Here is a 576716-nt window from a genome sequence, read left to right on the forward strand (position 1 = left end):
AGAAAATACGGGCAGGGGGAGGCGGCAGCTGGAGTGTTTCACGGGTCCAACGGGTTTTACTCTGAGGCTCAAACATCATTAAAGAGAGCTGGGTCATTTCTATGATCCAAACAGTTGGGCTTTCATGGGCAGATCAACAAATGGAGGCTGAAACCAATGGCAACAGCGATCAATAGTTCCCCATCAAGACACACAGGAGCACTCTGGGTATCCATCAATCTTCATCCTCAGACAGGAAGTTAACCACAAACGGGAAATAATAACTGCATTGGTTAGTTGACACTTTGCCGCCACAACAATTCTTCCCCCAATGACACTGTACATGTTGTATCGCTCTCAAATGTTTATTATTGTACTTACTGTAACAGCTTGGTTTACACATACAGCAAACAAAAAGTTAAAGGGTCATTTCAACTCAATTACAAAGAAAACTATTTAAACAATTAGTCTTAGTGCTTTCTAGTATGTAACCACGAGTAAGTGGGTCATTTTCTTCTTGTCATGCTTTAAGTACCACAAACTAAATTTCATTCACCCCTTTAAATTGGGGTAGTGGCACAAGTAAAATAATCCACATGGGTAGATACCACATGGGGTAAGTGGGAAAAGATTTATTTATTTATTTATTTTTAGATTTGAGTGCCCTCTAAGGTCAACAACAGCTTCACAACAACACTGCCACCAGAAAAATAGAAACCCCAGAACATTACAGTAAAATATATAATAATAATAATATACAGTAGTTTTGTAATAAATAACACCTTTGTGAAAACTGTGTGACAATAATTTAGTTATATGTGAATTTTGTAGCTATTTGTGTTGTCATTCCTCTACATTAATGCCCCCCATGTGGGATTTTCTTGTAAGCAACGTTTCTGTTTACGTTCAGATGTTACTCACCAACAAATTGTTTGTACCATCGAGGTCCGACAAACATGTTGAATGCATTTCCTTCCTCTTAAAATATTTGCAAAGCTGATTTTTTTCTATTCTAAACCTGGGAACAACACTATAGAAATGAAACGTTGATATAAGTGTACAGCTTGTATAGCTTATAGATTTACTGTTAAATTGTATCAAAGTTTCATTTTTATAGTTTTGTCCCATGAAAAGATATAATAAAATATTTGCAAAAATGTAGGTACTGTAGGATACCTTTAATACTGAAGGTGTCAGATACACAGATCAGTGGTGGGGAAGGCAAATGTTACATTGACACAAACATCTATATTCTTTATTCATTATAGTTATACATGTGATCAAAATAGGAAGTAGTGTATATTAAAGTAATGGGGAAACTTTGGCTACAGTTTCCCCCTATAATGACATAAATGAGTGTAGCTAATAGTTAATTTTCCTTTTCAAAGCTATATTGTTGCAATGATTAACATGTTCCCTTATTTATTTAGGTATATGATTAGGTACTCATTCATTCCTGTTTCATCTAATTTTTTTTGTCAGAGGTATTATTTTAACCTTTAATAATTATTAATTTCTCTTTATGTGATCCTATTAAATGTCAAGTGTTAGATTGTTTTTATAACTATCTGCTTGGCTTTCTTATAGCTTTGTGGTGAATGTCTACTGAGAAATCCAGGCATAGAGGGTTAGACCAGACACTTACTAGTCAGAGCCAATGCTATCTGGCCCAAACCCCAAACCAGTCCAGCCCACTTCCCCAGTCTGCCTCCTTGAGTCTGCCAACTGCTGAGGCGTAGCTAAAAGGAATACCAAAGAAACACTTCATGAAAATGCCTATCATCTATCACCTAAATCACACACACACACACAAACATTCCTTCTTTTGGATTGGTTTCCATTGCTAATGCTGTGAACTGAATGTGTTTTTTCCCATACAGCTGAAGCGTTGTGAATGCTGTAATCAGTGGCTCCAAGTGCAGCCTAATGTGGCCAAAGAGGATATGAAGCTGAGCCAAAACATGCACAAGGCAGACCGAATCTAATTAATGTTCATTAAAAGTTAAAGCAGGGGAAACGGCCAGGTTAATTTCTGCTACTGTGATCTTAAAGCCTGATGACTCACACAAAGCCATGCTGGCCTCTATTTTGAGTCAGTTGCGGTGTTCTGCTGTGTGCTGTGGTGCTCTGCTCATGTTTAAAGAGAGCGCACAAGGACAGATCAAACTGGGCCACATGTGCTTAGACTCTGCCCACCAGACAGCAAAATCTCTGGTCATCCATCACCGCCTTGTTAGAGAGGGGAGAGACTGAGGGTAGGCAACATATTGCAGCAACATATTGTAGGGAATGCCATCAGAAACACAGAATGGCCAAATGTATATTTTGTACAGATCTGTTTCATACTCATATAACATCCAGTCTCCCCTATTGTGGGATTGTGAAATGTCTGCACCCTGTTCCTCTGTCCACTCTGACCTGGTCAGCCATCTCTGACCATCTGTGGTCCTTTTCACCTTTGACCTTTAGCAGGGGTCAACACAGGTCAAGCGTCTCAGGTTTGGCTATTGTTTCAGACAAGCAGCGTCTGTCTCAATCTGGAAAACACAGACACATGCAAAAACATGCACAGCTCTCTCCTTGACTCCACAACACATCCGGGATTCTTACACTGAATACATTCTTACAATATGTTTGTTCTGTAATTAGACCACTGCTGACATCCTGACCAAAATAAATATATAGTGAGCAAGAGAGGACTGCATAGTGCAAACAGAACGGTGTTGGGTAGTAACTCAGGACTTTTTAACGATTTACAGTCATATCATTATTTTTTTGATTAACAAGCAGTGTAAGGGATTCCAATTTAACATTCAGTAATTATATTACAGTTAGAAATCCCAGTAACGCTCAATTACTTTTACTCTTGGGGGTTGGCGTGCTCACTGTCTAACTGGGATTAATGGAGTGATGATATCATGAATGTATAATAAGAGCTGGATACTGGACCAAAAATGGCACCTGTTCAGTCCAAGAAAGAATTGCTCGCCTTTGCATGGATGTCACACTTTTCTTGGCTTGAGGAATGTTCTACAAATGTAAAACATCCATGGATCAAAAATTCATAATAAGAAGAGTGATAATTGACCTTGTTTGAAGTTCCAGATTTTCTGTCCACAAGGACAGGGAAAAATGCTTTTTGGGGTTGTAGGGGGGTTTTTCACTGCAATACTGCAAGTGGCCACTGGGAAAAATTGGAAAAATTTGCTGAGCAGTGGCGCGATATCCAACTACTATAATATATTCATGGTTGATATCAGTGTGGTCTCTGCAATCAGTAGACAGACGTCTCCAGCAGAGGAGTAATGCGACTCGCAGTAATTCCAAAGTTGTGTTTGAGCTTAGCTGGCTTGCTAACATTAGCCACTGTTATGCCGACATTGAGGGGTAATCTGACACTAGTTTAGTTTAGAATTGAAGGGTGTGTGAATTGTGCAGCTGAGGTTTGGAATCATTGAGGCTACGCTAACACTAGCTGTTGGATGGTCAGTAAATTCTTCCAAACTTTATCCTACCTGTTAAACCACGTCTCATTTCTATTTCTATATGTGCTAAATACAAAAGAAGCAGTGCATGAGTGTGGAGTTTTTCGCACTGTTTAACGGCAACAAAGCTGACAGCTGAGTAACTAAAATAAAATAATGAGTAATATAAAGAATTACTTTTGCTGATAATTAATAAGTAAAGTAATGTAAGGGCTTTTAAAAAACAAATCACAATTTTCAAGTAATGTGGCCAACTGGAAAGGGAACCATCCAGAGACAGCATACAATATGTTAATCAGTTAATAAGAGGAAGGGAGATGGGCCACGAAATCTGTGGATGATATTCAACCAAACGAAAGCCCAAACAACTCGGCAAAACACCACACAAAAGTTGTCTATGAAAATTAGACAAACAAGCAGCATTAAAACAGCGAGGGAAAACGCTCAAGGTTTTCCTCTTCACTCAGCGGTCATGCACGTTTTGTTTCTCCATCACCTCCTTGCTGCCTTTCTTTTTTAGCCTTAATTGCAGTTTACAGGGAAAGGGTAATCACTTGTGAAACAGGGCGTGTTATTTTCTTGCCCAGAGTGTGAATCCTAAGCAGGCCAATCGCCAGGTCTATCGCTCCATCTCTCCGCTGGCTGAATTCTAATGTCTGGATGGAGAGAAGGTGCACAGGGAGAGGGGAGAGAGAGAGGCTGACAGCGGGGCTTGACATGGGCATTAAATCATGCCCCGAGGAATCCTCCATCCACAGGCTCCTGACAGCCGCGCTGTCATCACGGCCAGGCCACTTCCTATGCCTCTTGACAACACTGGAGCAGAATTAGTCAGAGCATCAGATGTAAATTGGCGCTGTTCAAGGATGATAATGAGCACCAAGATACATGTCGGTGTCACTGACGGGACGCCATCATGATTGGCTGTCCCTCACACCGTGCTCCATTAGGTCTAATGGTATTCAGGCCAGGCACGGGAGGAAGGCGGGTGCAAGGGGGGGATCAGGGGTGGACAGGAAGAAAGTTTTCTGTTGTGATCAGTTTGTTCCTTTTGGTATTTGTGTATGTTAGTTTCTGCAGGACCCAGAGAGGCCAGAGAGGAGGACAATAACACAGGGTCCAGACAGCCACTACATTCAGCTGTCCACTTACTGACATGCTGTCTTCTCTGTTCCGTCGCTCTCACAAACACACAGCACTCAAACATTTAAGTTTGAATAATATAAAGCATCAGTTAATCTTAAATGTACCTCATCTTGTCTCATATAATAATGTATGATGGTGACATATGCAATAAACCACCCGTCCAAGAATGACACCAATCTTATCCCAGTCTGAGCTCATGTAATAAATGCACACATACACCAAGTCACTTCCAAAAATTCAAAAAAAAAAAAAAAGTCTTGGCCCACTAGTTTTCTCTCTCTCAGTGCAGTATGTATGCATGCAGCGTGTACAGCTTGCTAACATAATGCAGTAATAGTTGCCAGTGCCATTTCCCCTGCCCATGCTGAAGATGAGCCAGCCAGAGCCTGCCCCAGATGCATACATTTCCCATAATGAGGCAGGTGGCCTCGACAGACGCTCGGTCGTGTGGGTGACACGGTGTACACCGCAGCTCTGGGCATCTGACTGACAGACAGTGCCAGTCCCTCCTCTGCTCTCTCTCTCTTTTCTCTCTCTCTCTCTCTTGCTACGTGTCTTTCTTGCTCTTCCCTTTTCTTTCTCTCTCACTTTTGCATTTTTCAGTTTCTTTTTCTGAGTTTGTACAAGTGTGTGTGTTCGTGTGTGTGTGTGTGTGTGTGTGTGTGTGTGTGTGTGTGTGTGTGTGTGTGTGTGCATGTGTGTTTCTGCCGCTTTGTTTCACAGTGGGGTTTGGGTAAATTCCTCCACTCCGTGGCAATTTCAAATGAAGATAGCTGAAGGTCATTAATTGAACTGCCGCCGCTGTAACTGGGTAAAACTCACTGTAATTAAAAATGAATAAATAATTGATTATGTATATTTTCTTGTAATTGGCTTCTCGTTACCCTTCTACATGCTGAATGCTAATTGGTGCTGGGAGTTGATTATCATTTCACTATGAAGTTAGCAGTATATCCAGAGCGATGTTGAAGATGAAGCACGAAGGTCCCATCATGGCCATGTCTACAAGAACCAAGGTCAAGCCCCCACCATCCCCTTTTCCAAAAATTACCAGAAAAAAAAGTAGGAGTGGTCAGATCATGGAGTGCTACAAAATGCCCCGCCAGCCACCTAATTGAAAGTATTTAGCAAACTAGCATAGGATGTGGTAAATGGTAAGGATTAAGCCAGAGGCCCTAAGCAAGAGGATCTATTAACAAGGATTCCCCAAGGCCTAACTAAAGACTACAGATTAAGACGGCAATCTAGCAACAGAAGCCGCAAGCTGACTAAAAAAATAAAAAATTACACATCATTATATTAGATTACTTGTAGTAAGAGACATTTAGTCATCCAGATCAAAAGTCAGAGATGCAAAGCCATGCAATTGGCAGCAGTTAATTCAATCAGAAAAAGTTACAAATAAATACTGGTGTCTTAAATACTGGTGATTATGTTCCAGTGTGTGTATGTGTGTGTGTGTGTTTCAGTGTGAGTGTATGTGTGTGTGTGTGTGTGTGTGAGTGAGTGAGTGAGTGAGTGAGTGAGTGAGAGAGAGAGAGAGAGAGAGAGAGAGAGAGAGAGAGAGAGAGAGAGAGAGACAGACAGTGAAGTCCCAGTGAAGTTGCTTGTTCAGTCAGAACAGAGAAAGCCACAGCCTTTTGTGTCAGGCTCTCTAATGGAGTCTTAACGTGTCCAGCAGTGAACAAAGACCCGAAACTCTACTTCTCCTCAAACTGCCTGCCATACAGGACGCCTTCTGCCTGTCTGTCTGTCTCACTGACTGGAGTGTCCTCTGACTTGCCTGAATTAATTTTCTACAACAGGCCAGGCCTAGGGCAGCTGTGTCAGCATTTCATGAGCAGGGCGAGGACTGCGGATTTTAACACGTCTGGTCTATAGGCCTGCATGTACTCTGACAGTCCTGTCAGGGAACTAGAAGGCAGAGGATGCTCCTCTGCTCCTCTTACAAAAGACTGTGTGATCAGTCGCCTCTCTGGAATAGCTTTCAGAGTATAGAAAAGCTAAGGCTCACTTTTGCTATGTCAAACATTACTGGGATATTACAGAGATACAGAAATAGATTCTTGCAGCTGGAAAATAAAAGAAATGACCTGGGAATTCAAAGACCAGTTAAATATTATTCTAAATGAGTTTGTTCGTGCTTTCAGCCCATTTTTTCCTTATTGTTTGTGTGTTCCTGGAAAGACTAACAATGTTGGTACTAGTTTACAGCACCAGACAGCTGTGTTGTATTGTACTGTTGCAAGCGACATATTTTTCTTTTTTGTTTTTGGATGCGTTGTTTTCGTCTTTGAACGCTCTTTCCCTAGTGTCCTCCCGCTGCTTTCTGCATGTTTAATGTATCAGTCATTCAGGTGGGGAGTGACTGGTATGGCATTGTCTTTTAGAAGGGAAGAACTCGCTGTTTTCCAACTGCTGCGCCAGGTGTAACTGAAATTGACACATCTTTCAATACATGCAGGAAATATGTTATTGGAAGAGACATCTTTTATTCTCCAGAACTTTACATCACACACGATCTTGGCCGAGCGCTCTGATCTGAATCCCTCTGTGGATAAAGGGGTGGGATGCGGGTTGCACATGTATGTGTGCAAGTGAGTGTATTAAATAAATAAGTCCAAAGGCAAATCGATTATCACATAAGTAAAGAAGTATTTCGGGGGAAACGAGGAAAGAAAAAAGAAAAAGTTCTATAGAACAACCACAATAGAGACACTATATTACTGTAAATGTGGGACAATGGTTATATAAACTGCTGCTGTATGAGTTTAAAGTTCAGACAATAGTAGGCAGCTTTTGCTCTTGTATAATTCAATATTAGCTTACAAGCTTGACCAGGACCAAAGCAAAGAAATAAAACATGAACAGAATCAAAAGAATGATGGAAAATATGTTATTCTGCCACACATATATACATGATGTAATGCCAAATTCAATAACCAGATTCTGAATGAATGCTATCAAAGCAGAATACCTGTTCTTGTTTCAGTAAATCACACACACTGATGTCGAGCAGCCCTGCGGCAACACTCTGGCCTCGCTCTCTGGACAGTGGTTGAGTTAGCGCCCTGGGCTTTGGATCCAGACTGGCTGACACCTGGACCAGGGCCTGAGCTTCTGAGGGGGAAGCAGGTGAACCAGGCAAGAAATAAGAGGATGCTGATCCTGGAAGCGTGACATTACTTGAATACACACACAGGATTTCAACCCAGGATGTTTGAACATAATGTAATTCAGTAAATTCACGCTGGCGTCTATAACAGAGACATATCTGTTGGAATGTGTCAAAGCTCCTCCGGATGTTTTCTGGCCCCAATCATCTTGCTTAGATGTGTTCTCTCTGGCCCGGTGAGTGTGAATTTATCTTGGACTGGCTTAATACATTTAAACTCAGGCCAGGGTGTTTGAACTTGAGTGCAGTTTGGCTCAATACAAGGCCTCAGCTCACTGTCACATTCTCGCACAAACACACACACACACACACACACACACACACACACAGGTTTTCACTCCCTCTCCTGGTCTCTAACTCCCTTGCGGCCCTTCATCCCTTTGTTGGAGTATGCATAACCGTTGAGGGAGTGCCAAACTGGGCTGAGCCTGAGATGCTGATACAGTAGAAACCTGCTCTATCCCTTTAATGAGTACACACACACATGCACACACACTTTCCACTGCTTGGCTATTAGGCACCAAGAACAGGAGGAAAACTATTTGAAAGTGAATTTTAGATATCCGGTCGTGGAGCTTTGCCTGGGAGTGGCAGCCGAGCAGAGGTGCAAGCAGCGCACACACACACACACACACACACACACACATGCAGACGCACACACACACACACACACTCCTCATACACCTCACTGTTTCGGCTCCAGTTGCTCTCGCACAGCATGGATGATCAAAAGAGGCCAACGGCTGCCGACCATTATGCCAATGACACTTTGAGTAAGAGTCCAGAGAGCACAGCGACATGACAGCCATTAGGGATTGAAAGTGGGACTTTAAAGGAGGGCTGAAGGATAACTGTCAGTGCAGAATCAAAGGCAGAAAGTGAAATCTTCATAATGTATTGCACTGGAAAATTCCTGCTCTAGCTTTCTCTCTCAACCGTTCGCTCAAAAGTATCCCATACACAGCTACACCATTCAATTCCTATAAAAAACATGAAACAGCCAGGAACAAAGGGTTGATGAGGGGAGTTCAGAGACTGGCACTCTGTAAATGAAAGCGAACAGCGGTGTGGGCCATTGTGCGGGTGGTAGACAGATAGATCATTAAGGACTGGACTGGGTTACAGTCAGAGCAGGAGACTACTAGCTAGCAACTCCAGCACTGCACCTGTGTTTCCCCCCAGCTTAGATCCAGCTGACAAATGTGACTGAACTAGTATGGCAGCACAATTAGAGCTAATGGATCATACTCTGTAACAGTTACAAAGAGGATCCAAACTTTTTTCAAAAGTGCCAGTAAAAGCTTTATTGCTATACGCATCCAAAATACAGCTTCATGTGTTAAATTAGCTGCAATACTTGCATAAACAAAAAATCCAAAAGCTGGGCCCAGACAAACTCCCTGTTGTCTTCCAATTTTTATTTGTCCACTCATCGTTAAAATTGACAAAACAGAGGGCGTCTTTGTGTGCTTTACTTTAGCGCTTTTCATTGCCCAAATCAAGGCCTGCTGCTGGCACTGACCAAACACTCTGCTGCTCTCTCAGCTTGGCAGAAAACTGCCTCTAATGTGTCTCTCTGTCGCATAATCAAGGATTTCACACTCTAAATCTTTGATCTGGGAGAACCCTCTCTGATGGGAGAATCCTCCAACCGCTACCACACACACGCTGTACACACACCCCTCTCGGATCTCTGATCTCCCTCCAATTAATGATGTCAAATGAGTGTGTTTACAGGCTCATTAGATTACTGCTGCAGAAGTAGAGCACCGCCCTGCTTCACCCAGCACACAGACATACACACACATACACACACACACACACACACATATGCATGCATGCACACCCGGACCAAGACTCTCTGTCTTGACACAGCCCTTGGAGGTAAGCCTGATGGCAAAGCACCAAAGTACTATTGCCACCACAGTCATAGCTGTGGCTCTGTGGCTCTGTTTGGTAACTGAGCCATGATGGCACAGGTCCACACACACACACACACACACACACACACACACACACACTACATGTCCAACCCAGCTGGACCAGTTTGGAGGCTGTTCAGGGCCGGTTAGGCCGCAGCCAAGCAAATCCCCTGAAGAGCTCCAAGAGCCCAGAGACACAGACTGAGGCCAAGGCCTGGGGACAGACTGACAGGTGTGTGAGTCGCAAAATTAAGAAAAGGAGACACATTTATGGATGGATGCAAGATAGAAGAAATAGAAAATGAGTGCAGCAGAGCTCATCAATTCAGCCCAGCAATTCTTCATGTTTCATTTATCAACCAATCAAACTTTCCATTCACAACAGCTTGTTACCATGCAAAGCAGCATGTAGCCTTTAAAAAGACCTTGTGCAGATCTGTGCACACCATGGAAGTTGGGTTGAGTACATCTACACTGCCCCCTGTAGGGTTGGAGGTCAGACTCAACCCCCAACTGAGAGCGCCACGGGCACGCACTCTCACCTTAACGCTCGCCAAGGGGCTCGCTCAGACTCTCGCTTTTCAACCAGCGGTAATTATGACACTAATGAGTAGAGTGTGAATCAGAGGGTTACACACGGACAGGAAGACGGCTTTGACACGCTGCTTCAATTACAGAACAGTCTGTCTTTGTAGAGCCCAAAGACGAAAGGGTTTGAGAGGAGTTAAGAGGATGAGAGAGCGAGGGGATGGGATGCGGGGGGGCAGATACGGCCTCTGTAATTCATATTTAATATCTGCATCTGTGTTTCACAGTACCTAGCAGGCCACCAGTGACGTAATCGCCTCCTTAATTGGGTAGTAATTGTTAATGCATGAATCATGTGCAGCAACATTTCCCGTTAGGAGAATGCTCAAGCAAATTCACCAAATTCACAAACTACACAAGAAAAGGGTGTTGATTTTTTTTTTAAAGAATCAAAATTCTGTAGTAAAACTGACTCTAAGGGTTACTTATGGTTGGATATATTCCACGAAACACTCTCTCCTCCAGGAATTCGGCTAAAGAAAGCATTTTGTGACATGGTGACCTCAGCTGGTGTGACATAACCTGTGGCGGGGAGCGCTGGCTCAGCAAACACAGCTCTAAACAGTCACTCAAAACATCACAACACTCACACGCCCTGAGGAAAACACTCAAACACACACACACACACACACACTCACAAAGCAGGAAGTGACCCTGACAGTGACAAATACCTTTTTCAGATATCACTCTCAGTCGGTTTACACACACACACACACACACACTCTCACACACACCAAGAGAGGTGCACTAACACACAACAGCTGGGGTTGGCACATTATTATTCTATTTAGGTTTAGTAGCAGTACCTTCTCCTCCCACTGGGAATTCGATAAGCAGGAAAACCACTGCATTTTTCACACACACACACACACACACACACACACACACACACACCACACACACACACACACACCACACACACACACACACACACACACACACACACACACACACACACACACACACACACACACACACACACACACACACACACACAATTTTCCTCTTCTGCTGCCTTCCATCTTCCAAGTCCTCTCCCCAAATATTCCCCATCCTGTTAGAGAAAAAAAAAAACGTACTGTGGTGGCAATAGTCCTCTCGGGCTTGATCATATTAAAGCCATTACAGCTGAGGCTTTTTTTTTTCTGTATGTTTTAGGCCGGGCATCTTTTCTCTATCCTCTGGTCCTCTCTTATCTCGTTACACACTCTTCAGGCTTTGTGGTTAAATTATGTATTAAGGTCAATGTCAAAACACGGAAGATGTGTAATCTGCAGGGAGTTTCCTTTTATTCATTATTACAGTGAAGGCTGAGCACAACTGTCAGCCAGCCACGGTTGTGCTCAGCATGGAAGCTTATGTGCTCAGCGGGGCCCCACCAAGCTTTTCTCCCTCACTCTACTCTCCCCCTCTCCACCTCTCCCTTGGCTTCCCCACCACCACCTCCCTCTTCATCCTTCCTCTCCTCCCAGACGGACCCCTGATAGATTTACCCAGCTAACCCTCCTCACTTTGGGATCTCCCTCTTCTACAGCGGCAATCTGAGAGCTGTCAAGTGCACCTATATGCCGATGTCATAAATCTGAAGGAGAAGAATGTGCATGCCGGAGAACAAGGAGAGGAGGGGAGTAGGGAGAAGGGGTGAGGATGGGTGGGTGGGGGGGGGTTATGTTGAGGCAGAAGAGGGTGTCATGCCATCCGCTTGTAGTTTAGGGAATTTGTCTAATTTGGAATCATGTCAGGATACAGCAAGGCTACGCAAGGCACTCCCACTCCCCCTCCCATGTGTATCCACACTTGTACATGAGTGAATGAAGAAAGAAGGAAAACAGGAAGATAGAAAGCTATAGAGAGGGAAGCATAGAGAGAGAGAGGTTGTCAGTGTCTTACACTCTTTGTTTTAATTCAAGGTAAACTGGTGTTATGTGTTGACAGGACAAGCTATCATCTCCTTGGATTCTGCTGTCCTCCACAGGGATTTGGATCTGGGGGGTACGCACCTTCCTCTCTCCTGTCTCACAACAGCTCAACACTTGACCTCTTGTTTTCTCAATTGCTGTCAGTCAATGTCAAAGCCCCTTTTCTGTGTCAGATATGTACTGACAGCTGTGGTACAGCCAGCTTTGTGGTGCGCCAGACGCCTTTAACCTTACTAGGATTGCAGATCTCTTCCTTTAATGGCTCACGGGGGCAAGAAACAGTTTGATGAATCTGGTCCAGCTTTGCTCCAGCCAGTGTAATTATCTTCCGATTAGATTAATTCAGTTAGGCCTCAGCCGCATTTATAACACTAGCAGCATTCCTGGGAGGCGACCACTCTGTCATGTTAACCATTACACAATTATGTCTGTAAGTGATAATAACTGCTGTTATTATCAACCATGTGACACGCAAAGACCCATAAATAAACATGCAACAATGAAATAAACAGGCATATATATATATGCATGTTATTCAAAAGTGGGAAAGGAGGAGAGGAGAGCAGAGGAGAGGAGAGTAGAGTAGAGAGAGGAGAGGAGAAATAAGTAAATTTTAACAAAAAAAGAGAAGTTTATTACAATTTTTTATCACTGATGGAGTGATGGAGAGGGGTTAAAGTACTCAACAGTGCGCAGACAATGAAGCAAGGAGGCCAAGGTTGCCTTTCTTTTGAAAAAACACACACCCTCTCTCAACCTTCCTCCTCTCTTTTTTCTCTGGCTCTGCAGCCCCTCTCCTGGTGGGTGCATCTTCTCTCTCTCAACTTCACGTGTTGTGCTTAGGAAAATGCCTCCTGACTGGTGGGCCTAATTACTGGCTCTTCGCTGACCCATGCCGGGCCAAGGCCTCGTCAGAACACTGATTCAACATGAGCCCCGCACCGGCCAGCACCTCACACTAATGAATACTAATGAATAATTATCACTGGCTGGCTGGCACGCCGGCCCACTGCAGGGACACATGTTAACACACCCGAGCTGTAGAAGCATAGCATAGAGGCCCTTACCCAGAAAACAGGCAACTCAGCCCGCACACAAGGCTGTGCAGGAATATGCAAGTCTCCCTGAAGGGATGCAGAGGAAGCATAGAAGCCCTCAAGGTTAAACAAAAGCAACACAAAGCGCTCTGACCCCTGCGAGGACTGTTTTGATTGTCATGACCTGTGTAAGGATTCATGTATATTGGGGCATGCTGTGTCAGTTGATATAGGTTAACCAGACACTGAGAGACTCTGAGCAGCAGCTTGTTTGGTGATATGATGAAACATGTCAGCTCAAGTGAAGTGTCAACGATCGGACCAATGTAAACCTCTGCTCTGCTTCCTCCTGCTGTACTGTAGTAGGAAAGCTATATATACCTCAATAGGACTGTGAAGGGCTGGTTATTGGATTTCAACCAAGGGACAAAGTGGCGAATAAAAAGGTTGGCAACCTGTGACCTGAAGTCAACGACCATCATAAAGCATCTCGTGTGGAAAAAAATCTGTCAGAAAATCATTGATGGATGTTTTTTACAGGGCCAGGATGATATAAACATTTGAGCGATTGATAGATGTGGACAAAAATGTCAAATAAATACAGATATAGATATAAATATTAGATATAACATAGATCAGTGTGTACATGATGTAGTATTCCTGATGTGATATCACTGCAGTGTGACCCTGCTGAGCAATGATGGAATATAAATAAGTACATTTACTCAAGTCCTGTTACTTTACATTTCATGCTACTCCATATTTCTACTGCACTACCTTTCAGAGGGAAATGTCTTAATTCATTACATTTATGCAGATTCTGATTTCTCAATTAAAAAACATGATGCATTGTTATTTAAACACTTAACAGTATATAAAGTACTGTAGTTCAAATTAACCCCTTTAATGCATTAATAATTATAATCCAATGATATAATATACATAAAAGAACTTTTAAAGGGGGCATTCTACATTGTTACTACTATTATTTTTGATTCTGATGATACTTTTGCAAGCAGGCTTTTACTTGGAGTACTTTAAAACTGTGGTATTGCTACATTTATTTAAGTAAAGAATCTGACTACTTCTTCCTCTACTAGTGCTGAGTTATGTCTTGGCTGACAAAAAGACCTGTCAAATCAATTATTAAAGTTATGACTCATCATTACTGCAGCAGATCATTCAGCTAAGTACAGTTTTAAACCAGTTACTGTGTTTTTCTCAGTAATCCAAGTGCAGAATGTCTGTTTATGCATAAAAATACTTCACATGTTGATTTCATTGTGTTATTGATACATTTTTAAACCGTTTTACGCTCAGTCCTCATGTGACCTCGGTACCAGATTGTAATGATGATTGTAATGATTGTGATGACAATTACAATCAGAAAAAGATTTATATCAGCCTTAAATATGAGCCAAACTCTGTTCAGCAAATAAAAAGCAGTAAAGTGTGTTCCAGGTGTCAGTTCATTGCCACAGCAGCAATATTTGAGCAATATTTCAGATTTTTGGATGAAATTACACCAAACTATCTGATACTGAATGCGAATGTGCACGCACGGTTGCCTGTGTGTGCGTGTGCAAGTGGGCGCGAGAGTGTGTTTTCCCCTTGTGAGGAAATGTAAAACTTCTTGGTGTGTTATTTTTCTCCCCACCGTTTGTTCTTTTGATCTGTGTGTACATTATCTCCAGCTCTTTGAATTTCAATTTCACTGTCATGTAAGCTCTTTTCATCACAGCCGACGGTTGCTGCTCTAATAATATTCAACTTTTAGGTCACAGTGGAATGCTAATTAGATTGCTATTTTAATTAATATGTCCCTGCAGGTTTCCATATCAAATCAGTTTTAACACTGTATCGTGCACTTTGAGCCAATAAATTACAATGAAACCCCAAAATAAAACCACTTCAAAAAAGGGGGATTTTAAGGTGTACAGGAGCAGCACTCGTTTGAACTGTGTTTACATAAATTGCTTATTGTTGCTTAATAAACTGCATAATATTAAACCACGTTGGGAAGCGTTTGAAACTGTTTCAATAAGCCATAATAGATGTTTCTATTTTCTTCTAATAAATCCATACATGAACCTGCTCACAAGATAAAAGCCCCAACTTAGCTGGTTATTTTCAAGGGCAGCACAGTGTTAAATGTGCTTTAAACAGGAGGAGATAAGTGCAAGTGTAATATTACAGACTGTGTGTGTGTGTGTGTGTGTGTGTGTGTGCTGCTGGTGGCATTTAAGGACTTAAAAGTGTTTCACTTTCCATCAGACTGTCATTTGTCTGTCAGCGTTTCTATATGTGTGCATGTATCTGCTTGTGTGTGTGTGTGTGTGTGTGTGTGTGTGTGTGTGTTTGTGTCTAACCCTGGATCCTCAAATGGTTGTTCTGTCCAGCTCAGGGTTGTCCCATTCATCATGTCGAGAGAGAACGAAGAGGCCTGGGATATGAGCACTGCTGTATTCCTCTCATAATCAAAGGTCATGCTGGGGGCCCGGTGTTCAAATTGCTTTACTTCACTGCAAAAAAGACATGCGTGCCCACACACAGACACACACAGACACACACGCACACATACGCGCACACACACAGAGACACACACAAATTAGTTGCCATGCCAAAATTATGCTATGCTAAATATGATGCTCTGGGGCAGATATCGCTCTAGTTGTGGTATTTTGTCTTTAAACAGGTTGCACATTTCCCACAATTGGCTCTAAGACCTGCACAGCTAACTGGCAAACACAGCATCTTTGAGTATATTCGTCATCTTTAATTCTTCATCTTTATGTGTTTTATATATATATTTCTGAATGTTTTTTAACAAATATGATTAAAGTTAGGTTTTTGTCTAATGTTGTTCCCTTCAATTATGCCCTTACTATATCTCAATTACTGTAAAATTCTTTCTGGACTACATTCACAAGCTGCTACTTTCTGCACAACCTCCTTAAGAACAGGAGAGTGAGGCTTTTGCACACTAACAAAAATTGATATTCATGGATGGGGAGGAGGGGAGAAACTATTTGGATGTTTATTATACTTTAAAATGAAGTGATCCGCATTTCGCTGCCTGCGAGGTAATTAATGTGGGGAAATCTTGAATTAAAGATGTAAATCCTGACACTTTGGCAGGGGGGCCGGTAAGGGACAGTGGTCTCCAAGGTCTAGATTATTCTTAGCGTATACCAATTAACACCATGTATCTTCTTTTATGTTCACTTCAATTAAGAGCCTTTACAATTTTTAAGTTCTTTTCTTCTCAGTAGTTAGAGAATGTCAGAGAGACTGATCAAAGGCGTTAGCTGCCGTCCGCGCACCATAGGTAATGCTGCTTTGCATAAAGAAATCTGCATATTGCTAAGAAGGTTTTCATTTCATTTTGCATGAATTACAGAGCCAGAGATGCAGTAGTAGTAGATGGGGAGGTGTGATCGCACACATGTACACAAACACACCAGACAAAGCATTCAACACTGAATCATCAAACTCTTCCTCAAATCTTGGCAGATTTTGATTTCAGCACCATGGTAACAATATCAAGAAGAAAAGGGTAAACACCAGTTGAATTAATTAATCTGATTATTTGTTTCCTGTTTGAGCTGTTGGGATTGTGAAAGGAAGACTGGGATTACGTGAAGCTTCTGTTACAAGCTGTTGCTGACTATTAAGAGTGTTAATAATGTTAAAGAGTGTGCACAGCAATGTTAGCACCCAATAACTCCAGCTCCTGAAGTAATCATGCCCTGATTTATGTGGGTGATTTTGGTACAACTGTCTTAAAAAGCTTTGTAAGATCACCATCTTTTAATAGGCCTACAAATCAGACTGAGCCTAATAACCTTCTCCTCTATTCCAGTGCTTTTCTCATTTGTTTCTCTGCTCTTTCTTTCATCCTATCTTTGTATTACCTAGTTTTTAGCCTCAGGGCCTTCTGTCTTCAGTGGAGGGACCTTTCTCATTTCCTTTAAAGAATTCAATGAAACTTTCCTAATGTGCTGGTTTGAGTGCATGTACGTATGTATATGGATGTGTATCTGACTACCTCTACATGGCCAGCATTGAAACTCTTTATACTACAGTTAACAGATGCAGAAAAAACAAACAACCTGTCTGTTCGTGATAATCACTGCTGCTTAATTCCATTACAGTGTCAGCTACCAATAAATCAATGAGCAAATGAACTGACTGGCTATGAGGAATAGCCATCCAGTGTGTGTCTGTATTATGCTATTGATGTTCCTCCAACGGTCGTCCTGGAGATATTGAATGCTCTTTAAGCGAAGTGCTGACATCATAATAAAAGGCCACCACGAACAGGCCGGCTGTGCGGTTTGGGCGCTTCAGGCTAAAGAGACGGACGCCCTCTGAAGAAGAAGAAGAAAGGCAATCTTCAAAGTCAATAGTGCAACCAAGTGCTCTATGTGGCCGCATTTACTGCACATAATGAAACTACAAATAGCCTCTTATAGAATACACACACAGTGGACACACTAATAGAAAAGAAAGGCATGGAAATGGAGCTGTAGTCAGAATAATTATACAATAACTGGAATGATAAATCATGTGTTCAGTGGTTTCGTTTGACACTAATAGCACCCCTGACTTGTTTTGAAATCTGTCAGTTTAATTGAAGTCTTTCTCGATCTGGAAAAAAATACATCTAGATTTGTGGTATATATATTGAAATTGACATTGCATAGAGTTTGAAATAAGTATTTTTAAATCTACTCAAATGCACTTTCACCCCACTGAGTGTGCATCTGTACCTGACTTTTCTGATGACAGTATATTTAATCCATTGTTCATGACTTCATAAAAAAATGAAGGGTTGGCAAATTCAAACATCAAAACATTAAGTTGGGTGCTATGTCTGTGCAGCTGTGTGTTTTCATAACCCAAGTGTCTCAAAGCATTATTAACAAAAATCTTTTGCTCAGCCTTGCATTTCCAGGGCCAATAACACAGCCTGAAGAGGCTGCACTGGCTGGTGCATAGCATACACAGGACAGACAGCCATCTAGTGTTGGAAATGAGCAAATGCATGAATCCAGCGAGGAGAAAGGCACTTGATTGCAGACTATGCACCATGTGTGGACCTTCATTTGGTTTTAAGGGCCACACATGAGGGATATTTTAGTTGGAGCGGAACAGAAGAATATCACAATAAACTAACAAAGCCTGGATTAAGCACTGTTATTTATTGTGTGTCTTCATTACAACCACAAATTGGAAGAAAAACTCTTGTGTGCTTTTGTACTCTGGAGCCAGGCACAGGAGGTACGCTAATGGTCAGAACTCGTCTTTTCAGCCCACACAGAACACAGCACACCCTGGTTTAGCTTAATAGCTAGCCTGCTGCGAGAGCTTAACCTCTAGGGATACTACTGAAATAACAAGGCATCGGCCACCTCTTTTACGAGGATCCTTTCTTTGCTATTATGTTGTAACCCTGTTTTATTACAGCCGCAAAAGAAAAACAGCATTCTCGTTAATGTATGCAACCCAAATAAACAAAGATTATAAACAAAATGTGCTCTATTGTGTGCATATTGGGAGCATGAATATGTATTTGCTGAGCGTTCAAACAAAGACACAAAGGGAGGCCCAACCTGTTGTTGGCTCAGCCCCTTTTTTCCCTGCTGTGAAAACCCTGTTCCCTTAATAATCACACATCATTATGACAATAGATGTTAGGCAAAACACATAAGCCACGTGCAAATCACACAAGGAGACAGAAGCACAAGCAGACAAACACACATAAATACTGTACACCATGCATATCATCACAGCTGCACAGACTCCTCCTCATGTGTGAAGAGGAAGATCTAATCCTCTCCGGTTTAAGATCTAAAAAAGAAAAAAGAAAAACCTGACACATTTTTACAGTTTATACCATCGCTCTCCTTGTATTACTGGCCCTGTCCTCTCGCCGCTGCAAAGGTCTTGGCCCTTGAAGTTGTGCGTACGCAGGCCTGCTCCCAAAGCCCTATCATCTAATTGCTTTTCATTGATCCTGTCCGATCAGGTGCCTAACGCTCATCCTTTTCCGACGATGTATCACAAGCCCTTCTGCCAGTCTTGATCTGTGAACTGTATGTCCTTTTCAGTGCTTATAAAACACACAGACACAGAAACAACGAGCCAGCCGAGTTTTTGTTTTCATACTGTGAAAAGGTTCCACCGAAAAAACCCTACGAGGGGAACATTTGCTCGTGTGTTTATGGGCTCACACGTGTTCTTGCATGAAACAGGATACCTCCTGGCCTGTTTTCAGTTCCCATACAAACCAGATGAGGACGTTTGTGTTCATTTTGTAGCTTTAAATAAATGCAATGCATCGCGGACGGCCTGCCACACAGGGAGGCTTCATTACCTTAAGACAAGAGGAGAGTCTGTGTGCCTTAGCCAAGGGAGAGTACAGTAATGAGTCTTTGTTTATTTTGGAGGACAGACAGCAAGGCTCATCCTGTAAGGTGAACCAGATCAAGGATTTGGGACAGAAACCCCAAGCTCCTCCTAAAGATTATGATGTCAGCATTAGAAGTGAAGGCCAAGTGTGTTGGCAGGCACTGAGTTAGAACCTGTGAGGGATATTACAGTGTGTACGACTATCAGTGGACAGCACATAACTCTGAATACATTTTCTTGGGCTTGTTTTGTAATACCCTGAACCTGGACTACAGCCATGAACCTACTGTAGAGTGTGCAAAATAACACACACAATTCATCCGTATCCGAGGAGCTATAGCACAGCTTTTGTTTAATATGCAGGCCAGTTCTTGGTGGTATCAGATCAATGGAGAGTTTCAAATCAGACACAGCCGCTGAGACAGACAGAAGAGACCATCTTTGGCGCACATTAACAGAACACTTTCCTTCCCCTCAAGATCACAGTTGTTCCTTTTTTGATGGAGCCATTGAGTAAGATTCAACTGTCTTGTGAAGCTCATTAAAAATATCAACTTTAAGAGGCTTTCTTGCTCCAATCGTGGAATTGGACTACATTGAAAGTAATTGCCTAATTACAGTAACTTAATGTGTTATTATAGTAACCCATCTCTGGAAAGATCTGAATTGGTAACTGACTGCTTTGTTTCCGATCCCTGAGCGAGTCTTGTGCAAAAACCAGAACTCTGTTAATGTTTTCCAAGAATCTGACGTTGTGGTACAAAATAGTTTTATCATTTTGTCTTCAGCCGCTTAAGTCACATTTTTGTTCATACTATTTTACTGATCTACAAACTGTTTGTGGTGTGTGGTGGATGTAATGAGACAAAATATGACTACAGAAATTCAAGCTTTTATGACTGTATTCAATCTTTTCAGTGTGTTATACCATATAAAACAAAACCTCAATGAAAGGAACTGTTACCCTGCAGCATGGCATGAAAACTGCTCACCTACATTTGAGTTTATCATGTGTCTACCAATGCAAAAAAATCTGAGCTTCATAATCTATTTATCTCATTTTATGTAACTGTTATATATATAAGTAGATGATCAACTATGTTGCTGCAGATTCCCTTCAAGCCTTCTCCTGCCTTTTCCCGTGCATTATTCAGTCTTTTCCTGAAGTAACAGCGGCCCCCGACATGCAGACACACCGACCACTAACACACCACACTAATGTGATGTAAAAATGAATGATGAAATTCAAGGAGGCCAAATGAAAGAGAAACCGATGTGTGTCGTGTGTGCGTGTATGTGTGTGTGCATGTGTGTGTGTGTGTGTGTGTGTGGATGTACGAGCGAATGCTGGCCCTGGTGTAAGCTTAAGTGTGTTCAAAGGTGAGGCCTTGGGTGATGGAGAATAGGATTCCCTTACCTCCTATAAGTACACAGGAGGATAAAAGCTTGCTGTAATGACCTTGGTATAATGAAGGCCTTGCTGATTTCCATGATTTTCTTACTTTCATGCCACGACTCTGCTATTCCATAGGAGGGGCAAGATGGGAAAAGAGGGAGCTTTGTCTGGCCAAACATTAGCAGCCAACAGCATTAGGCCAGAATCGAACACGAACCCTTGTTCCCATGTTCAAGTCATTATGTAAACGATTATTATCTCGAGGCAAACTAATAGATGAAACACATTTTTCTTAATGGGCTGGTCGTTGTTTTAGGTGACCAATTTACGTGCAATTTCCTTAATTCATGAAGTTGTTTAGAAAGTGATGTAATGCTTGTTTCTTTTTATCTTGAAAGCACAGGCAGCATGTTGTCTAGGGCTGCTCAGTGCAGCTAATATGGCACAACGAAATGAAAGGCTTCAAAAGAGCCTTTCCACTTGGAGCTGATGTAGTGCTGTGGCCGACCTCCAAATATGATTAGACTGCAGTAAACACAACAATAGCAAACAATAAACAACTGGTAATTGGTGTGATCCTCTGTTCCAACAAAAATCTTTCTTGATTTGCTATGAATTATGAGCATTAATGTTTCTGCCTGCCATGCCCCTCTGAGGATATCAAAAAGCTACCGCTCCCTCTTGATGGGCCTGTCTCATTAAAGGAGAAATGGAGGCCAACGTGTGGAAAACTGATGTACAGTACATTCATCAGGATAACTGGCATGAACTCACCTCTAATTCATGCCGTCTGCGTGCCTGATGTAAGGTGATTGTGCTTGAGTGAATATTGTTAATGTGTGTGTGTATGTGTGTGTGTGTGTGTGTGTGTGTGTATGTGCATGGAGAGAGAGATTGGGAAAGGTGTAGTCCTGAGGCACGCCGAGTGAAGTCTGCCCTCTACAGGCAGATGTATATAGTCTACATATTTATACATGAATTGAATGTACTATACAGTATAACAACTCAGTTTGAAGAAAATGTGAAGATTTTGTGTTGAAGATAGGATTTCTTGAGAAACAGCGTATACATGTCATATCTACAAAGTGTATGGGTATGTTCATAAAAGCAGCTTAGAACCAGGTTTTCCTGCTTAAGCTCTCCAACTCCTTATATGCCACCTCTTTCATTAATATGTGATGAGAGAGAAAATCTCCAAAGACCTCAATAGGCAGAGGCATTGTTTCTCTTTTAAAGTCATCTCAGATGGAAGGAGCAAACTTCAGAGCGTTAGTGAAGTGTCTAATGAAAGAAGTCTCCTCTGCGGCACCATTTCGCACAGCGTATTAGGAATTTAAATGTTGACTGAAGACAGTTTGATTCTCTGTCTGTGATTTTCTTAAGGAATAAAAACAGTGTAGCGTGTTTACAGTGTAGCCATGAAAGAGCTATGAGAAGGCTCATCACTACCCGATGCCATTTTGGGAGGCGGAAAGAGAAGTTCATACCACGGTTCATTTCAAAGCCATATCAAACAGAGAATGTTTAAGACCAAGATCAAAGTGATTCCTGGTCAAAAATATCGCAAGACCAGCAACATTCTTGTAAAATTGTTACTCTATGCTAGCAGTTATTTCAACAATGTCTGGCTATTATTGGAAACCAGACAGAAAGGAGAAATATCGACAAATCTATCCTGCATCTTTACTTTGAAGTAGTGCTGTGGACTGCGCTCAATGGGCAGCGGCAGAGTAAAGAACAAAAGTGACATTTCAGGACCATCATGTTGGCTCAGGTGTATAACAGCTGATATCTGAGAGTTAAAATTGGCCTCTTCTTTTCCTGGATAATCACTCTGAGCTGTGCAACAAAGCAGAAACATCATTTCAATTGTTTAAGGACTTGGGAGAGTTTACATTTTTCAAATTGTGATGTTTTTAAACGAGGTTTACACAGTGGAATGAATGAATAAATATGACTATATGAAATATTTGCTTTTGGGACATCTTCTTGAGATGATTGTGTACTAGAAATAATACTGAAGTATCAAGTGTGATCCTGAGAAGTGTCTTGTCGAACAAGTTTCTATTTCTATATTTTAGAAACTAAGGACAACGTATGTACATTTACAAAAACATATAAATATTTTTAATCATGTCAATCCCCTTATTTATAAAAAACAAAAAAAGCTTTTGTGATTAACTTCCATTATTTAAAAAAATCTATTTTACCCACGAGTTGCATTGTTTTTATTGATACGGTTCAATGAGGATGAAGTCATTATAATTTCCAGTTCAAACAGTATCGGGACATTTAAAGTAAACAAGTATTTTAATGATAAGTGAAACAGGGCATTTAAAAATTCAACAGTACCAGATTTTTCTAATATTGGATTCCTGTGCAGTTGTGCCTCACAATGTTGATGTTTTCTCATCCAAAACAGACTTTTTATTCTGCACAGTGTGTGGATAATAAAAGGAGATGACTGGGGAAGATGAAAACATGTGTGTGGCCCTAAGTGCTCACTGGTGACCGCAAGTTGCTAAAAAAAAAAAAGATAAGTCTGTCTTTATTAATATTACTTGTACATATATTCACAGTTAGAAGTGTTAGTAAGTATTTACAGTGTGCAATAGGCTATATATAGTCTTAAAAACAATATTACATTTAATTGTAGTTTGATGATGTAGACATCATAGTTTTCTTCAAATACTATTAATATAACATTAGGAAGTAAAAATTTCACTTGTTTGGTTGGTGAGCAAAACATCAGTGCGGGACGTTGTTTGAGTAGTAGTACAATGTGGTATTGTGTGTGATACAAATACAGCTCAGACTAATTAGACTGACTGAATACCCCTTTTAGTATCTGGCTCCTATCTCTATTTTGCAGTTTTAAGAGTGATAATCCCTCTTTGGTACAAATACAAAGAGCCATTCTACAAAAAAAAAAAAAGCTAAACTGATGTAACCTTTCGATCATTGTATTTGTTCAAACCCTTCTATCTGTTTTCAGTCTTTAGTCTGCAAGTATTTTGAAATGGACAAAATTTCACATTTTGCAGAATTTGAGGAAAACTATAAAAATGATTAAACAATTTTTGGAATATTTGGACCGCATATGGAATACATTTTATTTGTGTTGTTTGTGGTTCGTCTTAACTTCGGCTCACACAAAAATGTGACAACATCAGCTTGTTGAAACTAACTGCTGAACACAGTGAACGACCAGTTCAGAAGTGAGCTCAACCGTGTGTCGCTGCGTGATCTGTCAAGTTTTAAATAGAAAAGTATGAAAACCAAAATTACACACAGGGTTTTAACTTCAGGTTTAGCAACACCAAAATCCCCAAGGTCACTTAAAGATATACAGTAATGGCTTAGATAGGAATCACAGGCTCTGCAACCTTTGCAATGGCAACCATCTGGGAGACGAGTATCATTTAGTGTTTGAATGTAAGAACGTAAGCATAATGAGTAATAGGGAAAAACTTTAAATAAATATGTTTTTACAGTCAGATAAGCTAAAATTTATAAGTAAATTACCTTCTTCTTCTTCTTGACGAGTTTTCTATATTTGTATGGTATGTTAATGTTTTAGCCTTCTGTAATTTATGTTGAACTTGGGTGCTCAGAAAAATCTAAAAAACTGAATTCAAGTCTGGAAATAAACAGAGAGAACAAAGTTGTATATAAACTTATGCAACCTGGATCAGACTTAAACTATGAAATATTGCCTATTCCAGTATGTGCCTAGACTTTGGTACAGTCCAAATAACTCTGTACAGCGCATCGCTACAACACAACACTTTCAACTTTATTCACTCCTTATTAGAGCAGATTGCTTATCGCCTACTTCACAGAGTGCCCATATAGCATAGCTGACAGCAGTAAGGGAGAGCTACACACATTAACTCCTCACTAACACTTTCCTACGCTAACCAGCTGTCCCCCTGTGGTTTCAGCCTCGGCCAAACCTTTGAAATGTCCTTCAAGGCGTGAAAAAACAACATGCACACTGCTTTGGGTAAAATCCTATTTGTACACTATAATTACACTTTGAAAAGTTGCAAAGTTTAAAGTTTCAAGACCTTCACTTTTTCTCTTCTCATTTCTGATATTGATTAGGTTCTAAAACACATGTAAGGCTCGCTATTCTAAAGAACAAAGAGCTTTTCTCATTACATGCTGCGCCTCAGACAACTTTGAATGTTTTAGATTGGATTTACTGGTGTTATCAAGGGAAGCAATCAGGAGGATTCAGTCAATAATTTTCACAACCGTGCAACCACTGTTAGTTTGCTCTTTACAAGATGGCTACAGGCACTTGGAATGTGGTAATTAATGAGTTAGATGTTTGGGGTGATAGGTGTCCCTAATGTCCTTTATGCTAAAAATGCAGACAAACATAATATATCTATAATGTCAAAGTCAGGTAATTATTGGCAAGGCAACATAAAACTGTCTGATGGTCTTCATGAAAAATCAACATTTTCTTCTTTTCTTTATTGCTTCAAAATGATCTAAAAGCCTGTATTACCATCCTTCATTTCATAACTCAGTAACAATGCTATATAAAATTAAATAGAAAATAATAACATAATAAATTGTCGAAAAAATACTTTAATGAAACATATGCAAAAAGTCTTGTTTAGGATCATATTTTTTCAGTACCAGAAAGTAATAAATGTATTATGTTGCCTGCATTATTATGTATTTGTAAAATGTTCCCTGCAAGTACAATTAAAAAAGAAACACTGTATTTACAGACATACAGTGAGTGAATTGTTGTTTTTTGTATAATTGCTTGTGTAACTAAAGAATAATTCCTAGATAAATTGTTATTGTACCATTAAATAAATAAATATATCTCTGTGATTATGAGAGCAGTTTTACTAATTTACATGTTATATGTCAGCCACTCAAGTGCAAGCAATGTGTGCTTTGTGTCATCTTTTAAACGTGCATTAAATTATGTCCGGGGTTGAAGCCAGCTTTGTAGGACTGCTATGAGACACAGAGTTGGAAAGTCCCTTCCTGCTGAAAACAGTCTGCTCCATTTTCTTGCTCTAAGTCTCAAATATGGTGCCCATTATTTAAACTGACCTTTCCTTATGTTCCTTGCTTTCTATGCTAAGGATGCAGTGAGGGAGCCACGATGTCTGGGACCACTCCTCCCTACAGTAATCAATAAGGATGTCCAGCTCGATACACACCAGGTGCGCAGGCCAGTTGCTTTGAGAAGAAATGATAAGAAGCAAAAAAAAAAAGAGAGAGAGGAATCAGGCACAGATGTGTCATTGTTATTCATGCAAAGAGAGTCAGGATCCAGTTCACAAGAGACTAAATTGAACACACAGGACTGTCTGACTGGAAATGAGTGCTGAAGTGATGACTCAAATTTGGATTTAACATTGCCTAAAACAAACCAATCATAAATTAAGAAAGGATAGCCATGTGGATGGTATTTACAAAAGTGAAAAACACAACATATGAATATACCTGCATTCAACCATGTAAGTAGGCTTGTGTGTCTAAGCCTGCAAAAATCAACAGTTTATTTTAGTTTATATCAGCGGCTTCTGGGCAGCGTTGATGCAATGTGGACTTACAAACAGAGGTGGAATGTGACTACTGTAAGCACATTAATTCAAGTATTGTTAAATACAATTTTCAGATACTTGGGTTTTTCCTTTTACCACATTTCAAATGGTAATATTTTACATTTTACTCTACAACATTTTTTTTTTTTGGAAGCTAGTCACTAGTTCAAAAATATCCATACAAAACATATGATGAGTTTAAACTGTCCAACAGAAGAAGCTGCAACATTAAAATATTTCATGTGTGTTAAAGCATCAGTTAGATTATACAAATTTAACATTTACAGGATCAATTCTGCATTATCAGTATTATCTATATTGTATTCTTCAGTAAAATCCATCATTGTATTCTATTTTTTCTCAATTACAAGTACATGAGTATTATCAGCTAAATGTAGCCTATTTAAAGTATAAAAACTAAAAGTTCTCATATTGCTAATATTAGAGCATGTCATATTGTTGCATTGCTGTGTATATTATTTTACTGGTGCTTCAACATGTGAATAGTGTGAGAGCTGATTTACCTACCTTATATTGTTGGGTAGTTTAATATATTTTAATATAGGTAATGTATAGGGTAGCATAGCTGTTAAATAAATGTAGTTAACTTTTTTTAAACGGCTATGTAACAATAATATACATTATATTATACATTGTTCTTAGGTATTTTGTGAAGTTACTTGAATATGTAGCAATAAGTAAACAAAAACAAAACAAAAATACTCACAAGTTTGCTGTTTTTACATCAAAGTATAGCTATTTGTACTTAAGTAAAAAGTACTTTTTTCCAAAGCGGGGCGTATAATGAGAACAATAATGACTGAATGGATGAATAAGGAAATAATGAAGTAATCGTGTAGCACAGACCTGTGAAGTGGCTGGAGACCAGACTTTCTCCTGGGGGAAGAGAGGCTCACAGGAACCGGGGTGTATGAACTCTCACACTACGGAAGATCTCGCGTTAACACCTGTGGTTACCAGGGGAACGCGATCTTGGAAAGTTGCGCTTGTCTGCCTTTGCTCACCGAAAACGACCACCGGAGATAGAGCATATCGTTATTTTCATTATTCACATGTAAATAGACATGCGTTCAACTGCCTCGTAAAGAAAGAAGTCATGTAGAGCCGTAATAAAGCGTCTGGCATCAACGTCCACTCACTCCAAGGTTGGTACCTTAGCTGGACAGCTAACGTTAGCTTGCTGCTGTTGCTTTGCTCTTCCTAGTTTTTAGCTATTATCATCAACTTTAACTGTTTCCACCCGGACTACTCTTTTTCTAGGTGGTCGAGCATCTCTAGGTGGCTTTAGTAGATAGTGGAGTTAAGCGAATGCATCTCCTACAGTGGAGTTAAAAATAGCTAACGTTACCGGGGGTCAGTGTGTGTTTGTGCCTGGGGGCTTCAGGCTTTGACGGTTCGCGCTAAAATTCAATAACGTTAGTAACTCTGTTTGTGTGTACTCCAACCAAGGTCGGCTGACACCAGCCTTCTGTAGCTGTCAATTGTGTATCAAACAGAAGCCCCAGTTTGTGCCTCCCATGTATCAGCACACATCGAGGACACAGAGGTAAGGACAGGTTCCTGTTCAAAATAATCAATCAGTGATGTTTAAAAAAACACGTTTGTTAGAGAAGTTTTTTGAGCCTTCAGAAAAAGCAGTAAGTATTATTAAACGACCTTCTGATATTTTCAAACATTACCTCAACACAACATCATTATTTTGAAGAGAACCCCATGACCTGAATGTATGCTGATACATGAGAGGTACAAACTGTGGCTTATTAAACAGTCTCTGCATTTATAGCAGCTTGGTCCTGTAGTTGTTACTCATTAATGTTGTGCTGCAAATACAAAACCACAGTGGTGTGTTGGGACATTAACGTTGTTCTTATTTCAACACAGGTGCTTTTGCCACAGAAGCAGGAAGGAAAAAAACACATAAAAATGCCATCGCCACAAGTCCTCCAGCCAGTTCTTAAAATGAAGGTGGACGAGCTCTTTCTAAACTGGTTAAGTGACCCTGCAACCCAGTCACTACTGAAAGATTATCTTGACCTAATCAAAAGTGGACAACACATTGATTTGAGCAGTGGGGACGCCAAGGAGAAAAGGTCTTTGACCTTCAATGAGAATAACAACGTGGCATCCCAAAGGAACATGGCAGAGAAGAAACCTGCTCCCTTCAGTACTCCCTCCAGCCCCCCTTCCACCAGTACCCTTCCCTCTGGTAGTAACAGTGGTACCAGAGTGACAGGACCCAATGGCAGAATACTACGGAGATCTGTCAGCACTAAAAAGGTAAATAATTTATTGAAAGAGTAAGTTTGACGCATTGAACTACATTTAAATGGTTTTTCATGCAGCCCATCATTCTTGAACCTCCTTCCCAAACTGTTATGAAAGTGGTTTAAACAAGATTTACAGGTTCTTAAGATGTAATGCCACAGGGCTTTAATCTAACATCAAAACAAGATGTGTCCTGAAGTTTCAGGAGTTTTCCTGGAAGCAGGTAGGAGAAAGTAGCTGTGACTGAAGGGTGTGTCGTTAAATCATACTGTTCAGTAAGCCTTGTCTGTTTGACAGCAGGTATTAAAAGTAAAATCGAAGTTTCAGATGAAGGAGAGGGCTGTATCATTTTGCTGTGTGCATTGAATATAATTCAGATTTGTACCCACCACATGGATTTAAATTATTGTATTTTATCTGACTACCAGTTTGTGTAGTATACCTGTCCGGTCTGATGTGATGCAGTACAGTAGCCTGCAATAAATTTAATATTTGGAAAGCTTAACAACAAGCATGTTAATTTGCTTGTTAATTTCAATTACACTGAGAAGATGAGGTTGAATTGTTCAAAACATTTCACTGTTAACCACACAATCTAAAACCTTACTTACAAACACACAATGTTACACTAAATGTTGTATGTTTTGTTGACAATGGAAGACATTTTCAGACATTACAGCAGAAAAATCATGAATAAGATTAATGGTGGTTGACTTCCATTTAGCTGCTTCAGTTTCAGGGTCCTGGTATTGTGCATGGTGTCACTGTCGTAGCTCACAGAAGCACGTGAATGTAACGGAGCAATTCTTATTGTAATTAATACACTTTGGCTTTTCCTGCAATTACAAGTCAACATTTTATGTGGTGAAAAGGGCCTCAAATGAAACACTGCTTCAGATTATGCCGATGCTAAGTATTCTTACTTACTAGTTACTGATTTTATGGTTGGTGTATGGTTTTTGGTTTTTTTTACTTCAACCCTCAGCTTTGTTGAATTTCCATCATAGCATCTTTCATGTTGGTAGCAACATCTGTAACATCATTGCTGCCCCATTATTGCCATCTGTTGCAGCGTCCCCAAAGTTGGAAAAGGTTCAAATCGTACACATACAGGTTTTAATCAATTAATTTAATATATCCTGGATGATTTCTAGTTTCTCTTGCTTGGAGCTGTTGTATCCGTTGGGATCTATATCTTCCCAGTCTGGCCACAAGAGGCTGCTGAGCAACCTACAACATCAAAGGCCTTAAAGGTCTTTCCATCCTGCACTATCGTAGTGGAGCCTCCGTGTCTGTAGGCATATGTAGTGATTATTAGTCAAATACTTTCCAAATGTTCAGGCCTCACCCATGCATTAGTGTGGTATGAGAGGTGGGTGGGAGTGTCTGTCCCTGGCACTTTTGTAACGCCTTTCAGCGTGTGTGTTGCAGATCTTGTCATGCTTTGACTGAGGTCTCCAGAGGTAAACAAGGTCTCTGCTTCGGTTTGCTTCAATTATAGTTGAAATCAAGCTGTACAAAACAATTAAGACTTAAAATGTTTCATATGTTTGAATGTTCAAGGACTCAAGAAAGGTGCAATGTTAAAGCCTGAGCTCGTGGTTGATTGTGGACATTAGTGAGTGTGGTGACAGTGAGACAGCCAGACAGCTGTGGGCACGTGCTTTTTAGAAAGTCCACCGTCTACACATTGCTGACATGCAGGAGACGTGCATGAGGAGGCGTTCTAGCGGTCACTGTTGTGACATCTGTTCTCTGTCAGACCGAAACAGCAGTGCTTTAGAGAGAACTAGAGCTAATGTTAAACTCAGAGCAACGCATGTGTGTTTTTGTCAATGTAAACCAGATTAGGAATACATTTTAAAATGCTGTGACTGCTACCGAGAGTCCAAAAATAAAGAATACCAGTTGACATGCTGTAACTTACTTAATCACCTGCTTTAACTGTAACTTTAACTGATTAGGTTAACTAACATCACAGTTTGTGATTTACAGAATATTTCAGGTCAAGGTCAAGATATAAACACAATCAAACTAACCAAGCTTCTTTTTGTGACCTGATGAGAAACAATACATCGAAGATAAAACAGCCAGACCACAGGAAGGAGAGGATGTAGAGCAGCAGCACCACGGCAGCATGATGGTTTCCTCTAAAGGTTACAGATTCAGTTTTTCTCACAGGAGTGATCAGTCGGCTTTGAATCTTTGCGAAGAGCTTTCTCTCTTCCTGTATTTGTGCTTAACCTGAGACCTCATGATCTAATAAGAGGTTTGTCAGATATATGTGAACATTTTGGTTTTCTGAACTGTGACTCTCTCTTTCTCGTGAACATTGTTCCTGTAGTTGCCACCCGTCTCACCCCAGATTGATACAAAGCAACTGGTGGACAGTTTCCGTATTCTGTAGTCACGGCATGTGGCCCCACCGTGTCACTCAATATTAAAGGGATTGTGAGGTTATATAAAGTGATACTTCTATTTTGAGACAACAAAATAAATTCCTCTATACAGATGCATTCTTCAAAGGATTACTTAAAAATTCGATTTATGTGACGCTGATGCAGCCTGGAACAGCTGGTCTGACTTTGACATCAGACACTGATATAGATACCCTTGGTTCCCTTGTGTTGGCATTAAATACCCCGAACTCTGCCAGAGAGATGAGGTGTGGCAGCACATTCATCCTCTGTGTAATTTACTCTGAAACTACTTCTATTAGATGCTGCTCATTGTCGGAATAAGTAGTCGTGGATGTTTTATTTACACTACGCACATTACATACTGCTTCCCTATTAAGGTTTGGATCTGCTCTCACACATGAAGACAATATTTTTAGTAATATAGAGCAATAGAAATAAGTGTTAAAATAACTGCTCCCCGCTACTGCGTTATTTCTCAAGATGTCTTTTTATAACGTGCCTGGTTGGGCTCAGCAACATTGAAGCTATTTGAGGCGGGGGTTTAGGGTCACGTCATCAGTTGCCTGGCATGTCAGAGAGAACCTGGTGTTAAACTGCGTCCCGGCAGTGCATTTCTTTTAGTCTCGGCCACTTGTTAGTGTTGAGTGTACGATGCAAACAAGGGTTTCAGTTGATTTAGGATGTTTCACCAATGATTTGAAAAGATGGCACAAAAAAATACTGGACCTCTAAGGCTGGAATTAAAAATGCTCCTGCAGGTTCAAAGTATATCAGTTCTGAGCAAAATTCAAGTAGTGTTGAAACAAGATGAGAAAGTTGGTCTAATATTTCAGATTTTCATTTCATTATTGTTGTTTTTTCACCTGTTTTGTGCCGTGTCACTCCATTATAAACCTACAACTGAATTCAATAAAGGTTTAGTATCCATTGTCTTCAAACCTTTTCATGTATGGGATTACACTTCCACACAATCTGGACCCTCACTGTGTTATAAATATAAGAACTTGTTTTCCAGGATTGGAACTATTTTTGGGAAGTCGCCATAAGAGTCAAATTATGTCACTCATTCAGTATCATCTTTGCAATCTTGATTATTAAAATGTGGAAAATGCTCATAGCTTATCAGATGCTGTTGTCTTTAGCAAATAACTGCTATAAATTATAAGCTTTAGATATTTACATAGTAGTTACTGGCATATCGTCATGTAAATGTGGGCGGCCAGGCATACTGTAAGTCCTTATCTGCAGCTTCTTTCTTTAGTGGGCTGACCCTTTGCTCCACTTCTGGTGCCACGGAGGCTACAAAGACTTTTTCCCAAAGCCTTCATGATAATCGTTCTCTCTGCGGTTGTATTATAACTCGTATGCAAGACAGCTGATCTGCTCACATCATGTTCTGCTTGTCGGCCTTCCCCGAGCCCTCCATGTTGTCAGTCAATCAGGCCTATTTTTGGCCCACGTTCATGTATATCTCAAATCCCCGTCTCAGACGCAGATTGTGGTGGATTGAGCTGGAGTTTTCTGGATTTCTCAGCGGGGCCACTTCTGAACCCACGTGGCGAATCGGTCGTGGCTCTGCCCCGCTGCTGTGAGACGGTTTTTGTGTGTTTGTGGGACACCATGTGTGCTTCATATTGACAGATTGGGAAGACCTCGGGGGAGTTTTGATCAGGTTTACCCCAGTCCTTCTGTACTGTGTTTTTCCCCCACTGTGGCTCCCGTTTGCCCAACAAATTGTGTCTTGAATATTACAATTTGAAAGTGACAGTGTTCAGTGTTAAACGTCTTGTTGATTCAAGCTCAAGTAAAGTACAAACTCAACAATATGCAAATAGATATCCGACTGCAGGGAATTCAAACATCTAGATCTGCCAATAGTCGCTAACTCCAGGCGGTGTGTTTCATAATCTGTTATATAACGAAGTGAACATGACGAGACATGTTTCTGTAGAAATCAGACATAGAAATGTACAGATTATATGAAGACATATTGCAGTTTTGGCCTGGTTTGTCACAGTGACCCATTGGAGTGTAGATGTAGTACTACGGCAGCCTGTGTGACCGATAGTTACCCCTGAAGGTGATGTTATTTGGACAGCCCGTCTGCCTCGTTTGGGTAGCCATAATGGTTGCAGGGAGCCTCTCCGTCCTGTTTTTTCAATGGGAACATGAATTCTGTAGGAATCTGACCTGCGTTGTGTGTGTTTCTGTGTCCACTGATGTCCCTGCTTCCTCTTTTTATGGAGCGCACTTCAGATTGTCTTTACCCAAAAAATCCAATTGAACAGCTTCCCACGTGAGTTGACAGCTTCATGTGATCTACCAGGTTTGTTTTTACGGCTTTGGTGCTTTCCTTTCTATTTTTGGATTGAATTGAATTGATTAGTGTGAACAAAAGCCGAGCCAGTGGGAAAAGCCATCATACAAACAGCTTATCAAGCATGTGCAGTGTCCTGTGTGGAGGATAACAGGAACTGGGTTTGAGCAGAAAACAGTGGAAAACTGCGGACTTTGTGATCCTGTCATCTAAAAATAATATAGGTGTGCTTTCACCTTCTGTGTACAGTAACCCCAACAAAATATTGATTTATTTACATAGTCTAAACATGTGGACATCTCTATACTATGTCTCTTTAATTAACATTAAAAACAGATGCTGGGCTTTCCCTGCGTACAGTCAGTGCAGTGAAGGCAACCCCAAAGCTGTCAGATCAGCAAATTTATGGAGAATTGATGTAATTGCTGTCATGCCGAGACAACAGCAACCGGAAGCGGATGTTTGTTTGAGGACGAAACACACACCCTTGTTTCTCCAGATCTAGTTTCTTGGATTGCCGAAACAGTGCTTGTTGGTGCTTTTAATAGGCTCAGAGTAGTTCGGTCATCTTTCTTTGAATTTGACATGTCCCCCCTCCCCTGCTGTCGCCCATCAACTATAATAAGACATGGAATGGCTGGCAGCCCAAGCTTGCAAAGGGAAGGCAAAACAAAGACCACCATAAGATAGGAAGAGGAATAGTTGAATATATGTATGTTTTATGGTTGCGTGTGTATCATCTGATGACATGACCTGCACTCAGGAAAACTAAGTAGCTATACCTCAGTTTTTTTCTTTATTTTGCCATGCCTTGAAATTTTGTCTGCTTGCTGTCGTTAATTATACTCTCAGGTGGATTTTTCAGGCTGTCAATCGATTAAAATGTTGTCAACTGACCACAGTTAATTGCACATTTTCTATCTGTTCAAACTTTAAAAAGCGACGTTGTCAAGTATTAATACTCTTATCAATATGGGAGTGGACAAGATATGCTTGATTTATGCAAATGTGTCAATTTATGGTTAGAAATGAATTAACAACACAAAACAGTGACAAAGTTTATAAGTTATGGCAAACTCAAGCTTAACCGGCAACAGATCCAGCACATCGGCCCACTAACTGATCCATTACTTCAGTACTGAAAGATCACTGCCTGAATCCCCCATTTTCTCACATTGGAAAAATAAAGGGTCACAGAAACACGTCCTCGTACTATGAGATAAAACAGGATAATGAATACAGTGAACAGGAAACATTGGAACGGGAGTATAAGAAAGAAAATGACTTTGGCTCTTTGTTCATCATGCAGGTTGTGTATCATCTGTATGGTGGTGGCTCTCGATGGCAGTTCATAAGTGAAGTTGCTGGATACAATCCAAAGTATATTATGCAGGCCCTTGTCCTCCACAGTGTTAATTGACCTGTAAGCTGTAGACACACATGTAGCTGTTGAAAGGTTTGACCAGTGTTTCCCTCGCACACTATCAAGCACATTTACCTGCAAACAGGAACGCTTTGGTTTAACAAGGCCGCCTGCAAATTAGCTGTGTGCTTCACTTGCAAGTGGTATTCATGACTCTGAAGGTAACTCAATTCACATCAACAGAAACTCCAAATAACTTGTCGACAGACTCGTCTGACAGGGCTTTGAAACTGAACTTGTCATTCAAAATACCTTTTTCTTTACTCACTGTTCATTGACTGAACATGCGTTAAAGGCGGCATCAAAAAGGAATTTGTGTTAATTTGTTATTATAGCGTTAACTTTGACAGCTTTAGTTTACTTCCATCACTTAAGGGGGCTTTATTTTGAATTTCCCAGTAGCATTTGGGTGCTCTGTCCGTAAGAGGGCTGTCAAGTTTGCAGGGCTCCAAGCACAGCAGCATTTCTCTGAATCATTTGGCAATTTGGGGGGTTTATAGAGGGGAAGCCAGGTAACATGAGCACAGTGTCATCGTGGCTTTGAGGTGCATCCTTCAGTTGGCTTCTGTGGTCGCTGCAAGCTGCAACAACAGGTCCGTCTCTTTACATAACCTTCCATGAGCGCTGAGGAATGCAAACTGGAAAGGGCAGATCCATTGCACACACCCCTCCCATCCCACACATGCACTAACTGAGTCCCACACACATACACCCTGTCACTCCTTATCTCTCCAGCAGCTTTGAGGCAAGCGCTCCCTGACCCTGTCCAGTGTGTGTTTGTGTGTGTGTGTGTATGTGTGTGTGTTATGTAGAGACCGGGACTGAGCAGCAGGCAGAGTTGAGATTGTGCGACCAGATCTGGAATGGGAGAGAGAGTCACAGTAGCAGCTGCTCTCTTGCATTAAGAGGCTCTCACTCTGACAGAGGACAATCACATGGACACACACATACACACAGAGACAACTTCTACCGCCGCAACTACCTTCTGCTGACCGCACCGGACCGAAACCGAGCGATTCATACACTCAAAAAGGATAACACTGGATTGAATATTGTGTTTGTGCCCCCCCCCCCATCCCCCCCACGCCGTGTCTGGCGCAGCAAGGATGAGGATGAGGGAACTGTCTCTGCGTCAGGACCCTGACCTGAGGAAGGAGTTGGCTCTGCTGGCACGTGGCTGTGACTTTGTTCTGCCCTCTCGATTCAAGAAGAGGCTCAGAGCCTTCCAACAAGGACAGGCAGGTGTTTGTATGAGTGTGCCGTCTACCATTCAGGCTTTACTGGCCTGTCAGTCAGTGGGCAGGTCTATTATTGTGGACTGGTATCTGTGGGCTTCATGTCTTGGTATTCACATTGCATTGTAGTTCTGATCTGTGGTATTACAGGTCGCTGTTTCACTACAGTAATTCCTCTATGTTACCAGTTGTGAGTATTGTTGTGGTCATTTACACCTTTATCCTCAACACACAGGACAGATTAGCAGTTACGTCACTTTATCTACACATTCAGAACCAATCTGTAGTTTTTTGGGGATGAGGTCGTCAAGGAATCGTGAGCTCCAGTTATTGGATGAATTTTGGTCTTGTGCGGTATGTTGTGCTCAGCCACTTCACTGTCCTCTTTCAGACCACATCACTGGGAATGTGTAAAATGTCACGGGGCTTAGCAGTTGTGCTCAAGAGCTCTGCTAGTGGTTAGCATGAAGCGAGCGAGAGGGGACAGTGCGGGGCAGGGCAACAGAAGATGTTTATGTCCTTTTATAGCCATCGCTGACACCACTACACACAGGACAGAGAAGAGCAGAGGATTAGCAGCATTTATCATTTATCAGCTTAAACTAAACAGGACTCCACCAACAGAGAAAGACATTTTCAAACAATCCGTGATAACACACATACATGTAGAAAATCAACGTGGTTGGATTTAGCCTCCTTAATGTTCACTGCAATCAGTTTTAGATCGTATTGTTAAATGTTAAATTGCTACATGTAAGCTCAGTCAAATCTAAGGAGAGGTGCGAACAATGGGTCGATTGTGTGAGATCAAAACAAACACAGAGATGGTATTTATATCGTTTAGCAGAGGATTTGTGCCAGTGTTCTCGTGTGATTATTAAAGACCACGGAGAATGATCCAGTTGGCAAATTCTTGAGTCACGTAAATAGTCTTTGGGTATGAGATGACGATTGAGACTAAAGCTGCTCACACTGTTTATAGTAACTGGATAATTTGTGCAACATAACAACCCGTTTGGATCCTGATTTCATTTTACCAATGAGTCTGTCAGCTGTGCTCCACTGATGTGGTTCAGATTTATCACAGCATTAAGACCGGGACACCATGTTACATGATGTCATGTCATTGTTAGAATTGAAAGCAGACGCTGTTTTCCACTGTCATGATTGAGAGTTAGTAGCAAATGCAACAAAGCCCCCAGACTCAGAGCTCTCATTTTAGGTACTAGGTGGAAATAGTGTCCAAGCTGTGACATCTATGTTACTGGTTAGTGTGTCTCTTTAGGGTGACATTCATTGGAGTTACAGTCGAGATGGACAGATACATAGTGTGGAGATAAAGCCTCATATCCCATAATCCAAACCCCCGCTGTACCTCTTGTCTGCAGCTCATTCTTTAGAGACACACGTTGAGCACATGCCCGGCCTGTTTCTATCTTCAGGGCTGTCATTGACAACTAGTGTTTTTCTGTAATCAGATATGCTGTTTAAAACTAAGCCAAGGTGCCTCTGCTCATTTTGACCGCTCTGTTTCTCTGTTTCTCTGAGGCACACACACACACTCTTGCATCACAACACTGCAATCTTCCAGTCATTTATCAGGGCTGCTCTACACTGAATAAAACACCAGTAGACTAATGATAGGACTTGTTTGACTAAAAGACCTTTTGACACGACATAGCAGGAATAGCAGGAGTAATTAATAGCATTAATAATGCCCTATTCCAGTCAGAGGTGTCAGTTCCACGGCCTTCTTATTGTGTGCACTGGCTCACAGACGGCTCACTGGGACAATTAAACGGAGCAGAGCTATTGTTAATGTTATTGGTGTCATGTGCTTTTCCTGCTGTGTCAAGTCAAAATGTCTTTTGTGAAAAGGCCAATTTATTCATGTTACGCTTCCAAAGCGGTACTGTCCCTCTCCACATAAATGCAGTCATTAAGAGGGATGTGTTAAATGTTGTACCTTTTCAAATAACCAGTTAGTATTTGTTGAGCATGTAATTTCTGAATATTTTAACATGGATCATATTATAAAGAGTGATCTGTGACAAACAAAACAAACCTTTTAATAGCTTTGGAAAACATGAGTTACTTAAATTTAGTTTTGATGGTGCTTATCTCATGTTGTTTACAGATGCTATATTTGATAAAAGAGTTACGTCACTGATTATTCTGTTAAAGATCAAATTATGTTTGTCTGTGGTATTTTTGCAATACCACAGATGTGATGATCGTCTACCAGTAATGACTGATGACTTACTCATTTCCCATTTAGATACCAAAACAACAGATGACTTAATTGAAGTGGGTCATTCCTCTTATTTATTCATTTATTTATGTATGTTTATAATATAAAAACAGAGTAGTACATGTGTCAGATTATATTTAAATATATTATTTCTGAATGTCGTCAGTACTGTCCAGCTTTATCTTTTCCTTTATTTCTTAAATTCCTGACTTATGTAGACATAATTTGATGAATAAAAAATTACCCTTACAAACAGTGCTCGGCCAATTAGATTTTCTGCGACAGCCTGAAATCGTTGTCTCGTCCAGTCTACACATATTAGTCAGTTTACACATCGTAATTGAAATCTGTTAAAGTGGGACGATCAATGAAAGGGGAAAGTCTATCACAGGAGTATCTATTAGATAAATTAGTAATCAAAGCCTTTCTGAGCGGTTCAGTTACATGAGCGCTAGCAATGTCGAGTTTGCAAAGGCAAGCTCGAGCACATGCTGGAATGTTTGAGTCGAGAGGTGTTAGCGTCCGATAGCATCGTTGGCTAACAGTTTATTTCTGTGTTTGTCTCAGGCGCAGGTGAGGACCGAGGAGCCCGTCACCACAGCGCTAAGTGAAAGCATTCCAAAGTTCTACTTCCCACAGGGCCGGCCCCAAGCCAACCTCAACATCGACAGCCTCATTTCCAAAATTGAGAAAATATTTTCCCAATTCCCAAATGAAAGGGCCACCATTGAGGACATGGGGCAGGTTGCCAAGGTGAGAATGTGATTTGTAGCATGAAGGTTAAGCTGCCACCCAACACATTATTTTCATTAGCACTATTTAGATCCCGACTTTAAGAATGTTTGCTGATTTTAAACCCCACGGAAAATATCATCTCCGTCTTCCTGAGGAATGTGAGTTTAGGCTTGAGGGGAACCCAAGTTGCAAAAAGAGATGACAGTTAGGTTTCCTCAGGGAAGTCTTTAAGTGATGCAACATTGCTTTTCAACAGTATTATGTTTCATTGTGCTGGGTTTTTTTCTAAATTTAAGGTTTCATGTGTATCTAGGAAGTTAAATATCTTTCTCCTCTTCTTTACATCTGCATTAAACATTGCTTTGTTTCTCCTGCCTCTTTGTCTCCTCAGGCCTGTGAGTGCCCTCTTTACTGGAAAGTGCCATTGTTCTGCTTGGCTGGAGGCGACAGGACGGGCTTCGTGTCTGTTCACAAATTCGTGGCTATGTGGAGAAAGTGAGACAATGGCTTCTCTTAATTTCAGCTGGCCACTAGTGCACTCACTCAAACGGCCTATACAATCTCAAATCTCACAATAATTACCACTCTCTGGTGATCACAGACACTGCAAGCAGCTGTCTGCTATCATGACATTTTTCTTAAGATTTCTAAACAGAAATCGCTGATCACAAAGGCCTCACAAACAGCCGCAAGGGAAATGTGGCTATATTTGAATATACAGTATTTGAATGAAAACATCCATTCAGTGTCTTTCTGTGTTAAATTGAAAGGAATACCATTGGGCTTTTGTAAAAACGAGTGTGGCTGAATACTGTTGTATGCTATAGGCATGCTCTTGTATTAATGTATGAGCCTCCAGAGAACCGGACAGACCTGGCCTTTGACTCAAACTCATGACTGAGCCATTCTTAGATGAGAGGCCACAACAGACGCTCGCATTATTTTCTCTGTCACTACCATAACACTCCACGCTTATAATTACCCAGCAGCAATTCAGAATCCTAATTTCAGAATGCATTATACTTGCACTTTCACTTTTGAGGGGGAACAATTTCAAACACGAATCATGAAAAAGGTAGAACGCACATGAGAGCGAAAGAGGGGAGTAACCTTGCAACCATCTGTTCTCTCTTTCCTTTCCCCAGAACTCTGCAGACCTGTCACGATGACGCTTCTAAATTTGTGCACCTCTTGGCCAAGCCTGGCTGTAATTACCTGGAACAAGACGACTTTATTCCATTCCTGCAGGTACTGGTTGCAGCTCACCCAGGGAGAGGGCTGGACTTGGCACCTGGGGATGGCAAAAAATTGCATTGGCTTTGGTTGTGCGAACTGGACTTAATTTTTGGACTGCCCCCGTTGTGGCAGTGTTTTTTCATGTGGTGGAAGACTAATTCAGGGACGTTACTGTAAGTCAGTAATATAGTGGAAAGGAGATTTCACCAGTACGGGAGTTAAGCTCAGCAGAAATGAACACAAGGGAAATGTAAGACACATATTTAGCACCAAAATTATATAAGAAAACATGCATGGAGAAATTCAAATTACTGCCTAAGAATATTATAATTAACTTTTTGGTTGGTCTTATTATGTAGTCCTATTATGCTTGTTGTTTGTATTCTTAATCCCCTTGACAAGCTGTCGGTGCACCACACCTGCCCCACCCTACACCTGATTCATTTTCATGCTGGCAGGAGCGGCTGGCCCGAGCTGAACACCCGTTAGCATACCAGCAGAGATGCCTTGTGGCACCCGCTGTTTAATTTGTATGGTTCCGCTCAGCGAATGGCTTTTGACTGTTTTGATGAATGAAAGGCGGATTGCAGTGGAGTAGATTTGACTGTCCCCGCCTGTTTCCTGCGCCCCGTGATTTATGTGTTTCTCTATGATTTAATTTCTCACAGTAAGAGTCAAAGAGGCACGACGGCTGCCCTGAAATAAGGCCTTTTAATTTCATTGCCGCCTTCGCATTTATGTCAACACTTCTTTCCCCCAGCAGAAGGGAAGGGGGGTAGAATAAAGAAAAGACACGGGCGAGTTTCATGGCAGGAATATAACTACAGTTCGTTTGAAATGCAGCGCACCCCCTGTGACTTTATGGCACAAGGAGGGAGAGAAGGTTAAGAGCAGTCACCAGCACACATCTTTTCTCTGGCCTTTCCACCACTTGGCTGTCAAATCCGAGGCGCTTAAACTCATCCCAAAACGGGTTGACCTGGTGTTTCCTTACTTCTAAGAAACATTTAAATTTGATGACCTCTCCTAACAAGGCCTGGAGCTTTTTCTTCACTTAGCCAATTTATAAAGCATATGGCAAAACAGAGTGATGTAGATAGACTCTGACATTTGAATAAGCATGCCTTTATATGCCTACTCCAAATGTGTTCTGTGTAGCAAAAGAAAGACAGATGTGGTTTTCCATTTAACTTTCCTCTGAAACTAACAGCAGAAACTCTAACTGAACATATGTATTTGTTACTGTAGTAGGCACAGCATGTGATAGAGTTGTTCTTTCACATTTGTGTCAGTAAGTGTTGTGGGGTTTGGTTTGGAAATGAGGAAGATGTGCAGTAGAAACTAAGTAAAGCCGGACTCAGGCTGCAGGAGTTTTATAATCCTAACCGGTTTTGAAATCTGGTTTCATCACACACAAGGAGAAACTTCACAGATGTTTTTCTCTCTAATCACAAACATGCACACACTACAAGATTTGAAAATAATGGCGCATCATACACTACAGGATATTATTAAGAGTATCATGCCAGAGGGAGCAATGCACCACCTCGTGTGATCTCATGGGGAAGCAGATGTAAACAAAATGCTTTGCAGAATAAAAACAAAAGAAGGCTAAACCAGTCTGGATGAACAAAATGGTTGGGGATATGCGGTCAACACAGGTTGTCTGTTCTTCAGTGAGAGCTGGAGGTGAGAGTTAAACTGTCAGATTTAATATCTGTCGGCTGGAGTATGGCTAATGGAGTATGGCTCATTGGCTATCGTGGTCCTTCTCTGAAAAAAGTGACATAATCATCCTGATTTTTATCATTCCTCACATTACCAGATAATGTGGGTACACCAGTACCAACCAAGGTCACATGCCAGATTTTCAGGACGGGTGACCCTGGGATAAAATGTCCTAAATCTTCTGTAGTCTGAGCCCAACTATTGCTAACGTTGATTTATGTTTTCAGGATGTGGTGAACTCTCATGCAGGCCTGGCCTTTTTAAAGGAGGCACCGGACTTTCACTCAAGATACATCACCACGGTATAGTGCAATCACGCAAATGACAGCATATTACTACTGAACAATTGAAGGTAGTGAAATATTAAAATGGCACTGCACTGTAGCTGTAAATGCTAACATTGTCTAACTGTTTTCAGGTGATTCAGAGGATATTTTACAATGTGAACCGGTCATGGACTGGAAAGATAACATGTTCTGAACTCAGGAAAAGTAATTTTCATCAGGTATGTGACTCTAAATCTTCAGATTCTCTCAACCCCCCGCCCCCCTTTTGTTCTGAAATGCACCATAACTATTTTACTCAGGGTATCTACAGGTTCTTAAAACATCTAAAAATGTCCTTTAACTTTCTCTCTGTAGTCGCTCATAAATTAAGTTGTTACTGATTTAAGGTTTATTAAAAGAAAATCCAGTTTACATTAACTAGAATTTTATTTTCATAGCTTTAGCTATTGTTTCTATCAGTTATGAAAATATTATACACAGCAAGTAATTGCTGATGTTAAGGAACATGGCAACAGTACTACAACAAAGTCTGATGTGTACAAGTAAGTACAAGCAGGTTGTTTACAAGTTTAGTCAAATTCTCAAAACCACTGTATTACTACTGTATGTATTATTATACTATACTTAGTGCACTGGAAAACAGTGTGTTTACAGCAGTATGAGTACAGCAGTAGGTTTTAATTTTATCTATAATTAATAACAAATAATTTCACACTCAGAGTTTTGACTTTAACTTTTTCCTGCTTTGCCAGAACGTGGCGTTGCTGGAGCAGGAAGAAGACGTGAACCAGCTGACAGAGTTCTTCTCTTATGAACATTTCTATGTGATCTACTGCAAGTTCTGGGAGCTCGACACTGACCATGACCTCTACATAGACCAGAAAGACCTGGTGCGACACAATGACCAAGGTGCCCAAAAAAAAAAAAAATCACTTCTTTTGAAGAGCACTCTCCTCAAAAGAAGCGATGAAAATTGTTGATTTGTAGTTATTTCAACATGCATGGTGCCAAGTTATATGCATATCACGCAAGATGAGTTCTGATACCTTGTACAAGTATCTGTCACCTTCCTAGCACTTGTTGGCAAACTACAGTCAGCAAGCTGAAACTACCGTACATGTAACAATGAGAAGTCTCTGAAGAAGTTATTTGTTCCAGGTTTACCGCTCACACACAAACACATACTCAGGAAAAATACTTGTCTTTGACGCTTCCTCCCCACACACTCCACACCACATGTTCCTGGTTGATGGCCTGCGAGTGAAGCAGGGGAAATGAGACACAAGATCAATAAGAGAGCAGCATATATACTCTGGTGGAATGACGCCATGTCTGGAACAATTTCTACCACTATGGTCAAAATGATGACCAGAGGATTTATAGCATTGTCAAGATAAAAAAAAAGAGCTACACTAGCTAGACTGGATTTACAATCTGTGAGAATGGTTTACATGTGTTGAAAAAGTTGTACATTAACTGAGAAAACTGTTGTCTAAGACTGGATTGTATGTAATCTCTTGTTTCATATTTTCCAGCCGTCTCCCAGAAGATGATTGAGAGAATATTCTCAGGAACAGTAACAAGGTGAGTGAAGAGTGCCACTGAGGTCAAAGCATACTCATAACTAGCAAAAAATTTTTTATTTCTTCTTTTTTTAAGAAAAGACACATCTTACGTCTTTGTTGGTTTTAGCAACGGTTGTGTGTTTCATTCATCAGGGACAGGCGGGTGTATAAAGAGGGGCGGCTGAGTTACGCTGATTTTGTTTGGTTCCTCATCTCTGAGGAAGACAAGAAGACTGACACAAGGTATTTAGACACACTGATTGCATCACTTGTTTCTTCTCAGTATTTATTTCTTTTCTCACATGCACCTCTGCCCTCTGCCATTATCTGTGTGCAGTTTAGAGTACTGGTTCCGCTGTATGGACTTGGATGGGGACGGCGTGCTCAGCATGTACGAGCTGGAGTACTTCTACGAGGAGCAGTGTCAGAAGCTGGAGACCATGGCTATCGAGCCCCTTCCCTTTGAGGACTGCCTCTGCCAAATGCTCGACCTCGTCAAGCCTGAGGTCGAAGGTCAGACCCCTTTTTACGTTCACGCACACACTCAGAAGGTCACGCACCAAGTTGGACAGGTTCCACGTTTTCCACACTGATGGTAGAAGACGCACATCCACATTTTTAAGCCAGGCCAGTGATCATTAGTTGAGACCAGTTACAGATGACAAACTGACTGACTGATCTGGACTGCCTGTTGCCAGCTGTTAGTGTCATCCACACTGTCAACAAATTCTCTCCAGCACGTCGCTTTACCACTGTGCCATTTAGAAGACACTAGTGCCTGGTGAGGGAATGCATGTTTAGTATTGATAGCTACAGCAAGAATGTGCCCCGTAGTCGACCTTGTGAGGCAGTGTTTAAGTGAAGTTGTGTAATATAACATGTAATATTAGATTTAATAACATCACTTCACTGGGTATTTCAGGCCGATGTTGGACAGCACAGCTTTCATCACTTTAACAGATTTAAAAGTTGGTTAAAACTGAGCATATTCTTCACCGTGGTTAAAGACTTGCTGTAGATGGAGATTTACATGTGATGACAAGGATGCTTTATCATTAGAAAAATCACATATCTTTAGCTCTGTATGAGTGAGGAGGCAGACTCCGATCTGATAGAGACACTTCTCAAACAGTCAGGCAGTTCATTGATAAGTAGATCTATTTTGATCAGTCATTACTTGTTTTATGTCAGGAATTTATGTCAAGCATTTGCTGATAACAGCCTCTCAAATCTGATAATATGCCCTTCTGTTTCAAATCTTTAAAATATGTGGTTTTGAACTTCAGACAAAAAACTATTTGAAGACATTTCATTGTGTTCCGTCAACTTGAAATAAGCACATGATTTGACATTTTAAATGAGTTTTAAACAAAAATGGGGGGATTAATTGATAATAATGAATTACCAATAGTTGTAATCCTAGTTGTAAAGTCAGTTTTATTTGTGTAGTCCAGTATCACAAATATAAAATGTGCAATCTTCACAGCAATTCAACATTTTTTGTCCTTAGACCCTCAGTTCAGATAGTTGAACATATTGTGGCACCTAGACCACAGGCTAGACACTAGAGACCACATCTCTAACCCCTGACATACTGAGATAAGTGGGGCAGACAAGCCAATATCTACTGACTCAGCTTAATTTCAGGCCAGTTGGATAAATTAAATTGGATGAAAAAGTCAGGCTGAAAACGTTGTAACGAGACCTCTGAAATAGCTGAATAATACCCTATAATGCCATAAATCTTCTATCTTTGAATAAGTCAGAGACTTTAAAGTCCTTGTCTTATCCCTTCCAGGTAAGATCACTCTGCGTGACCTTAAGAGGTGCAAGTTGTCCCACATCTTCTTTGACACTTTCTTCAACATCGAGAAGTACCTGGACCATGAGCAGAGGGACCCGTTCTCTGTTATAAGGGTAAGGGTAAACTCTGATAAGACGTCATTATGACTTGTTTTCCTGTCACAGGCTGATTGGATCATGTAATTTGTCATGTTTTAAAGGAACTGGAGCAGGATGGACAGGAGGTGTCAGACTGGGAGAAATATGCTGCTGAGGAGTACGACATCTTAGTGGCTGAAGAGGCTGCCAACGATCACTGCAATGATGTGTAAGTCTGACTTTGTTCATTGCTATCAGATTTGGCTGCAGTTAAGATCCTGAACCCAAATTAATCAAACTGATCAAAGGTAAAAATGTGGACCTTCATTGTTACTGCCACAATTTTCTCATGACTTAAACATTATTGTTAAATCAACCTCAGTGTGTACAGTACAGAAACAGACAAGTGATTTTATACAATATGGTTTATTATAGTAATTTTGGAATTTATTTATTTAGAATGTATTATACTTATACATTACACAATATTATAATAAATAAATATAATAAACAATTAAATGAATATAATTAAGTAGCATGTTAATTGCTACAGGAGATTTTTTCACATACATACAAAATCTTATTTATTTATTTTAAGAATTAACAATATGGCAGCTGTGTTAAATCCTTGTGTCTGAGCATACATATAATTCATGTGATCACTTGCCACATTACTCCTACCTGCTCTTGAGCACATTTTTAAGTTTGTTTAAGTTTGATAAATATGGGCCCGGATCATTGTGTAAAATGTTAGTATAAATATTCATCATCATTGTCACTGCTTTAGGGACGATTTTGTAACATTATAAAAATATGCAAACACAAGATTTAATATATACTTGCATAGTAGTTGATAGTTTTGCAGTGAACATTTTGACATGATGGCAGGAACAGTGCAGGTGATAATTTAAATAAGTTTAGTGTTCAGTACAAAGCTTATGTACTCATCAATAACAAAGTGTTAAAACTATTTTTAAGCAGTTTTAATATCAGATTAAAGCAAGTTGATTTCTCTATGTAACTGGACAATGTAGATAACAGGCAGACTGAAGACTGAGGAATATTTCCAGCACCGGAGCTCCTCTGAGAGCGAGCGAGTGATAGATGAGGTTGTTGACAGGTATGTTGTGTGGCGTTATAGGAACACCACCGACTTCTAAAGACAGGCTGCTAACCAGAGCAGGTAAGACACTCAGGATACCAGCAGGGACTAAGTGTTCTCCTCCTCCTCTTCTTCCTCCTCCTCTCTGGGAGAGTCTAGTCCTAAACCCACTCCTAGCTTCCACCCACACCCCACCAATCCGAGCATACTGTTGACAGCAGATAGTTGTTTTGTTGGCCGGCACAGTATCATGTGTATATGACTGTGTTGAAGAGGCTTGGAGTCTGTTTTTGAACTCGACGTCTTCTGTTTTTATCCTTCCTCTTCTAAAATAAGAAAAGCTCTACTCCTGCACCATCTCTGTTCATGCCTCCATGTGGTGCTCCTCTGTCTTTTCCAGCCACACTGGTTTGTTAAAAATTCCCCATCTGTGTAAACACATAGTTCCACATTTTGGGAATTGGAGCAAATAAGCATGTTTCCTTAATGTTGAACTATTGCTTTAAAGCTGTTATCGCTAAGTAGGAAGCACTCTGCTTGAATGATGTGTTATCAGTCGTTTTGTTGTCAACACATGTTCAAAGCTAGCTGTTTTTGAATGACTGATCATTGTCTCCTTATGTGTGTGTTTAGGTATGATAATCCTTTGAGCCCTCTAGGGCAGCACATCTCCAGTGAGCTGGGTCTGACAAAGAGACACTTCTTTGAGATCCCCAGTCCACACTGCAACCTGGACCTGGACGAATATGAATACGAAGATGACTATGAATGATGCTCGATATCGAAGCGTTTCCTTTTTTCTTTTCTTTTTTTTTTCATCACAAGCCTGCTGAGCACCGTGCGCTTTCAGAAACAGAGCTCAGAATTGCACCAAACCGGAGATTCGCAGGTTCAGGCCCAAGTCCTAACCGGCGGAACAGGACACACAACTTCACCAAACAGAGAGCGAACACAAAACCAGAAGACAATGGAGGGATCAGATGTGCTGACACACTACCAAACATGAATAACAGGGAATGTCATTAAGACGTATTCGGAGCAGGTCATTCTTCTTCGCACTTTAATATTCTCACCTGTCACGCTTCAGAAGTCACCACAGCGGACTTCATGCGTCACAAGCAGCACATTCAGATTTTTGCTCCATCCCCACATGTTAACACAGGAAAAGGTGTGTTTTGCATGCAATTATGTTTGGAGCGAGTGTTGTTTTGTGTAAACATCAGTGTTAAGTAATAATCACATTCACTCGAGCTGAATCACAGCAGCTCCCTGAAACCATGTTTGTCCGGTTTGCAACTAATTATCATTTGAAGTCATTGGCTAATTTTACATTCCAGTGATCATAACTGAAGCTACTTTATAAGAACGTAAATCCAGTCATATGGTTCGTTTTAATGAGAAGTTACTGTAAATGCCAAGCAAACCACTGTTGAACCTGCTGTACACACAGACACACACACACACAGTTGCTGTACAGGTGCGTATTCATTATGACATGGACTTACTGTATGTGTGAGATGGGGTTATAAATTATTAGATATGAATTTATAAATAACTGTAAATATTTGTGCTTGCTGTGTTGTAAATGATTTGGGCAAGTGTTTTAGACAGATTCTTTTTTCTATGTTATAAAGTGCTTAATTTGAATGTACTTTGACAGAACAAAAGGAACCAATTTTAAAATGTTTTGCTTCTCTTGAAATGAATAATAAAGCCTTAGTTAATGAAATTGAGTGTGTGCACTTCAGTTTAATCCATCTAATGAAAATGTCTGTCTGCTGAATACCACAATACCACAATGACATTTCCAGACAGCTTTGTTGGTGATTTATAACGCTCCATCACAGTACTGTAACTGCTGGTGTACTCAGACAAATGTATAGATATTAAAAAGGTAATGAAACACTTTTTAATATTATCTGTCTTGTAAAAAAAGAAAGAAGTCTGCACACTATTAAGTGGAACAAGGTGTAAAGATATTTGCAGATATGAATATGTTAAAGGAAATAAGCTTGGGAAGACATGATTGTTTAAACTTTTTTTACTTAAATTAAATTACATTAAATATGTAAGCAATGTTTGGCAAAACTTAACTCAATCATTTCCTAAAAGGAGCAACAATAATAAAGTGGCGGGCAGGGCAATAAAGCATAATTTTTCTGTGCAATGCTTGTGCAAATTTTGGACCCGAGTGATCACAGGTCCAAGCAAAAAAAGAAAAAAGAAGTGCTACTTATAACATTTAGGTACTGTATAAAATTCCATATGGGGAGAAATCTTTACATATACTGCTACAGTTGGTTGTTCCCCAAATTAAAGTGGTATATATACAAATACAAATACAAATATATTTCATCTTAATCAAATGTAATCTGGCATTTGGATGAGGCTAGATTTATTCTCTAATTTTCATATTGTCAACAACTCCCACAAAAAGACCAAAACCAACAATACAGTAAGTCCAGAACAAAAGGTGCTTCTTGACTCATTCTGTGACCCTCATTATTTTTTTTAAAAGGGTCAAAAATGTATAAATGCATGTTATTAAAAGTTAAGTAATTTCCTAAAACATCTGGGTACTGTAGATTTGGGTTAGCCACATTTCACAGGGACTATTTTCACCTGCGAATTAATACACATTTGGTGCTCTATACAGTTTAGTCGGTGTAATTGAGACTGACTCAAAATAAAGTACACTACCCATGTTCATCATAATGAAGGAACATGTCATCCAGTGTAACTCAGTGTGTCTCATTTATCTACTTAATTATTACATTCTGAATAACAATCAATGTTTATGGCACAGAGGAATAAACTATATCAAGTTTTGGCTACACAGGCAATACTTGTTGGAGGGATAAAATTCACTGAATTGGTTTGGGATTTTTTGACAATAAGAAATATATAGAATATCACCAGATATGTTACAAATGTGTATAAAAATTGGATACTGGGTTGTATGGGCATCAGCATAAAGAAGACACTAGTTACAAGGTGAAAAAAAGGAATCCATCACTCTCCGACTTTGGGATTTCCAGATTCAGGCATGAGCACCAAATCTCCCCTATCTCCTCATACTCAGACCTCAACATCAATTGTGTCATCTTCCACCTCGTTGCCAGTGCTGAGGACAGATCCCTCAGTGGTCAGTCTTCTTGCATGAGGTTCCACGGGGACAGAAAATGGATCCATATCCTGATGGCTGAGGAGTTAGTTCAGGGTACAGGAATGAATGTGAGCAAAATAAAGAAGAGTTAGTTTGCAACAGGTTTTCAAAATGAATAATAATCTGAATGTGAGGAATAACTCCTGAGCTCACCTTGGACTAAAACCGGATCTTTGAACTTTACTAACTTTGGACTCAACCGGGCTGAACGGACAAGGAGATTTACTTCCTTAAAAAACAAAAAGGATGCACATATTGATGCAGCTGGTGGCAATAACAACACAAATCTGTGCTTGACGTTCTTGTTTAGTGAAGTACCTTCTAGTTTTTTGGAGAAGGGAGAGCGATTGGGCAGGTAGGGCTTCCTATCAGAGCTAACGTAGGACACAGCATCCTCCCCTTCAGCGACTGCCAACAGAGAAGCTCGATAGTAGATGAGCGGCTGCCAGCCCTCCTCCCTGTGGTCTACAAAGTGCTCTGCAGTGTGCTTCTGCAGGTAAGAGAACCTGCACAGACACAAATACTTTAGAAAGCCATATTTAGGTTGTTTTAAAACTTGTTTATAGCCGTGTACTGTATATCGCTTGCAGCACTCACAATGTCTTCTTGTCTGGCTTGAGTAGTTTGCTGGAGAATTCACCCAGTATGGTCAGGTAGGAGAGGTACGGCGGTGTGGGAGTTTCTGGGGTCTGGGTGAACTCTTGAAACACAAATTCTATGCCGTTCCTGCAGATAGTAACACTCAAACTTCAGGTACAAAAAAACCCTCAGGTACAGAAACACATTCATGTTGAGAGAAACAAGAGCCCATGCTGACCTGTGGATCATGACAACACATTCACGAAACTTGACCAGATCTCCGAATGTGAGGGCGAAGCGCCTGGCCAGCTCCTTGATGCTGGTGAAGGTCTGGACTCCTGGGTGAGGCCTCCCTCCGCTCTCCTGCTCCCGTTTGAGACGCACAAACAGCTGAGGAACGAGACAAGAAGTACACATCAGCATCTCTTGGCTGTATCTGAAGTGTATTTTTTTGGATGTGTATGGAGAGACTTCAATGTTCAACGTACCTGCTGCAAACAGAGCACCAGCGTACGAGCGTTCTCTATCTTATCTATCTGCCTGGTCCTGTACATCGTCTCCTTGATGATGTCTCCAAAGTCATTATGGTGCTGCAGACAAAGAAAAAGAAAGTAACATTACATGCTCCAGCCAGAGATCTGTAACACAAACACAACATTTATAACGAATAGTTCAAATTTTAGAAAATGCACTTTCCCACTGACAGATGAAATGATTGATGCCACACTCGCATTCAACAGATTACTCATGCAATTTGTTGTTGCTGTTAAACGACTTTCTGGAATTTCCGATGATTGTCAGGTAATTATTTTTCCGGGAAAATTGCATCCTTTGTGCTGTGACTCAAGCACAAGCTAGGGTCAGCTGGAGAAGCAGCTGGTTAGCTTAGCTTAGCACAAAGACAGGAAACAGGGGGAAACAGCTAGCCAGGCTCTCTACAAAGGTAACAAAACCTGCCTACTAGCACCTCCAAAGCCCACTGACTTAACACTTTATTTCTCTTTTGGGGTGGGGGGGGGGTTCTTCGTTTAATCTGTGCAAAAACATAAGTGTAAAAATGACAAATTGTGGTTTTAAATAGGATTATGTGCGGGAATATTTCTTGGATGAGGTCTTGCCAGCAGAGGAAATCCCAGGAAGTTACTGCGCCAACAAGATATCATGTGTTCAGATATCAGGATATCAGATTTTGTTACCTTTGGACAGAGCCAGGCTAGCTGTTTCCAGTCTTTAAGCTAGGCTAAGCTAATGTCCGGTTGTAACTTTATATTGGTTTCCATCTTCTCTTTTAACTCTGGGCACAAAAGTAAATACACAGTTTTCCCAAAAGGTCAGAGTATTCCTTTAAGGAGTTAACCTTTACCTTCATATAATACATGAAGATCTCAGCTGCCATGCTCATCTCCAGCACTCTGTGTACTATCAGTTTGCAGAAAGCCGCAAGCAGATTTCTTCGTTTGTGAAGGTCCTCCAGCCTCTCCACTTCAGAGTTTGCACTGACTGAGGGAGCCAGATGGAGTCGGAGCGTGTGGTTGGATGTGAAGTGGTCCAGAGCGAGAGAAAGGGACAGGGGAACAGTAAGAAGAGCGATTAATCATCAGAAATCATATAACAGAGAGAAAAGAACAAAGCAGAGGCGGAAAAGAGTGTTTTAGTTTTAGTTAGTTTCAGGACAATGGCTTTAGCAGGTGGAAATCAAAGATAACATAAGAGTAGAGTTATGGTTGTGACACCATGTGGCTTCAATCTTTCACAAGGCTAATAAAATAGGCTCCGAGGTGAGCCAGAGTTAATGGAATTTTCTCACGGAAAGAGATTGCCCTGATTTTATGATTTAACTCTCTGCCCTTGCCCTCCGAGTGATCTCGGATCCAGCAGCTAATAGAAAACACTGTCTATATAACAAAACTGTTACCAGGCAAATCCAATAAAACAATAGCTTTTTATTACATGTTCAAAAACCAATAATCCCATATTGTATTTGGTTGAACATTTAAGAGATTCCCATCAGGACAGTTATTGACTTCTCTGGACTATCCCATATTTGGATGTAATATGTCTCTGAAAGTTGAAGATATTGTAAAGATAATAAAATGTTTCAGTTATAGTCAGCCATGAATGAATTCATAAGTTTACCTGCAGGACTTTATAAAGAGAACGCCACCTATATATTTCCAACATGTCTGTCATGATTTCTTCATCTTAGAACTGACAGGAACACACTGGAGTCAATTTACAGGCTGCATCCCTTTCCATTACAAAGTACAACATCCTTTCATACAAATTAGTCGACCCAGTTTCAGTCTGAGCATATTAACATGGCTTCTTTTGTAAGTGAGGGTCAATTGGCAGGTCAGGTTGAAAATCAGAGTCCATTTACAGTCAGCAGGCAGCTCTGCAGTGAGTTATTAAGCCAAATATGTGGCTGTGCATTTAATACCTGCATGTTTTTACCTCAGTGAGCTGCTACACTGAATCAATGCTTCCCTCAGAGCACCGAGGGGCCAAGAAAAGCTGCTCTGACAGAGTGAGAGTGCCATCTACTGTACAATACTGCAATATGTTTTCTCCTGGGCCCCTCACACTCATGTCTGAGTAAATGTTTGTGAAACACAACAGTGCAGAGCAGCTGTGTAAGAACCATTTGTTATTATGACACATATCATAAACCTGTAATCATATGTCCCTGGTTCAAATCCATGGAGGGACTTTAGTTGTATGTTGCAAAAAGGTAAAAATACATTTCTTTAAAAAGTATCCTCAATTAAACAAAAATACTGTGTAGGACTTTCATTTATTCTTAAGCTTTTAACTCTATATAGATTTTGCAAGAAGGTGAAGTGAAATTAAAATAGTCATGGTAAACATGCTGAGATCTCACCACTGCTTTGGATGTCACAATCTGTGCCAACAAAGACGTGCACGCATACAAAGGTCAACAGCGCCCTCTGCAGTTTGGGAATGGGTGTGTAGAGCAGTGGACCGAAGGAGGAGGGATCCCACACTTGTAGCTGGTAGGAATGAGCCGTCAGGACGTCACAGACACCCAAAAAAGCCTGAGACAGAAAAATAAGAGGATGTCAGAAAGGCAAGAAGAAAATGATAATGGTGCAAACAACAATGCTTTGTACTTCCTGTCTGACCTGCAGCCTCACACTGTGGTCGTAGTGGGAGAGATGGTGATGACTCCTCTCACAGAACAGCCGTAGCTGGAGCCTCTGGGCCACAGCTTTATCCTAAGACACACACGTACAAAAACACAGGGCTTTAGGGCAAGGTAATCTGGTCACTTCATTCATTTTGGTTAATATATGAATATATGAATGAATATATGAGGGCAACAGGAAACAGGAACAGAAGCTGTGCAGAAACTTTGCAAAAATAATGTCATTTAACATGGGTCTCTGTGGGAGGACAGTAACACATAGACACTTGTCTGTCGCCATGTTGGGCATACCAACAAATATTACACTCCTGCTCTTTAGTCATCTCCCCCTCTTTTCTTTATGTGCATCACCCTTCTTATTGGTTATGTTCACTTTCTTTCACCCATGGGTGCTGCAGTCCTGATGTGAGCCGAGACTTTAAGTTCCTTTTACTACAGTATAATTAGATATCAATATTTTAGGTAATTTTTTCAATATCTCTAAGTTTTACACACTTTTTATAATCATATTACTGAACTGTCATAGTTCAAATCTTCCAGTAAATTCCTGAAAGGTAAATCAGCAGTAACTCACTCTGGATGTTAAAGTTTCACCACTCATGTTGAGAGACCAGAGCATGGAGTAACACAGACACGGTAATACTTCCAGTAGCACCTTCAAATAAAAGAGAAAGAGGCTGACAAGACTTCAAATTGTTGATATATGACACATGATTTTTTTTTATTTTAAATCAAATTATCAAGAGCTAAACTTGTCGCGAGGGCAGTGATGGTACCTTGGGCGGCGCTCCTCCCTGGCTGCTCTCCGCTGACAGGAGAGGGGACAGCAGCTCAAACAGATTCCACCGGGAGAGGTCGTGACAGCTGCCACAACATAGTGAGACACAAGCATGTACAGCAAATAAATACACATCCCTGGCAAAATATTATAAGCTCACATTTCACATTTCATTTTGAACAGCTGTCAAATCGTACTTGTGGAAAGCTCTGAGTTTCTTCAGTGTGGCTAAAATTTCGGCTGTTTTCTCTTCGTCAGCAGAGAAACTGTCACCCTGCGGCAGAGAGGTGAGAGCAGTAAAATAATAAGTCATCTTGTCAAGTCAAGCTCTTTATTCTTTGCACCCTTGGGTGTTTGACATGCCTCAATACCAGTGGTCCCAAACCTTTTTCCCTTGTGACACCTTAAGGTAAAGTAATATCTACTGGTGACCCCTAATCACAGGTTAAAGCATTTTCACATTCACTTTAATTGGAACAAAGGCCGCTAGTCAAAACCATGAAAAACACAATCTGTCCACATACATTTGGCCATAGAGTGTAATTCACCTTGAGTGAGTCTTCCAGCAGTGCGGTCAGTTGGTCCACCCAGCCTTGGACCAGGGAGTCTCTTGCAGTCTGAGCCGTGGAGCTCCAGGTTGTCTCCCCTTCACACAGACTGATGAAGGTGCGGGCCGCCGCCTCCAGGACAGCGGGGTCTGAGTGGAGGTCCAGCACTGCTCCCATCTCTGCCATCAGACTGGATGTCACCTGAGGAAGAGAATGAGAGACACACCTATTACTCTCAATATTTGTGGACAGTGCCTATTTTATGAATGTACAATTGACATAAAACTAATGAGAATGTGTAACTATTGATGACTACTAATTCATGTTTCTAAGTAAAAGTAACAAGCACATGTTACAGCTTCTCAAATGGACAAAATCGACAATTTCAAGCACTTTGTTTTCCACATTAGTATTTGTGTAAGTTGAAGGTTGGGATGCAGACCTCTGTGTTTGCAGCCTCAGGACACTCTGGGAGGAAGTACTGAGGGATTTTCATCAGGGAGGCAACGATGTCTGAGCTACCTGAAAACTGCATAAACACCAAAGAACGTGAGAGTTTGCACTGCACAGAGATGTGGATGTTCTCCATACAAAGTGATACTGACAAATATTATAATAACAATTGTGTGTGGACTAAATACCTTGGACAGTAACTTTGGAAGCACCGGGAGGAGATGTTCAGTGAGCTTAGAGCAGTCGTCAATCTGAGCTTTCTTTTCTCTGGCACTCATAACCTGGTGGTGAAGACACAGATTATACATACTGTAGTTACAGTTTCATTGATCTAATTCTATTAATATATTGTCTCCTCCTCTCTTGCATCATTTATGTGCAAAGTTTTCCCTTGCTGCAGCCTTATATTGCGGGATAATAAAAACTCTACTGCTTGAAACAAGACCCGCCTCACACTCTACAACACTCATTTGTAAAATGTAATTCAATATCTGCGTGGTTTGGTATTTCTATGACATCAGATTTAAGGTGACAGCAGTTTTACAGCTTCACATATGGGAACATATAGTACTGTATTTCCACTGACCTTCTTTGCTCCACTCCTCCCTGCCAGCATCGGTCCCTCTGAGGCCTGACGCACCGATGCTACCATGATCTCCACGAGCACCGTTTGATCTATCCACGCAGACAAGAATTAATGCATGTGACATAATCTCCCCCATAGATGAACAACTATCACTGTTATGCTTTTCCAACTGTTCTCTACTTATTGACATGGTCTTACATATCTATGTCTATCTCAAGTTCACTCCTGCCAACATCACCACCGACAACATACACATTTTCTAACCTGAGCTCTGTGAGGAAGAGTCCTGCATCAGTGTAGATGTGAGTGCGGACCAGTCCTTCAGCAGGGCTCCACCACAGTCCCAAAGACTGTCCACCAGGTATACCACATGCTTGTGCAGCTGCAGGCACACTTAGACAAGTTAGTAGTATATAAAGACTGTCTCCACATGCTACAATGATGTACAAAACAAAGACATTGTTATGATCTAAGCATTCATTACATCCCTCTATATCACAATTACGTTCAGATTGTTTTATTTGCCTCTTTATTTACCTCAGACTCCTGATAGAACTGCAACAGAGCCTTCAGTCTGGCCAAGGTTTGTTCTTTATGAGCCTCCTCCTCATTTAATCCATCCTGATCACCAGATGCAGGAGCCAAGGTGTTGAGAAGCCTGAAAAGGACTGACAATTACCACATAAATAATAACTTTTCCCTTTTTTTTTAAGCAATGGAAATTGACGTACCTTGAGAAGAGTAGCTCTCCTGCAGTGGCTGCAAGAGGGCGCTGTGAGGAATACACAAACTGGAGCAGCTGCTTGTAGTCCGCTGGACTGAGCACATCGTCGGACGATCTGAGGAATCAGAAGGAATTCATTGCAAAGAACAATGGTGTGAAAACAATAATGATTATTGGAAGATAATAACAGGCTGGTAACACACTTGGAGATGAGCACCAGCAGTTTCATGGTTTGCACAGCCACTTCATTGTCCTTGTCCAGAGTCATGGAGATCATCCGGTCCTGGACCACAAACAGTGAATGTCATACATGAACATGCACATTTATACAAACATTTCTGTTTAAACCTGCATTAATTAATTTTCTCCATTTTGAATGACATTAACACTGAATCAACTCAGTGAAATGTGAAAGCAGTGTATGCACAATGAAAAGCCTCTTTTAGCACATCAATTATTGTCATTGTTTTGTTCAGTCACACCGCTATCATTAACATTGATGCTAGAAGCAAAAGTCAAAGTTAAGAGACTTGAGGAAAGTTAAACATCTGGCAGCTAAAGAGCCACGTTTTCATCAGGAGTTGGTGATGGACACATAACTAAAAGTGATTATTAAATTGGTCATATGAAAGGTGGACAGAAAAAAAAACTGGTTTTGCCCCCTAGTGGTCAGAAATCCATTAATGCAGCTTTAAAGAGAATTGGTTACCTTGAAGCGGCTGGTGAACAGGTCTAGTTTAGGCAGGAGGCCAGGATCTCCATATAAACCCTGCAGACCTAATACACACTTAAGACGCACATCTGGTATCTGGAAGATGATACGCATGTCAGTACAAAAATAAGAAGTATAGAGTTTTTACCTGGTCTTCAATTTTATGAAAAAGGCCAAAGATATTATAGCTCTACTTGTGATGACCAGTTTGAAAGCAGTCAACTATATTAGTAAAAAAAAATTCTTGACAATATATTTTTGGTTAAAATATAAGTTTGTCTTGCTGTTGTTTACCTTGTCGTGCATCATCCAGCCCATGTATTTGAGGTAACTATCACTGAGAAATATAGAGCTGTAGAGCTTCATCCACACACCCATCTCCTCCATACAAATAGAGCGAATTTCTGGAAGCACATCACTGTATGGGCGTGGACACACATACACACACACACACACACACACAAACAAACACATACATACACACAAAATCAGCTCCTGACCGAATTGGACTTAAAGCTATGCTGAAACCAACACTATGAGAGAAACATGCAAAACACACCGATATCTCTTCAGAAAGATTCCCTTGAAGATGACGTCCATCATTCCCTCTATCTCCGCTCTCTTCTCCTGCAGCTTGAAGAACATGAGGAAAGGCACCCAGTGAGTAAGATGTGACTTACTTCTTTCTACACAGGTACAGTGTACAAACGGTCTTACCTCTGTGATCTTCTTGTGTATTCTCTCCTGCTGGGGTGTGCTTTTCTGCCTCAAGGTCTTCGTCTTCTGCACCGCCTGCAGTTTCTGACTGTTTTCAATGCTGACGCTCAGGCTCAGAGCCACACTTACCAGAGAGCTCATCAGCTTCACCGCTAATAGAGGACATCCAGATTAAAGCCAAGAGTTCAGATTAATTTAAAGAATATATTTATGTTTCTGAGTGTGTGTGTATGTTTTCTGTTGCTTACCTGCCAGCGTGCAGGTGTGTCTGAAGGCTCGTATATATGAGTCGGACAGCTCAGTGAGCAGTGAGATGAGGGTGCTCATCAAGTAATTGTCAAAGATGACGCTGTGCTGACACTGAGCCACCAGCACTGACACAAAGTCACAGAACTCAGAGTGAAACCAGCGGCCGTACGGTCCAGACTGTATGAGAGGATACTCCACACTGTCCTGCTGTGAAGAGGAAGGTAAAAAAGAGAGAGAAACACTTTAAGAGGCAGCAATGACCGAAATTAAATGAAATGGCATCTGGCCTGATGTGATGTAATTCCTGTTGAAACTGTATATTGGTCAAAAATGAGGGATTACTCAGTAGTTTGAACAAATGTTACTTTTTAGTGAGTTTTGCCCAGACAGTGTTTTTCATTTCAAAGTGGGGTGCGTCTTATAGACCAGTAAAATGCAGCAAGAGGTTAGATCAGGATATGATTATAGGTATGATATTATTATTGTTATTATTATTATCATTATTAGTAATATTATTATTGTATTATAGGTAGATTAACGTCTTGTAAACAGCGGTGTCAAGCATGCACTGAACGCTCCAGCTGTTTCGGCAGCTAATGAAAATAGATATTGATGAGCTGTTAATGCTCTTTATTGTACGGAAAAAGAAGAAAGAAAACAACGCAGGTTCACTGATTCAGGGTGTTGTTCAGAGGTATTTCGGGACATTAGTTGCTGTAATGTTTCAGTATTCACAGACCAAACTGATGCTGAAGCGCGATATGCAAATGCGCACAGTTGAGCAGCTTTTATTGAGCTGTGGCAGCGACACACAGTATGAGCACAGATCTGAAGAATAAAAGATTCACTAACTTTTGTGTTTTTTCCACTGGATGGAACAGAGGATGATGCTTTGTTTGACTCTGGGAGTCCATGGACAGTGAGCTTGGTGAGCCTTACAATGACTCGGGCGCAATATATGCCCACAGCAACAGCTCTGATGAAGAGTTTTTGGGACTAGAGTGAGCACACAGGTACACACGGTATTGAATATGTAAAGTTACCGTGCTCTTTTTAAAGATTTAATTGAAAATCAGCCTAATGCAAACCCAGTCTGACTTCATATACCGGTCCAGTCGAAATAAACAAATTATTACCGGACCATTAACCCGACACACTGTTTCAGGTGTAATATGTGTGTTTTGATTGTGTTTCAAATAAAGGTAGATTGAAAAGGTTTTGGGGTATAAACATATGTGTTTATAAATAAATAATTACTGGTACATTCAAATAAACTAGTCTTTAATAGAAAAGCGTTTTATCCCCCCAAAATAGACTGCGACTTATACACCGGTGCGACTCCCTCCATTAAATGTTATCTTTTTATCTAAAAGTACATATTTGGATATAATCAAGCATCATCATATCATAAATTGTGAGAAGGTGAGTTTCTTGATACAGAGGAGCCGATGGGGAGCAAAGGTTTGAGTGGGTTGCAATTCTCACTGTTTTTGTAGAAACCCTGAATAAATGAAGACTTTTAAAAAAACACTGTATAAGGTGTTAAAGACTGAAATGAATACATTAGAGCTTTTAACCATTTAGGTGGCTTGCATTGTAAAGTGTGCAGAAAGTTTCCCCAAACTTTTTGCAAAAACACTCACATTGCAATTTTATGCTTTTGCTCCTGACTAATGTGTTAATTAGTTATGTGACACTAAAACTACTTGAGTGGGCTTTTATCATATAGAGAGTACGGAATAAGTGATTTCAGACACACTCTGAGTCAATTATTCAAAACAAATTATATGTTTATCACTAACTGAAGAAATGCAAAAAGGTGCTTTAAATATAAAAGAGACTCTCCAATAACCAGAATATAATATATACATGAAAGACTATATGCATGACTGTAAGTGACAGTAAGCAGGGAGGTATGACCGACCGTATCCATGGGCCATGTGACTGTGAGGATCCATGGAAACGCCAGAAACTTCTTGTACTGCAGACCAGCGACCTGAAACACACCATTACACAACCTCTGTTAAAACTGATGTAACAGACACAAAGGAGGAAGAAATACAGATTGAAGACCTCTTACCTCATCCAGCTTCTCCCCCATCTTACTCATGACATCACTGTCCTCTTTGCTCTGACACATCTCTGCTGTGACCACACCTGGAAAAGACAGCCGGGAAACATGGATGCAATTCCTTGCAGTCTGAATGTGTGTCTGTGTTTGTGTGTATGTGTGTGCCTGCAGGCGTGTGTGTGTGTGTGCCTGCGTGCCTGCGTGCCTGGGTTTGTGTCTGTGCATGTGTTTGTGATGACTGCATACCTTTGCAACCAGAGCACTGGATGAAGAAGCTGATGAGATCAAGGAGAGACGTGTCTCTGTCTGTCACATACGCCTCAATCCAATCATCAATCACCATCTGCTCAGACATCACACCAGAGTCAATGAGTTTTTATTCATATTCTGAAAATGACATTTATAACAGCATCACCAGGTAATATCAGCCTACCCAAGCTAGTGTACTCAAGTGTATTTATATGATAGGGGCTCATTCTTTATGTAAATTGTTGTTTAGTATTTGTATCAAAACAGGTGTCAATTACAAAGTCTAGCTAGTCTTACCTGCATGGCACCTCTGCCCATGGTGATGACCTCGAACAGGGTGACAGCCTCCACATGCCTCCGTTTACTCTGGCTGCCACCTTTTCTACTGACGCTCCTGCGGCCAGCTTTGGCTTTTTTGCACTTGACATTCTCTGAACCCTTGTGTGCTCTTCTCCTTTTTCTCTGTCGGTTTCGAAAAAACATGACAAAAATGAATGTAAATCCTGCCGGTGTTTTAAATTATTTACATTTCTGTAAGAGTGATTTTTTTCACCAGTGTATTGTATCCTAAACGGGCCAAATTACAAATGTTTTCTGAATGGCGGACTCCTCTGTGTTATCACCGAAGTCCCTTGATGATCAAGGTGCAAATACAAGCCAGCCAGTTGGACACCACCTCACACCTTCCTCACACTTAAGCAGCACTTGGCGAAATAGCTTATTATTATAAATTATGTATCTTTTTCATGTATTATCAATTATTAAACAGAAGCTCAAGCTCTGTCACTGATAGAAATTAACAATAATGAAAAATGCCCATTATAATATTTCTGAGATCTTCTTTTTCTCTGACCCAACAGCATCTAATCCTCACATTTAAGAAGCTGAAATTAGAGAATATTTGGCCCTGACTGTGTTGGTTCCTCTAATAAACACTTCAGATTATTGTCAGGATTTGCATCAACAAAAGCCTTCCCCATTACGACATCATCATTAACACCTACCACGCTCTTTTGTCTGTTCTCATTCCCGGACTCATCCTCTGAATGATTGACAGCTCCAGAGGAGTTTGCCTGATCCTGAGAGTTATTACTGGAAAGTCAAAAACATGAAATTAATAAATCACATGAACAGCAAAAAAGTGACTATTTAAGCAGGTAACTTTCAGAGATCCTCACTCCAGTTCTGAGGGCCTAGATGTAGCTGCAGCTGTGGGATCTGGTATCATATCCTCCTCAGGTCTTTACACAGGACTCAGGTGTGTTTGTCTGCATCTGGAAATACATCAGAGAAGTAAAACACAGGCAATAATGTGTGCAACCATAATTATGACTATGTATCGGCTCTATCTCCAGTGAGGAGAGGTCGCAGGGTAGCTTGTGTCTACTCTGACTTGATTCTTGCATGAAATAAATCTTTTGCATGTGTACTCCACCCCTCCCCTGGGAGAAGCAGGTGGGGGTTTACAGGTGTTGTAGAAAACTGCCTCAAATTCTTTTGATACTTAAACAAAACACATGCAGGTTATTAAGAGAACAAATATATTGTTCGATATGGAGATTGCAGGAATAGTCCAGCATCTCAAAGATGCGTCACAAGGGTGTGGTTTTTATAAGAATTAGAGAAAAGAAGCTCTTATCCATCACATTATCTGATGAGTTGAAACTATAGGACTCTTTACACATATTACTATGACAACAAAACATCCTCACAGCTTAATAATAACACATCACAAGATTCTGAACCCTCCTCAAATGAACAAAAGCCACAGTATTAACACTCATAAAAGTGTTATATCCATCTATAAAGAATAACTAAACATAGCACAAAAAGAAAGGACATTTGTGTTTGGTAGATTATTTCTTTGTTGTAACAATAAATCTTATACCGTTGGAAAGCCTGTTTATTTCCCTTTTAAATGGTATATAGCAGCAGAGCTGAGTATGTGGGTTGCGCCCATGAACAATTTGGCAAATCTCTGCCAATGCCGAACAGCTTATTCTGCTATTGACCCTTGTTTGGTGTTGTTTGGTGGATGACTGAAGTCTGAAGGTAGTCTCTGATAAACCCCGCTCTGTGGGGGCGAGCGTTGTCATCTTGGAGTTTGGTCCCAAACTGTGGAGACATGGGATTGCCTCTGGTTGCAGAATCTCATCTCGATGTCTCTCTGCATTGAGATTGCCTCCAATGATGACAAGCCTTGTTTTTCCAGTGAGGGAGATGCCGCCCCACACCATTACACTGCCTTCACCAAAGAAGGCAGAGAAGATTTTTCATGGGCGCAACCCATATACTCAGCTCTGCTGATCATCCCACAAATGCATGTTCCTTACAAATGTGGCACTATTTAAAAAGAGAAATAAACAGGCTGTCCAACGGTATAAGATTTATTGGCAAGGAGTACAATGAAATACACAGCTTTCCTTAATTTTTGTGATACTTCTCTTGTCTTGTACTTATGATTGAGCTCTTTTAAAGCACTTTCAATTTTATTTTAATCTTTCATTTGCACTGTATGTCCTTTTAATGATTTTTTATGCTGCATCCTTATATTTAATACTCTATTCTAGTCTAGTTTTTATTTTATTTGTTTCTCTTTCTATTTTTCTGCACTTTGTTTTTATTTTTTTGTTATTATTAGTGGGGGGGGGTTGTTTTTAATTTTTTTAATATTTCCATGTTTTTACTATTATTCGGTTTTAATTTTATTTTTCAAATTGTATGTTTTTATGTTTTGATGTTTTGTGTTTCCAATTCTTACTGTTCAATGTTTGTTTTATTATGTAAAGCACATTGAGTTAACCCTAGGTATGAAATGCGCTATATAAATAAAGCTGCATTTCCTTGTCTTGCCTATATATGTTTACTTCTCTGAAGACATATGATGATCACAATACGCATTATGCTGCTAAGAGTTGGCCTACATTTACAGTGACCAAGCATTAATGAAAGAACAACATAGCCTAATGAACTAAATATATGGACAAATGATAGTAAATAAATGATTACCACAGAGATAAATGATTAACTATGAGCATGCAGCTTCTCTCACACAGGGTTGCTTAAGGGCACTTCAGCAGGAAGGATGTTTGAGTCTGCTCCTCTGACTCTCTAATAGCTGACACATTATTTCCCAAAAGCTGAAATATCATCAACTATTTCATGTACTGGTGTGCACAATGTAACAAAGATGAACATATGGTAAAACAAACCGGTCAGTCGCTGCTAAACTTTTCAAACTTACCCTCTTTACATTGCTCCGTGCTCCTGTAATGTTCATTGACGTATTATTTTAAATCCAAAAAGCTGTCAGACTGAAATGCTTCAAATGTTACCACGAATATGTTTCTTCTTGTCTCTTCGCCTAGGCTCTCACAGTCAAGTTGTCGGACAGCCTAACTCATCCTGATTGGCTGGGGAAACAAAATACAAGTACGTGATTGGGTTTCTACGCACGTCACTCACAAGTTGGTCCCTCCCCCGGCGACTGTCACAGACAGAGCGCGTCCTGAGGGGTTTCCTGCATACCTCAGCACTGTCAACACCTGCGGGACACACATCACACCCAGGAGACTGATGATGCGGGCAGTCAGGAGACTTACAGTGCTGTCACATGAAACTAAAAAACATTATTTTACCATATTGTATCCTTCCTGTTGTAAGTTAGTCGTATTAACCTAGCCTGTTTGTAATTAACAAATGTAGGCTAATTAACCAGTTACACAGTCCTTAACAAGGAAGTGTCTTCGCATTCATTGAACAGCAGGAGGCGCTATTTACTCACAGGCCAGCTGATGTCTTAATGCTCCTCCCCAGATATCTATGAAGACATAACAAAATATTCTTATTAACTTATATAACAAGTATGTAAGTCTGATATGGTTTTTCCACAAAAAGTAGCCTATAATTAAAATTGCCATGTTATTATCTTTAAAAGTCCATCTAGGCTAATCCTCATCCCTCATTAAAAATTCCAGTATCTATGAATAGATAAATATTTTTCATTTCAAAGTTCAACTGTTAACTGATGACTTCAAGTTTCCACATTACACATGTGTAAGTTTCATACTGGACCATAACTGCTGCTCGTAGGCCCACACCTAAAAATAATGATCAATGAGCTCAGAGAAACTTTCCACTTTCAGCAGCTGAATGTGAAAACAGCTTCCAGTGTCTAACTCTTCACATTCATCATTCTGCCCAGTGAAGTTCAAACATCCAACTGTAGGAACAAGAAGTAAAACACATTTTTCAATGGAGAGGGACTTTACAGACAGGTTTTAATATGTATATTAAATACTATAATAATATGGCTTTTCAACAGAAAAGTTCAACTATTATTATTAAAACCTGACATCACCTACCTTGCTAAAATACCTGAATCTGTGTACATGTAAAGTTAAACTATTTGATACAACAAGATATCTCCTATTTCACTGTAAAGTCTATTCTCAGTGTGCTCAGTGTGACTGTGAGCCAGCATCAACAATCAGAAGACACTGAAACTAAAGCACCTAAATGGAATTCAGTCATTATTCATTGTATTATTTACATCTTTACTTTTGTTGATATCGTTACAGCCTGTTTTGTCAGATCTTTTACCAAGTAAATATTGACAAGCATCATCTTTTATCAACACCGAGTTGCCCTTGCTGGAGCTATCATTTGATACTGTTTCATTGCAGTTGTTTTGTGACTTGTTCATTTTGTTTTCTGCAGTGGTGGAAGAAGTATTCAGATCCTTTACAAATAAGTAGAATTACCAATATTGCAATGTAAAAATACTTCATTACAAATAAAAGTCCTGCATGAAAAATCCTATTTATTAGCAACAAAATGTGGTTAAAGTATTGCAATACAAGTAGTGGTTTAGTCCCTCTGAGTGAGATATTATTATATATGACACCATTACATTATTAATATTGATACATCAGTGTGTAAACAGTATGTTACTGTTGTAGCTGCTGGAGGTGGAGCTAGACTGAGCTATTTTGTATACTTCTTTGTTATTAGTTACATGTGTGCTTAAAATGTCTAATGTAAAAGTCTTTGCTATGGTCACATCTGCCTGGTGTATCAAACATGTCTTAAAATGAGGACAAAACAATTCCCTATTTCATTCCATTTTATTATCCCACTGTAGGTAAAAAATTATAACAGCAGTTATAACAGTAGTGCAAGGAGGGATTCAACAAGCTTACATTCATTTCCAAACAGCTGACTCACCGTACAGACTAATATGGACCATATTCAGAGGAACAATTAAAAAAACCTACATGATTTGTAAATGAAGTAGGCTCTACAATCAGTTGAGTCCAATTGTGTAGCACCTTGTCACAGCCATAACCAACATCAGTTCAGAGACAAGTAGGAGACTCCTGGAGAAACCCGGTGCATCAGAACATCAGGATTCATAGATATAGAGACTCGCCATCTTTTTCCCGTTGGGGGCGAGTCAGGACAGGAACTGTGACATGAAGGTCACGGCTTGGTGGATGTCGTCTGTCAGCTCCTCCGGTAGTGACAACACCACTGATGTCAAGCTGTGAGTTATTTCTAATATCCTACATAAAGAATAGCACATGATTGTTGTTTTCAGATTGCTGCTGCATTCATTATTATCTCTGCCAAGATATAACGTTTGGATTTTCACTCACCAGTTAATGTAGTGAACAGCCAGCTGAGGCTCATGCCTGGAGCCTTCCTCTATCACTAGAGACTGTTTCATCTGTTTGAAGTTGGCCTCGATATCTTTCTTCATTTCAGAGAAGGCCTGAATTCCTCTGAAGGAGCTAATGACTTGCTGCAAAGTCAAATAAAATCATACTGTATAAGATGATGAATGATACATAAAAACAGAAAAGAGTACAGGTGAAAAGCTGATACATATGGTTCCTTACATATATAACTGAGAGCTGGTGGGCGATGTATTTATGACTTCCTAGGTGCCTGATATCCTCCTCTAGCTGTTGACTCAGAACCCAGAGCTGGTTCAGTTTGGCAATGTGGGAGAAGTATTCTGCAACAGAAACACAGGCTAACATTATTTACAGGAATGTGATTAGAAAGTCCTCCTCTTGAAATCTTAAGATCACGTTTATATGAAAAGTGTGAACAGAAACTACACTTACACCTCAATATAGCCAGGAATTCAATAGTGTATAATACTAAATTAAAAATATCAGTCATACATTCAAAATATTACTTAGCACCACCTGCAGACCCCCTATGGGTGCTATATAATGGGTGGTGTTGGTGGTTTACTGGCTTTATATTGAAAAGTGTTCCTAGTATTTTGCCCCCCCTCATGTACTGTATGTTAATGGAGTGGACAAAATATTAGGAACATCATTCTATATCATCAACTCCAGTATACCACCACCACCTACTATGACCTCAATAATAAACATAAGGTGGAATTACACCTGCACAATAAAGTACCCAATAAAGTGGCAGAATGCATATATATAGTTCAATTACTAATACTTATTAATTCATATGTAGGTATAATTTTAATATTGTTAATAGTCAAGGTGGAGATAATTTATATATTTTTGGGTAGTTTAATCCATAGAATTGAATGATATTTTATAAACTGGTATCATTATTATTATTATTATTGTTATAACTATTAACCATAGCTGATATATAGGTGATATATATTCCTTTGTGATTGAAATACTTCAATAAAGTACAAATTCCTTAAAATTGTACTTAGATTATTGAGTAAATGAGAAGATAAGTAACTTGAACTTAATTCCAGGTTGTATGAAAAGTTCCTGATGTTTCCAAATCTGTTTTATCTAATCTATGTATATACTGAATTCAAAAGCAATGACAGATTAAATGATGCTTCTTCCTCCTGTGAGGGGATTAACTCATGTCCCTCTCTTCTGCATCTCTCACCATCCATTGGTGGCCTCTCCAGCATGTCTACTGGGCTTCCTTGAATGAGGAACACTTCAACACGAGGAAACATGGCAGACAGACCCACCATGTCCAGGTAGTCCTAAGGAAACACACAGACCAGCTGATTTCTGTACAGTTTCAGCACCGACAGTCACATACTTCTTATTTCAGATATGTGGAGTGAATGATTTAGTTATTACAATAGATGTGATACCTCCAGCTGTGGCATAGGCTTTGGTAGATGTTCAAGGCACTGCAGCATCTGGTCAAGAATCTCTGATCCTTTAAGATTACAGTAAGGGGAAAAAAGTAAAGTATAGAGGCGCTACCCAAGTCAAATTAAACTCTTTAATAAGTTGTCACACTGACCTTGAGTCTGGAAAGTGTCTGATTCCTCTGGGCTGCAGCCTTGCCCCAACTGCTCCTGGAACTATAACATAAAAAAATCACAGCAAAAAAAGAGCGTCATATAATGAAGTGGGACAGACTGCATAACATATCTGAAACCAGTCCCAATGTATTGGTAGGTTGTAACATATGTTTAAGTTGGATATGATTTCCTCAAGTCTGCTGCTTTTGAAGGCTCTTGTAAATATTAGACTTATGAGACAGGAGCTTGTTTCATGGAAGTAATTTACAAGTGTTGCTCGTAAATGGTGTCAAAGGCCTATTTCACAAATGATTTTCACTTGCAAATTGCAGATACATTTTCTGAGGCCTGCTGTCCTCTCACATCTTCACACACAGGCAACGAGTATGATATTCTACGTGTAGTTAGATGTGTCAAAATCAAGAGGAAAGGAAATATTCTCTTGCTGCAAATTGCATCTTGTAATGTTGCAACTTTGGTGAAAGTAGAAACAGGAAAGTGTGAAAAAAAAATAAATGTGTGAGCGCTCTTCCTTCATACAAAGACGCACCTGCATTTGTTGGCTGTTATTGGCTTCATTTTTTGATTGCTGTGTTTCCAGTCAAGCAATGTGATGTAAATTATGGTGTAGCAAATTTTAAAAAGCTTTACTTTGCCTAAATTTAAAGAAATTTAGATGAAAATAAAATAAAGATGATGAAAAATGCATATGCAACTCCTCACAAGTTGTACATCAACTCATTGCCAAGTACATTTCTTGTCATCTTCCCTCAGCATGATGCATGGCCGACATTAGCTGAGCACATCCAGAGCTAATTGACTCTCATTCAGTTAGTGTGTATTATGCATTACTCGATGATACATCATACTTTCAAGATGTTGTTTGCTTTGGTTCAACTGATGGAGCCACAAATGTGACTTTTACTTCAATTTCATTTGACAGCTGGATGGGAGATGGATGAAACAAACTGATGGGAAAGTATCAAGCAGGTTGACCTACCTGCTGCATCTGTGCTCTGATGAGGAGGTCCAGCTGCCCACAAAGACACAGCATCTCCAGGCCCACCTGCTCCGGACTCAGCTGGACCGGCATCAGAGGTCTCTTCACCTGTAGCTCCACTGACCACAGCAAGCAACATCAGTAGGCCTGTCTGTCTCACATCATTTTCTCTTTACTTCTTTATCTAACACAAACACATGCCGGCACTGTATTTAGCCTATGTGATGTATGTGCGTATGACATCCATCCCACAGATCTAAAGGGAGGGATGGAGATTATAAGGACTGAAAGGGAAGGGGAGTGGTCAGTGTGTTGAAATGAGACGGAGCCCGTTACCTGCAGGGCGCACTCCTCCCGAGAGATCCATTAAAACATCTGGCAGGTTTCCACAAAAACGCTCCAACATTTTTTACCAAAGCAAAACGAGTCGTTGTTGTTGAGACTTACCTTTAAAAGCTTCATGGTAGACGCACGGCTGACAGAGCGGCTCTGATGCGCTTACTGCCATATCTGACTTCCACCGGCTGCGATTCACACTCTATAGTCTCCTAAATTTGCCCCGCTGACAAAATCCATAAGGAGCACATGAAAGCAAAGGCAGCGGCCCGGTGGAGGCAGGAGAACAATTAGATAAGGCTCAGTTTGTTTGTTTTATTGCATCTGATCGGAACTATCCAACACTGATGAGAGGGGAGCGTTCGAGTATCAAGCGTTCAGCAGGGTTAAAATAAACGCTGATACTGTCTCTGTTTATCCGCAGATCGTCGTTTTCTTGCAGGCGACGTTGATCAAAACCTGGCCGTAAGGTCATGAGTGCATGATTGTGTCTCCGGAGGATCCATGCAACTATTGAAAGCTTGGTGAAATAATGCGATGCCCACGCCCTTTGCAACAACAGCCGTGCATTCGCAGTCTGGCATTTGCGGTGTTGAATGCCCCCCCATCCACCCCCAAACTGACTGAGGATCAGCCTTTTACTATGATGTCATGTTTTAAGGATCACAGCATCACTGCTGGAGATGCAGAAAGTACAACAGCAGGTATTCTCTCTCTCTCTAGTCGAGTATTTACATGTTTTATCACTTTCATACTTACAGGCTCCTTCACCACATTTCAGAGGGAGATATTCTACTTTTTACTCCAATAAATTTATGATTTGTTATACTAATTACTTTTCAGAAAATTATGCATTGTTAGATTACCAAGATATATCAAGAAAATAAAATTGAAGTGTTTTGTATCAATAATAATAATGATGATGATGTAATAATATAACTAGAAAAAGGCTTTTATCTGTAGAAAATGTATGCATGTTGCTGCTAAATTTGCAGATGTGAAAGAGATATGAAAGCAGTTGGATTACAATACTTAATGGATCGGGGTCCTGTATGAAAATATAACACTGGAATGGGCCATTCAGTATAATAAGTACTTTTACTTATGATACTCTAAGTAGATCTGGTTGCTATACCTCTGTACTTTTGCTTAAATACAATTTTGAAACTTGTACTTGAGTATTTTTTTTACAGTGTGGTGTTGCTACTTCAACTTATATACAAGAAGGTAAATGATCTGATTATGTTAGGACTGCCAGTGGAGAATCCTCAAGGCACAAACCAACTCTGGGCTTGGTTTATTAAATAGCAAAGTCAGACAGAATCCTCCAATCAGGACTCAAAGTGGGTCTTAATAAAATACAACTGGCTTATAAAGTTTGTCACAGTTTTACAGTATCCAAAGTGAAAGTTGGAAATAAAATGCAAAGTTCTTGACAAAATAAAGGCATGAAGACATTTAAATAGTGTGCTAAAGTAATATATCTCCTGATACTATGATAATATCAGTATGGCGTTATAAAAAAAAAAAACAACAACAAAAGAAACAAAACTAATGATAATTTTCTAGCAAAATTCTAACTCACCTGATTCTTTTCAACACTCAAATATACAACAATGTACATATTTTCGTAAACAACCTTAATTTCAATAGATAATCCTTTTCAAGTGCACCTGGAGGAAAAAAATAACATTTATATCCTTTTGCATCAAATGACTCCCTTGTCCAAAATATACCGTATCGGCAAATCTTGTTTGTAAGCCTGTATCAAGAATAAACACTGCGGTCCACATCTGTACATATTTTACTCCTTTTCATAACGGCAACTATACATCGAAGGTCAAAACGTCCAGCGGCATCTTTGACATCTTGGGACCACAGCTGTTATTCTCAGTTTTCTTTGATGTTCAGTGATGGACCCATGCTCTGACTCACAGGGACTCCAGCTGAGTTCCAGTTCTGGCTCTGAATTTGTCAGTTTTTATTGACGAGTACCGGGGGGTAGAGTGAGGTTGGCCATCAGTTCGTGAACAGAAGCGAATATCGTACACTCACCTGAGAGAGAGAAAAAAAAATACAGAGGATTAGCAAAGGTGTTTTGTGTCAAGTGTAGATGACAAAACTGAATATTTAGTTGATATCAGTTTCTGTTTGGGGAAATTTGATATCTGCTTTTCAGTACAGTAAATTATTCAGAGTTCATCAGCTGAGAGTCTCACCCTGTCTGGCGGGGTGTAGCTCATTGAACCTCTTAAGGATATTAGAGACCAGCAGCGCTGCCGCCCCAGATGAGCTGTGCTGTCGGGGTATGTCAGCCTGCTGAGTGACGCTGGTGGCCATGTCATACACGATGGGCACAATAATGCTTACTGGCTCCTGTGGCACCGGCGTACGCTGGGTCAGTTGCAACTGTGGGGGCAAAGCAGTCCAAACGACGCAGGGTCAGGCATGTCAACGCATCTCAAACAATGATACACAGGTGTGTGACTTGTGTTTCTGGTTGTGGAGAGCTGATGGTGAGGCACTGCAGAGACTTACAAAGAAGAGCATCTTGGACTTGAGCACCACAGCGATGGTTCCAGGAGGAGCGATGGGAGGAGCGCTGGGCGGGATGGTGAGACAGAACTGGACGTTCCACTTGAGCTGAGCAGCTTGATCAGGGAACTACAGGAAGAGAAATAAGGATGTGAGAGATGACTTTTTTTTTCTCCAACATTGATAGATTCTTGAATTTTATAACACTTTAAGGGCCCCAATATACTTGCTGCAAACAATGCGAACGTGACTGCATCATTGCTGCCATGCGTAATCTGTGTTTGTCTGATGCACCGGTCACACATCTCAACGCGAGGTAACGTGACGCGTGCGTGAGATGAAATATTGACATGACCGCGAGAGGCACTCATGCAAATGAACACGGAGACCGTGAGGTACCAGACCAGACGGAATCGCTGTCGGAGCAATGACGGAAACTTTTGAAGAGACGCTGACAGACCTGGTGCAAAACTACCCGCATCTCTATGATGTTTCCATGCCATAACATAGTGACAGGCATGCCTGTCAAAATAGTTGGCGACAGATTGGCGGGGTTTTAGGGATAGATGGGGACACATACCTTTTCACGACTTCCGGTTTAATTTTTGTTGTCTGCTCCAAGTGGAGTAGTAGTATTGTGCGCTTTGGCTGCGTAGTGCTGAATTAAGTATATACACAGACACGGTGGATTGTGTACGCATATGTTCAACCATGCAGCAAGTATATTCGTACCTTATGGATGTTGAGATTCTGCTTAGCAACTGTGTATTACAAAAGACTTAAGAGATCCCAAATAAACTCATACTCATACATGATTAAATACATGAATAACAATTGTTTTTATAAACCAAAAAAACCCACCAGTTCAAGCTTCATGATGCGTACGCAGTCCCTAAGGATGTTAGTGGGCGCCCCCAGCAGCTTTGTGAAGGCATTCAAAGTGTTATATTTGAAGGGAGGGCCAGCAACCTAGAAAAGAGTACAAAAAAGATGGATTCATTGCATAATCACATAACCACAAGTGTGGGTACGTTTGAGTGAGTGGCCTTAAAGGGCATGATCCATGATACAAATATAAAAAAGTGGAGGTTTTACTATTTAAAAAAAAAAAATCAAAATCAAAATGTAAGACTGGAACCAGCTAATTATCAAATGAGTAGCTATCTTATTAGAATTCCTGTCTAACACCACATCTTTAATTATGATCAGCTGACAAAATGTTTAAGAATAATTCATGAATTGGGCTTTAGGTGCATGCTGCCTGTACTTACCCGTGTCTCAAAGAACCTCTCCAGTACCTGAAGCTCCTCTGGTGACCAGGGACCTGTATTTTCTGGAGTGACTTTGAGCTGCAGCGTCTGGTAGTTCTTTGGGTTGAGGGCTACACGACACTTGAGCACCTCCGTCTTAAACATGATCACCCCGGGCTCGTTAGAGTTCACGATGGATAACTGGAGGAGAGGCGACAGAGTAGGGGTGAGTGACAGGAAGTGTAGAACAGATCATATCATTTGAAAAACAAAACATAAAAATATTATTTCTCAAAAGAGGACGATTTGTGCAACACTCACATTGGCCTCCTGCTGAATGATCCTCTGCAGGTGGCGCCTCATGATAACTGAACCCAGGAAGCGTTCCAGTGGCGAGCAGAGGTAGCTTCCTGCCAGGCCTGGCACCAGGCAGGGAGTGGGTGAGGGGAGCAGAAGCACATGCAAGGCATTGTGGGTGAGGATAGTAGGAATGGAGGCAGCCCAGGGGCGCTGAGGTAGCTTGCGGGGCGGAGGCATACTGGTAGGCATGATTTGTGAACCTGAATAAAAGAAAGAGATGGATGTACAAAAAAGGTCAACAAAGATTCAGAGAATAGTTAACATTTGAAATAATCTGAATGAACATGGAAAGAGCAGTACTTACTTGTTCCAGCACGTGGAGAATGAGGGTCAGGGATAGGTGAATGCAGCGAAGGGTTACCAGGGGACATGCCGTGGATCCTTGCCCCAGGAGAAGGCCCTGAGACCTGGGGTGAGCCTGGCCACTGGCCCCTATTGCTGGGAGATACCATGGCATATGGAGAGCTGGGGTCCAGAGCACCTAGGGTAAAAAGACAGGCGTCAGATTCACATAAAAGCTCAACATTTAACAGATAACAGATTCAGATATGTGTGCCCACTTTTTACAGGTCATTTGTTATATGCTTGCTCGTTTGGTCAGTGAAGATTTTCAGATTTTCAGCCCCTTGCAGCCCTTGCCCAGCAGACCAGAATTACCACCAGGCCAGCATTCATGGCCACCGTGCTGCTTACCGTGGGGACTGGCAAAGCTGGTCTGGCCCATGGCTATGCCCAGAGAAGACGGAGATGGGGTGGGCCCAAAAGGAGAGGGTGCCCTCAGAGCTCCGCTAGGGGAGCCAGAGGCATGGATGTTCCCTGCACACACACACATACACACACCATATCACGTCAGCCACTGAGGTTCTCCTGGCGCACGCGCACACCCACTCACTCATGAACACGCATGCTAAAGCTGGGCAGGAGGGCTGTAAGTCTCCGGCTGGTGGGCTGAGATGGAGCAGAATGGGAGGAGCCAAACTAAATGCATGCTTTGTTCCCTCTTGGCTGTGAAGTGTGTGTGCATGGTGCGTGAGAAACACAACTGATCTCATGGTTTCACAGAATTAAACATGGGCGCACTTCATTGCTCTTCCTTGTTCTCTCTCTGACATGCGTACACTTTGCTCTTGCAACAAATAAACAGGTTAGCAGAGATGATGACGACAATGATGTGATACATTCAAAATCATTGATCTGTTGGTCACAATGCTGTATGGCAGGCTGACAAGCTCAAGATGACACAAACGGTACAGGTGGTATTCACTCACACGTACTCTGACAAACACCAAAGCACTGTGCTTCCTATTACCTGGTGACTGAGTGGGCATCATGGATGGTGACGGAGTTACGTTGGTGTGATAATTTGGTGGCGGTGAAGTGAGGGGAGGGTATACGCCTCCTGCGCCTCCCCGCATTGTCTGTGGCTGCTGTGGAGCTTGCAACTGGTTCATCAGAGTGTCCACCACATCGACGCCCACCGGAGATGGTGGGTTATCGTCTTCATTGACAGAACGTCTGCGAGCATCCTGGTTGCTGTCCACGAACATGTTCAGGAATGTCTAAAACAGGGAAAGAGAGGAACAGTATTTGATGAAATCTGGAATAAATCTTAATTTTATCATGCTATTCTTGTCCAGCTGGGTTTTTCTTTTTCTTTTTTTTACTTTGCCTCTATGCCTGGTTTACCTTGAGTCCTGGAGCCGGATAGAAGCCCTCTACAATCTTAGTATTGTCAAAGAGACTATATGCTCCGTCTCTGATGGCGACCACGCCACGGCTGCGGCAGTAAATATCGATGCAGTACATGTTTCGGAACGCTAGGCGGATGTGTGTGGGTGACTGGGGTAGGATGGAGAAGCACTGGTAGGCAGTGTTGGTACGCTGGGTCAGGCCCAGCATGGGCACTGTTGGTAGCTTGTTAATAGCATTCAGAGGGGCCTGTGTGTCGGAAAGCACCTAGATAAACAAAGAAGAAATGTTACACGGGAAAGTACACAGGAAGAGGATGAAAAACAGAGAAAATAGCACATCTTTATGATTATATGAGGAGCTGCATGAAAACCAGAACCAGAAATTTTAAGAAAAAAGAAATTGGAAATATCTTTTCTTTAGATTGCAAATACCAAGTGCAAACATGCACGTTGTGGCTGTATTTTCATAACCGTGTTCCTGCATACCTGCAGCAGCTGCATCACATTTGGGTTCTTGTTGAACATCTCCTGTAGCTGATGGAGGATGATGTTGTGGCAATTGGAGCAGCCAGAGTTTGGCCCCACGGTGCCCAGAGCGAGGTGAAACCGCTGGCTGTTGGAATTCCACTGGATGGTGACAGAGCTGCCTTTGGTGGTACCGTAGCACAGAACCATCTTACGGTAGTTATACAACCGCACCTCTGAGAACAGGCTCAGGTAAGACGGCATCTCTGGAGGGAAGCAGTCACAATGTGCAGCTGTATTAGATGGGTATGTCTTTTTTGTCTAGCATCAATTTAACAGAGTGATGCATTCATGTTCATGCAAACTGTGCAGAGATAAACATGAAGACATCTGATTGCTTGCTGAAGTGAAACTGATTGTACTGGATTTTTAAGTGTTGTATAAATACATGGTTCATTTAAGTTGAAGCAAAGCTCTCAGCACAAAGACAACCCCTTTCATTTTAATTAAAAAAAACAAACAAATCATCATCACTTTTCAAATGTATGTAATTATTTGCCTGCATCTTTCATTGTAACTCCATACATCTGCAACAAAACGGCCAGTAATACACTGACCAATTTAAGATAAACTGTCCTTCATATTCATTCATGCGTTCTCTGATTTAAGTGGAATCTTTGCTATACAGATGACTGTGCATGTACCTGGCAGTGCACGAGAGAAGTTGAGGACACACTGATACAGCTGACTGATGGCATTCCAGTCATTAAGGAACATCTCTACAACTTTCCGCCCACCCACCGGCTCCGACAGTGGGTTTTCATAGGTCAGATAGACGTGCCGCGTTGAAGCTGAGAGGAGAGACAGATTGCAGTTAATTCAGAGGCTGGACTGTGTAGCAGACATTGACAATTTCTCTTATTTATATGAAAACCGGAAAACATTCTTCGACAAACCACTCATCTATGAAAAATGACACCATTTGCTGAAATTGCTACAAGAGAGGTTATTATGTCATAGACTATATCAGAATCTGGATGTGTTGGTTATATTAATTTGTCTATAGACTCTTCTCGCTTAACAGTTTTTAAAATGTCATTTTTTTATGATTAAAAATCATTTTAATCTCTGTAGGTTAAAGAAAGAAATGTTAACTTTTAGTGATGAAATGGGAACATGTGGTGTGTACCTTGCTCCTTGCTGTGTGTGCTGTTGAGCGGGCAGTTGGCCAGCACCAGTTCAGCCACCCATGTTCGGTTGTTCCTGCCCTGTAGACGGATGGTGCAGTCAAGAAGGGAACGATCTAAGGCTCTCCTGGTCTCCTCTCCTACACCTTTACAGGGAGGAATCCTGCAGGACAAACAAAAAGATATGTACACTTTAAAGTCCCACTGTCCCAGTGTTTCAGGTTTTTGGTTGGTTGTCATTTTATGTGAGCATAAATACATGCAGATGTGCTTGTGAGTGCATTACTTTAGTAGCCGTATGGCGTGACTGTTGCGATCTCCTTCCACTTGGACGCCCTGGTTTGGAATCTCCATGTTGGACAGCTACTCATAGACAGACACAGAGACATGCAACATTAGCCGATGCTAAGCTTGATGTGCCTTAAAAAAAATAAATAAATAAAAAAAGACGTGTAGGAGCGGCACAAATTAACCAAATTGTCAAAGTGCAATGACTTGCCTCTGTTCTGAGGCCAATGAAAGGCATGTTGGTATCGCACATCGCCACTAGGTGAGCCAGCTCCTTGTTGAAGGCACACATTTCCCCAGACCGCTTAGGCTTCTTTGGCTCTGGGTCCCCCTGTTCTCCGGACACCTACAGATCAACAGGTACAAAATGTACATTCAATAAAAGCTCAATATGTATCTTTTATCTAGCTGGGCACATTTGTTTTGCATTTAAAACATGAAGTTAAAAGTGTATTTAAACTATTAGGCATGATATTACAACTATGCAAAGTTCGCCTAGTTTTAAGCTCAAGCATAGCACCACACTTAAAACAAGCAAACAAAAAAAACATGATAATTTGTGTATGATAAAATACGGTATGTACTCTAGCACTGACTGCCTTTCTCTTCGTCCCTGGTCGGGCCCCTTTGCCTGCTGTAGTGTCCTGGACAAGATGTTCTAGGTTGGGCTTGAAATGCTGCAGGAGCTGGGCGCACATGGGTCCGTCCTCTCCTTCCAGCTGAGATACAGACAGGAAGGAGTACTTGTACTGCAATGCCGTAGGATTGCTTGGTACTTCAAGCATTTCCACCACCTACAAAGAATAAATAAGATGCATTACAGTGTTTAAAAAAAAATTCAATTACAGACATGGAGAGTGAAATGGAGGACGTAAAAATGGAAGCAGTATTTTCTTTAAGTAATTTTGGTTTAGCTTTTTTTATTGGTAGGACACTCACTATGTAATACTGTGGAAGACGTGTGAGCTTGATGAAGAGTTTGTGTTTGGACAAGTTGCCAACTGGGTGAGAAGCTGAGTTGGAGAGATGAAGGACATCAGTGCACACGGTGGGAAGGTGTTTCACTGACTGTCGACAGCGCTGTTCCCCCAACCAGAACCTGGCCATAGAGAGAAAAAGAGTCAGTCTCTAAATGAAATTGAAGTTGGAAATAGTCCCGGGTTTGTATCCTCTTATTCCATGCATTCACACGGTTGAATAGTGCAAGACTCTCACAGCCTGGAAACTAATCTCAACACCTCATAATATCTTGCCTCTAGCTTAGCCAAGAGTTGGAAATGACAGCTACTGCTACTGACTGCTTCTGTCAATCCTGACAAGGCGTCAGACTGTCTCCTACTGTTGGCATTTTGCTCCTCATCACTTCTATCTACTGAACTGCCACCGCTCTCTTTCGCCTGTGCTAACACTGACTTTATAATGTTAGCTGCAATAATATATTTCATGTTTATCGAGGAGGTTGACTTACTTCAGTTGTTGAAGCCAAGATATAATGCGCTTCATATCATCGTTGATGGTCTTTTCAATGTCATCCAGCATGGACTGATCTAGAGTAAGAGATTAGTTTTAGGTTCACTGAGCATATAAAGCATTAAAAGTAAAACCACAGAGCAACAAAGTCTGGAATTAGATTATTCTTGACAAATTGTTGATTCCCTTTAATCTTACATAAGCACTGAAACCTTAACTAGGATCACAACACAGACTAATGTGAAAAAAAGTTTAACCTCTACCACCACCAGTTGACTATATCTGTATATTGCTATTTGTTTTATGTTTGCTCCTACTTACCTAATCCATACAGCATAGGCTGGAACATGCCAGAGTGCAGGTCCACAAAAATATGTAGACACTCTGAACGACCACACGGCTCAAGTATTGGAATAACAAGTGTGGGTAAAGCAGTCTCGATGAATGCTGAAATAAACAGAAACACACTCGAGTACCTCTTTGCAACAGTACAGATGACATGATACCATGATTACAGGACATTAATGCACTAAAGGAGAGTGAACTTTTAAACCTTTGCAACTGTTTCACTGTTTGGCACAAAGTTGTAGCTGCAATGGGAAACAACACTAGTTTCTGCAAGTTTGTTCAACATATACCTAAGAATGTGTGAAACGTTTAATAGAGAGAAGTAAGAATAAATACATACAGTTGTCACTGGGATTGCTGGTCTTCAGAATAGCCTTCAGTTCCTGTAGCTTCTGATGTGAGCGGGCATGAACACTGTCGATCAAAAGCTTCTCCACTGACAGATGGTCGATCTAAAGAATAAGCAAGAGAAAACATTATTTTATTTTTTTTACATTATTAATTTGTAAGATATTTGTACAGCGAGTCATACTGCCCCAAACTTCATATAGCACTGAAAACATATGTCCAACTTACCTTCATGGCCCTCTCCATTAATTTGGAGTCACATGCAGGGAGAGGAGGTTCATGAGATATTTGCAGTGGCTTCGATCCATCTGACTCATCAATCTTGATCGTGACTTTATGTACTGATGCTGTACCCGTTTTCCTACCCAACACCAGTTGGCTGAAGACAAAAAAAAAGAAACAGATTAAAAAATGGTACGAATGCATTCTGGTATTTCTTCCCCAATAAAAAAGAACACTATTTGTGTTTACAAGGTTAGTGAATGAATGCATATATACACATGACCAATGTGATTTAAAATCTTACTTCCAGACAGTGAGCGTGAGGTATTTTGCGGGCACATATCTCTCCTCCTGCACCAGATCTCCCCATCGCTCTCTGATCAGCATCAAAGTCTGAGAGTGTAGGACCTCTAACTGCAGTGACAGACAGAAGGAGTCTGGAAACAATGCAGTTAAAGAAGATACAGCGTGGGAAATACTCAGTCCAGGTGAACAGAGATAAAGTATCATACACATCTTTCCATTAGCATTCAAAACACACTCACACACATATCCTCCAACACTTTGTTGGTAAAAGGGGCATTTGTGCCCAACACAGACTGCTCTTTGACATGGTAAGCTGCACTGCTAGTGATGGTGGGGGAAAGGCAGAGCAGAGATGTACTGATTAGCATTGTGATTAGCACAGTCACGCTCAGTTCGCATGCTTGATTAGGATCTTTGATGTTAGTATGATTGCTAACAAGTTGTTGTTTTTCCTGTGCCCAAAGACTACATTTTAGCACAGCCTGATGAGTGGCATAATGAAAAAATGGCAAAATTTGCCTTTATATTACATGAAAAATATTTTTTTCATTAAGTGTCCTGCCATCTCATGTCGCATCCCTCATGGTTTAGTTTCTAAGTACAGTGCCAACAGGTGTTAAAATACACATCCCCATGAGAAAAAAATAAACCTCACATGACCCAGCTGAGTGACAGATATCAGTGAAACCACTGCTGTCCTTTCCTCATCTCATACAAAAGGTGGCTGTGTTGTTTGAGAATGAATGAAGGAAGAGGAAAGATGCATTTCTGCAGCTGTGTTTCTCATTGGAATGCTGCTCTTGTCTGCTTGACCAGTCAATACTCTATATGCTCCAACACACAGTCTTGTCCTGCTGCAGTAGTTCACAGCAGACTGGGGCATGAGCCAAGTGGATGCAGGCAGGATGGACACAAAATGCCTGTGAATGTGCATTGACAGACAAACACAGACAAAGAAAGGATACGCAAGCAGTTGTACATGTCCTGTAGGGGTTTTTCATCCGCACACAGACGTGCCTGGACTAGTTCATGGATGAAGTTCACCTGCAAACTGTGGACCAAGGCTCGGCCATCTGTCAGTATGAAGGGAGGAAAGAATGATTGGAGCATGGATATAGACAAATAAGAGTAAAAATGAAAGTAAAATAACTCATTCAAGGGAGAGCATTAGCAATATGGTATACTGTCAGTTTTCAATGGTGCATGCCTTACCTCCAGTTTCTTTGTCTTCTACCAGAATCTCCAGCTTCAGCAGCCTCCAGGGAATATCCGGATCATCTCCCATCACCGTCAACGTGGCCTCAAATTCACCTTCCACACGAAACTTAACACGTCCATTGGCTAAACAAACAACCAAACATATGCATCAGATCTCCTTATTACCAACACAGATGAAAACTGGCAACCTTTTAAAGTATACCACAGTGGGTTTACACATGCTGCTTACCAACTGTGAGGTTGGCTAACTGAGGAGGTAAGTCTGTGGTGACAAGGCGGTGCCGTAGAATCTGATTAAGCTGGTTCAAGGTAGTCTGCTTCTCAGACTTAGTGATGGGGTCTGGAGGAATGATTTTATCCTACACACATGGACAAAAATAGGACAAATGAGATGGGTTTGATCTCTCAGCATTCTTTCATGTTAGACTGTAGACCAACAGTCATAGGAAGCAGGACACTGAGTTTAAACACTAACTTACTCGTATGCAGGTGGGCAAGCGTGGGTATGACCCTGTTGTGAGTACATCGATGGCGAAGGGGATGGCAAAGCTGGGTAAACGTGCATGTACCAGGGCATCTCTGGCCAGTGATGCAAGCCTATCTGCGGTGTCCACAAACAAGATGGTCTGCTGATCCAAGAAGCTGGAAATCATCTGTTCCCATAGACACCATTTGAGAGAGGTTCAGAGCAGGGTCATACATTGTGTTATTAAAATCCACTTCCTCAGAGTGATTGTAATCTTTATAGACACATACCGCACACTTTTCGACTTTCCCAGCATTGCTTGCCCACTTCACCAGGGCTAGGAGACGTACAAATAGCTGCCTGGTACGACTGGCAAACTGGACAATCTCAATTTTCCTGTAACAGGAACACAAATCAAAAGTTGAAACAAATTTAAAAACAATAGCTTACCAGAATATGTTAGAGAATGAAGAAGTCCATATAGAGGAAACCTACCTCTCCATGTCAGTTTTCCTGGGAAGTCTGAAAGAAGAACATTAAAACCATTGGTTACTGCCATTTTCCTCATCCTTAAAGAACAGCAACAGTCCACAATTACTACCTGACTAAAAATCTATACATTTCTGGTCTGAGTCTGCTCTGACCTCAAATGACACCTCATGTGACACTACTGATGTCCTCAGTTGGCAGCTGAGAGACAGGGGATCAACGCGGGGCGGGAGGGGGGGACTAGCTCTGGGACAGCAAAAATAATTAAGTACTCCATGATCAACCCACTGTAATGTTAGCGTCCCTCCAAAACGCTTCTCTGAAATAACTAAACATTAGCTATAACGTCAGTCACAAAATTTAAGATGTGTTTACTTGTACGCCCCCTCTCTTTACTTAGTTACTTGTGCGTACTGATTTGTTACACTCTGAAATAGAGCTTTAAAACTCATATCCTAACTTTAAGATGAGTGCCAACAATCGACTTTAATGTTTATTACAGAGGCTGGAAGATGAGCATCCTCTAGAGTTTACCAACGTTAGCCGATTAGCCCCCCGGTTAGCTTTGAGGCCTACAACGCTAAAGATGTTACTTACAGTTCCGCCAGCAGGGTAATTTCATGGTAGGTCCTCTGGAGAAGAAAGTCAATGAGCAGGCTCAGTCGTACCCCTTGTGTGGCCGGGGCCCCGGGTGGCGGTGGCTGAGGACCCGAGACCACCGGACCTCCGAGCGGGACGAGCTGCCCATCTGACCCGATCTGCACCGGAGCCATTTTACAATGACGATAGGGACTAGCGTTAGTTAGCTAGCGCGGCTATGCACACCCAGCGCTACAACGGAAGACGTATCGAGTGAGTTGTAGTGGCTAACTCCTTGTAAATATATTTTTTTTCGCAGTCTCACAACATTTCTCTCGAGAGACGAATTTCTCTGCATAGACTTGGTTTTCCTGGGTGAGCAGAAAACTCAACAAAAACGCACAAATTGGTAACTCATTACGGAGAACACTCAATGCCGCTAAGCCGCCATCTTTGCTGTCGGGTATAATTGCAGTTGAACTGACGGTGGGAAAGAAAACCCTGACAGGAGCCTTGAGGAGTGAGAGTCATAAATAAATAAATGACTCCCCGTTACAGTGTTTTACGCCCGGGCCACTGGCTCCAAGACCGGTGTAACTAACTGCGGGACTAAATAATTAGCTTAATGTCCGGTTACAGTGACAAAGAAGGCCATTAACATATTCTCTCATCTGTTACCAGGGCAACGCATGAGACAATACATGAACAAAGTAACAAACAGCCAGTAACAACATTGATAACAACAAAATTCCACTCTACAAAACAAACAATACATCACACATAGTCAAACATTATTAGAGATAACTCAGGCATCATTTGAACAACTTTCTGCTTTATCCAATCTTAAATACATGCTTTACAACAGATTTAATTAACTTGTATATTATTAGCCTATAGGCTACTATAAAATCCTGCAGCAGTGGTATGCTCTTGGTCAGGTCTCCCACGAAAAAGCACTTTAATTTCAAAACTTATTTTTGTCTGAGACATCTTGTTTAAGGGGTTAAGAAGCCTGAAGATATAGTTTCTTCAGTGATTTGATTAGGGGCCAAAGTTTATGTGTATTTCTATTTACTGCTACGTTTCTGCACCCACCGGCAGCTCTTACTATGACTCCTTTGTGAAACAAAAGTATTATAAAATGTGTTATTAGCAAAGTCAGGAGGCTCCTATACCATGGCAAACCACAATCAGTCCAGGGAAAACTTAATGCAGAAAGGGGAATAAGTGATTTAGGATTACTCGATTGTTGCTATTGGCCTGGTTTTTTGTCTCATCAGGGGACTTTATCTGGAATTGTGAGCAGATGAAAAGATGGGGAAGACATCAGTTTCACATATGTGCATATATGCAGCAAGTCAGGCCATGATTTGTTCTGTATTTTCTATTATCTCATTTTCAGACTTCCTGTGCCTCATTCTGTAAATGTGACACTTTCCTAGTAGTGTGATTGGTCACAATATTTAAAAGTAATGTAAAATGTTTCAGCAGATACATTCAGTACAACCACATCCATGCCTAAAATGAACCAATTTCAGTTCCTGCTGTTCCCATAGGCACCCACTCCCTCGGGGCATCCAGGGTCTGAACATGTAGTACATATATGAACACAAAGGCACACGGGGTGTGGCAGAAAAGACTGACAAACAATATAGCAGCATATTCATTCAACTTTATAATAATGTTTCAGGGTGTAGTTTGTGATACTTTTGTCTGTTGGATACAGTTAAACCAGCTCCAGCACATCATTAGTGGCTGTTCACAGTCTCAACTAAAACCATACATGTTGAGAAAGTTGATATTTGTTGTATGGCAATTGTATTTGATTTCCTTGCACTGTACGGGGGTTTCTAGTTTTGTTCTTTTTCCTGGCAAATTAGTGCATACAGTATGATTAGTGAATGATGGATTCTATATATTTTTATCCATTTGGCTGACTGATCCTGAGTAATGTACATCTATTAAGCAGGTTTGGTGTCCTAATTAAGGATGTGTATGTCAGGTCAAGGCCCACTGGAGTACTCAGGGATCAAAGCTGTGTGTTAGTTTATAACAGGTGGTGACAGAAACCAAAGGGTATAACTATTGTAAAGAAATACCTTGACAAACCTTATACAAATTGGGAAACCACCTCAAGGCACCAGCCCTGCAATTCCTGTGTGACATTTAATTTGTTGTGGTAACAAATTATTGTAACTGCTTGAGAATATGGGAAAGCACACTACTAAAGTACTACATAAACTGACATGATAAAGGGCTGTAAGGTGGGTCCTGCTTTATTATCCAATCTTGAGGCCCTGTGTCAAAGTGCAGTCGTTAGATATCAGCCCATTAGATTGCAGCTGATATTGTGCTTTCATGGTTACATTAATTTGTGTTTAATTAAATGACCACACAGTTAATTGGGGGCTAGGTGATATTTATTGGAGTAATTTGGCCTACACTATATGTAGAGAGGGAGAGGAACAGGAAGGATAATAGAATCTGAATCATCTTTATTGTCCAAGTGTGTTTGACTCTAAAACAGGAACAAAACAGGAAATCAGAAATATACAGAAATAATGATTACAGAAAGTGAAACCATTTTTTTTCAAACAGGGGATTCATTTACAGTAGTAACTCAGCTGTTTGGGATCTTGTTGGCCATGTAGTTCTATAGTTTGTCTCTCGACTTAATCTTGTTTCAAACATACTCTCTCTGAATACTGTTGAAATGTCAGTTCATGTTGATGTGATATTTTTCATTTTTATTATGAAAACATTATAGGCTTATTCATGTATGACCACCCCCTGCGGTAGGGGGGCGATATATCTAAATTCGCCATATCGCTCAGCTTTCTTTCGCCTGGCTTTGATCAAACTACGGAATTGGATATCCTTGGCTGGAGCCGGAGTCACTTACGAGAATTGAGAGAGGTTTTTTTTATGCCCTTTTCCATTCAGCTGATGTTGTGTTCGCTGAGAGCTGCACTCGGTTGCGGTGCAAACTAGCCCGAAGACAACGCTGATCGTTTGGAGTTCACACACTGCCGCCTGGCCTGTTGTTTTTTTTTTTACTGAGCAGCATTTGTGTATCCGACTGCGCTTCCGCCATGTTGAACTGATTCAAGTTGTGACTGAGTGCTGGGACCGAGGTGACAAGCCCCAGACATCGGACTAGATAAGAGTAAGCAGGGGGCTGTTACCGCGCCGGTGACGCAGGAAAAACACCCAGAAGCAGAGGAAGAAAAAAACCGTAGAAAATAGATCTTTCTAGTAACAGGTTTGGGTCCTGCGAAACTGTCACCGATATAGGCCACGTTTATGTAATATACGACGACTCCATCGTTGAAGGCTGGACGTAGCCCGAGAATAGAGGAGGGAAGTCATATCAAATTCCTGGTGAGTTGTTAGCCGACTAGCTCTCTAGCGGGGATTGTTAGCTCTTGCTAGTATTAGCGTCAGCTGCTGGTGGATGCAAGGTAACCGTACTGCATTGGTGTTACTTGTGTTTTCCAGTTGCTGCTAATTCTTTATCGTTTTAGCTACCGCTCGTTGAACCTGTGACAATGTCAACGCGATTGAACCGCAATTCATGGCGTTAACATTACGTGTAGTCTGATTTAGCTCACTGAAGCCAAGCTAGCGCGTAGCTACCCCGCAAATGGTCTTCGGGCACTGTCTACATATTGAGAAAAGGGACAATTCCTTTTAAACGTTTCTTGTTTACTAGCTATTGAAATGTACTTATCTTCAATCCATGGTTTGTTTTAAATTGAATTACTAATGGCATTATCAAACCACATTACTGTTAACATTTTATATCAGTGAGGCTTTCATGTTGTTATTTTCATTTTGTTTCAGTGAAGTTATAACTTGGCGTTAGATGATGCAGGTTAGAACTGCTGTACTGCTGGATTTCAGGAAATAGGCGAGTCCCCTGTCACTTGCATATTTTACGTTGTCCGAGATAGCTAACGTTAGCTGAGTTAACTTATTTTGAATGCTGAAAATTGTCAAAGAGTTACATTCAGTCACAGAATATATGTTAAATAGACGGAGAAACTGTTAATTGTCGAGTCATATCAGCCAGCCGCCTGTCAGGATAGAAACGTAAGCTAAATGCACCCTCGGATGTTTACTCGCAAGTAAGCTAACGGCTAACAGTAACGGATATATTACTGGTTAGCATGTTAGCACGGCCCAGGTTCATTGTAAATGGCGACTCGGGACCATAGTTGGTCAGCAATATCGATGTGAGATTGTAAGTGATTTTACGCGTTAATCAAACTCCATGTGTACTTAAGCCTGTCAGTTATATTGCAAAGGTTTCATGGGCACGTATAAAGTCAGGCCCGACCGAATAATGAGGCCTACGCTGGGTTTTGGACGACGAGGCCTTCGCTGCTCTGCTGTCTGGGTGGATCGTTAGTTGCCGCAGCTAGCTAACAGCAGGCGTTAACTAACTAAAAACCACCAGCTGTTAACGCTAGTTTGCAATGAATTGTTACGTAATGTCACCATCTAAATCATATGCACACAGATAGTCTACATTTTTATTACATTTACAGGTAACTCAACACAAAATGGTACATGACCGATTTCTCCGTTCACAAGATCTTTTTTTAATAACACTAACGCTGCACGGCAGGTTCAGTCCAAAAAGGCCGCAGTTGCACCTCTCGTATGCCTTTTTAATAGTGCTATTCTTTTTACAGTGTACCACTTTTTGACACTTTCATTTTGACGAAGCGTAACGCTGTTTTTGTGCGTCATTACCGTAACCCACCCTCTTCCCCCATTAGTAGATAGTTAGCTAGCAAGTGGTTTCACTGGTAGCCTCAGATAAATGATGTGACATTTCGTTCTCGGCAAACCAGAAAGCATTGGCATGATTTTGCTTAGGATATCTGTCAAGTTGAAGCAGATGTCACTGGTAACCTGCAAAATAGGAAATAATGCAGTTTCACTACCCTTAACCCAATGAGGCGGTACTTTAGATCAACCAAACATAAGTTTTAACAGTTTGTGCCTATAAATAGATTTTATGGTCACCAGAAGTGAAATCATCCAAGTCAGTTACACCCCTCTTACCTTGTTGTGAGACGCATACATACTGCCTTAGCAACCAGTTCTCATCAGTCCACGGTGATGTTTGTATTCTTAAATATTAGAGTTGTCTGATTTGTTTACACTACTTCAATTTAGTGTTTCCGCTCCAGTCATTTGCTATGGTAAACTATCAATGTATGTGGGCAGAACACTCAGTGGAGACAGGCATGTAGATCAAAATGACTCATGGACTCTGTCCTCTGGAGCTTAGTTCTACAAAGGGCCAGACTTTATCTTGTGATTGCCAACTTTATGGAGGATTTCAGCTTCTTGCACCATATAAGTGATGTCTTTGTATAATTTTGTGTTTCTGTTTTGTTTTCCAATGTTGATGACCACAGTTCTGACCTTCTGACCAACAGACATCACTCTTTGTTTACAGACCTACTTCCTTGCTCAACTTTGACCTGCCCTACTTAGCATAGTTACAGAGTCACACACATTTTCCCTCTGCGGTGAAGGATTATTATGGACATTATTGGTTTTACCTCCAAATAAACTGGTTTTGACAGTTTGTCTAAACTGCCGGCGTGGTTGAAATCGTCTGATCTCTCAGGGTGCTTACTCCATTGGTTCTCACCATGTTCTCAGATCTCAGCCTTTACTTTGGTGAGCGTAATTTTATTGATCAATTTAAAAGGCCAAATGATCAAAACGACAGATGCAGGTTGCAATGAACTGTAATTTTTTTAATCAAGCAAAGGCTTCAACAGTTCAGAGTGGTCCAAGGTGTCTTGTTATAAGGGTAGTAATAATTATCACATTTATATTTGCAGATAGTTTATAACTAAGGATGTATCAAATGATCAGACATTTATCAGAATTAGGAGCACGTGCACTAATTACCACTTTTTTTTAAAGGAGGAAAACTATGTTTTTGTCTTTCAATCCATCATGGCTGCCCTTTTGCAAAAACACACCCCTGAAGCTGTATGTTGGTGGTTCATAGCTCCAGTTGGGAGCTTTTGTTAGCTTGAAACAGAATTTCAGTGTTCAAATGAAAATTGTCTCGTTGGCCTGTTGGGTATATCAGAATTTGATGTGTGTGTCTAGGGTTGCTTGTGTTTGGCTGACTGTCCATAAAGTGTTTTTTTTTTTCAGTTATTTAATGAGGTGAGAACATGCGTTAGTCTGCAGCTGCATGGAGAAAAAGCCCTGCACCTAGCATACTTTTTTTGAGCGCTCAAACTTTTTGGTGCGGCCACACTGAGCGCTTCCAGTTGAAAATCTCTGAAAGGCGCTGATGTTGTCATACTGCTTTTCAGGTAACCAGTTAGATGGGGAGTCCTCCGGTTGGTGCTCATGGGGAAAAAACCATTTCAAACAGATAGATCGTAGCCTAACCGTAACAAATGGATAATAAAAAAACAAAGGGGGAATGCTAGTCTATCATACAACTGCGGTATGAGTGGTAATATGTTGTCAAGGTGTTGTTGTCATAGAAACAACACCCATTCACAACATTTCAGCAAAAAACGCTGGGAGCTCCCCAGTGCCCTGCTAGCGTTTTACTGACGGAAAAAAACACGATATAGTAAGGTTCGATGGACTGGTTGACAACTGCAGTGGTGTCTCAGTTAGCATATTTACTTCGTCTGAAAAAAATATAAAAATCACTGTTAATAATGTAATTTGAGCTCTGAAGCTTCTCTGTGGTAATTTACAGAAGTATGCAGGTGCAGGAGACATATCTCGAGCTGTAAAGGTAAGATAATTCAGGCGGTGACTTTGCCAGGTGTAATTCAGATGTAATGATCCAGAAACAAATCTTTGATTGGTACTTGATATTCTGAAACTAATGACATCTGCATTAGTGATCCGTATCAGAAAGAAAGGCTAGAGCAAACCTGTTCATAACATACCTACTTGGTCACTGAGCACAGAACTTTTCATCAGGTAACACCAGCGTGCACAGTGAACTACCGCACTCTGTTCAGTTTATTTTAATGGTCATTTTCTGCAGTACAAGATTATACTGGTCCGTTAACCTGTTTTGCTCGTGTATTGCGGTAACTTAACCAGCCTGCTAATAATTCTGACCTTTACCCCTCTTCCCTGCTCCAGGTTATGCAATGGTCTCAGCGGCACATCCAGATCTCCAGGTGCTTGTGTCCCTCTCTCGTGTGTTCGGGCTCTATTCCCTCTGCTCTACAGCTGAGGTGGCTGTGATTTCCCTCCTGGCCAGCGCTCCCTAAGAGGCCAAGATTGCCAAGATCTGCCCTGTGGCGAGCATGACGGCCACCACGCGTGGCTCTCCGGTGGGGGGCAATGACAGTCAGGGCCAGGGCCAGGCACCTGATGCTCAGAGCCAACCCCCACTGCCACAGAACCAGGTCAGCATCATCTTTCCATCCCGAACTTGAAAATTAGACCTCCTCATACTGTCTTTAATACACCCACCATGTTTTCTGCAGCTTTCATCCAATTCACTCATCTTGTATTTGTTTTAGATGCCTGTGCATAACTCTTCCTCTCCTACAGTAGACACCTGTAATTTAATTAACCTGTAAAGGGAGAAGAACGATGTGTGTTTTGATGTCTCTCTTTTTGTTGGTCCAGACACTGCAGCATAGTTTTTTAACAGATATCGCTCGTACCTAACCACACACAGATGCCCAAGGGGATGAAAAGGGAGGGAGGAGGGAGCGGAAAAGAGGGAGAAAGAGAGTGAGGCATCAATGAACAGAGCCTCCTGAGTGATGGATAAAGGGTGTGTGTGTGTGTGTGTGTGTGTGTGTGTCTTTGTGCGTGTGCATGTGCAGGCCTGTGTTGGTTAGAGATGAGCCGTGGTGAGACGTGAGAGGCAAGCTGCCTATGTAGGTCAGCCAAGCAGAAGGAGCCTTCACCACACACCCCCACATTTCATATTTCTCAGTTGTGCATCTCTCTGTTTTATGTGTATCGCGCTCTCTCATCCACAGCTGCTCACACCACTACTGATATACATACAAACTCATCAGCTGAGGAATTGGATTAAAACGAATGGTCACTTTGGTGCATCCAAATGCGCTTTCATAAATGCCCATTGTTTCCCTTGCTCCTCTGACTTTCTTCCTTCAAAAATTGCTATTTGACAGCACTATTGCAGAGATACACCCACATAGTAACACATTTATACTTCTAACACAACCGTGTTGGCTTGCAATTTCTGCTTCCTTAAGGAAGATACGGATGAAAGGAGTTGCACTGTATGCCAAATACTCTGAGTATGATGATGACTGGAAAATCTTGTATTTCGAGACTTTTCAATGAGAGACACCTGTCCTGCAAACATATACACTGGGTGACCAGAATAACAGAAACCCACTCAACCTACATAGAAGAGTTGGGATTTAGCTTTCCCCTGGTACATGTCGTTATAGAAACAGGTACATTTAATAGCAATTTAAGTTTCACTCTTGCTTAGCTGGTCTACGCAAATCAGATTTCCATGATGATTGAAAAATGTATGACTGAGAGAAAATACTCATTTGAGAGATTGTGTTTGTCTTTAGTATAATGTGTGTGGCATTTTAGTGAAAGCAACAGTGAAATTCTGCAGCTGTTTTTCCTAAGATACTCAGTGTTGTGCACCTTTTAATGATATTGGTTTGTTCTTTTATCTGTACTCATATTGTAAGTGGACCTGCTGTGGATTAATTTATGCAGGAAAACTTAGCCATTAGTAAAATTAAAAGCATTCTTGCAGGGATGTAATGAGTTAGTCTGCAGCATTGAGAATTGGGCCCTTTCAGGCATTGTTGTTTTTTTTTCCTTTTGTTTTATTTACGGATGGATTGGTGTCAGCTACATAAATCATAAATAGAAACCTGTTTCTGGTCCTCTATTTGTTTGTTCCGGGTATGCTAGTGATGTAAGCAAAACTCAGGAGCGACTCAGCAGCCGTCATCTGTGTAGGGGCAGCTGAGATTGCCACTTAAGGAGAACAGCTGGTCCACCTTGAAGGTCAGTTAACCTTAAGTGAGTTTGAGCATGGCTCCACGTCTGACAGGGCTTTGAAATAGTTGGAACCTTTTTAATATGGTTTTATCGAAGCAATACAATTAAAATTGCATGAATAAACATTTACAAAAGAACGTGAACATTTTATTTAGAATTCAAAAAGCTCTATTTAATACAATGTCTCCTATTCAAGCAACGGTTCCCTTCAAGTCTGTGTCTGTGCTCATGTATGTGATTATATACATCACAGCATCATGTGCTTTTAAATATAGTCTCATCTTTATTACATTCTAAATCACATGCATTACATCACCTGCTTTTATGGAGCGCAGACAAAAGTATTGTGGTGAGCTGGCATGTGGAGAATGGAGATGTGAGGTGTCATGTCCATGAGAAAGAGACGGCAAACTGGTTTACAATGTTTTTATCCAAAACGACATGCATCTGAGAGTTAATACAAAACAAGCATGGATTTAGTCACGAGAACAATGACAATAAGCACCATTAAGCTAAGTCCAATAGGATGTAGGTGCCAACAGGTAGTGCACAGATGAAATGTTCAAAACTCATCTTGTACAAGATTGTTAAAATACTAGTTTGTGATTAAAATGTGTTTACTGGACTCATGATTTTCTCTCTCACCATTGATTAAGGAAATCTCCATTACACCACCCTCAGGTGCATAGGTGTTCACAAAAGAACTGGGACTTCAGTATCTTCTTAAAGATAAAGCAGAGACTCCCTCTCGGAGATTGGCAACTCATTCTACAAGTGGGGAACTACAGAGAAGAGTCCAGCAAGCGACCTAAGGCACTGTTGTGGTGGCACTAACGGGTGCCTTTCATTGGCAGAGTGTAATGAGTGCAAGGGAGCGTAGACCTGAATGAGGAAGTGGATGTTGGTGGGAGAAGTTTTAGTTGCTGTTTTGTGAGCAAGCATCAAGGTTTTGAATTTGATGCAGGCAAAGTGGAGGGATGACCGAGATAGACTGCAGAAGTCTGAATATGCATGCTGTGAGATCTGCCAGTAAGGAGTTGCAGTGGTCAATGCGAGATATTATGAAAGCCTATACCAGGAGTTATGCTGCATGGCCACACAGGTGGGGTCTAATGTTCCTGGAGTACAGGCCAAATTGACAACACCAACCTTAAAGGTCAGTTGGTCATCAATCATGACAGAGTTTGTGGGCATGAGTCAGATTGATTGAAGCTGGATAGTAATCTGTTGTTGTGTAGAGCGACTGGCTGGGATGACGAGGAGCTCAGTCTTAGAGAGGTTAAGCTGAAGATGGCATTCTTTCATCCATGTAGAGATATCAACCAGGCTTGATGAGATCTGTGCTGAGACTGAGGTTTTCCAGTGGGAATGATAGGAATAGCTGGGTATCGTCAGCATAGCGATGGTATGAATACAATGGAAGCAGATGGTTGCACCACGTGAGGTCATGTTTCTTCCCTGACTATGTCACTAAAAGGGGAGCCTTTGTGTTATTGGCTGCTGTCTTTGTTGAAAACTCCGACAGGTGATGTTGACAGAACAAAAAAGGCCAAATTCACCTCTGAGGACACAGCAGCAGTGCACACATGCTAGAGTTATTATCTCCTCTAAAATATGGCAACAGTTTCGAGCATTCTTTTGTTTCATGATGAAATGATTACCGTGGCGAGATGAACGTGAAGTATATTGTGAACTTTCTATGCTGTCATTCAGAGGCTAACGTTAGTGGAGTGGTGAACTCCAGACCGGCTGATGAACACACACTGCAGCATTAAACCACTTGGATCAACTCTGAGGTGAAGAAGTAACCCTGTGCTCAGTCTATGCTGGAGACGCGACGTTAACAATACAGCTGAGGACTTAGCCTCCCCTCAGTTTGTTATTCTCATACAGGCAAGAGGCTATAAGATGCTTTCAAATTAGTTCATTCATTCACTCATTAATGCAGTTAACTTTTTAATATAAGAAGACTGTGGACTGTTTGTGTTATCTACCAGTTCTGTTTCATAGTTGAGTGGAATAAGGACACCAGCGAGTGGTTTGGCACACAGCATACTGGAGCATGAGACTAAAAATAGTGCCCCTTTTTCTATTCATTCAAATCAGTTTTCAATCAGGAATCGATTCTGAATCAAATCGGCACCCAAGTATCATAATAGTGTTGAATTGGGAGATAAGCACATCATCTCAAGTTTAAAAGAATTAAAACTGACTTTATTTTTCATCCATCTTGATATAAAAGTCAAATCCCTGGACATTTTTTGTCTGTCAAATCATGATTTTTTTCCCGCTTAAGTGCATGACTCTAAAGGTGTGCAGCACGCATGTTCGCCAGCCCTTGCCACCTGTCAGGGAAAAACCCTACTGTGATTCCATTTCCAACAGGAGTGCAGTCTCGGTAGAGTGGCCCTGCTTAAAGCCGGAGTGATTCACATCATCCAGTTGGCTCTCAGAGAGGAAGTCAGAGACTTGGTTAAAGACAGAGGGGGGGGGGGTGTGTCTTGAGGAGGTTGGACAGGTAGTGCAACAAAAGTCTTGCAGCAGCTCGGAGGCTTCCTCCTTGATCAGAATGTAGAATGAGCAGAGTCTGGACCTGTTGGCTGGCAGCGGCAGACTGAGTTGGTCAGGCTCAGAGAACTGGTTACTAATGTCAGAAACCTTATCAGTAAAGAATGAGGCGAACATGTTTGTAATTAAGGATTTCAGATTTGCTCGTCACTTGTGCTTATTAACGAGGATCAGTGGGCGGACATGCTGCTCCACCAGAAACGTCTCTAAATGCACATCTTTAAATGCACATTTGGAACATTTGCTCACTGACAAATAGCCTTAACTACACACACATTGCACTGCTCTCTCTACACCACACAATGGCTACACACACCGTGCCACCAGGAAAAATCCTGTGCACTCCCCTGCCCTGGGCGAAATGGCTGCGAAAAACCAGTCGACGACAGAGCTGTGCCATATGACAGTATTGTGCCACAGAGTCCTCTTGTGTGCTGTGTTGTTGCCTTTTTTTAATGGCAACAACACAGCGCACAAGATAGTTGTAAGAAACAACACACTAGCATCTACACAACATCAACTGTTTGCTTTTCAGCTGTTTTGCTTGTACTGTTAGTTTGGTTTCCACCGTAACATCAATTTTAAACATGGTCAAATGAGACCGTCAATGCTTTTTCTCACCCGCTTTTATTTATTTATGGGATTGTTTTGATGTCATTTTATGTCAGTTTTTAGTGGATGTATGTTATATTGTTTGAGTCCCTAACCTAAGACGTTAGGGACTGATATCATTGTGTGATAGGCAATTAAGTTTTTGTTTTGTTAAATAACTTGCAAAATAGTAGTCTCAAAACATGAAAAAGAAGATGCAGGTGTGTCAAAATATGCACGTGGTCCAATCCCACTCACTGCTCTAGTGAGTGTGGACAGGGGAGTTCACGGTAATACAGTTGCAACATGTACTTTTGTTGTATTTTTTACCAAAAATCTTGAGTGGAGAGCAAATTTCCACCAGAACTGGATACAGAGCAAACCTTCAAGCTCAGGATGTGGTGCGGAAGCTCTGTTGTTGCAGTTGTGTGGAGCTCAGCAGTGGATGATTTTCTACCAGTTAATTGAGAAATGGCCACAATATATTTTTGTTAACTTCACAAATTGTACTGTTACAGCTGTTGGAGTGCACATGTAGCGTAACATAAAAAATGTCTTTGTGCATTGTTAACTCATCTTTTGCTCTCTCTTACTCTGCTGCCTCAGTACACAGTGCAATACAAAGCTTGTTTGGCCATTGTTTGCGTTGTTGAGTCAATTTGTGTATTGATACTCAGGTGTGTGTTGTTACTGTTCAGCACAAACAAACTTCATTCACCTATTCATTTGGTTTCTTGTTGTGTTGAATGGAGTATTTTCAGTTGTGGGTGTTTTTTTTCTGTGGCATTCCTCTTACCATAACACTGTGCCACCACGTTTCCCATTGTTTCCTGTCTCTTAACTACTATCAATAACTGTCATGAAAATCTAATGAAAAACAAACAGATTGCTGCACCAGTGGAGGGGATAGTTTTTCTTGGTAACAACACTGCTGTCTAATGTCTGATTTTTCTAATTTGTTTTTTTCCCAGACATCATCTCCAAACTCATCTAATGAGAACTCTCCAGTGAGCCCACCAGATGAACAGGGCCAGGGGGATGGGCCCCCTCAGCTGGAAGAGGAAGAGCCCGCTTTCCCCCACACTGACCTAGCCAAGCTAGATGACATGATCAACAGGTATTTACTCACATGCTGGCACAGAGGCTGCAACCTAGGTCACGCTTAATTCAGCACACGACATATAGTTCAAACAAAATGCAAACCCATTCATGGAAATATTGCTGTTCAGTGCTCTTAGTGATTGAAAAGTCCACAGGGTAAGTGAATTTCACTTTGTAAAGTGAAAGTGAAAATTCCTTTCTGTTGACATTGATTGATTTCAGACTTGTTCAGTATCGTCAAACTTTCCTCTTTCTTTCTTTCTGTATATACCAAGTGCATTGGTACATTTTTGGATAAGTGCAAATTATTAAATTGGGTGGATGCATCTTTTTTATTTCCATTAACTTTGTATTCTACCTCCAAATTTCACTTAAAGAACATACCATAAGAGCAAGGTAAACTGGGCTGTTCAGGGTTCCGGTAGCCATGATCCATTACTGTGTCTTTTACATGCATTTGTTGGTTTTTCTGTTGATTTTCATGTGGGTCTCTTCTTTCTAGGCCTCGTTGGGTCGTTCCAGTTTTGCCAAAAGGAGAGTTAGAAGTCCTCTTGGAAGCTGCTATAGATCTGAGTAAAAAAGGTAGGAATTAATCATGATGCAGCACAGATGACTCACAAATAAATCACCAATAATTATTTTTATTTTAGTCTGTCGGCTCAGTTTTCAATTATTCAATTATTACACTATAGAATATCAGAATATAGTGCAAAATAGTCCGTCACGAGTTCCCAGAGCCCAAGGTGCTTTTTTTTTGTCCATGCAACAACTTGCAATATGAAAAGATTTAATTTACAGTGACTCAAAAACACTGAAAGATCAGTTCATGCAAAAGTAGCAAAGGTCAGAGCAGAAGTTCTGATATTGTTTAGTATTGATGTAAAATTAATTCAAGAGCTTAAACTGGTGAAGTATCTATATGAATACCAGTACAGACATCCTATATTGTAAATTTAGGATGAGCGACACCAGAACCCCCGTGGTCATTGTAAGATATGAAGAACTTTTGTAATGATAACCTTTTGTGAGATAATTATAATTTTTTGTTTGAATGTAAGCATAAGGAATTATAGAAGAGGTACTTCTCAAAGTATTATTTAAACCACCCGTCTGTTAAAATTAATTTTGTTATTACAATCAGATAAGCCCAAAGTAATTTGTAAATAAGGTGCCTGTTTGAAGAACATCCTTCCTTTTGTGTAAGTAACATTTGTTGTACATTAGTCATCTGTGAGCTATCATTTTGTTATTCCTGTATGTACCGTTTGTTCTCCATACTGTGTAGTCATGGTTCTGTGTCGCATAAATTAATGAAATGAACTGCATCACTGCTCTGCCTCATGTTTAGGCTGTAATACAGAAAGCTTGGAACACGTTGACTAAATTGACTCAGTTCAGCTAATAGCTTGTCAATAGATGTTTTGTACATCAGATATGAAATGTCATACTAAGACTGAAGTAAGACTCCAGATATTCATCTTGTTAGACTGTCATGTGCTGAAAACGAAGCCCCCTGTTTTAAAGCCACACTAGAATAAACTACTTGAAACCTTAATGAATCTAAAAGTTGACTTTCATTTCCTTGATATTTGTTAAAAACCATTACTAATGCAATTGAACACGTTTAATATGAGTGATTGTTTTTCTTTGCAGGACTGGATGTGAAGTGTGAGGCATGTCAGAGGTTTTTCCGAGATGGTCTGACCATCTCCTTCACAAAGATCCTGACAGACGAGGCAGTCAGTGGCTGGAAGTTTGAGATTCATGTGAGTCTGAATTTAATACTGTGTTTTTGTTTAAAATGTAAAGTTTTATGACAGAAAACCCTGCTGGTATATGTAATGTATGTTCAAACTAAATTTTAAAGGTGAAGATTGCCCAGATATGCAGTAAATTCAGTTTTTGGAATTTGACACTATTTCCATATCCCAGAGATGAACAAAACTACTCTTACTGGTTTAAATGGAAGGATCAAAAGTGTTAATGACAGAAATATCTTTATTGACAGGTGGCGTGATTCAGTACAGTCAGCTCAGCTTTATTTGTCCTTTAACATCTTTGACCTTATCTTATAAGAAGTATGCAGTGTTCAGACCTGGGTGTTGCCTGCAAATTGAGTTTTCTGTTAGATTTTTCTAGAGCTGAGGAAAGCGGCAACGGCAGCAGTGATCAATACTCTTTTTGTTAAAAGTAGCTGAGGTTGGCTGTTGTGTTGTATTAGGGAGATTGATCTCTGGAACCTTTTCACAATAAACACATTGGACAGATGAGGATATAAGGGCACAGTGTCTTTGCTTCTTCTGTCAACTGTACTTGAACTGAAGTTGCCTCAAGTTATTTGAGTACATTACACAGTTTTGCATGTTATAGTTCAGATGAGTATGTATTCTGATCCATAGCTGTTCTGATTATTCTTATTAGTCACTCAAAATGTCTAGGAAGCAAGACTCTTACAAAGGACATGACCAAAGTATCTAAAAGCTGTCTTTAGTATGCTGTGAGGAGTCAGTCCCATATTGATTACTCATATCTAGTTCCTTCAGATATGTGAGCCCCACTCTGGTGTAGAGATGTGCTGCTATAGTGTTTCTACTGTATAGCCTGGTGAAACTTTCCAGTGGTGACAATATCACCAAACCTTTCAACCACCTTCATTACTATGATTGTCGTTGCTGCTCTCCTGTCTTTATTATCAGTTTTACTTTGATAAAGTAAACCAGTCCAACAGGAGACAGCAGCCAAAGCTAACCAGATATGGAGCTAGTAAAGGAGCTAGTAATGTTCAGGGAGAGAGCGCTGCCTCAGTATCTCACACATTACATTCTTCCTCACAACTCCTTGAACTCCAGAAGGTCCTATAGATGGATAGGCAACATAATAAACTGACAGTGAAAGAACCAAAATGAAATTCATGAATTTGACTTGATGTAAAAGTCTGAGGACCAAACAATTGTAATTACAAGTGATCAACAATATGCAGGTTTCTCTAGTTCTTTAACAATTGTTGATATCCAAAACAGATCAGGCTGTACATAATATCTAAGAGAAACACAGAGTCATTTCTAGTTAACTGTCCAACTTGAAACAACCAGCCTGCTTTAGTTTTGTGTTCTTGATGTCAGTTTATTTGCAGAGTCTGATAAGCAATACACAGTTCATTGTTCAGTTTGATTAAATCCAAGCCAACCATGAAGTAGTAATATTGTACCACAAATAGAGGTGTTTCATGGCAGTTTGATGATAATTGTGATAATACCACTTAGAGTGATATTTTTGACCACAATTGTTGTTAAGTGAAAATTTGATAGTGGCACATCTGCAGCTCAGAGCTTTGTAGGAGCAGCAGTAGACTGGCATTTTACTAATAACACTTTTTGTGTGTGTGTGTGTGTTTGGCGATCTGAAATGGTTTGTACATCTATTAAAATGGTCATATGTGTAACTGTATGTTTTTAATCTGTGTGTATATCTCTTGGATTAAACTGCCTAAGGATGCAAAATGAATTGTAAAGTGAAAAAAAAGTTTTATCGTGATTATGATATCAGTGAAGGCACAAAAACATAAGTCTTAGGAGTAATATGTGAGACTTGACAGGAGTCTATTTTAGGAGTCAAGTCTGTGGCAGCTGCTCTATCATGGTGTGCTTGACTGCAGGGTAATTGGGCAGAAGCCATGAATAATCTAGTGTTTCTTCTCATACCAGGTACAGGGTGTTATTGAAATGACATAACTAATTCAATGCTTTTAGAAAACAAGAATATCTAAAATGATATTTTACACCTTGACCCAAATTGGGAAGTCAGACTCAACTTTTTCAATTCTGATTTGGGTAAGTCCCAAATATGTACAGGTTTTAGGTCATCACAGGTATATAGTGTATTTAACAGTCTAAAATACAGAAGGCAAATGGTGGTTAATCCAGTAACGTGATCTCACTCATTCCTGAGGAAGGACATTTTCCAGTTTGCCTTGAAATTTGTCAATTTTGAATTGAAATTCTCTGCATCATTCTCTCTCACTTCTTTCTGTGTCTCTCGTAGTTAAACGTGTAATTTGTTTCTCTTTTCCACAGAGGTGTATCATCAATAACACGCATCGGTTGGTGGAGCTGTGTGTGGCCAAGCTCTCTCAGGACTGGTTCCCCCTACTGGAGCTGCTGGCCATGGCCACCAACCCCCACTGCAAGTTCCACATCTACAATGGCACACGGCCCTCTGAGACCGTCCCCGCTGGAGCACAGCTGGCTGACGATGAGCTCTCCGCCCGACCACCAGACCCACGCTCACCTAAGGTGAAAAACCACTGCATCTTTCACCTAATAAAAATTGTGCCCTTTAAATTACCTCAAGTTTTGAGGCTGATCATAGATTGTCTTTCATTCTTACTCTTTCACTGGGCACCTTTTCTTAAAACTGACCCCATTGCTTTTTCCCTACATTCTGTGATCATATGAATCCAAAATACGCCCTTAATAGTCTGGACTGTTCATGATATTCCTCAACAAATTGCTTTTAAATATAATATACAGCCTGTAAAAGCATTTAGTACATTAAAAATCATGTCTTGAGTGATGGCTGTACAGGCTATTTTCTTCCTCAGAGGACAGTTGAATTCTTTTTTTTTTCCTCCCTAGACAAAATCTCTTATCCTGAGGGCCCCTGTGAAACAAAAAATCTGCCTCTGGAGTAGGCAGATAATGAAAAATGGGGAACTCAAAGTCAATAAGACACTTAGTGCTTGTGTCAGGAAGCAGATTGTGTAAAAGAGAAGGTGGATACACCAGGGCATAGGAATTGTACAGCGAAAGAGTGATGAATACAGCGTGGGCATGGGTCAGTGTGAGCGGCACTGCAGCGCTGCTTGCCTGTCTGACTCTGTTGGCAGGAGGCCCAGGTCTACTTAGGGCTCCACTGTACAACTATGTCAGACTTTTATTTTGCTACTGTTTAGTTTTTAGGGTTGAAATGAATCATCCTTAAATATTAACAAGAATGTAAACCTTTTATTATGTTTAAGATTATTTATTGGCCAAAAAGTGGTTGTTTGAAGTCTCTTTTAACTCCCAGTTAGCAAATCAGAGATTCAATGTATTGTTCGCTTCATTTCCTAACCCTTCATTTCCTACTTACAGGGCTGGCTGGTGGACTTAATAAACAAATTTGGCACGTTAAACGGGTTTCAAATGTTGCACGATCGCTTCATGAGTGGCCAAGCACTGAACGTCCAGATCATCGCTGCACTTATCAAGTAAGCCTGTTGTTTAAGAAGTTGCACAATATTTGACACCATGTTAATGGGCTTTCACCAACATTTAATGGGCTAACAATGTGTTGACTAGTTGTTGTGAGCTGATTTTGTGTTCTCTTCATTACAGGCCTTTTGGCCAGTGTTACGAGTTCCTCACATTGCACACGGTAAAGAAGTACTTCCTTCCAATCATCGAAATGGTTCCCCAGTTTCTAGAGAATCTCACAGATGAGGAGCTTAAGAAAGAGGCCAAGAATGAAGCCAAAAACGACGCACTGTCCATGATAATCAAATCTCTGAAGAATCTGGCTTCTCGTGTACCAGGACAGGAGGAGACCGTGAAGAATTTAGAGATTTTTAGGTTAAAAATGATTCTTAGGTGAGTATGAAAAGAGCATGTCCTACTTAAAGTCCTGTCATGAAACTGGTAAAGATCCCCCCCAGACATTTTTCAAGATACAGTGGAAACTGCTTTTAGTGATCACAGTTACAGTGATGAACCGCTTATGTGGATCAGGAAGCTTAGGACCAACTCATTCCTATACAAATGCTGTTCAAAGAATTTGCTCATAGTTAAGTCTAGCTGTCTGCTTACAGTGTTAATTTTGGGTCTCTTCATACATGACAGTATAGTGGGGGGAAATGTAAAACTATGTTAATTCTGTTTTTTTACTTTGTTTTTCTTACTTTATCCCCATGATACATCTATGATATGTACTTAGTTCCTGCGGCACCATTATAGCCTTGTGGTAACCCAGCTGTTTCCAGCTGGTTACCTGAAGCAGGTGCTGCATGCTCACCTCAATGAAAAACATAATCTCCTGGAAGTTTATGATTAAAACAAACCAGTAAGATTCAGCAGCAAAACAATGTGTTTGAACACCATGAATTTTATTGAATATATTTTGAAACAATCAGTGAAATTCATTAAATAGCAAGAAAATGGTTTAATTTCTTTATATTCATGTAATAAATATATAAATGTTAATTAGATTGGTAATCTGCATGAAAATTGGGTCATAATAATCATCCGCTTGTAGTGATGAATTTGACAAGGACAGATGTGATCACTATAAGCGGTTTCCACTGTATTTAGAAATACACTGCTTGGAATAAATATTTGGGTCTGAAGTTGATTTAGCTCATTAAAATCCTTAATATTATATAAAGTCCTTCTACTTCATTCAAAAGTCCAGAGTCTTTGGATATATACATATTGGTCATTTAAAAATGTAACAGCTGGACACAAGATGTCTCCTACTGCACTCTAAAGTTCATTTTCACAAAGTTTTCACGTCACATTTGTATAAATTGCATACTGTATCATGATTGGCTCCAAACTAGTCGTGATGTCACAAATCATGCAGATGAATGTGAAAACATCTTTCCAGCATCTCACTCTGCACATACATCACAATGTTGACTAGACTTTAAATTTTAAGTGCAATTGTCATCATAAACATATAAAATGATTTAATGTAAACTAAAATAAACTTTGCATTTTTATCACCAGGTTATTGCAAATTTCTTCTTTTAACGGCAAAATGAATGCACTAAATGAAGTTAACAAGGTGATCTCCAGTGTGTCCTACTACACACATCGGCATAACCCTGAAGAGGAGGAATGGCTGACTGCAGAGCGCATGGCGGTAAGCTCAGCTGTCTACTTCTTTATTTTTCTACTTTACATCCAAGAGTTGTCTTTGTGTAACATTGACTTGTCTTCATATTGTCTCAGGAGTGGATCCAGCAGAACCACATCCTGTCCATTGTCCTGAGGGACAGTTTGCACCAGCCACAGTACGTCGAAAAACTGGAGAAGATCCTTCGCTTCGTCATCAAAGAGAAAGCTCTTACAATGCAGGATCTGGACAACATCTGGGCTGCACAGGTGCACTGCAACCACAAATATTTTAGTAGTATTGTGTTGATGCTGTCATTTTCACACATACAAGAAAAATTGGTTTGGTGTAGATTAATATTTTACCACTTTACATTTTAAATCTATACAATATCATCCAATCCAAGTACATGATAGAAATTCCAGTTCACTTTCCTGTAATGCTAACATTACATTTTGTAAACATAAAGTTTGCTGCTGATAGGATCTTGTTACGTAATTAATTACATTAAACTAATAGTTGGGTATTTTGTGCGTTAACATCTGCAGGCTGGTAAGCACGAGGCTATTGTGAAGAATGTCCATGACCTTCTGGCCAAACTGGCGTGGGATTTCTCACCTGAGCAGCTTGATCACCTTTTTGACTGTTTCAAGGTGAGTAAGAGTCTCAATAATCAGGCAGTTACAAATTATGAGGGATTTTGTATTCCATATACAGTTTCATGCAGTTCTGGTTTACTCACAGTACACTTGAAGTGTAACATCACAGCAACTTTAACGTTGTGTCCGCTATACTAACCTCTGGACTTGGGTGCTCCACTTGTGCAGGCAAGCTGGACCAATGCCAGCAAGAAGCAGCGTGAAAAACTGCTGGAACTTATCCGGCGCCTGGCTGAGGATGATAAGGATGGGGTGATGGCCCATAAGGTCCTCAACTTGCTGTGGAACCTCGCACACAGCGATGATGTGCCTGTAGACATCATGGACCAGGCTCTTAGTGCTCACATCAAAATATTGGATTACAGTTGCTCACAGGTACATTTTGTGCAATTGTTTGTATAATGTGTAGAGGCAAATGACATGAAAAATGACACATAGATGCACTTTTTAACTCTACAAATATTGATCGTGTTTGCTCCTTTTCACCCACAGGACAGAGACACACAGAAGATCCAGTGGATAGATCGCTTCATAGAGGAACTACGAACCAATGACAAATGGGTGATCCCTGCTCTGAAGCAAATCAGAGAAATCTGTAGCCTCTTTGGAGAAGCTCCTCAAAACCTTAGGTAAGGTCATGACTGAAAGGGATTTTATTTTATAGGGCTGGGTTTAAAAAAAAAAGATTTCCCATTTGAAATTGATCTTTGTTTAAATTTTCTCATATCAATTCATAAAATCTCAGATTGATTTTTAAAAAAATATGTCTTTTCCCATAGATTTTAAATACAAAATTAATCCAGATAACTGCCTTTTGGCTTAGTGGTGGCTTTGGTGGAGCAGCTCCCGCCATCCCAAGATCACATGGCTAGATCTCGTTGACGATTAAATTAAAAAATTTAAGGTTGTTTTATACACTACATTAAAGAAAAAACTTATCTGATCACTCACTAATCATTGTCAGTCTACAGAGTCACACTATATTGTCTTAATTATTAAGTACAAACTACATTAATGTGGCTGCTTTTCAGTCAATTTGTAATGTGAACATGAATATTTTTAATAATGGACCAGATAGTAGGTCTCTTGTACAATTTACAGCATTAGTTCTCTTAAAATCTCTCACAATACCAATTTTACTTGATTTATAAATGAAAACCTCCTAATTGAATTAATATCCAATTCAATCAAATTGAGACCTTGTGAATCCAAATCAAATCAATTTGGGAAATCTGAATCGATACCCAGCCCTATTTTTTTTACAGGAAACATGCTGGAAAATGTTGGCAAGTATGAATTGTTTCCTTGGTATTTTTTTAAAAAAAGTATGTTATTTTGAATGATGCCCATTGATTCCACACAACACATAAACACTCATAAGAGAAGCAACAAAACCTGAGATTTAATTTTGTCACATATTTGACATTCCAGGCATTTTGATCACATTTGCACAAGAGCTGAGGCCGTCAACTCTTATAATTAGTGCCCACCACAGTAAATGGCCCAGCGGTTTAGCTTCATACCACTGAGAGATAACACCAGAATTTCCCTCTGCAACTCATCCCTGTGCACTAATTAACCACGAGTGCTCACTGGGATACACGGCCAATGTTTTCAGATTTAAATTTTTTACTGATGTCTCACTAAACCTATTTTTACTTTTTAGACTTTTTTTTGTATGTTCTGAAAACACATCGAGTCCCCTTTTTTAAATCAAGCATTACAGTTGGTTTATGCATTTTTTTAAGTAACTATGGTTTGAGTCAAGGGTTGCAAATTTTTCTTGAGTACAATGACAATGTACACATCGCATCTGGATTTTATCTGGATACAAGATACTTAAAATAAGTGTAAATTGGGCCTTTGTTTGCTTTGTTATACTTAACGTAAACTCTGTAACTGCTGTTGAAAGATGGAGCTGGGTTATGTTGATAGATTTAGGCCCTTAAACACCTCAAACCCTTGCATAAACTGAAGTAGTCAGTCACATCCAACGTTTCAAAATACACACTTCTTTCTACAGCTAACTAGCTTGTTAGTTAACTGTACCAGATTAGATAGCTAACTAGCCAGTTAGCTTTTTAATCTGGTTGCTATTTTATGAAGTCAGTTTTCAGTGATATGTTAAAGTTACTGTTTGTGTTTGCATGTTTTTTTAATGATAAGCATTTTCCAGAGCATGCATTTTGACTTTTTTTATAGTATTATTTACAGCTGTGCTCTTCCTACTATATGTCAAAATGTATTCTGTGAAAAAATCCTATTTGTAATACATGCTTATTAGAAGAGGTGTGCAGGTTTAACATACTTTAAAACTTGTTCTGTCATTGAATCAAACTGTATAGGCTATATGGAAGCTGTCAGGGAGCTGTAGTAATTAAAACATTTTTAACCAGGATCTGCAGCCCTAACAAAGATATGCATTCATTCAATGTTAACATGGTACATTTGTGAAATTATTGTAAGATTGATTTGAACTTATATTGTTTGGCGTTAATCGTCACTTACATTGAATTAGTGCTTTTTTTCCTAGTCCCTATAGAAAATATATAGTATACATGCCTGTTGTTTTTTCAGAAAGAAAATGCCAATTAACATACAAACGAACTTAGTGGGGTAAGTTGAGTGCTAATTCCAGGGTTCTACCTATTTCTGTGTTACGTCAAGTCTAACTTTCTCTTTGACATGTTTATAACATGTACTATGAAATGTAAATCTGTCATGAATCTGCTTTAAGCAATCCTTTCTTGGGTTTCATCTCAAATGACTCATTCTTCATTCAAGCTCCTGTCCAAAGTCCTGCACATATGTAGTTCAGTGTATCAAGAGAATATAATGGGGGAAATAATAGCCTGTAGGTCTATTTTGGGGGCTCCAACATAAATTACGCTGTTGTTGCTCCTTCCTTCTGGGTTACAAAGGTTTATAACAGCAATTGTTTGCACATTCTACATTAACATCATATATATCATATCATTATATATCATATATAATATAATACAGTAGTCTCTAGGTAGTCATTATGTATGATTATTATGTAGTAAGTTACCTACACCTAGTTTATTCTTCAGTTGTCTAATTTTATGTAATTTGATTTCATTAACATTAAATATAATGTCAAAAAGCTTGAAGGACAAGTGTTGAATATATAGTATGTGCATCTAATTATGTATGTATGCAATGTTGCCATAACTACCATAATCACATTAAACTATTGTAGTTATATTTCCTATGGATCCCAGTAAGACCAGCTGTTGCTCTGGTTACAGCTAATATGGATCCACTAAACATATTGAAGTTTTAGGTTAGATAAAATAAAGGTGTGATTACTGAATCTAAGCCAAGTTCAAAACAGTGTGCAAGGCATGGTCATTATTCTGAGGAGCAGACACCTCTGGGTGCACTTCATCTAATGGGCTTCATTTCTTGGGGTGCACTTGGTGGGAGTTTCTGTGCAGAGTATACTTAGTATTGAACCAGAGCCACAGTTCACACACAGAATAGTCCTTTTAATCTGGACAGTTACACAAATGAAAGGTCCTTTGAGATGAAGCCCCATTCTTCCTGATGCCAGCTCTTTTCAGCTCAAATGATTCAATGCAAAATATCAGGGGTATTTCATGCCTTGAACCCACTTACTCAAATATATGCTTATGTCATTCTAACGTAACAGTTTGTTTTCATGCATTTAATATGCATGTTGATTTTATAATTTTTTTAAATTGGAAAAAGTACCCGACACAAATGATGTTTTATTTGTTCAGATGAGCGTAATCTAGCTACTTCTAATCAATAAAATGAGTCATAATGTATCTGCAGCAACTTAATGAACGTGAACCAACTCTGTTTTCACAACTTTCATTGGTAATTTGAAATGATTTTAATATGTTGCAGATTGCCATGTGGCTCTTTCTAATTCAGTGGCTATCAAAATTAAATTGTTGATTATTTGGTTCTGAAGTTTGACTTTCAAACCAAAAAAATGTTTTTTAAGTGTGGAAGCAAGGCAGGAAATGGCCTTTATTGATATGGCGTCTTCTGCTGGTTATTTTATGACATACATATACATACACACACTCAAATACACCAAAAGCTGCTTTCTAAATGTCCCTCATAGAAACAAATGAGAAATCAGTCATACTATTTTCTGTAATCAGAAATTGTTACTGAAGGTAAGCAACGTGCCAGCTTCACTCTCACTCTGTTTTTTTTTTTCAGTCTTGCTTGCATCCTCACGTAATATCTGTTTTTGTCCCCCTTTCATCAACTGCTCCTCCTGCTGTTCTCTCTTCAGTCAAACCCAGAGAAGTCCTCATGTGTTTTACCGCCACGACCTGATCAACCAGTTGCAACATAACCATGCTCTGGTCACCCTGGTGGCTGAGAACCTCTCTGCCTACATGGAGACAATGAGGCAGTTCTCCAAAGGTACACTGTCAGGGCCAGAAGTAGCCCTTTGTGTTAGTTGGACATTTCATTGCCATACTCTAAGTACAGCTGTTGAATCAGGAACATGCACTGTCTCCAGTCTGATTGGTCCTATGTGTACTTTTACAGAAGAACAGGCTGAGTTTGACCCTCAGACGGTCAGGCCAGGAAGCCGCTACAGCCATGTCCAGGAAGTACAGGAACGACTCAACTTCCTGAGGTACAATATTATCTTAATTCTTTCAAGCTGAAATACCATCAAGCAGTGGTCTTGTAGTTCTCTTAACTAAAATGGAGAAAATCTTTATCAAGCATATTCTGCCTTTTATACACGTCCTGTAATAAATAGCCCGTGTATTGCTACGAGATCCGTCCGATCACTGTTGTGCCCATGCAAAGGCAAACTTATATTTGTCAGTTATTTAAAAATAGCTCTCATTCATGTTAAAATATGTATAATGGTGGAATACAAGCGTTCAATTATGTAATAACCAAAACATTGGCATTTTTGTCAAAATGTGGGATAATATTTATCATAATGTCAGAAGAAAAATGGGTGCCACATTGAGAGTGATTATGATATAGTTAAAATATGTCATACACTCACATATGGCTTGTAAGCACTACTCAATACGTCGATAGTGTTGTCTGTTGGTTATGGTTTTGTATGAGATGATGTCTGACCATGTGGAAAATCAAGAATATTTAAATTTTAGGTAGCTACCAGTGACTTACACTTTTTTTTTGTTTTTTTGTTAAATTGCCCATTTTGCACTATTTCTTTCTCTCGAGTATTTAAAGTTGGTCCAAACAACTTCACTTTAAGGCAATGTGAAAAGCCAAAAGTCATAAAGGGGGTGAGACATGATATATTTAAGATATGGGGATAACTGGGCACATTTTCAGATTTTTATACACTAACAATCGCTCCTGGAAGGCATTCATAGTGTTTCACATGACAAGGAGAACTAAAGAGAAGTTCAAACCCTAGCTCCTTTTTCACTTCCACACACATGGCCTATCAGGACATGAAGTGAATGTGAATGTTGGATCACCTGTCAGACGTTACAGAAATGACTGTATACTCTTGTCTTTGTTTTTGCCAGGTTCCTCCTAAAAGATGGCCAGCTGTGGCTGTGCGCCCCTCAGGCCAAGCAGATCTGGAAGTGTCTGGCTGAGAATGCAGTGTTTCTCTGTGACCGCGAGGCCTGCTTCAAATGGTAACGTTTGATTTGATATCATCTTGTCTTTGGCTTGAATGATCTCCCTTACAACCAGAAAACATGTCTGTTCTGAATGCTGTGATACAGGTACTCCAAACTGATGGGTGATGAGCCTGACCTGGACCCAGACATCAACAAAGACTTCTTTGAGAACAATGTCCTGCAGTTGGACCCATCTCTGCTGACGGAGAATGGCATGAAGTGCTTTGAGAGGTTCTTCAAGGCTGTCAACTGCAGGGAGGGCAAATTGGTAGCAAAGCGCAGAGCCTACATGATGGATGACCTGGAACTAATAGGCCTGGATTACCTCTGGAGGGTGAGGGGATTTGTTTCAACAGGCGCACATAAACGCATGTTTCTATTCATTTGGTATGGAGGCATGTTTCAGAAAGTGCTTTTCAACTATTTTGGATTCCTTCTTTTGCTATATACTTTTATATGGTTTTAAAAAATCTAATTTCTTAAACACTGGAGAAGACATCATCATATAGTCACCACAAGCACCACTTTAATATTTATAATGAAAGCTTGTGATTGATTTAGTTTTAAATAACTGTGTTTTGTAGAAGGGAGTGCTGTACACTTGAATAAGTAGGTAATATGTGTAGGCTGTAGCTTTGACTGGATGACCAGTTACTGGTCCTATTCCCAGTCATTTGGCTCACGTCACACTCGCTCTCTCCACCACACTTATATCCTTAAGATAAGAATTGCTTTGTCAACAGCAGAAGAGTTGTTCAGTGAACATGTTTATGAGATCCTGTCTTACTTTGCAGCCATTTATGCAAACCATTTTGACTACCTTACTTGAACATTGTAAACCTGCAATACTTGTATGCAGTCCCCAGTGAACTTCTCTAGTATCTTGTGTCATTCTGTCTGCTACTTTGTTTACCACCATTATGCAAGAGGAAAATGTACAAAAAAACAGTACTCCTGTGAGCACAGTGTCTTGCCCCCTCTTGTGTCCTGAGTGGTAAATAATGAAGCTCCACCAAGTCCATCAGACCTCTCAGACATGTATGCATGAAAAACAAACTTCCAGCTCTGAGTAGGATGGAAACCCCTGCATGGAAGAAAAAAATAATTTTTCTATTTTCTCCCTTCCCCCTAGGTGGTAATTCAAGGAAGTGATGACATTGCCAGTCGAGCCATAGACCTGCTGAAAGAGATCTACACCAATCTTGGACCAAAACTGCAAGTCAATCAGGTACAGGAACCGTCCTCTCTACAAGCACCAGTTTAATCTGCTTATGTCTACTTCTTTCTCTTTTCTCATTCCTGTCTGTCCATATACACTTGTCAACAATGTACTGTTTACCAATGTATTTATCAAGTAATCTAAGACTGCAATGACAAAGTACTTTTCCTTTCCCTGTAGGTGGAAATTCATGAAGATTTCATCCAGTCATGTTTTGACCGTCTGAAGGCATCCTATGATACCCTGTGCGTGTTGGATGGAGACAAAGACAGCATCAACTGCGCCCGTCAGGAGGCTATCCGCATGGTGCGAGTTCTCACTGTGCTCAAGGAATACATCAATGAGTGTGACAGTGACTACCATGAGGAGAGGACTATACTGCCGATGTCAAGGTATAATGTCACAGTAGATAGATAGAATAGATTTTAACATTTGATGTTAATTAGTTGAGACACAATAGCAAGAAATCAAAACAAGTCTTACACTGCTCTGCTTAGATCGCGTGTCTTAACTAGTTCACTTAAATCTTTTCCTCCTCTTTCTCTTTCAGAGCTTTCCGGGGGAAACATATCACATTGATCGTACGTTTCCCCAACCAGGGACGTCAGGTGGATGACCTTGATATCTGGTCACACACCAATGACACAATTGGCTCAGTTCGGCGTGGCATCCTGAACCGAATCAAAGCGAACGCTGCACATACCAAGATAGAGCTCTTTATAGGTGGGGAGGTTGTTGACCCAGCTGACGACAGGAAGCTGATTGGACAGCTCAATCTGAAGGATAAAACGGTGAGAATGTTGGACTGGTGTTCTTTTGCATAAAAAAAAAGAACTATTTTTATGTTCATATTCACTGTGTCCACATCTGAATTTTCCTTCACAAGAGAAGTGATGATTAGTTTCACTCCATCAGTCAGATCAGCAATTAACTCACTCATCTTTTTTTTCTTTTTCTATTGTAGCTGATCACAGCCAAACTGACCCAGGTGAGTGCCAACATGCCCTCAAGCCCAGACAGCTCCTCTGACTCATCCACCGGCTCTCCTGGTAACCATGGCAACCACTACAGCGATGGGCCTAACCCTGAAGTGGAGAGCTGTCTTCCTGGTGTGGTGAGTTTACGGCACAGAAACTATAAATGAAGCTATTTCACTGTCATTGCCTAGTACTTAAGTTGTGCTCGGCTAATAGAGTCTGAATGTTTCGATTAAATCAGTAACTAACAATGTATGACTGTGACTATTCTACATACACATTTTTTAACACATTTGGAGTGTAATTTGTGTAACTGTAAGCAATTTACCTTGTCCTTTTTTCAACTTTTAGTCAGTTAGTGACCCTTAAATTAAATAACAATAAATTATGTCACGTCTGATTTCCCATGTGAAATGGTAGCGTCTTTCAGCCATAATATTGAGCACTGTGTTTTGTGGTCTAACTGCTGAATTTCAAACAGTGGTGTGTCATTGTGTGAACAGTAACATTGTAACACCCTCTGTCCTATTTCACAGATAATGTCGCTGCATCTGCGCTACATCTCCTTCCTGTGGCAGGTGGCAGACCTGGGCTGCAATCTCAACATGCCCCTGCTCAGAGATGGAGCCCGAGTTCTCATGAAACTCATGCCTCCAGGTATACACAGACCTACCCTTCCAATATTATCCAGCCATTTTACTGGATGGAAATGTACACCAACACACATGTACAATTTTAACCCATTGTCATGTTTGTGTTGTCCTTGTCTCCTCAGATAACACTACAGTGGAGAACCTGCGAGCTGTGTGTCTGGATCATGCCAAGCTCGGTGAGAACAGCCTCAGTCCTTCGCTGGATTCACGCTTCTTTGGCCCCTCGCCCTCACAAGTGCTCTACCTTATTGAGGTGGGTCACAGTGTGTCTTTGCATCACAAATTGATTCTTTCTGTGCACTGTTTACCATGTTTACCATGTTTGTTCTGGTAGTCTAACCAGCGTGTGATGTAATGGTCTGTTGTTGGGTATTAAGGGTTTCCTGTTTTTAGCAGAGGTGGTGAGCCACACTGGTACTGACACATCCGATCTCAAGATCAGTAAAGTTAAAAGATTTCAGCCTAAACTGTGAGCACACTCATTCAGGAGCCGCTAAAATTGGGAATGAGTATAAACAGTGCAACACTATTCATCAACATGGTTATAGTCATATTTTTCATGTAGTTAGAGGAGGTGGACCACCTGTCATTTGCAGACAAACACTGTTTAAAGACCCTAATGTTGATTGGTGATACAACTCTATTAGCACTTACAGTATGGCGTAAAGACATGTGGCCTGTCTCATGAAGTTCAACTACAGTGAATAAAATTTGGAAACCACGTTCCGCAGTTGAGGCGCCTCCATTTGCTTATCTTGCTGTGTGAGACAAGCCAGTGGTTTCTATCTCATGTCTGTTGATCAGTAAGATGGTTTACACTATTCTTGCCAACGTTCCAGGTTGTGTATGCATTGCTGATGCCAGCCAGTGCCACTCTGGGTGAGGATGCAAGCGACTTCCAGTACAACTTCCTGAAGAGCGGAGGCCTGCCCTTGGTGTTGAGCATGCTCACTAGGAACAACTTCCTGCCATCAGCAGACATGGAGACACGTCGTGGAGCTTACCTCAACGCGCTGAAGATTGCCAAACTCCTCCTTACTGCTGTAGGCTTTGGGCATGTTAAGGCTGTGGCTGAGGCCTGCCAGCCCAACGCTGAGGGAAATATACCTGTTTCACCGGTTAGGCCACATTCATAACTCACACAAGGGCATACTTTCAAAACTGGTTCCCCAGCTAACTGATTTATTTTTACTGACATGTCTTCATCTTTCTCCATAACCCCACCACCTGTCTCACCTTGTCTACAGATTAATCAGGCCACTCATGACCAGGCCCTGGTCCTCCAGAGTGCCCTGCAAAACATCCCCAACCCTGCCTCAGAATGCATGCTGCGCAACGTAGCCATCCGCCTGGCTCAGCAGATTTCTGATGAGGTAATTGGGAAAATTTAAGAGAATACATTTTGCAGAGATTTTAAAGATTAGGACACCTTGCACTAATAATGATAATGGATTTTAATACTTAATTTTTAAAGGCACAAATTATCTGTAAATGTCTAAGCGGACATCTGGTAACAAAAGGAAATGCCTAAATCATATGTAGATGTTTGCGTATAGAGATGAGAGAGGAGGACTTTAAACATTTGTTTAACATTTGTTAAATAAAAGTAGCATTTAAGAAAATCTCTTTTACTGTTAGTTTCTGTAATAATGGCTTTTATGGAACAATGTTTTTTACCAGAATTTCTTCCAGGCATCTAAGTACATCCCTGACATTTGTGTGATCCGAGCGGTACAGAAAATAGTGTGGGCTTCAGGCTGTGGCACAGTGCAGCTCGTCTTCAGTTCTAATGAAGAAATCAGCAAAATATATGAAAAGGTAAATATTTAGTGATTTGTTTGTGAATTGTTTTGTTTTAGTTGTTGAATGTTTACAATTGTCGAAAATATTACGATGGCAATGACTTGCGCACATTTTGGTGACCGTCATGCAGATTGTTGAGGGCAGGACAGCAAAAGCTTAGTCTCTAAAAGTCTTGAGCTTTTGACCAGAATCATCAGTTTGAAAAGTGAAAAGCCAAATATATTTCTGAGTAATATTTTTGTATCTCTCTCTCTCTATCTCTCATTAGACAAATGCAGCAAAGGAGCCAGATGGGGAAGATGAGCAGGTGTGTTGCGAGGCCCTTGAAGTGATGACATTGTGCTTCGCCCTCATGCCCACGGCTCTGGACACACTTAGTAAAGAGAAGGCTTGGCAGACCTTCATCATAGACTTGCTGCTACACTGCCACAGCAAGTAAGTCCACAATGAACTGTTTCAACTAGCTGAACTGTCTGATAATATCACGTTGCTGACGTTGAACCTGTCTTTAACAGATCTGTGCGTCAGATGGCCCAGGAACAATTTTTCCTGATGGCAACCAGGTGCTGTATGGGCCATCGACCCCTCCTCTTCTTTATCACCCTCCTCTTCACCGTGTTGGGGGTGAGTAGCTATATATGTATATAGCCTATATATAAAGTCTCTTCTTATTTTACACTCCCAGTTTTTGCTGGATTGTAAAACTGTATCACCACAGTGCTATAAACACAATCATGTGTAAAACTGCTGCTAATTTACCTAAATTTCTATTTTCATGTCCAGAGTACAGCCAAGGAGCGAGCCAAACACGCTGGGGACTATTTCACTTTGCTCAGACATCTTCTGCACTATGCCTACAACAGCAACATCAACCTGCCAAACGCTGAGGTGCTGCTCAACAACGAGATTGACTGGCTGAAACGGATAAGGGTAAAACAGCTTTGTTCACCACAGTCTTTTATTATTTCAGACAGTATGTTTATATTATGTCCCCAGTGTGAGTTTATCCATTGTTTGACCCTCAAAGTTGCGTGTGGTCAAGAGTTGATGGTACATAATCTATAATAAACAATACAATAATTTCTTTAGGATGAAGTAAAGAGGACAGGGGAGACTGGTGTGGAGGAGACCATCCTGGAGGGCCATCTCGGGGTCACTAAGGAGCTTCTCGCTTTCCAGACACCAGAGAAGAAGTATTACATTGGCTGTGAGAAGGGAGGAGCTAACCTCATTAAGGTACAACAGGCAGATGACACCCCAAACAGTTGGGAAGATGTATTACTTCTGCTAATTCTCTTCTTATCATCTTACCTGTGCTATCTTTTTCTCTCTTGTCAGGAGCTGATCGACGACTTCATCTTCCCAGCATCTAATGTTTACCTGCAGTACATGAAGAGTGGGGAGTTCCCCACAGAGCAGGCCATCCCAGTGTGCAGCACCCCTGCTTCCATCAACGCTGGCTTTGAGCTCCTGGTGGCTCTGGCTGTCGGCTGCGTCCGCAACCTCAAACAAATAGTCGACACTCTAACTGACATGTACTACTTAGGTAGGAAGACCCTTTTACAGATGCACCCTACTTATCAATTTGTACGTTTCAGCATGCATGAGAGTTCCTTCTCTTTCCCCTCAGGTTGTGAAACACTGACAGAGTGGGAGTACTTGCCTCCAGTGGGCCCACGGCCCAACAAAGGCTTTGTAGGTCTGAAGAATGCTGGGGCCACCTGTTATATGAACTCAGTCATTCAGCAGCTGTACATGATCCCTCCGATCCGCAATGGCATCCTGGCCATCGAGGGCACAGGCACTGACGTGGATGATGACATGTCAGGGGATGAGAAGCAGGAGAATGAGGTACTGCAAGAGTTTGTGATTGCAATAAAGCTTTTGCCCCATGAAGATTTTCATCCTTTCTCAGCGTTCAGTGACTGACAAAATGCCAACTCCAGGCTTGTAGGCCACATAGGCTGATCTTGGAGCTGAGGGCATCCTAATTACAGAAGAAATTGTTCCAGACAATAATTTATGCACATCATCTGATCACCGCAAAGTAATAAACATTAGTTTGACATGTGGTTTTGTTTATGTTGTTTTCAATATTTTGCCTCCACAGAGTAACGTGGATCCGCGTGATGAGGTGTTCAGCTATCACCACCAGTTTGATGATAAGCCCTCCAGTAAGTCAGAGGACAGGAAAGAGTACAACATTGGGGTACTGCGTCACCTACAGGTCATCTTTGGCCACCTGGCTGCATCCAGACTGCAGTACTATGTCCCCCGGGGATTCTGGAAACAGTTCAGGTATGTGAGAGTCTCACTCATTTTAATGTCTCTGTGCTTTGTCTGTTGAAGTGTCAATATCTAAATTGTCTTCCGTCTGCTTTGTAGGTTATGGGGTGAGCCAGTGAACTTGAGGGAGCAACATGATGCTTTGGAGTTTTTCAACTCTTTGGTGGACAGTCTGGATGAAGCTCTGAAAGCCCTGGGCCACCCCGCCATGCTCAGCAAGGTGCTGGGAGGCTCCTTTGCTGACCAGAAGATCTGTCAGGGATGCCCCCATAGGTGAGCACAGTCCATTTTCTTGTGCGTTGTTCCTGGGAATATTTTATATGTTTCAGAAAGACTGTCTTGGGTCCTCTTACCAAAACAAAGTTTGTATTTTCAGATATGAATGTGAGGAATCGTTCACAACGCTCAATGTAGACATCAGAAACCACCAGAACCTGTTGGACTCCATGGAGCAATATGTTAAAGGAGATCTGCTGGAGGGAGCCAACGCCTATCACTGTGAGAAGTGTAATAAGAAGGTGAGAATGAGCACACGCCTGGTCGTCAGTTAGTGCTACTATGTGATGCTTATAAAACAAAATAGACAGGACAGGCTAAACGGCTGTTCCATGGTTTATTAAAAAAGTATCTCCCTCTTTCTCTGATTTCTCTCCTTGTTAGGTGGACACAGTGAAGCGCCTGCTGATTAAGAAGCTACCGCCTGTCCTGGCCATCCAGCTGAAGCGCTTTGACTACGACTGGGAGAGGGAGTGTGCCATCAAGTTCAATGACTACTTTGAATTCCCTAGGGAGCTGGACATGGAGCCGTACACGGTAGCAGGAGTGGCCAAGCTAGAAGGGGACGACGTCAACCCGGAGAACCAGGTGATTCAACAGAACGAGCCCTCGGAACCCACGCCTCCAGGCAGCTCCAAGTACCGTCTGGTGGGGGTGCTGGTCCACTCCGGCCAGGCCAGCGGCGGACACTACTACTCCTACATAATCCAAAGGAACGGGGGCGATGGCGAGAAAAACCGCTGGTATAAGTTTGATGATGGCGACGTGACTGAGTGCAAGATGGACGATGAGGAGGAGATGAAGAACCAGTGCTTCGGTGGGGAATACATGGGCGAAGTGTTCGATCATATGATGAAACGCATGTCGTACCGGAGGCAGAAGCGCTGGTGGAACGCCTACATCCTGTTCTATGAGCGTATGGACTCACTAGACAAGGACAGCGAGCTTGTCAAATACATCACGGAGTTGACCATCTCCTCCACCAAGCCGCATCAAGTCAAGATGCCTGGTGTCATCGAGTGCAGCGTCCGCAAGCAGAACGTCCAATTCATGCACAACCGAATGCAATACAGCCTGGAATATTTCCAGTTCATTAAGAAACTTCTGACCTGTAACAGTGTCTATTTAAACCCTCCTCCAGGTATGCATCAGTCTGTGTGACACTACATTTTTCAGGAAAATACATTATACCTGATTATGGATGGTTGACATTAACACATACACTAAATGTGTATGTGCAAGATTGTGGGAGTGACAAAATGTGAGGCATGTGAATCGGTTATAGGTTCACGTCACCGCTCCAGTGATGACACTGCTATTCAATACCCCCAAAGGGCCCCTTTGATCTTTTGCACAGTGATGATTTCTTCCTTATATCTCTACTGTGGATTTCAAAGCTTCCCTCTTACAGATATAAGCTGCCATAATAATTTTATCACTGATCTCAGACTCAGATGTCTAAAAAAAAAAAAAAAAAAAAAATTACATTTCAAAGTAATGCTAATATACAACATCCCTGTGGAAAGAATTGTTGGACTGTAACGTTAAGTGCAAGCTGCCGAGAGCTGCGCTGCCTCTGCAATACATAATTAATGCAACTAGAGCCCCACAATGTTTCACAGGAAATAAATGTTTGAGGGCGGTCGGTCGGTCATTGATTTCAGAATGAGTCACAGCTTCAAGGATATATAGTCTAAGGTCTTATTTTCTACACAATGCCTTGTGTCAAGTTAATAGAAATTTATTGCTGTCTGAATCCTTTTCAGTAGCTGTGAAGGGGTTTAAAAAACAGACGTATTATTAGACTGTGATGATCAACCTGCTGATCCAGTATGGGGTTTGGATGTGTGATTCAATAGATCAGGGGACGTATTTAGCTTTCTCTCAGCCTCAACACTGCTGTCCATTCCCTATTGCTATATTATTTGTCTTTCTTACTCTATGACTTTCTGATGTTTAGTATCTTTAACCTCACTACTTGAAATAATATGTGATAAAAGAAAGGTCAGTCTAAAAGAAGTTGGACAGTCACATATTTGGTGTTTAGTGTTGGCTGTGTAATCCAACAGTAGATTTAGATTTAAATGACTTTCCGTGACATCCATTTACAGCTTTAGGATGTTTACTTCTGTTGAAGGATTGTTGACCTTTTTATTAAATGGTACCCAAATTTTAGGTGACAAAATTGGATGAACACCGTAAACATGTGCAATATAACCTTTTGTAGTAGTGTTTTTTTTGTTTGTGTGTGTGTGTCCCATATATACTGGAGTACATAACCCAAACAAAGGAAATGTGTCACTGTCCTTTCACATTAACCCCTGTCTGTAGTGTTAAAGGTTTTTGTCAGCTTACATTAGAGTGATAAAGAAGACCTCATGGAAATGACTTAGAAGGTATTTTTTGCTAATTGTTGCTCTCTTTTTATCAGGACAAGACCATCTTCTGCCAGAGGCAGAGGAGATTGCTATGATAAGTGCTCAGCTGGCTGCTAGGTTCCTCTTCAGCACAGGTTTTCACACCAAGAAAGTAGTACGGGGTCCTGCCAGTGACTGGTAAGCTCCATCTGCCGCAGTGTTTTTGTTTTGGCTCACTTTCTCTCTTCCTCTCTGTTTTAATCCTTCTCTATAACTATCCTCCATCTCTCTTCTAGGTATGACGCCCTCTGCATCCTGCTGAGACACAGTAAGAATGTACGCTATTGGTTTGCACACAACGTTCTGTTCGCTTATCCTAACCGGTTCTCTGAGTACCTGCTTGAGTGCCCGAGTGCTGAGGTGCGGGGCGCGTTTGCCAAGCTCATCGTCTTCATCGCTCACTTCTCCCTGCAAGACGGCCCATGCCCCTCCCCTACCGCCTCACCCGGACCCTCTACTCAGGTTTGTGTCAGTCTCAAGCCACACTCTAGGGGCAATTAGCTTTGAATTGGACCCATTTTGATAAACGTGTGATACAAATTACTGAGACAATGGATATCAGAAGTGATCCCTGAGAGGTTACTTATCCTGTGTCTGTTTTCCATGTTTGTGTATCAGGGCTGTGATAACCTCAGTCTAAGTGACCACCTGTTGAGAGCTGTACTCAACCTGCTCAGAAGAGAGGTTTCTGAACACGGCCGTCACCTGCAGCAGTACTTCAACCTCTTTGTCATGTATGCCAATCTGGGTAAGGAGCACACAGCAATCATCTACCTGTCATGTACATCTGCTCCTTCAGTGTGACTTTTTAAGATTGAACAGGCAATATTCATACAAGATATTAAAAAAAAATAAAATTGGTGTTATTCCTAAACTGTTTTATTCTTCTTTTTTTTTTTTTTTCTCGACCCACTTATTTTTCCCTGCAAAGGCCTGGCAGAAAAGACTCAGCTGTTGAAGCTGAATGTCCCTGCCACATTCATGTTGGTCGCTCTGGATGAGGGTCCCGGCCCTCCCATAAAGTACCAGTACGCTGAGCTGGGAAAGCTCTACACTGTCGTCTCCCAGCTGGTGCGCTGCTGTGACGTCTCCACACGCATGCAGTCCTCTATCAATGGTGAGTGTACAAACTTTGATATGAACCCAGCTGGTTGGAGGCAGAACTCGTGAAGCCCAATGAGGATTTTCATCCTTGCTCAGGATCTGGTGACTGACAAAAGCAGCCACTCTGAGCCTTCGTGCCATGTAGGCAGAGCTCGGAGCTGAGGGCTTTCAGAGATAAAGAATGAAAGACACTGTTCAAAGAAAATATGTATGTTTTAACCAAATAACTACATGTGTTTCAGATTACATTTACTCACATATTGGTCTTCTTCTCTACCCCCTACAGGTAACCCTCCTCTCCCTAACCCCTATGGCGACACCAACCTGACAGCTCCAGTGATGCCTGTGCAGCAGCTGGTGGCAGAGATTCTGTTTGTGAGGACCAGCTACGTGAAGAAGATCATCGAGGACTGCAGCAACTCTGAAGAGACCGTAAAGCTGCTTCGCTTCAGCTGCTGGGAGAACCCTCAGTTCTCCTCCACCGTGCTCAGCGAGCTGCTCTGGCAGGTAAATGAACATCATCACCTGGGCACCCCAAATATCTGTGGGAGGACTACTCCTATGAGTCTGTAACGTGTGAATGTGTTTGTCTGTGTGAAGGTGGCGTACTCCTACACATACGAGCTGAGGCCTTACCTGGACTTGCTGCTACAGATCCTGCTCATTGAGGACTCCTGGCAGACACACAGGTCAGACTGATGGGTCAGTGTGTAAATCGTGGTTTTTGCACTGTCGTGTGATCATCATTTAAATTTCTACTCTCCTTGTTTGGTCGTGTAGGATCCACAATGTGCTGAAGGGCATTCCTGATGACAGAGACGGGCTTTTTGACACCATTCAGCGCTCCAAGAACCACTATCAGAAACGAGCCTACCAATGTATCAAGTGCATGGTGGCCCTATTTAGCAACTGCTCTGTGGCCTACCAGATCCTACAGGTATGCATACTCACAGTTGAAGGTCTCTCGCGCTCTCTCTCTCTCCTGTTGTCTCATATCAGACATGTAGGAAGTCAGTGTCCTGTTTGTGATTTGAAAATGAGGAACCACTGTGCCAAATAAGAAGAAACACATGTGCATGCTAAATGTAGTTCACCTGTTGTCTGACCTAGTTACTTCTCCCTGTTGAAGAGAATTTCTTTTCTGCAATGAAGTTTATTTTATGTCCATAGTTTCTGTCTCTCTCCTGGTTGCAGACTGAACCAAACAATTGCTAACTTAGTTCACAAATTCATTACAAATACATGAAGTGAAGCCTTTTGTTGTTTGTGTGCACACAGAGTAATGGCGATCTGAAACGAAAGTGGACGTGGGCCGTGGAGTGGCTCGGAGACGAGCTAGAGAGGAGGCCATATACAGGGAACCCTCAGTACACCTACAACAACTGGTCTCCTCCGGTTCAGAGCAACGAAACCTCCAACGGCTATTTCCTCGAGCGTTCACACAGTGCACGTATGACACTCGCCAAGGCCTGTGAACTTTGTCCTGAGGAGGTAAATACTTTGAAAATTCTTCTCTTAACATACAAAAGCACACTTTTGCCTTGTTTTTACATAAATGTGATCTCTTGGTACTCAGGTAGCCACACCATAAACTATATATGTTATGTATACATATATAGTTTAGATATATGAACTTATAGTAACACCCATCAGAATTTCTGAACATTTATCTGAATTTTTTGATTAAGTCAAACACCAGGACGGTCGTTTCTGTTTATATAGAAATAGAATCAAGAAGGCCACATAAATTAAAATTTTACCAAGAGACACCACACCAAAACATGTAGACGGCTGTGGGTGCTAAGGCAACACATTACTAATGGTGTACAGTGGTGAAGGTAACAGAAAAATCACACAGAGGAGCTTCAACCACTGAATGCCGTAACATAGCCAGCATGACAAATAAGATCAAATGATGACTTCTCTGACATTTTGTAGAAAAATTTAATCACACATTATTTAAGCCAGAGGGAAGGATATGGACTTATTATTTGTGTTTCCAAGAAGATTTAATTGTAATGTTTGATTAATTTAATATGATCATATGCTAGCAGTGCCAGTTTTCTAATCATTTTGGAAAACCTGTTGCCAATCTCCACAGAATTACCCATACAAAGTTTTATTTACTTTCTTTAAGGTGAATTGGCTTTGTATTGATTCATGGCTGCAGTGTGCAATGTATGCATATGTAATCTTGTGTTTTCACTAAAAAAAAAAAGAAGTTACTTGTATTTGTTTATGTTGAAAAATCCAGTCAAATGACACACTTCTCCTGTAATATTTCATACACAGCTCAAGTGTACTCAGGGAAGCCCAGGGAAGGTCAGTATTCCAGGCACCACGACATAAAGGAAGGAAATAAAATAAATCAATTACAGAATCAGCAGAGAAGCAATGAACAGTCGGCCAATGGCAAGGCCTCCAACACAATCAACACTTTAGATACAGCTGCATAATGTGCAGCCTGGATAGTCATCAGTGGCCAATGCTAGAAACAGTCTTGTTTAGGCTACATGCTTGATCCCAATTAGTCTACTTTTGCTCTAATTTCTTTTTTGGACTCTTTGTATGTATTTGTGACACAAATGTTATTTAAACAGTTAAGTGCAGAAGGATAGAGTAAAGCTGTGTTTACACAAACTGACAATGATTCACTAAAATGAGCATTTTTAAAAAAACATTATTAACACTTTGACTTGTCCGCACATGTATATCATTGTTCTCCTATATTTAAAAAAAGTATGTTGACTCTCAAACTACATAGAAGCTAATGCTATGTATGTAAGTATAGTAAGTAAAATTGTCATCCTCCATCCTGCTATCTAGCGGTATAGTAAAAGGAAAGGTAGACTGACATGTGAGAGGCTCTATAGTGTAACTGGCATGAGAAATCATGTAACGCAGCTGCACACAGTGAACAGATCTTTGTTATCTTTGTTCTCGTCCTGTCCTGCTGCCCAGTCTCAGTGATTTGCCAAAGCAACAGCACTCACACAGCCAGTCTTCCATCTCAGTCTAGCGCTTCTTTAACAACCCATGCCAATTTTTTTTTTGCTTCCTTCCCAACTCAAACAGCCACCTGCATCTAATTGAATCTCTTAGTCACAGCTATACTCCAGCATTGAGCAGTAGTTACAGTATTAAGGCTTCATTAACAAAGAGCTTTGTTCTCTGTTTTGCTATTGTAGGTAAAATGCTGTTTTTAGAAGCTTATATAAAGTTGTTAGTGACACAGTTAGTAGACATTTGAAATGAAGTACATGCAATTTTTCCAAAATCGGTAATAGTTAAAAACAAACATGTTAGTTCAGATACTGTGAAGATATTATATAATAGCCAGAATTAAACTGATCTGAGCTAAAACAACATGAAGATGGCCTGTGTGATGACATTAGCGTCACATACAGATACAGATTTGTGTTAATGGCCTGACAGGTGATGCTTTTTATCTATTGATGATTTGAAATCATGTTGTAATGTGTAATATGTTATACAGAATATCCTGTGCACTTAACTTTGTCTCACTCATAGAAGATAAATACAATAATCTACTTTCAACAAATTGCATAAGAAAATATAAATTATAACTAGTGTTTGAAATAACCTCTGCAGTAGAGAAGTTCACATGCAGCTTCAGTTTCTAAAGTATTAGCAGCAGCTCTCCTGCTAAGAAGATGCTCTCAGGTGTAAAATCCACCCACACATTTAATTAAGTCTCAGTTAAACCTCATTTACTTACATACTGTAACACAGTTGGAGATATGACTTTCTCATGCAGCCTACATGCTGCGTTACACTGAATTGCCAAAGCTCAGACTCTTACCCAGTTCTGTTCAAATAAATAAGCAAATTCCACTATGTTTATATAGTCTAAATAATACTTTTTGAATTTGAATGTTGAATTTAATTAGTGACAAATAACATTTCTCTGACATGTTAGGAGCCAGATGAACAGGAAGCACCTGATGATCAAGACTCCTCCCCACCTGAGGACACCTCTCTGTACCCACATTCTCCTGGAACCACCCAGTTTCAGCAGGTATCATCAGAGCGTCCCCATCAACTACTCAGGAGGAATTTTTTTTGTACTTTTAGATTTGATTAATAGCTGTTGCTTTAAAATGATCACCTTTAAGTTTGACGATGTTGTCACTGGCTTTCTTGTCGGCACTGCCTAATGATTTTTTTTGTCCACGTCTCTTCCCAAACAGAACAACCACCCCCATGGGCAGCCGTACACCGGGCCTGCTGCTCAGCACATGAACAACCCCCAGCGTCCTGGTCCTGCCTCTGCCCCGACTCCAGGCCCTACCCAGACCCAGACCCAGACCCAGACCCCCACCCCAGCCCCTGGTCCTACTCCCGGCCCGGGCCCGCGAGCACAAGAGAACTGGGAGAGCACCGAGGAGGTCGCCCCCGCCCCCACCTCTACCCCAGCGCCTGCCCCGCCTAAGGAGTAACATCCCCTCCCCCTCTGCTGTGCCTCGAGCCTCCATCGTCCCGCTCTCCCTCCTCTCATCCTCCGGTCAACAGAGCTCCTCGTTGGGCCTCTCTCTCTCACTCTCTCTCACTCTCTCTGGCCCCAGGGCAGGGCAGAGCCAGGCCTCCCATCCCCTCTCCAGGCCACTTCTCTCTCCCGTCAGCCTGCAGGGAGGCGCTCTCCCCTGTCCTGGGGCTGCCTGACCGGGGAGGGGGGGGCCTGCTGGCGGCTGCAGAGGCGAGGGAGTGGATAAGAGTTCTAATAAAGAAAAACAAAATGTACCCAGAGCTGACGATGCTGATGCGCTTGTCTACACGACAAAAAGGTGTACATAGTATGTTAATGTTTTTGACTGTTCAGATCCCCCAGTAGCATAACTCTGTGTGGTTTGCTGTTGGGAGATGTTGCAGATATTATGGAAAACAAAATGGATATTATAAATAAGAAAAATGCCCAAAAAAAACTGTAAGAAGACAACAACTCCTCTTTCTTTTATCACCCATGCTCAGCAGTAAAGTTTGTTCTACCATCGGACGGTTACTGGTCATTCAACTGTAGAAGGACGCATTGTTATTATCATAATTATATTATTCTTAAGCTCCTTGGCAACCTTATGACCCATGCCAGATCAACTCACAAGCTGTGGTTGGTTTTAGTGTGAGATATGGAATGGTTGGGTGGACTTTTACGGTGTTTGGTTGATGTGAAAAAGCAGTGATGCAACATTGTTCTGATACTCATTGCCTTTCTTTTCTTTTTCTTTTCTTTCTTTTGTTTTTTTTTTTTTTTCTTTTTTTTTGTTTTCGTTTTATTTGTTCTGGTAATTACTTCAATCCTTTTTGAAGCTCTAGTTAATATGCTGTAACATTTAGCATGGCTTCTCACCAGAATAGTGTAGCCCAAGGGAAGACTTGTGATCATAACAACCTGAAGCTGTTCTTAATCCACATCTCCAGAGGGGTGTTACCCTAAGGTTTTTTTTGTTTTTTTTTTGGGGGGGGGGGGGTGTTTGGTTTATTTTATTTTATTGTTATTTTCTACTCATCTACCCTATCTACAATGAGGGCAATATTTTGAACCAATGTATGAATAAGTGGCTTTTCAATTGCACATATAATCCTCCAACTTCACATTTGGCAGTCAGTTTTTGGTGGGATTAGACAGCTTAGCTTTTCATCTATAGGAATTCTGAAAAATGAAACACATATGCAACAGAATAGCTGCACTGGGCTATCTGGTGTATAATAGACTGTGTGGTTTGCTTCTGTCTCTTCAATAGAGCCTAGTCTTAGACAGACTTGTTGCCCGACGGCTCCCTGTCTGCCATGGAGCCAGGTCAGGGTGTGCGGCTGCTCCTGCTCGGGATGAAGCGACAGATCCCGAGCAGCAGCGAGACCCTCACCATCCAGCTCCATGGAGACCAGGTTCCACAGCAGGGTTGTACCAGCTGGTTAGTCATGTTGCAACTTGAGCTAACTTGTAATTCTGTAGGAGTAAAAGGTAAACATCAGTAAATACTGTATTTAATTGGTAACTTGAATGCGTGTATTTTTTTTTTTTTTAATTTCTTTTCTTTTTTTTTTCTTTCTTTTTTTTTTTTTTTTTGTCTAAAACATACCAAATACTCCTGCAAATGAAAATATTCTGCCCACCGTATTATATTTAAATATTTTGCTCTTATTTTATAGAATTTATTTTGTTGTATTTCACTAAAAATAGAATTTGATTTAAGAGGAACATTTTTGTCCTTGTGTTATTTTTAAAGAAGATATTGACTGTACAGAGTTCTGCGCCCTGTTTTTTGCCGACTTTTGTTTTGGCCATGGTGTGACGTTGAATTCTGGAGCTACAGTCGCGATGTGGACTTTCACTTTGTGAGGTTTTTTGTGCACAGAAATATAACAAAAAAAAAAAGCATTGCGCCCTTAGCAAATAAAGAACATGGAATCTTGTCTGTGTCTCATTTTTACTTGTCGGATATAAACTGTGAACTATCTTGCTCAGTGTCACCAATATTCATCCAGAAGGTAGCAACACGCATAATCAGTAGTATGTTGAAAACCTGCATTGACATCTGCACCAGCTGATATGTCAGTGTAATCAGTAGTATGTTGAAAAACTGCACTGACATCTGCACCAGCTGATATGTCACAGTGCTGTATCACTGAGTGTGAAGTCATGACATGTACAGTTTGATAAGTAACTCGGTGTGTCTTGAGCTACTCTTAAAACTCTTTAATCATATTTCAGTGATTTCCACAGAGGGGTCTTCACCTCATGGGGTCCCAAGAAAATTTTAGAGTGTTATACTGTTTCACAACTTTTGTCCTCATATTTTGCTGTTTTTTTGAGAAAAGACTGGATACTTTTCACCTCTTCATTCTCTAAAAAATGATGAACTGCTCACAGCTGCTGACCACAAAGTCCAAACAAATGCACCAGTTTATTACCTGCAGATGTTCAGTGAATGGATGCATGTTACTCGGGAGTGAAATGACCAAGTGAAGTCTTTTCCTGTAACACTAGCTCCCTCTAGTGTACAAGCAATCAGTCAACCATGTATTACCCTATATTGACTATCATTACATTAATGTGCAAGAAGTCCCTTAACGTTTTCAAGTTTTTGTTTTAACTGTTTCATACGGGTGCTGATTCAACTTCATTGTTAATTTGGAGCCTGATTGTTAACTGTATTTTGCTGCAGAGGTTTTTTTTTTTTTGTCATGTCGACAAAAAAAATAGAAAAAGCACTTTTAGGTACTGTGTGTTTAATGAGGCAGAGGGAAGTCATTTCTGTATCAGTTTGAAAGTATAGAGAAATACTTGTGTAACACCATTCACCTCCACAACATACCGCCTCCACAGTGGCCAGAGTCGGTTTACCAACTAAATGTAACCTAAATAAAGGTCTAGTTTCTTGCAGGGATATTTTTTCAGTTATTTTCATTTATGGTACATTTAGCTTGGATGTAAGGGGTTACTTGCTGTATGTTAGTTTTCTATTTAACCCATTAGTCCTGTCTTTTTCTAAAGATATTTATAAAGTAAGTAAAACTGTAAAACCCAAAAGCAAATGTTTTATATATTCAAAGTGTAAAATATCAGTACGTGGTATTTAGGGTTAGTGGCAGACATAACATTTTCAAAGCATCATCATGGTAGGAAAAGCGTGCATGTTAATAATGACTCAGGTCTATTTAAGAGTCCCAGTAAACCAGCATGAATAGGACCGTGAAACTGAAGACTACATGAAACTATGATGAATATTTACACCTGTGCTTTTTCTACCATGATGTCTAAAGTGTCTACCCTAACCCTAAAGTTATTCATCATCTACTTAATTTTACCACCATATCATCTGTCCCACATCCGATCTGTGATGACCCACAAATGAAGCAGATGAACAGATTCTTTTGGAACATGGTTTTATTATCAAGAAAGTCACGTTTAGTTCTCCTTCTCCTGGACGGTCTTTGTTCCGCGCAGTCTGCCTGTACGACGGGCAGCAATAAGACCGACCTTGCGACCAGCAGGTGCATCCCTCCTGATTGTTGAGGGTTTGCCAATATGCTGATGGTTACCACCACCGAAGGGATGCTCAACAGGCTGCAGAGAGAGAAAAAAAGATTAGTTTGAGGAACTTTAAATGTTATGTAGTTGCAGTCAGACCCTACCTCCAACTCTTGTTCAATACTTTCCCTCAATTGTGTAATACCCTCCAAGACATGAGTCTTATCTCCCAACAATCCATCACCAAAAATACTTCATATACATAAAAAATAGGGTCCCAACAAAGTGCTTCAGATTAAGAAACAAGTAAAAGTTGCTTAGGAAAAGTTAAGTAGACTCAGGACCTGGTCCTCACACCAGAATCAAACCATGTAAATTTAAAAAAGCTCAGATGAGGCCACTAGACCTCCACACATCCTCAGGTTCTTTTAAGAGCTGCAGTGGGACACTCCTGTAAGGTGTGTTAGATATGTTGGAGAGAACCTAACCATGTGTGCAACCAGGCAGAAACTATAAAACATTGCTTCAGCTTCATCACCTGTGGAGAACAAAGTAACGCTCCCATCATCTTTCTCCTGAAGGGTCTCATTAATGAGGCTCATCACACTTCCCTCATCCTTCATAACACAGTTTAAGCCCTTCATAATTAATCCTCTTATGATCTGAGAGCACTTCAGGCACTACGGGTAAGGCTGCTTGATGACAAAAGCCAAATCCCAGACATACCTATTCACAACATATCAATCAATATTTAATTTGCACGCTCTCTGTCACCTATCTCATCTTTCAATACTGTCAGTTATTCTCCACCCTGTGCTGACAGCTACCTGAAGTCTGTAGGATGCTCACTGCATAAAGTCTCACGATTGTTAATTAATATCTGCGGGTTTTACTCGGCTGCCATTGAAGAGCATATTCTTTGGTGTTCACTTACGTTCATAGCCACACCACGGACACGTGGCCAGCAGTTCCTCTTGGCCTTGTACTTGTGGTAGGCACGACCAGCCTTCAGGATAGGCTTGTCAATACGACCACCTCCAGCAACCACACCTGTAACAATCAGAGCAGAGCTGGTCAAAACATGCTCTTGCGTTCAAATCACAAAAACGCCACATTAACCATGCATCACTACACGACACATCTCACAGCGGCATTGAGTTCACATTTCGTTCTGAAATGTGGTCGGGGTCCTTACCGACGACGGCTCTGTTGGCAGAGGCGATCACTTTCTTGGAGCCTGAGGGCAGCTTAACTCTGGACTTCCTGGTCTCAGGGTTGTGGGAGATGACTGTGGCGTAGTTTCCTGAAGCGCGGGCCAGCTTGCCTCTGTCACCAGGCTTCTCCTCCAGACAGCAGATGATGGTTCCCTCGGGCATTGTGCCAACAGGCAGGACATTGCCGATGTTGAGCTGAGCTGTGGGAAACCAGATGGGAAAAAAATGGTTAGCTGCTGGCGTGAGATCATTTTCAGACACCATCTGAATTAAATGAGCCCGCTAACAACTTAAATACATCTCTATCAAGATGATGAACCACCTGCTTTAATATGTCTGATGTCATCCCTTCTTGTAGTCTGGCACACTAAAAGGTTTTATCAGGTGTGCAGATAAACATTTTGAGGCAGACATGCATCCAATCTAGGTCAAGGGGTCTCAATTTCAGATCCAGGTGGGACTCTAAGATGTAAACAATGAATTAAAATCCCTACAATGGCTTGGATGAACAGGCCTGACCCAGATTTCTAAAGTTCCCAGATGGTCTTTGCAGTTCTGAACTGTTCATCATTTGTACTTTTATTTTGTACCTTATGCGCCATCAATCTTACATGTCGGCCTAACATTAGATTAAGCCTACTAAGTCACTTCTGTTGTCTCACTAGGTTGGAAACATCACATTAAATAATTAAGGCTACTGTTTAAACATTCAACTGTAAAATAAGTTTACAAGTCATTCACTGGTATTTTCCAACTAATCCCCACAGCTACCCCTCACACACCAGGTGTCAATTTGTATGGTACCATTGCATATCCATCTATCCATACATTTATCTATCTTTTTACAGTGGTGTTTTAACACTCAAGACTTCACAACCCCAGTACAACTATTTATTCTTTCTTCACGATCGCAAAGTAAACAGAAGAAAGACGGTGTTCTGCTGTGCTGTTTACAAAGTCCAGCTACTCATATACAGATCCATTATCGGACACGTGCCTCCTTACCTACAGCAACTGATCATGCCACAAACCTCCACCCGCACCCTCAGATCTTACAGCAGCTTGATCGTCTGAGCCCCCCCCCCCCTTTTTTTTAAAGGCCTAAAAACCTTATATATCTTAACTCTTTTCTTTATGTTTTTAACGCTGCAGCACTGTGAGGTTCACTGTGATTAAGTGCACTACCTCATGTTTACTTTTGCTGCTACTTCACAAAAGGTCTTTATATCTAGTGTACTTGTGTCCTTTATGTTTCTGAAACTTCTATTTAGTATATTTATAGTTATCTTATGTTTTTAGTAGTTACATTCATTTAAAATGCTTAATTCTGTTTTGTGGTCTGAGAGAAACCAAAATTCATTTCATTCTAACTCCAATCCATGCTACAAGAATCCTCAATGGACTTTAAGTGTATTTTCTGTCAGTAAAAATGCTGAAAAGTACTTTGCCATTTTCAAAAGGTTTTTATACTCGTGTCCTTTTGTATCTTCATTTAAGTCCTTTATATTTCTGAAACTTTAATATGTTTAGAGAAGTATATTTTTCATTATCTTGTGTTTTTAGCAGTTATATTTGTTTATAATGTTTATTCTTTAAGTGCAGTTTCTGGTCTGGGAAAAACATATGAATTCCATGACATTACAGAACTCTTGAGCCTCCTTTCAGCCTCTTACCCTTCTTGCCGCAGTAGATGAACTGTCCAGTGTGGATGCCCTCAGCTGCGATGAAGAGTTCTGTCCTCTTCTTGAAGCGGTAGGGGTCACGGAAGGCTACTTTGGCCAGGGGGGCGCCACGGCCGGGGTCATGGATGATATCCTGAGAGAGGGACAACATTGCTGTCATGATGTACGCTCACCCCCACAACCAGAAGGATGTTCAACTCTGCTCCCCAAAAATCACCACTTACCTTCACAATCCCCTTGATGTAACCATGACGTTCAGCGAAGTCGATGTGACGGAGTTTAGCAGCACCTTTTCTGTGCTTGACGTGGGCTTTGAACACGGAGCCCGCACCTTTTCTCTGTCCCCTGATCACACGTCCCATCGTGAACTGAAACACAGGATCATTTCTCATATTACTTACGGAGTAGACATGTGTACAGTGACCAAGTCCTACAACACATACTAAGTTAGCGACTGATATCTTAAGTTTTAATCTGTCTGTGCCTAAAACTAACTTATTTGACAGATTTAACATATCCACAAGATCACAACTAACAATTTAAACTTAACTTTACAGTCATTGAAAAGTATACAAATGCTAAGACAACTCAATGCAAGTTAGCATCTAACCTAAAGTGCAAATAAATCCATTAATACACAGTATTGAATATAAATAGAGTAAACAGTGAAGGTATAAATACTCAAATATATGTATGAAGTACGAACACTAATGAAAATATTAAGTGTAAACGCTAAGAAAGGCATTATCAACACCTAGAGGTCTGAGAATACGATATACACGTTACAGATTACATATCACAGTAGAATAAATGTATGAATGTAAACGCTGGTATAAATAACCAATGTGTGTCGGCTATCGCTAGTTAGCAGGCTAGCCGCCGGTAACTGTCTCAACTTTAATCAATGTTTCGGTACTTCAGTAAAGTCACAGATCAACTTTCTGTCAAATATGATAATTCAAGACAAATTGAAGTCTGTGTAGCTTGTGTCAGCGGCCCACATTACACACATATGCTCTGTTTGAGGCCCTTTAGCCGCTTCACACTGCTGTTACAAGCGCCGTGTCACCACCGAGCTCAACAAACTACAAAAACGCTTCAATATTAACATCAGCTGCTGAAATACTCAGTAACAAATGTTCTTAGACATTTCCTGCACGTCTAAAAGTATGAGTTTAAATCGGATGACTTAATAAAATCGTGATATAAAGCAGATTTAGTGAGGGGAATAAGATCGAAGCTGTCCTACCTAAACTCCGTAGACGGAAAGAGGAAGTGCAAAGGGAAAAGCGGAGGTTTTCTTCCGGAGAAATCGTCGCAGGGGCTGATGGGAGTTGGAGGCAAATATAGTGTATATCGATCAAAATGATGTGTTTTATCAGATAAAGTAAAGGATTATTATCAAAGCAGATTTAGAAGGTTCAAGATGTACTGATGACTAGCTGATACCGATGTTAAGAAGTAAAACTATTCTGATATCGACATATCACTCATATTACCCAATAAAACATTTTTTGCAATGATCCCTTAAAAATACTTGTGACAAATAGGCTATAGGCTATGTAATTGCGGCGTGATATTTTACCATTTGAAACAATAAACCTTATTGCATAAAATGACATCAGTGCAATGAGACAGTAAACTTCACTTAGAATTGAATAATTATACATAATTATACATAGCTAAACTAATTATAACTAACTAGCTAAACAAAAAATATACATAACAAAAAAAAGTGTACGTAGCCTATATATTAAACTTGAATGAAGAAAAAGGATCAAATATAGTACATTAAATTCAGCCTATATAACTTTAAAACAATATCGGCACATCTGACAACATTTTGCCGATATCAATATATCTGTGATAGGTCAACATCAGCTGATAATATCGGCTGACCGATATATATTGGTCAGCCCTACTGATGATTCTGCAGAGAATCAAATAAGGAATAAGCAAAAGTACTAAACAAACACTAAACAAAACACATAAAGGCACTTTGAATACAACACAGTAAAGTTCAGCTGTCATATCTGTTAAAAGGATACTTAAATCATAAAAAAACTATGATCTGACAATCCATATTTCACTTAAAACTCAAATAAAACAAAACACGCTAGTTTAACAGAAACCCCAACAAAACCTCCTATCCAGAAATGTCTTCTCCAGATCTTGTCAAAAGTGCTGTATTTTGCTTGCATGGTAAGTTTTTCCATAGTCAGACTATGAAGCAATCCCTCCATCCAGCTCTAGTTGTTTAGTCTAATAACTGTTTTTCCATGACAGGGTAATTTTATGATTGGCTTCAAGTAAGCAAAGATCACAATAAAGCATCCAACAATCCCCAGTATGGGACATAGAGGAAGATTCCCTTTTGTGACAGTGGAAAATATAGCAGTTATTTCCTTCCAATACTCTTGTGTGATTGGAGGTTCCAAAAGGCAGTGAAACAAGCTGCTCACGTGTATTCCACATTTAATACAAAGATCTGGTTTATTATGGTTGAGGCGATAGAGTAAATCTGCTGTAATGTACAACCTCATTAACTATTTCTACTGAAGCAGATTGAGCCTCGTGTTTATAGTCTGGATTTGGGATTGTAAAAAAAAAATCCTGCCATTCCTCTTCTGTGATTCTTCTTCATTGAGATCTGAACACCTGGACAGTCTTTGTCCTCTGTGGATTACTTCACCTCAGTTAATTTGGTAAAAAAAACTAATGCACAGTTATTTATTCTTCAATCTAAGAATGATATATTGTATGGAAATGAGGACAAATAACACTGTGTACAGATTTATGTCATGACAACAGACTGTGTGTAAAGATGATATCTCTATTATCATATAATATCCTTTTATACAGTCTCTGGTTATGATATAGGCCATGATGTATTTAGTGAGATCGATTCATGTTTCAGTGGTGTTGCTATTTGCAGACAGTGGAACAATTTGGAAAAGAAGAATATGTGAAAAAAATATTCTCAATAAAGGTAAACTTCAGATTATTGAGGCAAAAGCTATGACTGGGTTTCACAAGGAGGGGGAAAGTGCTTAATTAAGATTTCACATTTATGGAAAGGAATTGGAAACACTGGAATATATAAATATTTAGTAATATGGTTAAACAAAAGTAATGTCTTAATAAATCAACAGAAAGCCACAGGAAAATGAAAAAAGTTTACATGATCATGCATGTAAAGAAAAGGTGACCAGGCTCACTGGAGCTTATTCAGCTGTTCCCCTGTGTACTGTTAATGAACATTTAGTGTTTTTTGGCATATTGGGCAAAGTGTTATAATTTAATAAAAGTATACATTTCTAGAAATATTCTATGAGGAACACAACTGTCCAAATCATTGTAAACATTTTATCTGATAATTGATATTATATTAAATATTATCACTGCCCAGCAGATGGGGCCACAAGTACTGCCACACAGGCCTCAGTTACGCGGAGTATAAAATCATGATCTCTATAAATCTATTTTGTGTTGTGATTATTTTGAAGGAATAATAAAAGCCTGAAAACTTCCTAGAAATAAAAGAGGGAATGTTTTTGTACACATATCACAGCGGCATTCACTTCAGTCAGTGAGTATGACACATATTGAGCGTCATGGGATTATGTAATTGATTTCTACAACACACCCACTCTGTCAGTTTTGTATGAACAAGTTAAGCAACATATTTGAGTATGCAGGTGCGTGTCACATTATGACTAATCAAGTGACACACCAAGTCTGTCTGTTTTATTAAACCTCGGTTTCATTTCAGGAATGTACTTGGACGACACAGTATTGATTAACTTTACATGATCTCTTGGGGATGAACTTAGGGGGGGGGATTTGTTCGGCATCGCCTCTCATTTTGGAAATCTCTCACCAGTTGACCTTTCTCCTAGTAGCCAATTACCTCCGTTGTACCTTATCCCCTCAACATATGGTCTCGTCAACTCGCTCTCAGTGTAGCACAGGGGATAAATAACTGTGAACAGGCCTCACAGTCTGTGTACAACAGAAGGCACACCGCTAGAGAAAAGAGAGGGGGGTTGTGAGTGGAAGAGAAGAAGGAGGCTGGGGGAAGGCTTTGGCTGCACTAATGCTTGACTCTGCCTGACCTTACAAAGGACACTTGAAACCACGGTTAGGAGATGATCATCACCCCAGATGTCACATATCTCATTTTGAGCAGTTTTGGGTAACAGTTTATGTAAATTAAATAAAAAATTTAAAAACTAATTAAATAAAAAGTATAATTACTTAATTACTACATGTACTGTGCGTAGCATGTAGACATTGCTAATCCAGATCATCCTCCTCCTGGAGACTCACACCTTGTCTCTTCTCCCTATGTGGCCCTTATCTTGTGTTCTCCTCTTCTATTTAGCTATTATTATCATTCTGTTTATCCAAAGTGGTGTTGTTACTGTCTACTCTGTGCATATGACCTCTGTAGCATGTCTACCTATTGCATTTCCTGAGGTTTCGTCCTTTTTTTTCCACCTTTAAAGGCCTTTTTTATACATTCCCAAAAATGGATGTGTACAGCAAACACAGATAGCAATGCAGGTGATGCAGATGATGGCTTGATGAAATGATGTGATTACCCTAGGATTGCTTTGTAATGTTTGGAAATACATGAAAAGTGGTTTTCAACCCAGTATTCCTGTTTGATCCCTGATAAAGGTGTAAAGTATACATATTTCCATATAATGAAGTTTAAATAAAGGAGAAGTTGATGAAACTAACATGTCTGAGTGCAGTTCTCCTCATTCAACTAGTTAAGAGTCCCAACGCTACACACACTGGCATACATTTGATGGAGTTGAGGTGCTTCTTCATTTGTAGTATACATCAGACTCTCTTTGTTGTCAACCCATCCATTTACAATTTGGGATGAAATACCATTTCCCAGACGACTATATAGTGCAACACTGAACCAGGTAAACAGTGCAAGCCATAAATACATGACATAAAAACAAATCTCTGCATAACATAATAGTGCAAAGACAAAGACTGTGGTGCAAAAATGTTATTTAGACTAAAAGACAGGGCAGTAATGCAAAGACAATGTAAACAAGATACTAGTGATAAAAGTACAGAGAAAGTCAGAAATCTGAGATTAAATACATGTAGGTACTAAAAGAGAGTGCTATATATACATGACATCTATTTGATTAGAACAAGAAAAAGATTGTGTTTTGTATTTAAAATATTATTATTACACCAATTCCACTACATACATAAAGAGAGAACTCTAATAAGTTTATTATGTTGTCCGGAAAACTTAAATGAGTGAATCCTTATATTCAGATACAATCCTCAGATGTTCGGTCCATATGACTAATCCTCTCAACATTAAGGATGACTGTAACTTGATTAGTTATTTTCTTTATGTGTGTTCTATGTTGTTAATTTTCACTACGAGTGACGAGTATTACGCACTTCTCACTCAGTGCAAAGTGCGTTACAATTTAAATATATTGTTATGAAACTGTTTTATGCTGTTTTAGGTTTCTTTCTGGGGTTTCATAGACACATCGTTAGGCATGTGTAAATTTAGGACTTTACACCGCATTATTTTTTCCCACCCGGTTTCTCTGAAGACCCGCCCTACTCAGCCTCTGATTGGCTCCGACCCTGATACTCTAAACTCAACCAATCAGACAAACTAAATCAGCGATTACAGGCCAATCATAGGCAGAGTAGGGCGGGTCTTTTCTGAATGCGGGTGGGTCAAAGTAAGGCTGACCAATCCATAATGATCAGTGTCATATATCAACCAATAGCTGCTGAGGGGAAACATCGCGATGGTTGTGTAACTCCCCGATGTGACAGAGTGGTTATCTCGCGTTACCTGAGCCGTCGGTGCCTCATTCCGCCACGGTCAAGCCTGCCGGGAGGGGGTTTCTGTTCACAGCGCCGCATCAATCCTTTCATCTGGAAACTTGAACAGAATTTATATTTATAATAAATATCACTGTTTTATTTATTTTAAGTAAACGTAATTATCTAGCTAACTTCACAGGTAACCGTTGGCTCAAGGTCGTAATTTGTACAGAAAACAGAAAAAGCTGAGTTAACATTATAGTTAGATTAGCTCCGGGTCGTGCTAACAAAGAAAATCCTTTCTCTTCAGAAATAATCCCCCACTACTCTCTTTTAGTTATGAGTCATGTGGTCGTTGATAATCCACACGGTCTAGATCAGCAGGTGAGTACTCTCAACTTGACTATTTTAAGTATTATTTGTGTTGTTTTGTTTGTTTTAAAATGGTGGTGGTTTGGCGTTAAGCACATGTAGTTTTCGGTAGAGAAAGAGCCTCGTTAGCCGGGAGCTAAGCTAATGCTGCGGCTGCTAAAATGGAGGTGGTGATGATGTCGAGAGGATTGTGATGGCGGAGCTCGGCACTGCGTTGTGCCAGCAAAACTCAAATAACAGCCTTATTATCCACTGTTTCCTTTTAAGCTGGCCAACAGTATTCTTAAACTCACCTTCACACGACATGTTAATCATATCTCCTGCTATTTTATACTAGTTTTATACCAATTTCCTCAGTTGTGTAACATTCACTGCCCGGCCGGTATTGGCACGGTTAGTGTCGGGCCTTCTCGACCTGAAACGTGGCGCAGGAAAAAAATGTTGGCAGCGGGGTTTTCAGCGACCCAACAACATATTTTATGCTGTCAATTTAATAAGTGGCTCGGGTAGTTTTAAAAGTAGATAATGCCAATCAATCACGAGTATTAATTAACAATACTTTTATGTTTTAGTGGTGTATTTTTGTAATTTGTCAGCATTTTCCAGATATATCCTGGGTTATTGTGCCGTGCCGGTTGTTACGACACATCAAGTTAATTTAATGAACGACATCATATGAAGGGGTTTCAGGCTGATTTTTAATTGTGTTATGTAAAAAAGAAATATTTAAATTTGTTGTAGTCGAAAGGCAACGAGGGCACAAAATGACCACTAGTCAAATGCCGGTAGATTATGCAAGTGACTGCTAGTGTTTTACTTATTATTAGCCAAGAAAAGGCAATCTATCCAATGGTGGGCCAAATTTGGAAAAGTACACAAAGTTAATTTTGAGCCCTGTAGGCAACTATTTTAAGTTGGAGAGTTACTTTAAATGTTTAAATAACGCATGAGGTAGTCATTATCTTTCTAATTTCAATTGTACTTTTAAAATGAAGTGATCGTGTTGGTTGTTTAGTTACTTTGACACAGGTTGCCCAAATATAACACTGCATCTCTTTTTCTTTTGGTTTAGCTTGCTGCCCTAGACTTGAATTCTGCTGACGGACAAGGCGGAGGAACTGGCAGTAAGTTATAAAATCAAATTTTACTTTAAAATGTCACTGTATATGATAACAATACCCTCAGTCTGTGCTTCATGTACTTTTCATTATAATTTGACATTTATGTATTGATGATGACATTTGCTTTCACCAGTAATAAACCTCAAACCTCTGTAGTTATGCAAGGTGTGCATGTTCAGCTTCAGCTTGTAAACAATATCTCAGTTAATGATTGTGGTAAACAGCGTGCAGCACATGACATATTTCTTTTTTTAATCTCCACCCAGGACGTTACATTCCACCTCACTTGAGGAACAAAGATGCTTCCAAAAATGGTGAGTTTGATTTAACACCACCTGCTGAGCCACAGCCAGGTGTGACTTGTGTTTATTGGTGTCAAAAGCCCATCAGAGCATGGTAAAAGCAAGCACAATTGAGAAAAAATGGTGAGGCTCTAATAAGACAATATTTGTTTCTTGGCAAAAATTGTTTTTACCAGTCAAGGCAAAGATGATGGTTCTGCAGTAGGTTTTGCTCCACTCCAGACCTTCATTAAAGACGTTTCTCATTTTTACTACTGCACAGAATTAAAGAAAACTACACCAAATTGGTTTTCTTCTGTCTGTGCGCAATAGCTTATTTGGCACAAAAAAGTAGGGTAAGTGGTTTTATATAATATCTAAAAACCTCAAATTTCCCCCCAGACTGCTCAGAAGACAAAATAGGCCAATTTTCCAAACTGCCTGATTCATTTTTAGCAATTACACCTATTTTGTTGAGTAGTTTTTTTCCTTTAACTGGTATAATGTCTCACATGTGAACAAAGAGGAGTGCTAGCTGTTGACCGCTCTGATAAAGGGAGATGTGGAGGATGGGCTGGTGTTTGTATCAGTGTTGACATCTTTAGACACTTGACAATGTGTTTGAAGCCAGGAGGAGGCGGTTATGAATGCACATCAGTCTTAATTCTTTTTCTCTATTTCTTTAGCCTCTTAAAGGCCTTTAATCAAGACATGTGCTGTACCTGGCATACTCGGATAATTTTAATTTAAAAAATTAAATAAATACTGGAATCTTGGTACTCTGTGTCATTACATACTTGACGTTTTTCTCGTTTTGCTGTTTTCTTATTCCACCGCAGGAAATGCTTATTCCGCTGGTAGACAGTGCGGTTATTCAGTGGCACCAGTAAATCTCTGTAAGTCCCTTCTGTCTGCTTTCGCTGTGGGCAACCTGCATTTCCAGATGCATGAAATAGCCATTTACACACCAGCAAAGCCAGTGTGAAGGGGGAGAGGGTTAGGTTAGACCCATACACTTCACAGTAAAAGTTAATGATGGGCTCATGATTAATTGATGTGCTTCTCTCTGCTGGAATGCTTGCTGTCAAAATGAGAAATTCCATATAAAAGATAACGGGCAGTCTAATGAAAGTTAATTTACTATAGTGAGTTGGTTTTAACTTGATATTGTAGTCTATTGAAGTATATTATAGATACATTAAAAATGTTTTTCCCCCCACTGTATATTCAAACTCATATTACCTTCAATGTCCCCCAAGTTTCTCCTAAGCAGTGCCCACAACCATGGCAGGCAGAGTGTCCATACAGATACAGAAATAACTATACTTCAGGATGGGATGACTGTACGATCGGTAACTATTAGTGTAAAGTCAAACCCAACACTCATACTGCATGAGCCAGTAATTACGGGCAAGTCTTTTTATAGCCTGCTTCCCTACCTTTGCTCAGGTTACCCAAGACTGGCTTCTCAAGAGCTTGCCTTTTACCATGCCTACAGTGGGGGCTGGCGAAACAGATGTGGTATACCTTGACCTCTACCTGCATGCCATGCCATCTACGTTTTGGCATTTTTTGTCAGTGTATTATAGCAAAACAAAACACTGGAGCACCATCAACGTGCCTTTGCTTTGTCATTGTCACTTGGAAAAAGAGGCAGCAAATCTGGGCCTAACACATTTGTCCCAAGCTTGCAAATGAAGTTCACGATGCATGGTGATGGTGTCTTTTAAATATTCTGCACTGCGTCACTAGTGTGGCTGTTTATACTAATAATGAGACAGTATCTGCTGGGAGGGAAGTACTAGTCATTTACCTTTTTTATTGTACTGCTAACCATTTGTACAATGAACCTCCTGTCACAGTTGTTGTCATGAAATCACACAGTAGGGATTATACTATCAGAGTTCCTTTTTTTGTTCTTTAGTACGGTCTTGTGGCGTTTTATGTCTGCCTGAGGTTTACCGTTGAAAAGAATTTAGCAGGATTATTGAGCAGTATGCTGAGAAGCTGAGTGCATGCAGGCTTTTGTTCCAACCGCTGACTACCAGCTGACTTCTTTGAATAGTTTCTCCTCTCTGGTGTGACGATAGAATAACCGCCGAGATAAACTGGTGCACTCTGAGCTGGAATAGAAACCTGCATGCACCAGGGCTGTCACTTGAGATATAACTGTTTCAGACGAGACTGTAGAGTTGACATTACTCCGCTTGTGCGATGCCTCCGCTGCCTCTCCTCTGTGGTGAAATAGCTGCTGAGTCGTCAGAGGTGTTGACCTAGAGTACGTCAGCTGTTTTTTTTGTTTTTAATAAAGTTAGCCATTTTTGTTAACTGTGCCATCAACGGTGTGCAACCCAAAATACTTAAACACACCGCTTCACAGATACTTCGGCATCATTATCCGATTAGCAAGGATTTGCTTGCTATCGTTCTATCTACTTTTTATTTGTAATGTTAGTTTAATGATGGGTCAAAGAGCTTGTGATTGGTCAAGCTGGTAGTGAGTATTAAGGACGCCCTCTGCTGGATCACAAGGTAAACTACTTCAAGCGTTATGTTGCCCTATATCGACTGTGAATTTTGAATTCAAACAGGATATATTACAGTTTGGATAGTTTTTTCTCACATTAGAACAAAAGTTGTGATTTCTAATGAAAAGTGACAGCCTTGGCATGCACGCAGCCCTCCTGGGTTCATTATTTGAATAGTCCTGATATGAAACGGGTGTCTGTATATGCTAGGGTATTTCAACATAGTCGTCATCATCAGGAGTTCTTTGATATTTGAGATGTGATTTGAGGCATCTATAGCTCATCTTTACTCTGGCTTTATTGTGCCTGGAGGATAATTGTTTTAGTCTAGCAGACTGTTGGAGCTTAATCATACCAGGAGGACAGCTCCTGGTTGTAAAAAGGAGTCTTGTAGTCTTTGATGGGTTGGTTTTGAGCATCTTTAAAATATGCTGTCCAGTGTGGGACAACTGTCAGTGTCATCAAGAAAGATAGAAGCTTTCCAAGCAGTGCTGGATTCACCAAACGGTTATTAGCTCAGATTAATAGCACACACCCACATACAAGGTGTGAACTTCCTGGAGTTTACACTGTCAATACAAGCCGATCTGTTGAAACCTGACATGTTTTTAGCCGTCCGTGTTGGTTACATGTTGATCATTTTCTTTCTTTATGCTTTGCTAAAATGAATCACAACATGAAAAGTAGTTTAGACATGAAGTCTGTCTATGGCTGCAACTAACAATTTTTGGTCTTTTTCTCAAAATGTTAGTTAATATAAATGTTATCTTATCAAACCTGACAAATGACATGGATGATCAAGTAAAATATTTGCAGATTAATTTTCCTTTGACACTTTATGAATAGACCAGTAGTTTCAGTTCTCACCACACTGCTTGGAAAGTGATTTTAAATACGACCCTAGAGCAGCTTTCATGTGTCTGGTAGTTATGACGCATCTCTTTAGAGTGAGTACTTAGTGATTAGGGTGTAACTTGCTTTGTGTTTAACGTTAGCTGAGACTACATGGTGCTATTATCTTATTATGTCAGTGAACTGGTTTGATGTGGCGTCACCTGCACTGCTGTCTCAGAAAGTCGGGCTCTGACACTGCTGCATGGTGTGTTTTGCCATGTTTGCAGAGTGCACATCATTTTTGTCAGTCTGAGTTACTAAATTAATGAAATTAATTTGCCACACTGCGCTTGTTAAATGAAAGCTCATATCTATGCAGTAAACATTTACTCCGAGCAGTGAAACTGGGAAGATTTCTAAACTGATCTAAGGCAAAGTAATGTGTCCCAAAATATTTAGTGAACTGTCCAAAATCTGTATTTTGTCATGATAAACAGGCTACATCTTCACATTGGTTAAGAAAATACTCGATTTATTGTTGCCATCACTCATACTCTGAATAGAATCAGTCAGATCTGTACAGGAGTCAAAAAACGGGATTGGGACCATCCTTATTGGACCATTATGGACTGGTCTACAAAACATAGGTCAGTGTGCCCAATTGTGCAAGCATTACAGTGTGCAAGCATTACAAGGCTTTTTCCTTGTGCTTACTTGAAGGAGGCACAATGATGGACATTTACCTGTTGGTCCACAAGTTAAATAATCCTCACTACAGATCTGATCAGCTGATCCAAAACTTCAAAACAAATCCAGACTATGCCTAGATCTGTGCAGCTGGTCTGCCCCTTGATGCTACTGTGGCATAGCTTCTGCTACTTAGCAAGCCTTCCCATGGCAGCGCTAACTGTCCTTTGTCCCCCGCCGGCCTCATCTTCAGCCTGCACTGATAACAGTGTGGCCTCTGATGGGAACGATGACACAGCCAGTGTCAAGAGCTGGGCAGATCATTGTGGTAAATGTCCCCCACAGGCAAAACTGGAGCTCAGTAGATTGTTTGGTACTGACGAGTCATCTACAAACAACAATGCCAGTGTCTTGGTTATTGAGTTAACTTACCTAAAACCTCTGCACTTAAATTCTCCCTTATGCTTTAATATTGGACTGTATAAACATTTTTCTGCAAGCTTTCAGTTCAGGCTCATATTTACTATGAAGCTGCTTGTATCCCATCTGTCAGTCAATAAGACTAAAAATAGCTCAGCACTGGAAGAGACTCATGGTTAGTCAGCACTGAGTGCAGCCAAATGCATACTTGCCCATTGCCACAAATGTGTAACACGCCACACTATGCTCTTCCTCACACGCTGCTGCTTCTGTGTCTCCATAAAGACTCATCTGGATGGGATGGTGGACGCAGCAATGGATTTGTGAATGGTTACCATGACAACCGCACCAACGGGGGCTTCGGAGGGCGTGGACCCCCTCGCAATGATAGAGGTGGGCGAGGCGCCTACCGTGGTAACAGGGGTGGAGGCTCGTTTAATCAACCATTACAAAATGCAGGTGGGAAAATCCTATCATGCCTTAAAATACCTAATTCAAGCTCTAGTTGTAGAGCAGTTAAGTTTTACCATCCCCCACCCTTGTTCATCTAGTGGTTGCAATATCAGACCATTTGGAACTAATATTAGATATGAAGTTTGAGGTTATATAACTAAAACGATCCATGGCATTCTCTAACGGAAAGAAAAATTCGGCTATTGGTAAGACTGCAACGTCATCTGACGTCTGACAGCAGATTTGCAGAAAATTCTTAATTATTAACAGGTGCTCTCTCCGTCCCATCACAGGGTTTAATAATTATGACAACAAAGAGGGCGGCTGGGGAGGACCTCCAAGGGATGCTGGCTTCAACAGCTTTGGGGGACGCTCCGATAGATCCAAGTCTACCTTCTTTAATGAACGTGGGTCAGGCTCAAGGGGAAGGTGAGTTAAATAGTTACATAATAGTTGAAGTTAATACTTCATTACAATTATTAATATGAACTGCCTGGTGTGGTTTGTCTTTTTATTTAGTTTTTTTGTTCTTTAGAATAATAATAGTAGTAACCATGCTCTGTGTGTGCAGGTATGAGCGTGGCGGCTTTTCTGGAGGCGGAAACAGCCGCTGGACGGAGGAGTCCAGAGAGGAAGACTGGTCCAAGCCTACAGCTCCCAATGAGCGCCTGGAACAGTAAGTTAGACCCTGATCAGAAATGATAAAACTAACAGTTTTGTTTCTTCTGTTTGACCTAAATTTTTGCAAACGTCATCTTCTAGTGAGCTGTTCTCTGCGAGCAACACTGGCATAAACTTTGAGAAATATGATGATATTCCCGTGGAGGCCACTGGAAGCAACTGCCCGCCCCACATTGAAAGTGTAAGTGTGCCCCTTTAGCAGTGCTGGAACATTCTTAATGGTGTAGACTAAGGGTCGGCACATATCTTAATGTTTAAATTTTAAACCTTTCTGTGCTGTATAGTGACGGTGTCGGATTTATTTGTGTTTTTAGTTCCACGATGTGGACATGGGAGAGATTGTCATGGGTAACATCACCCTGAGTCGCTACACTCGTCCCACTCCAGTCCAGAAACATGCTATCCCCATCATCAAGACCAAGAGAGACCTGATGGCCTGTGCCCAGACTGGTGAGTGTTTCTATATATATTTTCTCTCTGTACTTAACAGCTTTTTCATGATTAAATTTGCTATAATTCCTGAAAAGACAAGAGGTTGAAGGACCATTCAGTGTTCATGTTTGGCTCAGATTTTATGTAAAATTTTAGTGTTGAATAGTAAGACCGTATAATTATTTCTGTTGGATTTCAGGCTCTGGGAAGACTGCCGCCTTCTTGTTGCCAGTGCTGAGTCAGATCTACAGTGACGGGCCTGGAGATGCTATGCAGGCAATGAAGAACAATGGACAGGTAATAGGAGGCAGAAAACATGCAGTAATGAAACATTTCTGTATTACTTCTTGACTCGATGTAATAAACATTATTTTATTCACTCAGGACAATGGAAGATATGGACGTCGTAAGCAGTACCCACTCTCCCTTGTCCTGGCTCCCACCAGAGAGCTGGCTCTGCAGATCTATGATGAGGCGAGGAAGGTGAGGACCCGGCACAGCGCTGCTTCTGATGCCATCATAGAGCCGATTGCACCATGGCTTGTCTAAATGTTGAATATGTAGCTTTAAGCTTGATGATTTTCCTTCCCTCCTGCTCTAGTTTGCGTACCGCTCACGTGTGCGTCCCTGCGTGGTGTATGGCGGTGCTGATATAGGTCAGCAGATCAGAGAATTGGAGCGGGGCTGTCACCTGCTGGTTGCCACACCTGGTCGCCTGGTGGACATGATGGAGAGGGGCAAGATTGGTCTGGACTACTGCAAGTAAGTACAAAACAGGGATCCACTGAGGCTGTTAACGACAAGTTAAAATGAATGACTCCAGTATTTATATAAATATAATAATGTGTATGAAATGTCTCTGTAGCTACTTGGTCCTGGACGAGGCTGACCGCATGTTGGACATGGGTTTTGAGCCACAGATCAGACGCATTGTGGAGCAAGATACAATGCCACCAAAAGGCATCCGTCAGACCATGATGTTCAGCGCCACCTTCCCCAAAGAGATCCAGGTATGTTTGGACAGTCAACAAGTACAGACTCCTCTGCCGTAGTTGAAACAAAGAACATTTTCACTAATAGTTTGTTTGTTGTGTAGATCCTTGCTCGGGACTTCCTGGAGGACTATATTTTCCTGGCTGTTGGTCGTGTAGGTTCCACCTCAGAAAACATTACCCAGAAGGTGGTTTGGGTAGAGGAGGGTGACAAGAGGTCCTTCCTCCTTGACCTGCTCAATGCCACAGGTGAGAAAGTGTTTTGTTTTTTGTCTTTTTTTTCTTTCTCTCCCATGAAGGTCTCATTAGGCTCTAACCAATCATCCTGTGTTTGTCAGTCTGCCCCATACCAAGCTAATATTGACTATGCTGCATCTCTGCTAACAAATGTTCATAGTAGTAAAAACATGCCATTATTTAAATTTTTTTTAAAAAGAAAAACGTTTAGGGGTGGTCAGGCTAAAATCATGCTGTTTTTTTAAGGGGTTTACTTCTGACTGTGGTCTTTATAAGCGCTGTGAAAGTTTTGTACTGCACAGCTTACATGTTCTGGCCGGTTTGGTTTTATCTTAGTTATTCCCAGTGAGGTTCAGGAAAATGTGACAGAGGCCCCAGAGAAGCCTGGTAAGTGTAAACGTACCATCATCTTCACTCTGACCCCCAAGCCAGAAACATCACATCCCATGGCTCATCCTGTCCTCTGCTCCCCGGCTGACATACTGCCTCAGTTTGCTTTTTATTTGTTTTGGTTTATTTTTCATTTCCAATAAGTGCTTGTAGGACTGATTTATAACATTTAGCTTGCACAATACATAGAGTGAAATTTAAGAGATGGAGTTGATAGTACAGTCTCTCTCTAGATTAGAGTTAGTGTGTTTACGACACCGGCACTAAGGTCAACACTATCATGCTGGCTGGTTGTCACAGAAAGAGCTCTTTCCATGAGTGAGACGGCTGTAGCAGATTTAAGGCAGTAGTCTGTTAGTTCAGTGGACAGACTCCAGTGTAGTCCACTAAACTATTACAGATCGTGATGAATAGCACTATATCAATACTAATAGTGTATTGAGCCATTGTTGGCTTATAAGTATTAGAGGCCCGATGTTTTGTAACTAGACTTAACCTCCAAAGAAAAGTGAAGAGCTGTTTCCATGGTAACCAGTGCAGCTGCTATAAAAAGCCAACTTAATGTGTAACTTATGTCATGGACAGCCTGGCGAAAGATGGCTCTTATCAACCAAGGTAAAGAGGCTTGGTGGGGGGTCGCCCAGGTGTCCTCAAGTGCTCAGTGTTACCACCAGAACAATTCAGACCATCTGATTGGGCTGATCTGGGCTTAAAAGTACTCACAGGCTTAAGGAGAAAGATGAGGCTGGAGGTTCCCCCCCACCCGTCTTCCATCAGAGTGCATCAGTTGCAGGGTTAGCTGTGAATGATGCGACTTGAAATGTCCTGTCCTACCCCATTTCCCCTCAGCCATTTGTATTATCTCAAGCTTTTATTCTGATGGCCATTAATGCCAAATATCTGGATTGTGACCTTTTTTAAAAAAAAAAAAATCGGACAATTCAATGGTTGTTTGGACATAAACAGTAGTTCAGCTATTATCTTCAGTACTGTGTGCAGTAAAACTGAAGTCAAGCTTGTCAATTAATGGTTGTCAGTAAATTTAAAGCTTTTTATGCAATCCCTGTCTCCATTTCTAAGTTGTCCATTTTGATTTTCTTTTACTTCATTATTTTGACAGTTAAGTTTACTTAAACCCTCCTCCCATTTCCTTTCAGTTCAGAAATCCATAAAAACACCTGTTCCCAGTTAGCAATGATTTAGTTCCCCTTTTCTCCTTTCATGTTCTTTACCCTGCTCTCCTCCTGTCTCGTCTTTGTTCCCTCCCGCACAGGCAAGGATTCGTTGACTCTGGTGTTTGTGGAAACCAAGAAAGGAGCCGACGCTCTGGAAGACTTCCTTTACCACGAGGGTTACGCCTGCACCAGCATCCATGGAGATAGATCCCAGAGAGACAGAGAGGAAGCTCTGCATCAGTTCCGCTCTGGGCGCTCCCCCATCTTGGTGGCTACAGCTGTATGTACCAATGCAAATAAGTTGACTTTTCTCCTTCCTGCTTTTACTTCCTTAAGGATCCTTTTGATAACTGTATATTTACCACACCACTGAAAATACACCTAGAATATGTTCTTTACTTAGATTGATATCAGTATAGTCTCTATTATTAGGCAAAACTATTTCTGTCCTTATGTCGTTGACTAGCTTGAACTGTAAATCTGGTTTAATGCTGTAGATTTACTATGAGGTATACCTAGTGGTCAAATACAAACCATAGCAGTAAATTATGGATCATGCTTAATGTAATGGTTGAGTGTCTTACAACAGGACTTAATGTGTTGGTGGGTTCTGTCCTTTCAATTGTAGTAATCAATGCTAACATTATTGTTAGACCAAATTACAGTGTAGACTTGATAGCGCTACATTTGGGCCTTTAACACGTCATTTCTTTAAGTTAACTTTTGAATGCAGTCAGGGTTAATTATTTAGGTCATTGAACTAAATGAAACTTAATCTTTTATTTAAACCATTATTCTCTCTCCTTACTTCAGGTGGCTGCTCGAGGTCTGGACATCAGCAATGTGAAGCACGTTATTAACTTTGATTTGCCCAGTGACATTGAAGAATACGTTCACCGTATTGGCCGTACGGGACGTGTGGGCAACCTTGGTAAAAACAAGTTTATAACCTTCCACTTGTACATGAATATGTTAATCACTCGTCATGCAGTATAATGACTCTTGCTCTGTCTTGTTCAGGTCTGGCCACGTCGTTCTTTAACGACAAAAACAGCAACATAACCAAAGATTTGCTGGACATTCTGGTGGAGGCCAAGCAGGAGGTTCCCTCCTGGCTTGAGAGCCTGGCCTACGAGCACCAGCACAAGAGCAGTAACCGTGGACGCTCTAAGAGGTAATGTTCACACATACAAGCAAAATATTTATGAGAACATTTACACACACACATGCACATCAAGGACTATTGAGATCTCCTTCTGGGTATCTGCAGGTCTTTACATGTAATGACAACTGGTCTTGAGCCAGTACCACTTTCACAAGATCTAAACCAAACACACTGTTTTGTCAAGGTTCTCTGGTGGTTTTGGAGCTAGAGATTACCGTCAGACACCTGGAGGCGCTGGAAACTTCAGCAGCAGCCGTGGAGGACGCAGCACTGGAGGCCATGGAGGAAACCGTGGCTTTGGTGGAGGTAAGGCAACAATGATGTTTCCCACAGCTTTTTAACTGTGGTTTACTTTGCTGTTTGACCAATCAACACTTAAAGGTTGAACATTGCTCATGTGAAACAGTTCCAGTGTTCAGCTAACTGACCTGATCTCGTCCCCCACAGGTGGCTTTGGTGGCAACTTCTACGGTAATGATGGCTACGGAGGAAATTACAGCCACTCTGGTAGTGTGGATTGGTGGGGCAACTAGTCGCCATAGGAGTAGGTTGCCATGCCAACCTGACTCAATGGAAACCACATGTTAACTTAAGCCAGACCATAACAACCCTCCCTGTGTAGCTTCACTGACACACAGTACATTACCAACCCTGGTTCTCTGCCATTCGCTTCTCTCAAAATGAAGTGCAGCACGACGCAAAGGAAAGTCACCAGCACGTGCAATGCACCGGAGACCGCAGAGATTTGCACACCTCAGAGTGAGCATGGATGCTGACATGCATTGTCCGACAGCAACCTCGGACTTTCATTGTTAGAAGTATTTTTGTTCTTTTTGTGGAAAAAACCCCCAATTGAATAACCTGAGGATCATTTGTATGTTAATGTACTGTGCCTTTTGAATTTAAACAGGAAATCTGTGTTTTCATTTCACCAGACGGACATGGCCAAGAGCTCTAAATTTGTTTTTACTATTATTTTGTTTGGTGAAAAATATTAGAAAGGTTAAAAAAAAAAAAAATTAAAAGAAAAAAAAAAAAAAGCTTAGACTTAATCAAACCTTGGCAAACACTGGGGCGTTGTGGCTCTCAAGAGTCATGATTCCATTTGAACTTCAAATTTATTGCAGAAACATCATGTAGCCTTTTCTACAAACAGCTAATGGAGCCATTACTATGTCGAATACAAACTGGGCCACTCTGTGAAGCAACCGTATTTTAATCCTAAGGGACAAAGTTACATTGGTTTGTTCTTTTTTGCTCACTCTATCCTGGACAGGCTCCTTTTTATGGATATGGTAGTCTTTGAAATAGCCATTCCTATTGTAATCTTAAGAAACACAGACGTCATTAAGCTCAGTGCCAACGATCGCTGAGGTTTAAACAAGAATAATCAATGCTGGAACTTGTTACTCCACATTTTTTCAATTGACTTGACAGTGTTATGGCAGCTAGTATGTTACCAAGTGCTAGCTACATAAAGTGGGCGGTGTTTTTTGTTTGTTTTTACTTGAGACATTTTTGGTGCAGGTGTGTGCAAAATTGAAAAACTCAGTCGGTTTTTTGATTTCTTTGATTTCTTTTTTTTCCGTTTTTTTTTTTTTTTTGTGGGGCGGGCGGGGGGATTGTTTCTCTACAAATGTGTATCAAAAACAAAAAATGCCTGCCATCTTGAAAGTGAAGTTCAAAGTGGCTGCATAAAGGACCACAGCATCGGGAGGGCGTGGCGTGGTGTTAGTGTTTACCGAATCGACCGACCGCTGCGAGGCCCACATGGTATTCTACGCTTGCAAGTGTTTTGTTTTTTGGTCAAGGAGAAAGGACGAAGTGAACTGAGTCGCAGGCTTAACTTAATTACAAAACGTTTTCTCTTTTCAAGCTGCGTTGGAGGCATGGTTCATCTTTAAGAGACAGGCAGGAGAATGATCACTGAGGTTTATCAATTCAACAGGAACAGAGGCGGAGGGGGGGGGGTTTGAGCAGCACTCCGAGCACCGGGGTTAGGGAATCTGGGGGTAGGCGTGGGGGGGGCGCAGTTTTCAGTGCACCGCCATTTGTCAGTGGCTTTGGTTTCCATTGCTGCATAGAGTAAATGTGGAGACGGCCAAAGACGAGGGAGTGTCCACTTCCTCCTGGAACATTAAAGTACTGTCAGGTCCTCTGGGAGTTCATCTGCTCTGTCATGTATAAAAAAAAAAAAAAAGAATCTGTGGCTTTGTAAAGTCAGAGCAGGCTTTTCCTCTCAAAGAGGAGCAGCCATCGAGAGGAGGAGAGACGGGGCGTTTCACCTCAAAAAATGCTCCGGTTTTCTCAACGGGTGTGTTGTGCCTTGAAAACCTTTTTTTTTTTTTTTTTAAGAAATTGAACTAAAAGCGGATGCACTGACAGTGTTGAGAACTTGAGATTGAATGGTGCTACTTGATTTAGGTGTGTAGACCCTTGTACGTCGTGCCCATCAAGTTTTACAAAAGTTATTTTATTGCACATCTAGAGTTTTATATAGATGTCTTGGATGATATGTGTCCTTAAGCTTCCAAATATTGTGTGTGAGGAGATTGTGAAAAACGCAGCTTGTTTACAAAGGGGAAGGGTTCTCAACGTTTAAACCAGGATTTATTTGGGACCAGGGGATTTAGCAGTCGGGGGAATTTAGCCATTTGCACAGATTTCTAGATTCTACTTTTGCTGCTAGTTTTGTGTAATTTATTAAGCATTTTTGACAAATATTTATTTTTGTAAGCCTCAAAGTGATTCTTTGAAAGTTTCAGAAACTTGACCAAAAGACAGTACAAAAAACACTGGCACTTGAATGTTGAATGTCACCTGTATGCGTGAAATTTATATATTTCGGGGTAGTGTGAGCTTTTTAATGTTTAAGATACATTGGACTCAGTAAATATCCACAGCTGTTTCAGGGCCTCCTCGGGGCCGGTCATCTCTACTAGATTAAACCAATTGGTCAACAAAATTTGAAATGGAATTGAACAAACATGCCAAGGTTTGGAATGAAGCTGTCAAAAGAGCAAATAAATTTCCTAAGCATATCAGTGCAGAAGTGTTCGGATTCTCCAATTGTGTGCATTATTGATTCTTTACTCTAATTTGACCTGATAATTATTTTTCTCCAGTGAATGTCTGGCACATGGCAATCCTTAAAGAAACAAACATGTGGTTTATTCTAATTGTTGTATTTGCATATATTATAACTCTGGAGTTCTCCTTGAATGTGGAGCACGTCTGCTGCATTGATTTCTGAGGCAGCTGCCGGCGCTGTTCAGGATGAACGGCAGGGTTCTGCATGTCGATGCGGGCAGGACCCGAGACTTGTTCCACGTCCACTAGAGAACCCTGGAGCTCTTTAGATGTAGACTTTGCTTTCTGTATTAGCTTCTAGGCTACTGCACTGCATGGGAAATACTCAGCTGTGCAATTGTATGATTTTACCAAAATAAAATGTTTTGAATGCAAAAATGATCTGGAAAAGTCCAGCATGTTTCCTGAAAATGTGTTTACTGTAGTTGTTGATAAGAGAACCTGTAGCAAGCGGCCTGTTGCCTTGTGTGGATACAAGGCCATGCGGGCGGCAAAATTCAAATTGGTATAGATTGGATGGGCTTAATTTCTTTTGAAGACGATATATAAAGATTTCATTTGTAAATTCAACTGTGTCACGTGTTGTTTTCTCAAACCTGTTAAACTTTGAACTGCATTATACAATGGTTTTGGGTCCTTGAGTCCAATTTAGGAGACCTCTCCATACTACAGTATTAACGATAGTGTGCTTCTAACTTTGTGGCAACAGAAAAAAAAAAACCCTTTCCTGTTTCAGCAATCCTGGGTAATAATTTGCACAAAAAAGACCATGGGGAAAAAACTGCAAAATACTGTCCTGTTCCCACACATGAATCCTGTTTCAGCTTTTAATGTTATTACTTTGATACAAGGGAGGGAGCTGTTGCACCTCTGTTACTGTAGGAATACATGATTGAAAGTAGACATGGGAAGAGTATATTCACAGATTCATATGCCTTTAAGGAAACAAGAATGCATCTAAAACTATCACTAAGACAGTAACAAAAAACATGGAATTTGAAAGTATTGAGATATTTTATAACACATTGGAGCACACTGGACTCATGAAATCTGAAATGTTACAGAAAATACTGCAGGCCACTAAACATTGTTTGCATTTGTTGTCATTGACATTTAACAAATTCAAATTCTAGTCTCCACCACCTGACCTCTGCCTTGTCCTGTTTCAACCACTGACTACATAAAGATGACAGATGATGCTCCTGTGCACAAAACGAGGTCCTAAAAAAACTGGAAGAAATCTACTGACCTCCACCTATTCCAACACCTCAGGGATGAATTAACACTAACTGTGAGCCAGAGCCTGATGCTCACTAAACGCCTCTTTTTCCACTGAAGGCATTGTGACATGGAACTAATAAAATGAATGAAGGCTGAATTCCATTTAGCTTCTTCAGTTTCATTATCCTGGTACTGTGCATGCTGGACCACTCCCACACTGACCTTCACACCTGATTTCAGCACTCATCATTAACTTTATATATAACACCTGAGCTTTTACTGCTATCACAAGTCAAACTGCTGTGTAATGAGCCTGTGCCCTTGTGGTTGAACAGGAGAAAATCCCTGCAGCCAGATTCCAAAAATCTTGTGAAAGCCTTTCTCAGAGTAGCAGGCAGTCAGATGGTCAGGCTGAACCTCCCAGGCGACCCAAATCCACAGGGTTAACATTGTTTCCTCCCATGGTAATCAGACATGTGGAGAACATGGTAACCCTGTGTCCTGAATTTTTCAACTGGTGCGCTTTTCATTTTCAAAAAGTGGAAAATGAGGGTAAAATTCATCAATCTGACCTGTTTCCTGTCTCTACAGATGGTTTCTACTTTGGCCATCTGTGGGAGCTTTTTAGGCAGTGAAAAGACATTATTACATGTCTCTCATCCTGCCATGTTTACCCCAATTTTAGGAGTTTTTTTTTTTCTTTTTCATGTTACTCTTCAAAGGTCACATGGTTCTCTAATGTGCTGAGTAGGTTTCATAACTGCTGAGGCAGTGACACCCATTAAAACCCTGTTGTATAATTTCTGTGTCATTTTGAAAATAAGGACATTCAAGTCTGGTGAACACGTACAGCTCTCAGGGGGAAAGATGGTGGTCCATACAGCCTCTACAGCACACTAATCTCATTTAATAAATTGTATTGATCGGCTCTCATCAGATCACACCACTGATGGCCTGCTCATCCCCTAATCCATTTCAACATCTGCATTTCTGATAAGTTTCATGTCCAACTTCATGCTGTGTGTGTGTGTGTGTGTGTGTGTGTGTGCATGTATGTGGTTGGGTGTAATCTGAGTGCTGTGTGTTTCTAAGTTACCTCTCTGCCTCAGCTGTTTGATCTGAAAGCTTCTCTTTACTTCTGTAATCCCACCAACCTCCCATCTCCATCCATTCAGTCCTCTCTCCATCACTCCATCCAGGGGATTTGACTGCCATTAAGAGATGGCTTTTTGGTGTGTGTGTGTGTGTGTGTGTGTGTGTGTGTGTGTGTGTGTGTGTGTGTGCTTATGGTGGGACACACAGTGAAGGGGGGTGGATGAAGTGTAGTAACACAACCCCATACACTTTCATTGGAGAACTGTGAGACAGAGGTGTCTGGTAAGCAGGCTCAATTGTGCAGTTGAAGGTGGGCTGTGCAGACTGATATGGGACGGGCAGGATGGACACACACACAGATATTTGGATGGTGACTTTTACGCACACAGATGGATGCTACTGTCAGGAAAGATCTACAGGTATGTTACTTTAATTTGTATGTGTCATGTTTCTGGATTTTCTTGGTTGGTCTCTTAGTCCAGGTGAAAACTGTGATGTAAATTACAGACCACAAAGGTGTCAGTTTGTAACTCATCTTATATACTCCTCTTTAAAGTTAAAATCAGCTAAAACAGTGTCTTCAGAATGATAGCATGTACAAACCTCCGCCAACTGGCTTTGTCATATATATATATAATTCATACTAGTTCATCGTAAGTACTACTGTGCTCTTTTTGTGTCATTTCAGACCTCCGTTAATCCTGGCATGTCCCAGATGAGAGACTCCAGTAATGACTGTCATCACTTTCACTGGTCAGTTTCAATCCCTTCACTCTTCAACTGCTTTTGTCCCCCACCTCAGCTGTAAAAATGGTGTCAAACCCTATAATGGCTTGTTGAAAGTTGTAAATCCTGTCACTATATCAGAGATCAGATTGGTCTCTTCCACAACATAAATATTTTGCTCAGTGAAAGAAGAAAGATGAAGACCTTCATCTGTAGAGAATGATTGATTAAGCTAAGAGGCAGGCCCAAACTCGAGCTAATGTGAACTGAATGGAGGGTGAAATCCCAGCCACAGACAATACCTATTGTTGTGGGGCTAATCTCTGATGTAAGCCGTTCTGTCTTAATCACATCATCATTTCACCAGCAGCTGGCAAAGAGATAGTTTAGCCCTCAACCTGCTAGTCAACGTGACTCAAACATCAAATCATTACTCTACCGGTGTCCTTGTGTTACTGCAAACATCACTGCAAGCATTTAATCTTGGGAGGGGATCAATTTAAAAAAAAAAATGTGTTCAATAATGTCAAATGTTTTGGTTGATTTGGTGGGTGAATTTTGGTGGGCTTGGGATGTGCAGATACTTTTTGGGGCACAAATTCAAATAAACAAGATATGATGTTAGTGTGCTTCTCAGGTGCTGATACTGTAGGTGGTTACCTTCAGACAGAGCTAGGCTAGCTGTTTCCCCTTGTTTCCAGTCTTTGTGCTAAGCTAAGCTAACTGTCTCTTGGCTGTAGCTCTGTAGACACCCAGTAAGTACATTTCCCAAAATGTCAAATTATTGCTCAAACCAAGGCTGGATTACCAATTGAGGAACTGCCCCAGGACCCTGAAAACGTCATGTTCATTTGGATCTACACAATTTTATTAATCGCAAATTTTTTTAGAAATGTGTGCCTCTGAAGTACAATACTAACTATGTGAGGACTGTAGTTTAAAGATGTTAACTGTGTTTGTTTAGTTTTGTCAAACTGCATATGAAACTGAGGGTGATTCCATCATAGCAGTGCTGTATGGCTGCATCCATCAATTATTTTCATTATGTATAGGTCTGACAATGATTGTGTCCAGTGTTTAAAATGACAGGAAATAGTGAAAATGCAAATCATTATTCCCCAAAATCAAAAACACAAAGATGATGAAATTACTATCATGGAAAACTAGTAAATATTCATATTAGAGATGTGAATACTTGCTAGATGATTTTTCTTAGAATTTCTGTTTTATGAAATGACTGAAATGATTAATCAGTTATCAAAATTGTTACCTCATTTCTGCTCTAGTGTGAGCTTGTAAAGTGGCAGCAAACTTTTCCCCTGGGGCTCCATAGAAGGTTGATCTGGCCATGAAACATACAGTTCAAGTTCCTGATAATGTTCAATAAACTTTAACTTGACTCCTATTACATCGACTTGCATTAGTAATAAGAAATCCAGCTTCCTTTTTTTAAAGATTTAAATGGAAATACATTATGTTTCCAGTCCTGAATCAGTTTCTGATCCACGAGCAGCCACCAAAGGATTTGCTAGCATGTTCCAAATATGAGAAACCCTGCTGTGTATTTGAATTTTAGTGCCAGTAAAGGGTAGTGCAAGTGGAGTAGCTCTGTTTTATTTTATTTTTTTTAATTGGTTGCTATCAAATCATCTAAAATAATCAAAAAATCAAAGATTAGATAAAAAGTCCAAAAGCTGAAAAAATGTCAAATATGTGTATAAGAACTAAGAACTGTTTTTTCATCTTTCCTCTTCCATGAATTATGTCACCACCCCTAAGAAACACTTACACATTGATTGTCCAGTAGGCCTCTCTCTAGTGGTTCTGACTGCGGTGTTGTTTTCATTTCTAGGCTTTAAAATTCGTGCCTTCCCTTTGTCATCTTTTCAGTCTCTGTGCTGTGCCTGCTGCCTGCGGCGGTGCTGGCACGTTGGGCGTGTGTTCGGGCCTGTCCGGCGTCCTGCTCCTGCACTCAGGAGAAGAGCTGCAGCGTGCTGTGCGACCGGACTGCCATGGCTGAGCTGCCCAAAGAGTTTCCCTGCGAGGCCTCTGCCATCAACCTGGACAAGAACAAACTCAAGTTCCTTCCAGAAAGGGCCTTTGGTACCCTGCCCTCCCTCAAGACTCTCTCCTTGGACCATAACAACATCTCCTTCATTACCCCTGGAGCCTTCAAGGTCTGCCTCACTCTGATGGCTTTTTAAGTTGAATTTTGATGCTGTTTAACTCTGCTGCTATTTTGTGATATTTGATATTACCCCAAAATAATGGAGGGAAATGGTACTGTGATGGCATTGTGCAAAATATATAACAATTATATCTGATAAATTCATAAGCTTTGTGTCTTCTAGAAACAACAGGTGACAGGTCACAGATCTTGCTGTGGACAGTTTTATTTGGGACCTATTTTTTTTAGTCATTTTAATCATTTTTCAAATTAAAGCAGCATCTGCTTGATTAGATAAGTACAGATGAGTAGATAAATGGATTATGTTCTTTGGGAATGAACTGTGACTGTAAAAAAGTCATAGATCCATACCTGGACTTATAAACCTTTTTTTTTTTTTTTTTTTAAAGAAAATGATGAAACAGTACTAATAAGTAGTCAAGTAGCTTTAGTTCTTCTTATGAAACTACATCTTCAGATCTGCATATTCAGCCTCAACTGAACCTCTGTTCTGCAGGGCCTCTCCAACTTGGTGGAGCTGAAAATGGCGCACAATGATTACATCAGCTACCTTCATACACGAGCCTTCACCGGGCTGAAGAAGCTGGTGCGCCTGGACTTGTCAGACTGTAGCCTCTTCAACATCCCAGACCGAATCTTCATCGAGCAAATCTCGCTGAAAGAGTTGCTCTGCTTCCAAAACAACTTCCGTAGGATCCCTGGAGCCTTCAGAGGCATGGAGAATCTGACTCACATCTACCTGGAGAAGAACAAGATAGAGGCGGTGGCCTACAACTCCCTGTTGGGCCTGGGAGGCCTCAGGTAAGTCACTGGCTGACCTAGATCATGTATCACCTCTCATAGCTACTAGCAGGAATGCATTTACTAATAGTCTGGCAATGTACAAGACTTACATTTGTAATTGGGGTTATTTTTGCAAGTTAGGATTATTAACAATATTACTGAGTGACTGGCTGTACTCATGGCAGTGTCCTTAGTGCTGCCTCTACTGGCAGGGAGGATACATTAACACAAGACTACTGTATGAAACACATTTTTTTCAACCACCAGTGGTTGCACTGAGCACAGTACTACAGAGGCGGGTGTAAGGAACAAGACCTGAAAACTGCCTCTTTAACCCTTTTAACCCTTACATACTGTTCATATTCTGACTCATAATGAGTCTCTATACCAATTCACACCCATAAATCCACCATCAGTCATTAACCCTTTATAGGACACTCATTGAAAGGAAGGAAGGAAGGAAGGGAAGGAAGGAGGGAGGAAGGAAAGGAAGGAAGGACAGAGGAAAGAAGGAAGGAAGGAAGATAGGGGCGAGGAAAGAAAGAGAGAAGGAGGGAGGGAGGAAGGGAAGAAAGAAGGAAGGAAGGAAGAAGTGGGGGGATGGAGGAAGGAGGGAGGAAGGACAGATGGAAGGAAGGAAAGGAAGGAAGGACAGAGGAAATAAGGAACGAGGGAGGGAGAAAGGAAAAGAGGAAGGGAAGAAAGAAGGCAGGGAGGAAGGAAAGGAAGGAAGGAAGGAAAGAAGGAAGGAAGGAAGGAAGGATATTTTGGGATATTTACAGAAGTTACCAAATATAATGATTTGCCCAATAAAGGGTTAATACATGGTTGGTTAATCTTATGGGGAAATGACATTCACTATCACTATGATATGGTCCAGGAGAACATTTGAACATTTTGAATACTGATTTTTGATTTATTTAATGTTTCAGGTATTTTTTAAAAATAAATAACTACAGGTCAAATTTCATACATTTGCATTATAAAATAAGGGATAAATAAAAAGGGATAAATTTGACTCTGGACATTATGTAAGGGTTAAATCACATCTGTGGTCATATTATGTACCTATTTAGCTATTTAATAAATACAAAAAATTCTTCTTCTTATATCAAAATCCAATCATATTTTCTTCCCATAAAACAAAATATGACATGTACTAGGTTTGATAATAATATCATACCAATAATATCAAGCATACACCCATCAGTCAATATTCAGCTTTTAGCGGCACAGAGCGAAGATTTATTTAATATCCCCTAAGACACAACCACTTTGGGGTTTTCCATCAGAGGTCTAGATGATTATTCCTGCATAGTGACAGCCTGTGGATCTTCAAATAAATAATATTTCTTGAATTTATTTAACTGCCAATGTTACTATTTAAAAGATAAGCCTTCAGATATTCTGCATGTTAAAACGTTATACTGTATGAATGAGGAAATGGTGTGCAGACAGTGGATAGGAATGTGGCTCATTTCCACGATTTAAGCTGTATTTCATGTTTGGGTTGAGCCATTCTGCTGTGATTGAGAGCAGTGGATGATATTGTGATAAGTATACTTGCACTAAGAAGGATTTTAAAATGCATGGGGTTGTTCAGACGGTCAGACTCATTTATCCTGCTGTATACAAAAGGATGAATGAGTCCTAGCCCTCTTTAGTTTCATTCATTGATCTGACCTTGGAGGAGCCACCAGAGTTCACAAGCAGGTCCTCTGACTACTTTTAAGAAGAGCTTAACTATAAAGTGCATCAAGGCAGATCTCTCTCCATAGCCTTCATGATAGCAGCATGTTTTAACCATCTATAGAGTCTCACCTCTGTCTACTAACAGCTAAAGGACAATGAACACATCAGGTCATGATTTTGCGTTATCATTATTATTATTATTATGCGTACATGTATTTTGGGTTTAAGGGCCACCGTACTCTGCTGGTTTTCCATCTCTTTGGTTAAAGATATACTGACAACAGAGAGCACTTTGTTTAACGTGATGTCTTCACAATAAGGCCTTCTTAGAGAAACTAAAGTCATTTTTTTCTTTTCTCAGGTACCTGAACCTTCAAGAGAACCGCATCAATGTGATCCATGACCAGGCTTTTCAGGACCTTGTGCGTCTGGAGAACTTCTACCTCAATGATAATCTGCTGACTGAGCTGCCGCGGCTTCCCTTCAAGGGTCTCAGCCGCCTTAAGATGCTTAACCTTGGGGGAAACCAATTGATTAACTCGTCCAAGACCTGGTTCAGTGACCTGGTGGAACTGGAGGTCCTGTACCTGGACAGGAACCAGCTGCTCTTCATCGAGGAAGGAACTTTTGAGAACCTGACCAGCCTGATCACGCTACACCTGAACAGCAACAACCTCACAACCCTTCCTTTTTCTGTTTTCCAGCCCATCTACTTCCTGGGCCGGCTTTACCTCTTCAGAAACCCCTGGGAGTGTGACTGCTCCCTGGAGTGGCTGAAAGAGTGGATGGAAAGCTACAAGCTGGTACGAGACATCCCCTGCGCCTCACCTTCCTCCGTGGCCGGGATAGATCTCAGTGAGGTGGTTTTTGCCAAGCTGAACGGCACATGCATGGATCCAGCAGAGTTGAACCTGACCACGGCCTCCTCAGAGATCGTCTCCACCACGGAGAATCGCTACAACAGTCTCATTTCAAAGCTGCTTCAACAGGAGCTCAGAGAGGAGATGGGGAACGGTACTGAGAGCCTTCGCAATGGGACTCTGCTGGACACCGAGGAAGGGCAGCTTTCTGGAGGGGTCAGAGGGCAACGGGCCCAGGCAAGCCAATCACTTCTCTGCCTCCTAGTAGCTTGGCTCATCTTTAGTTTGATTGGCCGGTCAGAAATGAATGTCTGTCTTTCTTGCACATGAGAACTGCAGATTTGCTTCCTGGCCCACAGGCTCAACAAGGAGAAGCTTTTCTAATTGCAGATGAGATAAAAGAGCTGAGGATCAGTCATGCTTACATGTGTAGTTTACTGGTGTGAATCTGCCAAACATGGGGATTTCCCCCCCCCCCCCCCCCGTTGAAATGCAAGCTTAATATTTGTCATTTTCACATGAGCTGTTTAAATATAATAATCTATCATATTTATAGGTTAACTATTTTTAAAAAAGAAATCAGAACTACTCATCTGATGCGTGTCTTTCATCCTGGTTCATGAACAGCTATGCCAGACTGTACAGTGGCAGGATTCATTCTCACAGTTTTAAGAGGTGGTTGTTTATTTCAAACAGTGGATTAATGTGGAGATGTGATGAATATGTATATGTAAACTTCCATCTTTTTGTTGCATAATACTCCATTTTAATTAATATTATGTAATATTCATAGCATTACATAGTTTATTACAAGTGGCGTTTTTTTGTATTTTCATTCACATGTATGTGTAAAGTTAAGGGAGATAAGAGCTCCTGTAGTTATCTCTCAAACAGATGTCCTCTCTGCTTGTTTTTATTCATTCAAATCTAAATGTAGATCCTGCAGCTTTTCCTATAAATGCATTAATCTTCTTATTGCATGCAGCTCAGTGTTGTCGCTGCTGTGTATGCTACAGTGTACTGGAAAGACTTTCTCATTGCTTCCGCCTCCTATGGATGGACTTTTTTCCCCTCCTTATGGACATGATCTCTATCTGTACAGGGGGCGTGGTGGGTGTGATGGCCATATGTCAGGTTGTGGATGGTGGAGATCATAGTGTGAAAGCATGGCAGTTCTCTTTGTGATAAGAAAAAGCTTTCAGGACCATACGCTGCACACAAATGAACTGTTATTTACTTTCAATATATCTTGTGTACTGCAAAGTTCAAATACAGTACACACTGATGAGCTGTGTGTAGCTGAAAAAGTCAAATAATGTTCCTGTTGTAACACACATCAGTGGTCTGACAGCCAGTGATCCAGTTCAGTGGTGTTATTAGACATTAAAATCTGTCACATGATTTATTTTTCTAAATAAAAAAAGCTGTTGAACTTTGATGTGCCTGCTCAGTGACTCCTTTCAGCCTCAGTCGAGGAGTGGACCCATTTCAGCGATGAACACCAGTTAATCTGCACGCTGGCCTGGTGACCTGTTAATGTGGGATTAGGGTGGGACTAAGACAACTGGGGTGGCTGGATGTTCATGGCATCTCATTCCTCTCTTTTACAGCCACTCTCATGCAGCGTTGAACACTGCAGGATAGTATGTTCAAAATTGTATCTGGGCCAAACTTTAAATGACAGTGTTGAGCCGCTGTAGTAATCTCACTATTTTATTTGCTCACTGGTGTAAATTTTACAGCCGCACAAAATAAAAAAATGTAGTAACACTTTATTCTATGTCCTGTGATGTGCTAATAATTTCCTAGAAAGTTTCCATGAAAAATAATATGATTTGATACTGATAGGGAAAATAGAGACAATGTCCTGAGACAGCAGTCAGAGTTTATAAAGTATTGACTTGTAAATTCCAAGGAAGTATTCATTTATTATTGGGAACATTCAAACAAATAGAGATCATTTGTTTAATGCTGTGCCTGTCCTGTTGACACATTCAGCATTTATGTATGTTCATTTCACCTGCTGTACACTGACTTACATAAAATGAATGTTGTTATTTTCCCTGTATTGTTTTTAGTGCCAAATTACACTGTGCTTTTGGGGTACCTTCTCAAGAATTTAGAGAGGAAAAATAATGTGTCTCATAATCAGTCATGTTAAATGGATATGCCACCTGTATGACCGGCTGATTTTGTATTATTTATGGCGCTTTTCCACTACACAGTTCCAGCACGACTCGACTGGGCTCGCCTCGACTCGGTTTTTTTGCGTTTCCACTAGGGATAGTACCTGGTACCTGCTACTTTTTTAGTACCTGCTCTGCTGAGGTTCCGAGCGAGCCGAGCCGATACTAATTGTGACGTCAACAGACTGCCGGCCGCTGATTGGTCAGAGAGTTACTGGAAGAGTCATGAGCCGTCCCACACAAGAATCAAACCCGCCATTTTTAAATACCAACAACAGCGTTACAGCCATACGGCTCAATTTTATTGCTTTGTGTGAGACAGAAAGCCACATACAGCAGCAAGTACACCACTGCCTCCATGTCCTCCATTGTTTATGTGTTTGTGTCGTGTATAAAACGAAGTCACGGCAGTTTCGCGGTGCGTTGCTATGACGACCCCGCCCACGTTGAGTACGTACTCAACTAGGTATTTTGTAATGGAAACGTTGTTCCTGGAACCGAGCCGAGGCGAGGCGAGTCGAGTCGTGCTGGAACCATAGACTGTATATAAGAAACTGTGTCGTGGAAAAGCGCCATTACGCTCTCATCTTGTGAATAAAATAAAAAGTATATAGCCCTGTTAGAAGGTCCAATACTTGATAGAAAACAAACTTATTCATGGAATTATGGATGGTTCTGTGCCTGGGTCCAATTTGAGGGGGGGAAATAGGCTACCCCAGTGACAACAAACCTGTACCAGAAGTAGGGGGTCCAATGGCCCACTGCCCCCACCCCCCACATTACCATCATCCCACATTGCATGCCCACAAATGTCTCTATTTTGCAACACTTATGTATGGATATATATGTTAGTTGACAATTCAGTGTGTGTTGTGGCAATATGCAGGAAGAGGAAAACAACTGTGTGACTCATTTAAAGCATTTTATTGATAAAAGCCAGCAGTATTAATATAGTGAAGTCATGTCAAACCAGAAGGAATGAAAAAGTAGTACTGTTCTATTACTATTATTGTTCTTTTTCATATTTTCTCAACCATGTAAAACATTGTGTGTCTTTGTTCTTTGGATAAATAAATTGTATTATACACTGCTCAAAAATATTATGGGAACACACAATCATCACAGTATAACACCCAGTCAGCTAAACTTCAGGGATATCAATCTGTCCATTTAGGGAGCAGGCCGTAGAAGGACACCAAGCCAGCAGCAGGACCAGTATCTGCTCTTTTGTATGAAGAGGAACAGGAGGAGCATTGCCGGAGCCCTACAAAATGACCTCCAGCAGGCTACTGGTGGGAATGTTACTGACCAAACAGACTCCATGAGGTTGGCATGAGGGCCCAACGTACTCTAGTGGAACCTGTACTCGCCGGAAAACACCAGAATTGGCAGATCTGACATTGGTGCCCCGTTCTCTTCACAGATGAGAGCAGGTGCACTGAGTGTATGTGACAGGATGCTGTGGTGAACGTTATTGCTGCCGGTAACATTTTTAACTTCATCAATCTTTGGTCCTTCAAACCAAAGATTGAAGGACTGCAATCAATGACTGCAACCATAGATTATTTTCAGTATTGATTAATTCAGTTATCATATTTGATTGGTCTATATGATTGTGGAAAATGTCCATCCTTTTTACTTATTGCTCATCATCCTCAAAGCAGAATAAAATGACCTCTGTACCTCCACATCAGCCCAGCACCTCCTGTTGAGGTCCATTTCATTCCAGATTTAAAATCCATATACGATAAAAAAGGCAAAAAACAAACACAGCTGTCCTGAGTCAACACTGCCTCTTTTTTCAGATGTTAATGCTGTGGGATTACGTAACAGTAAAACTCTGCGCTCAGGCTCTGGTTCTTTCTAATCACTCACTTGGATTGATTGAAATCACAAAATGCAACAGTGGATGGAGAGGTCAGCTGAGGGCACATCTACCTGAATGTTGTAAGCCTCAGGACTGTGTTCCCTGGCTGGACAGTGTGGGACTTCATTTCCTAATTCATTTAAAGGTCAGTTTAGGGCTGTGACTAGCAATTATCTTAATAATTGAATATCTTGATGGTTTTCTTCATTAATTGATGATTATGTCAGTGATAATGCCAAATGTTCAGTGAAGTCCGACTAATGACCCAAAATCCAGAAAACTGCTAATATTGACCTCAGCAGATGGGAACAAAGAATTTTAGCTCTCTGATGATGATTAATCGTCTTATTGTTTCAGCTTTTTTTTTTCTCAATTTTATGCTCCAAAACCATCTGTAGTGTTTCTATATTAATGTACATTATGATAAGTTAAACTCTTAGCTCTTCAGTTATATGATGATCTGCTGACCCTACGTGTTTGTTTGTTGTAGGCCGTTGCGTTGTAATGTTTTGTCTCTTTTTTTTTGGCGGGACGTTTGTGTGTTGTTGGCGATTCGTTTAATGACCCTGTTAGTCCTGAATAATCCATGCGCATGTTTCCACTCTGTGTGCCCAGCCTGCTTTCACAATGTCCCTCCAAGCCCTCGCTGCCTGTCTGACCCCTCTGTCTCACTCTCTGTGTGTGTGTGTGTGTGTGTGTGTGTGTGTGATTCCTTACCAACTACCTTTTGGGGTATCAAGAAAAACAGCTCATTTTAAAGTGGACTATATCACCATGGTAACCAATGCTCCATGGCTATTATAGGTAATAAAGAGCAAAGAACATTATTCTTGTGGATCAGTGGAATTAATTTGCTTTAGAGCTGAGATGATTAGTCAATTAATCAATTAGTTGATTGACAGACAATGAATGATCAAGTATTTAGATAATGCAGTATCTTTTTAAGCAAAAACTTTTCAACTTTTCAAATGTCAGTTTGCTTTTTGTCCTTTGTGATAAAAACCTAAATATCTTCAGGTGTTTGTCTTCACGTTGACTCAAGATAAAACAAGCTATTTGAATGTCAACTTGTGTTCTGACATTTTTACACACTAAACAATCACTCAAGTAAATAAATCATTGAAAATATGAAATATAATATACATAAACAGTACCAGAATAATGAATGATGACTGAAGTATTGAACTGCATTGTGCACTCTGATTTTAGACAGTGCACATATAGATTTACACTCTTATTCCCTCCCTGCAGCTCTGGATAGCATGAGGCAACTTTATGAGTATTACATCTTTTTACACTCAAGAAGATAATTGTTAAATATCCTAAGTACCTTTTATTATTGCATCTTTTATTAGGAACAAACAATATTTGTAATGTATTAACATTATTAACATTACAATGCATCATATTTTATAAACCAATCTTTTGTAATGTTTTGTATGTAAAATCTTACTTCAAAAGTAACATATGTAGCATAACATAAAAACACTAAAGTAAAGATTGTACTCAAGTACAGGACTCGAGTTAGAGCTGAAACTATTAGTCGATTCATTAATGAACTGATAGACAGAACATTTAGCAGCATGGATTATAAAGTGTTTGGGTTGCAAAAGGTTCAGCAAATGTGACTAATTAGCTGCCTTTCTGCAACTTCTATCATAGTAAAGTGAATATCTGAATGATCTGATGCATTATGTGGGATTGCCAGACCTTGCTACAAGTAGTCATTAAGCCTCACTTTGCAGCACTAGAGAGACGTTGCTGGTCGTGCACTATGCCTGCCCTGGAACAACTGATCAAATTGTACTTTTCAGTTGGCTTTAACAGTAAGGAAATACTTATGTACACCTGTATATGGCTCTAATACGCTGTCATACTGGACTAATCAAACACTTGATATAAAATGGGCTTTGGGGAATTTCAGAGGGCATTGATGACATAGCTTGACATTTTCAAGACTAAACACTGAATTTGAAAAAATAATCAACAGACTAATTGGTAATAAAAATTATTATTATAATACTGACTGCAGCCCAAATTTAGCTCCATCCCACCACGGCTGCTTTCATAACAGTTTGTTCATCATGAGACAGGAAAGCACCAAAATGCCACTGTGGAAACACGACCTGCATCATACTGTAGAGCCAGTTAATAAGCAGCTGAATTCATAACGGTTCCTGCTCAGTCTGGACTTTAGCTTGTTCATATCATGTGAAATGTGAAGTAGAAAAAAAAGAAGAAGAAAAAAGCCACTCCAAAGTTAATTTTTCCAACACATAAAAGGAAATATATTTAAAAAACTGTTCATACTGAAGAACTGTTATCATTGCAGAGTCATTTACACAAGGGCAGTTGTATGTCAGTCGGTCATATTCATATACACGGTTATTCAGATGCACACACTGCCTCCTCTCCCCTAGCAAAGTAGTCAACCTTGCAGAATGAATGGTGTGCACATCTTTTGCAGACAGTTTACACAGTTGCAGGATAAAAATCAGCGTTTTATCTCTCGTCAATTTTAAACTTGATTGGAACACCATTAGTTTTGGACATCACATTTCTGAAATGGCAAAACAAGGAAAAAATATGACATTTTTCTGTGTACAGTATGACAAATCAAAAAGAGAAAAAAATCAAGACTTTTATTTGATTCTTTTTTTTCCTTTTTTTTTTTACAAACACATCTCACTACATGGTTGATCTTTTATAAATCTGTGGTTTAGAAATGTCACCTGAAATGCAAGGGATGTGCATAGGTGTCAAGTCAACATCTGGCTCCGTCGCTGTTTTTTTTTTTGTTTGTTTTCTTTTTTCTTGGCCCCTCTTGCTTCCCTTGGCTGAGTTCTTCCAAACAGCTGGAATGTTTTTTTTCTCCTTTTTTTTTTAAAAACACGTTTTTGTTTGATTCTTTTCTTTCTCGGAGGTTTTACAGAGGGACACGAGGAACACTGACTGACTGACAGCATGGAAGCTTGCAAAATGTCCACATGCATGATTTACCTCATTCAAATCTCTATAACACTTATGGATTTATTTAGAAGAGACAGTACCTGGTAGGTAGAAAGGTGCGTGTGTGTGTGTGCGTGGCGATACTGTTACTGTACCGGGTTTGACAACAGAACAGTCGTGACATGATGTAAACCAGAGTTACGGCTTTTAAAAGAACAGGGGTGAATAAATAATGAGGACTGCTGACATGATCTATAGATGGGAGGACAGCAGTGTGTTTGTGTGCTTTTACTTCAGCCTGCTGTCAGACAGAATACCCCACTGACTGTGTCTGCTTAGAGATGGTTCAGTACAACACCCAACAGGACTACAATGCGATGGAGGGATGGTGGTGGCGGAGACGTGGGAGGCTAGCAGTGCACCAACATGGGAGGACGGGACACAGTACTGTCTCTTTAAAACAAACATCTACAAAAATGTTGCCTCCTAGCTAGTACAGACATGACAATATTCATTTTTACTCTGTTTTTATACAACACTATGACTAGGTTGTCTGTAAGGGCAAGAGTCCGATTGGCCGCTGCAGGTGTTTGTGCAGTGTTCAAGAGGATTTCAGTTGAATGCTGTGGTCGCTTTCACAGTACGCTGAGGGTGTTTTCGATCAAGTGCAGTGTAGAGAGAGGTTTCCCATTGGTTTTCTTTTTGTTAATTGTTTTTTGTTTCTTTATTATTTCGAAGAGGGAATGATGGGAGTTTGGCTGACATGTCGTTGCTGGGAAGGGAGAAGTAAGAGCAGAGAGAGAGAGAGAGAGACAGAGAGAGAGAGAGAGACAGAGAGAGAGAGAGAGGGAGAGAGAGAGAGAGACAGAGAGACAGAGAGAGAGAGAGTGTAATGGAGGCGAAGGAGAAAAGAGGGAAGTAGGAGGTGTAGTTCAGGGCTGCAGGTCAGTAGACCCAGGACACAGGGACCCACTGGCTGGTGGTGCACACCAGATCAATGGCCTCCTCCAGGTGCCTGATGGTCTCGTCGATCTCATTGTTGATGATGGTCTGGTCGAAGTAGTGGGCGTAGGTCTTCTGCAGGATCTCTGACTCCTTCTGCAGCCGCTGGAGAGACTCGTCCTGCAGGAGGAGGAGGAGGAGAAACAAAGGGTGTTAGAGATGGAGGGATGAAAGCACATACAGGACTGGAAGAGGAACTTTTAAGGCCCCTACACACTGTACACACACTGTGATAAGGTTTCCTAAATGTTCATAGAGAAATAATAATAGTAATGATAATAATAAAAGTAATCTATATTGGTATATGTGTATATATGTCCAATATGCCTAATATATTTTTTTATTTGATAAAAAAAATGATATGAGCTATTTGATCTTTTTTTAAATTCAAGTTTAATATACATCCATATGCTTTAAATTGTTTTATAATTATAGTTTGTTTTTATTTTACTCATGTTTAAACTGTAAAACATCATGCCATTGTTAAATTAAAATTAGCATTTTTATATCTATTCTAAAATTAAGTAAGTAAATAGTAAATCTTGAAAAATGGTGATGATCATTTCCAAGAGTCCAAAACTCAAAGCTATTCAGTTCAGGTTACTTTAGTCTGTGACAAAGACAATTTGAGAAGCTGGAAGTAGCAAAAATGTGGTATTTCTGCTTTTAAAAAGTCTAAAATGATTATTCAATGTTCATATTCATGTCATAAAAACAAAGGTGTGTCAGTCCTGTGGTCAAGGATTCTTATTTTGTTCTCCATTCATGCTTTTGCTATATTGTATAGTGGCAGCAGATTTTGATCAGTATGACATGCAATGCGTCTTCTCACAGTGTGTAAGGACCTTTACTCAGCAGAAGAAAGAAAAAACTAACCACTAGAACCACAGAGACTAAGGATAGAAATGCTCCCTAAAACATGACGAGGCATACGCACATAATTAAAAATAACACTTAGACAGTCGCTATCCTGTCAGGTTGTACTTACTGGCAGCGTTCGACACCACCTGGGCATCTGAGAGGAGCGCCAAAGAAACAAATGCATGCAGCGTGCAAAAATAAACGAGTGCAGAGAAGAATGAGAGGCCAAACACCAGAGGAGAGGAGACAGACAGAGCGGCTGCCAGGGCCACATGCATGCTCACTGATGGATCACATGATGACTTTGCAGAGAGTCAGATATGTAATTTATTGTGATTTGGTATGTCATTATCCTGTTAGGGATCAATACCACATTAGCAGCATGTTTTTGAAAAAATAAAACTGTTACTGTTTTCCCTTTTAAGGATAAGGCTTGTGTTGCATATTTTTCTTGTCAACACATCCATGAAGAAACCAAAACCAACAATTCAACCATGTGTTTCACAACACTTTCTAACTTCCCTACTCTGTCTGAGTCATCCAGTCTGAACATAAAAAAACTTTAAAAAGAGGTAACAAAGTTTAATATGTTAAAAAGGCAGCAGCTCTGTAGTCTTTAGCTGTGTCCTGGTTAGTATCGTATGTTAGACTGACTCAAAATAACCACAGTACTCGTATTGTGCAGTGCAACACTGTGGCTCACTGATGTGTTCTTATTAGTTGTGCTATGGCAACACAGGTGATACTTATTAGGATGATGTCACTGTTTGGTATTTTCATGGGATTTGTTGACACTAAGAAAAATATATTGTAGAACACTGATGACGTTATCCTTTAAAATGTGTGATAAAAGTGAGTGTGTTCATGCATATTTGGTTTATTCCTACCTCGTTGATGCCTGGTGTGATCGTTGGTGCGGCGATAAAGACGACGTAAGGGGCGAACTCTGCTGTTCGCAGGACTTTCAGGGCCTGATGGAGAACAGCTGTTAGTGGTCAGGAAGTACCTAAATATATGCATCCATGCACGCTCATAGCACACACACACACACAGACACACACACACACACACACACACCTGAGGTTCCACATCCAGTATAGCTATAAGTCCCTGTTGGTGGATCTTCCGAATGGTCTCCAGCCGCGTCCCGTACATGGCGTCCTCATGGCTGCCGTACTCCAGGTACTCATTGTTGCTGATGTCCTGCATCATCTGGTCATGGGAAACAAAGAAGTAGTTCTTCCCGTTCTCCTCATCCTTCTTTGGAGGTCTGGTTGTGTCTGCGGGACACAGACAGAGAGGAGAGAGATATTACATTTGCCCACAAACAGTCAGTGAGATTGTGTGGAGGACTTGAGAGTATTGATGCATCTTACGTGGGATGGGGTAGGCAAATCTGTCAGGGTGTTTGGTTATGAGTGTGTTCTTGATGTGTCTTCTGCCCACTCCATGAGCACCTAGCAAAGAAGTGCACAGTCAGCTGATGAGGTCAGTTATAGTTTGAAGGCAGACAATCACATTTGCGCCGCCGCACTCACCTAACAAAACTAGTGTTTTCCTCTTGAAAGCAGGAAGCTTCACGACCTCTTCATATGTGACAAGATCTAGTTGGTCAAACACTGGAAGTGAGAGAGAAACAGATTAAGAGGATGTGGAGAGTGGCGTGCAGGGACAAACAACAGCTCTACAGCTCTACACAGTGGGAATGGAACAGAGTGTACTACAGAGTCTGAAACACATTTGGTAGCTACAATATGCAGTGAGGAGAAGAGGAAGTTGGGTCACTTGTCAAATCAAAGCAGATAAAATCTCTCACTGGCAACAGGCCTGATGCCAAAACAGTGACTGGAAATGAGAACCAGAGAGCCAAGATGATGATTACTAAGAAACCATATTTCCTTTAAAATGACCTCTTGTGCTTTCAGATGGTGTGAAGCTGATCAAGCAGTAATTCATCCAATGAGATGAAATGAACAACTCAATACAGGCTCATGTTCCAATATAACCGGCCAGTCCTCCATGTACTTCACTGTCATTGTTCTCAAAACTGTGTCATAAATGAGTCAAATTGGGCTGAGAGACAGAAACCCGGGCTGTTGAAACCTTATACAGAACTTGAAGTTTTTAGGTTTTTTTAATGGTAAAATGCCAAAAATAAACTTTTATCAACTATTTAAGTCATTATTACTATTTTGGACTTTGGGTCAGAATAAACACGCAATTTCAATTTGGGCTATGAGAAATGATGATGAGTGCTTTTCACGTTTTCCTGACATGTTATGACTCAAAGGGTTGATTAAGAAAATAATGGGCAGCGTAATTGATGATGAAATGAATCGTTAATGTTGGTGAGATGAAAAACAGAGAGAATGAGCAGAACAAAAACAAAAACAAACTAAGAAGGAGAGAGATTACTAATTCAAACAAAGACTCTTAAACTTTACTTGACCTGTGGGCTGAGCAGTTATGCTGGATTATTTAAATCCACTTTTCCCCCAAAACTGACACATATTACCCATCACATTTTTCAGCAGCTGTTATGACTTAAATTTTGCCACCAAAAATGTGAAGTAGAACACACTTTTATTATCATTTTTCATTTCTTAGATTCTCATGATGAATGTGGGACTAAAGCTAACAATTACTTTCATTCTCAATTAATCTGCCAAATATTTTCTCACATACTGAAACGGCTTGTTTTATCCAATCAGTGTAACTAGGAAACCACATTAAGCGAGACGTGAGCAAGAACTACTGAAGTGTTCAGTCCGTTCAATCTTCATCAACTTCAAATCTGTTGGGTTGTCAGAAGCAGCCGTCTGTCAGCAGCAGCTCCCAAGCAGCTGAGAGGACAAACTGTCTTCTCTGGACTGACTGACATCTGAAATTCTAGTAGGCTCCATGAGCACCATAAAAGAAGGAAATGGTTCTTTATAAATGTACATATTTATTTATTATTTTACGCTTAAAGTGAAACCGGAAAAGCCTCAATGGAACTTTGAGATGTTATTTGATCATTACAGATACCGTTAATAAGTTCACAACATGTAAAGACAGAAGATTTGTATGATTTAAAACAGCCACCAATGAACGTTAGGCGTCACTGAGCGCTGCAGAGAGTGTAACAAAAACATGTGTCACACATGTGTCAGTGTTGTGTATCTGCTCTATGAGAAAGTCCAGTGATTAACATTAAAGAACAGAGAGTCTGGGCTGAGAGTCTGTTGATTAATTGTTCCACCTTATTCATTAACATATTTCTGACAGCTGGTGAGTTCATGTACAACAAGGAAACCTTGGAACTTATTGCCTCAAGTGACTTTCTGCAAGTGGTCACAGATGATTTATGTGCGTGTCCCAACTTTAGTAACAGTGCAGAAGATACAGCTTAACTTTAGCAGTGTCGTGTATATAAACAGACTTAAAGTCAGCGCTGAGTCTGACCTTCCAAATGTTTCTCTGTGAGACTAAACACAGATCAGAATAAATGAGGTAAACTGCAGGTTGTGTCACGTCTGTGGTGCCGAGCGGATCACATGTTCACTGTACGATGTGTTCTTAGCCTCTGTAACATGAGCCTCCATGCAGCTACCATCTCAGAGAGCTGACGAGCGAAATACAATACCCACAAGTCACTGGGTGTTGTGCAACAGGCTGCTGCAGACCAGCTGCTGCTGTTTGAAGGTAAAGCCTGCACAGAGTGAAGGGTAGAGAGGCCTGCTACTGTACTGACTGTAAGTGACACTTGAGTGTTAGGCTGCTATTTACATTACTGTCTGTCTCTGCTAATTAGCACGCTAGAACAAACTCGGGTTAGGATAAACATCACAGCACACAATGTCTGAAACACACACACACACACACACACAGCTACACGGTTTCAATTTTGTCTCAGCCTTCTGTTGTTTTGAACATTATCAACAGAAACAAAACCGAAACACTGGCAGTGACAGCTGATTTAATCTACAGGGATTGATCAAATAAAGAGCAAGGAGAGAGTGAGTGAGTGAGTGACAGAGAGAGAGAGAGAGGGAGAGAGAGAGAGAGAGAGAGACAGAGAGAGAGAGAGACAGAGACAGAGAGAAAAGAGAAGAGAGGAGCTGAGCACTGTCACTGTTGTTACTTACATGCAGAGAGGCCGTTCAGTAGGAGAAAGCGAGAGAGATGAACAGGAGGGGTCATAACATGGTTTGGTTACAACAGCAGAATTACAAAACGTTACACACACAAACAGCAAGATACAACAGCTGGGCAGCTGTGCAGCACCGCACAGTTCCAACAATGGAGATGGAAACACACTGTATACTGTTGTTGCTGTTCACAGCGGCTGGTAGTATGTCACTGTGTGGACGCTGCAGAGCTTCTGGTGATGGGAAGAACATGCGCTGTCACCAGCAGCACAGCAGAGACAGACTGACATCAGTTAGTACGAGGGTTGAATGTTTTATTGTGACTTTAAAAAGAACTATAGCAACCTGGGAAAACCAGGATCTTTTGCTTTAAGTGAAGTTTGATTATATAAACAGAACAATTAACCAGAAAATGGACCGGAAAAAAAAGGTTAACCATGCTCAACCTATTCCAGTTTTTCCATTTCATATAATTAATATTTTTGCGACACAGCTGGACTATAAGATAAGACATTTTTAGTAAGAAAAGAAATGGGAAGAAACCATTGCAGATTTGATCCAGTAATGTCACATATTTACTCTTATGATCATGCTTTAGTATTCAGCCACAACATGTGTTAGCATTTATAAGCATTAATAGATTTCAGTAAATGGACACCTGAGCACACATGCTAAAAATCCTGGATTCCCACAGGTATTTTTTCCCAGAAAAAGGAATCTTCATTAAAATCCCTGGAAAAGTACCAGGATCTCAATACACCACATTCAACCCCCGGGTACTAATACACACTGAGTGACTCAACACATTTATCGAGTCTAATGACATGTGGTGATGAGTGAAATCACAATGATGTCATGGTATTCAGCATTTCTACTGAAATACTAGATGACTGTGTATCACATGCACTCATGCTCCTACAAACAACATGACTGTTATGGTCTGTGTTGCATGCTGTTGAATTCAAACTCATAGTTTAACTGGGCACTAACAGATGTGTCAGTTGGGGTGTAAGGATACACAGCTGGATATACAACCTGGTAATCAGACGCTCACAGCTGCAAACATACTATACACATGTAAACACATGCACATGGACAGACGGGGTGTTCAGTGTTGTGTCATATGATCAGGGCACAATGTCTCACTGGCTCTCATCCTTTTCATCTCATAATACTGTGAGAACAGCTGCATGTACAGATGAGACTTTGATGTAAAAGACCCACTATAAACAATAAAGTCTTAGCATGTTCTGCCTGTCAGCTGCACACTTTATTTGGTGCTAAGCTGTTTAGAAACTACATCTCAGCACACAACTGCAATATGACCATAATCACCTCTGCTGCTCTTCACTGTGCTAATCTGGAAGGTCGTGTAATGTATAGATACAGACACAGTGTAGTGGCACACAATGGTGTTCATACTGTACTGGAGCTGTAAAGCTCTGAGTACATGATCTACAGATACCTGACACTTCAAAGGGTTGCCTGTATGTTTTATCTCCACCCTCCACCCTCTGCACTTGTCTTTGCTTTAAACTCACCCTAAAACCTTATTCCAGTGATTCACAACCCTCACCCTTCTCTTCTATGGTGTCTCATACCTATTGTTGCTGAAATCAATAATTAATACAATTTTGATTAAATAAAAATAAATGATTACGCCATCCTGTGAAAAGGCAACAAAACAGCAGAATAGAAAACAATACAACATTAAATAAAAGATAAAATGGATCAAAAAGGTGGAGGTTAAAGCCACAGCTTTTTGTTCTTTCAATAAATAAAATAAAAAAATAAAAAAACAAACAAAACTATTTGGTGTCAAAACTAACAGCAAACAAAAACCTCTCCTACCACCTCCATTGTCACACACACACACACACACAGACACACACACACAGACACACACACACACTCACTCTCTCTCTCACACACACACACACCAAACTCCTCTTCCCCACCTCCTGTGTTAACAGTCGCAGCTCTGGTGGCAGATACACGTGATGTGTTTTACCCCACAACACCCCAACCTAGTTACACAGGCTGACACATGGCTGTGATATTTGAGTGCTGCCTCTACTGTATATCCAGACACTGCTAAACATGTCTACTCCTGAGCCGCACACAAGCATATTTAAACCTACACCTCAAAATGCAGAGATTTGCTGGCTTGAACCTGGTGTCTGTATCAATGAGCTGCCCACATTTCCCTAAATTGCCCCTGTGCTCATATAAGATTTCTGCCACCCTGGCAGCTTTTCCTATCCTTCCTGGCCGTGGCTTTGCTACTTGAGATGAACGCCATGAGATCCTGTTACATACATGTTCCAGTGACACAAACAGACGGACGGACAGACACACAGATATTCACAAGCCCACATGCTCACACTCGGGTAAATGAGAAGTGCATACATGCATGTAGGGGGGCGTGATGGGATAGGGCAATGTTCAGACATCTGCAGCATGTTGTTTGTGTACACATGCGTCGAATTATGAGAGTATCATCGGTGCATGGCGTACCTGCGTTGTGCTTTGCCAAATACTTGTCTTTGTACTGCTTCTTCTTCTTGCCAAACCAGGTGCAGCTGGCCTGTTGCTCCTGCTTGGTCTTCTCCATGGCTATGCATGCCACGCGCCTGCCACACCCACACACAGACACACACACACACACAGTATTGAATTTAGTGGCTCAAGTGGCGGAGGGGGAACTGTGTCTCTGTAAATTATGAAATTAGTTTGAGTTTTCTATGTGTGATCAAACTTGTCTCCCTGCCAGTGTGTTTTTCATTTTTCCTCACCACTCCTGCAGCTCTGGCGACGGGATGAGGCCCGCTGTGCCATTTTTTGTATTCTCCAGTTTGCCTTGCCACCAGTTGTGGTCGTCTTTGGAGATGATCTGGATGATGTCGCCCACGCGGAAGCGAATCCCAGCCTCCTTGCAGGGAATGAGCTCGTCTTTGGAGGGGTCGTATTCAAACTGAGCCCTCACGTAGATCTGTGGGAGGAAAAAAAACACAGGTCCCCGGGGGGGAGGTGAGCTAGGTGAGGGATGGGTTTGGGTGGATGTGTTGGGATTTTCCAACAAAACTAAAAAAAAAAAAGGAAAAAGGCTGTGGTGTGTTACTGGAGTAAAAAAAGGAGTACAAAGAAGAGAAATGTGACAGACAAGAAGAGAAGAGAGGCTAGGTGGTGTACATATCATGGAGTGGGCTCTCGAGGAGAGTGAGGGCACGAGGGAGCTGTGGTTGCCAGGTTGGAAACTGGTTTCCAAGGAGGGCCTTTCTCCAGTGAGATGATGCTGGGCTATTAACGAGCCTCTTAACACACTGGTAATTACGGCACAGGCATTGTTTATGTGTCCATTAGTTGAAAACAACAGTAATTATTCTGCTTTGTGTTGTTTTTAACCATACAGCCGTCTGTTGCCGCTTTCCTATCTAACACTATGTGAAAGTGAGTCGTAGATCAACGTGCAGATGTAATTACTGTACTTTTATTTCTTTTTTTGGGGGGTGGGGAGGTGGGAGAGGCTGTCTCTTACCTTAACAGACATTTTGTCCTTGATTGGAGGTCTGGATACAATCTAGGATTTGAAAGCATCACACACATCATGCAGCAAAACGGCTATGCAATGACTTAACAGCAGTATGCTTACCAAGCTTGGTGGAGGGGGATAAGGGGTTGGGGATTTGGGGGGTGGGGGCATGACAGGGGTGAGACAGGACCAGGCTGAGGTATTAAAGACAGACAGGAAGTGTGCTTGCACTTTTTAAATATTTACTTCCTGGCAACGTAGTAAAACGTGACAATTCAAAAGCACTGAGATCGAGGCTACCAAGTTGGTGTAAGATAGTGTGTTGTGGACTCTGCTACCCTCTGCTGGATGGATCTGTTGTTGCTACAATCAGATACTTCGATGCTACTTGTCCTGTGCTGGCAGCTAATTTAAAAAAACATGTTTCCACATTAAGAGAGAAATAAATCCTACAGCATCGTGATAGGATGAGATGACTGTTGGGGGAAGATTGTTGGGGTTGCCCTGTTCTCACCCCCCAAATGAAACTGCAGCAGCCATGAATGCTTATCTGACTGAGGATCAGGGGTTAGGGGTGTCTGTGTGGTCTGCAGGGTTTAACAATGCCTGTGCCATTAGTACCATACATACAGTTTAAATGAGGATAGTACTGCACTGCACTGTCAGGCTGAGGACACAAGAGTGGTCACATTCAGTCTACAGAGGGTTAGTTTAACATTAGTGTGAGCCTTTCAGCTTCTAGTGACCATGACCCGACCTGGACTAAGTAAGGTGCTCTTCTATTGCTGAGGAGGATTTTCTCAGTTTTCTACAACTGTAAAATAAATGTCTTGGGAGGACAAAACAAGACATCTGAAAGTATGATTTTTGGATGTGGAACCTGTGATTTTGTGACGTTTTTCAGAACAAACGGTTGATTGATCTTCCTGTCTGTGAAAGAAATTTGCAGTTGCATCCAAATAGATGTGCTATCAGCTCTGATTATATAGTGCACCATAATTATTATAGCCTGTGTGTTTTTTTAGGCGCGTCAAAGGGTGTCAACTATGCAGAAAAAAAAACAAAACATGAATTGTAACTGTTGGATCATCACACTGCTGTTGTTATTCTCTATTTTGGTTTGGTTTGGATTATGCTCAGATTTATTTTGGACTCTGATTTGGCTCGGGTCCCTTTTGGAAAATTACTGGTGTGCACTTTGGGTTTTCCACAGATCGGTTTCGAATTGGATCCAACATTTTGGACTTGTGAAGACGTCCACAAACAAATCATTGACTGCAGACGTGTAATCTGGGTGCATTTGCTTGATTTTCATCATCCACTCTGTAGGCACAGAGTCCACAGTTGTGTCCGGCACAAAGTGACCACAGCAGTGACTTGTAATTTCTGTTTTTCAAATGCTAGATGTGTTCATGTCTGTGAGGAGCAGGAGTGGTTGTTAGGGAGAACAGAGAAGGAGAAGAAGAGTCATGAAGATGTCAGGATTTCTAGTTGCTTTTACCTTTTCCTTCCTCCAATTGGATTTACACAGACAGACAGACAGATGCATTTGCGTTACTGCGATTCTGAATGTTTTCCTCTTGAACTTTAAAAAGGGAGGCGTTATGTTTTCCAAATCAATAAAAAGTAATTTCCCAAAACAAGGATTAATTTGACTCCAGCTGAACTGTCTGCCAACAGCTGCAGTCTATTTTGGTGTAAATAACAGAAGGTAATGTATTTTGGAGTTGGGCCCAAATAAAAATATTTATTTTCTAAATGAGGTCACATCACGAGTGACAGCTTGGGGATCAGCCAGCGACCAGTTTAAACAATTTAAACAAAAGGAACTATCTTGTTAATGACTCTAAATGATACTCAGTGGCTGACCTCCACTCTGAATTAGAGGATGGGCTTTGTGAAACAAAAAATGAAGGCAGTGTTAGAAAATCGAGACACATACACTTCTCAATCAGGGGAAGGATGCAAAGCATTGTGTAAAGAGCTAGTGAGGGAGAGAGTGCTTTTATTCACCTGTCGACCTTTGGGTTGAATAGTGGATGGCAGGTCCTGTGGAAGTAAGCCGTTGATGACAGAGAGACATAGTTCAGTGAGATACAACAGCTAGGTTAATACAAACAAATCAAATTAAGAGCACGAATATATCCTGTTCAGAAAATGAGAAATGTGTACCATGCATGCACATTCAATTGCAATCTAATGGCTGCTCTTGCAAAAAAAGACAAGAAAGGATAGGAGAGCAGAGTAATTCTCATCTGTTAAAGCAGATCTGGCTGTGGAGCGACCAAGCAAGCACAGAGCAAGCAAAGCAGCTGCAGCATCAGCACGACCACAGTGTCGGTCTGGAGCCTCGGCAGAGGACTGCAGAACCTGATTAGGTTTAGTGTGTGCAGTGTGTGTCCCCTGCACCACTGAGACCACGAGAGGCCGAGTGTGTTGTGTCAGCAGCGAGGCACAGCACGCAGTAGGCTTTATGAGGCACACCAATTTGTTAACTGAGATATCGGACACGGGGCCTTTGGCTCAAACAGATGAACAGGGAGAATGACGCGGGATCGACACGGGAGATCCGCAGTACAACCCGCCTACTGCTGTTTCTACTTCTATCACAATACACGACTCAAAATTAAACAGAAAGAGTAACACAACCCATCATAAATGAACATCGAGACGGACAACCTGTTCGACTGACACGGACATGTAAATATACCATGACAAATCAGCAATGGTTGTGGGTCTGTCTATGGGGAGGGCAGAGGGGTTTTTTCTGGGGTAGGGGAGTCCTTACCAAGATAGAACTGTTAATGCTGGAGTGGCCATTGGCAGGGGACTGCCTGGAGGTGGTGGGGGACTCTTTCTGAAATAAGACACACAGGTCAGCAGTGCACACACACACACACACACAAATCTCACACAAACATCCATGAGCTCAAGTGTCCAGGTGGGTGCAAACAGACACACACACACACACACACACACACACACACACTTGAGCACACACTTAGATATCTGGGCAGTGACCGCAGGTGATGGAGAGGGTACATTTGTAGAACACAATAGAGACCCACCACAGTGTTGACGTAATGAAATGCGTCATCAAGACATGGGAGACAACATCATCATCTAGCCTGCACGTCCTGACATCACCACAGGGGGGCGGTAGACTGACATGAGACACTCGTCTGAGCATCACTAACACAGACTGTCACAGCTTAAAGCCGCTACTAAAGATGTTTGTGCTCACAGAGCAGCTTATGTGTGCTGGACAACCAAAAGAGCTGAAATTAGAAAACAATATGTGTGAAATGATGTGAGGTGATTGTGAAGATAATGACCCGATGAGACGGATTTTTATCTGTGAAAGTCAAAATCAAGTGACAACTGAAATATGACATTTATAGATTATACAGGCACTAATTAAATTATAACAATAACATTAAAAATGGATGGTTTTTAAAGTACAACACAATTCATTTGATGAAGAATTTAAGTTTGAGGATAGTAGAGTTATATATGGTTGGCATTTCTCTCTCCTGTGAGAAAAAGGCAAAAAGCTGGGTGGCGGTTTGCATGTGTTATTTAAAAAAAAACCAAACGCTCTGTTGTGTTACAACAGCAGTCAGCTGTCATTCAGAGAACTTTAGCCTAAACAAAGACAACCATAATAACCACATTGCCCTAATTTTAGCATGTATGAACTGGTTACCAGTGTTTTTTTTGAATCCATTTTAAAAATCTAATTATATACAAGCCTTTACATGGTCAGGTTTTTTTATACATCAGTACTCTTAACTTCATACTGACTCAAAAATTCTTTGGGAATGACACTGGGTCATTCTTATTTCTTTTCAGCCACGACAACTGCCAATCATGCTTTGGATTTACAGGCATCTCTGCCACTTTGTTTTGGTCTGCTGCCACTACTTGCTACTGTCTTTGTGTCCGCACTGCTGTTTGTACTGCCTGTATGCTGTGATACTTATAGTACATTATATGTCTGTTTTTGGACTCTGTTTCCATATATAACTCATATATGAGTTATAATGAAAGAGAAACTCTACACAACACTGTCAATCTACTTCATTAAACCACTAAAGTCTACAGAGCAGGCTGCCCTCAGAGGAAGAAAATAATTTACAATACATCAATGAATATCAATAGATGATCAACTGAGCAACCAATAGTAGGCATAATAAATAAAACTGTTATAACTGATCAGCCAACTGGTTGTGGATGTACTGTGTGGCCCATTACAATAGTGATCAAAGACATTACATGGTAATTTAAAAAGTCAACCTTTAATCAAATTAAGTCTTCAAAGTTCATTCTTGATCCTGGAAACCATCTTGAGGCTTTCAATCATGTGGTACAATTAAAAACTCCACAATAACCACTAAATAGTACTAAGTTTGAATATCTGTAAATGATTTGAATTGTATTATTATTATTTATTTTTCTTCTTCTTCTTATTGTTATTATCATTATTGTAGTTTTTGGCTTATTTTCGAAGCAGAGGGACACAACAGAGCTTTTTTACATCATGCTATTTAGACACATGTTCCCTTTTCCATCTTCCCCTAATTTCAAACTGAGGAAACAGGAAGGAAATTGAACAATACCATTCATTAAATTCTCTAGGCTTCTCTTCATCAGTGGGTTTTTGTTTGATCAATTATTGATCACACACACACACACCTTTGTTCTCCTATAGGCCTTTTCTCAGTTTTTCCATTTTCCTTTCAGACTGCATGCAGTATGTGAATAAGGACAGCTGGCCCTCCTATCGCTCATTAAATGTGTGTGCCAGCTCATGATCACATTCATTTCAAGTCTTTTGGTCGTCCATTTTCATCCACGTTTGGGGGCAGAAGGCATCAGAGAGCTTCTGTGATATGTTTGCATCTTTAAGCCTCTGTGTACAAGTGAGGGTGTGTCAGCAGCTGTTTATGTAAGGAGCAGACAACATAACAGAAACGCTGTATAAAACAACAGCTCTGCAGTAAATATTCATTTGATGAAGCTCACAATGTTTGGTTTTTGTCAAGAATGCATTAGGTGCTGATTTAAAGCATTAATGATTGATTTGTTTTGCCTGTAAATACAACACTGACAATTCACCTTATAAGGTGTTGAATGAAAATGGTTGCTGACGTCCACATACAGCAGATATAAAGCAACATTAGCATTCATTTGGAGTTGACTCTCTAGCTACCTGACAAATGTCCAATATTCATTCTCCTTTTTGCTCTGTTTATATCTCCACACAATCCTGAATGTCTGTCAGCTGTTTGGTGCTGAGCAGGTGGCGCACAGCAGATGTCTAAAAGCTTTCCTGCTAAAAAAAAAAGTTGACTGGTGAGAGTGAACAAACTGCTTGTTGTAAAATCAACAGTAAGCTGAAAGACAGACTGAAAAAGGTTATCCTGCTGAGCCCTCTGTGGTGGGACCCCCACTATATCAACACACTGATCCCACTAAAATGAATAGGAGAGCTGATGTCAGGCTGAATATTCCCTCAAAAGAAAGCTGTAGAGTCAGATGATTTTATCCAGCATTAATATAAATATGAAATATATAACATAAATACTGATGATTGGGATTAAAATTGTTATTTTAACCGATTCATCAACCTCAACAAAAGCCAGACATTTTGAGCTTTAGCACTGACTGCAGAGCCACTGATTTTTAAGGTGTTTCTGTTATTTTGTCCACGCCTGTAGTGTGTGAGTCTACAGGTGGGTGGGATCACACAGAGAGGTGTTGCTCATTCCTGGACCAGAAAGGGGGGACAGGAGGAGTTCCGGTATCTTGGTTGTGAAATTGGTGTGCTGATATATCTGACCCAGCCCCAGCAAAACACAGCAAAACACACACAAACACATATATGCAGACCGTACACAGTACACAGTACACACACACACACACACACACACACACACACACACACACACACATTTGGGTTACACCCATACACGCGCTGAGTGACCAGGCGAGCAGTTAGTAACCAGATCAGGAGCTCATGATTCGCAATAAAGATAAAAGGAATAGGAAGAGGAAGAGGAAGAGGAGGAGAAGGTGTTACCTCACACGAAGAGCCCTGCATCCTGTAACTTGGCACTATCTTAAAAGTGATGCTTCCTCGCATCTCCCTCTGCAGAGAAACAAGTGAACATTATCTTCAGCTCAGCCACTTAAAAGTGATGTAAAAGAGATAAAATGCAGCATGTGTCATAAACAAACACACACACATGCACACAAACACACACACACACACACGCACACACACACACACACAGACCAGCATCTTCTGCAGCTGCTCAACGGTCTGGTTGGCCACACTGATACCGTTGATCTCTCTAATCTCATCTCCTACGTGCAACGTTCCTAATAGATGAGCAGAGAAAAAGAGTGTGGTGAGAAAGGAGAAGAAAATAAAAGTGTAATCAAACTTTCCATCTCGTCATGGAGTCACAGAATATTTCATTAGCCTCTGTTGTTCTTTTCACCCTTTGAGTAAAACAGTACAGGGAATATTTGTAATCATAGCGGCTTTCCCATGACCGCATGATACACCATTATGTTACAGTCTCAATCAACTGCCAGATACCTCATATCTGGACAGGCACCTTGTTTGGTTTCCTCTTTCAGTAAAGATGGAGAAGTTTCTTTTTTTAATGCTGACTGTGCATTTAGAAGACTAGAAGAGGATCTGAAAAAACCCTGCCCTACTTCTGCTTCCTATAGATTTATATTATTATTAAAATAATATTTTAATGCGAATAAAAAAAAACACAACTGTAAAGGAAATAGTCAAACAGATTTGGCGTTTTTAATAGATATGACTAAACCTCTCTTCTGTGGTGAACTGCAGAGACATATTTCACTATCATACAGGATGTGGCTCCCTGGCCACCATGTATTACAAAGTAATACAGAGTGTGCAGGAAATGTCAGATGTCAGAGAGAAAAAGTATACCTTGTCTGTGGATCATTCCCCCGTGCATTATTCTCGCCACAATGCAGTGGTTTGAGTCATTCATCTTCAACGTAATGCCCTACATCCACCAACACACACACACACACATATCAGGAGTCAGTGGACGATACAAGCACAACAGGTCAAAGACGGGCGCTAAATGTGTGAAACTGTGTACCATGGGCTCATCTGTGTTCTTTTGGAACTGGACCAGGCGGACTCTGGTGACGTTCTCTAGGTCCATGTCTCCGTTGGTGCTCTCAGGGGAGTCCCCGTTCAGGTAGGGCGAGGTGGGTGGCGGTGTCACCCTCAGAGCGTCGTCGCTGTAAACCTCGTGGGCGACCACGTCGTGGGCCTGCAGCAAAGCCTGTAGTCACACAGTTAAACACAGAGTTAGACTGGAAACAAACACAGAATAACCTGCATAACCACAGTGATATCTGGGAAGTACGCAGGCTACAGTTCAATTATGGTTGAGTATTTTGTCCAGGACTGACAGACAGCATTTGTGTACTGAATGACAAAGATGTTTCAAAAGCATTTCCTTTGTACTCATCTTCTGACCTATTAGTTAGGCTACTATTAATACATCTGTGACACACTGTTATTGGTGCAGGTGATTTGTCGTTTGGCTCAGACTAAGATGATATTCATCAAAAACAACTGGGCAGATGAGTTAAGATGCAGTTACATCAGATTTTCCTCATAAATTGACTCCGCCTTGTTTGCTTTACGCAGAGTATATACTAACTGAACTAACATGAAAACACCAACAGTTGGAACCAAAGTCCTTGTGTGTGTTAACATACTTGGTGAATAAATCTGATTCTGATTAAGGGTAATACCAATAACACTGTATAATTTTTGTTTTCAACCTGTGGACTGCTGCTGAGAGCCTGCTAGCTCCTGCAGTTAATGCTTAAAATTCTGCCCACACTATTTACTGTCCTACCTGCTGTATATCACAGGAGAGAAACCTTTCAGAGACATTCATTTTATGCTCTGTACCCACTGATTTACAAATTAGCCTTAAAGTGGGTAAACTTAATTGTTTAGTCCTGAACCACAAAAATAATTGTTAACCAGAGGAAAACACCAACAAACACAGGCGCTGCATTTTGAGCTCATCGAGCTTTAACCGCTCCTGCTGGAATGGACTTTATCTGAACCTCTGCTGTTCTGCAGTTAAAAGGGTATTTCCCTCTTTTTTTTTTACTGGAGCTTAAAGTCTGTATCCTTTCTGTCTGTTTGAGTTGAAGTTGCATGTCCTGTATTGTTGCAAAACCCGCTGGTGTCTCACACCCACAGGGTGTTCAATTGTACTCCTCTGACAACCGCAAAACCCTTGAGTGGCACTTTAACAAACCAATCTGAACTTAAAAAGACTGCAATCGAACCTCAACAAAGGGGAAACATGCCACTGCTCACGCACACGCACACGCACACACACACACACACACACACACACACACACACACACACACACACACACAGAAGGAGAGCAGATCAGAGAGGCAGAGACATGAAGGCACTGGCATCGTCTCTAACTACTGTGTCAAACTACATCACACACCAAAAAAATTCATGTTCTAGGACACAAAGGAAGTTAAGGTTGTGTACGTGTACGTGTGTGTGTGTGTGTGCCTGCGCTGTAATGAGGACAGGGTTAAGGGGTTAACTAATCCTTCCATGCAGTGTGGGTGTGCTTGAGTAAGAGTGAGAAAGCAAAACAGCGAAGCAGCAAAAGAACAGATAAGTGAGAGGGAGCGCAAGAGATAATAAACGCAGAGGTAAGAAGGGGGAAGGATAGAGACTTTCAGATGAACTGACGCCCCTGTCGAATACTCTGAAAAGAATAAAAAAAAACTTTTCACAGCAGCATTTAACACTGCTGTGAATTTGAGAGACAACCAGCAGATGCCTGAGTCTTCTAGCCTGGTACATGAGAGATATTCAAATGAAAGAATAATATAGTTGAAGAAAAAAAAAGGTCACTGCAGATCAGCTCGATAGTTTTCAAGATGAAGGTTTTTCACAGTACAGCAGCACTTCAGACAAAAAAAGTCAGAGGTCACATAGAGGCATCACCTGCTGGTAGATATTCAGCTCCTCTTAAAGAATAACTACAGTTTATTACTATTTAGCTATTTTGACTATGACAAAAGTGTATATTGTTAAACAATACCCCACCTGTTTGGCAAAAACTTTATATACAGTATCATCTGCTGTTGCCCAAAAACTATTAAAAACCAGATAAATTAGCCATGAGACCCCACATACACTGTCATGTTGCTTTAAATACTTACTATATCACACTGTTACTCTGTTTGAATGTTTGCTCAAAAATAAACCGTGTAATATAAGAATATTATAAGAATAAAACAGTATATTTGTGACCTGTTTAGATTTACATCTTCAGTAGGAACCAGTGGGTCTGGGGCTGAGTGCCACAGACAGAGCAGGGAATTCAGTAGTGTTGGATGTCAGACGTATGCATTGTTGGTTTTGGTCTTTTTGTAGGATTTGGTGACTATATTAAAACTTATTGTTAAACTCTATATTTAATCCTAAAGTCACTCTTTAAAGAAGTCGAGACTGAAGAAAATCCTCAGCAACATATATGATCTGTATTGCTCTGAGGTAATCTGTTCTTTAAGGCACAAACACACTCATAAACAAAACACAAAGTCCTCAAAGAGTTCAAATGGTTTTGTCTAAACTAGCTCTCGCTTGAGTCCGTTGGAATGTGAAACATGTAGGTGCCTCTCTCTTCTGCCTCCCTCCGTCAGTTTACGCTCCTCTAGCGCTTTGAGGGAGTCCGGCCTCTGACCCGACATAGCACATCGCATCAGACATGCCTTACTGACCTCCATCTACACCTCCTCTCCTTCCGTACAGTCTGGACCTTCTCCTTCCATCTTTGCTTATCATTCTTTTTTGTTTTTTTATGTCTCCTCTCCCCTGCATCGCACTCCCTCCCTCCCCTTCACTTCACTGTTGGTCTGTCTATCTGATACTGAGCAGGCCATTGATCAGAGACGGAAATCAGACGCTCTAATGTGATAGGATTAGCAAGTGTGTGTGTGTGTGTGTGTGTGTGTGTGTGTGTGTGGTGGTGGGGGGGCTGACAGTCGAATGACTTTCCGTTAAATACATTAACTCCTGCTGCTCACATCCGTAGACCCAGTTTAAATGAGGTTTCGAGTGTTTTCAGATAGATTCAAATTGTACATTCAAATGTCTGGCTAAAAACAAACAAACAACAAACACTGACTGTATATGCCTGTTGCAAACATTGATATCACTTAAAATCTAGGATGATAAAACCACTTCCTCTAATTGACCCAATGATGTAGAATATAACTCTGCTTCTGCCTCTGTTTTAGCTCTATTTAACCATAAACTGGTTGAAGGCAGATGCACTTAGAGCATCTAAAAAGTTGTAGAGTTGAGGTTTGTACAACACCTCCTAGTAAAACTGCTGAGGCCTCCAGCGTCTGTTGACCAGAGATAGAGGGATTCAGCTGTGCTACATCTAGCAGCATGGTCAGCAGTCCTGAATGTTTGTCAAGGGGCCTCCTGCACCCGTTTGAGAGGTATGACGGACGTGAGTGCCCGTGTGTGTTTTGTGTCTTTTTGACTCACCATGAAATGCGGCTGGGTCAGTATCCGTCTGAGTTCTTTAGCTTCGTGGTTCTCTGGGTAGCAGGAGATCTCTTCCAGTACCTGACGCAGAGAGAGAGAGAGAGAGGGAGAGAGGGAGAGAGGGAGAGAGAGAGAGAGAGAGAGAGAGAGAGAGAGAGAGAGAGAGAGAGAGAGAGAGAGAGAGAGAGAGAGAGAGAGTTCGGATTTAAGCCGATACACTCACGCCACGGCGCCCTACTTGCTGCACCTCAGATTGCTTATGGTGAGTGACCCAACAACCTCACAGACCCTCTCAAAGCTTTCCCTGACACCGCCTCCCACATCATCATCATCATCATCATCATCATCATCATCATCACCGCCAACCTGAGACACCACTCAACAAGTCAAGGACTCTGGTCAAGCCTTCGCCCCTCCTCCTCCTCCTCCTCCTCCTCTTGCTCTCTTTTAGCATGACTTAGTTTGATGTCAGCTCCAGTTATGTTGCGCCTGACTGGTGAATGTGGCATTGTAGAGGTGAGGTCTCCGTGGAGGGAGGGGTGTCGGTGTGTGTGTGTGTGGATACAGGCCAGAAACCTGCATCAATCAGAGGTGTGTGTGTGTGGTGCCTTTTTCTCTGTGTACGTCTAACTGTTCATTATCTCTATACTGTAATAATCACATTAACTTGTAATACTCACGAGCCACTGGCATATCAGAATCGTACATCACAATACGTTTGCAGCTGACACACACAAGCACGCACGCAGGCACATGCACGCGCACACACACACACGCACACACACACTTTGTTAGGTGCACAATGTTGGTCAAACGGCGAAAGGAAGCTGCGACATCGGTGACATCTCATGGGTGTTATCTTGATTTTTACTCCCCCTCCGTCCAAGCCAACACCAATAAAACGTGTTAAAGGCCGCACCAGCTAATTCTGTCTCGTACTCCACTCATTAGTCTTGTGAACATGGCAGTAGTGTGATGAGTTCTTGGGGCTTACATATTCCAGATGTTTCAAAGCGCCACTTGCTTCGTCCTGGGAGGAACTCTTAAGTGGAGGAAGACACAGGGATACGGGTTATACAGGCTGTTGACTGTCTTCATTAAGAGAGAGTCAGTGATGACAGAGGTGAGGGGAGAGTTAAAAACTCCGCCCCTGCCTTTAATCAATGCCAGCCAATTGGAAATGGGCTGTGAATTAGGGGGAGGGGGGTGAGATTAGTATCTATAGCCAAAGCAGGAAGCTTCACTTACAAGAAAAGATTAGTTCTAACACACTAACAGAGCTCATTCAGCTGATTAGATATATAAGAGTGTAGAGGTGAAAAAAAAGTGTATTAGTGCAGTGAGAAAAAAGTTTTGTTGAAGTTTGAAGCACCTTATCACTGCTCTGTCAGCTCAGAGTCCACAGGAGGCTGCAGTCTGATTGGTTCAAAGCAGGTCAGAGTCAGCCAGAGTGAGATTCGGTAGAGACAGAGGTAAAGCAGAGGAGCAGGAGGAGGAGGAGGAGGAGGTGGAGGAGGAGGGTAATCCCAAAAGGCACAACCAAGATTGAATGATGAGTTTATTAGAGGTGAAACTTCACTGAAGCAGCCCTAGTTTAATATTTGTCAAGCATCCCAGAATCACTCGTGCTAAAAAATCAGGCCGGAGGTCCCCCGCACAGCAGGAACACAGTCAGGTTACGGTTGAAAGTGGAAGAGTGCACTTTAAGATTGTTCCTTTTTTCTTTTTAAAATTGTAGCGCTCAAAATATTTTTATACACATAAGAGTTGAAGCCTCCTGAACTCTAAGCAGCAACAGTCAACATAAATCCTGTTTGTTTTCTCACCTTCTTTTTACATTTCTTATAAAGGACTAAAGGATTCAATGTGAGCATGCTTTAGCTACTATGATTCATTTTAAGTTGCTGTTTTTCTAATATCATGGCAACTGTGCATCTGGACCATTCATACACAACATTATGGATTGCACATCTATAACTCATTATATATATAGATGCTGCATTATCGATTTAATTGGAATGTGTCCTTGTCTATAGAAGGATAAATGATTTTATGTGAGCTGTATGACACTGATACATAGAAATCAACTATTTGCATCAGCTAGACGAACTGGAGCATGGAAATGCAATAAAAGGCAAACACATTTATAAAAATCCTGACCTTCACTGTTGTGTTTCTTTTTTGCCAGTTAAGCATGCATTAGAAGAACTAATAAACCCACTTTTAGTTTTAATAGGCACTGTATATGGAGTAAAAATCAATCAAATTGATAACTTTGAAGAAACTTCTTATTACTTACATCAAATGATTTACTCTCTACATGCCCTCATCTGTCAGAGTGTGAGCATATAGTTTTCCATCTGCTGGGAACTCTTGGCAGGTGATGACAACCCTGAGCTCTCCTGCACTCTGGAAACTCTAACTACTGTCTTGAGTGAAAAAGCTGACAGACTGCTTCTACTCCTGTGTTTGGAAATGGGACCAATTATGCGCCACTCAAAGAATTTTGGGTCGGTCAAATGCAAGATGCTCGAAAATCATCTGGCTATAAGCAGAGTTTATTGTGCTTCTAATGTTTCAGTGTGTGTGAGGTTTGAGGCAGCAATACATGTAATAAAAGTCTCAGAAGACATGAAAGTCTTTCACTATAGGACCAAAAGGCAGTTTCGTTCATCACACCCACACAGACAGTATTGCATCTGTTGTGGCTCCATCTGCACTCTTGATCCATCTAGACTGATTTAAGTAGGAAAATGTGAACCACACTTTTTTTTTTTTCGCTCTATAAGCAGACTCCAGCTTCCAGGACACAGTGTACCAGAGCTGTGTTAATTAACCAGATCTTTTTGACATTGACCAAAGCCACATAAAACAAAGCTCGGCTCCCTTAAATGGCTTTCCCTGTCTTAACAGCGCTGGGATTTAAAACGCCGGCCCTCGCCCACTCCCTCACTCCCTCACTGTTCAGACATTTTTTTAATTGCTCCCTCGAACAAAGCACACAACGTAAACACAGCATTTTGTGTACCCCGCCGGCACGCAAACACTCTCACAATGCACACCACTGATCCACGTTTTCCCCTCGCGCTCTCCCTCTTCTTTCACACTTCTCGTTAAGCACCGATTCCAGCCTGCTCGGGTGTTTGAGTACGCTGTGAGGTAAACACATAAACCCGGTCCAACAGTGTGTATGTGAATTCAGCATAACCAGAGTGAGACCCTGGAGACCATAATGCAACTCTCTGTAAGAAAACAAAGCCTTACTAATAGGACACAAATACACTGTGTGTGTGTATGTGTGTGTGTGTGTGTCTGCTACATCTCGCAGCATTTCTAATGAGGAAGGTCAAGCTGAGAAGCCTGAGATCTTGATTAAAACGGCTCTCTGTAAACAGGCCACTGGGCACTGCTACAGCTGCTCTGACAAGTCGCAGAGAGCTGGATCATGAACAAATAAACCTTGAGAGGTCACCGAAGTGTCAGAGGAATCCCACAGAGGATGCAATAACTGATAATGCATAATTAAGCAATCTACTCTCTGTTTGTTTGTTGTTGTTTTTTTCTAGTCAGTTTCATGTCATTGCAGCTGTTAAACCGACCTGGCCAGCGCAGTTTCTTAGTGGTTAGTCTGTTGACTCAAAGCAGTTAGATCTGGATTGTTGTGGAGCTCGTGGTTCGTGCTGGTGTGTGCTTCTTTCCACACGCTCCAGTTTCACTCCTTTGAATGTGTTTATGGAGCATGAAAGTGTCTTTCCACAGACTGGAAAACTGTCCAGGATGTTTCACCACCTTCCAGTAAAAGCATGCTGGAATGAGCTCCACACCATCGCCATGAAGACAAACAGATATGGAAGATGGATGGCTGTAGTACTGGATTTACAATTGTGCATTAAGGGGGTAATGTGTAGGTGTAGTAATGAATACAATGCATGTTGCTGCTGTAAGAACGCTGTACGCTACGGCTATTGAGACTGGAGGAGCTGTGATTTGTCAGCTTGTATTTTCTCCTATGAGTCTCTGATGCTGGTGGAGATTGTTGGTAGTGACGTCAACATGAAACAAACTGCACAAAGACTTGTTAGTGGTCTTCTTCCATCAAAGCCTGCTCCACTGGTCACTGCGATCACCGCTCTCTACAACGAGCGCAAACACAGGAGTTGTCTCATATTCAATAATGAGACAAAGCCAACCTTGACATCGTTGCTCTATATCTCAAAGTAAATAAAAAGGAAAAAAAAGGGCTGCTTTAGAGCTGTCAGTGTGAAATCTGACACTGAACTATAAATTAAAAGCTACATCTTGGGTAGCTTCTCTGTCAACCTATCAGCCTCTTTAAAAAAATAAAAAAAGTAAAAACTCTTCAACTTTCATATCTAAAGTCAATACAGAAAGTTAAAAAACTTGACTTAACCAGTGACTCCCTTCAACTATAAAAACAGGAAACTTGCTTATTAAATTGCTCTCACAGCCCCTGGGGTTGTAAAACCTGCCTCGTAAAGTGACTTTATAAACCTTTGCTTCAGTTAAATGAGGTTTTCTTGTTTCTCCAGCTAAAGAATATCTGGATTCAACATTAATTGCGATCAGGATTTCTTGCTTATTTTCAAAAACAGGCTCTTAAATACAAATATTAGACCAAAGATTCCACTGTATGCCCCCAAATAACATTTTGACTATTGCTGCTATATTTAAACATTTTCTAATAAATATGAATTATGGAGAAAGTAATTGTCATTTTGCTGAGGCCGCCCTGCACACGCTTGGAGGACCTCTGGTAGTGTACAGCTATGAGAGAAACTTCTTTAAACGAACAGAGCAGGAGAGCAGAAAAATCCACAGCAGTGATGTGTTAGAGCTTTAGTGAGCAAGAGGCCAGAAGGATTAATATAGCAGAGACACAGACAGCAGAACTGTGAGGTTAAAGTGTTTGAGAGAAGAGGCGGCAGCTACGGAACCTGTCATCTTTACAGCATTTTACATTCATTATCGTCACACGGATCACATGACAAGACAGACATGGAATGGATGTGTGTTTATGTTAATGCGGCTGTGTGTGTTTTTATTGTATGAGTGCATAGAGAGTTTGAGTCTGAGTGTGGAGGAAAAAAGATGTGTGTATGTGTGTTTGTGTGTGTGTGTGTGTGTGTGTGTGTGTGTCATTCACCTCTTTGGCTCTCTGCACAGCATCACTGGGTGGGTTTCTGATCTGTGGGGACGACTTGGTGTTGATCTTATCGTAGAGCTGTAAACAACAGATACAAAAAAGTCATTTGCTTAAACAGCCAGTGAAGCACAAACGATATCTAAAGAGAAGAGAACAAGAATTACACCAGATGATTTTTTTTTTTAATGACAGTTTTTACACAAGCTGCTGTACAAGAAAAACAGGATGTCTGTTATGACTCTAATGTCATAAAGATGTGATGAAATGTCATGAAAGGCAAAAATTGAGGCAAGACAGAGACGCTCAATTTATTTATTTTTTAAAATGTTTTGGGGGCAAAGCTTTGTATCTGTATGAAGACAAAAAAATGATAAAATTACACTTTCTCAAATCCAATAACCAAGCAAGGCCATCAATTCATTATCACAAAGGCACATTTTGTAGATAAAAAGTTTATTATGAATAGTTTATTCTAAGCCCCCCCCCAAAAAAAACAATTAAATCTGCAGAAATTTGTGTTTCCTTTGATTATTAAAAAACTGGTGTGAATCAATAGTAAAATATAGTGTTAAAATATGATGAGAAGATACCTTCTGCAGTGCAAACACTCTTTAGACAGTTTGTGTTTTTGCTTAGAGGCACTCTGAATGATAATCAGCAGCTCATTTTATTTGTTGCTTTACTTCTTAACTAATTTGTAATTCATAAAAAAACCCCTACAAAATAAGTGAGTTTATTTAACCGTACTTGTTCTCTACTCCAGCTCTCCATTTGGTTTGCTTTGGCTCTAAACTTTAAATTCCACGTTTTCTGTTGAGTTCATTTTCTTAACATCTAGACGTGAACAAAAAGGAACCGTTTTCTCATCTCTCTGACTGAAGGACGACAGACACAAGCACTCTGTTTATAAAAATCCCAGCTGACTAATAAACTGCACTGACAAGACTGACTTGTATGGGCCTAGTCAGATGCGAAAGTGGGTGTATCTAAGAGATTGTATGTTTGTAGACAAAATGGCTGTGAAACGCAGTCTAAACAAAGGCACCAGCTGTATGCTGAATTCAAAGCAGAGGGTGGCTTTTTAAAACAAAAGACAGACCAACGCAATTATCTAAAACAATTATTATCATATATTCTTTTTAAAAACAGCCATGTGATGTTTGATGAGCAAGATGTCTGGTGTACTTTTCATTTAACCTGCTCTCCAGTACAAAAGCAGCGGACCTTGCATAACACACACAGAGCCAGACACAGAGGGTGACACACAAACAGCGCTTTTGTACCACACAGTTCAATGCAACCATGAGACCCAACACTCCAACACTCCTCTGTTGTCCCTCTCACTGCAGCAGCAGACATGTGATGATGGACATCATTAGGGACTAAACAAACAGCAACACTAACCTCTAAAAATACTTTATGATCATCATTCCTGTGGTGAATTGGAGTGTTATGTCTACAGCAAACTTCACTTTATCTACTTTTTCTCACACTCGAAGGTGGAGTGAAAAGCCTGCCATCATAGAAAGTATGAGATATAACATTACAAATACAGACAGAAAGTCTTCCTCTCCTGGAGACATTTGTGGTTTTGCACTCAAAAATTTAAATCTCTATTTTCTCATCTCCACACACCTGACTACAGCAGACGTCACTGTGACATTGTCCGATCAGGAAAGCTACAAATATTGTTGAACACTGATGGATGACGAGCACTTCTTCTGAAGCTTAAGCATGGCTTGTGGCCTTTGGAAATGTAGACCTATACATGTTTTGTAATACACAAATCAAAGCAAGTGAAATTACGACTGTATGCTGGCACTGATGTCACACATCAGTCACATGACTTTTGTTTGAACAAAAGCTTTTCCTAATGGATTGTTAATGTGCGGTTTCTATGACAGCTGTACTGCAGTGCTTAAAACATCAGTGAATGCAACGAATGAGTAACACATGCTGTGAAACATATCTTGATACATTTCTGTAAAGTCATCCCTTGGTGCACTCCTCCACTTTCTGACCCATACTTGACTCATAGCATGCAGGGGACGCGACTAAGGGGTCGGGTTTGATAGTCGGTGCATTTAATTCCACTTTGAATATCTGTTACCAACAGAACAAAAAAAAAAGAGTTCTGAGAATGATGATGCACATGTTTCAACTGTGTGTGTACATCCCTCCTTCGTGAACAAACTCAACACGCTGCTCAGGAAGTGCTTATAAGACACACAAAATAAACTAGAGAGCCTACAGCCTGAATCGTACTCAGAGTGACTGAGCACGTGTCGTCCCACATGTTGTCTGCAGCCACTGAGCAGATAGATACTTGCTGCACTCTTGTCCTTGTGCTTTCTAGGGGGAGAGTTGTCAACATCTTTCAGCACTCAACATCTTTGCTGAGTGCTGAACAAGCTTGAGCTGACCTCTGAAGGCTTTTAATTTGAAAATGACCTGAAAATTTCACATGTGCAAAGATTTTGCAACTGACAACTGAGCACACTTAAATAAAAGAAAATGTGCAGTTAGAAAAACATACTTTTTGCCGAGAAGTGGGAAAGAAAGGTACACTCAAGGTGACATCATGTCTTTTGGTTTTCTCACCTATGTCTGCAAACTGCCACAAGAAGCATATAGCGGCTCCTATTTTTAGATGAGGCAATATTATATCTTCACTTTTGTTAACAAGCAAACACAGACACCGTTTCCTTGAGGCTAACTTATTACCTGACTTCTGTTGACTATGTAGTCGTAGGAGCTTTGCAAACTAGCATATGAGAAAAAAACTAAACAAATTCACTCGAGTCAAACACCTATTTATACTTGTCAAGAAGAACACATACAAACACACAGACACAGGCACACACACACAAACACACAGGGGGGTTCTCTGACTGACTTCAGATTAGCTTGAGACATCTCTTGACAAAACACTCTTCCTGCAAACACATCAGAAGGGAAAAACAGGGAAAAAAAACACACTCACCCAGGAGAAGGTAAGTGGTTTGTCAGATAAACGCAGCCAACAGAGTGCAAATGTTACGCAAGTTATCTTAGCCAGACGGCTCCATCCTTTGAGTGTCTACTGGATTTGTGATTTCCTCCAGCCTCTCTTTCACTGGAGTGGTGGAAAGCGACTTTCACTTGCACAGATATTGATGGAGGCTGTGCTTGTCATGAATGGCACTAAGGCTTCACAATAGAAGCCATTGTTTCTTCCTGGTCTGAGGCTGGGCTATGCGCTGTCCCTTTCTGCTTCCCCCTCCTCTAAGAGCAGAGCAGAGGAGAGCAGAGAGCAGGGGTGTGAAACTGAGGCTGAAAGGGAGACATCTGCAGCCCTGGGCTCCCACTGACACTGCTGCAATACAAACACTTGGCAGATCCTCTAAACTCCTGCAACCCACTTCATCCTATCCTTTTGGCCTCCAGCAGCAGGGACAGTCTTTAAAACAACACACACACACACACACACACACACACACACACACACACACACACACACACACACACACACACACACACACACACACACACACACACACACACACACACACACACACACACACACACACACACACACAAACGTGGGAGACTGCTCACAATGCAGGTGTTTATGGACTGATTTGACAACAACAGTATTCTCTTCAAACTGTCTCTCTTTCACAGCGTTCCTTAATAATGAATCTAATAGTAGAAGTTGTAACAGAAAGCATATTATTTTCTCTCTCTGTATATGTTATACAACTTCTGCTGCAGTGGCCTTTATGTGTTCTGTGCAGCATTGAAAGTGATACAGAAATGTTACTTAGGTTCCGCTTAATAATACTGCTGACGTGACTTCTTTGTGCAGACATGAGACTGTCTGGTTAAAGTTGTTTATGTAAAGGTGACTGAAAGGGACCTGTGACAGTGCAGGACCCTGAATCTCTGTGTTATATGTGCATGTGTCTGATTTCCAATCCCAGTTGACCATAAATGGATGTAGAAATTCTTAATCATCACCACTAGTCTTTGTCCCTGTCAATGCAAAGGATCACAAAGAAGAAAAAATACTATTTCACCAATACCTGCAACATAATCATTCATAGCGCCTGTATCATTAATTCATCTCATGTACCTGTACCAGTGTTTTCACCCTCATTAAATAGCAGAAGGATCATTTATTTTATAGCGTCAACGTCAACAAAGCCTGAACTAAAAAGAACATTAACACGGGGAAATAAAGCGATGCCTCCCGACGTACATAGAGAGGTTGATAAAACTGATGGTTATATGGTTGTTTTTCCATCTCTGCATTATTACCACCCTCTCATATCACCCTGGGATCACTCTAGAAACCTCTTTGCACACCCGTCTGAAGTACACATGTGCACATTCATCTTAACAAACACCACTTTAGCTGCAGAAAGTGGTGTATGCATGGTTTTAGTGTGGTTATTCATGCCCCTGGTATGCATTTATGTTGATTATGTTGAGCTTGAGCAGAAGGATTAAGGCAATATTCTGTTTATGTTTTGCCTTTGACCATTTGTGGTGTCTAAATAATGTCTTTACTCTATGGTAGACTGACCATGCAACATCACTATTATCTGCATCACAGGTCTGTCAGTTGCTCTTCAGAGTATCTTGGAGACCAATAAAGGGGTAAATAAGATTATTGACGTGATTACTCAACATGTTTCGTAACCGAAAAGTGTTTGCACAGTAGTTAAATATGTGCAGAAACACTGATGTGTTTGCACCAGTCTGATGTTGGGTAAACACAATTTTATCAAGGGAAACCACACTGTATCAGTTTTATGATCAGTTAATACAGATAAAAATAGGTATGTGTAAAAGTTTGTGCTTGCAAAACCTCACTGAAGTATTTTAAAGGAAGTAGGGTATGCATAGTTGATCTTCATTTTTTGCTGGCTGTGCTGTTTCTACGCAGCCAGTGCTACTAATGATTCATAAAAACGTGTATACTGTCCAGTGCGTTTACTTGTGTTGGTGCTTGTGTGTGACACTTACGTCGAGCAACGTGTGTAGATGTTGGTCCTGGAAAACACTGTGGAGGAAATCTAGATCCTTTTCACTGCAGTCTGTCAAAGCGTGGATCTCTTCTAAACTGTCCAACACCTGAGACACCGCCCCTGTAACACACACACACACACACACACACACACACACACACACACACACACACAATTGTCCATCAGTCACTTCAAGGGTCGCTGGATGTGGTGAGCGTGCAGTTCAATTACAAACATCCATGGAATTACCATATTAGTCTGAATATAAGATGTGTTTTGTTCCTGGAAATATGTCTGAAAGAGTTGTTTTATATTTGAGGTTGAGACATTTAAATGTCAATATACATTTACAACAACAGATCCCATCTCGAACAAAGTTACAACGAAGTAACAGTAATGTAACAAGTGTTGTTGTTAACTCAGTTACTGCAGTGTCTGCTCTGCTGCGCTCTGTGTGTGTGCGTGTGGAGTGACAGCAGATGGATTGATGGATGGATAGATTTTATTGTCCTTTCCAGGATAATTATTTTCACAGTAGAGTCTCACACTGAACTGAACTAAAAAGTGCACATAAATTAGATAAATAACATAAATAAACAGTCTCTGCTGGGTTTTGCTTTCATTTATGGTCACACTGAGCCTAGCTCCTTTCCTCTGGTTCACCGTGGCTATAAATAGCTTGTTAAGTTGCTGTCAGTGGAATTAAACTTTTGTGACTAAAAAGAAAATAAGAGTAATTTATACCAAAAACGAATCTTGAAAAAAGGGGGAGGGGGTCGTCCTGCAATCAGGGTCGTCTTATATTCAGGTCAATACAGTATTTAACCTGTCTGTACTTCCTTTAACTAATGTGAACAATAAAGTCAAGCTACAAAAAACAGAGATAACGTTGCAATGATGATAACTGACTTGACAATTACAGACTGTTAAAAGAGAAGCATCACAACATACAGAGTACCAACAGATACCTACGTTCTGCTGCTAGTAGTCCTAGCAGGTGGAAAGCATTAACAGAAACAGACAAATAAACAGAGACAAATGCACACAGTTGTTAATATCAATGTTAAAAGCAATTATATCACAAGTGGAGAGTTCACTTAATGGTGCACATATTGCTGGACCCATGGAAATAGAAATTAGCTTGGTAGAGGCTGTTTGCACTCTCTCTGCATGCAAATCGACCACACAAAATGATAAGTACATCTTAAATCTTTGCAGTTCTGCCTTTACAGCATCTATTAACCTGAATAATGAGATCAAATATAAAACTGGAGAGGCAAACGTGGGGCTGTATTTCCTTATTTTTAAGGTTGGGCTGAGGTAACAGAGTGTGGTGCAGAGCCTTACAGAAAAAGCAGAAGTACTGGAGACCAGACCAGAATAAAGACATTTGAGGAAGGAAGTCTGTCAAAGGTGACAGGATAACAAGTACAAGTGTGTACTTTGTGTGTACCTGACGAGGTAGGGTCATCAGAGAAGTCATGGAGTTCCTCAGGGGGGTCTCCATAAAAGGAGTTAAACTTGTGACTGGACACTGCAGCCAATACAGCTCCCTGAAACACAACAGCAGCAGCAGAACATCAATCTGAATTTTTTTTCTAATCGTCGGACACACAGTCAAAGTGTATGTTGCAAGCCTTATAGATGCAAAACTGATATGATGCGTGTGTGTCAGTATTCAGAAGCAAACCTTGAGCTTCCTCCTGGCATTGAACTTTCTCAGCTGTTCAACAGTCTCTGGGAGGTGGATTTTGTAGGCGTAGCGGTCCCTCTCCTTAGAATACCAAAAAAGAAAAAAAAGGAAATTCAACTTTATTGTGATATCATACTGGAACACTAACACAGTTTTCTTATGTGTCTTTTTGAACTGTATTCTTTAAGCGGATATGTACTGAATTAAGCGGCTTCCAGTGGTTTCCTGTGAACAAGCATGAAACCTGTCAAACAAGCATGAACTGGGCCAATGACTCATGTGTTTATTTGAGATAATAGTTTCATTCAAGCTCAATACAACAAGATGCATGTGCTAAACCTGACAGTGTATCTAAAAAAATAACTTTAAAACATAGTTTTACAAAAGTTTGAAAATGTTTTTGGATCAGAACATTAATTTACGCTAAACAACATTAGTGTTAAGATAACATATACCATGTTTTACTCCAACCAGTAAAATTAGATGCATGTCACTGCTCCTGGGGTATTGCAAGTGTGGCCTGAAAGCTGCGGTGGTACATTTGCAACATGTTGCAAAAAGCATTGTGACAGATAAAAGACCATCATTTTGTGTAATTTGGGTAATAAGCAAAATAGCATTATCAAGCTGCCTTTTTAAAAAAATCAGATCTGGCAGAGACATAGCTGTGACATTAACGTGTTACTGACTGCTCTGCTGTACCTTGAGCCAAGGGTGGTTGAGTGCCTCGTAGACGGTGATCCTCTCAGCAGGGTCCAGCATCAGCATGCGCCTCACCAGATCCTTTGCACTCTCTGAAATTTGGCTCCACTGTCGCGGATTCATCTACACACACACACACACACACACACACACACACAAAAAGTTAAAAATACACAAACTTTACAGAAATGCACCAAGTTTCTGAAACTGGAGCCCAAACAGAGGTACAAAATTGTATCAGCCTTTTTGCTCCGATGTTTCATGCTAACACCTTCTGTTATTACCCATCATGAATGTTAGCTGCATTAAATAAATAGACTGTAAATAAAAAAAGAATGACCATAAATGTTTTAACTAAGCCATGACAGTGAGGAAAGGCAAAGACAGGAATATATGTTTATTACAGTTCATGTCCTACTTTTGTAGTTTTGGTCATGTTCCCTATTTGTTCTTATTAGTCATAATAAACGTGTACCATTAAGACTGAATTCATTTCTCAAGGGGAAGTAGGGTCATTTTAACATTACTCGTCCTGGTCAGTGATTTTAATTAATTCTTTTAGTGTGTAATTTTCTCACCACCAACCCATTCATAATTACAGCCAGGTAACTTAGGTGGGGGACCAATATGATAAAACTATCAGTAGTGCGAGACCCCATAAAAGGTCAACAAAGGGTCTGTTGTAATGTCAGCCATAGGTAGGTGCTGGTTTAAGCCTACATTTGTTAGTATTTTGGAAAATATGTGTTATTAAAAAGTATGTTTGACTATTGAACTTTTAGCAGTTTGGATGTATAACTAATAACTGTCACTGGATTACTGATGATTCTCAGGCAAGTTCAGAAGCGTCTTTGACAGTTTTCACATTTGAACTCTGGACAATTTCCCAGAGAAGCAGCACACAGCAGGAGCATGTCCATGTCAGATGTGTTCTCACCTACTGGAAATACTCCGTCTGGTTTATGTGAGGAGTGCAGAAAGCAGGATATGACTCTAAAAGTATGCTGCAGTTGTAATTCAGCATTTTAAGTTTTTCACTAGAAATAAAACAGCTTTTATTTCAGGACAAATCAAAGGAAGTTCTCTCACTAGCACTAGGCTTCACAGCGGACATTCATGTCCAATCAACACAATGCAATTTAGCTGGCTTGCTGAATTTATCCAGCACCAGCCGTATGTATAAAACGGGAGCGGAGTTGACTGGTGGAAGTCAAAGACATCATATTTTAGTGTTAGATCAAACACTGATATCGTTTCCTTTATTGCCGGATTTTGCCACACTTATGCTAATCCGACTGAATCCATGTGTTTAACTGGTTATTACACAGACCTCGTATGGGGCAGCTGGCAGGGTAAAATTGGTTTAATGTCTGGTCTGACTGATTGAGACATTTGCTTTTACACATGCAGCTCTTTCAGAGTTGCGTGTGAAAAGGATGTACACAACATGTAGTGTGTGAAACCGAACCGTTGACTGAAGATCTTGAAATACACTCTCCTGACCTTGTATTTTCCCTTGCAGATGGCTTCAAACAGACGCTCTTTGGTGCCGTAGAAAGGCAAACATCCTGAGAGGAGGATGAAGAGGATGACTCCACAGCCCCACACGTCCACAGGCTTACCATACGGCTCTCTCTTCACCACCTCGGGTGCCATGAAGTGGGGAGTTCCTACTCGACCTAGGGTTAAAAAAGAAAGTGTTGGGACCGCATCACTTATGAAGTTAGTTAATGTGTACAATTATCATGAAGTTGGATCACAGCAGAGAAACATGCATGTGGACATAACACATGGACATGAAAACTACATATGCACATTCTTAATGGGGATGTCTTTATTTTTTATTCATTTCTTCTTTACAATCTCTCTGGACTAGAAAAGGGAACTACTCTCAGATCTTGCTTCCCCATTCAAGACCTGCAGCAATGCTCTTGCGTCTTTCTATTCTCACTTAGTTTGAAAGTTCTATAAATAAAGTGAACTTTATTGTTGAGGTATTTGCTTCTGATTATGAATATATGGTTAAAGGAAAAAGGAAACACATTTTTTCGGTAACCTCTTTTCTACTTATTGAAAGGTGTTTCCTGTTTTTGAATTTTGAGTCAATTTGGAGTTCTTGGTTCTTATTTACAATCCTGACATTAAAGTCATACTGACACTTTGCTAAAAAATCTATATACCCTACTGTGTTTGTTTGATTCATGTTATGGTTTGATTTATAAAAAAGGAAATTCTGTAGTGGACGTGAAGTTTTGGCATTGACTGACGATGTTGCAAATGTAATTGGATATCTGCATGGGCATGCACTAAAATAGTTATATCCTAACAGCCTTTCTGTTACTCCATGTCATGATTCAAATCACAGGGCAACATATGCAGGCTTGTGGTTACAGGACAATCTGCTGCTGTGATAGTTCTGACAGTTTGGTCATTTGTCATCACCATAACCGAGGCCAACTCTAGCTGGACCCTTTCCTTTATGTAACGTGTGACAAACACAATAGTGAGTTGGCAGGGAAAAAAACATGCAGCAAAAGTAACGCCTGATGGAAAACAGTGCTAAAGTTGGCAATCTCGTTTAACTGCCACTTTCCAAGTGAAATACAAACTTAACCACACTTCAGATCCTCCCAAACTTTGAATGTGGTAAAGAAACGGCTTAAATCACTAACAGCTGATAGTTAACGACATGTGGGCTTGCTGAAAAAGAGGAACACAAATTTCAACATTTGTGGGATATACAAAATGTTCTTCTCAGCCAGTAATGCACCACAAGCTATGGTTGACTGTACTTTTTCAGCAACATCATTGTCAAGTCAAGATTTGCCTATTCTAAAAGCCCACCCTCAGCAGTGAAGCTTTGACAAGCCCCCCCCCCCCCCCCCCCCTCCCCATGTGTCCAAAAAAAAGGGAGTGTTTACTTTACCTCCTGCCACCAGTCCCGACTCGCCGAGCTGGATGGCTACTCCGAACCCGCCTAACTTCACTGGAGCAGAGTTCTCTTTGGACGCCAGCAGCACACAGTGAGGCTGAGAGAGAGGAGAGATGAGAGACTCGTGATTTGATGGTCACATTTTGCTAATTAAAGAACGACACTCTCCTATAATTAACAAACAAAATCACATGTGCAAGACACACCCAACACCATCACCCACCACAGTCACACACATCCGACCGTGTAGAGGATCACAGGGGAAGAGAGATATACACCACAGGTTCTGCTTCAGTATTTTCAACTTGCAAATGATATCATGTCTGACATGCTTGTGAGAGGAGAAGGTGTTAAACAGTAACAGTGTCACATTATCCTGAAGGATGGATCAATATTTACTTTCCAAAGATCAAGTAACTCAACTGTGACTGCTCTGCTTTGGTTCAAGTTTCAGATAAAGTAGCTTTACACCTCCTCTTCCCTGCTTTGGACATCCCTGTAGCTCATTTCATAGAAAGCGTTTGTGGTTTACATGCAGTCTCTCATGAAAATTACTGTACATAAATACATACATGGTTGTATATGCACTCGTATGTGTGCATGTACGTGTTTAAATAACATGTCAAGGCCCTCTCAGTAGCTGCTCTGGAGATTTTCAGTGTATAACATGATCTTCAACAGCGAGCTGTCAATGTTGTTAAATATCACATTTTTCAAGTTCACTTAAAATTGCTTTTGAAAATGAACTTTCAACAATATGACGCAAACATCATGAAGTCTTGAATGAATGGGTATGATGGAGTATTATTTGGGGGGTTTTTATTTAAAGGGAAATGTATTTTCTAGGCTGAATAATTACCTCCATGTCTAAATGAGATTCTGTATGGTATGCACATCATTGACTGTTAATATCTCTACTCTGATCTAAGCTGTCATGTGATGTCATAGTTAAAAGCAGGTATATGATTCCCCTGACTTGTGCCAACAAATTTGACTAGAGAGGCTGACAGCAGCTCATGTCTCTTGGGTGGCAATTCAAACCTGACCTTGCTTTACTCCGAAGGCACCGCTTTAATTATTATGAGGACATACAGTGGTATTTTGGGAGCCTTTTTTTTGTTCACAGTTGGCTACACTCAGCAGATACGTCCGTATTATAATTACAACCCAAAGTGGAAAGCATATTGTGTGTATGAATTGAGCAATCCCATGCTTGCCTTCATATGTGTAATCAAAAGGTCTGTACTGAGCCCAGCCCTATCTTTCTCTCTATCACAGCTCAAGTTCTGCATAGTGGTTACAAAGAAAGAGGGGGTTGACCACAGCTTGAAGTTTTCTCTGCACAACACCATCATATTCTTCACTTCAGCATTTCTCAGTCTACAGACAGCACAACTGGGGAGGGCTAGTGCCTCATAACAGCAGGGATAATGTACAGAGAGGGAACAAAAGACAGAAGCAGACGCTATGCAGTATTGCTTTACATTTGAACATCTAATATTTAGCCAGGGAAGAGATGGGTGGTTGAATCCAAAATAACAGAGAGAAAGGATCTTGAATTACATGTGTTTATTCAAGAAAGCTGTATGGTTTTTAATACAGACTCAGCTCGAGGGAACATGATCGAGTGACCGAGCCTGAGCGGAATAGAAAGGAGTGCAAAAACCACAAGTGAGCCACCTCTACCCAGCTGAGTGTGTGTATGTTTGTGGGGGATTATACTTTTCTTCCACAGAGGCATAAACACAGAGAAAGCAGAACGACAATAATCTTTTATGGAATAATAACGAGGTGAGTACTACGACAAGTTCCTCTTCGACATGTTAACATATTTTAGTTTGTTAAACTGAGCGATGATAAGAGTTGGAGCAAAGCAGCCTCCTGTGCCTTTTACTACTTCAGTTAATGATCTTTTGATACCGTCAGACTGAGTGTGGTTGGACTGAGCGTAGTTAGTCTGAGAATAAAATAGATCCTTCATTGTCATTGTCACCAGTACAACAACATTTTTAAAGTGCTCACCAGTCAGTGCATCATTCATAAATAAAATAAATAAAAAATAATAAAAAAAGAAAAGAAAAGAAAATCAATAAATACTATACATAAAAACAGCTCAAGTATACCCACATGAAGTTACATCCTGTCATTGCCCTAGTCACAGTCAGTTGTAAACAGTATTGATTCATATTTAATTAGCTATATTGAGTGTAGTAATCGGTGTAGGATAAAAGCTGTGTTTGAATCTGTTTGTCCCTTGTTTTAACTGATCGTCATCGTCTGCCTGATGGCAACAGTTCAAACAGAGAGTGTCCAGGGTGAGAAGAGTCCTTTATAATGTTCTGCACTTTTTTGATGCAATGGTGTAGTTCTTCCAGTGTGAGGAGAGGGCAGCCAGCGGTCTTTTGGGCCGTGTTGATGAACCTCTGGAGCGCTTTCCTCTGAGCCACTGTACAGCTGGTGTACCATACACAGATGCAGTAATTTAGGATGCTCTCGATGGAGGCTCGGTAGAAGGACACCAGCAGTCTCTGTGTGATGTTATTCTTCCTGACTATTCTCAGGAAGAAAGGTCTCTGCTGTGCCTTTTTCAGCAGCTCAAAAGGTGTTTGCGCTCCAGGTCAGGCCCTCCCCAATGTGGACTCCCAGCGTGGTCATTTAACTGTTTGGTGCTTCATAAAAAGGACAACATATCATAGGTTTTTTGCTAACTCCTCTATGACTCAAACCAAAGACACAGTTAAGATCTGTTGACCTGCAAAGAGTTATCACTTTTTCTCCTTCTGGGGCTTTCCAAGGTCTGGTGGCATGGTAGTCAGCTGGTGTTATGTGTGATTACTGAGGGAAGGATTACTGCCGATTAGGGCTCAGCCATACAGTTGGAGCCCCGCTATCGCACAGACCTGCACTGAGTCCAAAACTTTCCAAAGAGGATAAAAAAAACTCCCGAACCAATACTAGAATTAAGTCCAACATATTTAACCCATTTTGCTTCCCTTTGGCAGGGCTGAGGATCACCACCATGACAAAAAACACCTCTACCACAAATACCTTCCAGACGGTGCTGCCTTCTATCACCCCTTTTATCAACAACTCAGACACCAGCGTGATGAACCTGACGGCGACCTCTGCCTCACAAGTACCTTGTGGGGATCCTAACGCACTGCAGAGCCCGTTGGCGGTGCTCTACTCTATAATCTTTGTCCTTGGACTAGTCGGAAACCTGGTGGCTCTGTGGGTTTTCTTTTGTGTTCACTCGAAGAAGAACTCTGTTCGAGTGTTCCTCATAAACGTAGCTTTTGCAGACCTGCTGTTGGTGGTATGTCTGCCATTCAGGATACTCTATCACAGCCAAGGCAACGTCTGGAACATGGGTCCCACCTTTTGTAAAGTAGTGGGCAACCTCTTTTACATGAACATGTATATGAGTATCACCCTGCTAGGACTGATCAGCGTGGATCGCTACCTGAAGATCCATCATGGAACAAGGATGCCCAGACAGCGGTCTATAAGGTGGAGTAAAGCCATCTGTGCATTCATCTGGATTATGGCCATTGGCTTGACTTCGGTAATGCTGATGTCAAAGAATCACTCAGAACCGGACAGGTTGGTGACAGTTTTAATCAAACTTTCTTACCTATTTATAGTCTTTATGTTTCGGTCAAAAATCCCAGCATGTATGACATTAGCAGTAGGGACTGATTTTACTTATTTGGTGTTTCCAGGTGTTTCCACTACAAGTCACTCCATGAGGCAAAGTGGAAAGCGTACATCAACATCTTTTTGCTGGTTGTCTTTTGGCTTGTATTCATCTCTCTGGTGGTGTCCTATGGAATGATTGCACTCAAGCTTCAGAGAACATCCAAAGAGAAACCAGACCTGCCCAATGCTCTGCGCTACAGTCGAACTGCCCGGAAGTCCTTTTTCATCCTCTTTCTTTTCACCGTCTGTTTTGTCCCCTATCACATGGTCAGGGTGTTCTATATAAAAACACAGATCACAGACACTTTGTGTTTCTGGAGAGATATGGCTGACAAAGCCAATGAGGTGGCTTTGCTGTTTTCTGCCCTCAACAGCTGCCTGGATCCTGTAATGTACTTTCTGTTGTCCTCATCAGTGAGGAAAGAGGTGCTGCGCTTGGTAAGCAATATGTTTTGTTTGCGAGATGTTGCTGCAGTCAGTGGAAGCAGCTCTAGTGTTGAGCAGGATGGAAAGACTGGGAGGACTCGCAAAGGACAGGCAAATGTCAGCAGCACCAGCAATTTCAATGACAAGACAGAACAAGAATCCTGCCTAACTCAGCAATAGCAGGAACGAACAATTATCACCAGCATCTCCAGCATTAACATGAAAGCCACCACTGATGCCTATTTTTATTATCTTCTGACTATTCGACAATGACATCATAATAGCTGACAATCTGCCCACCACAATGCACCAGCAGTAAAACTTTTTACAACGGTATCAGTTTTAAAGTTTAATCATCCAGTCTGAGCCAGTAAACAATGTTTACGTATATTAGCTAACCTTGTATGCTAATTCTGTCATTTTGATAAAACCTGCTATACTAATTGTGTCATATTGCTAACCATTACCTCCATATAGCCACTCTATGTAGCTATATGGTGACATTAGAGCAGGTGGACAGCAGCAACCTGCAGCCTATAGTACAGGTGGAAACAGTAGTAGGACTGGATGTAGGCTGTTGCCACAATGGCATCAGTGGCCATGCAGTGGTGAAAAAAGCATGATCCAAGTCTGCTTGAGATATCAACAACTGGAAAATATACAAACAGAAATCTCTGGTAGACTCTGGATTGACTTGATACAGCATTTCTGAACTGTAGGACAACACATGGCCAGTCTCAGATGAATGGGTATTAGTGTGATGTCCTTTCAAACACACAACATAATAATACAGTGTTACGCTCACATTAACTATCCATGTACAAGCCAGCATGTGTGAATAATAAAGTGGTAAAAAATAAAATGAGTTGTTTGTATCTTCAGAAGTGCATACATTCAACAATAAAAAAAAATTAATAATTATTTTCATTATCAATTCATCTGTTTTTTTTAATGAATCAATTAATGTTTAAAATGAAATGTTTAGCAAGTATAATGTTGATACTGCTAGCATGCTGGCATTTTCTAATTAGCACTGAAGACAAAGTATAGCAACAAAGGAACAAAGGACATTGGTGGGAATGTCATTAGTTTTAAAGCTATTTGTATTGAAATAAGTGAATACTTTTTATGAACCCTAAAGGGAACATTGTCTGGATAAAAATGTTCGCCTCAGTTATCCAGAGCTAAATCTGTTAATGTATTATCAAAAGAGTTGACTATTAATTTTTTCTGTCAATTGACTAATTGATTAATCGAATAATCGTTTCAGGACAAGAAACTCCGAACAGGGATGTTGTGTGTGGTCAAGCAATAGATCTTACTGTATACATCAGGTCATACAACAGATGAAGTAGCAACCAGAATTATAAAACCTGGATCATTTAGTCTCACAATACCAGACAACTAGAGATCTCTGCCTAACAAAATCTTGGGTCATCTGTAAGTGTAATGCAGTAACACAAGCCTCTTACATTTTGTCAAGGACACGCCTTACAGGAAATGATGCTCTCCTCTGTGGTGAAATGCATGTCACCGCCCCAATATGAAGGGCCACCCTAAAGACTTTGGATTGGTTCTACATTGCAGGGTATTTTTTTTAAAACTCTAATTGTTTCCTCCCAGTTTTACTCATGAAAAGACTGTCATCAGTTTATGTTAATGAAGCATTTAGAGATTGATCTGTGACTGTTTGAATAACCAAACATCAGATTTCTGATGATGTTCTGTCTCTTTTTTAAACTTAATTTTGGCTATGTTATTTAAATCTATGATAAAGTACTGCTGAAATAAAACAAACAAACAAACAAAGGGCCCATGTTTTAAACCTACAGACAATGAGTATTCACTTAGCAAACAATGTAAGCCATTCAGTCTAAACTAAAGGAAAGAAGATGACAACTTTACAGACTATATCAAAGCCTGTTCTTTGACTACAAATTGTGATAGTGATCACAAGCTTACAGAGAATCCAGAGGACCTTTCACAGAGATGAAAGTGCAAGGCTTTACTTCTAAAATGCCACTCTATGCAAATGTCACAGTTGTTTTTGAAGTGTGAAATTCATGCTTTCCTACTGAAGTCTGCATCTCTGGACTTAACATTGTGGTGTCTTTTCCTTGTTTTCAAAGCCTATAACAGTGTGCTGAGTCAGACTTTTTTTTTGTTTTTTAATAATGAGGATTCAAATAGTGGTGTGTCAGTGAATACAGATTCCATACTATGATATTAGAGAGAAATGTAAACCTTTGATGACACGCCCAACTCTTTGCTTCTCAACTATAACTTGAACAGTAGCACCACCTCAAGGCAGAAAAAATACAGACAGTGTTATGAACATTCAGCTCATCAGCAACTTGTTCACTAGATATCATTTCTGTATAGATAAGACCACAGCGAAAGACAAGAGGACTTTAGCTATGAAACACAGAGACTGAAATGGAGAAAATGGTCTGAAACTAGACAGAGAAAGACTGAAACTCTAAATGCTAAATGTGAGGAAATAAAAGAGTAAAAAATGAGTCAAGCTGGGAAGAATCACTGAATAACATCTAAATACATTAATCAATATGAATTATATTTGCAAAACAAACAAAAACAAAAAACAAAAAATCAGATCAAACCTTGAAGGTAGCACATATGTATGATGCAGAAGCTGAACCAAAATAGCGTGGCAACAGCACACCCACAAACAAGAGGTGTGCTTCTTGTAACCTCTATATAAAACCATGTATGTAATAAGCAGGAAGTCAAGAAGTTTCACACTGACACTGCTGATCTTACCTTCACATGTGAATGTTTCACTTTAGGATTTGCTGCTGTTAATTACGTGTGTGTTATTCAACACTCCTGTAAGTGGTATGTAAATCCTTTTTTTCTTTCTTGGAAATATCAGATAAGCACCTTTTATTGTGTCTAATGTAATCTAATCTGTAAAGTTGGCTTTGATTAAAAATGGCTGTTGAAACTATAATACTTAAAATATTATTCTACATTACATAGATTTGGTAGATGTGCATCTAGAGACAGTTGTATTTTTTGTATCTCTATATACATATGAAAGGGAAGAGATTTGAGGAGATAATCATGTTGACATTGACATATGATTAGAAGGAGTCTGATTTTGCCTTTTTTGCTTTTTGTTAAATTTTAATTGATATTATGAAACTTTTTTTTTAATATCAGTAAAAATGTGTAAAAAACTCAGAGGTAAAAATACTGATTTCTAAATCTCTGAAGTCTCTAGTTTATTCTCATCACTGTGCAGCATAAAAATAAGAATTTATCTATGACACCTCGATAAAGATTTGGTCAAAACTCACACCCACCCACAGACAAAACAAATAGTCCACCAAAAATACCTCTTTTAAATCACAACAGGAAATGTTGACATAGTTTTTAATATCTAACCTTTCACTCATTCTTTTACCACCCGCTCTTGCCCTCTTACAGATCAGATCAGATGGAGTTTACAACTTGCACGTCTTCACCAGACAACGCTTCCCTCTGGTCTTCTGCCCCACTGTCTCACCCCTCCTCTGTTCACTCCCTCTGCACCACATCTGCCACACATGTCTTCCTTCCTTTCGCTTATGCACTGCTCTTCCTCACTGCTCTACCGGGCAATGCACTGTCATTGTGGGTCTTCCTTCGGTGCATCTCCACCATATCCCCCACCCACATTTATCTGACCCACCTGAGTGTCTCTAACCTGATCCTGTCTCTCACTGCGCCCTTCCTCGCAGCCTACTATGCGTGGGGCTCAGTATGGACGCTCAGTGACATCCTTTGTCAACTAGTCCTGCACGGCGTCAACCCGGTGCTCCATATTAATATCTACACAAGTCTCATAATCCTCATGTGGGTGGCCCTCAGTCGCTTTGCAGCCCTCATCCAGCACACCCACGCTTCCAGGCCAAGCACCTGCACCACCCTGCTGCCACACGGTTTCTTCACCAATCTCACGAAGGACTCCTTTGCCAGAAGGGTTTGTGCCACAGTGTGGGTGATGGCGTTAGGCTTCATTGTGCCAGTGTCAGTTTACTACTCAGTGAATGAAGCTATGACAGACAGTGCTGTGGCACAGGATGGAGAAACTGAAGCAGAAGGACGTGTGGAGGTGTGTTACAACCCTGCGGTGGAAATAGGTGGCGGTTTATCTGCAGCTTTCACTGTGGCTGTCACAACTTTCTTCTTTGTGTGTTACCTGCTGGTGCTGCTGTCCTACATGATTGTGTTGAGACATATCAGGCACTCCCGCCGCAACACAACAGTCACCACCTCCCAGAGCCTGCTGGGTAGGGTGCTCCGAAACATTGTGGTCATCCAGGTGGCTATGACTTTATTATGACATTATTTTGTCAAATCTGAAGTTAGTTTGATGCATTTACAAACAGAACTAATATCTCAAGTCTTGAGTCAATTATAAATTCAAATCATAAAACTAATATCTGTACTTCACTTTGGTTTCCATAACGATGCTTTTTACAACTCCACCCAGGTTGTTTTTTCAGTGTGTCTGCTGCCGTATCACATCTTCAGACCCATCTTCATTTCTCTGGCCCGTGGTCGGCTGACACATTCACCTGGCTCCAGCATCAGTGAACAGTGCCATCCACTCTCCAATTTCATCGAGGTGACAACATTTCACCTTCTTAAGTCAAGAATATGCCAAAGTAGACAAATAACAGTTAAAATGTTGCTACATCTTTTTCTATAGTTTTGTCCAGACTAGTTTATCATAACTGAATATAACAAAGAAGACAATTGTTTTCTTCTCATCTTCCTCTAGGTGAAGAACTGCTTGTTGCTTCTGGCCGCACTGAGAGGTTCAACTGACCCTGTGATGTACTTCCTGTTAGACAAGACATTCCGCCATCAAACTCTCAAACTTTTAAAGTGCAAGGGGAAAAAGCCTGAAAAACTGTTTTGGTCAGTTACTGTAAGCGGTAACCAGAATGTCGGACAGTTGGATGGAAATGTGGCTACTTGCGCTTGAAAGTGGTTTGTAGCCTGAACACTTTTCTCTTGAAAGAAGACTGATGCTTGGGGACTTCTATCTTTCACCATATCAAAAATAAAGTATCTTAAAAGACTTCCAATGTGAAATGATGTCATTTTTCAAGGGTACATGGAAATGTTATTAGATTACTGCCGATTAGGGCTCAGCCATACAGTTGTAGCCCGTCATTGCACAGACCTGCACTGAGAGTCCAAAACTTTCCAAAGAGGTTAAAAAAAAACTCCCGAACCAATACTAGAATTAAGTCCAACATATTTAACCCATTTCCTTCCCTTTGGCAGGGCTGAGGATCACCACCATGACAAAAAACACCTCTACCACAAATGCCTTTCAGACGGTGCTGCCTTCCATCACCCCTTTTATCAACAACTCAGACACCAGCGTGATGAACCTGACGGCGACCTCTGCCTCACAAGTACCTTGTGGGGATCCTAACGCACTGCAGAGCCCGTTGGCGGTGCTCTACTCTATAATCTTTGTCCTTGGACTAGTCGGAAACCTGGTGTCTCTGTGGGTTTTCTTTTGTGTTCACTCGAAGAAGAACTCTGTTCGAGTGTTCCTCATAAACGTAGCTTTTGCAGACCTGCTGTTGGTGGTATGTCTGCCATTCAGGATACTCTATCACAGCCAAGGCAACGTCTGGAACATGGGTCCCACCTTTTGTAAAGTAGTGGGCAACCTCTTTTACATGAACATGTACTGTATATGAGTATCACCCTGCTAGGACTGATCAGTGTGGATCGCTACCTGAAGATCCATCATGGAACAAGGATGCCCAGACAGCGGTCTATAAGGTGGAGTAAAGCCATCTGTGCATTCATCTGGATTATGGCCATTGGCTTGACTTCGGTAATGCTGATGTCAAAGAATCACTCAGAACCGGACAGGTTGGTGACAGTTTTAATCAAACTTTCTTACCTATTTATAGTCTTTATGTTTCGGTCAAAAATCCCAGCATGTATGACATTAGCAGTAGGGACTGATTTGACTTATTTGGTGTTTCCAGGTGTTTCCACTACAAGTCACTCCATGAGGCAAAGTGGAAAGCGTACGTCAACATCTTTTTGCTGGTTGTCTTTTGGCTTGTATTCATCTCTCTGGTGGTGTCCTATGGAATGATCGCACGCAAGCCATCCCAAGAGAAACCAGACCTGCCCAATGCTCTGCGCTACAGTCGAACTGCCCGGAAGTCCTTTTTATTTTTTTTGTTGAGCTGGATGGAAAGACTGGGAGGACTCACAAAGGACAGGCAAACAACTGCATGTCACCACCCCAATATGAAGGGCCACTCTAAAGACTTTGGATTGGTTCTACATTACAGGGTGTTTTTTCAAGCTCTCCAATTGTTTCCTCCCAGTTTTACTCATGAAAAGACTGTCATCAGTTTATGTTAATGAAGCATTTAGAGATTGATCTGTGACTGTTTGAATTACCAAACATCAGATTTCTGATGGTGTTCTGTCTCTTTTAAACTTAATTTTGGCTATGTTATTTAAATCTATGATAAAGTACTACTGAAATAAAACAAACAAACAAACAAAGGGCCCATGTTTTAAACCTACAGACAATGAGTATTCACTTAGCAAACAATGTAAGCCATTCAGTCTAAACTAAAGGAAAGAAGATGACAACTTTACAGACTATATCAAAGCCTGTTCTTTGACTACAAATTGTGATAGTGATCACAAGCTTACAGAGAATCCAGAGGACCTTTCACAGAGATGAAAGTGCAAGGCTTTACTGCTAAAATGGCACTCTATGCAAATGTCACAGCTTTTTTTGAAGTGTGAAATTGATGCTTTCCTACTGAAGTCTGCATCTCTGGACTTAACATTGTGATGTCTTTTCCTTGTTTTCAAAGCCTATAACAGTGTGCTGAGTCAGACTTTTTTTTGTTTTTTAATAATGAGGATTTAAATAGCGGTGTGTCAGTGAATACAGATTCCATACTATGATATTAGAGAGAAATGTAAACCTTTGATGACACGCCCAACTCTTTGCTTCTCAACTATAACTTGAACAGTAGCACCACCTCAAGGCAGAAAAAATACAGACAGTGTTATAAACATTCAGCTCATCAGCAACTTGTTCACTAGATATCATTTCTGTATAGATAAGACCACAGGGAAAGACAAGAGGACTTTAGCTATGAAACACAGAGACTGAAATGGAGAAAATGGTCTGAAACTAGACAGAGAAAGACTGAAACTCTAAATGCTAAATGTGAGGAAATAAAAGAGTAAAAAATGAGTCAAGCTGGGAAGAATCACTGAATAACATCTGAATACATTAATCAATATGAATTATATTTGCAAAACAAACCAAACAAACAAAAACAATTGGATGTAACCTAAAAGACCACACCCACAATCAACATGTCTGGTTCTTGTAACCTCTATATAAACCCATGTACCATAAACAGGAAGATACAGCAAAGTTTCACACTGACACTGCTGATCTTACCATCACATGTGAATATTTCACTTTGAGTGTTGCTGCTGTTAATTTCATGTGCAGTTTTCAGCGCTCCTGGCAGTGGTATGTAAATCTATTGTCTTTTTACTTGGAAATATCAAATAAGCACCTTTTATTGTGTCTAATGTAATCTAATCTGTAACATTGACTTTGATCAAAACTAGCTGTTAAAACTATAATGCTTTAAATATTATTCTACATGACATAGATTTTGTAGATGTGTGTCTAGAGAGTTGTATTTTTTGTATCTCTCTCTCTATACTGTATGTATATATATTAGGGCTGTCAAACGATACATTTTTTAAAATCACGATTAATCGCAAAATTTCCATAGTTAATTGCGATTAATCACATTTGGAATTGCATGTTGAAAATCCTGTTATTTTACATTTGAAGGCAGTTTTAAGCCCATAATGTAAACCATTTCTTACCAGAGTGTCTTAACTGGGAATCAATCACGGCTCTGCTGCGACTCCCACACTCCAAAATGGTACTTTGGTGGAGCTGAGGCTGGCTTGGCTGCACCTGGGTGTTTAGTGTGGAGGTGCCAACTCAAACTCGACGTATTCCGGTGGTAGTTAAACTCCGTTTGACACAGGTTGCATTTTACTTTTGACTCGTCAACTGAACCGTCTCGAAGCCGTTCAAAAGTCCAGCAGCTCTCTTACTTTCCATCACCGCATACTCCGGTGGTAGTTAAATGCCATTTGACACAGGTTGCATTTTACTTTTGACTTGTCAACTGAACCGTCTCGAAGTTTTTTAAAGTTAAACAAGCTGTTCAAAAATCTCTTCCTTTCCATCACTGCGGTAGGTTTACTGAAGGAGGCCACTTCAAAGCATAGCGCTACAGCTAGATGAGCCGTCTACGGGTGAGTAGAAGGGACAAAAAGGCTTGCAAAATTAAAATGCGATTAAAGAAAATTAACGCGTTATGGATTGCATTAATGTAATTGCGATTAACGCGTTAATGCTGACAGCCCTAATATATATACATACAGACATATAGATATACATCCATAAGCATGAATAGGGAGAGATTTGAGGAGATATTCAAGGACATGTTGACATATTATCAGGAGTCGTCTCGAGATTTTGCCTTTTTTGCTTTTTGTTAAATTTTAATTAATATTATGAAAATTAAAAAAAATTGTCTCTGAAACTTTGTAAAAACTCTAATACTAAAAAATACTAAATTCTACATTTCTGATGTTTCTAGATTAATCTCATCACTATATGCAGCGTAAAATACACATTTATTTTAGGCAATATTATATGTAAATTTTGAAACTAAAGTGTTCATCTTTATATCATCTATTACACTTAAAGAAAGATTTGTTGGAAACTCACACCTGCCCACAAACAAAACTAATAATCTGCCAAAAATACCTCTTTTAAACCACAACAGGAAATGTTGACATAGTTATTAATATCAAGCAAGAACTTTTCACATGAACACTGTAGCTCAAAATAAAATTGAAGCTCTCTCTCTAACCTTTCACTCATTCCTTTACCACCCGCTCTTGCCCTCTTACAGATCAGATCAGATGGAGTTTACAACTTGCACATCTTCACCAGACAACGCTTCCCTCTGGTCTTCTGCCCCACTGTCTCACCCCTCCTCTGTTCACTCCCTCTGCACCACATCTGCCACACATGTCTTTCTTCCTTTCGCTTATGCACTCCTCTTCCTCACCGCTCTACCGGGCAATGCACTGTCATTGTGGGTCTTCCTGCGGTGCATCTCCACCATATCCCCCACCCACATTTATCTGACCCACCTGAGTGTCTCTAACCTGATCCTGTCCCTCGCCGCGCCCTTCCTCGCAGCCTACTATGCAAGGGTCTCAGTATGGAGGCTGAGTGACATCCTGTGTCAACTAGTCCTGCACGGCGTCACCCCAGTGCTCCAAATTAATATCTACATAAGTCTCATAATCCTCATGTGGGTGGCCCTCAGTCGGTTTGCAGCCCTCATCCAGCATACCCACGCTTCCAGGCCAAGCACCTGCACCACCCTGCTGCCACATGGTTTCTTCACCAATCTCACAAAGGACTCCTTTGCCAGAAGGGTTTGTGCCACAGTGTGGGTGATGGCGTTAGGCTTCATTGTGCCAGTGTCAGTTTACTACTCAGTGAATGAAGCTATGACAGGCAGTGCTGTGGCACAAGATGGAGAAACTGAAGCAGAAGGACATGAGGAGGTGTGTTATATCCCTGCGGTTGAAATAGGTGGCAATCTATCTGCAGTTTTTGCTGTGGCTGTCACAACTTTCTTCTTTGTATGTTACCTGCTGGTGCTGCTGTCCTACATGATTGTGTTGAGACATATCAGGCGCTCCCGCCGCAACACAACAGTCACCACCTCCCAGAGCCTGCTGGGTAGGGTGCTCCGAAACATTGTGGTCATCCAGGTGGCTATGACTTTATTATGACATTATTTTGTCAAATCTGAAGCTAGCTTGATGCATTTGAAAACAGAACTAATATCTCAAGTCTTGAGTCAATTATAAATTCAAATCATAAAACTAATATCATCTGTACTTCACTTTGGTTTCCATAACGATGCTTTTTACAACTCCACCCAGGTTGTTTTTTCAGTGTGTCTGTTGCCGTATCACATCTTCAGACCCATCTTCATTTCTCTGGCCCGTGGTCAGCTGACACATTCACCTGGCTCCAGCATCAGTGAACAGTGCCATCCACTCTCCACTTTCATCGAGGTGACAACATTTCACCTTCTTAAGTCAAGAATATGCCAAAGTAGACAAATAACAGTTAAAATGTTGCTACATCTTTTTCTATAGTTTTGTCCAGACTAGTTTATCATAACTAAATATAACAAAGAAGACAATTGTTTTCTTCTCCTCTTCCTCTAGGTGAAGAACTGCTTGTTGCTTCTGGCCGCACTGAGAGGTTCAACTGACCCTGTGATGTACTTCCTGTTGGACAAGACATTCCGCCATCAAACCCTCAAACTTTTAAGGTGCAAGGGGAAAAAGCCTGAAAAACTCTTTTGGTCAGTTACTGTAAGCGGTAACCAGAAGTTGGATGGAAATGTGGCTACTGCGACTGCAAATTCGCTTATTGAAAGTGCTTTGTAGCCTGAAAGAGGACTGATGTTGGATGTTTGGGGACTTTTGTTGCACATTGTTCTACTCATACTTCACACTTCACACATACATTGAGCTCACATACAGTACTATTATGTCACATACGTTTGTTATGCACTGTGGCAATCCCAAAGACTCTTACAAATAAGTTAAAAGAGAGCTTGAGACTCTTCTCCTCTGATATGACTGTTTGTGAACTTTACACGGACAGCGGGCCAGACAGAGTTTCATCAGAGGATTCTTCAGAATATCATAACACTGTGTATTGCGCAGTATTTCCACCCGCTACCTGCTCCGTGTTATCTCTACCCACAAAAGACTTTGCGCTAATCTGCAGCTGAGAGCGACACACAGCTGGCTGTTTGTCACAGCTGGCTGCAGCATCATATAGCAGCTGAAATGATAAGTGAGTCTCCAAACTGAACAGGCTGCCCGCATTTACGCATGCAGTACAGCAGTGGTAACTTCATACCGGATCAATACGGATCTAACTGTAATCAATGCTCTGTGTTCTGCTGCACATCTACAGACTCAGGTTTATACAGTGGGATTGTTTATAATAAAGCAGAACTTACAGGTGAACCCTGAGATCCATCAGAGATGTCAAGTCATTTTTAAGTTTAAGTAGCTGAAACTGATTTGAAGATTTCACCCTTGATATCATTAAATATCAATTCAATTAACAGACTATCTCCATCCTGACTGCTTATGGCAATTTGCGCTGGTTTTTGAAACCAAGCCAACTTTGCACCAAATGTATGCCTTATGTCATTATCATTGCATATTTGGTATTGTAGTAACTGAAAGTAATCAAGTTACATTACTTTAATATTTGTGGTACTTAGATTACGTTACTGAATAAATTTTTTTAACAGGTAACTAGTAACTGTATTAGAATACCCTGCTTTTCTATCTCTCACCATGTCAAAAAGAAAGTATGTTAAAAGACTTCCAATGTGACATGTCGTCATTTTTCAAGGGTACATGGAAATCTTTGTACAGCACCCCTCATGTGCAATCTCAGGCGTTAAATATTTGATATCCATGTGTCATAAACCTTGTTCAGTAATTGCGTATTAATTATTGAGCAGGGAGTACACACACTGCTGTTTGTGCAGAAGGTGTGTGAGCCCGTATTGGGAGAGTTTTCAGGAAAGACAATGCTCTGTGAAGTGTGGCCCCTGCAGATGCACAGCTCCTGAGGGGCCTCGAGTGTTTCAGACTGAAGCAGACAGATGAGAGAATCAGACACCTTCCAGTGTGTCTCCCCCTTCATCCGCCACACACCAACACACACACACACACACACACACACACAGGCCGGAGGGAAAATACACACAGCACACCTAAAGTAACAGAGCCAGGAAAAAAGAATTCACACTGAGTGGGGGGGGGGGTGGAGGAGGAAAGAGGAGTAATAATGTGTTGAACTGTGGGCGGATGTTTGAGCCTTTTGCTGCCTGTTATATAAACTATAACAAACTATTTGGTGTTAAAAGTGAGGGAAACTTCTACGAGAGGACTTATATTTTCTGCATCTATATGAATTTAGTGTTGTTGTTGCTGTGTGTGTTGTTGTTGTGACATTTTAGAATAATAAGTTGTATATGTTAGTTTCTGTACTAATAATGGATTCTCCTTTGAAAACTTTCTTAAAAATTGATTTAGATTCATGGATACACACCTGAAAATGATAACTAATATATTTACATCCCAACCAAATATCAGTTATTATATCAAGAGCACTGTCTTTTACTGCTTTTCTTTAATGATCAATTCTAGCATATTATATCTTTTACATTGTCTATCAAAAACAACTTGAAATCAGTTTCTACAAGACACTGTAGAGGAGCTAACAGTTTTTTCAGCCTTAGTATCTCCAGAGTTTCATGTGACGCTGCATCCAGACCCAACACTCAAGTGAAAGTAGAAATGTAGAGTTGAGTGGGGAGACATGTGCCTCTGTGGAATAGCGCTCCCTTGAAAAATAAAAACTTATTATGAAACACTTTAATGCTCAGGTGACACTCTTTACTGCCTTTTACATGTTCCATGTTTGTTATACAGTTCTAAAAACGTTCAATACCCCTCTGCTGTGTCTTGACAGGAAGGGCAGACTAATGAGACAATGAACAAAGTCACACGTACCCAAATTAATGTAACCTGTTGTAGCTTAATTGAAGGCATTTTTCGCTCATTTGCTGTAACCAATTCCTTACTGAATGATAAGCTACTGTTATTCACGTGGTTTCTCCCCAGTCGTTCAGCTTCATTACAGATGATACGGCCCTTATCACAGAGCGTTACTTAAACCTCAGTGTTTTGGGGGCAAGTATGTATGAGAGAGTGTGTCAGTGTGTATTCTTGCATTCATTTTGTTTGTGTGAGATAGGAGAGAGAGTCTCCCCGGAGATGGCATTAGTTCCAGTGGCTGTCCACGGTGACTGATTATTGTTTTTGATTGTTCAGGCAAAATGTTCTCAGAGACAAAAGATCATTGTTTCCAGCTCTCTCGGGAGACACGGGGCTGTTTATCAGTCCATCAATAAAATGTTCTCCAGACACCGTTTGTCCTGCAGTGTTTTTTTCCGACGCCCACCTGTTCATTAAGAAAATCACACAACAGTTATCTTAACTTTTATCAAACTGTTAAGACTAACATGTAATAGAAACTAAGCTCTACTGACCAAACCTAACCAGATCTGCAAAGTACCACTACCTCATTTTCACAATTTCCCAAGCTGCAGCCTGTTGCATAAGCTCAATGTAAGATAAGTTAGTTACAACACTGACTAATAAAATGTATTACAATTTACACCTTTCTCTCAGCAGGTGTAAGTCATTACTTAATCACTGTTACCATGGCGGCTTAGCAACACAGAGGAGACTAATGATAGAGGTAATCTCCCGGGAGAAAAAACTATGTGTTCCCCTTTTGGATGGAAGAGACTTTTGCTGATGTTGCTCCAGTTTATGAGCGTACAGATACTACACATCCTCATTTTAGTTAACACTTACAGTGACAGACTGTTAAGTTTAATGAAGTCATGTTAAACAGACACACAGATTGTACCATATGTTAGATAGCATGCTAGTTCACACGTGACAGCATCTGTTGCTTCCTCTTATTTTACATAATAATAATAATAATAATAATGATAATCATCATCATCATCATCATCATAGGCTACTGTTGTTCTTTTCAGCTCTATTTTTTAATTAAAGCAACATTTGTGGCATCTGATTGAGTTTTATCTGACTGTTGTGTTCCTATGGTCCAGTTTTATGTGTAATTATTACATAATTATTATTAATTATGTGCATATGTGTAATTCATAATAAGATATGAGTGGTCAGTGGTGAGTCAAATATCCAAATGTCAGTTGTCACACACACAAACGGCTTTTACAGACTGTCAGTGTACAGAAAAATTTCGGAGGCAAACCTACAGTAAATAAAATGTTAATCATACACCAAACTCATTTCTCCATTATGTTCATACTAAACAAGATAAACAAAAGTCAGCATAAGTACTGATAGGTGCAAAAGTCAGATAAGTCAAACTCACACAAATCTTTTAAAAGTAACTTCTTTTTTTTTTGCAAGTTTAATGCACATGTTCTGCTTTCAGGCTGCAGATTTAACCCCTCACATGTCATCCTCTAAAATAAGCCGTGCTGGGCATCAGTATGCAGCCTGGCATGATCTAACAATACATAAATACATCAGTGTTTCCTTTGCTGTAAAAGACGAGTACCTCCACCTACTTGCAATGCAACATTAAACTGATGCTCAGGTTCATTGATGATTCGATCAAATAGTTATAAATAAAGTATTTTACTTCAAGTCATTCAGTTGGATCATTTCTCCAAGAGCAGCAAGGAGAGGATAACACTGAATTTGTCAATGACAGAAATCACATGTGTCATAACTGGAGTGTGCGTTTTCTCAGATGATGACAGAAGATAGTGAAGAGAAGAGCTGTCTCTCTCACTTTTTTTCATTTCAATGTACATCCTCTACAGTTAGACAACAACTCTGGATGGACAAGCACTGCTGTGGTACACAAAGGTGTCATTTTTGCCATCAAGTGAAAATCCTTTAAAACCAACAGCAAGTATACAGATGTACTGTATGCAGATCTTTTTATGCTTGATCAGAGATGCTTCGTATAATATGTTGTCTGATCAGCTGTTCTGACGCAGTCCACTGACCATTTAACATCTGCCACCCACCACCACACAAACAATGCTGCTGATTGTCCTGTGTGTGTATCACACGGAGGTTCGAGTGGACCGGGGCCATTTCACCCTGTAAGAACAGCTGACACTGACACACACTGACACACACACACACACACACACACACACACACACACACACACACACACACACACACACACACACACACACACACACACACACACACACACACACACTACAGTCGTGGCTTTAACAGACTGTCAGTGTCCAGAAACAAACAAAACTCCAGATGATTTTCATACTAACAAGATAAACAAAAGTCAGCTTAAGTACTGATAGGTGCAAAAGTCAGTCTACAATTCAGCAAAGTCAAACACATATCTTTCAAAATCATTTCTTTTTGCTAGTTTAATGCACATGTTCTGCTTTCAGGCCGCAGGGTTAACGTTTCACATGTCATCCTCTAAAATCAGACACATCGGACATCAGTATGCAGCCTGACATGATCTAAAACAAATAAATACATAGGCGGTTCCTTGTAAGAACTGGCATTCAAGTATTCAGCAGGGAAAGAGAGTCTCCTCTTCATTGTATCTATTCATATGTAGAATGTGCCATTTGTTATGCAGCCAGGCCAGATAAAGCCATGGAAGAGAGACACACAGAAAGACAAATCCAGTGCAGAGGCTCAAACTCAAGCTCTATTCCTTTAGATGATGATCAGGGTCTATGTGGTGTATTGTACATGCACAGTAAGATAGAGGAAGGAGTATTTGCTATTCTAATAATCTAAAAAGACTAATAAAGAAGACTAAAACAAAAAAAAACAGATGAGTGGTTCTCAGTAAGGTTACACTTCGAAAGAACCGTGAAAGAGCTGTGATGACTTTACCGTACAATAGACATATGTCTAACACAAGCTTCTAAAATTGTGACAGTGCAAATAAGAGGAGCGCATCCACATTTAAACATAGTGTAAAGAGGTGCTGCATCTCACGCCAGTTCAATCATCAAAGCATGACAGCTGAGGTTAGTGCAAAGTTTCAGTTATGTTTCCTGTAGCAGCGCTGGGTTTTATTGCAGGACACAAACTATAAAATGAACAGAGGGGAAGCTGTTTCTTGTCTTCAGAGCATCTGACAAGAGATCCCCTCACGTTAGCACACCTGTAGATAAAAGCAATAGCTTACTATCGTTCTAAGATATCGGTCTGCACCGGCATGACTTTCTATTCATTTATGTTTGCATCAAAAGTTTTGCTGGGTTTATGAATTCAGGATCTGTGCTCTGTGGATCAAACCTTCAGCATTACTTCAACTTCACAAAAAAAAAAGCACAAACACTCACAGAAAAGACAGTTCACCTTCAGACTGTGCACTGGTGCTGGCTTTCAGCTCTCACACTTGTGCATTCAGAAGTGAGCCAGATAAAGCATTTCTATCAGTTTGCAGGGTGGCTTCATGCACACACTGTCTGTAGCAGTGAGAGGGCCGAAGCCAAACACACCGATCCACAGAAATAGACACACACATAAAAACGGCGCTGGTGGAGGTCTGCTGTGACGTGTGGAGGAAGATAAATACTGAGACATTGCAGTGATTTATGGACATCGGAATTTAAATGAATTCAGTGACTTTCATGCATGGGAAGAGGCGGCACACTCAAGCTGATCCATATTCAACAAGGACAGCTTTGTTGTTAATGTGCTGCATGTGTAGGTAGTGTTTGTGTGTGTGTGTGTGTGTGTGTGTGTGTGTGTCCTGTATAAGGGCAGAAATCCAGGGCAGTACATCTGATAAGCCACAGACAGGAGCTCACAGAGTCACTGTTAAATGGTGATAATACAAGTGAACGCCACCCTGGGCCAATGTCAAAGCTGCATTTGTACTTCACTGATCCAACAGTCACCTTTCATAAATATCAATGTTCTGCTCATCATATGCAGCACCAGTTGGACACTTTCTCATTCAAGTGTGTCCAAACAGTGTGTCCAAACTCTCTACTCCTTTATTTTGGTTATGTCATCATTATCTGGGGTTACACTTTCATAGAGAATGATATGATAAGTACAGCATTGTTTAGGAGCTGCAACAAACTATTATTCTGCCAGTTATGAGTATTTTTTTAAACCATAAAAAAGGAAACCAGCTGAGAGTTTCAGTACTGCAGTTGAAGAGCTAAGGGTTCAGAGCTTCACTCTTAGTTCCAGTAAAATGCTCTGCTTCTTATTGACACATGAGAGATATCAGTGTTATAAATTCCCTTTGTCAGAGATAAAACTAAAGAAATGCACCCTTTAATTTGGGTCTGTTTGGTTCATGCAGTTACAGGGCAGCTATGTTTACGTTTCAGGGGTCCTAAAAGGTGGGGTGTAGGAAAACACGTGATGTGATGCGAGTGTGTATTTTGCTGAAAACTCACATAAAGAAGTTGAAACGAAAGAACGGTGTCCTTATTCCCTAACCGGAGTACGCTCACGGGTGAAGAGTCCCAGCACAACAACAACAACTACAGTTAGCATATAAATATCTAATATTGGTCCTTCGAGCCGGATTTCCTCACTCGCGACGGAGAAATGGACACACCGATAACAACCACGACAGACGGCGGCGCGCTCGGAGCAAGACAGCGGCAGCTTCCCGCTCGTCTGGAAAGCTACAAGGTTAGCCTTCCACAGTCCCTCATTCCTCACGGTGCCTGCGCTGAAGACCGAGGAGAGAGCGTCGGCGCCCAGCAGCTGCAGTCACTCAACCCACAGACCGAGTCTGTGTGTATTGCGGACCAGCCGCACGGAGCGCACGCTATCCCCTATCGTCTTTTATCGCCGGAAGCGGCCGACAAGGTGAGCGAGTGGAACATAGCTATGCACGCTAAAGACTTGCCAAGCCAGCTAACACAGCTAACAGGCCAAATGAGCCAACCATCGGCGGCGCCCGCGGAGCGGAGCTATCAAAGCAGCCAGGGTTCCCTTGTCCCACAACCACCAGCTAATCTCAATACGAGTATCCCACCACATCAGTCGCCCTGGTTAAGCTGTCCGGTAATTCACAGCACCCCTCTGCCACAGTCATCCAACCTTCAGCTTGGTTCAGCTAGACTGCTTCAACATGAGCCACAAGTGTCTACACTGCCACACACCACCTCTGCAGCATTAAGGCCTCAAGCAGCGATGACTCATACGCCAGGTAGTACACAGAACTACACACTGACGCAGTCTCTGCCATCAATTGTGACATCTGCATGGGCTCCGCCTCCCCTCACCACGCTGAATGTATCCATGCTGCAGCCTACACCTCAAGCATCACAAGCGATGAGTTATGCAAGTCCACAGATATCAGCGACATCAGGCTACCAGCTAAATCAGCCTCCTACATCGATGGTTAACATTGTGCCAGACAGAGTGCCGCCAGCTGCACTGCTGCAATACCTGCCCATGCAGACAACACCTGTAAACCCAGCATCAGTGCAGCAATACACCCCACTAATGTTTGCACAACCAGCCTATCAACCCCCCCAGATAGCATCAGCGCCATGTTCTACACCACAGCTACCTGCTGCAGCTGCCACGCAGCCAGTTTTCAATCCATCGCCCTACAACGCTGCCACTCCTCAGGGGACTGTTTATCCGCCTCTATCAACCATCCCTGCGCAGCCACTATACCAGTCACCATTGCCACCGCAGAACCAACAGCTGCAAATTTACCAGCCTCTGTCTCCCCCTCCAACTCAGCCGGCATATCAACTGGTGTCTCCCCCTGCTGGCTTCACCCTGCAACAGCCCTCATCATCTCCACAGGTTCAGTACAGCCCCCAGTCTCAGTATACACCACTGCAGGTACCATACACTGTCCAGCCCTCCCGACAGCCTGTTCCAGTACCTGAACTGCCTAAGTTGGTGCATGACAGTGAGAGAGAGTTTGCTGACTTAAAAATGGCACTGGATCACCTGCTCAATCCACACACTGAACTTTCTGAACATTACAAATACCGTGTGCTCATGGAACACTTGGTCCTGGACGAAGCCAAGCTGATAGCTCAGTCATGCAGACACTATGTACAGCCCTACACCGCCGCCATGCAGGCTTTGCAGAGACAGTACGGCCAGCCACATCAGCTGGCGCAAAGTGAGATTGCAGCCATCCTGAACTCACCTGACCTCAAATCAGGAGACCCCAAAGCATTCCAGAGCTTCGCCCTCAACGTTGACCTGTTGGTGGGAATGCTAACCTCACTGGAAGGGCCAAATGGGATGGAAGTGATGTCTACTGGCCATGTTGACCGACTACTTAGCAAACTCCCGAGACACATGAGAGACAACTTTGTGGAGCATCTACAGAGTCAGGGGCGCCTCAGCACCAGCATCCTAAATCCATACAACCTCAGAGACCTCGCAGAGTGGCTCAAGGTGAAGGCAGAAGCTCAGAGACTGTCCGCGAAAATGGCACAGCGCCATCAAGCTGAAGAAGCACAGCCTGCAAAGAGAGACAGACATGTTCCTACTCCCCGGCCTCGGACTCAGCCTGTCTCTGTGTATCACGGCGCAGACCAGCCCAAGTCAGCTGACACGCCTCGGCCAGCAGCGCAGCAACAGAGGTTTAAAAGGATGTGCCTCTTCTGCAAGAGTACAGAGCACTACTTGTCACAGTGTCAAGACATTATTCAACGCTCAGCACAGGAAATTGAGAAGTGGATAACAGCCGGAAAGCGCTGTCGCAACTGTGGCCGCACTAACCATGATGAAGAGAGCTGCACTTTAAAGAAACCATGTAGTGAGTGCCAGGAGATCCACCTGAGAGTGCTGCATGACATCACCAGGCCAGGCCCCCGCGTCTACCTCATCACACCGAAAGACTGCACCTCAGCGGCCAACTCTGTGCAAGGAGGGAAAGTATATCTCAAGGTGGTGCCAATCATCATCAGTCATGGGACCAGATCACTGCAGACCTATGCAATCCTCGATGATGGGGCTGAGCGCACCATAATACTTCCAGCTGCAGTTCGAGACCTGAAGCTCAGAGGCAGAGCAGAGTCCCTCACCCTGCGGACTGTTCGCCAGGATGTTGTTCATCTCACTGGATCATCAGTTGACTTTCATGTAGCTTCTCCAGCATCACCATCAGAGCAGCACCTGGTCGAGAGAGCCTACACGGCAGGACGACTCACCCTGACAGAGCAATCCTATCCAATAGCAGCGCTCCAGAGACGCTACCGCCACCTGCGAGGATTACAATTCCAGAGCTTCAATAAGGTGCAACCACTGCTGCTCATTGGTGCAGATTACACTCACCTGATCACCGCCACAGAGCCTGTGAGGTTTGGCCCAAAGGGGGGACCCGTAGCTATCCACACAGCACTCGGCTGGACGCTCCAGGGCCCAGATGGTTCACAGTCCTCCGCCACATCATGCTACTACACCGCCTTCAAGCCCACACCAGACGACATCTACGAACAGGTCGAACGCCTCTGGCAACTTGATGTGCTCCCATTCCGTAGCGAGCGGCTAGCAGTGAGGTCACGTCTGGACCAGGAAGCGGTGAGCGCTTTGGAAGCACGCACTGAGAGAGTCAAGGTTGGTGACACACTTCGCTACGCTACACCTCTCCTCCGGGTTAAAGGTGCACCACCGCTGAGAGCTGATGTTGACGTAGTGATGCCAAAGCTACGCAGTACAGAGAGACGACTACTTAAAGACCCCGTCAAAGCTAAAATATATGAAGCAGAGATCCAGAAGCTCATAGATGGTGGGTGTGTCATAAAGCTCCAGGAGGGGGACGGAAACAGCTCCAATGAGTCATGGTTCATACCTCATCACCTCGTCCATCACAACGGGAAACATCGTCTGGTTTTTGACTGCTCCTTTAATCATGGTGGTCTCTCTCTCAATGAGCAGCTTCTCCCAGGTCCAACCCTCGGCCCATCTCTCATCGGAGTCCTCCTGCGGTTCCGCCAGCATGCCGTCGCCATCAGCGGAGATATCCGGGCCATGTTCCACCAGGTTCGGCTGCTACCGGAGGACCAGCCACTGCTGAGGTTTGTTTGGAGAAACCTGCAAAGGGAAAAACAGCCTGACATCTACCAATGGCAAGTTTTGCCATTTGGAACCACAAGCAGCCCGTGTTGCGCAACATTTGCGCTGCAAAAACACGTCAAAGATTGTGCTGCAGGAAATGAAGACGTCCTGCTGTCCATCGAACAGTCTTTCTACGTGGACAATTGTCTTCAGAGCCTGTCAACGACCGCCGACGCCAAGCTTCTGGTGGACAAGATGCGACAATGTCTGGCCACCGGAGGATTTGAGATTCGACAGTGGGCAAGTAACTTTTCATCTGTTGTCTCCCACTTACCTTCCAGTGCCCGATCCGAAAGCACGGAGCTGTGGCTGGCCGAGAAGAGCAACGATCCACAGGAGCCGGCTCTGGGTCTGCGGTGGTATTGTCCATCTGATCGGCTCGGCTTCAAGCCAAAACCACCAGACAGCGAGACCCCTACTATGCGCTACATCTATAAGGTGCTCGCCCGCCAGTATGATCCGCTCGGGATCATCATCCCGTACACCACGCGGGCCAAGATCCTCGTCCAGAGACTGTGGGCGAAGAAGAGGAGCTGGGATGACCCAAACCTCCCTCCTGACATCCTCCAAGCCTGGTCCAGCTGGGAGAGAGAACTCCCCGAGCTGGCCAACATCTCCATCCCTCGAACCTACGCACCACTGAAGCTTGCTACTGACACCACAGAGTACACTCTCCACGTCTTCTGTGACTCCTCCGAGCAAGCATACGGGTCAGTGGCGTATCTCACCACCACAGCAGATGACACTGTCTACGTCTCATTCGCCATGGCAAGGTCGAGGGTGGCCCCCAAACGCCAGCAGTCGATGCCGCGGTTGGAGCTCTGCGCAGCGCTGACAGGAGCCCAGCTGTCCTCCCTCCTTCACAAAGAGCTCACTTTGTGTATTGTCCAGACCTTCTTATGGACTGACTCCACGACAGTTCTCACCTGGCTGACATCTCAGTCGTGCAGGTTCAAAGTCTTTGTGGGAACCCGAGTTTCTGAAATCCAGGAGCTGACAGCCACACACACCTGGAGGTATGTGGATACAGCCAACAATCCGGCGGATGACCTCACACGTGGCAAGACGCTAGCTGAGCTGGCTGCACCGAATCGCTGGATCCAGGGACCAGCATTCCTCCGCCGTCCACCGGATGAATGGCCATCATGTCCTAACATCACAGAGCCAGAGGACAGCAGTGAGTTAAAACACAGCGTTTTTTGTGCTCTCATACAGACCAGCTCACCACCCACGACGCCAGACCTCACACAATTCAGCAGCTGGAGAGAGCTGGTCAAGGCTACGCAGCAGTGTCTTCACGGGGCGGCAGCCGACCCTGCTCCACCTCTGTGCGACCTTCGAGACGCAGAAGTCCACCTGCTCAAAGCCAGCCAAGCAGACTGCTTCTCTGAAGAAATCAGATGCCTCAGAGCCGGTAAGCCAGTGCCCCCCAGCAGCAGGCTGAGTACGCTCGCCCCAGAACTAGATCCCACACTGGGTCTTATACGGGTTGGAGGACGCCTGCGCCGGCTAGACAGCTCTAGCCCCACTGACATTCACCCAATACTGTTGGATCCACGTCATGCAGTTACCACACTCCTCATTAAAGAGATGGACGCTCAGCTGCACCACCCTGGGCCTGATAGAGTGTTTGCCGGGATGAGGCGCTACTACTGGATTCTGCGGGGAAGGCAGGCTATCAAGAAGTATCAGAGAGCTTGTGCTGGTTGCATGAAGTGGAGAGGGAAGCCAGTGGTGCCGAGGATGGCAGATTTGCCTTCAGCCCGTCTGCGGCTCCTTAAGCCTCCATTCTTTTCAACAGGAGTCGACTGCTTCGGGCCGTACATGGTCAAGGCTGGGAGGCGAAGTGAAAAGCGCTGGGGGATCATTTTCAAATGTCTCACGACAAGATGTATACATCTGGATCTGCTCACCAGCCTCGACACAGACGCTTTCCTCCTCGCACTGAGACGGTTCATCGCACGGAAAGGCACTCCCTTTGAGGTCCTCTCTGACCAGGGGACTAACTTCCGAGGGGCGGATAAGGAGTTGCAGGAGGCCTTTGCAGCAATGGAGCCACAGTTGCAGGAGCGGCTCGCAGAAAAACAGATCAAGTTCCGTCTTAACCCACCAGCTTCTCCCCACTTTGGTGGTGTCTGGGAGCGTGAGATCCAGTCAGTCAAGAAATCCCTCCAAGTGGTCATAGGCGCACAAGTGCTCCAGGAAGAGGTCCTGCTCACACTCCTAATCGAGGTGGAAGGCATCCTCAATGCCAAGCCACTAGGATATGTATCCTCAGATGTGGCCGATCCAGACCCAGTGACGCCCAGCATGTTGTTGATGGGGCGGCAGGATGCCTCTCTCCCCCAAGTCGCCTATGCTTCTGACAACCTCACCAGGAGGCGCTGGCGTCATTGCCAGATGATGGCCGACCACTTCTGGACACAGTTCATCAGAAATTACTTACCCTCTCTTCAGACCCGCCAGAGGTGGCGCCAACACACAGATCATCTCCTCCTGGACACAGTTGTTATGATTGTTGATCCTCAGCTTCCGCGTGCTCACTGGCCAATGGGGAAGGTGGTGAAGCTGAACGCAAGTGATGATGGATGTGTACGGACAGCCGAAGTCAGAGTTGGCGAGAAGACTTACCTGAGGCCAGTGGCTCGGCTGGTCCAGCTGTCAGCTCTTCCTGAAGATAATCCTGTTTAAAGGACTGTTGTGGGAATTTATGTTTGTTTCAAAATAGCCATGCTATTTAGGGGGCGGCTGTTATAAATTCCCTTTGTCAGAGATAAAACTAAAGAAATGCACCCTTTAATTTGGGTCTGTTTGGTTCATGCAGTTACAGGGCAGCTATGTTTACGTTTCAGGGGTCCTAAAAGGTGGGGTGTAGGAAAACACGTGATGTGATGCGAGTGTGTATTTTGCTGAAAACTCACATAAAGAAGTTGAAACGAAAGAACGGTGTCCTTATTCCCTAACCGGAGTACGCTCACGGGTGAAGAGTCCCAGCACAACAACAACAACTACAGTTAGCATATAAATATCTAATAATCAGTGTACAGTGCACACACCTTCTCATGCACTGGAATGATAAAATGCATCCAAACTTGTGCTGTATGTCTAGCTGAAATTATTCACTGCACACCTCTGTTAACTGTAAGTTGCTGGGGGGTTAGGGTTAGGTGGGGTAACGTAATGTAAAATGTACTAGGAGGAAGTGTGTTTTCATTTTGAGCGTGTCTCGTGTGAAGTGTTCCTGGTTGGCCACATGGTAATATACTAATGCAGACACAACCACAACCACACACACACACACACACACAATACTAAAAGTGGAGAGGAAACAACACATCAAAAGAACAGTTGTGGGTAGCGCCATCCAGTGTCACCCCCTGCGCTATATGTCACACTATTAGCCAACACGTTGATAGCAAGTGTGCTTAGCGACCGTGCTGCTTATGAGGGGAAAGAACTGGTTGACATATCGAGCTGTGCTGCTGTGACTCTGTAGCAGAGAGGCACGCAAAGACAAAAACTCGAGTCAGCGCATGTAGATATGACACCTAACATCACATAGGTGGTGATTCATTTCAAGAGGAAATAGGAGAAAGCGAGAATAAATGGGATATCACTTCCAACAAGCAGAAAAGATGCTGAGAAATAAACACACACACACACACACACACACACACACACACACACACACACACACACACACACACACACACACACACACACACACACACACACACACACACACACACACACACACACACACACACACACACACACACACACACACAAATACTCCACATGTAAACTGCCAACTGTATCAGCTCATACTCCTTTGAACTTAGGCTGTCTATCACTCACAGTCAGACAATGAACCTAAACCTAAGCAAGTCAGTAGAGATCCATTATGGGAGATCAGCTGACTGAAGACAGACAGACAGGACTGTATAGAGGCTGCAGTGACTAATACCTCAGGACAATGCTGAAGAGACTGATAGTAATCCACAAGCTGGCACCTAACTACAGTCATATAATAGATGTTACGGGTCTCTCAGTAAAAGGCAGTAAAACACATTTAAAAGGAGGCACTGCATTTGAGCTCTATGAATATCACATAAAAATCATTAAACTGGGAGGGCTGTCGAGGGAAGCGTGTTACACGCTGCTAGTTTGTGAGTGTGGAGAGGGGGCGACGGAGGAGGCAAGAGATGCTACTTTGAATGCAAAGCTTTATCTGAGGCGGAGCTTCTTTTTTTTTTCAACTCATTGCAAAATTTGGTTGAAACTGGCTGTGACAAAAGCTACATGCGAACCTACACCATGTGCAATCATCAATGCTTTGACCAAATATCTACAGACAAACTCCAGTAACAGGGTATAAGCAGTAAAGCTGTAAAGCAGTGGAAATAAGTGCAAATCCATTTTTTTCACCATCTACCACATAGTGGGCTACAGCCGTACTTCCATTCAACACAATGAAAGTAATTAGTTGTCTTACTTTGTGTGACTGAAACCCAATTTAAGCTCAGCTAAGACCAGGGTCAGTCTCGAGAGGCTTGTCTGCTGATTTGAAACTGATCACCGCCATTATGCATTAAAGTGACAGAATGATGCTTTTTCCCCTCACTTTTTTTTCTTCCAGCATTGACACCAGAAGAGTATTTCAGCCAACGTAATGTCAGAGCAAGTCGAACTACAAACATATAGTTTTGGATCCTACACAGAGCGCAGGAGGACAGAGAAATTAAAGAGTAATTGAAACGGCTCATTTCAAAACTGATTTTCTAGGAAATGTGACAAATGTTAAATGTCAAAAGGCATGCTGGAATCTATTTTTAAAGAGGCAGAGAGCATTTTCAGATGCAAAACACCTGCTGCAACTTTAATCTCTTATTCATGTCTGCACTGTCGGGCCAGTTCTGCACATGCCAGCTTGTGGCACCTCTAGGAAAGAAAAGCAGACCTGCAAATGTAGACATGACCACGGCGTGACCTACAAGCAGGCAGAGTAAAAGCTGCTACAAGTTTAACACTTGCACCACAGCAGGCAGTGAGTGCTACAGCCTATTCCATATACGGATATTTTATTTTTCACCCTTGGGCCACCTGCTAGCTACTAATTCTAACATAAATAATGGCATACAAATGAATCAGTATCATGTCACATTAACCTTCAGTACATAATAAATCATATGATATAAATAATCAAATAAAAACACAATTCAGCATGTGGCTGTAAACCCCCCAAAAAAACTTACTTGAAGAGTCCATACATTCACTGACAAGATCTTGTGTGCGCTCAGTGACTATGGCTCAGGATGTGGAGTGGAGGGGCTGGTTGACACCTTGCATTGCAACCTGCCATCAGCATATGACTGTGTGTGATTGTGTGTGTGAAAGGGTGAATGTGGCTTGTACTATTAAAGCTCCTTGAGTGTCAGGTGGTTAGAAAAGTGCTACAGAGTTGCAAGTGTTACTGCTCTTACTCTGACGTTAAATGTGGTATCAGATTCCTTTTTCTCCTTAAATGTTGCAGAAGAAAGGAAACATGAAGGAAATCTATTCCCAGTGCTAGACAATACATACTCTCCAAAATGTGTGTTTTTGCAGGTTTAAAAAGCATAAAATATAAAAAAAAACAAGTATTTGTAACATAACTGCCTGCATGTGGTGCTAGTGTAGACTGTCAGCGGTTGTCAGGTTTCTTCCCTGTTGTTGGAGGACATGTGCAAACTTTTGTTGTTACTTTTCTTGACTGGCAGTGTTACAGATTGAACTGGGTCTGCAGCTCCACAATCAGATGATATTGGCCGTCCTTGGTTTTGTGTGCTGTGCATTGACTTCACTGCCCTTGTTGATAATCACGTCCTTGTGAGCAAACATTACTCCTGAAGTTCCCAAACTCCATTATGTGTATCTGTACTGGCCTTTATCAACCTTGCAGCTGAAGGAATAAACTTAGCTAAAAGTCACAAATACCTTGACGTCTCGATGGATGACATTGTTGTCGTGGCAATAGCGTAGCGCCTCCAGGATCTGCCTCATGTAGTGACTGAGGAGAAGATATCAAAAAAGTTACTGTTGTGTCACCATAAAATAAGCATCAAGCAACAATAAATACTATAAATTATGCATCAAGTGTTTACTTTCATGTAAGTAATTGCTGCAAGAATCAATATCAAGCATTAAAAAAAAACTAAGCAGCGTGATAGAAGCTCTTAAGAGAGAAAAATCTGATGGACCTCACCTGGCCACCGCTTCACTGTAGACAAAGCCAGCATCTGCCCTCTTCACAATCTCAAAACACAGGTCTGCTCCGTCCATACTAATAAAGATGGAGACAGAGATGGGAGGAGATGGAGAGACACAGACAGAGGATCAGTTGTGGTATAAAGGTCAGGGCAGAAATCTGGGTACATAGGAAAGGTCGCTCTTATTAAAACTTCAACGCTGTGCCTGTGTGTGATTGGTTGTGGAGGTGAAATTGTAGACAGGTCAGTGGAGGAGAAGCTGTAATTATGTCTGGCCTCTGTGGGTTGAGGTACATACAGCTGTATCACCGCAGCTGTCAAGAATGCAGCTGATATGATGCTGATGAAAATGTGCCTGTAAACCTTTTTTTTTTAATTAAGATTTAAAGCTTGTGAGGTATTCTTTATGGACAAGTTTAGGGGTTTGAAATGTTTGTGTGTACTTTTAAACAAACTTCAGAGGGCAATTTTTACGACCATAATTAGCTGGAAATTGTATTTTTTGAGAACTTGGCAAGATTGGCAAGACTCACAGATGGAGAGCCCCATGATAAGTTTGTAAGTATTTCCACAGACTCTCCACTAGAGGGAGCTTATGTTGTTAACACCATATTTGAACATAGCAGCAGGAAAGAATGATTGCTGTTATCTGTAAATATAGTAAGAAGATATATAAACTTCATTCATTATAAATCCACATTAACAGATGGTAGCTGGTGCTCTCTGAACCAACATCCACGTGGCATCAGTTACCAAAGGAAATATTTTGCACCTTCAGACTCCTTTAATTTGTCTTTAACTTATGGAAGGTAAATAGAGGTCAAAAGTACAGTAATATATTTACACACTCCTCTTCTTGAATTAATCTCTATGATTTTATCAATTACTGAATAAACTCTAGTAAATCTTTTTTATAAACCCAGGAACAGTATATGTGTGTCAAACCTAATTCAATTTTCAAAACCACAAACAAACTCATTCTTTTAAGATATTTTAAGAAGCTGATTTTTCAGAAGGATGTGGAAGACTTTCAGAGAGACCAGAGTAAATGTACATAGTCATGCAGCTCCACCACATTAACTGAATCTTCAGCGAGGAGGGAGGGGGGGGGGGGCCTCTATGATTATATATATAAAAGTCCATCTGGAGTCATTTGGAGCCATGGCTTTAACAATGACAGCCTCTCAGTCTAGTTAAAACACTGTGCTGGCCAGAAGTGACAGCTCGTCTTAATGCACAGAGACACGTTGCACCTCTAAATCAATAAGCTGCTTGGGATGGACTTTTAAGAAACAGCCATTAGGTCCTCGCACACTGCCTCAATCCTGTTAAGCTGGCGTTTTTCCTGCACAAACACACACACACACTAGTGTACTGGATGACAATCACACCCTCAAATGCTCACACACACACACACACACTTGCACTATTGTGACCCAGTCTTTTAGCTTCAGCTGATTCTGTCCCTCATAATTGCTCTGTTCCCATCCCAATTACTGAAACTTTGCTTTATTGTCACTAAGCCTCTGCACCAATTTAACAAGGCTGTTATGCAGGAGCTGGCTGCAGCACTTCCATATTTTCTACCACATTTCAGCCAGTTTGATTAGCCAGGGGGGACACCTGGGGGAAAGGGAGACATATGAAGCTGTCTGCATTTATCTTTAATGTTTACTCAGTTATCTGCCCTGCTCTCAAAGGGCCGCGCCGCTCGCAGACAGTCTCAGATCTACCTGCAGTCCCATGCGAGCATCAGTGTGTGTGTGTGTGTGTGCTTGTGCATTATAAACAAGGCGTGTGTGTGCATAAATGAGCACCAAAACCTTGAATATCTTTTCAAAAATTGGAGCTCGCTTGCATTTCCTTGAAAGTTTTCACCCCTATGTGCGGAAAAACCCGAGCACTTGCCTGTTCAGCGATAACAGAATTAAATGATAAAGGAATTAGTTCTGGGTGAGGAGGAAAGATGAAGATACAGAGCAGGCTGGGAGGAGCCCGGGGAAGGCGCAGCTTTGAGAAAAGCTTGAGGTAGCAGCAAGTGTGAAATCTTAATCTCATCTTTTTCCCCTCTTCATAATACAGTATATAGTTCTGCGCTCACCCTCTGCACACCGTCCCCCACGCCCCACCCCCCACCCCCCCCCTTTCCTTTTTTTCTTACTCCACCCCCATCCTCAGCTAACAAGCTTTCTCCTATCAGCGCTGATTATATAAAACCACCGCAGGCTTCGCTTTCTCTGTCCTGCTGTTTCCGCACACCCTCCCTCCTCACGCTGTCATCCTTTTCTCTGTCTTCCTGCTTTCTTGCAGCCTCCTGTATGTCCCCCTTTCCCAGTACCAAACCCATCCTCACGCTCTCCTGCAGATACAGCCCACTCTGACGCACGTATGAGGCTTCTGGTGTGTTGTGTGCATTCTGTGTGTTGAGCAGAATCCTTAATGCTTTAAGGCCAGTGTCCAAAATTAACACTAGCCAAGTGCCAAATTTGTGTAGATTGTCTGTTTGGTGGGTAAATCTCATAAGGTGGGTAAGGGTATGGTGGATAAAATGTTTGTATCAAAATAGTCATGTTATAAAATATCTGGCATGATTATCAGAGAAAATGACTCATGTTTGTCCCTACACACACACATTCAACAACATTAATACACATCTGACTGTTTTTATTCCCTCGTGTGGAATTCTGATTTTCTACTGCCATCATACATCATTTATTTAGAACTTAAGAGAAACTTACTGTGATATGGATATAAAAAGTTTTGATATCAATACTGTATGATTTATTATTATTTAGAGTCTAGATCTGTAATTTAATTTTTTTTTTTTTTTTAAACTTTGTACATGTTCTATATGTGCCACCCTTCCAGACACTGAGCCCCAGCCTGCCCCCCCCCCCTATCAAAAATGTTCTAGACCTGCACCTGCGCAGAACTATTCGCTAAAGATATTCCTTGCTGGTCTGTGTCACATGCTAAATACCAAAAACTAAGTCTCTCAGTATTGGACTTTATTATCATTTAATAATGCATGTTTATTGGGGTTATTTTATGGAAACGTTGCTCTAGCCTCTTTTCTAAGTTTATAGTCAATATAATACCTTATTATCTCAATGAAATGTACTGAAATCAACGAATATATGACACAAAAAGACAATTCATTCTTTTGGCATGGTAAAAATGATGTCAATCCTTCTGGAAGGCGAGTCAAAAAGTTAATTTCCGACGCTGTGTTAAGACTTACAACTCGAAAACCATGTAGAGCATCCCATCTGAGCTGTACGTCTCCAGCAGCTCTACAATGTGGGGGTGCTTCAGCATGTGGCAGATACTGGCCTCCCTCTTCAAATCTGAAAAACACACAGATAAAGAGAGAGAGAGAGAGAGAGAGGGAGGAGGGGATGAGTATACACAGCAGCAGGATGAACTAGCAGTTCTGTAGAGGGAGGAAACTGAAGCACCCAGAGGGAAACTCACACAGGGACAGTGAAGACATGAAAACTCAAACTTGATCAATTATCAACATTCACATCAAACACCAACAATCTTCCACCAATAAAAAGGTAAAAAAAAATCCTCACAATCAAGTAATTGGATCTAACAAATATTTGACAGTTGCCAACGATTCCCTGATCAATTACTCAACTAACCATTTCCTCTCATCTATCAACTCTTCCGTCCTTCTATGCTTTATTATTCATGAGGTCTATGATCAGATTTCACCTTTTTACTCCCCTTTTTCACTCTTCATGTCTCCCGTCAAAATTGGGGGGGGGGACCTTTTTTTCCCCCTTTCTTATTTGGCAAAAAGTCAGTCATGCATCGCTGGACATGATGCTGAAAGAAACCTCGCTTCTGCAGCTTTCCTGCCTCTCTATACCTCCTCGTTTCAGATGACCCTGCTTACATCAGCACTCTCTGTAACTGAGCCTCCACTGTTAGAGAAGGAGCGAACAGGGAGAAGGAAAAAAAATAAATAGGTGAGGGTCGCGCTCCTGACAAACTGTGACGATGACTCATCCGCGTCTCGTATGCAAATGAGAATCGAGTTTCGGCTCTCCTTTTGGTTCAAGTGATGTTTGTTTGCATCTATTCCATTATTTTGCATCCTTTTACTGCTGCCCGGAAATAAGCATCAAGCACTTTAATTGGTTGCTAATGAAGGGGAGGGTTAATGGAGAGGGGGTGGGTGGGGGTGGTTTATTACTGGAGCTGAACAGAACAATGCGGGCTGGCTGTATAGAGGAGTCGCTGGGGAGAGATGACAGACATAGACTGGGCCACAGTGGAGGGAAAACACACACCGCCCTGCATGAAACTACATAGCTAGATTTCATTTTCTAACTTTTATAAGATACAACAGAAGAAAAGATGATATGAAGGAGTATTGACATGACTGATGTGCATGGTGACGAGAGGGAAAGGGCTCAGACGATCAATATTCTAACACAGTGTCTCTGATTCAAATGCAAAATTGTCTGTCATGTAAAATGGGATGGATGGTCGGGCGATTTGGCAAAAAACGCAGCATACCACTGGAACACAAGGCCCTTAAATTAAAGCTGATTGACAAAAAAATACAGGAGACTGACTCATCGTTTATGTAACCTGTCAGGTAATAATGCCAAACGTCTGCTGTCTTTCTGCCTCTCAAATGGGAGAATCTACAGCATGTCTCAGGTTCATACAATTAGAAAGTGAATATCTTGACTGATGATGGCAAGACATTTTAAGCAAAGCGAGTGTAATCATATAGTTCAATTCATACAGGAGGTTGTGTCAAAATGCTTTACCAACATTTAAACCTGAGAAGGAACTGAAAACAAACACTTGTGGCTTGATTTTTTCTCATTACTTGTGCAAAAGATATTAAAAGAGAAAGAAAATGTGAACATGTAAGGGTACTTTAAGGGCATCATTTATACAAATTTAACATAACCCTAACTCTAACCCCACCCTGATCTTAAAAATATTGACATATTAATCAGTGATGAAGATCCTTTAAACCTATACCCTCACCGTGTTGAAAAGTGTTGAAAGCTTTAACAACCTGTGATAATCTCATCAAAACCGCATCCACACGTCTGCTCTTCTTTTACACATCCTTCCCTCTCCTCATCTTCATCACCATTTCTACCATTTACAATCATATATCATCTCTCACTTGTCAGCCATTTATTCAATTTCAAGTCTTCCTTCCTTCTTAATAAGTCTTTGTATATTTAAATGAATTTGACTATTAGCATTGTGTCTAATTAGCCAAAAGAATACATGAAAACTATCAAATACAACAGTGTGTGAAGCGACTCATAACTCAGAAACTTACGCACGGACAAATGACTGCGATGTTGTTATATACACATCTGATCTTTGAAGAAAAAGATACATTTTCTTTTTTCTGCAGTGTTTTGCATTTTTGGAAAAAGCACTAGTTAACATACAGTATACACATATGTACACCTTCCTATTTAAAATCCCCACAATTGAATTATACGTCCTATTTTATAAATACATGCCGAAAACATCATTTTAAAGTATTTCTACATATAAATCCATGTTTTTCCATCTTGAACTCAGCTTAAAGATATTTTGCAAAATGTATCTAATCAAATGTGATAAACCGCATCCATCAGATAAAAACTGCATTTGAGTGCTTGTTGGTCACAGGAGAGCAGTATTGTAACAAGTGTGTGTTTGAATGTAGGTGGGCAAAATCTTTTTCATTTCCTCATGTCTACAGTCTAATTTATTCTATTCCTTCCCTGCTGATCTAACAACAGGTGAGGGAGGTGTGTGTGAAAGCAGTCAACAGTCCTCAACAGCTCCGTATCACACCCACCTTTCAGTGGTCCAATTAAACCTAAAGGATTTGATTTAATCCCTTTTGTAATTGTATGCCGCACACATTCACTGCTCGCAACCTAAAGATGCTCCATCTTCTGTTTCACTGTGACATTAAAGACTGCATTTGACAAACAAAAAGCATTCGCCTGCAGTCTGAACATCTCAACGTGGCCTATCCAATGTGACTCTCTTTCATCCCGCCATCCAACGTCTGAATCCTTTGATCCGTTCATTAATACTTTTCCACCGAGCGGCTCCTTGCTCCTCGTCCTCCTGGCAGATGCTGCTCTCGGAGGGGAGGTTAGGAAGGCAACTGGAGAAATATATACATTTACACACATAACGTGTCAGCTTCTGCAAACACTCACTGGCTGAGGCTGATGAAGATGTATTAACTTTTAATATGCCTCTCTTCAGCTGAAATAGCCGTGCTGTGCCAAAATAAACATGCTTAATATATATGGCGGCTAAATATTCAACATTCCCAGTGAGGTTTTCCCCCTGGCTGCTGCTGCTGCTGCTGCTGGAGGTGATTTATGGATGAGAATGCTGAATGGGAAAAAGATATATGTGGATGTTTCTGCAAAGATATGACACACACACACACACACACACACACACACTAACTATAATGAAACTGCATCGTTCAGCTATGTATTCAGTGACATTCAATTAAGCTCCAAGTTTGGAGCCACGAGCCACGAGCCACCCGTGCGGCTGCGAGCCTCGGTGCTAACATTAAGCTAATCCTCGGAGGACAAGCACAAGGCGTAGGCTCGCTCTGACACCATGCTAATGCTGCTAAAGCCGGGATAAGTGGCTACCTTAAGGGCATTGCGGCCTGCCACGTTTAATGTCATCTGGTGAGCTGGCTGCTTATGTCCGTCACCATAACTGCTGCCGGAGATTACGAAAGATACTTCATCACATGAGAAGCAAATCAGCGCATCATTTTTTTTTTATTGAGCTGAGGAGGAACTGCTACAGGGAAGGTACTCCCCAAAGCTTTTGTAGTCTGTGTGCGTCCTAATAATAATAATCCAATTAAAAGTGACAATATGAATCTCTTTTACCATCATACTTCTGCTGCTACATACAGTAACCTCAAGTCAGCATTCAGTCTCTTTAATAGAGCTGAAATGAGTAGTCGATTAATCTTCTGGTCAGCCAACAGAAAATAAATTGGGAAATATTTTGATGAGGTTGTTAATAATTTAAAAGAGCACATTAACACCCTGTTCTAGCTTGCCTAGATAATATCATAGGGTTTTTTTTTTTTGCTAATTTGTTGGGGTGTTGAGGACAGAATGATTGTATTTTCACTGGGAAAAGGAAAATAATAGCTGTATTAATGAAGACTTAAGATTAGGACTAGGATCAACTGAATCATTTGACTAAAGATATTTTACTAACTCAAGAAGGTCTTAACTTTTAATCAAGTTAACTTACTATGATTGTGAATTGAAGATCTTTGAGTTTTTGACCGCTGGTGTGACAAAACAAGCCGTTTGATGGCATCACATTAGCCTCTGGGATGGTGTGATGGGGTATTTTTACATTTGTCTTCCAACACTTCATGGGCTAAACTATTTGACAGCAATTAAATAAAAAATGAAAATAATGAGTACGTTTTTAAGTAAGTGAGTTTTGACTGTAGATAATATCAACAAATAAGTGAAAAATAACAAACTCAACTTTAAAAGATACACACTGTTTACAGATATTTCAAACAATTATTGTGATGGAGACTGACAAAGCATAAAGAAGCTGCACTGTGTAGTTTCTTTTTCAAATGCTAAAAGTTCATTGTCAGTGGCATGTTACGTCAGGTGTCAATAGTCCTGATACATCATCCTTTACTCCTTTGTCGTGCTCTTTCTGTGTTGGAATGGACTGTACTTATATGGACTGTACTTATATAGCGCCTTTCTAGTCTGTGCGACCACTCAAAGCGCTTTACATGACAAGTCATTCACCCTTTCACACACATTCATACACTGATGGCAGTTGGCTACCACGCAGGGTGCCAACCTGCTCATCAGAGGGAATCTAACCATTCATACACATTCATACACCGTTGGCACAGCAACGGGAGCAATTAGGGGTTAAGTGTCTTGCCCAAGGACACATCGACATGTGGACTGGAGGAGCCGGGAATCGAACCACCAATCTTCCAATTGAAGGACGACCGCTCTACCTCCTGAGCCACAGCCGCCCAATTCAAACAATTCACACAATTCAAACCTAATTATTTCATTCAATGACTTCCTGACAAAAAGTGTCACTAAATATCCTAATCTATACACATAATGGATTTAATGACTGTAGCAGCAGATGTGCGCTGGTGCTCTAGTCTGTGCTTTTATTCTGGTTTACACAGAAACCTTTTTTTCTTAGACAAAAATCACAGAATATGTAGCGATGTTAAATTAAAGGGGAAAACAACTTGACTTGTACTAATTAAAATATCTGCAGTCATCAATTTAAAAGCCTGTACAGTTTATTTTGGTAGCATACGCTCATTATTTTGGGGTGTTATGTTTTTGTTCAGTAAATCAACTGCTGGGGGAATCTAAGGCATCTATACTTACTCACAGATCCATGTTTATTTACTCCATCATGCTTTATATGGAGTGACCTCCGCAGCTGTGAACGCTATAATGAATGAATCAATCAATAAATAAACAAATGGTTTAATTTTTCCGTCTGTCTATTTATATGACTCATCCCTAATGGAACCCGTCAGACGCATAAATCAAACATTTTGGCTGATAAACTGTGTAAAATGACTAGCAGCGCAGCACGCTGACCTCATGCTAACAAGAACAGCCTACACATAATGTCCCAGGAGACTTCCAACAATAGAAAGTGAACAAACATACACAAAGCCCTGCAAGCACTAACATAATGTTCTCATTAAAAATAACACAACACAAACAAACTAAATGCATCTGTTTATGAAGGTTAGAAGGTGGCATATCTTATCCAGCTTATTAAATGAATAGTGTATGTAGTGTACTATTTATATTATGCACAAATATGCTAATCCATATTAAGTATAAGGATCTATCATAGGTTATTCTTCTTCTCCTGTTCCATGCTTTAATCATACATTTATATACTGAATTTATAAGCGTATATAAACATGTAATACATGCGTGATAACACACTGTAATTTAGTTATATAGTTAACAATCATAACTTCTATGAAGACACATTTTACATTATTACAACTGTGTTTTACTATATTGTCATTCATTATTTGTTTACACACCAACCTCCACTCATGGATGGAAATAAAGACTTACTGTTTACCTGCTAACAATGACATTATAATGTGTTATAAACCATTTATAAACATGTTTGTCTACTTATAAATGCTTAAAACAGCAAATGGTACTTGACATATTTTTAACATTTATAAAAAGAAATGAATGAACAATAAGAAATAATATTCCTCATATGCATGTTTGCTTGTGGTGCATCTTTAGAAAAATATTAGTGCAGAAAGTGTGTGTGTGTGTGTGTGGGGGGGGGGGGGGGGGGCAGCCAACAAGAGAGATGTGAAGAAAAAAAAAAAGCAGAGGTGGAGAGGAGAGGAGGATTTTCAACATATGCGATCTCTATGGTGATCCGTGTTCCTCCTGCTGGGAGTCGGAGCCTGCAGTGGAAAGGAGGCCCTGCGACCACAACTCCATCACACGCAGAGCTGTGAGAGTGTGACAGTGTGAATGTGTGAGCACCGCTGTACGTGCCAGACCTGACAGAGCTTTTTGCAGACAGTCGCGATAAGATGTTAGAATAATCCACTAGGAACGGTCACAAACGGCACAAACAGCGAAAGAACGGGATTGAAAGATGAGGAAGGTGAGAAAAACATGTGTGAGAGGAAATGGAAAGCAGAGCCGTGAGGAGAGAAGCACAGAGACGAGGAGAAGGGAGGGAGGAAGGGACGGAAAGAATCAGGCAGACGGAGGAATGGAAGAGGCGGAGGGAAGTGAGTAGGCGATGGCACATGATGAATTTTGCTCATTCTCTGCCCAGCTTTTCTCTTTCATCCCCTCAGAGGGCTGACCTATTCGTCAGACAGACCTCCGGACAGGCTGCAGAGAAACAGACTGGTGTGTGTGTGTGTGTGTGTGTGTGTGTGTCTTTGTGTCAGGCCCCTGCTGGCCAATCCATTGCCAAGACACGTACCATTTGACCCACTTCCCTTGGTCTGAGCTCTGTGCAGTGTGTTTGCATATATGTGTGTGTGTGTGTGTGTGTGTGTGTGTGTGTGTGTGTGTGTGTGTGTGTGTGTGTGTGTGTGTGTGTGTGTGTGTGTGTCTGCTTGATTACTGTGGTGCTGTGTTACAGCTGCTCACTCAAGTGAAACTGCTCTGCTTTCTACAGGCAACAAAAAACATAGGGAGGAAAAAAAAGCAAACCCCAAATCAACAATGAGAACAGTCAGCTGGCGTCTGGAGGGAGACCACGGTTTGATGGATTCCTGAGTGCCACGGAGAAGTGAACGTGATTGGATATAAATGACTGTTGGGAGGGTGATGACCGTGTACTGTACACCGCGTGCACGTAAATGCGCGCGCACACACACGTGCACGGACGAGCGCACACGTGAACGTAAACACTGGCAATGAAGAGAAATGGTAGCGCGACAGTGTTAGACAAGCTATAATGAAAAACTTTCATTTGGGAGTTTTGCCGTGATCCTTCAAGCCAACTTTTCATCTCGACTTTCCTTTTTTTTCTGTTTTATGAGAGGGGAGATGATAAAATAGCAAGGTTTCGGAGGAAAAGAACATTTAATCAAGATTCCTCGCTCCCACGCTGGCTGAAAGCTTCTGCAGACCGAAGAGAGGGAAGCGAGGGTAACGAGAATAACTAAACCATGTGTTGAGTTATGTCGAGGCGCCAAATAAGTGACGATGGAGGGTAGGAGGCAATAAAAGCTTTACATGCAAAAAGATGACCACAACGCCCTACTTTCAAAGACATGTTTTCTTACTGTTTTTGCATTTCACTGTGGATTAAAAGGTACATGAAAAAACACTTTCACATAAGAAAGAAAGAAAGAAAAAGGTTTACTTCCCTCCTAAACAATCACTTTTTAGGTGTCCTTGGTTACAGCTTCAGTGTAACAGCCCAAAGGCAACAGCAGAGGACTGACTTAACTGTGACACCAGTGTGAATATGAGCAGCTGTGTGAGGGTAAAGCAGGAGAGTGAAGAAAAGAGTGAGTGTGCACAGTGGACTTGTTTAAAGATTGCCTCCAGACAGGTGTTAAGACCTGTGAAAAGACTCTGCTAGGAACAATTATATGTGTCTGATATGGTTTTATAATTACTGTGTGGAAATCCTTCAAATGACATCTACTCCTTCGCCCTCATTAAATATTCAGGAATCTATGAATATGCAAAACATTTTCATTTCAGACTTAAACAGCAGGACACTTGTGCACTGGAGACTTCAAGTTTCACACATCACACATATTAGACTAGTACTGGCTTCCAAACTAGTTGTCAATCCTGCTCGTAGACCCGTCATCCTTAAAATCAGGTTATCAATGAGCTCAGAGAGACTTTCCTCTTTCAGCAAAGAATGTGAAAACAAACTCTTCACATACGTCATTCGGCACAGTGAAGCTCAAACATTCATCTGCTGAAAGAGGAAAGTCACTTTAAAACAAGACTTTGCACTCACATAAACAAGGACAGCGAGCGCCTGACCTCACCGTTGCACAGTAGGACGAATAAAACAGCTTTTGTATCGTTAGTCATATTTATGAACAAGTGGAGACAGACAAGAGGGACAAAAAGGATCTCTTACCCTCCGTGCTGAGTCCAGGACTGGAGGTGAACTGAGCCACATCCACGATTTTGACAGCAAACTGCTGCCCCGTGTCTCTGTTGATGCATCTCCGCACCACGCTGAATGGACCCCTGCACGAGACAAGAAGGACAAAAAAAGACATTAAACATTATAAAAATGACTTAACTGGAGGTTGTATCACAGTGGTATGAGATCAAACCTTTCACAAAACAACAACAAAGTTAGTGAGTTTTGGCTGAGAGATCATTCTGAATGGCCTCACATCCCTGGCTGAAAGTAAATAAAGTCAAAATACTACTACCCCTCCATGTTACACTTACTACAGCTCTTCCTCTTACTACTTGATGCATCAAAGTTATGTTAAACTCCCGACCCGAGCGGCATAAAAAAAGAGGAACACACAGTACAAAGAGGCTGAGCGTGGGCTATGCTTGTTTCCTGCACATCAGCTGTGTGTAGTGGCGTAACAGTGCACGCAGAGAAGCCCGGGCTGCACTTTTGTTCTTGCTGCTGAGGTTCACACACTGAATCATCCCTCCTGTGGAGAGAGTGTATCATCCCCATTCAGTCGATGGGATAAACAGAGGTCTACCACTCAGAGGGCTGTGGGTTAGAATTAATAAGCCGGCAGGTCGGGGGTTACAGAGCTGTACAACAACAAGATAGCAGCTAAATCAAGCTCCTGGCAATGAATGCACTCACAGCACCGGGGTTGTGGGCTCGGACTGACCTGTTCGCACTATGGTATCATGTGTAAGGGGGAGTGGGGGGGGGCTTCTGAAGATACAGATAAATGAAGCAATGGATCATGTATAAGAACGGACATGCAGGCAAACACTTTGCCAGCGGCGAGCACATAATCTCATCCATCTCTCTCTTCAGGAACCTGTTTACTCCTGTAACCTTTCCCAGCATGCACTGGGAAACACTCTGCACAGGTCAGCATGTAGATACTGTATTGCTGCATTGCATTAATAGGTGGGGAAGCACACTTTTAGCCCCCTGCTTAGCTATCATTAAGCTATTTGTGGACATGGAGAATAAGCTTTATTGATCGGGATTATTAAGCCAACAGATAATCATAAAGATGTGTGTGTGTGTGTGTGTGTGTGTGTGTGTGTGTGTGTGCGTGTGTGTGTGTGTGTGTGCGGTCCTCAACACAGGACAGGCATAAGGCAGGGAAACATTTGAAGTATTTTAATACTTGAAAATATACTTCACTATTTTTATACCTGATACTGAGAATCTATTTATTTCAATCAACACCTCACTGAGATTTCACACTACATGATATTTGACGGCGCACAAAACAAGTTCATCATTTCCAATCACACAGGCTGGCGAGCCATAAAGGACACTGATTTTTCATCAGTTTTCGCAGCCATTACACTTAATTCAAGGTTCACTACAAAATGCAATGACTTCCACAACAACAAAAAAAGAAGATTCTGGTAATGAAAGGGGGAGAAAAATGTATGAATGCACCTACTTCATCGTGATGAAGAATGCAGGAAAAGTAATTTGGGTTATTTAACTCTACACAATCTACCAGGGTGAAAGGTTTCCAGTAATGGTAGAAAATACAACACAGCTGCACTTCATTTTTTTTTTCTTTACAGAAGAATCCAAAGTCAAATATTAAATGTTTTGTTAACACCTGCAGCCTGAACAGAACTTGGCCTTGGCTAAAATGGAAAAAAAAAAAAAAAAATCAGGAAGAATGAAACAAGAATGAAGAATGATGATTAATGAATGTTATGGATCTGAGCAGACATTCAATGCAATCTTTTGCTACTTGACAGTTTTGATACTCACTGGGCCTCATGCAAGAAGCCAAAATATGAACAAATGCCCTCTTTTTTTCATTCATAGTTACAATTTGTTCTTATTCTGTTAGTACCCATGGATTTCTGGGATTCACCAGCGTTTATTTTTGCTCTTCTTTTAGGTAAGAAAAGATTCTTTAAAGTGGTCGAGATCACTCAATATCATATAATCAAAGTTAGATTATGTTTCAGTCATTATAATAACTACATTATTCAATTCATTAGCTAAAGAAATACTATTGGTCAATTAATCCCAATTAGGACTATAATAAGTTTAAGTTCATTTAACAGTACATCAGTTTCATTACTACTAAAGTTCTTCTTCTTGCTGGCTTTTTTTTTTCTGGACATGTGCCACAACACCAGCCTTTATATAGTGTTCAGGGCTGTGTTACCTATGCTAATTACAAACTATCAGCCACATGCCTCCAATTTAAGATAAGATTAAGTGGGATTTATCATTCAGCACAACTGTGTGGTGGTTAAGAACGTTTGGTGCATCTTGAGAAGACTTCTCTTATTATCTCTCTTAACAGAAATTTAAGAGGATGTTGCTTCAGTGCTGTTATCCAGATATACTTGAAGCACACATGCAGATTCAAAAAGCACTGTGACTGAAACAATTATGTCGCAGTGAGAGTGTATTACTCTCTCAGCTCTCTGTGTTAGTGGGGCTTTTCATCTCTTTCACCCTCTGTCTCTGTCCTGTGGGTGAACTGGGGAAACGCAGCAGTTATCCGGGTTCACCCGCGGATCATCTTTTAACTAACGGGGAGAGAGAGAGAAAGAGACGCAACAACCCACACGCCGCAGACACAGACGCTACCTGCAGCCTTCTGTGAATTTCCCGTCCCACAGCAAATTATACTCAGCACAACCTCGGCGGTAATGAGAAAGCACCCATTTCACAACAACAAAAACACCACCCCTGGCTGCAGCAGATACTGCCTGGCTGGGGTCTGAACACAGGCAGGGATGCTCTGTGTGTGTGTGCATGTGCGTGTGAGTGTGTGTGTTTGTGTGTGTGTGTGTGTGTGTGCGTGCATGTGTGAGTGGGTGAGGAGTGTGAAGCATTCTTTGTGCACAAACACAGACTGGTTGAACAGATGGTGATCAAGCTAAAGCTGCTTAGCGTCAGAAGGGTGAGGTAGGACGGCACCGTGCCCAATGAGGAGACACACAAACACAAACACACACGCACGCACAAACACACACTCCCCGGCACACACATGCAGTTTAAACATAGATCAAACCTAGACTGAAATAAACACAGAGCAATGTTGCTGAGTACAGTTTTTCTGTGCTGTACACATGCATGCGGCCCTCTCCAGTGGTCCCCAACACATGCACGCTCGTGCACACACACATACACACAGGCTTCTGGATCACCAGTTAAGTCAGCAGAAACATTGTGTGGTTTCCCTTATTCATCATCATCATCATCATCAGCAGCACATGATGGGCATTTCATTTCTTTGAGGCTGCTTCTGAGTGCGATTAGCCGGGTTACTCACACTCAGTGAGATGGTAAATTCCACATTAACCAGGAACATCCATCATTACGTTCACTTATGCATCCACCTCATACTCAACAGCATGAGGTAACACAGACTAAGACACAGATCATGCTCTTAAATAGGCTGAATACAAATCAGACATACATCCCTTGTTGGCGTGGTTTTTACTAAAACTAAGCTGAAGAATAGTGTTCATATAGATGAAGAGCCCCTAATTATAAGAGACAAATAGTCGACTATTTATTCTGACCTCTACATGCTGCTGGTTTTTACTTTGACTCTGGCTATAAAAACCTTTGTTTCAGGTTAAACCTTTTTCTCTATCCAACAGGGTTTTTGGTTGCGCCGAGTCAAACCACAGTGTCGGTGGTTTGATTACTAGTTTAAACACACTGAGTTATGCTGAGTCATGTCAGAGATGAACCATCTCTGGAGTCAGACACACCTGTTGCACCTCCAAGCGGGTTGTGATGAAATCTCGCCAACTACTGCCAACCTATGATGACCTCACTTCTCCCTGCTTCTCCCCCCTCAGGATATATTGCCAGACATGTCTGTCATGTCCACGCTGGAGACCAGAGATTGTTTGTCTCCAGTGCTTCTGTTTGTACTTTCAGATATCTGCTTTATTCTACTGTTTCCTGATCGTTTTCAGCCGTGTCAGAGCTGTTTAGTTACTACTGATAGAAACATTTCCTGCTGCTGCTGCTTCATGTTAAAGCCATGATGTGTACAGCCCCTCTGTTCAACTCAAGACAAGCACATTGATAGTTAAAGACACACCAGGTAGGCAGGTAGCTGTGTTGTAATGGAGTTGCAATATCTAATCCTTGCTGTACTGGGCTGAACCAAGTCAAGCAAAGCCAGCACATTTGTATGAAAAGACCTAAATTATTTCTTTGTCACTTTGCACTTTTGACTATCTAATAAAGGCAAAAATTGTCTTCATGAAGTAGAAAAAGAATGACTTAATTGAAAGTGTACCAACTGTATTGTCAACCTATAATTTGTGCCAAATTACTTAGTTCTGTCTGGGAAACTTCTAATTAAAACATTATTTTGCAGGTCCATGAATTCCTCGTAATGTCCTGATGAATTGTTGTAATTTGGAAAACTAAGGGCTGTGGTGAACTGAAATATTTGCTGTAATAATTACATATTATATATACATATGTATGTGTGTATGGAGACGCTGTGGAGATGAGCTCCCTATACACAGCAACCATCTCCCCACATACACATCATCAGTCTTACAACACTGCAAAGTAGAAAAGATTAACTTTAGAAATGTGCCAGTAAAAAGAAGGTAAAGGAAGGCAGACTGAGGGAGAGCATGATGGGGAGGGGGGGGGGGGGTTGGGGGTACTGCTTTGAACTGCAGACGGCTCGAGTGGCGGAACTGGGCGTCTTGGCAGAAATCGACTGTACATGGAGGAGCGTTTCTGCCTTTGAATGGAGCTCAGCTGCACACAGCGTCAGCCATTACAGCTCTGAATAGAAAGTCAGCTGCGCGCTCGGGCCGTTCTGATGATTCCCGCACTTTAGCCACCCTTCGCTAAAATAACAGGAAGAGGGTGAGAGAAAAAGGAAAGAGGTGGAGGGGAGACAGAGAGAAGAAGAAGAAGAAGAAGAGGAGAAACATGGACAGGAAGAGAGAAGAAAGTGAAGAATGGTGAAGTCCCATTGGGGAAACTCGCCTCTTTCTATTCCTTCCTTATACAGATGTTAGTATTTTGGAGAATATCGCAACAACTTTAATAAAAGTAACCCTACTTCTCCCTAAATTACAGAAGCCGGGTTGATGGAGGTTACCTAAAAAATCTGTTTCTTTTTATATCAAGATTTAGCAGGTTTTTTTTCTCTGGGTTATGATTTATTATCCCATTATCGTCTTGTAATTACACCAAAATGGGTTGCTTAAGGTCACAACATGTTGATTATCTTTTATAATTTCTCATATGTGCCGTGCATTCATCAATTAAAAGTGTAAATCATTGTTTTGGTCTCTTTATATTTAAACTCTTTAACCTTTGCAACAGACTCACAACCACGCCTTCAGCAAGCATTCAGATAAGACTGTTAATAACTCTGCTGCACTATACAGTACAGTTATAGTGTAGATTACTGTGTTATAAATGCTCATCATTACACATGGGAGATATTAGACGGTTAAAAGGCTTTTGACAAACATGGCTTGATCTCAAGAAGATGAGACATGTGTGTACGAAACCACGATAGATGCGTTTCATCTTTAATGTAAAACAAAAGCTGACGAGCCTATGGAGCCTTAAGTGGGGCGAGTCACGAAGAAGCGCCGCTGTAGACTATAATTAATTCATTGTGATGTGGCCACTTCCTCGCTAATTGCTGTCAGCTTTGGTAACAGTAATAAGGTGCTTTTTGTCCCGTTCCTGATCATCTCTCGTTCGCTAATCCTTTTCCTCGTTTCTTCCGCAGAAAATGTACAGTAGTGAGAGAAGAAAAGAGTGAATAAGAAGAATATAATGTTATGACATGTGCGTGATTTATCAGGGTTAATTTGGCGCGAGTGTGTGTGTGTGTGTGTGTGTGTGTGTGTCTTTGTGTGGATTGCAGCAGCAGCAGCAGCAGCAGCCCTGAGTTGAAGTCTGTTAAAAATGTGTGTTAACTAAGAGATAAGAGGGTAAAGCTAAGACAGTTGAGCGGTGTGAAAGGTAAACATGCCTGACCTTTACTCTCTTAGTTCACGGCATTAAGCACTTAATGAACACTTGACAAACTCCTGACCTTTGCTCTCTGCACTTCAGCCGACCTCGCAGGTTGGGAGGAGCTGCCTCAACCCGGGACCTTCATTTGTTGATACAATAACTCAACATGTGAGGGAATGTGGGAAAAGGCTTGGCAGTGAGACAGAGACAGACAGAGACAGAGACAGAGAGAGAGAGAGGGGAGCGTTTGCTGCGTTTCATGTCAGGGTAACCAGTGGGAATTTACAACAGCATCAAAAAGATAGGGGGCCTGGTATTGTGTGCCATCTATCTGCATCTTTGTGTGTGTGTGTGTGTGTGTTGCCGTAGTAAAAAGGTGATTTGCGAGGCTGCGCTCCTTCCCCTGACTCCATTGTGCATCAATCACCTTGCGTCTCATTCCGTAAATGTCACCGGCTTTATGACGCACGCTAGTTGGTAGCATCGCTCTCACACTGAAAACCCCCCTCGACGGGCCAACCTGTGGTGAGGACAGGCCTGCTCAGACACACACACACACACAAACACACACACATCTGTCTGTCAGTCTGTCAGTCAAGTCAGGAAACACAAAAGAGGAAATTTCACTAAGCAGCTTTACACCAGGCCAGTGTACTCCACTGAGTCACCAGCCTGTGATGGAGATCATACTCACGTTTCCTCAGTTATTAGATTAGAGCGCCACTTCTAGTCTGTCAGTTCATGTTGCAGCTGAGTGATTTGTTCAATTCTCTGACGGCATAAACAACGCACAAACACTTTAACGATGCTATCTTCAAAGCAAGAAGACGTTTAATGCATTCTGCGGTCTGTATAAAGATAAAATAGAGTAACGCATAAAAAGGTAATGAAGAAATAATCACAGGCGCACAATCAGACCGATATGATGCAAATGAATAGGAAGTGAAAGGCTCTGGACTGTAACAGACTGGATGCTATCAGAAGGCATAATGAAACTTCAGCCTGGAGGAAACATTAAAGAGAATCGACACTAAATGAATGTCATTAATATGTTTACACCTCCAGGGGGAAGGAGGGGGAGAGAGAGAGAGAGAGAGAGAGAGAGAGAAGTGAGAGGGAGGTACAGAGAGAGGCACAGACAGGAAGAATAAACTGAGACGATCAGACACTGTGGCCAAAATCCCTCTCTGTTTTTTACCCAGTAGGGGTGTAATGGTACCTGAATTTATCCTGAACCGTTCAGTTGACCCAAACAACTGTTGTCAAATATCGTTTAATAATCCACTTATCTGACAAGCAGGACAATTACTCTAGAGCAGTGCCTTACTTAGTTGTTGCGTGTTCATGGATCTGATGCATTTTTGCCAGCTTAACTGCCTGGTTACCCTGGTTACCCCTTATGCAACATAACTTCAGTCAGTGACAGTGCAAATGAACAATGATGTTTTACCGTATTTAATTCATTTTATTTACCAATTGTACTATTTATGAAGGCAAATACAAACTTTTTTTCCCTGTGCGTGGTGCTAGATGAAAGCTCACAGAGACATTAAAATGCTATGGGTTTAACCCCCAGAGAGGATGAGTGAGCTCGGCTAATTTTACTCATCTAAACTCTAAATGTGAAAGTTTCCCCCTCTCTTCTGGGACGACTGTAAACTTCAAACAATCATTTCATTGCACAAGAGAATATTTGTCCTGTGGCATCAATATGTCAACAAAAATATTACAGTTCATGAATATCTAACGCAAAGTTGGATCTTAGTTTTTGATGAATGAAAGAGAGGCTTAGAGATTGAGATGTTAGGGACAGAATCAGTGGTATTCTTCAGAGGAGATGATCATAAACATTCACACCACTTTTTTATGGCAGTCTGGATATCTTGCTCTCTCTCTCTCTTGCAGTGGAGACTGACCAACAGACCAGCTGATATCACCATCCCTAAGCCCTGGGAAATCCCCCTTATGTCAACACTTAGGCAGGGAGAGGGCTTGTTAAATTTACAGGTTTTACACATCTTAACTGACATCGCTTTGCTCTTTTTTTTCCCTCTGCCTCTCCCTCCCATGTGTATAAGTGTCTCACACATACACACCGACAGTAAAGCTTCAATCACCCTTCACTCTTCCGCCGCGCCGCTGTTCGGAGGTGAAATTAGCTTTGGTAACGTTACACCAAAAAAAAAACAGGAGTGAAGGCGGTGTACAGCCGACACTGACACAGCTTGGTAGAGACGTTAGAGACGTAGATACAGAGAACACAGACTGAAAATTCATGAGTGTGCAGTTTATGAAGTGAACAAAGCAGAGAGAGAGAAAGTCAAGAGCTTGCCTGCCCCCAAGTGAGGAAGACAAACATAAAGACAGCGGAGAGACGGCACATTAGAGAATACAAGGAGAGAGAGAGAGAGACATAACCTGAAGGTGAACGCCACAATAAAAACAATCTTGCCTTTAATGGAGACCAACTGAGAATGGTAATGATTCATCATGCGTCGCAAGGGACGAGGCTGTCCTGAACGCCACCCCCCACCCACCCACCCACCCCCACCCTCACTTGTTTAAAGAATATACTGTATGTGAAAGGTTTGGATTGGAGTGATCTAAAAGTACCCCACAGACTAAAAACCAGACTGTGTCAGCACTTTGTGTTTCTGACCACAGGCCACTGTGGGAGAATTCTGACTTATACGGCTTTCACTATTTAAAAAGGGTCATCACATGATCATAACAACACATAACGAGTCTTTTATAACCACCAACCCCCGCCGCCGCTCCCTCGGTTTGGAAAAGCATGTGCGTGTGTGTTTGTTAGAAGTGGACTTTGTGAGTATAAACAGATCATCAGGATCTTTGTGGTGTAAGTAAGTTGGACAGCAGCACACTTTAAAGAGTCGACTCTACTCTCTGTATCCATAACTGCTTTTTTATTTTTATGATATGCTTTGAGAAAAAGAGAGTCAGCTATAGAATGAGCACAAGTGGGATGTGCTTTTAATGCAGCTTAAGATCATTTTAGTGGAGAATTGAAACACTTGATGTCATGTTGACACTGATAAGACCTCTTATAGGAATATTTCCATCTTCCTTCCTGCACATGATCTGATCTGTTTTACTTCTCGAGTCGACGATTAAGAGTTAGTACAGTAAGGAAAGCAACAGACACAGTTACAGTTCACTGTGGCTTCCCATCAGACACAGTTAGCCAGTGTTTGTATGTGAGACAACAGTGAGGGATCCTGTTCCTCAGGAGGCTCCTCACTGGCAGGAATAAAGTAGGCTGGTATAGTAAGTATAGATATTAAGGCCTGACTGGTACTGGACTTTTGGGGCAGATGCAGATATTGGGGAGTAATATCAATATATTGGCTGATTATTATATGTACAGAATATATACATAAACACACATTTTTGCACTGTAGGCATATTTTACAGTTTAACAATACACTTTAATGTTAAAATGAAAATACACTGAAACAGTAAAGTTCAAATTAAGTTTTTAGTTTAGTAATTACAAAATAACTATGAATAAAAACAAACTAATTAAGAAAGGGGATCAAACATACATTAACATATATACACATACACAACCCAAAGATCAGTTTGGTTTCGTATATGCTAAAGAAATGCAGAAAATCCTAACATTAAGATGTTTAAACCAGCAAATGTTTGGCACATTTGCTAATTTTCTTACACTTTATCTCCATTTATCTCCATGTTCCTGCACAAAATAAACACACACTGGTAACTTCCTCCATTTGATGTGATGCAGACTTCTGCTAGTCAAGAGCAGCTGCGTGAGACAAGGAGCCTAATGAATAGTTGGGGAGGAAAGAAATCCTGTTCTATGACACACACACACACACACACACACACACACACACACACACACACACACACACACACACACACACACACAGTTTCAGATCATAGCAGGGGCTCCTCTTTTTTTTTGTAAAGATGTGAGAGCAACTACCAGTATCTCAACAAGTGCAGTCCTTCAGATGTTTGTATAAGTGTGCAGTGCTGTATGTTGGCAATGATCACTTTAAGTGGATCCAGCAGTGCCACAAATTCAATTAAATGTCTGACATTTCCCAGCGTCAGCCGGGGGGCTTCACGAGAGGCACGAGACGAGCAGAAAAATGAGAAAAAAAGAAGAATTCGGAGGAGCGAGCAAGAGAAGGAGAGAGTGGAAAAACTTCAATAGCATACACTAGTTAGAGGAAAGTGTGAGGCAGTTTGTGAAAGACAGGACATTTTTCCAGATTTTTTCCCGCTAGAATCACCAAACAGGAACAGAAAATATATTGAGAAATGACACCTATGTATCCTCATCTTCCTCTCTTCCCCCCCACAGCTTTTTTTCTTCTTCAACTGCATATTCTTCCTCCTTGTGTCTCTGTATCCGTGCCGTCATCTCTTTCCTCCTCTCTCCGGCAGAGCGGTTATGTAAGGAGGCAGAGCTAGGCAGCTTATTTACGCTCCCATGGGGATTAGGCAGAAGCCTGGACATGCCAGCACCTGCAATGCTCACTGATGGTACGCAAATACACACATACACGTATACACATACACACACAGAAGGCAATGCAGCAGAGTTGACAGGCTTTCCCTAAACCCCCCCACCCCCCACCCCACCCCCTATCCTCACAGAGAAGCAAGTCAGGGTGTAAGATGCACTTTGATGTAGTCATGCAGTGGGAGCAGTCGTAGGCTACCAGGCTTAGACGGATCAATTGTGTTTGAGACAAGAGGGCCAGGCTGCAAACTTCAGTCCAGGCAATATGATCAAAGGCTGCTTTAATATTTCAGCCCCCCCTTCTTTTTTTTGCCATTTTTGGTCCACTCATGAGCAATATATAGTTTTTATAGAGGCAAAGGGTGCAAATTAACTTGCTGGTGTTGTGTAAATGTTACACAGGCACAGCAGAGTAATACCTGTCAATTTATTGTTATTCCCAGCTCAGCTTTCCTGTCAGACACACACTGAGACCAGTGACAGTGACTCACTGGCATTAGTAGGCAGATTTGAATCAAAGACTGCGTTTCACCACACGACAAAAACTGCAGAAACGAAAACCAATCTAACCAATCTTTCTCCAGTGAGAAAAAGAGAAGGGAAGATTAACTTGGTTAACAAAAAGATGAACAAATGGGGATAAAATACTGTAGTCCAAATCATTTCCCTGAATGCCGGAATAGCCTCTTTGTTCTCTCTTTAGCCTCTTTATCAGACTCCTTTTCAAACATCACTTACAAGACAAATCAGCTATTTCTATAAGAATGAAATAGCTGCCCCTCCCCCACCCCACCCCACCCCACCCCTCTCAGCTCAGACCTGGGGGTAAAGTTACACTTTAACAAAATGTTCAAGTGTAGTGAAAATACTGTGTGACTGTGTATATGAACGTATAATGCATATTAAAAATAATTATGTGTAGTCTTATATGATGGATCTATTTAATATGTATATTTATCTCATGTACTATTTAATCCAATCTAAGAGACTTTATAGTGCATCTTTAATATGCATTACATGTTCATATATGCAGTCACAAAGTTAGTATGTTAACTATGTGCTGAGTATATCATCATCATTAGATTGTCTGCACTGATGTCAGGTTTTATATGATGGACCTATCTGATATGTATGTATTTATTCATCCAATATATCTTATATATTTAATCCATTGGAACCTATTAGGACCAGGTGATCTGTCAGGTGACTGGTCAGGGTATCTGAAGGTGTACATCTGATTGTTTCTTTGTCTTTACGCTTGAAACGTCACTTGATGGTACATTTATAAATTCAGTTAATTATCCAGTGTGCTGACTCTATTATTCTTTTGTCCAGCATCTCGTATTTAATCACTCGGATGTTCCTGCTTTTGTAAACTTGCAGGGTTCCTCCAATGAGCAGCCTTCTGTGCTGATACGGATTAAGTCTTCAGCAGTGGAGGCATGAAGGCTGCTGCCGGTAGTGTTCTTAGTGCGAATTTGTGCCGAAAATCCCCGCTCACACTGAGCGGAGGAGATTGCATCACAGGCAGTATTTCAGCCAAGCGCAGGAAGTTCTGAACTAAAAGTAACTACAGGTAAAACTATTTACTTATTCAGGAGAGGAGACATGACTTTTTAAAGAATACTAAACATTGCCTCCATACCTCAGAGTCTGAGAGATGGTGAGAAGTGTGTGCCACAACATGGGTGTCATTCTACTGGAAGCAAAATGAACAGAGACTGACATCCTTTGCACAGCACATGAAAATACAGCTTAAATTTACCCTCATCAAGGTGTGGAGGCAAGCACATAGGGAATTATGGGATTGTTAACTATGAACTGTGGGAATTGGTGTTGGATGTATGGACTCTGCACAGCTGGGGACATGATTTTTAATCACACCATAGACTTAAACTACCAAGTAATAATGTGCCATCGATTCACCACACACACAAACAAGCATATAAACCCTCACTTCACACAATGGAGCAGCTTTATCTCCCACATGCACAATTGTATCACACATTTGCTACTGCAGTAAATTCACTCACGGCACATTCATGGCATGCGACACATATATGTTGTTATTGCCACTGGCTGCCAGTCAAACCTCATTTCATTTCTTTCTTTTTTTGGTACCAGTAAAGATGCTGTACTACATTTTCTTTAAGAGCCCGGGTCTTCCAGTGGATTTAGATGGAGGAGTGTATGAAACCTTTTGGCTCTGATGTGTTAATATGGGATCACAGAGAATGGCAGATAAATGAAGGAAAGACGGTGAGGATGAAAACATATATTAGAATTCTGTCTGAGTCATCACACAGGCACGCAGGATACAGGAGCTTCAAGTGAAGCTGCTCTTATATCTGTGTGCTCACACTTTTTATCCTCCTATCCTGAAGGTGTTTATAAGATGGTGCTTCAGTCCACTTGTTTTTCTCCCTCCAAATACAGCAGAGGCAAGAGTGAGTCAAGACATAATCTGCTGAGCCCAGAACAGTTATAAGATTTCCCCCTCATCCTCTCACCATCACCCTTTACACATCCACACACACAATGGAGGATTTAAGAGGGTTTTGAGCATCAATGTAACTGCTAATAACTCGAGTAACAGTTATCCAGAAAAAATGAGAAAACCATGACAGCAAAGACAGCTGATGTTAGAGGAAGAAGTCGGCGCTCCTTTTGTCCACATCATGTGTTCAGTCAGATTCAAACTCCACCCCTCCACCCACGTATGCAGCCCACTAACCACCCCAACTAAGCTCCATGCGGCAGGAGCTGCATGGAGAAAAATAACCACAATACCGACTTAATGTGATTCTGAAGCGTTTTTCGGGGGATTTTTTGCCCAGCGTGTCGTAATCGGGTTTGGTTTGGCCCCCCCGTCTGCCGCCTACCGGTGCTGTGGCTGCACCCAGACCTGTGGAACGGTGCCAGGCCAGCAACAAATGCACATAATTAGGAAGGAACAGGACCGCATACTGGGAGAACTGTCAAAAACAACTATGTTCCAAAGTGAGAGTGCGTGCATACAAACACGCAGTCGAACGTCGTGCATACTTCGTGCTCCCTGACCCACAGAAGAGGAAACAAGAAGGCCAGATAGGGAGGAGGACATGAACCGAGGACACACACACACACACATACACAGAGAGAGATGGGACGGGTGAGGGTGAGGGTGAGGGGAGAGGTGGTTGAGAGTGATGAGTTGTGACAGGAAGTCCCACTGCGGCCTCCAATCACAGATTCCTCCTTGCCCTTCCTTTCAACCTCCCCACACACCCCTTTGTTCTACTAGTTAGTCTCAGGTGAGTGGTGAAGCACTCTGGTCTCCCTCCAGGGAATCTACCTATCAGCATGGATAAGCAGCTGTTTATCCAAGTGAGTTTTTAATAAGGACACAAAGACGAGCAGATAACATTCATGATAAAGACTAATTACATGTAAGAATATAAAAAGCTTATAGTTAAAAGCTGATGTGCGTGTGTTTGTGCTTATTCTTTCAACTGATTACTTATCTACGCTATTAAATGTCAGAATAGTGAACAGCTTCCTCTTCAACAAGTTAACTGCATGACTGTACATCACTTCTGATTGATGGCCGATGAAGGAAAACCAATGACGAAGAAAAAGGCGTCTCCATTCTGTTTCTGGTGAGGAGAGGAGTGTGTGTGTGTGAGGAGTGTGTCTGACATTTACACTTGTCAGTTGATGAGGATGGACGGCATAAAGAGTGACAGCTCCAAGTCCAGCAATTGAGGGCTTTTCCTGCCTCATCCCATGAAGCTGTGGATGGATGAATGAGTGAGCAGCTGAGGAGGGAAGAGACTTTACTTCCATCTCTGACCGCCCAAACAAACGGATAGTATTAAAAAGATGAATCGCAGGAATATTATAAAAGGCTGGATTAATTAACTCAGATTAATTAAGGCTGAAATATCTGAATAAATCTGTATAATTTAAAGTGATCTGAGCATATGGCCCCTGTGTTGTTGTGCACACACAGAGTCCACAATGCCAGGACTCATATTTGCACACACCAGCAGTGGAATAATTAAAATGTGATTTTTTATTTATTTATTTTTTTTAAATAAAACTGCATTTTCAGGGCATTTTGGACCAATATCATTGCAATATTTATAAAAAACAAGATATGTTGTAGGTTTTTTTTACAGTTAAATCAGACTAGAATGAATCAAGTGTCCACAGGTAATCCTAATTGAGAGCAGGATTTGAACTGATTTATATTTGCAGCATAACCACTATATAAACTCTATAATCTCTCAGTGGAAATAGATCTAAGATGTCAGGAAAATAAAATCCCTGACGTCAAAATACTAAGTTAAGTTGAGAAAGAATGAACGTTGCAGACATCAGTCACTATCAGTCCTTTCCTGTCTTCTGTCCTCCTCCCTCTGCTGCTGATGTGATTCACTGCCTGCAGGTACAGGGAGGGCTGCCGTCTCAACCAGCAGCTAACTTGACAAGACTTTGACTAGTTTTAATTTACGCAAAAAAATAAATTAAACATATTATATATTATAGCAGCTACATCAGGCGGCTTTTAGCTTTTAGTCTAACTAGTGTGTTGCAGTTCTGTAAATCACTTTTCTACTTGTTTATGCCTTTTTGGCTTTTTATTCCCAATTCTTTCTCTTCACCTGCATTCACTATCTCCTCCACCACAGCCTCTCTGCTCTGCTGTGGGTTCTGTGTGTGTGTGTGTGTGTGTGTGTGTGTGTGTGTGTGTGTGTGTGTGTGTGTGTGGTGGGTGTAGGACAGAGAGGAGAGGCCATACATGACACCACTTCTCATTCTCTCCCGTCTAGTTCCAGTCAGTGCATGTGGTTTGCATTTATTGTGATGTGCACATATAGGAGAAACACTGCATGTATTCACTGTTGAAATTCCCATTGACCACAATGCTTTACCCATTTCCATCTAATTTGAGGCCTTGTTATGTGGACAGTGAGGTTGGGTGGAGTTTATGGCAACCACAGATAATAGAAAATATCAAAAGCTCGCTCCTTTGTGCACAGAAGGTAGGTTTAAATGAACGTTAACAGGTCCTAACGAAGCCTCAGGTGAAACACGTGTCGGGGGAGCGAGAGAATTAACAACGGGGCAAAAAACGGACACATGGATAGGACAAGGGGAGGGAGGAAAGAAAAAAAAACACAGAGTAAAGCAAGAAAAAGCCAGAGGAAAGAAAATCCTCCTGTCCAATCCCCTGAGTGTGTTGGGTCGTGAGCCAAGTGTGAGATTTGCTGCCAGATGCTGTTTCGGGAGCGTCTGCAGACAGAGAGGAGGCACTCTCTCCAGATTAACTGGCTGATTTGTTGCCTAACTTTGTGAAAGTACCCAATCAGTAAAGTGAAAAACGCCTTCTCTTTACAGTGCATTGGAGGTAATGAATGCGCGATTCCTCAAATTTAAGCAACAGGACTTTTGTCCACCGGAGTAAATTCAGAGTCACAGAGTCAAGATGAAGTTTCCATCTCTAGATCTTTTTTAGCACCTTGGAAACTTACAACCATTAGAAACACATCATAAAAACCCCAATGCTTTGCTTTAACATGTGAGAGCTAGATATGAATAAGACATGAAAAAAGCTACATCGTGCTGACAACTCAATTTGCACAGAACTGACCTCTATTTTCTTAATAGCACTTTTATAAAAGACACAAATTAAAATTGATTACACTTGTTGGTCCGATAATAAAAGTCCCAAATGCTTGATGTCATGATCCTGCTGTGTATGTGTGTATCTGTAATCTGCTGCAACATTAATGGGACGGATGGACCATTAGGTCTATGCCATCATCCCACTGCTAAATCATTCATAAGCTGCGGGGCTGTTGCTGGATCAGAGTTGGCCCATTAAGAAAGCATTTAGGGGCATTCTCCCCCCATGACTAGACAACATGTTCATTGTAGCAGCCTGCAGCCCGCTATGATGTAGCATTCGCAGAAGGCCCACAAGCATATGGATCAGCATGTGTAGAGCAACAGAGGCTGAAACTGCATCGTAATGTATAAAGATGTCTTCTAGCATCAAAACCACAATCCATCTATAGAATTGCAACTATTTCTCGCTTAAAGTCGCCGAAAAATACACAAAGACAGCCTGACAGTGAGTTTCCTGGCCTCAAGGTGTCTTGGCTAGACTTCCTGCACCGTGATGGATTACAGCTTCAAAAGGACACTGGGACAGGTATTTCCAGGTCAGCATAACATGATGTAACCTCTGAAGCAGGATTTAGCTCGATCACAGACCAGGAATTACAGAGCCGCTCAGGTGTGTGCCAATCAGCCAATGAAAAAATAAGCGTGGAGCCGGTGCAACAAAGGTGACGAGTCAAAGGTGAAGAGTCGGCGATAAAAAAGGAAACGGCTGCTTACGAAATCACACTGAGGAACTGTCAGTAACGACAGAAATAGTTTGGCGGTATTCTGCTGTGTGTAGCATCATTTATCAATTCATGGTATCATCAATATCAATTCATCTGTTGATTTTATGAAATTAAAAGATGACTCTACTGGACTATCTTTGCATGATTTACAGTTTAAAAACACTGACCCTCAAGCCATTTTACCTACTACTTTAACCCCCACCCCCCCACCCCCACCACCAGCATGAGCCCGCTCTGTTCTGATTGGCCAGCTTCCAGAAGTTTAGCAGATTTCTCAAAAACGTTCAAATTCAAGTTGAAATCCAAAGTAAAATATGAAGTCGACACCACGAACAAGCCATGAAATAACCTTAGCAACAGCCTTAGCAACAGAGACTACAGAAGATACAGCTGTTTTGTGGGCATACAGGAACGATCTGACATCATCACGAGGAGGAAGTAGAAGCATTCAGAGTAGGATGTAGGCTGGACTTTTGACGTAGGTTCATCTCAAGTTTTGGAACTTCAAAGATCACAAAAAGCAAACAGTCCCCTTTAGTCAATAATTTATAAAGTTTATACAATTGTGGAGGATGCCTATCACAATATTACAGAGCCCTAAACCGAAATGTATTTCTTTTAAATTATACAAAAACTGAGCGAAATGCAAATATTCACATACGAGAATTTGAAGACTGTATTATTATTTTTAACCAGGTGTTAGAACAAAGAGAGTGACAAATAACTCTTTTTATAAGTGCATATGGTTATGTACGAATTACTGTAACAGAGAGGGGGAAAATAGAACCTGCCCTTTATTGTACAAAATGAATGTGCTTACTGCTCTTTTAGTGTAAACACAGCTTAAGCTTACTTCCTGTACAGCACATTGTAGGAGAAATGAAAAACTGGGGGTAATATAATTTCGGAAATATTTGCCCTCTTTAGTAGAGCAAAACGGAAAAGCCAGATGAGGCCACGTAATTACAGGAAGCAGAGGAATTTATAAGAAATGCAATCTTAAGCTTAATAAAACTAGTCTAAACAAAACCACAGGCATGAAATAAACACGGCATCAGTAACTGCTGTCATTTGTTTATGATAATCAGACTAATTAAAACTAATCTTGAACTGTAAGTAATATGATGGGCTTTAAAACTGTCGTACAGAACTTTTTTTTTTTTAAAGAGCGAATAATTAAAACGATCCAATTATTTATTGAATCAACTGTGCTGATGCAATGTAGGATTTTCTCATTAATAAAGTGCTGTGAAATTACAAACAGAAGGCCTGATTATCTGCTTTGCGTATTTCATTTGGTGTAATTTGGGAGCTCTCGGGCTCGATTCCCAGTGCAGACTAGTTTTGCATCAAAAATAAGGAAGGGGGAAAGAATAAATTATGTTGCTAATAAACAGCTCAAGAGGGTTATAAAGCTGTCATCGTGGTTCAAATCTAGCCATCTTTACTTTCCATGACACAGGGCGAAAAACACCGGTTTCTAAATGAGCTGTGTGGTCAAAGTGCTGCATGAGGTCATCTGTGAAGCTGGACAAGCTCATATTCTGGGTTCAAATTTAGGACGGGACTGAACACCGCATCCTGTGTTCGACTGGTCTATATTCACACAGCCGCAGGAAAGCGGTCAGCACAAACGCGTCTCTCTTAGGCTTATTACACCGAGACAGACCTCCCCGAAAAACCTGCAGCCTTCCCCCTACTGGGAATCCGACCGCAGCCATCAGCCTCCACCGGCTCGAGATGCACTCAGCTGACCACAAACCGTCATGATCCTGGTGAAATAAGGAGTGGAAACTTTGACACTAAATCCCTGGCTTCCTTCCTGTACTAAACACGGCCTCCCAAAAAGCATAGCTGGCTCTGCTGGGGTGGGGTGGGGGAGGGGGCCTCTGGGCAGCGGAGGGGATCGATGAAATCAATCGAACTTTTGATTAACACTGCGGTGCATTTAAATGATGAAAGGGTAAGGTAAGTGTAACAGAAAAGCGGCTGGATTCCTACCAACAAAAGAACCATGAATTTGTCTTTTCGCTGATGAAGAGTCCAATCTTGTTTCTCGGAGCGATTAATCACGTCCTCCCCATCGAGACAGACAGGGGAGAGAGAGAGAGCAGGATAGAAAACAGCCTGTGTGTGTGTATGTGTGTGTTAGTGTGTGTGTGTACTTTGTGTCCTCTGTGAAGTGGATCTGCACAGTGGTCAGCATATTGGCCCGGCCATTTCCTCCCAGCTCAGGCTGCAGTCTATAAAAGTTAATGAGGCCGCTGAGCCGAGATCTGGCACGTGAAGACGCACCTACGCGCATCGGAGTGTTTATATACCAATGCATGTAAATGAGCATGCATGTATCATTAACCGTCCTCCCACGTTAAAACGCGTGCTTTGAAAATGCCTTGCGGTCCTGTCTTTTAAGGTTCACATGAGTCGGGGGTAGAGAAGTTTCCTCCCTGTCTCCTCAAATTTCACACGCACTTCAGTTAGAAGCCTCCTTACGTAACACTGCTCCCAAACCTCCGCTGCTCTGCCAGAGATTTCTGTGTGTGTGTGTGTGTGTGTGTGTGTGTGTGATTCATTGGGCCATGAGGATCATTTCACTGGTCAGTAATCACTGTTCTAAGAAATGGCCGCTGTGCTGAACTCCTAATTCTCTGTGCTGCCCAAAAGAGAAAACAAGGAGACATGAAAGGACTTAATGAGAACGAGTGAGAATGGATGGTGGCAAAAAAAAAAAAAAAAAAACGCCTACATGCTCCGGACCCCTCACACATTCACTGTGTTTGTTACATTTTGTACACATATGCAGAACTGTCTGTCATAACATTTATTTCCATTACGTCAGGCGCATTATCCCGGCTCCAGCACTCACAGCATCCTTCTAAATGTTTTGAACTAGTCTTAATTTATACTGATTTGATTATTGTGAGAGGAGAGGAGAGGAGAGGAGAGGAGAGGAGAGGAGAGGAGAGGAGTCTAATGATGAGGAGTGAATGGTTGCTTCTCATTTCCTCTTAAACGTCTCTTCGTGTCCCTCGTTCTTGCGTTTCAGTCCCTCCCACGTCCTCGGCACCAGGTAGAGGTTCAACCAAAGATGTGATGGGGAGGTTTTAATGAAATGAGACGTCTCTTCCTCTCAGGCGTCACATGAAGCGGTGTCATTTTTTGGCGATGGCGGCGGCGCAGCAGGATCAGCTGTCAGTCTGCAGGTGTTAACAGCTCTTTAGTGTCTTTTGAAGCCTCAGAGTTTGTCACTTGCAGAGATAATGTGACGTGCTGTTCGAATTATAATGAGGGTACGCGGTTAACGCCAGCCGAAGCACTGGTGTGGTGACATCTTCCAAAATGGCAAAAGTAAAACTGTAATTTAATCATCCACATTATGGTGAGAATGTCTCATAATGATGTGCAGGAATATTTTAGACGAGTATCTGTTATAACATCTCACCTCAAAAATATAGTCCACTCTCTATCCGACACACTGAGATATTTTTAGCCTGATATTTAATTAAATTGTTTACTGCTGGGCGACAGCAGACTCATGTCCTCCCCTGGCTGTAATATCATCCATGATCCAGGTTCAAATGAGAATTTTTTTTTTTTTTGATGAATGATCAGCATTGTTTTATGCTTCTAATAGTAATCAGACCTACAAAGAATACAGATCCAAACATTTTAACTGCTGGATGAGCTTCATCACACCAAACACAAAAGGGAGCACTTAGAATAAGAAGAATGTGAACAATTATAATATCAACTTCTTACCCTGGTAGATATTTTCCTGCCATGCTTAAGATTCCCTTCCTAAATGAAATATTTCTTTCCATTGCAGTAAGATTGTCACTATCATAACTTCCACTTGAATGTGTGCTGTGGATGTGCATATTAGGGGTCAATGTTCAACCGACGGCCTTGCTGTGCTCAGTGTCATGTTTGAGCTTTTGATGACAGCCCTGAGAAACAAGAATACAGACACGCTGAAAACTGAGAAAACACAGAGGGCAAAGAGTAGGCGGAGGTGGACAGAAACATGTTATGAGCTTTGTACTGACACATTACACTGGAGAAAATGGATCTCGTCTTTCTGTGTTGTGAATATGTGTAGCACAAGCAGAGCTCTCTCTCTCTCTCTCTCTCTCTCTCTCTGAAAGGAAAAAAGCAGCATTGCTAACAGATGTCACATTACTGTATGACATTGATGCGATTTGGCCTGCTTGTATGTAAGCAAAAGACGGTGACTGAGAAGCCGAGGAAGATACTGTCACGAGGTGGCTTTTTTTTTTTTATAAATTGTATTGCTCTGCACATGGATACATGCACTACAAAGCATTTTCTCTAATCTATCTTAATTAGCCCCCTCCTGTTTTATGTTAATCCCTCTTTTATAGTTTACATCTCCCAACAAGCTGCAGTCTATCCTCCTCCCATTGTCTCTCTGTGTTTCCTCTCTCTCTCTCCTTTATTTCTCTGAAGGCTTGTGCTAATGCAAGGCCTGCGCTGGATCTCTATGGGGTGAGAGTGGCCTTGGGGGCATAAAAGGCTGAGCATATACGCAAGACACACACACACACACGCTCACGAAGATATGCACACACACACACACACATACATATGTGCACAAGCTGTGAAACATCCACTGTAAATCCAGTGAAACATTCTCAAAGCAAACAAACAAGACAGCACTGTTTAGCTGATGTGTATTGTTACTGTGCAGGAATCATATTAATACTTTTGTCAAAGTGCGCTGTCTGCATGTCGCTCTGCAGTATCATGGCAACACGGTCTTCACGAAGACGGCTTGGATGCTGTAGTCAATTTTTTTTTTTTTACAAAGACAAGTCAGGTTTTATCAGCCAAAAAGGTTTCGCTCCTATAAATATAAATAACACTTAATGATACAGAGAATAACTATCAAAGGATTGCAGATATCATGTGTTTGAAAAAGGTCACAGAAGATGCTAATGAAATGCAGGTTTCTATCAAATTATTCATTGATTTGTTCAGCAATATTAATAAATAATTATTTGATCATCTATAACCCTTTGAAGTAGTTGATGGAGACGAGATAAGACCAAATATCACGTGCTACAGCTTTACACAAGTGACATGATGGTTTCTGGTGCTTATAATAGCATTTCTTATTATAAGTTGAACAGGTTTACATTATATCAGTTATGTTGCTAACTGCTAAATTACTGTTTTGAGAGTCCCTTTCAGCTAACTTGCTAGCTAACTTTTAAAAGGCCATAAGTTTGGTTGAATGATACTGGAAATTTAAGGACAATATCAACAACTTCACATACACACACACACACACACACACACACACACACACACACACATTTTCTTTTTTCATCATTTGGAGATTGTTAGCTTTCGTGTGGATTACACAGATAAATTATTTTCCTTGGCTTTTTACTTGCGAACCCTTTAAAGCACTCACAGCAACATAAGAAGTAGTCCTGGGTATCATTTAAAAATTATGATACCAGTACCAATCCAAGTACCCTTAAAGTGATACCGATACAAGTAGAGTACTTCATTCGATACAAATCATGTGGATAGAGCATGCCTATTTTCTCCATGTGTGAGCAAGTGTTTAATCATATTACTGGTCTTCCAAGTTATTCCATATATGCTTTATCCGGCGTTTCAACCACAGCGTTTAGTTGGCGTCTTGGCTCCTGAACTGTTTATTCAAATTCACCACGACTTCACCACCACCTACTGTAGCTGCTGTGGCACTGGGCCAATCACATGTTGCATTAGATCGAAGAACACTTGTGTTAATTGGCTGAGAGCAAGCCCAAACAAATAGTCATATATTTTAGCATCGTTTGACAGGAGATGTTTCAATACTACTTGGTATCGATTTATTTCGTTTGACACCTTAAAAGGAATCGAGCACCGATACCCAGCCCTAGTAACAACTTTAGTTGTTGTCAACTCTCAACCCTCTGTCATGAAATAACAATTTATTCAGTGAGTTAAAATGTGCTTTGGTATAGGTATCATTATCAGGATATTAAATGACCTATAACAGCTTAAGGTTTCCCTCAGTTTGCTTAGAAAGTGAAACATTCTCTCATATCTTTGTCACATTCCTTTTACTCATCAGCCAAAATATACATCCATAAAAACATGTCTGCGATAAGCTGAGATCGGCCAAAAATTATCTTGTGAGCGTCACATAAAGAATGTTTGGTATTTGCAAACAACAAACCACAAAAACATCTGGCAGAAGGGTTGGATATTTGACATCCGATCAAGCTGGCTGTAGACTGGCTCTCATTAAACCGCATCCCTGTCTGAGTAACCGGACCTGACTATCCAGCGAATCTATGATGACCCTGTTTTTTCCAGGATGTTACTCTGAAGCACATAATCGCTGCAATCAAAGCAGAACCATTTGTTTATTCACGTTAGATAAAAGCATTTTGTGCATGGAAACATTCCCACTGTGCTGGTCGGTAAATACACTATATAAAAACAGTATCGAAAGGCCAACAGCTTCAGTATATCATGAAAATTAAAGCTCTGGCTCGTTTCCAGTAACAGTTTGAGTCATCCCTATTATCATTATACAAAGAACAGCATCAGCCTTTCCTGGGACCAGCTCTCTTGCCAGTTCTCCAGGACTAAGCAGCACTGCCAAAGAGCAAGAGACTGCCAGGTTCTGCCAAGTTCTCCACTTCAAAAAAGGAACCAAGCTGCCGTTCTGTTCTCTTCTTGGACCAAAGAGAGGAAGTGCAATGGCCTCCGGGTCGGACGGAGAAAGATGCAGAGAGAGAGAGAAATAAACATTAGAGAGAGAATATATTTTGAGGATGGGTGGAGTTAAAGCTGAAGTGGAGATTTTGGAAAAAAAAGAAATAGTATGAAGGATAAACGTATTGTTTTTTTTATCTGTGAATGCTCGCCTCTCTTCTCAGTCTCCTGCTTCCCTGTCAGAGGACGAGGAAGAAGAGCCGCGAGGGTCAACTCCTTGTGTCTCGTCTGTACACGCACACACGGCTCCGCTGTAGAAAACAAAGATGTAGTGACAGGCCTTGTTTACCGTCTTCTCCTTGTCACTACCTCCTTCCTTTTACACCATCCTTTCTTGCTCACTTGTGCTATTCTTACATCATTGGCTCTTTGGTAAATCTGTATCCTGACACGCAACAAAAGACCAATACACTGTGTCGCCTGTCCACGTTTGTTTACGAGTGAGAAAAGGGCTCACTGTTGCCTCTTGTGGCATTTGGGTGGAACCCCCCCCCCACACACACACACACTGTGACAGCAGTTCTCAACAACTGTCAACTGCGAACAAGGGCTTTCCACTCTCCTGCCTCAGGGGGCAGTCATGAGACCACTACAAAACACCAGAATGAGGTGTTGACACTACACTTCCTGCACAAGCAACACAACAGTAAAATGAATGCTTTATCAGAAGCATTGTTTTGGTTTTAGAAGAGAAAAGTGTTTAAACAGTAAGCCCACTTAAAGTCCCTCGAGCATGGACTGAATTTGGAAAATCAGCCTTTTTTTCTTCCAGAGCACGTAATCTTGGAATGACCTTGACTAAAGAAATCAATAGCCTACCAAAGTATGGACAGTTTAAAACCCTAATCAACTAACGCACACTTTTTTTCTCCTTCATTTTAACACGTTAAATTAAAACAGTTTAAATAAAGGTTTGATTGATTGACTGGAAAGACTGCTTGACTTTCTAAATGTATGTTATATTAACTGCCCTGCCCCCATTAAAGAGCAGCTGCTTCCCTCAGCGTGTATGTGGGTGTGTCTGGAACTGTCTCACAGTGGATGAGGATGAGGAGAGATACTTACATTCATTAAGCTCCAATGAGTGAATCCAAACCTTTTATCTTTTCTCCCCCCTTTTTCATTAGCAAAGAGCAACAGTAAACATAGAGGCAGCAAACTTTTGTTTTCAGCTGTTGCTAATTAACATTAGTTCTGTAACGGCTTACAATAAAGGTTGAGCTGTTCTCTGGTTAATGTGCTCTCTGCAGCCGCTCTGTGTACTCCGCTAAATACTGTGAGTGAGTCAAAGGTCACGTCAATCTGTAACACTAATGTACAACCAGTGGACTGTGATTTAGTGGTTTCACAGAGTGGCAACTCTTCTCTAGCTGTTCACTAACTTTGATTCAAATTAAATCAGGATTTTAATCTGATCAGATTTGCTATCATATGCAGTTCATCCGATTTTCAGATCGTAGATACAGGCTGTTAACCTTAACTAAGCAGTGATTAGATGGCTTTGATTTGTAGCTGTTTTAGCCTTTAGTTACTATTGAGCTCTATCCATAGACGAGACAGTCCTAAACAAGCTAAACCTAAATAAATCTGTTTCTGCTACAGTAAGATAGTCACTGAGATCAATCACCTGCTCTCATGGGCTGTGTCCAAAAATACACCTATTTACTATTAGGGATGTCCCGATATGACTTTTTCACTTCCGATACGATACCGATATTGTAGCCTTGAGTATTGGCCGATACCGATATCAATACGATACGATATAGGCACGAATCATACATATATTTATTCCTTATTTTGTTGTGTGGAATGTTAGAAAAGGCTTGATAAAGTGATGTTACTGTTACTGTTACTGATGTTGTAGTGATATAACAGAAAACAATAGTCAGCAACAGTAGGTATAGGAAAAACTGACCCATTTATTATTAACCAATTGGTTACATAAATTTTAACCTTCAACATAAGAGTATTACCTCAACAAATCCAATAAAAACAAAATGTTATATTTAAAGTGCAAAATAACCACTGGTTACCAACACAACTGAAGCGAGCCAGAGGCTTGTTGCTTCGCCTTGCTGCTCACGCGAAAATCCTCATGTTCTTTTTTGTGGTGTTTTTTCAAATGTGCGATGAGGTTGGTTGTATTGAACCTTCCCGGTTCTGTCCCTCCACGGGACACTTGCGCCTGACAAATGTTGCATTTAGCTGCAACGTCTTTGTCCGAGTTTACAGTAAAATACTTCCACACAGCCGACATCACTACACCTTGCTGCAGGCACACACGTTGTCGTTGTTGTGATCACGTGGGCTGTGCATGCTGGATCAGAGACGCTCTTCTTCCGCGGCCGGCACCAACGTTAATTAAGGGGCATAACCGCCACCTACTGTGTTGGAGTGTGATCAAACCAGAGTCACCTATTATTATAGAAGTGCTGGAGCGGTAAATGGACAGCTTATATCGGAGCGTTTATATCGGAGTTTTTAGATTCAGTCCGATAAAATCCGATATTCACTTTTTTGGCTGATATCGGACTGATTTCCGATATCAATATCGGATCGGGACATCCCTATTTACTATACACTACATTTACCCTCCGACCAAATGCTGAGTGTGTAAATATATCCACTATACATTACAGCCCTCAAATAATTCACAATGGAACAAACAAAGTAGTGTCTGTGGAAATCTCACAATGCAATGCTCCACATGTTAAAGATGTGAAAACTACCGTAGTATGACTCTACAGCTCTATTTCACATGTATCTTTGAAACAGCCAATGAGACAGTTCTAGCAAGTAAATGAATAATATTGACAGCTGCTATAAAAACATGCTTTCAGTTTTGAAAGACTGCATTTTTTAAAATCAATCTGCTGACTGCTTGGAAATTCTTTTATTGTAGTTTTCATTGTATAGATAAAAATAAAAGACCACTGTTAATGAATAAACTGGATAAATGAATGCATGAGTGACATGCTATTGTAACCATGAAAAATCATTTGATCCCAAAACCTGTAATTTGTCTATAAAGGGAAATGATTGCTTTTTGGCCATTTATAATTAATAACATCAATAATAATAGTAATTCCAGAGTATTAACTGTTACATATTATAAAACTAGTATATATTTCAACTGTGTAACATCCTATCTTGCTTAGATCTCTTCAAGAAAAAGCATATGGGTCAATATATTGTCATCTGATTTATTTAACCCCCCACATATGGAAATTGGCCTCAGCCTTGAAAATCCTGTAGGATCACCACACAACCTAACCTTACAGGACGGCTCCATGTGTTCACTGCCAACCTCTGATCTCCTCCTCACAGTCAAAGGCGAAGCCGCACAGCAGAGCGCTGTATCGGATTTCTCGTGCTAGTCTGCATTGATCTACATGCCAGCGATGCTTCTCCGGGGCCCGGGACCCAATCAGCACTTCACGCAAAATACACTAAAATCTATGCTACACAGTCAATTGTCTGGGAGCACAGCCTGAGAGAAACTGCTCGTATATAGGTGTGTGTGTGTGTGTGTGTGTGTGTGTGTGTCAGAGGAGAGGAACTCAATAGTGGGCAGAAGGGTGTGATCAAAGCCTTTCTCTGCCCCACAATAAGTTCCTGTACGTTTATAAAGGCCATCTCTGATGCTAAGTGCGCCACGGTTACGGACCCTGTATGCATGAATGAGTCACTTCACACTGTAAACACACTCCAGCGCCTGAGCCTCCGACCATCTCAGCAGGACCTTTGTGTGAAGACTAATCTCTGACCTTTACCTCCTTCCACTCTCTTTTCGGGTGTCTGTGGGTGTCTGAAAGGCTCCAGTATGCGGCCTTGAGCCCACTCAAAGCCACTGCGGGGTCAAAGGGCGAGGCAGTAATGACAAGCTGATACACTCAATGCGTGGCAAAGAGGCTTCTCAAGCAATCTACCACCAATAACCACTGAAGGAAGCTGAAGAACTGCTTACTGCTACAGTTTGCCATTCATTTTCATACATAAATTATCCTTCCTTATTATCAGCATGTCAGTCACCTTCAAAGCACTCTGAATATAAAGAAACATGATTGATTCATGAATACTTTTGTTTTCCTAGCTTAATATGACTAAATCTATACTTATTGACACACCTTGAAGTGAAATGACATCATCTTTTTGAATAAATGTACTTCTCTCGATCTTTCTTTCTCTGTGTAGAATTTGTAATTCTGGAAAAAGCTTCACGTATTGTTTGTTGTCTGTGAGTGGAGAAACCTGCCATCAGTCTTGTTTTTGTTTTTTTTTCTTTGTCTCCTAAATGTCGCCCCTCGTCTCTCAGCGCTGGTTTGAAAACAAATGATTATTGGCGGCTTTGTCTATCGTTTTTGGCGTGAACACTCAGTCCGACGTTAATGCAGATCTCTACCAGTTTGGAGCTGCTGTTTATTTGCGCAGAAGGACCCTTTTTTAAAATTTCTGTGGTTAATCACAAATGGTGGTGGGTGTCTCACCCAGTGCTCTGCTTTTCATAAAATAAGTGTAATGACAGCAGGGATGGTGAAAATGACAGTGCTGTTATTGTAAGCCATCTGCTGTACTGCCTGGAAGCCTAAACATATAATAATAGTAATGGTAATTGTGACAATTACGGACCAATTTTTGAAGAATCAGACTTTCTAAGCACTTGTGAAAACCTTCTTGTTAGATATTTAAAGATGTTTAACCATTATTCACTCTTTTATTTCAGTGAGATTAAATATCTCTTTTTCTGTGGCCAAGATAAACAGCAATAACTATTATATACAAACAAACAACATTAAAAGATAACAACTTTAAACAAAGATGGAATTATTAAATCATGACTAAAATGTCTATGGAGTTTAAATCAGCATCTTACAGAGGAGCCATGATGGAACTAGCTGTACAGAAAAAAATACAAACACAAAAGGATTATGCAACATGATTCCTACTTTTAAATTCATTTATATTAGTTTTTCACAGTTTTTGACATAACTGCCACTTTGCTGTGTGGTCTGCTCTTACTACTGAGCTCTGTCCAGTAGCGCTCGTCATGTGCTTATTTCTCTTAATCCTCATCGTTGGCCGAAGCCAGTGCTAAAGCTAAGATTACCCCACATATGCACACACACACATACATACATACACACCAAGGGGGTCACACACATGCCCGCCCCCCCCACCCACCCCCCCATTTGCACACACTGTTACAAACTAAGAGATCACATACACTCCGGATAAACAAGCTGACACCGACTTACACACACATGATTACACACGGACGCACAAACACTGGCGCTCGCTGTCTTGTCTTTAGTTGCGTCTCCGCTGAGTGAAAGGGAGTCGCTGACGTCCTGCGGTGTCAACGTTAAGTCAGTGGGACGGGGCGGCGCCGCATCTCACGCACATATTGCTGACGCAGCGAAACACACGCACCTGACGAGCCTCTGAAGAGGGTGATAGGGACTTAGATGCAAAGCGAATTCTTCTCTTTTCTATCATTCACATTCAATCTAAAAAAAACACACACATCTATATCTTACCACAAAATGTCCATTCATAGAAACAGTCATTTATTCATCATATCAGCCTTGATTAACAGGTAAGCATTTGTGAGTTATTTCAGGCTCATTTAGTTGACTGACAGCAAAAAGACAAACAACTACATAATGAGTTGGGCTAAAGCTGAAAGGATCAGTCAATTAACAACAGGAAATTAATATGCAACAATTCTGATAAATGATTAATTGTTTAAGTCACTTGTCAGCCTCTCAAAATAGAGTATTTGCTGCTTTTCTCTCATTGTAATTAAATGTCAGTGGGTGAGGACTGCTGATAGGACACAACAAAACAAGAAATATATGAATAATGGCACTCAGTCCAGTTTGAGTAATGGACTCATGAGTTTCGAAGGTTTATGTGAGGAGGGTTTGTAATACTCTGCACTATAATATACAGGTTTTTATAGCTCCGGAAAACAGCAGCAATTATTTTATATTATTTATTTAAATATAGAAGTAGACCAGTCATTTCATTTACCAGGAATGTAAGCTTCCACATATTTGATTGGTTGCGGGAGCCCTCTGTGTTGGCACCTCCACTACACAAATTAATGAGGAGGCTGTGCTTTAGCGAACCGGATCTGAGATGGCCCATAGTGATAGAAAGTAGAGGTGGTGACAGAGGGGAGGGACAGAATTGAGGTTTAAGTAGCTGAGACTCAGCAGAGTTTGGAGGCTACTGGGCTGCATCTATCTACCTCTATCTACCTGTGATGTAGTTGTCTTATTTACTGACAAAAAGACCTCTAAGTCAAAGAGCAACATAAATGTTTTCAGATGTAGCCAGCGTAATATGGACATAGTTACAGAATCTAAAGGACAGTGCTTTTTAATATTAACGAGAACTAATTAATTTCCATTTAACTACATTAACTGACTAAAAGTGTAACTGGCACACACACTGATCCGAATCATACATCCCATCCTGCTGCGTCACACTGAGCTCGGTTAAGACTTCTTCTCTAGTAATGATCTCCACTGAGCCTCAAAAAAATGACACTTTATTATAGATGAACATTTACCTAGGTTAGTGATTAAAACACCTCATCAGCTCACAATCTGGGAGCACATTTGATCCAAAGCAACTCAAATTAAACACATCCAGTATGTAAATGTTCATCTTAGGTGGTGTCAGTGGGAATCAAGGGAGCGCAGTGATGGTGTTACTATTAATCTCCACCAGCTGAGAACTTGAAGAAGTCGCCACACGCAAACACACACACACACACACACAAACACACGCACACACGCACACAGGTGTAGTGTTATCTACGTGTTAGTGCGGTGATGACAGATGGGTGTCAGCTCCTCTCCAACGGGCCAACCGTACAAAACTCCGGGTGGAGTTGTGTGTCATCAGCCTGAAAAACGGCTGGGTGTAAATAAAGGCTGTCGCTCAGTCAAAATAGAATCACTACTGTCTTCAAACATGATACTGAAAGTCTGAACCGTGCAGTCGGCACATTTTTTAAGTCTTAAAGTGTTGATTTTGGTGTTTTGTGTATATTATTAACACTATCAGTCAGACTGCAGCATCATGGTTTGGGTGTTTGTAATGAGTGCTGGTTTTGATCCTATTGAGACTGCTATATTTACATAGGACAAAGCTGTGCTAACGCAGACGTGTTTAACTCTACGCTGTTTAGCTTCTATTTCTGTAGCCGCCGAGTTACAGCACCAGTTAAAGATTAACCCACTTCTGATCTCTGGCTGCCCGGACCATGCTGTGCTTACACCTGCTGTAGAGGACTTTCACTTTCACTTCAGCGTGTACATCATTATCCTCATTATGATCATGGTGTTTATCATGGAGAGAGAGAAACAGACACACCACGTGAATGCTGTGTGCCCCGGCAGGATTATATATAATTTGTGTTAAGTAACGTAACAGCGCGACTGTGTGTGAAAGTGGAAATGTGGAGATGTGAGACTTTGTGTGTGTGAACAGTATCTAAATGTGCATAATTAGATGTCGCATGCAAGGTCACAGTCAGCACAGAGCGTGGGCCTTTCTGGAAGTTTTGAGGCCTGAGGCAGAAATTAGAGTATAGCTGGATGCTATTTAAGATACAACCACTTATGTTGGCTCGTCATGTTTAAACAGTACTGCACAGCGGGCACGGCTGGGGACAAGCCTAAGCACCAAATATCGGACTATGCAAACACACACACACACACACACACACACACACACACACCGCCTTCTTCTCCTCGAGTGCTTTAGCAAACACACACATATGGCGGCAAGGCATCACTGAGAGCCGAATGAAACGCTGCGTTACTGTCTGGACCACCATATGTGGTTTGTGTGAGCGCAGTGTTTGTGTTTGTGTGTGTGTGTTTGTGTGTGTGTGTGTGTGTGTGTGTGTGGTGTGTGTGAGATAGTGGGTGCAGGAATGTGTTGTGTGTTAAACAAACAGGAGAGTCATTAAGAGGGAAACTGTTTAAATAACTTCTCTCTTCTGTAAGTTCATAAAGCTGTTACTGTAATGCTTACCTGACCCCAACTGAGAGCGGGGCTACACTAGATTGCTTTACAGAATAATCCCACATGTAGGGGGATATGTGGAGTGTGTGTGTGTGTGTGTGTGTGTGTGTGTGTGTGTGCCTTGTACGCAACTGAACAATGAGTTGGGAGCTTGGTCCAATGCTTTGGCAGAGGCGAGCTCAGAGCTTTCATAAAAAGCCTGGGAAAGCTGCTGAGCGCTGCTGTTATGGCCGCGTGTGTGTGTATGTGTGTGTGCACTCGCAGTTAATAGCAGAGTGTGTAAAATGTTGGAGAGCAACACTGACTCCAGCATATTTCAAAACTCCTCTCTACCCACCGAGCCTCAGCCCAAATGTTTAAGCATTGTCCCCAAAACAAGACACGCACAGACATGTACAGACACACATTTTCTCCTCACAGCCAGCGTGAAACGTATCAAGGCTCCTCCGCCTACTTTTAAGTGATACTCCATCCAAAATATAAAAATATACCTCCCGTGCAGACTTGAAAGGTGTCTGATTCTCCAGAATAAGGCTAAAAACACTGCTTTTGTTTGTTGTTCAGGTTGGGAGTGAGTAACAGAAGAAGGCAGCGCATCACACAGGTGTGTAACTCCTCATTCACAGCGCTGCTTATAAATAGCACCGATTCCGCCTCAACTGCCTGCTATAAGAAACAAGTAGATTTAATTGCTTTGTCCTCAGCATTAGTCGACATGAAATGCTCTGATTTAATCACAATTATTTACAAAACATTATATTTTCCTGAAATGCGGGCGTTTTTTTCCCCCGCCATATCAGAGACTGAGGTTACTGGCATAGAGCTGCATTTCACAAACAAACATAAGATCAGAAGCAAGCGCAGACTTTCATTCTGAGAAACTATAAAAGACATTTGACCCAAGATAGAAATTATCCAGGATACCGCACACTTCAAAAGACAGGCACCATGAAAGTTGTATGACTGTACGCGCTGTACAAGTACTGCTACTGCTAATGTCAGCCTGTTATTGTCACTACTTACATTATTAAAAGATATCTTGGCGTACTGTTGTATGTAGAAGGATAGCTTTCCATGCATTATGGCAGGTTTATTTAATGGCTGCACAGTGTCACCTACCTGAATCATGACTTTTAAAAATATTTGAACTTAAAAAGACAAAAACAAACCTGAATCAAGCTGAAAATCATCTTCTAATCATGATTAATTCAAAAAGAGAGAAAGCGGCTGCTAATCTGAAAAGCTCACTTTGAAGATGGTCCCTACCTTAAGTCAGTTTTCCTCTACTGTCAAGTTAGTCATGCTTCATCCTCCACTGCACATTCACAACTAATGACAGGTTACTGTTAAGTTACTATTTACATCTCTTTGGTCTTTATGTCTAAAGCCAATGTGTTTATTAATGTACAGACAACTAGCTGGATTACTTTCACACTGCAGAAAATGACCGAAACTGATGATTATGAGCCTAAACTTTCAGATATAAGATGATTATTACTGCAAAAAACTTGGATATTTTCCTTCTCTGCTTGAAATATATTATTTGTGAATGTCTTAATATTCATATTTATTCCCATACTGTCTAACAGGTGATCCAAGAGCAAAAAAAAAACCCCACTTCAGAGCCATCCTAACCCACAGTCCACCTGAGCACTTGTGTCATCACGCCTTACAAGCCTTCCTGCTGCTGCTCCTCCTCCTCCTCCTCCTCCTTCCATCAATGACTCATTCTTTCAGAGTGCACCTGATCTCAACTCATCCTCTCATCACACCCTCTCATCCGGCCCCGGCAGCAAACAGCGAGGGAGATGTATCCACAGACTGGAAGAGGAGAGGGTAAATATTTGACAGGATGTGCGAGTGTGTCAATACAGCCAGCCAGTCGCACGTTCTCTCATATCTCTCGCAGGCTATTCTCTATGTAAGCACAAACACGTCCATGACACACAAAATGAGCAAACAAGCAGTGATTTAACCACAGGGACGACTCGCTCTTCATAAACTTGCACACCGGTGAGGGAGAGGGTGAAATGACCGGGACAGCTGGACGTTTTCTGACACGGACCTGTGCGTGTGTGTGTGTGTGTGTGTGTGTGTATGTGTGTGTCTCTAGTTGACGTGGGATATTTCCAAGCATATTTCCTCTCCATGTTCACACCAGCAGAGAACATGTGTGGTCTAAGGCCGTCAGCTCCCCCGCAGTGCATCCAGACGGCGGGGCAGAAAAGGCCAAAAAGTGACAGTGGCACGGCTCTTGCGTTCGTTCTCTCCTGTTGCTGCAGCTCTGACTTGGTACGACTCTCTCTCTTTTACGAGAAACAAACGTTGCTTTCCATCATTTGCGTGGAAGCGATGAGTAAGGACGGCTCCATTTAAGCTGCTGACAGATTGAAAAAGAGAACAAATGCGAGCGGAGGCTTTGAATAAGGACGTGCGTGGGAAGGAGGAGGAGCAGAAAAGAGTCAAAGAGCCCACGGTGTGTGTGTGTGGATTGTTTGTGTGTACGGGGAGGTCAACGCATGCACAGAAGTACCACACGACTCATCTTGAGAGGAGAACGATACTTTCTGATCTCCCGTTAAACACTGTTAACTTCTTGAAAGCAACAAAGAGAATTATCAACCACTTCTCAAACTATGAGCTGGCTGAACATTTTTAGATACTACTGAGTTTTCTCTCAATATTTAAGAGTTTTAAAAATCCAACAGCTATATATTGGCCAACAGTATTTTTTCCATACAAAAGTCAAATGATAAATTTCATTCACAGGTATTTGGGAGCAAGATATGTGCAGAGTGGGACATTTTACAGTTGAAATATGAAGTGAAAGATAACCTAAAAGTAATGCATCCGTTACTGTTAAATCTGCAGTCAGTCATCATATATCTTACATAAAAGGAAAATAAAATGGCTTTTACTACAAAGCTTTAAATATAATCCAAACATATCACATTCATTCTGAACACAAAGCAGCTGTAGAAGAATGCTTAAATAAAACAGAGAGTAATAAGCAGAATAACCACCAAATATCAAATCTCTGTTTTTTTGGTTTCTTTTAACATTACACACAGTACAGTCGTAAATATGATTGACGTTTGAGGCGAAGTTGAGGCAGAGCGAAGACCCAGAGCAGCAGTGGGACATACAGAGAGGGAGTTGAAGTGCTAATTGTGCATTGTTCTGTGAGACTGTGACAGCTTGGAGTGAGGCGATGTGGTTTTCCACCCAGCTCGCCACAACGCGTCTCGCTCGGCGCCTCTTGTCGTGCTTACAATGGGGCCGGGACGCAGAGCATGTGTCACCCATCTGTCAGACAATATGTCAACACAGCCATAATACCCCTGCTAAATGTGGCTGCGGCACGTTAAGGTCCTCTGCATCACTGCTCCTCCAAAATACTGTGCTTTTCCATCCATTCCATTCTACCTTCTTCTCATTCACATACACTCATTTCTCCTGCTGTGTATGCTTTTCTTTTCAGATTTTTTCTATCTGTTACATATCCAACAGTAGATTGCTTAAACATCTTCCATCATCACATTGACTGATCTGTTCCTGGCCCTGCCATACATGTGCATGCACCGACCCACCTACACAAAGCTCGCTGGTATCTCCACTGCAGCCGCTATCAATTATTCAAACCCAGTTGTAAGCTACTACAGCGCAGCCACAGTCTTTGTACAGTCATAAACAGCTACACGGGTGCAGAGTTTGTCAAATTGCAGGCGAGCTTGTTTTGTGTGAGTGTTTGACCTGCTGGTTATCTGCGTAGCTGTGCTACACGCACAGACGTGAATCACCGTGAGATGATGATCACAAATCAAGCTCAAGGACAGAAGGACAAGCAATCGCTCTTGCAATCGGATGACTGAATGGGAGAATGGGCATGACTGTCTGTCTGAGCATTTCTCACAAATCAACTTACGCAGCGCACGCGCACGCACACGCACGCACACGCACACACACACACACACTCCTCTAATCAATATCAACTATTGTTTAGGAGGCAGGCCAGCTAGAATGTGATCAGTGTTTATCATCACTACATGAAACACGCACGCACGCACACATGCACGCACACATGCACACACGCATACACACAGCTGTTTGAATACACACACACACACACCCTCCTGAGGATTACAATTCTCACACACACACACAAAAATCATGTTTAACACAAAAAACAATAATGAGACGCTGAATGAAATAAATGAAACGCATCTATTCTAGTTTTCACTGGGGGCCACCATCACAGTGCATCAGACTCATCCGGATGCACACACGGCCGTGGAGCATAAGAGTGCAGGCACGTGGTCGTGTTGCACATATACAGCATGAACGTAGCCTGTAGCCATGTTGTGTGTGTGATTCAAAAAAAAAAGCAGTCAGGTCTGAATGAGTGGAGGCGCAAACTAAGAATTTTCATCGTGCATCGTAGACAGACGTAAGAACAGCTGGATGTAGCTGCAACTGAATGATGCTGTAATGAGAGGAGCAGCAGTCAATCAGCCTGACTTTTACCTGCTAAAACATCAACATTTAAGCATCTCACACACACACACACACACACACACACACACACACACACACACACAGTCAGGAAAGAGTAGAGTTTGCCCTCCAATTAACAGCCAATACGTTTTAATGGACTAATACCTTGTTAAAGCCTGACCTTTTTATAGCTTAGTAAATAACAAGCAGACTAGCAGACTACAGAATCTGAACAATACACAACAGATTGTCCCAAAATATTTATAGAGTTCCAGTCTGTGAGCTTTTTAGTGTCTCTGCATTTGTTGATAGTAGGAATCTGCTGATTTCAATTCTGATTCAATATTTAGTGTGTGTTTTTCTTACTTATGAATGGTGCATATTTAGTCTGAAGGAAACCTACATCAGCACAGGGATCAAAAATTGATCTGGCTGTATTTTGCCAATGAGATCTGGATCAGCCCTAATCCCAAGCCAACAGATCACTACAGGGCACCTCTACTGTATCATGCAACTAAATGTTAACCCTTTATTTACAATTCAGGATTTCTGTCATTGTTTTTGGCAACTTCTCTTATTTTAAAAAGGTAATTTCTTGCAAATGTAGCAGACGACAAGCCGGGATCTATGAGTCCCCAACACTGCAGCAGATCTATGATAGCGTGCATAGCACAAGGCCGCTCATTCTGAAACGGAGACAGACTCCACTAGCATTAAGATGATCTCCGCATTATCAGGTCAGCTAAGTCACTGTGCTTTATTATCAGCACGAGAGAATGTGGTGTGCAACAGAAAGTGCGAATCAGGATCACTGAGTCTATGACAGACCAGACACACAGCACTCCATGGTATTCAAACAGCTAAATCATTATTTGAGTAGATCACTTTCACTACCTACAAAACCCTCTGCCTTGCTAGAGAAAATCACCAATACACAGAGTCTTCAATGTACTGGGTAATACAATTAGACAGACATACTGTGTATCCAATCAGAGAGCTAGGATAAGCAGCTACGCTATGACGTTCAGGGAGTAACGCTATAAGGCACTCTGTGTAGTCGCGCTATGATGTTGTCAAGAAGTTGGGAGTATAGATGATATGTGTCAGTCAGCAGTTTATTTGACCGTAGCTGGGCACGGTGACATACAGGACCAAACATGTAGCGACATTGAGAAGAGCTCTACGTGCAGGGTTTCTGCAGATACAGTGGGAGCTGACAGCTTCGCAGGGTGTGTGCTCTAAAGTCTAAAAGACATCGCGGCACAGATACATCGTGACACCTCCACCTCCCAACCAGTCATAACCAAGCTTTGAATCAGTTTGAAAAAGTGTCGGTAAATTGTCAAACATGTCCATCCCAAGTTCCCAGGGTGCGTGATTACTCTGCAAAATGTCTCAAAGATAATCAGTCTATCATCACAGGAGTATAAAACAAGATAATGACCACATTTAAAAAGCTGTAACCAGTGAAAAACGATTATTCAATTACCAAAATTGTTCGACTAATGGATTAATCATTGCAGTTCTATGTAGGATCTTTTGGAACAACATGGATAATGAGAACACGTGTGTGTGCTGAGATGGTGCTCCATACAGACATCCTTAGAAAACAAACTGAATAGAGTGATAAAAATATAATCTATTACAGCGATACACCAGCAGGCCATCACGCCTGCTGCAGTTGACAATAAGACTGTGAGAAAAGGCCTTGAGGGAGGAAACTGTTCCACTTCTATTCATCTCACAGGACTCTGTGTGGGTTTTATGCGTACGTGCGACTCGTCTGGTGAGCCTCAAGGTCCCATTCTAGATCCAGTTCTTTTTCTTCCACAGCGTCACTTAGTGTTTGTATCCACAGATGGTGTACAGTTTTAATATTCGACTGGTATGGGCTAAATCATCTACTGATTCCTTTCTGACTTCTGAACTTTTAAGCTTGTCCATCTAATCTTAAAAACCGAATGTCTTTTTAGTTTGATGAATTTCTGTGAAACTATTTCATTGTTGGACAAGCCAAAGCACAAAGGTTCGTACAAATAACTTACCTTAAAAGTACTTTACTGAAACTTAAATACATAATTATTTCTTCTAGACACGACTGACTATTGCAATTCTCTACGCTATTGCCTTCTTCACTCATTCATCAAATGCCTGAGCCTTAATCAGAATAATTCTACGATAATCCTAACCATAAACTTTAAATTTAAACACATCACGGTGGTCCTGAGCCTCCTCAACATACCCATACATTGCCTGGGCAGACCCAAAGGTGCTCTCTGTTGTATACAGTGCAGAGCATTGTGTAGATGAGCACCTGATTACCTCTCATTACACCTCATAAAAGCAGCACACAGGAACTCCTGATTCTGGTTATGTCCCAACAAACAGACTTTATCTTAACGCCTTGCAACATAAAACCTTCCTTATCATGCGCTGACTCAACAAATTGCTGTAACTTTAATACCTTAGTGTGACGATGCACTTTAAGTTGAATATGAATCTGAGGTCTGGTGCAGTGAAACCAGAAGAAACCATCGCAAAGCCTTTTCTACATCTGCGAACCATCTTTGGCACAGGAGGGTTCTGCCTCAGCTCGTAACTCTAACCTCCTCTCTCTATCTTTCTCTCTCCTCCCTCCGCTGCGCAAACAGGACAGACCATCATTGGGAGCACATGCTCAAAATTAAGCTCAATCGTTTGTCTGATGCACATTCACCCTCTGGTTTGATAGTGGCACAAGAGGCAGCGAACGAGAAAACAGGAGCAGCGAGTAACTCCTGGCTCCCTGTGTGGGTTTGACAGTATGAATGATGTTTGGCTGCTATAAAACTCCCAAGAAGCTATTTTTTAAAGGGGGTTTGAAGGGGAAATGTCTTTTCCCCGTGTGTTTCTAGGTGGTTGTTGTTTTTTTTCCAGGGAGGCCCCAGCTGTAACCCAGGTGACAGTGTGTGCTTTGGCATGCGGCATGGAAATCGGTTAAGACTGGAAAAAAGGCCCCCGATTGAAGGACAGTACGAACAAACGAAAATAAACTGGAAACAAGAGAAAGGAAGAGAGAGTTAAAAACAGCAGAAAATGTCATTCTCTGCTTCGGTGACTTTTGGCGCTGGAATTCAAGACTCGGCTGGGACTCGGGACACGCCAAAAACCACAAGTCGCTAGAAAGAAGTATTGTGATTTTGCTCAGTAGTTAATGTCATTTTTATCCATAAAAGCCAAAACGACTCGCATATAAACTTTAGGGTTGTGTTTTGAGTGTATGATGTAGATGATTTCAGAGAGGTCTTCATCAGATACTGTTGAAGCTTGATTGTACACATCTATTCATTACTAATGTATTAATAAAAGTGCTTTATCACCTTGTTAGCCAGACTGGAGGCTATCTAAAGATGCAGCATTATGTCAGCTTTGTTTGGTTCAGTGTAAAATAAAGCACAGCTGGTGTAATGAGGATGGTCTTCTTTACAGCAGTATTTAAAAGTTGAGACACACATGTGCTAGCAGACACAAACTAGTGTGCATGTAGCTGGTGAATAAAGCTGTGTTAGTCTGCCCGCCATGCTTCAGTGCTCTTCATCAGGGGATACTTCCAGCTCGGGGCAGGTGTGGGGAAAAGAGAGCTGGCTGAAAGTCACCCGGGGGCCTGACAGTCTCATCCACTGTAGAGCTGAAACAGTTCATCGCTTAGTAAAGATGCAGACAATCCTGGCATTCGGCACGCAATCCATCTCCACCTGCTAGTGTTGCTCTCCTTTATGAAATCCATTAACTTAAAATAGCTTCTGTGATTGTGAAATTTTCTTTTGGGTGCAGCAGTGAGAGAGACTCTGACTTCTGACATCAAAATTGGCAAACACAAGAACTAGCTAAACTCTGACTCTAAAGGCAACTGGCCTTTACTGGCAAAGAGCAATGCTCAGCCTCTTGTTTCTAGCCAGCACATCGCGGGCGGCAGGTCATATCAGCTGTCACTAATTAACGTCAATTCTGTGAGTAATGATGTCAGACCAACAGAAAACTTGGCTGCTGTCATTTTCGAATGCTCTTTGCAAGCCAGTTACTGTAACTGGAGCAAAGATCATCCGTGAGGGAAGATATCTCACTCTGTAACACTAACCTAAAATCACCCACCGCTGCAGTAGACAGATAAATCTCATTTCAAAATCATGTCATGTCAAATTTCAGAAGTCATATTCTCCCACTTAAACTCTCATTTATATCCATATTGATCACTTAAACAAATCAACTGAACATTTTTGATCCAAGAGCTTGTGTTTGTTCAAGTAGCTTTAAACATGAGGTGTGGCAGGTTCAGCAGTCTACTGCTGAGTTATCTTAATGTTAGATAAATATTTAATCAACATTTAGGTAAATATACACACTGAGCACTTTATTAGGAACAGCTGTGCAATCTAATGTGATCCAACATCTCTGCTCTACTTTTATGATGCTCATACATTTAGTTTTTGTTGACATTGACAGAAAGGTGATCATTCTAATTTATCTTTATTATTGGGGTGACAGTGAGTGATTTTGGTGTACTACAGCGTATATGATAGTAAACTGCAAATAAATTGTTGGGTTTTGGACTGTGATGAACTGTGATGGGCGTTTTCTACTATTTCCTGCCATTTTATAGATTAAATGACATAATCGATTAATTGAGAAAATAATATGCAGATTATTTAAAAATGAATATAAGGAGTACATTCTGCCTAGTTCACTGAACAGCTCATTATGAGACATTATCCATCATCACCAGATAACAGCAGCAGCACCTCCTTTAGCAGCGTTGTGAATTTCATTCCTGGAAGAGACTGTACCTTGTTCAACCAATGTGTTTTGGCATGGGGCCTTCATCTGGTCTTTTGCATGAAGTGTGAAAGCACAGCCCATATACACACACCATCAAACAGCTGAGTCTCTATTATTTATGCAAGAAGCACACAGAAACAGTCACAGAATATTGTCACAAAAAATAAAATTATTTTAACCAACTAACTATTTAGAGCCAGTTTAATCACTGCAAAAAACAATTGAACTTTACTTTTTAAAATCATTTTTTAAAAAGATAAAATCCACATTGATTCATACAGGATACAAGCCTCTGCGATCTTCAATCCACACAGTCACTTCCTCATTTCTAAGGAAATGATCTAAAATCTCTCAGGCTTTTAAGCCACTGCTGACTGACAGCATGTTGAGTTTCCAGATGACGACATCGCATGCTATCACAAGACTTTCGTCGCTTGTAAGCTTTCAAACAGTCCTGAACTAGAAGAAACTTTCACACCAAATCCCGGTCACGCCACAGGGTCAATTTCACAATGAAGTTATCTGAGAAGAGGCCCTGTAGGTCAGTGCCCTTGATGAAGCTGCTATTGCATAGATAACTACGACATACTCAAAAGTGAAAGAGTGCATCAAACGGGTCTCACCCTCTCATAAAGTGGAGAATGAGATAGATACCGTGTTCGTAAAAAGGACAGGTATCACATGCTTTTTCTTCTGTGTGTGTATGTGGGTGTGAACATGAAGTGGAAATGAAAGCAAGAAGACGTCTCTGGACAACAGCTCTGTTTATACTGCTCTCACTGCAATGCTGGTCTACAAACACAACATCCTGAGAAGGTGGGAAAAGAAACAGCTAAACCAAAAACAACCATCGACTGGAAGCGATCACGAAAACAACAAGATTGTTCAAGTCGGCTAAAAACACACAGCAGATGTTTTAGAATCAAAATTGAAATATAAACGTGAAATAAATGAAAGGATTTTGTACAATGGCAAAAAAAAGGCTCAACAGCTACAACTTCGTAAGAAATGAGTGTGCTTCAGCAGGTAGCTATTGTTGGACTGTAATGGAGCTTGTTCATCTGTAAAGCAACAACATCACACCGAATGTAGCGTTCTTATTTATCGCTGCACACGGGGAGCGGCTGTATGGTCTGCTGGGGGTGTTTTCTCCAGCTTGATGAGAATGGATAAATATTTTAAACGGTTGAGTGTGAGATCGCTCTGCTATATCATCTATGTGTAATTGTGCGTGCCGGAACCAGCCTTTCAGCGCATTTTCTTCTCCAAACCCCAACAAGAGGGGTTTAGATCATAGAATACAAGCTGCTTTGGGCGCGCGCACACACACACACACACACACACACACACACACACACACACACAGAGTGCTAGCCCTGGAGGCAACAACACGTGTGTATTCCCACACGGCCTGGGACCCCATTCAGTCACAACCACTAGCACAATGTTGGCAGATTACGACTTAAAGAGCTTTCATTTCTTAATTTGATAATATTCAGTCACTGCTATACTCTAGGGTTGCACCATATCTTACTGTTCATGCTAATAATGGTATCATTTTTATATGATAAAAAAAAGCATATCTTGATAATGACTATATAATACAAAATGACATATCATTACACACAGCAACAACTAGCATGACTGAAAGTGAAAATAACATTGCTACAAGCTCCTTAGTGGAGGAGTTAGCCCCTTTGTAGTGACTTTCAGTATTTTGTCATATTGTCAAGATTATTATTACTGCAGAAATACCCTGAAATATTGTGACATTATTTTAGGGCCATGTCTCCCACCCCTCCCAGACGCCCAATTAAAACTGATTTATGATGATGGATCCAGAGGGAATAGCAGGGGTCTCCAGCCTGTCTGCCAGACAGACATCTGAGCAGCCACTGAAAACACTACCAATCTTATTCAAACTGACCCACAGATATTCTTCTGAGTTGAGTGCTGGGCAGGGCTACCCATTAAAACACTCCACAATGTAAACAACAACAAAAACAACAGCAACAACAGCGTTTAACCCACTAACCCACAGCCCATAGGCCTGCTGGTGCTGTGGTCTGCGTGGGTTATTATCAGAGTACCTCTGGCCATATTATCAATATACAATGAAGCGGATTTCCGCTCGTGCTGAATGTTAGCTAGCCACAGTTAGTCTCCCTTGTCACTGTTAACAAACCGAGCCCTGGGGCCAGCTCTGTCAGAGACATAGCTCCTGTAGTGGAGTCCTAATATAGGTCAGTGTTTTACACACTTCATCAAGGACAGACGTGTGCAAGTGCCTGAACATACTCATAAATACACAAACCTTTCAAAATACTTCATTATTAAATCAGGGAGGTTGAAAAACATTGTAGAGAAAGAAAGAGGGGGACAGACAGACACACACACCTACAAACTTCTCACATACGATTATTTCCTCCACACTGAGCTCACACAGTCAGCAGGGGGACAGTGAACTAGCAGGTATTTTTATTCCCTGTGTATTAGAGTGATGTCAGTTTACTCCATGAGGTGAATGGGACACAAGCACAGGAGATGGAGCTGCCCCTCAGGCTTATATTCACCGTCATCTCTTAGAAAGGGACACTAGGACCACACAATTGCACAAACTAACACAAGCATCACACACACACATCTCCTAGGGCATAGAGTTATAATGACATTCAGGCTTTGTGCAGCACACCCCCTCCCCAACCCCCCTACCCCTCCGAGTCTCCTCCTAGGCCACGAGGTACGCAAATGGAGGGTAATTCATTTTATTCACAGTGGAACAGATGAGCTCTACAGCAGTGTATGTTAGGACAATATCCATTGTTAAATCCACAGTGAGTCCAAATATTCAGGACAGAGAGGCCATTGATCTATTCAGCTGGGTAATATTAACTCCCACTTTTGGCTCAATTAATGAGGGGGGCTGACAGTATGTGGAGATGGTTTGCCTCATAACCTCTCAATGGCCTGTGACTGAAGCATTGATATTGGTAACGCTGTGCAGACTGCATCGCAATGTTAAAATCATGACATCATACATTTAACCTGGGCCAAAAACAAAAGGTTTAATCTGGGGTCCTGTGCAGCGTTTTTTGAATGCAGATTTCTGAAATTAGCATCCGCTGTTGTCGCCAGGTATTCACTGCGATAGTCTGAGGATGGGAGGATTACTAAAAACAAAGGCGAACTGTGTCTTTTGATAAACGCTGTGAGAAACACGGGCACACAAGCATGCACAACTTTTTTTTTTTTTTTCTGAGGATGGACTAGAAAAAAAGCGTGGCCTGAAGGCACAGGATGTCTCTTAATGTGTGAGTCAAACTAATGGACTGCTTCCTTCTACCGTGCCCCTGACCTCTCTTGCTCCCTCACTCGTTCCCATCTCCAATGCAACCTCTCTTGTCCTCACCCTCCATCCCAGATTCCCTTCTCTCATTCTCGTCCTCTTTGGTCTCGACATCTCTATTCACCGTCTCCCACCCTAGCCCAATCCTTTTGTTTTGTGCCTCAGGACGCAGAGGCACGACGGACAGGATCAATCTGACAGCAGTGAAACAGATGTACACAACCTACACACACACACACACACACACGCACATGTGGGTGACACAAGCACGGAGCTAAAATCCTGTTCAAGCGTAGTCAACATGATGCATGTGCATGAGTATACACACAACTATAGGATGGTTTGTGTTTTCCGTGGGGTCCAACACCTACATAAATCCAACTCACACAGTCCAGGGGACACTCAGAGCAGTGATCACAACACTGCTTTCCAAGCACAGATCAGGATGACCTATATATAGTTTGCTTGTATCTGCAACTACATGGGTATATCCCTGCTAAACACGCCAACGCATGCTCACGCCAGGCAAGATCCAGGGCGTTTGAGCTTTTAAAGCGATGCCTTCCCTGTCAGCAGCGTTGTTATATGGTTGGGTTTCCCTCCAGTTAATCCAGAGTCTTTCAGCATCACAAACCACAATTGGTGTTTCAGCACAGTTTTATATTTTAAAAATCTGTGGGTCGGCTGATAAAAGGCAGATCTCTCCTCCTGCAAACTGTAAATCAGAGACAATCTGCTGAATGCGATGAGTAAGGCAGTGATTCAGAAAACTCAGACTTGTGTTTGTATGGGGCTGACTCAGAGCATTTGGCTTAGTGTTTGTCCTGCCTCATCGGAGCCTCAGCTGAACACGTTCAAAAATCATAATATTTTTACGTTATAGATGTAGACACAAGGCTGATAGAGGAGGAGCTTTTCTTCTGGGTCCATACGTGTGTGTGTGTGTGTGTGTGTGTGTGTGTGTGTGTGTGTGTTTTTGAGTGTGTGAGAGAAAAAAAGGAAATAGCCCGTGACTCCTGTGTGGGATACAAAAAGAGAGCACACGGTTTTCAGGCTTGCCTAAACATGTACTGTATGTGCAGGTCTTATCACCCCGTCGAACAGTCAACCACCTCTGTGACACTGCAGAAGTCCCACAACCAGTCAGCCTGCTATGACTGACTGACTGTGTCTGTCAGGCCTGCCAAGCTCCTGATTCACACGGAGCTTCTGTTTGTGCGCCCAACGAAGTGCTTCATTCAAAGACCAGCAGCGTGGATGACACAGTCGCTTCAGCGTGTGTCGGTCAACACAGAGACACACCTGTCTGGTCTGAATATGAAATCTAAAAAGTGTCTGTCTCCCTCGACATTTACCGCTTCTCTTTTCTTCTCAGTTCCTTTATGAGGCACTCAAGCTGGAAAGCCTCTGGTATGATGCAGCTACTGCAGCCACTTGGCAGAGCAAACCAAAATGCAAAGTGTATGAAAGCTCTGGAGAAGAACGGTCACCAGAAATAAAACACTTGAGCTGAATGGACAAACCCTGCTGCCATTTTTTTATACCACCTTTGGTTATTAGTCATCCCAGCAGCAGCAGCAGCAGCAGCAGTGAGGAAGCAATCACAGGAGTAATTCACCTGTCATGTTTTGTCCTGCAACAAAAAACTATTTCCCTGAAAGGACTTTTCAGTGGTATTAGTGCTTAAAACAGTACTTTGTGCTTTATTCCTGCAGAATGTAGTACATGCTTGATAGCTTCATGTTGCATTTGGATTATCCTTTCTTACAAATGTATTATAGGGTTAATGTAGGGTCTGATTCCACACGGGATGGTGATTACTGAACACAGCCTGGACGAAATTGTGGAACTTCTCAATGAAAACAAACCCACTGATATAGTCTTACTGTGACAGTGAATACTACTCCAAGTGGCCTGGATGGGACCTTCATTCACTAACGATGACCAGATGTGCGGTGTGCATGACTCATGAAGGTCTGTGTGCCCTGCCCTTTAATCTCTGCAGCAAGTTACCAACTGCCACTTGGTCAAAGCACACGGCAGAGGCGTAGCCACGGGTGTGCCAGGGTGTGCCGGTGCCACCCACGGAGGCAGCTGGCACACCCAAAAAAATTGCCGCTGGACTCTGGCAGCAATTTTTTATACTTGATAAAATTCTTGGAAAGCTGTGAAAGAAAGCTAACAGCAGCAAACAAATCAGCCTCACATGTTTGTTTTTTTTTAATATTAGTAAATGAAAAAAATAAATAAATATGACGTTATCAGTGAGTTGGCCAGACTCTGGCGGCGATTTTTTTGCCGCCACAGCGGCCAGACGATGCTTTACGACACCTGCACCTAGCAACCAACTGACCTGTGACCCTTGCCTAGCAAGCAGTGCGGGACGCGAAACGCTGCTAATAACAATGAAACAGAGTTCCCTGGCACACTTTTTCCACAAAAAACCTCGACTTGATGTCCAACAGGACACAACTGAGAATGATGCTCCCACTACAGCAACCAACAGGCCCACAAGCCCAACCCCTCCGACACAGGCTGGTGAGGCTGCCGCAAATAACGTGAGTAACGTTACAGTGCCAGACGACTCCAATACAGCTAACGTTACATCGGATGTCACAGATCTTTCCTCGGTTGGTGAGCCTGCATGCCAGCCCAAACTGCAAGCTTTCCCAGCCACGGAAACTGTCAGTGGAAAGAGGAGGACTTTTTCTGTTAAATGGTATGCCCGATACAGTTGGTTGGAGTACAGCATTAAATTGGATGCAGTTTTTTGCCAGTCCTGTCGGCACTTCAGCACAGACGTCAAGGAGGACAGGTTCAGAAAAACGGGAATGAGAGACTGGGGGCATCTAGGTCAGTTTTGTATAAAGCATGAAGCAAGTAAAGCTCATGCTTCTGCTGTGGCCCGACACAAGGGTTACATTGATATAAAACGAGCTGGAAACTGTGACATCATACACCAGGTGACAAAAGATCAACAAGAGCGTTTCTTAGACTCCATTGAAAGAAACCGGGCACACATCAAAGTTGTCATTGATATTTTGCTCTTTTGCGCAAAACAAGGCATTGCACTGCGTGGTCACAAGGAGGACACAGAAAGCCTGAACAGAGGAAATTTTCTGGAGTTGTTCAAACTGATTTGTGACTATGACCCTGAAATAAAAAAGCGCTTTGATGAGCTTCCAAATAACGCAAAAATGATGAGCCCTGATATTCAGAACGATCTCCTTGAAACTGCAGCATCACTACTCCTCCGAAAAATTAAAGCGGAGCTGCATGCAGAGACCGACACATACTATGCCATTCTAGCTGACGAATATAAGGATCTCTCAAAGAAAGAGCTCATTGCAGTCTGCTTAAGGTATGTGTATAACGGTAATCTAAGAGAGAGAGCTGTCGGATTTGTCGCAACAGATGACATGACATCATCTGGCATCAGCAAAAAGATTTTGGAAGTACTGGAACCACTGCAGCTGGATCCTGCATTGTGTGTGGGTTTCAGTTTTGACGGAGCAGCAGTTATGTCTGGTGAGAAATCCGGGGTACAGGTGCAGCTCAAAAAAACTTTTCCTCATGCTGTGTATGTACACTGCCACTCCCACCGCCTGAACCTGGTGCTTTCGACAGCTTCAAAAGTGTCCCCCACTGTGGCCACTTTTTTTGATGTTGTTAATTCACTGCATCATTTCATGACAGGGGCCAACAGACATGCACGATTTCTACAAATCCAAGAAGAACTTCACCCTGACGCACCCCGCCTGGAGCTCGTGCGCTCTACAGATATTAGGTGGAATTCAAAATCAGAGTCTGTGCGCCGAGTTTTAACCTTGTATGATGTCCTATTAGAAACACTGAGTGAGTTTGCGGAGGGGTCAGGTCAGACTAAAATAGACGCAGAGTCTCTCCTGCAACAGTTACAGACGAAACGATTCATATTTCTTCTTGTTGCATTTTCTAAGCTGTTCAGTGCAAGTGATTTCGCGACAAAAAGCCTACAGTCCCCATCTGTGTCAGTGACTGACTGCATCCACATGATTGACGGCCTCAAGGAAACTTTTGCTACTTTCAGAAGTAACTCAGACGGGGAATTTGAGAGAATAATCAGGCTAACTGATGACATCATGAAGAAAAACGATGTTCAGAACTGGGATGTAGCAGGAGCACGGAAGAGAAAGCTGCCTGCCAAGTTTTCTGACTCGCACGTCACCTCTACAGTGGGCAGGTGTGCACCTATCAGGAGTGATTCTGATTTGCGGTCATTGTGGAATATGATCCTTGACAGACAGCTGGACGAGCTGAATAACCGTTTTCAGAGCGACTCATACGGTATAATGGAAGCTGCTGCATCCCTGCTGCCTGCATCTGAGGCGTTTTGCCAGCTGGACGCATTACACGCGCCGAGCAAGCATTATGGACTTGCGTTAGATGCCTCTGAATTGACTGTGTTTGGTCAACTGATCAAAAGGAAAGTGGACGGGGGACATCAGTTCCCGTCCATTATTGAGGTGTTGGACTCTTGTGACAGGGATGTTTTTCCAAACATGAACAGATTACTGCGTGTTCTAATAACACTGCCCATTACAAGTTGCACTGTGGAGCGCCTGTTTTCCGTTGTAAACAGGATCAAGTCCAACAGCAGAGCTACAATGCTCACGCAGAGACTAAATAACATCTCGCTGCTCATGTTTGAGAAGGAGCTCACAGAGAAACTGGACTCTGACGGAATAATAAATGCATTCAAGGCCAAGCCACGCCGTCTTGCCCTTTAAATAAAGAGCGGCGCAGTGCACACATGAGCCACAATATCCTTTTCTCTAATTTTTTTTTACATACTTATGGTATGCGCATCAATGTATATTTTGCTGTTCATCTCGTTGGGAAGGCAACGGGTTAATTGTCTTTTTGGCTACATTGTGTTATTTTTCTGTTACTTTGCTGTTGTGCAGAAGAAGAGGGTGAAACAAGATGACGTAACTAATTTCTGTGTTTCATGTGTTCATTTAGTCTCCTCACTGCTCCACACACCTGACGTTTTCATCTGATGCTGTTTTCTCTTCTCTCTACGTTTAAGTCAAGTTTCATGTACGTCACGATTTATTCGCCAAGTCTGTTTCCATTGCACTTTGTCGCATTTAGCTGTTATCGATACACCAACTTTTCACCGCAGCCTAGCCTAAAAAAATTTTTTGTGATATTTCAAGATTTAGTTAGAATTTTCTGCATTTCTACTTGATGTTTTTTTTTTGTTGCACAAATTCTTTATTTGAGAGTATGTCACATGTTTGGATTTAATGTGAACTACCGTTGACTGTTATTGATATCGTATTGTTAATGTTGCATTCAAGGAAGATATGCCTGTATGTTCTTTTGTGGAGGTGTAATACTGTTCAAAATAAATTTGGCACACCCAGTATTTACTGGTGCACACCCAATGTCTTTTTTCTGGCTACGCCATTGGCACACGGCATCACGTCAAGTACTGTACGTCTGGGGCAACTATAACACGCATACCAATGCAAGAGGAGGATGAATATCACCACAGTAAAAAAAACAGCTCTTATCTACATGTTTGAGGAAAGCGATAAAACTGGGAATGCAACAACTGTTATCACGCCCACGGCTGGTTTTATGGCTATATGTATGCATTGTGTTTAATTATCGTGGGATAGGCTCTCCAATTACACAATCATCACACTCAAACTAAGTCTATTTGACCTAATACACTACACCATCAACTCCAATTCAGCAATAATGACCACGCACACACTATTAGCTCGTGCAATAAAATATTACCACGCTTTTTGGTGTGTGCGCGCGTGCGTTTATGTGGGCGCGTGCCATACCTTCAGGACATTACCGGGAAGCTAATTGGAAAGCCCCGGTGACCGACGTTAACCCGTTCAAATTAAAACATAACAGACAAATAAAATAAAACAGCAACGCAACACTTACTTGCCAATGACCTCGCAGAGCTCGTACACATCTTCAAAGAGAATGTCGTCGTCCGCCATAGTCCGACCCCGGCTGGGGGAAAAATATCCCCAAAATATGCGTCCCAAAGCCTGCTTGAGCTCCTAAATGGGGTAGAAGAAGGCCACGACCAGGTGACCGTTTGACAGAAATAACTGACAAACACCCCTCGTGTGCAACAGCAGCGGGGTAGTAGGGGAAAGAGTTAGAAAGAAAGCTTTCTAAATCCCAGTTGTTGCCTCCTTCGTCGACCCCCCCACTCCCCCCCCTAAAAAAAAAATAAAAACCGCTGCGTCGCTGTGGGTGAAGCGGCACAGGGAGAGCTCAATAATCCAGTTTGAGAGTCCACTGGTTCGGCCCCGCCTTTCCCACAGCTTCCCGGTATGTCAAACAGGCGACCCGTAACGTTAGGCGGTTGTCAAACAAACATTACAGTGGCTAAACTATTCCGCCGGTGTGTGTGTGTGTGTGTGTGTGTGTGCTCCCGTTGGCTGCACAGGTTTAAAACGTTGTTGAGCTCACAGAGGATGAAGTGCCTGAGCAGACCCGGTGGACGGTGTATAACAGCACCGACCCAGGTGGGTTACGGTGCTCTTCACATCCCGGACAGCTCCGGGTTACACTCTTCAGGGATGCACCACACACACACACGGTCCTCCTGTCGTGTAGCTGACGGGCAGGTTTCAGTCCTCAAATGTATAATTCAGTAGCTGCACTCTCCGTCTCCCTCTGCTCCTTCTCCTCGGCTTGGCAACACTTCCACAGCCGCTGGTTTATGTTTCTTTTTCCAATCACTGTCGCCCGTTCAGCCGGACGTCGGTTCAGCTCCACGGCGCTTCCAGAAAAACCAAAGCTCCTCCTACAGGAGGCGGTTATGAAACTGCTCCGCTGTCCTCCATTTTGGCGCCAAGCCGTTTCCCAGAGGTCTCCTTTAAGGCCTATGGTCTTTGAGCCAATATGGCGGAGTAGCGGCGCCTAAAAGGCTTTTCAAAAACGGTAGTTTCCTCAGCACTCTGTCAGTGCATGGAAGTGGCTATGAGTCAAGAATGTCCAAAACTGTTTATAAGTGTCACCAATTTAACTCACAGGAAAGTTTGGTTAAGAAATGTTTTCCTTTAGCACCCAATTCTTATCTAGCCTATTTGGGCTTTAGGATAATTCTGTTATTCCTATTCTGTTAAAAGTAGTTTACTATGGACGTCCAGTTCTCTCCAGCACATCTCCACTCTGCTTAAGTGAGGCTAGGCAGTATAATATGGCATATTTAAACAGGTTAACCCAATAATAATTTATATTAAAGTGCATACACTGCAACAAGTAACAGGACAATTAACAGTGACCATCTTTCAAAGGGCACTGACAATCCACACAATAACTCATCATAAACCTTAGAGCAGTTTTCAGTTTACTTTTACAGATTCTAGGTCATCAGGCAATTTGTTTGGGACAGGACAAAAAAAAAAAAAAAGTCTGGCCGCTGGGTTCAGAATGAGTTGGGCCTTCCTCTGGCTTCTTTGGGTAATCAAGCAAACAGAGCACTGCAGAAATCTGACCTGTTTGAGATGAATGCATGAACCAGCTTCTTGGTGTCAGCTTGAGATATGAATCCTTTAACTTCTCATAGCTTTTCAAGTAATGAAAAGCTGCCCCTGGTGAGGTTACTGACGTGACTTTCAAACTTAAGTTTATAGAGTCCAAAATAACTCTTAGGTTCCTGTTTCGCTCACGGTGATCCAGAGAAGGTGACAGTAGAGGTGTATAAAATACCTGTATCAAATCTGCTACAAGAAAAACCTATTATTTCTATTAATTTAACTTTTCAGTGATGATTCCTATGATCTAAATACTCTTCCTAAGATTGTCCTATTCATTAGATTTCTCCATAACTGACTCTAAAGTATTTCAGCATTTAAAAACCTTGTAGATGATACATTCCACATTGTGGGACTAATAAAGGAATATCTTATTTTATCTTAAATCCTACTACTGACATCCTTTTTTTAATGACATGGACATATTACTTTGTGACATGTTTGTCTTTTAAATTAAGGACAAAAATCTAAAAAGTAAACAATGAAGCAAGCATGAGGAACAAACTACATTTGCACAGGAGGAAAAATCTGTGAACAATAAGATGCAGGGAGGGAAGCTATCATGAATCAAATAGGAGTTTGGTTTGTGTTCTCCTTTGTACATGCTAACCCTCACCCCTTATGTCAACTGTAAGGCTGAGCTTTGACAGTTGTTTGCCTGCTTTGTGCCGCAGTCCTTTTTCTCTCACTGTGTGCTTCTCTCTTCTCTCTGAAGACCTGAAGGCAGTGGGGAGTTTTAACCAGCACACACAACTACATTCCTCACTTTAACCTAAAAATAATAGTTGAAATTCACTTACACTGATATGAATCTCAAAGCTTACACCTTAATATAACCATTTTTAATCTTATGTTTAAACCCAACTGTGTTGTTTAACCTTGCTGATCACAGCGCCCCAGCCCATAATTTCATGAATCCCATGGGATCCATAATTTCATGTTAGAGTGTCACGTGGTTTTGGCGACATTACACATTAGGCTGACCTCATGGAACTGACGCCAACACAGACAGATGAAACTCTCTGAATCACCTTGCATCACCTTACGTCATCTCACCTCCTCTGTTAAAGGTTGTAGTTGAACACACCACAAAAATCCATAAAAGCTGTCGGTCTGACTGCTGACATGCACATATGTTCTCTGCCTGTGTGAGAGAAGAAAACCAGTCAGTAGTCTGCATTTGTAAATTAAAACAAGCTGTCTGGCAGAAAAAAACATGTTCACACCATTCTGAATCTGTCTTTTAACATGCTCAGAATGAGAACTGAAAATATGATCAAGTTTTTATCTGATAGGCTACTATAAAATTGTGCTTTGCTTTGCACTGTTATTTTTAGCTTAGTGTTCTCCACTTGTGCACAAAGAAAAGGAATGGAGGAGAATGTTTTAAAAATGGCACTAAATGGGTGTTATCACTGATTACCTTAAGTGAACAGCAGTCCTGCACCTCTCTCTCAATGAGACTAACTATTGCCAACATTACTGGACACACTGGATAAACTACAGACGATGGTTGACTGCAGACATTAAACAACAGTCCATTGGCAACCAATAGTCAGCTGATGGCTTGGTGTGTCACCTAAAACCAATCGAATTGCTGAGCTGTCAGTCAAGTGAAGGATCCCTGTGGTGCTGGATGTAGATATTATATGTGAAAATAACACTGGGCACGTTTTCAAAATGAAATCAAGCAGCTGTGACACCACTACAGACAGCTGAGGTAATAATGTTAACTGACACAGTTATGCTGGGGTAAATTACATTGTTATAGTGTAAATGTTTCACACTTCATTGTGAAAATTCAAGTACCAATTTTACAGACAGATGCAGGTGGCAGTGTGCAGCAACAGCAGACACCTTTTACCATTGACACACATTTTCTAACTTTAATGCACCATTCCTCAATAGAAGAACAGCTTAGAATGAGAGGATTCACTCACCCATTTCTTAGGGGGTTCTCAAGACCTCTTTTCTGTGAAACTAGTGCTTGTCTCTCACAAACTGTGCTACACTCTCCAAAAAATACAGCCCAACACAAAGCTAGTGTAGACATGTAGGCACAACATACAAGCAAGCGCTGTCTTATTCATATTTCATGGCCTTTAGTGGGCTCAATACATTGCCAGCTGATTGCCTAATTAATGCCGGGTGAATAATTAAGCAGAGTTTGTAAACCCAAGATGATGAGCTTGTTCTTTTATTTATGGTTTTTCAACAAAAAGGATTCGGTGTCATTAAATAAGCCCCACAGCAGCTACTGTAGGTATTTCTTTTCTCTCCCTTGATACATGACTGCTTATGTAGCACAAAAATCTTTATTTGGGCCATGTGTTCCTCACTGATCATTTGAGGTTGTATGTGCAGGTTTGGATTTTTGCAGGATGATGAGCAGGAGGTCGTTTGGATTAGGAATAAGAGAAATCAGGACATCAGAGAAAATCTTATCTCTTACCAACACACCATTCTAGACTCAGCCAGTGGGCCAGTCTGCTGTGTGTGTTTGTGTTTATGCTCTTAGGCCCTTATCCCTACTCAGAAATCTCAACCAGAACTGATGGACTAGATTGCTTGTTTTTGTGTAACTGGGGCTGTAGTAGTATTGCACCCACACACACACACACATACACACACACACACACACACACACACACACACACACACACACACACACACACACACACACACCACACACACACACACACACACACACAGACTTTGATTAATTTTAAATTATGCATGAACAAAATACAGACATGAGGTTGTAAGTGTTGCTGGTCTTCATGTTGCCAATATTTAGTATGGGTATGCTTCCATAGTGCTAGATCCTACATTCCCCCATAATGCAACTAAATTGCAGCTCTCCTGTTTGATAAATGCCCACATCTTTCAAACTCCATGTCCTGCAGCTCAGAGTGCAGGCTTTTTGTTAAAAACGTCACAAGCTCAAGTCAAAATATTTTCTCATGCTCCAAAGCTCCTCCAAAGCCACAGAGGAAATTATACAAGTGTTTTCACTGGCTGAAGACTGGAACATTTTTCTGTGGGCTACATGTAACCGTACTTGCACGGGGGGTCATTCGGTGACGTGTGTGCTTGCTGTTTCTCCCGACAGGAGCTGGATCGACCAATCAGTTGCTTGACTCAGACCTGTAGAGATTTGGGAGGTGTACATGTTTGCCTCTTTGAGAGTCTGTGCGACCTACAGTTATCTATAATACACTCCTCTGCATACAAAATTGATCTGCATGAGTATTTTGGGGGGGGGATCGCAATTCCAGCCTTATCAGCGCACCGCACGATGAATAAACTGAACCTCATGCATAAAATTGGTGAAGTGCCCCTTTAACATAAAGGTTTTTGGCAGCAACCTAATTAGCATGAGCAATCAGCATTGTACTGTTGTTGGAGCTATCATCGTCATTTTCTCAGTGCATTGTCCATTCTGTGATTTCCTCCTGTAAAATTCATTCTGGTCAGAGAGGAAAACTATAAACCTATGCTTCAGGGGGCTGGTAATGTCACAGGAATGGTTCCGATAATGGTGTATAGTCTAACAAAAGTACCCGTAACATTTCACAAACTGAATAAAGGCAGAGTTAGGCTACATAAACACTATTTCACTATACTGTTTCACTCACAAGAGATAGTAACATTTCTCTGAGTGTGTGAAACATTGTAACAGGATTTGAGAAAAGTAATTTGGGAGAAACTATCACACTAGTTGACATCTAGCAGCATTGATTCAATAAAGTGACGAGAGTGATGGTAAATATGAAGAATGCAATGTGTGTTCCAGCATGTGAAGACGTGATTCCTTTGATGTAGGAAGAGGATGATCACAGACTGTGTGCAAGCGTTGAACGTTCCTCATCAGCTACCCTGGAGCGTCTGCTGAAGGCTGACACCATCACATCCAACTGAGCTGACATTCAGTTTTGTCTCACTACTTCATCAAAAAATATGTCTGGCGATTTTCTATATTTTTCTTATTGTCAGCAAATCTTTTATGCAGAGAAAAACCAACAATGAATTGAGCTACTATACTGTGCCTGTATACAAAATCCTGATATATCTTACTTCTCTGTGCAGTAGATCTCTGTTGTTGTCCAAAAACTATTAAAAACACATCTGTGAGCCACAAGGCTGCACTGGGTGACATGCTCCTCTGCCACAAAGAGTTTGGGTGCAGTAATTTGTTTAGGGGATGGCTCCAAAGACAAACACAGACCGTAGTTCCATGTTAGACAGAGGCCACTGCATGTTCGTGGGAGCGCAGTTCTGTTTACAGAGCCTCACTAGCTTGTTATGCTACATATCACAGTCTCTTGACTTTGTATTACATTGAAAATAGCTTTAGTATCAGGGCCGGCCCGTGGCATAGGCAGTATAGGCAAATGCTAAGGGCGCCGTCCATCCAGGGGGCGCCACAAATGGGGGAAGAAAAAAAAAAAAAAAAATGTAACTTCCACTATTCTTAAAACTACTTGGTATCATGTCTTAATATGAAGATAATAAGCCCACATTAATTTAACTGCATAGCAAAGCCTGTTAAATAGGAATACTAATAATAATAATGATGACACGTTACTTTCCTAAGACGCCCCCCCCACACACACACACTAATACCTGCTACCTGGGGGAGGATGGTCATTTTTTAACGTGACCCCAAGACAAGCTCGACAACAATATGTCATAACGTCCCAAACTGTCTGGTGCCCAGGGGAGGAAAAAAAGAAAAGAAGAGGAGGAAAAACGAGACAAAGACAGAGGTAACGTTACAATAAAGATGATGTCATGACATTATTTGTGTGTTGCAGAACGACGATAACGACGTTAACCATTAGCATAACATGGTTTGTTGTTAAACTGTTAGTTTTAACGCCAGTTAATGTTATGGAAGAGCCTAAGTTGGAAAATAGTAATGTAACTACTCCCACCTTACTTCCCAGCAAGCACATTTTGGTTGAAAAGACGTCTAAAAGACGTCTATGGTAACCAAAAGACGTTGAAAATTGGTTGAAAAGTGAAAGTTTTTTTTACCGTTTATATGGAGACATTTATTCAACGTTCACATAGAAAACATATTCACCGGGAATTGCTGTATAGAAAAGTCCCAGCTTATTTAGTGTGCAGACATAGCCTATATAGTTTCATATTTATGATATTTTATTCAACATTAAATGCTTTGAAATTACGTTTTGTTTAGACGTCATTTCACCTCCTCTCATTTATAGAAAAAACGTCAAAATAATCAATACAATCTCTGTAGAGAGCTACAACTGAGCTAATTATCAACCGACATCAAACAAATGTGTGTTTTGTGACACGTTGATGTTGTAACCGTTTTCAGACGATTGAAAAGACGTTCAGACCTCATATCAACCTGTTTTTAACCGGAAATCAAACGTTGAAATTACGGTTTGTGCTCGCTGGGTTTCCTCAGGGAAATGTGTAAATATTAGATCTATTCAGCATTTTTATTAACATCTGGTTAGGTAAGGTTTTCTTAGCTTGTAATAGTCAATCAAAATGCTATTCCTTTTCCACCCTTTTATTATAGTTGTAAGCCTAGCTGTATGTTGTGTTACAGTTCATATTTTCTAAAGTGTGTTTATAGTGTTAAACTTTACATCAGTGTTAAAGTGCACATCATTCATGTTATAGCATAATTTAGCATTCCCACATTCTATATTATACTGCAGTTTACTACTTCTTTGCATTCTGCTAATCAGTATTTTGTTGTAATGACAATAAAATTGAATCTTATATAATTTGCATATCAGAAAAAGTACATTGTATATTATACATGTACAGTATAGTGAACATCATGCATGTATCTCTTAGATTTTTCATTTATATTATTTCATTTCATTTTATTCTTGAAATCATATTATGTATCATATCATATGTATTATTAGACTGGTGTCACATACTCCCCTTCTCTCTTCAGATGCACTGTTGAGGTTTCTCAGTCCCACCCCTGCAAATCTTGGGCCACCTACAGCATCAAGCGCTCCTCCTGTTGCCTCCACCTCAGCAGCACCACCCAGCAGTGATGCAGCAGCATGTCACTTGTTTACACTTTTTATTTTGTGGGTATTTAAATCTTATACTTTATGTAAGCTATTTATATTATATTTCATATATTCATATCATATTTTTTTGAATTTCTTTCTAATTTGTTCTAAGTATTTTGATTGGGCAATTGCTTTCTTTAAATAAAAGAATGTCCAAGATAAAGCTATTCAGTTTCTGTGAGTATGTACACCAGCAGTGGAATTTACTTCGATGCGAGGGGGGCGCCACCTAAAATCTTGCCTAGGGCGCCACATTGGTTAGGGCCGGGTCTGTTTAGTATAAATACATGTAAGTAGGATTAATTCATTGTTAGCTTGGCTCTGCACATGAGATTCGTTAACAATAATAAAAATACAGGAAATACCCTTCCAGACACTTATCTTGCGTGCATGGAATTCAATTAAGAGGAATTTCACTAACAAAGACCATTTTATTTATTATGTGGAAGGAAGAGGGTCGGGCGATAGGGATGAAGGGATGAGGGGTGAGGGTCGAAGGGTAGGGATAAGGGGTGAGTACTATTTTTTTCTACAATTATTTGTAACACAGATTTTTACATAATAAAATATTGCATAATGATTAGTTTACTTGCTGTAGAAACAATTTCCTCTGAGTTTTAACAACCCAGCACTGGTTCCTGACTCACTCTATGCAGCCTTAAGAAGCACACTGGTGCACATCACACAGCCAGATCATGACAGTGCTGCTTAATGATATCCTCTGCTGGTTTTTTTTGCTTTTGGAATTTTTATTACTGTAAGGTTAAGTCCAAAGTTTCAATTCCATTTTTCAAGAGCAGAGTATGCACGCTCCATTTTTCAAGAGTGGGGTAAACTAAACTCTCCCCCACTATGAGGCTTTAGGAAAAGTATTGCGTGTAGAATGCATCATCCTTTTGCTGCAGGAATCCATTTAGGAACTGTTTGTGTCTTCTTTCCTGTAATACTTTGCCCCACAGTCTATCCATCTAATACTTGCAGTGCCCACAAGTTACACTCACAAAAAAACCCAGATGTACCCTTCCTTATTTTTTATGCTTTCCCTTCCTTATAATTCTGTGTTCACTGGAAAAACAAAACAATAAAAATCTCTCTGCATTTCAAAGGATTCAGAGTTGGTTTTTGTTTGTTTTTGTCTCATATTGAAACATGCACATCCTTAATGCATACAAGTCAGCTCTTTCTTTTTGAGCTCAAACAAATGTCAACAAGTGTGTTGAGCTCAGACAAATGTCAACAAGTGTTATTCTTGTGCTGACCCCAAAACCTGTCAATGGTCATCAGCAAGTCAATTTTTGCCTCTGTAGTTGAGAGTAATTGTGTTCTATTTTGTCCCCGGAGGGAAACAAAAACACACAGAAAGTGATCATTATAAGCCTGCCTGGACCAGCAAAGAAGAGACCTGTCTTAACACTGACTAGTGGCTCTTCTAATGTTATTAACAAAGCAGAAATCAATGCTGGTTAACACAGGCTGGATCAATAGACTTCACGGCCCATAGGATGGATGAATAATTTGGTTACTGGTGGGGCTGACACAATGAATGAAAGCCACAGTGCGTGTGTGTGCATGTGTGTGTGTGTGTGTGTGTGTGTGTGTGTGTGTTTATATCTGTGTGCAAGTAAGGAGAAGGAGGAAGCTCATCTGTCTCGCTGACTGCAGCAGAGGGGGTGTCTGCAGAGTGCTTATCAGGGACATGGTGAGCAGTGAGGGGGAGGAGGAGGAGGGGGAGGAGGAGAGAGGGGGCGAAAGGAGGAGACAGGGAGAGGAGGAGGTATGAGATGAATGGCAAATGGTGTGTCTGAGTTTAGAAGAGCTGCCTCTTCACATAGAGTAGGCCTATAATGTTAGTGGTGTTAGTTCTCCATGAGTAAAACATTTTCTTTCCCATATGGCTGATAAAATTGTCAAGCAGCAGCACAAGTGTGTACTTAAAGATTGTACGTACGGAGTGTTTCTTCTGTTTTCTGCCATCCGTCTTTAGCCAGTTTGCTTTGAATTCTACTCCCCAGACAGTGGGTGTCTTTGGAGTAGTTTTAGTTGGCATGTTCAATGAAGCCCCTCATGTCTTCACGGGGGTGAGAGCAGGCTAAACTAAGCCACATGTCCTGCCTGCTGAGCTCTGACACACCACAGTGACCTGAGTCAAAGAGAAGCAACCCGTATAGTTCTGTGTGTGTGTTGTGCATCTGGGCATGTATGTGTGTATGCATGCATGTTTGTGCATCTATATTTGATTGCACTCGTTCTGCTGTGCTGTGCATGCTCGCATTGCTCTTAAAACTTCATCACTGAGATTAAAAATAGCAAAAAGATGCAATGCAATGTGCTTCACAAAAACTCTACAAAATTTGGAAAAAAAGAGACAAATGAGAGATAGATTGAAAAATGAATACAATTAGTAGTAAATGCTGTAATCGATACAATACTGCAGGTCAGGTAAAATAAGGATTAATGAAAATCTGAATGAGGCCGTGAAATGATTTGAAAATGATGAGAAGCACCTTTACAGTGATCTCAATGTGGGGGTTTATGTGTGCACTCAGTTTTTTTATTACAGTTTTCCCACAAGAGAAATAGTGTGACCTTGGCAATGTTCCTTAAGTGGTAAAAAAGCCACTTTAGTGATCTGTGTGTTTCGATTGTCGCTGTGGTGTGCAGGCGCTCTAAAAATGAATATGCTGCCTTGAAAAATAGCTCTTTGTTTGCCCAATTTCATCTGCCCTGCAGTTCTCTGTCCCCAGACAGGTGAGTTGAACAACACACGGAAGGAATGTAATGGACACATTTTTAATGGATTGTTGCAGAGAGGAATGAGGGGAAAACACAATTATTCACTCTGTCTGTTCTTCCATGAAGAGTCACGTCTGTGGAAAGCAAATGAATAATATTTCAGGATCCAGACATACTTGTTATAGGAATTGTTATAAGTAGTAATGGAGATGTTGAGTATTAGTGTTCAATTTACCATAAGATAGTGCATAAAATAAGCATGTTATCTTTCACAGTGATAGGTTGATTAGCTTTTGTAAAAGGCAAAATTTAATGAAGCCTTCACCTTAAATGAACTTCACACAAAATATGAAGACCCTTTTTTCCAGTTATGTGACGTTAAAGTTGGCCAATTAATGAGGTAAATATTTCTGGTCTTATGACAATAAGTGGCACAAGGCACCATAATGATCCATCAATGCTGTAGTTTTTGACTAAGGTGTGGTAGAGATGAGTATCTGCAGATGTGACTTATTCAATATCATTTTGATGCCAGTTTTTACGTCAGTTGTTGTTAAGACAAAATGCACTTTAACTTTGGCTTTTGTGTCTCAGGATGATAGCTTGCTGGTAAGTGGGTTTCATCACCATGGTAACTCAAACGGCACAGCTTATCTGCTCTATGGTCACATTGTTGGTGGTATTTATTAAAAATACCTTTTTTTGTTAAGAATCCCATTTACAAAACAGATATACAGAAAAACGTTGAATTCAACGAAAGAAAACGGAGAGTTGAATGTGACTGAATTAAAATGTAATGTGTCTGCAGAATAGAAAAACTATTTGCTGTTGCTTTTCATGCTGATTTATGAGGGTCATATTAAATATTTGTAGCATTTCGAGGAAGAAAATTAGGGGTTTATTACAGGCAGCAAACATTAATTGACTTAATTTATCAACTGTGCATGGAATGTACCACTGCATGATAACAGTAAGGGTGTTTAAACTGAGTTTCTTTCCATGGTATACATAACACACAATATTTACTTTATCTAAATACATTAAATGTTGTTTAAAGCATCAAGTTCATAAGAATTGTGACTTCTCTGCAGCACTGTCCACCAGACAGACTTTGACTATTCAAAAGCCTTTTCTTTACTTAGTGTGCAGAAACAATATTCTATCAATTCAAATTAAGTCCAGTCTTCCCTTAATAATGAAGCATTGATCAGCCAATAAGACTGTCCTTCATCATCTGCGTTATGCACATCAGCAGTTTAATCTTTACATAACTCATTATATGTAATCACTTTTATTAGTTTGATTATATCTCCTTATTGAATACATTATATGTTATATTAATGATATAAACATACTGTATTTTTAACTTATTCAGTTATCATTTTTGACTATTTGAGTTGCCACTTTTTTATTGCCTAATTATACACTCACTAAGCACTTTAAATTCACTGTTTGTATCCTTTATTTGAATTTATGGCAGTATAATTTAGGATTCTGCTTTCCATACTTGAGTTTGCGGTTTGTTGACAATTTGGAATAAGCCTGAGAATTTCTGCTTCTTGAAGCAAGCAGAAATTTTAGTAAACATTTTTATTACATTTGTTGCCTTAGCAGCATGTCCCTAACCTGACACTTAAAAAGGCTTAGTCAAAAATTGGTGGATTATGATGATTAAGTGTTTACTGTAGGCAGTACCAGCATTATGAAATGCAGAATTTAACTGCGCAATAGCTGCTAGAACAGACAACAGGGTTGACAACGCCTATAATTTGTTTTCCATGTTGAATTAACCATTGGTAGACAAGGCTGATGTCGTTGTTTCTTCCAGAAATCAGGGAAGGGTGTGTTATGACTGGTAAAACTGATGACTGATGACCCGATCAGGAAGCGAAGGTGGGTCTCTGCGTCAGTGTTTCCAAAAGTCTCTGATTCTGGCCGCTCAGACTAAAACGTAATCCTGGAGTGTTCAAACTAAAACACAGTCAGCAGCATTTTCAAAAGTGTCTGTTCTACATGTTCAACAAAAGCTGGAGTACTGTCGACACTGAAAGAAAATATATTAGTGTGGATGTAGCTTTAGGGAAGTCTAAAAATGGTCCCTGACATGTTTAAAATGTGTAACATACTACTTACTTACACTATAGGTTTTATGTACTGAAAAGGAAAGCTTCCTACAGTTGAAGTGTGCCCTGTGAGGACCTTTAGGTGGTATACCGATCAACCCAGTGGCAGAGCAAATACAGCCATTTGTTTAACTTGAGCTACTAATTTCCTATGAAAGCTTTCTGGGATTTAAAACCAATCTTATTTTTGACTTTCACCATAACAACAGCCACATTTTGGGTTTGGAATTTTTATCCTTCTCTGGCTCCTTAAATTATGTAAAGTGATCTGCCTGTATGGTGTAGACCAAGTTCAGATCGAGCCCATTTTCCTTTTCTTTTCTTTATTCATTTTACCTCGCTTGTACTGAGTGCATTTTGCATAGTAGAATGTACAGTGGCCTTGAGAACTAACCCTAACACACTGTAATTTAGAGACCCCCTGCCCACCCAGATATGTTTTAAGATGTGTATAAAGTTTAACTGCTGGACACGAGATGTCTCCTACACACTGTAATGTCCATTCTCAGTGTTTGTTCACTGGAGGTTTCAAGTTTGCACATCACACTTGTGTTAGTTTAATATTGGACCAGGACTGACTCCAAACTCCTGCTCATAGGCCTGTTCCTTTAACTCAGGTTTTCAGTGAGCACAGAGAAATGATCCACTCTCAGCAGACAAACATAAAAACTGCTTCTAGTATCAAACTCTACACATAGATCATAGAAATTAGCTAACAATGTAAATTTATTTCATATTAAACAAATATTTCAGTTTTATTATGAATGAAGTTTCCGCTGCATACTGACAGTGATAATAGCAGAAAACACAGCTGCTACTACACTGCACCATTCTGTGATAATGAGTTTAAGATGTACATGTTTACAGTTTGATGTCAAAAGACAAGACAATTAAAATAGAAAGAACTCAGCTCACACATTTAATTTGGCCTAATGGTGATGCACTGTTTTAATTACATTGGTGGTTTAATGCTTATTGTAAATGTGATTCATGCAGAAAAGTTAATGGCAGCAATCACTGATAGACAAATGAAGGACTGGTAGGATGAATGTTGAGGTAATTGTCTTATATTATGTTAAGTTATATCTGATTGACACTGGGTGGACATTTGGGTTGTACATAATAGTATTGGGGGTAGTTGTTTGAGAGTTGCATATATGACAAATACAGAATGAAGAAGGAGGGGTTGTGCCATATAAGTGTAAACATCTTCCTACTCATGTTTTAGACCTGTCATATTTATCTATATTATTTATTTATGTAGATGAGAATTTGTTTATTGAGAGTTTACTCTTCATTTTTTATGTCATTCTTGTTTTGTTTCTGTTTTCTCATTTGTTACATGTTCAAAATAAACATACATACATGCAGAGTTAGAGGAATAGAGAATATGTGAGGAACAGAAAGGAGACAGAAAACTGAGTGAAGGTTTCAGACAGTGGTAGACTGACAGATAAGCCATGTTCCAAAATGAAAAAAAGAGACAATACAAATGCTTTTCATGCAGCAGGTGAGAGAGGACAGAACGTGGATAAAAGTTTGCGGAGGCGTGGAAGAGATGTGTGTCCTTGTCAAATCCTTGGGACTCAGCTTGTGAAATGGTAATGTGCCTCTGGGATCACAGTCATCATATGTAAACTAATGGCGTATTTATGTGTGTGTGTGTGTGTGTGTGTGTGTGTGCGCGTGCCTGTATAAGTGCATGTATGTGTGTGTGTGTGTGTGTGTGTGCGCGCATGTGTGTGTGTGTGTGTGTGTGTGTGCGCGTGTGTGTGTGTGTGTGTGTGTGTGTATGTGCATGTGTGTAAGCCTGATTATAAATGTGAACGTTTCTATTTCTTCATGTCGGCTTTTACACATCTGTTTGTTTTACTCATGAGCAAATTATTTTTAAGACAGCAAAGCACCACGGGTACCTTAGTGATAAAACTACCTAATAATCAGGCTGTCCAAAAAATGTGATATTTTGAAAAGCATCACATATGTGAAATGAACTTCAAATACAAGACACATGTTCTCATAGTTCTAGAATTGTGGTCTTTCATCTGTTTAAATGAATGTAAATTCCTCTCCCTCAGTGATAAGTGTGGTGATTGTGCACAAACTGCTGTGCTGCAATCTACTATTTGTACTGTGATCTGATCCGAGCATTGAGTATGAAAAAGTAAATTAACAAAAATAAAACATGTTGGCTCATTTTAATCAATGAAATGAATTTCACACGTAATTAATTGCTTCATCGCTCTCAGCATCTCTTGCCTCCTGCCTCTGAGTGAAGTGTAGCCTCAGTTGTCTTCCTAGCTCTCCACTGGACCGAGGATGGTTTATGAACCAGGTACAACCAACATTTCTTCTCTGATCTGTATTCTTTTACACATTGCCTGACACTTCCAATGAAATCAAATTCATAGTATATATACACACACTGTCATTCTGTCTCAATCTAACTTGATTTTTGTGTCAATTTTTACATTTTTACTACTGCTCCCATGTATAGGCACCTAAATCTGTTTTTCCTTATCTGAACTGATATTCTAAACATTAACCCTCCTGTTGTCCTCGAGTCAAGGAAGGAAGGAAGGAAGGAAGCAAGGAAGGAAGGAAGGAAAGCTGGAAGGAAGGAAGGAAGGAAAGCTGGAAGGAAGGAAGGAAGGAAGGGAAGAAGGGAGGAAGAAAGAAGGAAAGGAGGAATGAAGGAAGGAAGGAAGGGAGGAAGGAAAGGAAGGACAGACAGAGGTAAGTAGGAAGGAAAGAAGGACAGAGGAAGGAAGGAAGGAAGGAAGGAAGGAAGGAAGGAAGGACTGAAAGAAGGAAGGAAGGAAGGAATGACTGAAAGAAGGAAGGAAGGAAAGAAGGAACAGTCAAAACAGACTGGGTCAATTTGACCCGGGAGGACGACACAAAGGTTAACAGTGTAGTATGTTGTGAAGGTAAATTTGAAAGAGAAATGTGTGATTTTAGCTGTGTAAGTCCAACTGATTTGACCTAACTAGCTAGATCAATGTATGTATTAGATGGTAATAAAGGTACACACAAGTCTGCAAAACCTAATCATTAAAAAACATACAAAACAAAGCAGACAGCATTAATTATTAACTACCATCTCCTTTTAAAGATTTTAAAACCTCCACTCAGCTGTCTCCAGGCGCACCTTTCCAAAGAGGTTTGTTGTGACAGCCATATAATTGTGTCGAACTTTGAATAAATAGCACAACTCAACATTTTACTCACCATTTCTCTCCACACGTACGCTTACAACTCACAGCTAAATGAAACAACTCTGCAGCCATTATCCCTGATTTGTGAAATAAGGATTTTGGGAATTACAGGAAATCAGAAATTCAGTGTAAGTTCACAAGGCCGTAGAATATAAATGAGTACACCAAAAACGTGTTAACATTTTAATAAATTCACTTGGAAAAAAAAAACAGACATCATGTATTGAAAATGACAGATGAAGAGTATCAGTGGATTTTTCCATTTTAAAGTCTTGAAACTACTGACTCATGTCGCTCTGGGGAGTTCTGTGTGTGTTTGTGTGTGTGTGTGTGTGTGTGTGTGTGTGTGTGCGTTGTGTGTGTCAGCTGTATGTTAACGTACTGAGTGAACTGACGGCTGCTGCAGTAATCACTAATAGAGATTTCTGTCAGACGTCCACAGTTAACTCCACTAGTAAGCCTCAGAGAGACTTAATAAAGAACGTGAATGAAAGCTACATGAAGCAAGGTTAAAGTAAGGTTAGTGTGTGAATGTGACTGCAATAGTCTGTTCTCCATCCTCTCCATCATACACGCATATAGTATTAAAATAAGTGTAAATAATGAACACATCATATAATGGTTTTTCAAATACAGCTTTCCAAATGCCTGACTAAAAGGTTATTAACAAATTAAGTGGACCTGTCTGAATTTAGAAATAGCATGTCCAACAAAGCCATTTTACCATATCAATCTTTTTAGAGGCCTTATATGTGGATATTTTAAGTATCTTTCACAGTATTCTGATGTTTTACCAGACAGTCCTGTGGAAACAAACAAACAATAAGTATTGTATTGTGTATTATCGCTCTCTGCTCACATCCATTATGTTAATGTGATATAAATGACAAACAGGAGTAACAGCAGTAGCGCCAATCCTTTTTCCATTAAAAAGCAAATTGAATCCAGTCAGTTAAACAACTGATAGTTTATTATAATAGTCATTTGTATAACTGGATACCCTGCCTCTCAGAAAAGCATCCATCAGTATAACTTGTTTGAGCCTCCCCCTGCAGCTCCGTGTGCTCTACACCAGGATTAACACTGATGTGTTTGCACAGTTTGTGGCATTGTAGAGGGCAGCCCTCCTGCAGATACCACAGGTGGGAATATATATTATTAAGCTCTGTGTGGTGTACATGTGACAGGTTAATCTCTTCTTTGATAGTTGGTGGCTATAACGCAGCGGTATAGTTGCTATGGATCCAAATAAAGTGATTCAAACTGTGATCAGTTTTATCTACGTCGTCATTTGAGAACATACATGTGATACAGTGCATCATGATATATACTGAAGAGGATCCTCATTAGCGCTGACTTCTCTATAAACCCAGCACCACCATGTGGAGATGTCACATTTAACCCAGTGGGAACCTTGAGCTCAGCAGCCTTAGTAGTACACTCCTCATATAGCGCACACTTCAGACGAGGCTGCTTTAGATGAGCTTATCACTTTCATCCCCCGTGATCTCAGCCTCGGGCGTGGAGAATGTGTCTCCAGCAGCTCTCCACCCTCTCTTTTCCTTTATTCTCACCGCTTTCCATCACACTCTCCATATGAATTCCTCTGACTTCTCTGCACCCTTCCTTAAACATTTTTTTTAAACTATGGTCAGTTTTTCTACATTGACAAAAGGAGACAGACAGATTTAATAGACAGACAAGGAGACAACAGCTAGCTAGACAGATTTATTAAAAGGGTAAGTTCAATAAGTAAGGTTTTTCCCCTGTCACTGTTCTTTTTTATTCAAAATGGCTGCAATTTCTTCCCGCTACTGTCGACTTTGTCACTTCTGCTTCCTTTTTCTCTTCCTAGATTTATATTTTATTTCATTCTTCCCCTATGAGATTTATTGTAATTTAAAAAGGTCAAATAGTTAAGCTACGTTTATATGGGCACTATGCGTTTGGTCAGAGGGCAGCAATCCTGTTTCTGTAGCAGGGCTTTACTTTACTTTGTCTCTCCCCAACTGAGAGACAAAATAGACATGGGTTGTCGTAGTTATTAGTGAATTAACGTCATCTCTCTACAGAGCTTGTCATTTTTCACCTACAGTGGCTTCCACCTTCTTATTCTGCATCAAGTATAAAGCCTATAATTGAAGTTTAGCATCACATTCTCACAACTTGCTCTGTAGTGAGAGAATATGGCTGAAACGTGTTGACTGTTGTTTAGAACCTGTGATAAATGGATGTTTTGCTCAGTCCATTGTTGTACTGAACACACACACACACACACACACACACACACACACAAGCACGTTGTCACCAGGACACTTTAAGCTTCGATTACTGTATATGTCTCACCTTGTGCCTTAAACCAAAATCAGAGTTCACTAGTATCTTGGGAGGTTGGTTAATGCACAGCTGTCTCCCTCTCTCCTGCACTGAGTGAGCAGCAGACTTTTACAGAAGGTATTTAATAGTAAATAGTTATGGCAGGAAAACATGAAGCTGCTAATTAATTGTTGGTTTTGTTATTCAGAGTCCAGCCCCTCAGAGCTGAGGCCTGCTCATATTTCATTTCTTCACCTTTAAAGTGATAACTGTTCATGTCAACAAGTATAAAAGCCAAATCAGTTGTGCTGAAATTTAAGCTTACAGGTATCTTAGAGCAGTGGTTCTCAAAGTGTGATCCATGGACCCCCAGGGTTCCTTGAGGGAGTTCTAGGGGGTCCCCAGTTAAGAAGGGGATGTTTTATTTTCACTGTAATTCCATCCATAAGTAACACAGTGACAGAATGTATGACTATTTTGGTCATGGGTTTCATACACTTTCTGTAATAAAACATCTAAAAGAGCTTGAATCCAAAACTCTTATTAGATGGCAAGTAAGATAAAGTGTTAGAGAAACAGGCAGAGGAAAGGATGATCACAATCTGGCAGTGAAATGAGGTAAAGTGTCCAGTATATACAGAATGTAGTATAGAGAGAGCTGATTAGGAGAATAAGAGAAAGTGAGAATCAGGTGGAAAGGCATAGTCTGGAATAATATAAAAGCTTAGGCAAATAGACGACAGGCAAAAACTGAAACTAATATTAAGACACAGTAATGTAGAAGCCATGACTTGCCCTGGGCTCAAGTCAGGTTTGGCTCTTTTCAAATATCATTTATTGAGAAATGTCTCTCTTTTCTCTCCATGACATGCAATGCACAGTGGAAAGAAGCAAATATACAGAGTGTAGCCAAAGTGTTGCTTGAACCTGATGAGCTGATGTTCACTAATAACAAAAATATAGCCTCAGGTAATTAAAAAAAAAAAAACTTCTCAGGGATGGTTAGTTTTCACACCAAGCAAAAGGACGCACAAGAAGAAAAATTGGTCGACAGAGTTCTGCTCCTTGACCCAAACCTGACAGGTCAGGTGTTGGAATTTGAATTTGGTGTGTATAAATTTCAGGGTAGGGTTTATTTTGTTATGAAACATCATTTATCTAGAAATGTCTGTATTTCCTTCTTCATTGTGCTAAATCGTCTGCAGAAGCTATGAATGTCATTTGTTGCAGGTAGATGCACAAGACCGAATGGGAAAGGGTAAAAGTGACAGAGTGTAATGTGTGCTTTGCATTTACCTGTTGAGCTAATGGTCAAAAATGGTGGATGGGATGACACAGAAAACATTGAACCTTGGATCTTTGGTTGGACTTGGATCTTAAATTCAGAAGGACCAGTTGAGTTCAGTCGGCTCTGCAAAATATGGGTAGGGGCCTGTTTTCTCTCTCAGTTTCAGGTCTGTGTTGAACTATTTTAATCACACTTCACTGGCATCCAGGAGGAAGTGGGTATTGTCTCATAATTGGGTTTGTAGTTTGATACCCTTCTCGGTCTGTCCACAGACGCTGAACCTAAAATGATTAGGCCAGCCACTGTGCATGGTGTCTCTACTGCTGCCATGTGTGATGTTAATTTACTTCCCTCTATTGAAACCATCTGCTGCTCCTGAAAGTGGAATCTCAATATTTTGTAGTCTGTAATATAAATCCATAATTAAAATGTTAAGTTGATGTGTGTGTGCCTGTGTGTGTGTGTGTGTGATTATCACTCTGAGGGTACAAACAGTCTGTCTACAAAAAAAATCCCACACAACATACTTTGCATACGCACACACACACACAAACGGTTGTCATTTTGCATACTGGTCAATCACAGTGTGAGAACAAACAAGTGGGGATTCAGGTCACCAGTGAAAACAGAGCAGCTAAGGAGATTCCCCACACTAGAATTTTCTAACGGATTGTGCTGGGGCTTCAAAGGGGAGAAAAGCAGTAAGTAAGGATTGGATTTGGGTGTTGTTGGTGTGTGCTGCAGTAAACCATCTCTCAGTGCTTTATCTCATCAACCGCCTGGGCAACTGCCTCTCTACCCCCCTCTGAGGGGAATAAGGCTATTAAAAACCACACACATGCATGCACACACAATCCTACGCGTTCACAGCATGCATGCAAACACCTCAAACCACTGCCAAAATGTGGAGATGCAGCATTTTTTAAGCTAGATGACTGGGGTTAACTTGCAAGTGCTTTCACAAATTAACTAACACTGAAGATTTATGTCCACATATTGTTCTTGTTTTCTAAGTCCCAGTATCTCGTTAAAGACATTTCATAGAGAACTGGGAAGCCTGACACTATGATAAACACCTTTTTTATTTGTTCTGTCATATAGCAGAGTGTAGTAGTAAAAAACTCTCTGCTTCTGTTTCTACCACAATCAACAAGCATGATTGGCTCTGGCCTGGTTGTCACTTGCATTGTGTCAGAGAACATTTACATAAAGTTGAGGCTTTCTAAACTTTGCCCTGTAGTATATCTGGGTGCCTTTTGAGTCTCTGTAGATTGGTACACTAGGCTGTAAAGCCATGTGTCATTCACAATGAGTAGCAGCCAATCACTGTCCAAGCTCTGGAGTCTGTATGTGTGAAAATCTCGTAAGGCAACGTTCAGACTGACTTTAGCCCTGTCTGAAAAAATGGAGCCCTGTCATTCATTTGGATGCGGGCAGTCTGTCAGGGATGCCAATGCAGTGGGCTTTGGCAAAACAACACAGGATTGTTCAGCAAAAAAGTCAAACACACATAACATAGTACGTAGCTGCTATGACAGCTCTCAAGAGGAACCCTTCCTCCCAAGAAAAATGACACTATAAGTCGTACATTTTGTTGCCAAAAACAACCTATAGTTATGTTGGAGTGGCAGATACTTTGCAGCAGCCAGAGTATGACCTGGGGGATGTGTTGAGAAGCTGTTGAGATCACATCAGTATAAAGTGACTTTCATATTAGGAGGAGGTGAGTTGGGTGGATGAATAGTTAGCCCTGACCCTAACCCTAACAATAGTTGTAGTGTTTACTGTTTCCATGATAAGTTGCATATCTTCAGTAGAAACTATGTTTCAAGTGATAATTTTAATCCAAATCACTCTCTTTCTTTCTTTCCCTAACCAGACCTTAACCACAGAATGATCACATCATAAAACATTATTATTTTTAACAGTGGTGTGTTACAGTTTTAGAAAGCGGCATATTATGCTCCAATGGGTTGTTCTGAAAATGCTCCAACTTGTCTTTCTATTTGGCTGTTTAATTTGGAGGTCTTGCTGCTGAAGAGACCTGTCAGTCATGCTTCTTGTAGTTTTCTGGTATGTATACTGTACTGTATACAATGTCAGATATACTAAACGTTGTCAAAGTTCCAAAACTTAAAATGAACACATTTAGAAAGAAAGTCAAAAGCTTCAACCTGCTCTGAACTCTTTTGCAGTGGCTTTTCCTAGATCACACTGTTGCACATGCCCATATAAAACTGTCCATGAGTTGATCACCTTGTCGGCTTGAACATAGGATGTATTTGAGAAGTTCATATGTCGAATAAAGCATGAGAAAAAAGTAGTGAAATCATACCACTACAGTTTTTTTTCATAGTTGTAGCCTTATTAGTAATTGTCACATGGTGCTCATTGGGAGGGGACTTAAAATGGACAGGAGCCTGTTTCAGACAGAGGCTGAACTGAAGGGCTGTTAAATGGTCAGTGAATTGGTGAGTTTTTTCTTTAAAAAAACAAACAAACCCAAACTGTAATTCATTACAAATTAATTGGGGACATTTTTCAATCATGCAAAGCTATTGGAGGAAATCCTCCAGAATATAAATACAGACTTGGATATATGCATATGGCCCTAAAAATTAAATGTATTTATCTGTTACTCAAACCCTCAGTCATTTCCCTCTTGTTTTAGTCTCACACCATCATCTCTGCCATCATGCTGTTGCTAACAGGTACTTGTGATGTGTCAGGGGTAACAGATCTGCCTCTCCAGTCACCCAGTAGACCTGCCGCCTCCTGTGCAGAGATTGGTTCTTCAAGGTTCACAGGTTTTCAAATACAATCTGTAATTAGCTTTGGGCACAGGAAGATCAAACACAAAAATACATGAAAGGAATACATAAGGCAAACCATCAATCATCCCAGAATTTAAACAATACAAATAAAGACAAAATATTGAACTCAACAAATATCTGACTAAACAGCAACTAGTTCATATTTTATTGTCTCACCTGACATAAAACAAGACTGTAACATGGGGCTCTTTTCGTTCTGAACCCCTGCTAACATGCCGAAAATCCAGAGGCCTCACACCATTAACTTCTAGCCACTACAAATGGATGTTCAATTCATCTAGAGGCAGGAAGAAATATGTGCCAGAAATACATCAGTCTGTCATTATTCTCACCATGTAGCTGAGAACAGAGCAGAGAAAAAAATATCATCTCAGACTCACAGTATGTGCACCTCTGTACTCACAACAGAAAACCAGAAGGTATATTTGGTTAATTGTATATCACTGTGGGATACGTTTGGACTATAATTTTGCAAAAGGAGGTGAAGGAATGATAATTGTGGAGATAAGGTTTTGAGGGTTTTGCCAACAGCTCCCTAAATTGTCATAGTGGAGCGGAGCTGGATGGACCAAATGCAGGACACATCAAGAACTGAAGAATAACTCTTTATTCTAGGTTCAGGCATGCAGACAAAGTAAAACTGAACAGAGCAGAAGAAATGAGACTGAACTGAGAAACTGGAGTTGATTAGCTGGGGAAATAACTTGGAGCATACATAGACTATAAAAAAATATTGAAGCCTTGAGTTTAGCAATTTAACCATCGCCATCTTGGATTTGAATGTTGCCATCTTTAATTTCTGTAGCCAGAAATGACCATATTTGGACAAGAGGGTGGAGCTGACCCCAGTGCAGGCTGCTAGCTAGGTCAGTACCATTTACAGTCTATGGGTAACTGTGATAATGCTAACAAAATGCTAGCAAAAAACAAACACTGAACAAGACTTTTTTTAAATGATCAAAATGTTGCAATTAACTTTCATTAACTGAAAATATATTGTGAAATAGCGGCAGCTATACCCATACTCTGTGAATCTGGTGTTATGGCATGGTTATATTGTAATGTTGTTGATGTGCTAGTGATTTATCAATCACAAGGTAGCCACGCCCCAAAGCAAACCCTGTTTTATTATCTATTTTACTCTCAAGGGGACCATAATTTACTAAATGAACATCATGCTGTATTGAAGAAGACTTTAAACTAGTGACTGAGACCATAAAGTCATTAGGAAAATGTTCACTGAGGTAATAAATCAAGTGTAGTAGAGCCATTTTCTCATAGACTTGATACAATCAGGTATTTTTGAAGCCTATGGATGCACCCCCTGTTGACCATTATAGACAATGGCATTCAAGGCACTTCTGCATTGGATTTTCGGATTGGGAGCTACCCGCTTGGGAACATGACAGGGCTAACAGGTGTGGAGGGAAAAGTACCAAAAGCCAAGAAAACACAATGAGACAGATGATGTTTTTAGCCTGCTAGTGTGAAGACAGAAGGAAAATGTATGTATTTGTCTGTATCTTGCCAGTCAAGTACATAATTATATTTGTCTCAATACAGAATGCACAGTCCTCTTTGTAATTAACCTCCACACATCAAGCTGTCTCAGAATATACATGAATATTAAATAAGTGCACAAGTAACACTATCTCAAGTGGTCCTATCTCAAGTGGTTAATATATTCTGCACCATCTCCCATCTGTCCTTCTCCCACTCAGTCCAATCTTCACAAAAAAGGAGAAAAGTCTGAGGGCATCTGGTGGACTGGTGGAGAATGGCAACTAAGTGACCCGGGGAACTGAGAATGCAGCTGGAGGAAGAGGCATAAACCAGATTATTCCAAAACTGAACATCCAGTGAATGGGCATTTATCTTTTTTATATCTTCTGTACATGATCTGTCAGCTTAGAAGCTTATAGGCTTTATCAAACAATCTCCACAGACTGCAGCTCATACATGAACAACATTTTGGGGAGTCTTGCCCTCTTCACAGACAGAGGAAGCTGTTAAGGATTCACTGGCCCTACGGGAGATTATACTAGAGAGCAGCAATTAAACCACAACACAACTCTATCTCTGCCTCTCCCTCCACCTTTCTCTCATCTCCTACCTCATCCCAGTCTCGCACAACTACAGGTTACTATGGAAACTACTCCCCCCACTCCCTCCCTCTCTCCCTCTCACTTTCTGTCTCTTCCCTCTTCAGGCGCTCTTGGTCTGGCTTTTGCAACCTCATCCTCATCTCTTTACCACCATCCAGTCATCCTTTGTTGTTTCTTCATTAACACCTTTCACCTCTATTATCGCCCCTCTTCTCTTCCAGGCCTCTTTAATTTCACCACTCTTTCTCTCTTCTTCCTCTTCCCACTGCTATCCATGTTGCTCCCTCTATCTGACTTTCTATCTGTCCTGCTGCTGGCAGCGTGAAACCAAATGTCAGGTCTGAGCTGGCACAGAGAGGAATCATAAGGGAGGCAGATGGAGGAGCGAAATGAAAGGAGATAGGAGAAGGGTGGAAAGAGAGAGGGGTTGAGTAGAGTGAGAAAGAGACGGGGAAGCTAGAGACAGCAGAAGAGGTCTAGTGGAGGGAGACACAGAGATAGAGCAGGTGACCAGAGGCAACAGCAGCTACAATAATGATGAGACACAGCAGCTTCTTCTAATGGACTGCTACAGAGCTCAGGACGTCTGGATGAACTGAAAGAGCTTGGCATACTTTTTGATTTATATTAGAAATCTGTTTTGTACAGAAGATAATATGTCATCCAAACATACAGAGTTGATGCAATTATATGTATTGAATATTTAAAGCTGTGGAAAACAAGATGAACTATGACAATACAACACACTGTGATTGATAGTTGAACCATAACCAAACAGATACTTGCTGGAAAAAAAAAATCACATTAAGGCCCAGCTTTAAGTTTTCCTTTTTACCGTGTGACAGAAGCTGTTGGCTGAAGCTGAGACCGACTGGCAAATGCTGCATGTGTAGGCTTGGACAGCAGCTGGTGGTTGGCTGACACTGGAGGCAGAGGCTGGAGCATCTGAGTGTCAAAATTTGCAGATGAAACCAAGGATGGCTGCAGACATTTTTGGGAAGGAGCTGCGACATAGCACAAAAAAACTATAAAACTTATGCTGTGTGAGGGATAACAGCCACCCGCTGCCTCCCAGGCTCTGCAGGGTTGGTTCATCAAGGTTTAATCATAGAGCATACAGGTGTAGACAATCTGTACTTTACTGTGGGCACAGGCAGATCAAACACATACATGCAAAGGAATACATAAGCAAACCAAAACAGAACCCGGATATAAAATGAAACAAACACAGTGGAAAAATATTTAATGATATATATATCTGCCTGAGTTCAACCAGTAGAAGTCACTGGTGCAGTGATGGATGATGGACTGGTGCAGTGATGGATGATGGATATTCTCAGCGGCTTCCAACTGGCTGATTGTGTCTATTGGGTGGCAAACCAGAGGTACCAGTACTTTGAACCAAATTTAAATCTAAATCTTTTTCATGGTGATAGAAATACCTACAACCGCATTCACTCTCCAAGTATGTCATTAAGAGAGAATTAATTGCTTGTCAAACCAGGCTTATCCAGTCCAAATCCTCTAGGGACTACAGTACTATCATCTACAAAGTCTTTCAGTCGAACAATTCAAGGGCAAAAATCTGCAGCTTTTCTTCTATGACTAAACTCAAGATATCTGTGGATGGTTTCTCATGTCAATGTGCTCTTCTGCCAGGATAAAGAACAATGTTAAGGTCGAAGCTGGAGCACCAGACAATAAACTGTTTGGACAAAATGATGATTATGTCATCACTCAACAGCTCTCCTTTGCACTAGAGGGCAGTTCATACTAACACAGTTATTTTTAACATTTCAGGAGCATTACAGACATTCGCTTCTATTTCTACAATTGTGTCAGAAGATTCACTTGTGAACTATATCTACAGTAATGGTTGGAGACTAGTAGTGTCATTGTGAGTTTTCCACAGCCACAATGGGCATAAAACTTGTGTTCTTCTTTACTTCTTCTGATGAGGCCACCATGAAAAATGACTTTTTATTGAAGCAGTTTTGGTGGCATTTCTCATATAAGTCAGCCTGGTGAAGACAGTCTGACTGTCCCTTATTACTACTGTAATGTACATCTGTGCATATGAGATCTTTATAACACAAACATCTGGAAATATCACTATTTAAAATTTTAGACAGATATGTTGTCTGGCATCCAGATACTAGTCATTATTCACTTTTTCAGAACATGAACTGCACTATCTCATTTTACTCTGTTCTGTCTCTTTTACACTGTCTTTTATCTTTTTTTGTTTCTTATTGTTTTATTTATTTATTGTACGGTGTCCCTGAGTGCCCAGAGAGGCATCTTTAAATAAAATGTATTATTATTATGATTTGGCTACAATTACACAGGTTGACATCAAATAATTCATTAAGTAATTTATGAATGTAATTTTTAGTAATTTATATCACATGATAAAACTTAAGTTATAGTTATATGATGTACAAACACAGGTGATGACATGCTCATAAACTGCTTTATTTATTTTATCAAAGACATTGCTGTAATTAAGAATATAATATCCAGGATGTTTTGGTCTATTAATATTTGTATGAAATAATTGCTGGTCATGTTTTATAAGATAATTAATGGTAGTCTCAAACATTAGTGAGGTCTATGTTTATCCATGCAATCAAGTTCCTCTGTCAATGTCATCCTCGTATACAACAGTTAAGAATGAATTAAATAATGAATTTTCTAATTAACTGTCATAATGAAGTACCTTGCTACACTTAAGGAAACTGGTAACAAAAACAACATAAAATGAACCTCAAACTTTTGACCTGAAAAATAACAACCTGAAAGAATATATAGGACTAAAAATTGTAAAAGATCTCTAAGAGCAGTATTGTGTTTCCATGTTGCTGCATCTCAAACTGGGTTTAAGATGAAAGTTTCTCTTCTGAGAGGGAACCGTCACCCTTTTTATCACCAACACTTTCATCATGATAAATGCCATTTCTTCATGCACATTTTTGGATTTAATTATACTTTCATGCCAGAAGTGTTAATAATTCTTAAACACTGATGTTACGCAAGCGACCCCATTTCTACACCACTGAAGAAGAAAATCTCTGCAACTGGTGAACCGGTTTGGCAGCTGGGGTTGTGAGTGCTCCTGGTTCCTGAGGTAAGACATGAGTTATCTCCTTGTGTTATTCATGAAGATGTGCGTTTTTGCTGTCCGCCCCCAACAGCCAGTGTACTAACTAAACAGATGTTATAACTAGCAAACAATGTGTGTATTTATCTGGCAGCTCAGACTCTGATGGATGCCAAAACTTATCCAATTCTTTGTATTATTTCCCTCTTGTTTTTTTTCTTCCTTTTTTTCTCTTTGTCCTGATATATATGTGGATCCACACAGCCTCGGGATATGCATGAATCCTCTGCTCAAGCTGAAACAGTTTAAACTCACGTAGATGTGTTTTGTTTTGACACAAGTGAATTTGCATCTACTTTTGCTCCCTTGCGTCTTTCTCCTGACTTTGTTTGCAAAAATTGTCTCCTCATTCAATACCAACACTTTTTTTCCTGCAGAAAATGATCACAAAACAGACACTATAAATTGAAGTCTTCAGGATGGGCATTTTTGGTTTTGGTCTTTCCATGCAATTTGGTTGGCAATGAGAAAAATATCAAATAGACACTTTTTCCACAACAGACAAAGCACAGGTGTTACTAAAATATTCGTATTGACCACTAAGCCACCACAGTATGGCAGAGACAATGAGCCAGCATGTACAATACCAGGACCCTGAAACTGAAGCAGCTCAATGGAATTCAGCCGTCACTGACTGAATCATTTACACCTGTGATTTTCCTACTCTCACATGTAAAAATGCCCCGCTGTGAAGTCAGTCAAAACGCTGAATGTCTTCCACAAACACCCTCTGAGCGTCTGATTCCCTCCTTTCTTCCTTCTCTTATTCCTCTGTGTCCCCAGCGGTCCCTCCCCCTCTCTCTTTCTCCAAAAGACCGCATTCTAGCTTCCCCCCACCTGTGCGTCAGAGATAGAGGTGAGGTCAGCCTCTCAACTCGACTCCCCAGCCCAGCTTTCAGCCATGCTGCCCACAATGCAAGTGGCCAGCGGAGCGTGTGAATGGGGTCATGCCTGGGAGATGGGAGAGGGGAAAGTGAAGCCGCCATCCGTGAATAGGGAAGAGAGGTATAACTATTCCTGAGGCAGTCTCCTCTGCATTAGAAATATCTGAGGGCTTTTAATGTAGTGTGCCACTCAATTGTTTTTCCCATCTTCAGATGCTTAAAGGGGCCAAACGGAGGGAGACAACATATGCTCAGAGGCAGGCTGCAGTGGTTTCTCTTTGCATCTGAGTGTGCTTTGGGCTCAGATCTGTATTATTATGCTACTCTCTCACTTTTCATATACAGTTTTTTGAAAAATGCAAGTAGTAGATGGCTCGTTCAGTATGTTTTTGATTCTTGTAACATATAACTCAGTGAATAGAGAATTCATCATCATTGCTTCTTGGCCTTTGTTTGTATATAAATAGATGCATCTTATGAGCGTCTCAGGTTGAGATGAGCCATAAACTAGATTGGAGGAGAGGATTTCATATATTCACTCAAGTGCTCTCCACCACTTCAATTCAATTAACGGTGTAATAATGCATTCAATAATAATGCATCCACCCTCTCCTCACAGGTTTTGAATTAAAAAATTCTGCTAGGTTTATAATGAAACTGCCAGCCTCAGGGGGGTTAAGATAGACCTCCAGGGGGTGTTTGTATATGTGTGTGTGTGTGTGTGTGTGTGTGTGCTTCTCTTCTGGTGCTTTAATATGTAGATTGTAAAATAAGTCATATTCAGGAAGCTCTGAATATCCGCCGGTGCTCACTGTGTCTCCACATCAAATCAAACTCATCACTCATGGTCCTGATATTTTTCATATATATTCACATTATTTTCGTTACTTATACAGTTGCCCTCTTACCTAACGTAATAAACTATATCTACATAAATACATTTTCTTTTATGCCTACTTCAGATTTTTAGATGTGATCGCTCTCTTACTTTGTCTGATTTCTTAATTTCAGGTCCACCTTTGACTATTTCTGTCCTTTTAGAACATTTGTTGATTAAATTGAGTTTTCACTACATTATTATAATATTTTGTGATCATCATATCATTTGGGTTCTCTGTATCACCTGTGTAAAGGCTTAGAAAAGGTTCAGGAACAGGATAACTAGGACTCTTCAGAACACAGTGAAATGTAAAAATATCCGTAGAGACTAAAGACCTAGGCTTCTTCTCCTAACATGTAAAACACAAATGAGATTGACACTGAGATTTGGTGCATGTGACGCGATGTCTTCATATTTTATTCTTCACTCACTTGCCTCGGTGGCTCTGATTTAAATTAATCCATTTTCATGATGAGAAAAGTCAAGATATATGAGCCTGAGCCGGTAACACTCAAACAGAGATTTCTCATCATGTTTTATCAAGTGTGCCCAAAAATAGAGTGCTGTAGTCTGTCCGTGGACTTTTCTGTAAGATTATATCTCCCTGCTTTTTTCTAAATCTGCTGACTAATACCTTCCAATCACTCTAAGTAACCTGCTACTATATATCTCAGTTAGACTGTCAGTCAAATTGTGTGGCAAAAATAGTGCATTGTCCCATTTAGTTTATTAGTCATTTTGATTGCAAGTCATGGTATCGCCCTGAAAGCACTCCAGGGAGACATCAGATCATGATAAACAATGCTTCTGTATATGGTACAGAGAGAAAGAGAGCACATAAACTCACAGAATCATTTCACTGCTGAATCAAGTTAAATGCTAATGGATGGCACACACACACACACACACACACACACACACACACACACACACACACACACACACACACACACACACACACAGTTGCATTCACACCTCAGACACACATACACAAGAGACAGTTTGGCACAGGCAGCACTGCTGAGTTTTGTGACTAAAAAAGGGTGGGGTGGAAGAAGAGGAGGCAGATGATGAAGGAGTGTTGAGAAAAAAATGTGTGAAGCAGAACATAGTGAACATGGTGGCTGGTCAGCATCTGTGTAGAAATGGCTGCAGTCTGCTTGAGATTAATGGGTTTTAATGAACAAAGCGCATTGAGCCTACATATGCGAAAAACACGTGCATACATATGGTAATTTTACATTTGAACAGACTATATAATCTATCATAAAATCAAATCTTAAATTATAATTTTTAACCTGATTATTTAAAAAGAAATGGCTCAAACAACTGTGTTGACATTTTAAAGGGGCAATCCACTAATTTTAAAGGTATTTTTGTCAAGGGGAGCAGCCTATGACACCCTGGAGGATCTTTGTAAAGTCTAAGAAAGCATGCTCAGCGTGGGCTTGGAGCCTCAGACATGGGCATTAACCAGGCATGGTAAAACCAAAAACATGGTTGCATAATGGAAATGAAGGATACAGCATGTTCAGAGCTTCACCCATACCAGGGAATAAATGTCAGAATATCTCTGCCCCCCCCCCCCCATGTGTCTCTCACAAAAAGCACAAAAAGATTTTTAAAAACCCTGCTTACTGCCATCTCATTCCCAATTCTTCTTTTATTCTACAGTCTATATCAGTGGTAGAGCATTTGTTGTCAAAACATTGTTATGTCTATGTAGAATGACAGAAACAATTGGAAATGAGATAGAAATGTGCTGGTATTTTGTAATCTGTTTGTGCAGATTATATTTGCTCAGCACTTTGGAAGATTTTAGGGATGATTGTAATTCTGCAATGTGTTAATATGAGGGGCTGGAGTAGCCTTTAAACACCCAGTATCACTTTAAATAATTTGTGAGAGATTTTGTCAGTGCACTCCCTCTCATCACATGTTTTAGCAAGTTTCATCTCCACAAAGCAACTGTGTCAGATTCATTAGGGTGCTTTTTTATAGAGAAAATTTGGTCCATTTTGTCAGTCCACCACATCTCGTGCAATCTAAATTCTCAGACTAGAAACTTCAACAAAACAACCATTTGTGGCTATTGAATTATATCAATTCAGTAACAGCAAATCCACACCCAGAAGTTTTGACTAGAACTGATCTCTGTGTGAAACATGCTGTATTTTCCTCAGTGACGTCACAGCTGTGGTTGGCTCTACAGGTGAGCAGGTGACTGACTTGCATCTTTGCACTTTGATGCACGCATACAAAACATGAAAGATGCCTGCAGGAATGAGCTCTCATACTGGGGTCTGCGGTGATGCAGAATAATCAAATAACACTCCACACAGTTAGCTTTCCAATATGATTAAGCCAGGTCACCATTTGTGGAGACTAATTTAGAATGAGTTGTGATTAGCTATTTCTACCCTCTAAGGCATTATGCATTTAAATGGAACACATTTTAACCAACAGGGAATATGACAGTAGCTGCTGATTCCCTGAAGTGCTGCACTTGTGCGTTTATTTCTCTGCTTTCTGCCGTAATGGGCCATTTACCTACATGGGCAGGACGACAGAGAATAAAGCCTTTATTTCAAAGAGAGAAAATGGGAGAGAGAAAATACTATTTTGGGTTCCAGGGCTTGACTTGTACTGCAGTCATTTCACTCGAGGGATTAAGAATTAGAAAGCCTCCCTTGACTCCCCTCCCTCCTCTCCTCCTTCCCACTGCAGCCAAGGGTGGATTTACTATTTACCCCAGTTATTTATCACTTTAGAGCTGTGATGGAGAGGTCTGCAGGGCTAGAGAGAGCGACATACTGCCAGACTGGAATTAAAACTCTCAGCCTTGTGTAATTTGATTTGATTACTCTCTCATCCACCATCAGAGAAAGCCCGTCTTCTCTGAGGCTCTGACATTCCTGCTCAGAGAGACAGATTCTGGTTGTGTGGATTTCCTGCAGAAGGATGCAAGGCCCTTCATGTGGTGGTTTGAGTCAGAACCCATCATTTAGTCTCTCTATCCTCCAACAGGCCACTGGACTCCCTTAAAGTAAAACCTAAGTATCAGGACACACAGAGGAGTCTCTTTGTTATCATGATAGCTGAGCAAATTACCTCATTTCCCCACCTCTGTCCACATTTTCATCTCACCTTCCTCTACAGTCCCTCTTGATGTTTCTGCACTGTAACCTCCTTTGCAAAACACTCTCTAACTTTTCTTCCCGTTCTTTTTGTCTGTGTGCTTTGACAGGGTGAGTGATGTTTATCATTATTAGGCTTTGATGGCTCTCTATCAGATGAAATCCTCCTCATCGTTCTGTCAGTGTCGCCAAAAAGCCATTCTGAGGTTAATGGTCCAGCTCCAGCAATGGGATCTTTGTGGTACACCAGACTAAAAATAACATATTCCAGACATGCAGTACACATCATTATTTTCTCAGACTTAAATTTTACATCACAATTTATCTTTGTTTGCCTGCTGTTCTGAGAATAAGTTCAGTAACGAGTGGAAAGATACTGAGATCTCAGACCTAGCAGGAACATTGTGTTGCTTTCCTTTGTTCACGCCTGTGCATCACACAGTCTCTGCAAACATGCTCCATAAATCATGAAGGTGGACAACTGGAGAGCATATTTTCCTCATCCAACTAGAGTGAAATGTCTAACAAGAGAAGATGTTGTAATCAATTGAGGATCTAGCAGTAAATCTTACAGAGGTCCCACTATCCCAGTGCAATAAGTTAGAAAGCCTATAACACTGTGAGATGGGAATGCATTGAACACCTCAGGCTCAGTGCAAGCTGGGATGGCTCTCATCCTGGCCCACTGATTCAAGGGCCTGTTGTTAAAGTCAGGTGGGATGAGGAGCAATGATGGCTCTGTTAGGTGTAATATACTGCTAATACAACAGAGTCTTGCACTTCTTTTAAGGTGATTACAGTAACTGACATTCTGTATCTTGGGGATTATGGGAATAATATGTTTGCTACTACTATCTAACAAGACACCATTGATACAGGGTTAATACGTTATATTTAATGGTCAATACTTTTTATTAAAGCTTTATAGATCACTTATATGCCATATTCTGGGAAGCCAGTTTGTGAAAATCCTTCTGACTTGTTGAACCATTTGATAGCTTCTGGACTGCAGTGAATTTAAACGGCATGGACATAACCAATGAATCTACTGCAACAGTTTCAGTCACTTTTTCACCACTTTTTCTCTTATCTCAGCAAATTGGCCAGAAGTCTGTCTGTCATTTGTGCACAATGGGGCTGCAGTATGATGTCACCATGGCTGAAAACTCACTCCAAGCTTCTTTCTTATATACAGTCTATGGCTCCAAGTCAAGCACTGCCAAGACCTTAATGGCCACTCAGAACAGTGAAGAAAGAGCCTTCATTCTCATTGCCCAGAATGAGAGGGTGTTCTATCCTTCGAATATGTCAAGGTAGTGACTTAGCTGTAGCACTGGAGTAGTCCCAACATCATTCCTCTGCTTCTTATGGTATGCAGTCGGTAACAGTCCTTCCCCTTCTCCAACATCCTCTCTCTCTTCTGCATTAACAAGAAGCACTAGTTGCCTAGTGTCTACAGCATCCTTACATAAAAAGAGCAGTAGAAACAAAAGAGCCTTTACAATTAGTACTGGTGATCCAGTGGATTAAACTGAATCCACTGGACTGAAAAAAACAGTTACATTAAACTCAATAATATTTACATTTCACTCATTGTGTCATCTCCACTGTGACCTTGTGATTGAGCAGCACGTGGTGGTCTGACCATAATGGAGACTAAGACGGGATCCACATCAGTTTCTTTGAGGTAGACTGCATCAGAAAAGAAGCAGTGATTCCATCTTGTCTCCTCCTCCATTTTCACATTGATGAAGATTCCAAGAAATCTTATGTTTGGGGATTCCTGGAGATTTCTGACCAGGCCGTTCAGGAAATGAACTTAAGGCTTCAGCTTCTCAAGGTGGAGATTCAGGGACTTGACAGTAGAAAACAATAGAACTGATAGTAACTATCTTCTCCCCTTGTGTCCAATCTGTTGCTTCTCCAAACAGCCTCTAGATGTCCACCAACTCCTTCAACAGAATCCTCTCCTCTGCTGTGAATGACAACTCCTTGCACCCAGCCCTTTCAAGATCATGACAGAGCTTTCCCTCTTGTGTTGAAAGCAGCAGGGATGCCACTTTGTTCCCTAAATTCAGCATCAAACACGTCTTAGAACATTGTGCTCATGTGCAGAAGTCAGCTCAGTTTTGATAACTTTGAAGAAGAAGGTATTTTCACTTTTGTCTCTTTCAGTCTCCCACACAAGCTGGAGAGTACACATACAGGAGCATGTCCTGTTTTCTGATCTCCCAGGATTAGGTCATGCCGGAAATTTGGCTCATCAAGATGATTCTCATCTTTGGAGAAGCACACCATGAATGCGTTCTGCATGTTCCCAGCATTGTCACTTATAATATGGTCCAATTTAATTTCAATTAATCTTCTCATCACATATGTCCTCAAATTGCTCACAGATTCTCAGAGTCTTTTTCTATGCAGGGTAAGGTGGCACCAAGGAATGCCCTCATCTTTTGGTCTGACCAAATGTCTATAGTGACTCAAACATGATCTGTGTTGCTCAACTGAGTTCTCGATTTTGAACCTGAGCAGTAAGCTTTTGATGTCAATGTGCTGTGACAAGCTGGGCTACATTTACTGTCAACAACTGTCAGAAAACACTGAAAACACTTGTTTTCCACAAAAGACAGGGGCAAGTTGCAATCCATAACCAAGTCAGATAGTATTTCATTGGTGATGTGGATGACTCATGCTGTACTACCTTACAAGGGTGTCCATGAGATATAAGGCTATTGGTTCATTTATGATGCTTCTGTTCATCTGGTATTCTTAAAATGTAGAGATAAGCATATTAAACAGATGTCACAAAATGCCTCACAGCCCTAGAGGAATGAAACTACTGTTTATTACTATTATAACTTAATTTCATTATCAACTTGTAATTATTATCTCTCTGTGTGGCTTTAGTTCATGTATATCAATCTGTTTTTTTGGGGAGTGGCAATGATAGATAGTGAGCTAACATTAGACATTTCGGATTGTTTATTGATTTTATAAAACAAGATTATGACTACCACCTGCCTAGCCATCCATGTATCAATATTGGATGCATTGAGTGTACCTAGAGCTCAGGCTCAAAACACACCAACTGGATCACATACACGGCAATCTGGCGGAAATCATTCATTTTCAATAAAGAGAGTTACATTAGCTTTACCTTGCAATGTTGCTTCTGTAAGGTTAGCAAATTGCATCATGTGACCATTTAATTTAGAAGGGTGCCATGCCATTAGACTGAAAGCCCATTAATTCAACTGTTGTCCCAGAAATGAAAACCCACTGCTCCACAGGCCTCATGTTCCAAAAATACAAACTCTCTTTTTTGCCTTTTTAGTTTTTTTGCCCTTAGTATTTCTATTATCAAATGGTATCTTTCTATATGCACATCAAAATACACAAAGGTTTTAAGGGCAAAGGACACTAGATTGGAATGCTAACCCATAATGGCAGAGCAATGGCAATACCAGAATCAAAGAAAGAAATAGCTTTTCATCAAAAACAGTTATTTTTGGAGAACGTTGCAGCAATTCACCAGGGGAGAGACTTTGAACACCCTTGACACCTGAGAAAACATTCTACCACTGAGTCTGGCAATGGCCACATTTAACGGGAGATTGCAGGCGATTTCACTGTTGAGGGAACTTGTGGGGATATTATTGTGGGTGGATGGTGGTAAGTGGTTGCCTAGGCCACAGCTTCGAGTCCCCGGGCCCCACAACACTGCCATCTGAATCCGATCCACTGTCTGACGGATTGGGAGGCAAATTGACAGTGTCAGATTTCATATCACAGCACGCTGCACTGGGGCCAGGAGCAGGACTGCGGTCTAATAAAGAGAGAACAGTGTGTCTAAAGGTTGTGTGTGTGTGTGTGTGTGTGTGTGTGTGTGTGTGTGTGTGTGTGTGTGTGTGTGTTTGTGTTTGTGTGCGTATCAGGTATTCCTCATTTTGTGGGGACATAATTCTGTTTACACAGTCATTTTGTAGGGACATGCCTCCTTTATGGGGACAAAAAGCAAATCCCCCGTGAATCATACATTTTAGGGTGAAGGCTTGGTTTAAAGTTAATGTGAGTTTAGCGTTATAATGAGGTTATAGTTTGGTATGTGGTGGTTATGGTTAGGGTTAGCATAAGTCTCCAGCAAATGAATGTCCTCTGAAGTGATGGAAACATGACTGTGTGTGTGTGTGTGTGTGTGTGTGTGTGTGTGCTTGTTCTCATGTCATTGCATGCAGATGTATTGAAAAACAGCAACCCCAGCACCAGCTGTATAGCCACTGCCCATGCAGCTGCTCTTGTGCTGCAGTTACACAACCTTTCTGCAGCCTGGGAAGCATATGCTGTCAGAGACGTGCAGTGCGGTATTAGAAAGTGGTTGCGGTGACTAAGCCTGGTGTGTCAATCTGGGATTGTACAAGCTGCTGGCTATCACAGCTCAGACAGGAGTGATGAGAGTAACATAAGTGCCATATGTCAACCAGCAAAACCAGCCTAGAGACAACATGACTAACCCCTGGTCAGGACTGATGTGACAGCAAAACTTCACAGGCCCCTGTAAACAATTCTTATGACATTTATAACAACAAAACATCAATAGCAGGTGTCTGGACAACAATATTTAGTTATATGCACAACAAAATGTAATGAGTTTGTTTTGCTGGTAGTCATCTGCCCTCCAGTGGCTGTGCTCATAACTTCAAGTGAAAACCTCAGCCTCAGACAACATTTCAACATTTCAACATTTGACTCTTGTTAGCCACAAACAACAGTATGAGCATATCATCTCAATACTGACATCCTAATATAACTGTCCAATTATGATTTATATTGATTTTACAACACTTGAATTTATGTGAATGGCCCTGTGGTGACAAGCTGAAGGGGAGATTAACTTAAATACAGAAGAGATGACATACTGTAGGATGGCATCTGGCATGAAGCCACACATGCACACGCACACGCACACGCACACGCACACACACACACACACACACACACACACACACACACACACACACACACACACACACACACACACACAAGAATAGACTAATTTGAAATAGATAAGCTGTCTGTTTCGTCTCAGAGAGGAGACTATCTGGGTAAATCAGAAATATATATATTTAGAGTTTGGCATTTCTGACAAGTGGAAGTGGTATTGATAAGCTTCAAAGTGGCACACACTTTCTCTTCATATCTTGCTGCTCTGCCTTTAGTCTTTTTTCAAAAGACATGGACCCTGTGTGTTTCTACTCATATACTGTTGTATGGCCAGCAGCACTCCACATCTGAACCTCCTTTGGGTTTTTTCTTCTTTAGATATCTTGATGGCTTTTTGGTTAGCACACACACACACACACACACAAACGCACACACACACACACACACACACACACACACACACACACACACACACACACACACACACGCTGTACAAAGGGTCACATTTAAGGCTATCGGACAGCTTTGAAAATTACACTAAATATGAGTTTAATAGGAATCACTCATCTGTTCACCTTCTGAACATACTGATGTAAGAAAGACTATGGCACGTTAGTACAGCCTCACAGAGCTGCTAGTGTGGCTTTAAACTTGCTCATACTTTATCTTGTTCACATCTTTGCTCTCCTGACACTACACATGATGCCATAATATCTCGCAAGTGATTTAACATGTTGACCTTTCTGCTTTTGGGTTCATTTTGACACCCACTGTCTGCTCACTACACTTAGATCTGCTCAATAAAGAACAAAACGAAACAGTTCAGTTTTCTTTACAATGAACCTAGTGTGGCTGTAGACTTGTACTCCTTTGGGTGGACATATGTTGTACCCACACCCAAAAATACACACAATGACACGCAACAACAGTTTAAGACGAGTAAAAGATTTATTTCACATTTTTTTCTGTTAAATATCACCAGCTTTGTTTGAGGAATTAAAGACATCAAAGAACAGGTCACAGGAATAGTTAAGGAGGCTCATATGCACAGAAGGGCAAGAGGACGGAACAGTCTCAGGTCTCCAGAAAACAATCATTGAGGATCAGACAGTGAATAACCAGATATTATGTCTGCTGACGGTTTGGTGCTTGTAGTTCAGAAGGACGGACAGCATGTGCCGGCTTCTCTCGTTCACTGAGATCAGATAACACCTCTGTCCAGTCCTTCTTTGTTTTATACAGACTCCCCTTATGTCTGGGGAGAGTGACAAACCAGTGCATGTGCTAGGATGGGGGGGAGGGGGGGTCTTGGGGGTGAGGTTTGGAAAGTCAAAGGTCAGTGCACAGAAGAGGAAGCAGCTACAGAGGGTACGTACAGTACAGGCGCCACAAGGGGAGACAGAGAGTGAAGCACTGCAATCACAATACAAAACACACACAAACTTGGCTTCACTGGAGATAAGCAGTTTGATCAACCCAACAGTCTGAGCTCTATTATTCCCAGCTGACACTGTGTTTAGACGCCCGGCTTTACCTGAGTTTACAGTGAGGACATAACTCAGGTAATACAGGGGAAAGTTTAAAAATGAAAGGTTTTGGACACACTAAGAGGGACAAGGTGTTATTGAGCTGGTCCCTGCATATTGATGGTTACTGAAGATGCGTTAAACCAACGGCTTGGTCCATCTGACCTCTCACCTCCAGTGCGGGCGGGAGGGGAGCAAGGGCAGAGAGTGTCAGAGTCACACAGGCACTTGAGAGAAATGACAAAAACACTACGACTTCCATTAAGGCACGACAGATACTACACTTACAACACACACCAGTCTTTGGGACAGGAACAGTATGACTCTCAGAGCTGCACACACACAGTGCAACACCCTTGAAAAACAGATGAACTGATAGAAGAAAGTCATGTATTGATTGGTTTTCTTCACGTCCACCTGAAGAGAGTCATCCCGAGATCCTTTTTGTTTTACGAAAAAAAACACAAATTCTTCTCCCCTCGAAAAATGATCACTAACATCAAAGTGCAACCCATTATGGACTGATGTGGAAGTGCTTGCAACACGGTCAACAATTAACATTTACTGCTAGTAGTCAGCTGTGTTTTTTTCAATGGTGAAGAATGAATTCTGTCTTTCCAAATGTCAAGAGCCTTTCTGGGTATAATCCTTCATTTATTCATCTGTTTTTTATTTGTTTATCTCAAAAAGAGGCAATTTTCTTTTCTCAAGGAAAAACAATTTACAAAAGAAACAATAAAACATTTCATTTAAAACATAAGCTAAATCTTCTGTGATTCATTAGATTCTCTATAGGTGAGTAACACAATAAAGTTTCTACTGTAGGTGCAACAAGGTAAGTCAATGGATTATTGGATGCCTGCAAAGAAGAAGGCTGGTCACATCTTTCCAATTCACACTGATATACAAATGTGGTCAATGACTCCAAAGTGACTTCCAACAATAGAGCAAATGTCAGTTTTGGGCTTTAAAAACTTTTTTTTTTGGTAGTATAGTACTAAACCTTGTGTTAATCTAAATCATGAATCACAAAAAGTAAAAAATATAGCTGTCATAATTCTGATTATAATAAAACAGCAACAAATATTATGTGTTATCTCATCTGAAGAAATTACATTCGAATGCTTTCATTACATTTACCGAAAGACAACCATACAGAGCAGCTTAGTAGCACGACATTACCCCTAAATACAGGTTTTTCACTTAAGGATAAGGCTGGTTGTATTATTCTCCTTCTTCATACAAACTTTTGTTATTGTCAACAAATCCCATGTAAACTAACAATGAATTAGTGTGTCTGCCAATAGCTTCCAATTTCCCTACCGTGTTTGCACCTGGCTGTTGCTGTTAATGTTAATCTTTAAAATTGGATCACAAATTGATGATTAATGATTCATTAATGTAAAGAGATAAGAGACAATGAGAATTGTGTTAAAAGGATAAGTTCACAATTTGTCAAGTCTGTCTGAAAACAACAGTCAGGGACCCAAATGAACATAATTTCCCCTTCTGTTCTCCACATTAAAAGATCCCTTTATAATGCACTTACTGTACAGTGTAAGTGATGGGGGACTAAATCTACAGTCCCTGTTCTGTCTTGTTCGTCATTTTCTTAGATCACTTACAGCAGGCTGTGTGGGATTGACTCAAAATAAACTACAGTGCCCATGTTCATCACAGTGAAGAAAGATATAGTCCAGTGTGGCTCATTGATGTGTGACACAATGGAGCTCTATGGCACAAATGGCACATTAGTTCAGGCTTTGGCTACACAGGCAACACTTGTTGTGGGATCAGTTCATTGCTTTTAGCCTGTTGTTGTAAAGTTGGTTTGTTGACATAAGAAAAATAGAGAATATCTCCAGACTTATCCTTTACCCTCCCCTGTAATTTTGTAATGGGCAATGGCACAACTGTTCTATTCTGATGTTACTGGATCATCAAACAGCTACAGCTGCTTGCCCAGAATAAATCAGCACCTAAAATCAGCAGAGGTAATTAGACACAGTGGATACACACAGACACAGACACACACACACACACACACAGACACACACACAAATGCATGCTGACATACAAATACAGCTCATACATACACATGCATGATGACTTAACCCTCCTGTTGTGTTCTGGTTGAATTATACCAATTTTCAAATATCTCTGAAAAATGTTGCTAATTCAATTGAATTGTCACAGGGTTCCACACACAGAGTATTTAAACACACACAATAACTTGGTCATTTTCATTCAGTTTTCAGTGTTTCACTTAACTTTTCGACATGTGTGGTGTTCCTGGCCAAAAGTGAGTAAAACTGAGTTTAGGCACATGCCCACTCATCAGATGGAGACCTCTCACACACACTACCTTTCTCTCTTCAAATACAAATAATTCACACATTGTTTTATTCAGAAGTGAGTTATATGAACTCTGGTCAATGAGGCCTACAGGCCATGAATAGCAAATACAAGTTTGAAACTTGTAATGAACTTAAGAACTAACGTTGATAAAGCGATCTAACACAACATTAGGTGATAATATACTGTATGTATTACTATGGATTCATAATCAGCTAAAATGGAGCAGTCATTCTGGACTGAGAACACATAATTAATTGATATGAAACAAAGACAACAGGAGGGTTAAGAAACTCATGTAATCAAAGTTGTGAATTTCATTGGCAATGTATGGAATATTAATGGTCATATACAGTATATAATGGTTATATACATATATATGTATATATCCTTTTAAGAATTGATTCTTATCTTTTTCTGTCATTTTTACAATCTGAATCTGTAGCATTTAAACTGTTGTTAGGTTCTTCATCTCTATCAAACCTGCCTCTCTCCACTTTTAATCAGACTGTTACTTTATTTGTTTCTCTCTCTCTCTTTCATGATATCAGTGCACTAGTGATGGTGCATTAGTGTTTAGTTTGAGTTTAACAGTCTTTCTTACAGCAGGATGAGTCTCAAACAGTATACTATACTCTATATAGGTCACTACTTTGTAGTTTAGGCCATAAAGTAGTGCACTACAAGTACACAAGTACAGTCTCTATTGAGATGTGCCGGCTTAAGACGCAGAGGAGAGATATGACAGGTGTGGGCAGTTTAACTGCGGGACAGGAGGCCCTTCTTGAAGGCCAACACACCAGCTGCGGTGGCAACAGACAGGAAGGTAGACACTCCTATCAGCTTCAAGAGCCCACCCACTGAAGGCGAATTTCTCTCCCAAAAGCTGATGTCAAAGGGGAGTGCAGGGACTTCCTGTTGGAGGCACAGAAAGTTGAGAGAAGTTACATTTATTTGACTTCTAAGTTGCATTTAACCGCATAAATATTCAGAAAGATTTCCCTTACCACACACTCCGGCTCCTTCTTCCAGATCTGACTCTGTGGGATTTTACCCATCGCACACATGACCTGCAACAGAACACATCAAGATTTAAATAAGTTATTTTAAAAGGATTTCACTTTGGTGGTGTGAATCATTCAGACAAACCTGCCGTTAAGCTCACAAACCCCACACTGATGAACACGCACACAACGAAAAAATGCTAATGATAAGGGGGGCTGGGGGAGGTGGAGGAGCAGTGCTGCAGTAATGCGTTTCTTATTGTAATATAACATAATGCATTAGTTTTGCAACTTAAGTAATCAGTTGTTAGGAAACATTTTCAAAAGAGGGCAGGCTGGGGTTTGCTGTTATAAAAACTCAAGCAGAGAGATCATTCTAAAAGGAAAAGTGTGATATTATGGGTGGAAACAGACATACCATCAACCTGGAATGTCCTCTCACAAGCCTTATTTTTTTCCATTGGATGTAAGAGTGGATATTGTACCAAAAATGGCGCCCATTCAGGCCTAGAAGAATTGCTCAGCTAACGCACATGCCAAAACAAAAGTTTCTAGCTTCTGAGTTTGCTTCCAAGTTATATTGTTTGCATTTCAAGGTGTCCTGTCAAAGCTTTATCAGATGTCTCTTTTACAGTGGTGGTTAATGGGGAAAATGCTTTTTGGGCCGCAGGGGGATTTTTCTTTTACTGTGGGTGGCCACTGGTAAAGACTGGCTGAAAAGCGGAGCGGTGGCACCCTATCTAGCTCTTATAACACACCCACGTTTTTTCCCTCCCAAATTCCACATGCAACTCTACTCTGCCTCTAATTAGCTAGTACTCTTCACCTTTATTGGTGCAGTTGGTTAACTTTAGGCATGAGGAGTGTGATGGTTGAGTTAGATTACGAATATCAGAGGCAGAGTAGGTGCGGGTAGGAAAAAAAACCCTTTCACAACAATAGTGAAGGGAACTAACCATGCTCATAACTTCAATCATGGCACTATACTCATATATTAAAATCATTTAACACATCAACAACATATTGTATATTAATTAAAGAATACAGACAGAGGCTTATTTTTAGTTTCAAGCTTGCAGTTTTACTTTAAAGCCTTCGTCTTTAAAGCAGATGAAAGCTTATGAATACCAGGTGTGCCAGCTGATTGCTTAGAAGATTAGGCTGATGATGTCACAAGCTTAACTGACACCAGCTAATAAAACACCTGCTCCTGAAGTTGATTTCGAAGTAAGAATGAAAGCTTGAACCAGCAAATATGCCCTCTGTCTTTATTCGTAGGAACTCTTTTCATATAGGAAATATCAGTGGATCTTGTGGTTTGTGAGAGAGCAGTGTGTTGACGTGGTCTGTGCTCTGACCTCTCTGGCTGCCCTCTCTCCAGCCTGCACCGCTCCTTCCATGTAGCCGCTCCATTCTGTGGCCGTCTCCGTGCCTGCAAAGTACAACTTGCCTACTGGCTCCCTAAGCACCCTGTGGAGAAGAAAGAGAGGGAACATGAGAAGTTAGAAGAATAACCAGCATCAGTCTCCAGTATTATTCATGTTTACCTATGACTACAGGCACTGCATGAAAACAGCTGCTAAGAATCAAAATTTTATTAAAGCATTATTCTGTTCTGTGTAAATGAATATTTCATTAAAAGTGCAGTTTCTCTAACCTGAACAAATGTTATGATGGATCAACTCAAACTAAAAAAGCAACCAACCCTAAATGAATACTATAAATTGTATTATCTAATTATCTGCTTTAATCATTGCTGTTGTTGATAACATTTCTTTGTCATTCTTAAATTCATACATATGAATGGCCATAAACATGAACAGGATTGTGTGTGTATTTACAGTATGTGTGCATGACCTACTTGCCATACTGGGTAAGGATTCCTGGGGGGAAATAGGCTGTGTAGCAACCCCCAGAGTACTCCTCTTCACACCAGTTCTTCTCCTCATAATGCACCGGCTGACAGACAAATGAATGGTTAGGTTAAGATTCTGAGGAATGCAATTACAGCAGTAGCTGCGTGACAAATGTTTGCAGTACCCAAACTCACATGCAGAGCCTCCTCTGTTCCCAGCACTTTGGCGTAGATGTCACAAATCCTCCTCAACCTAAACGCAACAAGACAACCATCTGGATTAAACCGACTGTATCATGCAAGCTTGTGAGACAGAGTGTATTAATCTATTGTCTTCATTGTGTATCTACCTCTCTTCTTTGGTCAGCACACACAGCTGTCGGCACTTGCGGGCAAGGATGAATCTGGAGGAGAGAAGTGAAAGTGATAAGAGGAATATTCAGGCTGCAGCACCTCTCAGAGTGAAAAACAGTGGAAATGACATTTTATTTTTTATCTCTATTATTTCCACTTTAAAATATAAGTCTAGAAAATGTTACTCTACTATGCTACTCATTTTTCATTGCCATTTTATTCTTATATTTATAATATAATAAATAATATATTTGTTGTCATGTGCATGTTTGCTTGGGATAGCAGGATAATGCCACTGGAGCTCTTCATGATTACATTTGGGTATAATATTCAGGTGTCCACATACATTTGGCCTTGTAGTGTATGCTATATATATTATACAAAGTATGATATGATATTATCTGCACTGCCAACTGGCTGCAGCTAAGCTCAGTATTTACCCCATAATGCAAGGTACACTCCCATCAGGCTTTGTGTCATCCAGGGTCAGTCCAATGGGAGCTCCTTCCTCCTCGATCACCATGCTGCCACAGTAACCTGAAGAGACACACACATGCACACACACATGAAAAAAGAACAACAACAAAAGGAAGCAATTAGAAGCAATTTAAACAAATCTTATAAAAGACATCAATCCCTCTCTCTCCCTCTCTTTCCTCTTCCTGCGTACCCTTTTTCCTCCAGAAGTTCTCTCTGTAGTAGACCATGCATTTGATGACAGAGCCCATGGGGACACGGGAGATCAGCTGGTTCCTCAGCGGTGGCAGCTCAGGGGTAAAGTGCATCTTCTGATTGAGACCAGGAGGGGTGGCCAAGATCACGTACTTGGCCTAAGACAGAGACAGAAACAGCAGAGAGGGTCAGAGGACAGTTTGGACAGCAATGTGGCCAGTAGATGGCAGCATAGAACAATATTACCTGCTGCTGTGTTGAGTTCTATTCTTCCACATCTACAGTATTTCTTATCATCTACAACAACGTCTTAGACTACACACACATTATGCACTGTAAAAATAATACTTCTATTTTTTGCTGTTAATACAACATACCAATAACATGCATTTGGCTGTAAGACTCCTAATGTGGCTTTGACATGTTTACCGTATAGGTCTGATCGTCCACCGTCTTCACCACCACCATGTCTCCGCTCTGGTCGATCCTGTAGACTGGGGACTCCAGTTTCACGCGGTCGCCCAGCTCTTTGGCCATGCACTCACTGATCTGACCAGAGCCGCCTGCAAACTTCCTCTCCTGTAGAGGTGGACGGAGAGAACAGGGGCCAGAAATACAATGTGAGTTTTGGCTGAACCACAAAATGCCAATGTTGCAGGACTCTAGATTTTGCATGCTCTACTTGAAAGGCAGTCTCAATTTCTGCTGGATAAAACAGTCGGACTGTCCTCAGAGTAAGACTCTGCCAGGCTAATAAAACTTAGATTTAGGAGGAAGCTGACAGAATCTGTTGATTTATCCCGGTGTTACATACTTGTTATCCCAGATCCCCCGTCTTTCTTTCACTACAAATTTTAACAACTTGAACCTTGAGGGAACATGTGTTTGGAAAGCTCAGGCCAGAAACTGCTGAATGGAGAGAGCTGTGGGGGTGGAGATAGATTACGTTCTCCCAAAGCTACACAATACACAAAATTAAATAGACAGTGACCTTTTCCATATGGTTAGTGTCAATTCCTCTCTGTTCTCTCTGATCAGAAACACATTGTGTGCATTCCACTGTGGCATTTCCATGTATTTGCCTGCCAGTCTCTAGAAATTATTGGCTAAACCAAAATTGGTCCTGGCAGTGCAACAAGGTGAACCTGTATTTGTCTCTTTTGATTAAAGACGACTTTACTTTCTCAGCATCGGTGGAAAGTTGCACTGAGACTGAACAACGTGCCTGCATATATTACCCATGCATTTACCCATAAACAAGTGTGTGTATTTGAAATAGGGAGGTCTGGCAAATGGGGAATGACAACAGAGCTTGCCACAGCATCCTCTGTTTACCTAAACACAAATCCCATTTCTTGGTGGCTATGGCAACAGGGCTCCTTGGCTTTAGAAAATACGGTAGCAGAATGTGCTCCCTCCAAGAAAACAGCTTTTGTGAAGCTGGTAATTATGCTGGGCTGATCTGTAGGAAATGAAGGTAAATGTATTAGGTCTCCTTTAATAGGCTGTGGGATCTCTCACTGATGCTCAACCTCTTGTTTTTCATGACTGACTGCATCTCTGTGGGTTACCAAAAAACTCACACAAATTCGCTCACCTCTTGTGCACTGCCTTCTGTCCCTATGTGAGCTTTTTGCTAAGATGTTCTAGAAAGCTGGAACCTGATACTGGGTTATACTAAGCTCAGTGAGTATTGATTAAAATAAGATGAAGATAAGAATGTTTATTTTGTTATTTACTCTCTTCAAAAGCCGTATCTCCAATCAATCTACAGTATAGATAAAACCAGTTGTGGACATTTAAGAAAGCTGATTTGCACACCTACCTGTCCTCCGTTAGTGGTAGAGAAGATCCTCATGGTTCCCCCACACTGTTTAACATACCACAGGAACCAGAGAGCCGACACCTCGTGGGGTTCAGAGGTCACGTTCACGTTGACAAACAGCGTGGCAAATTTGCGGACAGTTCTTAGAGACAGATAGAGGGAGTGAGGGAACAGTTAGAAATCAATAATCAATTTAGCATCATTCAGGAATTTCATCGTAAGATAATGTAACAATAGTACAATTTTCACTCCATTAATAGATATCTCAGGAGATGGACGGTTGGTTTAATAAGAAATTATAATTTACTTATTTATGTATAGAATTTCATTTTTTATTTATTTATTTTTTCATTATTTTGAAAAAACTACGATTATGTAAGATGTCCGATCCACTTCCTGATGTGGCCATAGTGGCTGAAACAATAGTCAAGCAAATTAAATATTGAATTATGGGAGATATAAAAGAAAAACATGCACAGTTGGTCTCATTGTGATTGGAAGGAAATAACCATAAAGGGAACTATCTCTTGTTTTGTATTACTTGGTCCAGCAGATTTTCTCAAAGAGCTGATGCATGGACATCTTGTCCCACTCCTCAGCATGGGGAGCCCTCCAGGGAGCCTCTCTAGGGATCTGAAATAGAGGAGGAGGGATAAGCAGGAAACTCACATTTAGTATGTATGGGAATAGAGACAATAATGGTCCTGCTTTACCTCTTTGCCCATCTCGTCCATTGTCCTCCACAGGTTGTTGAAGTCCAACAAGACGATGGGGTTCCACATGGGAGGGAAGGAGCCTTTGAACGGGTAAGACTTTCCCTAATGGACACACATCATAATTCTCATTATCGTCATTATAAAAAAACAAAACTTTATATAGGCCACTTACAAGTTTGATTTCTCACATGAATATAAATCACTAACTTCTGCTCCGACAGTTGGTGACAGTTGATATTAGAGTTTGGCTGCCATTGTGGTCCTTCCATATACTTATTGTGACTGAAACAGGCATTCAATCAGCTATTGGCAGACATTGTGACTAAAAAAAAAAAGTTCCTTCCTGATTATGAACCGTCTGTTTGACATTTTTATTGGTCAAATGTTCTTCTTTTCCTCAAGTCAGCAATGTGTCCCAGACTTCCTGAATGTTATATTTAATTGAATAAAAAAGCAGGACTCTCTTCAGCACAACTCATGTTTTTATTGGACTCTCGCCTTGATTTAGAACATAAATGTCAAAGTAATATATCTATAATACAAAACAGTATGTAAATATATATTTTTTGAATAGCTGCTCACATCACATCACAAGTCACCTTATAACCCAAAATGTTGGAGATCAGCTGTCTGATAGTCTGTCATGATCAAACCAGTTGCTATATGAGTGAGTCGGATGGACAGACATGATAGCTGTGACGGAGAGCGCACCGTTAAATATCCAGACACACATTACTAACCTCACTAAATTCTGTTCCTCACACCTGACACATGAAACCTACAATCTGATTTTGTTGGGGAGACTAAAACCCTGCTGCAGAGACAGGACTGTTGCTGCCATACGGCTCCATTAGCTTAACTATCTGATCTGATTAAATAAAAAAATATAATAAATCTCACATAGGAAGAATGAAATAAAATAGGGAAACAGGAAAACAAATTACATAACCTTCCCCTTTATTTGAACCCGACAGCTCCAGCCCTCCTCATGACATTCAGACTGTTCCTACTTCTGTATGTTAACGTTTTTTGAATTGTGTGTCTTCAGAGCTGTTTAATCAATTAAACAAATAGCACTCTGAAACCTATAATATTAGGGTTAGCATTTGAATACTTAACCCAGTCAACCTCTAACTGACCTCAAAAATGCTTAGTCAGAGTGACTGAAGAGTATCCAACTGTTGTGTAGTAGTCAAAACAGCTTGGTACATTTCCAGTTGTGTAATATTTTACGACCAATTAAAGATTTGATCGTCATCCAGCGAGATAAGAGCATCTACAATCCGATCCATGTGTTATTTGAAGCTAGCTGGACTTTTGCTTTATTTTTCAACCACACAACTGATTAACACGTGCAGAGAAAGTGGAGGAGGGTTCCAAAGAGATCAAGGTTACTTAAGTCAATTCTCTGGTAAATAATAATCATGATTATACGTTAAGCTCTATGTCATAACGCTGTTTCTTTCCTTCTAGCAATCATGTCTCAGCTGTGTGGGGGAACAATATCTGTCCATTTATATGTGTGTCTGTTAAACACCAGCTTCCCCTGAAAGCAACAAAGTTCAGCAACATATAGAGATTTGACTGTGTGTGCTCTCAGCCTCACAGAGGATCCACAGTTCAGCCTGTCATGTGCTCACTCTCGTACAGTTGCATTTGCTCAGGTTGCACCCGTGTCGAGCAAATAGTGGCCTCTTACAATATACAGTGCCACATTTCGGCTTGTCATGTGATTTGTTATAATTTTATTGGAGACACAAATCTGCTGCATATTCAACTTTTGCATTTGCTCACTTAAGAGTTTCCATGTCCCCCTTTTCACTTTCCAAAGATACCAAATATTATGTCCAATCAACTGGAATATTCCCAGATGGTTTTTAGGATTGTGTTTGAACATTTCACAGAGTATAAGCAGTTGTTTCATTTCTTTAGATCTAGCAGATACAGAATATAACTGTGATTCTGTTATACAGTTTGGGACTTCAAGTTAAATCCAATGAAAGGAAAACATTTTTAGAGGTTAAAGTGCAAAAAACTGTTTCTTTAATTCAACATTTTGCTGAACTACACACATACTTACACATCAAACAAATGAAAAATCAAAAAGGATCAAAGCAGCCAAAGTCAATCCAAGTCACTTTTATTAGATAAAAATAACCCTGACACAGGGATCTGCTGTCATCACTGTGCTGATTTTCTTTGTTTGAAAAGTCCAAAAGTACTTCAGCAATCAACACTGATATGTTAATCAGAGTAGTGCTCATAGGTGAGTCGGGGGCATCAAATAATCCATCATATTTACATTATACTGTATCATGCAGAAGGTGATCTATCGTTATCTGAAATGTTTGATGAGATAAAATGTGTGTTAGAAGTTAGGGTTCATTAATGATTATCCAGTCCTATTGTAGGTCAGTGGACATTGAACCCCATAAAGTGTTATAGTATTATACTACTATTATACGCTTAGTTGTGATCATAAAACAATTGAATCAGTATTATCACTCAGTAGCACTCATATCTCTTGGTAGAGAAAACTCAATTCATACATGGATTCAGAGAGAGAGACAATGAAGTGTCTCACAGGGTACAGTAACTGCTGCCATGCTCAGAACTGTGCGTTGCCGTGGAACAACAGGTCTGTCACCATGGTGACGGTGGTGAAGTGAATACAGAAGGAGGAGTGCAGAGATGGTGTGTGGGGGGGTGGGGGTGGAGGCGTAGGGAGAGAAGAGGATGCACGGCAGCATCTGTTTCTACATCAGTGAATAGTTATATGAGAAACAAGCTGAACTCATATCTTTCATTTATAATCCCATGTTAAATTCACATTAAAGAAATATGACCTCTGCAGTTCTGCATCTTTCAGCTAGGTTTTTTGTTTTTTACGGCCCACAACTTCACTGTTTTAGTTCAGTCTCACTGCTCTCATCAACCTACATGACCTGCCCAGCACCAAACTACATTCAGACACAGTTAGAGACCAGCTGGTGAACACAGTGGTGCATTTAGCAGCAAATGAACCAGGTGTTTTCCTCAAGAGTAGGTTCTGTTGTAAATGATGCGTGAGTATGCAATATGCAACTAACAATTATCCTCAACTTAATGAGGTGATAAGATGTCATGTATGTGTATGTATGTGTTCACAGTTTGTTGTGTTGTCCACAAGTGGTCAATAAAATCAGTGAATACAGGTTTCATTTCTGTGTTTCTCTACTGTTGAATTATTGTGATGCAATAAGAAGTAATGACTTCAAAGTTCTAGTGTTGCTTTTAGTGATGAACCCACAGATAATTATCCCCTCAGCTCTTTGGATGGTTTTAGTTACTTTTAGCTTATGGTTTTCATGCCAGGCCGTCCTCATGAACTACTTTTTGGTCCAAAACCTTTGTTAAAATTAATTTACGCTACCTGCTCAGCCCCAAAATACACACGGACAGTTATTTTCCTCAAAACCTAGTTGAGACCAAAGCAGAGCCAGAAGGTGAGTCCATGTTAGACATCATGTGCTGGACTCCAAATGAAAGCACCACAACTACTTCATAAGGTGATAATATGTCAAATGTTGTGTTACCATCTTTTACAGTTTGCACCGAGTGAGCAAAAAAAAAGAAGTGAATATAGTTTAACAAAGACATAGAAATTCTGGCCAGTCAGTATCAAACCACTATTGCCTGCTGGAGATTGACTATTCAGTTCAAATGTGATCCAATGACCAACTACATAAGGTGTGATCTTAAGTGCATCTTAAACCTGCAGACTAGGACTTTTACACATAAACTAACATCTGTTACATGCATGACCTTGCCAAATGTGTTCACACTGTTGGGATTAGGCCTCTCATGTCCAGATAAATCTCTCTCTATTTGTTTTTAAATCTCATGTTGGGTGTGACATTTCCCTGTTGACTATTTGGTTATTAATAGTTCAGCTCTTCTAGACTTTCCAAATGTTTTCAGACCAAATGGATCTAATTCTGACAGTAAGCCCAGTAAATTTATGTAGCTTTCAAAACAATCTATTCACCATTTTACAGCCACAATAGTAAGTTGTGGCTAGTGGTGTGCTGAGCATCTGGCATACTGGGACAAATACAATTTTGGGCCGGTGGGTCATTAAAACATGTCTATTTTTACCACGCTCTCTTTGTGCCTGTCAGTCAGGGTGCACATGACCAGGGTGCTACATGCCTGTGTGAGACTATCCCAGCCGAGCACTCTCCTTTACTGTCACTGCCAGACGTGGGAGACAAAAGTCCTGCACTCCAGCTTTAAGCAGGCATTATGACAATAGATAAGGAACTTATCTTATTTTACAACACCAGTACAGTCTTTTTTTATCATGGATTATTAATTAATTGTAAATGTGGCGATCTAGCATAGTTTAAGTTCACTCGCGGTCATCAGCCACTTTTCTCACGGTGCTGTGAACGTGCAGATATGCACAACATCCACACTGCTGGAGTAACAATGGGACAATCTCACGCTCTCTCTCAATCTCTGATAACCAGGGACAGTATTTAATAAAAAGTCTGTTTCCCCATCTCTGATAGTGATACCTCATTAATAAATCCAGTGCTGAGCTGCAGCAGCCTGTTAGGCAGTAGTTTGCTGATAAGGGAAACCAGCACTGGCCTTTTGGATTACAATCTTCCATAGAAAAGCTGATTAGCTACGCAGCTTGCTTAAAAGCTAGCCCTAATTACACAACAGCTTGGCACACATGCTGGTTTGCTTTTACTCCAGTTACTGTCATGTGAAATCATAAAGGTTTGATGAACGCAAATGCATTCCTCTGTTGATAATGTCAGACCTGTCCTGTGATCAGGAAACTTTAACAAGCTGTGATTGTTAAGAGCTTATTTGTCTAAATAGCTTCTTGGCTAATCCAAAGCTACTTACAATCAAAACACAGTGTAGTGATACTCACAACAGCAATATAGTACATAAAGCATGTGCATGCTTATGATTAACAAAATAAATAAATAAATAAATAAAAAATCTGGGTAGCTGGCGGAGTGAATGGTTGTCATTAAAGTTGATACTATTAATAGCATTTTATATGTATATACAAATGTACGATATACAAATGTATTATTTGTGTTACTGTATAGCACTTTTTTTCTGCAGCACTCCCTCAAACCTTTGACTGCCCTTTGACCTTTGAAGAGCTGATTAGATATCTGACAACACAGGCTTGAATTGTATGGTTGAACGGTGAGGTACTGCCTTGTCATGTTCTTGTTAGGCTCCATTATGTGTCTCCTCTGCACGTCTCTAATGTTAATACTGTTGTTTATCTAGTCCTGTAACACACATTATCATATTATCTTTCATTTGTGATTTTTGAATGGTGACTAAATTGAAAAGTACAAGGTGAATTTCAATGCTGGTGAAAATCCACTAAAAAGACTGAATCTGACATATTTATTAATATCAACAAATCCTACATAAAGACCCAAACTAACAATGTGCTAGTAAATCTCTCTATACTTCCCTTCTTCACAGTTCTGTTTGTGACAATGAGCTCCAAAGACATAAATATTTGAAACTGACGACACACATACATAGCATACGTAATGCTCTATCTACATCATCTGGGCACTAATGTTACTCAAACAGGAGTAAACAGAAGAAGGATGTTTGGTAGGGACTATTTTCAGCTGTGGATTAACACACATTTGGAGCACTAGTGGGTATTTACAGCCAGAAGGATGTACGACTGATAACATACAGTGTTCATGTTAATTATTATTAAGGAACATGTCAGGAACAGCTTATTGATGTGTTTGAATAGGCAATGCTTGTGTGTAGGATCAACTGAACTTTTGATGAGATTTTTTGACAATAAGAAAATACAGAATATCACCAACCTTACCCTTTAAATGAAAGCTGCTGTTGTCTCTGAGTGTGCATTCAGATTTTGCAACTGTTCTTTTTGCAGAGTCAGCTAAACCCCTTCACACATATGTATGCACAAATGCACAAACACACAGTAAAATACACTGTCTGACACTGATAGGGGTGAGCAGCTTTTGATGAAGCACGCTACCATGGAAACCAGCCAGGAAGCTACGAGTGGCGTGCGTGTGCGAGTCTGCGTCTTTGAGTGGATCTTGCAGAGATAGTAGCTACGGAGACACGCTCTCGTTTGAAGCTCCCATAATGCTTCACAGCGGCAGTCAAAACCGGTCAAGAATAAACCACAGATTTATTTTCTATCTGTTCTCTGTGCCAAATGTCATGCCGGTGAAATTTCACAACCCTGCTGAAATAGGTCATGTCAACAGTGCATCAGTGCTAAAGACACAATGGTGGGATAATATCACACTAAAGGCGCATAGTGTACAAAAGCTTATATCTGTTATATCGGTTACCCCTGTACTGTAATGTTGAGTTTATATCTGATATACATATGTTTTGACACGGTACTATGTGTATTGTGTATAGTAAACCATTGGGAAATGAACTTCAGCATTCATTCATTTGTGTTAGGTGCATACTGTACCTAGGAGCACTGTCAATTATAGAGGGAAGGGCCAGATTAATATGAGCATGATCACTGCTATTTAACCATGAACCTTTTCTGCATGACTTGCATCCAATGGCAGTCTGACAGATTATGATAACAGTGATGACTTTGCAGTTCAGGACAAACAGTAGATGCATAAACAATAACTGCTCCTACAGTGAGTACAGGAGTACAGGTAACTCCTGAGTGGCCTGATATGTTCTTATTATCTAACATTTTATGCCTGCAGTACTATAATGTGTGTCTGCATGCAACCCATGCTGGTGTTCTGCAATAACTCCTAATTATTGTTCCATTAACAGTGTCAGACAGACCTTGATTCAGCTTTCTGGTGGTTTATGAGGCTGTACTTTATGTGCAGTTAAATTGGATTTCATTATATTATATAATATGAATTATATTCCAAATATTGTAGCTCTTTCACAAGTCCAAATGGGGTGGAAGCGGTGCACTTTAGAAAAAGTTTTCGATATCCAGCAATGAGTGCATTTGTGTTCACTCGTAGGCCAGAAGCTCAAAGTCCATCTCTGAAGTTATGATTGAATGACTTGAACACAGCCTATGTCGAGATAAGCATTCTCCATTCAGTGTACACACACACACAGACACACACACAGACACACACACACACACACACACACACACAGACACACACACAGACACACACACACACACACACACACACACACACACACACACACACACACACACACACACACACACACAGACATACCCACTACCAAACACAGGAAGCTGCCAGCTGCAATAGGCAGTCCACAGTGATTTACAGAAGGGTTTGTTTGACCAGGCTACATGGCAGCCATGGCAAATCAAATCAGGTTGAGGAACACTGTGTTAAGGACAGTGGTGCGCCTACACTAATGAGATATGGAGGAAAGCATAACAAGAACCAAGAAAGAAGGCTTCTGTGTCTCTTCCTTCCTTCCTTCTTTCTTTGTTTGCTTTTGATGTCCTTTCAACCACTCAGAGAAAAGAGAAACTGCATTACAGAAATCCCTCAGGCAAAGATTAGCATCTCCAGTCACTAATGCTGAAGAGGAGAGGGGTGGCTGGGCTGCTCAGCTGATATGTAGGAAGTCATGAGAAGGACACAGTGTTTGGTTATCTTTTGTATAATACTTTGGTTTTCTCTGAGCAGCTCAGGAAAGAGTCTGAGAGGCTAGTGTTGTTCAGGATGGGTATGGGTACACAGTTTTATCAACCCATTATTCTTATCAGATGAGATCAATTAAAAGGAAAATCCCCTTCTTAGGCTGAGTCTATTTATAAGTTTCAACCTTCTTTTGGATAATGCTACTTGCTGATATAATAGATAAATGAAAAGTATGCTGGGACACTCACTTTGACATAATGCACCAGGCTCTCCTGCTCATTGACTTTGTAGGTCTGTATGCCATACTCTTTGGCCAATCGGAGGATGCGGTTCTGAGTTGGACCAATGTAAGCCCCGCCCAGATCAACCCACTTTGTCTCCTTATTCTGAAGAGAGAGGGAAAAAAACACACATATCACAACATGAAAACACAGTCCAAAACCAAAAGTCATTAAGTTTCCTGTCAAGAATGCCAAAAAAGCATAAAATGATCACATTTGAGAAGCTGTGAATGAACCAGTAAATATATGTATAATATTTGCTTAAAATGATTAATCGGCTATAAAAGGAGTTGCCAATTAATTTCTGTTTAATAATGAATTGACTAATTTTAGGAGCTCTAAGTGTGTCTTTAAGAGTCATCCTTTAAAGTGTTTAACCTGCAGGTGTTTTTAGAGGATCTAGTAATGCTTTTTTGCTGTCACAGAGGAAATTAATTCCTGATGATTTGTCTTCTCACATCTTTACTGCTGAAATATCGAGCAGCCAAGAATTACTGGTGTCACAGCATGTCATGATGATGAGCTCAAATAGCTAAACTACCCGCCAAAGAAAATCCCACAGAACAGCGTGAGAGTGTGTTAAATCTCTTAAATTAAGTCTCCCAAGTCTCTTTCCAAAAACAGGTGTTTGAAACAGGAGTCAGATTGGTTTTATATTCTGCCTAATGTAATAGTCCCTTTTAATAGCAGTGTGTACAACAGTGTTGGCTCTCCTGGTCTTACCCGCACAGTGAAGGTACGACCACCGACTCGATCCCTGGCCTCCAGGACGACAGGGTTGAGCCCGCTGGTTTTTAACAGCTTCGCTGCACTCAAACCTGCAGACGGAAGGAGAAACAATAGAGTTGAGTTAAGGGCACATAAAATACACTTCCTGCACTGCGTATGACCCTTGTATTACTACAAAGGTCAGACGATTCTTATGTAATGGTGTGTAAGGGTGTATATTTCCAATGTACAATAGGTGTGAGGCGAGGTGAAACGCACGTTCAGCCTCGAAAGGAGCAGTACAGAGTATGCACGTCTCAACTCTGGTTATTACAGTGCACTGTGCTCTGATGAGTCTGTTGTCTATGTAATTGTGTTTGAGTTTATCTATATTTTTATTCCCTAAACCTTTTTCTCGTAGACAGGTCTCCTTTGAAAGAGGATTAAATGAAGGATTAACAGACTAATATTTGGCTTTTGAATGACCTCAACATTAGCTGGAGAGCTGTGGGAAAGATGGGAGAGCGGGGGGAAGGGGAGATCTTTGCAGGCACATGAGGAAAAGAGAAACACTCTCACAACAAACCACATATATCAGCTGACCTTTCTGATCATGTGAGGAGAAAGAGAGGGCAAAACAAAGAGTAGAGCATGACCTTAATATTACTGACTGACTGACCAACCACAGAGACAAAGCTTTTGACATAGTAACCTCAGGCAGTCTCTGTCATAACTTTAACTCAATAAGAGAGGCACTGGACAATGTCAGTGTAGCAGACATTCTAACTGTCACATAGTTTGAATTCACATTTCTTCATCACATAATGTTTAATGTTGTTCAACTCAGAAACACGGGACTCTCCCAGATAATGTTACAGTCCTAAAGGTTTATGTTTCAATCATGTTTCAATATTTTTTGTCTGAGAATAGTCAGTTTGGAAATAAATTGGTACATTAAATACTACAGCTTTGAGCCTTGACTCTTGTTGCTATGGAGAAGCCAGTCAGAGGTGCACATCAGACTGTTATAGCCCATTCAAAATGCTTCTCTGTTGCAGTTGTGAGCAAAACACAGAGCTGTAGTTGCCGATTTCCTACAAAAAAGATCCATAAACTAAATTCTAAGGCGGCAGCTAATGATTATTTGTCATTATCAATTAATCTGCTGATTCCCTTTTTGATCAATCGATTGACTGTTTGGTCCATGAAATGTCAGAAAATAGTGAAAAATAACTGATGATGACTCTCTATGATTTCTTAAAGTTCATGAGGACATCTTCAAATGTCTTGTTTTGTCTGATCAACTGTCCAAAATCTGAAGAAATTCAGTTTGCTATCATGTAAGACACAGAAAAGCTTCAAATCCTCAACTGAGAAGCTTCCAATGTATTTTCTGTTAATGCACTAATTGATTAAATGAATAATTGTAGCAGCTCTAACAGCATAATCTCCTGCTGTTAGTGTTGCATTTACCTGAATCCTAAACTTGATGATCGGATGTTTTTTATACCAAAATGAATCTTCAAAATAGGACTTTTGACCTCATTCATGTACATAAGCTTGTACTTTTTTTAATTTTTATCTTTTGTACTGATGATTCAGCCGGTGAGCTGAAACGTGCTCCAGCTGTGAGCCTAAAACTGTTCTCAGATAAATATTTGTGATTTCTACTTCTAGAAGCAAGGGCTGTCTTCATCATTTCACAACTCTTTTCATTCCAGAGGTGTTGGATGAGGTTGGGGTCAGGTCTCTAAGCTGTTCTTACACATCAAACTGCAAAACAAGTCATGGCCCTGACTTTGTACATGGGGTTCATGTTGAAACAGGAAAGGCCTTTCCAGATAAACTGTTGCTACAAAGTTTGACGGAGTTCTTTAAGTGGAAGTTGGGTCAAGCCCAAATCAAAGAAAGTATGTGATTGTCTATATATTTTTGGCAATTTGGTGTATTTAGTCTGCTCGGATGAAGACTGTAATAGAAAGCCAGGGATCAAACAGCTCCAGGACCTCAGCAGGCACCCACATCTGTGCAAATGTTTTCTTGGCCTTTGCCCTAAATTCCCTTCTTACCCTTCTATCTTCACCCGCTTTCTCCTTCCAAATCCTGCTGAGCCCTGTTGAGGCTAGTGAGGTTTATATTAGTTTAAACATAGTTTGTCCTGTATTACCTAACTTCAGCCCTCCCTCACTGTGCAAACACACCCACCCTGCCAGGCTTTGCAGAAAGCATTAGTCCTGGCCAGACCAGGCTCACGAATCTTCCCCGTTAAATTGATGCTATTACCTGCGCTCAGCTCAAAAGGTCAGTCTCTGTCTTCGAAAACAAAGAGCATCTGTCTGCATCTCTTGTTTATGCCTACAGCCATTGTTGCAAAAATAGCCTCCTGTTGGGATATTGCTTTGATCCGGAAAGCTTGTTTGGTTTAATTGACGCATAATTTCTTCCCAGTTTTTGTTTCATAAAAAAAGCTTTTGGATAAATATGACTGATAGATCAGTACAAAGCAACCATCGCTTCAAAGGATTCAAAGGAGTTAGCATTCCCCCATTGTTCACCCCCATTCCCCCACCACGAAATCAGGAAGAATGGACTGTGCTGGAAAAATCAACATGCTATAACTGTTCCTGAACTGAACTTCAGCTGTGAGGAGAGACGGATTAAAACAGAGCCAGAAAAACCAAAGAAAGAAAGAAAGAAAGAAAAGTGTGAGATTCAAGCATCAAGCAGTTCTGCTGTTGAAATGTGAAAATGTGTAGAGGCAAGATTCAGACAACAAAAATAAACTTCCTGTTTGTCATTTTTACTACTGCTTTATGTCTGTTTTTATGTTATTTTAAGATTTAAGCTCTGCACAAGTGTTTGCAGCCCTGCTCTCTAAAGCTGTTTCTCTCTCTGGAGGAGCTGAATAGCAATTTTCCAGGTGTGTCTGCCCCCTCCAGCCATGAAAACTACACCTTTTATGGGATTCTGAGTTATCTAAGTTCTGAGTCTGAGGATTAAAAATGGAGGAAAAAGGTCAGCCGGTCTTTGGTGGAAACTGTAAAGAATCAAAGAGAGATATCACAGATTTCTGCTCCTTCTCTGTCTCGTCCTCTCCTCTTTGCCCCGATTTTCTATGCTGTTCACGCCCTATTTCAGCAGCTTTCTGCACCTAAAGACATGCTTGATATTTATCAAACAGACTCAACGGCCTTGAAGTGCAGTTTTCCTGTCATCTGAGGCGCAGCTGGTGTGGATTGAGCAGTGCGTCTCCCTCCTTTGTGCGTATGCATTTAAGGAGGGATCACAAAAGGGAAGGGGTGAGACATGATAAGTGAGGTTGATTGTATTCGACCAAATTTGCTGGGGTTCATGCATAGGACATTTAGCATGAAGACTGTGAAAAGACATATTACATATAGATGAGATGATACTACATTGTAGAAGATGTGATTGCTAAATGGAAAAAAGTGCAGAGAAGCAGAAAGAAAAGGAGTAAAGAGAAGTGCAGCAATACTAACTGAATACAGAATCTGACAATTTAACAGCCCTAAGCAAAGAGCGGATAGAGTTGTGACTGCTCATTAAACACAAAACTCACTGAGCTGCTAATAATGCACCTTTTCTGAGTCTGCTGATATTGCTCCATCCCTTTTTCATTTTTGTAAAAGAGTGTTCATAATTTATACCGCATTACGTTTAAAAGCCTTTTGGCGATTAAAAACTGACTATTACTTCTTACTATTATTATTAATCCTCATCCTTTTCTTTCTTTGGCTCTCTCTCCTCATTCCCAACCACTGCTCCTCCCCTCTCCACCGCAGCACCTTCAGGCTGTGGTTGACCTAATTGTCTGGTTTTCATTCCAGATGTTTGAAAGGATAAAAGACTGACAGCGTGTATTTCCTAAGTTTCAAAGATGCTCTGATTTATGTGTTTGACCCCATGATGCTGGATAGTCTGGAGCATTTAAACTATGCAGTGAAAGGTTGTGCAAACAGAGAGATTGTGTTTGACACCGTGAAGTTAGCATGGGTGCTTGATTTCAAATACTTGACCAGGTAGAAAGACGGAACTCTGACATTTGTATGTTGTTTCCTTCTTTCTCCTGTTGCACATGCACTTCCTGTCCGTATGACCTTCACATGACAAGCAAACGAAGGAGTAGTGGATAGGCAGAGGGGACAGGGGCTGGTTTGGGATTAGGCCCTAGTTTCTTCTCTAGCCTATCAACTCCCAGTCTGCCCTTGTGTTTTGCCACCTGTTAGCAGTTGTCTGATTAGTTTGGTTTGTATTTTAAGTCTTTGTTCAGTCTCAGCTCAGACAGTTTTTGATTTGGTCTGCATTTCCCAGAATAAAGACCTTTTTTTCTCAAGAGAATAAGTGATGCTCAGGGATGGATTGGATGGATGGTGGAAATATGGTTGTCATGAGTGTTTATAGCTGCAGCCTGGTTGTGAACATATGTCAGACAACATCTTTAATTTTCCTGTTTCTGCCCTTCTCTCTCTCTGCTGCTCACCCCCGTCTACCTGTCACCTCCTTCTGCCTCAGGCTTACCACCTGTCATTTGTTTTTTCACTTCCAATTGTTCTTGCCACCCTTTGTCCTCCAGTGTTTCCCAGTTGTAATAGTCTAAATTGCATTAGGCTTCCTGTATGGCAGATGAGACTTGGCATTCACCTTCAGCTCAGAATCTAAATATCACTGATTCTTTATGTCTTTTCTTCAGTTACATATTCTGAAACCTTCACAGTATTATTCTCCATGGAAGACAAAATAAAATACCTTAAACCTCCCTTGAGCCTTTCATATAGGCTTTTACATGTAAGACATTTTGTCACAGTATGAAAAGCACAGTTGTAAATGATAAAGTTAATAATGATGGCTGAATACCATTTAGATGTTTGAGTTTCAGGGTGCTGTTATTGTGAATGTTGGCTCACTGTCACACTGTCATTGCTGACTGAGACACTTGAATAGAACAAACTAAGCCAGTGTTAATGTTATTAGTAACACCTGTGCTTTTCCTTCTGCCACTCAAACTCAAAAGGCTTATTAAGATTAAAGTGACATGCAAGGAATACGCAACTTTAGTTGAAATCACAAAGAGAAAAACTCTTTATACTGATCACTTCTTCATGGACACCAGGTGTAGGGGTGTTTGCTACAGTCGTGAGAAAGCAGTTTATTTGAGTTTTTGACTAATAAACTTTTATAAATAATCCCTGAGGTTGTTTTAACAAGACTTTAACTGTCACGGCCTGTCGATGTTGTTATGATGTTATTACAAAGAGCTTAAGCATACACTGTGTGCACAATTATTAGGCAGGTTGTATTCTTGAGGATTAACTGTATTGTTGAACAAATACAACGCTCTCAGTCAATCCAAAATGCTAATAAACCTCAAATCTGAATATTCGACAAAGAAAACGTGAGGTTTGGTCTTCTCGGGAGAATATCGATGTGTGCACAATTATTAGGCAACTATTAGTGTGCACAATTATCACGCAACTAAATGAAAAACAAAAATTTTCCCATCTCACTTGTTTATTTTTATTTATTAAACTAAGAATAACATGTGAACAACTCAAAATGTACAAAATGTACAAATAAACGCTTCTGACATTTAAAAAAATATTTATTGACCAATATAGCCACCCTTCTTTTCTCTAACTGTCATGAGCCTTCCATCCATGGAGTCTGTTAGTTTCTTGATCTGTTGATGATCAACTTTTTGTGCAGCAGCAACCACAGCCTCCCAAATGCAGTTCAAAGAGGTGTATTGTCTTCCCTCACTGTAAATATCACGTTTAAGAAGGGCCCACAAGTTCTCAATAGGGTTAAGGCATTTTACAATTTTTGACTTTTCAGAGTCTGTTACATCTCTTTTTTGGTCCATTTTTCCTGAGGTAAAGAAGCTGCCTTATAATTATGCACACCTTGATATAGGGTGTTGATCACGGTAGGCCACACCCTCCTTTATATAGCTTGGAGTTGGAAAATATGCATGCAAATGACGATAAGGTCAAAATACTCACTTGCTTAATAATTGTGCATGCAGTGTAAGTTCAAACAACTTTTCTACAAAATGATGTCACTGAGAAGTTGACCTTTGACCTTTTGGATATAAAATGTCATAATTTTTCCTATTAGACATTTATGTGAAACTTTGTCATAATAAGTGTATTAATTCTTGAATTATGGTCAAGATGTGTTTTGTGAGATCACAGTGAGCTTGACCTTTGACCACAACATTGTGATCAGTTCATCCTTGAGTCCATTGGATATTCATGCCAAACTTGAAGACATTAACTAAAAGTATTGTTGAGATATCACGTTAACAAGAATGGGATAAGGCATAAAAGGCATAAAATATACACATTTAGCATTAAGTCAGTAATCATTCTCTCAGAGCAGGTTGCTTATCACATTGTGTATGTAAGGTAAAGGCCTGACTTTGTGGATGTGTTTTATGTATTTTTTCCAGTATATTCTCTGCCTTCTGCGAGCTGAAAATGTGAAACACATTATTGAGAACATATTCTCAAGGGAAGGAATCCCAGTATGCTTTCCATGACAGGAAAATGTTTAACAAAAACAAAGAAATCTCTCAACCAACTGTTTGACAACTGTGGTTCTGTTTTCCCCAAGGATGAAGCCAAGCTGCTAAACACTGTCAGCGTTTGACATTTTATTTCCTTTGAAAATTTACAGGAATGCGTGTTTGTGTCTGCATCTCAGTGAAGTGTTGTTTCCACAGAGCACAAACAAAAAAATCAAATAGTAGCTGAGTGACAAGTATGCCACTTGAATGAGGGCCCTGAAAGGCTCCATATTGATCCAGAGGGGGAGACATTCACAAGACAGCAGCAATCACATTGTCCCTGTCACATGTTCTCAGTGTGGAGACACTGATTGGCTGTTTACAGGCAACAAACTGAGGAGCAATATTGACAGGCAATTAAATGATGGCTGGAATTGCAGAAAGACAGATGTGACAGAGAGCAGACAGGAGAGTAATATGACAAACACATATGTTGCCATGGAACATGAAAGTGATTTGTGATAATTAGGCAACTATGGCAACATTCTTTTAGCAGTGTGTACAAAATGTGTCTTGGGCAACACTGAATTTCCACCTACACAACTGACATCCTGTGCGTAAGCAGAAGTACTCATTCATGTGTGAGCAGAATCCCATTAAAGTGTGAAACAAACCATACTGTCTGATTTACCTTTAACTCAAAGAGTTTTGATTTTGTCCACACACCGTCATCATTACACACTTCTTCTTCTTCTGCTGCCTCCTGATAGTTAAAAACAACAACACATTTGGTCTTTGCAAACAGTAATGATGTATGTGTTTATATAGATCTGTTCACAAGTGGTCACTCATACGCATGTGGTGACGCATTCTAAAGCCAGGTGTGAACTGACGTACTCAGAGCTGTCCACCTGTGATCAGATCATTCACAACGCATGTCAGAGCAAGGTGTGAACAGGACCTGTGAGTGTAAAGGATCATTTTAGTTTTAATGTAATGGCCATCAGGCAAACATTAAACACAGCTATCACTCTGACAACGGCTGCAAAATCATTTAGCTGGACAAACACTGGACAGAAAAAGAAAGTGGGAACATTTCCCACAGAACACCTGCTTCAAATCCCTTGCCCAAAATATCACAGATAGAAATGAGGGCTTTTCCAGTTGTGCAAATACCCATCGGCTATATGAGCTTTTTGCACATTCATTGTCATCAATGACAAAATGAACACAGCTGAGATTACACCCGCACAGTTCTCATGGCTTTACCTGCTACACACACAAGGCAAACACAGAGGCGCAGGCACGCAGAAACTGACATATGGAAACACACATGAGCCGTCCATCTAATGATTATATCGGGCAGCTCAGAAAACACGTTCTCTTGTTTGCACAGCTGGACAGAGAAAAATGGTGTTCTAGGATTGCAGCTATGATGATGGTAATTAAAGCGGCTGCCAGACAAGGGTTCATGCTGGTTTAGGAGCTTTTAGATATGATATGGCTTCACCTTAATTGAATGGACCAGTACTAAAATTGAGCAGACTCAGCAAGTGCCTTTGAGTGTCTTTGAAAAATGGGATTGAGCACAGAGCGCTTGTTACTCATTACTACTTGAGATTTCATGAGACTAAAGAGTTGTGAGTACTACAAACTGCTGTGTAGTGTTTTTATGATCAGCCTTTAAACGCAATAATCTTTTAATCCAACTGGTTTGTATTTCATTGTCTGAGCGGTACTAAAAACAATACGACCACACCCACACACGACTGTTTTCAGGGTCAGTTCTTCAGTCAGACAATGAAAGGAACCAAGTGGATTTGGGCTGATTTTGGACTTGTTAGCTACCTGATGGAGCTCAGGATTCATCAATAAAGGCTTGATAACAAATTCATATAAAGCCAATGATGTGGATGGGTAGCAGAACACATTAACACATTAAGTTCCACTGTGTTACATTAAAATACCAGTTCTGAGGACCAGAAATATGCTCAGACCATTCGGGGTTAAATCAGTGGTGGCCAACAGGACCTACAGGACGGACCCAAAGCTTTAGCATCATGCTCACAGCTGTTGTGTTCTCTGTTGTTCTTGACATGAACAAAAACTAAACAGCTTTCTAGCACAGCTCTCACACACATTATAATGAGCATCCATTAGAAGCACTGTTGTCATTGGCTTTAACTCAGATGTCTAAATACCGAATATATTAAGTAAGTACACTGGGTACACTGTGACTATGGCATAGACACATATGAGTGTGTGCACACAAACAAACACACACTTAAATGTTATTATGAGTCATTTACTCAGAGGACCTGGCAGAGACTAACATTCACTATCTGGAGGCTTACTTTTACCTGAACCACAGGCGCCAACTCTTATCTTCATTTAACTCTATTACAACCGTCGTCCCAAATACCTCCAGACATGTTTCAATACCTGATACACACACACACATAATATAATAATAAAATAATAGATTGTGTCTGATATGAATATTCTCCTTCTTCTTCATTAAAATTCAGAATCAACAAATATACTGTTAGTATGTATTTTTACATAAGTCTAGCAGTCTTATTTTGGTTGTCACCTTTTCCACCTAGAAAAACAATGACAAATATCAGACCAGAATAGCTGGCAGAGCACCAGAAGGATGTATCATATTCTGCTTAAAATGCTCTGACCTATCCGTAGTATAAGAACCTTGTACGCTGGAGCAAATCTCTGTCAGTGTCTCATGCATGCAGACATGAACCTGGCTCGAAATAAATCAAATATTAAGACAGAATTCTTGATTTGATTCATCTTGATCAACAATCATCACAGAAACACGTATCTTCATATACAAATGTTTTTCTTTTCTATAGTTTAACAGAAGATGTCTCCTACTTTTCCTACTAAAGTCCATTCTCAGTGGTTTGCACTGGAGGGTTCAAGTTTTCATACAGGACCACTGGTTGTGATGCCATAAATCATACATACTTTAAACTTAGATTTAAGATAAACACAGATAAACTTTCCACTTTCAGTAGCTGAATGTGAAAACAAACTCTGCACATGCATCATTCTGGACAGAGAAACACAAACATCCAACTGTGGGAACAAGTAGACAAACACATTTTTCAGAAAAAAAGTGCGATAAGTGCCAGAATGTGCCCACAAGAACTGTGTGCTGTTAGTATAGATAAACTAAACACCCATCACACCCATACAATTATCTCCCAAAAGTATTTCAACAGTCTGCTCTTCAGAGTGACTGAAGTCAAACCTTTTTCTACATTCAACTTACAAAGTTCTGTCATCAAAAAAATGACTTTTTGCTGAATAAACAAAACCAAAGGGTGGCACAAACCAGCAGTGGATGAGGCATGTCAAAGCACCTATTGTTTTCTACGTGACTTCACACAATGGTGCTGTCTTGATAAGCCTCATGGGTTGAAGCCACTGTCCTAGTTCCCACAGATGTGCGTGAGCTCAAACAGAAGAGAAAAACAGTATTTTCATTAAATTCACTGGGCATAACGATACATCCCTGCTGCTGCGTGTCAAAGCATACAAGGCTACACAATGCACTTCAAAGTAAAGTGCAGCATATTCAGTCCAAAATATGGGGCTGCTCTCTCTGCTAAACACTAACTGTAATTTGCCAAAGTATACATGGAAAAAGAATGGACATGTATTTTCTATTGAGCATGCTGTAATTTTATAGTCATTTAACTTTACTGCCGACTTGTCTGGGTAAAGGTCTGTGGAGAAGAGGAATCCAGCTGAGTTTATAGGCCCACTGCTGAGCAAATGCAGCCAAGTCCTTTAAATCATCTCTTGCACAGTTTATTGAGGATAACTGTATAGGATTTGATGGCAATTTTCAGTCAACTCAGGAGAAACAACCCCCGTCGACAACTCACTTTTGCACTCAGCATGCCACGCTTCCATCTTCCATTTTCACATCCACCTCAAGTTCCCTATTCACTCTCCTTGATACTGCTCATTTCCTCCTTCTCCCTTCCACAGTTCTCATAGATTTTAATCTGTCTGACTCCTTCTTTCTGTCCTTGTCTTTCAGTTTGCCTCATTTGATTTCCCACATTCGCAGCTGCTGAGACAAAAGATGAGGAAGCAGTTCCTTCCTTCACTTCCCCATTATTTCTGCTTTTCCGCTCCTCTGTCTCTCCTCCCCCTTCCTCTGGCATCCCCTCTTCTGCTGGTTTGATAACAGGCTGTCACAAGTGATTAATGTTGTCTCAGAAAGTGCTGGCTGCCCCTCAAGGGCCACAGCTCCTGATGGTGGGTGGCTGGCGGGCAGGAAAATGACAATTCCATTTGTAGGCGAGAGGAGAAACACACATCTCAGGAGAGAGGGTGATAGAGACGTGAAGAGAGAGCGACCAGAGGAAGGAGCACCCCCCCCTCCCCCTTGCTTCATCTGTCCTTTGATTGGACAGTGATTGTTATGTGTGGACCTCATTGCACGCCAGTAAAGGGCATGGATATAAACAAATGGTGTAATTACAAGACCCTAATGTGACACAAGGGAAAAGAGGCAGATTAGAGGTGGTGGGGGGTGAGGGGTGGGGGTACGATCTGCCAGTATTATTGAATTAACTTTTTTCTGTAGCACTTGTTTTGCTTGTTTGACTGGTATTTGAACTGACACTGACCTAAATTCTTCACTGTCTGACAGAAAGACGGACATGCAGGCAGACAAGCAGTCGATTGAAGTGGAAAGAGGACAGCGGTCAGGCAGGGGAGGAACAAGACGACATCATTAAGCACAACAACTTGACAGGTGTTTAAATCCCCCCCGCTGCACTATGCACCTAAAAAGCCCGTCTGCTCGTCTGCAAAATGTGTCACAGTTGTCTCAGGAGATGCGGCGCTTTAAATGTGCATCTGCAGAAACACACTGACCTGCCAGGAGCCACAGTGATTCACATTAGTCATGTGACACCACTACTCAACACAGCCATATTTCAATCTTCATCCCCAATCTCAGACAAGCAAATACATGAAATCTTCCTTTCTTACTAAGTCTTCTGAGATGACAGCAGAGTGCTGCACTAGTCTGCAGTGCGGACATGCAGGAGGAAAAACTACCAAAAAAAAACAAAAAACAACACATCCTCTTTGGGACTCTCCAGGAACTGTACCCTCCCCAACAGGAAATAGTGTTATCTAACAAGGCTGCTATCAAAGAAAGAAAGCTGGCGACCCTTCAGACCACCACTCTATCTCTTTAGCAAGGACTTCCCTTCCTCCAACAGACTACTATAATTACTGAGGGGGAAATGCTGCCATACTTGTAGTTAACATACAACAATGCAAAATCACATCAAGTGCTGGAGGAAGTGAAAAAGCAAAACACATCAGTTCCTTGTACACTGTGAGATAAAAAAAAAAAAAAAGATACAGAAGCAGATGTAGTTCACATGTCTGCAGGTGGACTCATCCTCAGCATCATACCTCTCATCTAACTGGCTTACAGACCAAATGAAAACCAAGTGGGTATCTTTTTATGAAGAGAGAATATTTCAAATAAAACCTCGCAGATGCAACCAATGATAAAGCATGAGACCCCCCCCCCCCCCACACACACACACACACCACCACCACCTCTACCCCCACCCTCCTCTTATGTAATACAAACTATGCTCTGGCTGATTAGCTGTTACTTAACATGCGATACAGCGGTGGATAGTGACGGGAGGCAGCCTCGCGGAAGAGAAGAGAAACTGGGAAAGAAAAAAAAAAAGCCGCATTATGCAAAATGAGCAGCAATAGAATAATCAGCTGAGAGGATCAGTCCTATAAGCAGGGGTCGGACCACTTCTTGGCAACAATATCCGTGCGCTCTCTAAGCAACAGTTGTCTAGTCACCTTAAACAAAGCGCATCAGTCCGCTTACAGGCAATTTATCTGACATCGTTTGTCTCCATCTCACCTCGCGTCCTGTTTAACATGATCAACTTTTTTTTTCATGTGGTACCTACCCGATATGCCTCCGCCGATCACTATAACATCGTAGGTGTTGCTGGGTGCAGTCATGGTGCTGTCTGGTTCTGTCTTTCCCCGCTCTGCCGTGTACGCTCGGTGGTGAACGCAGGGCGCACTGAGGGGCGCATCTGTATTAAAAGCACCGGGCAGGCCCACTCCCTCCAGACTCCTCCCACCGATAGTAAAGCAGCAAACTACTCCGTGGATAGGGGAGGATTATTAGGACGTGTCTTACACCTGCAGACACATCACTCTTTACCTCGTTTATACGCAGCAATAAACAGTTTAGGATCCGGAGGGAGGACTTCGCTCCAGTGTTAGTGCCATTAGTCTGGCCCAAGGTCTCTACTTATCAGTCAAAGGTCCTGTAAATCTTTTATTCATTGTAAATCTTTTATTCATTCGCTGTCATAATTGAAACACTCAGCAAATAAAGGAATATTGACTCTCTTTACCAGAGGAAGTCTCCCTGGTTCCAAACACATGAACCAGATCTGTTGTGTGTTTAAAGATGGGGTTTAAAAGTAGTTTAGGAATACTGTTTGCGTGTATTGATGCCAAAGCAATACAACTTCAACCCAAAGACTAGTTACTGTAGTTTAAGGAACAAAAGCTCCGCCGTGTAAAACCAGTGTCAAGATGAATTCATACAGTCCTTCCTTCTGTTCCAGACAACACCATAGTCCACATTTAAAGTCCTGAGTGTGCAGATGATAACACACTTATTCACTTGTCATGTTACTATATCCTCCTGGGCAGAGACTGGCTTTACATTTGTATTCTTTAGTTGCTGTTGCCCTCTTGTGGTTGGTTGGTTGGTTGGTTGGCTGGCTGGTTATATGTAGATATGAGCTGATTTTTGCACATGCTGTGTGTTGCACATCTTGGTCATGTGCTGTTATCAGGCTGATTAGAGCATTTTTGCAAAGTTACATCTAAGGATCTTATTGTGCAGCTCAGTTTATGATGTGTTATGGATATATTGTGCTACCATCCTTCTAATAACAAGGGTCCACATTTTCCAACATTTTGAGCTTCTTACAAGGTGTGGTATAAGATGAGGTTTATTCATGTATTTATATATTCATTTTCAGGTGGGTATGTAGTAAATTATGCACCCCCTAGTGGGATAATCAGACCATGATTGCAGTTAATCCTAATCCTCAATTGATCTAATTTACGGAATAAGCTACTGAAGTCCCACGCTAGCACATCACCGTCTTTACAGGGACTAGAGCAGTACATGTTTTAGTGATTACTTACACTGATTTTCTAGTTTATATAAACACCTGTACAATCTAATGTAATTCATTGCAAAACAGTGGAACTTTGTCAAGCCTGTAATGCTCAGGTATTGTGTCAGAGAGACATTGGTTTTGTATTCCAAGTGCAATCAGAAACATTATACTACATAATGGAGTCCAATTTAACACATCACTAACTACAGCCTCAACAAGTCTTTTCTTTGGCAAAAGTGCTGGAAGCTGCAAACTGTTGCGGTAATGTACTGAAGGCTCAATGATGATGTGTCACAGCCATTATTATATAAAAAAGGCACAAACATAAAGAGGTGCATATGTGAAAGTGGTTTATGATGTCAAATATTAAGTAAGTAAAGTGGTGAAGAGATTTTATGGGGCCTTCCTCTGAAATCTGAGTTGTTCCTCTCACAACTACAAAGCTAAATAAACATAGATTTTGCTTCATCCTGTAGTGTAAATTGTCTGAAAATGATAAACCGACCATTTGATCCTTCTTTAATTGTATGATTCTTCTCTGTAACTCTGCTATTTCCCCCTCAATGAGATGCTTGTAAGAAGTTTACCTTGTTCTCAGTAAGGATTTATGGAAGCCATTGTCATTAACTGTGAAAAAGATGGTGATGTATAGCTTTGGAGACTGTAGCTGGGATTGAAGGAGTCTCCAAAGTTTAATTTAATGACTTCTGTTTTGGAGAATTGGAAGGTATGAAAGGATTTATGTGCAACAATAAAATAAGGATAATAAATAAGGAAAGATGGAATACATACACAACTGACTTGATCACCTCAAAGGTTCCTCACCATCTGGAGACATGGCAAAGATGGCTGCCGGCTGTCCTTGTCTAGAGGGAAAAAAAGATCAAAATACATTAAAATGAGTTCAATAAGAGAATGGTTGGGTCAGAGAAATGATAACATACAGACATAAGGAGAGGGTGTAGATGTCGTCATGACAATTTGTGTGGGAGGTGAAGTTTAGGGTGTAGAATAGCAGCAGAACAACATGAGAACACATTGTATGGTTTGGTGCAGTCTTCTTCTCTAAAAGGTGTCTGTATTAAATATTGTCCAAGACACAGCGGGGCACAGAAAAGTTTATAGAGAAAGAAATACTGTATGTTCTCTGCCCTGATGAAAATGATATCTTTGTAATACTGAGGACACAACGGAGATGATGAGGTACACTGTGTTTGAATCCTGCTACATGTGTATAGTGTGGCCTGTCAGCAGGGGGCAGCAGTAGCCTGAAATGACTTGAGTCAAGTCCTCTGACAGAGTTTAAATTGGGATCTTGATAGACCTCTGACTTCAGATAAATGGAAGTCCCTATGAAACGACATGGCCTGAAAATGTTAACGTTTACTCTAACACAAAACCCGTGCCTGTGGAAAAAGTCAAATTACGAGTAGATTTTTATGGGGAAGCAGTGGGGAAGAATAAATATTTCCAAGGGGTTACTGAAGTCTCTAAACACTTTCCCATAAAACGGACTGCTCCTCAACATTTTTAGCAAAACACAATTCATGAGCCATCCTGTTTTTCTATTTTTGCTACTAACAACAATGGACTCTGACACATCTTAATAGTAGCTATATACTGCTACCATAAACTTCAAAGCCAGACCAGTTCATTTAGCTTCCTATTGCTTGTAGTGTGATGCATCATTTTATTCAGCAGCTGAGCAGTTAATTAATTACCTGGCTTGCTGATTGATGTTAGTGGTGCACTTTTCCTTGTTAAATGTTTGTTCGGTGGCTCATTAAACAAGCTGCAGGACAAGACGTGTTCATTTGGTAAGTTAGATAAGGAGGAGACTTTAGCAGGACAGCTCATGTGGGGTTGCTGCTCAGAGTCTGTGGCTCTTGTGTTGTGTATCAAGATGCTATCGTCATTGCTTTATGTAAGATTTGATTGGTTGTATGGAAACACGTTTTCCATCTTGTACTCAGGGAACTAATGGTTTTCTCAAATGAGAACACAAGACAAGTGATTTAAAGAGCAGACGTGTATGCTGTAGCAATAGAGCCATATAATTTCAGTTGGACTTTTTAGAGTCACAAAAACATTTTAGAGGACAGATAGTAGGACTAATGGCAAGTTACTGTTATCTTAAAAACTTACAGACTGCTCCACAAAATTGTTAACCAGCAGCAAACTGAACTAAAGTATGTTGTCAATTTTTGTCAATTGTCAGCAGGTGTTATTAATTGTTGCCATGGAAACATGGTTTTTAGTGTTGACATAGGTGACAAAAACGTGTCAGTTTTCATTTTTCTAACTTTGAATGATGTATGTGTAATGATTCTGACCTAAATACTGTGGACTGGTCTATCCCTACCTATCCCTATGAGGACAATAAAGTATATCATATTGCATCATATTGTATCGTATTGTATCGTATCATATCGTATTGTATCATATCGTATTGTATTGTATCGTATCATATCGTATTGTATTGTATCATATCGTATTGTATCGTATCGTATCATATCGTATTGTATCATATCGTATTGTATCGTATCATATCATATTGTATTGTATCGTATAGTATTGTATCATATCGTATTGTATTGTATTGTATTGTATTGTATTGTATTGTATCGTATCATATCGTATTGTATCATATCATATTGTATTGTATTGTATTGTATTGTATCGTATCATATCGTATTTTATCATATCGTATTGTATCGTATCATATCGTATCGTATTGTATTGTATCGTATTGTATTGTATCATATCGTATTGTATTGTATTGTATAGTATTGTATCATATCGTATTGTAGTGTATTGTATAGTACTGTATCATATCGTATTGTATTGTATTGTATAGTATTGTATCATATCGTATTGTAGTGTATTGTATTGTATCGTATCATACCGTATTGTATCATATCATATTGTATTGTATCATATCATATTGTATTGTATTGTATCATATCATATTGTATTGTATTGTATCATATCGTATTGTATTGTATTGTATTGTATCATATCATATCGTATTGTATTGTATTGTATTGTATCGTATCATATCGTATTGTATCATATCATATTGTATTGTATCATATCATATTGTATTGTATTGTATCATATCATATTGTATTGTATTGTATCATATCATATCGTATTGTATTGTATTGTATCATATCGTATTGTATTGTATTGTATTGTATCATATCATATCGTATTGTATTGTATTGTATCATATCATATCGTAGTGTATTGTATTGTATTGTATCATATCATATCGTATCGTATTGTATTGTATTGTATCATATTGTATTGTATTGTATTGTATCGTATCGTATTGTATCGTATCGTATTGTATCATATTGTATCGTATTGTATCATATCTTATTGTATTGTATCATATTGTATCATATTAAATTCCTGTTAAACAATTCTGCAATAAAGATGAACTACAGTAACAACATCTCTGTTGCCTGAAGGTCCTCAGTTGCACAAAGCTTTTTGATTCTTGTCATAATTACTACAACTATATTAGTACACTTTGGATTAGTTTTAAACAAAAAACTTTAGCTGTTCTAGATGTTCAGCTGTGCTTTTTCAGTTTGGAGGACTGTCAGAGTCACAAAGACATTTTACGAGACACATTCAATCACAGTAAAAGCAGATAAGAAAATCCATAATTCTATAATATAAAAAACTTTCTTCTCTATTACTTTTTGCTCCACAGAACTATTACTGAACCACAAATGGAGCTGTGTTGTCCTCATTGTCATTCATAAATTGTTATAGGTTTTACTTTCAAGGTGATTTAAAACTTAAACGAGGTCCAACTTCTGCTACTGTCTAGACATCTCCCTGAGAATTGCCAATCCTCTCACCTCCCTTCTCTGCCATCAAAGTGGCAATAATGAAAAATGCTCAGTTATTACATAAGGGACCAAAATGTTCTTTCTTAATTAGCTCGCTCGTTGTTATCAGTAAGTGTGCTCAGACTATGTAAGTGTTTCAGCACAATTGAGGTTATTGTGTTCATATTTTCTTAGGGAAGTATGTGCTGACAGGTCATCACAAACTTCTACTCACAAGTCAGTGAATGGTCATATTGTCGGCCCTTCAGCATATGGCTGTTGTCCATGTTTCACGTCTGGCATTTTAATGGAATGCTAAACACACAGATGTGAATTTCTCTTTAACAAGGAGGCTATGGTACAGTCCAATAAAATGCCTCTTTTCCTATGATTTTTATCAAATTCTTGTATGGTTATGATTAGGATCAAGGATGAATATGTGTGTGTGATGTCTATTACTGCTGATGTGAAGGATTACAGTATAAAAGACCACATGTGCCCCGCCTGCCTCACACCTGGAAACAGACTGGGATGAAAAACTGTGACAAATGGTAATTCGGCTTCTTTAATTAGGAAGTCTGGAGCTTGCCAACCATCTCCTTCATGTTCTTCAGCTAGGATATATAAAAGAGCACAGTTAGCATATGCGTGACAGCCATTATCTTACCCCTCTGTCATTCTGTCACTCCTAGTCCTCCCAAATAATTATACCTCCTGCCTCATGTCACGAAATGCCTCCTCTGCGCTAATGTGTGTGTGCATTTGTGTGTGTTGATGAAGGAGAGACACAGTGAGAGGAGACAGCAAAGAAAGGCAGATTAATCTCCAGAGTCGGAGGGAAAACTATTTTATTAGGTTCACGTGTGAAGCAGCCGGCCATGCTGTCAGTTAGAGTCGGGATTGAAACGTCCACATACAGCGTATTGTGCTAGTTCACAGGGAAGGGTTACGTTTCAGCTCTGAACACAACAAAGACATCTATACACGGAGCATGTGTGTGTATGAAAACATTTAGGATCTTATAGAGAGGGTAGAGCTCTGCGATCATGTATTTTTAACAGGACATAAATTCACACAGAGACATTGAGTTTTTATTCTCCCTCATAAAAGTCAAGGCGCGGCGTGTGTTGCTCCTCACAATGGCTCCATCTCTGACAGTGATAGGTGGAGGGACAGTCTTTCTCTGACCATTAAACCACCGTGCCAACCACAAATTTTGCTTTTCTGTGTCTCTGCTTTTCTGCTTTATTAGACCACATGCTGGGGAGTGACAGGTTGGTGGAAAATGGGACACCAGGTGTTTTTCAGTAAAGGTTACAAGTCAGTCGTGATTTCGCAAATGGTGCGTTCATCAGAATGACCAGCTGCTGAACTACTTTTTGGCATCAAAAAGACTTCATAGCTTCATATTTACATTTCTGGCTGTTAAGATCGAAGACAGTATGGAAGCAAAGAAAGGCCATAATAATTTCAATTTTTTTTTTATATGCAACTGTATGCCTAAATGTTACTTTAAGCACTACGATATACACTGCTGAAACTAATCCCTATTTGTCTTTACTATTATAATTTATCGTCTGCTTTTTGTCAGTCACTGATGTACTTACATTCTGTATACATACACAATTTATTTAGTAGTTTTCATTGTTGTCTAGAGTGGATTCAAATGGCCATGAGAGATTCACAGGAAATAACAGACCCATGAATTCCAGCATGGTTTTTAATTTGATCCCACTGATATCCGCCTCATTGTCTACTCCTAACTCTCCTAACGCTGTATCAGAGCAGCGGGTGATTACAGTGATGTTTGTCGGGTATGCTGTTGTTGCGCATACCACTGACCACATTGAAATATTTTATTGTAAATGTATATAGTTTGAATTCCCCTCTGTTTTTTTCCAATGGTATTTTTGTGGTAAACAAATTTCAGATAATTCCAGCGTCTCAGGTTTCCACTTCCGTACCTAAATTTTTCTTTCTTAGGTCATGACTGGTGATGACAAGACATAACCTGCTAGGACAGATGTGGGATTAATTCCTTTAGGCTCGATTGATTATCATTGTTAGCCCAGATGTTCAGGTTTGAATTTTACATCTTGAATTTTTGGTACCTTAACTGGAACCTATTTAAATGGACTTTCTGACCTGACGTGAATTTTTAGATCTGAATTTGACTAGCTGAATTTTAACAACTTGAATAGAGTTTTTCTAATATTGGATGCTGTATTTATTAATCTGAACTTGTGCAAAACTTCAAATGACCTTCTGGAAATTACATAGAGGGGATTTTGAACCACATAAAGTTAGACAGATGGTTTTCAAAGTACTATATTATAATGCTATAAATTCAATGAATTTAATTGTTTTAATATTAGGGCTCAGTGGTGGTTAAATTAAAATAAAGAATTCAACTGCTTATAAAAGTGTCATTATTATGGCCTATACTTCCATACACCCCCTCCCCACTTGTTTGTTCAAATTCAAAATGAATGCAATTAATTCTTTGTGGTTGGAAAGTGGAATTTTAATGACAGAAGAAACCACAGTTGGAACTAGGGGACTAAGTTGTTAATTTTTAAGTTTATCTTCTAATGTCCAAGGATTTTGAATAAAGTTTTAAAGCCTGGCAAACATACAGAGTGAAGTCTGAAGTTGTGTTGTCATCATGGTGGACCAGGAGGTTAATGTGCAGGATTTACAGACGTATGCAGATGACTGGGGTGTTTCTTCCAAATGAAAACATTGGACACGTCATTAGTAACAATACAAGACAGGCAAAAGCAGCAGTTTTATAAATCCGGCATGATAGTAGCTACAGTTTCAACAATGTTGACAAGAACATCACAAAGATTCAAATAGAATAGATTACATTTAACACTGATAGCCTTGACAGTCTATTGACAGTCCGTACCACCATCCAGAGGTTGGCCAAACCTTTCTCCTTGGTCTTCTTTCATCCTCAGTTTCCCTTTTTACACTGTCTGCCACTATGCTTTTATTATTCACCTGATGAGCTCTCCTGTCAGCATTAGTCATGTTTTACACAGCTAGATGAAAGTCTGCAGGGAGTGTGTAAAATGTTATTGGGTGAATAAGCATGGCGAAGGTGCTCCTCTATAGATCCACCACATGTCGGAGGTTTTGTGGACCCGTTGGTTCTGATCGAGCCTCATCTTTTCCCATGCTGCTTTTTAATGGGGCATGTTGTTTTGTTGTCAAATGCATGGTGGGTTTTTTATGGAGCTGGCAGAAGGCTGTTACAGACATTTGTAATGAGCTCTCATACTGCGGTTCATGAGCGTGTGTTATGAATTACAGAGGCCTGTAATGAGTGCAGCGTGTCTCCGCATTGAGGAGGGTCTCCAACCGGCCCCTGGGAAAAGCAGTTTGTGGCGTCTGGCCTTGTGTGCTGCAGAAATATGCTTCAAATGATTTGCACTGATTGAATGCACATAACGGAGAGGGTATACTCTGTTCTGTCTGAATCCCAAGGGCACATCAAATTTTAAGGCCTATATGAGGATGGTACTCTTGCTCCAAATGATCATTCCCAAGATGACAACAAGCATCTTGAGCGGCTGTCCTCTGAGGCAATATTTTGATCCAATACTCAACAAAAATGCTCTGGGTAGCTTTACAGTGAGGCCTGAGGCCAATAACAATGCCGGTCTACAGAGTTTTGAGGGTTTGAGAGGATGCTTCTCCCTGCTCAGCTGCACTCCTCACAGTTGCAGGCTAGGATGTATCTGTAAGTGGCCGTAATGCGAGTCCCGCCGGCGCAGCGCAGCCGCACCGCCTTCAGCTTGGAGGTGTGGGGCCGGCAGCAGGAGCAGGTACTTTTGAATGGCTGCTTGAGCACCGAGCTGAAGGAGATGAGGGGGTCAGAGCGGGTGGTATGGCTGCAGTGGCCCTCGCAGCGTGCCAGCAACACCATCTGGAAGACAGCATGCAGAAAAGGCAGCATTAAGAAAGAACAGACAAGTCATTCAACCTGGTTCTTCATGACCTTTACACCCTGTCAGGGATGAGAAAACGGTTCTCTGGGTACAATGAGGAAGTGTTTAAGTCTGGTCTGAAAGTGAGCTGTCTGATTGTGCCTAGAATGTCTCCTACATAAGTCTCCCAGCCTCGTATCCTACGTAAGTCTCCCTGCCTCGGCCTTGCACCTGCAAACTGAGAGATAGCAACGAGACTAGTCACTCACTCCTACACCTGCTGCAGCTCAACGCTCAGGGTCACACACAGTCATTTGCACGAGGTTTGCTTTTGAAGCTCATATCTCATCACTTTTTTGCATCCAGAGTCATGCACATGGCAAGCTATCCAGTGCTGATACTTATAGTAGGAACAAAACACACACTCGGGCTTTTTCCAAGTCTGACCTGTCCATTCACCCACACACACACACGCTCAGACACACGTATGCACATACAAAGCACTGGCCTGATTAGTGTTATGACCGTCAGACAGGCATTCCGCTGTGGGTCACTACATTCCTGTCGCCTCCCTAAACAGACTCCTGTGTCATGTCCTTCTGTCAGCTGCTGTGTGTCGCCACCCATGTACCCACTTTGACAAAGGCCTGTCTGGGGCCATGGCAGGGTGACACACATACACACACACGCAGCAGGAGTCTTGTCGCCACTTTAAGACCATTTGTCTTTGTCCTAGTGGAGGATCAGACTGTCAAACAGCAAGAATTCCTCTCCTCCTTTTTTCGCCTCCTCACTGTCGGCACCTTTCCTGTTCTTCCATTCATTCATGACCAGCTGATAAAAAAAGCAGATCCTGTTGATGGTCATTCATCTCTTTGTGTATTTAAACCAGCAAGAGGGACTCTCCAGCGGAGTCATCAAAAGCATGAGAGAAACCTGTTAATACGCTCATCGGATAAATTTCCCTTTCAGATTGAAGGTCACTGCGGAGTGACGACAAACATTCTTGACTTTAGAAGTAGTTTGACCAAAACAAACAAAAAAATGGACTTAGGGTCTGCTTAGCTTTTTTAGCATTAGCTTAACATCTAATGGTTGTCATCAATAGATGTAGTTCATCCAGTAGTTGTGAAGAGAAGATGGCTCCTGTACTCTTGCATCTTTACATCAAGGACCACAATATAAATAAGTTGTGGACTTTATTGTGAGATTTTTTGTCGAGGAGATTTAATATTGTCCTTCTTGTAATGTCAACTAAACTAAACTAAACTAAACTAAACTAAACTCAACTCAACTAAACTAAACTAAACTAAACTAAACTCAGTGGGTTATAGCAAAGTTCTGGAAACATGTAGTAGGTAAACCTTAAGATCTTACTGTGTGTGTTTTTGTATATAATGTCAGTCTGTATCGATGTCCTATCCAAATTTGGACTGTTTTATCACTTTTGTAAAGCACTTTGAATTGCTTCTGTATGGTACTGTGCTTTTCAAATACACTTCTTCAAACCAGACTCTGCAGCTGAGGCATGTGGGTAAAGCAGTAATTAGAGACATTGAAACCGTTCAAAAAAGTGACTTCTCACAAAAGTTACAAAAAGCAATTGAATTAAAAGTCTATGTTTTGACATGCAGGTTCCTCATGTGTGTGTTTTCTTAGTTCATTTGGATTGCTGATTGCTCTGTCACTAGGATTAACTCTTATCCTTTTTTTTAGGTATTAAATATATGGACTCATTGTAACTTGTTCCTGACAAGTGTACTGAAGCATAGCTATTCAATTAATTTAACCGGTGTCAATAAATTTAACAAGTGTGGACTACGTGCAGGAGCTGATCTATTAATCTCCTACAGAGATCACTTTCACATGAGCAAAAATATTTAACAGCGGGCCCAGACATAAATCACACAGACACACACACACACGCGCTTGTCCACCATGAAGAGTTACCCCTCCACAAAGCCAAACAAACACACACACTTACATACATAAATTCACAGACGATGAGCAAGTTGTAGTGCAGGTGGATTCTGTGAACTGTAAATACTGAGGTGTAAAGCAGTTGCTCAGCTGGACTTCCAGTCAGTTCACCGTGTACTGTAATAGAAATCCCAACTCATGCTGCGAGTGTGTTCAGCCCTGCCTCGACTGAGCGGAGTTGTGGTTTGGCCACCTGCTCTTTGCGCTCAGAGTCAGAATATTAAAAAAAGACCAAAGAACTGATCGCTCACGCAAAGAAGAACAACTGCACCGGTGGAAAAAGAAAACTGACAGGGCTTCTCCTCAATCTCAGTCATATGTTTGGCGTGAATCGATGGATCATCAGTTTCTTTACATGAAGTGCCTCTCAGCTGTGTGACAAGTCAGAGAAAGAAAAAAGAATGAGCGTACACATCTCCATATCATTAGATTTCTATCCACTTTTCTTCACCTCATCTCTCTCCCTTTAGCACCTGGCAGAGGCAGGAGAAACAGGCTGACAGGGAGACATCCACTTAAGCCAAAACTGAGTCCCAGCTGAGGTGCAGAATATGTCTGCAGCGTGGCCCATGTCCAGCAACGCGCACACATACACACTCCCTAAGAAACGAAGCGTGACTTGTCTAAATGATGGAGAGAGAGAGATAAATAGAGCGAAAGAGAAAATAAGTCACTGGACTGAACAAATGGAGGAGGCTTTTGAGGGGCAACAAGAGTAATACTAGTAGAAAGAAAAATGTATGAGAGATAAATGACTTGTAGTTAGTGTTGGAGGATTTTTTGGACGGAGCTCTAGGGGTTTCATCTGGATCTTAGAGGCTTGGTTTGGAACAGACTGTTTCCCTGATATCTGTAACAAATAAGTTCATTTGTCAGGTGGTCTGACCCTGTTGCCTTTAACAACTTGTTAACAAAGACGAGCAGGTTGACCACGATGGAGCAGATTGACTTACAATTCATATCTGTGTCTTACCTTTGAGTTGCACTTATATATCGGGTGGGTGATGGTCTCTACAAAGTGGTGCCTCATGCAGCGCTCCGGATCAGTGTCTCCCAGATGTGGGTGTCCGTTATCGCTGGCCTTGTTGCTGCTGGCAGAGTGAACCAAGCCCAGCAGGGGGCAGCACATCAGGACCAGCAGCAGGCCAGAAGGGGAGCCCACATAGATTGAGGGTTTCATGATCGGGCCACCCTGAGGCTCTTGATCCTCACTTTCACTTTCTTTCTCTGTCTCCTTTTCGTTCTCACAATCTTTCTCCGAGTTCTTTCCGTCTCTCACCCGAGTTGTATTTTAGGTTTCTCACAAAGGGGGCGACGTCAACGTCTTTCTCACTGCTGCTGCCTGCTAGTACACTGGAGGTTCAAGGTTACCAAGCTGCAGGGAGAAAAGTAGACGGAGGGTTGCTTCGTAGGGCCACTCCATCCCCCACCATTTGGATCAACCACAGTCTGGAAGAAGAAGACAAACATTAAGGCTTCAGTTGGAAACATGAACAGATAAAAGCAAGAAAAGAAACAATATTGTGTGTGTAGGCTGTATGTTATGTCTATTAGTCATTTGTACATCCATGGGAACCACTGTTAGTGCTGTAGAAAAGATCGCACACTCCCCTTTGAGTGTTTGTAGTGGATAGTGTTGTGGATCATAGATATTTTTTTGCCAGTTTTGGTGATTGACTGTTTGATGTGTGTGTACAGTCTATCCAGGACTTTGTGGGTGTGTGATACATATCGTGAAACCTGGCCGCCTACTTTGTCTACTTTATTCCACGGTCTCCTGTACACCCACACACTGCACACACATGTAGACGCACAGGCCCTTGTGCTTTTATTACAGAGGAGAAACTTAAGCCATGCACAAACAGCCTGCAGCCTGGCCCTTTCCTCTCCCCAGGAATGACTTTTTCATTAAAACAAATCGCTCTCCCAACAAGCCCTCTTATGACTGTAAACCCTCTGCCAGTCCCACAGCATATTTTCACATGTATTTATGTTGTTTTTCTTTTTTCCAACTTCATAGTTTTATTGTACTCCTGACAATAGGGTTCGTGTTAAAGGGGGTTCGGTGCTGGCTGCAGTTAGAGAAACTGAGGTTTGCTAATAGGCAATGTGTTGTGAATTAGGGAGAGGTGTGTGTACATGTGGGGTCAGGGGATGTAAAAGGTGCATAATTAAAAAAAAAAAATAAAAATGATTACTGTTAACCTGATCTGTGTGGAAATATATGTTAAAGACTTTTTTATGTTGAGATGTATGTGAATGAATTTAGATTCAGAACTTCATTTCCAACAGCTTGTTAATGGATTGGACCAGCTATAAGTTTGTGCATAAAGTCTGACCAAAGTGACCACCAGCTAATTTCAAGCCAGTGATTTACTAAATCAAAGAAGTGACTTAATGTGTAACGTAACGTGTAAATCACTTGCTAGGAGTTGTGCTACCCAATCAAGTTATCAAAATAGATTTAACAGCTCATTCTTGTTGACTGTATTTGTTTTATGCAAGTAGAAATATTTTTTTCAGTTAGTATTTATGAAGTTTCGAATGTAAATATCTGATTATCTAGCTGACATCATTTTATCTAATGTTATTGTCATAACATTTTGTAGTTTGAGATATGTTTTGTTATACATATTTATCTACATCATCATTGTAGACTGTTACATTTTACCACTTTCACTCTAATCATATCATATATTAGCAAGCTAACGTTAACTAGTTTTGCAACAGTTGCACTTGGCAGTTACTGGGTGTAAATATTTACTGACAATTAAATTGTACTAAGAATTGCTTTATGTGATCCACCTTCTTTTAATTTACCCATGCATTGTAAATCATTGTTATGCATCTCTCCACTTTGTAAACACTTTAATTATAACTTGGCAAAGTTTGAACAGGAAGGGAATGCATCTGGCTTCTCTTCTTTATGTGTCATGTGTGTACATGAACATAATTATGGTATCATTAATAATGGGTGACTATGAAGTTAGTGGCCTTGTTCCTTGAATTACTGTAGAAGTAATAACTGAGGGAAAAAACAGAAAAAAACAAAACAAGCTCCCTCTTTGGCATCCATCTTCGTTGCTACATAACTCTGCACTGATTTTCTCACTTGAACTGAACTGGCAGAATGCATCAAGTTCATTCAAAACCCTAACACGCCCCCCTCCTCCACCCTCCATCTTCACCCCCCCCCCATCCTATATCAACCTCAATGTTTTTCTTTCTAAGGGGAATAATTTAACCTGAACATTCCTCATGAGAGAAATAGAAGTATCATTTGGCCTGTTAAAATAAATACTCCCCGAGATGTTTCGCTGGCCTGTTGAACATGTGCTTCAGGGTTTACATAGCAGACGGCCCAGTCTTCTTAGAGCAGCAGGCTGCGTTATACAGCCAGCATCCATCAGCACCTCCAGTACTGCCAGCTGTACCTGGCTGAGCATCACAGCAACCCCTATTATCCCAGTCGCTGCTGGTATGACTATTAACATCATTAGTGCGATTGTCTTGTGTACAGGATCATTTACATTCTCAGCGTTGCTGTAATGTATCAGAAGAAATCAATACAATGCTTGTCATACAAGACACAAAGAATTGGGACAAATGCTATACAGATTAGCCCAATTAGGATGAGACCCGTGCATGTATGGGATATCGTTGTCACAAACTATCTACATGTCCACCACATGTCCAACTCTCTCTACATACAGTATATGCTTGGTGGGATTAACCTACAAGGGAGACCTGAGGCAAAAATTTGCTGTTGGGCCCCAACTGACCCCACAGAAACCCAACCTACCACCCTCTGTGCTATAGTATATTCACCCTGTAGCCCCCAAGTTCCCATTAAGTACACTGCACAAGGGAAGTACACATGGCAGCTTCATTATATGCCCAGAGACCTAGAAACCAAACAGGACTTGCCTCAGGTTTTCTGCATAACAGTTCAGTCTGTTGTAATTTGATTTAACACATTATTTACGAATATGTATCATGTGAGCAGAATATGAGCAAAAATATACATTTTTCAAATTCTCTATTAAATCTGCAACTAATTAAAGTACCAAAACCCATTACATGCAGCAAATTTGGGAATTTAGGGGCCCCTGTAGGTCTGGGTCTATGGGCCATTTGCTCAGCCTTGCATGGAGAAGCAGACGATATATATGTGATTGTAGCATCCCCTTAAATCCATTAAAAGGAGTTTATAAAGTGAAAACATGTTAAATCAATTAAGGTCACACATGACAACAAGACTGTATTTATGGTCACACAAGAAAAACATCCTTTCCTCGTCAATCACAAATTCCCCTGCAGAACACGAGTTTTTGTTAAAAAGGCAACAGGTTCTGGCTGTACTAAGAAGCAAAGCAAACACTGATAATGATAAAGAGTGATCTACCTAGTAAACACCAGAACAAGCCAAATAAACTATCATCTTCCCCCGAATGTTGTAGTTTTGGTCCCCTGCCAGCTCTGTCTTTTCTGATTAACAATTAGTGGAGCTAGCCAGACATTCCTACCATATTACCCTTTTATGTGCAGCAAAGAGATGATTCTTTATTGATCGTCATCTGCCTGTTATGCAGCCAGCTGGGGCAGCCCTGTTCTAACTGCATTGCTATGCAAACAGGGACATCCCTCATTGCAAGGTGACTACACATCATAATTACTGTCTCTTTCGGCGACTCATGCCTAAGCTTCTGAAAGCTGGTGACATCAATACAAAGCTATGAATGGCAGCTGGCTCAGATAATGGGGGCTTTTAAGAGAATATATAGAGATAGTATCTGAGTGAGTGAGTTCATTACTGCGGTGTGCATGTGCTAACTGAGTGCTTATCTGCGCGTGATGCCTCACAGTCTGTACTCTAGGTTAAAGCATAAATTTTGGGGCAGCATAAGGGCCAGTGTGTCCTCCTCTCCCCCAGATCACCCACACCTGCCTTGGACTCAGATTTATAGAGCCCTGGATGTTCACAAACAGCAGCTGGATCCTCCCTTCCACCCTACCGCCCCCCACCCCCCATCTCATCCAAGTATAATGAGCGGCAAAACCATAACAGTTACAGTTTGTATGTTTCCAGAGTTGACCTATAGTGTTCTACCTTAAAATGCTCATTTCCTCCTCTACCGGTACAGGTCCCTCCATTTTTCCACTTCCATTACTTCCTCCTTTATACCCGCCACAGATCAAGTCTGAACATCTGTACCCATCGGTTCTACTGTTGAGGTCCGATTTTCAGGCCAAATCTGTGCTTTGGTTTGATTATGTTTGGGAGGAGTTTTGGATCAAATCAAACTACGTCACCTTGGGTTCGTGCTGTTTTCATTACAAAAAGCAGCTATGTTGGCAGCAGGGCTCCACAAAATACAAGTACATTCACTTCACATTCACTCTGAAATTCCTGTGAAATTTTAGCTCGATTAAAGTAAACAACTTCACTTGATGAGTACTGAATAAAAATCTGCTGCAAGCCAGGCGCCATCCAGTAAACCTCCACCACAAACATCAAATTTTCCATTTGACAAGGTTAGGTTTTTTTGGAACGCACAGCCACCTTATCTTTCTTGAGATGCATTCAGACATATTTGGGTTTAGAAACAGCCTGCAGTCAGGAACAATACAGTAAATGAGATCATGTTTTCATGTTTTAGGCAGAGGTTTCCATAAGCGGCGGCTGCCAGCCAAACAGCTGACTACTCATTTATGTCCAGCCGGCTACTTTATTATATTGATTTTTAATTCATATAAAATAGTGAAGCCTAACAAGTTGTGATTTGCTATGTATGTCCATTTACAACCACTCGCCTCTGCTTCAAAACAATGCGAGCATGATGACAGAGAAACGTCCCTGTCTGTCTGTGTCAGTCCAGCCCCCACACGCTCTATATGAATGTGTGCGTGTGTATGTGTGTGTGTGTGTGTGTGTGTATGTGCACTCAGCTGAGAGGATATTTCCTGCTGAGTAGAGTGCAGAGTGTTATCTTTATTGTGAGACTTATATTAGCAAAATAATTGATGACAAAACACATTAAGGATTTCACTGATTACACAGACTTACACTGTTGGAAAACACTGGTGGCAGCAACTTGATAATTGCACTGTAAATATTAAGAAGCCTACTGAAAGCTCTGTATATTCCATATACCCCACACAGATGTTTATGGACTTAAAACATCTGCAGAATTACATTGCTTTTTTTTTTTTTTTTTTTTTTTTAGAGCAGAGCCATCTCTAAGACGGATTGCAAACACACACTAAAAAAGGCAATGTTATCAGAGTAACAAGCTTGTCATATGAGGAAAATGTAGGCCGTGCATCACCCTTACACTGTGATTTTACAGTTTAAAATAATCTAGAACACATTTGTACTTTTTGCAAACTAAAAATAGAGTATGATGTAATGGAACTTCCTGCAGTAATATAGATGATGAAGTATGTATGTTTTTCCATGGTTTACATTTTTAACTGTCAGTAATTTCTATACTCAGCCATTTTCTGCTGCTTTCTGTCTACCATAGTGAATGTTCTTTCTTAAATTATACCTGCTTAGTGCCCATAGGTGTGGATTATATCAATAGAGATCCATGGAGAAGAAAAGAGAAAAGATACCACCCAGAAGAAGTAGTAAATGCTTAACTTAAAATATGCAATCATTCATATAACTGTATGTGATGGAATAGTGCATTTTGGGTATGGTTTTCAGGGCCACAATGTTTCTCCTTCCCAACACTCTAGCTGGCTACTTTTTCCCACCGGCTGGCTACTCCATATCTTTGTGGAAAGCCCTGGTTTTAGATACATTGAGTTGCATGGCACATGTCCAAGTTCTCAGCCTCGTCATCGCAAAGCATCTGACCGGACATCAGTGACAGCAGCCTGCGTTCAGAGCTCAGTGGAGTGGGAAAAGTGAGCCTGTGGTGAAACGATAGGATACAGTGGCTACACTGTTCCTGCTTCAAGTGAGTAACGAGATATTTGATAATGAGAGAAGAGGGGAGTGTGTCCTATCGTGCAGAAACCTGGGGAAGTGGGGAGACGTCCAGAAATTAGCTATCACAACCTTCCTGTGTTTGTAGTGCGTCCAGCAGAAGTGGTCTGGAGTGCTGACCTTATTATCAGAGGGAAGGGATGAGGTGGGGGGGCTTGCTGCTGTGTTTTTTGTCTGGAAATGCCATAAAAAGACCCGGAACCCAAAAAAGGCAAGATTCAACAAGGGCTACAACTTATAATTATTTTCATTACTGTTTTGGCACATATTCAGTTTACAATAAAAGTGGTATATCAACCACTCGTAATTCACACTATTTTTTCAGGCTTCTCATTTCTTGCCGATTTTGCTGGCTGAAATGACAACTAACACTCGTAGATTTTATCAACTGCAGCTAATTAAACAAATGTTAGCTCCACGAGTTGGCTGAAATCATCGGTTCTGTCTGACTTTTTAATGCTTCTATCTGACTGATTTTACAAAGAGAGTCTTTAAAAGGGTCTTAAATATGCTGTTGATGGCTACATACATGATATAATGCTTAAGTACAACTGAAATCATATGTTATCATCCCTAAGAAAACAATGTCTACATGTTTTAAAATGAAAAAAGGTATTCTGGGGAAATTTAGTCAAACATATATTTCTTATACTTCATACTTTTTAGTATCACTGTGAATACAACTTCATGCACATTGCTTCTGCATGTGAAGAAATCCAGACCTGACAAGCCTGCTGTGCCTAATTACAGTTGATAAACAATGATTGGAAATTGCTGGGGGAAGGCCAACGTTAAACTAACGGTAAGTTGTTACAGTTTCTGACTGGCCTTCCAGGTATGTGGCACTGCTCAGAAGGCATAACTTTAATGATTTGGCACAACAGCCCAGAAATGTAAAACATGCTCTTTTCCTCTTTTCCAGAATAATGTGGAATTCCTGGTACAGAAGAACTAATTAGAGTCCATAAGCTGGAGGCCCACAGGCAGATGAAATTATTAAACAGCATGTATTATATGTAACTACACACTTATTAAGTGTAGAGACCCAATCTCAAGTTCTGAATTTGCTGCTTATTAAAGGACATATCAAATGTCATTGAGCAAATCAAATTTTGTAAATTCTACTTCGTTTTTGTGGAAACAGCTTTAGTAACATTGCCGAGGGGAAGATTTTTTAAGAGGTGCCCAGTATCTGCAAAACGATCCGGGCCAGGTTAAGAATATTGAGAGAGCCAAACCACATAACCACAATACAATCCCTTCCCCTTACATACCCCCATCCCTCTGGTTTGAGGCTTTAGGACTTACAGAGTTATGAGATGGTGATTCCAAGCTTAAGGAGAGCAGATATTATGATGTCTGTCTTAGAGGCAACGGTGGGAAAGATGCCACACACACACACACACACACACACACACACACACACACACACACACACACACACACACACACACACACACACGATGTTTGATGTAAAATGGTGGTAAATAACAGTTGTGTATACTTTTTTCTCACTACAATAGAATTAATTTACCGCTATAGACCTATAAAAAGATCTATAATAATATAACATTGACATCAGCCATTCTACTGTATTATGGGTATATGTACTCGTGATATATTTTCCTGAAAAGATATTTTTGCACTTTTTTTCCTCTCCAGACATGTTGTAAGATACATAAAAAAATATTCTGCTTGGAATAATAATATAGTTTTTTCCACAAAGAAGTTCCAATTACCTTATTAAACTCCTTAAAATGACATCTCGTTCTCCCTCATTTAAAAATCCGCTGGATGCTTCAAGTTTCCACATCACACTTGTGTAAGTTGCTTCCAAACTATTTAGTTGAGTTTCCTTACAGTTTGTGATGTCACAAATCATACTCTTGGGCCCCCTTAAACTCAGATTTTCGACGAGCACAGAGAAACTTTCCCTCTTTCAACAGATGCGAGTGAAAACGGCCGTCTAGTGTCAAACTCTGCACATTCATCATTCTGCTCAGTGGAGCTCAAACATAGTCAAGCTCAAAGTGAAGTCACACGAAGAAAAACACATTTTTTGAGTGGAGCTGGGATTTTGAGTAATATTTTTACATGTAATGGAATATATTTTTATGGTGTGGTATTCCAACATGTATTTAAGTAAAAGGTCTAAATTATTCTTCCACCACTGAGAGAGAAGGACCTCAGAAAGACCATCATGAAAACTGTACAAGTCAAATAAATAGTTCTGACTGGATTCATTAATAAATCAACATTTACATACATTCACCTGTTCTACCTTCTCAGATACAAGGATTTGCTTGTAAATGAAATATCGTTGGGTTTTGGACTGTACAAGTAATTGAGATACTTCACCTTGAGCTCTTTACAGTTTTCATTCATTTGAGACAGAATTGATCAACAGATCAATAAAATAATAATTAGTGATTATTACTGATCACTAATGAATATAATTAGTAGTTGGAGCACTAATGACTTTTCTCCTTGTGTGTGACAATTCACTGACACACTGAAGCAACGTCCAAAAGAGGTGTAAATAACTCACAATAAAGACTTTTGTTCTAGAGGTAAAAGTGAAACAATGATGTCTCAAAATCTGTTATGAACAGTGACAAGATGACGCGTCCCAACTGTTGTAGCCATATGTTGTGTAGAACAGAACTTCTCAGTGCTGCCACGTTTTTGTTCCTAGCAGTGGGGTGCATGTATAAATATCCCCTGCCCACCTCACTTATGGGTTTTTTGTTCTAACACACATGCGAAGCCACACATGTACGTACATGCACAGGGGCCGTGTGTGATGTGGTGATCTCATAGTCATTGTGCTTCTGCTCTTGGGCGCTCTAAACATTGCTGGGATGCTGATGTGATGGCACATGGGCCGGGCTGAGGAGCCAGATCTTCAGAGGGGATCCACTGCTTTATCACCCAGGCCAGTCGGCAGCTGAGTACACAGTTGTTGTCCAGGGGCGGGCCTGTCTGCAGTGGCAACGTGCGCCAATGGGCCACGCGCAAAACACAAAACAGGTGCATCAAAGGAGGTCAGAGGAGGGGGAATAAGGGCGAAATGACAGGTAGAGCGGTGGAGGTGTAATTTCTTGAGTCATCATAAACACCTTTCTCTGTCTCTGTCCTTCCCTGTCTTCTTCTTTCCAACGACATCATCACACTCCTTTCTGATTTGCTCCCCTTGCGGCAGCGTGCCCAGGGTTTACGTCATAATTTTCTATTCAGCCTCCCCAACCCCCCCTCCTCAACCTCACCTCCCTCCATTGTTTCACCAGCTTTTAATAAACTAAAGGGCAGATTCCTGACTGGAGCGAGGTGGGGGGAGTATACAGACCCACAGACCTGTCCTCCAGCCACACGCACACACACACACACACACACACACACACACACACACACACACACACACACACACACACACACACACGCACACGCACACATTTTGGCATGCAGAGTGCCAAGCTCTTCGACTGTCCACTGACGCCAGCTCCCAAAACACACACACACACACACACACATACACACAAATTTACTTTCTCTCCTTCACACAAACACACACATGTACACACAAATGCACACACACACACGCACACCCTCCCCACGCGCCAATCTCCTAAAAGCTAAGCTCCTCACTAAATATATCCCCCCCAGTAAAGATAAGACAAACAGTGTGGATTTGAGAGCAGTGTGCAGCCAGTGACTGGCAGCCATGTGAGCCAGAGCTAAGCTTGTGTTAGCTTTACAATTTGGGCTTCTCGGAAACAGTGGACAGAGACACCCATAGACAGAAAGGGTATGAATATTCTCAAATTTCGATTTCTTCCTGGCCACTGCTCGGTGTATCATAATGCAGCGGCCGCTCATAGTGCAGTGTTAACATTGCTTTGATAAAAACAGATCCCGTAATCTTGCTGGGTCAACATACACGCACCTTCAAATCCTAAATCCACCTCCTCTGTTCTCTCCCTCCTCACCAGAGAGAAAGGATCACTGTGAATGTACCGAGCTGCAGGCTACCACCAGTGCATGAAACTAGATCAAACCTCCATTCAGCTCAGAGCGCGAGGCACTTAAAAAAGAGCGAGCGAAGGAGTCGTAGGCGTGTTTTTGTTTTTTTATCGTACTGGATCGGGCTTCTTTGGGCAGCAGAGATCTGTCACATGCTTGTCTGGCAGGACGGTGTTAAGGATCTTCTCGAAGGCCGGCGGTCCGTGCAGAGCATCCATTTGTCAGAAGCACATTCCTGCGGTGGTGAGACATTGCGAACTGCCTACTGGAGCTTCGACACTGTCCAAATAAATACACTCACAAAAGGCCATTGTATGTATGTGTATGTGTGAATATGAAACATTAGAGCTCAGACACCCTGCACCGCTTTGCCACAGCATTACTGTATTCTCTGCACCTGGCTGAATGTGTGATGTCTCAAACACACCTCCTACTCCCCATTTCTCTTCTCCAAACACTTCAAAGGTGATTTTTTAGTTTGAGAGTGTGGATGCAGACTCAATTCTTACAGATAAAAATAATTCTCACAGTACAAACTGTTTCTCATCTGGTGTCACTGGAAGTGTGCAATGATGTCTGGAGGCATGTTTGCATCACACAGTCTCAATATCTTTCTCTCTTTCCTCTTCTTGTGTCAGGCTCACTGTCACTCTCACCTCCTCCAGCTCTGACTTTCCCTCTCTCTCTTTCCACCTCTCACACATCTCAATTTCATTCTGTTTCTCCTATTTATTACGTCCCTCTCTGGCACTGCCTGTCCTCCAACGGGCTCGCTGTTCCTGTCTCCTTTCTCCTTTCTCAGATGTTTTTCTTCACACTTTTCCCCTCTCACTATCCCCTACTCTTTTGTGCTCACTTCATTTTTCATTTAAACACCTTTTCCCCCCTCTCACGCACACACGCCTCTCCCTCTCAGTCAGATGGAAGTGGTAGCTTGTCTCCTCCTCCTCCTACCTACCACAGAGTCTATTATATCTGTCATCATCTCCTTCTGCCATAAGCCAGCAGCCTCGGGGTCCAACGGAACAGGCCAAGTCAATCAAACACTCACGGACATAAACGCGCACACCTGTAAAACACATATCTTAAGTAATTCACACCACCGTTAACCTCACACTCTTGCACACACACACACACACACACACACACACACACACACACACACACACACACTCCCTGCAAGCTCTGTGAGTTCCGCTAACCTTCCAGCCTCGCTGTCAGTGCCTGATTAGTGAATCCACCAGAGCCAACACAAACATGTTTCCTCCTATTACACATCATGTCACACTGCGTCCTAATCACAACCACTTGCCGTTTCTGGACACACGCGGAGCAGAAAATACCTGCAATAAAAGAGGAATGAACACCTGAGCTAAGGGATGTGCAACTGAGCGAACGTGACATGAATTTGGAACCCGAACCGCTCGTGAGTATAGACCTATAGCATGCAAAATTCATAAATATAAAACAAACATACAGTGCCAGTCAAAAGTTTGGACACATTTGCTCATTCCAGTGAATGAGAAAATACGTCCAAACTTTTGACTGGTAGTGTATATCGCAGTATATCATCTACGGACTGTTAAAAAGTAACTACAGGTTTTACAGGTTTTGAAGGAATATATCTTCAGTCTATTGGGTACAAAAAAAGGAAGAAGCCAGCAGTCAAAGACAGGAGAATCCTTGTAGAGCTGCAGGTGTGCTGATACTGAGGTGAGGGTCTTACCTTCAGCGCTCGGCAGCAGAAGTATCCAGAGACGCAGAGATCCTGCATGCAACACTGGATTTGTTGTTCAACTATTGTTTCCCAGCCAGCTCCTCTCTCCTGTTTCTACCTCTGTCACACACACACAGATTGTCTGAATGCTACTCTCTCCTCCCTCTATCTCACTGTCTCTCTCACCTCCTCTCTCTCTCTCTCTCTCTCGCTCTCTCTTTTCCTACCCCACAGCCACACTCGCTCACTTCTTCTTGTACAGGGAAATCACCAGAAAGACGGAGCAGCCTGGATGCTCTGCCTGTGAGGACGCTCGTCACATGTGGATCGTGACACAGCAATCGTATATCATACGCCCTTTCTCTCTCACTCCTCTCTCTCTCTCCCTCTCTCTCTCTCTCTCTCTCTCACTCTCTGAAACACACACACACACACCAGCTGACGCACCGACACGCTCCACAGCGGCAAATGGGAATTCCAGCCCTGGATGGCTCTGCTCGCCCCATCAAGAGAGAGCTGACCAAAAGCTGCAGCCAGTTTTACGAGGTCAGGGTTATAAAACTGTTAGCAGATTTAGTTTATTTAAAAACAACTGGCCCCTGTGGCCTTCCTCTTCACACGCTTTCTCCTACCATGACATGAGGAGTGGGGGGTGTGCAGGTGGGGCGGGTGAGGGGGAGGAAAAGAAGAGAAGTTAAGTGGAAGGTTACATACCTCAGCAATCTTCTCTTGATAGGAACTCCTATGTTGTAACTGCAGTTTGGATTGTGCTGGTGAGATATCGTCCACCTGCAGGCAAAATAATATAATATGTCATCATAAGAAAAACAATACGTTGCACAAATCATGTTCTACTTCACTCATCGTGGAAGTCCTGCAAATTATACTCATCACAAGACTTCATTTCTCAAACACTACACGTATGAGCCTGAGTGAAAAAAAAAACAGCAGTGCATTCATAACTCAGTTTTAAAAAATATACAAGACCCAGTGGGTCAATTGTCAGCACCGGTTGGTGTATTTTTTCAGTTTGGATTATTTGTCTTCATCTGTAAACAATTATATGACGGTGCTGTGCCTGTATGTGTGGAGAAATGATGAAAATGACAGCAACTGTAACGACCTCATCCGTCATTCTCACCTTGCTCCATATGAAGACAGACACCCTGAAGTTATATAAAAGGACAAACTATGATGAATGGGAGACTAATAGTGAGGGAGGCATCGTTGTTACCCTGAGAAAAAGAGCGGTCATATCTTCCCCGAGCTGCTGCACGGAAATACTTATCGATTGTGATAGTTACATCAGTAGTTTTTGCTCTCTGCTTTTTTGCAGCGTTTGCAGTGTTGGCGTTTTTTTTTGGTAGTTTTAGTTACCGAAAATCAGAAGCGCGATAATAAAATATGACACTGATGCTGGAGGAACAATACGCTAACTGGGATGTGGAAGGAATCCAGAGGAAGAGAAGAAGACGTGGCTAGACAAATAAGTCATCATCGAGAGCCAACGAACTAAAGATACATTCTTTCAACATGTTTCACACAGACGAATGAGGAGAGAAGGAGGTTCGGGTAATATATTTTTCATAGCCTGATTACTTATGAAAAGGGCTGTCAAATAGTCAAAATAACAATGAGTGCAGTGTAGAAAAGGTGAAAAAGACTAACATGAGATGTGTGAGCCTCACAGCATATGTTCAGATACTCATTGTACCCCCCCCCCCCCCCCCCCCCACTCACACACTCACACACTCACACACACACACACACGTCCTGGTATGCAGAGTCTAAACTCTCGGGGGAAATAAGGGGAGCAAGCTGCACCACACTAAGTAGGGCTTAGTGGGTCAAAAGTTTAAGAAGCACAATTACCTGAAAGACCTCGGCTGACCCCCAAATTTCTCACCTTCTGTTCCCTCACACATGCACACACACACACACACACTTGCATACACGCACACACACACCTTCGACAGAGGCGATTTACAGCCGGCAGCAGGAGAGGGTGAAAACCACCAACAGGCTCCTTGAGAGAAAGAGAGAGAGAGAGACACATAAGCACAGTTTTGTATTTTGATTACACTTTCAGGATCTGTAAATGATCACCGTTGTGAACAGTGTCAAATTAAATGGTCATAACTCACCTGGACAGAATCTGACCGCTTCTCTTTGTCTCGCTTGGCTTGCATCCACATGAGAGGTGGTGACAGCGAGTAAAATGGCTTCAGATAATGTATCATAATATCACATTAAGAGAATGTTCGGTAAAGCCAAATGTGAATCCCATATGCGGAGGGAAGAGGGGTGGGGTGAGAGGCAGGGAGCGCAGGAAAAAGCCAAAAGACAGAAGATACATTGAGCGAAAGGAGGGGATCCACCGAGATGACATACCACCTTAAAAGACGCTTTCCAACAACTTGTGACAAATGCATTCACTTTCTGTAGTGATAGTCTATAAATGTGTGACAACAGCTATGTGACAGCTGTTGACAGGTAACTTTTTAAGATTATAGCGATCTTGCTTCATGGCCTGGAAATCTTTACTCACATTTCAACCTGAATAAAAGCCCGTCTTAGTGATGTGTCACTGCCCGCTTTGCATTTTTGACCCGTACCTCTTGGCTGTTGAGGTCGGGTTGCGCGCTTGTTACATAAGCACATAAGACAATGACTATTATGAGTGTGATGTGGTAGTTGTCCTGGTCTCTATCAAGTCCCACCTTTGCTGTAGGCAACCTGACACGCTGTCCCCCATGAGCAACGGGAACGCTGATGTGACTGGACCTGATGTGACATGAGTCATCTCATCAGAACGGGATTAGCCGGGCAGGGTCACAGCTCAATCACACACTCACTGGCCTGTAGGCACCCCGTTTATCTTTGTTCCTTTGTAGAAGAATTTGAGCTGATATAATAGAATAATCTTACTGGTTTTTCACACAATTGTGGTCCCCTACCTTAAGAGTTAAATATCTCCCTCTGTCAGTTTTCAGCTAAAGTTCTCTGGTCTTTCCTTCAGTGCAGGAAAGCTTATTTCAAGCCGGTTTGTATTATCTGTGAGAAGCAAAAAGCTGTGGATTGACTGATGGAGCACAGACATATTCAGTCTTCATTTGGAAGATTGATTTCCAGCCTTATTTTAAGCTACATAAAAAAAATGTAAGTAGGCTATAATTTTGGGAGATTTATGTGGACCGGTGTGCAACAGAAAAACAGGCGTGTTTTCCTCAAAAATGGCCTCCGCTGGGAGCCAAACGAAAATAGTCCCATAGTTGTAATTTAGAGCCGGTGTAGAATAACTTTCTCTTTTTTTGACCAGGTAAAGTAATGTGACAGCGGCTGCCAAAGACAACCGATGTTTGATGAGTGTACCAGGTCTGGTTTTTTCGAGTGCACAGTACAAGTGTTCAGAATAGAGGGATAAGAAAAAACACTGGTACCAAAGAGAAGCTGCACTCCTCAGAAGGCAATGAGGACGCGGTGAGTGCAGACCACAGTGTAGCTGATGATCTTAACACTCCACACGCACACACACACATACGCATTGTAGAGCATGATACTGCATGTGGAACGACAACAGCAGTCCTGGTTCGGGGGTTCGCAGAGAAGGAAAGCATGAGGGATGAAAGAGAAAAATTGGGAGACAGCGATAGAGGGAGATATGGAACAATGCGAGAGCGGTTAAGTGTTTCCCCATGTGCACCTGGGGCAGTGGCTGACCCTGTAAAGCGGGGTCTAAGCCTCGGACCTCTCCCCCCCTCCAACCCGCTCCAACCCCCCTCTCTGTGCCAATGCCCATAGGCACTGAGGAATCATTGGAATGAAGGAGAGTGGCCAAAAAGAGTATGCTTAACTCTCTTCATCTCTATAGAAATGCCGTAACAGAGAGCCCCCAGTCTGGCCCAGACGGCAAACACTTAACAGGCTGCTCCAACTTTTTTATACAGCCCTCCTGGGACGGTGACGGTCTCCAGCACTAACTGACTTCTTGATAAGGAGCCAATAGGTAGGTAGACACACATTGTTGCCAAGAGAGAGTGTGAAAAGTTATGTCTACACAAACTGCATTATTTGAAAGTTGATTTTCTCATTGATATACATTTTTTCATGTTAAAGGAACAATCTGGAGCCCAAATGTCAAATTGGGCAAATACTAAAAAAACAACTAAATCTAAGTTTAAGCAGTTTTCTGATGCTATTAGATGTTGTAAAAAATGTCTAAAAACAGGCCAACATTTTTATTTTTAATCAATTAGGAAACAAAATCAATCAATTTTAAATGTAGAAATGTGTAAAATGTACTTGCTTAAAAAAAACCCCAATTAAATTGCATAACAATTGATTGGAGTGACTGAATTAAAATGAGACTTATGATGTGATATCAATTAGGCTTGAAGAAGCTTATTCAGAGTGAACTGTTGGGCCTACAACATTGCTGCTGTGGGAGAACAGTTCTGAGAAAAACTGAACGCAGGTGCTCTGTGGTGTGTTTGTTTGTGTCTGTGCACTTCCAGGTTCAGGATTTGTTGTCATGAGAAATGAGGGGCATGTGGCCAGTAAACAGAAACTTTCCCCGTCTTGTTCTCAGATATCTGTTTAGACTTCATAGATTAGCCATGACTCCATCAGACTCACATTAAGCCCATCGCGCACGCCCACGTGCGTGCGCACACACACACGCTTGCTAGAGCACAAACACACGCAGATCCTCTTAACCCCAGAGACATTTATGACCTTCCTGTATATCAGTTTTTACAGTGCAGTGGTCCTGAGCAGAACAGCAGTAAAGTGGAATGGGAACAAAACAAGAGAACCAGACTCTTTACAACGAGCCTCCATGTTCTTTTTCTGCTGAGCAGAGACAGGAACAACAGAGAGTCGTCCCTCAAACTGCGTCAACAAAACATGGCGTGCTGAGAGGAGACACCGTCAGGGAGTGTGATTCATGATAGTTTTATCCCCGTTTAAAGTTTCGATTCCCATGTTAGTCAACGTGGTGGTTTGGGTTGGGAAACATGATTTCATAAAGGCTGATCCTAATACAAATACAAACATGACAATACACTCCATTAAAAACAAGAATAACACACAATAATTGTTTATGTGAAACCAGATTGAAATATTCTATTTGAATCATGTAGTTTACAGCCTGTATTTCTTTGTTTAGACTATGTTTATAGTAGTTTTGTCTATATTTGAGAGAATGCTCATAAAAACACAGATTGAATCAAACCCAATAATCATGATTACGTGGTATGAGCTACTCATTATCTTCATTAAAGGATAAGGCTGGTTGCCTGATTGTCAGCAAATCTCATGAAAAGACCAGAACCATCAATCAACTGATCCTACTGACAAATGTTTATCCAAGCCTGATATAGCTTATTCCTGTGTGCTACAGACCCTATTGTTGTCCAAAAACTATTAAAAACACACCAGTGAGCCGCACTGTTGCACTGTTGTTTCAAGTCAGTCCCACATATACATGTACATAGTGTATACCTGCAGCTGTCTGCAGGCACCAAATCCTCCACTAAAAAATAGTCCCCAACAAATACACGATTTACTCCTGTTTGAGTAACGTTTGCTAAAAACTAAAGTGGTTAGCTGTTCAAAGAAATTATTTAGATTTCCCATAAACCTAAAAACCATATATTTATGATCTGTTTTTAAAAATATGCCTTAAGTAGAAAACCGTAAGCTTGGTGTCGAGAGCCAAGGACAGGGTAGGGTATTTAGAAAGTATTCAGAGACAAACCAACTCGTTGTTGTGTTCAGTCTTTTCATGAGATTTGTTTATAGAACGACAAATAAATCATAATGTCAGTCTTATCCTATAATTAACAGTATATATAAAATACAAGACTTTAGTCTAATCCTAGAGGATATTCTGTATATTATATATTGCAACCAAGTTACAATTGCAACGATGACGATGCAATTCGCACAATTTTCTGTTGCTGTGCCACAGAGCATGACAGGGCAGAAAATGGGATGTGTGTGTGTGTGTGTGTGTGTGCGTGCGTGCGCGAGAAGCGAAGAGACAGAGACTGACAGGAAGAGAAGGAGGGTTGGACGAGGGGGGTGGGGAGTTGGGGGGTTGAAGTCCCTCCCTCGTTGTCCTCTCTCTGTCTCTCTCTCTCTAACACTGTGTTTCAGATGGCAAAAAAGGCCACACGGAGGAAGCTCCCTGTCATCAGCAACCGCAACGACATCACCGTATGTGTTTCGGTAGTGGGGGACTGGGGGAAGCTAATATTTTAGTACGTGTGAAAGCAGACGCTGAGGACCTGATAATGCCCTTGGTGATGTAATGTACTGTTTCTGTACTGAGAGTGAAGGGGGAGAGTCAGGAGAGTGTGTGTGTGTTCGATGTAAGTGTGTGTGTGTGTGTGTGTGTGTGTGTGTGTGTGTGTGTGTGTGTGTGTGTGTGTGATGGTTATATGGAGAGGAATGGGTGATGGTTGATTACCTAACGTTTGACCCTCATTAGAATTTGCAGTGCAGGCTCTGATTACAGTGGTGCCTCAACCTGACCAACCTGTGTCTTTATATTTTTTTGATAGTTATAACAGTGATACAGATAGCTAAACACATAATGAGGGTGTAGTTCCTTGTAAATTAGGACTCCTTTAACCTTTAACAATGTTATCTCTGTTTACTATAACTGAACATTATCAACAATAAATCCATAATACTAATAAAAGATTCAAAGAATCACAATCAGGTGCTGAGCAGCGATAAAAGCAAACAGAGAGGAAATATTCTACTTTTCCACCTCAGCAGATGAGATTTAACTCTGATGATAAAGATATGTGGTGTCTTTGACCTGGATTCACGTTCTGGCTTTTGGACTCTGTCGAGCTTATCTACAGTATGTCTGGTTTCCACAGCTGTGGACTGACAATACGGATGGCTTCTGTCTTGCTGGAGGTTTTAGCCAGCATACCGTCAGCATATAGCACACATCAGTCACTGAAAGAGCATTTTCTTTCTTATCAACTTAGCACAGTGCTGGAGGATACAGCGTAATACCCTGTAATCATTATGTGTGTGAATGTGCGCTCCCCAGGGCTGAAATATGGTTCTGCTTTAACGCCTTGTGTCTTTTACTGTGTCTTGAAGGGATTCAGAACAACTCATGTAAGTGCACAAGCACATCAGAAAGCATCTGTGTTCTCAATTTTCCCCCCTAAAGCGTCAATTTTCCAGTTAACTGGATTATGTTAGCTTGTGCTTGAACGAACCATTACGGTTAAATTATTCATATATAAGAAAACAAACAACAAATTGTGCGCACAGTTTGCACCTACCCCCCGTAGTTTTACACATCTCCATTATAAACACAATAAAAAAACAGATGTCGGTTAGCTCATGTGCCATGTTCTTTAATTAAGGAGTGAGTAGGATGTGTTTGAGTTAGTGAGGCAGAATGGTTTCACCTCCTCGTGTGAGTCTATGTGGAGGTGGCGGCTGTTGGGTCACTGTTGGTGGAGATGCTGATGAATACGTCATGCAGCAGGGCAGAGTAGTTGACGACTTTCATTGCAGACTCTCTGTCTTCAAACTTCAGGTTCAGATCAAACTGGAGACGACAGGAACACTCAGCTTACTAAACAACATTAAAATACTTGTTGCCAATAATTTATCTCTCAGTCCCAACTTTGCTTTTACTGTTCATTAAATACCTTTTAATACTATAACTGTGTTATTGTGTGTATGTCAAAGATCTCTGTTTCATGTACTTTAAACATTTTGAGAAGCACATTAAATTGCCAGTGTTTATCTAATGTTCTGTGTGAATAACAGACTTGTTGATTTAAAAAGTAGGGTTGTCCTTGTCCTCCATCACAGCAGTTAAACCTCATACCCTGGAAACAAAGCATCTTTTTGAGACTAGTGCACAAGAGGCAATATAAACAAGTAGAAATAACATGAAAATTAGCAATACTAAAATGTATATGGATTGCAGCAAAGGAACCAGTCAGTCAATCTGGGCCAATCAACACGACATTCCTGTCAAGTCTTCACTATGAGGCAGAATATTTGTGACATCTTGCAGCACGAGGTTCACGGGTGATTTTCTATCTTCTTGGGAACTTTTTGAAGAAGGCAGAGCAGCTGAGCAGAGATTGAGACACTGTTTTGGGTTTAGAATGCAGTGAGGCAAAGCGCAACTGGAAACCAGTGACAGAGGAAAATTTACAATCGAGTAAGCGCTGGGTTCGGCAGACACACACACACACACACACACACACACACACACAGACACACACACACACATAGATTCAGTCCACTCTCATTCTGTTGTTTGCCAATAATAACAGATTGATCTGAGAGGAGCTGAAAATATTGATATTTTAAATGTAAATTAAAAATCCATCTATTCAGTCTGACTCTATTTAGTGTTTTAGAATTATATTTATTTATATTTCATTTTTATTTCAGCACCATTTTACTGTTGATTTATTCATTTATTTCATTGTTTTACTAACTATTTATTTTGTGTAGTATTTAATTATTTCATTTTTGATTGTTGTTTTTATTGCTTGAATTATTGTTTATTATCATAAGTACCCATCTTTTATCATTGTTTTATTCAAATTCATGTTTTTTTGCTTTTTAGTTGTTTTGGTGTGCATTCGTCTCTGAATCCATTTAACATCCTATGTTTTGCCAGATGCTTGTAAAGCACTATGAATTGCATTTGATTTGTTTGAAAGGCCCTGTATAAATACAGTTAGACTGATTGATAAATTGATTGATTGATTCTGTACGTGCTGGCCTCCCCTCGTTGTCATGCCATTATGAGTATCTCTCCTGCTCACCTGTTTGAGTTTAGATTTGGCTGCGGCATAGCATGCAACATCGACATTACATTACAAATGCAAGAAAGAAGAACAAAGAAGCTACTTACTTCCTTTCCGACCACCTCTGTGTGTGTGTGTGTGTGTGTGTGTGTGTGTGTGTGTGTGTGTGTGTGTGTGTGAGTGTGTCTCTCTCAAGTCATTTTCCATGCACAATAAATTGTTCTTGTGTCCTTTTTTACCGTTTCTTTCCACTCACTTGATTCTACTTTTGGCTCACTTACACACTGAGTCATCACAGATAAGATGTAAGATGTAGATTGATTTTCAATTACAGCTATTTAAAAATCTCTGCACACACTGTAAAATCACTTACTGTGCTTTTCCAGATTCACTCTCATTTAAAAAGTTACTCTTTTTTTCTCTGTCCTCTTTTTTTGCTGCTTTTATCTTATAAGCATTACTGACATTCCTCTCTCTTACCTTTAAGATGTCTTCAGGCATTACTGGGGGAGCAGGGTGCTCTATCCAGTTAATACCAGCCAGGAAGGCGTGGTAGTCAACCTCCTCCCCATCAGCAAACCTACAGCAGACATGCATCCACATTAAAAATGGATGTACATATTAATAAAAAAACCTCTAAATAACATTGCAATAAAGATGCAGTAGCTCCAGTAGTTCGTTTTTCAGTGGTATTAATCTTGAATACTGCTTCAGAGATTTTTCATGTATGCCAAGAAAAATATCCGGGCAGAGAACTGGCCTATATTTTATAATCAGTGGAAATAAATAATTCAGAATCATCCTAAAAAAGCTGTGGGACCTTGAACTGTTCTAACCCGAACAAGGCTGTGATTAGTGGGTTCTTACTTCCTAAGCAGACATCCGAGCAGGTTCTCAGGCAGGGGAAGCTGGAAGGCCTTACAGATGGTCCTTGTCTCTTTGGTGGAGAGACGGCCGGTTCTGGAGACATAGGTATCCAACATGAGAAAAAAAAGCCAAGAGGCCCCAGTTGTCATACTGCTGTAGGGGTTTGGACCCACATCAAACTTCTTGTCTGTTTTGTAGTGGGATATTTGAATGATGCTCAAAGAAAATACATAAACTTTTATAGAGGCTTGAATCTACTTTAAATTGGAAATAATCCACACTTGCATAATCTGGATATTTTAATAACCTTATAAGAACCGCTGAGCAGTATGTCATAGTCATCATTGTCAGGGCAGCAAATAATCCATCAGCAGCAATATGAGTTGGCCTTATTTAAAAAAATGCTACCACTCTTATACTGTATCAATATATTATTTATAGAAAATGCCCATAACTGAATTTGTGTAAGGACGATGAGTGTGTGAAACAGAGGATGCTTGTCCTCTATGCCCACAGTTGTTTTCCACAGTGATGCCAGACATTCTTGTCACGCCATGTTCATTACAGGGATGATGATGAACAATCTCACACTAACTGAGTGTGTCAACACGGCCACATAAACAGACAAGGCAGCTTGACCTTGTGGCACCGTTGACCATTCATTTGCTTCAGATAACCCTAACCCATGTTACAGGTCTCTTGCATATGGGTGTAAGGATTGTATGTAGTGTACATTAATTACAGATATGAAAGGGAGAGAGAGCAGAGTTTTGAAAAAGTGAACTCAGTATTGAGAAATGTGTGTAACCAATTGTAAAAAACTGTAAACATGGGATTTTATGCACCGAAAGGAAGCTAAGAAGGAAGGCGACAGATGGGAAGAAACACAGTGAGAAACCAAGTGTGTGTGTGTCCTTTCTGGCCTGCAAAGCTACATGCCATACAGGTCTTTTGGGTCCATCTGGTTCCAATGCTCCACTCTTGCACTGCTGGAACTAATCGTTGCTCTGAGATATGGGGCCACTGGCTGCACGATTGATGTCTTGTTGTGACGCTATCTGCCTGTGTGTGTGTGTGTGTGTGTGTTCCTGTTGCAACAGTATTTTTTCTAAAGCAAACATCTGTGTGTTTTCCTGTGTGTGTGCACCCGCCTACTTGTGTCGGTCGTTGTGTGTGAAGGCTTTGGCCATCTCAGGGAGCTCTTCGAAGTTCTTCTTCTTGAGGATATCCTGGCCCACAGCCAGCATCAGCCCTATGTCCACTTCAGGCTGCTCTCGTGCTGAGAAACATCGGCCCAGCACCAGCACCTCATGCTCTGACAGCCTGCACTCCAGACCTGTCAGCAAGCCCCTGTGGTGCATGCAATTACACATGTACACAGAGAAAATAACACACACAAACGACATGAGTGTCTCTCTCACACATCTTCATTGGCAAAGAACAGATACAGAGTTTGAATTACTGATATAATTAGTATCTCTATTTCAATATCAAATTTTACTGTGACACTGTTATTAATGGTTGTGCTAATGTATAATTATTATTAGCATTGTGCTGTTAATTGGAATTACACTTTATCATCAACATCTGAGTACATGTGAAGGTTTTGGGTCATCATATCTTACAAGTTAGATCTTATATATATTGAATGGACCTGAATTTGACCTTTTTTTTTTTGCTCTGCTAATTTACCTGAGTGACTCATATGAGATGAAGCCAGTGTTGCTGGGGTCACAGAGAGTCAGAAACTTCCTGATCTCACTCTTTTTCTCCTCCGGAACCGAACGTAGTTTACTGAGGATGTTGCCTATGTTGGCTTTGGGGAACTTTAAACAATCACACACACACACACACAACCATGCAATCTTTAATCACCTAGAGTTCAGTAACACTAAATGAAAAGATCACTGTTTGATAGCAATACACAGCTAACAACTGATGGTTTTGTAGGTTGAACAAAGACACGCTCCACCTCTAGTTCTCACCTCTTCAGCATGTTGCTCCATGTAGTTTAAGGTGTATTCATCTGCATCCACAAGTTGGAAAGGCTTGTTGTTGATGCAAAGGGTAGCTCCAACATACAGATCCTGAGCTGTAAAGTACTCAGACAGCTGGCTCTTAAACAGCTCCTGGCCTGGCTTCTTTACACGACCGCGCTCCAGAAACTTACCCCCGAGCACACCTGGTACACAACATGTGAGAGAGAAGAAAGAAGTGTGAGCAGTTCTTTCTGCTGAAACATTATTGGTTCTTTTAGATTGACTAAAAATGAACATAAATAACCTTTTAAATATGTTCCAACTCATAAATTCAGTTAAGTCTAAACTGAATTAAAATTTCTACTCATCGTTTTATTTTACATCATTGGTTGGATATTTCATTTTGGAGGCATGCTAAAAAGTCCCTTAAGCCATGACATACTATTCATCTCGCACTGTAATAAATACTTTCAAATGCTGATTTACACTGATTGGAAAATTTCCATCCTTGAAAAAAGTAGGTCTATGAGCTAAATGTCATCTGTTTTGAAACGATTCTGGAAATGGAAACTGAATCTGACAAATCAAATGCTTGCCACGAGAGTAATAGATTTGTATCTGAAGTCCTGGGAGCAGTTTGGTCCAAATGTTTCTACCTGAATTCTTCTGTGGGCGTTCAAACACACTGATGGAGTCATCACAGAGGTGGAAGGAAATGACGAACACCCTGTCTCTGTCAATTTCATCGGCCGTCACGATCTTGGCGCGGAAACTCAGCACATTACCGTCTAGGCCACATCTAGGGGGACATAAACACACAAGAGATGGGGGCCACTGATACACACACAAATACACACTCACACACAGACAAATATTTCAGTGTGTAATTTGATTGTGACTGTGACTACAAGCTATCCAACCTGTCTTTCTCCATAAATTTGCGGAAATCTTTCTGTGGAGGCTTGGGCAGCAGGCCCTTGCAGGAGCTTAGCGAGTCCTCCTCTGAGCCAAAGCCGTTGTAGGGGGGCATATGCCTCGGGGGTTTTGGGACTTGGGGGGCTTTATACTGCACTGGGGTAAAGTCCTCTGAGAGGAGGAAGGAGAAAGAAAAGACAAAACACTTAAAAGAAGAAAGACATCCAGTAGGAGAGCTGAAATGATCAGAGGGCGGCAAGTAATCCATCCATGCAGGAGCACAGCGGCCAGGGTTGACGGTGACCCTGTGATGACCTCTGACTGCTGAGAGTCAGACAGGACCTTCCATCACATTGGCCTGTCACTGGGGGCTCCCCCTGGTTTACTACTGTGACTAATGCAGCGAGCCCCAAAACCTGCCCAGGGTGGCAGACACAACCTGGCCCAGCTTGGGTTACTCCTGCTGGGGAGCAGTGTGCCTTTTGTGGTCCCCAGTGCCCCTGACTGTGGAGGCAGGGAGAAATACCAGCACTGGAGGGCCCTAGTATCTTATGTCGGTCAGACAGTGGTGCTGAACCCTGTTATTGCTTCTATGTAGAATATCCATTAATCACAAACTGACTGAGGGGACTAGAACATTACATACAGGCTACAAAAGGGCACCTAAATATTCTGTTAAAGTGGCATCTTCACCTCTTGTCACTTTAGTTATTGTCAAAATTGCAGTATGAACAAATATTTCATGAGTGAAACATTTTCTGTGCTGCAAGTCTCAGGCTTCAGAAGGTTCAAGCCTTTGATGAGCCTTGCTCTTACTGCCCCCAAGTGGTCAAACTGATGTAATGCAGGCATGAACTAAAGACTACAACTGCCACATGATGAGGAAAAGATTGTGAATTATCAAATTGCGTCAGGTTTGCTTTTTTTGTACAGATGCTAACATTTATGAAACTACTCACAAATGAATTAATCACATGACAATAGTAGTTACCTATGCCATATTTGGAGCGGTAGTAGTCTTTGGTGAACTCATCACTGTCAGAGATAAGCACTCTCCTGCCCCACACATTCACCTCCTCACCGAGCATCAGATCACAGTCCTTATAAAACTCCTCATGCACAGCTCCTGTCTGCAGTAACAAAAAAGAGAGGGGAAGACCACCAGATCTGAGAAAACACTTATTGAAGATATCAAATTTAGCTAAACTAACACTTTCTTGAGAAGTTGCATAGCTGTTAAGAATCAGTGTGTTCAAATGTGTGAATGTTGAGTTTCTATGCACTATGTAGCCAAAAGTATGTGGACACCTGAGTGTTATATCCATATTAGAGTGTTGAATATCTTATTCCATAACCAACTGCTGTTATAAAATGCCTCCACTGATCTGGGAAGGATTTCAACAAGACTTTGGAAACTGTCTGCAGGGATTTGTTCCCATCCAGCTGAAAGAGCATTAACAAGATTGGGCAGTAATGCTGGGTGATAAGACCTGGCTCACAAACAACACAAACAATTCATCCTAAAAGGTGTCTGACAGGGATGAGGTCAGTCAAGTTCTTCATCACCAAAGTCAGAAAATAATTTGCATGGGGGTATTGTTATTTTGAAACAGGAAATTGCCACAAACTTAGAAGCTCACTATTTTGTAAAATATGAATGTATGCTGTAGCATTAAGATTAGGGAACTAATATTTCCCTAAATTGGACTGGGGTTTCTACATACTTTTGGTCATGTAGTATAGCTTGTTTGATCCTTACTGCCGGTACTGCAACCTCTAGGTTACAGGACCATCTCCCTTGTTGCCATGTCACTTTGAGATCCCTCAAATATAATTTCATTTTTCAATTATAATTTTCTCTACTTGTTTTGATGTCAGCATGATATTTAGTGTGAAAGTGGCTGAGACAGGACATACTTTGAGGCTGTCCAGTATGAAGCGTTTTCCCTGACTCTCGGAGGCGAACACATTGAGCACTGTGCGATCTGTGAGTGCTCCGGGCTGCTTAATTTGTGTTGGACCGAGCTGTAAAGAAATAACAACCAATGGCAGAAAAAAGCAGAAACTGTTACACAAAAGACATTATACAACATCCTTACAAAACTGACCATTCTACACGCAAACACAGATGCACACACCTTGAATTTACTGGAAGACAGAGAAATGGAAGAGGGGGGTGAGAGAAGGAGAACATGACGTAAGGCAGACTGACAGAATAAAGAAGTGATCTGTCATTAAGGGGGTGATGATTTCTTATTGGATGATGGATTCTGGCCAATCTTTAGGGCTGACATTTAATGAAAGCCAACAGAATAAACAAAATTACTGGACTGAAAACAAACACACACACACACACACACGATTGAGGCCTGGCTATCTTTCAAGATGAATTAGGCTTCAGTCAGTAACTGGAGGAGAAAGTCAAAATGCTTGAGGGGGACTCGATGCTACAGCATTCCTGTCAGAGTGAATGAGGGCTTGGTGGAGGGAGGGATGGTGGGAGAGCGAGATGAAAAGAAGTCATCCAACCAGAAGGAGAGGCACTGCAAGCCTCTCAAAGAACCACCGCAAAAATATGCTAATGGACAAACATTCATGTATAACCCACATTTTCCTTACATTCCTTGCAAATTTATCAAATTTTCAGACTTTTCCTGTCTGGGATTTTTCTTCTAAACTCTAAACTATTCATGAATTTCTATGACCTTAAATTCATCTAATATTCATAGCCCAGGAGACTCTTTTTGAAGAGTTCCTTTCATGATGCCTCACCTTAGGCAGTTTGCTGCGGCGGAGGAATTTGGGCACACTATCTCTGCCAGAGTTTGGGGGGATGACCTCATGGATCTCTATGGTGTCATCAGCCAGGTAGTAGTGCAGTATGAGCTCCCGCAGGTCCCCGAACACAGTCTCTGTGTCATCCCAGAAGCAGAAGAAGCGCAGGACTTTGCGGTCATGGTCCAAGAACTGCTTCAGAGTGTCACGTCTCTCATATGGCCGAAGTGGCCTCATACTTTTATCAATCTGGATGAGGGAACATGTGAAATAAGAGAAACGGATGCCATCAAACATGCATATGAGACCTAGAATCTTTTAAACATTTTATTTTACCTCAACTTCTGTCTGTCCATGTGTACTGTCTCTCCACACCAATTAAAAAAAGCTTTTTTGTTTTGGAAATAAATTTTTCTTTAAGGTTAGGTATTAATGTTTTTTAATTGGGCATCACCATGCACACGGCAGCAGTGTTGGAATGATGAGTTGATTAAATAATTACTTGTTCCAAAAAAATTAAAAATACAAAACTACAAAAACAAACCTCTAATTAATTGATGGTTGAAGTGATTAAATGTTCCCAAAAATCCAAAATATTTTTAGGCTCCAGCACCATCAGTGTGCTTTATATAATTAAATACTTTAATTAATATACTATAATATGGGACAAAATAGATAGCTTTAAAACATCAGTTTTAAATGTCACTGTTAGATTCTTATATACTAAATTATTGATCAAATATTTAAAAACAGATTAACAAATGTATTTACAGTAACTATTTTTAATTGTGTCACTAATCAGAAAGAGTTAAATTCCTAATGTCTCTTTATTTGGAGTGGCATAACATTTTTCAGTTTTTTTGAGTATTTTTATTTTGGTTTTACAGTTTTTCTCGATTGCTATCACATTTCTAGAAATGTTGCTGCATTTCAAAAAGTCTAAACACAAATGCATAACTGCACACTTACCTTCACAAACTTAAAGCGTTCATGTCAAAATCATACTCTCCCCTCAAAACTAATTTTACATGTGAATCAAAGTATGCCTTCACATATTCACACAAAAGACGTACAATACAGCCATTACAGACTATGACCGAATGAATAATGGCACTTATGCTTTTCCCCCAGAAGAACCTCTTTACATGATGGACACAATATAAATACACAACATCAAAAATATGAATTCCTTAATGTACTGTAGAATAATACACCGACACTGAGTGAAAAAGTAAACATACTGTAAAAATATGCAACTGATGCAGAACGTAGAATACAGTGAAACAATTTCCATATATTTACCAGCATAAATCAATTTTTTTTTAAAAACGTGTTTGTACAATAAAAAAACAATAACTTTTATTCTGCCTCAGGTCTTTATGGAGCCATTGTTTTAAAACAATTGATGGGACCCACAGCTCTTTATCTATCTATCCTGAGCTTCCACCTGGAGAATTGTGTGTTAACTAGGTTCCAGCTGTGATGACTTGAGTTAATGATATTGAATGCCAGCACTTTCTAAATGAGGCCATGAGTAAAAACACGATATAGTGTTTATAGTTTTGTGAAATTGAGTCTTTCATTTGGTAGATGGCATCATGGTTTGGGATTCTTAGTCAATAAGCTCAGTTATAGTGTGTAAGCCATCAAGAAAACGTGAATTCATGTTATATTCAATACTGGATTCTGTAATGCCTGAAGAGAACAAAAGGATCTAACTCTGAAGCCTACCTTTTCACGTAGGTTGCTGTAAGGATCATCAGGTACAGTGGTAGGGTCATTTAAGCGCACCCCAAGTTTTGTGAGAAAATTCTTTGTAAATGGGTCACAGTTAGTCACAGTGAATATGTGAGAGTACAGCACCATCTGTTGGTTAAGGTTGAAATGGAAAATGTTGAAGAATTGGTCATCGTTTGGGGGAGGCAGTGGGATACGCTGACGACGAATAATTGTTCCTGTCACAGAGAACAACATTACAGCATTGATTAAAAAAAAGGTTTTAAACTGCTTGTTATATCTCAGTGGAGGGTAATTTTTGTGTACTTTGGCAAATTTATCATTCAGTCGACTGTAATATTGAATGCAGAAAAGGGATTTTCCCGACAAAGCTACAATTTGAAATCATGCACGAACAAAAAAACATTTTCATTTGAGCAACAGTCACAATAGGTTCCCAGTAATATAGCAGTAACCATCCCTTTTCACCTTGAGGGATGCCACTGTTCTTGTACTCCGGCTCCACCACCTGTATAGTATCATCCTCCATGTAGAAGTAGATCCTACACTTTCTGATTCTGTATGTCTCGTTCTGAGCCTGAGGCACAGCTTCCTGAAAATATGCTTCAAAACACAGAGCCTGAAGGAACAAAGTGGGTTTTTTTGTGAATGAGACTGACCAAATTACAGCTGGAATACATGTTATAAACACCATATAAACTAATTATTAGCATTTCAAGATTTCTTTGATGACTTATCAGTAAGTGAAAATATTAAATGCTAATGCAGGGTTGGTAAAAACAGTTTTTTTTATAAACTATATACACAATGTCAATGCACACTAACCCTAACCCTAACCCAGTGATCAGGGAGTGAAAAGACAGTTCACCTGTTTGTCAAAGGCCACCCATGATGGTAAATCACTGCCCTCTCCTTTGGGGTAGACAGAATACTTTGGTTTAATCTTCTGGCCGATTAACAGCTCTCCTCCAATGCCTGGCTTCTCAGACCCCACAAGCATAGGGACTCCATTAGAGTAGTCAAAATGTTGGGATTTGTGGAATCTCTCCTTTGCCAGCTGGAGCAGAAAAGGGAAACTCTTCTCAACTGTCAAGTCACTGTTATGTGGAAGTCTATGAAAATGTAACTTTTCAGTGATCTTTTCAGCTCATAACAGAAAATAATTATTTTAATGATGCTGAACATGATACTAACTCCTAGGTCCAAGTGCGTACAAAGCAAGGAGGGACATAAGGTTAGCTTAGTGGTAATTTAAAAATAATAATGGCACAAATGTTTTTTTTCTAAAGGTCTGTTTTGTCCTTTGTCACTTCTTACTAACAACTATTTATTCATCAATAATCAACACTTCTTATCAACTCATATAATTTATTAATATAACATATTACCCTAGCGAATTAAATAACTAAATAAAGCTACATAGTTAGCAGTTCCGTAAAGCTATGTTAGGTCTATTTTAGGTACTGCCCAGTGCCCTCCTGACCTCAGTCAAATCAAATGTATGTCAAATAAACCAAACTTACGTGTTTATTGGGAGAATTACCAGGTAGAAACGGTAGAGCCATGGTGGTAATATTAATAAGTTAATGAGTTTGTCTCCCCTCAACTCAGTGGGCTTGAATTTTCAACAGTCTGTTGTTGGTAACCATGGAAACGCTTTATTTAGGGGCGTCTCCTAGCAACGTTCGTAGCAGATGGAACCAGTGAAATATTAGCTAGGACCTTTTAACTAAATTTTTATTAAGATCCTACCACAAAATAACTGCCTGAAATACTCATTCTGAAGAGACAAGTACTTCAGGCTACCTCTATCAATCTTTCCTAGAAACGCACGCATTTTTATAAATTCTAGCCATTTTTATTTCTTAAACAAATAAACTGTAAAGCATAATTTTATGTACTGTTGAATTATACACAGATATCTGTGGAAAGTTCTGATAATAACCATAATAACATGCTACAACTTAAAATCAATCAAGTCATACATAAAAAGGCATGTCACAAAATAAATGATAAACAGTTCAACAGATTTTTATTTGTTCAAACTTACATAGTAGACAAACCACAGCCTTCAGCACCTCAACCTTCAATTTATTGCTTAACAAAACACATTAAAAAAACAAAGAGATGCAGGGGAGGCTGACCCGTCGGACATGTAGCACCTCTAAAAGAGGTATAGCAAAACCACATCTCTCAGCACTTAAGAATAGCATTCAAGTTTTAGCTCTGAAGATGATTGACTGATTGATTGATTGACTGACTGATTGATTAAGATGTCTGGTATTGACAAAATCAACAGACTTCTTTGGACATCACCAGCCATGTGAATTTGAGTTAAATATCTACATGCACTTAACTGATTGGCTTAACGCACAACAAGGGACATCAATAACAGTGCAAAACCTTACATAGTGGTACTATGTTGGTTTGATAAAAATAAATACATACAAATTTACAACATTCTGATGACCTTTAAGCTTTGCATGATATGTGCTAATTACTTGGCCAGGAATATGGAGTGCTTTACGGGGTCTAACCAAGAAGTCCCACATCCATACTGACATGTGTCATGTGGAGGTCCAGTATTAAAGTTGACAAAAAGGGTGTGCAGCTTATGTAGAAACACATAGCTACAAGCTAATGGGAAACTGATAGCTTGCTGTCAACACATTTAACAACCACAGAGCAATAATTTATCACTTTTCCCTAAAGTTTTTCATGACATCAAAGTAATACAGACTCTTCTCATTCGGCAAAATCTAGGATGCCAGGCCGAGCAGGAAACCTCCGACGAAACCACTTGTGACAACAATGTTTTTCTTCACAAACTCTGTGGACTGAAAAAGACAGAAACTGTGTTTCAGTATATAAAGTATTTACACTTTGTGACAGACATGAAACTCACATTCAAATGCAGCAGTTAGGCTTTGTTTCAAACCTACTAAAGCAGGAACATCCGGTAGAAAGTGTGCTTTCACACAAGTGTAGATTAACACTCTTGGCATGATGGAAGAAATAGCTCAAAGATATGAGCCTCAAGCTGAATGTGAAGTAAATATAGGAGGGCTGAAAGTCCAGGATCCTTGAATAGCTTGTTGGGAATTATTCTATAGCTATATTATTCTATGGCCAAATCCCAAAACAGTCCCTACCCACTACCACTTCATCACCAAGTGTCTCTCCAAATCAAGTAACACTTGAAGCTATGGAGGGCACTTCTAATGAAGGGGAAGGGTATAAATGGATAGCCAAATTATGAGATGTGTTTGCCACTCTACCGGAACAAGGAAGCAGCCATCACCATGGCAACGGCTGAACGCTGTGCTTGCATGGTTGTTATGCTATTTCACACTTTATGAGAGGCGAGGATAGCTGTTTGCAGAAGACCAAAGTGTCTACAAAATGTGGCAGCATTGTTGTATCAGCAAGAAGTAACTACTGCACTGCCTGCACCGATGCAGACTCTCTAAGGAATTCACAGTCTACTTACCCTCCACGCTAATTTGACCGGGATGGCCCTCAATATGGCGAACCTTCACATGAACACGCAACCGAAGGGGTAATGGAAAGAGTGAGGGGATAGGGGCTAGTTTGGGATTGGGCCTACATCTGTTATATGTTATATAATATGGAAATTTAACAGTACCTTTAAAAAGTTTAGCATCTGACCAACATGAAAGGATGAAAACACATTCTTTCAAGAATGAAAGCAAAGTTTGTGTGTTAGGCAATCAAAACAAAGAAATGTTGAGTGTTGAGGCCTCACCTTCTCGACAAATGTGTTAAGTTCTGGACCTGCTTGTTGGGTGCCCTTCTTTAATTGCTTCTTAGCTTTGTTGACATCCTTCTCTACTCTCTTCCAGTCCACTTGAATATATCCACTGTTGTTGGCTATCTAGAGAAAGAGACAGACAAGAGAAAGTTAGATGAAATTGTTTTACTCTGTTGAAAGGTTTAAGCCAGAGTGCCAGACATTGTTATGCTTTGCAATAAAAGAATACCTGCAGCAACAGAAGACCTCCCCCTACAGCTGTAGCAGCAACCTTTCCAACCTTCTGGAAGAGATATCCGGCACACCTTTAAAAAAAATAATAAATCAGGGACAGAATGTGAGGGTTAAACTAACATAACGACTTCAACTGCCATTAAATGAACACTACAGTGTTTGTGTAACAGTGAATCGCCCCCACATCTTATGTCCAACCCAGCCATAGTTTGGTATGATACCCCTAATGCACAGTTTTCACATTTAAGGATAAAGATTACTAAACTGGTTTTTACAAGTGATAGCAAAAGGGGGATTAGTCTTTCTCAGTTGAATTAAAGCATCAGCAGCATACTGAATGTACACAGTATATTCTCCCAGGCATTATGCTGCTGTAGCCCGCTCCATTCACAAGTACAGATGAAGTAAAGGAGATACATGGGACATGATGAGAGAAAGTTAAACCAGAATATATTCCAAGGCCACGGGGAACATGTCTGATGTATCTAATTTAGTATTGGGCTATTTTTAGACTCAGAATCATATCTATTGGCCATGCATGTTTACTCATACAAGGACAGAAGGTTCAGTGGCTCTCAATGTACTTCCACAAAATAACAACACAACAACCTTTAGAAATATATATAAGAAAGGATTAGACAATATACAGGTGAAACTACTGTTTCCAACCAAGTGAAAAGTGCAATGAGTGCTGAGATAAATATTAAAAAATAAATTATATGTTAATATATAATACAGCCAGACGGATATACTGATCAGTCAAATTTATCAGCCAGTATTGGCCTATCACTGATATATCAGTCAGTGTATATGTCTCATATACATAATTTTTTTTAAAGTTATGTAAACATTTTATGTATATTTGATCCATGATTTTGTTCTGTTTTTCTTTATAGTAATTTACATACATTAAATTCCCAGTGAAATGTACTCTTTCAGTGCACTGATGTCACTTTATATAATATTGTTAACATCATTTTATATAATATTGTTAAACTGTAAAATGCCCCCATTACATATTTATCACAAGAGTTTGATAACCACATTTTATTTGATATATCTATCAGATTTTTTTACACCCTAGTATCAGTATCAATCTCAGAAATCAAATATCAGTCAGGCCCTACTTTAAAGTCTACAGTCTGTTCAAATATGCAGTAATGATCAAAATGTAACATTTTATACTCAATAAATATGTATAATTTGTAGATACAGTGGGTATTTCTAGCCAGTGATAAGGTTTATTTTGTCATGTATGTTATGTATCCATAGAGACGTGTGAGGGAAAGTTAAAGAGCACGACGTGAAGGTCACACAATGAATTTCCAATGACAATACTCACCATCCGCTCACCCCCCCTATGGCTATCTGTGTGGCCACAGAGTACTTCTCTGCTACTGGGCCAGAGTTTTTTCCAAAAACACGACTCCACCATCGCTGGCGTTTGGCGTATTCTGTCAGGTCTACAACCTTGTCGTAAACCTCCTCTTGCAGATCTTAAAGTAAATGGAAAAACACAATAACAGTGTAGTTAGCAAGCAAGGGTTTCCCTGCAATGGTAAATGGCTAAACAATGTAATACTAGCTATTTAAAGTTAATTGGTCAAAGTACCACGATCGTTAACAACATGATGAAAGGTTTATAGCATTCTGTATAATTTTAAATATTAACATCGCAGGGTTTTCATCACGATAGAGGTAGCGTTAACTTAATTTTTAGCTACAGTGGTAACTTGATAAAAGTTTTGGGGCCTAATAGCTAGCATTATCATCCAACTGCAGCAGCAGCGACGTTACGTATAAACGCGACACGAGTGTGAACCAGACTGTATCGGCTTGAACGTAAAGTTTCTTTTCATACACACATATAAGGTGAAAGTTAAAGAACACGCTCGTCGTCTGTTTAATGCTTAGACTATAGCTGGTGTCCCGGACCAGACTGAGATGTCATTAGTTTTCAGGCCTACTTACCCTTGTCGCTGTTCGCCATTTTGGATACGACTGGTCTGTCCTCAGCTGCCTGCACGTCCGGCGTCATTTGCATAATTTGTATGGTCGAAGAAAAAGAGAAACTAAGGCAGAGCGAGGTCTGCCTATGAAATAATATTTTTATTTACACATTCTTAGCACTCACTCAAATATTAACAACACCGATAATAGCAATTGCTGCACTTAGGCTATATTAGATAGAGTTTTTTGGAATGGGAAAACTTAAAGGGGACCTGCACCAATTTTACACATTAATGTCTGTTTACAGGTCTTGTAAAGTCCTACAGCGGGTGTGAAAATAGTTTATTAAGCCTTTTGTGGCTCCAAGGGGACCTGTGTGAAGTCTGATCGTGTATTTAGCCTGCTCTTCATCTTTTCTTGAGAGTAGCAGCTAGGGGTTCAACTTGTAGCCTGTGCATTGAGTGAATCAAGTCGAGGTAAATTGTGGGTAATGTAGACACATGGTATAGTCACAAAAGACAAATGGATACCTTTCATATGGAACTGATGGCAGAGACTCCATGTTTACGACTTGCAAGTGTTCTACATCATCATCAACTCAAGACAGCTGTATGAATACTGAGTTGGTTGAGTGATGGCTAAAAATACTGTGCACTGACAACACAGCTACATCCATTAAATGTATAGACTTAATCACCATGAACAATGGACTTGAATAAAAGCTTATTTTATGCAGCTGGCCTTCTGGTCGTTTTTTTCTTAATATCATTACTTACCTTAAACAACCGTATAGTTCATTTTACCCCCTAACCAACATAACTTAAGGTGGTGTACTGTTGATGATGGGACCATTTTGTTGTTTGGTGGAGTGGAAAACTGGACATGGAAAAAGACATTTTCGGTGTAGCTACAATGGTGTTTGATTGCACATTTAATGTAAATTGCACAGGTAATTAAAAATTTCCCTTAGGTGTAACACATTTTGGGAAAATGTTTTGTTGAGCCTCAACAATCAAAATGCCACAACAAGTATGAGTCAGCGTATCAATTGTATTGAATATGTTTAAATGATTTGTGAGGAACAGTCAAGGGCTTATAGTCAGCTGTGTATGTTTTTGATATGCCTATCTTGAAAGTGACATTGTGACCCTTCTGAAATATTGGCCATCCATGTTTGACAAATGAATCCTTGGACCTAAACATTTTTATTCTTGATCCTGTGCCATTATGTGTGGGTTTTCCTGCTTATACTTATACTACATACTAATATTTAATTAGGTCTCCTTTGTTACCAAGTTGGCAGAAATAGTTTGATAAGAGTGTGGTTTCATAGTTTCTTTTTTGTTTGGATTGGTGGAAGAGTGAGCTAAATAAAATACAAAACAATAACATTGCAGCAAAGCAGCAAGCACCTCAAGAGACACTGTTGACAACACACGTCACACAGATCTGGACCACTTACTGACAACAATGCAACAAAAGTAGGCCAGTGTATTACTGTGGTACAATCATTGTACATTCAATACATAATAATTCTCAGATTTAATTTGATTATAGCTTATTGCTCACTATTTGTGTACTCTTACCTTACTTGTTTTCTGATGGCATTGTTACTAATAAACTAGACTTCAAACTCTATCTGTCTATCGATCTATCTATCATCTTTTTGTTTTTTCCCCCTCAATTTTTCTGTAATTACAACAAAAAGGAATAACAACAATTGCAATACAAAAACAGTAAAAATCTACTTTGTACAAACCAGATAAGGTCAAAGTCCTTTAATTGGGAGTCATTTCAGAGTTTAAATTAAATATACATCCTTAAAATACTGAAACTCTTTGTAGCTTTTTGCCCCTCACATTTTCACATTAAAAGCTATACTGCTTGAGTTCAACAACAAACCAATGAAAGCAGGTCTGGATTCGGACTTGGTTTCGATTAGTGGATGTGGAGCTGAATTATATATTTGATATTACTACTGATATTACCCAATGAACACAAAATATGACTTCACTCCAAATACATTATTCTATACATTAGTGGCCGTTTTTCTCTTTATAGATTTGCTTATTTGCGTAAAATAAATTCGAATGACTTCAGTGAAAAATCAAATTAAATATTGTTGCTCTATCTACATGGCAAAAAACCACAGGTATAGTCTATATTTAGGTTAAATCTTTCCAGTATCCATCTAAAAGTACTGTATATGTGCAACGTTGCAACAAGCACCCTTGACAGCCCCCCCACACCCCATATACAAACACGACAGCTATTTTGACCAATCGATTGCTTTAAAACACAGTTACGTAATCATAATAGAGCATGAGTAGCCAATCACAGGAATCGGAGGCGGGTCTTTGCTGGCCGTTTGATGTGTGCGTGCGCGCGTTCGTCCGCGTGTTCGCGACATATCAACTGGAGACAGTCACATGACCGTAGACGCCGACCGCTGATTGGATGATCAGAGTAGAGGGCGTGACGACGGCGGCGGCGTGCGTTTGCCTATGTGACACAATTACAACAACTTTGAGCCGATGGTTGGGGAAGTTTGCGATATTATCAAATTACACTCAGTCGTAAAAACCCAACATTACATCAACTTCATGCATAAATTGGCGCTGGAATATACGCTGTGTTTTGATGTACAATGAGGAGGGTGGAAGGTAACTTGAAGGGATCATTTCCTTGAGGATTTGGCAAGAATTACGCTACGCCCCGTTTTAGTCCTGGATAAGGTGTGCGGCACTTTCGTTGTTATTGCATTTCGCCGGAGTTGCTCGGTCCTGTTTATTCTCCCCATTTCTTTCCCATGAAATCGTGCGGAGTGTCGCTCACCGCCGCTGCCTCTGCTGCTGCTCGGAGTCTCGGCGTTGCTGGTAATGACGAGGAGAAAATGGCGTCGGGAAAAGCGACTGAAATCGAAGAGGACTTTCCGAAGCTAACAGCGCAAGAGAAAGACAGCCTGGTCGGAATTGACAGGTCAGATTATCCGCTGGGTGAACAAGTCTCACCTGCTTCTTTTCTGTTTTTAATATATTTTTTCTTCGCACAGTTTGAAACAACAAATACGAATGCCCCCAAGTAATAAGGAACCGCCTGTGTTGTCTGTCCTCTACTTGCAGTTCACTGTTTGGATTTCATAGGCTTCAAGAAGATGGCGCCAGAACGAAGGCCTTGCTGTTAAAGGTATGCCACAGAGCAGCACCACAGTCCGTTATTTCCTCAGATTAGTGCTTATCCCACTTGAAATAAGTGCTACAGACCCCTCATGGCCAGCAGTGACATGCACAAGCTGCATTTTGCACAACTTTGAAGCTGAGCCAGCGACTGACTGTGAAACAGGGACGTGACTATTGCATATACACAGCAGCATCTGCACTGCCGAGCATATAATAAAACAACTCCAGTACATTTATGTAACGTTTATCAATATTAAACAAGGCCCAAAAACAGCATTGCACGACTATATGAATCTCCACCCTGCTTAAAAGCGGTGGCGGTTTAGATAAAAGGTTTACATGCTATATATGATAGCATTACATCCACTGTTACATGCGTGTTTGTCACAACACAGACCTCGCTATTATCAACATCATAAGAAACAGACACGTGTTAAGCGAACACGTTACTTTGCGTGATACATTTACATTTGCATTTGTATAATCGGGTGCACAACGTTGTAAACGACGAGACTTAAGGACGTGAACACATCTTAACACCTTGCTGGTTAACATTATATGTGACTTGCAAAGAGTATGACGATGAGCCTTGGCAGCAAAAGCACATTTCCTCGACGTATATCGATATGAAAGCCATTGTGTGATAATATGATAGTAAATACATTAAGTTAGCAGAAGTGTATCCCACTCAACGACTCTTCTCACTCTTATTACAACTGCAGCTATAGTTTGGGTAGCATGTAGCGGCTACCTGTGCAGCGAGGCTTCTCCCTTCTTCTTTTTCTCTATATTGCTACCAAGACACCACTTAGCTGACATTTACGAGGGGGAAACTAACACACAGTCGTAGTTTTAAGGGTTGCAAAAAATAATAATGGCTGCTTGACTTGGCCCAAGATGGCGGGGATAGGAAGAAAAATACTCAGCTAACTAGCAGCTGTGGCTAAGCTAATCACCATTCGCACCCCCCAAAAAATATATATACCCCGATGAAGGCGAAGGAGTGTTTGTGACAAATATGATATGATTTAAAGTGGAAGCCAGGGGGCACCCACTTTTAACTGCACGGTGCTTTGTACACACACACACACACACACACGCACACAGCGACCGTATCCATGCAGTCCATGTTGTCTGTGTTTGATCTGTGTTTTCAACATGTGGCTTGTGGGGTTCTTGTTGGAGGGGTTAGCATGTGACATTGTGTTGTTAGGGTGTACTTACAGGTTATACCCAGCCGTGCACTCACTTATTACCGGTTTTGTGTTTGGTTTTGTCAGTCATATCCCGCTGGATATCTGGCCGGCCGGCTACCCAGTCAGTCAGTCAGCCAGCCAGCCACCCAGCCAGCCAGGCCTCTCGTCACCTAACATTAAACTTGCATTATCTGACTGCTGGGTTCATTCTTCATAACATCACATGTATATAGCTTTTATCAAACATTTAGTAATACTGTATCTGTGTGGTGGAATAGATCTCTCGACACAGTGCCAATTGCATCCTCTCTTTGGACGCTACCATGTTCAAACGTGGGGGAAGGGGGTCTAAAAACATGAATTTATTTTTAGTATGGACCCATAGTTTTCATAATTGGGGGATGCATGTGTGAGTGTGTAGTTTTCTTTGCTGAATTGCTCTGTGTGCAGGGTGCAGGTGCTGGGACTTGGCTTTCCTCTGTTGCATAAAATTCTTAAAAGTAGAGAATGGGAGTGGAACCACTCGGCATTATGCCAGCACCCAGAAATGATTTGGGTTGATTCCGTCTATAAGTGCTGACTCTGATGCTTTTTCAAATGAGGAACTTGATCCAATGGTGTGAAGGTTTAATCAAAATGTAATTCAATTGTGATCCTTTAGCAAAGGCTCCACGTGTTACGACACAGTCTGCCTTTTGAGAGTTTTGTAACCAAATTTAATTCAAATAGTTGTGTAATTTTAAATTGCCTAATCAGTCCGGGTAATAAAAGCTACACAACCGAAAGCTTCCAGCAAGTTCACCTACCCAAATGCAATGTTAGGTGTCTGAATTGATTAGAATAGATCCCAACATTTCAAAGCTGTGTAGTTTTCTCCTCAGTGAAAAGTCATAGGTCCATCTTGTTAATTACAAATACTTAGTTAATACACAGGTATGCACAATGTTTTATTCAATGTGTGCATGTAATAAAAGAAAGTAAATTATGTTACATCATTTAAGAAGCATGTTGTATGGATCGAACAAAAAGGTTGACAATCATTAGGTCCAGTAAGGAATGTGATTTATCAGTTTTTCTGCTATAGAGAGAATTGTGCTGATTTGTATTAGAAATATTTGCGATTGTCCACAGGAGCTCCTTAGTGTGCTCATTAAAAAGATGCTCTAGAAATTTGTCTGAAGTCTTATAATGATAAGAGTCCATTTTTTGTAAGTTGATTTGTCGAAATGTCTAAAAAACGAACGTCTCTTGTGGTAACTGACATTGCTGACTAAAGTGTGCAGAAGTGTGTGTCTCTATCACAGAGCCAGAGAATATGTTACAAAAGGCTTATGTTGGTAGTATACCAGCAACTAATGTACCCTGCTAGCATGCACACTTTAAGAACATGTAGAACTCTACCAGAGCTGGTATATCACACGACAACAGCGACACATCACCCAGTATTTTTAGTTGACAAATGCTTTGCTGAATAATTTGTTTCTCTTTAGGGCTGCATGATTGGACATACATATACATATATTAGCTAACATTAGGGCACAGACCAGCAGCCGTCTTGCGAAACTGAACGGCTGCCTCTAGCATCATTCTGTGCATCTGTGCCTGTTGACAGGCAGGTGATACGCAGACTCAGACATCACTTAATCAAACAACCGAAACAGGTAGCGCTCATTATCAGGTTGTGGTAGGCAGCTAGTGGGGCCTGCTTTGGTTTTTTTCATAAATTGATGATGTGGGTTTGGGTTATTTCACCAGAGCACATCAAAAGTTGTAGCATGACGTATTTGAGTTAATTTGCCTTTTTAATCGCGCATTACAATGTCGAAATAATATATGGCGCAGCCCTACTTCTCCTTCAGTTTGTTAAATCACTGAAGCTATCTGAAAGCAGCAGGACACATACTGCACCAGAGTCCAGAGCTATGACGCATGGCTGTCCACTGTGTTTACTTTTATTAAATCATGCTACTACAAAGTAACTACACCCAGCGCTAGACATTTCAGACTAACTCTGTATTGTCTTTATGTATAACATGTTGGAGAACTGAGACCACTGCCTCCTCCCCAACTTACATTTTTGAAGCACAACATACATCATGTTTTATTCCTTGATTGCACCGCCGATGCAGATGCTTGAAAACACCTACAAACTCAGCGTGGCCAGGACCTACCACTTTGTTCCTGTCATTGTGTAATTAAAATAGGGCTCAAAATCACCCTAGTATTGTATTTTGCATGATGGCGTATTGGGAGGTGTGCGCACACGTGCAGTTGTCATAGCTCTTCAGTGCCTGTAGTATGGGCTTTCAAGAGAAATTTGTTTAGGCGTTGTTTAAATACTGACTGACAAGGTCCATATATGGGCAGAGAGCTGGGACTATGCAAAAAAGGCTGGGAGGGCTTGGAGAATTCACCACCTTGGTAGGATGTACTGTAGCTGTGTCTGATCATCACTAAAAGCTAAACTACAGGCCATATAATTGAGTTGTGATCCAGATTAGCTTTCCATTCATGGTTTTTGTTTTTTGTGTAATATGCAGAGGATCTACCAAGCATTTCACTTTACTGCAGTGTTGTATGGCCTCTCTAACTCTAAACTGTTGTTGCTCTTTCATCCAGGCTGTTAGCTGCTATGATGCTCTCATTCTGAAAGCAGAGGGGAAAGTGGACCCTGACATCTTCTGTCAGCTGGGCCATTTCAACCTCCTGCTGGAGGACTATCCAAAAGGTGAGGATCTCAGGATCAGTGTGCATGTGCACTGTTGTTACATTTGATTTTCTATACTCATTATTCTGATGAACACTGCTCAAACCTGATGATTCATGATCAGACATTTTGTGCATGTCTTGAAAACTCTGCTGGGCAGTGTTACAGTGCAGCTGAATTGAATATATGGAGCCTTAAACATTTTCACTGACTGTTCTCGTCCTGTGTCTCTCTCTCTTTCTGTATCACCTTCTTTTATTTGTCGGACCATTCTCAGCATTATCTGCATACCAGAGGTACTTCAGTTTACAGTCGGACTACTGGAAGGTGAGTTTGCACAACACTACATAGAAGTGTAAAATATTCAACCTTAAATATACTTTTACAACCACTATTGTGTCAGCCCACGTAAACTGTTGTTTGTGTAGGCTGCTGTGGACCCAACATCAGACTACACACACTTAGACCACTGCAGCATACACTCAGCCACAGTTAGAACATAAGAGGACAATGACACTTTTTCTTTTTATATTAAGTCCCCCAAATAACCTCCTCCTCTTTAATAATTGAATGTAAATCCTTTACAGTCAATAGCTGAAGTCAACAACTCACAGATCTCAGCACTTTATATTTTACTGGGTGATGCTCAGGCAGGCCTCTGCAGCCAGCTTCACGTCTTGCTTATTTTGTGGGCTTTTTGCTTTAAGTCAGGTCTGCAGCAGTGTGCTCAAATGGATTGAGATCAGGTGACTGAATTCACTAATCAAGAATATGCCATAAAAACGACTTGGTTGCTTTGTCTGCATGCTTAGCACCATCGCTCTGCCCTAAAACCAAGGCACCTTGTGAGACTTGTAGTCCTTTTGATGCATTATTCACATTATGTGAACACACACAAACACCCTTAATGCTGAAAGTCAGTGGTGTAACCACCATAATCATTTAGTTTTAAATTCCATGTGTTGATGCACATAGCCACAACAATAAAACGTGTGTCACTAATACAGCAGTACAGACCAAATGGACTACACTTTAATTTATCATATGTGTTCATTGGGGACAGAGAGAGTGCTGCACACAACACGGTTGAAGGTTGTTAGTCTTTTATATGTACCATGATTTCTTTACATGATACTACTTTGTTTTCCTGACGTGTGTGTCTGTGTGACCAATAACAACTAACACTGACTGGTGTTTGTATGGCCTTACCACATTTTACATAAAAGTTGGATTAGAACACAATGGCAAAGGCCGACATTCATTAGGATTAATTTTACAGTTGGTAATAGATTTGTCATACTGTGCTTATATGAGTAACATTTAGCAGGCTGTTTTCTTTTTATTAATGTTAAATAATCTGCTTCCTCACTGAGGTTTTTATGACTTGGAATGTGTGCTAGAAATTTTTAGCAACTTTACAATTACAGAAAATCATATAAAATTATGTAGTTGTTTGGCTTGGTTGCATTTCATTTACTCAGTAATGTTAACTGTTCTGAGAGTTGAGGGTCCTTCATATAACAGGTTTGAGAATCCTGACCTGATTTTCCTCTAGAAAATATACCATGCATGGTTGCCTGGTTTTTGGTAGTGTTTGCTACAGCAGCAAATAGTGTTTTTGATATCTGCAGAGAGAGGGGAGTGTCAGTCTGGGAAAGTGTAGCAGGAAGGTTAAAGGCCCATTTACACTGTGTGACTTTTATGATGTCACATATGGAACTCCAAAGTTCTCCAAAATAAATAACAAAGACCTCACAAAATAAACAATCCTACGAATACATTTTCTTTTTTAAAAAGAGGAAAAAAATGCCTTTAAAAAAAGCTCCTCAATCCAAAATGATGGTCTAAGTTGTGTGACGCATTTGCTGAGGGCCAGTTTAGAAAGAGTCTGTGGCATTTAGGGAACATTGATTTAAATTGGAGCTTCTACCATTAGCCTGCATGTGAAGCGTTCAGGGAACACTGATCGTTTGTAGCTTCTACCATTAGCCTGCATGTGAAGCGTTCAGGGAACACTGATCATTTGTAGCTTCTACCATTAGCCTGCATGTGAAGCATTCAGGGAACACTGATAATTTGTAGCATCTACCATTAGCCTGCATGTGAAGCGTTCAGGGAACACTGATAATTTGTAGCTTCTACCATTAGCCTGCATGTGAAGCATTCAGGGAATATTGATTTAAATTGTAGCTTCTACCATTAGCCTGCATGTGAGATGTCTATTGCTTCTATCAATAGCCTGCATGTGAGGTGTTAAAGAAGCATCTGAAAATTATAGTGTCTTACTGATAGTCTGCATGAGAGGCATTTATGTGACAGGCTCTAGAAATCAGCCTGTTTTGAACAGGCACTGCACTAGTCATTCCACTGAGCCTAGCTGCACAAGCCCTTAATGAGGATGTGATCTCGTTGTGCGGATGTAACAGTATTTCAGTCTTATTTGAACAAATACTCGCCTCGGTTTGTATTGCCTACAGTTCCTGCTCACGGCCTGAACTTAAATTGTCTAATCAGCTGTGATATGATGGTGTCCAGCCTGTTCTTTCTGTGCTCTCCGCGTGGATGAATGGGCCAGTGTGGTTTGGTGTTGCTCTGTTTGGAATGCCCATTAAAACAGAGGTGCCAGGAGTTCGATTGTGATCAGACCTGACAGCTTTGGGCTCCTCGGGATTACAAAACTCTGCAGTGAAGTGAGGGTGTGAAGTCCTAACGTCTGAATAATTGTGTAGGGCAGAGTTGTCTTGGTAACACCAGTCATTTCAAAAAGCCCGGCACTGGAGTCTAAAGGCAGGGCATTTATTGACGTCTTCTAATTGTGGGGGGTGTCTTGGATAAATTAGCAACTTGGTATGTAATGCTGTGGAAGATGCCAAGCCTCAAAACTATAAAGATAAATGCTTTGTCAATAACCCTTCATTTGTACAGACATAACTTGTTGTGAAATGTAAACTGTAATATATTATACTGTGCTAAAGATGTTCTGTTTTGCTGTTTTTTTTTCAGAATCCTGCCTTTTTATATGGGCTTGGCATGGTTTACTTCCATTACAATGCATTTCAGTGGTAAGTACTCTCTCTTCTTTAGTTCTATAATGATTGTGTTTGTTTTTTTAAATGCCGATTGCGAATCATATTGTGGTTAAAGTCCCACTTCAGTGATGGAGGGGCTATTGTTTTTATTCTGGTCAGACCTCCTCTGAGGGACTGTGTGTGTTCTGGAGACTGCAGACTGTTTGATTGACATCTGTCTGACCCTCCTGTTAGTTTTGGTAAGTTAGGGCTGTCAGTTTAGTTTTAATGTTTTCCTTTCAGTAGGTCGACAACCATTCTTAAGAAAAGTTGCAATGTGGCTTTCATTTATCAGAGCTGTCGAGCAGGAGGTGGTCAGAACTAGCTTGTGTGTTCTGAGTAGCTTGACTCATCCTTTTTCTCGTCAGTGTTTTTGCAGTTTTTAGTCATAGGAGCTCTGGATGGCATGAGGTACTGAACTAGCTTCTTTCAGACCAGCGCTCCTCACACTTTGTCCCCCTGGCTAGCAGTGACATGTCCTTTGGCTGCGACTGAGAGCCGTGTTTGGACATGGCAGCAAGGTGCTTGTTTTTGATGTGGTTAAACACAGTGCTAATATTACTATTACACTGAAGAGTAGCCTTATATACATTTGACTTTGTTGCCTTTCTGGAGAAAAGGGTCCCACACCGAGCTTTGTGTAGCGTGCTTCACTTTTTATGTCAGACTGCTAGCTAGCAGTGAAAGCATTAGTGGAGTGTGTGTGCACATTAACCTACATACCAATGTGTAACAGGTTAAAAATATTCTCTGTGGTCAACTGATGAACGGTTAACCGCTGACGTCCCTAGCTGTGATGCATTTGTGAAGTCTATCCTTCTTATTCATGAATCCAGCATAGCTCTGCCCAACTTCAACTGTCAACTTGTATAAATAGACATTTAAGACAATGACTGAATTGCTGCAATATGTAAATCAGACAGTCATGGGGCTGTTAACTTTACTGTTATGGGGAGGCTTGCTGGTTCTCCATCTTACAGTCTTCTTTGTGTGAAGCTATATCAAACACGTCAATTTCTGTTGTTGTATAGGAACCCATTTACACCATCACACCGTCTTGTCCTTATTACTTAGGCCAACAGACAAACAGAAAACCCGTGAGGAGAACCTGCACGTCAGATCACTATATAAAGACTAGTATAAATAAAGATCATATGCTGATTTTATGTGCAGGATAAGAGGCTTTGTTGTTTGTTTGGACTTCCCTGATGAAATTTTGAACCACAAAAAATACTGTCCAGAATGATGAGCTTAGTTAAGAAGCAGCAACATTGTCTGGCTCTCATTAACTTCACTGTTGTGAATAAAAGTGATTTCAATTGCTGGTAGTTGGAAGCTGGAAATTTTCATGGCAAACATTTTGATTCGTCATTGCAGGATAATCACAGGTGAAATGAACAGAAATGAATTGTGGCTTCATAACCTGTCTTGTTTACCGGTATCCATGACAGCAGCCCATTGTATGAATCAGTCCAAGATTTCACGATTAACTGAAATGTCAATATAGATATGATGTTATTCCATGTTTACCTCTGGTTGAGAGTTTACTTACAGTAATCCACCATGCGGTGTGGCGGTATTGATGTCCAGGAGTGCGTGCCAGAGAGCATGTTTAGTGAAAACTCTCGAGTTTGTTGACCCCAAGATGAGGAAAACTCAGGACTTTCTTTTTGAGAAACACCGATGACTTCAACTCTGTCAGTAAATGTGGTAACTTATTCTGGGAACCTAACTTGGCAGGATTTCTTCACACAAACCCTGAGCTTTTCTCTGTCTCGTCACTTCAGAACCTGAAAGAAGTATCACATGCTTTCATTTCAGTTTCATTTTGTCATTGTTGCAGTCGATATCAAAGCACAGATCAAAGTGCATTCATTTGCAGAGGGTTATGTCAGGAGAGGGAGATTTCTAAAAAATCCAGTTAGATATTAGTTTACTAATGTTAATATGTAACATTATGAATACTTTGTGTCAACTTTTTAATATGTAACATTATGAATACTTTGTGTCAACTTTTTTTTAAAGATACATAGTCTGCATATACACATTTTAATATGTCTAGAGTTGAGGCTTTGCTCCTTTATTTACCTGTTTCCATGCTGAGTCATGGAACTGGAGATATTTCTCAGAGTCAACATACTCAGAGTTGATTGATTCTGATCAGCTGAAACCGAAAACTCTGAAAACTGTTTCCAACTCATCTTTCAGGGTTAGGTTGAAAGTTTGTTAAACCTGCTTTCTGGAGCCTGGTGAGAAGCCTTGACATGCAGAGTATGAGAACTGGTGGGAAAACAAGCTAACAAGCACCAGGAAGATCAGTTTAGTGCGACTGTAGTCATAGTGTTTTGAATGCTGTTATGGTAATCATTTCACTCAGTGATTGTCCTCACTTGAACTCTATTGTTGTTCACTTATGGGATAGAAGAGACAGCTTCCCGATATGTCAAGTCAGAGCTCTGAGCGCTGCCAAAACGTGGTTTACAATACTTTGAATGCATACTGTGTAGACCGGAGCTGCTGCTGCTCTAATGTGCTGCTTTCACTACACAAACTGTTGTCATTTTGTGTCTGTTGGTGTATATTATCAGCTGCTGACATGGATGGATAGATGACTTTATTCATTCCTGGAGGGTAATGAAACTGTCAGAGCAGCCAGGTATAGTAAAATACAATACAAACGACAGAAACACAAAGTCCACAGTAGAGGTCCAGTTAATAGTATCGTCTAAGTGATGGTTTGAATAAATGGTAAATACATAAGAAGTCAGAGGGTCTGATTTACTAAGATCCCAAATAAAGGGTACTAAATTGCGTGTGCAGTGCAACAGATTGCACCTTTGGTTTGTGGGTGATCTACTAAGAATAACTGTGCAAATGACAACAGGTGCAGACAGCAGTATTTAAATGAGGGTTTTGTGTGTCTTTAATGGAGAGTTTGGACGAGCAGAAAGCTGCAAGTGCAAAATGAAATTTGATCCCATGGAATTAGAGGCTCTCGTGGAAGAGGTTAACAAACAAATTGAGTTACAGTAAAAAATATTAACAGAACAAAACGCTTCATGGGATAGTATTTTTGACAAAGTCTATGTTGTTAGTAAAACCAAAAATAGTCCACTCAACATGTTCTTGGCGTATTCTGTGATTGTGCCTCCGTCTCCTTCTCTCCGCAGTAACAGCCAGTTAATACTGTTACTGTCAGCAAAATTACCTTCAAGTTTGGTAAATCACAATGCGTGTGCTAAATAACACATTTGTATTTTCCTCCCTGTATTTCACACACTGGGGTTAAAACGTCCCATATTACATATTCATTATGGCAAACGTACTAAATAGACAGCGCGTATTATCTTGCACAGTTGAAAGATGCAAGCCTCAATGCGTCAGTGGGTTAGCTTGAACATTTTTTTGCAGACCTTCACTAAATCAGGCCCAGAGTTCACAAAAAAACACAGCGGTGCTGATGATAATGATACAAAACAATAAAAACAACAATAACTAATAATATAAAGTAAGAATAGGAGCTAATCATTACAGTTTTGCAAATTCAAACTTGAACAGTTATCATCTTTGAGATTGGATACAGTCCCAGTCTGTAAGTTATTAGGCAGCTCTCTCTAGTCCAATTTGCTGACCTTTCCCAAGTGGTTCAGTCCTACAATGACAGGTGCAAGGAGGCAGCAGTTCACACTACACTTGTTTTAAAAAAAGCCACTTTTCCTCCATGTGTGTTGGCTCATGTTGGCCTCTTTGCTCTGTGCACTGTCCCTCTACCTCATCAGTGGCCTTAAAGGCCTCCAGTATTGTTTCCCCTGCCAAATGTGTATGTCCTCATCTCGTAGGCCCCGGGAATGGTTTTGGGATGGGGGTGGTGTCATGTTGGGCTCTCTAGGACAGATTACGTCACGCTGAGCTAAAGGCCCTAAGGAATGCTGAGCTGTCAGATGTAGGGTTTTTCCATGGCGGTCGCACTGAGCCATGACGCGGGCAGTTGAGCCGTGCTGGGGGTCGTCATGGGTCGGCTACGGTCGGACTGCAGCAGCGTGGCTCGCGATGGCTCGCGATGGCTATCCTCTGCTGTAGGGCTGTAGTAAAAACCCATTTCACCATGGCTAAGCTGACTGACCAGAGCCAATGGAAAAACCATCATCGTTCATATTAGCTGAAATGTTGCTAACCAGAAGAGACAGCTAGCATTATAAATTAATATCAATATCACTACAAACTAGTTTTGATAGCTTCACTCATCCAAACTATTAGGTTGTGAATATCATGTAAACCTTAATCCAGAGAAAGTGTTACTTCCTGTTATGCAATTAAGTATCAAAAATGATGAGAAATTGTGTTTATGTAATGGAGCCAAATTATCTTATTTGGCCTGTCTGTTCAGAGAAATGTTTATGTAGTTGTTGATGCCCTTTGCTAAAGGAGAAAGTAGTCCTTGGTTCATCTTTTGGCTGCAGTCTGCCTGTGTCACCACCAATTCTGTAGAAGAACTGAGCTCCAACCATTCACTTTGGATCCTGCCAGCGAGGGAGGAGAGGGCGAACGCAGAGCACAGAGGGGAGGAGGGGGAGAGCGAGGGAGGAACCAGATAAATGAAGAACGGGAGGGAGAAGGGGAGGAGGGAAAGGGGGCAATGAGTTCAGTCCTGTGTGTGTGTGTGTATGTGTGTGTGTGGTGGGAGGGGGGGGCACCCAGCCAGCCAGCCAGGCAGCAGTGAGCTCAGTGCGCTGCCGTTTCATACAGGAGAAGGGCTTCATGCTGACATGCAATTGCCATTGTTGTCATAGCTACACAGTGAGTGGGTTCAAGTGCTTATTTTTTGTTTTAACATGCTCTAGTCTTGTTTATTTTGATATTGTTTAGAGAAGAGAGGAGGGTTGATTGCGAGTGTGAAAGCAGTCATCCACCATTTCGGTTCTCGCCTACCACACGCTACCTTGGTGATGCCAGCCCTGCGCTCACTTACCAGACACTGGATCATTCTTTTTAACAACTGAAGGACAAATTATAAAAATGCTAAAACCTAACCCAGAAATGTCACTGGGTGATGACACTTCAAAATAGATTAAATTGATCAAAATTGCAATTAAAACAAGTGCAGTTTTCTAGAACTAGCCCTGTGTATAGCGTTCAGAAAGACAGGGTGGGCCGGTTTTTAAAACATCAACACAGTGGTGAGTCTGTCTCTAAATCAACATGATCGCCTCATGTCATGTAGACAAGCATTTAGTAGTTAGCTCATTAGTCTCAAAGTGTAAAAGACTGACAGCTGGTGGTTAGGGAACAGGATGTGGAGTCTCCCAATTAAACCTTCATCATACAAATCAGCACATCATTAGCATTGTTATAAGCTTCTCACCACAAAAGCTCAGGATCCAGACCTCCTGGGTGTTTGAAGTACTGTAGCTTGCTTCAGTCACTTTGAGGCTAGCATTAGCTCAAGCAGTGACAATGCAGCTTCTGCCACTATGGTCCAAAGCTGCAATGACAGGCAGGTGAACATCATAGTGTTGCTACAAGCTGCCCACAAGTCCACACTTTACCAGTCCTCTTCATTCTGACCTGCAATGCTCACCCCTTTCTATTTGATTGGCCAAAACTAAGCGTTTACCACAGGACTAGTCTGACTCATAATGCTCTGTGCAGCAGAAGATATGTCAAATCAGCTGAACTGCTGCATTGACAGGGTTATGATGGAAGCCAGCAGTGCAAACTCTGTATGCATTCACGAGGGTGGCAACCACCGCTGTGAATCGAAACCACTTCCTCTTTGCTGCCTTCCCCTCACTGAAATGACTGGAAGCCCCCTGAGCTAGTCTTAATACCACAGTTGACCCTATATTCTCAAAGTATTGAGTCATCTTATGATATTTAAGTTTATAACCCAGCTCTGTCCCAGACCTAGCAACCATTCATCCCAAATTGAAGTCATTTTTTTTTTTTGGTTCTTAAAATTGCTGCTCATTAAACCGATCGTTAAAGGTGCAATAACTGACATTCAGCCTTACTGGATGTCAGCAAACAGCTTTTTGCTATTGCAGGATATAGTGGAATAATGGCGACCTGAGCAGTGAATGAAGTCACACTCCCTCTGGAGTTGGCGCTTCTCTGTTTTGGCGTTTCCAGCCACACGCGCCATGCAGTAACAGAATATTGATCCATATTTGATCATGAGTGACTGAATGTCATGTATTGCAACTGCAAGGGCAGGTCCATAATTTTTTCAATTTACTTTGAGGTGTCTATCATTCAGTAGCATCCCAATAGTGTCCATATGTGTTCACATTTAGGTTGGAGTATGTTTGTTTTTAGGGGTAAAATGCAATTTTCCTAAGCCCTATTTATAAACTTGTTCCCACATGACCTGACATAGGTTTCTGCATGATGACATTGTTACACAAAAACTGATAAAACCCTAGCTCACCTAGCCAGTAGCCACAGATATAAACTGAGAATTCAGTGTTGTTGCTGCTCCAAGTTTAAAAAATAAACTCTTGAGCTCTTAGCTTGGGATCAGAGCAGAATCCAGTGTGACTGACGGGTGTTATTTGTTGCTCGTTTCTCCAGAGCTGCCAGCACACAGCAACTATAAGTCCCTTCGTTCTGTGCTGTGCATTTATAAACATCTCACACACTCAGACTTAGCACTGCAACATAGCTATTAGTATAGCTGGTAGGGCTGGGCAATAAAACGCTAGCGATATATATTACCATAGACACGTAATCAATATCAGTAAAAAATACATTCGGTAGGAAGTTCGATCATTTCACTGAACTTCATTGGAAGAAACCACGAAAAGAAAAAAAAGGCGAAGCAAGGTTGGTTACATGAACAAATTCACACGCTCTCTGGTAACCTAGCAATGCATAACTGTAAAGATAACGATGTGAGCGTTCACACTTGTAAACTAAAACGTCCTACAAACAGCCGGTCAAGCACTGCTCACTCCAGCTGTGTCGGCAGCGAATGAAAATACACCCATAAATGCTGTATGTTGTGTGGGAAAATGATTGTGTGTTGATCAGAAGTATTTCAGACACTAGTTGCTGTGATGTTTCAGTATTTACAGACCAAACTGATGTTGAAGCACGATGTCCGAAAGTGCGACTCGGGTGCAGTAGTCTATTTGCGCACAGCTCTGATGAAGAGTTTTAGAGACTGGAGTAAGCACATAAGTACACACTGTATTAAATATGTAAAGTTACCGTGTTCTTTTAAATGGTTTAATTGAAACTCATAGCCTAACCTGAGTTAATATACTGGTCTGGTTCAGTTAAGCAAATCAATACCGGACCATTATTAATGGTTAATGGTTAATGATTAACCATTAACCTCACACACTGTTTCAGGTATAATCTGTGTGTATTAATTGTGTTTCTAATAAAAACAAATTGAGGAAGTTTGGGAGTATATACATGTGTTTATAAATGAATAACTACTCGTGCATTCAAAACCAGTCTTTAATAGAAAAGCGTTTTCCCCAGCATGACACTCCCCAAAATGGACTCTAACTTGTACATATACTGTAAAAAAAAATGGTGTATATTTATTTATTTGAATGTTTTGTCATGGTTATGTTGGCCGTTGACTGATATCTTATCATGATACAGTTTTCAGCCATATCGCCCAGCCCTAATTGCGTTTTGTGTTTTTTTACACTCAAGTTTCTCCACCATCCCAGAATCATCCCCACATCAGATCTTTGTGTCCCAGGTGCTGTTTTTATTGTCCCTGGCCGGGACAATGGGACATCCTTAATATCCGGTGCCGCTCAACGTATTTGTTCGACCCGTGTTAGAGCTGTTCATGAGACAGCTGTCCCACTGTTTCTCACTGTTAGCAGGGACTGCAGTCTGCTGTATAGTTGCTCTGCTTCACTGATAAACCTGAGAACTGCTGTGAGTAATCATCAGATGAAAGTGAAGTTTCAGTTTCATCTCCTCTGTCTGATCATATACGAAACCTCTCTTAATAACCTGTGCGTGAACTTTCGAGATCTTTGCTAGTTACGTAAATGACATTTAAACATCTGTATCATAGAATTTCTTTCCATTCATGGTCACCAGGCCAGGCAGCCTCCAAACCCAGCTCAGAAGAGTGCTGTGAAAGAGGGTCGGCTGAGGCGTGTTAACCCGTACAGATACACTCTGTGTCACAGTGTTGGTCTAAATGGGGTATAAATGTCAGAATTAGGCAAGGGCACGAAATGACTAACAAGATGGATTATTTTCAGATTTGCCATCAGGGTCGACCTAAATATTTGTATAAATGAGTAATTAACATGCTCCGTTTCTCTGTCTCTTTTTTTCTAGGGCAATCAAGGCGTTCCAGGAGGTGCTTTATATCGACCCCAGTTTCTCAAGAGCTAAAGAGATTCACCTGAGACTGGGACTCATGTTTAAAGTCAACACAAACTACGAGTCAAGCTTAAAGGTAAATCCAAATTGTCATCCAAACTATATGGAAGCGTGTTGTTTTTTTATTTTGACTGACAAACTTTTCAGTGCCAGTCTGGCAACATGTGAAATTGATTTCAGTTGCACCTTTTCAAGATGATATATTTAGTCATAATAATTTAGGTGCAATGATTAATTCTTTGCATTGATATGTTGATTATGAATTATACAATTCAACTCAATTGATCATAGTAGATCAAATGAATTGCTGTTTTTTGGGAGTTTCAGCAACATGAAGATCATTTTCAAGTTGCAGCAATATGTGATAAACATGGCATCTTTATGCTTCGTTTCCATAGTAACGTTAGAAATTGGAATACCCAGTTTAGATGGAGAAAGTCAAGATCAAGATACAAATGCAACAATTATTATATACAGCTGTATGACCCATGAATTCTTGTGTCCATTCATCCCAGCATGTTGTAACATCATTATATGGCTGATGTTGTAGTCATAGAAGCCTCCTTTCCTTCCAGCCTAACAGACTTGACCTCCCTTGTCCTCAGATTAACATAGGCTGCTGGATCATTTGCTCCATCTGTCTGCGCTAAGTCCTGTCTGCTACTCTCTCCTGACACCTGTGAGCCATAGATGCACAGACTGTAACCAGGAGCCTATAGATCTATTGTTCCCTAAGAGTCCTGGTTCCCTTTAGGAACAGACTGCTATCTGATCTCCAGCTCTGTCACGCACCAGACATTCTATCACCGGACTTTTTACTGCATTAGCAGTCATGAAAAGCGTTGTTTACTCACAGGCTAAGTGCTGGATGGAGTAATTCCTGTTAATTCTGTGGTTCTGTTATTATTTCAGCAGACATACTGAGTATTATTAGTTGCACAAAGGTAGTATTTATTGCAGGGCTCTTACAATGGATTTCATTTTACAATTGTTAGTAATGTGTTCATCTCCCCCCTCAACTTGTAGAGTAAGAGATAATGTATATATGTATATGTGTGTCGATGCTGTAGTGCTTCAGTATTGAGCTAAGTAGGCTGCACGTGCTGCACGTCCTCACTCTGCCTTGGACACACCCCTCCCCTCCCTCCGAGTGCCGGCTCATTGCCAACATCACACACCTACTGACACAATCTCCCTCTTACACACACATACACACACACACACTACACAAACACGACTGCCCCAGTTATCTACAGGGAGGAACGGGTGCACTTTAAGAGGAGCAGAGATTGATTAAAGGTAGAACAGATGAGAACAGAGAGAGGGGAAGGAAAAACAGGAAATTGTTAGAAAAGACTGCAGATGATGAATTTGGGGAGATAGGGGACACATACAGGGAGAGATGTTCAGTTACCCTTTCTTTTTGTTCAGTTTCTGAAAAAACATTGTAACTTCATTGGTGCCCAGCCATTGCAGTTTTTGCATGATTTGACCCAACTTATATGCTTAACCTACATATATGGATGCTCACACTACTCCATCCATTCCATCAGTGGCTGCTAATTTAACTAATGACAGATGCAGGAAATGAGATGACAAGAGCTAGCTAGGTAGCTAGCTAGCACCATATATCGGTAAGGTGATGAGTTGGCTGTCTTTACAGAGCAGCGTAGCCATAGAGAAGAGCTTTGAGCTGAGGAAAAAAGGTGAGATAGAGGAAGGAGAGAGAGGAGGGGAGGTGAGTGGGGAGGGGGACTGTGTGCCTGCCTGTTCCAGCTTTGAGGTATTGTGTGTCATCTCTCTGCACTCTCCACTGCAGCTGTCTGCTGAATAGTAATCACTGACACCAGGATAGAAGGGGAGGGAGGGAGAGAGAGAGAGCGAGAGAGAAAGAAAGATAGATAGCGGAGAGGGAGAGAGAGAGAGGAAGGCGAGACATGGGGAGGGAGGTGGAATGCCAAGCTGACAATCCTGCTGCATTATCTGCCTGGTGGTAGAGCAAGTGTGAAAGAGAAGGAAGGGAAGGATAGAGGAGACCGAGAAAGAGATCTACAGGAGGATGCAGCGGGGGTTCCAAAAGGAGTGTGATGTGACAGCGATGTAGGTAATGCGTTTGTCTGTGTGTACTCTCTGACATTAGGCATCTGGCTGTGACGAGGCCGTCTGATGTTTTTTTTGTGCCTCACACAGCTCTGCTTAAAAAGGAGTTTATTCTGAGCAGGGTCCTGTGTGTGTGTGTGTGTGTGTGTGTGTGTGTGTGTGTGTGTGTGCGTGTGCGTGTGCGCGTGCGCGTGCGCGTGTATCTGTGAGAGCATGCACGTGCAAGAGTGTGAAGCTCCACTGGCCCTGGGTGAAGCATGCAAAGAAAGATCCAGCTGGACGGCACTTGATTTTTATCTGTCTGACATTGACCGTCTGTGTAGCTGCTGCTGCTGCAAGGCTAGGGGCTCCTCCTTTTAAGTGTGTGTGTGTTTTAGTGGTTAGCTATCTGTTGCCCCAGTCTAGATGGCAGATACTGGTATTTGCCTTTAAGGTTACAGGACACCTTTTTTCGCCTTCTAAGAAATCTATTACAGTTGTTGACCAGTGGAGTACGGCAAGACCAGCAGCCCAGTCTGTTCTCTGCATGTGTGTGTGTCTGTCAGATTCTTGTGGGCAGTTTTTGGTTTCAGGAGGGTCTCAAGAGCTGAGAGTCTGTACTGACCCAGATAAGTGACACTGGTGGCGCCTTTTTAAATGTGTGAATGCTGTGTGTGTATGTGTGTGTATGTGTGTGTATGTGTATATGTGTGTGTGTGTGTGTGTGTGTGTGTGAGACAGCATTGGGTCATGGCACAACCTTGAAGCTACCTACGGTAGCCCGAGTATTCCCGTTGACAGGATTACAGGACCAGACATCAAGCTGTAATTTAATATTTTTCACTCAAGCGGCTCAGATGACTTTCATCTGCTGGCAGCCGATTCTCTAAAGCAGTAAAGTACAGAATAATAAAGCATGAACTCAACATCAACATGTCAGTGTATAAGGGAAGTAACAGAGTTGTATTGCAGCCTTAAGGAGTCAGGAGGACCCAAATAGTTGGCTCTGTCGCTGTGTGATGTACTTGTGCGCTAATCCGTTCAGTGACCCTTGATGTCGATATTGGCTAGCAGCATGCCACGCCTTGGCAGCCAAGCCTAAGCCTCTGTAGGCATCTGCCGCACTTGATGGGATAGGTTACTATTAAGACTATTGGATGCCAGTGTCTGATTGTGAGGACTTTATCCTCTGGTTGGACAGGAGCATGGAGGGACGGTTGAAGCAAGAGGAATGATCCAGACACAGGAATATTGATGGCTCAGTTTATTGAACTATCGGCGTCCTCTCATGTTACGGTCAACAGGGTTCATTTATGGTTTGCTGTAGATCTGTAGGGTCTTCTAGTAGTGCAGACTGGATGGAGGAGAATGAAAATGTCTGCAGATTCTTGATTTTGGACATTGTTTATGCATTTCTGTTTTAATAAACAATCTTTTTTTTCTCCTTCTTCTCTGCAGCATTTTCAGCTGGCTTTGATCGACTCAAATCTCTGCACTTTGTCCAAAGCTGAAAGTAAGTAATAAGGCTGTTATTACCAAATGTCACATGGTAGCTAGCCATATACTGCTGCGTATCATATTAGATTAGAAGCACCAGCTCTTCAGTTGTAGCAATTACATATATAAAGGGCACAGGAATATTTGTACAAAGCACATTTTCCTCTCTGCTGCCGTTTCCCTGCTGACTCTGCCCAAGACTGGGGTTGCCTAGGAGACAGCACAAGGAAAGAGAGAGAGCTGGAAGTGCTTGCGAGCACATAGCACATACACACTGTGATTTTAGATTACAGGCACACTCTAGGGAAAGTGTCCTACTCCCCCTCCCATCTGTGCTCCATACTGTTTGCAATCTGTACCCACTGAGGTCCATGGGGTAAATATGTAATATGCTGCTGCTTTTTTTTTTTTTTTTGTTATCAAGTTAACCCTAATTCTTTTTCTCTTTTTTTTCTCCACAGTTCAGTTCCACATTGCTCATTTGTATGAGATCCAGGTAAGCTGTCTATTCCTATTTCTGTGTTAAATGTTGTATCTCACAGTTGTTCAGACATTCCTGGAGATTTTTAGTTTTTTGTTCTAAAAAAATGCAGTAGTGTTCCCCTTTTCTCTGTTGGGTTTTTTTTCCTATTAGTGCTTTTGAGGAAAAGGGCTTTTATTGTTTTAGCTCACATCATATCTTTAAAATTCTCAAGGTCCTGTGGTTAAGTGTATGAGGAAATTGGTAATCATTTATCTTGTGTAGTGGAGCGGAGATTAGTGAGTGATCATTAATCTTGCCTTGACACTGAAACTCACACAGACCCTCACACAGGTTAGTTGGTCATGCTGTTGCCTAAAGTCACTGAATTAGTTTACCTCTGTTTTATGTAATTTTGTTTAATTTGACCATATTATATTGAAACAGATTAAAAAAGAATTTTTCTTCCGTTACACCATTTATCACCCTGTGATTCTGAAGCCTGTGAATGAAAGCATAATGTTTTGTAGGTCTATAATTTCCCCCTTTTAATCCTCTTATATCCATTTTTGCTTGAGTTGGAGGACCTGGAAGCTGCTGTTGCACACTGATCTGTTTACTGTCATTGAGTTGACATTTTAATTACACATGAAGGAAGAATGATCCTATTCCTCCTGGAAATCCACATCCAAAGCGAGATATGAGCGGTGCATTAGTGCGTTCCAGTCAATCCTCACTGACTCCAACATTCATACATCTCATACATGATCATAGAAGCAGCCGTCTCTCAGCAGCACCTGCTCTGAAGCTGAGAGGACAGCGGCTGGCCATACTGTCTTCACCTGGCAGAATGACAGCAGAAATGTACAGAGCCAAAATAGTTTTTATGTCGGCTCCACAAGAAGGAGTTGATGTTTGTATTTATCAATTCATTTATTTTATATTCCCGCCCAGTGTAGCAGGTGAGGGGAATCAGCCTGTAGTAAAACTGGCAAGTTCACAGACTGGGGGCCATAATCAAGCAATATAGATAACTACATCTGCAGGTTACGCTTGACCAAACATAAATGGAAATAATTATTTTTTAATGTTGAAACCACAAAGTTTTCTGTATTTGCCATGGCAACAGCATTCAATGAAAACTGACACAATTTAGCATCATCAAGGTCTTGAGGCTTTTCTGACAAAATTCATGGTGGATCTGTTTAGACTGCTAGATAAAGATCGTAAAAGTACAGCACCTGTAACTTCCCGTTGCCAGTAAGTGGTGCTATCACTATGACCCAATATTGACATGTACATTAGTTCAGGCCTGGCTCCTTATCAAGCATGAGAAATTTGGGGACGATTGGACGAAGTACATTGGAGTTACAACAACTCCTTGTTTCATGGCAAAACATTGATGAAACATGAAATTTGCTGTGTCACCATGGTAACGGCATGAAAAGTCACAATTTGATAGCTTTACATCTCAAATATTTGACACTGACCAAATTTGGAGATTTTAATTGGCTGGCAGGTGTCTGTTATTGGCAAGCATCAACGTAGCTCTGGCCAACAGTTAAACAGCTGACTGTATGTCATAGTCGCAGTATGCTATGGTTGCTATAGTTACAATACTATATTTAACTGCAGGTGCATCACTCCTAGTGACATCTTGACTTTCTCCATTACTTTACTAACTTCATTACTAACAAGATAAGAGTCTTTCCAGCCATTCAGCACACAGCCGGTGTTTCTTTCTCACAGTTGGTAATTAGATTAATTCGACACTGAGCTGAATCTACTTGGATCTCTTTAAAGGGGACGCTTGGAGAACCTGACAACCACAACTGTGAAAATAGCTGGGAGAAAAGCAGTAGACAGTAACTCACACTGCCTCGCTGTATTGCACACTCTGAGGAAAGAGCACGCAGGACACTATGAAACTTGAAATTCATGCTACGTGACCACCTGTCATTTATGCTTTATTTAATTAATTGCAGTCTAAAGTGTCTTTTTAGCTTTCATCTGCTCCCCCCTCCCCCACACATTTTAAATACATGGTCCTCTCTTTAGGCTGTTATAATGTGTGCTTACACTATGCTGCCAAACAGCATTTCATGCACAGCTGTGGATGTTGTAAACTGTACATAATTGTAGAATGTTTTTTTTTCTGGAGTAGTTGGTTTTTTTTTTTTTTAATTATGATTTTAGGTCTTTATTTGGGTTTTTGTTTTAATGAGTCTTCAGTGTTGTGTTGATCATGGGAGTCAAATATCTGTTGAAATTTGATATCTTATTTGTTTGTTGTCTTGACGATGCCTGGCTCGATGACAATCATTAGTGTGAGCAGGAAGGAACCCCTAACCGACTCTCTCATTTATGTGACCCAAGTGTCAGTGTTTACCCTGAGGTGTTTTTATGGTGCACAGACAGGAAGAGTCCAGGACCAGACTGTGTGTGTGAGTGTACGTGCATATACCCTCACATGCACTCACACACACTCTTGGACATTTGGAGCTTTCGGGTCTGTAGAGATGTGTATCTGGGGGGGGGGGGGGGGTTGCTTCTAAGATGACTGTTTAAGCTGATAAGAGAACATTCAGTCTCTGCACACACACACACTTCCACGTATCGTTTCAGACCCAAGGTCAATAAGGTTGCTAAGTTAAAACAAACAGTGGACTCACCTAAGGTCATGCAGCTCAGGTTTCCCCAAAATACAAAGCACGGACTGCAGGGGACACACTCATACACCTAAGCAGCAGCAGACACACACATACACTTGAAGCTGCCAGACATGTTGAGTCTGGTCTGTCGTCTTCTGACCCTCCCCCGTGTATATGTGTGTCTGGCTGGTCATTACAAGTGTGAGGAGGTCTTTAGACTCTTTGTGTCTGTCCAGATAGAACCATAAAACACACTGACCCTCCTGTCTGGCTTAAACAACCTCTCTGTCTCACTCTTCGTTTTTTTTTCTCCCTCCTCTCATTCTGCCTGCAGAAGAAGTACAGAGCGGCGAAAGAAGCTTATGAAAGTCTGTTGCAGACGGAAAATCTTCCTGCACAGGTGAAGGCAACCACACTGCAACAACTTGGTGAGTGTCACTTGCTCATATATTACTCTTAATACTCTCGTCACCACATGTAACTGATTACACTTGGTGTAATTCAAATTTTTTTTTCAAGGATTTCTGTACCTTGAACTACTTTGTATGGTAATGGCATTGCATTGGTATGTGCCATGATTTCAGTGATATTTGTTCCTGCACCAGATTTCAGCTACTTTGTACCTGTTTTTCAAAGTGATGGTGTCAGCGTGTCTGTTGCAACAGCGCATTGTTTTCTCTCACTCCCTTCCCCCCACAGTGTGTAGAGACGCACTGGCAACACAAATGCAAAATTATGTCGCATTAGCACTTTAAGAAAGGGAGTTTGGGAAACAGTTTTTGTCAATATTATAACTTTGCGATCAAATCTCACTATTTAGAAACATCCATTCAACTTCACACACCTGACTTGAATGATTGGACATAATTTTTTTGTTTTGTTTTTTATGACAAGTACACACATTTAAAGTTGATTTCTAAGGTTTTACTGTGATGTTGATTGGAGGAAAAAGTGGTTTAACTGCAAATCTGAACTCATTTGTTGATTATTCTATGATAGATGTGCACATTAGGAATCAGATTGTGCTGATAATGTGGCTCAGAGGAAGATGGATAATTTGAATTGGCTAATGCAACAAAAATAAAACTGGAATTCTTACATTTGTTTTGCTGGAGTTGAGCAAAAAAAGGTTTACTTGAGGTTTGTTGCTTCTTCACTAAGTCTCCAGTGTGCTTCAGGGCTGGAAGCTAAACACATCTGGTAGATCATTATCATTTGTGATCGTGTTAAAAAGCTATTTCCAGACGAGTTTCAACCCGAGAAGACATTCATTACAGTGATACACAGTGACAGGTGGCACCACGTGAAGTGCTAAGAAAAAAATCTGATAAGTGTTCAAGTTAATGCAAATGTGCTACGACATGTCGCCATGACAACTGAGATTAACCCGTTAAAGCAGAATGTATGTATGCATTTATGTAGCGTGTTTATCAGTCACACACTGCAAAGTGGTCAAAATGATTCTCTCTGGCAGTTAGCGTTTTTCAGACCTTTTCTTCATGAGACAACTGTAATTCTTGGCTGCTTCACAGATGATTTGGTGCCACTGTGCATTTTTGCAGTAGAGACATCAGAAGATGCTTTGGACCCGATTTCAGAGCCTTCATCTTGCAGGTTAAACTGGGAAAACCAAACATTTTAAAGGCTGAATAGCTGACAAGTGTCCTCATAGCTGACTGCTTACAGCACATGCCATATACTCGCAATGTCCCTGGTTTGAGCCCTTTGTTGCATGTCATACCCATTTTTCTCTCTCCCCCCTTGTTTCCTATCAGCCTCTCTGCCACAAACTATCCAATAAAGGCAAAAAAGCCCCCCCAAAAAGCAAACCAAAAAAAAAGACAAGACAATGGGAGGCAGTATTGACAGTTTCATTATCTTCCTCTTATCTCTGCATTTACTACAGGCAGATACATTGACTTTACATTTCTTGAGGTGTACTGTTGATTTTACACAGCCTACACGACAGAATGATTATATGGTGTCCATTGCAGAACAAGTACTAAACAAGTCCAATATGTAGAAGAGCAGTCAAGTGCAAGAGAGTGTAGCATTCAGTATTTATATGGCATACAAATGCAACCATGTAGAATGTATATAAATCATTCGACGTGATTCAGTCACTTTGTATTATTTGTAGCCATCTTTTAAAATGGTATGAATAAAACAGATTGGTTGATTTGGTTTCCTTTTCATGGTGCTTTGTTAATAAAGCTTTAACTCTATCTACAGGTTTACAGTGAGAATGTCAGAAGAACATTTTCCAAGACCATTACCCTTTGCAAACGTGGAGAGATTTGCATTTTCCTCCCAGCCACAGTGTAGACAGCCACCCCACGCCCCCCACCCGCTCACCCAGTTGTAAAAAATCATTCCCAGTCTAGCCTGCCGAGGTTGTCATGGTGACCCGCGGAGCTTGCCACAGGTGTGTAGGAGATGAAGCGGGGAGGTCCGCAAACTGCATTGCAAACGTCTTTCCTGAGAGAGATAATGCATTTTGCTGTAAATTGCCCATCTCTACCTTGTGTGCTTTGGGTGTGTCTGCATAGGGAGGAGTTGTTTGAAAAGGGTGCCTCATGTGAGACCTTTTGAAGTAAGTGTGTGTATGTGTGTGTGTGTGTGTGTGAGAGAGAGGAAGACCCCCCCTTCCCCCTCCTCTTTGTCTGCTTCTTTCCTCCCCTTCCTCTTTCATTGGGGAGCTTTGCAAGGACAAGCCATTTGTTTAGTTTGAGACTCCTCTATGTACAAATCAGACAGTGGACTCACCTTTTTCTTTGCCTAATGGTGTCTGTGGGTTCAGATACTTGACATTAGCCTTTCCACGTGATTCAACTCCCTCCACACTGCTCTGAATCCAGTTCACATAATAGAAACCGCTCAGTACTGGTGCTAATTTAGCTTTTAAATATAAGAGCAAAAACCAGTTAGTTCTACCAGCTTTGTTTGAGCCCTGAAATCTTACCCTGTGCTCTTCCAGGCTGGATGCATCACACGGTGGAGCAGCTGGGGGATAAAGGCACCAAGGACAGCTATGCCATCCAGTGTCTGCAGAAGTCTCTAGAAGCAGACCCGAACTCTGGCCAGTCCTGGTACTTTCTCGGCAGGTAAGACAAACAAGGGCGTGAATGTTTGTTTTGTTTTGTTTTTTTGTTTTAGAGGCTAGCCTCTGACCTTTAGTACTGATTATGATGTTTGTTTTACCTTCAAAACCATCTGCTGGTGTCTGTGGCTACTTGAGCTTGATATGATGTGAATGTAGTGATTAATGCGTTTGTAGGCACGGGCTTCACACCAATTATCTTTCTGTGCCGTTGAGTTCGGTTCCTCATGAAGGCAAATAGCAGGTGTTGGAGCTAACCCCCCCCCCCCCACACAGAGACACACACACACACACACACACACAAAATGTCCATGTCGACTCTGTTCAGAGTGTAAAGACATTTTTTTTAATCCTATTAACGTGGCAGAATTTTTAACATTTGTCTTATATACAGTACCAGTCAAAGGTTTGGACACACTTTCTCATTGATGTGAATGGGAAGACGTGTCCAAACTTTTGACTGGTATTGTATGTGTGAACTCATTGTGAATTTCTTATCACTTAACACTCCTTATAGTTACATCACTCCACTGTTAGCTGTAGCCTTAAAGCTATATCTGTAACATCCATTAGCCTCCAACTGATCAAAGCAGTTGGAGGCTAATCGGTTCATGCACATAAGCGTGCTGTGCAGGCAACTTCAAATGAGCCTTTTCAGAATGCTTTTTTTTTTTTTTTAATTTAACAAATGTTCTGGTGTTTGTTTTTTTCCACACTGCAACTAATGGGAAAATGCACAAAACACATGCAAATGATGAAGAAAAGAATTGTATAAATAGATACATTTACAGATGAATTGATTCTTTGTCCATGTCTTCTCCTCCAGGTGCTACTCCAGTATTGGGAAGGTGCAGGATGCCTTCATCTCCTACCGTCAGTCCATTGATAAGTCGGAGGCCAGTGCTGACACCTGGTGCTCCATAGGGTAAGAGCAGAACTGGGCACTGCCTTGTTATACTGAGAGGTGTCAATAACATGTCTTGCTTAATGAAATATAATATCTAAGTTTCTGAGAAAGGGGAGGAATAGTTGGTTCATCAGTTGAAGGGCGGCTTGTGCTCTGAGGGGTTCAGTGACAGTCAGAATGCCTCATGGAGAAACTGGAGCGCAACTTGAGTGCGACAGAGGACGAAGGGAGAGGTGGATCACAGAGCAAAACATGAGCAGAGAGGGTTTTTAGCTTGATGTCGAAGTGTGGGTTGTGTCCTCTGAGAGTAAGTGAGAGTTGGGATGGCACAGACTTTTAAGGGCTTAAAATCCTGAAAGGGTCGGCAAGAGTATCACCCGCCCTCCTTGCTTTTTCCTCCAGGGTGCTCTACCAGCAGCAGAACCAGCCTATGGACGCGCTGCAGGCTTACATCTGTGCTGTTCAACTGGACCACAACCACTCCGCTGCCTGGATGGACCTGGGCACCCTCTACGAATCCTGCGGCCAGCCGCACGACGCTATCAAATGCTACATCAATGCTACGCGCAGCAAGACTTGCCTCAACACTGCTGCACTCACACAACGCATCAAACTGCTGCAGGTAGGGGCCGGCATTTTGATGAGTCATAGCACCAAGCAACCTTGTCTGTTTAGATGTCGTGGAGTATTTTGGTGCGTGTGTGTACTGAAGTGCCGTGTGTTTTTTATTGCCAAGCATTTCCAAAGCAATCGGCTTTTTAAAGAAAAAAAAATGCAGATTGTGCTTTTTGTCATTTTGATTTATTTGACCACTGAGATATGAATAATAATTCATATTGCTGTGTTTAAGCACATTTGTTTTCCTCACTTGTAATTGTAAAGCATACCTTCATGGCATTGAACCTTTTTTTTTTCTTTTTTATATTCTGTATACGCTTACCTGAAACGCCACCTTCGGGTGACGAGTAGTCTGTGTTAGTGCTTGTCTTGTTGGACTCAAGTTAAGCACTAAAAGTATGTGTCTTAAACAATTTCTCCTAGGCTCAATTGTGTAACCTACAGCCAGGTAGTCTGCAGAATAAGAGTAAAATGCTTCCTAGTATTGAGGAGGCATGGAGCCTACCCATTCCTGCTGAGCTCACGTCCAGGCAGGGGGCCTTGAACACTGCACAGGCACAGCAGGTGAGACCCAGCTTATACCAGAGACTCAGCCTTTGGGAAACTACTTGAACAAATACATTCATGAGGAATATAAAAGCTAAGATGTTTTATACCAAATAGACCATATTATTTAACCCTCTGAGTCAAGTGACAAGTGTAAAAGTGATTTAAGCAACACTTTAAGGAACTCATTATGTCCCACAACTTTAATCCTTAATGCAGAAATGTCATTGCAACATACTTGGCAAAATGCAAGACTGAATATGCTGCATGTTAAATGGATACAGTATATTAAGTAGTGTAAATGCATGCATCCTTGTGTCATGTATTTGACAATTATATCTCCAGTTTTTACAAATGGGTTAATACTGGAGCAGCTGGTCACATCCCTCTCTATGAAAATTAGACACATCTCAGCCATGCACATTAGTTATACAGGCTGACCTCACACCACCATCAACACATATTTGTTTGTTTTTTTACACATCTAATCTGTTTTCATGCAGTTTTGTGTATTACAACCTTCAACACTGACATCATCCTCTGTTGGATTAACATCACTTCCATCATTAGCACGTGCTGTGTTTTTCCCTAAAAGTAACTCCAAGAACAACAGATTTTAGGTGACTTCTACTTGCACCAGTATTGAAGTTTAAGGTGTGAGTGATTAAATGTAATCTGCTGTTATGTGTAGACTTTATTAATGATGTGACCCGTCTCAGGGAGGGAGGGAAATGATCAACAACCAGTGAAAACTCTGGAGGGATCAGAATATGTGGTCTGCATGTCTAAACAACCCTCCACTAATGCAACTAATGTTGCATTGTTCCATAATCACAGCATGAATACTCTGATTATGACCTTAATCAATAACTGCCAGTTAGATTAAGGTGTTAAGACAAACCATATTTTAATTGGAGTATTGCCACACGTGCATTATTTAAATGCTCAATTTGATGTGCATGTAAATGTAGTCAGTGTATTTGATGGCATTGTGCAGAAGAGTTTGGGTTCATGATTGTGTTTTTCATGCGATCAGTGCTCATTTTGAACTGTAGTTTTGTTGAAGAGAAGAAAAAACACAAAGTAATGTCCCTGTGCTGGGTTTTTAGGCCTGTAAGGGGGAGGGAGGCCAGGCCGCCAGCAATCACACAGACCCACAGGCCAGTCCTGCCAAAAGGAAACGCACTGCCAGCCCAGCAAAGGTACTGCTAACAACATTAACATTACTGATCTGCTGGGAAATAGAGAGGGCGAACTGTGGATACAGATTTTCTTATTCTTTCTGTTTTGCATACAGGGTGCTGCAGATTCATGGGCAAACAGTCCCAATCAACAGCAGATTCCCAGCTGGTACCTAACGCCACAGAAGCTTCAGGTAGGAAACCTCTCATGTCTTGTAAACTAAAAAAATCACTACCAGAAATAAAATGCATGATTTCACCCCTGAAGCTCGTCTTCTACCCAGTATATGTGATAGCGTAGCAACAGAGAATAAACATGTAGCCTGTGAAAAGAACTGATTTGTTAGCTTAGGTTTCTATTGTTTTGGAGATTTTTGATCATAAGGCAACAACAATGGAGCCTGCTATAAACTGGACATCACAAGTTAAACTCCACCTTGATATGAAAAGGGAAGTGTCAGCAGATGTAGGTACATTGAAACAAAACATGCTGAAAGCTTCACTTCAAAAATACAAGCACAATCTGTATGAGTGAGCCTGATGGACAGATCATCAGTAAGCTAAAAAAAAATGCATGTGTGTCCTTGGTAAAGTTGATTCTTAAATACCAAGTTAAACTCTTTTGAGCCTCTTCACAGATGTGCCAAATCAAAAATGTCTATACACCATATGTCATGCTGATGTGTACAGTATATGTAAAGGAGTGTAAACAAGACCAAACATGAGGCTCACATCTGGCTTTTTGGCTTTAGGTTCGAAGCCATTTCTTTTCTGTGCAAACATATTATGTAGGATTTGTTTAACTGATAGTTTAAACATGATTTTGAGCTTCTGTAAATAACCTAAAAATGTGCTGATATGTGCAGCTCCTGGATCACTTGCGGACCAACCAAGCTAACCTCAAGCCCCTCCAGGTGCAGATGCTGGAGCAGCTGGAGAATCAGTTCTCCCTCATGCAGCAACATCAGCAGCAGGTACACACACGCAACTTTGATTATACCCAACTATCATTATACATAAATGCATCTGCTATGTGATGCTTCTTTTTATCTGAAAAGTTCACTTGTACTGATGTAGCAATACAATGAGTTGTGATGAGAACCACTGCTGCACACTAACAGTTCAGCTACACTGCAATGATGTAACAACCTAATGTGACATGTTTAGAGAGAGAGTTTCTCCTGATGGATCCTGATGTTTGCTCCTTTTCTCTGTGTCAGATGAGGCAGCAGGCAGCAGCGGGTGGCCAGCCACGGCCGAGCCTTCCCAACGGTCCTTCGGCTGAGTCCTCTCACAACCACGCTGGCCTCTCGCGCACCTCCCCTCTGAATCACACAGCCATCCGACCCCCGTGTGTCACCCAGCCCACAGCCAACGGATCCTGTTCTTCGAGTCCTTCGTCGGCGCCGCTGGGGCACCAGGACACGGGCTCTCTGGGCAAAAATCACACCCTGGGACTGGGAGGTGGCGGCACGAGCAACGGAAACGTGCCTTACCCGCAGCAGAACTCTCTACCTCACAACTGCACAGCCGCCAGTCACCCCAGCACCAGCAGCACTACCAGTAGTCCCAGTCATGCAGACGAGACATGGAGGAGCCAACAACGCAACACTACGACTCAGGTATCCCAGCGGCTCCTCTGACACTTCCATGGTTACAACCTTCTATTTCCTTTTTTTTTGCCGTCCTGTGCTCTGAATTTTCTTGCATTCCTTTTTTTTGTGATAGTTGAAATTATATGGTGTGCTGTTTTTTGATTGTTTAATGTATTGTGTATTTTTAAGAATGTATTTTCTTGTCTCTCTCTCTCTCTCTCTGTTCAGGGGCTTCAAAAAGGTCCAGGTTCACATTCGGCAGGTCCCAATGGAGAACCCCCTTTCTCTTCCTCCTCCTCCCCTCAGACCTCTTTTTCTTCCTCTGGCATTCTGAATCAGGTTGGACATTCTTCTGGGCCCTGCACTGCCTCCTCCTCAGCCTCCTCTTTGTCCCCCACCTCTCCCCAGTCCACACCCAACCACTTGTCCTCACCCCCCCACTCCGCTACTACCTCAGGGGTCCACACCAAAGACACCACGCCTTCAGGGGGCAACAATGGCAGCAGTGGCGCTGCTGCCACTTTGCCATCAGGTCCTGAGGCCACCGCCAGGCATTCCGCAGGGACACCCCTAAGTCCCGGCACCACACCCGCACAGGGATTGACTAATCACGTCCAACCGCGGGTGACGGACAGCTCTGCTACCCTGTCTCAGCCTGGCTCTCCCGCCCCCGGCGTGCTTAGTTCAGACAATCCTCAGCTCTCAGCCTTGCTAAAGGGAAAAGCCAATACAACCAGTAATGACGATAACAATAACTGTAGTAACCATGGAGGGCCTTCCTCAGAGAAAATCAACAACGTCCACCCGGGTCTCCACGGTGCTGCCAAACCAGTTACAGAGCACTCGTCGGCATCCTCGCCACTTTCAGCCACTGCTACACCCTCTCCCCGCTCAGCAGACCCACACGCCACCAACAGCCTCTCCTGCCTTAACAGCCCGTCCAACACCAACAGTCGGCCCACTGTCAACGGGAAGGGGCCGGAGGACTCCCAGAGCCCAATGAAGGTAGAGCCTTCTGCAGGAACTCATAGACACACAATCGCTGCCGGTTTGACACCCTGGTCCTCGGTTTCCATCTATCCCAGCTCCAGTGAAGTGCTCAAAGCATGCAGGTAAGAAGCCTACAGGCCTCAGTTAACTCTAGTTAAACTATGGTTGCGTTGTGCTATTTCAATTCTTCTTTTGTGTGTGTGTGTGTGTGTGTGTGTGTGTGTGTGTGTGTGTGTGACACTGTGTAAGAATGAATATGTTGGGGAGCAATAATACAGTGATACCTTTAACGCCAGAACAATTTTGGTCATTTTACATCTTTAAAGTCATTAATTTGGTGATTAAAATGTCTTCTTCCCAAGTGGGTTCAGATATAATATGTTAGGCAAGCAATTATTTAGAAAGCAAAGTTCCTGTAGTTTCAGACCTCTGAGATTTGATTGTGACGGTAATTGTATGTTGGAGACCTGGTTTTAATTTATTTGCTGTAAACAGCTAGTAATGTAATCGAGTCAGTTAACCAATCAGCTGTGTTGTAGACTAATTTTTGAATGAGCTGTGGGCATTCACCAGCTCATTGTTCATTGAAAAAGGTGACACCACATGACCCTAAGTGATTGTGGCAGCAGAGCAACAGCAGACACATTGAGATGTGAAATCATGTGTAAAAGTGAGTAACATGTTGATTCTCAGCTTCTTTTGGGAAATGTCACGACATTTTGACCCCACACCGCATGCTGGTGTTATTCATCCACTTATTTGGATACAAACTGCCAATTTGTGTCTTTAAAGTCCATATTAATAGGTATTTTTCACTGCAGCATTATGATGACTAATAGGATTATGAGGAGGCTAATGTCAGACACAGATTTGCTGAGTATGTTGTGAGTGCCTACCTATGATTTTTAAAGGTGTGGGGATCCTTGTAATGCTGTAATATTGCTCCTGTCACTTTACAACACCAACACCTTATATAGGGGATGTACCATTATGTGTTTTCCACCCAAGAGAGCTAGAGGCCAGTCCTCCTATCCCGTGTTCACATCACATCATTTAGACCATTATAATTGTCAGAAAAAAACATTCACATCAGCCTTCTGTTTGTAACTCTGCGTTGGACATATCAGGAATGTGTGACAGCTACGATTATCTGCCACTGCTGCAGATGTGTCAGCAGAGCACCGTAACAAGCTGTTACATCCAAATAAAATCCAGTACTGACACTTAAATCAGTCTGGTTAATTTTAAAAAAAAAAGGGGCTGTAAAGTTTGTTTGTGTCTGGTTTCACTTGTTAACAAACTGCTACAAATATGAACCACATCATGTTGTTGGTTTGCAAAAGGTGGGAGTTCCTGCCTGCTGTACTTTCATTGGTCAGAACTTCTCTATCCTAGCTCACTGGCATGCTTCATAAGCCAGTTGAATCATGCTGATTTGTAGACCTAATGTATATCTTTGTATTTATTTCAACCTTTAATTTACCAAGTAAGTAATGCCAAAGATATCAGCTATCACCAGTTGAAGGAGTGATGGCCATGGATATTAAAAAAACAGTCTTCTCCTCTCTCTACTGGCATAGAGCAGTAGTTAATAATTAACAAAGGACTGAAAGTGGAATGATCAGGCATCAGTAGTTCAAATGATTTAACAAAAAAACATGCTATATATGTATTACTGCTACAGCTTTGTTAAAAAAAAGATCAAACACTTGGTAAGCTAGCTTCTTTCTCAGTGTGCTCCTCAAATATGACCTCAGATGTCCAAAAGTGAGGCTGCTGTATATTTGATTGCGAGTTCTGTTGATGTCAGCTGGAATGAAGTAACATAGTTTTGTGTCGCACAGAAGTGATGAGGCTGCATGTGTCAAAGTGTGAACTGTAGTGTTGCTTGTAAATGCTCTTTTTTATCTTATATATAATACTACATAATGTTGCACATCAACGCTTGCTAATACTCAAGCTGATAAATTGACTCATCTCCTCTCCTTTTTGCTCCGGCTGCAGAAACCTGGGGAAGAACGGCCTGTCGACGAGCAGCATCATCCTGGACAAGTGTCCCCCTCCACGACCCCCTCACACACCCTCCCCTCCACTGCCAAAGGAGAAGCTCAACCCACCGACGCCCAGTATTTATGTGCGTACAACTACAACTAACACCATAGAAGGAGAAGTACTACTGATATTGTTGTGGCCAATGTTAAGAGCAACAGTATCTCGGCAACAGCAACAAATACAAACACTAGTCCGCTTCTTCTTTTTAATGTGTCGATTCTCACGATAAGTCCGGTGTCGGTTCACCTCCCCCCTGACTGCTTCTGTGTCTCTTTTTCCCAAATACAGCTAGAAAACAAGCGGGACGCCTTCTTCCCTCCTCTCCATCAGTTCTGCACCAACGCAGCCAACCCAGTCACCGTCATCAGAGGACTGGCTGGAGCACTCAAACTAGGTGAGAGTCTGCAACCACACCTGCACAAGAACATGCACTCCTCTTAGCTGAAACATGTTACAGACTTTTTATATTTCAGGAGTCCGAGTCTGTTTTTATTTATTAATTTACAGACATGTGTAAGTGACAGCAGCCGTATGCATGGCTGATGTTTCTGTCTCTTGCAGTCTCACGTGGCTTTGTGGGTGTGTCTCTGTAATCATGTGAAGGAGTGTGTTCTGTGGATGAATTTTGACATGTATGGCAACAGCACCACCTGCAAGTGGGAAATGTTACTGCACATGTTGGAGAAAACTTAACATCAGCTCTCCTGTCACAATTATGTAATGCTCTGATCTGACAGATAGTTTACTGCTCATTCATAAAGAAGTTGTGTAGACATTGTACCCCACTCACACACAGCCTGCACCCATATGACCCGCTCCCCTTTTTACTGACTGTTAGTGAGGAGGACAAATCCCATCCTGTTCTCCTTCAGTCATCAGAGCACTATATGATGCAATATACAACAAAATATTTTGATACATTTATACAAATAAAAAAATTAATAAAATCATAATCTTTTTTACATTTTAGGTAGATGTTGTTTTAAACATGATATTTGACTTTCCACTAACTACCCTGCTGCTGTCTTCCTTCTCCTCATACACGCACAGACTTGGGCTTGTTCTCGACCAAGACGCTGGTGGAGGCAAATCCAGACCATCTGGTGGAAGTGCGGACCCAGTTGGCTCAGCCCACTGATGAAAACTGGGACCCCAGTGGCAGCAGGAAGATGTGGCGCTGCGAGAGCAGCCGCTCCCACACCACCATCATGAAATACGCCCAGTACCAGGCCTCCTCCTTTCAAGAGTCTCTGCGGGTCAGTGGGAGATGGATACACACACACACACACACACACACACACACACTTCTGAAAGATAAAAATTGGGCAGTGCACCAGGCTGGAGAATATCTCTTTATTAGATTTTATCCATGCAGCAGTGCAGACAGATGTGTTGATAAATATTTGATCAGTTATTGACTGCATTTTAATTGTTATTGTTTTTGTTATATAGAATATTGTAGTTTGGTCAGACTTTATTTAATTACTTTCAGCTAACTTTTAGCTACAGACTTTTTGTCTTATGTGTTGTTTGATCTTAAATCATGTGGCAGGAGGAGAATGAGAAGAAGAAGGAGGTGGAGGCAGAAGCAGGTTCATCAGACAGGTGAGTGTTCTTTGCCTTTCCGTTTTCTCCCATCTCATCTCTCAGATTGTGTGAAAGTGAGTTAATTTCCTGATAGTAACCAGCGATGTTCTCTCATGTCAGTCTAATGCGGCGGAGGAAAGGTCCATTCAGACACCTCAAGTTTGGCACCAACATCGACCTCTCCGATGAAAAGAAGTAAGTGAAACTGTTTTAATATATATCACCCCAAATAATGTCATGTTTGGCTGGGTGATGAAGGAAAACATTAGTTGTCTGTTTATTGTCTCATGCTGCATGTAACTTTGTGTGTGCACAGGTGGAAACAGCAGCTTCAGGAGTTGAGTAAGCTGCCGGCCTTTTCTCGGGTGGTTTCAGCCGGCAACCTGCTCAGCCACGTGGGACACACCATCCTGGGCATGAACACGGTCCAGCTCTACATGAAGGTGCCAGGGAGCAGGACACCAGGTACACATGGACACAATCATTATAACTACTGTGTCTGTGGGTTTTTATTTGTCAGTGTGTTTATTAAATATATCATTTCCTTCGCAGGTCACCAAGAGAACAATAACTTCTGTTCAGTCAACATCAACATTGGTCCTGGCGACTGCGAGTGGTTTGCCGTGCCTGAACCGTACTGGGGCGTCATCAACGACTTCTGTGAAAAGTACGTTGCTTGAAATGAAACATTCTTCATAGCTTATATTTGTATCCTCAGAGTTAACACTGATAGCTCTGCGTGTGTTTCTTTTACAGGAACAACATCAACTTCCTGATGGGTTCCTGGTGGCCCAACCTGGAGGACCTGTATGAGACCAACGTGCCTGTTTATCGCTTCATCCAGCGTCCCGGGGACCTGGTGTGGCTCAACACAGGCACCATCCACTGGGTTCAGGCCATCGGCTGGTGCAACAACATCGCGTGGAATGTCGGACCCCTCACAGGTGAGAACGTGCATGAGATGAGAGGTTTAGCACAGTCTCGCAGAGGAAACGTTTAATGCTTATTATTTGTGCCGTCCGCTGAGAGAAATACAATAATCCCAAATTGTCAGGACAGTGGCCAGCTGTAAGCGGGAGCCATCTGCATGCGAAAGTGTTGCTAACAGAGAGTCTGTATGCTCATTAAACCTCCGATAGAGGAACACTGATCCAGAGTTGTTCTGTGTTTCTGTCTTTCAGCCCATCAGTACAAGCTGGCAGTGGAGCGCTACGAATGGAACAAACTGCAGAGTGTGAAATCCATCGTCCCCATGATCCACCTCTCCTGGAACATGGCGAGGAACATCAAAGTGTCGGACCACAAGCTCTTTGAGATGATCAAGTAAGGAAGTCGCTGTTTCTATAAAAACCTACTTTCTAACGGGGGTACAGCTGCAATGATTGATCCATGATATTTTGGTAACAGATTGATAGCTTTAGACAATTCTCTGGTTCCAGCTTTGTTTCCTCAGTCTTCTGTGATAGTTAACTGAATGTCTTTGGGTTGTGGACTGGGATAACACAAGACATTATAGGTCACATCTTGAACTTTAGGAAACAAATTGTCATTGACATTTGATAGACTCAATGACTTATTCAATTAATTGAGAAAATCATCAACAGATTAATCGATTAAGGAATTATAAACTGTGTGCATTGTGTTTTTGTGTGTCACATTGAACTCATCCACTGTGTGTGTGTGTGTGTGTGTGTGTGTGTGTGTGTTAGGTATTGTCTGCTGCGCACTCTGAAGCAATGTCAGATGCAACGGGAGCTGCTGTTGGCTGCTGGGAAGGAGCTGGTATGGCACGGGAGGACCCAGAATGAACCGGCACACTACTGCAGTATCTGCGAGGTAAGCACCCGTTGACTCAACCTCACCTTAGATTCTTCCTGCTGCAGGCTTGTCACGTGACCAGAGCTTTTCTTACTCCATTCACACTTTTTTTTTTTTTTTACATCTACCTCTTGCTCTCAGGTGGAGGTGTTTGACTTGCTGTTTGTAACCAGCGAGAGCAACAGCAGGAAAACATACGTAGTGCACTGCCAGGACTGCGCACGAAGAGGCAACGCTAACCTGGACAACTTTGTGGTGTTAGAGCAGTACAAGATAGATGACCTCATGCAGGTTTATGACCAGTTCACACTTGTAAGTATGAGCCACAAACCCACCAGCACTACCAGTCCTATTCAGACCCAAGTTAACTTTTTTCCACTTTTAATGTCAGAACCAGTCATGTTTTAGGAGTCTTGTGTTTTCTCTCCGCAGGCGAGTCCCTTGCCTTCCTCCTCTTGATGGTAACATTCTGTTGTTCTGAGGACAGTTTGAACCACAACGGACTTAATCAAAAACTCTCCGGAAACCCTTGTTCGTTTTTTTTTTTTGTGTTTTTTTCTGATATTCAGGAAGTAAGCCGACAGTCCTCCAACTGCGCTCTGTAGCTATCCCCATAAGGCAGCTGCGTGAAAGCTGTGTGTCTATGCAACCTGCCCAGAGTGGCGTGCCTCCCCCCAGTGGACTGGAGGGTGACGGCAGCTCCTCCTGTCACCATGACCCAGACTGTTCTACTGCTGGCTCAGCTGGACTTCACTAGAAAACACATACACACACATACGATCCCACATTAAAATGATGAAAGAAAGTTTTGTACATATTATGTTTTAACTGGCAACATCGTCACACAAAGACTACTGACTTCATGGTTTTCTTTTTTCCTTTTTTTCTTTTTTTTTTCGTATTCTGTTCGCGGGTTGATACAAAAGCTTTTGTTTCCTCCCCTCCATGAGATGAGTGATTAGTATAGCTGGTCTTTTTGTATGTTAGGTAGACAAATCCTTGGTCAGGAAAACAAGATTTTAAAAAAATTTTGTAATGTGAAAAGTTGAGTGACACATTTTTGCAAACATTGCCCCATTTTTTTCTTTTTCTTTTACTTTATCTCTTTCTTCTTTTTTGTTTTTTAAATCAGTGAAACCTTTATTTAGCTGGAACTACGACGAGTCTTTGGTTACTTGGGGCGGGAGGAAAATCATTTGTAGACAAACAGCCAAGTCACAGAGAAAAAGGGTTGCACAGAGACAAAAAGAGTGAACTTTAATTTGTGTTTCTTTTTTTTTCTTTTTTATTTTGATGTAAATTTACATTATTTATAAAATGCATATTTATTGCTTGAAAAATATTTGTTGATGGAATGCTGTAATTTTTTTTCCAGAGTACCTGCCATTAAATTTGAAGGAGCCTTGTGATTTTGAGCACGGCCCCTCATACATTTTCTATATAAATAAAACTGCTTAGTAAGCATTGTACAGAGACCTTCCCTTGAAAATGGGTTTATTGTTTGAAGGATGTTTTATGCGTCAATAAACAAAAAACTGTCTTTATTTACATCTGAAGCTTTTTGTACTTATTCAGAATTATTATTTTATTAGTCTTATAATATTGATGCAACTAAAACACAGCTGGTTCATTATCTTTTGACCTGACACTTATCCAGCTTAATAGCACCAAGCAAAACTAAGCCCCTCAAGTGTTGAATATGTACTGTGAAAACAAGCTGTACAGGGTTTAAAACATCCAACACATTCATTAACCTGCTTTGTGTGACATGCAACTGTTAAGCAGCTAGCACAGTTGCTGTTGCAGGGCTGTATATGGTCTAGTATGGATCATGTAACACTACAGTGAGCTAGATGGACCTGGTTTTCCAGCTGATGGACTCTACTGCAGCGTCTCTTTTGTATGCTCGGCTGATCCTGTCTGACTGAGTCTACCTGGCAGGAGAGGTGTCTGCAGAGAACCATGAAAGTACCCAACACAAAACTGAAAAGCAGAAGTGAGAGGTTAGTGGGTGCAGGTGAAGCATCTGTAGGGCAGATGAAGGGTGTTCATAGGTCTCTATAGAAGTCAGTGAGCTGATAAAAGCTTCAAACTATCACTGTGCCCCTCAGGCTTGTTCATACCCCATGGTTTCCCACTCCCAAAACCTCCAGCTCACTTTTCTTTAAACCCAGTCCTGCTTGACAATGTGTTTTTATTATTTATAGTCAGATCTATGTAATAGCTTCTGTAATTCCTCATTGAGTTCAAATACAGTCTAATGGATGAATTATTTAGTTACTACCATGAAAACATGTTCTTTTTGGAAACATAAAGTACACTCTGACTTCTACTATAATTCTAGGCACAGTCAGCATGCTTTCTACTAGGTTCAAATGTCGGGCTTTCAGTTTTAAAAGGGGAAAAAGAGAACAAACACATACTGTCATCATATGCTCAATAAAGATACTTCAGTAAATATGGTTAAAGGCTTTCAGGTATATTCTGATGAATGGAAATAAACATCTTAAATACAAAAGGCAGGGTTCACAGTGACCAATTATAATGATGTATAATCTGTAAACACTGGAAAAAGTTCAAAACTATCAAAAAAAGGAAAGAAATCAAAGTCACAAAAATCAATTCATCAATATTAGATCAGAGGAGAATATATGACAAATGAGAGTGGAGAGAACAAAGGACAAAGATCTTAACTGTAACCAGAAGAAACAAAGTCAGTGAAAGTAAGTAATAGAACAGATATGTACTGCTGAATTACCTGAGCTGTGTCACAAAAAGATTTATTCTGATCCATTGCTTCTCAAAACTAAAGCTATGGATGATTAAAATCCTCCTCCACTCAAAATCATGTTTATCTTCTTGTTCCTACATTTGGATGTTTGAGCTTCTCTATGTGTGCAGAGTTTAACGCTGGAAGCTGTTTCCACATTCAACTGCTGAAAGAGGAACGTGTCTCTGAGCTCATTGAGAATCGGAGCTAAAATCGTGGACCTATGAGCAGGATTTGTGACATCACAACTCGTTTGGAAGCCAATTGTGATCTAATATTTAACTCACATAAGGGTATTGTTGAAATTTGAAGTCCCCAGTGCACATACACAGTGACGTAGCAGACTTATTGTCTCCAGCAGTTAAACTTCTCCAATGAACATATTCACACATGACGGAGGGGGAGTAGATGCCATTTTAAAGATTTTAATGAGGAAATTCTACTTTTTTGTGGAAAACACATTATAGACACATTATTGTTCCATGCTGTGTATTTTTTTATGTCTTTAACATTTGTGTAGAGGAGATATTTAAGGTTTTTAGCCATATAAGAAGTGATATATTGGATAGACTGCTTTGACATTTGGTAGAGACATCCATATTTCCCCACAGGATGAATTCTAAATAATCCACTAATACTATGCCAGTTTGTGCCAATTTCACCATAACTGGCTCAAAAACAAACTCTGGATGTATTCGTCTCTCAAGTTTCTAATGATGGGAAACGCTGTTCAAATTAGGTTTGGATTTTAAAAAAACCAAAACAAAACAAAACATCCCCTTTTATTCTTTGTGAAGAACACAAGAGAGGCACTGGAAAGTTCATGGCTGCCATTTGTCCATCTCGGTTGGTCTTGTCATCTGCAGCGGACTGCCAGGAAAAAATGCAGGCTTTGCCAAGTGGATCACCAGGAGGACCATTAAAAAAGTTTCACACATAATGCACTACTTCAGTCCCCTTCTTTCTTTCTTTTCTCTTTTCTTTTTTTTTTTTTTTTTAATTTGTCACACAGCTTTAGAACAATGGCAACATATTTGTCAGATTCAGCTCACTCACTCACTCACTTTTACCATGTACATGCTGAAATGTATGTTTGCATGTAGGGGGTGGTGGGTGGGGGGGGGGAATGAAGGAATTGCTGGATTATTGGATGTGAACCAAAAGCAAATGAAGGAACAGCTCTGGGCTTCTGAGCAAGTGAGAACAATACAGATGGCAGAGCGCAGATGAAAGACTTCTCATCCAAGCAGTCATACATGCTTAGCTGTCACTTGAGATTTGAAAAAAAAAAAAACCTGTTAATACAAAAAAAAAACAAAAAAACAGTGAAATATAATAGTAGTATATAATAGTTGTAAGACAGTGATTTAGGGTGTTGGATGGATGATAAGCTAGCATAGCCTCGCATACAGACAGCCACTGTGTAATTCAAAGAGCAGCAGCCTTGTTTCTTGTCTTTTTCACACGAGCATTGTCCTTTTTCAACACAGCTGTAGTCTCATTTGGCGCTCGCTGCTTTTGTGCCCAGCATTCAAGGGGGGGCTGTTTTCCTTGTAAATTGTGCCCTGAATTTGCACCATGGACAGTCCACCGCAATCATGCCACAGTCAGATCCCTGCACCATAACAAAGATGCAGCGCCTCATTAAATGTCTCTACGGTGTGTCCAGTTGACCTGTTCTGGCAGGGAGGCATTTTTTTTCTATGAATTAAGTCTATGAGCGTGGTAGAGAGGAACAAAATCTTGGGGAGAAAATAATGAATCTGAACAAAGTAGCTGTGAGAAATCAAAAGCTCTTCTGATGTGTCTGTCTGTAATCAATACAAAGGTTTGATCTTTTTTTTCCCTCAATTTTTCCCCTCAGTAGTTTATCCTCTGTGGCGATTAAACAGCATGCTGCTCATTTATGTGGGTTTTCTTTTTCTTTTTTTTGAAGTTTTTCTGCTGCACAAGATTCACTTTATAGCCTCCAAACAAAAAAAACAACCAGAGCTGATGATGCCATGATTTACAGAAGATGAAAAGAGGAACTCGGACAATTGACGGTTTGCAAAAGAGGAACAGAAAGTGTCTTCTTCCTCTATGGTAGCCAATGGATGAAAATACTGCAACAGACCTCATGAATAATTACATGGTTTTGATTAATTTTGCCTGATGACATTGTCTGTTGATTCTGACTGACTGTCTTCTACTATGCTTGATTGAGTTTGAAACCATGTTCTGATGTCAAAACCGGAGAGAACATCCAGCCATTAATAAATATAAATAAATATCCATTAATATTTATGTTGATGATCATCAATAAGCAGCATTTTCTTGCAATACATTGCTTAAATTAATAGCTCATAACTAGTGAATTTAAGGGAAAAAAAGAAAAATCTAAACCACCCTGTCATTGCAAACTTTAAAACATCTTTGCCAAAAATCTGACATGAAATCTTAAGGTATTTTGCAGAAATAGATGTCTTTAGTCTTATATGTGTCTGATTCATCATCGGCTGAATCATTCAGAGACAGGGAATGACTGGATTACAGTCAGACTGAAACAAACCTCTTTGCTGTTCACACAATAGGACTGTGAGCCGCAACTGCACCTTTTCATGTCTCTCTCTCTCTCTCTCTTGTTCTTTTAAAGGGACGCAAGTTATTTAAAACCCGATCAGTAAGTACCCTCTGGTCTCATCTCTCTTTATGTGTATAATACTGCTTAATGATGGTGTTCTTATATAACCGTACAGCTCATCATACCAGAGAAGGTATTAATGGAATAAATATATAGAAACACAATAAAATTGCAGTCAACTGATTATGTAAATATCTGCAATGCTAAATCCTTTTAGAACCACTTCAGGTCATGCAGGCACAATTTTACTTGAGAATAATAAATATTTGCTGCAAAATATATTTAGTATCAAAACAGTACATGCTATCAAAAATGCACATCTGATTCTGAAGAAATCGGTGCTTTAATTTTGCTATTTTGATTCACTGTCAGAAATCATTTATAATAGATAATAGATTTTTTCTCTGAGTAACTGCTCATTAAAATTAATGTAGTGGTGTAAAAAAAAACCCAATATCTTATATATCTTATCTTATCAAATAACAGAATCAAGTAAAATATATGACAAAATGAAGTAATAATAAGAACATAAGTAATGTACCTTAAATTTGACTTAAGTATAGCACTTTAGAATGTACAATTTACAGTCATTTAAAATGTTAGTATGGCTGTGAAAAGAAATATGAAGGCATTATGATCTGTGCAAAATGATTTAGTGATAATCTGATATTGTATGTATTAATAATGATAAAATAGTAAAAGAAAATTCTGCTTTTAATATACATATCATATATCTGTATTTATACTGTAGACAAGATGCAGAGGTTCCAAGCCAAGAAAAAGAGAAAACATAGTAAAAATCTACAAGTACCCACTCCATAGATTTAGTTCTTCTGAATCTGACGTTTTGTCCTCCTGTCACACACTCCAACGCTGGAACCAGACAACAAACGTACTGATGCCAGCCTGGTGCCAGTCCAACTCCTCTCGCAGTAGCCACTAACAGCCACTTGTTAGCAGCTGTGAGGACAGAGCTGCCATTTCACATTTTAAAACCTTCATTTCATTGATTCTTCTCTGCTGCTCGACAGGCTGCAGCACGGTGATTTTGACACGCAGCTGGTTTCCCTCCCTGTGTGTCAGCTGCACACACACTGAGGCCTCGTTTCAACAAATTCAGCTGTCGAAAGACGATTACGAATCTTGTGAATGTGCTGGATGGATTATAAAGTGCATCCCTAATTGTGTTTCAGGGGTGCTTAATCTTAGTGTGATATTGGATTCAAAACCTGTCATTGGCTGCACGTCCCACAGCGATCTACGTGCTCCAGTAGAAGTGATCACCCAATCCACATGATCTTATAATAAATGGCTGTTACATTTTGGATTTTGATTTAATTTAGTTGAATTTATCTGCAGGTCTCTTATCAAGCCTTTGTAGCAATCCTCACAATATTAGCTAAATTAAAAATATGCTTACATCCCAGAAATAACAATTATTTAAATTTTAGTTCTTTATTTATTTTTGAGCTATTACTTAGAATTGTTGAAAGCTACAATTAAAACAATAATAGGCAAAGACATATAAAAGGATTTAGGTCCAATAAGTGGATTTGGCTGCCTTGAGGTAGCTGGATGTGCGAGATCATGACATATCCATCTTGTCGGTTATGCACTTTTGTCCAACCAGTGTCCTATGAAGATTTCCTCCTAAGATAAGCTAGTGATAGACAGATGGTCCATCCAATAACCTGCCATGTATTTTTTTTAAAAGTGCCCGCCCTTTTCCAAACAGTTTCCTTGGATGACTTCTCAGATGGTTCTCCATTACAAACCATCTATTCTTCATTCAAGCATCACTTACTAGAGTTTTCCATCATATCTCACAGCATTATGAACTTGCTCAGGTGTTACTGAGTACATATCATGGGGGAAGTTGAGACCCTAACCCCCTGTTTCTGGTCTCCAGCATTTGACACCTTTCCCTGTTGATGTTCACCGTCAGCTGATGTTGTCTAAGTGCTCTTTCAGTCTCTCCCCCAAGTTACTTACCATGTCAGGGGTATAACTATCTCTTCAAAATCCAAACTCAATAGTATCCTCTCCTAATCATTTCCACTTATTTCATTGATCACTTAAAGGTGCAGCGTGTAGAATTTAGTGGCATCTAATAAATTGCACTTTGCATAAATGTAAATATTCATAAGTCTGTTTTTCTTAGTGTTAAAGTAAGAATAGTGTTTCTTTTACCTTAGAATGAGCTCTTTATATCTACATAGGCAGCGGGCCCACCATTGTCTCTCCTACATGCTTGGAAGGAGAAGGTATTGAGTTGGTCTCAGTCTACAACTTCACCATTAGATACAGCTAAATCCTCCACACTCATCCTCAAAGTATACTTTTTTCCTTTTCTTTTGGCTTTCTACTACTGCGCTGTTTTGAAAAGCGTGGGTGTAAAGAAATGTATTTAAATGATTATTATGTAGCTCCACCTGTGAGAAGACTGCTTCCTATTAAAGCTATTAATGCATCTCACCCATCACTTAACCCAGTGGGAGGAAAGTGTTCAGTTGCTAGTCCACGTCAAACACACCGCTGGCAAGATTTACTTCTTTTTTCAGCAAAGGTGGTTTTGCAGACTATTTGATAAACCTGTCTTATTTTTGTTTAATATTTAACAATTATTCCATTCTGCTGTATTTTTTATGGTTGAAATGACAAACACGCTTGGATTTGGACACTCCAGATCCAGGTAATTCTTCTTCAGCTCAGAAGACAGTCTGGTTATTGTAAATGAATTGAATTTGGCTGGTTGGATTTAGTCTCTGAGTGGTCATCACAGTATTTCTTCTTCTGGTTTCAGTGTGCAAAAGGATGCAGAACTACTAAAAGATCTGGCCAACACAGGTAAGGATTGGCGTGACAACCCTTAATATGAACATGGATCAGCAGGTGTCATGAATAATAAGCTTTTAATGGCACTAAAATTAGAGTTTTTAATTCTTCATGGATCCAGAACCATTAAGCAATATATTCCCCAACTGAACCTTTTCTCCAAACTTGAGAAAATGTGTGATTTGGGACGTTCATTGTGTTTGCTTGATGACTTTCATTGTGCACCTGTAAAAATTAGTCATAAGTGTGGGATCATTCATTTGCAGCGGGATCATGCAGGCATTGTGCTTGACAGTTACTTCATTATCACAACCGCAGGTGGCTGCATTGGTCTGACGGACTGACAACCACATCTTCTGAAACGCCCTTAATTTATTCATGATCCCTTTTGAATTTTCAGTTTTTAAAAAGAATCAGTGCTGGCAGGCTGTGTTTTTTTCTTTCCACTTCCCTTCAAAAGTGAGAAGGTGGAGGAGGTTGATGTTTCAGAAAATATCAAAGCTGGAAGCTGAGGCAATGTTTTTCATAGTTTAAGGGACACAGTGTATGTTTTATAAAAGTAATAGACGCCTTCGCTTTCTACATGGATGTATGGGGTTCACTTTGTGCCAAAAAGATTGCTGTTGTACATTTTAATATCTTTGTCACATATTTGAATATGTGTCTTATTTACTGATTTTGGATATGAAAGGATTTAGCAGTAAATAGTGTCAAAATTTAAATGCAAATTACAATCGTTCTAACAGATGTACAAATATAGAAAATCTTCAATAGCAAGAAATGCTGCATGCGTCTCAACCTCTCAACCACACTAATACTTGTCTTTATAGATTGAGCTCATTCATACTGAAATGACACTAGCCACTGGACTTTGATTATAAAGTAGCAGTAGATATTTCTGAAGCCCACTATAGTTCCATTTTCATTTCGCTCATCCAAAGTGCTGGATGCAGGATGGTGGACAGTTTCTGGTGGGAAAACAGCAGGGGTGTCAGGATGACTTTAAATAGAAAAAAACTCACTTTTGGTGTCTTGTAAACAAGTAGCTTAAATCGTTAAGGTTAACAGTACTACAGTACATTTTCATCCTGGCATCACTCAGCCTTCATGTGAAATTTAAGCTGCTCACTTGCACCTTACAAGCTAATACCTCTGTCTCCACAGAGTGTTGGCAATAGACCAACTAACAAATCTGTTTAGTATGACAACCATGCTCAATTATGCCTCATAAGTTGTTGCAGTAATTTTCTGGGCTAATAGATTTGTTACGCAGATTTGGTACACCATAGAAAAATTAATGATGTGATTTGGTATCAAAAACTTTTTTCATTTGGAAATGACAGAGAATTGCATTTTTTGTCGATTGGATGGGGAGCACTTCTGAGAAACCAATATAGGCTACCTACAAAAGCCATACATCCTCTGAATGCCCGAGGTCTCTAGTTTGTGGTTTCATGAGGTTTCATGAGGCTGTGATGATCCTGGAGGTCATCATAGGTCAGTTTGTACAGTGGGGTCAAGTTTTAAAGAATTGTCTTATTTCAATGAAATGGCTACTGTGGGGATGAATAGGTGAAAAAAACACATTGGTACTCCATGGAAAAAAACAAAAACGTTTTTTGCTCAACACTGCATGGGATTAGCTTAAAGTGGACATGTCTGCGAACCTGGAGAGGTCAACAGATCCTTTTAAAAACAGCCATGACAGTTTTTCCCTTGCCAAACTTTAGCCTAACTTTGGAGCATTATTTAGCCCCCTTCCTGACAAGCTAGCATGACATGATTGGTACTAGTGGATGCCCTAAGCTGTCTAATTTCATATGATAACATATCATATGACATCTTGATTGAAGCTTTAAAACTGAGCCCGGGTTAGGGTTAGGGTTAGGGTTGGGGTTACAGAGGTGAAGATGGATTTGTAAATATGTGTTGACTCAAAGTTGCATGAGACATCACTTGAGCTGTTAGCATCACATTTATAAACTATATGGTATGACCTATTATGGCTATATATAATTATACAGTGTCTGTGAGTTATTCATCATATTTTTACTCTGTTACTCTATGTTACTCTATTAGATGGTTTTCTGTTGTTCTGACAGTCTTTATTGGGACAAATAATGCATTTATCAACCTTTGCCAACATTTTTGTCAACATCTTCTATAGCAGAAGGAAGAGGAGTACAGATAGTAGCTTTTCCTCTCACAGTGGCTCACCAGATTCAGATGAGTGAGGACGATGGAGAGGATGATCTTATGCAGGGGACCAGAGTGAGAAGAGCTGCATGTACAGAATCTACATGTGATTGAGAAAAAGGTTGAGAGGTTTTGAATGGGACTCTTCAGCCCTGAGTGGAACACAAAAATCATTTTCATAGTTTCATTTCATCCTGATCCTGATGTTTGGAGTGATATTCATTCAAACCATGAGTGGACATATTAACATACTCACTCTGGAGCCACGTGCTGTAACATTTTGTGCCCTTACAAATATCTGATGCATGATAATACAATAAACAACCTCATCTGTTCCTCATAGAAATAGTCTGACAAATTTCCCTTTCCGCAGGAACAGAAACAAGAGCCAGTGTAACCTGGAGCCAGCAGATGTCACTGTAGTTATGAAAGAGATGGATGATAATGTATGTCTGTAACACACACACACACACACACACACACACACGCACATGCACACACGCACGCACACACACACACACACACACAGACACTAATAAAGGCGATCAAAGCCCTTCCTAAATCCTGAAGGTGTATTCCAAGTGTGTTAGTCACTCGTGAGTCAGCTTGTATTTGTTCCGTTTGTATTTGTTTTTACTCTTAAACCAAGTGACTCACACTTGAGTTGACAGAGAAAACATATGCAAGTATTTTAGAACAGGAAATGGATGTACAGGAGGGCAAAAGTTATATTTCTTGGACTGTGCGGATCAAGTGCTTTCAGCAGCCAAGAGGAAATCATAGTAATTTGTGGAAGTGCGGGGTTCGAGAGGAATGTGCCTGAAAGGAGCGCTGACTACTGTTAATGCAGAAAGCTAAATATCTGAAGCCTGACAGGGCAATGACAGACTGGTTATGATGGTTTCTGACAGTGAATACCACCCAACAGTTTAAAACTTTTGAGAAAAGTTTGAGAAAAAAACTTTACTTTTATACTTTTATCAGCTTCTTTTCCTTCTTTGGGATAATTTATTCTTTTAAATCTTTTCAACACATTTGTATTTACAGTTTACATCAACTCATTTTCTCATGTAATTATGATCAGATTACTGCAACATAGAGTCATCATGATTCATTTATTATGAGCAAAGTTAGTCAAAACAAAGTCATGTCACAACTTCTTTTTTCAACAAAAAAGGGACATTAAGAAAAGTTTTTAATTAAAGAGAAAAGTTCTACAATATATTTTCGGTAAATGGTATATAAATATCCCAGAAAGAGCACCAGCATGAATATCACAGGAGTATTGCTGTGCCACATGAGAAAAAAATGGATTACTGAACTGAATGCATAAGGAATAAACATATATAGAAATTAAACATTTTGTTTTCTGCTCAAGTATTTACATCATGTGCTGTACTCCTCTACATTCCAGGGGATACTCTAACTTTTACTCACCACATTTTAGTTTGACAGATGTAGTTTCAATTCAATTTACAAATACATCATAAGCTCATAAAGACTAAGCTTTTACAAAAATGAATAGTTTAACTAACCCTATCCCTCCTGTACTCTTGTATGAACACTTGGACCAAACATGGAAATAATATATAATTTAAGTTTTTATATAATTATAATTTAATCTCAAATTAGCTACTCTTCATATTGAGCTCTTTAATTTCTGATACCTACAGCTTTCTACTAAATGTTCTGAAATATATTTTTAATGCAGGACTTGTATTATAATGTAGAATCATTAAGATAAGAATTCATATCCTTCACTGACCGACTGCTTCAGGCACATTTGAAGTCCCTGTGTGAATCAATGTCTGGCTGGTAGAGGAACCTGGTGAGACTCAGAGGTGTGGCAGTGAACTGCATCTTCAGCCCTGGTGAGCTGCTTATATAGGGCCCAGAAATAGGCAGCAGCAGCAGCTTGGTGCGGTCCTGGTGACTCAGCCAGGACTCAGCGCAGTTTATTGGTGGGATGAATAAAATACCACAAACGTTTACACTTGAAATGAAAAAAGTTGTGTAAAAGGCAACTATAAACTGAAACTCTGCTGTAAATGTAAACATACTGGCAAAAATGTACGAATAATAACCCAATAAAAAGATGAATAAAGGATATTTCCATTTAGGGCATCCGTTAATAAAATTATTGAGTGTGGAAAAGTCCCTCTGTGGTGGGTAACTAAAATTATGACTGCTAACTTCCTGTGAAAGTTCTGTAGTCTGTGTGATAATTGTGTTGGTGGAAGAGTAAAATCCTTCGATATAACTGTCCACAGTGGAAAATACTGCATTAACCAAACACAAATAGGCTAAGTACTGCATTAAAGCTGCCACTGTTTGGAGTAATAACAGTTATTGTAAAGAATGATGTCAGATTAATATCCCTAAACCTTGAATATCCAACTGGTTCCCCAAATGGGAATTTTATGCTTTCATTTCAGTTGAACAAGTCCAGAAACATCACTAAGTCTTTTTTGAGCTGAAGGAAAAGTCTTATTCAGTGCAAAACGTGACATTTTGAATATTTTTACCCCAAAACAGCGATATTGAGTGTATGAGTAATGTGCAAAATAGGCACTATGCTATTAATACCTGTTTCCAATCAAGTAGTTGGGTTCAAAAGTCCAAAATTTCTCAAGTTAAGTCACATAAATGGAAATACACAAATGAAGAACAAAATGTACAGACTTACTTCCCACCTCTGGAAAACGGTGACTCTTCAAAGAACAAATTTCCCTCATGAAGTTTTTAATGAAACTTTCTGGCAATTTATATTTCCGCTTTACATCGTCTGCTGTCCATCATCAGCTAATATCACACCATCAGGGAATATATGAGCAGTACAAGAAGCACACACGTGGTCTGCAGACATTCAGGTCATCAGTGTGACATCCATCTAAATAAACAGGTGTACCCTCCCCTCCACAGATATCACACTTCTCCTGTATCTGTGGAGGGGAGGGAAGAAGCTCAGTCGTCTTATCTGCCAAGAGCGGACAGAGACATTCAGCTCAAAGCTAACTCATCATCGTGTTTTCAGAAAGCATCAGTTCTCTCTGTGCCAAGGCAACAACAAGGTCTCCATGTGGTAGAAGTCCCCCAGATTCCTCTTGGATGAGTCTTAGGGTTTTGGAGCTGTGAGTCACAGGAAGCATCGGGTTAACTTGATGAGCATCTTGTGCACACACATAAGACTCAATCGCCCACTGAGGTGTGTGTGTTAAGTAAAAGCACTCATTATAAAGCCTGCCTCTCAGAGCAAACGTACCTTAGCTGGTCCAGGTGTTGCTTATAATCAAACTATTGTGTATGTGTTACCATATGCTGCCAGTGTGACTATTTCTCTCTTATAAATAAGATAATGTGTTTTAATAGACTGTTTGGTTAAACAAAGGTCAAATTTATAAAAAATGTAGCAAAGAAAAAATATATTTTCCTCTGAAATGCAACTGAGCAGATGTATTCAATGTTCATAACTAAGTAAAGAAACACCTACAGACTGTAAATAACTGTGAAATTCCATATTCATTAGACTGGTAACATGCTTAGACACTCATACTTGTTGTTGCTTCACTTTAAAACTAAATAAAAATATAATGCTTGTTCATTTGACTGGCTCCTACAGATGCTGCATATGGTACTTTGGTAAGGTGGTATAAACAAGAAAAATAAACAGTCCACATTTATGGACTTATTTTATTTACTGTGCTAAGGAAACAACTTAACAGTTCAAACGTTAATGGCATGTTCTCTGAAAGCTGTAAACTGTAAACAGTATTTTGCAAATTGGCTCCTAATTAAGTTGAGTGTTGCAAACAAAATGTGTTTTTTTTCAAATCTGAAGAAACCATTAAGTCCATTTACTACAAATCATGTATACTTTCCATAATTATTAACCACGCTTACTGTGCTTTCCATTAACTTCCATTCATTTCTGTACAAGATGGAAATAAAGTAGCAGATCCTTAATGTTTGCTTGAATTGTGAAAACCACCTCTATCAATAATAGTATCTGACAAAAATGAATGCAGACTTGTTTACTGTGATGGACTCTATGAATAGTCTGCTAATAAATAGGTTGGGGGGGGAAAAAACCTGAACCTGAGCAGCAAGTTGATTTTAAGCAACAACCTGTAAGCACGCTGGCTGGTCTCAACCTGTAAGAAAGAAAGGTGACTACTCTGCTAATTACCCTTAATAGAGAGCAACATGATCAGCTTAAGGTTTGATATTGTGTTTTTTTATCCCAATAATTCTAGTTGAAACTTGAATTCATCTTGACTCCTAGACTCTCAACATTGTCGGACTACTTGAAGCCCGAAGGCATAAAGACAGTTTTATCTGCTCTGGCATTTTTGCTGTTTGCAACATTAACCCAATCCTGTCCTTTCACTTCCAGAAGCACGTCATTAATAACCACCAAAATATTTCTGGCTGACAAAACTGTTCATTTATTTCACAGGAAATGTGGGGGATTTGTCATTGTGGCATGTGGCAGACATGACATTACTATTGTCCCTTATCAAGCTACTGGAAAACTCCATGGTACATTTTATTTTCCTCTTCTAAATTAATAACCATCAGAACAGGAGGTTGAATCAGTGGGTGTGCAGCTCAACACTGAATCATAGTTTAAAAATGTACAGGGGAATTTATTTAGCTGCTTACTTTGGTGTGGCTGTGGTTTTCCAAGTCAGAGGGCTCCATGGTGTTCACACCACATATCATTTATACCACCTTAACATTCATATCATTTGCATATGATGATCTCACTCTTGCAGAACTGGAATGGAGAGAAAAGAAATGTCTAAATCTGACATGCTTCAATAAATATTTAGCAATCAGGCTGAAGATTGATGTCGACAAATATTTGACAACGTTGTCGGCTAAAAGCTGCGTTCATTTTCAAAGGCTCTGTGTCAGTATTGGTCCTAGACACTCAAATGAGCATCGCTTTTTTTTAAATTCATTTAATTCTGTTACAGCCATTTTAACTGTATCAAAAGGAATGATCAGGATCTGTGCTCCCTCTGTTACAGCTCTGCAGTGCCTTTTCTGAAAAACAATCATATATTTAATATAAATGATCTTGTGTCTGTGCATTGAGTGTTGGGATTGTGTGACGAAGCTGCACCGTGAAGCTGTTCATTATAATCTGTTCATATTTAAAGCATTTTCTGTTTGCTCTTTATCTGATGCATCAATGTTGCAAATGATTGAGTTTAAAAACGGTCTTTTAGTTTAATAATCACATATCTGATCCTCATTGATTGCTGATGTTTAAGTTTAGTGTTGCTGTCATCCTCCTCTGCACAGCATTGCTTGCGTGATGAAGCGTCTCAGGATGGAGGGGAGCCACATGGTGGCAGTGTGCACAAATACTGTCAGCCTGTCTTCTAATGTCCACACAAGAAACCCCCCAACCCTTACCCCACCCTCCCCAAGGTTACAGTGCTCCTGCTAGTAAGTGTCTGTGTGCAGTGAGATTACTCTCACAGAGGCAGAATTTGAACCCTCTTCAAATTGTAGATGGCATCCACACTAGCATACTGGGCAATTATCCAAATATCTTAAAAATCGTTTCCCGTGTTGTGTTGGAGTCACCATGACTCTTCTGAGGATCATCAATCAACACGGAGGTCATTCTAACAGCCATTTGATGGATCACGTTGCTAATTTGAAACAGTGGTAAAGTTAACCCACAGTGGCGCCATTTAGTCATTTTTTGTCACATCTTGTTGCCATGAATATATGGGCACGTCATACCAAATAAACTAGGGGAAATGTTAATGCTCTGAATGTGAGTAATAAACACGATGAGTAATGATGACTTGAGTGAGGAGCACATTGGAAATGAAAATAATAATTTAAATATTTTGTTAACAGGCAGTTAGTAAAATCTGCTGGCTTAAATGTTCTGTTTGTTCAGGTCATAAAGCAAACTAGACAGGTGTTCTACTACTTGGACAGCGGGGGAAACTCCACCGCTCCAACGGATGTGAATGAGAAAGCTCTTTTATAGACTCTGTTGATATAACGTGATCTCATTATATTATTTGGTCACCCTACCTGTCCAAAACCCAGATGTTCAGTTCTAGTTGGGACCCTGGGGCCAAGATGCTTCCACTTCCTACCTGCACTGTAATGCACCAGTTTACAGGTTACTCACTACTGACTTGGTCTGATTTTCCAAGAGGAGATCCAAAGAAGAGAAAAATTAACACACAAATTGGTTTCACATTGACAGAATTGATCATTGTCTCCTTCTAAGTAGGACAAGTGTGTCTGCGCATGTAACAAGCAGAGGAAAAGCAATACAGGAAAGCCAGCTGAATTTGGGGTTATGTTACTTCCTTTTACAAACATACCACAATATTTGGTCATCTGAAGTGCCTCCAACAGTCATCAGATTATCTGGCTTTGCTGGACAGTACGGTGCTTTCCACCTACTAATGCAGTATAAGTCACTGGCCCTTGACTAACCAGCAACACTACACCGCTGCCTCTGAGCTGACCGCAGGCTCCATGACAGATGTTGTTTAGAGTAGTTGACCAGCCGGCTCCCAGCCGGCTCCCGGCTTCGACCTGCTGTTGTCCCGGTGCAGAATGACGCAGGTATTGCACAACATTTTCCTTGGTTATGACTGTGTGACATCACTAGCTCCTCTTAGTGCTCGCTGTTTCCCAGTTCCCCTGACGCGTGATACACTCTCTAACGATTGCACTGTTATGTGTAAACACCGCAAACAAGTCAATGAGCCCATGCATACACACACACACAGACATACACATGCACAAACACACTTACACACATGCACCTTCACCGCCTCAGGTCCTGCTGTATCCACGGAGGCACCTGTCGCATGTGACGTCATATATGAGTCAGGTGAATGCATGCATGCATGCATGTGCGTGTGTGTGTACAGGCTCCTGCTGGCTGTGGGATGTTTGCATAATCAGCACAGCAGCACACCTTGGTCACAAGGTAAACTTTCCACTGTGCTCAGAGAAAAAGACCTCCGTTTCACACTTGAGTAGTCAGGGAATGGCCTACTTTACAGATGGGACTGATGGGAGGTAATGGGTTGCAGAAAGGTGTCAAGGTCCTATTGTGCATATATCCCCTCTCTATACACTGTATGGTTGGTAATACATATCTACACTGTTGGTTTATAGTATAAGAGTTGACTTTCAACTTCTTCTTCTTCTACGTGGCAGATATCCCTAATTCATGTGCTTTCTTTTCATGTGCTAATATTTTCTAAGAAATGGATCTTTAAAGGAATTCTTCAATATGTTGGAAATATTCTCATGCCTACAATACACCAGAAGACTTTGAAAAGACTTTGAAAAGACTAAAGTATGCCACCCTCTCACATCTAAAGACAATGTGTCAGAGACTAGGGATCTTGCAGGGTTACTATTTGCAAGACTACAACTAGATTTATTTCGAGATCATTTCCCATCCCGCTCCAGGAAAAACGGTTGTACAATGGAGCAGAAACAGAAGCAGCTTTTGGCGACAGCTGCCCTTGTGTGTCTGCAGTGGTTTGTTCTGAAAAACCAGCCAAAAAGAAAAAGAGAGGGCACTGCAGAATGTGGATATGACCTTGGTTGAGAGAACAGGTCAGTAAGGATGTGCCTCACCAGAGTTCCTGAAGTTTGTCATTTCCTGTTTGGTGCTGGAGAGAGCACACCTATTAGTTGTTGACAATGGTCACTTCATTGGAACATCAGGATGTAAAAGAGTGACTCAAACTGAGTTTTATGGTCACCTGACACCCAACGATCAAAATGATGGGAGCGCGTCACAGCTATAGCACAACTCTCATGATTTTGACAGTGAAATCGCTTGAAAAGTTATTTGGTGTAAGGTCGCTTTCTTGCAGAGTAGATGAGAAGATCAATACCGTTGTAATGGTCAGGGGACAAAAGTCTCTTAGGCTCAGTAAAGAGCAGATTATAACATGTTTCCCTAAGGTTTACAATGCAAGGTGTGCACTCATAGATACAGTATATACTTGAGACTAAATATTAAATCCCCCTGTCCACATGCATATATACACCAGATGCCTACTTGGTCCATGCTCTGACTCAGTATATGGAGAATATGGTGGGGAGGTCTCAGTCCGACCCTCTAGGGGCATCTGGTGGGTATGCTCCTCCGGAAGACATTTTTGTACATTTTAAAATCAAATACATCATCCTGGTGCACTCTGAGAGCAACATTACGAGGTTATATCTTGAATTTATTTTTGTGCTTTAGTAATTTAACTACTGGTTGAACTGATGACGACACACCTACAAAGCACAAGAAAGAAATTTTACCAGTTCGTTTAATGTTACAATCAAACAATCAAAAAAGACTAATGCCATATATCTGCTGTGAAACAAAGAAAGCAGAAGTGATTATCGAAGTTCAACTAGTTAATTACTTATGAACATACAAGTTCAGTATTTCAGTATACCTTTTCCTACATTGTGTTTCTTCAAATAAGACTTTGCTTTTTAAAACTGAACCAACCAAAGCAGCATAATGTTCTAAACAGCAGGCAGGTGTTTCACATTCAGAGGTTTGAGTCTGAGCTGCAGGGTTGAGTGGAGGTGTGTGAGGGAGTTTATTTGTGCTGTTGAACGTAACCGCTGTGAAACAGTCAGTAAATAACGTTTTATTGATCTGATTCACTGACTTTCTTACTGTCACCGCTCCCTCTCTTCATTCACTCTCTACCTCTCTCGACCGCAGCTGCTAATAACAGCTTTTATACAGAACAGCGAGGCGGAATAAAGTAGTAGTATTCCTGCATCGAGCAGACTCTCTGAGAACAGAGAGCAGTGCCACGAGAAGTGACAGTAAACAGCAGCAGAGGCTAATGTTAGCTGCTCCTCTCCTCTGTGTCAGTGGGGCGGAGCTGAACCTCTGGCCAGCTGAGACACAGACAGTAGACAACTTCATTCGGTAATCTAATAATATAATCTGCACAAAAGAAGGTAATGTATCCATATATATATTCGTTTGAAAATACGTTGATATGTCTTAAAACCTCAACATACTGCTCAGCCCTAAAACAACGTAACATTTTGGAGAGTGTACAGATGTGTTCAGCTCACTGTTAGACTATTAGACTATGGCGGGCTGCCACAGTCTAATGGGAAACACTGCTCTGACCTCTACTCAAGTAATATTTCGTGTAAGTAAAACCAAATTGGATAAAATAAATGTAACATAAAAAATAAATGATTTACAAATACAAATGTTTAAAATCATGTTCAGTCATTCATTCTCTTTATCGCTGATCCTAGAGGGTCACGGAGGAACTGGAGCCAATCTCAGGTGACACTGAGTAAAAGGTGCAGTATACATCCTGGACAGGTTGCTGGTCAATCACAGAGCTAACATATAATATACAGACAGACAACCATTCACACTCACATTCACACCTACAGGCAATTTAGAGTCACCAATTAACCAAACTTCGCCACTGTGCCACCGTAAAATCACATTGATGTTGTTAGTTCAAGTATTAACTTTGAAAAATGTGCTGACTTTGGTTGTAGCATGCAGTTGTGCACATATTAATTCTTTCTAAACAAATATTTTATCAAGCAATAAAATAAAGGATTAATAGGTAGACTGCATACATGAATCAATTCAGGGAAATCAAGGAAAATTAAAGCCAACCGATTATCATGACAGACATATTTAGTTTCATTTGCTAAAGTTTTTAGGAATCAATCTCTGAGATGGTGCTGTGATGCTGCCTTAATGGAGATGAAGAAAGAACACATATATATATATATATATTTATATATTTAAAAGATTTGTGTAGAATCCAGAAACAAGCCTCTGACTGCTCTGGATAATCTACAAAGCTCAGTGTTCAGACATTTTACTTGATAGGTATCATTCATATTCCGCGCCAGTGTGATGTTGGCATCAGAGATCTCAGAGATGGAAATGATAAAATTTGAAAATTAAACCAAAACTATATCTGCATGGCTTTACAGCACTACAGTGTGTATTCTGTGAGGTCAAAAAACAAACCGAGCGTTAAATCCTATAATTAATTTATCAATATCAATTCACAAATTTCTTTATGATTTGATTTATTTATTGATCACAATTCCTCATATGTCATTGTGCATTTCGGTTAAGTGTTTTAATGAGAGTTGCACTGCTGTTCACCTGTCCAGCAGACGTTAATGATCGACCTGCTGTTAGCTCGAGCGATGCAACAGAGACCCATCTGTTCTGCTCCTATGAATGATCATAAGGCCAGACTGAAGCATCTAAATATAGGCAGGACAAATTAAATTCAAATGACTCAGATGCTTGATGACTGAGACGAGTGACTTATCCCTCCTTATTGCTCTGCTTCAGTCGGTCAGTGCTCTGCCTTTCAACAAACATACATGCATGCCGAACTGGGAGTCACTTATTCCACTTAGGGTCGCCTCTCAAACCTTCAACTGTTAGAGGAAGGAAGTTGGGGGTGGGGGGTTGGGGAGTGAAAGGAAGATGGGTGGAGGGAGGGAGGAGAGAAAGGCTAAATCAGTTGGCTGAGGAGAGGAAGCTCTGTCATATCCAGGAGGAAGTGTGAGTCAGTGCTCGTACATTCTTGGAGGCTGATTCAGCGCTGCACAGGAAGTGGGAAACGCTTACTGCTGAGCTTTAACACCGGGGGGGTGGGGTGGGGTGGGGTGGGGGGGGGGGGACCTTGTCTGGAGCGGTGTAACCGTAAAAAGAGTCCCCCGGCAAAAAAAGAAAAAACAGCAGAGCAAACGCACGTTGTCACAGGTTCTCGTGTGTGAAGTCGTCAATGAAAACAACTCGTGGGCTGCTTAACAAGCTCAGAGAAGCTCCATTAACCCCCAGAAAGAGGTGGCTGTCACTCAGAGCAGAGAAAACAGAAAGAAGAAAGCCTGTGCCACCGGGAGAGAGGCAAAGAGCTGTCAGAGAGGAGGAGGGCAAAGGGTAGCGCTCTGGGTCTTCCTCTTTTTCTTTGGTCCCCATCTCCCCTTCCTTCTCCCTCTCCCGTCAGTTCTCAGATTTCACAGTTCCAGCTATGGCAACTTAACCCTTTCCCTTCTGATAAAGACAGCCTTTAAGTTTCAGCTGCACGAGAGAGCAGCGAGTCACTAACTCTCAGAGGAACTGATCACAGTGAGGTCAGGCCCAGAAGCACACCGCTTACATATGGTCATGACAACATCAATTTGCATTATTTCCAATCAAGTTTGTATTTTCGTGTCATTAGTGGAGGCTTTCCAGATTGTGACCTACATTTTGGTTAAAAGCCGGGGTCGGTGTAATGATGGTGGCCATGTGGGTGGTGTGGGTGGAGGGGTGGGGGCGGTGGTAGTGGTTCTTTAGAGGATGTCCTCCCCCGTTTATACACCCACGGACAGTCTGTCCCACCCAGACTCTCATGGTCACTGCCTCTGTCCTCGTGATAAAACACCAGCTTATCACCAGTTTCCATTCAGCTTCTTAGTGCTTATGTAACGTCAACCCAGGGAGGAAGTACTGTCCTCTGTGAATGAAGAATGTATCTGTGTGTGTGTGTGTGTGTGAGTTTGTGAGTGTGTGTGTGTGTTGGAGGACGGAGGAAGACGGAGAGAGAGAGAGCGAGAGAGAGAGAGAGAGAGGGGAGCGAGACGGCGCGTGGAGTGGAACAGGTTTCCACATGAGAGTAAACCCACCAAACATGTACAACAGTGGAAAAAGTGTGCTCAGCTGATTAGTGCATGGACACACACACACACACACACACACACACACACACACACACACACACACACACGCACGCACACACACACACGCTCAAATCAACCCGTTCCCAAAGTCTCTCACACTTCTTACACACACATCACTCTCACACTGTGTCTCTGTCTCACACAAAACCATGTTGTATTGTACGGGTTGTTGCTAGGAGACAAACTAATTCCAAACCTCTTGAAACAGAGGGACTTACTCCTCATTTCTAAGCCGGTACATTGGGAGAGAAAAGGAGAGAGTGAAGGAGAGGGGAGAGGAGGGACGACGATGAGGAAGGGGCTGTAAGAGACAAGAAAGCTACTCTCCCACGCAGCAAAGCTTTCATTCTCAGCAGGAACAAGACTCATCAGTCTCTTGGTTAGACGTCGTCTCCGTGCCTGAAAAAGCATTAGAGTGAATGACGATACACATCCAACATTTAACGGTTCACACAGCAAAATGGCTGTTCTCTGTGCTCCTCCTCACCTTTGTGAAATGTTACTATTTCACATGAGGAATATGAGAAAGTGACAGCTGTGGCCAAAAAGACTTTTAGGTTCATGTAGGAAAATTTAATTGTAATCTATTATATTTTGGAAGCTGCGCCTTAAAAAAAAATCACTGTCTGCTGTCCAAATCAAACCTAAAAGATTGCATTAAATCAGATTATCCTGTCGTGTAGCTATAGGGATTTTAGGGGATTTACATACGATGATTGAGAAGAAGCAGCAATTTCAAAGTGGTCTCAAGCCAAAATAAGCCATAAAAAAACAGGCTTTTCATTGAGGACACAAAAGTGAGAGAAACAGCATTGTTATTACAGTGAAGATATATACAATGTAATTAATAAAGTAATTACAACCTATATTTAATCAAGTAAATATAATTTAAACTCAACATTTACAGTAGAAGACTAAGAGTCTGTAGCCATGGTTTGAGCTAAATGTTAATATCAGCATGCTAAGATGTCCACTGTGTCATATTCAGCGGTTATAGAGCCATAAAGGCAACATAGAGCTGAGGCTGATGGGAATGTTCTTCATTTTGCAGTACAAATTGAAACTTTGACTTGATGATGACGCTAGATGGAAATTGAGGAGATCAGGGGAATTAATCACAACTCATCCTGTGGGGAACATGAATGTCCAGTCCAATAGTTCTTGGAACATTTAGCTAAAAACCATAAAGGTCAACCTGCTAGTGGCTCAAGAGGAAAAGTAAGTGGATCACTGAAGTCAGTGAGCTTCATCCCCTGAGGACATGAATGTCTGCCAAATATTTCATGGCAGTCCATCCTGTAGGTGTTGAAATATTTCAGTCTGAAGTGGCAGACCGACCGACATTCCCATCCAAGAGCTCCGCCTTTAGTTTAGACTGTATTATTGATTTATCATATTATCTACCATACCTGTATTTCTGGCCACATCACATAGTGTATAGAAAACATGTTAATACATATTTTAATAATGCTTTACATGCTTTAATAGTGCTTCACAACAAAAATAAATTACATACACCAAGTGCTTCACATAAAAGGGAACATGAAAGAAGCATGGGTACACACACTGTTATTAATTGTTACACTAGACATAAAGGAAAATGTAATATAAATGATTAGATTCAAGTGGCTAGTCCAAAGAATTTAAGGAAAAATAAAAGTAAACTGATGTCATTGCACAGATTGCATGAGTGGGCATGAACATTTACAACCCAGGAGATAATTTATGAGAAAATTAAAAGGTATGAAACCAATCCAAATATTTCTACATACTCATTTATGATATTTAATCCTGGATCCTTTGTAAATGTCAAACTGGACTCATCACTTCTGTTGTAGACTTTTGGGGAAACAAGGACTTGCGCAAAACAATGTATATCTGGGCAAGCTGCGTGAGACTCCTGCTGATTTTCCAAATAAACATGATTTTACATGAATAATTTCAAACATTTGTCTCTGAGTCAGAGGATTCCTGGCAAATGAAACAGGGTATCGATTTCAGTGAAACCACTCGTGTAAAATAAAGGTAAAAAATGATGCAGTCTGTTTGATAGGATTTGTTTAATTTCCAGGAGCAGATAGAGGATCATTGCTCTGGAAAAAACATTTAGCTGTCTCGGAGCCCCCTGCCCCCTTCCTAGAAGTAAAGTCTGCCCATATGTGTCAATCATAGTGGCAGTCAGGCGCTTATAATGTCATTGCCAAGATAAATGGGCGCCTCAACATTCTTCAGCACACAAGTATGCACACACACACACACATGAACACACACAGAACAAATGGAGCAGAGAGACACTTCCTTCTGTCATGTGCTCTTCATTTCCATCATGCCATCTCTGCTATTCTCTGCTGGTCCACTCACTCCCCCCGTTATGTCCCTGCATCCTCTCAGCTGCTTCATCTCTCTCCGTCTCTCTCGCGCCGCAGAATACATTACACAATGCTGTCCCCCTTGACGGGATCCATCCCTGACACTGGCTGGTCTTCTAACCCATCTTGTCACATGCTGCAATGGCGTGAGGTCAGCTGCCTGTCTGTCCATCTGTCTGACATGACAGGCGACGTGCTGCGTTTTCGCGTCGTCAGGGTTTCCCGCGGATAGGGTTCATTGGGATGGAATTCAACCAGAATGCCGATCTCATGCTTGTGTCAGTGTTTCTCTCAACCTCCTCTGGGCTGCGTGCAATGGTGAGCTAAACTTAGGGGCTGATGTGAGAGCTAGGTGACACTTCACCTCTGACCTCATCACAACAGAAATACCCAGGGGTCACCTGGTGCAGCCGTATGTCTTCCTGTGTGTCACCTGCATGATGAAGGCCAATGAAGAGGCGGCTATTTTTAGGACGGTATCAGTGAACCAAGGTTGAGGCAGTCATCAGCACACATGACTTATTCCATTCATGCTGTAGAGGTAGACAAGACTGTGTGTGTGTGTGTATGTATGTATGTGTGTGTATTGGGGGTGGGGAGTATATCCAGAAAACATTGACGTTCAATTTGAAATGCAAATTAAGAAATAGAAGAAAAATGATGAAACAAACTGTATATTCCTCTCTTCTATGTCAAAATTCACTTCAAATTTGCTTTATTGGCATGACCGCAATTAAGCCTAGTATTGCCAAAGCAGGTTATACAAGGTTCACACTTTATGTGCTTTATTGCATCCTGCATTTTTTTCCTCATAAATCTAAACAAAAGTTAGAGATCATATCTGTCAATTATGGCCTGTCATTAAACAATATACTGGGTGATAAATATGGTGACCACAAAAACTCTTATTTCTAATTGGTTGGCAGGCATATGCTGAAACATAGTTCGGGGCAATAATCTAACCATTGTTATACGTCAGTGTGCAAGGTTTAGTACTGAACTGTATCCCTGTTTGTGGATTGGGATTTGTGCCTTAAAAGCTTTTCTTTTCAAAACCAACAAAAAAGCATATTCTTTGTCATGGCTCAAAGTTAGATTTCTGAGTAATAAAAATAATGCACTAACCCTAACTTCCGCTTTAGCTCTCACACCTATTTTTCGAGAGTAAACGGGTATGACCACTTTTCTAGCTGTGCCAGCTGAAAGTACCATTTTATGGCTGCATTGAGATTAAAATCAGCTCCGTGTTAAAACCATGCAGGAGGGCAATGAAATACAATCCAGGAAATCCAGTTGGACTTGTACAGTAGATTGTCACTAAAAGACATCATAGCTGTTTGGAAATAACTCGCAGACAGGAGTTTATAATTATGGAATGATATTATGGTGTCAACTATTTTATCTTAAGAAAGATCGTGAGGTGAATGAATATGTTGATGTTACATTAATTTCTGCTCTGCATCGGTTACCATGATGGAATGAAGAAGTAGTAGAGCAGTTCAGTATGGAGATTACATTTTTCTCTTAATACTGATTTAACATCCAGATATTAGGAGGGTGACTTGGTGCCACGAAGTAAGCTAACGTTAGAGTTAGTGTTACGTATTCCGCTAAATAAAATTAAAAGTTACCACCACCACCTCTAATAACTACTAATAGTTTCCATATTTACAGACACATTCTCACAGATTTAATTTATTTATCAGCTTTTCAGTGAATTCCAGTCGGATTGTAATGTTAGCGGGACATATTCACGTGGGCTAACTCAGTGACTAACCGCTGCTGCCATGGCTACAGTTGTCACCCCCGTCAAGACGAGACCCTTACCTGTTGCTAACCACTCAGTCAGTCCCTTAAGGGAAGATGGACATAATCTACCTCAAACAGAAAAATGGGCACTTTGAAATGAAGTGATTTATTTTTCTTGGCATAATAGACGTATTTTATTTTGGGGTAATTTTGAGGTGAATGTTTATTTAATAAAAGCTCATAAATGGAACTCAAGTACAGTCAGCAGAACCAATATGTTTCATTGCCTCTCTGTTCCAGTCTTGTGTCAAAGTCAGTTTTGTGTATATTTTTAAATGTTTGTATTCAGGTTAGCCAGTGAACTGTTTGCAACTGGCAGCTATAGCAAGTACTGCTACCAAAAATACAGTTCAAATATCTTGCACTGTGAATTAGAAGAATGGTACAACAGTTAGAACTATGTCTGAGGTGTTGGGTTATATAAGTCTAATCACCTGTCAGCTAATCAGAAATGACTATTTCCAATGGTCATGGTTTAATGCTTATTTAAACAAGTGAAGGTTTGCACAGACAGCGCAGGCGGGGTTTAACATTCAACACTCATACATTCATAACGCTACCATTCTTAGACCCAAAGACTAATACACATTCACACCCTTTCAACACTATCACACCCTCTCTACCATGCACAGCTTGGTGTTAAAGATGTGTGAATGAAGGACTGCCTGTTAACCACTTAAAATCCAGTTTGCTCTTTTTATTTTCCTCTTTAAGGTTGTCATGGTCCTTTCATGTTGCCTGACAGTATAATATTCTCTATCAGCTTGTTCCAGCATTTCTTTTAAAGCAGCACTCCATCAAATGAAAATACTGTTAACGTCCAATGCGTCATTTTAGTCACATTAACAATGTTTGACTCCACAGCGTGAGTTTATAATGACTGGCTCAGCAGCACGTCAAAGGGATTTAAGAGGCTAAACTCTGCCAACATTACAAGTGAATAAGACAAAAAGTTTGTGAAATGTTGAAGTTGCAGGTTGAGCTGTCTTTCACTCAGACCAGTGTGTCCTTTGTTATCTACCCTGCTGATGTGTCCTTGGAGAAAACAAAGAATGTTCTCACAAAACGTCTCACACCTGTAAAACATAACCCAAAATGTGACTTTTTTCACCAACTCCAAAATAAACTCAAATTAACTATTCAGTTTTTTAAATGAAAATTGAATCAAATGACCCTGTGTGATGTGAAAGGGGTTTTTCACAGAATTATCGTTCGACTTTTCAGCTCTATGGAACTTTTTGAGCTCTTTTAATGAATGTATTTTGTTTTACAGCCCACAGATTTACTGACAGGTTTAATCTCACTCTCTTATCAACTCAAACAGCAGCGGCTGTTATCAACAAACATGCTCTGGAAAACCCAGGATGTGTCCAACTGTCTTATTCACTGATTCACCGTTATTCGACCTCTCATTAAATTGAGATTTTTGACACTTATGAAACATAATAAGTGTTGTGTCATCAATGACAGGTACAGTCTGGTACAATAACTGTAATTTTCACATCAGTGAAAGGTGTAATATTCAATTGCCTGATTTCTTTTTTTTTTGTATAATGGACATTTCTCTCGGAGTTAAGGTGGGAACCAAAACCTCTAAAAGTAGACTTTTTAGTTATCTTTTCCAGAAAGTGCCATTAGCACCCTAACCCTTTGTATCGAGTTGGTGAAGTTTAACCAAATAGTCAAAAACATGAGGTGAACATATGTAAAATTGCTACCTTCAAGTCAAAAGCAAGGACTTCAGCCTACACTGGTCACTTTTTTTGCAAAATTTCTGCTACTGCCTGCTTGACGTCAGATTGTTTGTGCACACCCACGAACAGCTGTCCGTTCAGTAGCCTTTTGCTAAGGTTGTCCACTCTCATATTTTGGATAGTATTCTGGGTTCGAACATGTACAGGTGTGTTTTACAAGTTTATATTCTGAGTAAAGAACGAGAAACAGAGGTGAAATCTAGCTACTGTTGTTTGCTTACGCAACCTCCAGAGCTGTTTGCAGGGGCAGCTACTAGGAGCTAACCAATTACAACAGAGTGGGCTCATGGGGAGGGGTACCTTAAAGTGGCAGGAGCTAAAACGGCCTGTTTCAGACAGAGGCTGAACTGAGGGGCTGCATGGAGAGCCAGTATAAGATACAGTAGGAGTTTTTTGAACTGTAAATCATGTGAAGATATTTCAGTAAAGCCCAAGAATAAAAATATAGACTAGGACATGTGGATTATGAGGTGATAGTGGGTTGCATGTCTGTCAGGATATTTTGAAGTTCTTCTGCCCTTTCGTAAGGTTTTATGTGAAACCTTGCCAGCTGTCTTTGTGAGGCTGAGTTGGGAAAGTGTATTGTCCACTGCCTCCCAGTCAGGTTCGGTCAGGCTGGGATGCCTTCACACCAAACTCTGTGGTAGGTTCCACCTCTGCCTGGTGACTCACCAGGTTTGGTATGAGATAATGGAGTGGTGAACGTGCTGTGATTTGCCTCACTCACCAACAGTTTTAATTTCTGGTGAAGTGCGGTTAAACCAAAGTAGAGACAGACAGAGTATGTAAAGCCTGCATTTCACTGCAGTAATTACTGGTCTCTACAATCCATTATTTGAAATATCATCCTCAAAGTGATGTTGAGTCACTGGTTTCGACCTTAGGTTTTACGTAACTGTCATGATTCAGAGTGTGTTGTGAATAAAATACATTTACACTCCTGTAGACAATCCTTGTAGTGGTTATCTATGTGTATGTAAGATGGTTATTCAGTCGGGGAAGTGGGCGACCGTGTTTATTTACCGCTAAGCCTTTTTTCTATGCTGTGTCATCATCTTTGTTACTTTGAATCTGAGCCAAAGACAATGATGAATACACTGATCAGATGTACCATTCAAGCAGTTTCTTGCTGAAGCACATAGCTTAACATTACATTGATCATTTCAACTTCAAGACCACACCTTTTTGCAATTTAGACCTCATATATCACATAATATATGTACCTAATATACTCACCCACCACTTCTCATTTTTTATCTTTTTTTCCTTTCTTTCACTATGTTTCCTTGTTTCTTTCCTTATTTTGATCACAATTTTCCTGATGTAGTTCTAAAAGTTCACTGGGTCAAGACAATCACATGAATGTTTATCCCCACTGAATGCACACATTCATGCTTGAGAGTCCCATGGCTGCCTACCTAAATAATCACACTTAAATAATCAGTTAATAGTCCATTAAACATGGTTATTTGTAATAACCATGTAATTCAAAGGTTGATTGACCAAAACAATGTTTTCTGTGCATGAATTATATTTTGTAAATAAGTACTTTTTATTTTTGTGAATTCTTTGTGACACTTTATTTTATAAATCTATGAGCATAATTTCTATATGTATAATTTCCCAATAATTTGAAAGTTATTTGATATAGAGAAATATAGGGGAAACAAAGTCAGTGTTTAATAAGTACACTTCCAGTATATTAATTCCAGTTCTTTACCAACATAACCCAGAAAGTATTTAGGTCAATGTAGAGCAGGTCAGCATTCAAAAAAATCTCTACAGGGAAATATACAATTTAACATATATGTAGAATAAGGTTTTCAATATGAATGAATAATGCATGAATATTTACTTAAGTTTTAAAAAGTTGTTTTAAATTGACTCTGACTTTTTAATTTTATTTTAAGGACATTCACATTTTCTAGATAATTACATTAATTACAGTGCTATCCACGAAATGAAATAACAGACCTATAAAATAAACCATTACCATTTTTCTCTAAATGTGTCTTTTCTTTTCTTGTGGAAATAAAATGTTAATGTATTCACACTAGGTGAATATGTTCTTGAATTTATAGAAATCCAGTCCATGACCTCTATGTAGCTCCTAAACTAAACTGAGAAAAAAAAATCCATGTGTAAATCTGTATATACACTGTGGTCTTGAATTAATAATCTGTACCCCTGAATTATAAATGAATCCCTAAGGATTTGTAAACCATGCTGTTGAATCGCAAATCATAATTTATACTGTTTGTTAATCTGAGAGCACAGTTTATGAAACATGCGCACACATTTCTAAATCGAGGGTACAGATTTACACGTAGATCTTTTTTTCTTCTCAGCTGACCCCTACCTTCAACAGAGCACACTAGATTCACAACTCCCTCTTTACCTTTGGCGTCCACCCTCATGCGTGGTGCCCACCTGAGAACTGAACCAAGGAAACAGAGCCAAGTTGCATACAAAACTAACTTTTAGAGAAATGAAGCCTTTCAGCTGAAGGGGACCCTATTTTCATCACACACACAGAAATGTGAAAGTCAATCTCTTAACCTTAAACTAGATTTCCAGCATTATACTAAAACAATGAAGCCTGAATAAGACTCTGTGTATTGTAGATATTTAAAGGAAGCTGACCTCTAAAATATAAATACACAAAGAAAAATGTTTTCTGGAGCCAATTTACTCCTGCTTCCACCTCTACTCAGCGCTCAATTCAATATGACTCATGGACCTTGAGGGATGTGACACAGAGCTCAGTGCAAGGACTGTGCTTTTACAGTGAAGAGTAAGAGGTTGTGAGTTCATACATCGAACTGAGACCTTGCTATTCTCTGTCTTGCCATTTCATCATAAACCATAATTCTGCTTCACGGTCAAACATTTTGATCACACAGAGCAAACTGAACTCATCTCAAATGTAACACTTCCAGCTCCAGTAAGCACCGGATTTTCAAAGTAAAAAACACATTTTAGTATTTTTTTTTATTGTTTCATTTGTACAGAGAAACAACATAATTATGATTATTAGAACTTTAGCTTTTAACATACTAATCAGATAAGATGTTCCCAAATTATGAAGGAGGATTATCTTATGAAACTTTACCAGAAGAGGCTAAATGATCAAAAAATGGTTGCGGGGAAAGTTTTCTAGGTCAGAGATGGAAGTCCTAACTGTCTTTTTGTGACCCCTGTAAATCACAGAGATGAACCGCATGTAAAATTGGCCCCTGGGTTTTTCTGCATGTGTAGGCTTGCTGATGGGGAAAGCCCTACTGTGGAGGTCATTGCGTGACAGTCAAATGACTTATTACAGTAGTGACGCAGACAAGACAGGGAGTGTGTGTGTGTAGCACAGGGGTGACATCACAGATGCCACCTTAGCATGACAGCACCTTCACCTTTTACCCTGCCCTCCTTGAACGCTTTTACGTATGTGATAGAGGAAGACAGATGGCCTTATCTCTCCTTCGTTTTATCTTTTTTTTGCAATCATCATCACTCTTTCTCTCAGAGTTCTGTTGTTTTATATTGTCAATGTGAATGCAGCCCTCACACCACGCACGTCATCAACGGTCTATCAAAGCAACAATAAACCGCCCACACACACCCCTCCCATTACAAGCCATTAGCAACCGCTCGCATTGTTAGGATTCTCATAGTCGGTCCCGATGGATTGGTTCAATTCATGTAATATTGTCACAAAAACACGGTCCCTGTGACTGAACTTGAGGGCTTGAGAAGTGAGACACAGAAAAGACCTGCATTGGTAATTTGTGATTCAGTGCAGGGGATATAGAGCTAATTCATAATAAATGGAATTTCATTATATTTATACCCAGAGATGCTACAGTACAGATGTGTTTTTTTAAATAATCTATAGCTACATTCACAGGGTCATAACTGTTGTATCAAGGGTGCTGTGTATTTGATTTAGAGCAAGTTCCATTAAATACATATATAAGTATTTCATCTCTAGGCTCTCATTACTTAACATGCGTTGTACATAAAATGTGCCATCACAGGACCGCATCATTCACATCACATCCAGCCCTTTGTTTACATGCAAAACCTTCATGCAAATCTTTCTGCTTGAGTTGACATGTGAAAGGTGCACCATTCAAGTGCGTGTAAGCATTTGTAGGGCTTGTGGGTACATTTCGTTTTTTTTAACCCTTTAGTGGTCTTCTCAACCGTTTGGTAGAGCATATTATGAGCTGTGATGTTTTGTTGAAAGATTAATTGTACTTTTAAAAAGGGGGAATTTTTATTTTCATAAGCCACCTTTTTCAGTTGGCTTAATTTCAAGAGGTTAACGGCAGATAAATCTTTCTTGGCATAAGTCCTTTTTATGGTGTGTTTTTTTTTCTTTTAAACAAAAATTGAATATTGCCATGGAATACAAAGCTCTTTGATTATAAACACTAACTTATATGTTACTTCAATGTATATTTTTTTATGTATTAAATATGTAAAATGAAATAATAATTAATTCAAGACAAGAACAATGAGAGTTGTGGATAATGAAAAAGCTCACTCTGATTGCTAGGGGTGGTGCAACTCCAGCACAAAGGGTGTAGATTTTAATGTATAGGAAATACTTGAAGGAGAACAAGTCAGCAAAGGTGTGTAAAAACACAAGAAGATACATTAATGGACCAATAACCTGTAAAAGGTGAAGCTATCCTTTAATGAATTGATGGTTTGTCTTTGATTTGATGGTAGAAAAGAAAAGCTCCATTATTTTCGAAGGCTTTAACTCAGTTTATTTTTACCTGTATTAGCCAGGGCACTGCTGCAGGGCTGTGACAAGACACATGCAGTCATTTCCTTCACATTTTGGTGCAGAATTGTGCCCTTTTCCCACTTTTCTGTATGGTTCAGTGCCTTCATATATGTTTACAAAGCTGGTTGCAACAGTGTCAGCTTTAGTACTGTACATAAGTGTCTTGTTTATGTGCTGCGTATAAAAAAAAAAGACTCCCCGAGTAAGACTACCATCAGAAACAATCAGACACACATGCTGTTACATGTAAAGACAAATACCACGCTAAAGTTTAATTGTATCTGCAGAAGCATGAGATTGAAAGTTTGCCTCAAATGGTTTTGTGAAGCGAAAAACAAACTTGTAGATGTAAAAGTTGCTTTTGGAGTCCATGAGCTTGGAGTAAGGGTGTCAGAAAGTGTGTGAGTTTCACAGCTGCTCGTACAGTTATAGGGATGCACAATGTCTTCGAAACACATTGTTGGTTTGTGTGAAGGTTTGGGATAATGCCAGGTTTGTGTGTGTATGTGTGAGTGTTGACTGTAGGGAAGACAGTGCTGTCCCACTAATAAGGAGCCAGTCTGACAGCAGTTTGAGATCTCCCTGACAGACAACGGCCCGGCTTTGTGCTGACTTACTAGAATATTCCTGGCATCTCTTGCTCGGGGGTTAACTCCTGGGATGCAGAAGCAACACTGAATCAATTTAGATTTAGTAGATTCTGGATTCTGCTGAGAGTTTCTTCTCATCTCAAATGTGATATTCACTCTTGACAAATGATGGCACAAGTCACTCAGTAGTATTAACGTGCAGTATTGTCTTTTTATTGAATTGTCATGGTCAGACATTTGAGGCACATTCATATAAACGTGGTATACTTACCTTCTTCAGCACTGGAGGGTTATACTGTATGACTGCTGCATATATTGCTAGCCAGAAACCCAGCAGACAATGTAGCTGTAGAATTGAACCACACAGAAATCTACATTGTATGCCAGGTTCAGGACAAAGCAAAGGTACATCTCTTCATTTTGAAGGCTTTTCAATTGAGCACCAATTAATGCGTTTCCATCAGTGCAATTCATAGCACATATACAATTTATCTTTAATACAGTAGCTCTTACCAAGGACATTTAATACAAAGAGGACCTTACAGAGCATGAGGCAGAGAAAGAAAGAAAGAAAGAGAGAGAGAGAGAGAGAGAGAGAGAGAGAGAGAGAGAGAGAAGCAGGGAGAATTAAAAGAAGAATGGCGGAAGAGGAAGGAGTGAAAAAAAAACACAAAAAGCCTTGACAAGGGTCCCTTGTGGAGTTGTGACACAGAGAACATCCTGTCTGTGGGGTCACAGGATGGAGCCCCCCTGCTTTGCAGCCAATCAGAGGATTGGAATGTGCCACCAGCCAATGAGTGAGGAATAGTATGCCCAACTGGGAAGTAGGCAGAGCCGTCGGAGACCCAGTAGCCAGATGTAGCTGCTGATTGCTACACAGGATCTACACTGCCTACTGAGCAACTGACAGCAGCCAGAGAGCTGTGAACTGTGAAGGCCGGTCGGGTTGGTCACGCCTGGGCAGGAAGACTTCATAAAGACTTCCGTAGACACAGCAGAGTCGATCTGAAGAAAGAAGGAGAAGGAACAAATAGCTCAGTTATTATGACATAAGAGCAGAGGAGAAGGGAGAGCGTGGTGGTAGCGAACCAACAAGAGATCAAGCAGGAGAAGAAGAGGAGCCTGAGGGAGGGGAAGGATATGGGAGATTATCTGCTGACGAACATCTCCAAGCGTGGCATTATCAGTTGCAGATTCCTGTCATTCTTTCCCATTAGCCCTGAGGCGCGACAGGCAGTGGCCACCGCCATGCCGGCTCCAACACTTAGCCTAACGCATAATAGGAGCACTGACCCAATCTTAATAAAATACGACCTACACACAGGTGACGGCAGGAGGAGAGAGGAGAGAGAAAGGGGATGGAAAGAGGGAGGATAGCATCAGTGATCTCTCTTTCCCTTCATTTTCTCTGTGGTTACAAGTCGAGCTCTGCATACCTGAGGCCTCATGACTATATTGATCAAACATACTCTGACCAGCTGATGGTCACTTGACTCCAATTTCATTTTATTAAGGGAAATGTGCTGGCTTCTCCCTTATCCCCCCTCTTTCCTCCTCCCTCCACACATTCCACTTCTCTGTCCGTCTCTTCTTCTCTCTCACTTTTGTTTGTTTCAAAGCGTCTCACACTGTGGTTTTGTACTGTGTTGACGACAAAGATGGGAACGATGTAGCAAGCTTGATGTCAGCTCAATGAGTTTCAAAGATTTATTACTGCCTGTGCTTTCCTTGCTGAAGCTTTATATTGGGGGATGTGAAGAGGTGTGGAGAGATGTAGCCTCAGGCTCTGTTCTTTGCTGGAGGGAATACAGTTTCTAGAAAGAGGGTGGTGAGATAGGTGACAGGAGGAAAGAGCATAAATAAAATAATCAGGGTTTTTTTTTTTTTACCTGTCTTGGAGCAGATAGTTGTCCAACGGTGTTTCTGGATAAAGCTGTGTTGAATCTTCCAACCTGAAAAACATTGAAAAGACATTTACAGTCAGAGACTCCAAAGCTGGACACCGCAACCATCTTTTACAGCCATACAGGAAAAATATCATAAAAATTTAATTCATCACACGAGATGTCACTGAAAATAAAATAATAGCTATGTGTTAAAGCTGTCAACAGCACTATAAGTACGAGTGTGATATTAACAGGTTCAGAGGTTGAGTAAGCTCACAGGGCTTAAGATAAGGTGATAAGGTCTTCTATGTCTTATCTCTGTCTTTTTCCATGCTTTGGTGATGCTGCCACCGCCGCTAGGCAGAGAGGTCAAATGTATGTAAACCAATCTTTTTTTTTTTTTTTTTTCCACTGAGTTTAGCCTTCAGTTTGTGTGACAAGTCGCACTAGCAGGACAGGGTCAAACGCAGACAGACAACAGAGGAACCGAAACCCTCACAACTCCTCCCATTGCCAGTGTTTTCAATGAAGTGATACCAGCTTACTAATATCCAAATAGACATCTTATAGCAGAAATATTGGTGCAGTGTTTAAGGAACTGCATTCAAATAAAAAATGAATGAGTGGAGACTTGAGGTTTGATTATAGGCAATTGTAACCTTTCAACCAATTATAGTTGGTTCACTGGTGGGAAGCCGGTGAGGGATCATGTCCTTTTCACCGCACTTGAGATTCATACTAGTTGTTAGGGAGGAATCTAGGTGGGATAGCATGACCACCCATCATGTTACACCCCTTTTGGTGAAGTTAATCGAAACTCATTGACATCACACTGCAGAGGTAGATCTAATGTAGCTTTAACCTTGCTCGGGTCAACAGTCGAGTTAGTAGTGATGACACGTAGTGCATAGGGAAATGTGCATTTCCGATTGGGAGAAAAAGGGGAAATAACACAAAAAAGAATGAATGACTTGAGAGTCTACAATGAGTTTCTGTGAAGGGTGCAGCAGACTAGAGGTTGAGGAAGATGGATCTAGGAAGGGGTGAGCGCTAGAAGGCCTGAGGACTGGTGAGGCGGTGTGAGGAGGGGTGAGGTCAGGCGTGCCATTCCATTCCTGCCTGCACTGGGCAAGTCTATTCCTAGAGTGTGGTGTATGGCAGTTGATGTGGGTTTCCTCTTAGCTGCCTGGAAGATGACTGGGCCTGACCACATCCACATTCACACACACATATGAGCACACACGCACACCGACACACACACGCACACATGCACAAAGTGACAACTGTGCACACATATACAGCAAATATACACCGACTTGTATATACACACACACACAAACACACATACAGTAGCAAGCAGAAGCGCACATGCATCCACACACACATTTCTGGGGGAAGCAAAGAGGAACTGAATCATTACCCTGCCTTAGCCTCAAAGTAGGGGGTGACCACTGTACAAGTATGTGTGTGTGTGTGTGTATTTGTGCAAACATAAGTTGCACTTTTGCAGTAAGCGACATTGGTTCATTGGTTGTGTGCATGTGTGTTTGTTGCTCAAGTATGTGTGGGCATGTGTGTGTGGGAGGGTGTGTAGGATGTGTGAGCTGGGTGTGGATGCATTCCCTCTCTCTCGCTTTCTATGTCTGAGTGTGCATGTGTGTAGAGCATGTGCCTCACTCCATCTTTAAAGTCCCTTACTGTTCTAGCTCAGGACTTAATTTCTTATTCTTCCAAAAAAAAAAGAGAGAAAAAAACAACAACAACAAAAAGAACTGGCATTAACGGGAGAGATTTGGTTGCAAAAATCAAGAAAATTGGGAGAAAATTGGATTTTATTAATACTTTTCACACTCCTCCACTTCTTCTCTTTGCACTCAAACTGTGCTCACAACAACTAGTGTGGACATTAAATGAGCATTAACATTGATTTAAACCAGTACGCACCTTTCAAAGTATAAATGGTTAAAAGATAAAAGTAATTATCCTAATTCTTGATACCAACGTGACGTAGACTCACAGTATTTCACAATTATTTGCACAAACGCATTCTCAGCAATTTGAAATAGACAATTAGACACTTAAGCATAACCACAAGTACCATTCCACTGACTGTGAGAGATGCTCAGTCTTCAAGATGAGACAAGCCCGCAATACAGCACTCACTAACAGTTTGCAACCAATTAAGCAGTTGTTCCATGAGGCCAGTAGCCAATCAGATATCAGTTCTCAGCTCCCCAGCTTCCATTAGACCCCTGCCTGAGAGCCTGATTGGTTGTGATGGGTAAGTGAAAGCGTCCAACCAAAAAGATGGAGCCAATAGCTCAGATTCGGTGGAGACAGGGGTTATGGAAGCTCAGCCTTCGCTGCCACCTCTGTTCCTTATCCAAAGTCATTCCCTGTCCCAGAATATTCTCTCGCTATCCAATGGATGGTCACTGCCAGACAGACTGCTGAAGTCACTTTCTCCCCCTCCTCTTTCTTTCTTTCGCTCTCTTTTTCTCTTTTCGCTCCCTCTCACTTTCTATTCTTATTATAAACTGAGGGGATGAAACAGGCTTTATATGTAAAACGATCCCGAATGGTTCCTTTGGGTGCTGCTGGGTGGCTCACACGGGCCGGTCGATGCGAAGACTGAATCCAGGCCTAGTTTGGAGAGCCAAAGAGTCTCTCCAGAGGGAGCCCCAGCCTCGAACATACGGCTTGTACCCCAGCCCCAGCCCCAGGCCGAGAAAGAGGGGTGTCTGCAGGCCCTTCCAGGGGGCTGGACTGATGGGAAAGAGCTGGCAAGTTGACCAAGGAAAACTAACTCCTTCCTTAAGCTGCTTTATGAAGGCCTGGCAAACGTGCAGAGAGCAAAGAAAGGCGGCAGAAGAGAGGGAAAAAATAGAAATGTACAGTAAGAGGCGGGATAAAAGTATGAAAAGTGTCCCATCCCCTAAAGTCAGCGTAAGGGCACTCCTGTGTCCCAGTCACCTCTTGTCACTTTGTGGGGTCACAGGGTTTAAGCAGGACTAGCAGCACACCCCAGCAAACATAGCCATAAATCTGCATCATTAGGCCCAACACAAGGCAACACAGAGGCTATAATGCTAGAATGTAAGCTCTGTTTGAGTGCGTTATAACTTGGCTACTGATACCTGAACTGCCTCCACCCTTAATGCTAACACACTCATTGATAAATGGACTAAAGAGACGTAAGGACGATAACTCAGTGACAGAGTTACACAAAGTTTCTACGAACCAGATGTCAAAATGTCTGAATTGCTCATTGCTGGCTGGACTGTCAGTCCCATAGTGTGTCTTTAAATCATGAGCTTGAGTTAATAATATTGATGATCCACAAGAATCACAGTTGCCTCGATGTTGTATTCAGCTTGTATAATAGCCAGGTGACCACAGCTCCTTACTGACGTCGTACCACTGCAGCCACTTTGAATAATCAGCCAGGCTGAGTCATTGTGTTAACTGACTACCTTTGGAAAACAAAAGGAACACCTTAAAAACGCAGCTCTGCGGGCCTTGCCCATTGATCCTGGTTTTCCATGACGTGCATCCGTCTCTACAGCCTCTTCTTTGCACACACACGCGCGCGCACAAACACACACAACCGCCACTTATTGGAATTCAGAGTGGGGCCCAGGTAGGGGAAGCTTTGCCCATATATGAACAGAGCAGGAAACAGGCCAGGTGTGTGTGGTTAGTACACCGTTGGAACGAGCGTTCTTGAGTACACAAAAAAAACGCACACATACACAGAACGCACATACGCACACAAACACTCTTAACGGGCTTCTTCTGTGGTGCGTGTACCCGTAAACCAAACTGCACTTAGCCCTGTGACGTCTCAGTTATGCCGCTAAGCTCTTAACTCTACAATCTGCCTGTGAATGACAGACTTGTGTGAGTGACTTGTTGCTGTATAAACAAAGACGAGTCATGCGAAAAGGAAAGTAAGGAAAAGAAAAGGAGGAATGAGTCAAGTGATATTTAGATTGTTCTTGTGCTGCTTAACTCGGTTAAAGTTACATAACTCTGTCGATGTCGGAATAACTATGGTATGTCACAACATCTTACTTCCTGACACCAGCCTGTATGCGTGTGTTTTTATATTACAGCGAAGAATGTGGTTCAAACTAAAACCTGCCACTGATGACTTATGGCTTAACTCCCCTCAACCTCTCCCACCACACTGAATCATGTGCATCAGCCACCTTTCATTATCCAGACCTCCATGCGATGACTCAATAAGATAACTGACAGAGTGGTAGCATGGACACTTAACACTAACAAGCTGGTCATTTAGTGCTGACTGCTGCATGTGCTCTACTCCACCACCTCCACCTCCGCTCATTCTTGTGGGATTTACACAGAACTGCAGCCACTCGATTTTGAGAACTGAAAGCAAAATAAAACAATAAATAAAACATAAAGCTGAAGGTTATGCTTTCAATAATCAATATACCATTATATCCATCAATTTGACTGAGCGTGTCGAAAGATTAACAGCTCTCTCCAATGCCATCCAACATCATCACTTGCTTGATGACTTTATTTTACATCATAATAACAATAACAGGGGGAAAAGTCACTTTACAAATTCAACAGTAGCTGTTTTATCCTCTTTACTGTGGTTTAGATTTGTAGAAAATGACCAATTGTAGCTTTAATGAGACATCTTCCTCGTTTGAGTTTCTAAAATTTCAGCAAACGTATTAAATACAAGTTAATATAATTGAACTCTTCCTGCAATTTTTGGGGCAATTACCATCCTGCTGAAGCCTGCCCCAGCTTACACGCGCGTATAACCCACACAGGCCACCAGTGTATCATGCTTTGACTGTCTGTTACAGTATTGTTTTGTCTGTAACCTTTGTACTGCTGTCTTGCAGTATTTCATAGCAGGAAAACATAAATTACACTTCATATACATACATGTATATCTATATATCTAGTCCATTTTGTGCTTACTTCATAATAATAATTATATAAAAAAAAAGAGATTGAAAATAATTAATAATTGTAACTTTTCACACATGGTCTGTTAAACCTGAAAGATTTTGCTGCAGGAGCATGACTAGCCTGCTCATCTGCTTCCTGCCAAGTAGGACAGGGCAGGGTTCATTCTGTAGGCAGAGTGATAAGGCAGAGGGCAGATTCCATGCTAATCTCTCCCATCAAGATTCCTGTGATGCATCTCACCGCTGATCTTCCTTCTATCACACACTTGCGCCGGAAATGCAGCCTTGATAAGCACTGATAGATCCTTGCGCACCATCATGACAGTTTACGGCTGGTTTCTTATCACCACTCCTCACTCTCTCTCTATATCGTGCTCTCTATCACACACACACATGAACGCACACACCTACACACCTCCTGGTGCCATAAACAGTTGGAGAGGGACAGACAGTGTTGTGGGGAATTCAAGGAACTGTGGTAATCTTTGTTAGAGCTAAAAGAGCGTGATGCAGTAAAACAAAGAAACAGAGCAGGGTGTGCATGCTGGCAGGTGCTGACATGGTGATGCTGGGTATGGACTCTCTGTTACCACACACACCCACACACACACACACACACACCACCCTGTCCTTAATTCAATCATTTCAGTCAATGGCAGGTAGCACTGAGAGCTAACTGCAGCCCCTATTCCAGCTGTGTTGATCATAAACTGCTACAATATCTCAACATAGTGACAGTGTCTCTTCTTCAAATGTATGCTTACTCAATTTAAATTGATTTCCAAATCTACTCTTTTTCAAATAAATGGGGAATTTGTTTCTCTGGCTTATCCGAGCGATTCTAAATGGAGCATCATTACGTATTAACTCTGGAGACCTGCCCTCTTATTACATGACATGGAGTAAGAGTAATGTTGGTTTGAGAGAGCGTCGTCTTAGTCAGAGAGAGTGGGAGATAATTTGAAGAACAACAGCTGGGCAGAGAGCCACAACTTTAAAAAGCCACGGTTTTAAGACATACACACACACACACACACACACACACACACACACACCCCACTGTTCAGCTTGTGACTAAGCCCCCTTAGACAAACACATGTAACCCAGAACTGCTAGCACAGCTTCACACAACCTCTAAAACACTCTCTCTGTGTCTCATACACTCCCAAACACACACACACACACACAAACAGACACATACACACACACACACACACACAGACACATGGACACGATACATATACTCATGCAGCGGCGCTTTAAAAGGTGGTAACCAGGAGAGACCGACAGCGAAGGGCAGCATGAATCTAAACATCAAGTCCCAGATCTGCAGTCATCAGTCGTCACGCCCCACTCAGCCAATCACATCAGATGCCTGCCATGTCCATTCATAAAGAAGTCACACTGCGCTGTCCGTGCTGTATGATATTGTATCGCCCTCCCTCCCTCCCTCCCTCCCTCACCCCCTCCTCCCCCCACCCACCCAGTTCATTCATGCCCTCTGTCGCTGAGCAGTAGGAGTGGACTGTGCTATCTGTGTCAAATGAAATGTGTGGGGGGTGGAAGGTGGGAGGGTGGTGATGGTGGGGGAGGTAGACACAGCGTGACTGAAGCACAGAGAGAGGAAGTGGTGCCTCTGAACAAAATTTTTTTTTTTTTCTGTATTAACCACAAAGACCTATTTTTATCACATCTCTACAGCGTCTTTACTGAGACATTTTCATATAGAACTCTGTCACGGCACGCAGGTTATTACAGCACTGACGATAGTACATACCATACATTGTGAGTCCCTTGTACAGTAATCCCAGCCATAGTAAGTAAGTCTCGCAGCAGAGTGTGAGCCAGACAAGTTGACTATGTAACAGTGAATCAGCTCTTCTGTAATGTGATCACATTGTGAAGTAACGCTCACTCCACGACAAATGACCATTCAAACTCAGAACAGTCCACGACCTGACAAGCTGAACCTAATGGTTCACCGGCTTTAAGGAAAAAAGATGGGTCATGTGACTCTTTTTTTTCTTCCCCAAAATTAAGCCAATATCAGAGCCTCCTATTCTCCCTCTCAGTTTCTGCTCAGCCTATTAAGAATCTGGGAGCAGTTTCTCAACCTTAACTTGTAACATATGATATCCATCAACAGCAGCAGCTCTACTTTCTGGGAACCTATTTCCCCTTTCTTTCCTTTTTTTTTTTTCTCTTTCTTTTTTCACTTACCCGTCTGGGTGAGAGTCGTGTTTCCTCCCGGCGAGTTTGGAATGAGGGAACCCCCGAGTTTCTTTTTCTCTTTAGGTTTTTCTCCATTTCTGGGTGTCCTTTGCTCTGTCCCTGCTTCAAAGTGGGAATCCGGGTTCCCCTTCACTTTAACTCTGCTTGGTCCATCAGAGAGAAAGAGAGAGGGAGAGAGAGAGAGAGAGACGCTATTGGGTAACGACTTCTCACCCACGTCACTGTCCACGGCTGTTTGGGCAAGTCACACAAAACTTGCCGGAGCTCAACTCCTAAAAGATTTCATCCTTACATGTCTCCTCATCTCTTTCCCTGTCTTTTTTCCTCCTCCCGTTGCATTCTTCTGAGTGTAATCAGTAACAGGCTTAAAGTGACAGCAGCAGCACTACATAGCCGGCTCACACACACACATTTTCTCACACAACCACACACACTGACACACTCACACACACACAGACAGTTTGTGAGGCTCCCTCTGGGCTAAAGGTGCTTTCCCAGAGCTCTGGAGACACTACAGCCGTTAAACTCCCTATAAGCCCCGCCAAAGTTGCGCTATCACATGTTTCACGGCAGTCTCCCTCGCTCCTCTCTCTCTTTCTCTCACCCTTCACCCTCCCTTCTCTCCCTCAGCCCCTGACAGACACTGTTGGACATACTCTCTCACACACACCGACCGACGCTGCACTCTTATAGTGTGGCTGTTAAAGAGGGGGCTGAGCCATTGCTGCTGAGGGCAGTGTCCTGTTACACAGCTCTCAATTGAGGTTAGAGCGAGGGCATCCATTCAGAAAAAAGAGAGGAGGGAAGAGGGAGGGGGAGAGGGAGGAGGAAAAAAACGAAGGGCAGTCTCTCTCAGTCTCTCTCTCACTGCATTTGTGTGTAAGAGTGTGTGTGTGTGTGTGTGTGTATGTGTGTGTGTGTGTGTGTGTGTGTATGTGCCGGTAGTCTTCAAAAGCAGGAAACTCCCCTGCCAGAGATTTCGGACGTCTTTAGAAAGGGACCCGTCTCTAAATAAGGGAAAGGAGGCAGGGACATAAGCAGTGGCCCCCCCACACTGAAAACACACACAGCGGTCACAGTAGAGGGGTCTTTATGACTTCCAGCCATGGTGGCAGCACTTCACTCTCCACCCATGCACACAGACAACCACATAAACAAAAAGGCTAATATACGAGCATCTTGTGTCAGCTGCACTGGAGATTTCGGTGCTGCGGTCGATCACATGCAAAAACAATAAAATAAAGAATTTGGTGTAAACGTGATTGAAATGACATAGACTGCAACCACAAAGAGAAAGTACCTGAGTTTACAGGAATGGATAGACAAAAAATAAACAAGTGGTGACCACAGTCACTAAAAAGAAAGTACCTGAGTTTACAGAGGAAATCCCTAACACGGGTTAACACTGAGAGAGCCGAGGACAGCCGAAATTATGAAATGGACAGAGGTCATTACCATGTGTTGACCGCTAACGGGGAGCACCTCACCTTTAATCCTGACCTGAAAATGCCCTCACCCTCACCCTGCTCTCCTCACCCGCTTTTCTTGGATCCCGGTTCTCACCTACATCCTGCTATTTTACACTTCTATTCTCTGCCACAGAAAGTACGCCATCCCGACCAACCACACCTATCAACAGTACGGTCCTACCCCACCCTGCCCCACCCTTCCCTCCTCCCTCCTGGGGTTTGGGGCGAGGGTGGGCTGGGGTTTTGAATGGGAGTCTCAAACTGCAGGAATTGCATAGTTGGTTTGTTACTCACAGGAGGCCATGTGACTCATCAAAGGCCATGCTGCACCCATGCTACACTCCCGTTACACGTATTGTAGTGCACAAACATGCACTGTAACCATGCACTCTCACACACACACAGGCTAGTCTGTGGAACTGGAGAGTTGCCTTTGTCAGGCTCCATTCATAACTTTTTAAATAACCTCTGTGAGTCATGTAACTGGTTGGGTGAAGTAATAATTGACCTATATACACACTTTCTAACTGTGTATTGCCACCCCTAAGAACAATCTTTTTGGCCAGTGATCCCTTACTACAAAGCAATGTTTAATCCACTGATTGCATTTTATGAGAAGTTATGTTCTCCTCAGCATGTAAAATGTTCTGTATGTCCCATGAAAATATTATTAGAAAAAGTCAAAACGGAGCAATTGATTTTTCTTGCATCCCACCCATGTGACTGTCAAGTGTGGAACCTCTGACTCAGATCATCTTCTTGTGCAGAATAACATTATGAATACATAACTAGGATTGATACGACTCATATTTTCTGTTAGTAAACACAAAAAAAAAAAATGAAACTGAAATGCCGATTCCTTATTTCTACTCTCAATTAAATATTTTGTTAAGCCAACATCTCTACAATCTCTACAACAGTGGACAAACTAGACATCATCATATGACATCCAGAACAGCTTCTAAAGAGGTTGTTTTGTTGACTGTTTAACATCATCTGTCTTTCCATGTCTAACCATGTTTTACCATATTTACATCCAGCAGTAACTTTGACCGACTCATGGGTGGGTAGAGAGTGAGTGGGTGTGGGTGAATCACAGCCTGTCGTGTGTCGGACCAGTGAATGGGTTTCTGTGTGTTTCTCATTGTGTTCAATGGTCGCAGCTGAGTCCCGGCAACAGGATGGGCTCGAGAGTGGGATGACTCAGGGTGAGAGTCGGCTAAATGACTCCAGACCTGCCAACAGACGGCAGCATTAACCTGTAGTAGTCAATACAAGGGTTTACACACAGAACTCCATCTGCCTGGCTTCACTATCTACTCTTGTTTGATGTGCTGAAATAACATAGATTATTCTGTTATGTATTTCTTTTTTTCAGGTTGTTCTGAAAACAACTTTAGTTCAACTGTTCAGTTTGGCATTTACTGTTCTGAGCCAAAAGCAGCAATGTGACAGATTACTCTTGATCTTGTTATTCAGCTGGGGACAATGACTCACTGGGAGCAAAATATTATTTTTCATATTTCATATGAAAATGATAATAGTGCTGCTGTGACTATCCTGACAAATTAGCAATCTATAATTATTTGATCATGAAACAAAATAAATTTGGGTGTGTACCTATTTGTATTTTCTGTATATTTTTTTAACAGTACTCTTTTAACATTAAATTTAAAACATAATCAGAAAAAAACTCTTTCTGTATGATTTAATATTAAGATCTGAGATTTATTTAGGTGCAAGCAATGATTATTTAGTGTGTGTGTGTGTGCGTGTGTGTGTGTGTGTGTGTGTGTGCGTGACTTGTTGCAATTTCAAAATGGCATTGTTCATATCATGTAGCGGCAGTTTGACATTAAAGTCAGTTTTAAAGAGTAAAGTTTCACAGTAACTGAGAGTTTTGCCATTTTAGAATGTGACTCAGTCTATTGTGGGCACAATTTGAACACCGCCTGCTCGCTTTCTCTGGTGGATACAAGGGCGGAGATCCTTTCCTTCATATAGTCACACACACACACACACACACACACACACACACACACACACACACACACACACACACACACACACACACACACACACACAATGGATATTGCAGTGGAAAGGAAGCTGGGGATTCCTGAGATTCCTGTGGACAAAAAGGTGTGAACTCAGGCAGCTGAGCAGCCTGGGAATTCTGCTGGGTCGGTGTGAGAGGCAGTTTAATGGCTGACCAGAGTTGCTGGTGACACAGACAGAGATTTTTTTTTTAAGAGCAGGTGAGATAAAGTCAAATAATTTAAACAACAGGGGAGGCAGAGTGTGAGGTTCAGAAACAGTCACTACAGTCTAGAGGCTGTTTGTGTAGGTGTATCGCTTGCCAACACATGATCATTTATAGTATTAATCTATAAAGCAACACATCAGCACATCTGCCTTAGGTGTTTTTCAGTTGCATTTTTTCTGCCCATATAAACATGGATAGGGAGGCAGTGCTCGAGAATGGTAGTGAGAAACAGCGAGACAAACAGTCACAGCAGCTTCCGTGCAATTGTCAAAAAAAGTTTTGAAATGTCTCAGTGCAGTGAAATGCACACATAGCAGATTTTCACCAAGTTAAGTGAGGAGAATACATTCTCTTCCTGAATGTACAAAAAATAAAAATAAGAAAAAAACAAGAAAATTGAGATTTTTTTTTCTCCAAAACTGGTTAGTACTTGACAAGTTGTTGTGCTTTAGTGTGAGTCATGTTTCAAGCACTCATTGAAAAACTGACAATATTTTAAAACACCAAAAAAAATGGCCACACAACAATGATATGTATGTTACACAAGGGGAGAGCAATTGATAACACATTTCTGGGCAGGTATGATATTTCCTAGTATGTAGATTTGCCACAGACACACACACACACACACACACACACACACACACATACACACACACACACACACACACACACGCTATTAACTGTAAATACAACCATTTGTTTTTTCAGCCCTAGTGTCTGCAGGTCTTCCTCTCATCTTCCAGCCTCAACATCCTTCATAAAATAAAATAACTAGCAGGATCTCAGGACAAAATCAATCTGACAGCATAAGCACATCCACTGGCTGCTGCTCACTGAGCTCACTGAGCTTACTGCTGCAATCTCAAAGTAATAACTGAACTGACTGAAGCGATGTATTATCAACATTTTTATTAACTCACATCTTTTCTTATCTGGAATATGATGGGTGGACAGTAAAAGAACAGAGATTTTTTAGTAACAATGAAAGTGAGGGGGATGAAAATGGCATTTTGAGAAGTAAATTAACGCCTTCCTTGTCCACAGGCATATCAGAAAAACCTTATTTCAATTTTTCAAGAAATTTGTTTCCATGCCTAAAATTTCCACATCAAGCAAGCATATTAACATTACTGAGGAATGTTTTAAAATAACAATATTACATCCAAATGAATTCTGAATTAGGCAGTAACAATGATGAAAACACACACAGGCACACACACACACACACACACACACACACACACACTGACACTGCATGGAGAGTTTGTCATAGATGCACCTGTCTGTGCTCCGACTGAAACGCTCAGCCAGTGATGGACAAGAACAGACGTAACAGCGACGTCATTTCATTCACTGAAATGGCCCATACAAACACACACACATACGCACACCTCGGAAGACATGCATTCAAGCATTCAACCAACCATGGACAAGAGACGAAAATATGACTCCGGTGTGTGTGTGTGGCATGATCTACACTGACTATATTAGGCCAGTCTGTTTCTAGCAAGGGGGAGACAGTGAGCACACAGATACAACTGTGATGTCACAGTCACGCTGGGGAGGCATGACTCCATGTCTTATCTCTGTCCACTGTGCTTGTTCTACATCGCTTTGCCCTGCCTCTCTCTCTCTCTGTGTGTGTGTGTGTGTGTGTGTGTGTGTGTGTGTGTGTGTGCACGCGCTTATTACCCTGTGATAACCCCACACTTCTGATGACACACAGGGATACCTCAGCAGCCCTGGTGACAGACAAGCGCCTCTAAGCGAGAAACATTCAGAGCAGCTTGAGTTGTGATGCGCTTTGGTGATGCTTGAATTTTCCATTACTTATGAAAGTGTGTCTAATTACATCTCACATACACATGCCTCCATTGTGATGCAATGGTTAAGCTATATAAAGTAATAGCTGTCATAAAAGTAGTATTAGTAACAGCAGAACTATTAAAGGATAATATTAGTCTGTTGCATCTTGGGTCCAAATCATTTTTGTTATGATTGTGCACCAAAAAAAAGTAATTGCTTAGATGTGGTGATGTTTTAGTTGTAATTTATCTTCTGCTTTCATTTTATTTTCCAATTACATTACAATATTGTTTACAACCTGTGCTTTGCTGTGTTTCCAAATCTCAGGAACTGACTTTATGACTACAATGTTATTAATACCACAATATAAATGTACTCCTTACTGAATTTTACTCAAGTAAAAGTAAAGACGCATTATTACCAAAATGCACTTAAAATGTCAAGAGTAGAAATTGTATGAAATTATGTGATTATTATTATTGTCATATTTATGTATAAGCAACAATTAAATACAAAGCATCATATTTTATAGGATAAATATGAAGTAATTATAGAAGTGAAATAAATTTAGTGGACTAAAAAGCACAATATATATCAATACTGGAGTGAGAGTACAAAATAGTATAAAATGGAAAAAATAAAGACCCTAAAAAAAAGTTACATTCCACCACTCTTTATTATATATAACAGTTAAATAAGACCTGAATTGTAATAAATTATTTAGTTGTCAGAATGTAGTAAAATAATAATGATAGGAATATTTATTGCTATTTATCTAAAAAAAAAACCCAACATCATAATGGACCAGTGATACTGAAATCAAATGTCTGACTGTGTCAACATTGTGTGATTCATGCTGTAAAGATGTATTATGTATGTGTTTGTACTGGTAGATATTGCATGACAGCAGTGTGACTCCTTTAAAGGACCAGTGGGGCGCTCCACCCTGTCATCCCTCTCCTATCCTCCTTTCCTCTCTGTCCTCCCCTTTCCTCTTCCTCTTCCTTTCAGAGGTGTCAGAGGAAAAACAGCTTCAGTATGAGACACGCTTTCTCTCTCTCTCTCTCGCTCTCTCGCTGTCTCCCTTCCACAACCACACAACGTGGGCTATGTGAAGGCAGTGACTGTGCCACTGGCTGGCCCACTCACAGGATATAAGAGCTGTGAGCCCTGCCAAGCCGGTGAGGGGTCACACTGTGGAGAATGTGTGTGTGTAATAAGATGCAGCGCGTGTGTGTGTTTTTGAGGATGACTGTGTCACACATGAGCTCTCCTGCTGGCTGGTGGCTGTCTGAGCAGCAACACCAACAGCAGACGCCCTCATCCTGATGCTACAGGGCGGAGAGGGCTTCTTGTGAAACATTCCACTCTCCCCCCACCGCTCGGACCAGCGTTTCCTGTTCTCACTTCCCTGTCCTTCCCTTGCCATACCTCGCCTGCCTTTCTTTCGCATGTCCCACCTCCGCTTCGCCTCCACACGCCAATGCTATCCTGCAGTATTTCCCACCACCCCATCTACCGCCACTCCACACCCCAGGGCCGGTCCCCTGGCTCCAGCCCCGACGCCCCAGACTGGTGGACTCCCTCTGGGTTTCCTGGAGAACCACCTTCCATTATCAGAGCAAGTGACCCAGCCCAGAAACACCGCTGCTGCTGCTGCTGAGCTCATAGGGTCACTGTGACCATGAGCCTGACTTCCATCTCTGGGGATAGATTGATCTGTTGTTCAATCAAATAACTTTTATAACGATTATGTATTGATTGAAGTTCTGAAGCTTCAGAGGAAGCAGTGTAATGAATGACACCTGCTTCACCTTCTCTTAAGAAGCTACAAACCTAACCCCAATAATTCAATTAAGATGTATTTTAATGGACAGTTTTGTTGTCCCAAACGACAGAAAATGAATAATCAATGAACTGTTTAAGTAATTTTTCAAGCATAGACGCCAAACATCATTCAGCATCTCAGTTGTGAGGATTGGCAGATTTGTTTCCAATATCTTTGTGTTTTGGACTCTCGGTCAGCCAGAACCATCAATTTAAAGCCATTGCATTGGGTTCAAGGATATTGTTACACCATTTTCTCAACCAAACCATTAATACATGAATAAAGAAAATAATCTGACTAATCAACAATGAAATAATGATTAGTTGTAAGCCTAATATAATTACTGTTTTACCCTACAAACGATTCAAAAGGACAACACTTTCAAATTCAGTCAAAATCTATCTGAATTAATTCCAAAAACCGTATAAATCAAACCTTCACAAAGTTTGAGGAGTCCCCTCCATATCACCAGACTCACAATACTGTGTGTCATTATAGAGAGTGACTTATCACCTTTTAGCAGCAGTTTTACTCATAAGCACTCTTAATTGAGAACATTGAGAAATTATTTTGCAATAATCTGAGTTAATAACACACTAATCCACACAGTCTGTAATGAAAACCACATACGCGCAAGCTCAACACAAGAATCTTCTCATTAAATAATATCAATGCTTATTAACCCAGCACAATCACTGACGACGAACGCTCCCTCTCACTTATGACTAATGGACTATGCATATGCATGCACAAGTGTGGAATGTGAGCATGTCATTCACAGGAGATTAAATGGACATACAGCACGGGGTTCTGTTTTCTCAGCTTCTTCTTTCAGAGAGCAGACAGAGTGAGAAAGAGCAAGTGGTTCCAGCAGATGGGGCTGGGCCTGATATGGCCATCTGTCTGAGACTTGCAGGAAAATGAGAAACCTGGCTGGGACTCCATGAAGCAGACCTTCTCTATACTGTAGTTATACATGAAGATTTAAGTCTAAACCATACAGTAATGTGGGAAGTTGCAACGCTGCTACCAACAGTGATGTTTGAATAATTATAAACCTGCATCACAAACATACAAAACAAAGCAGAGATGCAAACATCATCCAGACATCCTCTGTCTACTGTACTTCCTAACCATGTCTGCAATCTTGTCAGCCATCGGCTTGTCAGAAAGTGTGTTTTTCTCTTTGACATTTAGACTGTTTTTCTCCACCGTCTCTATCGATGAGCAATTTCAGCAGTTACTTCTTCTCTCACTGATTCTCGAGGATCAGTACACTCTTTGTGAAAAAAAAAAACTTTACTTTCTTCAAATGCGGGCAGGGAGAGGAATCTAGCAGTGTGTTTCTTCCCTCAGCAGTCTCTTGTCTGGGGGTCTGCAGCTGGCTGACTCACAGCCCCGGCCCACTCTTCCCTCCCACTCCTCCCTCCCACTCAGCCCCAGCCGTACCCCAGCGTGGGAGGCAGCGCAGCCCAGGACCAGAGCCTCCGGCTGGGCACACACACACACACAGCCAACACAGGCCCACGGCTCTGGAGCTTTGGCTTTCATTCCCCTCACCCACACAGAAACAAAAACACACACTACACACACTCCCTACCCACATGCAGTACCCACACTGATTTTAGAGCACCTCTTTAATGATGTCATGTGCCTTACATCTGAAGGGAGCAGAGGCAGGGGAAACACGTGGGAGTGTGTGGGCACATGCTGTATATGTGTATGTGTGTTTGTGTGTGAATCATGCTGCCAGATTTTTTTTTTTGGTTAATATTGAGTATACTAAAATGTTTCATGTAGACATGTACTGTTGGCTACTGTAAGTACAGAGCTTTTAGCACAGCTGAGCTCAGTCGGCTGTAGTAAAATCACAGCTACAGGCATTGATTTTCAACATCTAAGAAAAGGACACTGATGAGTATGATGAAAGGTCTTTACTTGTATCAGATGCATTGGGAAGTGTAGGATTTTATGTCAAAATATTGATCTAAAACATCAATACTTGCACTAACTAGGTGTTGCCCAGAGCAAAAATCCATTAACAAATAGCTCAGTTTAACAAGGACCTGATTTTGACAAGGAGAACCTCTTTTCCTCTGCCAGGGTTAATTTATCCCTTGAGTAAATTAATTCACACTATTTCTGCACTAGTGAAAATCATAGACAATGTGTGATTCTTACCAGCAGGACAGGAGCACTCGATCACCAGTCTTTGCTGCCTTGTCACTGATGTGCATGATGAAGAGTTCAAGCTGTGAAAAACAGGTGGCAGAGGAGCACGTCACTCATATGATACTGAGCCTTTTCAGATATCTTCATCACTGACACCTTTATTGAAATAAAATCAAGAAAATATATAATTTTTTTTTTGCAAGAAACTGATAGACTCCCACAGTGTCACACGTCGTAGGATGCCTGTACTGCAAAGCAGAATAATATTCAGACGGGCCAGATTGCTCATTAGAATATCTCACATTTGTGTGTGGGCGAGCAGTCCTTCTCCCTCTAGTCCCCAACACTGTTCCAGAAACACTGTTCTCTGTCCAATACCAACCAGGATCCTAACCTCAGTCTGTCCGTTTAAAAAGTAAATCCAAGCACTAACTTCTGTCCAAGTTTCAAGTACAGTATATGACACACTGTCAACTTTTTCATACACACATCAACTGCAGCAAAACCCTTCAAATCCTCAGTCTGCTCTTGTATTTTAAGCCATGCCACCATTCTGTGCTTATTTTGTCTGATTGTAGGAATTACAGTAAGGTTCAGGTTATTGATCTTATTAGCAGGCATTTTAATAAAGCAGTGTGATACATGTATGGATGCACTGTATACATCTGCTTTCTGTCCCAACTGCATCACAACAAGCTGACGGAGCAGCATGAGGCTGTGAGCTCCTGCTGCAAATTACTGTACTTGAAGCAAAAGCAAAAGAACATCGCTGTGAACTGTGTGGCTATCCAAGTGAAAACCATTTCATCCAAATTTGGTGATTTTTAATTTTTCAAATAAACCTAAGGATTAAGGAATGCTTCTTTTAAATACTCTAAATAAGCAATTTAAAACCTATTGGATTATATAAAAGCGCATGATTGGACTCTTATGAAAAGTTGACATTTTGGATCTGCATTGTTTTCACAGGATTATCAAGTGTTTTGCAGTGTGACTGTATAAAAGCAATTACGGGCAATCCAAGTACAGTGAATTTATCTTTCTTAAAACACTACAGAAAAAAATATTGAAGTCTATATTTATGTGTGTTTATAACTGATCAATAAAAGTAACCAAAGGGGGAAAAAATATTTTGTAAAAAACATTTTTTTAAAACAGACATTGGCAGCTGACGCTCGTGTCCATTAGTCTCCATACATTAATAATTGCTCCAACTGTACTAGACGTGTCACAAGTGCCCCCTGTTGGATACAGAAACACTGTATCTGCAATTGGAAGGCATGGTTTTGATTATAGTCGTCTGAGAGAAAAAATAATAAAAATCAAATCGAAAAAATGTTAATAGTTTATAATGATACTGTCAGCGGAGTTACATTTGCAAACATCCTCATCATGAATTACAATCAGCACGATACAACCATTAAACAGCACTGCATCAGTGATACAATGATTTCTTAGAAAGCCAGTACATTCACAATAGGTCAGTCTCTTAAAGTATTCTAGCTCTCTCTCTCTCTCTCTCTCTCTCTCTCTCTCTCTCTCTCTCTCTCTCTCTGTATGTCTCTATATCTCTCTTCCTCTCTCAGCTCCCCTTGTCTATCCCAAAGTCACGGGGTCTCCCCCGGGGTAAACGCATTCCAAAACACAAGAATTTCCTCCAGCCCAACTCACATACCACCTCTCTCCTCTCTGTCTCTCTCTCTCATACACACACACACACACACGCAAACAAGCACGCGCGCGCACACACGCACGTGAAGAGTGCACAATGGTCTTGCCAGAGCCAGAGAAGACCACACACTGTTGCAATGCCATGTTCAACAGTCTCAGCACACTGCTGCACGATCCCACAAACAATGCCAACTTATACATAATAACCATAAGAATAAGAATCAGAATAAAATCAGATGAAACTATTATTCTAAGCTGGTGCATAAACAGCTTTTTTTCATATTGTTAATATTCGTGTTTTGTTTAAAGGGAATAATAACGCCTTAAAAAAATGTCTGTTCCAAAATGCAAATCACAATTAACAATATGAATTTTAGTACCTGTGTTCTTTGGTCTTGCACAGCAGTTGGAGCTATAAGCTGCGGGTGAGAAAGCCGATTTGCAGACACCTTCCTCGAGTGCAGCGCTCCTGGATCTATCCGGTACACACACACACACACACTAAAACACACAAGAGGCAAACACACCACCGACGGCTCTACCAAAAGTGTCCGTGAAACAAGCGAAGGCGGACGCACATATATGCAGTAGAAAGGAGGAGGATCGTTTTATCACGTCTGCTGATATTCTGCTCTATTACTCATCTGATGCGTGTCCCTTGTCTCTGTCTTACTCTCTGTTTTATCTATCTGTCGACTGCTTTGACTGCCGGCGGGGCTTTTCACCGGATCGGTCGGAAATACCACTGACTGGCTCTGCTGCTTCTGATTGGAGGCAGACTACCCCAAACTCAAATCAGCCGGCCGCAGATTCGTCCCCGCGCGCCGGCCGGGAGTCGACCCCAGCCCGCAAGAAATCCCCCCCTCCTTCTCTCCTCCCCTCCACCTCCCCCCGCCGCCCCCCCCCTTTTTTTTAGGCTCCGGGGACCGTCCCTGAGAGACCGCGGAAGACTAAAAGCTGAAGAGTGATGCCGGCCGAACATCGCAAAGAGCACATAGGTGAATAGAAGTGAAAAAGAAGGGGAAGAAACACACCAAATTTCGATAGTAGAGGAGTAATACCAATAACAATAATAAAAAAGAATAGGTCCTAAAACACATTTAAAAAGCACAACTGTTAATTGATTTCATTTCGCAATAGGTCTAATGCAATTACTATACTCTAATCAGCCTTATACCAGATACTCAAATCTCCTTTTCCAATAAGAAGAGGCAACACGGTCATTTGTCAAGTTTAAAAGAAAATCATTTCTCTAATTTTGTCCTCCTTATTTGTTTTAACTAGATTATCTCAGAAATTGAAATTGCAATACATGCAAAAGAAATCTCATGCCATACACGGAAGATGTTTTCTTTGCATTGCAGAAAAGGTTGTATATAAAGTAGCAGTGGTTTCCAAATTAGGGGTCCAGGAACCCCCAGAGGTCCTTGAAAAATTTCCAGCTGGTCCCCAACAGACTGAGGTAAAGCCACATTTCACTTTTTCTTCCATCTAAGCACAACAGGTGAATGATGAATGATACAGTTTTCCTTTTTCTCCACAGCAAGACATAATTATCACATTTGCATCTGTTTAGAGATTGGTAAAATGCAAATATGTGGAAATGCTTCTCTTATCACATCAGATCCAAATAGCTCTCCACAGAAGCTTTTAACTATAGAAATGTCACAAAATGTCATTGCAATAATACTTCTTTAAATACCACCCTGTGCTTTGTCTTTGCTTTAAAAAAAAAAAAAAAAAAAAAGCTTTCATAAATTATTGTTACTCAGAAGAAAACAGTAAAGAATCGTGCTCAGCTGGGTATCTCTGCAAATGAAAGCCGAAAACATCTAACAATGCATCAGCTCAGAGCAGTTTAGCTTCTAAAACCATTTCATTCAGAAAAAATATGCTCTTCTCATGTATATTTACAGACAATTCTAATTAAACACTAAATGCAAAACACCTAAAAATCATAACTCAACTGAGAACAGTATCTCATGGGGAAATACACCTGCAGTCAGTGACGGACTGGGATAAAAAAACGGCCCTGGCATTTGCACCCACATGCGGCCCAACTCGCAGATGCAGACCCAACGCACGGAGAGAGAAGCATTTTTGATAGCCCCAATGATGGTGCAGATAAACTCCCATACTTTCAACAACTGCATAAGAAAATTGTCATATCAATGCACAAATAAACCATTATGAATAGATTGTTAGAGCCAGCCGCTCCATAATAAAAACATTTGTCTTACCGTCATGCAGTTAACAAATTGCGAAGGAGCCTGCTCTTTTCCGCAACAAAAAAATTAATCCAATTTGGCGCATTTTTCACCCTCAAACAGCAGCGCTTTCTTGATCTTGTCTCTCTTTTTCTCCGCTCCCCCTTTCTGTCGCTTAGTGCCTCTATTCATTTTTTCTAACCAGTTAATCGTATAATCACCACCACAACCAATCTACTGAATGACTTGACCACCATTAGTCCAACTTCCAACACACAAATGCGCAGACGCGATTTACTACACTGTTTTACTTTTTTACGCGATTTACTACACTGCCATGAAATTCCCAGAAGGCATTGCTTCATTTTAATTTTCTCAAACAATCAAATACAAAATACCAGTAGATTTGTTTTATTTTAAACCATGAACATTTTTTAAAATCATAACAAGAAATTTCCCTTCAAAAGTAAAGCAGGCTGATGTAAAACTTGAAATACACCATGACTATGATGTATACAGGTATGTGTGGTATAAATACCAATCAGGTCAACAGTGTCAAGTACTGCATGCAAAATCATAAGAGATATGAAACCTGGAAGCGCGTTGGGATCTTGTTTAGCATGCAAGAGAGAGTGGGCCGCGTCAGTGCCACTAGGGTCCGCTGTGATCCATTTAGCGTGCTCGGCCGGTCTAGACCTCTGCGCGGCCGTTCTGGCATCTGCCTAATTGCCAGACCGCCCAGTCCGTCCCTGCACCGGCCCAAATAGCACGTCGGCCCACCGGGCATTTGCCCGGTATGCCAGATTACCAGTCCGTGCCTGCCTGCAGTGGGATTGTACCTGCACACTTAAATATATGCATCTACATTTGTATAAATTTCCTGTGAAATGTGTGAAATGATCTGTCATCGCTCACCTGCTCCTTCCCCTTTCTCTCGCAGGCTGTCTCATCGCTCTCACTTTGAGAGTGAGAGTGATTTGGTACAGCGATCTGGGAAATTAACAAATGTTTTCACTGGTTGTGTTTTCTCTCTCCACTGGCACAGGTTGAAGAGGTATGAGGTCTCTAAACCACGCTGACAATATTACCAACATGATGACTAGGTTCGTATTGTGAAATTCCCTGAATAAATTACTGTGCCCACTCGTTCTCTTATCTGGTTATGAGTACTGTTATGAGCACCGTTTCTGGTATTTGGGATGGGTATTTCTTTTAAGTAAACTTCCCAGAAATATTCTCTATTAACTGTTTTCTGTAAGCCTCACAACAAAATGAATTTAACTCCTTATATTACAGGTGAACATGTTAGAAGAGTATTGTGCTCACATGACACAAGAAGTTTTAATTCAGGATTTCACCTTGATTGACAATAATCCATCAGCATCTGACCCCAGTAATGCACGTTATGAAATGCTGGCAGTTTTTTTTTTTATATCTATCTATATCTATCTATCTTGCAAAGAGCTTTTGATGAGCTGTGTTTGATTTGACTCCTAAACTGATCTGTGACATGAGGTTTTTATCTAGCCTATTTACTGAATTGAGGTGGCAGATCAAATAAAAAATGTACCTCAACGCTGCTTGGAAGCAGTCTGAATTTGACATTTTGAACTTTAATTTACTGTAAACAGTCAACATAGACTGTCATGATAAGCAGGAAATCAGATGCACTGACTTGTTTTTGCTGCGTCAGCCCCGCCAAACAAATCCACACCTACAGCGCACACGTTTCCTGAACTGATTTTGATAAAGAAATAGCACATCATTAGAAAAAAAACCTTTGATTTGAATGAAGAACACTGAACAATGAACTTAACTAGTAACGCACAGTAAAGAAACACTCGACAATGAGCTCAATCTTTCATTGCAGGATATGCAAATACTCAAGCGATTTGGGATAATCCCATATTTTCCCCTTCGAGTGTTGCGCTTTCAATTCTGCCTGTATTGATCTGACTGGTGAGTGAGCAATATTGATTCCAGGTCAACAGAAATGTGCCCCCGTGCCACACGTCATACGCAGAGAGCTGCAGCGGGACATCAGAGGCACCGGGAAAGGTTGACCTGCAATGTCCACTGAACTCCAGTTCCTTTTCTGTCAGCCCGAGCACAGACGACAAACACCTGATGAAATCGCAACTTTGAGATACCAGGTTCGCTTTGAAGTCAGAGATAAAGACGTTTGCAAGGGCATGTTTTTTTGCGGCGGAGCTTTTGATAACGTATTGTTTCATGACGACAGCAGAAAAGATGAAAACCACAGTAGTCTTTGGAGACTCCAAAAAAAAAAAAAAAAAAAGAAGAAGAAGAAAAAAAAAAACGTTGAAAAAAAAGAAATCTCAGTTTGATATAATTGCTGGAAATATCATAAAGTTCGACATCAGTGGAAATCGTAAGCATTCTTTCCACAGCTAATGGAGTTCATAAACTGGTGCTTTTTGAGTTATGATGCTTTATCTCAAACGTTATAACAGTAATCCTCTTCAATAGTTGGCCCTCATAGTTTGCCAATTTCTGTTTTTACGAGCCAGTTTGACAACTCACTCCTGATTGAGCTCTTACACATGAAGCCTACAAACAAGCCACGCCGCTTTGTCATTCTTTGAGAATTTGACACTTGCAGAATTCCATTTGAGCGATTGGTGGTTTTGAAAAATTCAAGTCAGCGGCATACAGTAGAAGTCAATGGTCTACCATTCAAGTTACTGGTGTACCGCAGTGGTAATGCTTCAATACCTTCACTAGTGTGTTTCATTGCTGGTATGGTGGCTCTCAGGCCCATTGTGTATATGAAGGCAGAGGTGTAGTGACTGTTTTCACTGTCTCCTCCCTGGGAATTCCCCTCTGTTCCAGGCTCTAACAGCCTGTTGGAGCCGCAGCTGTACATATGTGTGTGTGTGTCATGATGTATACACACTTTAGAGTTCAGTTATTCACATTTCAGTGCGCGTGTAGGCTTGCGTTATTGTAAGTGTGCATGTGTTTGTGTGTGTGTGTGTGTATGTGTGTGTGTGTGTGTGTGTGTGTTTCCTCTCTCATTCCCAGGGTTCTGCGGAGTTAAACCCTCTTAAATGTCCCCCTGGCTTTTGTCCTCACGTTTCAGCTGAATTTCCCCGCATTCATCCCACCATTCAGACTCTGTGTGTCCGAGCGCTCAGGAATGCACTGGGTTTGACAGGCGCCTGAACTGTGTGTATGTGTGTGTGTACATGTACATGCGTGTAAATGAGCATACAACAGAAAGAAAGACGAAGAGGTTTGGAAAGGGGAGTGGATTTTTTTTTTTTCCTTTTTCTTCTCCCAACCCCCCCCCCCCCCTCCACCCTCTCCACCCTCTGCCCCTCCACCCCACCCGTCCTCCTCTTTTTCGATGCAAAGGTGCTCAGTTGGACTCGGAAACACACAATCACCTTACCTTTGCGCACATATACTTTTCACCTTTCTATACGCATATACACTCACATACATGCACACACACACACACACACACACACACAATCAACACCCACACACACTTCAAGTCACATGTGCTCTCACTCAAAGAGAGCTCTGCACCCACTCACCCTGACACCCACACAACCACCCACACACTCACGTGCACTGCCAAATAGCTCTCACTCTTTACCCTCCCACCCTATCCCCTCCCCACCCACCCACCACCACCACCACCACCACTGAGCACACACATGTACACACACACACACACACACACACATGTACACACACACACACACACACACAGAGTTTCACACTAAGCGCCGGGCATGCGCCTGATCTGGTTTCCTCTTTGCTTTGCGAGCGACCCGCAGTGATAAAATAAACACAAATACGTGATAATCACATTCCAGACATTTCTCTCCTGCCGGTGGGAAGTTTCAACTGGTTTTCTGCAAGAGTTGGTTTGACTGTGTGTGTGTGTGTGTGTGTGTGTGTGTGTGTGTGTGTGTGTGTGTGTGTGTGTGTGATGTGTGCAACCCCGGAGAGAAAAAAGGAGAAAGAAAATGAGAGAGAGGGAACAAAGAGATCTGGGGCGAAGTCTCACACATTCCTCAGTCCTGCCAATATCCTACCAGTATACTAGACCATCGCGGCTCTACACACATGGACACACACACACACACACACACACAGCACAGCACAGCAAGAGCGTACCATATCTGAATAAAATCTCCTCATTTGCACTACCACTATGGCATCAATCTAACATTACCAATTCAAAACTTTGCTTGCAAATGATATCATGCAATATTTAAATAGAACAAACACTCACACTGACAAAAGCATCATCAAACCTAAAAGAAAAAATAAAATAAATAACAGCACTGCACAGGATTCAAAAGCTGGAGGAGGTGAGTGAAAAGAAGCCACTGATTAAAAACACAACCAAAAAAAAGAGAGAGAAAAAACCAAAAAAAAAAAAAACATAAATCTGCAACAAAGCATCTAAAAACCAACAAGAAAAGACAATCCTACCTTGTGTTATAACTGACTGACTTTGTTTTTGGTAGGAAGAGACCCAGGGAGACACAAGCAGTGAGAAAAAAAGGCTGTAAACGTGAGAATCGGAGACTTGTATTGAAAGAGTGGATGTAGATGGGACCTACCTGAGCACATGGCCCGCATGGCATGCACACTTCCTCAGTCAACACGCTTTGTTTCTCCTCCTCTCTGCTGCATGCTTCTCCTCCATCTGTCTGTCTCTCTGCGACTCTCTTCTTGTCTTTCTCCCCCCTCTCTCTCTCTCTCTCTCCCTCTCTCTCTCTCTCTATCTTTCTCACTCTCTCTCTCTTTCTGTCCCTCTCTCCTCCCCTCTCCTGCTCTACAAGCCCTCTTCTCTCAACGTGCGCCGCTCTCTTCAAACTTTCAGCTTTTTCTGGAGAGGAAAAAAAAAAAAGAAGAAAAAAAAAAAACCCACATCAACTTGTCCCTCATTTTGCACCTCGCTCTTCTTCTCAGACTCTATAGCGTTCAATAAAGTTGTCCCTTTTTATGCAAGTGAGAGTGATCCATGAAGGCAGTCTTAACTTGAATGCCCCCCCCCCACACCATGCCGCATGGTGTGTGTGTGTGTGTGTGTGTGTGTGAATATTTATACATGTGTGTCATTCACCGTCCACACATATATTTTGAAATATTTTTCTCGGCTTTTCTCTGTTGGTCCACCTTTCCTTCCTCTCACTTTCTCACTCAAACACACACAAATATCTTTTACAGTATATGTCAATTTACAATACTCAGATGTTGTGCTGATGTGCATTTCCTTGGCTTAACTGGGCTTGACAATGAAATCCAACCTCCAGTTCATTTATATAGCATATTGCTCTCATTGAAATGGACAAATCTCAGCTGGAGAATACAGGAGAAGGATAGTGACAGAGAAATGTAATGTACTGTTATCTAATGTGATTAACAAATGTATTGCAATATTCAACTGCCATAAAGCTGAATGAATGCACAGACTATTGACTAAGAAAAATATACATTGATGTTACTTAATTGATTTATTGCATAGGATTAGAAAAAATGTTATTTATTTATTTTCCGGTTCAGGAAGTGCTACCTTGTTGTACCACATGATGCCAAGTCATAGGGATGCGGTTGGGGATGATAGTCGTTGTACAGACACCAGAAACCAAGGTTCATGTTGTGTATCTTAAAGGTTGTTAGTCAGCATCATACTTGAGCTGCCATAGGTAAAATGAAATGAAATACGATTTGAGTGAACGCTCAGATACGCTGAGCTCAGATTCGTTGGCAACTTCACAAACACGTTCATTAAAAATGTTCCCTCCTGATAATTAACAGACAATGGCCCCTTTGCACAGCCACTCATCTTTAGAAATTCCATCACACGTCACGTCTACATCGTCTTCATTTATTAGTTCAGATGTGTACAATTACAAATCTGTGAACGAACAAAGCATGGGCTCTCGTGAGTCATAAGAAGAATTAAAAGCATGCACTTGTTGCTGATCATGTGATGAATGAAGTGATGCAATAATGTGAAACATGATGTCTGCTCCGGATTTGTAATTACTGAACTCAAAATGAAGATTATTCACACATTTTTTGGTGTGTGTTGAAATTTCTATGCTTATATTGTGTCCTAATTATGTTGATTGAAAAGTGTAATCCAGACAGCGTTATGTTATATTATCTGTTGAGAATGAATAGTATTAACATCATTGTCAGGAGTAATATCTTATATGCTGCATGTGCACATCATGTTATTGTCCAATTCCCCCCTTTGACTGTCAAAGCACAGGTTACTTCTCTTGGTCTGAACTTTATCCTCACTTATAAATTATGCATTAATAATCAAGTAGGACCTGCACAGTGTGTAATTTGAATTAGCATAATTATACACTGCTGTAAGTGCCTGCTTGTCAGTCTATTATCTGCCGCATACTGGACACATGTTATTGTATTCTGACAATTTTTCTGACACCATTTATTAATCTGTGCTTTCATTTGGTGCGTGCAAAGATTAAATGACAAATTATATTGCCTTCAAGACGATCTAGTCCACCTAGACCTTCCTCCAAATTATTTTTCCAACTTACAGTTTGTTAGTTACAAAATGACCTCTGGTTCTGTAGCCTTGAAAACAACCTGATCATGGATGTTTTATTTTGGCTATAAAAAGGTGTGCTGTGTGAGTGACAGTCAGGCGCTCATTTGGATCCGTTAGCTATGAGTTTCCCTGCTCTGGATGCAGAGAAATTGTGAAAAAACACATACTTGTGTTGACGTTGCAATCAGAAATTCCAAACATGGTTTAGTAAGGCAGCGGCAACCCAAACACAGCTCAGGGGGCTGTGAGAGGGGATGAATGTTGTCCATAATCTGCCGTTGTCTTTTCCATTCCCCCTCTAAATATTATCCCATGTTTCCACCGGCTCCATAATATTATGGAAGGGAAGTGGATGAGGTATCTGGGTGCTTTTGCATGTGAAGGGACTGCAGTCACAGTCCAGTGTGAATGTTGTACGGTTGCTGGCGAATGAGCGCGGCATTTGTACATTTTGTAAAACATACCTTGTTGTTTTTCCTGCCTCTCGTCTTTGACACAAATTATGGCTGATGTGACGTCTCAACAGAGGGAACTTCCTCCAGTGTGCTCTGTAATGTCACTTAATAACACAGGCGAGCTAGTGTATCTGCCACCATGAAACGCATTCTCAATGAGATATCACACAAGAAGGCTAGAAACCGAGAAAGCTGGCAAGCAGGTGTATTTGTAATGCTTAATTTACCCGCAAGCCATACTGCCAACCGCCCAACCCCGCAACCACTAACAATCAAGACATGATAAGTGATTTCATTTCGCTTTCTGCTTTTGTGCAGCAGATTAGAAACTCTTCGGGAGCAGCCTTTTCTATTGAATGACCATGCTACATGCCCACCTCCTCTTCGCATCCACCCTTCTTCCCCTTACCAGCTGTGTGTGTGCGTGTGTGTGTGTATAAGTGTGTATATGTGTGTGGGAGTGTGAGGGTGAAGGAGGACCACTCTGCGTGGGCTGAACAGTGCTCGGGCTTTCTCTGCTGTGGTGTTAATAGGCCTTTTTCTCCCCTCAGCGGGACACAGAAAGCTGTCATTTACATGGAGGTAATGGAGTGATGGAGAAGTGGATGGAATATGTGTGGGCGAACGATGATGAAGGCCTAGCACCTCTCTCTCTTTCTCTCTCTCTCTCTTTCTCTCTCTCTCTATCTCCCTCACTCATTTTTTCCCTTCTCTTGCTTTTCTTTAGTCGTTCTCTCCTTCCCTGTCTTGATGTAAGCCTGGGTCTCTCTTTTTCTTACATTACTCATCAAGAGGTTGTTATGATTGCTGCCAAACAGAATAAATCCTGACACTGGAAATAAACATTAAAAGTCCTCAACGATGTTCTGATTTAAAAAAAAAAAAAAAAAAAGTTTTATTGCTGTAAAACCTAAAAAAGGTAACTGTAAAAGATCAAATGATTCGTTATTCTTTCATAATCTATTAACTATCATTTGGTTATCAAAGAATTTTGTCTTGCTTGGCAGTGACACACGGTCTGTGGCTGAGATTGAGTGCCATCCAAACACATGGGAGAATGAATTCGCTCTGTGGGAGAGTAAAATAGCCTGCGTAGAAAGGGAAGGCAATCATCCAACCAAGCTGCTACGATGAATTTAGTTGTTCAGTTAAATGACATGAATTTCAGGAGAAAGGGTCCGATCGTTTTTCTCCCAGTTGTGTCAGCAGTTATACTGAAATTGAACAATCAGTTGAGAACTTGACACAATATTACACTGAGCTCTGTGTATGTGCTCCACCCGAGCTGCTGATTTTCTGTAATCTGAAGAATTCTCCAAAGACAGGAAATTGATGAATTGAAAACTTTACAGGTGTAAATGAAAGAAACAAATAATAAGTTTCAACATTAAAATCACATAAGAATGATTAAATAAGCTTTCAGCAGCATATTCAACTATTGTTTTCTTTAGAGGACAATCCTACTATTAAAGGCAATTTAATAGCTGTTCTGGAGCATTCAATTAAATCACATGATCCTCATCAGCAAGAAGTGGATAATCACATTTTTTAGAATTTTAAAGACTTCCATATTAGGTTTATATTTCATGTTCTTTTTTCTTGGCACTATATTTTATGTTTAAAATATATCAGATTTGATGCATGTTCAGTTTCTTGCTAAACAAACACAAAAGGTTTAAAAAAACAGCAAACAGCTGAGAGGAGGCACTATTTTCTCAGAGAGCTCAGACATTGTTCATGCATGTCATGTGTTGAGGGAGTAGAAGCGTCTTTGCCAAGGAAGGTACTTTTGCTTTGTTTGTTAAAGCCGAGGCATCATACAGTTGTCTTTGATGAAGGGATTGTCCGTGGGAAAGTTTAAGATGTTAATGGTGACAATAAATAGCACAAAGAGAGTGAAAGTTCTCATGAGTTTCACAATATGCATGTCCTTGTGATCACTGTGATCATTTAGGTGTTAGTGTATCTAGTGTAAGAAAACAAAAGATAATTTTGTGAAACGGAAACAGCAGTTGTATAAACAAGCGATGCCTACATTAAAAAATCAAATAGCATAAACCTCAATAAAGTGTACAATTTAACGTCTAACGTCAAACCTGATTTTTCCATTGAAACTTTCCCTTCAGTTTCTAGAAATGTAGAAAAAAAAAACGGTATTTTATGTTCAGTGTGTGAAATACGGCGGTCGGGGTTCCTGGTGCCGTGGGTGTGGGTGGTACTTCCAAAACACATCAGCCACTAGATCCAAAGTAGCTACACAAGAACAAGCGTGGTTGTGTTTTTATTGCTTATATGATTGGTTTGTTCTGTGTTATAAGGTCAGTTTAAGGCTTTTTATTTTTTTCTTGGAGATAAATAAATGCCTTTTATTCTGCATACAGAATCAATTATTTCTTGTTCACATTTCACTTTTTTTGTTGACATTTTAAATATGCTGAGGTGGAGCAAATTGCATCCATATTCTGTGAATGCTTTGACTGCAATTTATTTTAATTGTTTTCAGGGGGTTCAAGTTCCCAGACCCCTGAGACACCCTTATTTCACTCTCCTTATACAGTATACTACAGTATATGTGTGCTTTTTGCAGCTCTTCGTATTAGCTCTATGATGCTAATGTTGAGTGAAATAAAATGTTTTTATGCCTTTCAATCAAATTCAATATTGTAGACATATTATGTATCTTAATCATAAGAGAGATCTTCTTCAGAAATGAAAACAAAGTTGGGTGGGTTTGAACAGTTCTTGGCTGCACAGCATGTAGTTGATGATGTAGCTACTAGTTTGTATTTAATAGCTCGACAAAATCAACAACTCATTTTACCTCCTTGAATGAAACACACTAAATTAACATCTTATTAACTTACATCTTAATAATCTTATTTCAGAGATAAACAGCTGCAGGTAATAACTCCAAATGGAGCTGTGACGGGAGTAAACTGCAGTGAGTTTAGTTCTGTATCAGGAGACACACATGGGGGATCAGGGGGGATTCTCCCCTCCTTTTTCCGAGCGAAGGGTGGTCCCATCATCTTGTCGCTGACAGGAAACGCTCACCACAAACCAACGTTTTCTGCCACCCAGAGCAAACTCACGCAAACACACTTAAATGCATACACACATGCACGCGCACAGACTACCCATCGCCTATAAGCACCATATGATTGTCACAGTGATCTATCTTACACATATTCATATGCTACAACTACCCACCAGGCTGTGAGAGAGAGGGGAAATACTAATACCAGTGTGGGAAAAGAAATAACACTTGTGTGTGCACATGCATGTACGTATGTGCGTGTGTGTGCTAGAGTGAGTGTGTGTGCATGCGCGTGTGTGTGATTTCCCTTCACCTTGAACAGGGAATTCCCCTTAGTTTTTTCTCTGCGGAGGGGACTCTGTACTTTTGTCCCGACAGAGAGCACACCTCTCACTCTGAGTTCCGGAAACTTTTCTCATCCTCTGCTCTTTACCTATTTAGCCTCCTTCTAATACAAGACTTTGATGTGTCATCATCATGATGTATATCTCAGCTTTGTCACATATGATTCTCCAAACAATGCTTTCAACTTGTGTAGGTACATATGACACATGATGATACAATGACCTCATGAGCATGCTAGATAATTCATGCATAGAGTCGCTCAATTAGTGATTTTGCTTACTTACTCATTTAGTCCATGTTGATTGATAGTGTTCTTGTTTGTTTTTGTTGGAAATATCTTTCATCTCTCCGTCACAGTCACCAACTTCCAGTCATAATAGAAGAGAAATGATAATATAATTTTTTGTCGCACAAAAAAAGAAATAATGAATAATAATAATTAATATTCTCTGTCAAAACAGGGACTTTTCTTTAACGCACTAACAAAAACCAAGAGATGCAAATATTGGACTAATTGGGCAAAGTTAAATATCAGTGAATCAACTAGAGGTTTATTTCTACCAATAATATCAATATCAGTTTAATTCAGGAACAACCAAAGTCTGAAAATGTCTCAGACTGTGAATTTACCAAAATCTGACAATTATATAATTATATATTAATCATAATATCATTCAACGGTTGTTTTAGTTGAAAACAAGAAGTGCACACGCAATTTTATAATGAGAAATTATCCAAATATACAGACTTCTAAAACTGTACCACATGCATTGGAAAATGGTCAGAAAACCTGTTCATGTATATAAAAAGTAAAGTAAATGTCAAGCAGTCTTGGCTATTTGCCATCCTTATAGCAACTTTTAAAAGGGCAATGCAAATATTTCTTTTAAAAACTAAAACTTTAGCATATACAGTATGAAGGTTTCAAATTCAGTTAAATTACTTTTCTAGCACCTTTACATTAGAGAAGTTGTGAGTGCCAGCATCGTACTGCCAGCTACACTAAAAATATTTGCTCAGTTTCACGTTACGGCTGAAAAAGTTTCTTGATTTAATCAGATCATTTCCATATTGTCACAAGATATTCTCACGACACATTTTCTCATTATTAATACATATGAAATTATTCCTTCTTAAACAGGAAACTTTTCTTGTTATGATAGCAAAGCAGTTGAACTTATCTCACGAAACATTTTCGCTATTACACAAAATCAATGAATCTTTCTTTATCATGAAACTTTTCTTGTTTCTCACATTTTGATTACATTCTATTTAAGTATCTTAGTGGTAGTGTATTGACTAGAGGTTTATGAGGATGCACATGAAATCATTTTATCAAAATATGGACAGTTGTAAATGTTGAGACTTTAAAATGAACCTAAAGGCTATATATGTAAGAATTGTGAATCAATTTACATATTACTCGTTTTTTACTGCCAATGAGTGAGTGAATGGTTTTAACACAACTTCAAAAAATGAAACCTTCCCCGAATTTCTTGGTTGGTTAACAGCCTGTGGACTGATTTCTATCTTTTTTTCTGCAAAAATCCAAAGGCTGTGAGGTGTCTTCCCTCCTTCCTAACTTCAACACATGACTGACTGACTAGCTGGGACTCTGAAGTGCTTTACTGAAACCCAATGTCAGAGATCTTTTATGTTATTATGAGAAGGAAAAAGACATTACCTGCGATAGTCTTGCGTTAACGGAGTGTGAACTGACTGCCAGTTAATGACCATCTGTGTCACTAATGAGAAGGACATTTTTTTATTCTTATATATAAAACCTTTAATATGTGCCCTTCTATCTGCTGCTCATCAGCACTCACTGACAGCACAGTTACACATCAACTGTAACTGATTTGACTGACTGACTTTTTTCTTTTTTGGGGTTATCCATTTGGGAAAGTTGTGTACTGTGCAACAGAGCGTGAAGTGTCCTTGTCCCTCCTGATCCATAAGCACGTTATGATGCAGCTTGTTGAACTTTCACCGCTCTGATGAGGAAGGCACTAGAAAAAAGTCAATGGGATGTTTTCCCATTTTAGGGCAGAACAGAGGAGAGGCATTATAGAGCAGAGTGACATTTTGATTCAGCTGAGTGCATGTACTGTAGCGTGGTGGTGAAAGATGTGTAGTTCTTATTCTCTGGGAGATCCACCAATGAAGACTGGTTTGATTTGGGAAAGCTTTTGTTTTGGCAGTATTGTAAAGTTAAAGCATGATATGGGCACTAAAGATGGATATTTACATTTAAGCACGGTCATATTTCACCCTCAGATGGACGTCATCATTTGGTGGCTGGTTGGTACAGACGTGATGTAGAGCAGCAGGGTTGTGTTTTTATTTTTCTTGCACCTCAAGTCTTTCCATCCTGTCTGAGTCTGGCTCATTAAAGGGTCCCATTACATTGCCCATCACAGCCATGTGCGACCGAGTGTTTTGATTTGTGCACAGGTCGGACAGTGTGTGTGTGCGTTAGGGAGTTGAACGTATTGGGTGTGCAGGTGGACAGGTGTGTGTATTGCCGTTATTGGAATTCCCCCACCTGAGTCCTGTCAGCTGTCCATGATTCAACTATTTTTGCCCTTAGCCAAGAAGTAATTGTGTACTTAACCAGGACAGCATAGTTCCTTTAATTGGTGATAGTAATCAAAGCCTGTGGCTAAATAACAACATTTGAATTTGAAATGTAATTTGTTTCATTCTTGAACTCTTCTGCACATACCTTCCTCTAACAGCTAACCTAAGAGGGACACATAATGGGAAATATAGACAACACAAGACAGTTGTATAGACATGCATGTGATCAGGCAGTATATGGCTTTACAGTCTATCAATTACTTTGTGATAGGAATCATGTTGGGAATGTCCACCTTGTTTTATTAGTGAATATGAGACGATTCAGTACAGTCACGATATTTACACTCTTTAATTCACTGTAGACAGCAGGGATGGCAGTGAAATAGCTCAAACATGGTGGAGAAGGTGACTGAGACTTTTTGTTTTATTTTAACTTGCTTCATGTTATAATAAGTCTGAACAATCTCTACTGCAAACAGGAATTCGTAGGAGAAAATACAAGCAGCCGATGTTTTTTTGAAGAGGCTCACATCAGCTGTGGTGTCTCCACAACTATGCTGTAACTCCTTAACATACAATCATAAATGAAGCTTGAAAAACAATGCTTTTTTTTTTTTTTTTACAAAGAGTAGTTTGATCAAAATAAACTGTGATAATCTGTGTGGCCAAAATAGTCTGCAAATAAAATTCAAAACTTTGAACTTCAAACTTCAGTTCCATCAACAAAGCATGCCAGAAAAAAAGAGGAAGCGAAAAAAGCTGTTTGTACCAAAAAGGAGAGTGACTGAACTGAAAGAAAAGTGGCTTTTACTCAACAATGTTCAGTGAATATCGCATCACATTCTCCATCATGGCAGCTGGACAGGCCACTCAGTCAGTGTGCCAATCACTCCCGCCTCTTTTGTTCGCTCTCCTTCTACGTTTGCAGCTTGTAAAATTCATGTGTGAATGTAGAAAAATGTACATGTTTATTGATAGCTGAGATGAAATGAATATTTAGTCATTTATTTGATTAAAGACTTGCTTTTAGGTTCAAATCCGTGTTTGCTTTATGTCACATGTTCAAAGTGTGTGAAGCAGGAGAGGTAATGCTTTGCTCTTTGCTAATGTAGCTACACTATTCAAGACATGCAGATAAGAAATGAAGATAAGTGCACAATTAAGGACAGGCTGTTTGAATACGCTCCATATGCTGCAATCAAAAGCTTTCAAGTATTTATTAACCGGCTGATTTGTAACTTGTAATTTTACAGAAATTGCAGGCAGGTACAAGAAAGGTAATTAGCTATGGGCTGATGACAATTAGCTGTTGAGTTTACTGGAAGGTATGACAGAGGCTAAGGCATAACTCCTGAATAATACCAAATCAACAATTATAGATCAGATACAATTTCAACAAAATAGTGTTCAATAATCATTTCTAGATGAAATCCTGTTTTTCAATAATTATACATAAAAAAAAAATCATCATTTATTATTATTAATCTATTAGATATATATTTTTATCTTCTTTTTATTCTTATTCCTTCCTCTCCACCTGTCAATCACTACTTATTGTGTTCTTATAACAATTACAATACCAGTCAAAAGTTTGGACACATTTGGCACTATATAAAGAATAAGTTACATTTTTAGTGACCTCAGTTAAAATGGTGCATCATACTGAGTTGTTTCTAGGATTGTATCATTACCTCATAATTATTTATCATATTTTTGTGCCCATTCAAGAAACCAAAAAATCCCCTCCTCTACTACTGAATTTGAAGCCCATGAGTCCTGGGAAATCACCATTAGATCATCAGTCATCATCAAACCAGAGATAGAACTTCCACATTTTATGACACTAATGTTCTTATCTATATGTCACTCTGTTCATTACACATGTAGTGCAAAATATGGTAAATAAGGTGGCAAAGTTAGTTCTGAGTCAGTCAGTCACTAATGTCTGGATCAGCCGCTTGCATCATTCACCAGCTTCATTTTGATTTGAACATGTTAAAAGAAAAACTCAAATTAAACATATGAATAAGAAGCATCAATATAAAAATATGTATACATGAAAATCATCAACAACCACATGCACACACACACACACACACACACACACATATAGAAAATCCAGCAAACAAATAAAAATAAGGCATTTCATATTTGCATGTCCTTACTTAGTGTAAAGTTCATCTCAGGTCAACCCTAACCCTTCCTTTCATTTGAAAAAACCCTGAATACTTTTGTTTTTTGTAAGTCAACCAGATTTTTAAATTTTAATTTCATTTGTGTTTTTTGTATGCATTTCCCCACACTCAAGATATTTGGCTGTATATAGGCCTAGTATTGCAATTGATTTTAATCTTTAATTTTAATCTAATTTATTTGTGCCTTTGAACATTATTTAATGTTTTACCCCAAGAAATTTAATTTCGGTCATTCTTTAGATTTCTACATAATTTATCATGAGTTTCATATTTTAGTTATTTGAACAATTAGAAAAGATTATAGATTTCGTTTCACTTTATTTCAGTGTTAGTTTCTTTGCATCAAACCATTTTTTAACTAATTTTCTTCTGTATCCAAAAATAGTTTCAAGTTGTCCCCACAACAGAGTCAATTTGTATCATCTGCAAATAGAATAGTTTTCAGTGTTGTGGGCTTTTCACATATATTATTTATGTAAAAGAAACTAAACAATTCCAACACTGAGCCCCACAAGTAACCTTAAGGAATTGTAATGTGAAATTTACTATCTTAATGTATTGATATCTTTTCTCTTGGCAGCGGGTTAGCCAGGAGAATAATGTCCCTCTAATTCCATATCTCTGTATTTTTTTTAATAAGTCATAATCTACTGTGTCAAATGTTTTTTCAGATCCATAAATATCACTGCTGCATCAGTTGCTATTGCTATTTCATATAAAAAATTCTATGAGTGCAAATAAAGTTGCCCTATTAGCTCTAAACCATATTACTGTTCATACAATACATTGTTTTGTGATTAAGTAATCTGGTGTTTATTTAAATATTTTAATTAAGTATTTTAATAACGTTGGAAGCAAGGAAATAGCTTAATTTGTATGATCTGCATTATTGTTGAAACAATGGCACAATGGCCACTGCTCAGCAGTTAGCTAGCTAATTAGCATCAGGTGTGGCTTTGTAGCTTACAACATTAAGAAATGTCAGTAGGTTATGTCGTTCTCAGCTCTGCAGGGTGCCTGAAGGGTCAGTATGCACATTCACAGACATAAGCTAACCGTTAGACACACTTCTGTCAGCTCACTTGTCTGACAGAGAAGAAACACATTAGTTTTAATAATTGTGGCACACAAGGTGTTAGTAAGGAGTCAACTTACTAATGGTTCAACTCTGTAGAGGTGATGCTGTAATTGGACCATCTGCTGTAAGCAGGAAATGCACAATTAGTGCTATGTTATCTACTGATTAGGAGTTGAGAGCTGAAACATCTTAAAGTGTACCTGATAAGACGAAGAAAGAAAAAACAATGTAAGAAACTACATGACATGCTGTCCTCTCTGATGCAATGAAACATGGCAACCCATATTCATTGAAATGGGAGCAGTGTGTCTACCCTGCAGGGATGTAGACCATTTAGGGCTAATCAAAGAATGCAGTTGTTGACAGGCAAAAAAGTTGAACCGGGCTCAACTCTTCCTAGAAATGCAACATGATGTCATCTAACAAGTTGCTACAGTACGTTGGCCAATCATGTAAGTTGTCTAACAGACCAAAGATGCTTAAAGGAAGAAGAACCTTGATTTTCACGTAGCATTTTAGCATTGTAGCATTGTAGCATTCTGCTGTTTACCAAGGAACTATGAAGATGGAGGAGAGAGTCATCGCCACCGTGATGACCTTTCCAGAGCTGTACAATCCTGCCATGAGGGAGTACAAAGACGTAAATCACTGTGCACTCACTTGGCGTTGTGTCGGGCTGATACAAATGGGCCATGGAGTGACACGCCCACACCTCAGTAGAACCCTGTGTGGTAGTGCCGCATGGCCGGATATGGTCTGAACATGGCCTTACAATAGAGATACTGTAAGCCCAAAAAGGAATCCAAATGAAAACTACTTTTTTGGTCCTTGCACTCTAGAATGACACATAGACGTTTTTCCCTGACCTGATGCCCCTGTCAGCATTATTTGGCTGTGCCTCCCAAAAAACTGTTGAAAAGTGAATATGTTGCAGCCTGTGACAACGCTTTGGTTAAGAATCTGTTTGATTTAGGGAAACATGACTAGCGCTACTTTTTTGTTTTATAACTTCATTTGCCGCTGTCATAATTATGGCCACTAGAGGGCGTCTGTAAACATGTAGTTTTCGGGCATTTTGCTGTTGACAGATCTTGTTGTTTTTCTCGGAAGGACAGTATGTCTTTTCTTACGTCAGACATTTTGAAATTTTGAAGCAGGAAAAACAAATCAGACAAGCCAAGATGGTTCTATTTAAAGTAAGTACACCAAGTTCTGGTATTATGCAAATGACTCACTGGCATGGCTTCAGAGAAATGGGTATCAATTCTTTGATTTGTGACACACATGCGTCAAGCTATGTCAAAAGGGGAAAGGCTTCTATTCAACTCCATGAAACTGAGACTCTAATTTCGTGTTTAGCGACAACAACAAAAAAAACCCACAAAAAACAAAACAACACACATATTATTATTTTAACAGACATGACGTTATAATCCTATACAAACATTGAAGCCTTACCTTAATTTACATCTAATCCTAAAGACAGAGACACACTTGCAACAGTCTGAGTGAATGTTCACATGATATCATAAGAGCTTCAGCTGGCTCCGCAGAGATCAAAGTTCATTTTTATTTCACTTTTAAATTGAACTGTCTTGTCAAAGCTTTGTCATTACTCGTGCCATCAGCTGTTACTGTAGATATTACGCTACTTAACTGGAACCCGAAGCATCTTTCAAGGCATGACTGTACATGAAGGGAGGTGATTGTTTAATGAGATGTAAGCTCTGTCAGAGTGTTTCTTTACAGCTCAAGAGATCCACTTTTGGCACCGAAGGAGGACTGTACATGTTCTGATTTTGCCATGAGGACAGTATAGAAGAGAGAGTTATTATTATATACCATTCCTAAAAGTCATTTTTTGAAGTTTTATAGAGGAATTTGTCCACATTTACAGACAACATTTCCTTTTATCAAACTGTTGATGATGAGCATTTGTTGAATAATGTATAATTCATCATACTTGCACCACACACACACACACACACACACACACACACACACAAACCATCATTAGTACTCTCACTTCTCCCAACGCCTCCCAAGGGTTACATATTACACAGTATAATGTTGGATTCTTCTCCTCCTCCCCATGTACTTAACCTTGTATCTCACCTGTATTTTTTACTGTGAGTCAACACAGATAACAGCCAGAGAAATCCCAGCTTCAGCGGCCGGATGCTGCAGGGCTCGGCTGTTCTGTGGATGTATATGGAGGAGGTAGAGGACTCAGGGGAAGACTTCTCCCTGGAAATAAAGCATGGTCCACCTTTGTGTGTCAGTTCTGCCTCCTCTCCCCGGCTGCTTTTTACACCTACATTGCCCTCCACCCTCATCCTTTCCCGTCCCGTTGCTCTCTTCCTCCTCCTCCTTCTCCATCCTCCTCCTCCCTCCTCTACCCTTCATATCAAAGAGGAAAACACATGGATACAGTAGATGTGTCTTTTTAGATGTGGTGCAGATTTACCAGAGTGCAGAGCATTAGTTATCAGAGGGTTGTCATTTCAAATCCCCTTTCGATTTTTAGATTACGTAACATTACGTAATTGTATATTTGGCAGAAGCTTTACCTTGTGCTTGCTGTAATATTCTTCAACGCAATTTCAATTTTAGCTCCCCTGACATTTTACCAATAAAAATGGCATTAAGCATGATGCACATCACTGGGCTGAGAAGCCTGGCTGCTTGACAGATAAGAGTCTGACACAAAATTGAACACTTACCTGCTTCTTGAAGGTAAAAGGCAGAATGACATGCATGAGGACGTGAAGACAAACTTAGGGATTGCTGATTAAATCTGTAGTTTTCTGAAAAAGACTAGCAATGACTGTTCTGGGACAACTATTGACTGATTTATGTGGTGCTACTCTATGTTATCTGATAAAAGCTTGCAGAGAAAGAAAGCAAACATGAGAGGTTATGCAGAAGGAATCCCCTGTTCTCACTTCTGCATCTATCACCTAATGCTTTTTTTTGGCTCCTTTTTCTGCTTATCTTTATTTATCTCTTTTCTGCAACACGCACACATCACTTTGTCGTTAGCCAACCACACCCAGTATTTTAAGTCCGGTCATTTTTCGAGTGTTTGCCACAATCAGAACACAATTGTTGGAATGCCCGCTGTGTACCTCAATATCAGTAGCCCAATTCACCTCAAGAGTGCTTCTCTTAACAGCAAATCATAATGAAAATTGTAGGTTTTGGAGCCACAAAGAAAGAAAGGAAGGGAGGAAAAAAGTGAGGAGCGCTGTTTGGTTTCTAAGCAACAGTTAACGCTGGGTGCAGCAAGAGCTGCAGGGTGGGTTCCTAAGTTCCCATGTTTCTGCCTTCGTCTCCACATTCTCTTCCTGAGGAATTTGACCCGCCTGACCTCTCTGAATACGTCTGGATTTACCCTCCCCTCCGACACACAATCACAGCGCACTGTAATCGAAAGCCTTTATGAGAGCAAATCTCACTCCCTCTCTTTTGCCTCTTCATCGCAGAGGTAGCCTTGGCCACAAAACCATGTGTACTGTAGCTGACATGCAGGTTGATTTTAATGACTCTCCTGATCAAATTTGTTTCCATTGTGTGCAAGTGTGTATCTGCCTAATTTTCTACATGAAGACAAGTTACACTTCACCATGTGGCTGTGTGCAGTTCAAATAAAGATCCTGATGTCACAAATCACTTTTATTCCAAAGCTGACCCACCAGAGGAGATCCACAAGTCAAAACTGCTTGTTTGTCACTTTGCACTGAGAGAGGGACAGTAATTAAGAGGAGAGCCATTCAGAATCCACAGAGGACTATGATTAAAAAATAAAACAGTAAAAGCAGTTAAAAAGGAGAAAGCCGATGACTTGTTTGCACATCGTGAGTCCTGACAACTAGAAAAGTAAACAGATCAGCCACAAATTGCATTCAGCAGAACAAAGATTTTTGTTAATCTCTTGACGTACCCATAGAGAGCCCATCAAAAAATGATTGTATATGCATACTCACAGTCCTGCTAATTGATGTAATGCGCTACAGCTGTAATTCTAACCTCAAAGATACACTGTGGAAGCTGACCGATGGGGGAAAAAAAGGAAAAAAATGTTTTGCTGCTGTATCTGTTTGTGTGTCAGAGAAAGAAGAGATAGTGTGCCTGCACATGCCTGCAGTGGGGTGAAACATGGAGGTGTATGGGGGATGATCAGACAGAAGGCCATCTGAGAGCACGTTACACACTCCATCTGGACACACAGTCACTGTGAAAGAGAGTGTGAAAGAAGACAGAGAGACACACACACAGAGAAGGTGATATCTAATCTTAAAATGTAAAAGGAAACCTGTAAAATATCTGAAAAAAAAAGATTCCTCTAAAAGGATGGTTTTGATTTTAGTCTTGGTTTGCATCATATCTATTTGCACATGCAGTATTCCAATTTAAGTTGTGGTCAAGCAATGCTTTTTATCCCCCAGCAAATAATATTTTGTGTTTTGGCATAATATAATAATGCTGTAGAAAGCTCCAGCTGTGCAATATCCCGGTAAGAAGAGAGTTATTCCCTCATCGACAGTGCAGGTGGCGGTTTCCAGCGATAAGTTACTCTTCTCTTAGCAGCTGTGAGACCAGCTAAAAATATGCATCTATCATTTGAAGTTAGCCCCCAAAAAAGAGTAATAGCATTAAGTAATAGCAGAAACTGTGAGTGAGGGATCGTCCTTTCCATAATAATAGACATAATACCTGAGACATTTTTCCAAAATCTATTAACCTCGAGATACTGCCAAACCAAATGAAGACATGTGTTAACTTAATGGTACTGTCTGGACAAAAGGAATTTCATTTGTTGTAATCTTCTAGGTGTAAAATAAGATCTGTGAATACATTCATAGTGTATCATGATGGATGATAGAGATATATTTGACTATAAAGTGTACCCATCCAGATCTGTATTAATATCTCTCTTCCAGAGTCTGTTAAGTGGCAATGGTTCATATATCAGATATATATATTTATAGAGGTAAGAGAAAATACCATTGTTTTTACTTTACTGCCAAATATGAAATGATGGGTGAAAATGGGGTGAGTTTCCACAGCAGCGCCCCTCGGCATTATCTACAGTTGCTGCACACAACTGAAGATAAAAAAAGAAGTGCCCAGGAGGTTATAGGACTTTTTGTAAATCTTTGAATTCATAGATACCTTGTTACATGAAGAGAGTGAACACCTTCATTATATAGCACTGGGGAAATAAAATTGGCTTCCCATCCATCAAAACTGGAGATTGACAAAAGGATTTGTTGTAAATTTTGGCAGATCACTGGATTCATGGATGAATTAATGGATTTTATGCCACACAGTGAAATGGTATAATGTACTTGGCCCAAAGTCCTGTTTCGCTATATTATGGAATATGTTGGAATATATAAAATTTGGTAGGTTATGTTGATATTCAACTGTTCTTCAATGGGCTGCCATAACATATGAGTCACTGGATTGAACCATGTTCTAAATGGACAGAGCAAAAAAATGAGTACCATTCAAAATTAGGCAGATTAATACCCCTTGATAATTCATGTCTTTGTACAGTAAAGTAGACGTTTTGATTCTGCTTTTTTCCCCCCACAAAAAAGTGCAACTTTTTCCAGTAGCCATCCAGTGGAGCTCAAGGTATCATTGAGCTAAAAAATTGAATTAATTTTAATGTGCATGAGCCTAGACTGTAGGGGGCTAGGGAGCATACACAAGTCTTTAAATCACCATCAGTGGTGATTACAACTTTATTATAGTTGTTAGAGATGAATGTGTCATTGGGACATATAAATAGAGACTGCTTAGTATTTGAAATTGTGAACAACAGACATTATCAGATGCTGGTCTGGATTTAATTAAACCCAGTTTGGTTGTGATCAACCAGATGAGGCATATGGAGCTCCAGCCGGGTTGCCAAGACCTCAGCATAGAGGTTAACTTCACAGTTCAGGAGACCTTAAGGGCTACAGTAGAAGAGTAGTCAAGTGGAGGCGCATCATTTTTTAGCGAAAGACTAATAATAGCAATATTTAAACTAGTGGAAAAGGAGCCCTTACCAAGCTGGAGCCAAAAGGAAACATATCATTCAGGAAGAAAATCCATCCAGGCCGGCAGATCTGCCTTTGTTCACTGATTTCATGGCTTTCCTTTGCTCTTCTGGAGTAATGGGTACCTCTGCTAATGTGAGGACAGTTGCAGTAAATGTAATGATTCTAAAAATTCAGTAGTCTTTTTCATCACGAATAACCTTCAACTTTACAACATTTGATAAAATAGTACAAAAGTGCTATTAATCTTTATTGGATCAAAGGTTAAGTTGCCCTCTTTGGTCCTATTTGCTGAGATGTATCACTGAATGCTGAATAATCACTTGTCCTCAACTTAAGTGCAAGAAGGCGGCTGGGTCGAGCCCTGTTCATATTGTGGTTCTGCCAAGTATGAATAAATTCTGTTTCCTGCTTCAACAGGCCATTAAGTTCATTCAATAAATGATGTCCCTTGCAAATGTTTTCAGTTGAAATCTTATTTAGCATGCTTTGTTCTAGTGCTGCAATATCATTGTCCAGAAACTCAATAAATGTTTTCTAACTTTATTAAGATTTGATGGAAAGGATATTGTTTTATTTATGGTGCAACCTTTGACTTCATCCTGTAACTTTAGTATATTTATTTGACAATTCACTTTAAAAGACAATTCAGGAGCATCAGGGATAACACAAAAGAGTCACATGACTTATTTCTATTGTGGTTTCATGTTGTGGAGGTGTGTGACATAACACTCAAGGTTTGTCAACTAAATTTATATTCATTGATATTAATGTTCGATTGTCATAAAGCCAAATAGGCTTGAATCACTATCTATCAAAAGCTGATATTTTGGCAGATCTGATATTATAGAGGCCAGGTAGTCATGTGACAACTGAGTGTCCAAATTAGTGTAACTTAAGTTACGTTTTGCAGCCATGAGGACACCTTTGCTTCTTTTGGTATGTGATTACATGATCATATTTATTCTGAAATCGATGTGTGTCAGCCTCAATAAAATGTGACTCTTGTATAAATGCTCAATGAATGTTAGCTCCAGACTGATTGTATTCTTCTGAGGGGAATCAAGGCTAATAAAAAAAAGTAGTGCCACAGTCAACCTTGACCACCAAACCTCTCTAACAGTAAGCCTCTGTTAACACAACACAAAGAGAATAGAATATCATTTATATTTGACTTAAATAAAAAGGGTCATGGTTCCTGTTAGTCTGTTTGGAGAGTTTGGAGAGAGAAATAATTAGCGTGGTCATAGTTCAACATTTAGTTTACATTTTCAGAGTTTATTCATGAACACTTTTATTCCACGCAAGAGCTTGATTGCCGTGAGGTAATGAAGGAAAGCCTCAAACTCGTGGGTGTGAGCCTCATGTATAACTTTGTAGCGTTGCTTTAGTTGGTGGAAAACTGGATCTCTGTCAGTATAGCAAATGCACTTTATACATTGTATCTTGCCAGGACCAGGTTTTGTTAGATGTTCAAGACGGTGGCATCTAATCCACTTAAGTCGACTGGACATCAAGACGGAGAACCATTTTGGAATATTCTCTATCAGGTAAACAAGTCCATTCAAGCCTTATTCAAGCATATCCTGTCCTCCATTTCAAGGGGTTTGGCTCCATAGGTTTGTAGGTTCACAAAGCTGTAGACTTTTCAATAGATGGTAGACGATAGTTCTTCTCTCTCAAAATAGAGTGCATATTATGAATTTATTGCTCAAATCTGTATCTTGCCATTACCTCCTCCATGACTCCACCAAGACTGCATTATCTTCCAGAAGCTCATCAACTAACAAGCCATATTGTCACATTTACTTGGACTATAGACGAAGGAAATTAGGTACGTGATCACTATGTGAGAAACCGCCCACGCGCAGTAGTGGATTTCTTTGAAGTTCAAGAAGGGTGGATGCCGCGGTTGACTATGCTGCTGCCATGACACCAGAGGTCTTGCATCAAAACAGAAATGTCAGCTTCATGGTGATGCTACAGAAAAAGTTATATTGTAAAATTTGGGAACACGAAAGTCTGTTCTAGCAATCCATCTAATAGTAGAGGACAGACAGACATTGGCGCCAGTAGCGATTAACACTGCTAAAAACTCTTGCATCAAACTTGTAATGAAACTCAGACCAAAAAGTATATTTATTAGTATAACATAAACAGATACTTAGTCAGTTGCATAGCTACAGTATAATTTTGTAACTGTTGTGATAAATATTAAAAGTAATCCTCACAAGTGAGTGCAAAGGTGAGGAAGATCACCCTCTGTTTTATGTCATATGTCCTTTTCTCAAGCTACTCTGAGAGTGTTGCAGCTTATTCTTGGATGCCAAATGTGATGCATTAAATCTCTTTTTACAGGGAGGGTTAAACAGCCACTTAACACAGCAAAGTTTTGAATTGATCATGAATGCACGTCAGAAACAGAGATGATGGATTTTCAGATTTTTTTTTTTATCTTCCTGACTACCATATCCTGTTCTTATTTAGCCAACTGCATCATCAATTTGAATGCTTTCAAATGTAAAATCCAGTTTTAGACATATGTAAGCTTTTTTAATCGTTTTCATTTCAGCTGTTTAGTGGGTCAGGACACACACATATATACAAACAGTCAACATATGCAATAGTTGTTTGCTGATAAACTAACCACACCTACACTAAAATCGTATAATCTTAAATCTTCCAAACTTACACACACACACACACATGCACACAAGCACACACACGTTATTGCAGAGGTGTTGAGAGAGTTGACCTGTGGCCTTATAATCAGTGCTCAATGTGCTCCAGTGTGTTATATAAGGGAGCAGCGAGTGCTAGTCAGATCCTCCTACAGATGCCTGAGCAGTCACGACTAACGCGGATGTTCTCCATCCATCCACTCAGCCTGGCTAACGCAGACTTCACCTTAGCCTCTACTCCTCAGTCCCACACACACACACACACACACACACACACACACACACACACACACACACACACACACACATACACACACACAACACACATGCATACATACTTCTGCATGTACAAGTGAAGTCGGGCAAAATAGAGTAAAATAAGAATAAAGAGTAAAGTTACTCTTTATTTATGGTCGGTATTTATGGTCGGAAATGTGTCAGTTTGGGGTGGACAGTATGGAATGGAGAGGTGAACGGAGGAGAAGAGCAGAATCTCACAAAAGCGGCAGATCTCAAATCTGATCTCTCATCCATATCTTCCCAAATGTTAAAGAGTGAACACCTACAGCGTTAAATGTTTCTGCTTTGTGATATACATGATACGATCGACTCCAGCTCAGTCTACAAATCCCTTAAGTCCCACATCCTTTTAGATGTATTTTTCCGGTCTGAAGGAAAGGGTTATTTCACTATGGACCTGAAGCAGCCTTTGGGACCTCAGTACCTCAGGCTCTGAGAAGCCTGTAGCTGAGAATAGCAGGCAGATCCTACCCACAGTCTGATGTTCTCATGCAGTGCTGTCTGCAGGGAGAGAGATGAACCCTGATGAATAAATATGAAGATAACCTGCACCTTTGCTGCACTTTTTCTCTTCCCATTCCCCATATGGTTCTACTGAAGAGAAGGATAAGGGAAAAAAATCAGAGAATTTCAAAAGAAGCCTCTGGGCCATCGTGTTTGTGTATGTGCTTGTGCATGTGTGTGTTTTGTGTACACGTGTGTGTTTGCTTGTGCATGTGTTCATCCAACTGTCTTTCTTTGTGTGCCACCATCTGAATGTGTGCATACACATTAGTGTGTAGTGGCAGTGTGTACGTGTGTGTGGGCGGCACTGTGTAGGAGTGTGCAGTTTGACAGAGCCTCCAGTAGCATGTATTTATGAATCTTTTGTTTTATTCTCCATCTCCTATTCAGCTCTGCAGTAATCACACCTAGCAGTGCTGCTCAAGTGCTGCTGCCCTTGAATGAAGAGAAACAAAATAGGCTCTTTAAATATTTCCACAGGTAATCCTGCCTCAGCAATTAAAATTGAATGCTGACAGTAATGATGAGCAGTTTGTATATAGTGATCAATAAAAAACTGACCATAAATTAAACACATCCAGTTTAGAAAGCAACAATCACAAATATTAAACTGGAACCTGTTGCATGTGAAATGTATGTAAAAAGTCTGCTTTGAATAGACTTTGATATCAGTAGCTGGTGCACTTCCCGGGCACAGCTCACATTCTGGCTGAGTAGGAAAGAGGTGTGGGTGGGGGATCGATCCATTCATGGCCATGTCGTACCTTGTTTTGACTATCAGCAGGTCTACAGTGACAAGGGGAACCAGGCAGGGTAATCCCAGCATTACAGTAAGGCTGTTCAGTGGGGGTGAGCAAGAACGCAAACTTTACTTTTCAAAACAGAACTTACACAGTGGTTTACAGGAGGAAGAGAGGATGAAGAGGAATTAAAAAAAACAGATGAGATAATCTATAAAAACAAGGAGACTCAAAAAAAAAAAGAAGAAGATTGGCTTAAAGGATGAACATGTTGTTTATAGATACATTTTTCCCCATTATTATTTTTGGAAAGGTATTTCTGAAATTGATCTTTCAAAGCAGTGAGATGCACTTTACACAAAATCTTCCCGGTTGATCATCAGCTGTGCTTCATTTTTCCAACCTTATAACATCATTCTGTGTGTGATTTTTTAAAAGTAAATATAATTAACTTAGCATGGTTGTAGTTAAGATTTTGCATGGGAAATTGCCTACTATACTATACTATACTATACTATACTATACTATACTATACTATACTATACTATACTATGTGGTCACATGTTTTGTCAATTCCATTTCACTTTTCCATCCAAAAATGACATGTGTGCTTTTTTTTTTTACCAGTTCTATTTATGTAACATTACAACACAGTCATAAGTTAGATAATATCTTCCCATAAGTCAGTTCAAATGAGTAAATCCACTGAGAAGCTCTTTTTAGTTGCTATGTTTGATGTTTTCAAAATTGAGTGCACACAGGGTAGTGGTCTGAAGTCACAGCTCGTTTCCAACTCATTTCCAGTCCTTGCATCATTTCCCATTAGTACAAAATGTTATGTCTTTGTTTCACTCACTTATGAAATTCCTTGGATCCAGAATCCAGAGATAGTTGAAATGTAACATATCATAAGTTCATAGCAGTGGCGTCCCCTAATACTGCCATGTTTGTCTTCCATGTCTTTAACTGGAAAGATGTGGATTTAAGATGTGGATTTGTGATGGATTTTGACTTTTTAATCCTCCAAATGGGTCTCCATGCTGTGATCCTTGAATAATACATGACTCTTCTCAATGTGCATCCAAATATCTTATTACTCAATCTAAATGGAGCCAAAGTTTAGAAATACCAAAGAATCTTTGTGAGATAACCAACAGAATTTAGGAAAAGTAAGCTGAATTTCTGTGAAACCAAATTCACACCTGTTCAAGTGGGATTTCTTTTTCTTGGAAGGCTGAGAACTTACAGGCACTCACTGACCTGTAAGTTCAGTCCAAAGATTAACTGTGAACTTTTTTGCATTATCAGTATTACTGTTGAAAGGTACATCAGTAAATACAAGATGATGTTAAATAGAGCTAAGCAAGTACACCATTATCTGTTCAACCAACTAAATGATTTGTACCTGTAGCCATACTCGGAATGGGCGGGACTTAAACCAGAAGTGGACTGGGTCTAATCAGAAGTTAGTATATTAAGCCTGAAATGGATATGGGTTGATGCATTGAGAGTGGTGAGCTGATCATCCATGTGGAAAAAGTGGCTCTGACGGAGACAAGATTGTGTTGACTGTTGCAGCAGCAGTGAACTTTCTATAGGCTATGTGTAGAGGAGGAGCTCTCCGTCAGATCGCTGTGGACATAGCTTATCACAATGAGGATTTTCCTGCATCATGAGTGTCGATATTGACACAATAAAAAGTTTATTATCTGTACTGCAGATTCTGCTCAAGCATACTATTAAGTAAGTTGTGTCTGTTTTGTTCCAACGTATTAGGAAGTACAAAGTACAAAATGAAAGCTATAAGCATTATTAAAAATAGAGTTAATAGCCCAGTAACCTTTTCATGTGCATTCGAGCTATCAAGACTTGATCATTTCTGTAAATTACCTAGAGGTAGCATACTGCAACAGCGTTTTCAGTTCTAGTGAAGGAAGCTCTGATGCAAAAAGCAACTGATATTAGTGACACAAATGAGCCAGTACAGAAAGTTCAGCTTGAGGATTCATTCATCTGGACCAAAATTACAGATTACAAACCCTTTATAAAGTGTGTCTTATCAGAAAGTGGTGCCATTGATTTGTTCTCTACTGATGAGTAATTGTAAACCCATTCAGACCACATGAGTGTTTTGTTTAGTTTTCTATTTTTTTGTGGTTGGCGGTCTCGTGGTAAGTGCCATTCGGAGGCATGAATTGTATTTTAAAGTGTATTTTCTGGGTTTTGTTTGAGCAAAGATTTCCTGTATTTACTGGTCAGTTTTAATAGTATTGTCTGTTAAAATCCATCCCCTATACTTGGGCAAAGGCATCAATACATTAGGGTTTACAGCAGGCAAATATTTGATCACCAACCTTGCCCCATATTAAGACTGGAGCCTCAATATTATGACGTGACCTCTGTCTTTGGAGAAACACAGAGGATCATTTTCAGTGGAAATCTCCATGGATTACGGACACAGCAGAATGCAGTTGACCTTTTAAATTATTAGACATCACAGGAGGACCCCAGGTAATGCTAGTTCTGTGCAAATAGGACTTAAACTGCATATTATTACAACATTTATCATTTATGACAAGTTTTGAATGAATGATAGTGGCTTGCAATCCCATGATATCATAAATGTAATGACCTCTCAGCAAGGGAACAATTTTGGTATCTACTGTATATTCTCATTCCGTGTTTTTTGAAGTTCCAATCTACCATCAACAGGGTGTCTTTATTCAATACTGTGTAAGAAGCTTGTCTGTCATCTGTGTACATCAGCATTTCACTTGATAAATGGAAGGAGGCTAATGTGGAGAAAGCGTATACATATTCTGAACCTGTAATAAATGCTATAGGATCAAAGAAATATACACTAATGGCTGCAAATGATTCAGTATTCAGTTGACATTAAGTAAAAGTGCCCACCAGCAACGTTATCTTCCAACATGATCCCCAAACCTGAACTAACTCAATCTCAGTTGTAATAGAGCAACAAGCAAGTTATTTGTTGCCAACCATAAAGCAAGTGTACACAAATGATACTGACACACCTGTTTTGGGGCTAACCATGAATCATATACTGTATGTGAATGTGTGTCTAAAATTTAAAGCCTGCCTACATGTTTACATTACCACCTAATGCCTTATTTTTGTAGCATTACTGTAGGTTAGACACATTATATTGTACATAAACTCTGAATTAATCATACAGAGGTATATGCGGCAGTGAATGCCACAGAAAGCTGTTTATGAAGCTACCAAGATCACAGAGACAGAAAAAGAAATACATTGCCCCATGTAGTCAGATGTGAAGTCAATGATGTGTTTCGTTATAATGGAGGCATATTTATGCCTCATTTGTGCTCCAAAAACTCCCAGGATCTCACAGCATCTTCTAGTTTCTACACTTAGTGCATCCGATTTACACAGCACCTTACAGCACTGGCACTACGTAATGCCAAAAACACTTACAGTCGCCTGTGTGTGTGGATAGACAGCCTTGTGCTCATGAAGCCTGTTTAACTGTACTGTATGTAACAGGGTTGAACACGAAGAAAAGTTCTAAAGAGGTCAAAAGAAATATGACGCTCCTAACAAAACATGTAAAAAAAATGTAAGGTCTGAGAGAAGCTGTGAAAACATGCTCTTTTAAAGCCATAGAACATTGGATTGGTGAGCTCAAGGTCTTCGATATACAGCAGCCTTATGACTGCGTAGGTGGCTGGGCCAAACAGCATAGTGTTGGTAGGCAGGGGAGAGATATATTCACAGCAGGAATGCTGTAGATCGTCAATTACCAGGACTTCTGCACTGACAGTTCTTCCTCTAGTGCTTAGCCAAAGGTCTTCTGAGTTCAGCACAACCTACCTCTGTCACCTAGACCTCCACCCCCTCACATCTCATAATAATCCTCTCCTTGATGGGACACAACAAACTGGATGGGGAGGGCACTTATTTGGTGTAATATACTGTCAACTGAGGATGTTGTTGAGCACAGTTGGTACACATTATAATTGCCACATTGTCAAGGACAGGATGCAGAAAGCAAGATGATAACAAGAACTGTGACACTACAGCATCCGCAATTATTCTAAACTTTCAATTATCATTCCAAACATGGTTGTCATATATTTTTCTCTACTTGAGAAGTTATTAACTGTTAGACTACTGATGTCTTACATCATTTGACAGAGGTTTCAGGTGTATATTTACTTGTTATGTGTGCTTGTTGTCTACTTGGTCAGCCATACAAGTCATAATACAATATATGCTCCCTTTAGGTGAGGCTGTTGGAGACGTGGAGATCAAATGTTATGAGGTTTACTCATTTTCTCTGCACATGATTCTCATTGCTCAAAAATGAAGCATTGGTAGGCATAGTGATGTTTGGTCTGTGTATCACCATTTTTTGGGAAGAGCCAGGTTTAGGGTTCTCCTACTCTTTTTATACAGCTGCTTCCCCATTTACCACGTATTAACTTGGAGAAAAAGCATGTTTTACATCGACTGTATGTAACAATGTATGTGACAAATGGAAGTTTATATAGTGATGATAAGAAAAAAGCGCTTTTTCAACTGAGTCCCTCCCATACCTTTGTAAAGCCAGAATTGGGGAGGCCGTTTTCTGACAGTTACTGTAACTCTCAGGAAATGAAGCTTAGCGAAAGTTCAGTCAAGAAGACCCTATTTCATAACAGGCATTCTTGGGGGGTTAACTCCGCCAGCCTTCTCTCTCCCATGCATGCTCATCTATTTCCGGTTTGTCAATGTCCAAGGGGCGTAGTCTTAAATTGAGTTGTCACCTGTCGCTCACGGCAACCAATAGCAAAATGCCACACTTCATCATTAGCCTATCATCTAGTGGCAGTCTTTTTAAATATCTCTCTCTCTCTCTCTGCTTTAGTCTGACATACAACTCGTATGTTTGCCTAAGCACTTCCCCATCTCAGCCCAATCTCTGCAGGATCTGCAGTCCATCTTTCATTCTGCCTTCTTCTCATCCGCTTCATCAGCAATCACCACCACCAGTGTCTGGACTTCTATTTTTGCAGCCGTTCTGGGATGATTTCCTCATGGAGTTCAAGTGTCAAAGATTTTGTCTGTTACTAAAGACTTTGTTTCTCTCATTGTATTATATAATAATAGAGCTCTTGGAAAAAGATAAGTAAATCATTATGATATTGCTGAGAAAAAGTAAACAGACTGCTATAGCTACAGACAGACAGTGTTGCCAACTGGGATTTTGAAGAGCCATGACCAAAAACCAATTCCAAAGTGACATTTGCAGATACAATTATATGCCATTTAATATGCTGCAGCTGAGCAGCTAATTAGCTATCTAGCCTGATGTTTCCCCAGTGAATGTTTAATGATAAGGGGGGAATTTTAGCAGCAAAGCTAACTTGGGTTGTTGTTCAGAGTCTATGGATCTTGTGTAGCACAGGGTTGTCAACTTCAGCTTGGAGTGAGATTTAATTTTTCAAATTTATGTTCATGAGGTAGATCAGTGCTCCTCACAGAGTCGCTTCCATCACCTGACACTACCCATTTTAGTCTCTCAGTTGTATCCCAATAGAAGTAAACAGCTCTGTGCATGGACACCTGATTATGTTTTAAAATGGAGAAGACACTTGAAAATTCTGGCATTTCAAGACCACCTAACCTTTTCATTAAGTCAAAATCAACCCCCTTCTCTAGTCTAGATTAGTTAGATTGAGGGTCTATGAAGACCAAGAATGCATCGAGAACAGTTGGGTGGATCAGGACAGGAAATGATTGAATGATGATCAAAGAATGGCTGATTCTTATTTTTCCCATCCAACCCTGCTCCACCTGTGAAACTGCTTTAGTAGACCTAGCAGACCTGGTGTGGTAGTGCAGAGTTGTCCTGATTCGAGCCAGCTATTTGGTGTGGAATTTGAGGAACTGATTTTAAAGGGAGATTAGAGTTTGTTGGCAACCCTGTATCATGAAAATGATGTTATATTACTATATTTCAGCACTGAGATACTTACATTCATGACTTTGCATAGGCATACTAACCCTAACCTATTGTGATTTGCGAGAAAGTTTCAATGACAGAGACACAGAGCATCCCCGTAATAACCATAGTAACTCACTCTCACTCCTACCCAAATGCACACGGAGGAAATATGCTGTACTGCCGCCAGAAGAGTCGCTGACTGAGATTACTCAGAACAGCATGCATGTGAATACATAGCAATACAATAGATTTGTTTATATTTCTCGCTGAATCACTTGCTGTTGCACAATGCTGCTTTTGCACGATGCTACTTTTGCACAATGCTGCTTTTGCACGATGCTGCTTTTGCACAATGCTGCTATTTCACTGTGCTGCTCTGACTTGTCTGTCCGTGTGTTAGTGTCCTCTTTTTGTGCTGAGACGTTATCAGTTATTGTGGCATGTGAACGTGTGAAAACTGTTAATTGTGCTAGTCTCGCGGTCAGTCAGTGACAGTTACCATTAGGCACACTGTATCCATTTGCTCTGCCTATAATCGAATGCTGATATTACTGCTTTATGCAAGAAGATGACTGAACGGTTTTTCATCAAAATATATAGGGGGCGCAGTCATGAATTAAAAATATAAATTTCTCTTTTTTGTTTTTTTTATTTTTTTCACAAAGGAGAACACCGGAAGAGTGATTTATAGGGTAGATATGTATAATAGAGCAGACCAAAAAAACATGCCGTTTGATTTCAGTTGGACTTCAAAGGCTGACTGAAAAATGCACCACATGAGAGTTTTACAGATGGAATTGAGCAGCGTGGGTTAAAATGGTAAGACAGGATGAAGGTATGAGTCTGGACATGAGGTAGCAGGGCCGTTATGCACTTATTGTTACAAGGTGATGATATCTCAGATTCATTTGTGGTATGTCAGGTATACCTGTGGTTGAGCAGTTTGGCCATAAGGTATGCCACATTCTTTTTCAATGTGTCAGAAGTCCAAATGAGTGAGTGTGTGTGTGTGTGAGTATGTGCATTCTGTGGATTCCTGGTGTGCAGGTTGCATGTGGGAGCAGAGAGAAAGCACCTGGCTGAGAGGTGAGTCACAGACACAGGTAATCACTTTGACATTTAATTCTAATGAAGTACTGGGAGGATAATGGTACCCATTGGCATTAGCAAACGTGCATGTACAGCCACTCAAACAGACACACAAATGCATGTAAAACACAAGCACACAAACACACACATACACACATAAAAAGCCCTCCTCAACACTTACCACTGTAAAAGCTGTGCTTAAGACCCTGACTCATACGCATTAAGGCAGAGAATGCGGAGGCGGGAGAAGTGTTTTGAGGCCCCAGACAAGATGACAGTCAAAAGGACACTTACACAGCCAAACAGTGCCAGCGCTAACAGGAGGCAGACGGCGGGGATGAAGGGAGAGGGATGGAGAGGGTAAAGAGGTGACTAATGCAGGAGATGTTGATTAGCTTACTTGAAAACAAGAGTTACAAGGAAATGGAAAGTGAGTTCATAGTTTCTGCAGCTGAGTATATTGAGAACATTCAAATTAACAATCTCACTTTGGAGGAAACAGGGAATATTCTCACAAGTAATATTGTAGTCAAACAAAGAGTGCGGCATTTCAAGAGGAGTAACATTTCCAGTTGTTCTCTGATTGACATTGAATTATTTGGAAAGGTGAACAAGTGAGATTCAGTAAATTAAAATGGGGTTTTCTCAGTTGCCAGTCTGTGCATTTGCATGTACAATAATAATACAGTCATGCATGTGTGTGTGTGTGTGCAGTGTTATAAGTGCAAAGCTCATCAGCATGTTGAAGGTCACATCTGATGTCACTGTGCTTCCCCACAGTGAAAGAGTTTGACTACTGTTTGTGGTTGCCCTGACTCACTGTGGTTTCCCTCTATCAGACAGCCGACTATGTGTGTGTGTGTGTTTGTGTGCGTGAGGAAGAGAAAGAGATAGGAAGAGAATGACCAAAGGAGTGAGAGACTCTTCAGTTTCACGATGTGAGTCAGATGTGTTCCTCAGTCATAAATGGCTGGGGTAAATGTTAGGACTCTGGGTCACTCTGTCACACCGCGGAGTTCTGCTGCAACATCACTCCCTCGTTTTGCTTCTGTGATTTCTTTGGGTTTTTTTCTTGTGCCCACACACAAAATAACACAAGTATGTACAAAAGCCGTCATTTATTTAACCTCTGTCACAGTTTTGACGTTTTTGACATTGTAAAACGCCCATGTGGTTTTGGGAAATTCTGCCTTTGAATTTCTTGCTCTTTTGTTCTGTCTCTCCCCCCCCTCCCCCCACCCCCCAAGAGCAGTCAGTATTTACTGATTGTCAGCTTGTGCAAAGATGACAAAAATGACTTTATGAGTGACTGATTGTGTATCAAAGAGATTGTGTGTTACAGAGAGAGAGAGAGAAACAGAGAGACACACCAAGAGAAAAATACATGTTTGATAAAGAAATCAACTGCGGGCTACCAATGTACCACGAGAGCCCTTGAAATTTTGCTTGTTGCTCCGGTAACAGCAAAGACAAATTGAGGTGAGTAAAAAAGTGAGTATGCACAAACTATGCATGCATGTTGTTGCGAATAACATACACTCCCTAACATTTATTTCTGCACAGAATTCTGACAATCCTTTCACACTCTGAAGCTCAGCCTCATTCCTTTCATTCATTTAATGGTGGTTTGCCCTTATTAATGTACAATGCTCCTTCATAACTTTTATTTTCATCATAATTTTCTATAGCTGTGTAGCATTAGTGGCCTTTGCTGTCAACACATCTTTTCTTTATTTGGGGATGGAAGGGGGGCTTTCTTTGGATTGTGTCCCTCCCCACCGAGTACATCCTTGTATTTCCATTAAACACGATGCTTTTCATCGAATTCAAAAACCGACAGTCCCTTTCACCAGGTTGTCACGCCCTCATTATTGTGCTGCTATTTGATGATGAATCCAGCAGCTGAAAAAAAATCTTGAAAACTGACAGTCACTTCTCAGGCGTGGACCTTTTTAAAACAATGTTTCAATTTTCTTTCAAATGAATGTGTTTTTTTTTTTTTTTTTGTTGCCAAAGCTCGTGTTTGAGTAGTGGAGGTGAAACCCATTATAAGATGTGTCGGCGGAAAGAGGAGAGAGAAAATGAGTGAGAGGGGGAGAGAGTGGCTCTGTGGTGTTCGATGAGTGGGCTGCCGTGCATTCTTTTAGCCTTATTCACTGAGTAAGCGTGGGCGGCTAATTCGTGTTTGCATTCACCAGGTTTACCTAAGGGGGAAATGTTTTATTATATGCTGTCTTTGAAATCGATGACTAATTGTGCTCCTTTTCTCTCTCCCTCTCCATCCGCTCATGTCAATCCATCTCTATTTTCTCCTGATCCCTACCTCTGAGCCCCCCACCCCCCTCCCCACCCCTCCCCCTTCTGGACTTGGATCTAAGGGTTGCTGTGTTGTGGGTGATGGTCTTGCAAAGAGAGGATGAGGATCTGTGCTGATACAGTCTGTAAAGAGACACGTTAGGACTCTGGCTGCTGCTGCTGCTGCATCCAGTAAGGTGTGAAAAAAGATGTTTTATTCCGTCAGCTGAATTGCTTAGAGAAAACACAGAAAGCACAGCAGAGCAATATCGACATGGCCCTGGGAACTGAGAAGAAAAGAATACATTGAAATCTTAAGAAATGGAGGGAGAGTGTGATTGAGAGGCAATAAGACGGTTGAAGAAAAAAAAAACTCGGAGAGAAAGAAGTGCATTCTCCCAACATGAGTCACTTCTGAGTGAAAGCTTTGTAATTTAAGCCACACATGTTGAAGGAGAGGAGAAACATACTGAGAGGGATAGATGGGAGAGATATTTCCATCCAAACTGTGCTATACACATGTGAAAAAGGTGTCATATCAACATCGGTTGTGTATTGAGCTGTCATAATGCTGGCGACCTACACATAATACTTAAAAATCTGAGTGCATCCTATAGCTGCTGCCACTTCTCTGCAAACTTGCTGCTTTCCTTACACAGTGTGCAATAAACACTGAGTTAGAGTTTGCTTACTGCATATGTAGAATTGCTACTCTGTTGTATTCAAAGTATGAATTCACCAGAGTGAGTGTCTTCAAAAGCAAGAAACAAAAACAATATCAGGCAGTTCTAAATTGACAAAATTATGACTTATGGAGAAAGGATGATATCAATTAAAGCCAATTAAGCAAACTTGAAATTAAATATGGCGGCAGATTTCTTCTTCACTCACAGACTTAAGAGTTGTGCAGATGCGGTGTACCCATTGCTGCCCCTGGTGGATGGAACATATATTGCAACGTATGAATGTAAAGTGCTGTACTGTATTTTTTTTAAACAATTTTATACAAGCCTGAGGGATATAATTGTTAAGTGATACATCAGGGCTCGATGTAATGAAATCAGGGGGACACCGCTAGTCTTTGTCTAAAAAAAGACAAAAATACATCTTGCAAAAACTCAAAAACTCTTGTATTTACTTGTTTGGAGTAAATAAGAGAAAATGCAAAAGCATGCAAAGTGTGAGCAATAATTGTGTGTGTTTACAGGCACATCAATCAGACTTCATTTTATTGTCATTTCTTCACTAAGGAACATGGTACACAATACATTGTGTATGGGTCTTAACCTGGTTTTGATAACAATATGGATATGATATTTACATTTAATATAGATTCTTGCATATCTGTCTTTGACTCCCTGACATCCAACTGCTCTGTCATTTCTGATCTGACTGAACAGATGAAAGCAAACCATTTCAGTATTTTGGTTGCCTGACTGTTGCATTTATAGCCCAACTACTCTGCTGCATTTGACAACATATCTTTGAATTCATATGGCCCCCATGGAATCATATTCTACATGCATCAGTGAGGTGTAACTATACGATACATCAGCTTACAAAGTATACACAGTATCTGCCTCTGAAGCAAAAATCCTTCCCCTCAAAATCATCACACTCCACTCTGTTATTTCCCCTGGTGATACAAGAGAAAATGTTTTCATCACTGACTGTGAGCTGATATTTTCTGTTGCTTTGTATCAACCAGTGCAGCAAAAGTCTGAACATGCACATTTGGCAGAACACGTCAAATCTGTTCGATCCACGTGGCCCACTGTACTTGAGTCATGTGGTATTTAACATGACCTGCCTCCAGTCCTACCTCCTCTCTGACCACCAGCTACTATTTAATTTACTGTGGTCTGGATGACGACAGTGTCCTGGCTGCACACACACACACACACACACACACACGTGCACAAACCCGCACATGTCAACTTGACAGCTGGTGTTTTCAAAAAATGGTCAGTAGGCCTTTTGTGTTTTTTTTCTTCTCCTTCATCTTCAGGAACAAAAACAGAGACACATGTTGTGAGTCACCGCAGTGTGTCATGATGATCCGTCAGAAAGGACAGCGTCCTGTGTTGGCGGCAATGTGGTCCCACAAACAACTGATAGTTTTTATGACCAGCACTGTGCTGCCCACAGCGGATAGAATTTGAAGATAAAACACATCTATACTGAAAGAGTTTAGCGAGGAAACTCCTTTATGTGTATGAAGAAGTGTTGCATTCAGGGACTTCTTTGCCCATTCTGAACCAATTCAGTCTAACTTCTAGCACAGATTAACACAGATTCCTTTATTCAAATAAAAGGTAAATATATATCTGTCCATCTAATGTAATATTCATAGTGGCAACTTCATTCCTCTTTTTTTCAAACTCCCAAAATGCCTTTTTGTTGTTTTTCCCCCAAAGAAAATCTCAAAGTTTGTAATTCTCTAGAAACAAATGTTGTAACAAATGGCACTGCAGCTGACACCATGCTGCAAGTCTGCTTGTCAGAAATGGGCAGAGTTATAGTTCAGTTCCATTTTTCTTCAGTGAGTTGGAAAAATGTTCAAATATTTGATATAATGCATCACTGACATTCTTTGACTGACTCTCATTACTATAACACAGGTCACCAGTCTTAAGTTAGTTTGTAGGCCACGTAAATGCAACGCCAAGTGCTCGGCTCTTGTTTCCAGGATTCAGAATGAGGTTTGACTGGTACAGGTGAGGTGGCTGTTCTGCCTAAAAAAGCAAACCCATGACAGTGTAAAACATACACATGCATGAAGACACACATTCACACAATGTTTCTAAGAGTCTGCTATGCAAAGCATGTTGACATTTCTCCCAGAAAAGGCAAACAATGACACTGAGGTTTAAGATGGATTAACAGGGTTGTCAGAAGAATGGAAACAGTCATTATCCTCCAAGTGAACCTCTTCCTTTTCCTATAAGTTAAACTGTGTTACTGACACCCCTGCCTCACAGGTATAAGAAACAATATCCTAAATAGATGTAACACTAAACCTGAATTATAACTACCTGGAAAATGACTTAAGTCCTTATTTAAGGGAATTCCCACTGAAACCTAACAGAAAGAGAATAGAATAGGATTGTATTTCCATAACCTCAATCCTGACCAATAATCAACACACCAGCATTTGGAGGAGTTCACCTGTCAGTGGAAAGAACTCTGACCTGGTTTTGAAACAGACCTAGAAATGAGGGAAATCCCTAATATGGAAATCAGACACCTGTGCCAGAGAGCTTCAGGATCTAAGGTGAATAAAGTAATCATTTCAAAGGCTGCACACCACACACTCCACCTGCAGTTTGTCCTTTGTGTGTGTCACTTACAGTCATCATTACCCAACAGTTACAAATCATTCCAAGTGTAGGGCAGTGGTGCAAGCTTTTGGCTGAAGTCCACCATCAGTGCCAGCCTTCTACAGTAGCTTCTACAGGAAAGAAAGTGTTTTTTTCCCCTCCTTTTTTTTCCTTTTTTTTTGCAAAGTTGTAGTCCCTGGAGTCGGCAGGCAGCTTTGATCTGCTGCCAGTGAAACTATATCAAAGGACACACAGGTGATAAAGCAGTGCACAGTAATGTCCCTCCCCTCTCAGTGTTCTCGTCTTCCACCTTATCAGTGTGGCCTACATCACACAACTTTCATGACAAGCCCACGCATGGTGTTTTAGTATACTGCACACTGTCAGGGAAATGTATGAGAATAAGTGCTGAGCAGCACTTTCAAGCACCCAGGCTTTCTGGGTGAAATGTCCTTGAATGTGATATTTACTTATTAGCTAGCATTAGCCCTCTTCCAAAAGATTAGGGTTCAGTCTTCACAATGAAAAATGGAATATATGACTGTAGAGCACCTGCTTTAGTCAAAAATAATCCATTCATTAAAATAATTCATTAAAATAACTCCTTGCCTCCTATCAAGAAACCCTTTTCATCCTGTAACTTTTTCTAACCTCTATGTTAGTGGATAATATCATGTGAAAGGCACTTTAATGTGACGTAAGCACAGGCAGTTTCCATGTGCTGTATGGCACCCTATCACTGATAAGGATCAAGACATCAAATGTTTTTCATGAGGTAACTTAGCAACCTATGAGCCGGGAACAGTAGGCTGAGATTTGAGGCTAGCTAAAAGTTCGACCGTCTAATTGCTGACATCAAAGAGGACTTTCACAAGCCATGTGACATCACCCTGCGGTACACTGGTCACACGTAGATGGTATTGACCTAAGCTACATAACCTCCAAGTACTTGAGGCCAAAATAACAGAGCAGTCTGTGCTGAGCATGGTTAAGGCCAAAGTATGACACAGCAGTCTGCTGTGAAACTAAAGGAATAAAAAAATAAATTGGGACCTTAATGAAACATGTATAACATTTATTCTTACTTCTCCTCTGCAGACAAGTATATTCATGAAGTAAATTAAATATATTTCCTTGATATATAAATGTATGTGTATATATATATATATATAATATGAAAAATAGAATTACAATGTCACAGTTCTAAATGAAAAGAACTCCAGCTTTATCTGGATTGATTTTTTTTATTTTTTATGTCTATAAACCCATTGCCTTTCAAGGCAGGACCTTGAAAACACGAGTGTCTTGAAAGGTCTTTTTCAGAGGCACAAGGTCTCTCTCTGCTGTGGTTTTGTGTTGTGGAGAAAAGCAGTGATGGGAGAGGGAATGCTTCAGCTTTTTCCTCTAACAGAAAGTCACATATTTCTAAATGAAAGGCCTTTCGCAACAAGGCTGCAATCATGTTTCTCTGAAAAGCCTGTCTGCCCTTTGGCCTCAGATATCTCTTATAGGCAAGCAAGAGAAGGAAAGCAGAAGGAACAAATGAGAAAAGGTTTATTTACAACCTTTTCCTCACTCCTTTTTCTACGCCTCACCTTTTCTATGGAACCTCTGTCTGTCTATGCTCCCTCTCCTCTCAAGGCCGTGTCAGTGTGTATCAGTGTATCCATCCATTATCCATCCAACCATCCATCCATCTCAGGTATTTGAGCAAGAATTAGCTGGTAATGCTAAGGCATTGTTTCCCACGCCGAACATTGAAGGGTTAACAGAGTGGCGTAGGAGTAGTTTCGATCCGTCAGGTAGGTCAGGTTTCTCTTAACATGACTGCATACCTGTGTGAGTTTGTGTTTGTGCGTGTGCACATGTGTGTGCATGTATTTGCATGCTTGTATTGAAAGAGTAAAAGGCGTATAAAATCCCATCACTCTGGATATGGCAGGCCCAGAATTCAAGCATAATTAGGCAGCCAATCGGATATGTGCATTTGCTTTAGCACCATGTTCATAGTTGCACCACATCAATGTGAAACCAATACGAAACATTTACCATGCCTACAGAATCATTAGTATCCCCTGTGCAAACATTTCATGGCCTTGGAAATATAAGTTTGGACAGAAAAAATAAATAGAATAAGAACTACACATACTATACACATGACCAAATGCAGTTGAAAGCTCTGTAAAAAGCTAATAAGTTGGCCTTGAGTTAAGACAATAAAAGTGCTGCATGTATCATTTAAATCTATTAGACAAGAAAGAAACACAATGCCTTATCTAGATCATTGACCTCATGGTGTATTATAGTATAAATTATAGGGTCAAATGTTTTAGCTGTGTACTGCCGACCTCCATTCTTGTCCAAAAACGATTAAAACGTGTCAGTTAGCCACACCTTTGCACTGAGTGACATGTTCCTTCATTACAGAGAGTTTGGGCACAATAGTTTGTTTGGAAATGACTCCAAACAGTAATAACAGTGGCCATGTCTTTAGTCTCTAGACAGAAATTGTGTGAAAGGCAGAGGCAGATATGACTCTGTTGACAGAGCTTCACATGTCATAACCTCTTGACTTTGTACTGAAATTCTTTTTGAAATGTATTAAGTCTTGGTCATAGTCTGATTGATACAACAGGTTTGAATATATGTCTGATGCACAAGAAGAAAGGGTAGGGTGTGATAAATTATGAGTATTCAGAGGGGGAAACACAACAATGATGCTGAGAGGGAGAGACTGAGATCAACAATGGACACTAACATGATGTAACTTGTAACTCCAGCCATCAACAGCATTATAAGAGATCTGAGGGGGGGAAAATGGAATTTCTTCAGAGTGTTTCATACAAGTTGAATGATGTGGAAAGATACCTGCTTACAATACCTTATACCTGAGGCCCTACTCTCCATAGACTGATAATGTGATTGCTGTTGTTTCTCTGGAGCGATTTCTAAACAAACTAATATATCCAAAAGTATTTTGTGACAACAATGGAGGTCTATGGAGGAATAACATCCTGTATATTGGGCTGTGGATATATATACAATACTTGTAAGTATGCTACAACATATAAATATAATTTAGACAATATTTTGTTCCCAGGTTTTTGGTAACTTCCTGTTTCAGCATGACAGTTCCACCTTGCACAGATGTAAGTCCATAAAGAAACAGTCTCTTGTTAAAGAACCTGACTGGCTCATAGACAGCCCTGATCTCATGCCCACTGAACCTCAGCATGACTTGTGAACCCAGCCTCATTGCCCAACCTCACTGATGCTACAGCCATGTTCCAAAATCTGGAAAAGCTTCCCAAAAGACAGGAAGCTGACATTATGGTTTTGGAATGAGATGTTTCACAGTCACATTTAGGTGTAACATTTCGGTGTCCACATACTTACGTACATCAACGACATCCCCTTGCATGTACAGTTAAGATTCAGCCGCACACAGAGAGGCACGGCTAGGAGAAACACTGAGATTGTAGAGCATTTACACATACTGCTTTGACAATAGCTCATCCACAGTGAGTCATATTGTTTCCTGCTCTTGAAAACATAATGAAGGCAACATGTATTTTAAAGCATCCTTGCTCTGTTGCCATGCTTTGTGCACGGGAAGTTTGAGTACGAAGTCTCTGCTGTACAGTCTTTGAGTAGAGTCTCTGCCTCACACACACACACACACACACACACACACACACGAGCATGCATGTACTAGTAATCTAAATATTACTTAGCACAAACGACAAACATTACATTTATTCAGACAAGTTTTTGAAACAAGCACCGATATATAAATGATTACTAACCTAACATAACGTGGTAACATGACACCATTCCTACTAGTTGTTGAAAGCTGATTTACTTGGAAGCAAATTATATCATCCTTCAAGGTAAAATTTTTAAAATGTGCTCAATACCTGACTCATAAGTTATTAACATAGACATTTTTTGCAGTGTACATACATATATAAGCACACACATGCACACACACCTTGTTTAATCCCTTTCATGGCGGGTGGCTGTGCAGGCGGATGCTGTTTAAACAGAGCGGGCCCTTGATGTGGGGCCTCTAGGGGCTAGGGTTTGTGTGTGTGTCTTTCACCCTGGATGTGTATGTGTGCCTCTCTGAGTTTTCTGGCCATGGGAACAATGGTCCTTTAGAATGTGAGGTTACTGGTGCGCTGACCCCTGGCAAATAAGAGCCATGTTCTGGCATTCCAGGCCTGATTGGCACTTTGAGCCTGCAGAGAGCTCAAAGGAGACACAGGAAATGTGACCAGTGTAATTGGTTATATATTAGCGGAGCATTCTCCCCCGTTTAAATGATGGAACATTCTTCAGTGACACTTAGGTGGATGGGGCTGGGATTCCACCAGCTATGGGCAGGAGGGGGGGACAAACAAGGGGGTAAAGAGGGGGAGATGAAGGAAGGAAAGAAAGGCGAGATGTGGGGAAAAGGAAAACGGAAAAGGTTTAAAGATTTGTTCCAATCGTCTTCAGCAAAGCAAAATCTTTTGTGAAGGGCGAGGAGAGTGACCATGGAGAAAATATTGGGGCGGGGTCATCTCCCATGCACCCTGTGTATTTATCCCTGTGGTGGTGAATGGGGCTGTCAGGTCATGATATGTTCAGTACTCTCCCTCTGAAGCGTGGCGAGCGGGGAGGGCTCCATGTGTGGATAGGGTGGAGCGTAGGCCAAATCAGTAGCTTGACCTTTGACTCGGGGTGCTTGGTTGCAGTTCATAAAGGCTTCATCTCACAACCTGCGTGTGTGCCTGCACGTACGTGTGCACATGTACGTGCTCTGAGTGCTAATGTATTTTGAATTCGAGCATCCCATCCTGCAGAAAACCCATTTGTGCATAACAGGTATCTGTCAAAATAACAGCACCCTTGTTGGCTGGTGAAAGTAGCTTGAAAGCCCATGCTTAGATCTGTAGCTGTGTGTCAGACAGTAATGAGTATTATCCTCTGAGGCACAGCCAGGGGACAACACAGCACCACCCTGCATTCCTTCCTTATACAATGAGAATAAGGATGGGTACAGATGGGTGATAATGTATTCACTAAGGTGATCCTATCTAGATCCTTCCCATTCAAAACAAAAGGCTTGTTGGGGTAGTTTAGATAACATTAGTCTGGCAGAAACCCCCACAGCTCACAGGCACACACACACACACACACACACACACACACACACACACACACACACACACACACCTTGGTATGTGGCCTTAGGGTAAATGCAGAACACACAGATCTGGTTGTAAACTAACTAGAGGTTGTCAGTTTCTGTCTGTCAGGCCACTAAATCCTATGGGAACCATGAGAATCTTGTCAAAATGGACCACCCACTCCCATCAACACAGAGACAATCTTTGGATCCGTTGAAGTTCACATAAAGCTGACGACAGGAACAAAACAGTTAGTGAAAGTGAAGACCATCTCATTGTGATTTTTCCAGTTCATGTGCACAGGTTTTTGACCAGAATAAAGATCACAGAAATGTGTGAAGTTAGTTTATATTGTTCAACCTGAAAATATTTCTTTACTAAGATTTTTGAGAAAGTATTTTCTTTATCTAGTAGCTTTTTTTTTCTTTTTAATATATTAAGACATAAATATTTTTTCTTACTGGCTGGGTAATATGGTTGAAATCAGTATTACTAATAATAAATAAATTATTTAGTTGCAATTTGTTTGGAATCATTAATTCAACCAAAAATAAAACATTATTTATACAGGGTAGGTTGGCTGACCATATATGGTATTTAACAGCAACAAGGAAATTAAGAAGGATGGACAAACATACTCATAAAATAGTTATATAGTTAGTTACTGTCAATGCACAGTGTACAGGCTCACTGAATGCATGATCCTCAAGATATGATTCCTTCAGAGATAATACCGAGTGGAAGCTGACACTAATTCTCATGCTACTGCCAGATTTTAGTTGAAATAATTGTTTATAACTCTGTGTTAAAATGCGCAATAACTAAATAACAGCACCACCAGCCTCCACCATCTTCAAACCCACATCTTGATCTGTGTGGCTAATGCACAAAGTACTCATGCACCTCAACATGTATCTGCGCTGCCTGCACAAACAAGTGTATTTGAACAGTTCCACCACATACTTCTGCTATACCATAAACACTGTCCTCATTCAAATGATGACTATCAACACCAGAACTATTTTCTATTTCTGCTCACCAATGTGCTCACATGCACACACTTTCTCCATCCTCTTATGGGCGAGTTGATTCATATCCTGGGTTGTTAGCCATGAGAAGCGAAGAGCATTCCTTTGCATTCCATGCTGAGGTGAGCACCAGGGTTGAGAGGAAGAGACAGACATGGATCTCACTGACTCAGTGTCAGACCGCTTTGGATCATCTGTCTTTATTCAAAGGGGCCGCTACAGTTGGCACTCCTAGAAACTTGGACTTGGACTTTTTCATCTTCCTGTAAACCCCCCAGGGTGCTATATTTCAAATGGGAAAACCTTTGCAAGGAGAGATTTGTTGAGAGTATTGATCTAGCTGAAGGAGGTTGCCCCAGGCTTTAGGAAAAGCTTGTTGTTGAGTGATTTAGACCTATAGGTGGGGTGATCAATCAGGTTGATCTGATGGGTCAAGACAAGATGTCTCCTGAGTGACCGACCTGAGGATTACACACATGCACACACGGACATGGCACTGGCAAAAAAAAACTTGCAAGCACAGACACAGGGATTACACAGACATTTAACAAGCTCTTTGTGCAGGTCAAAGTTGACTGCAGGCCCCTCAGGAAAAAGGAGGGGCGGAGGGCGGCTGGAGAGGCAACAGAGGGGAGAGCTGGGGAATGCAGGGGTACAGGGGGAACAGAGACACTGACTGAAACAAATAAATCTTAAACAGACACGGTGGATGAATTTTATCCTTCCCTCTCTAACATCTTTGTTTTCTGTGTTACCTCACAGCCACTCATACCTTCACCTAAAATACTTAGCTGAGAATAAAACTGGTGTGCATATATATATATATATATATTTTCAACCCTAAAACAGAACCTTTTCATCGGTTTAAGAGAGTCAAAATTCAGTTGTACCAAACACATCTGAGAGGGATCAAGTAAAAATGCACCAGTGTAATCTGTCATGTTTCATCCTGTCGAAGCAGCTTTAAAGAGGTATAGATAAGACAAAGAATATTTCCATTTAATGCTCCTGAGCTGTGTAGATTGTCAAGAGTCCAGGGGCTGGGACCACCCAGGTATGCTAGACCCAAAATGAACATTTATCTGACAGGAATAAATGCTCATCTACTCAAAAAAATTGATTGCTGTATCATATGTTTTATTCAAATGTATGTTCTCTTCATTTTCTGTTTTCTGCCTCTCTATGAACACATTAAATATACAGAAAATTTAATAGTTCTGGTGTTGCATGAAAATCTCTTAATTTTACCGCAGAAACGGTTGAGAACTGCCATCACAGAACCTCTATGTGGTCTTTTTCGAACCATATCCATCTTCTTCTTGCTGATTTATTTGTACAAAAGCTTTCCGCTTTCAGCCGACTGAAGAGCTCTCTCATGGACATGGAAAATTATAAACCATAGTCCACTAAATTGCTGAACAACTGAAAAAACAGGTCTTTGAAGCATGACTAATTTATTTCTTCCACTGTACAAACTCTCATGGACCTGTACTGGAGCAGAGATGGTTGCATACAAAAAAAAACCCCTGCCTACAGCAAACAAGCTCGAACAAGGAAAAGATCTTTTGTGGAGTGTGGAATGATTTGCATTTGTCTTTAAAAGCTTTGTTGACCCGGTCATAACTATTAAATCAAACTCAATCATACAGCCCCATTAATTAAGCAAATTCACATTGGATACAGTCAAATGCAGCTGAAGGAATATCTAGAAATTATCTTCAAATGATACCCTTTGTATAATAATTACCCAGGTTTGGATTTGAGAAGGTCCTCCGGATGAGCCTAGCAGTTATTTGACAGGTCACTCCAGGTCAATAAGGAATTACTGGAGTAATAGCTCCCTCTTCTGTCCACATGGCATTAAATTCAATACATACCATGCAGCAGGAGTTTAATTCTTAGTATCACCAAGAGGCGGCAGGCTACTCATAGTATTTAACAAATGGTCATTAGGAGTTTGTCTGACCGAGGTCAAACTGAAGCTGTACCTACAATGACTGCAGTAATTGAGTCAAAGCCCAGCAATGTGTTTGCTTATTATGGCCAATAGATGGCGGTATTGGATATTTAACTCACACATGCATCTGCTTTAAAACACATGCACACACGAACAGACAAAAGTATGTGGAAACAAAACCTGATATATACCAGATTTCAGCAGCATTTACACAACAACATGCAGATTCAATGATCAAACCAACCATCAAATCAAGGGGATACAACACACTTTATATGATGGGCAATAGTTCAATAACTATGACCTCACTCTGAGCAAGTGAAGAGAGGATTTACCTGCAGGGATCAGCAATGTATATTATTAATTATGTATGAATGTATTGCCCTTGTGTGTCTGCGGTGAGGGTGCATGTACGTGAGTTTAATTTATAACTTTGTACGCATCTATACTGCAGACATTTTATTTCTCTCTGTGTGGCTCTTCACATCTTTATTTTGAACACGTTCTGACTTCTACATCTCAGCAGTACGTTCCTGTGGTGATTTTGTCTGTGAAAAGAAAACAATCTTCAAAAAGCTGGTGCTCCCTGTATTTGCCAATGCTGAAAGCTTTCGGTAAGTTCAGGTTTGTGTGGGTGCTATGCTTGCTCAACTATTTCAAGAAAAACAAACAGCCCAGAAAATATTGTGGTAGGTAAGCAGGAAAGGCTCTCATGTTGCAATGTCTCATTGTTCAAGAAATGCTTTAACATTTTGGACATTTCTATTATTCACTATTTTACCAAGAATGTGAAAAAAAGATCAAATTCATTTCTGTGCACTCAGGTCACTGGTAGTTATGTCATGTTCTGGCTTTGTAAAAACACAGGGAACAAAGAAAACAACTAGCTTCAATAAAAAGTGACAAAAACACACACACACACAACAAATTAACCCCCAAAATCCAGTTACATCCAAACCCACTCATTTACAGGTTGTCTTGTTTCTTCCTAACACAACATAGGGCCAACTATTTTTGGTCCAGAGTTGCAAAACTGTGTGTAGTTGATACTTAAATGTCAAACTCAAATCACAGAAATAATGTCAAATGTGTTTTCTATTTTTTTTTTTTTTTTTTTTTTTTTTTTGCAATAGCTTGTTATTATTCAAAGGAAGCATAAAAAAACATTAACATTATCAACAAACATCAGTGGTGCACTTTTCCCATGTGAATGTATTTTTGGTGGCTCATTCAACAAGCAAAGATGCAGGACAAGACCTGTGTCTGTGTGTAATTTAGATAAGAAAGAGTCTATGAGGATGTGACCTCTGGACCGGTTTCAGCTACTCATCCTAGCTGTTTTTGAAAAAGTTATTATTTTATTAATTTATTTAACCTTTATTTATTCAGGAAATCCCATTGAGATATAATATAATTTTCAAGAGAGATTTGAATATACAAAAATAAAAACCCTCATGAACAGACTGTGATAAAGATGAAACAGATGAAAAGTGCAATACAGTTTAAAATGGCAGTCACAGCAATAAAAACAAATTTAATACAATGTTCTAATGTGTCTTTATGTCAGTACATTAAATGCATATACAATATTATAATAAAGCAGCTTCAGTCATTTATCACGCAACCACAAGGAGGCCTTCTCAAGAAAATGTTAACATATTGTTGGTATGTGAAGAACAAGTGTTAACAAAATAAACAATAACCTAGCTTGAGCTTAGCCTAGCATAGCAGTGACTTAACCATACAGTTTAAAGGCTGAATACACAATAAAGCTACTTCTTTATTTACTTCAGAAAATTGAACTCCTACTGCTCCTATCTTTTACAACTAGATCCTGAATACGTTGGAATATTCATTTAAGTCATGTCCTGTGAACTGTATTGTTTGTCTTGTACTTTATGATTCCCAGAAGTGATGAACAACAGCCAAGATAATAGGCTCACAGTAAGTAGGCTTCAGGTTTCCATATCACCATTGTGAAAACTGTATATTGGACCAGAATTGGCTCCAAATGTAGTTGTGATATCATAAATTATAATTGTAAGCTTGCCCTTTAAAATCAGATTTTCATTGATCAGAGAGAAACTTTCCACTTTCACATGCATCATTCTGCACAGTGAAGCTCAAACATCAAACTTAAGTAAGGGTAAGAAAACATTTTTTTGAGTCTAGGGGGACTTGAAAGATAAAAGCAAACACAATTTTCCTTCTTGACCTGTTATTGCTTTTTTGGAGGATAATTATTAACAATTTCTTCAACAGAACTGCACTCCCACTCAGATTATTACTGTAGAGATGAAATTATCTGAGCAGTTGGAGTTGCAACATCAGGTCTCTGATTCTTGATCTGTGGCTCACTGCAGTGTTTCAGGCAACAATTGGTAGCTTTCATGAGTGTTCAGTAGCACTTCATAGCTTTAAGATGCTGTAATAGTTCACTTCACTCTCCCACATCTGTCTGTCTGAGAGTTGTGTATGTATTGTGACGTTAGTGGAAACACTGGGAGGCAAGTGGCAGTCGGCTGATTCAGCTCTGTCTCAGCTGGGGCTCGGAGGCCATGGGACTGGGATTCTTGAGGTTGCAGGATGTCTGCTCGTAAAAGCAGGAAGTCTGTTAGTCACATTAACCATAGATATTCATGATGTCACTGCCATAGGAAAAAACTCTGCAGAAAATGTGCTAAGACTATTAATGTTTGGTTAACAATTCAAGAGAATAGTTACGTTGATATCCTTCGTGAAATAGTGTGACAGCACAAATGCACGTCATCACTGGAATATACTGGAGCAATGAGAAAAGTCAAGTCATACTTCTCTAATGTGTCGTTTTCTGCACAGGGTTCAGGTTTTTCGGGTCACAGGGTCTCTTTATGATACAAGCAGAACACCCAAATTCCTTTGCCCATTCAAAACAAGGAGGGCTTTTTCAAAAAGTACTGAGAGCTTTTTGGACACAGGCCTGTTTCAACTCACAATGGGGAGAAATAACCTTTTTCTATGTATAGCCTTGTGTTTGTTTTCAACACATTACTGTACACGCATGTGTATCGTGTATACCCTTTCCAGGTTTGTTTTTGTAGGTTTTACACATATAGTTCAGGTTCTGTTGATTCTGCAGATTAAATTTAGCTCATGGTCTCTAAAGACCAGGGTGTTGCAAAACCTTTGCTCAAATAGAAAAGCAAATGCTTCAAGCTACTGCATTCTGCAGGTTGTAGAGAATAAACTGCCATGCTAGCAGCTCTGTGAGGCACTGTGTTGTTTTGAGCTAAATGCTGTGATCACACTGATACTGCTAACATGCTCATTTCAAGTATAATGGTATAATGTTCACATTCACCATCTTAGTTTAGCCTCTTAGCATGCTGACATATGCTAACTACTGCTATTGCTACTGATGAGCCTGATGAGAATGTCCTTTCTGTCATTTTGGACTTGGACCTGATGATGATGGACCTTGGTCGAAAGCAGAGATCTCCTAACTTGTTACAGTACATCCTGTAGTGGGACATGGATGTCTGAAACAAAATGACAATCTATTCAATAGTTATTCAGATAATTTACTAAAAAAACAATTGTCATTCTCATGGTGACACTAGAGGAAAAGTCAATATCAGTAGGATTCATTTTCTGGAAGTCATCCATGTCTGCACAAAATTGTCTCAATCTTTCCAAAAGTTGTTTAAATATTTTAGTTTGGATCGTAATAGCCCAACCAATCAGCAACATATGGATGCTGCTGAGGCCAAGCTGCTAAAAAAATGTTTTTCTATTCATACAGTCCAAATATTAGCAATTACTAGCATAATGTTACCATTCTAAAACTTGATCAAAAGACAGTAAGTAGATCAGTCAAGACATTTCAGTTTTAAATGTTTTCAGACCTATTTTGAGACCATCTTTGTGTGTCTCTTGCTTGAGTTTTAGCAAGTGATCATGGCCATCTGTGCCATTTATTGAGCATAAAGCGGCAGACTCAGCCAGAATCATCCTCCGCCTCTCCTCCATCTGTCAGTCCACAACATGCCGTCCCATTATTAAACAGTTCTCATAGCTCTCATTTGCCAAACCAGCTGTGGAACTGGCATATTAGTTCACCAAGATTTGAGTCAGATACAGATGTCGTTGGAAAGAGACTCAGAACTGTGTAGACAGCATGTTGAAAACTTCAGTTTTCAATATGCTACAATTCTTGGACCTGATTTAAGAGCTTTTATTGTGGTGAAACACACTTTCAAAATATTTCCTCATTCATGATCAGAACCTTACTTTTGTGAGACACTGTTTAGGCTCATGTGTTTGTTCTACCCTGACTATTATGTTTCCTGTCCACATGTTTATTGCACATCACCCTTTCTTCCTAAAATGTTCCTTTTTATCAAGACATTACAAATACTTAAGGTGATTTTTGTATCTTTTTGGTACCAAATACTCTAAGCCTTACCTATTAAAGCTGTTGATCGCTCCTCGTCCTGGAAATAGAACACATTTTCTGCTGCTACCCCCTCCTATCTGTGTGCTTCAGTGTTGAGTCCTTCTCATCTCAGCAGACCATCAGCTCCAGACTGCATTCTTTAAGGAGATGGATGCCTGGAAGAGAGGGATGAAAGGCCAGGAAATGACTGAGAATGGGAATAACCCACTCACTGGTGCCACTCCATGAAATCCATCCTCAAGAATCTTCCCATTCAAACTAGAGCTGCTACGTTATGCAAAAATGAGGACCTTGAGGGGATAGCTGAACTGGATCCACTGCAAATCATTTAGCACGGTGCTTGAGCAATCTCAAACGATTGTCAGCTAGTTAGAGACTTTTGTCTTACTTGGTTCGAGGCCTGAAAATAGCTTCCCCCCAATTTTCCCCATCATGCACTTTGTCTTTTGCTGTTTCATAAGTGCTCTAATATTGGCAGCGAGGACCACCCATGCTGACCACTTTTCTATAGAAGTGGGGAGAGTAGTTTAACTATGAGTATTCAAATAATACTAACTTTAGAAACCTTAATGTACAGTATGATACTTTATATTACATTTCTGATTTTCTTCACATCCTCTTTTTTGTATGCACACATTTACATATCAATTTTGCATTCAACAATGTAATATGTTTCTGCTGCTGTTTAATTGTGTGTGTAATTGTGTGAGAAAGTTGCTGTCTGTGATGAAGGGACTTTGTGGGCGTTTGATCCCTCTGTATACCAGTAACACTGCTGTTGTCTCTGTGAAATGTCAACATTAGTACAACGCAGACTGTCTGCCTCTCTGCTCCACAATGGCTCTGTTGTGTCAGTGTCAAAGACATGACAAAGTATTTAGAGTTGGGACAATTGGGAAAGCGTAGCTTGAATGTTTTGGATTAAGTCTGTGTTTTGTAGAAAATATAAAGCAGCAGCGTCTTACATACTTTCCACCAACAACCAGTCCCTTCATAGGTATTTACCATGTCCTAATTTCTCAGCTATGATTGCTGAAATGTGCTTCATGTTTACACGAGAGATATCAGACAAACACGAAAGAGAATTTTTGAGCCCTTATTACGACTACTTCTACAACTGATAATGATTATTCAGTTATACTCACCCTCCTCTTCTTTTTCTCTCACGCACATCTTATTGCATTAGGGTCTGATGCTGTACTTCTTCAAAGTCCTGTTAATGAATCCAGGCAGCAGCTGCATCTTGTGTTGTGTCTCTAAGACTAAGACTCAGATCAATGACTGACCTGAAAATGTGAGATGACATGTTTGAGACGAGATTCCTATTTACATCTCTACATGAAGTAGGATTCATCTCCCTGTACCACTTTGGATAGTAGTACAGGAAGTCTTATTTTTGTGGATTTTGTTCCCATCTCTGTCTTTGTAGTTGTGTGAGGGAGGGACACCAGTTCACTTCTCCACCAGTATGGACAGGAGTTAAACTAGTAATTTTCTCACTGTACATATGGGCATGTGAGTATTGAGCTGTATATGTCTGAACCTATCCTTTAGGAAGCATTTTCACGTACCACTGTCAGACAGCGTGTCCTCTGTTAAATAAGAAACCCTTCTCAGACTTGACAGGTATTTGAGGTTTTGGTGTGAGGAGCAGCAGGTGGTATTTGAGGTTCAAACTGAGATAACAACAGCCTTAACCTTGCATTCAGATGACTGTGGAGAGAAGAGTCACGCAATCTCTAACCTGCGTGCCTCTCTGCCAGTCAAGCTGCCAAAGTGACTGCACATCCCTGGCACCATGACGCTTATGAATGCGGCGCTCTGATGTACCTCTAAATGAAAACTGTGCCGACCTTCTTTTTCATCGCTTATCCGAGGACCACAAGGTTAAGCAGAATCTAAAAGAACCATCTTTCATATAGCGGCGTTTTTGTTCCTTATCAGACTATAAAGACTCAATCTTCTATTCACTAACTTCCTCTAATTTCAAAATCAGGTGAGCAAAAAGTGTATAATCAAAATCTGCACAATACATTACAACAAGGCTTTCTCAGACAGATAACTGGAACCTGGCACTAAAGTAATTCAGGCTTTTCTGATGTCTATCAATCATTTTTCTAGATTCATACAGTAAGTTGGCAAATACATTTTTATTTATATTCACTTTAGAAACTTAATTTATAAGGCACACTCTTGCAGTGAAAGCCTTGAAGGTTTGTTTAGATAAGAGATATGTGATTGCCAAATGTTGCAATTTATTATCTGATTCATTCCAAAGCATTTTGACATTAATTGAGCGAGGCTATAATACACTCACACGCAACATGCTCTCACTGCAACATATACCCAACACACACACAGCCAAGATCATTGCACTCATTCCACATGAGTTGGCTGGATGTCTGTATTGTGATTACATTCCAAGAAACACATTGTTGTCTTATAATTACCACTCACTATTTCTCATCTTATACTCTAAAATGACTGATGAATGATTATTTTTAAGTGTTATGTTCCACAGAAAAGAAAGAGGAAGGTAAACAATGTTCCCGTCTTCAGTAGCTATTACAACAGTTTAAATGAAAATGAATGCACACACATGCACACACACACCCCACACACAAAACAACAAACAATGTACTAGTTTTCAGCTTGTTAGTGTACTTTATAAACCGCACTCATTTGTTAAGAGTCTGATAATTTGCTCATGTGGTTAAGCAAAACCATTTAAAACTAAGTATGGAACAATTTTCTAAAACATTTACCTTCATTACTGCTTGAGAAGAAAGATATGGCTTATATTAAAGCATCGAATTCCTGAGTCCCTTGCTGCCAGTGTCTTCGGTAATAAAAACCTTTTTTTACGGGATCCATGGTACAATTTCTCTGTGGTCTTTGGCTGAACATCTAGTTTTGACTGCTGACCTCTGTAAGTCCATGTGCATGTGTGCTCATTGTGTGTGTTTGTACAGGTGTGCCTACAAGCCTGTGTATGCGTGTCGTGTCAAAAGCATTAGCGAGTTTAAGTCTGCCTGGGAGTCTGATCTTTTATATGATACTCAACCTGGTATTAGGGGTCTATTCAGCCTACTCCAGACATCAGACATGTTTTGGTGCCCAGTGTTCGTCTGAGCTGTTAGCCGCAGGGAGACTTGGCACCAGGAGACGTCGGCTGGCGCTAACGGAGACACTGAAGGACTCTGGCCATACTTAGTGAGAGCAAACATTCTCATCCTTAATCCTCCCCAAAGTAAACTTGACCACCAGATTTGCCCAGGCCTTAGGACACTATGCACCAGACAGGATGTTGATCGCCCTTTCTACTTCCTTCAGATAAGAGATGCGCTCTAATATCTAACTGGAAATGTTTTTCAGCTGTTTTTTAGTGGGGGAGTTGTTGATTGTTCATTTCCTCTTGTAGCATAGGTATGGGGAGATTATGAGTCTACACATGTCTACTTTTACCATATTAACACAGTATGTATGCATGCATGTATATAGGAATGTGAATGTGAACATCTTGTCTGTGCATCTTTATGAATTTCACACAATATGGAATAGTGCAGAGCCAATGTGAAACAGCTGAAATGGCTACGCACAGCTGTATGTTGTTTCTCCTCTAATGCCAGTTTTTAAGGTCGTGAGCAGTGACCTGGGTGGAGCGTGCCTGGAGCAGCAAACAGCAAGCTATCACAGAGTCGCATAAACTGGTGATAAGCATACAGGGGATAGCTTTGATTTCACAGGCACTGGACATCTGTATATCACTAAGGTGTTAGTAGGATTACCACCTTTCTGACAACATCAACAAAAAAAATGTATACACTTTGTACAAGTAGAATTTATGGCAGAGCTGTTGTATTGGATTGCATTTGAGTGCTCTGTAAGTGTAAGTGTATGGCAGATTATTATTTTTTGAGTTGAAGCTAGAGAGGGGTTGAGAGATATAGAGAGTACACTAGGTGAGTAAGTACCTTTGTAAGAGTTTGGTTTTTGAAGACAGAAAGAGATTCTGCTGACCAAATCCCACTTGGTAACTTGTTCCACTACAAAAGAAAAGTGTACAAAAAGAGTTTAGATTGAGATTTCCTGCCTCCCAGTTATGGCAGGACTCTTCGTTCTTCTTCTTGTTCTTCAGATCGTGAACAAAAAGTTTCATAAATCTGAATAAGGGTGGGTGTTGTATCAGTATTCATATATGTTAATACATTGCAAACAGGACTTAACTGTTGACCAGAAAATGTTGACAGACATTTTTTTTTTTACCAACTCCACCATGTTGTTTGGAGAATGGTTAAATTAATGTGCTTTTCTTAAGAAAATGGAAATGTTAGTGTTTTTATTTTACTTTTAAACTCAAAAAAGGTGTTGAGTTGTTTCTGTAAACACTGTTGGGGTTGCTCATGCTGGGTCAAAGGATTTTGAAGGGTTCATTTGCAGCTGAACAGCTGGGTGGGTTACTATGACCAGTTACAGCTTCATTAATTTTCCCGTCCATCCATTGTCAAACTTTCTGGATTCACCTCATGGTTTGCACAACACACAAAGAATACAATCTTAAGGTAAGTTAATATGAATACTTTACCTGTTATGATAACAGCATTAACAAGCAAATGATTGCTTGTTATAGTACACTATGTTATTGCAATACCATATATTATGATCAAATGATTTAGTTGCTAAAGGTGAGAGAGTTTTAAAGGTCTTGCAAACTCTGCTTCCCCCATCCATCTACAAGACAGGAGGAGTCTTCAGACCCCCCACTAAGGAATGGAAAACAAAACCTATAAATGAGAAAACGTAAAACTGACCCCTAAACGAGAAAACAACCATGAATAAGAAAAAAATTGCTAATGAGAAAACACTGTACGAAACTGTAACAAAAACAAACCAAACTGAAAGAATAACTGAAGAATAAAATCTAAAGGAGAAACAAGACATTTGATATCAGTTTTTAACCCAGCAACAGAGTTAATTTCACTCACTAATTTGGGTCAAATGAGCAACTCAGCATTCTGGGTTAATTACCCAGATGTGGAGTTAAAGTTGGCTTATTTTTTACACGGCTGTCTTTTGAGTGTATGGAGAAAAAAAGCAGGAGAAGAAATATGGAATCTTCCATCTGTCTATACCTTAAGTGCAAAAACGTACGTTGTGGCATGTGTGAGTGTGTATGTTGTTATGTTGTACTGTGTTTACAGACTGTTGGTGAACGTACCGATCGGGCATGCATATGACTCTACAGGTACAGTGTGAGTCTATAGGCCTGGATCATTAACCAATGAGGCACTTAGAGTTATTTGTACCAGTAGCTGTGCATGAAGGGAATGTTATTCTAAAGCCTGACTGTGGAATGCACTACTCAAACACTATAGTCTGACCCACACACTGTACTATGTTCCCTTCACATGCTGATTGAAAACATCAGTGTGGCACCTCAGTGGGATAAAATGATATCCTTCATTCACGTCCTGTCACATGTGTTTCTAGCACAAGTCCATACAGTGAATGAAAACATTGCAAATGCCTGGGAGTGTTTACCTACCATTAAGTCAAAAAACATTGAAGGACATACATATTCATACATGATGATAATAGCTGTCAAAGACACAGATCTGTACAGTCTGGTGCACCCAGCTGTTAGCTTCTGATCGTTGCCACATACTGTAAGGGAGGCCTGTGTCTGGGACCGACATCTTTCAGGTGCTGAGGATTTTTGGAGTGTTTTAAATTCTCAAATGAAAACGTATCCGATTTTCCTCCCATCCAGGCCAGGAGTCACCAGCTCAGACCTGAAGGCTGGGTGAGTAAGAGCATATAGAAACAGGTGTTTGAGGAGGTGTTCACACGCTCAAAGACTTGACCAGATAACACAAAGGCTATAATGTGAAGCTAGCAACAAACTCAGAAAGAGAAACAGAAAGCAAGTTAAAATTAAAAAGAGAGAAACTGGTCACTGACAACTCATACATTCCTTTCTTTTATAACTTAATTTAGGACAGGCAAGCGACACAAGCAATTACACAAGTTGTAGACAAACCCTAACATCATCTAAACAACTTAATGAGAAGAGAAAACATTGGCAAATAAAGTTATTAGCTTAACCTTTATTGGATTCTGCTGAGTTTTGGAGCTTCCTGGTGTAACTTTGACCATACAGTTTGAAAAAAGATGCTTTTAATGGACATTTCAGGAGCTTTCTTTTAAGATTTCACCTAAAAAAATATGGTTAGATCAACTCCATTCTAGAGGTAGTAATGCATCCCCACATCTCAGCATTGATAAGGGTCTGGTATTGTTCTTGTCATAAATCTGAAAGCTACAGATTACTTGCAGTGTATTAGTATTGTTGTAATATATATATATATATACATATATATATATATATATATATAGGACCTGATGGGGAGTTTTCCTTAAGTTGATTCCAACACAGAGAATGTTCATTGGTAATACATTCTTTAAAATGTATTGAAGCATGTCTGATTTATTCCACATCAAGCCCATGAGTGTGAGTTCCCATGAGTGTGTGTGGGATATAGTGAACATTACAGTTTGTTGACTGATGGTTAACCATGTAGGAGAAATGACAGATCATCATGTTGGATCTCCACCAGCCTCACACCTCTTAACTTTTGCAATATGTGGGTTTCTTATCTTTTACAGTCACAACCTCCCACAAATTCTCTAAACGAAAGCCAGATCCCATTTCCAACACGTGGGCTACACTTCAAGTTTGGGGTTGTTCATCGTGAGTTGTTGAAAACACACAGTGAGTGTACAGTGTGTTTAACATATTGCTTCACTACGATCTCGGTATTTCTCTCACACTTACTTTATTTCAGCAAGATCTTGTCCTTTGACCTACAGCCCTCTCAGCTCAGCACAGGGAGGTTTTCTCTCCATTTGGTTGACCATGACCTGTACTATAGTTTTTATAGCCCCCTCTCCTACACAGAGAAAAAAAAATCCCTTCCTCAGATAGAAGCATTCAAGGTTTGGTTGTTATTAAACCCACTGGACAGACAGACAGCTTGGAGCTAAAGCAGCGTAGAAGGAGAGCTCTTTGGCCAGGGGGGGAGAGCACAGTATGATATAATGTTGCATGCATTACATGGTGTATTATGTTTGAAGGATGTATTATTTTCATGAAGAATACCTCAGGGGAACAAATGGATATCTCCAGGACACACTCATAAAACAAAAATATAACTTTAAATATTCCTCAATTTGACACTAATGTACTCATTCTTGTACTGAATTCTTTTTTATTTTATTCAATTTATTTTATTTTTTACCGTATTGTCATTTAAGTATGTTGAAGTTTTCCATGAATGTTAAAAACACACCCACACAGTCTAGTTTTTAGTGTCTGAGAACTAAGCTATTCATAAATATAAATTAAGGATTGTCTTTTTCAAAACTTTAACAAGGATTGTCGCTTATTTAGTCATGAATATTTAAAGTTGTAGAGACATTGAAAGTACGAAAAAATAAGAGTTATGGAGCTTTACTGTAAATACTAAAATGGAAGGGTTGTATGTCAGTACAGATTGATCCCAGCCTTTACTTAAACCCATTTAATGCATGAGTTGTCTAATAAGTATATTATACATTAACTGTACAGGCGTCATTGTATTCTGTGTGTACTGTAAATGTCTTCTACTACTCCTTGAGTTCATGAGAGTGTAATGTGATGCTGCAAGACTTAGGAAATCAAAATTGCTCGTTGTAATGAAAAAAAACCCCCAAAGATAATTTGATAAGAAAATATTTTGATAGTTTTATCTTTTAAAACAAGCTGATAGAGTAAATTATCCAAACAATGAGGAATTATTGAATCAAATTTAGGAAGAGGGATATTTCCTCCTTAGTTAAAGTAATTCAAATATTCAACAAGCTAAGAAGGCTAACACATTTACACTTATTAAAGATGCCTATCAGACATGATCTACCTCAAAATCCAATGAAAACATCCGCTCTCCAGCCTGGATGTGATTGTCGTCTCTGGATCTCTTTACACTGCGACATAGCCAGATTTCATTATCATCCTCATCTGTGCTCCATTATATAGCTGCTATTTCCTTCCGCAAGGCATGGGATTTCTATTTTGATATGCGTTTTAGAAATGTAGTGTTACGTGTGTGTGCGTGTGTGTGTGTATGTGGCTTGTATTCAAGGTTAATAGTCCCACTGCTCTCTCATCATGGAAATCTGCAAGTCATTATCCAAACTGCACTGCAGTATTAGTAACAACAAGACTCCTGAGTACAGAAACGACACACACAGCTGATTTCCACATATTAAACACACACATATATATATTGCATATTTGTGGTCTGTTTTCTCCTGATATATATTCTGCATTTGTTTCTATTTATCTCAGTAGTGTTCTCTAGCTATGTGGGGGTTATTTGAAATGTGTTTGCCACGTAGATCATGTTTATACTCTGTTTTTGATGTATCCTGGTATTATTCACCACTGAGATGACTCAGTTTACACATGCTATTTATAAAAGATGCAAGATACTGTATCTTAGGATGACCTTTTTTTAGGGATGAGGTTGAGTAAAACATTTCAGTGGAATTTCCAGCTTGTATTGTGTCTGATGAGGCGAAAAAACAAAAAACAAAAATACAATGCTAATGTCTTCCATTTTGTTCAAAGATCCCATTGTCATTCTTCCATAGCTTCCCTCACACGTTCCCAGAGTTTCACAGGACTACGGTACAACCATTAGCATACCAGTAAGTAACAAAACTGCACATGGAATTGATTTGGGTTAGTGCAGAACTAACTATGTCCCTATCAGAACATTCTTCCCCCCGTCTTTATTCGCCAATAATGCAATGCAGGAATGTACTTTGTCCCGCTGAGTTTGGGGATGCACCTCATTGCAAATGGCTCCGCTCTACCCACAACACACGCTGTTTAAATCAGTTACATTAAAGAGTGTAACTGCTATTCTTTTCAGTGCTTCTCTCTACTTGCTTTTAAACACAAAAGACTGGGAAGTTATTATTGATTTCTTACTTTTTTATGAACTCTCATGTTGTGTAATCACTACCTGTTTGGGTAATTTATCAATAAGTTTTATAGAACCCATAAGACTAGGTAATAGTAAAAAGTCCAGTTGCTGTATTAAAGTACAGTTTTCTGTGAGTTCTTTGTACTTCTACTCCACTCCACTCACTGCATTAGAGGAAATACAGTATTGTACTATTTACACAAGTACATTTATTCAACAACTGTACTAGTAATTTTGTGCCAGGAATAACAATCCAAGTAAAATATAGTATTTTAAGTATTTTAAGTCAAGTCATTTAAGGCAAGTCCATGTTAAAGGATAAGACTTGCAATATTCTATATTTTCTTTATTGTCAACTAATCTCATGTGCAGAGCCAAACCAACAATGCATTCATCCTACTAATGAATGTTTTGTGTGTATCCAAAGCTTGATAAATCTTATTCCTCTGTGCAACAGATCTTTATTGCTGTCCCAAAAAAGTTAAAAAGACCTTAATCAAACTGTTGCACTGGGTTACATGTCCCTTCACTACAAACAGTTTTGTTTATGAACAGCTCCAAAAACTAAAAGCAGTGATCATGTTTTCAGTCTCCAGAGAGTAGTTCTATGTAAGGCATTGTGCACGCGTGGGAAAGCAGTTCTGTTTACAGAGCTTTGCTAGCTTATTTTGCAACATATCCAAACCTCTTGACTTTTTACCACATCGTACATTATAAAGAGCTTAAGTGCAAAGTAAAGAGATTGTGATAGACAGCACAGCAAGCTAGCTGAAACTCGACCGCAAAACTAAAGAGGTCATACTGTTAGTAGTAAATGAACATGTCATCCAATTCAGAAATGTGTCTCTCCTCAACAGAGGTCTACAGCACAGAGGAAGAAGATATATCAGGCTTTGGATATACACAATACTGAATGATTTTTTTTCTAATTTAGTGTTTTATATTGTTGTATTAGTACCTTTAGGACCTGAATGCTTCTTCCATAGCTGAGAACAGTGATATGTGTGTGAGCAATACCTCATTGTCAGTTCGTATCCCTCTCATCCATTCAGATAAATCTCCCCCACCAGCTCTTAAGTGTCAAGTTCACCCTTCAACAAGTTACTCCTGTAATATAGCTGTTATGCTGTGCAGAGCAAATAGAACAAGTAGGATTTGAAAGCTCCACATGTTAGGGTCATTAGATTGGAAACCATGTCCTGGTCAGCACCATGTGGATATTGACTCATAGTCTGTTCTCCTACACCACAGGCTCTCTATGATGTTTCCCCCTATGAAAGGCTCCCTATTGAAATGATGAATGGGCTCAACTTCACGGCGTAGTACTCGGGAAAACTGAGTCACAGCCAGGAGGTCATCAGTCCAAGTGTGGTTTACACATGAACATAGTCATCCTAATATACACCCATGTACATTGGTGGGTTAACACGCTAAGAGGCTACTTAGCTGAGCAAACTTTACTGAAGAATCTATTCACATGTCTCAATGGGTAGGTTGTATGTGATGATGGTTGATTCAACTAAAGGCTTTTCAGAATGGTGAAGATCAGGTACCTGAAAACTGAGACAAAGAATGAATCCAATGCATTTTAATCTGTGAAGAGAGTATTTGAATGTGTAGCAAACATTTTTATTGCTCATATTTTCTCTCCCAAGTTCATTTTCTTACATTGGACAGCTTTAAGAAGTCTTATGAAGGTCCAAAAAATACTTTATCTTTTTCAAAAAATGACGAAACAGGCAAAATATGTGAATGTGAATGTGAATGTTTGTATAAGAGTTTTATGTTCCTAGAAAGAGACTATGGTAATACACTAATAGAAAACCATACTTATAAGGGGACTGGTGGGTTTTTATAAACAAATTATCAGTATGTAGTGCTTCAAAAATACACACATACTCCCTAGTTCATTAGCTTTAGTCTGGTTCCAGCACTTTGAATCACTGTCCACAGCTGTGATATTTTCAGCGATTCAGTAAATATACAGTGAAACCAAAAAGTAGTGCGCTTGTTTATAACTCAGCTTCAGCTAACCTTTGAAGTGAAATGCTGACACATCCATAAGCAGTAATCATATTTTCTTATGGCTTTATGTAGAGAATTTGAATCTTCTTGTTGCTATGATCTGATGTGCAGCATTGGATGTTTTTATGTTTAAGACTTCAGGTATTTTTCATGGATTGTGCCTGCATTTTTCTCTCTCCCTCTGTAATGTCACATAAAATGTTCAAATGTGAGAGAAATACAATAAATCAAGCCTTTACTTTCCAGTTACTTTTCCAGTTTTCATTTTGTTTGCACAAGGTGTGCACAGCCGGTGTAGATGGGGGTCTTCAGTCCCAGCAAAACACTTGCGGTTGGGATTAAGGTCCACGCCCAGGAGCGACCGACACACACACACACACACACACACAGGCACGCACGCACCCGCACATGCATACATGCTTACATACTTTCACAGCTGCTCTGTGTTTTCACATGTGAACTTATGTTCGGTTGAAGTGGGAAAAAAACAGTAGCATACATCTATATGGAGGACACAACCCTGAAAAGAACAATGAATTGAAGGTGAGAAAGAAGGCAGTTGAAAATGACAGTATGAGATCAAGGGCATGAGGAAAAAAGAACCATTCACCTCTCTAACATCAGTGTTAGAGCCAAATAGTTTCTATGCTCCAGTCCTGCTGAGCTCCACTAAATGATGACATATGAGAATCGTTAGGTTATTTCAGTCACAGCAACGCCCTTTTATTTCTAATCCAGGTCCTCTCTTTCATGTGCCTCCAAACTGAAAACTTTGTGGGTGGATGTGGTCAAGGAGTCTGCTTCAGAAGTATGTTGGTACCAATTTAAGATACCACTTAAAGGACACTTCTTGATCTCTGTAATCAGCATTTCAAATATGTATGTTTTTGTGAATAATATTTTTGTCTACAGTTTTGGTTACCTGTTCTTCCTATGCAGCCGCAGATGTCTGCTTCTAGCCTGTAAATAACATCACGTCAATAAAATATTGCATGTAATATCCTCAGTGTGTCTTGTTATTGCAGTTGCTTTAAGGCTTGAAGGCTTGTGGGAGTAAAGGAATGCAGCAATCTTCTTTTAAAGAAACCTAACCTATGAAAATGCACATTTGTCTATGTACGCTCGTGTGTCATGTAAAAGTGCGTAACATGTGACAGGTTTCCTTCCCAATGAACTGTCAGCGGGCTGATAAAACACACAGAGAGATCAAAGGTCACGCTGCAGGGTCAAAGGTCATCGTGTTTATGAATGCAGACCCAGACTGGATGTTGCTGCGTCAACAAAAAATCATTAGGGTCAGGATGTTACGGTGGAGTGAGACAGTGTTTCCCTAACAACGTCTCATATTTCCACCTGATCGGTCTGCAGCAGAGTGGATGTACAAAATTTGGGGATATCAAACTGTGATGAATGAGTGTTCCTCTCAGCTTGATGTCATCGTTGAGATCTTGAACCCAAACCTGAAAAATATGCTTCATACAGTATGTGTCTGCAACTGTCAAGTTTAAGACTAATCGACATTGTTTGATTTGGAATTGGGTGTGATGATAATGGCTGGTGGCCATATCCACTGATCCCTGACCACCTTAAAATTAGTGATGTAGCAGCCTGCCATTCATTCCACGCCCTGCTAGTTGTTTTATGAGGCATATGAGAATTATCAGGACCTTTTCAGCTTTAAATCTCAGAACAAACTCAAGATGTCAGTGCACTTTTAGACATGTTAAACTCACCAAAAAAGCCTTTGAACAGAACATGTGAGGCCCAGATGGTTGTGAACTTTTTTTGTGGGATGTCAGACTTTGCAATGAGTTTGATTTTAACAGGAGAAGAGTGTTGCAGGAAAGCCAAAAAAGTTTACAGAAGAATACTCAGTGTTAAAGTAGTGCCCTATTTCCAACCTACAAACTAATAAAAAATTTTCATAAAATACTATTTTTGAATTTAGTACATAAAGTTAACAGTTTTCTTTGAACTGGAAATAACAAACCTCTGTTTATACAATATACTACCAATAAACTTATTAAAGAGAGGATAAAGTGCTTTTCCAACAGGTTGATACTTTGTTCTACTGTTTCGCCAACATGATTATTGCATTATTATTCATAATTTATTCCAGTAGCTGTAAGTAACTCTGCCATTTCCCTATTGCATTGTGTGACAATATGTTCACCAAATATACTTAAGTTTGCCACTTTTCCAGTGTCAAAACATTGACAAACCTTTTAGAGTATGTTTCTGTAAATCCTTTCGTAACCTGTGTCCTATCCTCTCATGTCATATCCCTCAGAAAATGAACATACACTTATTACAGTATTTAACAGACCTGCTGCATGCTGAATTTTGGATGTTGGGGCCAGTGGGTCAGTATCTGTTGCACATGTGAACACCACATGCAACATATGTTTTAAAAGCCCATCTAAAAGCACTTTGGCTGGGGCATCTGCTCACCTCATGCTCAATGTATGTGTGCTTGCATATGAATGTGAAAGAATGACTGTATATGACTTTACTGATCTGTCTGAATGTAGAACCAGTCTGTAATAAACAACAATCCAGATGGAAGTAAAATACATGGTTCAGCTGGCAGGCCTGTGCATGATTTGCGCTCCGTCATATTTAGAGTGAAGTGGACAGTCTGTGTAGTGGATAGAAGAATACAGGGATTTAGCATATACACAATGTAATTACAGAGTAAAACCGTGAAGATTTCTGTTGACTAGAATAGGACAGCGGCAGCAATCAGTGCTCTCTGTACTGCTGGCAGCACAATAAGGTACCAGAGCTACAGACTGAACAACGCCAAGGTTAAGCTATAAATGCAGGAGCACAACCTCTGTCTTATAGTTGTCTCTTAACCCAAATGAATTGATAACACATGAGCAAGCGCTCTCTGTCCTGCAGCTGTTCATATCTGCTGACATCAGGAGGAACACAGGATGCTTACGGCTCTTTCACTGCTCCCATTACCAAAACAATATCAGTATTCAGTGGCAGTTAAACTGGCCGGGGGAACCTGCATGTAACACTGGTACTGACTGAGTAGTGTTTTCTACACACAGCTTGGTAGCTTGTAGTGTTTGTTGAGTCTCAGCATGTTGCTTGTGAATACACAACTTACATCGTCTTGGTCCTGTTGGAGGTGAGAGGACAAATAGCAATCAATCAGTGACTGTTTTGTTCATTAAAGTATATTTGGTTAACTCTAACTAAAAGATGATGGTTCTGATTCACAACTGAGAGCTGTCTGTGAGACTTTTGATCATTTTTAGCATAATTTTGTAAAAGGTTGCCAAGAAATGCTGCTTCAGATCAGCATTGTACCTCAACACTAACAGCACTTTGGGAGAAAACCAAGAGAAAAACAAATACAGGTGATGAAACTGTTACATAAATATCTGTCATGTGGCCATCGCATTACATAATATATTTTTGCACAGACAGAGATAGGAAGAGAACTTTATTCAGTTTTATATAGATGTATAACAGTTTCACTGCCGTAGATGTGGAATATACTGTATAGTATTTTGCATTTGGAGTGAGAGTGGATGTAGCCTGGTGGTTGACTTTCTTTACCGAGGCCCTAATTACAAACTAAACTGGGAAACTTTCTTAGAGGAAAGGGAAAACGTCTGATTTGGGCTAAAAGAGCGACCATAAAAAAGCAAAGACAGTCATTACAATTATGTTACTTTGGCAATAAGCATGAAGACTACATCCACTTTTGCTTTCTGTCACTATAAACAGTTAGGGAAACAGTAAATGGATGGTCAACCTCTGAGTTTAAATATACACCAGCACTGTACTTCCCTTTAAATGGTCTGTTTAGGTAGAGTTTCTGTGCACTGCAACTTTCAGGAGGTAGAAGGGGAAAATATGGTCCACTTGAATATCAAAGGCATGAGACGTGGGGGCGTTTCTCTATTGGCTTTAAAGGAGGAACTTGACACTGAGTCTGATTATGGTCATTTCTCTTCCCGGTAATCTAGCCAGCAGGGGGGCAAAATGTTTCGACTTTTCTGACATATTTTGAAATGTACCGTATTGTGCAGTGTTAACAATTTACTTATAATTAGGTAATATGTTTGTGTTTCAGTGAATCGTAAAACCATATGAGCGCAACGACAGAAAGTTTGGCAAAAAGGGATTTTGAAAGGGGTGTTGCAAGCTGAACTGGCAACCGACAGTCCCGGGGCAGGTCCTGCCATTGCGTCGCCAAGAGTCCGGAGGCTGAGGTTTGTGTGGACATTTCTGGGAAAGCCTCCACGGCTCCGTTTTGCCAAGGAGAACCTGGGAAGAAGCACGCGTTTTCCTGCACAGACTCGGCACAGGTTTCCAGCGCAGTTAAGAGTCAGACTGCTCACATTTCTTGCTTTTTTATCGGAGTCTCTTCCTTCTTGCACTCAGAAGATCTCCTTACAGTGTGCTGGAAATAAATGAAAAAAAGCTCGAGGATTAATTGGATAGGTAAATAACTTATTAGAGTGAAGGCGTAAGCGTCTATTTTGGAGATGTGACGTGGTCCAAAACTTTTCGCCGAAAGACTTCATTCATTTTATCCTGGGGTTGAGGATTATTTTCAGAACTTTGGATGTTTGTGTAACAGAGATGCTATATACTCTTTATCTTCCTGGGATTATACTTGAAAACGGAAGTGGTCCGAGATGAAATTCTGGGTATAACTGTTTACGCACGACAAATTCGTGTCTTATTCATAAACAAAGAGCAGTGTGGTGGTTTTCGTGAGCAGAGGGCATGCTCTGAAACAAATCACTGGCAGACTATTATGTGTCCTGTACCTACTTGTCTTCATCTGGAATTAATTGATTGACAACTTCAAATGCACTAAAGACGCGTAAGGATCACTGGTCCACTACTGGATCTTTTTATATTCCCTGGTGAGTGTTTAGTCTACTTTATCTGACTTCTCGCCAGAATGTGGAGGGCTTTTGTACTCAGTTTAACTTTGATTTATCTGATGACCTGCACTGGTGATGCCGACAAACAGACTCACCTCAAGCGGGTGCAGCTGCATCGACGAGCAAGGGTGGGGCGTCCTCGGCTGGGCGCAGCGGACAAGGGGCACCTCGGCGGGCGAAAACACCCTGGATTTGGTTCGGCAATCTCTGTGCACAGCCCCAAGACGGAGGAGGGGGATATGCAGGCCGACGAGGGTACTCCAGTTTCAGGGACTATGCAGGGCAGGAGAGCAGGAGGTCAGGGTTTGGTGCCAAGGAGAATGGTGTCTGGACAGACTGGCATGCCCCGTCAGCCGGGCATGCTGCAGGATGAGGGCACACCAGGAGCGAGAGCCAGGGTCTCCCGGATGCAGGGTGGCGCCGGGTCACCTAACCTGCTGGCGAGTTTTGCAGGGAAGAACCGGGTCCTTGTGATCTCGGCACCTCACGAATCAGAAGGCTATTACCGGATGATGATGACTCTATTGAAACCAGATGTGTACTGCGAGCTCGCCGAACGACACGTCCACCAGATTGTCATGTTTCACCAGGAGGGAGAGATGGGGGGCAAGGTGAGGAGGATCACCTCAGAGGGCAAAGTGATGGAAGAGCCTTTGGACACAGCACTGATCCCCAGACTCATGAGCTTCCTCAAACTGGAGAAGGGTAAGTTGTGGTTCCTGCAGGTGATGGAACTGATAACTGTGACACAGACACATCTGTACCTGACAATGATAACATCCTTATCTGATCAGTGATGTGTTGACCTACAGGTAAATTTGGGATGGTTCTGCTAAAGAAGACCCTGCAGGTGCAAGAGAGGTACCCCTACCCTGTGAGGCTGGAGGCCATGTATGAGGTGATTGACCAGTCGCCCATGAGGAAGCTGGAGAAGCTTCGCCAGAAAGGCTTCCTCCAGAAGTGTAAAGGAGCAGGTGTTGAAGGCCAAGTGGAGGAGGGCACACTCACAGGTGAGAAGGAAGATTAATACTAATGACTGATGGTATATAGCAATGCAGATCATAGAGAAATATTAGTGCAAAATGTCTGGGGCCAGACAATAATGGGCATAGAATGGATGGTGATGTTAATAGGCCTAATCATAGAATTTAGTCTACATTAAGATATATTGTAATTAAAAATATTATTTTATGTAATGAACATCTTTTTGCATTTCTGCCATCTTCTCGTCTGCTTAAAAAACTCTTATGTCTCTTAAAAGTCCTTCTCCCTACTCCTAACACCATAGGAGCTCTCCTGAGGGCAAAATGCTTCGTGAATAAATTTGATCTTTACCAGGATTTAGTCTTAACTGTAAGAGGAAACATAATAATTCTAAAAATATTATTAGAATTTTATCACTAGGAGCAATGTTTTGTACTAGGAAGCTTTATGAATACACCTCGTCACCCACGATTCAATGGAGGTGAACACAATTTTCTTTGGCAATGAAATATCACATTTTAAAAATTCTACACCAGATTCCTTTTCAGACACAGTAGTTTTTTCCCATTACTCAGCATAAACTGCAGAACATGCTGTAAATTCCAACAATAGTTCCCAATGA

At 40.8% G+C, this 576716-nt stretch overlaps 14 protein-coding genes and 1 long non-coding RNA gene across 32 annotated transcripts in view; 6 read left to right on the forward strand and 9 right to left on the reverse strand.

The window, feature by feature from the left end:
• The first annotated feature begins 27634 nt into the window (after positions 1-27634).
• ppp2r3b (protein phosphatase 2, regulatory subunit B'', beta) lies at positions 27635-48832 on the forward strand. 3 transcript variants are annotated; one of them, XM_053328460.1, is made up of 15 exons: positions 27635-27809; positions 28114-28210; positions 28546-28941; positions 39143-39328; positions 39702-39805; positions 40456-40558; positions 42502-42576; positions 42693-42779; positions 43314-43470; positions 44097-44145; positions 44280-44369; positions 44464-44639; positions 45925-46043; positions 46130-46236; positions 47743-48832. In XM_053328460.1, the coding sequence occupies exons 3-15, from the start codon at positions 28588-28590 to the stop codon at positions 47879-47881; spliced, it is 1746 nt and encodes a 581-aa protein (XP_053184435.1). In that variant the 5' UTR covers positions 27635-27809; positions 28114-28210; positions 28546-28587; the 3' UTR covers positions 47882-48832. The 3 variants fall into 3 exon arrangements, with proteins under 3 accessions (XP_053184435.1, XP_053184437.1, XP_053184436.1); XM_053328462.1 differs by lacking the exon at positions 28114-28210; XM_053328461.1 differs by lacking the exon at positions 27635-27809 and having other exon boundaries at positions 27831-28210.
• A 1345-nt stretch (positions 48833-50177) lies between these two features.
• Positions 50178-64468, reverse strand: si:ch211-269e2.1 (cohesin subunit SA-2). Its single transcript, XM_053328361.1, has 31 exons — positions 64352-64468; positions 62286-62381; positions 62112-62199; positions 61405-61569; positions 61105-61201; positions 60868-60944; positions 60712-60783; positions 58787-58991; positions 58539-58690; positions 58381-58454; positions 58116-58239; positions 57819-57917; positions 57313-57392; positions 57117-57224; positions 56923-57043; positions 56650-56767; positions 56386-56474; positions 55988-56080; positions 55789-55875; positions 55347-55547; positions 54996-55072; positions 54797-54884; positions 54595-54675; positions 53998-54090; positions 53736-53910; positions 52218-52354; positions 51343-51444; positions 51093-51244; positions 50873-51001; positions 50429-50781; positions 50178-50311 (listed from the first exon to the last, which is right to left on the reverse strand). Exons 2-31 carry the CDS (start codon positions 62333-62335, stop codon positions 50256-50258), a joined length of 3543 nt encoding a protein of 1180 aa, XP_053184336.1. The 5' UTR covers positions 62336-62381; positions 64352-64468; the 3' UTR covers positions 50178-50255.
• A 6412-nt stretch (positions 64469-70880) lies between these two features.
• med14 (mediator complex subunit 14) lies at positions 70881-83424 on the reverse strand. Of its 2 annotated transcripts, none has more exons than XM_053328903.1 (29): positions 82963-83424; positions 82372-82398; positions 82167-82272; positions 81890-82063; positions 81640-81769; positions 81405-81533; positions 81158-81265; positions 80191-80323; positions 79893-80043; positions 79657-79768; positions 79290-79415; positions 78967-79045; positions 78438-78597; positions 78095-78292; positions 77710-77844; positions 77497-77573; positions 77213-77373; positions 76728-76874; positions 76045-76289; positions 75554-75823; positions 75177-75426; positions 74561-74683; positions 74172-74348; positions 73829-74067; positions 73529-73708; positions 73119-73226; positions 72261-72386; positions 71942-72131; positions 70881-71777 (listed from the first exon to the last, which is right to left on the reverse strand). In XM_053328903.1, the coding sequence occupies exons 1-29, from the start codon at positions 83136-83138 to the stop codon at positions 71704-71706; spliced, it is 4311 nt and encodes a 1436-aa protein (XP_053184878.1). In that variant the 5' UTR covers positions 83139-83424; the 3' UTR covers positions 70881-71703. The 2 variants fall into 2 exon arrangements, with proteins under 2 accessions (XP_053184878.1, XP_053184877.1); XM_053328902.1 differs by having other exon boundaries at positions 78083-78292.
• A 2496-nt stretch (positions 83425-85920) lies between these two features.
• On the forward strand, positions 85921-125620 carry usp9 (ubiquitin specific peptidase 9). 5 transcript variants are annotated; one of them, XM_053328165.1, is made up of 48 exons: positions 85921-86325; positions 90100-90368; positions 96105-96250; positions 96737-96816; positions 97888-98000; positions 100308-100526; positions 101367-101482; positions 101610-101861; positions 102996-103131; positions 103221-103373; positions 103653-103757; positions 103932-104138; positions 104256-104392; positions 106341-106379; positions 108058-108191; positions 108321-108411; positions 109298-109411; positions 109502-109730; positions 110529-110624; positions 110796-111007; positions 111166-111406; positions 111580-111729; positions 112129-112249; positions 112368-112498; positions 113085-113363; positions 113493-113618; positions 113926-114063; positions 114317-114483; positions 114564-114672; positions 114832-114978; positions 115138-115284; positions 115387-115594; positions 115679-115899; positions 116159-116346; positions 116434-116607; positions 116711-116852; positions 116995-117751; positions 119042-119165; positions 119264-119489; positions 119646-119775; positions 119959-120144; positions 120418-120638; positions 120732-120820; positions 120912-121068; positions 121410-121622; positions 122424-122453; positions 124072-124170; positions 124343-125620. In XM_053328165.1, exons 2-48 carry the CDS (start codon positions 90267-90269, stop codon positions 124589-124591), a joined length of 7851 nt encoding a protein of 2616 aa, XP_053184140.1. In that variant the 5' UTR covers positions 85921-86325; positions 90100-90266; the 3' UTR covers positions 124592-125620. The 5 variants fall into 5 exon arrangements, with proteins under 5 accessions (XP_053184140.1, XP_053184141.1, XP_053184143.1 ...); XM_053328166.1 differs by having other exon boundaries at positions 113938-114063; XM_053328168.1 differs by lacking the exon at positions 122424-122453 and having other exon boundaries at positions 113938-114063.
• Positions 125621-128019: 2399 nt separating this feature from the next.
• Positions 128020-132322, reverse strand: rpl8 (ribosomal protein L8). The gene is made up of 6 exons (XM_053328588.1): positions 132267-132322; positions 131242-131385; positions 131009-131150; positions 129317-129535; positions 129056-129171; positions 128020-128217 (listed from the first exon to the last, which is right to left on the reverse strand). The coding sequence occupies exons 2-6, from the start codon at positions 131377-131379 to the stop codon at positions 128059-128061; spliced, it is 774 nt and encodes a 257-aa protein (XP_053184563.1). The 5' UTR covers positions 131380-131385; positions 132267-132322; the 3' UTR covers positions 128020-128058.
• A 4580-nt stretch (positions 132323-136902) lies between these two features.
• On the forward strand, positions 136903-152266 carry ddx3xa (DEAD-box helicase 3 X-linked a). 7 transcript variants are annotated; one of them, XM_053329282.1, is made up of 20 exons: positions 136903-137227; positions 138288-138339; positions 138603-138650; positions 139457-139513; positions 143372-143545; positions 143833-143968; positions 144111-144215; positions 144302-144401; positions 144535-144670; positions 144852-144949; positions 145037-145135; positions 145254-145414; positions 145518-145662; positions 145749-145893; positions 146218-146268; positions 147545-147726; positions 148260-148377; positions 148467-148620; positions 148796-148917; positions 149059-152266. In XM_053329282.1, exons 1-20 carry the CDS (start codon positions 137183-137185, stop codon positions 149142-149144), a joined length of 2214 nt encoding a protein of 737 aa, XP_053185257.1. In that variant the 5' UTR covers positions 136903-137182; the 3' UTR covers positions 149145-152266. The 7 variants fall into 7 exon arrangements, with proteins under 7 accessions (XP_053185257.1, XP_053185260.1, XP_053185258.1 ...); XM_053329285.1 differs by having other exon boundaries at positions 143372-143479; XM_053329283.1 differs by lacking the exon at positions 146218-146268.
• Positions 152267-156617: 4351 nt separating this feature from the next.
• On the forward strand, positions 156618-160596 carry nyx (nyctalopin; the record flags this gene model as incomplete). Its single annotated transcript, XM_053329291.1, has 3 exons — positions 156618-156920; positions 157428-157732; positions 159768-160596. Coding segments are annotated over 3 exons (1437 nt in total), but the record flags the coding sequence as incomplete, so codon positions are not given.
• A 5987-nt stretch (positions 160597-166583) lies between these two features.
• caska (calcium/calmodulin-dependent serine protein kinase a) lies at positions 166584-296459 on the reverse strand. Of its 3 annotated transcripts, XM_053329278.1 has the most exons (27): positions 296206-296459; positions 245841-245953; positions 237412-237517; positions 234167-234244; positions 233899-233971; positions 202912-203014; positions 201489-201664; positions 199986-200108; positions 199281-199364; positions 199044-199143; positions 197589-197710; positions 192579-192656; positions 187415-187495; positions 183948-184136; positions 183770-183848; positions 183092-183177; positions 182876-182944; positions 179582-179650; positions 178807-178842; positions 176800-176841; positions 176057-176253; positions 175779-175894; positions 170670-170750; positions 170508-170588; positions 170209-170411; positions 170019-170102; positions 166584-168390 (listed from the first exon to the last, which is right to left on the reverse strand). In XM_053329278.1, the coding sequence occupies exons 1-27, from the start codon at positions 296262-296264 to the stop codon at positions 168214-168216; spliced, it is 2805 nt and encodes a 934-aa protein (XP_053185253.1). In that variant the 5' UTR covers positions 296265-296459; the 3' UTR covers positions 166584-168213. The 3 variants fall into 3 exon arrangements, with proteins under 3 accessions (XP_053185253.1, XP_053185252.1, XP_053185251.1); XM_053329277.1 differs by lacking the exon at positions 176800-176841; XM_053329276.1 differs by lacking the exons at positions 176800-176841; positions 179582-179650.
• Positions 296460-334440: 37981 nt separating this feature from the next.
• Positions 334441-365135, reverse strand: mao (monoamine oxidase). Its single transcript, XM_053329289.1, has 15 exons — positions 364973-365135; positions 352469-352563; positions 351713-351850; positions 343816-343920; positions 343644-343735; positions 343103-343244; positions 341707-341856; positions 341276-341435; positions 341046-341142; positions 340602-340655; positions 340447-340504; positions 340258-340355; positions 339755-339866; positions 338400-338462; positions 334441-338307 (listed from the first exon to the last, which is right to left on the reverse strand). The coding sequence occupies exons 1-15, from the start codon at positions 365025-365027 to the stop codon at positions 338152-338154; spliced, it is 1575 nt and encodes a 524-aa protein (XP_053185264.1). The 5' UTR covers positions 365028-365135; the 3' UTR covers positions 334441-338151.
• Positions 365136-373768: 8633 nt separating this feature from the next.
• Positions 373769-377154, reverse strand: ndp (norrin cystine knot growth factor NDP). The gene is made up of 2 exons (XM_053329293.1): positions 376948-377154; positions 373769-373993 (listed from the first exon to the last, which is right to left on the reverse strand). The coding sequence occupies exons 1-2, from the start codon at positions 377152-377154 to the stop codon at positions 373769-373771; spliced, it is 432 nt and encodes a 143-aa protein (XP_053185268.1).
• Positions 377155-396164: 19010 nt separating this feature from the next.
• Positions 396165-407356, reverse strand: efhc2 (EF-hand domain (C-terminal) containing 2). The gene is made up of 15 exons (XM_053328276.1): positions 407315-407356; positions 406660-406848; positions 406260-406410; positions 405786-406009; positions 404052-404303; positions 403197-403304; positions 402271-402409; positions 401285-401450; positions 401021-401163; positions 400371-400567; positions 400078-400211; positions 399541-399735; positions 398386-398478; positions 397999-398098; positions 396165-396293 (listed from the first exon to the last, which is right to left on the reverse strand). The coding sequence occupies exons 1-15, from the start codon at positions 407354-407356 to the stop codon at positions 396165-396167; spliced, it is 2262 nt and encodes a 753-aa protein (XP_053184251.1).
• A 450-nt stretch (positions 407357-407806) lies between these two features.
• On the reverse strand, positions 407807-411861 carry fundc1 (FUN14 domain containing 1). The gene is made up of 5 exons (XM_053329292.1): positions 411769-411861; positions 411140-411293; positions 409793-409868; positions 409558-409686; positions 407807-408628 (listed from the first exon to the last, which is right to left on the reverse strand). The coding sequence occupies exons 1-5, from the start codon at positions 411839-411841 to the stop codon at positions 408551-408553; spliced, it is 510 nt and encodes a 169-aa protein (XP_053185267.1). The 5' UTR covers positions 411842-411861; the 3' UTR covers positions 407807-408550.
• A 2388-nt stretch (positions 411862-414249) lies between these two features.
• Positions 414250-452893, forward strand: kdm6a (lysine (K)-specific demethylase 6A). 2 transcript variants are annotated; one of them, XM_053329275.1, is made up of 30 exons: positions 414250-414726; positions 414870-414933; positions 418742-418850; positions 419107-419156; positions 421833-421891; positions 430214-430334; positions 433796-433850; positions 434296-434330; positions 437280-437373; positions 439923-440049; positions 440872-440970; positions 441355-441574; positions 441994-442134; positions 443226-443318; positions 443414-443491; positions 444164-444271; positions 444518-444919; positions 445121-446004; positions 447887-448016; positions 448223-448328; positions 448985-449190; positions 449487-449539; positions 449642-449716; positions 449838-449986; positions 450074-450188; positions 450278-450465; positions 450703-450844; positions 451231-451357; positions 451481-451651; positions 451772-452893. In XM_053329275.1, the coding sequence occupies exons 1-30, from the start codon at positions 414557-414559 to the stop codon at positions 451796-451798; spliced, it is 4398 nt and encodes a 1465-aa protein (XP_053185250.1). In that variant the 5' UTR covers positions 414250-414556; the 3' UTR covers positions 451799-452893. The 2 variants fall into 2 exon arrangements, with proteins under 2 accessions (XP_053185250.1, XP_053185249.1); XM_053329274.1 differs by having other exon boundaries at positions 451909-452893.
• Positions 452894-557203: 104310 nt separating this feature from the next.
• On the reverse strand, positions 557204-562026 carry LOC128368465 (uncharacterized). Its single transcript, XR_008321962.1, has 3 exons — positions 561903-562026; positions 559147-559292; positions 557204-557292 (listed from the first exon to the last, which is right to left on the reverse strand). It is a non-coding gene; the product is annotated as an uncharacterized LOC128368465 (long non-coding RNA).
• A 12200-nt stretch (positions 562027-574226) lies between these two features.
• Positions 574227-576716, forward strand: part of ccdc80 (coiled-coil domain containing 80) — an 18367-nt gene continuing 15877 nt past the window's right edge. For both annotated transcript variants that reach the window (XM_053329279.1, XM_053329280.1), the window contains exons 1-2: positions 574227-575815; positions 575923-576120. In XM_053329279.1, the coding sequence (XP_053185254.1) occupies positions 575128-575815; positions 575923-576120 (886 nt within the window). In that variant the 5' untranslated portion in view covers positions 574227-575127. The remainder of the gene's footprint in view (positions 575816-575922; positions 576121-576716) is intronic.

This window comes from Scomber japonicus, chromosome 11, assembly GCF_027409825.1.
Source record: "Scomber japonicus isolate fScoJap1 chromosome 11, fScoJap1.pri, whole genome shotgun sequence".
Classification (NCBI taxonomy): domain Eukaryota; kingdom Metazoa; phylum Chordata; class Actinopteri; order Scombriformes; family Scombridae; genus Scomber; species Scomber japonicus.

Excerpts from the sequence above, each read along its gene's own strand:
- ppp2r3b (XM_053328460.1), top strand. The coding sequence starts at position 28,588 with ATGCCATCGCCACAAGTCCTCCAGCCAGTTCTTAAAATGAAGGTGGAC. Across the intron at positions 44,640-45,924 it reads CGTCAAGCCTGAGGTCGAAG|GTAAGATCACTCTGCGTGAC; the intron begins GTCAGACCCCTT and ends TATCCCTTCCAG. Across the intron at positions 46,044-46,129 it reads ACCCGTTCTCTGTTATAAGG|GAACTGGAGCAGGATGGACA; the intron begins GTAAGGGTAAAC and ends CATGTTTTAAAG.
- si:ch211-269e2.1 (XM_053328361.1), bottom strand. The coding sequence starts at position 62,335 with ATGATACCAGATCCCACAGCTGCAGCTACATCTAGGCCCTCAGAACTG. Across the intron at positions 58,455-58,538 it reads TACACAAGAAGATCACAGAG|CTGCAGGAGAAGAGAGCGGA; the intron begins GTAAGACCGTTT and ends ATGTTCTTCAAG. Across the intron at positions 57,044-57,116 it reads GGAGAGCTACTCTTCTCAAG|GCTTCTCAACACCTTGGCTC; the intron begins GTACGTCAATTT and ends AGTCCTTTTCAG.
- med14 (XM_053328902.1), bottom strand. The coding sequence starts at position 83,138 with ATGGCTCCGGTGCAGATCGGGTCAGATGGGCAGCTCGTCCCGCTCGGA. Across the intron at positions 77,374-77,496 it reads CACGCCATACGGCTACTAAA|GATTCCTCCCTGTAAAGGTG; the intron begins GTAATGCACTCA and ends TTTGTCCTGCAG. Across the intron at positions 75,427-75,553 it reads ATCCGGCTCCAGGACTCAAG|ACATTCCTGAACATGTTCGT; the intron begins GTAAACCAGGCA and ends TCCCTGTTTTAG.
- usp9 (XM_053328165.1), top strand. The coding sequence starts at position 90,267 with ATGACGGCCACCACGCGTGGCTCTCCGGTGGGGGGCAATGACAGTCAG. Across the intron at positions 100,527-101,366 it reads CAGACCCACGCTCACCTAAG|GGCTGGCTGGTGGACTTAAT; the intron begins GTGAAAAACCAC and ends TCCTACTTACAG. Across the intron at positions 121,069-121,409 it reads TGGCCTACCAGATCCTACAG|AGTAATGGCGATCTGAAACG; the intron begins GTATGCATACTC and ends GTGTGCACACAG.
- rpl8 (XM_053328588.1), bottom strand. The coding sequence starts at position 131,379 with ATGGGACGTGTGATCAGGGGACAGAGAAAAGGTGCGGGCTCCGTGTTC. Across the intron at positions 129,536-131,008 it reads CATCTACTGCGGCAAGAAGG|CTCAGCTCAACATCGGCAAT; the intron begins GTAAGAGGCTGA and ends GGTTTCCCACAG. Across the intron at positions 128,218-129,055 it reads TCCGTGGTGTGGCTATGAAC|CCTGTTGAGCATCCCTTCGG; the intron begins GTAAGTGAACAC and ends CTCTCTCTGCAG.
- ddx3xa (XM_053329282.1), top strand. The coding sequence starts at position 137,183 with ATGAGTCATGTGGTCGTTGATAATCCACACGGTCTAGATCAGCAG. Across the intron at positions 145,136-145,253 it reads TCTATGATGAGGCGAGGAAG|TTTGCGTACCGCTCACGTGT; the intron begins GTGAGGACCCGG and ends CTCCTGCTCTAG. Across the intron at positions 148,918-149,058 it reads AAACCGTGGCTTTGGTGGAG|GTGGCTTTGGTGGCAACTTC; the intron begins GTAAGGCAACAA and ends CGTCCCCCACAG.
- caska (XM_053329278.1), bottom strand. The coding sequence starts at position 296,264 with ATGGCGGACGACGACATTCTCTTTGAAGATGTGTACGAGCTCTGCGAG. Across the intron at positions 176,842-178,806 it reads TTCAACCCAAAGGTCGACAG|ATTGTATCCAGACCTCCAAT; the intron begins GTGAATAAAAGC and ends TTCAAATCCTAG. Across the intron at positions 170,589-170,669 it reads GAAAACACTAGTTTTGTTAG|GTGCTCATGGAGTGGGCAGA; the intron begins GTGAGTGCGGCG and ends CTTCTTTGCTAG.
- mao (XM_053329289.1), bottom strand. The coding sequence starts at position 365,027 with ATGACTGCACCCAGCAACACCTACGATGTTATAGTGATCGGCGGAGGC. Across the intron at positions 341,857-343,102 it reads CTACCACTAACGGAGGACAG|GAGAGGAAGTTTGCAGGCGG; the intron begins GTAGGTGTGCAA and ends CCACCTCTACAG. Across the intron at positions 339,867-340,257 it reads ATCCTTACCCAGTATGGCAA|GGTGCTTAGGGAGCCAGTAG; the intron begins GTAGGTCATGCA and ends TCTTCTCCACAG.
- ndp (XM_053329293.1), bottom strand. The coding sequence starts at position 377,154 with ATGAAACCCTCAATCTATGTGGGCTCCCCTTCTGGCCTGCTGCTGGTC. Across the intron at positions 373,994-376,947 it reads TATATAAGTGCAACTCAAAG|ATGGTGTTGCTGGCACGCTG; the intron begins GTAAGACACAGA and ends GCTGTCTTCCAG.
- efhc2 (XM_053328276.1), bottom strand. The coding sequence starts at position 407,356 with ATGGCTCTACCGTTTCTACCTGGTAATTCTCCCAATAAACAC. Across the intron at positions 402,410-403,196 it reads TCATACTGGACAGCCTCAAA|ACAGGAGCTGTGCATGAGGA; the intron begins GTATGTCCTGTC and ends TTGTTACTGCAG. Across the intron at positions 400,212-400,370 it reads TGGAGCAACATGCTGAAGAG|TTCCCCAAAGCCAACATAGG; the intron begins GTGAGAACTAGA and ends GATTGTTTAAAG.
- fundc1 (XM_053329292.1), bottom strand. The coding sequence starts at position 411,841 with ATGCAAATGACGCCGGACGTGCAGGCAGCTGAGGACAGACCAGTCGTA. Across the intron at positions 409,869-411,139 it reads ATAGGGGGGGTGAGCGGATG|GTGTGCCGGATATCTCTTCC; the intron begins GTGAGTATTGTC and ends TTTTTTTTAAAG. Across the intron at positions 408,629-409,557 it reads TTAACACATTTGTCGAGAAG|TCCACAGAGTTTGTGAAGAA; the intron begins GTGAGGCCTCAA and ends TGTCTTTTTCAG.
- kdm6a (XM_053329274.1), top strand. The coding sequence starts at position 414,557 with ATGAAATCGTGCGGAGTGTCGCTCACCGCCGCTGCCTCTGCTGCTGCT. Across the intron at positions 434,331-437,279 it reads CTCATTTGTATGAGATCCAG|AAGAAGTACAGAGCGGCGAA; the intron begins GTAAGCTGTCTA and ends TTCTGCCTGCAG. Across the intron at positions 448,329-448,984 it reads GGCTGGAGCACTCAAACTAG|ACTTGGGCTTGTTCTCGACC; the intron begins GTGAGAGTCTGC and ends ATACACGCACAG.